Raw genomic sequence first — 570000 nt, 5'->3', positions numbered from 1 at the left:
CACAGAGTAAAACAATCGCTGACATTCTGCTCTCTCTCCTTCAGTACAGGCTGGCCCCCAACATAAGCAGGGAGGTGAGAACCAGACACGGACAAAACTGCAACTCCAAAACCCTCTGGAGCAGATGGATCTCAGCTTCATGGGACCAGATGTGACAGAGTTAATAACGTGAGCTTTACCGAGAACAGATTCGGGGGACAGTATCTTCCAGGCTTCAGCCTCTTCCCAAATTCCACCTTCCTGCCACAGGGAAGCAGCGGGATGGCCGAGACCGACCCTGCATTTCCCTCCGGATCAAACAGCACCCCCACCTCAAAAATCACTCCTGGCCAGGATGGGGGGGCCTTAAATTCTGCTCAATGAATGTCTGCACTGTAGGAAATCCTCCTCCCCCAACAGAGTCTCGAGCCCCCTCCCCCTGCTCCCCCAACACAGTCTCGAACCCCCTCCCCCTGTTTCTCTCTATTTAGAGAGCTGACAAAGTCCTGATGACTACCGGCAGTTTTACCATTTCAATGTTGGATGTTCTGCTATACAAACGACATGATCATTGTTATTTTTTTTTGAAAAATATACTTTATTCATAAAATATCTGGAAGACCATTATAGAACATTTCAAAATCACCATCACAAAAAGTACAATCAGTTCAACTTTTACACATGGGTCACAAGGTGCTTCAATACAATCAATGAATATTACAGACATTTCAATCTGGTCAGTACAGACAGTCAGACAGTGCGATGGGATTGGAGTTATCGACATACATCATGTTGCTCTCTGAGGTGCTTCAATATAATTATAATACATTATAATTATCACTATGTACATTCATTGTGAGTCATACAGCCCGAGGGGTCTATACCTTTCCCAGCCCCTCGGTGCCCTTTGGCAGAAAGGTCTTAGACAGCGACCCTTCCCCATTGTGCCTTTGCAGCTGCTGCCCCAAGCTTTAGTGCGTCCCTCAGCATGTAGTCCTGGACTTTGGAATGTGCCAGTCTGCAACACTCAGTTGGGAACAAATCTGCGCTGGCTGACCAACAACTTTCGAGCAGACCAAAGAGCATCTTTCACCGAGTTGATGATCCTTCAGCTGCAGTTGATGTTTGTCTCGGTGTGTGTCCCTGGGAACAGCCCGTAGAGCACAGAGTCCTGTGTCACAGAACTGCTCGGGATGAACCTCGACAGAAACCACTGCATCTCTCTCCAGACCTTCTTTGCAAAGGCACAATCCACAAGGAGGTGAACAACGGTCTTGTCCCCACAACAGACACCTCGAGGGCAACATGCTGAGGGGGTGAGACTCCTGGTGTGCAGGACGGATCTAACAGGGAGGGCCTTTCTCACCACCAGCCAAGCTACGTCTTGGTGCTTGTTGGAAAGTTCTGGCGATGAGGCATTCTGCCTATTGACTTTGACAGTCTGCTCGGGGAACCATCCCACAGGATCCACCCTCTCCTTTTCCCTCAGGGTCTCTAAGACATTACGTGCTGACCACTGCCTGATGGACTTGTGGTCAAAGATGTTTCTCTGCATAAATTTTCCCATGAGGGACAGGTGGTCCGGCACGGTCCCACTACTTGGAGCGTTCCACGGCAGGGTGGCCAGACCCATCCTTCGCAACACCGGGGACAGGTAGACCCTCAGCATGTAGTGACACTTGGTGTTTGCATACTGAGGGTCTACGCACCGCTTGATGCAGCCGCACACAAAGGTGGCCATCAGTATGAGGGCGATGTTGGACACGTTTTTCCCCCTTTATCTAGAGGTTTGTACATCGCATCCCTGTGGACACGATCCATTTTTGACCTCCAGATAAAGCGGAAGATGGCTCGGGTGATCGCCACCACACAGGAGTGTGGAATGGGCCAGACCTGCGCCACGTACAGCAACAGCGAGAGTGCCTCACACCTGATGACCAGGTTCTTACCCGCAATGGAGAGGGAGCGTCGCTCCCACATGACCAGTTTCCTTTTCACCATAGACACTCGCTCCTTCCAGTTTCTAACACAGGCCCTGGTCCCTCTGAACCATATCCCCAGCACCTTCAGGCCGTCAACCCTGACAGTGAAGGGGACAAAGGATCGGTCAGCCCAGTTCCCAAAGAACACGGCCTCGCTCTTCCCACGATTTACCTTGGCTCCCGAGGCCAGTTCAAACTGGTCGCAGATGTGGATCAGTCTGTGCACTGACAGCGGATCCGAGCAGAAGACGGCGACATCGTCCATGTACAAGGAGGCTTTGATCTGAGTGCCTCCACTGCCTGGGATCGTCACTCCTCTTATGCCCGGACGCTTCCTGATGGTGCAATAAGGAATATTTTTAAAAGTTCATTCTGGGATGTGGGCTTCGCTGGCTGGGCCAGCATTTATTGCCCATCCCTTGAGAAGGTGGTGGTGAGCTGCCTTCTTGAGCCGCTGCAGTCCATGTGGTGTAGGTACACCCACAGTGCTGTTAGGGAGAGAGTTCCAGGATTTTGACCCAGTGACAGTGAAGGAACGGCCGATATATTTCCAAGTCAGAATGGTGAGTGACTTGGAGGGGAACTTCCATGTGGTGGTGTTCCCATCTATCTGCTGCCCTTTTCCTTCTAGATGGTAGTGGTTGTGGGGTGGAGTGTCCTGCTGGAGGAGCCTTGTTGAGTTCCTGCAGTGCATCTTGTAGATGGTACACACACTGCTGCTACTGTGTGCCAGTGGTGGAGGGAGTGAATGTTTGTGGATGTGGTGCACCCGCAAGCAAAAACTTAAAGTGCCTTTGGCACAACATGGGCTTATCATTGGTGAAATTTGTATCCCCCACTTTTACGTTAATTGTTCGTCGTTGTGCTCCTTGCGCTCTGACTGACCACATGTGCAGGAAGCACCACCAGCTGCAGCTACCTGAGCTCTGAGTTTCGGTGCTTGAGCAACAGCTGGAGACTCTGAGGCACATCCGCGAGGCTGAGAGTTTCATGGATAGCACGTTCTTAGACGTGGTCACCCCACAGCTTATGGAAGTGCAGGAAGAGAGGGAATGGGTGACCATCAGTCAGAAGAAAGGTGTCAGGCAGGTAGTCAGGAAATCCCCAGGGTGCATCTCATTTGAGAACCATTTTTCTCTGTTGTAAAACGGTGAGAGTGACAGTTCCTCTGGGGAGTGCAGCCTCGCTCAAGGCACTGTGAGTGGCTCAGCTGTACGGGGGGGGGGGAGGACAAAGAGGGAAAGGGCAATAGTGGTAGGAGACTGAATAGTAAGGGGAACAGACAGGCATTTCTGTGGCCGTAGACATGACTCCAGGATGGGGTGTTGCCTCCCTGGTGCCAGTCAAGGGTAACACTGAACAGCTGCAGGGCATTGTAAAGAGGGAGGGCAAACAGACGGAGATCGTGGTACATATTGGCACCAACAACATAGGTAGAAAGAGGGATGAGGTGCTGCAGTCAGAATTTAGGGAGTTAGGAAGCAGGTTAAAAAACAGGATCTCAAAGGTAGTAATCTCTGGATTACATCCGGTGCCATGCGATAATGAGTTTAGAAATAGGAGGTTAGTCCAGATGAATTCGTGGCTGGAGAGATGGTGCAGGAGGGAGGGCTTTAGATTTCTGGGACATTGGGACCGTTTCTGGGGGCAGTGGGACCTGTACAAGGCGGACGGGCTGCACCTGAACCAGAATGGGACCAACATCCTTGCCGGGAGGTTTGCTGGTGCTGTTGGGGAGGGTTTAAACTAACTTAGCAGGGGGATGGGACCCTGAGAGGAGGTTCAGCAGGGGGAGAAGCATTGCCAAGATTAGAAAAGAGAGCAAGTGAGTCTGGAAGGCATATAAATTATAGGCCAGTAAGGCACAAGGGAGGTTGGCAAGGTTGGATGGTATTTACCTTCATGCAAGGAGTCTGATGAATAAGGCAGATGAGTTGAGGGCAAAAATTAACACATGGAAGTATGATGTCATTGCTGTCACAAAGACATGGTTGAGAGAGGGGCAGGATTGGCAGCTCAATATTCCAGGATATAGGGTCTTCAGGTGAGACAGGGAAGGAGGTAAAAGAGGAGGGGATATAGCAATATTGATCAAGGAATCAATTACAGCAGTAAGTAGGGATGACATCTTAGAAGGCTCCTCAAATGAAGTAGGACGTAAAAACATAAAAGGAGCAATCACATTGCTGGGACTATACTATAGGCCCCCAAACAGTCAGAGAGAAATAGAAGAGCAAATATTTTGGCAAGTTTCAGAGAAGTGTAGAGATATTAGGGTAGTAATAGTGAGGCATTTCAACTTCCCCAACATGAACTGGGTTAGTCATAGTATGATAGGTTTAGAGGGAGCAGAATTCTGAAATGCATCCAGGAGAGCTTCCTAAACCAGTACATGGAAGGTCCTACAAGAGAGGGGGTGGTCCTGGATTTAATTTTAGGGAATGAAGCCGGGCAAGTGGTAAAGGTATCAATGGGGAAGCATTTTGGAGATAGTGATTATAACTCCGTTAGATTCAAGGTTGTTATGGAAAAGGACAAGGATGGGCCAGAAATCAGAGTTATAAATTGGGGGAAGGTTGATTTTAATAAGATCAGATATGATTTGACCAGAGTGGACTGGGAGCAGCTACTTTTAGGTAAATCTGCGTCAGAGCAGTGGGAATCATTCAAGGAGGAAATAGGGAGAGTATAGGGCCAACATATTCCAGTAAAGATAAAGGGTGGGACCAACAAATCCAGGGAACCCTGGAGGTCGTGGGATGTACAGGGTTGGATAAAGAGAAAAAGGGAGGCTTATGGCAGATACTGAAAAATGCCCCGAAAATTGCACCGGCTGCAAAAAATACCAGACAAGTGGTGCCTCAAGGAGCTTAACTGGCCCGTTAATTAATGATGGGTGTGCGTGCTTCCTCATCGCGTGCCTGCCTAGTGAAATATCGCGACAGCGCACGGTGACATCGGGACACATACCCGACATCATCGTGCATCATTGTACTTTCAAAATTCTGCCCATAATCCCACAGTTCTTTCTAATGCCCAATTCACCCATCAGCCTTGTGCTCACTGACCTGCATTGGCTCCTGGTCTGGCAATGCCTCCACTTTAAAATCTTCATCCCTGTTTACAAATCTCTCCAGGACCTCACCCCTCCCTATCTCTCTCATCTCCTCCAGCCCCACAATCCTCCGAGATCTCTCTGCTCCTCTAATCCTGGATCTTTGCATATCCCTGATTTTCATATCCCTGTCACTGGTAACGCTTTCAGCTGCCTCTTGACTTCTCTCCCTAAACTATCCTCATTCCTACCTTACCTCCTTACAATGTCCCTCTTTTTTGTCATCTGTCCTCATATCTCCCTATGCAGCTCGATGTCAGATTGTGCTTGTTGACTCTCCTGTGAAGTGTGATGTTTTATCTGTTAAAGACACTTAGATAAATGTACTCAGTTGCAAAGAAGGCTCATACTGGACTTGGAACATTAACTCTGTTTCTCTCTCCACAGATGCTGCCAGACTCACTGAGTTTTTCCAGCAATTATATAAATGTAATTTGTAGTAAGAAAGTAAGCAAAAGGCAATGAGAAAGTATGATGCTGATTCATGATAGGTGGACTTAAGCAAGTTAATATCCTACAAATATCATATGTATGTTCCTGAACAAAAGCTTCATTGGCCAAGTCATACTTAATATAAAGGAAGATGGTTGTGGTTGTTGGAGATCAGTCATCTCAGTCCCGGTACATCACTGCAGGAGTTCCTCAGGGTAGTGTCCTAGGCCCAAACATCTTCAGCTGCTTCATCAATGACCTTCCTTCCATCATAAGGTCAGAAGTGGGGATGTTCACTGATGATTACACAATGTTCAGCACCATTCGTGACTCCTCAGGTACTGATGCAGTCCATGTTCAAATGCAGTAAGACCTGGACAATATCTAGACTTGGGCTGACAAGTGGCAAATGACATTTGTGCCACATAAGCACCAGGCAATGACTATCTCCAACAAGAGAGGATCTAACCATCTCCTCCAAACATCCAATGGCATTACCATTGCTGAATCCCCCACTAACAACATCCTGGGGGTACCATTGACCAGAAACTGAATTGTGCTAACCATATAAATATTGTGGCTACAAGAGCAGGTCAGAGGCTAGGAATCCTGTGGTGAGTAACTCACCCCCTAATCCCCCAAAGCCTGTCTACCATCGACAAGGCACAAGTTAGGAGTGTGATGGGATACTCTTCACTTGCCTGGATGAGTGCAACTCCAACAATATGCAAGACATTTGACACCATCCAGGACAAAGCAGCCTGTTTGACTGGCACCACATCAACCACCTTCAACATTCACTCCCTCCACCACCAACACACAGTAGCAGCAGTGTGTACCATCGACAAGATGCACTGCAGGAATTCACCAAGGCTCCTTTGACACCACCTTCCAAACCCATGACCACTACCATTCAGAAGGACAAGGGCAGTAGATAGATGGGAACACCACCACCTGAAAGTTCCCCTCCAAGTCACTCACCATCCTGACTTGGAAACATATCGCTGTTCCTTCACTGTCACTGGGTCAAAATCCTGGAACTCCCTCCCTAACAGCACTGTGGGTGTACCTACAGCACATGGACTGCAGCAGTTCAAGAAGGATTACAAAATTAGGGAGCTTATGCTTCAGTTATACAGGACATTGGTGAGACCACATCTGGAATACTGTGTACAGCACTGGTCTTCTTATTTAAGGACGATGTAAATGTACTGGAAACAGTTCAGACGAGGTTTCTGAGGCTAATACCTGGGTTGTCTTATGAGGAAAGGTTAGGCTTGTATCTGCTGGAGTTTGGAAGAGTAAAAGTTAACCTGATTGAAAACTATAAGATCCTGAGGGGTCTTGACAGGGTGGATGTGAAGAGGATGTTTCCTCTTGTGGGAGAATCTAGAATTAGGGGTCACCGTTTAAAAATAAGGGGTCACCCATTTAAGACAGAGATAAGGGGGAATAGTTTCTCTCTGAGGGTTGTGATTTTTGGAACTCTCTTCCTGAAAAAGTGTTGGAAGCAGAGTCTTTGAATATTTTTAAGGCAGAGGTGGATAGATTCTTGATTAACAAGGGGTGAAAGGTTATCGGGGGTAGGCAGGAATATGGGGCTGAGGTTACATTCAGATCAGCCATGATCTTATTGAATGGCAGAGCAGGTTCGAGGGGCCGAATTGGCTACTCCTGCTCCTAATTCAGATGTTCATATGTTTGTAAGGCAGCTCACTACTACCTCCTCAAGGGCAGTTAGGCTTGGGCAACACGTGATGGCTTAGCCAGCAACGCCCACATCCTGTGAATGAATAAATAAAAAATAAATAATTAAAATTAGGAAAGTTGAATAGACTCAGAATCCATTCTATCTATATTCACAGCCAACGTGCGAAGCAACAGCAGAGCTTCTATTTATTATTAATTCCCTGGCATGATCGAATTGCTCGGTTATGACAGCAGGTTGAAGTCAGCAACCATTCATCGAATCAACCACATTTGATCTTTTAAATTCTTTTCAGGGCACCTGATCCAAGGGGCCTTGGCAATCATTGGGCAGTATCACATTACTCTCGACACACACTGTAAGCAGGAGTGGCAGAGAGCAGCAGGTGCAAGGTCACAACTTGTTGTTTATGTGAGTCTAACTTCAATCACTAGAGGGTGTAAACTGATATAGGGCAGACAGTTGAGGCAGGTGGCATTTTTCTAATAGCTCCTAAATAAATCCTCTGATAAACAAATCCTCTGCCCAATCCAATGTGTTTTCAATCATCTTCCCTGTCTGTTTGAAAGCCTCGCAAGTAGCGGGTAATGAGCTCCTGTGCCTGACAGGCAGGTTAGCAGCAAAGGATGTAGCGGTAAGAAGAAAATCAATGAATTGGGCCCGTGAGAAGGGTTTCCTCCAGCCTGCCAGGTTTCAGGGGCTGGATCCCATCCAATTCATTGATATCTTTCTCTTTCAGATGCTGATTCATTTTGGCGTCTTGCTTGCAAGGACATCATTTTTGCTCCTGAGAAGGTGGAAGTGTGATGAACTCCAATACTTACCTTAATTGGCAGTCGGGGATCGGGAGTTCGGAGACCAGGAACTACAGTTCTAGCAGGTCTCGGGCCTCCTGCATATATGCCAGCCGGAGAATGGTCGCACATGTGCAATTTGTTGATTTCACCATCTTCAGACCGGGAACCAACCCTGCGCACGTGTGAAACTGCAAAGCTGCAGGTCAGGTGAACTGAAGGCAAGGTGTCCCAGGGAGCAGGACACTGGGAGGGGGGGCAGGGAGAAGGTCCCAAACCCGTGAGTGGAGCAGAAACAGGTCCCAGAAGAAGGTCCCAGGTAAGGGACAAGGACAGAGAATGGAAACAGATCCTGTTAATTAAAATTAAGAAAAAGGAGCAGAGCAAGAGGCTCTGAATTAAAGATGGAGAGCTGCAGGGAGCAGACATAAAGCAAAGTGGGGTCGAGAGAAGGCTGAAGATCCGAGGAGGCAGCCAAAGATTGGTGACTCCTTACTGCAGGCCTTTGAAGCAGTGATGTTCTGCTTGGCATGGCCAAAGACCTGAAATTGTGCTTGGAAGGTGAAGCTTGAGTAAACGCAGTGATCCAGGAGAAAAGAGTCTCAGAATGTGAGATTGAAACCCTGGAGGTAAATCCTGGTTGAAGCTGTCCAAGTGTGAGCGAGGTATGGGAGGGAATTCCCAGGCAAGTTCTTCAAATGTGGAGGTTGGAAACCCTCGTGGTAAAGACAGAGTTTCAATGATACTGGTTGCCTCACAGTGCAACAAGCACCTGGGTGGTTGTTGAGAAATCCATAGAATCTGCTTTGGTCACATCTATCATTTACTTTGGAGTGTGGTATGTCTGACCACAGGTAACCAGTTGGTTCACATTACCTCATACGTACCCTAAATGTTAGAGTGTAAGACAGATATGCTAAATTGCTTTATCTTGCTGAATTTATATGTATCGGTACAGATAAAACTGCTGTGAAAGAATAGTGAATACTTGAATCATTTTCTTGCATTTGTATTGAGATCTTTCCAACCTTATTATGTGTTGTAATATAGTTCCTTTTTCTTGTTTAACAAATGTTTTATTCTTTGTGTTGGAAGTTCATCAGCAGATTCCTGTGAATTTGTTCAGTAACTTCCATCCAGGGTTTCTAAAAAAAAATCTCAAGTTTCACTCCGGGATCGGAATTGTCCAGTAGTAACGTCAGTTGGGATTGTGACAGGAGTGAGCTGCCTTCTTGAACCACCTCAGTCCACGCTGCTGTTAGGGTGGAGGTTCCAGGACAGAGACAGTGAGGGGATGGTGATACAGCTCCAAATCAGTACGTTGGGGGGGTTTGGAGAACTTGCAGGTGGTGGTGTTACCTTACAACTACTGCCCTTGCCCTTCTAGGTCATGCAAGCTGCAGCTTTGACAGGTGTTGTCAAAGTGGACACCGGTAGCTTTACAGAAATTTTAGTTTCATGCCAAAAATGTATTTTTAAAAATTGTTGCTGACCAGGTTTGTCACTGATTCCAATATTGTCAGTTTGACAAATCCAAGTGAGGGGAACATGACACTGTGTCAGGGTCTGGTCGGTAAACATTCCAGGAGTCCAGGGGTCTGGTGACACGATCACACCCATCATTGGGATTGAGATTTCAAAATCAGCTTCAAGCATCAACACATTTGAAATGGAGAGGTCAAACAGACCCCTTTCATCTCTGTCTCGCAGCAAGCATGCTGTTCACCAACAAACAGTTTTTTTTAGTACCAATTCATCAGCATTAACATAATTTTCCATTTGCTTCTGAAGCGAAAAGTTCAAACCAAATCCTTAATAAATTCAATAACCCCAAGGCCAGGGTTTCCCAGTCAGCGAGCAGGAGGCGGGGCCCACTCGCCGACGTGTAAAATGATGTGGGACGAAGTTGGGTGGAACTCCTTTTGAGGAAGGCGGGGGCTCAGCCGAATCAGCTGTGCACCCACCGACCTGTCAATGGCCAACTGAGGCCATTGACAAAGTAATTGAATTAACTAATGGACCTGCCCGTCCAATCTTGGCGGGCAGGCCGGGAACACAGGCAGCCATTGGAAAAAGCGTGAAACCTCATCCACGGGCGGGACGAGGTTTCATGGAGGTTTTTAACTTTTTAATAAAAGTGTTCATGAAAGTGATGGACATGTCCCAACTCATCTGACAGTGTCACATGAGGGGATGTGTCAGGGGAATTTCTTTCTATTGTTAACATTTTTGAATTTGGCGCCGATCTCCCTGAGACAGCACTTAGCCTCAGGGAGACTGGGAGATGAGGGCACACTTGTGCGCGCATGCGTGAAAGAGCCCACCCCCAGCTCAGGGAATCCACCCCCCCCCCGTAACTGTCCACACTGGGAGCACATAGCGCTGCCTTGCAGACGTCACGCTGGGCAGGTCTTAATTGGCCCGCCCACGTCAAATGGTGGCGTGTCCCCGATCAGGGGCACTGATCGGAGGTGCTCATCCATGCACCCGGTCCTAAACATCCCCACCCCTGGTGGGGGGAAAATTCTGCCCCAAATATATTTGCTGTCACTGGAATAACCCTAAAATCTGTGTGATTCCAAATGTTACCAGGAGGGTGAAGCCTGTTTTGGGGTTTCCATTATTCCTTATGAAATAACAACAACAACTCACATTTATAGAGTGCCTTTCACATAATAAACTGCCCAAGCATTATAAAGCAAAATATAACAGTGAGTCACCAAAAACCTGATCAAAGAGAGAGGATTTAAAAAGCATCTTTTTTCAATTGATTCTAAGGATTTGAACATCACTGGCTGAGCCAGCATTTATTGCCCATCCCTAGTTGCCCTTGAGAAGGTGGTGGTGAGCTGCCTTCTTGAGCCGCTGCAGTCCATGTGGTGTAGGTACACCCACAGTGCTGTTAGGGAGGGAGTTCCAGGATTTTGACCCAGCGACAGTGAAGGAACAGTGATATATTTCCAAGTCAGGATGGTGAGTGGCTTGGAGGGAAACTTCCAGGTGGTGGTGTTCTCTTCTATCTGCTGCCCTTGTCCTTCTAAGTGGTAGAGGTTGGGGGTTTGGAAGGTGCTGTCGAAGGAGGCTTGACAAGTTGCTGCCATGCATCTTTTAGATGGTACACACTGCTACTATTGTGTATCAGTTCTGGAGGGAGCCAATGTTTGTGGATGGGGTGCCAATCAAGAAGGCTGCTTTGTCCTGTGCCCTTGCAAACCTCAGTGGTTCCTCCAAGTGGTGCTCAACATGGAGGAGCACTGATTCATCAGCTGAGGGAGGGCGGTACGTGGTAATCAGCAGGATTATCCTTGCTCATGATTGACATGATGCCCTGAGACTTCATGGGGTCCGGAGTCAATGTTGAGGACTCCCAGGGCAACTCCCTCCCGACTGTATGCCACTGTGCCGCCACCTCTGCTGGGTCTGTCCTGCCGGTGGGACAGGACATACCCAGGGATGGTGATGGTGGAGTCTGGGACATCCTCTGTAAGGTATGATTCCGTGAGGATGACTATGTTAGGCTGTTGCTTGACTAGTCTGTGAGACAGCTCTCCCAATTTTGGCACTAGCCACCAAACGTTAGTAAGGAGGACTTTGCAGGGTCGACAGGGCTGAGTTTGCCGTTGTCATTTCTGGTGCCTAGGTCGATGTCAGGTGGTCCATCTTGTTTCATTCCTGACGTTCCGAATGTACTGCGGTGACTGATGAGCTAAAGCACACAATCACAGTTTGGTTTCACAATGCCTTTAAACCGAGTTTTGACCTTCTCACAATATTTTCCACTCCTTCCCACCATGATCCCTGCTGCGAATGGGTGTGGAAAATTGCAGACCTGACCTCACCTATTAATCATTTGGGTGGCACGTTATTGAATGGCTTTTGGAAATCCAGGTGTGCTGTGTCCATTGGTTCCCCTTTAATTACGCTGCTAAAAATTTGTTCAACAGGATTTCCCTTCAGTAAAACCATGGCCGAAATGTTGAACTTGTTGAGTGCGTGTGGTCAGCGGGTCCGGGAGCAGACAGGAAATGGGCTTCTGACCGCAATCGGCACTGACTGAGATTTCACGCTGGCTGATCGAAACACACCCTGAGGAAGGCTCAGCGCTGCCGGAGAGGGTGGGAAGAGGGTGGAGGCCGATATCACTGCGGGTGCTGGTCTGCGCTTCCACTGAACTCCCTGAAGGCAGACAGAGACTCAGGGAGCTGCAGACCTGCAAATAATAAAAAGGAGCATGAAAATGCTGCAAGTAACGTCCATGCAGCACAGTCATGCAGCTGAAAGTGTATCTCATAAAAATGATGTTCACAGATATTTCTCTTTATTTTGTATCCTAACAGAGATTTCATCCCACCCTCGAATGAGGAAATGATTCAAGTGTGAACTCCGTCCACCCATTTTACCCATGTGATGAGCTAAAAGTTGCAACATGTAATCACGGTCAATAGGCTTTTTAATGACCTTAATTGGCCCTTTAATTGTTGGCGGGCGCCACTCTGACTCCCGTGTGCTCCCACCGACCTCAATGCTGCACATGTGCGTGATGACATCAGGACGCACGTCTGACATTTTTACATCTTATGTCACATGCGTTCAGGCCAGGCATATACCCGACCCCTGAATGCAAGATTCAGGCCCATGTTGACCTGTTCTAATCATACTACACTTACCTAATTACATTGTAAAGATTTCCTTGATAATATATTCCAGCATTTTCCCAACAGCTGATATTAGGCTAACTGGCCTGCAGTTCACTGTTTTCGCTCCCCGTCTTTCTTGAAGAGTGATGTAACGTTTGCCAACTTCCAAACTAGTGGGACTGTTCCTGAATCTAAGGAATTTTGGAAAATTGTAGCCAGCACATCCAATATTTCTGCAGCTGTCTCCTTTGGAACCCTCGACTGTAGACCATCAGGTCCCAGGGATTTGTTGGATTTTAATCCCTCAAGTTTCTCCAATGCTTTTTCTCTGCTAATATTAATTTACCTAATTTCCTCACCCTAGCTTAGCATTTATTTCTGGCATGAAACTTACATCTTCTACTTTGAAGACAGACACAAAATATTTGTTCAATGTTTCTGCCATTTCCTCATTCCCCATGATAATTTCTTAGTTTACTTTAGCTACTCTCTTCCTTTTGTATATACTTATTAAAGCTTTTACAACCTTTCTTTTATTTTTCTGGCTAGTTTACTCGTATTCTATTTTATTCCTTTTTTATCAACTTCTTGGCGGCCCTCTGCTGGTTTCTAAAACACACTCAGTCCTCGGACTTGTAACTGTTTTTTGCAACATTGTAAGCCTCTTCTTTTAATCTAATACTATCCTTAACTTCCTGAGGGAGCTACGAATGGGTCTTTCTTGATTACTTTTTGTTTTTCAATGGAATGTATTTTCGTTGAAGATTTTGAATATTTTCTTTAAATGTTTCCCACTGTTCATTTGTCTCCATACTGTGAGAATGGATGTTATGTTTTTAAATATTTTGGGGGAATATTGTGTTATTCTGTAAGGAAGTCTGGGTATGTGTATGCATGCGTGTGTGTGTGATTTAATTAAGCTGGGCAGAGATTAATAGGAGACAGGTTGTCTGGGGGTTTAAAACATGAAAAGGATAGAGGTGCTAAGTTGAGGTACAAGTAAATAGGTTAGATCTAACATTTGCATTTTTAGGTAAGTTGAGGTTTTGTTTTAATGTCAAAGGGAAGTCAGAGGCGATAAGAAACATGTTTGTATCTTGCAAGAGTTCCATAGGTAAATAGAAGAGGGTATTTATTTTATTGACCTGAAAGCAAAGAAAAAACAGAGATATGAAAGATTTTATATTTGGAAGTATTTGAGTTTCAAAGAGGTGTGAGAACAATGGAACAGAAGGTGAAAGGGGAAAAGGGTATTTTAGAGTTACTATGGGAGCTTAGTTGGGAGAGATAGCTGGATGTGTTTGAGCTGTTGAGCCATAGCAGGGGCTCTGGGCTGGGAGAGGATGTAGTTTTAAGCAACCATCCAGTCAAGCCAGAAAAGTCTTGGGTTGCAACAAGGAGTTTTATTCTGAAGTGGATTCCACTGCAGAGTGGAAGAGGGTAGAGGTAATGTGATATGCTGATATTGAAGCTATAGCAGTTTTCCTTGTGTAATATTACTGTTTTTTGATATTTAACATCTAAAGGAATGTTTACTTGTTGGTCTGACCAAGTAGGAAGTCTTTTTGGGGATGTTTTGTAAGACTAATTTTAACTTTGCAACTGTAATCATATGTGCTAAAGTTTTCATTAATTCTTGTTAATAAAGCTTTTACTTTTCATTTTTAAAATCCCAAAAATGTTACTGGACCTCTTACTGCTGAAATTGGTACATCTTCTTCTCATTTTCAGAATACAGAAAAAATGGGTTGTGGCCCATAAGCCAAATTTCCCTCTGGGATTTGGTTTGTACAGAATTAATACCAGTTGTGGTCATAACAATACATTTTAGTCTATTTACCAATTAACCCTAGCCGGTTCTCCCCTCTTACCTATGTAATTGCCTTTGTTTTAGTTTAAGATTCATGTTTGTGATTGAGTATGTCACTTTCAAACTTAACGTGGAATCCAATGGTATTATGATCACTATTTCCCAATGGACCTTTTGGTATGACAGTGCTAATTTATCCTGCTTCATTCTAAGATCTAAGATTGCTTTATCTCTAGTTTGTTCCAAAATCTAATGCTCCAGTAAACTGTCATAAAAACGTTCTACAAACCTTCCTTCTGGACCACTTTTGCTGATCTGATTGTCCTAGTCTATATGAAGATTAAAATCCCCTATAATTAATAAATTTCCTTTGTTACAGGCTCCAATAATTTCTTGTTTAATACTCTGCCCAATGGTAATGCTTATAAACACCCCCCCCCCCGCCCCCTCCCAGCTGATTCTTGCTTTCCCTGATTTCTACTCTTCTTTATGATCTTCTGGGGACAGATCCTTTTTCACTAATATTCTAATGTCATCTTTTATTATCAGGAGGACCCCTCCTCCTTTGCCATTCTGTCTGACTTTCTGAAATACTGTGCACCCTGGAATATTTATTTCCCAACCTTGATCACTTTGTAACCAAATGAGACAGAAGGCAGGACAAACAAATCTGCAGCTGCCAAATGAAGATAAATATTGATCTGTTTGGAGGCAGGAATGTCTGCAACAGCTGATCTCACCCTTTAAAATGCATCAACACAGCTCAGTGAGGCTCCTGACTCTGCCTGAAAATCAGATGGTTGTGTTCAAGGGAAACATTGGATGTCTGAAAACTATTTGACCATAACTGTTTAACCCAGTGTTATCTCATGCATTTGCCAGCAGCAGGAGCCTCTGAATGATAGTGTAGAGTGGAGACCCTGTTTGACAAATTGTTCCCAATCTCCATCACAAATGCTCCCTTGCCTATGACATTTCTTGCCAATCAGTCACTGGAGACCTGGATTCCCTCCTCTTGCTCATTTGCAGAGGCCAAGCAATTTTCAGGATCTCAAATCTCACACGCTCTGCAAGATTGCAATAAGGTTAATAAAAATGAAAGACCTGCATTTAAATAGCACCTTTCACAGCTTCAGGTTGTCCCAAACGCTTTATAGCTAGAAGCATTTTTGAAGTTTTGGCATTGTTGTATTGCAGGAAATGTGTGAAAGCCTCACAAACAGCAACATGGCAATGGGCAGATAATTGGATTTTCTAGTGACCTTGGCTGAGGAATATGGCAAGAGGACAGGAAAGTGGAGTTAAAGACAAAGGTTGGCCATGATTGAACTGAATGGTGGAACTGGCGCAACAGGCCTAATGGTCTACTCTGCTTCTATTTCTTATGTTCTTACTAAAGATAAATATCAGCCAGGACAACAAAGAGAATTCCCCTGCTCTCCTTTAAAAGATTGCCTGAGATTTGTTTAATGCCTTGTCTGACAGAGCAGTGCTCCCTCAGTACTCCACTCCGGCATCAGCCTACAACCCGACATTGTGCACCTTTCCAAAGCATTGTCAAGAGATGTCACTGGTATTGGTCAGATATCTATCCATCATTGCAGAGGAAACCAGCCATGTTTTCCCAGAGACCAAGGACTTCACCCATGGTAACCGAGCATAATGACCTTGGTCAGAATTGGTCTTATCAACTGATCAGCTTCCTTCATGTGAAGGTGGTTACCAATCACTCACACGTAACCTTCCTTCCTTCATGTGAAGGTGGTTACTAATCACTTACACGTAACCTGCTGGCTGCCAGCCCGCGCTGAAAGTCTGTTCAATATCAGGAATAAATCCCGTTCTGTGAACATGGAAAGTGATTCAACTGCTGAGTGGATTTCCATTGAGCAAACCATTCATTTTTCAAGGTCCAGCTAGGAAAATGATTCGAGATATAAACACAATCTTGGTAGAACAGTTTAAAAGAATGCTTTCACCAAGAAGATTATCAGGGCATGGATATTGTTAGTATGAGTAGCTACTGAAGCAACCCCTAGTGGAACCATTGCCTAACATTTCCCCTCCACCCCCTCCCTCCCAGCCTGCCCCCACTGGGGACCTCGACTGTTGCGAGTGTACATTGGAAATTGGGACAAACAGATTCTCAATAATAAAAACAGAAAATGCTGGAAAAACTCAGCAGGTCTGGCAGCATCTGTGGAGAGAGAGACAGAGTTAACGCTTCGAGTCTGTATGACTCTAATTCAGAGCTAAAGAGAAGTGGAATGTGATGGATTTTATATTCTTTAAGAGGGGGTGGAGCAGGTGGACCACGATAGAAGGTTATGGATAGGTGAGAGATAAGGAGAGATTGACAAAGCTGGCATGGACACAAGACAAAGGGAGTGTTAATGTGAGTGGTGAAGACTAAAGAAGATGCTGATAGTGGCGTAAAGGTAAGAAAACAGTACATGTTAGTGACAGGACATGGGTCAGTGCTCTCTGAAAGCACAGCACAGAAAGCAGTGACAGCTCTGTGGGGATGGGGGTGGTGGGTGGTTGCAGGGGGTATTGGGGTGAAAGGATGAAAACATATAACGAAAAATAAATAAAAAATAAAAGGAAAGGTATTTTTTTTTTTAAAATGGATTTAAAAAGGGATAAGGATGGAAGAGAGAGTTCATAGGCTGAAGACATTGAATTCAATGTTAAGTCCAGAGGGCTGTAAAGTACCTAATCAGAATGGGGTGCTGTTCCTCTAGTTTGTATTTAAATAAAGAGGATTATTTATTCAAACACTCACGCCGAAAAACCTGAACGCCACATCATTCACACACCACACACTCAAAAAAGAATACAGTTAAAGAGAATAGAGCATCTCCACAAGTTGTAGATTTAAAAAGATTCCTAATTCATGCGTCTAGCCTATTGTACGGAGGTAGCCTTTGTGGGTCCGATGAAGGGGAAGTCTTTTCCAATCTTGAATTGCAGTTTAGATGAATTCAAATAACTGGAATCGGATATCAGGATTATTGAATTCTTGAAAAGATGAATGTTCAGTGGGTGACTTGTGGCTTTCGTACCAAGGAGTGCAGTTTCATTACAGGTGGTCTTGAATTTAAGAATCAGGCTAGGAGTCTTTTAAAGATTTTACAGCTTCCAGGTTCTTAAAATGCAAAGATGACAGCCCTTTCTGCAGCTGTTACCTCTCTTGGTAACTTCTGGTGACTGCCGAAGTCTTTTCCCTGGATCTTTAACTAAAACTCATTATCTTAAGCTGGTTTCAGTCACATGACTAATACTGGTATTGTCTAACCAGAATGATTTGGAAGCTCAAAGACATCATTACACAATAGCTGGTGGATTATGATCTTTCACAATTAACTTATGGATAAATAGTCTTATCAGCATTCTTTTGTGGAACAATGATCATGGAGGCAAGAAATCTTGAGGTCTATGGACTGTAAGTTTGGTAAGTCACACAGACATTAGCATATGTAAATCCCAGAGATGACATTCATCTTAGAATGCTCGTTTCAGTGGGGGGTGGGGGGGGGGTGGGGGGGTGGTGGGGGGGGGGGGGGTGGGGGGGGTGGTTGTTGGGGGGTGTTGGGGGGGGGGGGGTGGTGGGCGGGGCCACCTAGGGTGATTCAATTAGAACTTTCTGGAAGCTTCAGATAGCCTGTGTTAAATAAACAATAGGTCACATGACTTGGCACCTTGTGAGTGTCCATTCTAAAATATAAAAGGCAGTTCAAAAGCTTCCACAGGAGCCAGTCCATGTTTGAAGTTATGAATAGGGAATGGCTCCACTGGGCATAACACACAACCATTTCAAAATAATCCTGCATAAATTCATTTAAATCAATCTGCAAGTTCCCCTCCAAGTCACTCACCATCATGACTTGGATATATATCATCGTTCCTTCACTGTCACTGGGTCCAAATCCTGGAACTCCCTCCCTAACAGCACTGTGGGTGTACCTACACCACATGGACTGCAGCGGTTCAAGAAGGTTCAAGGCCAATTAGGGATGGGTAATAAATGCTGGCCCAGCCAGCGATGCCCAGGATTAAAAGGATTTTAAAACTGAGATTTATTCCTCTTTTTCATTTGACCTTCTTCGGGAATATTCTCACCTGCTCAGGAATGTTGTGGAATATTCACCTCCCCACCACCACCCTCCCCCAACCGAATGAAAGGAAAGCCAATCCATCAGGCCGACTCCCAGATGGGGGCCCAGTTGAGAAAGAGATATAGACACCGTCTGAAACACCTCCTGCACCCAAAATTCCAGCCCCTCTCAATATCGCTCCCATTTCTCTCTCCACAGATGCTGCCTGACCTGCTGAGCATTGCAGTATCTTCTGTTTTTATTTCAGACTTCCAGCATCTACAGTAATTTGATTTTATTTACATACAAACATATTAACATAAGAAATAGGAGCAGGAGTAGGCCATTTGGCCCCTCAAGCCTGATCTGTTTGTGTTTCAATTTCCGCATTCAGTCTACCCTGGATAACCTTTGATCCCCTTGCCTAACAAGAATTTATCTACCTCTGCCTTAAATATATTCAGTGACCCCACCTCCACCACTTTCTGAGGCAGAGAATTCCAAAGTTGCACAACCCTCTGAGAGAAAAAAAATTCTCCTCATCTCTGTCCTAAAAGGGCCACCTTTAATTTTAAAACACTGCCCCTAGTTCTGGACTCACCCACAAGAGGAAACATCCTTTCCACGTCCACCTTGTCAAGGCCGTTCAGGATCTTGTAAACTTCAATCAAATCACCCCTCACTCTTCTAAACTCCAGTGGAAACAAGCCCAGTCTGTCCAACCTTTCCTCATAAGACAACCCACTCATTCCAGCTATCAATCTAGTAAACCTCCTCTGAACCGCCTCCAATACATTTACATCCTTCCTTAGATAAGGGGAATAAAACTACACACAGTATTCAAGTTGTGGTCTCACCAATGCCCTGTATAAACGGAGTATAACATCCTTACTTTTACATTCAATTCCTCTCATAATAAAGGATAGAATTCCAGTAGCCTTCTAAATCACTTACTGTACCTGCATACTAACCTTTTGTGGCTTCTTTTAAAACTAGAATATGGTTCTGTAAACAAAGGTCAACATCCTACACCATGTGTGATCTCCAGACAATTACTATCAATAGGCTATTAGACTGCGAGATCTCCAGAGAGGAGCATCAATCATTTACCCTGCGATCCCACATGACACGGAATTCCTGTGTGTGGATTGACAGCACACAACGACTACAGGAAAATCAGAAGCAGTGGGTCACCAAAGCCTGCTGATAGTGTCCAGTTTAAACACTACTGGAAAATCACTACAGTGAGATGTGAACTGACACAAACTTCTTGGCTATTTACCTTTATTCATCGTTTAAATATCTGTGTCATTTCAGTGAGAGATTCTTGAGACTGAAACAGCATGGTCACTCCAGAGTCCATTCCCTAACAGCCAACTCCATCCTGACCATTTACAGTGAGAGAGTGTGAGAGAAACAGTGTGGTCATTTACAGTGAGAGAGGTGTGAGAGAAACAGCAATGGTCATTTCTAGTGAGAGAGTTGAGAGAAGCAGCATGGTCATTTACAAGTGAGAGACTTGTGAGAGAAACAGTGTGGTCATTTGACAGTGAGAGAGTGTGAGAGAAACAGTGTGGGTCATTTACAGTGAGAGAGGTGAGAGAACAGTGTGGTCTTTACAGTGAGAGAGTGTGAGAGAAACAGTGTGGCCATTTACAGTGAGAGAGTGTGAGAGAAACAATGAGGTCATTTACAGTGGATTTGCCTTCCACCCTCATAATTTCTGTAATCTCCTAGAGTCCCGCAGCTCTGTGAGAGAAACAGCATGGTCATTTACAGTGAGAGAGTGTGAGAGAAACAGTGTGGTCATTTAAAGTGAGAGAGTGTGAGAGAAACAGTGTGGTCATTTACAGTGAGAGAGTGTGAGAGAAACAGATTAGTTATTTACAGTGAGAGGGTGTGAGAGAAACAGCGTAGTCATTTACAGTGAGAGAGTGTGAGAGAAACAGTGTGGTCATTTACAGTGAGAGAGTGTGAGAAACAGTGTGGTCATTTACAGTGATTTTATGAGAGAAACAGTGTGGTCATTTACAGTGAGAGGGTGTGAGAGAAACAGTGTGGTCATTTACAGTGAGAGAGTGTGAGAGAAACAGTGTCGTCATTTACAGTGAGAGAATGTGAGAGAAACAGTGTGGTCATTTACAGTGAGAGAGTGTAGAGAAACAAGTGTGGTCATTTACAGTGAAGAATGTGTGAGAAACAGCGTGGTCATTTACAGTGAGAGAGTGTGAGAGAAACAGTGTTGGTCATTAACAGTGAGAGAGTGTGAGAGAAACAGTGCGGTCATTTACAGTGAGAGAGTGTGAGAGAAAGAGCGTGGACATTTACAGTGAGAGAGTGTGAGAGAAACAGCATGGTCATTTACAGAGAGAGTGTGAGAGAAACAGTGTGTCATTTACAAGAGAAGAGTGTGAGAGAAACAGTGTGGTATTTACAGTGAGAGTGTGTAGAGAAAACAGCTGGTCATTTACAGTGAGAGATGTGAGGGAAACAGTGTGGTTCATTTACAGTGAGAGAGTGTGAGAGAAACAGTGTGGTCATTTACAGTGAAGATGTGAGAGAAACATGTGGTCATTTACAGTGAGAGGGTGTGAGAGACACAGTATGGTCATTTACAGTGAGAGAATGTGAGAGAAACGAGCATGGTCATTTACAGTGAGAGAGTGTGAGAGAAACAGTCTTGGTCATTTACAGTGAGAGAGTGTGAGAGAAACAGTGTGGTCATTTACAGTGAGAGAGTGTGAGAGAAACAGCTTTGTCATTTTCAGTGAGAGAGTGTGAGAGAAACAGCTGTGGCTCATTTACAGTGAGAGAGTGAGAGAAACAGCTGTGGTCAATTTACAGTGAGAGAGTGTGAGAGAACAGCTGTGGTCATTTTACAGTGAGAGAGTGTGAGAGAAACAGTGTGGTCATTTACAAGTGAGAGAGTGTGAGAGAAAGCAGCGTGGTCATTTACAGTGAGAGATTGTGAGAGAAAACAGTGTGGTCATTTACAGTGAGAGAGTGGTGAGAGAAACAGCGTGGTCATTTACAGTGAGAGAGTGTGAGAGAAACAGTGTGGTCATTTACAGTGTGAGAGATGTGGAGAGAAACAGTGTGGTCATTTACAGTGAGAGAGTGTGAGAGAAACAGCATGGTCATTTACAGTGAGAGAGTGTGAGAGAAACAGTGTGGTCATTTACAGTGAGAGAGTGTGAGAGAAACAGTGTGGTCATTTACAGTGAGAGAGTGTGAGAGAAACAGCGTGGTCATTTACAGTGAGAGAGTGTGAGAGAAACAGCTTGTTCATTTACAGTGAGAGAGTGTGAGAGAAACAGCATGGTCATTTACAGTGAGAGAGTGTGAGAGAAACAGTGTGGTCATTAACAGTGAGAGAGTGTGAGAGAAACAGTGTGGTCATTTACAGTGAGAGAGTGTGAGAGAAACAGCTTGGTCATTTACAGTGAGAGAGTGTGAGAGAAACAGAGTGGTCATTTACAGTGAGAGAGTGTGAGAGAAACAGTGTGGTCATTTAACAGTGAGAGAGTGTGAGAGAAATCAGTGGTCTTTTACAGTGAGAGTGTGTAAGAGAAACAGCATGGTCATTTACAGTGAGAGAGTTTGAGAGAAACAGCATGGTCATTTACAGTGTGAGAGTGTGAGAGAAACAGTGTGGTCATTTACAGTGAGAGAGTGTGAGAGAAACTGTGTGGTCATTTACAGTGAGAGAGTGTGAGCGAAACAGTGTGGTCATTTACAGTGAGAGAGTGTGAGAGAAACAGTGTGGTCATTTACAGTGAGAGAGTGTGAGAGAAACAGTGTGGTCATTTACAGTGAGAGTGTGAGAGAAACAGCTTGGTCATTTACAGTGAGAGTGTGAGAGAAACAGTGTGGTCATTTACAGTGAGAGAGTGTGAGAGAAACAGTGTGGTCATTTACAGTGAGAGAGTGTGAGAGAAACAGTTTGGTCATTTACAGTGAGAGAGTGTGAGAGAAACAGTGTGGTCATTTACAGTGAGAGAGTGTGAGAGAAACAAAGTGGTCATTTACAGTGAGAGAGTGTGAGAGAAACAGGCTGGTCATTTACAGTGAGAGTGTGTGAGAGAAACAGTGTGGTCATTTACAGTGAGAGAGTGTGAGAGAAAACAGTGTGGTCATTTACAGGTGGAGAGAGTGTGGAGAGAAACAGCGTGGTCATTTACAGTGAGAGAGTGTGAGAGAAACAGCATGTCATTTACAGTGAGAGAGTGTGAGAGAAACAGTGTGGTCATTTACAGTGAGAGAGTGTGAGAGAAAACAGTGTGGTCTATTTACAGTGAGAGAGTGTGAGAGAAACAGTCGTGGTCATTTACAGTGAGAGAGTGTGAGAGAAACAGCTTGGTCATTTACAGTGAGAGAGTGTGAGAGAAACAGTGTGGTCATTTACAGTGAGAGAGTGTGAGAGAAACAGTGTGGTCATTTACAGTGAGAGAGTGTGAGAGAAACAGTGTGGTCATTTAGAGTGAGAGAGTGTGAGTGAAACAGCATGGTCATTTACAGTGAGAGTTTGTGAGAGAAACAGAGTGGTCATTACAGTGAGAGAGTGTGAGAGAAACAGTGCGGTCATTTAAAGCGAGAGAATGTGAGAGAAACAGTGCGGTCATTTACAGTGAGAGTGTGTGAGAGAAACAGCTTGGTCATTTACAGTGAGAAGGTGTGAGAGAAACAGTGTGGTCATTTACAGTGAGAGAGTGTGAGAGAAACAGCATGGTCATTTACAGTGGGAGAGTGTGAGAGAAACAGCATGGTCATTTACAGTGAGAGAGTGTGAGAGAAACAGTGTGGTCATTTACAGTGAGAGAGTGTGAGAGAAACAGTGTGGTCATTTACAGTGAGAGAGTGTGAGAGAAACAGATTGGTTATTTACAGTGAGAGGGTGTGAGAGAAACAGCGTGGTCATTTACAGTGAGAGAGTGTGAGAGAAACATCATGGTCATTTACAGTGAGAGAGTGTGAGAGATACAGTGTGGTCATTTACAGTGAGAGAGTGTGAGAGAAACAGTGTGGTCATTTACAGTGAGAGAGTGTGAGAGAAACAGTGCGGTCATTTACAGCGAGAGAGTGTGAGAGAAACAGTGTGGTCATTCACAGTGAGAGTGTCTGATAGAAACAGTGTGGTCATTTACAGTGAGAGAGTGTGAGAGAAAGAGTGCGGTCATTTACAGCGAGAGAGTGTGAGAGAAACAGTGTGGTCATTTACAGTGAGAGAGTGTGAGAGAAACAGTGTGGTCATTTACAGTGAGAGAGTGTGAGAGAAACAGCTGTGTCATTTACATGCAGAGAGTGTGAGAGAAACAGCAGTGGTCATTTACAGTGAGAGAGTGTGAGAGAAAACAGTGCTGGTCATTTACAGTGAGAGAGTGTGAGAGAAACAGTGTGGTCATTTACAGCGATAGAGTGTGAGAGAAAGCATGGTCATTTACAGTGAGAGTGTGTGAGAGAAACAGCTTGGTCATTTACAGTGAGAAGGTGTGAGAGAAACAGTGTGGTCATTTACAGTGAGAGAGTGTGAGAGAAACAGTGTGGTCATTTACAGTGAGAGAGTGTGAGAGAAACAGTGTGTCATTTACAGTGAGAGAGTGTGAGAGAAACAGTGTGGTCATTTAGAGTGAGAGAGTGTGAGAGAAACAGTGTGGTCATTTACAGTGAGAGAGTGTGAGAGAAACAGTGTGGTCATTTACAGTGAGAGTGTGTGAGAGAAACAGCATGGTCATTTACAGTGAGAGAGTGTGAGAGAAACAGTGTGGTCATTTACAGTGAGAGAGTGTGAGAGAAACAGTGTGGTCATTTACAGTGAGAGAGTGTGAGAGAAACAGCTTTGTCATTTGCAGTGAGAGAGTGTGAGAGAAACAGTGTGGTCATTTACAGTGAGAGAGTGTGAGAGAAACAGTGTGGTCATTTACAGTGAGAAGTGTGAGAGAAACAGCATGTCATTTACAGTGAGAGAGTGTGAGAGAAACAGTCGTGGGTCATTTACAGTGAGAGAGTGTGAGAGAAACTGTATGGGTCATTTACAGTGAGAGAGTGTGACGAGAAACAGCGATGGTCATTTACAGTGAGAGAGTGTGAGAGAAACAGTGTGGTCATTTACAGTGAGAGAGTGTGAGAGAGACACTGGTCATTTACAGTGATAGAGTGTGAGAGAAACAGTATGGTCATTTACAGTGAGAGAGTGTGAGAGAAACAGTGTGGTCATTTACAGTGAGAGAGTGTGAGAGAAACAGTGTGGTCATTTACAGTGAGAGAGTGTGAGAGAAACAGTGTGGTCATTTACAGTGAGAGAGTGTGAGAGAAACAGTGTGGTCATTTACAGTGAGAGAGTGTGAGAGAAACAGCGTTGTCATTTACAGTGAGAGAGTGTGAGAGAAACATCATTGTCATTTACAGTGAGAGAGTGTGAGAGAAACAGTGTGGTCATTTACAGTGAGAGAGTGTGAGAGAAACAGTGTGGTCATTTACAGTGAGAGAGTGTGAGAGAAACAGTGTGGTCTTTACAGTGAGAGAGTGTGAGAGAAACAGTGTGGTCATTTACAGTGAGAGAGTGTGAGAGAAACAGTGTGGTCATTTAGAGTGAGAGTGTGTGAGAGAACAGCTGTGGTCATTTACAGTGAGAGAGTGTGAGAGAAACAGTGTGGTCATTTACAGTGAGAGAGTGTGAGAGAAACAGCATGGTCATTTACAGTGAGAGAGTGTGAGAGAGAGCATGGTCATTTATAGTGAGAGAGTGTGAGAGAAACAGTGTGGTCATTTACAGTGAGAGAGTGTGAGAGAAACAGTGTGGTCATTTACAGTGAGAGAGTGTGAGAGAAACAGTTTTGTCATTTACAGTGAGAGAGTGTGAGAGAAACAGTGTGGTCATTTACAGTGAGAGAGTGTGAGAGAAACAGCTTGGTCATTTACAGTGAGAGGGTGTGAGAGAAACAGTGTGGTCATTTACAGTGAGAGAGTGTGAGAGAAACAGTGTGGTCATTTACAGTGAGAGAGTGTGAGAGAAACAGCATGGTCATTTACAGTGAGAGAGTGTGAGAGAAACAGTGTGGTCATTTACGGTGAGTGTGAGAGAAACAGTGTGGTCATTAAAGTGAGAGAGTGTGAGAGAAATAGTGTGGTAATTTACAGTGAGAGAGTGTGAGAGAAACAGTGTCGTCATTTACAGTGAGAGAGTGTGAGAGAAACAGTGTGGTCATTTACAGTGAGAGAGTGTGAGAGAAACAGTGTGGTCATTTACAGTGAGAGAGTGTGAGAGAAAGAGTGTGGACTATTACAGTGAGAGAGTGTGAGAGAAACAGTGTGGTCATTTACAGTGAGAGAGTGTGAGAGAAACAGTGTGGTCATTTACAGTGAGAGAGTGTGAGAGAAACAGTGTGGTCATTTACAGTGAGAGAGTGTGAGAGAAACAGTGTGGTCATTTACAGTGAGAGAGTGTGAGAGAAACAGTGTGGTCATTTACAGTGAGAGAGTGTGAGAGAAACAGCTGTGGTCATTTACAGTGAGAGAGTGTGAGAGAAACAGAGTGGTCATTTACAGTGAGAGAGTGTGAGAGAAACAGTTGGTCATTTACAGTGAGAGAGTGTGAGAGAAACAGTGTGGTCATTTACAGTGAGAGAGTGTGAGAGAAACAGTGTGGTCATTTACAGTGAGAGAGTGTGAGAGAAACAGCTTGGTCATTTACAGTGAGAGAGTGTGAGAGAGGGCATGGTCATTTATAGTGAGAGAGTGTGAGAGAAACAGCATGGTCATTTACAGTGAGAGAGTGTGAGAGAAACAGTGTGGTCATTTACAGTGAGAGAGTGTGAGAGAACAGCTGTGGTCATTTACAGTGAGAGAGTGTGAGAGAGAAGGTGTGGTCATTTACAGTGAGAGAGTGTGAGAGAAACAGTGTGGTCATTTACAGTGAGAGAGTGTGAGAGAAACAGTGTGGTCATTTACAGTGAGAGAGTGTGAGAGAAACAGTGTGGTCATTTACAGTGAGAGAGTGTGAGAGAAACAGTGTGGTCATTTACAGTGAGAGAGTGTCAGAAAAACAGCATGGTCATTTACAGTGAGAGAGTGTGAGAGAAACAGCGTGGTCATTTACAGTGAGAGAGTGTGAGAGAAACAGTATGGTCATTTAAAGTGAGAGAGTGTGAGAGAAACAGTGTGGTCATTTACGGCGAGAGAGTGTGAGAGAAACAGTGTGGTCGTTTACAGTGAGAGAGTGTGAGAGAAACAGTGTGGTCATTTACAGTGAGAGAGTGTGAGAGAAACAGTGTGGTCATTTAAGTGAGAGGGGTGTGAGAGAAACAGTGTGGTCATTTACAGTGAGAGAGTGTTAGAGAAACAGTGTGGTCATTTACAGTGAGAGAGTGTTAGGGAAACAGTGTGGTCATTTAGGGTGAGAGAGTTTGGGAGAAACAGAGTGGTCATTTACAGCGAGAGAGTATGAGAGAAACACGAGTGGTCATTTACAGTGAGAGAGTGTGGAGAGAAAACAGTGTGGTCATTTACAGATGAGAGAGTGTGAGAGAAACAGTGTGGTCATTTACAGTGAGAGAGTGTGAGAGAAACAGTGTGGTCATTTACAGTGAGAGAAGTGTGAGAGAAACCGTGGGCTTGGTCATTTACAGTGAGAGAGTGTGAGAGAGAGCAGATGGTCATTTACAGTGAGAGAGTGTGAGAGAAACAGTGTGGTCATTTACAGTGAGAGAGTGTGAGAGAAAGAGTGTGGTCATTTACAGTGAGAGAGTGTGAGAGAAACAGTGTGGTCATTTACAGTGAGAGAGTGTGAGAGAAACAGTGTGGTCATTTACAGTGAGAGAGTGTGAGAGAAACAGTGTGGTCATTTACAGTGAGAGAGTGTGAGAGAAACAGCTTGGTCATTTACAGTGAGAGAGTGTGAGAGAAACAGTGTGGTCATTTACAGTGAGAGAGTGTGAGAGAAACAGTGTGGTCATTTACAGTGAGAGAGTGTGAGAGAAACAGTGTGGTCATTTACAGTGAGAGAGTGTGAGAGAAACAGTGTGGTCATTTACAGTGAGAGAGTGTGAGAGAAACAGTGTGGTCATTTACAGTGAGAGAGTGTGAGAGAAACAGTGTGGTCATTTACAGTGAGAGAGTGTGAGAGAAACAGTGTGGTCATTTACAGTGAGAGAGTGTGAGAGAAACAGCATGGTCATTTACAGTGAGAGAGTGTGAGAGAAACAGTGTGGTCATTTACAGTGAGAGAGTGTGAGAGAAACAGCGTGGTCATTTACAGTGAGAGAGTGTGAGAGAAACAGCTTTGTCATTTACAGTGAGAGAGTGTGAGAGAAACAGTGTGGTCATTTACAGTGAGAGAGTGTGAGAGAAACGTCGTTGTCATTTACAGTGAGAAAGCATGAGAGAAACAGTGTGGTCATTTACAGTGAGAGAGAAACAGCATGGTCATTTACAGCAAGAGAGTGTGAGAGAAGCAGCATGGGCATTTACAGTGAGAGAGAAACAGTGTGGTCATTTACAGTGAGAGAGTGTGAGAGAAACATTGTGGTCATTTACAGTGAGAGAGTGTGAGACAAACAAAGTGGTCATTTACAGTGACAGAGAGTGATAGAAACAGTGGCGTCATTTACAGTGTGAGAATGTGAGTGAAACAGCTTGGTCATTTACAGTGAGAAGGTGTGAGAGAAACAGTGTGGTCATTTACAATGAGAGTGTGTGAGAGAAACAGCATGGTCATTTACAGTGAGAGAGTGTGAGAGAAACAGTGTGGTCATTTACAGTGAGAGAGTGTGAGAGAAACAGTGTGGTCATTTACAGTGAGAGAGTGTGAGAGAAACAGTGTGGTCATTTACAGTGAGAGAGTGTGAGAGAAACAGCATGGTCATTTACAGTGAGAGAGTGTGAGAGAAACAGTGTGGTCATTTACAGTGAGAGAGTGTGAGAGAAACAGCATGGTCATTTACAGTGAGAGAGTGTGAGAGAAACAGCATGGTCATTTACAGTGAGAGAGTGTGAGAGAAACAGTGTGGTCATTTACAGTGAGAGAGTGTGAGAGAAACAGTGTGGTCATTTACAGTGAGAGAGTGTGAGAGAAACAGTGTGGTCATTTACAGTGAGAGAGTGTGAGAGAAACAGTGTGGTCATTTACAGTGAGAGTGTGTGAGAAACAGTGTGTCATTTACAGTGAGAGAGTGTGAGAGAAACAATGTGGTCATTTACAGTGTGAGAGTGTGAGAGAAACAGTGTGGTCATTTACAGTGAGAGAGTGTGAGAGAGAGCATGGTCATTTATAGTGAGAGAGTGTGAGAGAAACAGTGTGGTCATTTACAGTGAGAGAGTGTGAGAGAAACAGTGTGGTCATTTACAGTGAGAGAGTGTGAGAGGAACAGCTTGGTTATTTACAGTGAGAGGGAGTGAGAGAAACAGTGTGGTTATTTACAGTGAGAGAGTGTGAGAGAAACAGTGAGGTCATTTACAGTGAGAGAGTGTGAGAGAAACAGTGTGGTCATTTACAGTGAGAGAGTGTGAGAGAAACAGCATTGTCATTTACAGTGAGAGAGTGTGAGAGAAACAGTGTGGTCATTTACAGTGAGAGAGTGTGAGAGAAACAGTGTGGTCATTTACAGTGAGAGAGTGTGAGAGAAACAGTGTGGTCATTTACAGTGAGAGAGTGTGAGAGAAACAGTGTGGTCATTTACAGTGAGAGAGTGTGAGAGAAACAGTGTGGTCATTTACAGTGAGAGAGTGTGAGAGAAACAGTGTGGTCATTTACAGTGAGAGAGTGTGAGAGAAACAGTATGGTCATTTACAGTGAGAGAGTGTGAGAGAAACAGTGTGGTCATTTACAGTGAGAGAGTGTGAGAGAAACAGTGTGGTCATTTACAGTGAGAGAGTGTGAGAGATAGAGTGTGGACATTTACAGTGAGAGAGTGTGAGAGAAACAGCATGGTCATTTACAGTGAGAGAGTGTGAGAGAAACAGTGTGGTCATTTACAGTGAGAGAGTGTTATAGAAAGAGTGTGGACTTTTACAGTGAGAGAGTGTGAGAGAAACAGTGTGGTCATTTACAGTGAGAGAGTGTGAGAGAAACAGTGGGTTCATTTACAGTGAGAGAGTGTGAGAGAAACAGTGTGGTCATTTACAGTGAGAGAGTGTGAGAGAAACAGTGTGGTCATTTACAGTGAGAGAGTGATGAGAGAAACAGCAGTGGGTCATTTACAGTGAGAGAGTGTGAGAGAAACAGTGTGGTCATTTACAGTGAGAGAGTGTGAGAGAAACAGTGTGGTCATTTACAGTGAGAGAGTGTGAGAGAACAGTGTGGTCATTTACAGTGAGAGAGTGTGAGAGAAACAAGCATGGTCATTTACGGTGAGAGGGTGTGAGAGAAACAGCGTGGTCATTTACAGTGAGAGAGTGTGAGAGAAACAGTGTGGTCATTTACAGTGAGAGAGTGTGAGAGAAACAGTGTGTTCATTTACAGTGAGAGAGTGTGAGAGAAAGAGCGTGGACATTTACAGTGAGAGAGTGGGAGAGAAACAGTGTGGTCATTTACAGTGAGAGAGTGGGAGAGAAGAGTGTGGACTTTTACAGTGAGAGAGTGTGAGAGAAACAGTGTGGTCATTTACAGTGAGAGAGTGTGAGAGAAAGAGCATGGTCATTTACAGTGAGAGGGTGTGAGAGAAACAGTGTGGTCATTTACAGTGAGAGAGTGTGAGAGAAACAGCATGGTCATTTAGAGTGAGAGAGTGTGAGAGAAACAGCGTGGTCATTTAAAGTCAGAGAGTGTGAGAGAAACAGTGTGGTCATTTACAGTGAGAGAGTGTGAGAGAAACAGTGTGGTCATTTACAGTGAGAGAGTGTGAGAGAAACAGTGTGGTCAATTACAGTGAGAGGGTGTGAGAGAAACATAGTGGTCATTTACAGTGAGAGAGTGTGAGAGAAACAGTGTGGTCATTTACCGTGAGAGAGTGTGAGAGAAACAGCATGGGTCATTTACAGGAGAGAGTGTGAGAGAAACAGTGTGGTCATTTACAGTGAGAGAGTGTGAGAGAAACAGCTGTGGTCATTTACAGTGAGAGAGTGTGAGAGAAACAGTGTGGTCATTTACAGTGAGAGAGTGTGAGAGAAACAGCTGTGGTCATTTACAGTGAGAGAGTGTGGAGAGAAACAGCATGGTCATTTACAGTGAGAGAGTGTGAGAGAGAACAGTTTGGTCATTTACAGTGAGAGAGTGTGAGAGAAAACAGCTGTGGTCATTTAAGTGAGAGAGTGTGAGAGAAAACAGTGTGGTCATTTACAGTGAAGAGTGTGAGAGAAGAGCAGTGCTTAGTTACAGTGAGAGAGTGTGAGAGAAACAACATGGCCATTTAGAGTGAGAGAATGTGAGTGAAACAGTGTTGTCGTTTACAGTGAGAGAGTGTGAGAGAAACAGTGTGGTCATTTAACAGTGAGAGAGTGTGAGAGAAACAGGCATGGGTCATTTACAGTGAGAGAGTGTAGAGAAACAGTGGGTGGTCATTACAGTGAGAGAGTGGTGAGAGAAACAGCGTGGTCATTTACAGTGAGAGAGTGTGAGAGTAACCAGTGTGGCATTTCAGTGAGAGAGTTGTGAGAGAAACAACGTGTCATTTTACAGTGAGAGAGTGTGATAGAGAAACAGTGTGGTCATTACAGGCGGAGTGTGTGGAGAAAATCGTGCGGTCATTTAAGTGAGGAGGGGGTGAGGAGAGAAAGCAGTGTGGTCATTTACAGTGACGAGGGAGTGTGAAGAAAACAGTGTGGTCATTTACAGTGAGAGAGTGTGAGAGAAACAGTGTGGTCATTTACAGTGAGAGAGTGTGAGAGAAACAGTGTGGTCATTTACAGTGAGAGAGTGTGAGAGAAACAGTGTGGTCATTTACAGTGAGAGAGTATGAGAGAAACAGTGTGGTCATTTACAGTGAGAGAGTGTGAGAGAAACAGTGTGGTCATTTACAGTGAGAGAGTGAGAGAGAAACAGTGTGGTCATTTACAGTGAGAGAGTGTGAGAGAAACAGTGTGGTCATTTACAGTGAGAGAGTGTGAGAGAAACAGTGTGGTCATTTACAGTGAGAGAGTGTGAGAGAAACAGTGTGGTCATTTACAGTGAGAGAGTGTGAGAGAAACAGTGTGGTCATTTACAGAGAGAGTGTGAGAGAAACAGTGTGTTCATTTACAGTGAGAGAGTGTGAGAGAAACAGTGTGGTCATTTACAGTGAGAGAGTGTGACAGAAAGAGCGTGGATTTTTACAGTGAGAGAGTGTGAGAGAAACAGTGTGGTCATTTACAGTGAGAGAGTGTGAGAGAAACAGCATGGTCATTTACAGTGAGAGTGTGAGAGAAACAGTGTGGTCATTTACAGTGAGAGAGTGTGAGAGAAACAGTGTGGTCGTTTACAGTGAGAGAGTGTGAGAGAAACAGTGTGGTCATTTACAGTGAGAGAGTGTGAGAGAAAGAGCGTGGACATTTACAGTGAGAGAGTGTGAGAGAAACAGTGTGGTCATTAACAGTGAGAGAGTGTGAGAGAAACAGTGGTCATTTACAGTGAGAGAGTGTGAGAGAAACAGCATGGTCATTTACAGTGAGAGAGTGTGAGAGAAACAGTGTGGTCATTTAGAGTCAGATAGTGTGAGAGAAACAGTGTGGTCATTTACAGTGAGAGAGTGTGAGAGAAACAGTGTGGTCATTTACAGTGAGAGAGTGTGAGAGAAACAGTGTGGTCATTTACAGTGAGAGAGTGTGGGAGAAACAGTGCGGTCATTTACAGTGAGAGGGTGTGAGAGAAACAGCATGGTCATTTACAGTGAGAGGGTGTGAGAGAAACAGTGTGGTCATTTACAGTGAGAGAGTGTGAGAGAAACAGTGTGGTCATTTACAGTGAGAGAGTGTGAGAGAAACAGTGTGGTCATTTACAGTGAGAGAGTGTGAGAGAAACAGTGTGGTCATTTACAGTGAGAGAGTGTGAGAGAAACAGGTCATTTACAGTGAGAGAGTGTGAGAGAAACAGTGTGGTCATTTACAGTGAGAGAGTGTGAGAGAAACAGTGTGGTCATTTACAGTGAGAGAGTGTGAGAGAAACAGTGTGGTCATTTACAGTGAGAGAGTGTGAGAGAAACAGCATGGTCATTTACAGTGAGAGAGTGTGAGAGAAACAGTGTGGTCATTTACAGTGAGAGAGTGTGAGAGAAAAAGTGTGGTCATTTACAGTGAGAGAGTGTGAGAGAAACAGTGTGGTCATTTACAGTGAGAGAGTGTGAGAGAAACAGCATGGTCATTTACAGTGAGAGAGTGTGAGAGAAACAGTGTGGTCATTTACAGTGAGAGAGTGTGAGAGAAACAGCATGGTCATTTACAGTGAGAGAGTGTGAGAGAAACAGTGTGGTCATTTACAGTGAGAGAGTGTGAGAGAAACAGTGTGGTCATTTACAGTGAGAGAGTGTGAGAGAAACAGTGTGGTCATTTACAGTGAGAGAGTGTGAGAGAAACAGTGTGGTCATTTACAGTGAGAGAGTGTGAGAGAAACAGCATGGTCATTTACAGTGTGAGAGTGTGAGAGAGAGCACTGTCATTTACAGTGAGAGAGTGTGAGAGAAACAGTGTGGTCATCTAAAGTCAGAGATTGCGAGAGAAACATTGTGGTCATTTACAGTGAGAGAGTGTGAGAGAAACAGTGTGGTCATTTACGATGAGTGTGAGAGAAACAGTGTGGTCATTTACAGTGAGAGAGTGAGAGAGAAACAGTGTGGTCATTTACAGTGAGAGAGTGTGAGAGAAACAGTGTGGTCATTTACAGTGAGAGAGTGTGTGAGAAACAGCGTGGATTTTTACAGTGAGAGAGTGTGAGAGAACAGAATGGTCATTTAAAGTGAGAGAGTGTGAGAGAAACAGTGTGGTCATTAACGGCTGAGAGAGTGTGAAAGAAACAGTGCTGGTCGTTACATGCGAGAGAGGTAGTGAGAGAAAGAGTGTGTACATTTTACAGTGAGAGAGAGTGATGAGAGAACAGTGGTGGACATTTACAGTGAGAGAGAGTGTGAGAGAAACAGTGTGGTCATTACAGTGAGAGAGTGTGAGAAGAACAGATCGTGGACATTTCACATGATGAGAGTGTGAGACAGAAAGAGCTGTGGATCATTTACAGTGAGAGAGAGTGAGAGAAACAGCTGTGGATCTTTTACAGTGAGGAAGAGTGTGAGAGAAACAGTGCTGGTCATTTACAATTTAGAGGTGTGTAGAGAAATCAGCATGGTCATTTACAGTGAGAGAGTGTGAGAGAAACAGTGTGGTCATTTACAGTGAGAGAGTGTGAGAGAAACTGCATTGTCATTTTCAGTGAGTGTGAGAGAAACAGTGTGGTCACTTACAGTGAGAGAGTGTGATAGAAAAAGTGTGGTCATTTACAGCGCGAGAGTGTGAGAAAAACAGTGTGGTCATTTACAGTGAGAGAGTGTGAGAGAAAGAGTGTGGTCATTTACAGTGAGAGAGTGTGAGAGGAACAGCTTGGTCATTTACAGTGAGAGAGTGTGAGAGAAACAGCGTGGTCATTTACAGTGAGAGAGTGTGAGAGAGGGCATGGTCATTTATAGTGAGAGAGTGTGAGAGAAAGAGCATGGTCATTACAGTGAGAGAGTGTGAGAGAAACAGTGTGGTCATTTACAGTGAGAGAGTGTGAGAGAAACAGTGTGGTCATTTACAGTGAGAGAGTGTGAGAGAAACAGTGTGGTCATTTACAGTGAGAGAGTGTGAGAGAAACAGTGTGGTCATTTACAGTGAGAGAGTGTAAGAGAACAGTGTGGTCATTTACAGTGAGAGAGTGTGAGAGAAACAGTGTGGTCATTTACAGTGAGAGAGTGTGAGAGAAGCAGTGGTCATTTAAAGTGAGAGAGTGTGAGAGAAACAGTGTGGTCATTTACAGTGAGAGAGTGTGAGAGAAACAGTGTGGTCATTTACAGTGAGAGAGTGTGAGAGAAACAGTGTGGTCATTTACAGTGAGAGAGTGTGAGAGAAACAGTGTGGTCATTTACAGTGAGAGAGTGTGAGAGAAACAGTGTGGTCATTTACAGTGAGAGAGTGTGAGAGAACACATGGTCATTTACAGTGAGAGAGTGTGAGAGAAACAGTGGTCATTTACAGTGAGAGAGTGTGAGAGAAACAGTGTGGTCATTTACAGTGAGAGAGTGTGAGAGAAACAGCTTTGTCATTTACAGTGAGAGAGTGTGAGAGAAACAGTGTGGTCATTTACAGTGAGAGAGTGTGAGAGAAACAACGTGGTCATTTACAGTGAGAGAGTGTGATAGAAAACGTGTGGTCATTTACAGCGAGAGAGTGTGAGAAAATCAGTGTGGTCATTTAAAGTGAGAGAGTGTGAGAGAAACAGCTGGGGTCATTTACAGTGGAGAGAGTGTGTGAGAGAAGCATGTTGTCATTTAGAGTGAGAGAGTGTGAGAGAAACAGCGTGGTCATTTACAGTGAGAGAGTGTGGAGAGAAACAGTGTGGTCATTTACAGTGAGAGAGTGTGAGAGAAAACAGTGTGGTCATTTACAGTGGAGAGAGTGTGAGAGAAGACAGCTGTGGTCATTTACAGTGAGAGAGTGTTGAGAGAAACAGTATGGGTCATTACAGTGAGAGAGTGTGAGAGAAACAGTTGGTCATTTACAGATGAGAGAGTGTGTGAGAGAAACAGAGTGTGGTCATTTACAGTGAGAGAGTGTGAGAGAAACAGAGAGGTCATTTACAGTGAGAGAGTGTGAGAGAAACAGTGTGGTCATTTACATTGAGAGAGTGTGAGAGAAACACTGTGGTCATTTACAGTGAGAGAGTGTGAGAGAAAAGGAGTTGTCATTTACAGTGAGAGAGTGTGAGAGAAAAAGTGTGGTCATTTACAGTGAGAGAGTGTGAGAGAAACAGTGTGGTCATTTACAGTGAGAGAGTGTGAGAGAAAAGTGTGGTCATTTACAGTGAGAGAGTGTGAGAGAAACAGTGTGGTCATTTACAGTGAGAGAGTTTGAGAGAAACAGTGTGGTCTTTAAAGCAAGAGAGTGTGAGAGAAACACTGTGGTCATTCACAGTGAGAGAGTGTGAGAAAAACAGTGTGGTCATTTACAGTGAGAGAGTGTGAGAGAAACAGTGTGGTCATTTACAGTGAGTGCGAGAGAAACAGTGTGGTCATTTACAGTGAGAGAGTGTGAGAGAAACAGTGTGGTCATTTACAGTGAGAGAGTGTGAGAGAAACAGTGTGGTCATTTACAGTGAGAGAGTGTGAGAGAAACAGTGTGGTCATTTACAGTGAGAGAGTGTGAGAGAAACAGCATGGTCATTTACAGTGAGAGAGTGTGAGAGAAACAGTGTGGTCATTTACAGTGAGAGAGTGTGAGTGAGAGCATGGTCATTTACAGTGAGAGAGTGTGAGAGAAACAGCATGGTCATTTACAGTGAGAGAGTGTGAGAGAAACAGTGCGGTCATTTACAGTGAGAGAGTGTGAGAGAAACAGTGTGGTCATTTACAGTGAGAGAGTGTGAGAGAAACAGTGTGGTCATTTACAGTGAGAGAGTGTGAGAGAAACAGCATGGTCATTTACAGTGAGAGAGTGTGAGAGAAACAGTGTGGTCATTTACAGTGAGAGAGTGTGAGAGAAACAGTGTGGTCATTTACAGTGAGAGAGTGTGAGAGAAACATTGTGGTCATTTACAGTGAGAGAGTGTGAGAGAAACAGTGTGGTCATTTACAGTGAGAGAGTGTGAGAGAAACATCATTGTCATTTACACTGAGAGAGTGTGAGAGAAACAGCATGGTCATTTCCAGTGAGAGTTTGTGAGAGAAACAGTGTGGTCATTTACAGTGAGAGAGTGTGAGAGAAACAGCTTGGTCATTTACAGTGAGAAGGTGTGAGAGAAACAGTGTGGTCTTTTCAGTGAGAGAGTGTGAGAGGAAACAACGTGTGGTCATTTACAGTGAGAGAGTGTGAGAGAAACAGCTTTGTCATTTTCAGTGAGAGAGTGTGAGAGAAACAGTGCGGTCGCTTACAGTGAGAGAGTGTGAGAGAAACAACGTGGTCATTTACAGTGAGAGAGTGTGATAGAAAACGTGTGGTCATTTACAGCGAGAGAGTGTGAGAAAATCAGTGTGGTCATTTAAAGTGAGAGAGTGAGAGAGAAAGAGTGTGGACATTTACATTGCGAGAGTGTGAGAGAAACAGTGTGGTCATTTACAGTGAGAGAGTGTGAGAGAAACAGTGTGGTCATTTACAGTGAGAGAGTGTGAGAGAAACAGTTTGGTCATTTACAGTGGGAGAGTGTGAGAGAAACAGCGTGGTCATTTACAGTGAGAGAGTGTGAGAGAAATGCATGGTCATTTACAGTGAGAGAGTGTGAGAGAAACAGTGTGGTCATTTACAGTGAGAGAGTGTGAGAGAAACAGTGTGGTCATTTACAGTGAGAGAGTGTGAGAGAAACAGTGTGGTCATTTACAGTGAGAGAGTGTGAGAGAAACAGTGTGGTCATTTACAGTGAGAGAGTGTGAGAGAAACAGCATGGTCATTTACAGTGAGAGAGTGTGAGAGAAACAGTGTGGTCATTTACAGTGAGAGAGTGTGAGAGAAACAGTGTGGTCATTTACAGTGAGAGTGTGAGAGAAACAGTGTGGTCATTTACAGTGAGAGAGTGTGAGAGAAACAGTGTGGTCATTTACAGTGAGAGAGTGTGAGAGAAACAGCATGGTCATTTACAGTGAGAGAGTGTGAGAGAAACAGCATGGTCATTTACAGTGAGAGAGTGTGAGTGAGAGCATGTTCATTTATAGTGAGAGAGTGTGAGAGAAACAGCATGGTCATTTACAGTGAGAGAGTGTGAGAGAAACAGTGTGGTCATTTACAGTGAGAGAGTGTGAGAGAAACAGTGTGGTCATTTACAGTGAGAGAGTGTGAGAGAAACAGTGTGGTCATTTACAGTGAGAGAGTGTGAGAGAAACAGTGTGGTCATTTACAGTGAGAGAGTGTGAGAGAAACAGTGTGGTCATTTACAGTGAGAGAGTGTGAGAGAAACAGTGTGGTCATTTACAGTGAGAGAGTGTGAGAGAAACAGTGTGGTCATTTACAGTGAGAGAGTGTGAGAGAAACAGTGTGGTCATTTACAGTGAGAGAGTGTGAGAGAAACAGTGTGGTCATTTACAGTGAGAGAGTGTGAGAGAAACAGTGTGGTCATTTACAGTGAGAGAGTGTGAGAGAAACAGTGTGGTCATTTACAGTGAGAGAGTGTGAGAGAAACAGTGTGGTCATTTACAGTGAGAGAGTGTGAGAGAAACAGTGTTGGTCATTTACAGTGAGAGAGTGTGAGAGAAACAGTGTGGTCATTTACAGTGAGAGAGTGTGAGAGAAACAGCATGTTCGTTTACAGTGAGAGAGTGTGAGAGAAACAGTGTGGTCATTTACAGTGAGAGAGTGTGAGAAAAACAGTGTGGTCATTTACAGTGAGAGAGTGTGAGAGAAACAGTGTGGTCATTTACAGTGAGAGAGTGTGAGAGAAACAGAGTGGTCATTTACAGTGAGAGAGTGTGAGAGAAACAGTGTGGTCATTTACAGTGAGAGAGTGTGAGAGAAACAGCATGGTCATTTACAGTGAGAGAGTGTGAGAGAAACAGTGTGGTCATTTACAGTGAGAGAGTGTGAGAGAAACAGTGTGGTCATTTACAGTGAGAGAGTGTGAGAGAAACAGTGTGGTCATTTACAGTGAGAGAGTGTGAGAGAAACAGTGTGGTCATTTACAGTGAGAGAGTGTGAGAGAAAGCATGGTCATTTACAGTGAGAGAGTGTGAGAGACAGTGTGGTCGTTTAGAGTGAGAGAGCGTGAGAGAAACAGTGTGGTCATTTTACAGTGAGAGAGTGTGAGAGAAAGCAGTGGTCATTTACAGTGAGAGATGTGATAGAAAGAGCGATGGACATTTACAGTGAGAGAGTGTGAGAGAAACAGTGTGGTCATTTAACTGTGAGAGAGTGGTGAGAGAAACAGTGTGGTCATTTACAGTGAGAGAGTGTGAAGAGAAACAGTGTGGCATTTACAGTGAGAGAGTGTGAAGAAACAGTGGGGTCATTTACAGTGAGAGATGTTGAAGAAACAGCTTGGTCATTTACAGTGAGAGGGTGTGAGAGAAACAGTGTGGGTCATTTACAGTGAGAGAGTGTGAGAGAAACAGAGTGGTCATTTACATTGAGAGTGTGTGAGAGGAAACAGTGCGTCATTTACAGTGAGAGAGTGTGAGAGAGAACAGTGTGGTCATTTACAGTGAGATGAGTGATAGGAAACAGTGTGGTCATTTACAGTGAGAGTGTGTGAGAGAAACAGCATGGTCATTTACAGTGAGAGAGTGTGAGAGAAACAGTGTGGTCATTTACAGTGAGAGAGTGTGAGAGAAACAGTGTGGTCATTAAAAGCGAGAGAGTGTGAGAGAAACAGTGTGGTCATTTACAGTGAGAGAGTGTGAGAGAAACAGTGTGGTCATTTACAGTGAGAGAGTGTGAGAGAAACAGTGTGGTCATTTACAGTGAGAGAGTGTGATAGAAACAGTGTGGTCATTTACAGTGAGAGAGTGTGAGAGAAACAGTGTGGTCATTTACAGTGAGAGAGTGTGAGAGAAACAGTGTGGTCATTTACAGTGAGAGAGTGTGAGAGAAACAGTGTGGTCATTTACAGTGAGAGAGTGTGAGAGAAACAGTGTGGTCATTTACAGTGAGAGAGTGTGAGAGAAACAGTGTGGTCATTTACAGTGAGAGAGTGTGAGAGAAACAGTGTGGTCATTTACAGTGAGAGAGTGTGAGAGAAACAGCATTGTCATTTACAGTGAGAGAGTGTGAGAGAAACAGCATGGTCATTTCCAGTGAGAGTTTGTGAGAGAAACAGAGTGATCATTTCCAGTGAGAGACTGTGAGAGAAACTGTGTGGTCATTTACAGTGAGAGAGTGTGAGAGAAACAGTGTGGTCATTTACAGTGAGAGAGTTTGAGAGATAGAGTGTGGACATTTACAGTGAGAGAGTGTGAGAGAAACAGCATGGTCATTTACAGTGAGAGAGTGTGAGAGAGAACAGCTGCTCATTTACAGTGAGAGAGTGTGAGAGAAACAGTGTGGTCATTTAAAGTGAGAGAGTGTGCGAGAGAAACAGGCTGTGGGTAATTTACAGTGAGAGAGTGTGAGAAGAGAAACAGTGTGGTCATTACAGTGAGAGAGTGTGAGGAGAAACAGTGTGGTCATTTACAGTGAGAGAGTGTGAGAGAAACAGCATGGTCATTTACAGTGAGAGGGTGTGAGAGAAACAGCGTGGTCATTTACAGTGAGAGAGTGTGAGAGAAACAGCATGGTCATTTACAGAGAGAGGGTGTGAGAGAAACAGTGTGGTCATTTACAGTGAGAGAGTGTGAGAGAAACAGTGTGGTCATTTACAGTGAGAGAGTGTGAGAGAAACAGTGTGGTCATTTACAGTGAGAGAGTGTGAGAGAAACAGCATGGTCATTTACAGTGAGAGAGTGTGAGAGAAACAGTGTGGTCATTTACAGTGAGAGAGTGTGAGAGAAACAGTGTGGTCATTTACAGTGAGAGAGTGTGAGAGAAACAGTGTGGTCATTTACAGTGAGAGAGTGTGAGAGAAACAGCATGGTCATTTACAGTGAGAGAGTGTGAGAGAAACAGTGTGGTCATTTACAGTGAGAGAGTGTGAGAGAAACAGTGTGGTCATTTACAGTGAGAGAGTGTGAGAGAAACAGTGTGGTCATTTACAGTGAGAGAGTGTGAGAGAAACAGTGTGGTCATTTACAGTGAGAGAGTGTGAGAGAAACAGTGTGGTCATTTACAGTGAGAGAGTGTGAGAGAAACAGTGTGGTCATTTACAGTGAGAGAGTGTGAGAGAAACAGTGTGGTCATTTACAGTGAGAGGGTGTGAGAGAAACAGCGTGGTCATTTACAGTGAGAGAGTGTGAGAGAAACATTGTGGTCATTTACAGTGAGTGAGTGTGAGAGAAACAGGTGGTCATTTACAGTGATAGAGTGTGAGAGAAACAGCTGTGGTCCTTTTACAGTGAGAGAGTGTGAGAGAAAGCAGTGTGGTCATTTTACAGTGAGAGAGTGTGAGAGAAACAGCGTGGTCATTTACAGTGTGAGAGAGTGAGAGAAACAGAGTGGTAATTTACAGTGAGAGAGTGTGAGAGAAACAGTGTGGTCATTTACAGTGAGAGAAACAGCATGGTCATTTACAGTGAGAGAGTGTGAGAGAAACAGTGTGGTCTTTTACAGTGAGAGAGTGTGAGAGAAACAGCGTGGTCATTTACAGTGAGAGAGTGTTAGAGAAAGCAGTGGTCATTTAACAGTGAGAGAGTGGTGAGAGAAACAGTGTGGTCATTTACAGTGAGAGAGTGTGAGAGAAACAGTGTGGTCATTTACAGTGAGAGAGTGTGAGAGAAACAGTGTGGTCATTTACAGTGAGAGAGTGTGAGAGAAACAGTGTGGTCATTTACAGTGAGAGAGTGTGAGAGAAACAGTGTGGTCATTTACAGTGAGAGAGTGTGAGAGAAACAGTGTGGTCATTTACAGTGAGAGAGTGTGAGAGAAACAGTGTGGTCATTTACAGTGAGAGAGTGTGAGAGAAACAGTGTGGTCATTTACAGTGAGAGAGTGTGAGAGAAACAGTGTGGTCATTTACAGTGAGAGAGTGTGAGAGAAACAGTGTGGTCATTTACAGTGAGAGAGTGTGAGAGAAAGAGTGTGGACATTTACATTGAGAGAGTGTGAGAGAAACAGTGTGGTCATTTACAGTGAGAGAGTGTGAGAGAAACAGTGTGGTCATTTACAGTGAGAGAGTGTGAGAGAAACAGTGTGGTCATTTACAGTGAGAGAGTGTGAGAGAAACAGCATGGTCATTTACAGTGAGAGAGTGTGAGAGAAACAGTGTGGTCATTTACAGTGAGAGAGTGTGAGAGAAACAGTGTGGTCATTTACAGTGAGAGAGTGTGAGAGAAAACATGTGGTCATTTACAGTGAGAGAGTGTGAGAGAAACAGTGTGGTCATTTACAGTGAGAGAGTGTGAGAGAAACAGTGTGGTCATTTACAGTGAGAGAGTGTGAGAGAAACAGTGTGGTCATTTACAGTGAGAGAGTGTGAGAGAAACAGTGTGGTCATTTACAGTGAGAGAGTGTGAGAGAAACAGTGTGGTCATTTACAGTGAGAGAGTGTGAGAGAAACAGTGTGGTCATTTACAGTGAGAGAGTGTGAGAGAAACAGTGTGGTCATTTACAGTGAGAGAGTGTGAGAGAAACAGTGTGGTCATTTACAGTGAGAGAGTGTGAGAGAAACAGTGTGGTCATTTACAGTGAGAGAGTGTGAGAGAAACAGTGTGGTCATTTACAGTGAGAGAGTGTGAGAGAAACAGTGTGGTCATTTACAGTGAGAGAGTGTGAGAGAAACAGTGTGGTCATTTACAGTGAGAGAGTGTGAGAGAAACAGTGTGGTCATTTACAGTGAGAGAGTGTGAGAGAAACAGTGTGGTCATTTACAGTGAGAGAGTGTGAGAGAAACAGTGTGGTCATTTACAGTGAGAGAGTGTGAGAGAAACAGTGTGGTCATTTACAGTGAGAGAGTGTGAGAGAAACAGTGTGGTCATTTACAGTGAGAGAGTGTGAGAGAAACAGTGTGGTCATTTACAGTGAGAGAGTGTGAGAGAAACAGTGTGGTCATTTACAGTGAGAGAGTGTGAGAGAAACAGTGTGGTCATTTACAGTGAGAGAGTGTGAGAGAAACAGTGTGGTCATTTACAGTGAGAGAGTGTGAGAGAAACAGTGTGGTCATTTACAGTGAGAGAGTGTGAGAGAAACAGTGTGGTCATTTACAGTGAGAGAGTGTGAGAGAAACAGTGTGGTCATTTACAGTGAGAGAGTGTGAGAGAAACAGTGTGGTCATTTACAGTGAGAGAGTGTGAGAGAAACAGTGTGGTCATTTACAGTGAGAGAGTGTGAGAGAAACAGTGTGGTCATTTACAGTGAGAGAGTGTGAGAGAAACAGTGTGGTCATTTACAGTGAGAGAGTGTGAGAGAAACAGTGTGGTCATTTACAGTGAGAGAGTGTGAGAGAAACAGTGTGGTCATTTACAGTGAGAGAGTGTGAGAGAAACAGTGTGGTCATTTACAGTGAGAGAGTGTGAGAGAAACAGTGTGGTCATTTACAGTGAGAGAGTGTGAGAGAAACAGTGTGGTCATTTACAGTGAGAGAGTGTGAGAGAAACAGTGTGGTCATTTACAGTGAGAGAGTGTGAGAGAAACAGTGTGGTCATTTACAGTGAGAGAGTGTGAGAGAAACAGTGTGGTCATTTACAGTGAGAGAGTGTGAGAGAAACAGTGGTCATTTACAGTGAGAGAGTGTGAGAGAAACAGTGTGGTCATTTACAGTGAGAGAGTGTGAGAGAAACAGTGTGGTCATTTACAGTGAGAGAGTGTGAGAGAAACAGTGTGGTCATTTACAGTGAGAGAGTGTGAGAGAAACAGTGTGGTCATTTACAGTGAGAGAGTGTGAGAGAAACAGTGTGGTCATTTACAGTGAGAGAGTGTGAGAGAAACAGTGTGGTCATTTACAGTGAGAGAGTGTGAGAGAAACAGTGTGGTCATTTACAGTGAGAGAGTGTGAGAGAAACAGTGTGGTCATTTACAGTGAGAGAGTGTGAGAGAAACAGTGTGGTCATTTACAGTGAGAGAGTGTGAGAGAAACAGTGTGGTCATTTACAGTGAGAGAGTGTGAGAGAAACAGTGTGGTCATTTACAGTGAGAGAGTGTGAGAGAAACAGTGTGGTCATTTACAGTGAGAGAGTGTGAGAGAAACAGTGTGGTCATTTACAGTGAGAGAGTGTGAGAGAAACAGTGTGGTCATTTACAGTGAGAGAGTGTGAGAGAAACAGTGTGGTCATTTACAGTGAGAGAGTGTGAGAGAAACAGTGTGGTCATTTACAGTGAGAGAGTGTGAGAGAAACAGTGTGGTCATTTACAGTGAGAGAGTGTGAGAGAAACAGTGTGGTCATTTACAGTGAGAGAGTGTGAGAGAAACAGTGTGGTCATTTACAGTGAGAGAGTGTGAGAGAAACAGTGTGGTCATTTACAGTGAGAGAGTGTGAGAGAAACAGTGTGGTCATTTACAGTGAGAGAGTGTGAGAGAAACAGTGTGGTCATTTACAGTGAGAGAGTGTGAGAGAAACAGTGTGGTCATTTACAGTGAGAGAGTGTGAGAGAAACAGTGTGGTCATTTACAGTGAGAGAGTGTGAGAGAAACAGTGGTCATTTACAGTGAGAGAGTGTGAGAGAAACAGTGTGGTCATTTACAGTGAGAGAGTGTGAGAGAAACAGTGTGGTCATTTACAGTGAGAGAGTGTGAGAGAAACAGTGTGGTCATTTACAGTGAGAGAGTGTGAGAGAAACAGTGTGGTCATTTACAGTGAGAGAGTGTGAGAGAAACAGTGTGGTCATTTACAGTGAGAGAGTGTGAGAGAAACAGCATGGTCATTTACAGTGAGAGAGTGTGAGAGAAACAGTGTGGTCATTTACAGTGAGAGAGTGTGAGAGAAACAGTGTGGTCATTTACAGTGAGAGAGTGTGAGAGAAACAGTGTGGTCATTTACAGTGAGAGAGTGTGAGAGAAACAGTGTGGTCATTTACAGTGAGAGAGTGTGAGAGAAACAGTGTGGTCATTTACAGTGAGAGAGTGTGAGAGAAACAGTGTGGTCATTTACAGTGAGAGAGTGTGAGAGAAACAGTGTGGTCATTTACAGTGAGAGAGTGTGAGAGAAACAGTGTGGTCATTTACAGTGAGAGAGTGTGAGAGAAACAGTGTGGTCATTTACAGTGAGAGAGTGTGAGAGAAACAGTGTGGTCATTTACAGTGAGAGAGTGTGAGAGAAACAGTGTGGTCATTTACAGTGAGAGAGTGTGAGAGAAACAGTGTGGTCATTTACAGTGAGAGAGTGTGAGAGAAACAGTGTGGTCATTTACAGTGAGAGAGTGTGAGAGAAACAGTGTGGTCATTTACAGTGAGAGAGTGTGAGAGAAACAGTGTGGTCATTTACAGTGAGAGAGTGTGAGAGAAACAGTGTGGTCATTTACAGTGAGAGAGTGTGAGAGAAACAGTGTGGTCATTTACAGTGAGAGAGTGTGAGAGAAACAGTGTGGTCATTTACAGTGAGAGAGTGTGAGAGAAACAGTGTGGTCATTTACAGTGAGAGAGTGTGAGAGAAACAGTGTGGTCATTTACAGTGAGAGAGTGTGAGAGAAACAGTGTGGTCATTTACAGTGAGAGAGTGTGAGAGAAACAGTGTGGTCATTTACAGTGAGAGAGTGTGAGAGAAACAGTGTGGTCATTTACAGTGAGAGAGTGTGAGAGAAACAGTGTGGTCATTTACAGTGAGAGAGTGTGAGAGAAACAGTGTGGTCATTTACAGTGAGAGAGTGTGAGAGAAACAGTGTGGTCATTTACAGTGAGAGAGTGTGAGAGAAACAGTGTGGTCATTTACAGTGAGAGAGTGTGAGAGAAACAGTGTGGTCATTTACAGTGAGAGAGTGTGAGAGAAACAGTGTGGTCATTTACAGTGAGAGAGTGTGAGAGAAACAGTGTGGTCATTTACAGTGAGAGAGTGTGAGAGAAACAGTGTGGTCATTTACAGTGAGAGAGTGTGAGAGAAACAGTGTGGTCATTTACAGTGAGAGAGTGTGAGAGAAACAGTGTGGTCATTTACAGTGAGAGAGTGTGAGAGAAACAGTGTGGTCATTTACAGTGAGAGAGTGTGAGAGAAACAGTGTGGTCATTTACAGTGAGAGAGTGTGAGAGAAACAGTGTGGTCATTTACAGTGAGAGAGTGTGAGAGAAACAGTGTGGTCATTTACAGTGAGAGAGTGTGAGAGAAACAGTGTGGTCATTTACAGTGAGAGAGTGTGAGAGAAACAGTGTGGTCATTTACAGTGAGAGAGTGTGAGAGAAACAGTGTGGTCATTTACAGTGAGAGAGTGTGAGAGAAACAGTGTGGTCATTTACAGTGAGAGAGTGTGAGAGAAACAGTGTGGTCATTTACAGTGAGAGAGTGTGAGAGAAACAGTGTGGTCATTTACAGTGAGAGAGTGTGAGAGAAACAGTGTGGTCATTTACAGTGAGAGAGTGTGAGAGAAACAGTGTGGTCATTTACAGTGAGAGAGTGTGAGAGAAACAGTGTGGTCATTTACAGTGAGAGAGTGTGAGAGAAACAGTGTGGTCATTTACAGTGAGAGAGTGTGAGAGAAACAGTGTGGTCATTTACAGTGAGAGAGTGTGAGAGAAACAGTGTGGTCATTTACAGTGAGAGAGTGTGAGAGAAACAGTGTGGTCATTTACAGTGAGAGAGTGTGAGAGAAACAGTGTGGTCATTTACAGTGAGAGAGTGTGAGAGAAACAGTGTGGTCATTTACAGTGAGAGAGTGTGAGAGAAACAGTGTGGTCATTTACAGTGAGAGAGTGTGAGAGAAACAGTGTGGTCATTTACAGTGAGAGAGTGTGAGAGAAACAGTGTGGTCATTTACAGTGAGAGAGTGTGAGAGAAACAGTGTGGTCATTTACAGTGAGAGAGTGTGAGAGAAACAGTGTGGTCATTTACAGTGAGAGAGTGTGAGAGAAACAGTGTGGTCATTTACAGTGAGAGAGTGTGAGAGAAACAGTGTGGTCATTTACAGTGAGAGAGTGTGAGAGAAACAGTGTGGTCATTTACAGTGAGAGAGTGTGAGAGAAACAGTGTGGTCATTTACAGTGAGAGAGTGTGAGAGAAACAGTGTGGTCATTTACAGTGAGAGAGTGTGAGAGAAACAGTGTGGTCATTTACAGTGAGAGAGTGTGAGAGAAACAGTGTGGTCATTTACAGTGAGAGAGTGTGAGAGAAACAGTGTGGTCATTTACAGTGAGAGAGTGTGAGAGAAACAGTGTGGTCATTTACAGTGAGAGAGTGTGAGAGAAACAGTGTGGTCATTTACAGTGAGAGAGTGTGAGAGAAACAGTGTGGTCATTTACAGTGAGAGAGTGTGAGAGAAACAGTGTGGTCATTTACAGTGAGAGAGTGTGAGAGAAACAGTGTGGTCATTTACAGTGAGAGAGTGTGAGAGAAACAGTGTGGTCATTTACAGTGAGAGAGTGTGAGAGAAACAGTGTGGTCATTTACAGTGAGAGAGTGTGAGAGAAACAGTGTGGTCATTTACAGTGAGAGAGTGTGAGAGAAACAGTGTGGTCATTTACAGTGAGAGAGTGTGAGAGAAACAGTGTGGTCATTTACAGTGAGAGAGTGTGAGAGAAACAGTGTGGTCATTTACAGTGAGAGAGTGTGAGAGAAACAGTGTGGTCATTTACAGTGAGAGAGTGTGAGAGAAACAGTGTGGTCATTTACAGTGAGAGAGTGTGAGAGAAACAGTGTGGTCATTTACAGTGAGAGAGTGTGAGAGAAACAGTGTGGTCATTTACAGTGAGAGAGTGTGAGAGAAACAGTGTGGTCATTTACAGTGAGAGAGTGTGAGAGAAACAGTGTGGTCATTTACAGTGAGAGAGTGTGAGAGAAACAGTGTGGTCATTTACAGTGAGAGAGTGTGAGAGAAACAGTGTGGTCATTTACAGTGAGAGAGTGTGAGAGAAACAGTGTGGTCATTTACAGTGAGAGAGTGTGAGAGAAACAGTGTGGTCATTTACAGTGAGAGAGTGTGAGAGAAACAGTGTGGTCATTTACAGTGAGAGAGTGTGAGAGAAACAGTGTGGTCATTTACAGTGAGAGAGTGTGAGAGAAACAGTGTGGTCATTTACAGTGAGAGAGTGTGAGAGAAACAGTGTGGTCATTTACAGTGAGAGAGTGTGAGAGAAACAGTGTGGTCATTTACAGTGAGAGAGTGTGAGAGAAACAGTGTGGTCATTTACAGTGAGAGAGTGTGAGAGAAACAGTGTGGTCATTTACAGTGAGAGAGTGTGAGAGAAACAGTGTGGTCATTTACAGTGAGAGAGTGTGAGAGAAACAGTGTGGTCATTTACAGTGAGAGAGTGTGAGAGAAACAGTGTGGTCATTTACAGTGAGAGAGTGTGAGAGAAACAGTGTGGTCATTTACAGTGAGAGAGTGTGAGAGAAACAGTGTGGTCATTTACAGTGAGAGAGTGTGAGAGAAACAGTGTGGTCATTTACAGTGAGAGAGTGTGAGAGAAACAGTGTGGTCATTTACAGTGAGAGAGTGTGAGAGAAACAGTGTGGTCATTTACAGTGAGAGAGTGTGAGAGAAACAGTGGTCATTTACAGTGAGAGAGTGTGAGAGAAACAGTGTGGTCATTTAAACTGAGAGAGTGTGAGAGAAACAGTGTGGTCATTTACAGTGAGAGAGTGTGAGAGAAACAGTGTGGTCATTTACAGTGAGAGAGTGCGAGCGAAACAGTGTGGTCATTTACAGTGAGAGAGTGTGAGAGAAATAGCATCGTCATTTATAGTGAGAGAGTGTGAGAGAAACAGTGTTGTCATTTAGAGTGAGAGAATGTGAGTGAAACAGTGTTGTCGTTTACAGTGAGAGAGTGTGAGAGAAACAGTGTGGTCATTTAAACTGAGAGAGTGTGAGAGAAACAGTGTGGTCATTTACAGTGAGAGAGTGTGAGAGAAACAGTGTGGTCATTTACAGTGAGAGAGTGTGAGAGAAACAGTGTGGTCATTTACAGTGAGAGAGTGTGAGAGAAACAGTGTGGTCATTTACAGTGAGAGAGTGTGAGAGAAACAGTGTGGTCATTTACAGTGAGAGAGTGTGAGAGAAACAGTGTGGTCATTTACAGTGAGAGAGTGTGAGAGAAACAGTGTGGTCATTTACAGTGAGAGAGTGTGAGAGAAACAGTGTGGTCATTTACAGTGAGAGAGTGTGAGAGAAACAGTGTGGTCATTTACAGTGAGAGAGTGTGAGAGAAACAGTGTGGTCATTTACAGTGAGAGAGTGTGAGAGAAACAGTGTGGTCATTTACAGTGAGAGAGTGTGAGAGAAACAGTGTGGTCATTTACAGTGAGAGAGTGTGAGAGAAACAGTGTGGTCATTTACAGTGAGAGAGTGTGAGAGAAACAGTGTGGTCATTTACAGTGAGAGAGTGTGAGAGAAACAGTGTGGTCATTTACAGTGAGAGAGTGTGAGAGAAACAGTGTGGTCATTTACAGTGAGAGAGTGTGAGAGAAACAGTGTGGTCATTTACAGTGAGAGAGTGTGAGAGAAACAGTGTGGTCATTTACAGTGAGAGAGTGTGAGAGAAACAGTGTGGTCATTTACAGTGAGAGAGTGTGAGAGAAACAGTGTGGTCATTTACAGTGAGAGAGTGTGAGAGAAACAGTGTGGTCATTTACAGTGAGAGAGTGTGAGAGAAACAGTGTGGTCATTTACAGTGAGAGAGTGTGAGAGAAACAGTGTGGTCATTTACAGTGAGAGAGTGTGAGAGAAACAGTGTGGTCATTTACAGTGAGAGAGTGTGAGAGAAACAGTGTGGTCATTTACAGTGAGAGAGTGTGAGAGAAACAGTGTGGTCATTTACAGTGAGAGAGTGTGAGAGAAACAGTGTGGTCATTTACAGTGAGAGAGTGTGAGAGAAACAGTGTGGTCATTTACAGTGAGAGAGTGTGAGAGAAACAGTGTGGTCATTTACAGTGAGAGAGTGTGAGAGAAACAGTGTGGTCATTTACAGTGAGAGAGTGTGAGAGAAACAGTGTGGTCATTTACAGTGAGAGAGTGTGAGAGAAACAGTGTGGTCATTTACAGTGAGAGAGTGTGAGAGAAACAGTGTGGTCATTTACAGTGAGAGAGTGTGAGAGAAACAGTGTGGTCATTTACAGTGAGAGAGTGTGAGAGAAACAGTGTGGTCATTTACAGTGAGAGAGTGTGAGAGAAACAGTGTGGTCATTTACAGTGAGAGAGTGTGAGAGAAACAGTGTGGTCATTTACAGTGAGAGAGTGTGAGAGAAACAGTGTGGTCATTTACAGTGAGAGAGTGTGAGAGAAACAGTGTGGTCATTTACAGTGAGAGAGTGTGAGAGAAACAGTGTGGTCATTTACAGTGAGAGAGTGTGAGAGAAACAGTGTGGTCATTTACAGTGAGAGAGTGTGAGAGAAACAGTGTGGTCATTTACAGTGAGAGAGTGTGAGAGAAACAGTGTGGTCATTTACAGTGAGAGAGTGTGAGAGAAACAGTGTGGTCATTTACAGTGAGAGAGTGTGAGAGAAACAGTGTGGTCATTTACAGTGAGAGAGTGTGAGAGAAACAGTGTGGTCATTTACAGTGAGAGAGTGTGAGAGAAACAGTGTGGTCATTTACAGTGAGAGAGTGTGAGAGAAACAGTGTGGTCATTTACAGTGAGAGAGTGTGAGAGAAACAGTGTGGTCATTTACAGTGAGAGAGTGTGAGAGAAACAGTGTGGTCATTTACAGTGAGAGAGTGTGAGAGAAACAGTGTGGTCATTTACAGTGAGAGAGTGTGAGAGAAACAGTGTGGTCATTTACAGTGAGAGAGTGTGAGAGAAACAGTGTGGTCATTTACAGTGAGAGAGTGTGAGAGAAACAGTGTGGTCATTTACAGTGAGAGAGTGTGAGAGAAACAGTGTGGTCATTTACAGTGAGAGAGTGTGAGAGAAACAGTGTGGTCATTTACAGTGAGAGAGTGTGAGAGAAACATCACGGTCATTTACAGTGAGAGAGTGTGAGAGAAACAGTGTGGTCATTTACAGTGAGAGAGTGTGAGAGAAACAGTGTGGTCATTTACAGTGAGAGAGTGTGAGAGAAACAGTGTGGTCATTTACAGTGAGAGAGTGTGAGAGAAACAGTGTGGTCATTTACAGTGAGAGAGTGTGAGAGAAACAGTGTGGTCATTTACAGTGAGAGAGTGTGAGAGAAACAGTGTGGTCATTTACAGTGAGAGAGTGTGAGAGAAACAGTGTGGTCATTTACAGTGAGAGAGTGTGAGAGAAACAGTGTGGTCATTTACAGTGAGAGAGTGTGAGAGAAACAGTGTGGTCATTTACAGTGAGAGAGTGTGAGAGAAACAGTGTGGTCATTTACAGTGAGAGAGTGTGAGAGAAACAGTGTGGTCATTTACAGTGAGAGAGTGTGAGAGAAACAGTGTGGTCATTTACAGTGAGAGAGTGTGAGAGAAACAGTGTGGTCATTTACAGTGAGAGAGTGTGAGAGAAACAGTGTGGTCATTTACAGTGAGAGAGTGTGAGAGAAACAGTGTGGTCATTTACAGTGAGAGAGTGTGAGAGAAACAGTGTGGTCATTTACAGTGAGAGAGTGTGAGAGAAACAGTGTGGTCATTTACAGTGAGAGAGTGTGAGAGAAACAGTGTGGTCATTTACAGTGAGAGAGTGTGAGAGAAACAGTGTGGTCATTTACAGTGAGAGAGTGTGAGAGAAACAGTGTGGTCATTTACAGTGAGAGAGTGTGAGAGAAACAGTGTGGTCATTTACAGTGAGAGAGTGTGAGAGAACAGTGTGGTCATTTACAGTGAGAGAGTGTGAGAGAAACAGTGTGGTCATTTACAGTGAGAGAGTGTGAGAGAAACAGTGTGGTCATTTACAGTGAGAGAGTGTGAGAGAAACAGTGTGGTCATTTACAGTGAGAGAGTGTGAGAGAAACAGTGTGGTCATTTACAGTGAGAGAGTGTGAGAGAAACAGTGTGGTCATTTACAGTGAGAGAGTGTGAGAGAAACAGTGTGGTCATTTACAGTGAGAGAGTGTGAGAGAAACAGTGTGGTCATTTACAGTGAGAGAGTGTGAGAGAAACAGTGTGGTCATTTACAGTGAGAGAGTGTGAGAGAAACAGTGTGGTCATTTACAGTGAGAGAGTGTGAGAGAAACAGTGTGGTCATTTACAGTGAGAGAGTGTGAGAGAAACAGTGTGGTCATTTACAGTGAGAGAGTGTGAGAGAAACAGTGTGGTCATTTACAGTGAGAGAGTGTGAGAGAAACAGTGTGGTCATTTACAGTGAGAGAGTGTGAGAGAAACAGTGTGGTCATTTACAGTGAGAGAGTGTGAGAGAAACAGTGTGGTCATTTACAGTGAGAGAGTGTGAGAGAAACAGTGTGGTCATTTACAGTGAGAGAGTGTGAGAGAAACAGTGTGGTCATTTACAGTGAGAGAGTGTGAGAGAAACAGTGTGGTCATTTACAGTGAGAGAGTGTGAGAGAAACAGTGTGGTCATTTACAGTGAGAGAGTGTGAGAGAAACAGTGTGGTCATTTACAGTGAGAGAGTGTGAGAGAAACAGTGTGGTCATTTACAGTGAGAGAGTGTGAGAGAAACAGTGTGGTCATTTACAGTGAGAGAGTGTGAGAGAAACAGTGTGGTCATTTACAGTGAGAGAGTGTGAGAGAAACAGTGTGGTCATTTACAGTGAGAGAGTGTGAGAGAAACAGTGTGGTCATTTACAGTGAGAGAGTGTGAGAGAAACAGTGTGGTCATTTACAGTGAGAGAGTGTGAGAGAAACAGTGTGGTCATTTACAGTGAGAGAGTGTGAGAGAAACAGTGTGGTCATTTACAGTGAGAGAGTGTGAGAGAAACAGTGTGGTCATTTACAGTGAGAGAGTGTGAGAGAAACAGTGTGGTCATTTACAGTGAGAGAGTGTGAGAGAAACAGTGTGGTCATTTACAGTGAGAGAGTGTGAGAGAAACAGTGTGGTCATTTACAGTGAGAGAGTGTGAGAGAAACAGTGTGGTCATTTACAGTGAGAGAGTGTGAGAGAAACAGTGTGGTCATTTACAGTGAGAGAGTGTGAGAGAAACAGTGTGGTCATTTACAGTGAGAGAGTGTGAGAGAAACAGTGTGGTCATTTACAGTGAGAGAGTGTGAGAGAAACAGTGTGGTCATTTACAGTGAGAGAGTGTGAGAGAAACAGTGTGGTCATTTACAGTGAGAGAGTGTGAGAGAAACAGTGTGGTCATTTACAGTGAGAGAGTGTGAGAGAAACAGTGTGGTCATTTACAGTGAGAGAGTGTGAGAGAAACAGTGTGGTCATTTACAGTGAGAGAGTGTGAGAGAAACAGTGTGGTCATTTACAGTGAGAGAGTGTGAGAGAAACAGTGTGGTCATTTACAGTGAGAGAGTGTGAGAGAAACAGTGTGGTCATTTACAGTGAGAGAGTGTGAGAGAAACAGTGTGGTCATTTACAGTGAGAGAGTGTGAGAGAAACAGTGTGGTCATTTACAGTGAGAGAGTGTGAGAGAAACAGTGTGGTCATTTACAGTGAGAGAGTGTGAGAGAAACAGTGTGGTCATTTACAGTGAGAGAGTGTGAGAGAAACAGTGTGGTCATTTACAGTGAGAGAGTGTGAGAGAAACAGTGTGGTCATTTACAGTGAGAGAGTGTGAGAGAAACAGTGTGGTCATTTACAGTGAGAGAGTGTGAGAGAAACAGTGTGGTCATTTACAGTGAGAGAGTGTGAGAGAAACAGTGTGGTCATTTACAGTGAGAGAGTGTGAGAGAAACAGTGTGGTCATTTACAGTGAGAGAGTGTGAGAGAAACAGTGTGGTCATTTACAGTGAGAGAGTGTGAGAGAAACAGTGTGGTCATTTACAGTGAGAGAGTGTGAGAGAAACAGTGTGGTCATTTACAGTGAGAGAGTGTGAGAGAAACAGTGTGGTCATTTACAGTGAGAGAGTGTGAGAGAAACAGTGTGGTCATTTACAGTGAGAGAGTGTGAGAGAAACAGTGTGGTCATTTACAGTGAGAGAGTGTGAGAGAAACAGTGTGGTCATTTACAGTGAGAGAGTGTGAGAGAAACAGTGTGGTCATTTACAGTGAGAGAGTGTGAGAGAAACAGTGTGGTCATTTACAGTGAGAGAGTGTGAGAGAAACAGTGTGGTCATTTACAGTGAGAGAGTGTGAGAGAAACAGTGTGGTCATTTACAGTGAGAGAGTGTGAGAGAAACAGTGTGGTCATTTACAGTGAGAGAGTGTGAGAGAAACAGTGTGGTCATTTACAGTGAGAGAGTGTGAGAGAAACAGTGTGGTCATTTACAGTGAGAGAGTGTGAGAGAAACAGTGTGGTCATTTACAGTGAGAGAGTGTGAGAGAAACAGTGTGGTCATTTACAGTGAGAGAGTGTGAGAGAAACAGTGTGGTCATTTACAGTGAGAGAGTGTGAGAGAAACAGTGTGGTCATTTACAGTGAGAGAGTGTGAGAGAAACAGTGTGGTCATTTACAGTGAGAGAGTGTGAGAGAAACAGTGTGGTCATTTACAGTGAGAGAGTGTGAGAGAAACAGTGTGGTCATTTACAGTGAGAGAGTGTGAGAGAAACAGTGTGGTCATTTACAGTGAGAGAGTGTGAGAGAAACAGTGTGGTCATTTACAGTGAGAGAGTGTGAGAGAAACAGTGTGGTCATTTACAGTGAGAGAGTGTGAGAGAAACAGTGTGGTCATTTACAGTGAGAGAGTGTGAGAGAAACAGTGTGGTCATTTACAGTGAGAGAGTGTGAGAGAAACAGTGTGGTCATTTACAGTGAGAGAGTGTGAGAGAAACAGTGTGGTCATTTACAGTGAGAGAGTGTGAGAGAAACAGTGTGGTCATTTACAGTGAGAGAGTGTGAGAGAAACAGTGTGGTCATTTACAGTGAGAGAGTGTGAGAGAAACAGTGTGGTCATTTACAGTGAGAGAGTGTGAGAGAAACAGTGTGGTCATTTACAGTGAGAGAGTGTGAGAGAAACAGTGTGGTCATTTACAGTGAGAGAGTGTGAGAGAAACAGTGTGGTCATTTACAGTGAGAGAGTGTGAGAGAAACAGTGTGGTCATTTACAGTGAGAGAGTGTGAGAGAAACAGTGTGGTCATTTACAGTGAGAGAGTGTGAGAGAAACAGTGTGGTCATTTACAGTGAGAGAGTGTGAGAGAAACAGTGTGGTCATTTACAGTGAGAGAGTGTGAGAGAAACAGTGTGGTCATTTACAGTGAGAGAGTGTGAGAGAAACAGTGTGGTCATTTACAGTGAGAGAGTGTGAGAGAAACAGTGTGGTCATTTACAGTGAGAGAGTGTGAGAGAAACAGTGTGGTCATTTACAGTGAGAGAGTGTGAGAGAAACAGTGTGGTCATTTACAGTGAGAGAGTGTGAGAGAAACAGTGTGGTCATTTACAGTGAGAGAGTGTGAGAGAAACAGTGTGGTCATTTACAGTGAGAGAGTGTGAGAGAAACAGTGTGGTCATTTACAGTGAGAGAGTGTGAGAGAAACAGTGTGGTCATTTACAGTGAGAGAGTGTGAGAGAAACAGTGTGGTCATTTACAGTGAGAGAGTGTGAGAGAAACAGTGTGGTCATTTACAGTGAGAGAGTGTGAGAGAAACAGTGTGGTCATTTACAGTGAGAGAGTGTGAGAGAAACAGTGTGGTCATTTACAGTGAGAGAGTGTGAGAGAAACAGTGTGGTCATTTACAGTGAGAGAGTGTGAGAGAAACAGTGTGGTCATTTACAGTGAGAGAGTGTGAGAGAAACAGTGTGGTCATTTACAGTGAGAGAGTGTGAGAGAAACAGTGTGGTCATTTACAGTGAGAGAGTGTGAGAGAAACAGTGTGGTCATTTACAGTGAGAGAGTGTGAGAGAAACAGTGTGGTCATTTACAGTGAGAGAGTGTGAGAGAAACAGTGTGGTCATTTACAGTGAGAGAGTGTGAGAGAAACAGTGTGGTCATTTACAGTGAGAGAGTGTGAGAGAAACAGTGTGGTCATTTACAGTGAGAGAGTGTGAGAGAAACAGTGTGGTCATTTACAGTGAGAGAGTGTGAGAGAAACAGTGTGGTCATTTACAGTGAGAGAGTGTGAGAGAAACAGTGTGGTCATTTACAGTGAGAGAGTGTGAGAGAAACAGTGTGGTCATTTACAGTGAGAGAGTGTGAGAGAAACAGTGTGGTCATTTACAGTGAGAGAGTGTGAGAGAAACAGTGTGGTCATTTACAGTGAGAGAGTGTGAGAGAAACAGTGTGGTCATTTACAGTGAGAGAGTGTGAGAGAAACAGTGTGGTCATTTACAGTGAGAGAGTGTGAGAGAAACAGTGTGGTCATTTACAGTGAGAGAGTGTGAGAGAAACAGTGTGGTCATTTACAGTGAGAGAGTGTGAGAGAAACAGTGTGGTCATTTACAGTGAGAGAGTGTGAGAGAAACAGTGTGGTCATTTACAGTGAGAGAGTGTGAGAGAAACAGTGTGGTCATTTACAGTGAGAGAGTGTGAGAGAAACAGTGTGGTCATTTACAGTGAGAGAGTGTGAGAGAAACAGTGTGGTCATTTACAGTGAGAGAGTGTGAGAGAAACAGTGTGGTCATTTACAGTGAGAGAGTGTGAGAGAAACAGTGTGGTCATTTACAGTGAGAGAGTGTGAGAGAAACAGTGTGGTCATTTACAGTGAGAGAGTGTGAGAGAAACAGTGTGGTCATTTACAGTGAGAGAGTGTGAGAGAAACAGTGTGGTCATTTACAGTGAGAGAGTGTGAGAGAAACAGTGTGGTCATTTACAGTGAGAGAGTGTGAGAGAAACAGTGTGGTCATTTACAGTGAGAGAGTGTGAGAGAAACAGTGTGGTCATTTACAGTGAGAGAGTGTGAGAGAAACAGTGTGGTCATTTACAGTGAGAGAGTGTGAGAGAAACAGTGTGGTCATTTACAGTGAGAGAGTGTGAGAGAAACAGTGTGGTCATTTACAGTGAGAGAGTGTGAGAGAAACAGTGTGGTCATTTACAGTGAGAGAGTGTGAGAGAAACAGTGTGGTCATTTACAGTGAGAGAGTGTGAGAGAAACAGTGTGGTCATTTACAGTGAGAGAGTGTGAGAGAAACAGTGTGGTCATTTACAGTGAGAGAGTGTGAGAGAAACAGTGTGGTCATTTACAGTGAGAGAGTGTGAGAGAAACAGTGTGGTCATTTACAGTGAGAGAGTGTGAGAGAAACAGTGTGGTCATTTACAGTGAGAGAGTGTGAGAGAAACAGTGTGGTCATTTACAGTGAGAGAGTGTGAGAGAAACAGTGTGGTCATTTACAGTGAGAGAGTGTGAGAGAAACAGTGTGGTCATTTACAGTGAGAGAGTGTGAGAGAAACAGTGTGGTCATTTACAGTGAGAGAGTGTGAGAGAAACAGTGTGGTCATTTACAGTGAGAGAGTGTGAGAGAAACAGTGTGGTCATTTACAGTGAGAGAGTGTGAGAGAAACAGTGTGGTCATTTACAGTGAGAGAGTGTGAGAGAAACAGTGTGGTCATTTACAGTGAGAGAGTGTGAGAGAAACAGTGTGGTCATTTACAGTGAGAGAGTGTGAGAGAAACAGTGTGGTCATTTACAGTGAGAGAGTGTGAGAGAAACAGTGTGGTCATTTACAGTGAGAGAGTGTGAGAGAAACAGTGTGGTCATTTACAGTGAGAGAGTGTGAGAGAAACAGTGTGGTCATTTACAGTGAGAGAGTGTGAGAGAAACAGTGTGGTCATTTACAGTGAGAGAGTGTGAGAGAAACAGTGTGGTCATTTACAGTGAGAGAGTGTGAGAGAAACAGTGTGGTCATTTACAGTGAGAGAGTGTGAGAGAAACAGTGTGGTCATTTACAGTGAGAGAGTGTGAGAGAAACAGTGTGGTCATTTACAGTGAGAGAGTGTGAGAGAAACAGTGTGGTCATTTACAGTGAGAGAGTGTGAGAGAAACAGTGTGGTCATTTACAGTGAGAGAGTGTGAGAGAAACAGTGTGGTCATTTACAGTGAGAGAGTGTGAGAGAAACAGTGTGGTCATTTACAGTGAGAGAGTGTGAGAGAAACAGTGTGGTCATTTACAGTGAGAGAGTGTGAGAGAAACAGTGTGGTCATTTACAGTGAGAGAGTGTGAGAGAAACAGTGTGGTCATTTACAGTGAGAGAGTGTGAGAGAAACAGTGTGGTCATTTACAGTGAGAGAGTGTGAGAGAAACAGTGTGGTCATTTACAGTGAGAGAGTGTGAGAGAAACAGTGTGGTCATTTACAGTGAGAGAGTGTGAGAGAAACAGTGTGGTCATTTACAGTGAGAGAGTGTGAGAGAAACAGTGTGGTCATTTACAGTGAGAGAGTGTGAGAGAAACAGTGTGGTCATTTACAGTGAGAGAGTGTGAGAGAAACAGTGTGGTCATTTACAGTGAGAGAGTGTGAGAGAAACAGTGTGGTCATTTACAGTGAGAGAGTGTGAGAGAAACAGTGTGGTCATTTACAGTGAGAGAGTGTGAGAGAAACAGTGTGGTCATTTACAGTGAGAGAGTGTGAGAGAAACAGTGTGGTCATTTACAGTGAGAGAGTGTGAGAGAAACAGTGTGGTCATTTACAGTGAGAGAGTGTGAGAGAAACAGTGTGGTCATTTACAGTGAGAGAGTGTGAGAGAAACAGTGTGGTCATTTACAGTGAGAGAGTGTGAGAGAAACAGTGTGGTCATTTACAGTGAGAGAGTGTGAGAGAAACAGTGTGGTCATTTACAGTGAGAGAGTGTGAGAGAAACAGTGTGGTCATTTACAGTGAGAGAGTGTGAGAGAAACAGTGTGGTCATTTACAGTGAGAGAGTGTGAGAGAAACAGTGTGGTCATTTACAGTGAGAGAGTGTGAGAGAAACAGTGTGGTCATTTACAGTGAGAGAGTGTGAGAGAAACAGTGTGGTCATTTACAGTGAGAGAGTGTGAGAGAAACAGTGTGGTCATTTACAGTGAGAGAGTGTGAGAGAAACAGTGTGGTCATTTACAGTGAGAGAGTGTGAGAGAAACAGTGTGGTCATTTACAGTGAGAGAGTGTGAGAGAAACAGTGTGGTCATTTACAGTGAGAGAGTGTGAGAGAAACAGTGTGGTCATTTACAGTGAGAGAGTGTGAGAGAAACAGTGTGGTCATTTACAGTGAGAGAGTGTGAGAGAAACAGTGTGGTCATTTACAGTGAGAGAGTGTGAGAGAAACAGTGTGGTCATTTACAGTGAGAGAGTGTGAGAGAAACAGTGTGGTCATTTACAGTGAGAGAGTGTGAGAGAAACAGTGTGGTCATTTACAGTGAGAGAGTGTGAGAGAAACAGTGTGGTCATTTACAGTGAGAGAGTGTGAGAGAAACAGTGTGGTCATTTACAGTGAGAGAGTGTGAGAGAAACAGTGTGGTCATTTACAGTGAGAGAGTGTGAGAGAAACAGTGTGGTCATTTACAGTGAGAGAGTGTGAGAGAAACAGTGTGGTCATTTACAGTGAGAGAGTGTGAGAGAAACAGTGTGGTCATTTACAGTGAGAGAGTGTGAGAGAAACAGTGTGGTCATTTACAGTGAGAGAGTGTGAGAGAAACAGTGTGGTCATTTACAGTGAGAGAGTGTGAGAGAAACAGTGTGGTCATTTACAGTGAGAGAGTGTGAGAGAAACAGTGTGGTCATTTACAGTGAGAGAGTGTGAGAGAAACAGTGTGGTCATTTACAGTGAGAGAGTGTGAGAGAAACAGTGTGGTCATTTACAGTGAGAGAGTGTGAGAGAAACAGTGTGGTCATTTACAGTGAGAGAGTGTGAGAGAAACAGTGTGGTCATTTACAGTGAGAGAGTGTGAGAGAAACAGTGTGGTCATTTACAGTGAGAGAGTGTGAGAGAAACAGTGTGGTCATTTACAGTGAGAGAGTGTGAGAGAAACAGTGTGGTCATTTACAGTGAGAGAGTGTGAGAGAAACAGTGTGGTCATTTACAGTGAGAGAGTGTGAGAGAAACAGTGTGGTCATTTACAGTGAGAGAGTGTGAGAGAAACAGTGTGGTCATTTACAGTGAGAGAGTGTGAGAGAAACAGTGTGGTCATTTACAGTGAGAGAGTGTGAGAGAAACAGTGTGGTCATTTACAGTGAGAGAGTGTGAGAGAAACAGTGTGGTCATTTACAGTGAGAGAGTGTGAGAGAAACAGTGTGGTCATTTACAGTGAGAGAGTGTGAGAGAAACAGTGTGGTCATTTACAGTGAGAGAGTGTGAGAGAAACAGTGTGGTCATTTACAGTGAGAGAGTGTGAGAGAAACAGTGTGGTCATTTACAGTGAGAGAGTGTGAGAGAAACAGTGTGGTCATTTACAGTGAGAGAGTGTGAGAGAAACAGTGTGGTCATTTACAGTGAGAGAGTGTGAGAGAAACAGTGTGGTCATTTACAGTGAGAGAGTGTGAGAGAAACAGTGTGGTCATTTACAGTGAGAGAGTGTGAGAGAAACAGTGTGGTCATTTACAGTGAGAGAGTGTGAGAGAAACAGTGTGGTCATTTACAGTGAGAGAGTGTGAGAGAAACAGTGTGGTCATTTACAGTGAGAGAGTGTGAGAGAAACAGTGTGGTCATTTACAGTGAGAGAGTGTGAGAGAAACAGTGTGGTCATTTACAGTGAGAGAGTGTGAGAGAAACAGTGTGGTCATTTACAGTGAGAGAGTGTGAGAGAAACAGTGTGGTCATTTACAGTGAGAGAGTGTGAGAGAAACAGTGTGGTCATTTACAGTGAGAGAGTGTGAGAGAAACAGTGTGGTCATTTACAGTGAGAGAGTGTGAGAGAAACAGTGTGGTCATTTACAGTGAGAGAGTGTGAGAGAAACAGTGTGGTCATTTACAGTGAGAGAGTGTGAGAGAAACAGTGTGGTCATTTACAGTGAGAGAGTGTGAGAGAAACAGTGTGGTCATTTACAGTGAGAGAGTGTGAGAGAAACAGTGTGGTCATTTACAGTGAGAGAGTGTGAGAGAAACAGTGTGGTCATTTACAGTGAGAGAGTGTGAGAGAAACAGTGTGGTCATTTACAGTGAGAGAGTGTGAGAGAAACAGTGTGGTCATTTACAGTGAGAGAGTGTGAGAGAAACAGTGTGGTCATTTACAGTGAGAGAGTGTGAGAGAAACAGTGTGGTCATTTACAGTGAGAGAGTGTGAGAGAAACAGTGTGGTCATTTACAGTGAGAGAGTGTGAGAGAAACAGTGTGGTCATTTACAGTGAGAGAGTGTGAGAGAAACAGTGTGGTCATTTACAGTGAGAGAGTGTGAGAGAAACAGTGTGGTCATTTACAGTGAGAGAGTGTGAGAGAAACAGTGTGGTCATTTACAGTGAGAGAGTGTGAGAGAAACAGTGTGGTCATTTACAGTGAGAGAGTGTGAGAGAAACAGTGTGGTCATTTACAGTGAGAGAGTGTGAGAGAAACAGTGTGGTCATTTACAGTGAGAGAGTGTGAGAGAAACAGTGTGGTCATTTACAGTGAGAGAGTGTGAGAGAAACAGTGTGGTCATTTACAGTGAGAGAGTGTGAGAGAAACAGTGTGGTCATTTACAGTGAGAGAGTGTGAGAGAAACAGTGTGGTCATTTACAGTGAGAGAGTGTGAGAGAAACAGTGTGGTCATTTACAGTGAGAGAGTGTGAGAGAAACAGTGTGGTCATTTACAGTGAGAGAGTGTGAGAGAAACAGTGTGGTCATTTACAGTGAGAGAGTGTGAGAGAAACAGTGTGGTCATTTACAGTGAGAGAGTGTGAGAGAAACAGTGTGGTCATTTACAGTGAGAGAGTGTGAGAGAAACAGTGTGGTCATTTACAGTGAGAGAGTGTGAGAGAAACAGTGTGGTCATTTACAGTGAGAGAGTGTGAGAGAAACAGTGTGGTCATTTACAGTGAGAGAGTGTGAGAGAAACAGTGTGGTCATTTACAGTGAGAGAGTGTGAGAGAAACAGTGTGGTCATTTACAGTGAGAGAGTGTGAGAGAAACAGTGTGGTCATTTACAGTGAGAGAGTGTGAGAGAAACAGTGTGGTCATTTACAGTGAGAGAGTGTGAGAGAAACAGTGTGGTCATTTACAGTGAGAGAGTGTGAGAGAAACAGTGTGGTCATTTACAGTGAGAGAGTGTGAGAGAAACAGTGTGGTCATTTACAGTGAGAGAGTGTGAGAGAAACAGTGTGGTCATTTACAGTGAGAGAGTGTGAGAGAAACAGTGTGGTCATTTACAGTGAGAGAGTGTGAGAGAAACAGTGTGGTCATTTACAGTGAGAGAGTGTGAGAGAAACAGTGTGGTCATTTACAGTGAGAGAGTGTGAGAGAAACAGTGTGGTCATTTACAGTGAGAGAGTGTGAGAGAAACAGTGTGGTCATTTACAGTGAGAGAGTGTGAGAGAAACAGTGTGGTCATTTACAGTGAGAGAGTGTGAGAGAAACAGTGTGGTCATTTACAGTGAGAGAGTGTGAGAGAAACAGTGTGGTCATTTACAGTGAGAGAGTGTGAGAGAAACAGTGTGGTCATTTACAGTGAGAGAGTGTGAGAGAAACAGTGTGGTCATTTACAGTGAGAGAGTGTGAGAGAAACAGTGTGGTCATTTACAGTGAGAGAGTGTGAGAGAAACAGTGTGGTCATTTACAGTGAGAGAGTGTGAGAGAAACAGTGTGGTCATTTACAGTGAGAGAGTGTGAGAGAAACAGTGTGGTCATTTACAGTGAGAGAGTGTGAGAGAAACAGTGTGGTCATTTACAGTGAGAGAGTGTGAGAGAAACAGTGTGGTCATTTACAGTGAGAGAGTGTGAGAGAAACAGTGTGGTCATTTACAGTGAGAGAGTGTGAGAGAAACAGTGTGGTCATTTACAGTGAGAGAGTGTGAGAGAAACAGTGTGGTCATTTACAGTGAGAGAGTGTGAGAGAAACAGTGTGGTCATTTACAGTGAGAGAGTGTGAGAGAAACAGTGTGGTCATTTACAGTGAGAGAGTGTGAGAGAAACAGTGTGGTCATTTACAGTGAGAGAGTGTGAGAGAAACAGTGTGGTCATTTACAGTGAGAGAGTGTGAGAGAAACAGTGTGGTCATTTACAGTGAGAGAGTGTGAGAGAAACAGTGTGGTCATTTACAGTGAGAGAGTGTGAGAGAAACAGTGTGGTCATTTACAGTGAGAGAGTGTGAGAGAAACAGTGTGGTCATTTACAGTGAGAGAGTGTGAGAGAAACAGTGTGGTCATTTACAGTGAGAGAGTGTGAGAGAAACAGTGTGGTCATTTACAGTGAGAGAGTGTGAGAGAAACAGTGTGGTCATTTACAGTGAGAGAGTGTGAGAGAAACAGTGTGGTCATTTACAGTGAGAGAGTGTGAGAGAAACAGTGTGGTCATTTACAGTGAGAGAGTGTGAGAGAAACAGTGTGGTCATTTACAGTGAGAGAGTGTGAGAGAAACAGTGTGGTCATTTACAGTGAGAGAGTGTGAGAGAAACAGTGTGGTCATTTACAGTGAGAGAGTGTGAGAGAAACAGTGTGGTCATTTACAGTGAGAGAGTGTGAGAGAAACAGTGTGGTCATTTACAGTGAGAGAGTGTGAGAGAAACAGTGTGGTCATTTACAGTGAGAGAGTGTGAGAGAAACAGTGTGGTCATTTACAGTGAGAGAGTGTGAGAGAAACAGTGTGGTCATTTACAGTGAGAGAGTGTGAGAGAAACAGTGTGGTCATTTACAGTGAGAGAGTGTGAGAGAAACAGTGTGGTCATTTACAGTGAGAGAGTGTGAGAGAAACAGTGTGGTCATTTACAGTGAGAGAGTGTGAGAGAAACAGTGTGGTCATTTACAGTGAGAGAGTGTGAGAGAAACAGTGTGGTCATTTACAGTGAGAGAGTGTGAGAGAAACAGTGTGGTCATTTACAGTGAGAGAGTGTGAGAGAAACAGTGTGGTCATTTACAGTGAGAGAGTGTGAGAGAAACAGTGTGGTCATTTACAGTGAGAGAGTGTGAGAGAAACAGTGTGGTCATTTACAGTGAGAGAGTGTGAGAGAAACAGTGTGGTCATTTACAGTGAGAGAGTGTGAGAGAAACAGTGTGGTCATTTACAGTGAGAGAGTGTGAGAGAAACAGTGTGGTCATTTACAGTGAGAGAGTGTGAGAGAAACAGTGTGGTCATTTACAGTGAGAGAGTGTGAGAGAAACAGTGTGGTCATTTACAGTGAGAGAGTGTGAGAGAAACAGTGTGGTCATTTACAGTGAGAGAGTGTGAGAGAAACAGTGTGGTCATTTACAGTGAGAGAGTGTGAGAGAAACAGTGTGGTCATTTACAGTGAGAGAGTGTGAGAGAAACAGTGTGGTCATTTACAGTGAGAGAGTGTGAGAGAAACAGTGTGGTCATTTACAGTGAGAGAGTGTGAGAGAAACAGTGTGGTCATTTACAGTGAGAGAGTGTGAGAGAAACAGTGTGGTCATTTACAGTGAGAGAGTGTGAGAGAAACAGTGTGGTCATTTACAGTGAGAGAGTGTGAGAGAAACAGTGTGGTCATTTACAGTGAGAGAGTGTGAGAGAAACAGTGTGGTCATTTACAGTGAGAGAGTGTGAGAGAAACAGTGTGGTCATTTACAGTGAGAGAGTGTGAGAGAAACAGTGTGGTCATTTACAGTGAGAGAGTGTGAGAGAAACAGTGTGGTCATTTACAGTGAGAGAGTGTGAGAGAAACAGTGTGGTCATTTACAGTGAGAGAGTGTGAGAGAAACAGTGTGGTCATTTACAGTGAGAGAGTGTGAGAGAAACAGTGTGGTCATTTACAGTGAGAGAGTGTGAGAGAAACAGTGTGGTCATTTACAGTGAGAGAGTGTGAGAGAAACAGTGTGGTCATTTACAGTGAGAGAGTGTGAGAGAAACAGTGTGGTCATTTACAGTGAGAGAGTGTGAGAGAAACAGTGTGGTCATTTACAGTGAGAGAGTGTGAGAGAAACAGTGTGGTCATTTACAGTGAGAGAGTGTGAGAGAAACAGTGTGGTCATTTACAGTGAGAGAGTGTGAGAGAAACAGTGTGGTCATTTACAGTGAGAGAGTGTGAGAGAAACAGTGTGGTCATTTACAGTGAGAGAGTGTGAGAGAAACAGTGTGGTCATTTACAGTGAGAGAGTGTGAGAGAAACAGTGTGGTCATTTACAGTGAGAGAGTGTGAGAGAAACAGTGTGGTCATTTACAGTGAGAGAGTGTGAGAGAAACAGTGTGGTCATTTACAGTGAGAGAGTGTGAGAGAAACAGTGTGGTCATTTACAGTGAGAGAGTGTGAGAGAAACAGTGTGGTCATTTACAGTGAGAGAGTGTGAGAGAAACAGTGTGGTCATTTACAGTGAGAGAGTGTGAGAGAAACAGTGTGGTCATTTACAGTGAGAGAGTGTGAGAGAAACAGTGTGGTCATTTACAGTGAGAGAGTGTGAGAGAAACAGTGTGGTCATTTACAGTGAGAGAGTGTGAGAGAAACAGTGTGGTCATTTACAGTGAGAGAGTGTGAGAGAAACAGTGTGGTCATTTACAGTGAGAGAGTGTGAGAGAAACAGTGTGGTCATTTACAGTGAGAGAGTGTGAGAGAAACAGTGTGGTCATTTACAGTGAGAGAGTGTGAGAGAAACAGTGTGGTCATTTACAGTGAGAGAGTGTGAGAGAAACAGTGTGGTCATTTACAGTGAGAGAGTGTGAGAGAAACAGTGTGGTCATTTACAGTGAGAGAGTGTGAGAGAAACAGTGTGGTCATTTACAGTGAGAGAGTGTGAGAGAAACAGTGTGGTCATTTACAGTGAGAGAGTGTGAGAGAAACAGTGTGGTCATTTACAGTGAGAGAGTGTGAGAGAAACAGTGTGGTCATTTACAGTGAGAGAGTGTGAGAGAAACAGTGTGGTCATTTACAGTGAGAGAGTGTGAGAGAAACAGTGTGGTCATTTACAGTGAGAGAGTGTGAGAGAAACAGTGTGGTCATTTACAGTGAGAGAGTGTGAGAGAAACAGTGTGGTCATTTACAGTGAGAGAGTGTGAGAGAAACAGTGTGGTCATTTACAGTGAGAGAGTGTGAGAGAAACAGTGTGGTCATTTACAGTGAGAGAGTGTGAGAGAAACAGTGTGGTCATTTACAGTGAGAGAGTGTGAGAGAAACAGTGTGGTCATTTACAGTGAGAGAGTGTGAGAGAAACAGTGTGGTCATTTACAGTGAGAGAGTGTGAGAGAAACAGTGTGGTCATTTACAGTGAGAGAGTGTGAGAGAAACAGTGTGGTCATTTACAGTGAGAGAGTGTGAGAGAAACAGTGTGGTCATTTACAGTGAGAGAGTGTGAGAGAAACAGTGTGGTCATTTACAGTGAGAGAGTGTGAGAGAAACAGTGTGGTCATTTACAGTGAGAGAGTGTGAGAGAAACAGTGTGGTCATTTACAGTGAGAGAGTGTGAGAGAAACAGTGTGGTCATTTACAGTGAGAGAGTGTGAGAGAAACAGTGTGGTCATTTACAGTGAGAGAGTGTGAGAGAAACAGTGTGGTCATTTACAGTGAGAGAGTGTGAGAGAAACAGCATGGTCATTTACAGTGAGAGAGTGTGAGAGAAACAGTGTGGTCATTTACAGTGAGAGAGTGTGAGAGAAACAGTGTGGTCATTTACAGTGAGAGAGTGTGAGAGAAACAGTGTGGTCATTTACAGTGAGAGAGTGTGAGAGAAACAGTGTGGTCATTTACAGTGAGAGAGTGTGAGAGAAACAGTGTGGTCATTTACAGTGAGAGAGTGTGAGAGAAACAGTGTGGTCATTTACAGTGAGAGAGTGTGAGAGAAACAGTGTGGTCATTTACAGTGAGAGAGTGTGAGAGAAACAGTGTGGTCATTTACAGTGAGAGAGTGTGAGAGAAACAGTGTGGTCATTTACAGTGAGAGAGTGTGAGAGAAACAGTGTGGTCATTTACAGTGAGAGAGTGTGAGAGAAACAGTGTGGTCATTTACAGTGAGAGAGTGTGAGAGAAACAGTGTGGTCATTTACAGTGAGAGAGTGTGAGAGAAACAGTGTGGTCATTTACAGTGAGAGAGTGTGAGAGAAACAGTGTGGTCATTTACAGTGAGAGAGTGTGAGAGAAACAGTGTGGTCATTTACAGTGAGAGAGTGTGAGAGAAACAGTGTGGTCATTTACAGTGAGAGAGTGTGAGAGAAACAGTGTGGTCATTTACAGTGAGAGAGTGTGAGAGAAACAGTGTGGTCATTTACAGTGAGAGAGTGTGAGAGAAACAGTGTGGTCATTTACAGTGAGAGAGTGTGAGAGAAACAGTGTGGTCATTTACAGTGAGAGAGTGTGAGAGAAACAGTGTGGTCATTTACAGTGAGAGAGTGTGAGAGAAACAGTGTGGTCATTTACAGTGAGAGAGTGTGAGAGAAACAGTGTGGTCATTTACAGTGAGAGAGTGTGAGAGAAACAGTGTGGTCATTTACAGTGAGAGAGTGTGAGAGAAACAGTGTGGTCATTTACAGTGAGAGAGTGTGAGAGAAACAGTGTGGTCATTTACAGTGAGAGAGTGTGAGAGAAACAGTGTGGTCATTTACAGTGAGAGAGTGTGAGAGAAACAGTGTGGTCATTTACAGTGAGAGAGTGTGAGAGAAACAGTGTGGTCATTTACAGTGAGAGAGTGTGAGAGAAACAGTGTGGTCATTTACAGTGAGAGAGTGTGAGAGAAACAGTGTGGTCATTTACAGTGAGAGAGTGTGAGAGAAACAGTGTGGTCATTTACAGTGAGAGAGTGTGAGAGAAACAGTGTGGTCATTTACAGTGAGAGAGTGTGAGAGAAACAGTGTGGTCATTTACAGTGAGAGAGTGTGAGAGAAACAGTGTGGTCATTTACAGTGAGAGAGTGTGAGAGAAACAGTGTGGTCATTTACAGTGAGAGAGTGTGAGAGAAACAGTGTGGTCATTTACAGTGAGAGAGTGTGAGAGAAACAGTGTGGTCATTTACAGTGAGAGAGTGTGAGAGAAACAGTGTGGTCATTTACAGTGAGAGAGTGTGAGAGAAACAGTGTGGTCATTTACAGTGAGAGAGTGTGAGAGAAACAGTGTGGTCATTTACAGTGAGAGAGTGTGAGAGAAACAGTGTGGTCATTTACAGTGAGAGAGTGTGAGAGAAACAGTGTGGTCATTTACAGTGAGAGAGTGTGAGAGAAACAGTGTGGTCATTTACAGTGAGAGAGTGTGAGAGAAACAGTGTGGTCATTTACAGTGAGAGAGTGTGAGAGAAACAGTGTGGTCATTTACAGTGAGAGAGTGTGAGAGAAACAGTGTGGTCATTTACAGTGAGAGAGTGTGAGAGAAACAGTGTGGTCATTTACAGTGAGAGAGTGTGAGAGAAACAGTGTGGTCATTTACAGTGAGAGAGTGTGAGAGAAACAGTGTGGTCATTTACAGTGAGAGAGTGTGAGAGAAACAGTGTGGTCATTTACAGTGAGAGAGTGTGAGAGAAACAGTGTGGTCATTTACAGTGAGAGAGTGTGAGAGAAACAGTGTGGTCATTTACAGTGAGAGAGTGTGAGAGAAACAGTGTGGTCATTTACAGTGAGAGAGTGTGAGAGAAACAGTGTGGTCATTTACAGTGAGAGAGTGTGAGAGAAACAGTGTGGTCATTTACAGTGAGAGAGTGTGAGAGAAACAGTGTGGTCATTTACAGTGAGAGAGTGTGAGAGAAACAGTGTGGTCATTTACAGTGAGAGAGTGTGAGAGAAACAGTGTGGTCATTTACAGTGAGAGAGTGTGAGAGAAACAGTGTGGTCATTTACAGTGAGAGAGTGTGAGAGAAACAGTGTGGTCATTTACAGTGAGAGAGTGTGAGAGAAACAGTGTGGTCATTTACAGTGAGAGAGTGTGAGAGAAACAGTGTGGTCATTTACAGTGAGAGAGTGTGAGAGAAACAGTGTGGTCATTTACAGTGAGAGAGTGTGAGAGAAACAGTGTGGTCATTTACAGTGAGAGAGTGTGAGAGAAACAGTGTGGTCATTTACAGTGAGAGAGTGTGAGAGAAACAGTGTGGTCATTTACAGTGAGAGAGTGTGAGAGAAACAGTGTGGTCATTTACAGTGAGAGAGTGTGAGAGAAACAGTGTGGTCATTTACAGTGAGAGAGTGTGAGAGAAACAGTGTGGTCATTTACAGTGAGAGAGTGTGAGAGAAACAGTGTGGTCATTTACAGTGAGAGAGTGTGAGAGAAACAGTGTGGTCATTTACAGTGAGAGAGTGTGAGAGAAACAGTGTGGTCATTTACAGTGAGAGAGTGTGAGAGAAACAGTGTGGTCATTTACAGTGAGAGAGTGTGAGAGAAACAGTGTGGTCATTTACAGTGAGAGAGTGTGAGAGAAACAGTGTGGTCATTTACAGTGAGAGAGTGTGAGAGAAACAGTGTGGTCATTTACAGTGAGAGAGTGTGAGAGAAACAGTGTGGTCATTTACAGTGAGAGAGTGTGAGAGAAACAGTGTGGTCATTTACAGTGAGAGAGTGTGAGAGAAACAGTGTGGTCATTTACAGTGAGAGAGTGTGAGAGAAACAGTGTGGTCATTTACAGTGAGAGAGTGTGAGAGAAACAGTGTGGTCATTTACAGTGAGAGAGTGTGAGAGAAACAGTGTGGTCATTTACAGTGAGAGAGTGTGAGAGAAACAGTGTGGTCATTTACAGTGAGAGAGTGTGAGAGAAACAGTGTGGTCATTTACAGTGAGAGAGTGTGAGAGAAACAGTGTGGTCATTTACAGTGAGAGAGTGTGAGAGAAACAGTGTGGTCATTTACAGTGAGAGAGTGTGAGAGAAACAGTGTGGTCATTTACAGTGAGAGAGTGTGAGAGAAACAGTGTGGTCATTTACAGTGAGAGAGTGTGAGAGAAACAGTGTGGTCATTTACAGTGAGAGAGTGTGAGAGAAACAGTGTGGTCATTTACAGTGAGAGAGTGTGAGAGAAACAGTGTGGTCATTTACAGTGAGAGAGTGTGAGAGAAACAGTGTGGTCATTTACAGTGAGAGAGTGTGAGAGAAACAGTGTGGTCATTTACAGTGAGAGAGTGTGAGAGAAACAGTGTGGTCATTTACAGTGAGAGAGTGTGAGAGAAACAGTGTGGTCATTTACAGTGAGAGAGTGTGAGAGAAACAGTGTGGTCATTTACAGTGAGAGAGTGTGAGAGAAACAGTGTGGTCATTTACAGTGAGAGAGTGTGAGAGAAACAGTGTGGTCATTTACAGTGAGAGAGTGTGAGAGAAACAGTGTGGTCATTTACAGTGAGAGAGTGTGAGAGAAACAGTGTGGTCATTTACAGTGAGAGAGTGTGAGAGAAACAGTGTGGTCATTTACAGTGAGAGAGTGTGAGAGAAACAGTGTGGTCATTTACAGTGAGAGAGTGTGAGAGAAACAGTGTGGTCATTTACAGTGAGAGAGTGTGAGAGAAACAGTGTGGTCATTTACAGTGAGAGAGTGTGAGAGAAACAGTGTGGTCATTTACAGTGAGAGAGTGTGAGAGAAACAGTGTGGTCATTTACAGTGAGAGAGTGTGAGAGAAACAGTGTGGTCATTTACAGTGAGAGAGTGTGAGAGAAACAGTGTGGTCATTTACAGTGAGAGAGTGTGAGAGAAACAGTGTGGTCATTTACAGTGAGAGAGTGTGAGAGAAACAGTGTGGTCATTTACAGTGAGAGAGTGTGAGAGAAACAGTGTGGTCATTTACAGTGAGAGAGTGTGAGAGAAACAGTGTGGTCATTTACAGTGAGAGAGTGTGAGAGAAACAGTGTGGTCATTTACAGTGAGAGAGTGTGAGAGAAACAGTGTGGTCATTTACAGTGAGAGAGTGTGAGAGAAACAGTGTGGTCATTTACAGTGAGAGAGTGTGAGAGAAACAGTGTGGTCATTTACAGTGAGAGAGTGTGAGAGAAACAGTGTGGTCATTTACAGTGAGAGAGTGTGAGAGAAACAGTGTGGTCATTTACAGTGAGAGAGTGTGAGAGAAACAGTGTGGTCATTTACAGTGAGAGAGTGTGAGAGAAACAGTGTGGTCATTTACAGTGAGAGAGTGTGAGAGAAACAGTGTGGTCATTTACAGTGAGAGAGTGTGAGAGAAACAGTGTGGTCATTTACAGTGAGAGAGTGTGAGAGAAACAGTGTGGTCATTTACAGTGAGAGAGTGTGAGAGAAACAGTGTGGTCATTTACAGTGAGAGAGTGTGAGAGAAACAGTGTGGTCATTTACAGTGAGAGAGTGTGAGAGAAACAGTGTGGTCATTTACAGTGAGAGAGTGTGAGAGAAACAGTGTGGTCATTTACAGTGAGAGAGTGTGAGAGAAACAGTGTGGTCATTTACAGTGAGAGAGTGTGAGAGAAACAGTGTGGTCATTTACAGTGAGAGAGTGTGAGAGAAACAGTGTGGTCATTTACAGTGAGAGAGTGTGAGAGAAACAGTGTGGTCATTTACAGTGAGAGAGTGTGAGAGAAACAGTGTGGTCATTTACAGTGAGAGAGTGTGAGAGAAACAGTGTGGTCATTTACAGTGAGAGAGTGTGAGAGAAACAGTGTGGTCATTTACAGTGAGAGAGTGTGAGAGAAACAGTGTGGTCATTTACAGTGAGAGAGTGTGAGAGAAACAGTGTGGTCATTTACAGTGAGAGAGTGTGAGAGAAACAGTGTGGTCATTTACAGTGAGAGAGTGTGAGAGAAACAGTGTGGTCATTTACAGTGAGAGAGTGTGAGAGAAACAGTGTGGTCATTTACAGTGAGAGAGTGTGAGAGAAACAGTGTGGTCATTTACAGTGAGAGAGTGTGAGAGAAACAGTGTGGTCATTTACAGTGAGAGAGTGTGAGAGAAACAGTGTGGTCATTTACAGTGAGAGAGTGTGAGAGAAACAGTGTGGTCATTTACAGTGAGAGAGTGTGAGAGAAACAGTGTGGTCATTTACAGTGAGAGAGTGTGAGAGAAACAGTGTGGTCATTTACAGTGAGAGAGTGTGAGAGAAACAGTGTGGTCATTTACAGTGAGAGAGTGTGAGAGAAACAGTGTGGTCATTTACAGTGAGAGAGTGTGAGAGAAACAGTGTGGTCATTTACAGTGAGAGAGTGTGAGAGAAACAGTGTGGTCATTTACAGTGAGAGAGTGTGAGAGAAACAGTGTGGTCATTTACAGTGAGAGAGTGTGAGAGAAACAGTGTGGTCATTTACAGTGAGAGAGTGTGAGAGAAACAGTGTGGTCATTTACAGTGAGAGAGTGTGAGAGAAACAGTGTGGTCATTTACAGTGAGAGAGTGTGAGAGAAACAGTGTGGTCATTTACAGTGAGAGAGTGTGAGAGAAACAGTGTGGTCATTTACAGTGAGAGAGTGTGAGAGAAACAGTGTGGTCATTTACAGTGAGAGAGTGTGAGAGAAACAGTGTGGTCATTTACAGTGAGAGAGTGTGAGAGAAACAGTGTGGTCATTTACAGTGAGAGAGTGTGAGAGAAACAGTGTGGTCATTTACAGTGAGAGAGTGTGAGAGAAACAGTGTGGTCATTTACAGTGAGAGAGTGTGAGAGAAACAGTGTGGTCATTTACAGTGAGAGAGTGTGAGAGAAACAGTGTGGTCATTTACAGTGAGAGAGTGTGAGAGAAACAGTGTGGTCATTTACAGTGAGAGAGTGTGAGAGAAACAGTGTGGTCATTTACAGTGAGAGAGTGTGAGAGAAACAGTGTGGTCATTTACAGTGAGAGAGTGTGAGAGAAACAGTGTGGTCATTTACAGTGAGAGAGTGTGAGAGAAACAGTGTGGTCATTTACAGTGAGAGAGTGTGAGAGAAACAGTGTGGTCATTTACAGTGAGAGAGTGTGAGAGAAACAGTGTGGTCATTTACAGTGAGAGAGTGTGAGAGAAACAGTGTGGTCATTTACAGTGAGAGAGTGTGAGAGAAACAGTGTGGTCATTTACAGTGAGAGAGTGTGAGAGAAACAGTGTGGTCATTTACAGTGAGAGAGTGTGAGAGAAACAGTGTGGTCATTTACAGTGAGAGAGTGTGAGAGAAACAGTGTGGTCATTTACAGTGAGAGAGTGTGAGAGAAACAGTGTGGTCATTTACAGTGAGAGAGTGTGAGAGAAACAGTGTGGTCATTTACAGTGAGAGAGTGTGAGAGAAACAGTGTGGTCATTTACAGTGAGAGAGTGTGAGAGAAACAGTGTGGTCATTTACAGTGAGAGAGTGTGAGAGAAACAGTGTGGTCATTTACAGTGAGAGAGTGTGAGAGAAACAGTGTGGTCATTTACAGTGAGAGAGTGTGAGAGAAACAGTGTGGTCATTTACAGTGAGAGAGTGTGAGAGAAACAGTGTGGTCATTTACAGTGAGAGAGTGTGAGAGAAACAGTGTGGTCATTTACAGTGAGAGAGTGTGAGAGAAACAGTGTGGTCATTTACAGTGAGAGAGTGTGAGAGAAACAGTGTGGTCATTTACAGTGAGAGAGTGTGAGAGAAACAGTGTGGTCATTTACAGTGAGAGAGTGTGAGAGAAACAGTGTGGTCATTTACAGTGAGAGAGTGTGAGAGAAACAGTGTGGTCATTTACAGTGAGAGAGTGTGAGAGAAACAGTGTGGTCATTTACAGTGAGAGAGTGTGAGAGAAACAGTGTGGTCATTTACAGTGAGAGAGTGTGAGAGAAACAGTGTGGTCATTTACAGTGAGAGAGTGTGAGAGAAACAGTGTGGTCATTTACAGTGAGAGAGTGTGAGAGAAACAGTGTGGTCATTTACAGTGAGAGAGTGTGAGAGAAACAGTGTGGTCATTTACAGTGAGAGAGTGTGAGAGAAACAGTGTGGTCATTTACAGTGAGAGAGTGTGAGAGAAACAGTGTGGTCATTTACAGTGAGAGAGTGTGAGAGAAACAGTGTGGTCATTTACAGTGAGAGAGTGTGAGAGAAACAGTGTGGTCATTTACAGTGAGAGAGTGTGAGAGAAACAGTGTGGTCATTTACAGTGAGAGAGTGTGAGAGAAACAGTGTGGTCATTTACAGTGAGAGAGTGTGAGAGAAACAGTGTGGTCATTTACAGTGAGAGAGTGTGAGAGAAACAGTGTGGTCATTTACAGTGAGAGAGTGTGAGAGAAACAGTGTGGTCATTTACAGTGAGAGAGTGTGAGAGAAACAGTGTGGTCATTTACAGTGAGAGAGTGTGAGAGAAACAGTGTGGTCATTTACAGTGAGAGAGTGTGAGAGAAACAGTGTGGTCATTTACAGTGAGAGAGTGTGAGAGAAACAGTGTGGTCATTTACAGTGAGAGAGTGTGAGAGAAACAGTGTGGTCATTTACAGTGAGAGAGTGTGAGAGAAACAGTGTGGTCATTTACAGTGAGAGAGTGTGAGAGAAACAGTGTGGTCATTTACAGTGAGAGAGTGTGAGAGAAACAGTGTGGTCATTTACAGTGAGAGAGTGTGAGAGAAACAGTGTGGTCATTTACAGTGAGAGAGTGTGAGAGAAACAGTGTGGTCATTTACAGTGAGAGAGTGTGAGAGAAACAGTGTGGTCATTTACAGTGAGAGAGTGTGAGAGAAACAGTGTGGTCATTTACAGTGAGAGAGTGTGAGAGAAACAGTGTGGTCATTTACAGTGAGAGAGTGTGAGAGAAACAGTGTGGTCATTTACAGTGAGAGAGTGTGAGAGAAACAGTGTGGTCATTTACAGTGAGAGAGTGTGAGAGAAACAGTGTGGTCATTTACAGTGAGAGAGTGTGAGAGAAACAGTGTGGTCATTTACAGTGAGAGAGTGTGAGAGAAACAGTGTGGTCATTTACAGTGAGAGAGTGTGAGAGAAACAGTGTGGTCATTTACAGTGAGAGAGTGTGAGAGAAACAGTGTGGTCATTTACAGTGAGAGAGTGTGAGAGAAACAGTGTGGTCATTTACAGTGAGAGAGTGTGAGAGAAACAGTGTGGTCATTTACAGTGAGAGAGTGTGAGAGAAACAGTGTGGTCATTTACAGTGAGAGAGTGTGAGAGAAACAGTGTGGTCATTTACAGTGAGAGAGTGTGAGAGAAACAGTGTGGTCATTTACAGTGAGAGAGTGTGAGAGAAACAGTGTGGTCATTTACAGTGAGAGAGTGTGAGAGAAACAGTGTGGTCATTTACAGTGAGAGAGTGTGAGAGAAACAGTGTGGTCATTTACAGTGAGAGAGTGTGAGAGAAACAGTGTGGTCATTTACAGTGAGAGAGTGTGAGAGAAACAGTGTGGTCATTTACAGTGAGAGAGTGTGAGAGAAACAGTGTGGTCATTTACAGTGAGAGAGTGTGAGAGAAACAGTGTGGTCATTTACAGTGAGAGAGTGTGAGAGAAACAGTGTGGTCATTTACAGTGAGAGAGTGTGAGAGAAACAGTGTGGTCATTTACAGTGAGAGAGTGTGAGAGAAACAGTGTGGTCATTTACAGTGAGAGAGTGTGAGAGAAACAGTGTGGTCATTTACAGTGAGAGAGTGTGAGAGAAACAGTGTGGTCATTTACAGTGAGAGAGTGTGAGAGAAACAGTGTGGTCATTTACAGTGAGAGAGTGTGAGAGAAACAGTGTGGTCATTTACAGTGAGAGAGTGTGAGAGAAACAGTGTGGTCATTTACAGTGAGAGAGTGTGAGAGAAACAGTGTGGTCATTTACAGTGAGAGAGTGTGAGAGAAACAGTGTGGTCATTTACAGTGAGAGAGTGTGAGAGAAACAGTGTGGTCATTTACAGTGAGAGAGTGTGAGAGAAACAGTGTGGTCATTTACAGTGAGAGAGTGTGAGAGAAACAGTGTGGTCATTTACAGTGAGAGAGTGTGAGAGAAACAGTGTGGTCATTTACAGTGAGAGAGTGTGAGAGAAACAGTGTGGTCATTTACAGTGAGAGAGTGTGAGAGAAACAGTGTGGTCATTTACAGTGAGAGAGTGTGAGAGAAACAGTGTGGTCATTTACAGTGAGAGAGTGTGAGAGAAACAGTGTGGTCATTTACAGTGAGAGAGTGTGAGAGAAACAGTGTGGTCATTTACAGTGAGAGAGTGTGAGAGAAACAGTGTGGTCATTTACAGTGAGAGAGTGTGAGAGAAACAGTGTGGTCATTTACAGTGAGAGAGTGTGAGAGAAACAGTGTGGTCATTTACAGTGAGAGAGTGTGAGAGAAACAGTGTGGTCATTTACAGTGAGAGAGTGTGAGAGAAACAGTGTGGTCATTTACAGTGAGAGAGTGTGAGAGAAACAGTGTGGTCATTTACAGTGAGAGAGTGTGAGAGAAACAGTGTGGTCATTTACAGTGAGAGAGTGTGAGAGAAACAGTGTGGTCATTTACAGTGAGAGAGTGTGAGAGAAACAGTGTGGTCATTTACAGTGAGAGAGTGTGAGAGAAACAGTGTGGTCATTTACAGTGAGAGAGTGTGAGAGAAACAGTGTGGTCATTTACAGTGAGAGAGTGTGAGAGAAACAGTGTGGTCATTTACAGTGAGAGAGTGTGAGAGAAACAGTGTGGTCATTTACAGTGAGAGAGTGTGAGAGAAACAGTGTGGTCATTTACAGTGAGAGAGTGTGAGAGAAACAGTGTGGTCATTTACAGTGAGAGAGTGTGAGAGAAACAGTGTGGTCATTTACAGTGAGAGAGTGTGAGAGAAACAGTGTGGTCATTTACAGTGAGAGAGTGTGAGAGAAACAGTGTGGTCATTTACAGTGAGAGAGTGTGAGAGAAACAGTGTGGTCATTTACAGTGAGAGAGTGTGAGAGAAACAGTGTGGTCATTTACAGTGAGAGAGTGTGAGAGAAACAGTGTGGTCATTTACAGTGAGAGAGTGTGAGAGAAACAGTGTGGTCATTTACAGTGAGAGAGTGTGAGAGAAACAGTGTGGTCATTTACAGTGAGAGAGTGTGAGAGAAACAGTGTGGTCATTTACAGTGAGAGAGTGTGAGAGAAACAGTGTGGTCATTTACAGTGAGAGAGTGTGAGAGAAACAGTGTGGTCATTTACAGTGAGAGAGTGTGAGAGAAACAGTGTGGTCATTTACAGTGAGAGAGTGTGAGAGAAACAGTGTGGTCATTTACAGTGAGAGAGTGTGAGAGAAACAGTGTGGTCATTTACAGTGAGAGAGTGTGAGAGAAACAGTGTGGTCATTTACAGTGAGAGAGTGTGAGAGAAACAGTGTGGTCATTTACAGTGAGAGAGTGTGAGAGAAACAGTGTGGTCATTTACAGTGAGAGAGTGTGAGAGAAACAGTGTGGTCATTTACAGTGAGAGAGTGTGAGAGAAACAGTGTGGTCATTTACAGTGAGAGAGTGTGAGAGAAACAGTGTGGTCATTTACAGTGAGAGAGTGTGAGAGAAACAGTGTGGTCATTTACAGTGAGAGAGTGTGAGAGAAACAGTGTGGTCATTTACAGTGAGAGAGTGTGAGAGAAACAGTGTGGTCATTTACAGTGAGAGAGTGTGAGAGAAACAGTGTGGTCATTTACAGTGAGAGAGTGTGAGAGAAACAGTGTGGTCATTTACAGTGAGAGAGTGTGAGAGAAACAGTGTGGTCATTTACAGTGAGAGAGTGTGAGAGAAACAGTGTGGTCATTTACAGTGAGAGAGTGTGAGAGAAACAGTGTGGTCATTTACAGTGAGAGAGTGTGAGAGAAACAGTGTGGTCATTTACAGTGAGAGAGTGTGAGAGAAACAGTGTGGTCATTTACAGTGAGAGAGTGTGAGAGAAACAGTGTGGTCATTTACAGTGAGAGAGTGTGAGAGAAACAGTGTGGTCATTTACAGTGAGAGAGTGTGAGAGAAACAGTGTGGTCATTTACAGTGAGAGAGTGTGAGAGAAACAGTGTGGTCATTTACAGTGAGAGAGTGTGAGAGAAACAGTGTGGTCATTTACAGTGAGAGAGTGTGAGAGAAACAGTGTGGTCATTTACAGTGAGAGAGTGTGAGAGAAACAGTGTGGTCATTTACAGTGAGAGAGTGTGAGAGAAACAGTGTGGTCATTTACAGTGAGAGAGTGTGAGAGAAACAGTGTGGTCATTTACAGTGAGAGAGTGTGAGAGAAACAGTGTGGTCATTTACAGTGAGAGAGTGTGAGAGAAACAGTGTGGTCATTTACAGTGAGAGAGTGTGAGAGAAACAGTGTGGTCATTTACAGTGAGAGAGTGTGAGAGAAACAGTGTGGTCATTTACAGTGAGAGAGTGTGAGAGAAACAGTGTGGTCATTTACAGTGAGAGAGTGTGAGAGAAACAGTGTGGTCATTTACAGTGAGAGAGTGTGAGAGAAACAGTGTGGTCATTTACAGTGAGAGAGTGTGAGAGAAACAGTGTGGTCATTTACAGTGAGAGAGTGTGAGAGAAACAGTGTGGTCATTTACAGTGAGAGAGTGTGAGAGAAACAGTGTGGTCATTTACAGTGAGAGAGTGTGAGAGAAACAGTGTGGTCATTTACAGTGAGAGAGTGTGAGAGAAACAGTGTGGTCATTTACAGTGAGAGAGTGTGAGAGAAACAGTGTGGTCATTTACAGTGAGAGAGTGTGAGAGAAACAGTGTGGTCATTTACAGTGAGAGAGTGTGAGAGAAACAGTGTGGTCATTTACAGTGAGAGAGTGTGAGAGAAACAGTGTGGTCATTTACAGTGAGAGAGTGTGAGAGAAACAGTGTGGTCATTTACAGTGAGAGAGTGTGAGAGAAACAGTGTGGTCATTTACAGTGAGAGAGTGTGAGAGAAACAGTGTGGTCATTTACAGTGAGAGAGTGTGAGAGAAACAGTGTGGTCATTTACAGTGAGAGAGTGTGAGAGAAACAGTGTGGTCATTCACAGTGAGAGAGTGTGAGAGAAAGAGTCTGGACATTTACATTGAGAGAGTGTGAGAGAAACAGTGTGGTCATTTACAGTGAGAGAGTGTGAGAGAAAAAAGTGAGAGAAACAGCATGGTCATTTACAGTGAGAGAGTGTGAGAGAAACAGTCGTGGTCATTTACATAGAGAGTGTGAGAGAATGAGCTTGGACATTTACAGTGAGAGAGTGTGAGAGAAACAGTGTGGTCATTTACAGTGAGAGAGTGTGAGAGAAACAGTGTGGTCATTTACAGTGAGAGAGTGTGAGAGAAACAGTGTGGTCATTTACAGTGAGAGAGTGTGAGAGAAACAGTAGTGGTCATTTACAGTGAGAGAGTGTGAGAGAAACAGAGTGGTCATTTACAGTGAGAGAGTGTGAGAGAAACAGTGTGTCATTTACAGTGACAGAGTGTGAGAGAACAGCTTGGTCATTTACAGTGAGCGAGGGTGCGAGAAACAGCATGGTCATTTACAGTGAGAGAGTGTGAGAGAAGCAGTGTGGTCATTTACAGTGAGAGAGTGTGAGAGAAACAGTGTCGTCATTTACAGTGAGAGAGTGTGAGAGAACAGCATGGGTCAATTTACAGTGAGAGAGTGTGAGAAACAGCATGGTCATTTAGAGTGAGAGAGTGTGCGAGAAACAGTGCGGTCATTTACAGCGTGAGAATGTGAGAGAAACAATGCGGTCATTTACAGTGAGAGAGTGTGAGAGAAACAGTTTGGTCATTTACAGTGAGAGAGTGTGAGAGAAAAAGCTTGGTCATTTACAGTGAGAGAGTGTGAGAGAAACAGTGTGGTCATTTACAGTGAGAGAGTGTGAGAGAAACAGCATGGTCAATTAGAGTGAGAGAGAGTGAGAGAAACAGTGTGGTCATTAAAGTGAGAGAGTGTGAGGAGAAACTGTGTGGTCATTTACAGTGAGAGAAGTGTGAGAGAAACTCTGTGGTCATTTACAGTGAGAGAGTGTGAGAGAAACAGCGTGGTCATTTACGGTGAGAGAGTGTGAGAGAAACAGCGTGGTCATTTACAGTGAGAGAGTGTATGAGAAACAGTGTGGTCATTTACAGTGAGAGAGTGCTGAGTGATACAGTTTGTCATTTACAAGTGAGAGAGTGTGAGAGAAACAGGTGGTAATTTACAGTGAGAGAGTGTGAGAGAAACAGTGTGATCATTTACAGTGAGAGAGTGTGAGAGAAACAGTTTGGTCATTTACACTGAGAGAGTGTGAGAGAAACATCATTGTCATTTACAGTGAGAGAGTGTGAGAGAAACAGTGTCGTCATTTACAGTGAGAGAGTTTGAGAGAAAGAGTGAGGACATTTATAGTGAGAGAATATGAGAGAAACAGTGTGGTCATTTACAGTGAGAGAGTGTGAGAGAAACATCATTGTCATTTACAGTGAGAGAGTGTGAGAGAAACAGTGTGGTCATTTACAGTGAGAGAGTGTGAGAGAAACAGTGTGGTCATTTACAGTGAGAGAGTGTGAGAGAAACAGAGTGGTCATTTACAGTGAGAGAGTGTGAGAGAAACAGTGTGGTCATTTACAGTGAGAGAGTGTGAGAGAAACAGTGTGGTCATTTACAGTGAGAGAGTGTGAGAGAAACAGTGTGGTCATTTACAGTGAGAGAGTGTGAGAGAAACAGCATGGTCATTTACAGTGAGAGAGTGTGAGAGAAACAGTGTGGTCATTTACAGTGAGAGAGTGTGAGAGAAACAGTGTGGTCATTTACAGTGAGAGAGTGTGAGAGAAACAGTGTGGTCATTTACAGTGAGAGAGTGTGAGAGAAACAGTGTGGTCATTTACAGTGAGCGAGTGTGAGAGAAACAGTGTGGTCATTTACAGTGAGAGAGTGTGAGAGAAACAGTGTGGTCATTTACAGTGAGAGAGTGTGAGAGAAACAGCATGGTCATTTGCAGTGAGAGAGTGTGAGAGAAACAGTGTGGTCATTTACAGAGAGAGAGTGTGAGAGAAACAGTGTGGTCATTTACAGTGAGAGAGTGTGAGAGAAACAGTGTGGTCATTTACAGTGAGAGAGTGTGAGAGAAACAGTGTGGTCATTTACAGTGAGAGAGTGTGAGAGAAACAGTGTGGTCATTTACAGTGAGAGAGTGTGAGAGAAACAGTGTGGTCATTTACAGTGAGAGAGTGTGAGAGAAACAGTGTGGTCATTTACAGTGAGAGAGTGTGAGAGAAACAGCGTGGTCATTTACAGTGAGAGAGTGTGAGAGAAACAGCATGGTCATTTACAGTGAGAGAGTGTGAGAGAAACAGTGTGGTCATTTACAGTGAGAGAGTGTGAGAGAAACAGTGTGGTCATTTACAGTGAGAGTGTGAGAGAAACAGTGTGGTCATTTACAGTGAGAGAGTGTGAGAGAAACAGTGTGGTCATTTACAGTGAGAGAGTGTGAGAGAAACAGTGTGGTCATTTACAGTGAGAGAGTGTGAGAGAAACAGTGTGGTCATTTACAGTGAGAGAGTGTGAGAGAAACAGTGTGGTCATTTACAGTGAGAGAGTGTGAGAGAAACAGTGTGGTCATTTACAGTGAGAGAGTGTGAGAGAAACATCACGGTCATTTACAGTGATAGTGTGTGAGAGAGAGCATGGTCATTTACAGTGAGAGAGTGTGAGAGAAAAAATATGGTCATTTACAGTGAGAGAGTGTGAGAGAAACAGTGTGGTCATTTACAGTGAGAGAGTGTGAGAGAAACAGTGTGGTCATTTACAGCGAGAGAGTTTGAGAGAAACAGTGTGGTCATTTACAGTGAGAGAGTGTGAGAGAAACAGTGTGGTCATTTACAGTGAGAGAGTGTGAGAGAAACAGTGTGGTCATTTACAGTGAGAGAGTGTGAGAGAAACATCATTGTCATTTACAGTGAGAGAGTGTGAGAGAAAGCGTGTGGTCATTTAGAGTGAGAGAGTGTGAGAGAAACAGCATGGTCATTTACAGAGAGAGAGTGTGAGAGAAACAGTGTGGTCATTTACAGTGAGAGAGTGTGAGAGAAACAGTGTGGTCATTTACAGTGAGAGAGTGTGAGAGAAACAGTGTGGTCATTTACAGTGAGAGAGTGTGAGAGAAACAGTGTGGTCATTTACAGTGAGAGAGTGTGAGAGAAACAGCTTGGTCATTTACAGTGAGAGGGTGTGAGAGAAACAGCTGAGGTCATTTACAGTGAGAGAGTGTGAGAGAAACAGTGTGGTCATTTACAGTGAGAGAGTGTGAGAGAAACAGCATGGTCATTTACAGTGAGAGAGTGTGAGAGAAACAGTGTGGTCATTTACAGTGAGAGAGTGTGAGAGAAACAGTGTGGTCATTTACAGTGAGAGAGTGTGAGAGAAACAGTGTGGTCATTTACAGTGAGAGAGTGTGAGAGAAACAGTGTGGTCATTTACAGTGAGAGAGTGTGAGAGAAACAGTGTGGTCATTTACAGTGAGAGAGTGTGAGAGAAACAGTGTGGTCATTTACAGTGAGAGAGTGTGAGAGAAACAGTGTGGTCATTTACAGTGAGAGAGTGTGAGAGAAACAGATGTGTCATTTACAGTGAGAGAGTGTGAGAGAAACAGTGTGGTCATTTACAGTGAGAGAGTGTGAGAGAAACAGCTTGGTCATTTACAGTGAGAGAGTGTGAGAGAAACAGTGTGGTCATTTAGAGTGAGAGAGTGTGAGAGAAACAGCATGGTCATTTACAGAGAGAGAGTGTGAGAGAAACATTGTGGTCATTTACGATGAGTGTGAGAGAAACAGTGTGGTCATTAACAGTGAGAGAGTGTGAGAGAAACAGTGTGGTCTTTTACAGTGAGAGAGTGTGAGAGAAACAGTGTGGTCATTTACAGTGAGAGAGTGTGAGAGAAACAGTGTGGTCATTTACAGTGAGAGAGTGTGAGAGAAACAGTGTGGTCATTTACAGTGAGAGAGTGTGAGAGAAACAGCATGGTCATTTACAGTGAGAGAGTGTGAGAGAAACAGCTTGGTCATTTACAGTGAGAGAGTGTGAGAGAAACAGTGTGGTCATTTACAGTGAGAGAGTGTGAGAGAAACAGTGTGGTCATTTACAGTGAGAGAGTGTGAGAGAAACAGCGTGGTCATTTACAGTGAGAGAGTGTGAGAGAAACAGTGTGGTCATTTACAGTGAGAGAGTGTGAGAGAAACAGCATGGTCATTTACAGTGAGAGAGTGTGAGAGAAACAGCATGGTCATTTACAGTGAGAGAGTGTGAGAGAAACAGTGTGGTCATTTACAGTGAGAGAGTGTGAGAGAAACAGTGTGGTCATTTACAGTGAGAGAGTGTGAGAGAAACAGTGTGGTCATTTACAGTGAGAGAGTGTGAGAGAAACAGCGTGGTCATTTACAGTGAGAGAGTGTGAGAGAAACAGTGTGGTCATTTACAGTGAGAGAGTGTGAGAGAAACAGTGTGGTCATTTACAGTGAGAGAGTGTGAGAGAAACAGTGTGGTCATTTACAGTGAGAGAGTGTGAGAGAAACAGCTTGGTCATTTACAGTGAGAGAGTGTGAGAGAAACAGCTTGGTCATTTACAGTGAGAGAGTGTGAGAGAAACAGTGTGGTCATTTACAGTGAGAGAGTGTGAGAGAAACAGTGTGGTCATTTACAGTGAGAGAGTGTGAGAGAAACAGTGTGGTCATTTACAGTGAGAGAGTGTGAGAGAAACAGTGTGGTCATTTACAGTGAGAGAGTGTGAGAGAAACAGCTGTGGTCATTTACAGTGAGAGAGTGTGAGAGAAACAGTGGTCATTTACAGTGAGAGAGTGTGAGAGAAACAGCATTGTCATTTACAGTGAGAGAGTGTGAGAGAAACAGTGTGGTCATTTACAGTGAGAGAGTGTGAGAGAAACAGCATGGTCATTTACAGTGAGAGAGTGTGAGAGAAACAGCTTGGTCATTTACAGTGAGAGAGTGTGAGAGAAACAGCATGGTCATTTACAGTGAGAGAGTGTGAGAGAAACAGTGTGGTCATTTACAGTGAGAGAGTGTGAGAGAAACAGTGTGGTCATTTACAGTGAGAGAGTGTGAGAGAAACAGTGTGGTCATTTACAGTGAGAGAGTGTGAGAGAAACAGTGTGTCATTTACAGTGAGAGAGTGTGAGAGAAACAGTTTGGTCATTTACAGTGAGAGAGTGTGAGAGAAACAGTGTGGTCATTTACAGTGAGAGAGTGTGAGAGAAACAGTGTGGTCATTTACAGTGAGAGAGTGTGAGAGAAACAGTGTGGTCATTTACAGTGAGAGAGTGTGAGAGAAAGAGCGTGGTCATTTACAGTGAGAGAGTGTGAGAGAAACAGTGTGGTCATTTACAGTGAGAGAGTGTGAGAGAAACAGTGTGGTCATTTACAGTGAGAGAGTGTGAGAGAAACAGAGTGGTCATTTACAGTGAGAGAGTGTGAGAGAAACAGTGTGGTCATTTACAGTGAGAGAGTGTGAGAGAAACAGCATGGTCATTTACAGTGAGAGAGTGTGAGAGAAACAGTGTGGTCATTTACAGTGAGAGAGTGTGAGAGAAACAGCGTGGTCATTACACTGAGAGAGTGTGAGAGAGGGCATGGTCATTTACAGTGAGAGAGTGTGAGAGAAACAGTGTGGTCATTTACAGTGAGAGAGTGTGAGAGAAACAGTGTGGTCATTTACAGTGAGAGAGTGTGAGAGAAACAGCTTGGTCATTTACAGTGAGAGAGTGTGAGAGAAACAGTGTGGTCATTTACAGTGAGAGAGTGTGAGAGAAACAGTGTGGTCATTTACAGTGAGAGAGTGTGAGAGAAACAGTGTGGTCATTTACAGTGAGAGAGTGTGAGAGAAACAGTGTGGTCATTTACAGTGAGAGAGTGTGAGAGAAACAGTGTGGTCATTTACAGTGAGAGAGTGTGAGAGAAACAGCATGGTCATTTACAGTGAGAGAGTGTGAGAGAAACAGTGTGGTCATTTACAGTGAGAGATTGTGAGAGAAACAGTGTGGTCATTTACAGTGAGAGAGTGTGATAGAAAAAGTGTGGTCATTTACAGTGAGAGAGTGTGAGAGAAACAGTGTGGTCATTTACAGTGAGAGAGTGTGAGAGAAAGAGTGTGGTCATTTACAGTGAGAGAGTGTGAGAGAAACAGCATGGTCATTTACAGTGAGAGAGTGTGAGAGAAACAGCATGGTCATTTATAGTGAGAGAGTGTGAGAGAAACAGTGTGGTCATTTACAGTGAGAGAGTGTGAGAGAAACAGCATGGTCATTTACAGTGAGAGAGTGTGAGAGAGAGCATTGTCATTTACAGTGAGAGTGTGTGAGAGAAACAGTGTGGTCATTTACAGTGAGAGAGTGTGAGAGAAACAGTGTGGTCATTTTACAGTGAGAGAGTGTGAGAGAACAGCAGTGGTCATTTACAGTGAGAGAGTGTGAGAGAAACAGTGTGGTCATTTACAGTGAGAGAGTGTGAGAGAAACAGTGTGGTCATTTACAGTGAGAGAGTGTGAGAGAAACAGTGTGGTCATTTACAGTGAGAGAGTGTGAGAGAAACAGTGTGGTCATTTACAGTGAGAGAGTGTGAGAGAAACAGTGTGGTCATTTACAGTGAGAGAGTGTGAGAGAAACAGTGTGGTCATTTACAGTGAGAGAGTGTGAGAGAAAAGGTGTGGTCATTTACAGTGAGAGAGTGTGAGAGAAACAGCATGGTCATTTACAGTGAGAGAGTGTGAGAGAAACAGCGTGGTCATTTACAGTGAGAGAGTGTGAGAGAAACAGCATGGTCATTTACAGTGAGAGATTGTGAGAGAAACAGCATGGTCATTTACAGTGAGAGAGTGTGAGAGAAACAGTGTGGTCATTTACAGTGAGAGAGTGTGAGAGAAACAGTGCGGTCATTTACAGTGAGAGAGTGTGAGAGAAACAGTGTGGTCATTTACAGTGAGAGAGTGTGAGAGAAACAGTGTGGTCATTTACAGTGAGAGAGTGTGAGAGAAACAGTGTGGTCATTTACAGTGAGAGAGTGTGACAGAAAGAGCGTGGATTTTTAAAGTGAGAGAGTGTGAGAGAAACAGTGTGGTCATTTACAGTGAGAGAGTGTGGGAGAAACAGTGCGGTCATTTACAGTGAGAGAGTGTGAGAGAAACAGCATGGTCATTTACAGTGAGAGGGTGTGAGAGAAACAAGTGCGTCATTTACAGTGAGAGAGGGTTGAGAAAGAGCAGTGGTATTTTACAGTGAGAGAGTGTGAGAGAACAGCATGGTCATTTACAGTGAGAGAGGTGTGAGAGAAAACAGTTGTTCATTTACAGTGAGAGAGTGTGAGAGAAAGCAGTGTGGTCATTTACAGTGAGAAGTGTGAGAGAAAACAGTGTGGTCATTTACAGTGAGAGAGTGTGAGAAAACAGTGTGGTCATTTACAGTGAGAGAGTGTGAGAGCATCATCTGGTCATTTTAAAGTAGAGAGTGTGAGAGAAACAGTGTGGTCATTTACAGTGAGAGAGTGTGAGAGAAACAGTTGGTCATTACAGTGAGAAGTGTGAGAGAAAACAGCATGGTCATTTACAGTGAGAGAGCGTGAGAGAAACAGTGTGGTCATTTACAGTGAGAGAGTGTGAGAGAAACAACGTGGTCATTTACAGTGAGAGAGTGTGAGAGAAACAGCATGGTCATTTACAGTGAGAGGGTGTGAGAGGAACAGTGTGGTCATTTACAGTGAGAGAGTGTGAGAGAAACAGTGCATGGTCATTTACAGTGAGAGAGTGTGAGAGAAACAGTGTGGTCATTTACAGTGAGAGAGTGTGAGAGAAACAGTGTGGTCATTTACAGTGAGAGAGTGTGAGAGAAACAGTGTGGTCATTTACAGTGAGAGAGTGTGAGAGAAACAGTGTGGTCATTTACAGTGAGAGAGTGTGAGAGAAACAGCATGGTCATTTACAGTGAGAGAGTGTGAGAGAAACAGTGTGGTCATTTACAGTGAGAGAGTGTGAGAGAAACAGTGTGGTCATTTACAGTGAGAGAGTGTGAGAGAAACAGTGTGTTCATTTACAGTGAGAGAGTGTGAGCGAGGGCATCGTCATTTATAGTGAGAGAGTGTGAGAGAAACAGCATGGTCATTTACAGTGAGAGAGTGTGAGAGAAACAGTGTGGTCATTTACAGTGAGAGAGTGTGAGAGAAACAGCGTGGTCATTTACAGTGAGAGAGTGTGAGAGAAACAGCATGGTCATTTACAGTGAGAGAGTGTGAGAGAAACAGTGTGGTCATTTACAGTGAGAGAGTGTGAGAGAAACAGTGTGGTCATTTACAGTGAGAGAGTGTGAGAGAAACAGCAGCGGTCATTTACAGTGAGAGAGTGTGAGAGAAACAGTGTGGTCATTTACAGTGAGAGAGTGTGAGAGAAACAGTGTGGTCATTTACAGTGAGAGAGTGTGAGAGAAACAGTGTGGTCATTTACAGTGAGAGAGTGTGAGAGAAACAGCATGGTCATTTACAGTGAGAGAGTGTGAGAGAAACAGCATGGTCATTTACAGTGAGAGAGTGTGAGAGAAACAGTGTGGTCATTTACAGTGAGAGGGTGTGAGAGAAACAGCATGGTCATTTACAGTGAGAGGGTGTGAGAGAAACAGTGTGGTCATTTAAAGTGAGAGAGTGTGAGAGAAACAGTGTGGTCATTTACAGTGAGAGAGTGTGAGAGAAACAGTGTGGTCATTTACAGTGAGAGAGTGTGAGAGAAACAGTGTGGTCATTTACAGTGAGAGAGTGTGAGAGAAACAGCTTGGTCATTTACAGTGAGAGGGTGTGAGAGAAACAGCTGTGGTCATTTACAGTGAGAGAGTGTGAGAGAAACAGTGTGGTCATTTACAGTGAGAGAGTGTGAGAGAAACAGTGTGGTCATTTACAGTGAGAGAGTGTGAGAGAAACAGTGTGGTCATTTACAGTGAGAGAGTGTGAGAGAAACAGCTGTGGTCATTTACAGTGAGAGTGTGTGAGAGAAACAGTGTGGTCATTTACAGTGAGAGAGTGTGAGAGAAACAGTGTGGTCATTTACAGTGAGAGAGTGTGAGAGAAACAGCATGGTCATTTACAGTGAGAGAGTGTGAGAGAAACAGTGTGGTCATTTACAGTGAGAGAGTGTGAGAGAAACAGTGGTCATTTACAGTGAGAGAGTGTGAGAGAAACAGAGTGATCATTTACAGTGAGAGAGTGTGAGAGAAACAGTGTGGTCATCTAAAGTGAGAGATTGCGAGAGAAACAGTGTGGTAATTTACAGTGAGAGAGTGTGAGAGAAACAGTGTGGTCATTTACAGTGAGAGAGTGTGAGAGAAACAGTGTGGTCATTTACAGTGAGAGAGTGTGAGAGAAACAGTGTGGTCATTTACAGTGAGAGAGTGTGAGAGAAACAGTGTGGTCATTTACAGTGAGAGAGTGTGAGAGAAACAGTGTGGTCATTTACAGTGAGAGAGTGTGAGAGAAACAGTGTGGTCTTTTACAGTGAGAGATTGTGAGAGAAACAGTGTGGTCATTTACAGTGAGAGAGTGTGAGAGAAACAGTGTGGTCATTTACAGTGAGAGAGTGTGAGAGAAACAGCTGTGGTCATTTACAGTGAGAGAGTGTGAGAGAAACAGTGTGGTCATTTACAGTGAGAGAGTGTGAGAGAAACAGTGTGGTCATTTACAGTGAGAGAGTGTGAGAGAAACAGTGTGGTCATTTACAGTGAGAGAGTGTGAGAGAAACAGCATGGTCATTTACAGTGAGAGAGTGTGAGAGAAACAGTGTGGTCATTTACAGTGAGAGAGTGTGAGAGAAACAGTGTGGTCATTTACAGTGAGAGAGTGTGAGAGAAACAGCTTGGTCATTTACAGTGAGAGAGTGTGAGAGAAACAGTGTGGTCATTTACAGTGAGAGAGTGTGAGAGAAACAGTGTGGTCATTTACAGTGAGAGAGTGTGAGAGAAACAGTGTGGTCATTTACAGTGAGAGAGTGTGAGAGAAACAGCTGTGGTCATTTACAGTGAGAGAGTGTGAGAGAAACAGTGTGGTCATTTACAGTGAGAGAGTGTGAGAGAAACAGTGTGGTCATTTACAGTGAGAGAGTGTGAGAGAAACAGTGTGGTCATTAAAAGTGAGAGAGTGTGAGAGAAACAGTGTGGTCATTTACAGTGAGAGAGTGTGACAGAAAGAGCGTGGATTTTTACAGTGAGAGAGTGTGAGAGAAACAGTGTGGTCATTTACAGTGAGAGAGTGTGAGAGAAACAGCGTGGTCATTTACAGTGAGAGAGTGTGAGAGAAACAGCATGGTCATTTACAGTGAGAGGGGTGTGAGAAGAAACAGTGTGGTCATTTACAGTGAAGAGTGTGAGAGAAACAGTGTGGTCATTTACAGTGAGAGAGTGTGAGAGAAACAGCTTGGTCATTTACAGTGAGAGAGTGTGAGAGAAACAGTGTGGTCATTTACAGTGAGAGAGTGTGAGAGAAACAGTGTGGTCATTTACAGTGAGAGAGTGGTGAGAGATCGAGTGTCATTTATCAGTGAGAGAGTGTGAGAGAAACAGTGTGTCATTTAAAGTGAGAGAGTGTGAGAGAAACAGTGTGGTCATTTACAGTGAGAGAGTGTGAGAGAAACAGCTTGGTCATTTACAGTGAGAGAGTGTGAGAGAAACAGTGTGGTCATTTACAGTGAGAGAGTGTGAGAGAAACAGTGTGGTCATTTACAGTGAGAGAGTGTGAGAGAAACAGTGTGGTCATTTACAGTGAGAGAGTGTGAGAGAAACAGTGTGGTCATTTACAGTGAGAGAGTGTGAGAGAAACAGTGTGGTCATTTACAGTGAGAGAGTGTGAGAGAAACAGTGTGGTCATTTACAGTGAGAGAGTGTGAGAGAAACAGTGGGGTCATTTACAGTGAGAGAGTGTGAGTGAAACAGCTTGGTCATTTACAGTGAGAGGGTGTGAGAGAAACAGTGTGGTCATTTACAGTGAGAGAGTGTGAGAGAAACAGTGTGGTCATTTACAGTGAGAGAGTGTGAGAGAAACAGTGTGGTCATTTACAGTGAGAGAGTGTGAGAGAAACAGTGGTCATTTACAGTGAGAGAGTGTGAGAGAACAGCAGTGGTCATTTACAGTGAGAGAGTGTGAGAGAAACAGTGTGGTCATTTACAGTGAGAGAGTGTGAGAGAAACAGTGTGGTCATTTACAGTGAGAGAGTGTGAGAGAAACAGTGTGGTCATTTACAGTGAGAGAGTGTGAGAGAAACAGCATTGTCATTTACAGTGAGAGAGTGTGAGAGAAACAGTGTGGTCATTTACAGTGAGAGAGTGTGAGAGAAACAGTGTGGTCATTTACAGTGAGAGATTGTGAGAGAAACAGTGTGGTCATTTACAGTGAGAGAGTGTGAGAGAAACAGCATGGTCATTTACAGTGAGAGAGTGTGAGAGAAACAGCGTGGTCATTTACAGTGAGAGAGTGTGAGAGAAACAGTGTGGTCATTTACAGTGAGAGAGTGTGAGAGAAACAGTGTGGTCATTTACAGTGAGAGAGTGTGAGAGAAACAGTGTGGTCATTTACAGTGAGAGAGTGTGAGAGAAACAGTGTGGTCATTTACAGTGAGAGAGTGTGAGAGAAACATCATTTTCATTTACAGTGAGAGAGTGTGAGAGAAACAGTGTGGTCATTTACAGTGAGAGAGTGTGAGAGAAACAGCATGGTCATTTACAGTGAGAGAGTGTGAGAGAAACAGTGTGGTCATTTACAGTGAGAGAGTTTGAGAGAAACAGTGGTCATTTACAGTGAGAGAGTGTGAGAGAAACAGTGTGGTCATTTACAGTGAGAGAGTGTGAGAGAAACAGCTGTGGTCATTTACAGTGAGAGAGTGTGAGAGAAACAGTGTGGTCATTTACAGTGAGAGAGTGTGAGAGAAACAGTGTGGTCATTTACAGTGAGAGAGTGTGAGAGAAACAGTGTGGTCATTTACAGTGAGAGAGTGTGAGAGAAACAGTGTGGTCATTTACAGTGAGAGAGTGTGAGAGAAACAGTGTGGTCATTTACAGTGAGAGAGTGTGAGAGAAACAGTGTGGTCATTTACAGTGAGAGAGTGTGAGAGAAACAGCTGTGGTCATTTACAGTGAGAGAGTGTGAGAGAAACAGAGTGTTCATTTACAGTGAGAGAGTGTGAGAGAAACAGTGTGGTCATTTACAGTGAGAGAGTGTGAGAGAAACAGTGTGGTCATTTACAGTGAGAGAGTGTGAGAGAAACAGTGTGGTCATTTACAGTGAGAGAGTGTGAGAGAAACAGTGTGGTCATTTACAGTGAGAGAGTGTGAGAGAAACAGCGTGGTCATTTACAGTGAGAGAGTGTGAGAGAAACAGAGTGGTCATTTACAGTGAGAGAGTGTGAGAGAAACAGTGTGGTCATTTACAGTGAGAGAGTGTGAGAGAAACAGCTTGGTCATTTACAGTGAGAGAGTGTGAGAGAAACAGTGTGGTCATTTACAGTGAGAGAGTGTGAGAGAAACAGCTTGGTCATTTACAGTGAGAGAGTGTGAGAGAAACAGTGTGGTCATTTACAGTGAGAGAGTGTGAGAGAAACAGCATGGTCATTTACAGTGAGAGAGTGTGAGAGAAACAGTGTGGTCATTTACAGTGAGAGAGTGTGAGAGAAACAGTGTGGTCATTTACAGTGAGAGAGTGTGAGAGAAACAGTGTGGTCATTTACAGTGAGAGAGTGTGAGAGAAACAGTGTGGTCATTTACAGTGAGAGAGTGTGAGAGAAACAGTGTGGTCATTTACAGTGAGAGAGTGTGAGAGAAACAGTGTGGTCATTTACAGTGAGAGAGTGTGAGAGAAACAGTGTGGTCATTTACAGTGAGAGAGTGTGAGAGAAACAGTGTGGTCATTTACAGTGAGAGAGTGTGAGAGAAACAGTGTGGTCATTTACAGTGAGAGAGTGTGAGAGAAACAGTGTGGTCATTTACAGTGAGAGAGTGTGAGAGAAACAGTGTGGTCATTTACAGTGAGAGAGTGTGAGAGAAACAGTGTGGTCATTTACAGTGAGAGAGTGTGAGAGAAACAGTGGTCATTTACAGTGAGAGAGTGTGAGAGAAACAGTGTGGTCATTTACAGTGAGAGAGTGTGAGAGAAACAGTGTGGTCATTTACAGTGAGAGAGTGTGAGAGAAACAGTGTGGTCATTTACAGTGAGAGAGTGTGAGAGAAACAGTGTGGTCATTTACAGTGAGAGAGTGTGAGAGAAACAGTGTGGTCATTTACAGTGAGAGAGTGTGAGAGAAACAGTGTGGTCATTTACAGTGAGAGAGTGTGAGAGAAACAGTGTGGTCATTTACAGTGAGAGAGTGTGAGAGAAACAACATGGTCATTAACACTGAGAGAGTGTGAGAGAAACAGTGTGGACATTTACAGTGAGAGAGTGTGAGAGAAACAGCATGGTCATTTGCAGTGAGAGTGTGTGAGAGAAACAGTGTGGTCATTTACAGTGAGAGAGTGTGAGAGAAACAGTGTGGTCATTTACAGTGAGAGAGTGTGAGAGAAACAGCATGGTCATTTACAGTGAGAGAGTGTGAGAGAAACAGTGTGGTCATTTACAGTGAGAGAGTGTGAGAGAAACAGTGTGGTCATTTACAGTGAGAGAGTGTGAGAGAAACAGTGTGGTCATTTACAGTGAGAGAGTGTGAGAGAAACAGTGTGGTCATTTACAGTGAGAGAGTGTGAGAGAAACAGCTGTGGTCATTTACAGTGAGAGAGTGTGAGAGAAACAGTGTGGTCATTTACAGTGAGAGAGTGTGAGAGAAACAGCGTGGTCATTTACAGTGAGAGAGTGTGAGAGAAACAGTGTGGTCATTTACAGTGAGAGAGTGTGAGAGAAACAGTGTGGTCATTTACAGTGAGAGAGTGTGAGAGAAACAGCTTGGTCATTTACAGTGAGAGAGTGTGAGAGAAACAGCGTGGTCATTTACAGTGAGAGAGTGTGAGAGAAACAGTGTGGTCATTTACAGTGAGAGAGTGTGAGAGAAACAGTGTGGTCATTTACAGTGAGAGAGTGTGAGAGAAACAGTGTGGTCATTTACAGTGAGAGAGTGTGAGAGAAGCTGCTTGGTCATTTACAGTGAGAGAGTGTGAGAGAGGGCATGGTCATTTACAGTGAGAGAGTGTGAGAGAAAGAGCATGATCATTTACAGTGAGAGAGTGTGAGAGAAACAGTGTGGTCATTTACAGTGAGAGAGTGTGAGAGAAACAGCGTGGTCATTTACAGTGAGAGAGTGTGAGAGAAACAGTGTGGTCATTTACAGTGAGAGAGTGTGAGAGAAACAGTGTGGTCATTTACAGTGAGAGAGTGTGAGAGAAACAGTGTGGTCATTTACAGTGAGAGAGTGTGAGAGAAACAGCATGGTCATTTACAGTGAGAGAGTGTGAGAGAAACAGTGTGGTCATTTACAGTGAGAGAGTGTGAGAGAAACAGTGTGGTCATTTACAGTGAGAGAGTGTGAGAGAAACAGCTGGTCATTTACAGTGAGAGAGTGTGAGAGAAACAGTGTGGTCATTTACAGTGAGAGAGTGTGAGAGAAACAGCTTGGTCATTTACAGTGAGAGAGTGTGAGAGAAACAGTGTGGTCATTTACAGTGAGAGAGTGTGAGAGAAACAGTGTGGTCATTTACAGTGAGAGAGTGTGAGAGAAACAGCTGTGGTCATTTACAGTGAGAGAGTGTGAGAGAAACAGTGTGGTCATTTACAGTGAGAGAGTGTGAGAGAAACAGTGTGGTCATTTACAGTGAGAGAGTGTGAGAGAAACAGTGTGGTCATTTACAGTGAGAGAGTGTGAGAGAAACAGTGTGGTCATTTACAGTGAGAGAGTGTGAGAGAAACAGTGTGGTCATTTACAGTGAGAGAGTGTGAGAGAAACAGTGTGGTCATTTACAGTGAGAGAGTGTGAGAGAAACAGTGTGGTCATTTACAGTGAGAGAGTGTGAGAGAAACAGTGTGGTCATTTACAGTGAGAGAGTGTGAGAGAAACAGTGTGGTCATTTACAGTGAGAGAGTGTGAGAGAAACAGCTGTGGTCATTTACAGTGAGAGAGTGTGAGAGAAACAGTGTGGTCATTTACAGTGAGAGAGTGTGAGAGAAACAGTGTGGTCATTTACAGTGAGAGAGTGTGAGAGAAACAGTGTGGTCATTTACAGTGAGAGAGTGTGAGAGAAACAGTGTGGTCATTTACAGTGAGAGAGTGTGAGAGAAACAGCATGGTCATTTACAGTGAGAGAGTGTGAGAGAAACAGCTGTGGTCATTTACAGTGAGAGAGTGTGAGAGAAACAGTGTGGTCATTTACAGTGAGAGAGTGTGAGAGAAACAGTGTGGTCATTTACAGTGAGAGATTGTGAGAGAAACAGTGTGGTCATTTACAGTGAGAGAGTGTGAGAGAAACAGTGTGGTCATTTACAGTGAGAGAGTGTGAGAGAAACAGTGTGGTCATTTACAGTGAGAGAGTGTGAGAGAAACAGCATGGTCATTTACAGTGAGAGAGTGTGAGAGAAACAGTGTGGTCATTTACAGTGAGAGAGTGTGAGAGAAACAGCATGGTCATTTACAGTGAGAGAGTGTGAGAGAAACAGAGAGGTCATTTACAGTGAGAGAGTGTGAGAGAAACAGTGTGGTCATTTACAGTGAGAGAGTGTGAGAGAAACAGTGTGGTCATTTACAGTGAGAGAGTGTGAGAGAAACAGTGTGGTCATTTACAGTGAGAGAGTGTGAGAGAAACAGTGTGGTCATTTACAGTGAGAGAGTGTGAGAGAAACAGTGTGGTCATTTACAGTGAGAGAGTGTGAGAGAAACAGAGTGGTCATTTACAGTGAGAGAGTGTGAGAGAAACAGTGTGGTCATTTACAGTGAGAGAGTGTGAGAGAAACAGTGTGGTCATTTACAGTGAGAGAGTGTGAGAGAAACAGTGTGGTCATTTACAGTGAGAGAGTGTGAGAGAAACAGCATGGTCATTTACAGTGAGAGAGTGTGAGAGAAACAGCATGGTCATTTACAGTGAGAGAGTGTGAGAGAAACAGTGTGGTCATTTACAGTGAGAGAGTGTGAGAGAAACAGCTTGGTCATTTACAGTGAGAGAGTGTGAGAGAAACAGTGTGGTCATTTACAGTGAGAGAGTGTGAGAGAAACAGTGTGGTCATTTACAGTGAGAGAGTGTGAGAGAAACAGTGTGGTCATTTACAGTGAGAGAGTGTGAGAGAAACAGTGTGGTCATTTACAGTGAGAGAGTGTGAGAGAAACAGTGTGGTCATTTACAGTGAGAGAGTGTGAGAGAAACAGTGTGGTCATTTACAGTGAGAGAGTGTGAGAGAAACAGCATGGTCATTTACAGTGAGAGAGTGTGAGAGAAACAGTGTGGTCATTTACAGTGAGAGAGTGTGAGAGAAACAGTGTGGTCATTTACAGTGAGAGAGTGTGAGAGAAACAGTGTGGTCATTTACAGTGAGAGAGTGTGAGAGAAACAGCATGGTCATTTACAGTGAGAGAGTGTGAGAGAAACAGTGTGGTCATTTACAGTGAGAGAGTGTGAGAGAAACAGTGTGTTCATTTATAGTGAGAAAGTCTGAGAGAAACAGCATGGTCATTTACAGTGAGAGAGTGTGAGAGAAACAGTGTGGTCATTTACAGTGAGAGAGTGTGAGAGAAACAGCATGGTCATTTACAGTGAGAGAGTGTGAGAGAAACAGTGTGGTCATTTACAGTGAGAGGGTGTGAGAGAAACAGTGTGGTCATTTACAGTGAGAGAGTGTGAGAGAAACAGTGTGGTCATTTACAGTGAGAGAGTGTGAGAGAAACAGTGTGGTCATTTACAGTGAGAGAGTGTGAGAGAAACAGTGTGGTCATTTACAGTGAGAGAGTGTGAGAGAAACAGTGTGGTCATTTACAGTGGGAGAGTGTGAGAGAAACAGCTGTGGTCATTTACAGTGAGAGAGTGTGAGAGAACCAGTGTGTCATTTACAGTGAGAGAGTGTGAGAGAAACAGCGTGGTCATTTACAGTGAGAGAGTGTGAGAGAAACAGCATGGTCATTTACAGTGAGAGAGTGTGAGAGAAACAGTGTGGTCATTTACAGTGAGAGAGTGTGAGAGAAACAGTGTGGTCATTTACAGTGAGAGAGTGTGAGAGAAACAGTGTGGTCATTTACAGTGAGAGAGTGTGAGAGAAACAGTGTGGTCATTTACAGTGAGAGAGTGTGAGAGAAACAGTGTGGTCATTTACAGTGAGAGAGTGTGAGAGAAACAGTGTGGTCATTTACAGTGAGAGAGTGTGAGAGAAACAGCTGTGGTCATTTACAGTGAGAGAGTGTGAGAGAAACAGTGTGGTCATTTACAGTGAGAGAGTGTGAGAGAAACAGTGTGGTCATTTACAGTGAGAGAGTGTGAGAGAAACAGCTTGGTCATTTACAGTGAGAAGGTGTGAGAGAAACAGTGTGGTCATTTACAGTGAGAGAGTGTGAGAGAAACAGCATGGTCATTTACAGTGAGAGAGTGTGAGAGAAACAGTGTGGTCATTTACAGTGAGAGAGTGTGAGAGAAACAGTGTGGTCATTTACAGTGAGAGAGTGTGAGAGAAACAGTGTGGTCATTTACAGTGAGAGAGTGTGAGAGAAACAGTGTGGTCATTTACAGTGAGAGAGTGTGAGAGAAACAGTGTGGTCATTTACAGTGAGAGAGTGTGAGAGAAACAGTGTGGTCATTTACAGTGAGAGAGTGTGAGAGAAACAGCTTGGTCATTTACAGTGAGAGAGTGTGAGAGAAACAGCATGGTCATTTACAGTGAGAGAGTGTGAGAGAAACAGTGTGGTCATTTACAGTGAGAGAGTGTGAGAGAAACAGTGTGGTCATTTACAGTGAGAGAGTGTGAGAGAAACAGTGTGGTCATTTACAGTGAGAGAGTGTGAGAGAAACAGTGTGGTCATTTACAGTGAGAGAGTGTGAGAGAAACAGTGTGGTCATTTACAGTGAGAGAGTGTGAGAGAAACAGTGTGGTCATTTACAGTGAGAGAGTGTGAGAGAAACAGTGTGGTCATTTACAGTGAGAGAGTGTGAGAGAAACAGTGTGGTCATTTACAGTGAGAGAGTGTGAGAGAAACAGTGTGGTCATTTACAGTGAGAGAGTGTGAGAGAAACAGTGTGGTCATTTACAGTGAGAGAGTGTGAGAGAAACAGTGTGGTCATTTACAGTGAGAGAGTGTGAGAGAAACAGTGTGGTCATTTACAGTGAGAGAGTGTGAGAGAAACAGTGTGGTCATTTACACTGAGAGAGTGTGAGAGAAACATGATTGTCATTTACAGTGAGAGAGTGTGAGAGAAACAGTGTGGTCATTTACAGTGAGAGAGTGTGAGAGAAACAGTGTGGTCATTTACAGTGAGAGAGTGTGAGAGAAACAGCATGGTCATTTACAGTGAGAGAGTGTGAGAGAAACAGTGTGGTCATTTACAGTGAGAGAGTGTGAGAGAAACAGTGTGGTCATTTACAGTGAGAGAGTGTGAGAGAAACAGTGTGGTCATTTACAGTGAGAGAGTGTGAGAGAAACAGTGTGGTCATTTACAGTGAGAGAGTGTGAGAGAAACAGCAGTGGTCATTTACAGTGAGAGAGTGTGAGAGAAACAGTGTGGTCATTTACAGTGAGAGAGTGTGAGAGAAACAGTGTGGTCATTTACAGTGAGAGAGTGTGAGAGAAACAGTGTGGTCATTTACAGTGAGAGAGTGTGAGAGAAACAGTGTGGTCATTTACAGTGAGAGAGTGTGAGAGAAACAGTGTGGTCATTTACAGTGAGAGAGTGTGAGAGAAACAGTGTGGTCATTTACAGTGAGAGAGTGTGAGAGAAACAGTGTGGTCATTTACAGTGAGAGAGTGTGAGAGAAACAGTGTGGTCATTTACAGTGAGAGAGTGTGAGAGAAACAGCTGTGGTCATTTACAGTGAGAGAGTGTGAGAGAAACAGTGTGGTCATTTACAGTGAGAGAGTGTGAGAGAAACAGTGTGGTCATTTACAGTGAGAGAGTGTGAGAGAAACAGTGTGGTCATTTACAGTGAGAGAGTGTGAGAGAAACAGTGTGGTCATTTACAGTGAGAGAGTGTGAGAGAAACAGTGTGGTCATTTACAGTGAGAGAGTGTGAGAGAAACAGTGTGGTCATTTACAGTGAGAGAGTGTGATAGAAACAGTGGGGTCATTTACAGTGTGAGAATGTGAGTGAAACAGCTTGGTCATTTACAGTGAGAGGGTGTGAGAGAAACAGTGTGGTCATTTACAGTGAGAGAGTGTGAGAGAAACAGTGTGGTCATTTACAGTGAGAGAGTGTGAGAGAAACAGTGTGGTCATTTACAGTGAGAGAGTGTGAGAGAAACAGTGTGGTCATTTACAGTGAGAGAGTGTGAGAGAAACAGTGTGGTCATTTACAGTGAGAGAGTGTGAGAGAAACAGTGTGGTCATTTACAGTGAGAGAGTGTGAGAGAAACAGTGTGGTCATTTACAGTGAGAGAGTGTGAGAGAAACAGCATGGTCATTTACAGTGAGAGAGTGTGAGAGAAACAGTGTGGTCATTTACAGTGAGAGAGTGTGAGAGAAACAGCAGGGTCATTTGCAGTGAGAGTGTGTGAGAGAAACAGTGTGGTCATTTACAGTGAGAGAGTGTGAGAGAAACAGCATGGTCATTTACAGTGAGAGAGTGTGAGAGGAACAGCTTGGTTATTTACAGTGAGAGGGAGTGAGAGAAACAGTGTGGTTATTTACAGTGAGAGAGTGTGAGAGAAACAGTGTGGTCATTTACAGTGAGAGAGTGTGAGAGAAACAGCATGGTCATTTACAGTGAGAGAGTGTGAGAGAAACAGTGTGGTCATTTACAGTGAGAGAGTGTGAGAGAAACAGTGTGGTCATTTACAGTGAGAGAGTGTGAGAGAAACAGTGTGGTCATTTACAGTGAGAGAGTGTGAGAGAAACAGTGTGGTCATTTACAGTGAGAGAGTGTGAGAGAAACAGCATGGTCATTTACAGTGAGAGAGTGTGAGAGAAACAGCTTGGTCATTTACAGTGAGAGAGTGTGAGAGAAACAGTGTGGTCATTTACAGTGAGAGAGTGTGAGAGAAACAGTGTGGTCATTTACAGTGAGAGAGTGTGAGAGAAACAGTGTGGTCATTTACAGTGAGAGAGTGTGAGAGAAACAGTGTGGTCATTTACAGTGAGAGAGTGTGAGAGAAACAGTGTGGTCATTTACAGTGAGAGAGTGTGAGAGAAACAGTGTGGTCATTTACAGTGAGAGAGTGTGAGAGAAACAGCGTGGTCATTTACAGTGAGAGAGTGTGAGAGAAACAGCATGGTCATTTACAGTGAGAGAGTGTGAGAGAAACAGTGTGGTCATTTACAGTGAGAGAGTGTGAGAGAAACAGAGTGGTCATTTACAGTGAGAGAGTGTGAGAGAAACAGTGTGGTCATTTACAGTGAGAGAGTGTGAGAGAAACAGCTTGGTCATTTACAGTGAGAGAGTGTGAGAGAAACAGTGTGGTCATTTACAGTGAGAGAGTGTGAGAGAAACAGTATGGTCATTTACAGTGAGAGAGTGTGAGAGAAGAAGCATGGTCATTTACAGTGAGAGATTGTGAGAGAAACAGTGTGGTCATTTACGGTGACAGAGTGTGAGAGAAACAGTTTGGTCATTTACAGTGAGAGAGTGTGAGAGAAAGAGTGTGGTCATTTACAGTGAGAGAGTGTGAGAGAAACAGTGTGGTCATTTACAGTGAGAGAGTGTGAGAGAAACAGTGTGGTCATTTACAGTGAGAGAGTGTGAGAGAAACAGTGTGGTCATTTACAGTGAGAGAGTGTGAGAGAAACAGTGTGGTCATTTACAGTGAGAGAGTGTGAGAGAAACAGTGTGGTCATTTACAGTGAGAGAGTGTGAGAGAAACAGTGTGGTCATTTACAGTGAGAGAGTGTGAGAGAAACAGTGTGGTCATTTACAGTGAGAGAGTGTGAGAGAAACAGCATGGTCATTTACAGTGAGAGAGTGTGAGAGAAACAGTGTGGTCATTTACAGTGAGAGAGTGTGAGAGAAACAGTGTGGTCATTTACAGTGAGAGAGTGTGAGAGAAACAGTGTGGTCATTTACAGTGAGAGAGTGTGAGAGAAACAGTGTGGTCATTTACAGTGAGAGAGTGTGAGAGAAACAGTGTGGTCATTTACAGTGAGAGAGTGTGAGAGAAACAGTGTGGTCATTTACAGTGAGAGAGTGTGAGAGAAACAGTGTGGTCATTTACAGTGAGAGAGTGTGAGAGAAACAGCATGGTCATTTACAGTGAGAGAGTGTGAGAGAAACAGTGTGGTCATTTACAGTGAGAGAGTGTGAGAGAAACAGTGTGGTCATTTACAGTGAGAGAGTGTGAGAGAAACAGCTTGGTCATTTACAGTGAGAGAGTGTGAGAGAAACAGTGTGGTCATTTACAGTGAGAGAGTGTGAGAGAAACAGCTTGGTCATTTACAGTGAGAGAGTGTGAGAGAAACAGTGTGGTCATTTACAGTGAGAGAGTGTGAGAGAAACAGCATGGTCATTTACAGTGAGAGAGTGTGAGAGAAACAGTGTGGTCATTTACAGTGAGAGAGTGTGAGAGAAACAGTGTGGTCATTTACAGTGAGAGAGTGTGAGAGAAACAGTGTGGTCATTTACAGTGAGAGAGTGTGAGAGAAACAGTGTGGTCATTTACAGTGAGAGAGTGTGAGAGAGAGCATGGTCATTTACAGTGAGAGAGTGTGAGAGAGAGCATGGTCATTTACAGTGAGAGAGTGTGAGAGAAACAGCGTGGTCATTTACAGTGAGAGAGTGTGAGAGAAACAGTGGTCATTTACAGTGAGAGAGTGTGAGAGAAACAGTGTGGTCATTTACAGTGAGAGAGTGTGAGAGAAACAGTGTGGTCATTTACAGTGAGAGAGTGTGAGAGAAACAGTGTGGTCATTTACAGTGAGAGAGTGTGAGAGAAACAGTGTGGTCATTTACAGTGAGAGAGTGTGAGAGAAACATCATGGTCATTTACAGTGAGAGAGTGTGAGAATGAGCATGGTCATTTACAGTGAGAGAGTGTGAGAGAAACAGCATGGTCATTTACAGTGAGAGAGTGTGAGAGAAACAGTGTGGTCATTTACAGTGAGAGAGTGTGAGAGAAACAGTGTGGTCATTAACAGCGAGAGAGTGTGAGAGAAACAGTGTGGTCATTTACAGTGAGAGAGTGTGAGAGAAACAGTGTGGTCATTTACAGTGAGAGAGTGTGAGAGAAACAGTGTGGTCATTTACAGTGAGAGAGTGTGAGAGAAACAGTGTGGTCATTTACAGTGAGAGAGTGTGAGAGAAACAGCATGGTCATTTACAGTGAGAGAGTGTGAGAGAAACAGCGTGGTCATTTACAGTGAGAGAGTGTGAGAGAAACAGTGTGGTCATTTAAAGTGAGAGAGTGTGAGAGAAACAGCATGGTCATTTACAGTGAGAGAGTGTGAGAGAAACAGTGTGGTCATTTACAGTGAGAGAGTGTGAGAGAAACAGTGTGGTCATTTACAGTGAGAGAGTGTGAGAGAAACAGCATGGTCATTTACAGTGAGAGAGTGTGAGAGAAACAGCGTGGTCATTTACAGTGAGAGAGTGTGAGAGAAACAGCTGTGGTCATTTACAGTGAGAGAGTGTGAGAGAAACAGCAGTGGTCATTTACAGTGAGAGAGTGTGAGAGAAACAGTGTGGTCATTTACAGTGAGAGAGTGTGAGAGAAACAGAGTGGTCATTTACAGTGAGAGAGTGTGAGCGAGGGCATCGTCATTTACAGTGAGAGAGTGTGAGAATGAGCATGGTCATTTACAGTGAGAGAGTGTGAGAGAAACAGTGTGGTCATTTACAGTGAGAGAGTGTGAGAGAAACAGCTTGGTCATTTACAGTGAGAGAGTGTGAGAGAAACAGTGTGGTCATTTACAGTGAGAGAGTGTGAGAGAAACAGTGTGGTCATTTACAGTGAGAGAGTGTGAGAGAAACAGCTTGGTCATTTACAGTGAGAGGGTGTGAGAGAAACAGTGTGGTCATTTACAGTGAGAGAGTGTGAGAGAATCAGTGTGGTCATTTACACTGAGAGAGTGTGAGAGAAACAGCATGGTCATTTACAGTGAGAGATTGTGAGAGAAACAGTGTGGTCATTTACAGTGAGAGAGTGTGAGAGAATCAGTTTGGTCATTTACAGTGAGAGAGTGTGAGAGAAACAGTGTGGTCATTTACAGTGAGAGAGTGTGAGAGAAACAGTGTGGTCATTTACAGTGAGAGAGTGTGAGAGAAACAGCATGGTCATTTACAGTGAGAGAGTGTGAGAGAAACTGCATTGTCATTTACAGTGAAAGAGTGTGAGAGAAACAGTGTGGTCACTTACAGTGAGAGAGTGTGATAGAAAAACTGTGGTCATTTACAGTGAGAGAGTGTGAGAGAAACAGTGTGGACATTTACAGTGAGAGAGTGTGAGAGAAACAGTGTGGTCATTTACAGTGAGAGAGTGTGAGAGAAACAGTGTGGTCATTTACAGTGAGAGAGTGTGAGAGAAACAGTGTGGTCATTTACAGTGAGAGAGTGTGAGAGAAACAGCATGGTCATTTACAGTGAGAGAGTGTGAGAGAAACAGCATGGTCATTTAGAGTGAGAGAGTGTGAGAGAAACAGTGTGGTCATTTACAGTGAGAGAGTGTGAGAGAAACAGTGCGGTCATTTACAGTGAGAGAGTGTGAGAGAAACAGTGTGGTCATTTACAGCGAGAGAGTGTGAGAGAAACAGCATGGTCATTTACAGTGAGAGAGTGTGAGAGAAACAGCATGGTCATTTACAGTGAGAGAGTGTGAGAGAGAGCATGGTCATTTACAGTGAGAGAGTGTGAGAGAAACAGTGTGGTCATTTACAGTGAGAGAGTGTGAGAGAAACAGTGTGGTCATTTACAGTGAGAGAGTGTGAGAGAAACAGAGTGGTCATTTACAGTGAGAGAGTGTGAGAGAAACAGTGTGGTCATTTACAGTGAGAGAGTGTGAGAGAAACAGCATGGTCATTTACAGTGAGAGAGTGTGAGAGAAACAGTGTGGTCATTTACAGTGAAAGAATGTGAGAGAAACAGTGTGGTCATTTACTGTGAGATAGTGTGAGAGAGAGCATGGTCATTTACAGTGAGAGAGTGTGATAGAAACAGTGTGGTCATTTACAGTGAGAGTGTGTGAGAGAAACAGCGTGGTCATTTACAGTGAGAGAGTGTGAGACAGAGCATGGTCATTTACAGTGAGAGAGTGTGAGAGAGAGCATGGTCATTTACAGTGAGAGAGTGTGAGAGAAACAGCATGGTCATTTATAGTGAGAGAGTGTGAGAGAGAGCATGGTCATTTAAAGGGAGAGAGTGTGAGAGAGAGCATGGTCATTTACAGCAAGAGAGTGTGAGAGAATCAGTGTTGTCATTTACAATGAGAGAGTGTGAGAGAAACATTGTGGCCTTTTACAGTGAGAGAGTGTGAGAGAAACAGTGTGGTCATTTACAGTGAGAGAGTTTGAGAGAAACAGTGAGGACATTTACAGTGAGAGAATGTGAGAGAAACAGGGTGGTCATTTACAGTGAGAGAGTGTGAGAGAAACATCATTTTCATTTACAGTGAGAGAGTGTGAGAGAAACAGTGTGGTCATTTACAGTGAGAGAGTGTGAGAGAAACAGTGTGGTCATTTACAGTGAGAGAGTGTGAGAGAAACAGCATGGTCATTTACAGTGAGAGAGTGTGAGAGAAACAGCATGGTCATTTACAGTGAGAGAGTGTGAGAGAAGCAGCGTGGGCATTTACAGTGAGAGAGTGTCAGAGAAACAGTGTGGTCATTTACAGTGAGAGAGTGTGAGAGAAACAGCATGGTCATTTACAGTGAGAGAGTGTGAGAGAAACAGCATGGTCATTTACAGTGAGAGAGTGTGAGAGAAACAGTGTGGTCATTTACAGTGAGAGAGTGTGAGAGAAACAGTGTGGTCATTTACAGTGAGAGAGTGTGAGAGAAACAGCGTGGTCATTTACAGTGAGAGAGTGTGAGAGAAACAGCATGGTCATTTACAGTGAGAGAGTGTGAGTGAGAGCATGGTCATTTATAGTGAGAATGTTAGAGAAACAGCATGGTCATTTACAGTGAGAGAGTGTGAGAGAAACAGTGTGGTCATTTACAGTGAGAGAGTGTGAGAGAAACAGTGTGGTCATTTACAGTGAGAGAGTGTGAGAGAAACAGTGTGGTCATTTACAGTGAGAGAGTGTGAGAGAAACAGCTTGGTCATTTACAGTGAGAGAGTGTGAGAGAAACAGCTTGGTCATTTACAGTGAGAGAGTGTGAGAGAAACAGTGTGGTCATTTACAGTGAGAGAGTGTGAGAGAAACAGTGTGGTCATTTACAGTGAGAGAGTGTGAGAGAAACAGCATGGTCATTTACAGTGAGAGTGTGAGAGAAACAGTGTGGTCATTTACAGTGAGAGAGTGTGAGAGAAACAGTGTGGTCATTTACAGTGAGAGAGTGTGAGAGAAACAGTGTGGTCATTTACAGTGAGAGAGTGTGAGAGAAACAGTGTGGTCATTTACAGTGAGAGAGTGTGAGAGAAACAGTGTGGTCATTTACAGTGAGAGAGTGTGAGAGAAGCAGCATGGTCATTTACAGTGAGAGAGTGTGAGAGAAACAGTGTGGTCATTTACAGTGAGAGAGTGTGAGAGAAACAGTGTGGTCATTTACAGTGAGAGAGTGTGAGAGAAACAGTGTGGTCATTTACAGTGAGAGAGTGTGAGAGAAACAGTGTGGTCATTTACAGTGAGAGAGTGTGAGAGAAACAGTGTGGTCATTTACAGTGAGAGCGTGTGAGAGAAACATCATGGTCATTTACAGTGAGAGAGTGTCAGAGAGAGCTTCGTCATTTATAGTGTGAGAGAAACACTGTGGTCATTTACAGTGAGAGAGTGTGAGAGAAACAGTGCGGTCATTTACGGTGAGAGAGTGTGAGAGAAACAGTGTGGTCATTTACAGTGAGAGAGTGTGAGAGAAACAGTGTGGTCATTTACAGTGAGAGAGTGTGAGAGAAACAGTGTGGTCATTTACAGTGAGAGAGTGTGAGAGAAACAGTGTGGTCATTTACAGTGAGAGAGTGTGAGAGAAGCAGCATGGTCATTTACAGTGAGAGAGTGTGAGAGAAACAGTGTGGTCATTTACAGTGAGAGAGTGTGAGAGAAACAGTGTGGTCATTTACAGTGAGAGAGTGTGAGAGAAACAGTGTGGTCATTTACAGTGAGAGAGTGTGAGAGAAACAGCTTGGTCATTTACAGTGAGAGAGTGTGAGAGAAACAGTGTGGTCATTTACAGTGAGAGAGTGTGAGAGAAACAGTGTGGTCATTTACAGTGAGAGAGTGTGAGAGAGAGCATGGTCATTTACAGTGAGAGAGTGTGAGAGAAACAGTGTGGTCATTTACAGTGAGAGAGTGTGAGAGAAACAGTGTGGTCATTTACAGTGAGAGAGTGTGAGAGAAACAGTGTGGTCATTTACAATGAGAGAGTGTGAGAGAAACAGTGTGGTCATTTACAGTGAGAGAGTGTGTAGAGAGAGCATGCTCATTTATAGTGAGAAAGTGTGAGAGAGAGCATGGCCATTTACAGTGAGAGAGTGTGAGAGAAACAGCGTGATCATTTACTGTGAGATAGTGTGAGAGAGAGCACGGTCATTTACAGTGAGAGAGTGTGATAGAAACAGTGTGGTCATTTACAGGGGGAGTGTGTGAGAGAAACAGCGTGGTCATTTACAGTGAGAGAGTGTGAGACAGAGCATGGTCATTTACAGTGAGAGAGTGTGAGAAAAACAGCATGATCATTTACAGTGAGAGATTGTGAGAGAGAGCATGGTCATTTATAGTGAGAGAATGTGAGAGAGAGCATGGTCATTTAAAGGGAGAGAGTGTGAGAGAGAGCATGGTCATTTACAGCAAGAGAGTTTGAGAGAATCAGTGTTGTCATTTACAATGAGAGAGTGTGAGAGAAACATTGTGGTCATTTACAGCGAGAGAGTGTGAGAGAAACCGTGTGGTCATTTACAGTGAGAGAGTTTGATAGAAACAGTGTGGTCATTTCCAGTGACAGAGTGAGAGAGAAACAGTGTGGTCATTTACGGTGACAGAGTGTGAGAGAAACAGTTTGGTCATTTACAGCGAGAGAGTGTGAGAGAAACAGTGTGGTCATTTACAGTGAGAGAGTGTGAGAGAAACAGTGTGGTCATTTACAGTGGGAGAGTGTGAGAGAAACAGCATGGTCATTTATAGTGAGAGAGTGTGAGAGAAGCAGCATTGTCATTTACAGTGTGAGAGTGTGAGAGAAACAGTGTGGTCATTTATAGTGAGAGAGTGTGAGAGAAATAGCATGGTCATTTACATTGAGAGGGTGTGAGAGAAACAGTGTGGTCATTTACAGTGAGAGAGTGTGAGAGAAACAGTGTGTTCATTTCCTGTGAGAGAGTGTGAGAGAAACAGTGTGGTCATTTACAGTGAGAGAGTGTGAGAGAAACAGTGTGGTCATTTACAGTGAGAGAGTGTGAGAGAGAGCATGGTCATTTACAGTGAGAGAGTGTGAGAGAAATAGCATGGTCATTGACAGTGAGAGAGTGTGAGAGAAACAGTGTGGTCATTTACAGTGAGAGAGTGTGAGAGGAACAGTGTGGTCATTTACAATGAGAGAGTGTGAGAGAAACAGTGTGGTCATTTACAATGAGAGAGTGTGAGAGAAACAGTGTGGTCATTTACAGTGAGAGAGTGTGTAGAGAGAGCATGCTCATTTATAGTGAGAGAGTGTGAGAGAGAGCATGGCCATTTACAGTGAGGGAGTGTGAGAGAAACAGCGTGATCATTTACTGTGAGATAGTGTGAGAGAGAGCATGCTCATTTACAGTGAGAGAGTGTGATAGAAACAGTGTGGTCATTTACAGGGGGAGTGTGTGAGAGAAACAGCGTGGTCATTTACAGTGAGAGAGTGTGAGACAGAGCATGGTCATTTACAGTGAGAGAGTGTGAGAGAAACAGTGTGGTCATTTACAGTGAGAGAGTGTGAGCGAGGGCATCGTCATTTATAGTGAGAGAGTGTGACAGAAAGAGCATGGTCATTTACAGTGAGAGAGTGTGAGAGAAACAGTGTGGTCATTTACAGTGAGAGAGTGTGAGAGAATCAGTGTGGTCATTTACAGTGAGAGAGTGTGAGAGAAACAGTGTGGTCATTTACAGTGAGAGAGTGTGAGAGAAACAGTGTGGTCATTTACAGTGAGAGAGTGTGAGAGAAACAGTGTGGTCATTTACAGTGAGAGAGTGTGAGAGAAACAGCATGGTCATTTACAGTGAGAGAGTGTGAGAGAAACAGTGTGGTCATTTACAGTGAGAGAGTGTGAGAGAAACAGTGTGGTCATTTACAGTGAGAGAGTGTGAGAGAAACAGCATGGTCATTTACAGTGAGAGAGTGTGAGAGAAACATCATGGTCATTTACAGTGAGAGAGCGTGAGAGAGAGCATGGTCATTTATAGTGATAGAGCGAGAGAAACAGTGTTGTCATTTACAGTGAGAGAGTGTGAGAGAAAGAGTGTGGTCATTTACAGTGAGAGAGTGTGAGAGGAACAGCATGGTCATTTAGAGTGAGAGATTGTGAAGGAACAGCTTGGTCATTTACAGTGAGGGGCGTGAGAGAAACAGCATTTTCATTTACAGTGAGAGAGTGTGAGAGAAACAGCGTGGTCATTTACAGAGAATCTGAGAGAAACAGCATGGTCATTTAAAGTGAGAGAGTGTGAGCGAGAGCATGGTCATTTATAGTGAGAGAGTGTGAGAGAGAGCATGGTCATTTACAGCAAGAGAGTTTGAGAGAATCAGTGTTGTCATTTACAATGAGAGAGTGTGAGAGAAACAGCTTGGTCATTTAAAGTGAGAGGGTGTGAGAGAAACCGTGTGGTCATTTACAGTGAGAGAGTGTGAGAGAAACAGTGTGGTCATTTCCAGTGAGAGAGTGTGAGAGAAACAGCGTGGTCATTTACAGTGAGAGAGTGTGAGAGAAACAGCATGGTCATTTACAGTGAGAGAGTGTGAGAGAAACAGCGTGGTCATTTACAGTGAGAGAGTGTGAGAGAAACAGTGTGGTCATTTAGAGTGAGAGAGTGTGAGAGAAACAGCATGGTCATTTACAGTGAGAGAGTGTGAGAGAAACAGCATGGTCATTTACAGTGAGAGAGTGTGAGAGAGAGCATGGTCATTTACAGTGAGAATGTTAGAGAAACAGTGTGGTCATTTACAGTGAGAGAGTGTGAGAGAGAGCATGGTCATTTACAGTGAGAGAGTGTGAGAGAAACAGTGTGGTCATTTACAGTGAGAGAGTGTGAGAGGAACAGTGTGGTCATTTACAGTGAGAGAGTGTGAGAGAAACAGTGTGGTCATTTACAGTGAGAGAGTGTGAGAGAAACAGTGTGGTCATTTACAGTGAGAGAGTGTGAGAGAAACAGCATGGTCATTTATAGTGAGAGAGTGTGAGAGAAGCAGCATGGTCATTTACAGTGTGAGAGTGTGAGAGAAACAGTGTGGTCATTTATAGTGAGAGAGTGTGAGAGAAATAGCATGGTCATTTACATTGAGAGGGTGTGAGAGAAACAGTGTGGTCATTTACAGTGAGAGAGTGTGAGAGAAACAGTGTGGTCATTTACAGTGAGAGAGTGTGAGAGAAACAGTGTGGTCATTTACAGTGAGAGAGTGTGAGAGAAACAGTGTGGTCATTAACAGTGAGAGAGTGTGAGAGAGAGCATGGTCATTTACAGTGAGAGAGTGTGAGAGAAACAACATGGTCATTTACAGTGAGAGAATGTGAGAGAAACAGTGTGGTCATTTAGAGTGAGAGAGTGTGAGAGAGAGCATGGTCATTTACAGTGAGAGAGTGTGATAGAAACAGTGTGGTCATTTACAGCGAGAGAGTGTGAGAGAAACAGCATGGTCATTTACAGTGAGAGAGTGTGAGAGAAACAGCATTGTCATTTATAGTAAGAGAGTGTGAGAGAGAGCATGGTCATTTACAGTGAGAGAGTGTGAGAGAAACAGTGTGGTCATTTACAGTGAGAGAGTGTGAGAGGAACAGTGTGGTCATTTACAATGAGAGAGTGTGAGAGAAACAGTGTGGTCATTTACAATGAGAGAGTGTTAGAGAAACAGTGTGGTCATTTACAGTGAGAGAGTGTGTAGAGAGAGCATGCTCATTTATAGTGAGAGAGTGTGAGAGAGAGCATGGCCATTTACAGTGAGAGAGTGTGAGAGAAACAGCGTGATCATTTACTGTGAGATAGTGTGAGAGAGAGCATGGTCATTTACAGTGAGAGAGTGTGATAGAAACAGTGTGGTCATTTACAGGGGGAGTGTGTGAGAGAAACAGCGTGGTCATTTACAGTGAGAGAGTGTGAGACAGAGCATGGTCATTTACAGTGAGAGAGTGTGAGAGAGAGCATGGTCATTTACAGCGAGAGAGTGTGAGAAAACAGCATGGTCATTTATAGTGAGAGAGTGTGAGAGAGAGCATGGTCATTCATAGTGAGAGAGTGTGAGAGAGAGCATGGTCATTTACAGCAAGAGAGTTTGAGAGAATCAGTGTTGTCATTTACAATGAGAGAGTGTGAGTGAAACATTGTGGTCATTTACAGCGAGAGAGTGTGAGAGAAACCGTGTGGTCATTTACAGTGAGAGAGTTTGATAGAAACAGTGTGGTCATTTCCAGTGACAGAGTGAGAGAGAAACAGCGTGGTCATTTACAGTGAGAGAGTGTGAGAGAAACAGCATGGTCATTTACAGTGAGAGAGTGTGAGAGAAACATCACGGTCATTTACAGTGAGAGAGTGTGAGAAAAACAATGTGGTCATTTAGAGTGAGAGAGTGTGAGAGAAACAGCATGGTCATTTACAGTGAGAGAGTGTGAGAGAAACAGCATGGTCATTTATAGTGAGAGAGTGTGAGAGAGAGCATGGTCATTTACAGTGAGAGAGTGTGAGAGAAACAGTGTGGTCATTTACAGTGAGAGAGTGTGAGAGAAACAGCATGATCATTTACAGTGAGAGAGTGTGAGAGAAACAGAGAGGTCATTTACAGTGAGAGAGTGTGAGAGAAACAGTGTGGTCATTTACAGTGAGAGAGTGTGAGAGAAACAGCATGGTCATTTACAGTGAGAGAGTGTGAGAGAAACAGCGTGGTCATTTACAGTGAGAGAGTGTGAGAGAAACAGCATGGTCATTTACAGTGAGAGAGTGTGAGAGAAACAGCATGGTCATTTACAGTGAGAGAGTGTGAGAGAAACAGTGTGGTCATTTACAGTGAGAGAGTGTGAGAGAAACAGTGTGGTCATTTACAGTGAGAGAGTGTGAGAGAAACAGTGTGGTCATTTACAGTGAGAGAGTGTGAGAGAAACAGTGTGGTCATTTACAGTGAGAGAGTGTGAGAGAAACAGTGTGGTCATTTACAGTGAGAGAGTGTGAGAGAAACAGCGTGGTCATTTACAGTGAGAGAGTGTGAGAAAAACAGTGTTGTCATTTAGAGTGCGAGAGTGTGAGAGAAACAGCTTGGTCATTTACAATGAGAGAGTGTGAGAGAAACAGTGTGGTCATTTACAGTGAGAGAGTGTGTAGAGAGAGCATGCTCATTTATAGTGAGAGAGTGTGAGAGAGAGCATGGCCATTTACAGTGAGGGAGTGTGAGAGAAACAGCGTGATCATTTACTGTGAGATAGTGTGAGAGAGAGCATGCTCATTTACAGTGAGAGAGTGTGATAGAAACAGTGTGGTCATTTACAGGGGGAGTGTGTGAGAGAAACAGCGTGGTCATTTACAGTGAGAGAGTGTGAGACAGAGCATGGTCATTTACAGTGAGAGAGTGTGAGAGAGAGCATGGTCATTTACAGCGAGAGAGTGTGAGAAAAACAGCATGGTCATTTATAGTGAGAGAGTGTGAGAGAGAGCATGGTCATTCATAGTGAGAGAGTGTGAGAGAGAGCATGGTCATTTACAGCAAGAGAGTTTGAGAGAATCAGTGTTGTCATTTACAATGAGAGAGTGTGAGAGAAACATTGTGGTCATTTACAGTGAGAGAGTTTGATAGAAACAGTGTGGTCATTTCCAGTGACAGAGTGAGAGAGAAACAGCGTGGTCATTTACAGTGAGAGAGTGTGAGAGAAACAGCATGGTCATTTACAGTGAGAGAGTGTGAGAGAAACAGCGTGGTCATTTACAGTGAGAGAGTGTGAGAAAAACAATGTGGTCATTTAGAGTGAGAGAGTGTGAGAGAAACAGCATGGTCATTTACAGTGAGAGAGTGTGAGAGAAACAGCATGGTCATTTATAGTGAGAGAGTGTGAGAGAGAGCATGGTCATTTACAGCGACAGAGTGTGAGAGAAACAGTGTTGTCATTTACAGTGAGAGAGTCTGAGAGAAACAGCATGGTCATTTACAGTGAGTGAGTGTGAGAGAAACTGCATGGTCATTTAGAGTGAGAGATTGTGAAGGAACAGCTTGGTCATTTACAGTGAGGGGCGTGAGAGAAACAGCATTTTCATTTACAGTGAGAGAGTGTGAGAGAAACAGCGTGGTCATTTACAGAGAATGTGAGAGAAACAGCATGTTCATTTAAAGTGAGAGAGTGTGAGCGAGAGCATGGTCATTTATAGTGAGAGAGTGTGAGAGAGAGCATGGTCATTTACAGCAAGAGAGTTTGAGAGAATCAGTGTTGTCATTTACAATGAGAGAGTGTGAGAGAAACAGCTTGGTCATTTAAAGTGAGAGGGTGTGAGAGAAACCGTGTGTTCATTTACAGTGAGAGAGTGTGAGAGAAACAGTGTGGTCATTTCCAGTGAGAGAGTGAGAGAGAAACAGCGTGGTCATTTACAGTGAGAGAGTGTGAGAGAAACAGCATGGTCATTTACAGTGAGAGAGTGTGAGAGAAACAGCGTGGTCATTTACAGTGAGAGAGTGTGAGAAAAACAGTGTTGTCATTTAGAGTGCGAGAGTGTGAGAGAAACAGCATGGTCATTTACAGTGAGAGAGTGTGAGAGAAACAGCATGGTCATTTATAGTGAGAGAGTGTGAGAGAGAGCATGGTCATTTACAGTGAGAGAATGTGAGAGAAACAGTGTGGTCATTTACAGTGAGAGATTGTGAGAGAGAGCATGGTCATTTACAGTGAGAGAGTGTGAGAGAAGCAGTGTCGTTATTTACAGTGAGAGAGTGTGAGAGGAACAGTGTGGTCATTTGCAGAAAGAGAGTGTGAGAGAAACAGTGTGGTCATTTACAATGAGAGAGTGTGAGAGAAACAGTGTGGTCATTTACAGTGGGAGAGTGTGAGAGAAACAGCATGGTCATTTATAGTGAGAGAGTGTGAGAGAAGCAGCATTGTCATTTACAGTGTGAGAGTGTGAGAGAAACAGTGTGGTCATTTATAGTGAGAGAGTGTGAGAGAAATAGCATGGTCATTTACATTGAGAGGGTGTGAGAGAAACAGTGTGGTCATTTACAGTGAGAGAGTGTGAGAGAAACAGTGTGTTCATTTCCTGTGAGAGAGTGTGAGAGAAACAGTGTGGTCATTTACAGTGAGAGAGTGTGAGAGAAACAGTGTGGTCATTTACAGTGAGAGAGTGTGAGAGAGAGCATGGTCATTTACAGTGAGAGAGTGTGAGAGAAATAGCATGGTCATTTACGGTGAGAGAATGTGAGAGCAACAGTGTGGTCATTTACTGTGAGATAGTGTGAGAGAGAGCATGGTCATTTACAGTGAGAGAGTGTGATAGAAACAGTGTGGTCATTTACAGCGAGAGAGTGTGAGAAAAACAGCATGGTCATTTACAGTGAGCGAGTGTGAGAGAAACAGCATTGTCATTTATAGTAAGAGAGTGTGAGAGAGAGCATGGTCATTTACAGTGAGAGAGTGTGAGAGAAACAGTGTGGTCATTTACAGTGAGAGAGTGTGAGAGGAACAGTGTGGTCATTTACAATGAGAGAGTGTGAGAGAAACAGTGTGGTCATTTACAATGAGAGAGTGTGAGAGAAACAGTGTGGTCATTTACAGTGAGAGAGTGTGTAGAGAGAGCATGCTCATTTATAGTGAGAGAGTGTGAGAGAGAGCATGGCCATTTACAGTGAGAGAGTGTGAGAGAAACAGCGTGATCATTTACTGTGAGATAGTGTGAGAGAGAGCATGGTCATTTACAGTGAGAGAGTGTGATAGAAACAGTGTGGTCATTTACAGGGGGAGTGTGTGAGAGAAACAGCGTGGTCATTTACAGTGAGAGAGTGTGAGACAGAGCATGGTCATTTACAGTGAGAGAGTGTGAGAGAGAGCATGGTCATTTACAGCGAGAGAGTGTGAGAAAAACAGCATGGTCATTTATAGTGAGAGAGTGTGAGAGAGAGCATGGTCATTCATAGTGAGAGAGTGTGAGAGAGAGCATGGTCATTTACAGCAAGAGAGTTTGAGAGAATCAGTGTTGTCATTTACAATGAGAGAGTGTGAGAGAAACATTGTGGTCATTTACAGCGAGAGAGTGTGAGAGAAACCGTGTGGTCATTTACAGTGAGAGAGTTTGATAGAAACAGTGTGGTCATTTCCAGTGACAGAGTGAGAGAGAAACAGCGTGGTCATTTACAGTGAGAGAGTGTGAGAGAAACAGCATGGTCATTTACAGTGAGAGAGTGTGAGAGAAACAGCATGGTCATTTACAGTGAGAGAGTGTGAGAAAAACAATGTGGTCATTTAGAGTGAGAGAGTGTGAGAGAAACAGCATGGTCATTTACAGTGAGAGAGTGTGAGAGAAACAGCATGGTCATTTATAGTGAGAGAGTGTGAGAGAGAGCATGGTCATTTACAGCGACAGAGTGTGAGAGAAACAGTGTGGTCATTTACAGTGAGAGAGTCTGAGAGAAACAGCATGGTCATTTACAGTGAGTGAGTGTGAGAGAAACTGCATGGTCATTTAGAGTGAGAGATTGTGAAGGAACAGCTTGGTCATTTACAGTGAGGGGCGTGAGAGAAACAGCATTTTCATTTACAGTGAGAGAGTGTGAGAGAAACAGCGTGGTCATTTACAGAGAGTGTGAGAGAAACAGCATGTTCATTTAAAGTGAGAGAGTGTGAGCGAGAGCATGGTCATTTATAGTGAGAGAGTGTGAGAGAGAGCATGGTCATTTACAGCAAGAGAGTTTGAGAGAATCAGTGTTGTCATTTACAATGAGAGAGTGTGAGAGAAACATTGTGGTCGTTTACAGCGAGAGAGTGTGAGAGAAACCGTGTGGTCATTTACAGTGAGAGAGTGTGAGAGAAACAGTGTGGTCATTTCCAGTGAGAGAGTGTGAGAGAAACAGCGTGGTCATTTACAGTGAGAGAGTGTGAGAAAAACAGTGTTGTCATTTAGAGTGCGAGAGTGTGAGAGAAACAGCTTGGTCATTTACAGTGAGAGAGTGTGTTAGAGAGCATGGTCATTTACAGCGAGAGAGTGTGAGAAAAACAGCATGGTCATTTACAGTCATAGAGTTTGAGAGAGAGTATGGTCATTTATAGTGAGAGAGTGTGAGAGAGAGCATGGTCATTTACAGCAAGAGAGTTTGAGAGAATCAGTGTTGTCATTTACAATGAGAGAGTGTGAGAGAAACATTGTGGTCATTTAGAGCGAGAGAGTGTGAGAGAAACCGTGTGGTCATTTACAGTGAGAGAGTGTGAGAGAAACAGTGTGGTCATTTCCTGTGAGAGAGTGAGAGAGAAACAGCGTGGTCATTTACAGTGAGAGAGTGTGAGAGAAACAGCATGGTCATTTACAGTGAGAGAGTGTGAGAGAAACAGCGTGGTCATTTACAGTGAGAGAGTGTGAGAAAAACAGTGTGGTCATTTAGAGTGAGAGAGTGTGAGAGAAACAGCATGGTCATTTACAGTGAGGGAGTGTGAGAGAAACAGCATGGTCATTTATAGTGAGAGAATGTGAGAGAGAGCATGGTCATTTACAGCGACAGAGTGTGAGAGAAACAGTGTTGTCATTTACAGTGAGAGAGTCTGAGAGAAACAGCATGGTCATTTACAGTGAGTGAGTGTGAGAGAAACTGCATGGTCATTTACAGTGAGAGATTGTGAGAGGAACAGCTTGGTCATTTACAGTGAGGGGCGTGAGAGAAACAGCATGGTCATTTACAGTGAGAGAGTGTGAGAGAAACAGCCTGGTCATTTACACTGAGAGAGTGTGAGAGAAACAGCATGGTCATTTACAGTGTGAGCGTGTGAGAGAAACAGCATGGTCATTTACAGTGAGAGAGTGTGAGAGAAACAGCGTGGTCATTTACAGCGAGTGTGAAAGAAACAGCATGGTCATTTACAGTGAGAGAGTGTGAGAGAAACAGCGTGGTCATTTACAGCGAGTGTGACAGAAACAGCATGGTCATTTACTGTGAGAGGGTGTGAGAGAAACAACGTGGTCATTTACAGTGAGAGAGTGTGAGAGAAACAGCGTGGTCATTTACAGAAAGTGTGAGAGAAACAGTGTGGTCATTTACAGTGAGATAGTGTGAGAGAAACAGCGTGGTCATTTACAGTGAGAGAGTATGAGAGAAACAGCATGGTCATTTACAATGAGAGAGTGTGAGAGGAGCAGGGCCTTTAACATTGAGAGAGTGTGAGAAGAGTGTGGGACCATTAAAGAGAATGAGAGGAAAAAAAGCACAGTGAGCAGCTGATGCGTGAGTAGGATTTGTGAGTCTTCCTAGTCTTTAAATTTTGTGTTTAGGTCTCTCATCTTTCTTTCTCTTTTCCTTAAAGATAGCTTGTTAAGTATAAGATCGATATTGCTGTGCATAAAAAATAATTATAATAAAGTGTGAAGACTGGGGATACTAGAGAAATTAATTTATAAATTGAATAAAGTACAATAGCCATGGCAGGTTGGGTGATGTGTTGCTGCTACAGCATGTGGTAGCTGCTGGACACCAAGATGATCCAGAGTGATCACATCTATACTAAGTGTTTGCACCTCGAGGAAATTTGGGTCCGAATTGAGGAACAGGAGTCTGAGCTGCAGATATATCTCCACATCAGGGAGGGGGAAGATTACCTGGACGCTTTGGTCCAGGAGGCAGTCACAGCCCTCGGATTCGGTAATTCCACTTTGGTCTGTGATCAGGGACAGGAGGATGTGACTGCAGGTGAAGCAGGTATGGGGACCCAGAGGGTAGCGTTTGAAGAGCGTCAGCCCCTGCAATTGTCCAACAGTTACACAGTTCTTGCAAGCTGTGTAGATGAGAGCGGGGACTGCAGAGGGGATGAGCGAACTGACCATTGCACCATGGCAGAGGGAGCCATTCAAGTTGGGGGGAGGAAATAGGAATGTAGCAATGGTAGGGGACAGTGTAATTAGGGCGATAGATACTGTTCCCTGTAACCGTGAGTGTGAGTCCCGAAGGCTGTGTTGCCTGCCTGGTGCCAGGGTTAAGGACATCTCCTCAGGGCTGGAGAGGAACTTGGAGTGGGAGAGGAGTGATCCAGTTGTCATCGTCCACGTTGGTACCAACGATGTTGTTAGGACTGGAAAGGAGGTTCTGCTGAAAGAATTTGAACAGTTAGGAGCTAAATTAAAAAGCACAACCTCCAAGATAACAATCTCAGGATTGTTACTGAGACACAGGCAAACTGTCACAGGGTAAATAAAGTCAGGAGTTAAATGCATGGCTCAGAGATTGGTGTGGGAGGAATGGGTTTCAGTTCATGGGGCTCTGGCACCAGTTATGGGGTAGGAGGGAGCTGTTCTGCTGGGACAGGCTTCACTTGAACCTTGCTGGCACCAGTGTTCTGGCGAATTGAATACCTAGGGCAGTAGAGAGGGCTTTAAACTAAATAGGGGGGGTGGTGGGGGAGGGTTCTGGAAAGAGGATACGTAGGCTTACAAAGCAAAAGGATATGGCAGCATTACAGGGCAGCTATTTAGGTATTGATACCCAGAGTGTGACAGAAAGGGACACAGTGTACAAACATAAAAAAACACTGCAGCAATTAGAGTCAAAGGGGGAAAATATGGTAAAAAGGTAATATTAATGGCCTTTTACTTAAATGCATATAATATTTGGAACAAAATAAATGAATTAACGGCCCAAAGGGGTTAATGGGTATGATCTTACAGCTATTATGGAGACATGGTTACAAGGAGATCAAAGCTGGGAACTAAATATTCCGGGGTATGTGGCTTTTCAATAGGGCAGGCAGGAAGGAAAGGGTGCTGGGGTAGCCTTGTTAGTATGAGATGGAACAAGTACAATAGCAAGAAATAAAGGATTCAGGGAAGCGGATAAATCAACCATGGTTAACCAAGGAAGTTAAGGATAGTATCAAATTGAAAATAAAACATACAATGTGGCAAAGATTTGTGGTAAGCCAGAGGATTGGGAAAGTTTTAAAAACCAACAAAAGATGACCAAAAATAATAAAGGGAGAGAAAATAAACTTTGAGGGTGAGCTAGTAAATAATATAAAAACAGACAGTAAGACCTTCTCTAAATATATGAAAAGAAAGAGAGAGGCCAAAGTGAGCATAGGTCCCTTAGAGAATGAGGCTGGGGAAATAATAATGGGGAACCAGGAAATGGCAGAGGAGTTGAATAAATACTTTGCTTCAGTCTTCACAGTGGAAGATATTAATAGCATTCCAAAAATACTAAATAATCAAGGGGCAAAGGGTGGGGAGGAAATAAATACAATAACTATCACTAGAGAAAAAGCACTAGAGAAACTAATGGGGCTAAAGGCTGATAAGTCCCCTGGACCTGATGGGTTACATCCTAGGATATTAAAGAAAGTAGCTACAGAGATAGTGGATGCACTGGTAGTAATCTTCCAAGAATCCTTAGATTCTGGAAAAGTCCCAGAGGATTGTAAAACTGCCAATGTAACACCCTTATTCAAAAAGGAGGGAGACAAAATTAGGTAACTATAGGCCAGTTAGCTTAATATCTACCATTGGGAAAATGTTGGGGTCTATTATAAAGGATTTGATAGCAGAGCATTTAGGAATACTTAATCTCATCAAACAGAGTCAGCATGCTTTATGAAGGGGAAATCATGCCTGACAAATTTATTAGAATTCTTTGAGGAGGTAACAAGCAGGATAGATAAAGGGGAACCAGGAGATGTAATATATTTGGACTTTCAAAAGGCGTTTGATAAGGCACCACACATAAGGCTACTTAAGATAAGATAAGAATTGGCTAACTACTAGAAGGCAGAGAGTTGGGATAGAGAAGGCATTTTCAGGATGGCAACCTGTAACTAGTGAGTGCCACAGGGATCATTGCTGGGGCCACAATTATTTACAATATATATTAATGGGTCCTCTCATGAAGAGTCCGATGTGGCATTGGCATTGACATCCACAGAACTTTATGTTGTCATTGTTGCTGCTTGGGGAACATCTGCAGCTGCGCCATCTCTGGCCTTCCACTGGGCATCATGGATGTTGCACGTTTGGAATAGATGGTGTTCGAAACATGCCCAACCAAACTTCAGTTTTTGCTTCCGCCTGGGCTGGCCAGCTGTAGTGTTGTTCCACTAGAGGTGGTCTGCAATGCAGAAGTCTGTAGGACTTTTTTAGGGTGCCCTTGTATCGTTTATACTGACTATCCCAACGTTGTTTGCCCTGAAGCAGTTCCCCATAGAAGATCTGCTTGGGGATTCTGTCTTTATCATCGGGGGAGACATGGCCTGACCATCTAAGTTGAATTTTCTGGAGGATGGCCTCCATCCGATTGAGACCGGTATGACGGAGGAGCTTGGAGCTCATTATTTGTGATCTCGTTGTGCCTCTGAATTCTCATGAAAGACCTTGGGTGTCTTTGGTTGAAGCGTTACAGATCTTTGATGTGGTGACGATAGCTAGAGCCATGATTCTGTGTCATACAGCAGGATGATAAGGACAATGTCTTGGTGCAGTTAAAGGGCAGGCAGTGACATAGTGGTATTGTCACTGCATGAGTAATCCAGGGTAATGGTCAGGGACCTCGGCTCAAATCCCACCACAGCAGATGGTAGAATTCAATAAAAATCTGGAATTAAAAGTCTAACAATGATGATGAAACCCTTGTCAATTGTCATTAATGTCCTTTAGGGAAGATGTCCTCACCTGGCCTGGCCTACATGTCACTCCAGACCCACAGCTATGTGGTTCACTCTTAACTACCCTCTGAAATGGCCTAGCAAGAGTCTCAGTTGTATCAATCCAATAAAAAACTTAAAATGAAAGGAACCAGGCAGACCACCCAGCATCAACCCAGGCATTGGAAATGACAAATGCAACCTCAGCCCTGTCAACCCTGCAAAGTCCTCCTTACTAACATCTGGGGGCTAGTGCCAAAATTGGGAGAGCTGTCTCACAGACTGGTCAAGTAACAGCCTGACATAGTCATCCTCACAAAACCAAACCTTACAGATAATGTCCCAAACTCCACCATCATTTCCCTGGGTATGTCCTGTCCCACTGGCAGGACAGACTCAGCAGAGGTGGTGTCACAGTGGTATACAGTCAGGAAGGAGTTACCCTGGGTGTCCTCAACATCAACTCTGGACCCCATGAAGTCTCATGATATCAGGTCAAACATGGACAAGGAAACAAGAAGTGTGAGGTGATTCCTTTTGGAAGGAAAGATATGGTGAGGCAGTAAAAAATAATGAGAGAGTCTCTAAAGGAGGTGCACAAACAGAGGGACCTCAGTGTATATGTACATAGGTCATTGAAGATGACAGGGCATGTTGAGAGAGCAGTTCATAAAGCATATAGTTTCTTAGGATTTATCAATAGGGGCATTCAGTAAAAGAGCAAAGAGTTCATGTTGAAATTTTATAAGCCACCAGTTAGGCCTCATCTGGAGTATTCAAGATCCTGAGGGGTATGGACAGCGTAAATAGTGAGAAACTGTTCCCACTCTAAAGAACATCATGAACCAGAAGGGCACAAATTCAAATAAAGTGACGTGAGGAACAGATTTTCACCCAGAGGGTGGTTGGAGTCTGGAACAAACTTCCTGAGGGGGCGATGGAGCAGGTTCAATCAAGGTTTCAAAAGGGAATTTGATTGCTACCTGGAAAGAGAGAATGTTACGGGTATAAGGCAGGGGAGTGGGACCAAGTTGAATGCCCTTTCAGAGAGCCAGCGCAGACCCAATGAGCCAAATTGCCTCCTTGAGCATTCTAGAGATTCTGTGATTCTGTGAAACCTTCTGCTGATTATCACACAGCACAAACCCCTGCCCCCAGACCCCCAGCCCCTCCGCCTCAGCTGAGGAATCAGTGCTCCTCCATATTGAATGCCATTTGGAGAAAGCACTGAGGGTGGCAAGGGCGCAGAATGTACTCTGGGTGAGGGACTTCCATGTCTATCACCAAGAGTGGCTCGGTAGCACCACTACTGCCCAAGCTGGCCGAGTCCTAAAGGACATAGCTGCTAGACTGGGTCTGTAGCAGGTGGTGAGGGAACCAACAAGAGGGAAAAAACATACTTGACCTCATCCTCACCAACCTGCCTGCCGCAGCTGCTTCTTGCCATGACTTTACCGGTAGGAGTGACCACAGCACAGTCGGTGTTCACATTGAGGATACCCTCCATCATGTTGTGTGGCACTACCACCATGCTAGATGGGATAGATTTCGAATAGATCTAGCAACTCAAAACTGGGCAACCATGAGGCGCTATGGGCCATTATCAGCAGCAGAACTGTACTCAAACACAACCTGTAACCTTATGTCCCAGCATATTCCCCCACTCTACCATTACCATCAAGCTAGGAGATCAACCCTGGTTTAATGAAGAGAGCAGGAGGGCATGCCAGGAGCAGCACCAGGCATACTTAAAAATGAGGTGTCAACCTGGTGAAGCTATAACACAGGACTACTTGCGTGCCAAATAATATAAGCAGCAAGGGATAGACAGAGCCAAGCGATCCCACAACCAATGGATCAGATCTAAGCTCTGCAGTCCTGCCACATCCAGTTGTGAATGGTGGTGGACAATTAAACAACTCACTGGAGGAGGCTCCACAAATATCCCCATCCTCAATGATGGAGGAGCCCAGCACATCAGTGCAAAAGATAAGGCTGAAGCATTTGCAACAATCTTCAGCCAGAAGTGCCGAGTGGATGATCCATCCCGGCCTCCTCCAGAGGAGCCAGCATCACAGATGCCAGTCTTCAGCCAATTCAATTCACTCCACGTGATATCAAGAAATAGCTGAAGGCACTGGATAACGCGAAGGCTATGGGCCCTGACAATATTCCAGCAATAGTACTGAAGACTCATGCTCCAGAACTTGCTGCACCCCTAGCCAAGCTGCTCCAGTACAGCTACAACACTGACATCTACCCGGCTACGTGGAAAATTGCCCAGGTATGTCCTGTACACAAAAAGCAGGACAAATCCAATCCTGCCATTTTCCACCCCATCAGTCTACTCTCCTTCATCAGTAAAGGAAGGGGTCATCGACAGTATTATCAAGCGGTACTTGCTTAGCAATAACCTGTTCACTGATGCTAAGTTTGGGTTCGGCCAGGGTCACTCAGCTCCTGACCTCATTACAGCCTTGGCTCAAACATGGACAAAGTGTTGAACTCCCGAGGTGAGGTAAGAGTGAGAGTCAGGCAAAAAGCTCTGTGGCGATGGAGGATTGTCAACAGGGGCAGGGCTGTGATACCTGGAGGCCTCCAGTCAAGGTTCTGCACACAGGCAGCGATGTGCGATGGTGTGTCGGGCTCCTGTGTTGGGACAGGGGTGCCTTTCGGCAGCTGCATCTGCGACTGAGCAGCCCTCTTCAGGACACCCTCTGCTTGCCCTGAATGAGGAGGGGGGCTAGAAAAGGTGGTCCAAAAATAGGCTGTCCCATTTCTCCATGCTGGGAAACCACACCCAGCGGGATCACCATCTCTGTGGTCGAAACAAGGAAAAGCTAAACTTCAGAACCTGGAATGTGAGAACATTTGTTGACAACCTAAAGAGTGATCAGAAAGATGAACTGCCATTGTGGCCTGTGAGCTAGTGAGGCACAACATAGACACCGCTGCTCTTACCAAAACCCAGCTTGCTGGGGAGGGGCAGTTGAGGGAGGCCAGTGGAGGGTGCCCCTTCTGGAAAGGGAAGTCAGACCGTAACCCCCACATCCACAGAGTTGGTTTCACCATCAGGAACAGGATAGCTGCCATGCTCTCCAAACTCCCATTGGGGGTCAATGAGAGGCTGATGACCCTATGCCTACATCTCAGTCATAACCAATGCACCACTGTCATTAGCACATACTTTAGATTCAGAGCCTGAAGTAAAGGAGAGGTTCTACTCCGATCTCGATGGCGTCCTTGCTTCTATCCCAGGAATGACAATGTCATTCTCCTGGGTGACTTTAATGCCCAAATTGAACATGACCACAAAGGCTGGAGTGGAACTTTTGAATGGCATGGGGAAGGCCAATGCCAATGGCATCCTACTCTTGACCAAATGCGCCCAATATAGTCTGATTATGATGAACACAGTCTTCTGCCAGAAGAACCAGCTCAAGATCACACGGCGGCAGCCAATGGTGGGGCATTGGCACCTCCTGGACTACAACATTGTCCAAGGCAGAGACCTGAGGGATGTGTTTGTCAAGAGGGTCATGAAGGGTTCTGAATATTGCTGGATGGACCATCGAATTGTGCGCTTGGTGATGAACATCTGCCTGGCATCAAGATACCAGAGGACCCAAAAAGCAGCTCGGAGAAAGCTGAATGTTACAGCATTGAAGGACCCGGGATTGTGAGAAAAGTTCCAGGCCCAGTTGCACAGTGCACTGGAGCAAGTGCCTACCACTGATGCCATTTCCATCTAGGCACACTGGGAGCAACTCAAGTCTGCTGTCCTTGACACCTGCGCACAGACTATCAGGTTTGTGCCACTATGGAGCCAGGTCTGGTGTTATAACATAGCAGATATGTGCCAGGCGGACCAAATCCACAAGGAAACTTGGTCGCGCTATCACAACAGTTTTGCAATTTGTATTCATTACGAGATGTGTGCACTGAATGCAGAAGCAATAAGTCAACCAAGAATTTTAGAGATTTTAAAAATTACATTAAAAAATTTATTAACAAAATAAAAGATTTAAAGCACTTACATAAGACTACAATTACTGTAATTACTCCTAAAATTCCTAATTAATCTGACTCCCAGCTACACTCCCTTTAAGGCAATGGTCCAAAATAGGTTTTAGATTTAAAACAGAACCAGCAAGTTAACACAATACCCACTTGACAGTGGAATTCCTAATGGCTATTCCCCAGCTTCAGTTTTGTTATATGGCAGGCTCATGCACGCATGACTGGAGGCTTCATTAAGGCTATTTCACACACTCCTGTTATATCTTACATGGCCTTTTCCCATATATCCTTTCATTCTCATTTATATATGTTTCTCTATTTTTAGCATGTAAATTCTATTGTTCCATATATCTTTGAAACTGTATCTTCCTCATTATATACAAACTTTCATGCTGCCAATATTGTCAGTAACATTTGGGAAAAATAAACACATTCCTTGGCCCTGCTTATCTGGCTAGCTGTAAAAGGATAAGAGCCCTTTGAAATTCAAATCTTTTCATTTAACTAAAAATGCAAATTCCCTTCACAACTTATATGCTAAGCTCACATCCATGTTTATTCATTAGCGTGTCAAGCACATAGCTTCTTTTGATGATTTTCAACATGCAGTCTACCTGACTCCAAGTGTAATTAAATCACCCAGACAGACCCAACTATACTTTAACCCCATAAACCAACTTCACATTAAACCAGAAAAATACTATGAAAATTATTATACTTTCATCAAACTGGTTTGATGCCAATGACACCACAATATGCGATCTGTGTTCTCGAGTGGAACTTAGCAGCCTTCATCACCTGGCAAAGCCTCCCATGTACCCGGCGATTAAGAGCAGAGTACCACCAACTGAAGGCTGTGGTCCAACGATGCATTTGAGACATGAAGAACAACTGGTGGGTTGTTCAAGTCTATGCTGACCAGCATGACATGCGCAACTTCTTCCAGGCTACCAAGACAATCTATTGTCCCCACTTGACTGGACAGAACCCTCTCCGACCACAAGACAGCTCCCAACTCTTCAAGGACAATCAGCTAGAATGAGAGGCCATAGTTTTAGAATAAGGGGTGGTAGATTTAAATCAGAGATACGGAGGAATGACTTTTCTCAAAGGGTCGTGAATCTATGGAATTCATTCACTCAGAGTGCAGTGGATGCCGGGACGCTGAATACATTTAGGGTGGAGATAGATTTTTAATTAGTAATGGGTTGAAAGGTTATGGGGAGAGGGCAGGAACTTGGAGTTGAGGCCAAAATGAGATCAGCCATGATTGTAATGAATGGCGGGGCAGGCTCGAGGGGCTGAATTGCCTACTCCTGCTCTTAGTTCTTATGTTCTTATGTTCTAAGGACAATGGCACCATCTGTCAGCATTGGAAGAAGCACTTTGAACTGCTCCTCCTCCGGGACTCCACTGTATTGGAGGAGACCCTCCACGCCATCCCACAACAACCTGTGGAGGATTCTCTCAAAGATCCACCAACCATTGATGAGCTTAGGTGGGCATCCAACAAATGAAAACCAACAAAGCTTGTGGGCCAGATGGTATACCTGCAGAGGTCTACCATGCTGGCAGCTATCAGCTCATGCCACAACTCCACCAGTTCATCTTCCGCCTCTGGGGTGAAGAGGACGTCCCCCCCACTGCCAGAGTTTTATGTTGTGAACACACAAGTGTAGCTGCTGAATTTAGTGTGTTTATTCTAATGGTGATCTCCCGATGCTCTCTCTTTGCACCAACTTAGACACCCCAAGACAAGCATGCAACCCGGATCCTTTAGCCCCAAAATCCCAAAGGCACTGGATCCAACACTTGGCCTGTCCTTAAACATTGCTAAGACGAAAGTCCTTCAGCAACCTTCCCTGGGCCAGTTGAGCATCCCCTGCACCATTCACATAGATGGGGTGGCTCTGGAATATGTGCAGCACTACCGTTATCTTGGCAGCCACCGCTCCTAAGGGACTACCATCGATAAGGAAGTCCAACACTGAGTCAACTGTGCCAACGCTGCCTTCTGCAAGCTGTGCCATTGTGTCTTTGATGCAGGGACCTTTGCAAGTCAACAAAGGTTCTGGTTTGTAAGGCTGTTGTGTTGGCCACCCTCCTCTACTGCAGTGAAACATGAACTGTCCACTGACTCCACATTAAGACCCTTGAGAGCTTCCATCAGTGGAGTTTGTGTTGACTCCTCAGGATGAAATGAGAGGACAGCCAGACTAACACGAGCATCCTCCATGAAGCCACATCGACCGGCAGTGACGCCCTGCTCCCACGGAACCAACTCCAATAGACGGGCCATTGCGTCCGGATGCCTGAAAACCACTTCCCTCAGCAGCTTCTCTTCTCACAGCTCTCCGTTGGCCAACACTCAAAGGGCAGCAAAAGGAAAATGTATAAGGATATGCTCAAGGTCACCCTAAAGAACAGAGGCATTGACTCCACTGACTGTGAGGAGAATGCTGCCGATCAATTGGCATGGACCCACCTGGACCGTCAAGGTGCCAGCCACTTCAAGCCTCAGCGACTCAACAGCGAGGCAGAATGGTGATGTCAGAGGAAGGAGAAGGAAGCCAACCCGATGCTGTGATTTCCACTCCATATGCAACAACGTACCCCCACTGCCCAAGAACATGTGGAATCAGAATTGGGCTCCTCAGTCACCTGAAGTCTCGCCAAGCCTGACGGATATCATCCTCGATTCTGAAGGACCACCAATGACAACCTTGGTTCAAACATGGACAAAAGAGCTGAGCTCCCGAGGTGAGGTGAGAGTGACTGCCCTTGACATCAACACAGCATTTGACCGAGTGTGACATCAAGGAGTCCTATCAAAACCGGAGTCAATGGGAATCAGGGGGAAAACTCTCCACTGGTTAGAGTCATACCTAGCACAAAGGAAGATGGTTGTGGTTGTTGGAGGTCAATCATCTCAGCTCCAGGACATCACTGCAAGAGCTCCTCAGGGTAGTGTCCTTGGTCCAACCATCTTCAGCTGCTTCATCAATGACCTTCCTTCCATCATAAGGTCAGAAATGGGGATGTTCGCTGATGATTGCACAATGTTCAGCATCACTTGTGATTCCTCAGATACTGAAGCAGTCCATGTCCAAATGCAGCAAGACCTGGACAATATCCAGGCTTGGGCTAACAAGTGGCAAGTAATATTTGCACCACACAAGTGTCAGGCAATGACCATCTCCAACAAGAGAGAATCTAACCATCACCCCTTGATATTCAATGGCATTAACATCACTGAATCCCCCATTATCAACATTCTGGGGGTTACCACTTACCAGAATCTGAACTGGACTAGCCATATAAATACTCTGCCTACAAAGCAGGTCAGAGATTAGGAATTCTGCAGCGAGTAACTCACCTCCTGACTCCCCAAAGCTTGTCCACATTCTCCAAGGGACAGGTCAGGAGTGTGATGGAATATTTCTGATTTGCCTGGATGAGTGCAGCTCCCACAACACTCAAGAAGCTGGACACTATCCAGGACAAAGCAGCCCGTTTGATTGGCACCACATCCACAAACATTCACTCCCTCCACCACCGACGCACAGTAGCAGCTGTGTGTACCATCTACAAGATGCACTGCAGGCATTCACCAAGGCTCCTTTGACAGCACTTTCTAAATCCACAAACACTACCATCTAGAAGGACAAGGGCAGCAGATAGATGGGAACACCACCACCTGGAATTTGCCCTCCAAGTCACTTACTATCCTGACTTGGAAATATATCACTGTTCCTTCACTGTCACTGGGTCAAGATCCTCGAACTCCCTTCCTAACTGCACGGTGGGTGTACCTACACCACATGGACTGCAGCGGTTCAAGAAGGCAGCTCACCACCACCTTCTCAAGGGCAACTAGGGATGGGCAATAAATGCTGGCCCAGCCAGCGAAGCCCACATCCCATGAATGAATTTAACAAAAGCTTGATTCTAGTCTTTGGCTTAGTGCTGAGTATAAGCTGAAATCCGCACGAGATTCACTCAGCAGAGAATACTATGCACACACCACCCTGTGGGGTAGAGGGAAGAGCTCTCCCCACTGAGCCACAGCCGGCAGAAGACTGACTGAAAGATTATATTTCAAACACTAACTTACGACTTCTCTTCACAGACGCTCTGCCTGAGTCTCGTCAACAATTTCCTGGGATTTTTTAAAATATTAAATTTCGTGTATCTGCAATATGTTTATTATAAAATAAATATTCCTCACCAAGGGTCACAGTTCAATGACCAAGAAGCTTTTATTTTGCAAAGTGAATGATTGGGTAATATTTGGACAGCAGGGTTATTGCCAGCCTTATTGCTCGTGGTTCAAATGGGGAGGATCATTAAGTAAAAGTGGTCCGTGACAGAGAGATAGAACATGTCGGGGTAAAACCTACCCCCAGATACTGACATGGACCCAGGGAGGCTGCAAATTCAGAGGCTGCTGCATCACACTGTCTGAGGGGGGATCAGGTTGATACTCCGAGGACAGATGTGATAGGTTTGTATTCATTTCCAGCCCCCTGCCCTCGACAAGAGGTATTCCAGTTCCCTCTCGGGGTTTGGTGCACTTGTTTGAGCCGAAAGGAGCCTCTGAGAGCGACAACCTCTTGTCTTCAATTTCAGGCGGCGTCCGGATCAGTTTCCAGCCGCAACGTGAGCCTGAAACCTTCAAACAGCAGCGAGAGAGAGAGAGTGGGGGTGTGTGGGGGGGGAGAGTCTGCAAAGAGAAACACAACTGATGCAGCAATTCGAGGAGAGGAGAGGGGCGAGAGTAAAGTGAAGGAGGTGATAGGTTTGAGGGAGGGAGGGAGCTGCTGTTCGGACTAAACTGACCCGCTCATTTCCTGGACAGTTTTGTTGGCGGGTGGGGGTTCTTGCATGTGCCTGTTGTGTGTGTGCGTGTGTGTTTTAAGCTGCTGCATTTGAAGATTCCGGTCTCTGGCTGCAGGATGTCCAGTGGGGAGATTGTACAGATCCCTGATGATGCACATTTCACCTCTTTTCGGGAACAGTGTGAACGCCAGGAGGGTTGGCTGGTTCAGTACAACAAGGGGGGCACGACAGTGTGGAACCGACAGCCCGTGGAGAACAGAACCGTGCAGAAACTAAAGGTAAGGGGACGAGAAATCTGCACAAAATCCAGGTTGATACTCCAGTAGCTTACTGAGGGAGAGCTACAGTGTCGGAGGTGCTGCGGATAAACAGGGGGCCCATTTGCGGGCTCAGGTGGATGTGAAAGATTCCATTTGGCAGAAAAGCAGGAAAGTTCTCCCTGTGACAAAAACAGAAACAGAAATACCTGGAAAAACTCAGCAGGTCTGGCAGCATCGACGGAGGACAGCACAGTTGACGTTTCGAGTCCTCATGACCCTTCTGTTCAGATGCTGCCAGACCTGCTGAGTTTTTCCAGGTATTTCTGTTTTTGCTTTGGATTTCCAGCATCCGCAGTTTTTTTTTTGTTTTTTATCTCTGAATTCTCCCTGTGTCCTGGTCAATATTTATCCCTCAATCAACATCACTAAAACAGATTACCTGGTTGGTATTACACTGCTGTTCGGGGGGGTCTTGCTGTGTGTAAATTGGCTTGTGTTTCCCACATGACAACACTTCAAAAAGTACTTCACTCGGGCCCTGAAAGGTGCTATATAAATGCAAAACTTTTCACGGTGTAAAATGAAGTACAGACAATTCTGTCGGTAGGATGTAGTTGTGTTAAAACTCTTGAATTTTAAACTACCCCAGGTTAAATCTGGGAGCTTTCTATAAAAGTGCTAGATAATTCAAAATTGTTTAATTTCAAGTATTAGATAATTTACATTGGTAGCAGTAATCTCAATTCACTGTGCAATTTCTGTCACCTACTGCAAATGTTTAGGGAAAAGACATTTTTTTACCATAAGGAAGTGAGTTTGGATTATTAGAAATAACATTCATTCTGACATGGCCCTGTTAACTTTGTGGGATTTAATGTTTAATAGAATTGGTTTTGTTGGAAGGTGTTTGGGAAAGACATTGTTCTCTGATCACCAAACACTCAGCCCCACAATACAGCCCATGTGGAAATCCACAAATTGTGTTAAATGGCTATAGCACCTTGGTTAGACCACATAGAATACTAGCACAGTTATTATCAAAAATGATATAAAGACATTGAATAAGGTGCAAAGAGGATTGATATGTCTGATACCAAAACTGAGAGGTTATACCTATCCAGGCTTGTGCTCTGAAGGATTGATCTGTTAGAGGTAGTTCAGATTAAGAAAATATTTAATAAGTTCGAAGTAGAGAAGATGTTCCCACTTGTGTGGGGGAGAGGAGGGGATAATAACACTAGGGGGCATCAATCTAAGATAGGCACTAATAGGAAATTCAGAAGAAACTTCTTTACCCAGAGAGATGAGAATGTGAAATTCATGATCACAAGGCAAATTGTTTAGACCCCTTCAATGTGATAAACACATGAGGGAGAAAGAAATAGGAGGATATGTTGATGGAGTTAGGTGACATAGGGTGGGAGGAGGCTCATGTGAAGAGTGAATACCAGTATGGACCAGTTGGGCTGAATGGCCTGTTTCTATATTGTACATTCTATGTAATGTGAAATGTGCCACTAAGTCACAAAAACGTCACCCTGTCAATTGTACAATAACTACAACAACCATAAAAGGGTATACTGTGGGTTTTTTACAACCTCAGTCTCCCTTTATCGAGATTTTTATTGCACAAAACGTCAAATTAAACCAAAGTTTGCTTTTTGAACTGTATTTTGTTTCAGTGTGACGCTGTCGGGAGGGAAGGAGAGGAGAATGAGCAAGTGATTAGGTGGAACTAATACAACCTAACACAAAACCATTAAGAGAAAAGTGACTGAAAGAGAGAAATATAATGCAGCCATTGGAGAGAATTATAGAGAAATGGACATCATAGGGACAGAGCTTTTAGCCCAGATAGGTGGAGATTTTTTTTACACAGCCAGTTGTTATGATCTGGAATGCACTCAAAGCAGACTTAATAGTAGCTTCAAAGGAGAATTGGACTTAAATTTAAAATGGAAAAAAATATAGGACAATGAAGGAAAACCAGGGGAGAATTGAGAAGCTCTTTCAAAGAGCCAGCACAGGCATGATGGGCTAAATGGCCTCCTTCTATGCTGTAAAATTCTATTGCTTCTGAGAATGTCCAGTTATTAATATAAAGTGCAACCTTGGGCACACATTTTAAAATAACACTACATCCATCTGGTGTGGTAGAATTAATCAGCACTAAATGAACAGTTAAAATCTCATTAGGCTGCCAGCGTACTTTAGGAGCATAACCACAAACAATAAAACTGAAGGGTCACAGTTAGAAATCACAGAAACTAGATTACCAACTGTTTTATAAAACCAAAAATAAATACATATGATTCCTTTTCCATTCTGTTTCATTTATGTTGAATATCAACAAATGAAACATTTTCAGCCAATAAATATTAAAATTGGAAGACAGTTTTAGTATTCTGTCTTTATGTTGCAGCTTTCTCCCATGTTATATTAATGTAGAGTTCTTAACTGTCCCATCACCGTGACTTTCAAAATTCTAATGCCAAGCATTAATTGGATTAATGCCATAGAATCAGATGTCACAGAGGAGGTATTTGGCCCATCATGCCTTTTCTGGCTCTTTAAAAAAACTAGCAAATCAGCCCCACTCCCCTCCTTTTTCCCAACAACACTGCAGTCATTTTCCACTTCAATATTTAGTTCCCTTTTGAAAGTTATCATTCAATTTCTTTCCCCCAACCTTTCAAGCAGCACATTCCCGATCACAACAACTTGCTGCATAAAAAAAACTTTTCCATCAGTTGTCTCTGGTTCTTTTGCTAATTAATTTAAATCTTCATCCTCTGTTTAGCAATCATCCCACAACTGGAAACAATTTTTCCTTGTTTATTCTATCAAAAAACGTCATGATTTTTGAACAGTGGGGGTTATAAACACTGGTACTGGATTTATCTGGTGGGGTTGCATCTGAAATGTTGTTCCTTGTGTCCTCCAGTCACTCATGTGCCCACATAAAAGTTTTGCAATGCAGATGGTTCACTTCCCTTGGCCAACTTTAGGGGATTTTAATCAGGGCACACAACAGAACAGTAATGGGTACAGACACATAAAGGGAAGTCTATGGATCCACTCCATATGAAAATACACTGAAGGAGACAGAAAATGACAGGGGTTTAAATTTGAAGAGAAGGGGTTTTTAGCTCCTGATAAAGAGCTGTGGGTTTAACCACAAGAGATGGGAAAGCTTACTAATTGCAGCCACTGCCTCTGAATCAGCATTGTTGCAAATTTGAGTCCTGAAACTCAGTGTTATAAAGGAGACAACTGAATACAAGTGTAAAACTTGAGGGATTTCCAGCCAAGCTTCATGAATGCTGTAACAAAAACAAAAATACCTGGAAAAACTCAGGTCTGACAGCATCTGAGGAGAGCAACACAGTTAACGTTTCGAGTCCATATGACTCTTCATCAGAACTAAGAAATATAGAAATGATGTGGAATATAAGCTGGTAGAGGGGGGGATGGTGGGGGGGTTGGTGGTGGGTGGGGCGGTTGGGACAGGTGGAGCTGGATAGAGGGCCAGTGATAGGTGGAGGCAAAGAAGAGATTGCCAAAGATGTCATAGACAAAAGGACAAAGGGGTGTTGACGGTGGTGATATTAGCTGAGGAATGTGCTAATGATGACATTAAGGGTAGAAAGCAGGACAAGCAAGTGACCGATAGCCCTAGTTGGGGTGAGGTGGGGTGAAGGGATAAATGAATGCTGTGTCAGCCAATCGTGAAGTCTGTTGTAATCTTATCAAAGTCACATCATACCTGTATGTGCTTAGCAACTGTAAAGTTTAAAAATGCAGGGCCTTCATGTGTCCAAACCAATTTGTGATTTATGAATGGAACTGCTGAAGTCTACTTGAGTTAAGAAAATTTCTTTGTCATCAACTATTGTGGAAGCATCTATGTTTCCAATGTGAGAGACACGTTAAAGAATATGTGAGTTATGGACATGTTGAACTTTCATTTCAATTCTGGCTCAGAGATTGGTAGAAATCCAGTGACAGAGAGTAAAGGCTAGCCGTACAAGTATACAGGCGGTCCCCTCATGAGTCTGATTGCATACCTTTGTAACTGATAGTGCTGAAAAGAACTGTGATTTGGGCTTCTGTTAACCCCAACTAATATGATTATGAATATGATTCAAGACAAGAAAATGTTGAAATATGTGATTAACATGGGCTGCAGCAGATTATTTAACTTCATCTCCAGGCTAGTACAGTTACAGACCTTGCATCATTAAAATGCTGCAGCAAATCAAACGGCCTGTTTCACAGCACAGAAGTCCCAGGAAATTCTGGTATAGGTTACTTACGTCAATTCTCGTGCCACGTTGTAATTTACTGGGACTTTTGCTATGCCCCTTTGAGGCCCTCGTCAAAGCCGTTGCAAGTTAAATATAATGGCTCCACTCCCACATTAAAAATAAGACGAGTGGCAAATCCCCTTGATTCACACTATTCTTCTGGATAATTACAGGTAAGCTGATAATAAAAGGCCCTGTGTCATAATTTTGAATTTTAATAAAAGTTGAATCTGATCAAATTGATTTTCTGCAGTCGCATTCAACTGAGAAGAGCTTTATTCAGATCAGCTTCTAGCAGCCATTTCATTTTGTGTCAACGTGTTTAATGTGTAAAGTTATAATCAGGCGAATTATTGCAGCCTTGAAATATGTATATTTGAAGGGAATTGATTGTTATAAATTCAGTGCACATGTAATTGGAGAGAGAGGCAAGCTAAATTTTAAACAAAATAGTTCTCAACATTTTCTATAACATGAACACATCTTTTAATTGTCATTGTGAATTACAACTCAAGCAAGCAGTGCAGTTGAATTCTCAATTATAACCAATTGTGGAAAAAGAAACTTGGGTGGCAGGTTATTACTAACCACTTCATCCTGAATTAATATCTAACCTATACATCCCATAGCTCAAATGTGCTGGAAATCAGGGAAGAATGTTAAAATCCCAGCCCTTTGGTAAACATATTAGCATAAATGAATGAATTATGTAGTGTACAGGAAGCAGGGAGTCATTTACCTCCATGTTCCTGAATTATTAACTGGTTGCAACATTTGTGATTAGTTGCCACACACTGTAGCATGTTCAAATGACATTAAATCCTGTTTCAAATTCAAATGCTAATATCAGCATGTAAAATGCCGAAATTCGTGGTACATGCCAGCCAGCTCCCTGTTGCAGGAAATTCTGGGCCAATGCTGACAGGTTGTACTAATGACATTACTACGGTTAATCAAAGCTTATCAAAAACACTGTTGGGATTAATATCCTTTAGGCCTACATATCACCCCAGACCCACAGCAATGTGGTTGACTCTTAAATGCCCTCTGAACAAGGGCAATTAGGGATGGGCAATAAATGCTGACCTAGCCTGTGACACCCACAACCCATGAACAAATAATAAAAAAACAAATCGATTTGATGTGAGTCCATTTCCTACTCCTGCAGCTCTCTATATAACAGTTTTCTACATTATCCACTCAGTATAGCACTATTTATTCATAATCTCTAATATAATGCATTTCTGATTTGATCCTTCTCTAATAATTAAACCATTTGGATGGAGTCTCTGTAGAATACAAGTTTACTGGTCTATTCAGCATGATGAACAGAGTGACCTCCTGATCTGTACCAATCTATGACTTTATTATTCGACTGTGAAGAATTGATTTGGTGGGGGTCTATACGAACAGAATATTTTTTTTCTATATTAAGAATAATATACTTAACTAATTAAAACTTGAAAAGACACTTACAGTTAAGAAAAAGTCAACATTATCACATTTATACAAATGTGCTGACCTGGCAGTTTCGACTTGTTTGAATTTTTTGGGATTTTTGTGATGTTAGACAATACTCGAGCTGAAAGAGGCATTTTCTCTTAGGCTTTATTGATCTTAACTTAAATCTGACTCCTCAATATTTACACCTTGTTCCTTCCCCAAAACAGATCCTAAATCAATCAATAGAATTTGTGATGTGGGCGTCTGCCAAAAGTATCTCTGCGGTTTTGATGCTAACGTAATCGGTTTTTATGCACCGATAAGTGACGAAAAGGATGAAATTCAATCTCAAATGCTACTGCCTTTACATCTTAGTCAGCAATGTAAATGTGCTAACACATACACCGCATACCTATTCCGATGAAATTCAGAAGCATTCTGAAATTATGAGAATATGTTTTCAAAGTAAATGGCCCAGGGTCTCATCACTCTGAGCTGTGTGAAGTTTAACAATGTTCTTACTTATATGAAAGGAATATTTTGTCATAAATTGAGGCTAGGATGATGTAATGGCAGAAGTTGCTGAAAAAAGTTATGGCATGTAAATGACACTCACTGTTATTAAACCATCCACCAAGTTGTGACAAGACTCCTCACCCCGTGAATTGCAAATTGCTACAAGTTGCTGGCAATTTGCAATTAGCCCCACAAAAATGGCACTTTGCCCACAACCTCTCTGTGAGTTTTGTGGAGTTGTTGTATTTACACAAAAATTTCTCATTAAATTCATGGCAGAAAATTAAGCCCAGTAATTCTGGGTGTAAGTATCCCGATAACAATTTGACAAGTATCACTATAGCAATGCAAGTTAATGACAGCTAATCAATTCCTGTTCCTCAAAAAGTGGACAATTATAATGGACAATAAATGAGCAATGGCAACAACATCATGAAATTTATGGAGATGTTACCGATGAGCTGCTGTTTTCACTTAACTAATGGCGAATTGTTCAGCAGCTTCTGTTTCACCATTCACAGTGTATCACTTGGTTGCCAAGAGTTATTGACTGATTTGTCAGTAACTTGACCTGAATGAGAGTGTGGACACATTCATTCAGCAAAATCTGGATTATTATTTTCAGTTTTTTACCTGCTATCTATTTTTTATTTATTTAGTCATGGGTTGTGGTCTTCACTGGCTGGGCCAGCATTTATTGCCCATCCCTAGTTACCCTTGAGAAGGTGGTGGTGAGACTGCCTTCTTGAACCGCTGCAGTCCATGTGGTGTAGGTACACCCACAGTGCAGTTAGGGAGGGAGTTCGAGGATTTTGGCCCAGCGACAGTGAAGGAACGGCGATATATTTCCCAGTCAGGATGGCGAGTGACTTGGAGGAGAACTTCCTGGTGGCGGTGTTCCCATTAATCTGCTGCTCTTGTCCTTCTAGAGAGTAGTGGTCAGGGATTTGGAAGGTGCTGTCTAAGGAGCCTTGGTGAATTCCTGCAGTGCATCTTGTAGATGGTACACACTGCTGCTACTGTGCGTCAGTGGTGGAGGGAGTGAATGTTTGTGGATGTGGTATCAATCAAGGGGGCTGCTTTGTCCTGGACGGTTCCAGCTCCTTCAGTGTTCTTGGAGCTGGACACATCCAGACAAGTGGAGAGTATTCCATCACATTTCTGACATGTTCCTTGTAGATGGCGGACAGGGTTTGAGGAGTCAAGAGGTGAGTTACTCATCGCACGATTCCTTGCCTCTGACCTACTCTTGTAGGCACAGTATTTGTATGGCTAGTCCAGTTCAACTTCTGGTCAATGCATATCCCTGAGGATTTTGATAGTGGGGGATTCAGTGATGGTAATGCCATTGAACATCAAGGGACAATGGTTGGATTCTCTTTTGTTGGAGGTGGTCATTGCCTGACATTTGTGTGCCGCAAATGTTACTTGCCACTAGTTAGCCCAAGCCTGGATATTGTCCAGGTCTTGCTGCATTTGGACATGAACTGCTACAGTATCTGAGGAGTCATGAATGGTGCTGAACATTGTGCAATCATCAGCGAACATCCACACTTCTGACCTTATGATGGAAGGAAAGTCATTGATGAAGCAGCTGAAGATGGTTGAGCCTAGGACACTACCCTGAGGAATTCCCGCAGTGATGTCCTGGAACTGAGATGACTGACCTCCAACTACCACAACCATCTTCCTTTGTGTTAGGTATGACTCCAACCAATGGAGAGTTTCCCCTGATTCCCATTGACTCCAGTTTTGCCAGGGCTCCTTGCTGCCACAATTGGTTAAATGCTGCCTTGATGTCAAGGGCAGTCACTCTCACCTCATCTCAGGAGTTCAGCTCTTTTGTTCATGTTTGAACCAAGGCTGTAATGAGGTCAGGAGCTGAGTGGCTCTGGCGGAATCCAAACTGGGCATCAGTGAGCAGGTTATTGCTGAGCAGGTGCTGCTTGATAGCACTGTTGATGACCCCTTCCATTACTTTGCTGATGACCAAGAGTAGACTGATGGGGTGGTAATTGGCTGACTTGGATTTGTCCTGCTTTTTGTGTACAGGAGATACCTGGGCAATTTTCCACATAGCCGGGTAGATGCCAGTGTTGTTGCTGTACTGGAACAGCTTGGCTAAGGGTGCGGCAAGTTCTGGAGCACAAGTCTTCAGCACTATTGCCGGAATATTGTCAGGGCCCATAACCTTTGCAGTATCCTGTGCCTTCAGTTATTTCTTGATCTCACGTGGAGTGAATCGACTTGGCTGAAGACTGGCATCTGTGATGCTGGGGACTTTTGGAAGAGGCCAAAATGGATCATCCACTTGGCACCTCTGGCTGAAGATTGTTGTGAATGCTTCAGCCTTATCTTTTGTACTGATGTGCTGGACTCCTGCATCATTGAGGATTGGGATATTTGTGGAGGCTCCTCCTCTAGTGAGTTGTTTAATTGTGCACCACCATTCATGACTGGATGTGGCAGGACTGCAGAGCTTAGATCTGATCCATTGGTTTTGGGATCACTTAGCTTTGTCTATCACTTGCTGCTTGTGGTGTTTGGCACACAAGTAGTCCTGTGTTATAGTTTCACCTCATTTTTAGGTATACCTGGTGTTGCCCTCCTGGCATGCCCTCCTGCACTCTTCACTGAACCAGGGTTGATCCTCTGCCTTGATGGTTATGGTAGAGTGGGGGATATGCCGGACCATGAGGTTACAGATTGTGTTTGAGTACAATTCTGCTGCTGCTGATGGCCCACAGCACCTCATGGATGCCCAGTCTTGAGTTGCTTGATCTGTTTGAAATCTATCCCATTTAGCATGGTGGTCGTGCCACACAACATGATGGAGGTTATCCTCAATGTGAAAACCTGAATCCACAATGACCAGTGGTCGCTCTTACCGATACTGTCATGGGCAGATGCATCTGCAGCAGGCAGGTTTGTGAGGATGAGGTCAAGTATGTTTTTCCCCCTTATTGGTTCCCTCACCACCTGCCACAGACCCAGTCTAGCAGCGATGTCCTTTAGGACTCCGCCAGCTCGGTCAGTAGTGGTGCTACTGAGCCATTCTTGGCGATTGACATCGAAGTCCCCACCCAGAGTACATTCTGCACCCTCGCCACCCTCACTGATTCCTCCAAGTGGTGTTCAACATGGAGGAGCACTGATCCGTCAGCTGAGGGAGGGCGGTATGTAGTAATCAGCAGGAGGTTTCCTTGCCCATGTTTGATCTGATATCATGAGACTTCATGGAGTCCGGAGTCGATGTTGAGGACTCCCAGGGCAACTCCCTCCCGACTGTATACCACTGTGCCCCCACCTCTGCTGGGTCTGTCCTGCTGGTGAGACAGGACATACCCAGGAATGGTGATGGTGGTGTCTGGGACATTATTTGTAAGGTATTATTCTGTGAGTTTGGCTGTTGCTTGACTAATCTGTGAGACAGGTCTCCCAATTTTGGCACCAGCCCCAGGTATTAATAAGGAGGACTTTACAGGGCTGCAATTGCCTTTGTTGTTTCCGATGCCTCGGTCAATGCCGGGTGGTCCGTCCAGTTTTGTTCCTTTTTTGTGACTTTGTAGCAGTTTGATGCAACTGAGTGTCTGGCTCAGCCATTTCAGAGGCAACCACATTGCTGTGGGTTTGGAGTCACATGTAGGACAGACCAGATTTTCTTCCTAAAGGGCATTAGTGAATCATGTGGGTTTTTGTTACAAACCACAGTGGTTTCATGGTCATCATTTGATATTTAATTCCAGATTTGCTTTATTGAATTCAAATTTCACCATCTGCTATGGTGGGATTCGAACCCCGGTCCCCAGAGCATTACCCTGGGTCTCTGGATTATCAGTGCAGTGATAATACCGCTATACCATTGCAATCCCCCAAATACAGAGGAGTGGTGTGTCTCACTCAGATATTGCCCTAACTTATATCAGGAATATGGTGCAATAGTAGCTCAGCCTTTTTTTATTCATTCATGGGATGTGGGCTTCACTGGCTGGGCCAGAATTTACTGCCCATCCCTAATTGCCCTTGAAAAGGTGGTGGTGAGATGCCTTCTTGAACCGCTGCAGTCCATGTGGTGTAGGTACACCCACAGTGCAGTTAGAAAGGGAGTTCCAGGATTTTGACCCAGTGACAGTGAAGGCATTGTGAAATATTTCCAAGTCAGGATGGTGAGTGGCTTGGGGGGGGAGCTTCCATGTGGCGGTGTTCCCATGTATCTGTTGCTCATGTCCTTCTAGATGGTAGTGGTCGTGGGTTTGGAAGGTGCTGCCTAAGGAGCCTTGGTGGGTTCCTGCAGTGCATCTTGTAGATGGTACTGTGTTGAATGTTATTGGAGCTGCACTCATCCAGGCAAGTGAGGAGTATTCCACCACACTCCTGAATTGTACCTTGTAGATGGTGGACAGGCTTTGGGGAGTCCAGAGATGAGTTACTCGCTGCAGGATTCCCAGGCTCTGACCTGCTCTTGTAGCCACAGTATTTATATGGCTGGTGCAGTTCAGATTCTGGTCAATGGTAACTCCCAGGATGTTGACAGTGGGGGATTCAGTGATGGTAATGCCATTGAGCATCAAGGGGAGATGGTTGGATTCTCTCTTGTTGGAGATGGTCAATGCCTGACACTTGTGTGACGTGAATGTTACTGGAACAGCTTGGCTAGGGGCACGGCAAGTTCTGGAGCACAAGTCTTCAGTACTGTTGCTAGAATATTGTCAGGGTCCATAGCCTTTGCAGTATCCAATGCCTTCAGCCATTTCCTGATATCACGTGGTGTGAATTGATTTAGCTGAAGAGTTGTATCTGTGAAGCTGGGAGGTCAAAATTAATCATCCACTCAGCACCTCTGGTTGAAGCTGGCTGCAAATGCTTCAACATTGTCTCTTTCATGACTGGAGTGAAAGAAGTATTGGCGCTGTCTTGATGGGCAAAGGAAAGATGTTAAGGCTTTAGTGAGGATGCAGAGGAGATTTAAAATCATGAGGGGTTTTCATCAGTTAAATAAGGAGAACTTAGTAATTAACATTGAAATCACAGCCTAAAACTTGATTTACTGGGGCGCTGTCTTCATGAGGAAGTGTCAGGCAAAGCTCATTTTCCAATTTTCTGACAAACATGGAACATACACATATAATTCACACGGAGATGCATTTTCCTATCACCTCCAGACTCATTGATACTTGCATCGTGTCTCCCACATCATCAAATTTAAAATCACTATTCACAGTTATAATTCTTCCACAAACTCACTCTATACTCGCTCGCTTTCAGTTAATGAACTGACATGACAGGAACTCACAACTGAACCAGGTTAGAAAGTTTGAATCAAGGCCTGAACAATTCTCTCCCCACCATCCCCCTCAAACCCATCTCCTTTTGTTTTCCTCACTTGTTCTTTCTCCATATCTAATGATGGGTAAGTGTAAGAAGCAAGTGGCACCAGTCATGCATGTGTGTACTTGCTTGTACACAAACGTGAGTGTGTGTGCACGTTTATGTATGTAGGAGAAAACATGTCATAATATTTTCATTTACCTTTAATGTATTCTGATCAAAAGAAAGCAAATAAACCATGTGTAATAAAAACAGAAAATGCTGGAAAAAAATCAGCAAATCTGACAGCACCTGTGGAGAGAGAAACAGAGTTAACGTTTCGAGTCTGTATGACCTTCTTCAGAGCTCGAAACATTAACTCTGTTTCTCTCTCAACAGATGCTGCCAGACCTGCTGAGCTTTCCCAATATGTCCTGTTTTTATTCCAGGTTTCCAGCATCTGCAGTATTTTGCTTTTAAATAAACCTGGTGTTTTTTTTATGATTATTAGCAAAAGGAACACATTTTTGAAAAGTAAATTTTCAAATCAATTTAAGAAGGCCCTAAACTATGTCAAAAAACAAACCACAATTTGCCAAGTCTGATCTGACTGCGATCTCATTGCCCATTTAAGTAATAACCAGTTTTACCTCCTATGGTCACACTAGGGGCAGGATTTTACCATCGGTGAGCAGGGGGTGGGGCCCGCTCACCGATGTGTAAAATGACGTGGGATGATGTTGGGCAAAGCCCCTGACATCATCCTGCCCCATTTAAATTTCCAGGAAGGCGGGCGCGCAGTAATATCAGCTGCGGATTCGCCGACCTTTCAGTGGCCAATTGAGGCCATTGACAGGATCAATTATACAATTAAAGGACCCGCCCGTCCAACCTTAAGCTTGGTTGATCGGCCGAGAGCCCCGGCGACAAATAGAGAAAAGATGAAACCTCATCCAGCGGCGGGGTGAGAATTCATGCAGCGTTTTAAAAATTTTAATAAACTTATTATGTAAATTATGAACATGTCCCATCTTGTGTGACATTGTCACATGAGGGGACATGTTAGGGAATTTTGTTTTTTTCTATTTTTAATATTTTTCAAAGTGTCAGCAATCTCCCTGAGGCTGCACTTAGCCTCAGGGAGATTTGCACTTCATTGTGCGCATGCGTGAAAGAGCGAGCTCTCACTTTTGGGGAATCTCCCCACCCCCTACCCCCGCACAGGGAGCGCATAGCGCTTCCCGCCGGACATCATGCTGGGTGGGCCTTAATTGACCCGCCCACGTAAAATGGCAGCGGAGCCGCTTCTCCAGCAGGGATCGGATCCCCACCCACCGGAGATTGGGTCGGACCCACCTGCCCGACAGGCAGAAAATTCTGCCCAATGTTTCTGCCGTTCTGCTAGATAGATTCCAACCACCACCGCCCCCCCGCCCCACACCCCACCCCCTGCCAGTCCGTCCTCCTGTGTCACTGCATTAACAGATTTTCCTTGGGTCAGGTAGCCAGTAGTATAACTAGAGCCTGCTGACTCAGATGACTGAGACGGTATTTGTAATATCACTGGCTGCTTTAGTGAAGGACCAATGGTGACTTTTCCACTTCTGTAATCCTGGTGAAGAGCCACAGGAAATCTCGCAACAACAACCAGCAGCTTTTTGTGTCTTCATTCAATTTTAATATGTTTGAAAATCCTTGGCTGTACCAGTGCCCTCATCTTGGAGCTGTTGGGCTGGAAACTTGTCCTGTACCTGCACATCTGCTCCCACCTTCCCCTGTGCAAGGTCAAGGTAAGGAAGTTAGCTTCCAAACCTCATGCCAGGTTTGCTCACCTTGTTAGATTCATTGCCAGTAAGCCATGTTTCACTGTTTGCATTAGCCACACACTAATAGTTGACTGAACACAGCACAAAGCTTTGCATCATTGTGACATCAGAATTATTTGCTTGATTAAATGTAAGGATCAATTTCCCTTTATTTAATTTCATAAACTGTGTTTCCTAGATTTAGACGCTGTCACCTGGAATTAACCATTTGCCAATGATCACAAACAAGCTCCTGTCCCATGAACCAGACAAAGCATAAGAAATAAGAGCATGAGGAGGCCATTTGGCCCCTCGAGCTTGATCCACCATTCAATAAGATCATGGCTGATCTGATTGTGGCTTTCACTCCACTTTCCTATAAAATAAATGAAAAAAATAATTTATGAAAGGAAAATTATGTTTGACAAACTTGTTGGAGTATTTTGAAGATGTTACTTGTAGCGTAGATAAAGGAGAACCAGTGGCTGTGGTGTATTTGGATTTTCAGAAGGCTTTTGATAAGGTTTCACACAGGAGGTTAATAAACAGAATTAGAGCACATGGGATTGGGGGAAATATATTAGTATGGATTGAGAATAGTTTAACAGATAAAAAGAGAGAGTAGGAATAAACAGGTCATTCTCAGGATGGCAGGCTGTTACTAGTGGGGAACCACGAGGGTCAGTGCTGGGGCCACAGCTGTTCACAATCTATAGAAATGATTTGGATGTGACGACCAATTGTAATATTTCCAAATTTGCAAATGACACCAACCTGAGTGGGAATGTAAATTGTGAGGAGGATGCAAGGAGGTTTCAAGAGGATTTGGCCAGACTAAGTGAATGGGCTTGAACATGGCAGATGGAATATAATGTGAATAAGTGTGAAGGTATTCGCTTTGGTATAAAAACAGAAAGGCAGAATATTTCTCAAATGCTGAGAGGTTGGAAAGTGTTGATGTCCAAAGAGACCTGGGTGTCCTTGTTCATGAGTCACTAAAAGCTAACAGGGAGGTTCACAAGCAATTAGGAAGGTGAATGGTATGTTGGCCTTCATCACAAGGGGATTTGAGTACAGGAGTAAAGATGTGTTGCTGCAATTGTTTAGAGCCTTGGTGAGTCTGCACCTAGAGTATTGTGTAGAACTTTGGTCTCCTTACCAAAGGAAGGATATACTTGCCTTAGAGGGAGTGCAGCAGAGATTCACAAGACTGATCCCTGGGATGGCAGGATTGTCTTATGAGGAGCGATTGAGGAGACTGGGCCTGTATTCCCTAGAGATTTGAAGAATGAGTGGTGATTTCATTGAAACTTGCAAGATTCTTACTGGCTCGACAGGGTAGATATGGATAGGATGTTTTCCTTTGGCTGGTGAGTCTAGAACCAGGGGACACAGTCTCAGATTAAGGGTCAGGCCTTTTAAGAATGATGTGAGGAGAAATTTCTTCACTCAGAAGGTGGTGAATCTTTGGAATTCTCTACCCCAGAGGACTGTGGAAGCTCTGTCATTGAGTACATTCAAGACAGAAATCGATAGATTTCTGGATACTTATGATATCAGGGATATGGGGATAGTGTGGGAAAGGGCATTGAGGTAGATGATCAGCCATGACCTAATTGGATTGTGGAGCAGGCTTAACAGGCCAAATGGCCTATTCCTGCCTCTATGTTGCTATATTCCTGGAAAATAAATATGCTAATGTGCTACTTACTTTCCACTTGCTACATCTCTTAGTCAGCAATCCTTTCACTCCCCAATTGTCCCTCTTCCCGACCCTCCCTCTCACCGACCCTCCCTCTCACCGACCCTCCCTCTCACCGACCCTCCCTCTCACCGACCCTCCCTCTCACCGATCCTCCTGTTTTCCGCCCCTCCCATTCCTCAACCATCCTGCACCCCAACCCTCCCATTCCATAACACTCCCAAACCCCAACCCTTCACTCTTCAACCTTCCCTCTCTCCGACCCTCCCACTTTCTGACCCTCCCACTCACTGACCCTCGTGTTCACTGACCCTCCCATTCACTGACCCTCGTGTTCACTGACCCTCCCGTTCACTGACCCTCCCGTTCACTGACCCTCCCTCTCACTGACCCTCCTGTTCACTGACCCTCCCTCTCACTGACCCTCCCGTTCACTGACCCTCGTGTTCACTGACCCTCCTGTTCACTGACCCTCCCATTCACTGACCCTCCCGTTCACTGACCCTCCCGTTCACTGACCCTCCCGTTCACTGACCCTCCCTCTCACTGACCCTCCTGTTCACTGACCCTCCCGTTCACTGACCCTCCCTCTCACTGACCCTCCCGTTCACTGACCCTCGTGTTCACTGACCCTCCTGTTCACTGACCCTCCCATTCACTGACCCTCGTGTTCACTGACCCTCGTGTTCACTGACCCTCCTGTTCACTGACCCTCCCATTCACTGACCCTCGTGTTCACTGACCCTCCCGTTCACTGACCCTACCTCTCACTGACCCTCCCATTCACTGACCCTCCCGTTCACTGACCCTCCTGTTCACTGACCCTCCCGTTCACTGACCCTCCCTCTCACTGACCCTCCTGTTCACTGATCCTCCCGTTCACTGATCCTCCCGTTCACTGACCCTCGTGTTCACTGACCCTCCCATTCACTGACCCTCGTGTTCACTGACCCTCCTGTTCACTGACCGTCGTGTTCACTGACCCTCCTGTTCACTGACGGTCCCTCTCACTGACCCTCCCGCTCGCTGACACCCCATTCACCGACCCTCGTGTTCACTGACCCTCCCGTTCACTGACCCTCCCATTCACTGACCCTCCTGTTCACTGACCCTCCCATTCACTGACCCTCCCGTACCCTGACCCTCCCTCTCACTGACCCTCGTGTTCACTGACCCTCCCGTTCACTGACCCTCCCGTACCCTGACCCTCCCTCTCACTGACCCTCGTGTTCACTGACCCTCCCTCTCACTGACCCTCCTGTTCACTGACCCTCCCATTCACTGACCCTCCTGTTCACTGATCCTCCCGTTCACTGACCCTCCCATTCACTGACCCTCCCGTACCCTGACCCTCCCTCTCACTGACCCTCGTGTTCACTGACCCTCCCGTTCACTGACCCTCCTGTTCACTGATCCTCCCGTTCACTGACCCTCCCATTCACTGACCCTCGTGTTCACTGACCCTCCCTCTCACTGACCCTCCCGCTCGCTGACCCTCCCGTACCCTGACCCTCCCTCTCACTGACCCTCCTGTTCACTGACCCTCCCTCTCACTGACCCTCCTGTTCACTGACCCTCCCATTCACTGACCCTCCTGTTCACTGACCCTCCCATTCACTGACCCTCCTGTTCACTGACCCTCCCTCTCACTGACCCTCCTGTTCACTGACCCTCCCATTCACTGACCCTCCTGTTCACTGACCCTCCTGTTCACTGACCCTCCTGTTCACTGACCCTCCCTCTCACTGACCCTCCCGTTCACTGACCCTCCCATTCACTGACCCTCCCGTACCCTGACCCTCCCTCTCACTGACCCTCGTGTTCACTGACCCTCCCGTTCACTGACCCTCCTGTTCACTGATCCTCCCGTTCACTGACCCTCCCGTTCACTGACCCTCCCGTTCACTGACCCTCCTGTTCACTGATCCTCCCGTTCACTGACCCTCCCATTCACTGACCCTCGTGTTCACTGACCCTCCCTCTCACTGACCCTCCCGCTCGCTGACCCTCCCGTACCCTGACCCTCCCTCTCACTGACCCTCCTGTTCACTGACCCTCCCTCTCACTGACCCTCCCATTCACTGACCCTCCCATTCACTGACCCTCCCGTACCCTGACCCTCCCGCTCGCTGACCCTCCAGTACCCTGACCCTCCCTCTCACTGACCCTCCTGTTCACTGACCCTCCCTCTCACTGACCCTCCTGTTCACTGACCCTCCCATTCACTGACCCTCCTGTTCACTGACCCTCCCATTCACTGACCCTCCTGTTCACTGACCCTCCTGTTCACTGACCCTCCTGTTCACTGATCCTCCCGTTCACTGACCCTCCCATTCACTGACCCTCCCGTACCCTGACCCTCCCTCTCACTGACCCTCGTGTTCACTGACCCTCCCGTTCACTGACCCTCCTGTTCACTGATCCTCCCGTTCACTGACCCTCCCATTCACTGACCCTCGTGTTCACTGACCCTCCCTCTCACTGACCCTCCCGCTCGCTGACCCTCCCGTACCCTGACCCTCCCTCTCACTGACCCTCCTGTTCACTGACCCTCCTGTTCACTGACGGTCCCTCTCACTGACCCTCCTGTTCACTGACCCTCCCTCTCACTGACCCTCCTGTTCACTGACCCTCCCTCTCACTGACCCTCCCATTCACTGACCCTCCCGTTCACTGACCCTCCCGTTCACTGACCCTCCCTCTCACTGACCCTCCCATTCACTGACCCTCCCGTTCACTGACCCTCCCGTTCACTGACCCTCCCTCTCACTGACCCTCGTGTTCACTGACCCTCCCTCTCACTGACCCTCCTGTTCACTGATCCTCCCGTTCACTGACCCTCCCATTCACTGACCCTCGTGTTCACTGACCCTCGTGTTCACTGACCCTCGTGTTCACTGACCCTCCTGTTCACTGACCCTCGTGTTCACTGACCCTCCTGTTCACTGACCCTCCTGTTCACTGATCCTCCCGTTCACTGACCCTCCCATTCACTGACCCTGCCGTGCCCTGACCCTCCCGTTCACTGACCCTCCCATTCACTGACCCTCCTGTTCACTGACCCTCGTGTTCACTGACCCTCGTGTTCACTGACCCTCCTGTTCACTGACCCTCGTGTTCACTGACCCTCGTGTTCACTGACCCTCGTGTTCACTGACCCTCCCATTCACTGACCCTCCCATTCACTGACCCTCGTGTTCACTGACCCTCCCATTCACTGACCCTCCCATTCACTGACCCTCGTGTTCACTGACCCTCCCGTTCACTGACCCTCGTGTTCACTGACCCTCGTGTTCACTGACGGTCCCTCTCACTGACCCTCCCGCTCGCTGACCCTCGTGTTCACTGACGGTCCCTCTCACTGACCCTCCCGCTCGCTGACCCTCGTGTTCACTGACGGTCCCTCTCACTGACCCTCCCGCTCGCTGACACCCCATTCACCGACCCTCGTGTTCACTGACCCTCCCGTTCACTGACCCTCGTGTTCACTGACCCTTGTGTTCACTGACCCTCGTGTTCACTGACCCTCCTGTTCACTGATCCTCCCGTTCACTGACCCTCCCATTCACTGACCCTGCCGTGCCCTGACCCTCGTGTTCACTGACCCTCCCGTTCACTGACCCTCGTGTTCACTGACCCTCGTGTTCACTGACGGTCCCTCTCACTGACCCTCCCATTCACTGACCCTGCCGTGCCCTGACCCTCCCATTCACTGACCCTCCCGTTCACTGACCCTCCTGTTCACTGATCCTCCCGTTCGCTGACCCTCCCTCTCACTGACCCTGCCGTGCCCTGACCCTCGTGTTCACTGATCCTCCCGTTCACTGACCCTCGTGTTCACTGACCCTCGTGTTCACTGACCCTCCTGTTCACTGATCCTCCCGTTCACTGACCCTCGTGTTCACTGACCCTCGTGTTCACTGACCCTCCCATTCACTGACCCTCGTGTTCACTGACGGTCCCTCTCACTGACCCTCCCGCTCGCTGACACCCCATTCACCGACCCTCGTGTTCACTGACCCTCCTGTTCACTGATCCTCCCGTTCACTGACCCTCGTGTTCACTGACCCTCCCGTTCACTGACCCTCCCTCTCACTGACCCTCGTGTTCACTGACCCTCGTGTTCACTGACCCTCCCATTCACTGACGGTCCCTCTCACTGACCCTCCCGTTCACTGACCCTCCTGTTCACTGATCCTCCCTCTCACTGACCCTCGTGTTCACTGACCCTCCCTCTCACTGACCCTCGTGTTCACTGACGGTCCCTCTCACTGACCCTCCCGCTCGCTGACCCTCCCACTCGCTGACCCTCCTACTCGCTGACCCTCCCGCTCGCTGACCCTCCTACTCGCTGACCCTCCCGCTCACTGACCCTCCCGCTCGCTGACCCTCCCGTTGCTGACCCTCCTACTCGCTGACCCTCCCGCTCGCTGACCCTCCCGCTCGCTGACCCTCCTACTCGCTGACCCTCCCGCTCGCTGACCCCCCTACTCGCTGACCCTCCCGCTCGCTGACCCTCCCGTTGCTGACCCTCCTACTCGCTGACCCTCCCGCTCGCTGACCCTCCTACTCGCTGACCCTCCCGCTCGCTGACCCTCCCGTTGCTGACCCTCCTACTCGCTGACCCTCCTACTCGCTGACCCTCCCGCTCGCTGACCCTCCTACTCGCTGTCCCTCCCGCTCGCTGACCCTCCTACTCACTGACCCTCCCGCTCGCTGACCCTCCCGTTGCTGACCCTCCTACTCGCTGACCCTACTACTCGCTGACCCTCCTACTCGCTGACCCTCCCGTTGCTGACCCTCCTACTCGCTGACCCTCCCGTTGCTGACCCTCCTACTCGCTGACCCTCCCGCTCGCTGACCCTCCCGTTGCTGACCCTCCTACTCGCTGACCCTCCCGTTGCTGACCCTCCTACTCGCTGACCCTCCTACTCGCTGACCCTCCCGCTCGCTGACCCTCCTACTCGCTGACCCTCCCGCTCGCTGACCCTCCTACTCGCTGACCCTCCCGTTCACTGACCCTCCCTCTCACTGACCCTCGTGTTCACTGACCCTCGTGTTCACTGACCCTCCCATTCACTGACGGTCCCTCTCACTGACCCTCCCGTTCACTGACCCTCCTGTTCACTGATCCTCCCTCTCACTGACCCTCGTGTTCACTGACCCTCCCTCTCACTGACCCTCGTGTTCACTGACGGTCCCTCTCACTGACCCTCCCGCTCGCTGACCCTCCCACTCGCTGACCCTCCTACTCGCTGACCCTCCCGCTCGCTGACCCTCCTACTCGCTGACCCTCCCGCTCACTGACCCTCCCGCTCGCTGACCCTCCCGTTGCTGACCCTCCTACTCGCTGACCCTCCCGCTCGCTGACCCTCCCGCTCGCTGACCCTCCTACTCGCTGACCCTCCCGCTCGCTGACCCTCCTACTCGCTGACCCTCCCGCTCGCTGACCCTCCCGTTGCTGACCCTCCTACTCGCTGACCCTCCCGCTCGCTGACCCTCCTACTCGCTGACCCTCCCGCTCGCTGACCCTCCCGTTGCTGACCCTCCTACTCGCTGACCCTCCTACTCGCTGACCCTCCCGCTCGCTGACCCTCCTACTCGCTGTCCCTCCCGCTCGCTGACCCTCCTACTCGCTGACCCTCCCGCTCGCTGACCCTCCCGTTGCTGACCCTCCTACTCGCTGACCCTCCTACTCGCTGACCCTCCTACTCGCTGACCCTCCCGTTGCTGACCCTCCTACTCGCTGACCCTCCCGTTGCTGACCCTCCTACTCGCTGACCCTCCCGCTCGCTGACCCTCCCGTTGCTGACCCTCCCGCTCGCTGACCCTCCCGTTGCTGACCCTCCTACTCGCTGACCCTCCTACTCGCTGACCCTCCCGTTGCTGACCCTCCTACTCGCTGACCCTCCCGCTCGCTGACCCTCCTACTCGCTGACCCTCCCGCTCGCTGACCCTCCTACTCGCTGACCCTCCCGCTCGCTGACCCTCCCGTTGCTGACCCTCCTACTCGCTGACCCTCCCGCTCGCTGACCCTCCTACTCGCTGACCCTCCCGCTCGCTGACCCTCCTACTCGCTGACCCTCCTACTCGCTGACCCTCCTACTCGCTGACCCTCCCGCTCGCTGACCCTCCTACTCGCTGACCCTCCCGCTCGCTGACCCTCCTACTCGCTGACCCTCCCGCTCGCTGACCCTCCTACTCGCTGACCCTCCCGCTCGCTGACCCTCCTACTCGCTGACCCTCCCGCTCGCTGACCCTCCCTCTCACTGACCCTCCCGCTCGCTGACCCTCCCACTCCCCGACCCTCCCATTCCTCGACCCTGCCCCTCCTGACCGCCCCGCCCCCAGACCCTTCCACTCCCCAACCTCCTTGTCGCTGACCCTCCCGCTCGCTGACCCTCCTACTCGCTGACCCTCCCGCTCGCTGACCCTCCTACTCGCTGACCCTCCCGCTCGCTGACCCTCCTACTCGCTGACCCTCCCGTTCACTGACCCTCGTGTTCACTGACCCTCGCGTTCACTGACCCTCCTGTTCACTGATCCTCCCTCTCACTGACCCTCCTGTTCACTGACCCTCGTGTTCACTGACCCTCGTGTTCACTGACCCTCGTGTTCACTGACGGTCCCTCTCACTGACCCTCCCGCTCGCTGACACCCCATTCACCGACCCTCCTGTTCACTGACCCTCCCGTTCACTGATCCTCCCGTTCACTGACCCTCGTGTTCACTGACCCTCCCTCTCACTGACCCTCGTGTTCACTGACCCTCCCATTCACTGACCCTCCCATTCACCGACCCTCGTGTTCACTGACCCTCCCGTTCACTGACCCTCCTGTTCACTGACCCTCCTGTTCATTGACCCTCCCTCTCACTGACCCTCGTGTTCACTGACCCTCCCTCTCATTGACCCTCGTGTTCACTGACGGTCCCTCTCGCTGACCCTCCCGCTCGCTGACCCTCCCGCTCGCTGACCCTCCCGCTCGCTGACCCTCCCGTTGCTGACCCTCCTACTCGCTGACCCTCCCGCTCGCTGACCCTCCCACTCGCTGACCCTCCTACTCGCTGACCCTCCCGTTGCTGACCCTCCTACTCGCTGACCCTCCCGTTGCTGACCCTCCTACTCGCTGACCCTCCCGTTGCTGACCCTCCTACTCGCTGACCCTCCCGCTCGCTGACCCTCCTACTCGCTGACCCTCCTACTCGCTGACCCTCCCGTTGCTGACCCTCCTACTCGCTGACCCTCCCGCTCGCTGACCCTCCTACTCGCTGACCCTCCCGCTCGCTGACCCTCCCGTTGCTGACCCTCCTACTCGCTGACCCTCCTACTCGCTGACCCTCCCGCTCGCTGACCCTCCTACTCGCTGACCCTCCCGCTCGCTGACCCTCCTACTCGCTGACCCTCCCGCTCGCTGACCCTCCTACTCGCTGACCCTCCCGCTCGCTGACCCTCCCGCTCGCTGACCCTCCTACTCGCTGACCCTCCTACTCGCTGACCCTCCCGCTCGCTGACCCTCCTACTCGCTGACCCTCCTGCTCGCTGACCCTCCTACTCGCTGACCCTCCCGCTCGCTGACCCTCCTACTCGCTGACCCTCCCGCTCGCTGACCCTCCCGCTCGCTGACCCTCCTACTCGCTGACCCTCCCGCTCGCTGACCCTCCTACTCGCTGACCCTCCCGCTCGCTGACCCTCCCGTTGCTGACCCTCCTACTCGCTGACCCTCCTACTCGCTGACCCTCCCGCTCGCTGACCCTCCTACTCGCTGACCCTCCCGCTCGCTGACCCTCCTACTCGCTGACCCTCCCGTTGCTGACCCTCCTACTCGCTGACCCTCCCGTTGCTGACCCTCCTACTCGCTGACCCTCCCGCTCGCTGACCCTCCTACTCGCTGACCCTCCTACTCGCTGACCCTCCCGTTGCTGACCCTCCTACTCGCTGACCCTCCCGCTCACTGACCCTCCTACTCGCTGACCCTCCCGCTCGCTGACCCTCCCGTTGCTGACCCTCCTACTCGCTGACCCTACTACTCGCTGACCCTCCCGCTCGCTGACCCTCCCGCTCGCTGACCCTCCTACTCGCTGACCCTCCCGCTCGCTGACCCTCCTACTCGCTGACCCTCCTACTCGCTGACCCTCCCGCTCGCTGACCCTCCCGCTCGCTGACCCTCCCGCTCCCCGACCCTCCCACTCCCCGACCCTCCCGTTCCTCGACCCTGCCTCTCCTGACCGCCCCGCCCCCAGACCTTTCCACTCCCCAACCTCCTTGTCGCTGACCCTCCCACTCCCCGACCCTCCCGCTCGCTGACCCTCCTACTCGCTGACCCTCCCGCTCGCTGACCCTCCCACTCCCCGACCCTCCCGTTGCTGACCCTCCTACTCGCTGACCCTCCCGCTCGCTGACCCTCCCGCTCGCTGACCCTCCCGCTCGCTGACCCTCCTACTCACTGACCCTCCTGCTCGCTGACCCTCCCACTCCCCGACCCTCCCGTTGCTGACCCTCCTACTCGCTGACCCTCCCGCTCGCTGACCCTCCTACTCGCTGACCCTCCCGCTCGCTGACCCTCCCGTTGCTGACCCTCCTACTCGCTGACCCTCCTACTCGCTGACCCTCCTACTCGCTGACCCTCCTACTCGCTGACCCTCCCGCTCGCTGACCCTCCTACTCGCTGACCCTCCCGTTGCTGACCCTCCTACTCGCTGACCCTCCTACTCGCTGACCCTCCTACTCGCTGACCCTCCTACTCGCTGACCCTCCCGTTGCTGACCCTCCTACTCGCTGACCCTCCCGCTCGCTGACCCTCCCGTTGCTGACCCTCCTACTCGCTGACCCTCCCGTTGCTGACCCTCCTACTCGCTGACCCTCCTACTCGCTGACCCTCCCGCTCGCTGACCCTCCTACTTGCTGACCCTCCCGCTCGCTGACCCTCCTACTCGCTGACCCTCCCGCTCGCTGACCCTCCTACTCGCTGACCCTCCCGCTCGCTGACCCTCCCGTTGCTGACCCTCCTACTCGCTGACCCTCCCGCTCGCTGACCCTCCTACTCGCTGACCCTCCCGCTCGCTGACCCTCCTACTCGCTGACCCTCCTGCTCGCTGACCCTCCTACTCGCTGACCCTCCCGCTCGCTGACCCTCCTACTCGCTGACCCTCCCGCTCGCTGACCCTCCTACTCGCTGACCCTCCCGCTCGCTGACCCTCCTACTCGCTGACCCTCCCGCTCGCTGACCCTCCTACTCGCTGACCCTCCCGCTCGCTGACCCTCCTACTCACTGACCCTCCCGCTCGCTGACCCTCCCACTCCCCGACCCTCCCATTCCTCGACCCTGCCCCTCCTGACCGCCCCGCCCCCAGACCCTTCCACTCCCCAACCTCCTTGTCGCTGACCCTCCCGCTCGCTGACCCTCCTACTCGCTGACCCTCCCGCTCGCTGACCCTCCTACTCGCTGACCCTCCCGCTCGCTGACCCTCCTACTCGCTGACCCTCCCGTTCACTGACCCTCGTGTTCACTGACCCTCCTGTTCATTGACCCTCCCTCTCGCTGACCCTCCCGCTCGCTGACCCTCCCTCTCACTGACCCTCCCGCTCGCTGACCCTCCCGCTCGCTGACCCTCCCTCTCAATGACCCTCCCGCTCGCTGACCCTCCTACTCGCTGACCCTCCCGCTCGCTGACCCTCCTACTCGCTGACCCTCCCGCTCGCTGACCCTCCTACTCGCTGACCCTCCCGCTCGCTGACCCTCCCTCTCACTGACCCTCCCGCTCGCTGACCCTCCTACTCGCTGACCCTCCCGCTCGCTGACCCTCCCACTCCCCGACCCTCCCGTTCCTCGACCCTGCCCCTCCTGACCGCCCCGCCCCCAGACCTTTCCACTCCCCAACCTCCTTGTCGCTGACCCTCCCACTCCCCAACCTCCTTGTCGCTGACCCTCCCGCTCGCTGACCCTCCCGTTGCTGACCCTCCCGCTCGCTGACCCTCCTACTCGCTGACCCTCCCGCTCGCTGACCCTCCTACTCGCTGACCCTCCCGCTCGCTGACCCTCCCGCTCGCTGACCCTCCCGCTCGCTGACCCTCCTACTCGCTGACCCTCCCGCTCGCTGACCCTCCTACTCGCTGACCCTCCCGCTCGCTGACCCTCCCGCTCGCTGACCCTCCCGTTGCTGACCCTCCTACTCGCTGACCCTCCCGCTCGCTGACCCTCCTACTCGCTGACCCTCCCGCTCGCTGACCCTCCCGTTGCTGACCCTCCTACTCGCTGACCCTCCCGCTCGCTGACCCTCCTACTCGCTGACCCTCCTACTCGCTGACCCTCCCTCTCACTGACCCTCCCGCTCCCTGACCCTCCCACTCGCTGATCCTCCCTCTCACTGACCCTCGTGTTCACTGACCCTCGTGTTCACCGACCCTCCTGTTCACTGACGGTCCCTCTCACTGACCCTCCCGCTCGCTGACCCTCCTACTCGCTGACCCTCCCGCTCGCTGACCCTCCCGCTCGCTGACCCTCCTACTCGCTGACCCTCCCGCTCGCTGACCCTCCTACTCGCTGACCCTCCCGCTCGCTGACCCTCCCGTTGCTGACCCTCCTACTCGCTGACCCTCCTACTCGCTGACCCTCCCGCTCGCTGACCCTCCTACTCGCTGACCCTCCCGCTCGCTGACCCTCCTACTCGCTGACCCTCCCGTTGCTGACCCTCCTACTCGCTGACCCTCCCGTTGCTGACCCTCCTACTCGCTGACCCTCCCGCTCGCTGACCCTCCTACTCGCTGACCCTCCTACTCGCTGACCCTCCCGTTGCTGACCCTACTACTCGCTGACCCTCCCGCTCGCTGACCCTCCTACTCGCTGACCCTCCCGCTCGCTGACCCTCCCGTTGCTGACCCTCCTACTCGCTGACCCTCCTACTCGCTGACCCTCCTGCTCGCTGACCCTCCTACTCGCTGACCCTCCCGCTCGCTGACCCTCCTACTCGCTGACCCTCCCGCTCGCTGACCCTCCTACTCGCTGACCCTCCCGCTCGCTGACCCTCCCGCTCGCTGACCCTCCTACTCGCTGACCCTCCTACTCGCTGACCCTCCCGCTCGCTGACCCTCCTACTCGCTGACCCTCCTGCTCGCTGACCCTCCTACTCGCTGACCCTCCCTCTCGCTGACCCTCCTACTCGCTGACCCTCCCGCTCGCTGACCCTCCTACTCGCTGACCCTCCCGCTCGCTGACCCTCCCGTTGCTGACCCTCCTACTCGCTGACCCTCCTACTCGCTGACCCTCCCGCTCGCTGACCCTCCTACTCGCTGACCCTCCCGCTCGCTGACCCTCCTACTCGCTGACCCTCCCGTTGCTGACCCTCCTACTCGCTGACCCTCCCACTCGCTGACCCTCCCTCTCACTGACCCTCCCGCTCGCTGACCCTCCTACTCGCTGACCCTCCCGCTCGCTGACCCTCCCGCTCGCTGACCCTCCCGCTCGCTGACCCTCCCTCTCACTGACCCTCCCGCTCGCTGACCCTCCTACTCGCTGACCCTCCCGCTCGCTGACCCTCCCGCTCGCTGACCCTCCCACTCCCCGACCCTCCCGTTCCTCGACCCTGCCTCTCCTGACCGCCCCGCCCCCAGACCTTTCCACTCCCCAACCTCCTTGTCGTTGACCCTCCCGCTCGCTGACCCTCCCGCTCGCTGACCCTCCTACTCACTGACCCTCCCGCTCGCTGACCCTCCCACTCCCCGACCCTCCCGTTGCTGACCCTCCTACTCGCTGACCCTCCCGCTCGCTGACCCTCCCGCTCGCTGACCCTCCCGCTCGCTGACCCTCCTACTCACTGACCCTCCCGCTCGCTGACCCTCCCGCTCCCCGACCCTCCCGTTGCTGACCCTCCTACTCGCTGACCCTCCTACTCGCTGACCCTCCCGCTCGCTGACCCTCCCGTTGCTGACCCTCCTACTCGCTGACCCTCCTACTCGCTGACCCTCCTACTCGCTGACCCTCCTACTCGCTGACCCTCCCGCTCGCTGACCCTCCTACTCGCTGACCCTCCCGTTGCTGACCCTCCTACTCGCTGACCCTCCCGCTCGCTGACCCTCCTACTCGCTGACCCTCCCGCTCGCTGACCCTCCCGCTCGCTGACCCTCCCACTCCCCGACCCTCCCGTTGCTGACCCTGCCTCTCCTGACCGCCCCGCCCCCAGACCTTTCCACTCCCCAACCTCCTTGTCGCTGACCCTCCCGCTCGCTGACCCTCCCGCTCGCTGACCCTCCCGCTCGCTGACCCTCCCGCTCGCTGACCCTCCCGCTCGCTGACCCTCCCACTCCCCGACCCTGCCTCTCCTGACCGCCCCGCCCCCAGACCTTTCCACTCCCCAACCTCCTTGTCGCTGACCCTCCCACTCACTGACCGTCATTTTGCTGACCTTCCCTCTCGCCAGCCCTCCCGCTCACCGACCCTTTCACTCATTGACTCTACCATTCGTTGACCGTCCCCATTGCTGACCCTCCCAATCCCTGACCCTCGCATTACTCGACTCTCCAATTACTCTACCCTCCTGACCCTTCCCACTCCACATCCCTCCCACTCGGTGACTCTCCCACTCACCTAATCTACTTACTGACACTACCACTCAATGACCCTCCCACTTGCTGACCCTCCCATTCCTTGACCCTCCATCTCCCCGCCCTTCCCATTCCTCAACCCTGCCTCTCCCGACACCCATCCTGCTCTCCGACTCTCACTGTCGCTGACCCTCCCACTCACTGACCGTCTCACTCCCCACCCTCCCTCTCGCCGACCCTCCCACTAGCTGACCCTCCCGCCTAATGCATCGCCCACACCCTGACCCTATCACTCACTGACCCTCCCACTCGCTGATCCTCCCACTCGCTGACCCTCCCACTCGCTGACCCTCCCACTCACTGACTGTCCCACTCACGACCCTCCAACTCGCTGACCCTTCAACTTACTGACCCTCCTAATGGCTTACTTTCCCTCTCGCCGATCCTCCCGCTTGCTGACCCTCCCACTCGCTGACCCTCCCATCCACCTAACCTCCCTCTCCTGGATCCCCCCCTCCCCAACCTACCCATTCCTCGTCACTCCCCACCCTTCTCTCTCCACAACCCTCCCAGCCACTGATTGTTCCAATCGTTGACCACCCCACTACCCACCCTCCCTCTCACCGACCCTCCCACTCGCTGACCCACCCCCTTACTGACTTCCCCAGTCCCCACACCTCCACTCGCCGACCCCTCCACTCGCCCACCCCTCCACTCGCCGACCCCTCCACTCTCCGAACCCTCCACTCATCGACCCCCCCACTCGCCGACTCCTCCACTCGCCGACTCCTCCACTCGCCGACCTCTCCACTCGCTGACCCTCCCAGTCCTTGCCAGTCCTGCTCACCAAACCTCCCACACCCCACTTCCCAATCCCAAAACCTGGCTGTGTGTTCGGGTTTGGAAATGAGTGGTGAGAGGCAGGAAGAACAGCTTCGAGTTGCAGGGTTTCAGAAGGAAGCTGCAAGAGGTGGTGAAGGGGAGGGTTATGGAGTGAGAGGGATATGGAACTGGAGGCTCAGCAAGCGGGCGGGTCGGGGAGAGGGAGAGTCAGTGAGTTGGAGGAGTGGTGAGAGGGAGGGATGGTAGCGAGTGGGAGGATCGGGGAGCAGGAAAGACTGCTCCAAAATGGCGTCGATAGAGTCACATGACACCAAGTCAGACCCAGTGCAAAACAACATTAAAACAAAACTTCCACTGCTAAACACAAATATTGGCCCATTAACTGTGCAATGTTACAGCAGAATGACTTAAAATAAGGCCTTACTGTCAACTATAACATCTGTCTAACTCAGCCTTGAATATGTTCAATGACCCAGCCTCCACTGCTCGCCGGGAAGGCTATTCCAAAGATTAACCATCCTCTGAGAGAAGAAATTCCTCCTCCTTTCCATCTTTAATGAGCAGTTCCATAATTTGAAGCTGTGACTCCTCATTCTAGACTCTCCCAGAAGGGGAAACATCCTCTCAGTATCCACTCTGTCAAATCACCTCAGGATCTTCTATGTTTCAATAAGATCATCTCTCATTCTTCTAAACTCCAATGGATACAGGTCCAGTCTATCCAACCTTTCATTAGGTAATACTCCCCCATCCCAGGTATCAGCTGAGTGAACCTACTCTTAACTGTTTCCAATGCAAGTAAATCCCTCCTGTAGGCAATACCTCAGTTGCGGTCTCGCCAATGTTCTGTAAAGTTGTAGCAAGACTTCCCTACGTTTATATTCCATCTCCCTTACAATAAAGGCCAACATTCCATTTGCCTTCCTAATCATTTACTGTACTGGCATGCTAAATTTTTGTTATTCATGTATGAAGATATGCAGATCCCTCTGTACCTCAGAGTTCCGTAGTCTCTCTCTCTCTATTTAAATAATTTGCTGCATTTCTATTCTTCCTGCCAAAGTGGACGAGCTCACGTTTTCACACGTTAAACTCCATCTGCTAAATTTTTGCCCACTCACTTAACCTGTCTATGTCCCTTTGCAGGCCCCTTATACCCTCTTCACTACTTGCTTTCCTATCTACGTTTGTATCATTAGTAAATTTGGCTACACTAGTTGATCGCTTCTTCCAAGTCACTAATGTAGATGGTAAATAGTTCAGCCCCAGCACCGATCCCTGCGGCACTTCACTAGTTACAGTTTGCCAACCTTACAATGACCCATTTATCCCAACTCTCTATTTCCTGTTCATTAGCCAAGCCTCTATCCATATTAATGTATCACCCCCAATGAGCTCCTATCTTGTGTAGTAACCCTATCGACTACCTTTTGGAAATCCAAATGCACTACATTTACAGCTTCCCCTTTATCTACGTTGCTTGTTACATCCTCAAAGAGCTCTAGCAAATTTGTCAAACATGATTTCCCTTTCGTGAAACCATGTTGTCTCTGCCTGATTGCATAATAATGTTTTTAAAATGTCCTGCTACTACTTCCCTAATAATAGATTCCAGCATTTTCACAATGACAGATGTTGGATTAACAAGCCTATAGCCTCCTGCTTTCTGTCTCCCTCCTTCCTCGAATAGTGCTATTATATTTGTGGTTTTCCAATCCACTGGGACTTTTCCCAGATCTAAGGAATTTTGGAAGGTTACAGCCAATCTATCCATTATCTCTATAGCCACTTCCTTTAGGACCCTCAGAATCAGACCATTAGGTCTGGGGGCTTGTCAGCCTTTAGTCCCATTAGTTTTCCTAGTTCTTTTCCACCCAAGTGATAGGTCCTGTTCTATTGCCTCCTCCATTTGCAATATTCCATTTGCCACTGTACTTGGGATGCTTTTGTGCTTTTTGCTACGAGGACAGAGGGATCTGGGTGTACAGGTCCACAGGTCACTGAAAGTGGCAACGCAGGTGGATAAGGTAGTCAGGAAGGCGTATGGCATGCTTGCCTTCACTGGCAGGGGTATTGAGTATAAAAGCTGGGAAGTCATGCTGCAGCTGTATAGAACCTTGGTTAGGCCACACTTGGAATATTGCTTACAATTCTGGTCACCATATTGCCAGAAGGATATGGAGGTGTTGGAGAGGGTGCAGAGGAGGTTTACCAGGATGCTGCCTGGTCTGGAGGTTATTAGCTATGAAGAGAGGTTGGAGAAACTCGGATTGTTCTCACTAGAGCGATAGAGATTGAGGGGCGACTTGATAGAAGTTTACAAAATTATGAGTGGCATGGACAGAGTAGATAGAAGCTTTTTCCCAGGGTGGAAGAGTCAATTACTAGGGGACATAGATTTAAGGTGAGAGGGGAAAACTATAAAGGAGATGTGCAGGGCAAGATTTTTACGCAGAGGGTAGTGAGTGTCTGGAATTCGCTGCCAGAGGAGGTGGTGGAAGCAGGTACGATAGTGGTGTTTAAGAGGCAGCTTGACAAATATATGAATAGGATGGGAATAGAGGGATATGGACCCTGGAAGTGCAAAATGTTTTAGTTGACGGGCAATATGATCATCGCAGGCTTGGAGGGCCGAAGGGCCTGTTCCTGTGCTGTACTTTTCTTTGTTCTTTGTTCTTTGACAGTTTTAAAATATTTGTTCAAAGTCTCTTCCTTTTCCCTGTTTCTCATTATTAATTCATCAGACTCACCCTCTAAAAGACCAATGTTTACTTTAGATTCTCTCTTCCTGTTCATATACTTGTAGAAGCTTTTATTGTCTGTTTTTATATTTCTTGCTCATTTACTCTCATATTCTAACTTCTCTTTTGTTTAGTCACCCTTTGTTCATTTCTAAAATTTTCCCCATCTTCTGGCCTATCACTAATCTTCACAGCATTGTACACCTTTTCTCCCAATTTAATACCATCTTTAACTTCCTTAGTTAGCCACGGATGGTGCATCCTTCTCATTGAGTCTTTCATTCTCAATGGGATTTTTATTTGTTGAGAGCTTTGAAATATCTCCTTAAATGCCTGTCACTGCTTGTCTGCCATCCTATCTTTTAACTCATTTTCCCAATCCACTTTAGCCAACTGTTTCCATATCTCTGTGACTACCTTTATTTAATTTTTATTTATTTATTCATTCATGGGATGTGGCCATCACTGGCTAGGCCAGCATTTATTTCAAACCCTTATTCCAAAGGCATTTAAAGACATTGCTGTGGGTCTGGAGTCACATGTAGGCCAGACCAGGTAAGGACGGCAGATTTCCTTCCCTAAAGGACATTAGTGAACCAGATGGGTTTTTATGACAATGGTTTCACAGTTATCATCAGACTTTTAACTCCAGATTTTTGTTGGACTTAAATTTCACCATCTGCTTTGGTGAGGTTCGAACCCGGATCCCCAGAGCATTATCCAGGGTTCCTGGAATACTAGTCAGTGACAATACCGCCTCCTAGTGATTAAGTTTAAGACACTAGCTTCAAACCTAAGTTTCTCACCCTGAAACTGAATGTGAATTTCTAGCATGTTATGATCACTCTTGCCTAGATGATCCTTTACTATCATTAATTAATATTGTTTCATTACACAGTGGGAACAGTGGACAGTAAAAAGGCCTCTATCCAGAAATAGTGGAAACAGTCGTTTCCAAGCTTGTAACTTAGGATGTTAAATCATATCTACAACCAACTTCGAAATTGACAAAGAAAGCAAAGTAATTATATAGGGACCATTTATAATTTCATGGTGTCTGAAAGCACTTTGTAGTGAACAAAATACTTTTCAGGTTTAATTTAGGAAATACACAGCCAATTTGTGTCCATCAAACTCCCACAAACAGCAATGAATAATAAACAGATCATTTTTAAGTGATGTTCATAAATATAATGGCCATGAGACTGCTTTTCTTTGAAATAATACACAGGATTTTCTATATCCACCTGAAAGGACAGATAGGGCTTTACTTTAACTATTGATCTGAAAGCCAGCACCACCAATAGAATAGCAGGTCCCTCATTCCTGCAGCCAGTACCACAACCATTAACACCCTTTTGTTCACGATATCTTTGTCAATCTCTCCTTTGCCTCCACCTATCACTGGCCTTGTATCCAGCTTCACCCACTCCACCCCCCTTATAAACAGTATAAATTTCATCACATTTTTACTTTTCTTTAGCTCTGAAGATGGGTCAAATGGACTTGAAATGTTAACTTTGTTTCTCCCTCCACAGATGCTGTTAGACCTGCTGAGTTTTTCCAGCATTTTCAGTTTTTGTTTCAGATTTCCTTAATCCGCAGTTTTTTGCTTTTACCCTCATTCCTGCACTGGTCTGAAGTCTACATTTTGTACTCGAGTGCTTGGGATTTGAATCCATAAACCTTCTGTCAGAGACAAGAATGTTTCCAACCAAGCCAGAGTTGACACACAAATTCAGCCTGCAAACTTTACTGGTGCCTTAAAACTCCGGCAGTAATTTGAACGGCGTTGCTCAGAATACCAATCAACCTTTGATGATAATGAAGCTGTTATTAACAACTGCCATTATTTCCATGCACTGACATGGTTTCCATTTCACTTTGGTTCTGATATTACAGCCTTGTTCAGATTGGATTAATACACCGTGAATGTGATCCTCCAGGGCTTATATTTACAATGCTCACTTTCAGAGTGTGAGTTGTCAAGTTACCAGCTCAATGCATAAAGTGAGATTTTCTTTGCTGCGAGAGTTCCTTATTAAAAATGGCCAGATAGTCATTACGGCACAGAAAGAGGCCATTCAGCCCACAAATCATTTTCTGTCTACTCAGTCCCATTCTCCCACTCGATTACCTGCAAGCATCTTTTCTTCAAGCATCCATTCAATTTCCTTTTGACATCAGTCATCATATTTGCTTCCATCACTCTCGCAGGGAGGGGTAAAGATTCTGCTCACATACCCCTTTAGCTCTTTCCAAAACCTTAAATCGGACTCCCCTAGTCCAAGCACCATTTGCCAATGGGAACAGATTTTCTTTGTCTACTTTACCCAAACCTGACATAATAGTGTTTACCTGTATTAGATCTCCCCTCAATCTCCTTAGCAACACAGAAACAAAAGTGGGCCCTTCAGCCCATTGCGTTTGCTCTGCCATCCAATTAGATCATGGCTGATCATCTATCTCAATGCCACTTTCCCACACTATCCCCATATCCCTTGATGTCATTAGTCTCCAGAAATCTATCGATTTCTGTCTTGAAGGTGCTCAATGATTGAGCTTCCACATCCCTCTGGGGGAGAGAATTCCAAAGTTTCACCACCTTCTGAGGGAAAAAATTATTCCTCATTTCAGTCTTAAATGACCTGTCTCTTACTCGGAGACTGTGTCCTCTGGTTCTATACTGACCAGCCAGGGGAAACATCCTATCCACATCTACCCTGTCACGCCCTTTAGGAATTTTATAAGTTTCAATTAGGTCACCGCTCAATCTTTGAAACTCTAGCGAATGCAGACCCACTTTCCCCAATCACTCCTTAGATACCAATCCCACCATCCCAGGGATCAGTCTGGTGAGCTTCCATTGCACTCCCTCTATGGCAAATATATCCCTCCTTTGGTAAGGAGACTAAAACTGTACACAATACTCCAGGTGCGGTCTCACCAAGACTCTATACAATTGAAGCAAGACATCTTTACTCCTGTACTCAAATCCCCTTTACCTTCCTAATTGTTCGCTGCACCAGCATGTTAGCTTTTAGTGACATGTGAATAAGGACACCCAGGTCCCTTTGGACATCAACACTTTCTAATCTCTCACCATTTAAGAAATATTCTGTCTTTCTGTTTTTTCTTCCAAAAGTGAATAACTTCACATTTACTCACATTATATTCCATCTGCTATGTTCTAGGCCATTCACTTAGCCTGACCAAGTCTTCTTGAAGGACAATGAGCCCAGCTTCTCAAACCTAACCTTGTAACTAAGATACCCCACCTCTGGACCTATTCTGGTAAATCTTGTCTGCATCCTCTCAAGGGTCCTCACAACCCTTCCCAAATTGTGGTGGCTAGAACTGCACACAATACTATGTTTTTGACATAACTCCCCTGCTCTTGTACTCCAGGCCCCTATTTTTAAAGCTCAAGATCCCATATGCTTTGCTAACTATTCTCTCAATATGTTTGGCTAGCTTTGAAGATCTATTTGCACAGAAGTATACATTTTGTTCTGCACTCCACTTTGGAATGGCCAAATATGTCCTTTGGTTAAGCAGAGGGTCCTGCTTTAATTTTTTATATTCCTTTCTGTGATGGGGGCTTCGCTGGCTGGGCCAGCATTTATTGCCCCTCCATAGCTGTCCTTCAGAAGGTGGTGGTGAGCTGCCTTCTTGAACCACTGCAGTCCATGTGGTGTAGGTACACCCACAGTGCTATTAGGAAGGCAGTTCCAGGATTTTAACGCAGCGAAAGTGAAGGAATGATGATGGAGTTCAAAGTTTGGGAGGCTGCGTGATTTGGGGGAACATGAAACTAATGGTGTTCCCAGGAACTTGTCCTTCTTGGTGTGGGGGGTTTAGATTTGGGAAGTATAACAGACTTTACATTAGTAACAGCAAACTCTAATTTGATTCACAAAGTTCTTTGAGGAAGTAACATGTGCTGTGGATAATGTGGAACTGGTGGATGTGCTGTACTTAGATTTCCAGAAGGCCTTTGATAAAGTGCCACATCAAAGGTTATTGCAGAAAATAAAAGCTCATGGTGTAGGGCGGAATGTATTGGCACGGATAGAAGATTGGCTGCTTACAGGGAGCAGAGAGTAGGCATAAATGAGTCTTTTTCAAGTTGGCAAGATATAACAAGTGGTGTGCCACAGGGATAAGTGCTGCAATCTCAACTGTTTACAATTTATATAAATAACTTGGATGAAGGGGTGAATGAGGTGGTTGCCAAATTTGCTAATGACACAAAGATAGGAAGGGAAGTAAATTGTGAAGAGGACATAAGGAAGCTACAAAGTGATATATATAGGTTAAGTGAGTGGGCAAAGATCTGGCAAGTGGAGTATAATGTGGGCAAATGTAAAATTGTCCATTTTGGCAGGAAAAATGCACAATAGCTTATTATCTAAATGGTGAGAGACTGCAATGATCTGAGATTCAGAGGGATCTGGGTGTCCTAGTGCATGAATCACAGAAGGTTAGTATTCAGGTACAGCAGGTAATTAGGAAAGCTAATAGAATGTTATCACTTATTGTGAGAGGAATTGAATATAAAAGTAGGGAGGTTATGCTTGAGTTATACAGAACACTAGTGAGACCGCATCTGGAGTATTGTGTACAGTATTGGTCTTCTTGTTTAAGGAAGGATGTAAATGTGTTGAAAGCAGTTCAGAGAAGGTTTACTAAATTAATCCATGGAATGGGCGGGTTGTCTAACGAGGAAAGGTTGGACAGACTAGGCTTGTATCCACTGGAGTTTAGAAGAGTAAGAGGTGACGTGAATGAAGCATATAAGATCCTGAGGGGTCTTGACAGGGTGGGTGTGGAGAGGGTGTTTCCTCTTGTGGAATAATCTAGAACTAGGGGTCACTGTTTAAAAATAAGGGGTCGCCCATTTAAAACAGAGATGAGGAGAATATTTTTTCACTCAGAGCGTTGTGAGTCTTTGGAACTCTCTTCCTCAAAAGGTGGTGAAAGCAGAGTCTTTGTATATTTTTAAGGCAGAGGTAGATAGATTCTTGGCAAGCAAGGGGGTGAAAGGTTATCGGAGCTAGGTGGGATGCATATTTGAGTTTACTGTCAGATCAGCCATGATCCTATTAAATGGTGGAGCAGGCTCGAGGGGCCAAATGGCCTACTCCTGCTCTTTGTTTGTATGTTCGTTTTTCGTATGTTCATGACTGTTCTGTTGACAGAAGCAGTCAGTCACGAGGGAAAACTGACTGTAGCAAATGAAGCATTGACTGGTCTCTCACTCCTAAGCAACGAGTGACAGACCAATCCTGGAAACACTCCAAACTGACAATATTCCTGGAACTGCTCCATTGAACTTGGGAAGTTTTACTAACCTGTGTCCTCATGATAACTATTCTCCTCTATCTCAATACAATTTGGGAGAGGTAATTACAAAACCATTGGTTTTCTTCCCACTGTCCTTTATAATGACAGTCATTGCTTTAATCATAGAGCTCCCAGAAACCATAACAATAATTAGTATTTCTAATGCACCTTTAACAGAGTAAAACATCCCAAAGCATTTCCAGGAGCAAAATCAGACAAGGTAGGACAGCAAACCACATGAGGAGGCCTGAGGACATATAACCTAAAGCTTGGTCAAAGACTTGGATTTTATGGAGAAAGCCTTGAAGGAAGAGAGATTGGTGGAGAGGTCTGGGGAGTTGTGGGTGAGGTGCGGGGGATATATTTCTATAGCTCAGGGGCTAGACACTGAAAACACAGAGCTCACAGTGGTTGCAGGGCTGGAGGAGGTCACAGAGAGGCCATGAAAGGATTTGAACTGAAGGATGGGAGCCTTAAAACCAAGGTGTTGTCAGTCCTGAATCACATCAAGTCCTGTTCACCAGGCAGTCCAGTGCTTGCTGACCTACACTGGCTCCCAGACTGATAACACTTTGATTTTAAGACTCCAGTTTATCAGGGAAAAAGAATTAGTTGAAAGTTCATCTCTTTGCAGTTTGTTGCTTCTTTGCAGCTTTCCAGAAGTGACCACATAAATACAGCTTCAGGGTGGAATTTTCCAGACACCCTTCCCTACCCCCTCCCCCGACACGGCAGAGCGGGGGAGGGGGGCAATGCAGCAGAAGCTGAAAAATCAGTTTTCCACAGGTGTAAAACGATGGGGGATCTTGTGCTCCTGCCCACCATTCCTTCCAGAGGCCGGCATGAAACCATTTTGCTTCCCATTATTGGGATGCAAAGAAGGCCCAGCTCTCTGCCCTGATTATCCACACCACCAGTGGGATATCACCCTGGTCCAGAACATGTCTGGATCAGTGTGGGCTGGAGGTGTTGGACTTACCTGAAGAAGGCCTGGGGTAGCCTGCGGAGATCAGGCTGGAGGCCTCCAGTAACTATGGACCCTGGAGCACCAAGTGCAATGGGTGGGTGAAGCATTTACCAGGTGGATCTCCTGTCTTCAGGATCTTCCAGTCGGTCCATCTCCTGCCTACAGGATCCTCCAGGAGGTGGATCATTTGGCTTCAGGAGCTTCCAGGAGGTGGATTTTCTACCTTCAACAGTGGGTTCAGATGGCTTTTCAATATGGCACCTGCATATGGTGACGGGGCACAATCACCCAGCTACCCCATCGTGTAGGAAACCCCTGACTGCGTAATTAATTAGGCCAACGTTGTGCAATATGGCGTGAATTCCCACCGGCCTCTGCTGTGGGAAACTCTCCCTATTCCCACTCCCACCACAAGGCTTAGTCCCAAAGTGGAAAATCCCACCTTTAGTCTCTTGCAGGGAAGCTATTACGTTAGGGACAGTTGTGCTGCATTTGTAGATAATATTTTGTTCTGAGACTTACAGTAACTAGACTGAGATTAAAAATGTATTTCCATTACCAAATTCTACGTAAAAACAGAAAATTATGTAACCTCAAGGAAGCATTCTGGAATCCTCGACTGGATTAGAAATGAAATAACTCAATTTCCAGTACTAAGTACTAGTCTTATGAGAGAGTAGGCTGGTAAGCAAATTGATTACATCTGAGAGACTTCAGAATTGAATGCAAATTTTAAGATTTAAAAAGAATTTTCATAGGGTTCAGCCGTAGTAACTCAAAAGTTTAAATCTTTAAAAGCTGAGGATTAAGATAGCACTGAGACAAGTAGACACAGAAATGAGAGTCAGGTCCTTTAGCAAATTCTGAAAGGGGAGCCCCCTCCAAACATCATTCCTGCCACTTTTTTGATTCTGGAAGATGTGGGCAGGGTGGGGTTGGATTTTGTGAGCCACAATGCAGTGTGGGAGGGGTATGAACGAGGAGGCAGGCTGGTTAGAAGACCTTCCTTGGTTCTTGGGAACAGCAGGCCAGCTGCCAACACCATTATTATAACCCCTCAACCTCACTTCCCCCATGCCTCCTCCTGCCCCCATGCTCCCTGTATCTCCTCCTCTCCATACCCCATCATACCCCGTGACCCCATGTATCCCCCGTAGCCACTCATCCAGTATTTACCACTGGGAGACCACTGTCTTTGGAATAGAGAATTAAAAAATAAACTTTTAGCAATCTGATTAGAAGGCGATGGCATGGTGGTATTGACACTGGGCTAGTAATCCAGAGACCCAGGGTAATGCTCTGGGAGCCCAATTTCAAATCCAACCACATGAAGTTTGAATTCAATAAAAATCTGGAATTAAAAATCTAATGATGACCATGAAACCATTGCCAATTGTCGTAAAAACCCATCTGGTCACTAATATCCTTTAGGGAAGGGAGTCTGTTGTCCTCATCTGGTCCAGACCCACAGCCACTCGGTTGTATCAGACTGCTAAATAGTCTAAAATAAATGGAATGGACAGACACCCCAACATCAACAAAGGCACCAGAAATGTCAATGGCAAACCCAGCCCTGTTAACCCGGTAAAATCCTCCTTGTGAATATCTGGGGGCTAGTGCCAAACCTGGGAGAGCTGTTTCACAAACTAGTCAAGCAACAGCCTGACATAGACATCCTCACCGAATCACACCAGATCATGGCCAGGATTTTCCAGTCGTTGGGTGGGCTGAGTGGGTGGGGACGATCACGGAGCTGACTGCTGCACACGATTGGCTCTGCACCGCAATTTCATGTGGGTAGATCAATTAAGGCCCGCCCTGCATTGATCACAAGCATTAGCGCTGAGCCTGTGCCAATGGGGGGAGAGGGGATGGGGGAGAGCCGGGTGCTGGAGGGGGGAGGAGGGAGGAGGGAGAGCGGGTGCGGGCGGAGGGAGGAGGGAGAGCGGGTGCGGGCGGAGGGAGGAGGGAGAGCGGGTGCGGGCGGAGGGAGGGAGGAGGGAGAGCGGGTGCGGGCGGAGGGAGGAGGGAGAGCGGGTGCTGGAGGAGGGAGGAGGGAGAGCGGGTGCGGGCGGAGGGAGGGGAGAGGAGGGAGAGCGGGTGCGGGCGGAGGGAGGAGGGAGAGCGGGTGCGGGCGGAGGGAGGAGGGAGGAGGGAGAGCGGGTGCGGGCGGAGGGAGGAGGGAGGAGGGAGAGCGGGTGCGGGCGGAGGGATTGGGGAGGAGGGAGAGCGGGTGTGGGCGGAGGGAGGGGGGAGGAGGGAGAGCGGGTGTGGGTGGAGGGAGGAAGGAGGAGGGAGAGCGGGTGCGGGCGGAGGGAGGGGGGAGGAGGGAGAGCGGGTGCGGGCGGAGGGAGGGGGGAGGAGGGAGAGCGGGTGCGGGCGGAGGGAGGAGGGAGAGCGGGTGTGGGTGGAGGGAGGAGGGAGGAGGGAGAGCGGGTGCGGGCGGAGGGAGGAGGGAGAGCGGGTGCGGGCGGAGGGAGGAGGGAGGAGGGAGAGCGGGTGCGGGCGGAGGGAGGAGGGAGGAGGGAGAGCGGGTGCGGGCGGAGGGAGGAGGGAGGAGGGAGAGCGGGTGCGGGCGGAGGGATTGGGGAGGAGGGAGAGCGGGTGCGGGCGGAGGGAGGAGGGAGGAGGGAGAGCGGGTGCGGGCGGAGGGAGGAGGGAGGAGGGAGAGCGGGTGCGGGCGTAGGGATTGGGGAGGAGGGAGAGCGGGTGCGGGCGGAGGGATTGGGGAGGAGGGAGAGCGGGTGCGGGCGGAGGGAGGAGGGAGGAGGGAGAGCGGGTGCGGGCGGAGGGATTGGGGAGGAGGGAGAGCGGGTGCGGGCGGAGGGAGGAGGGAGGAGGGAGAGCGGGTGTGGGCGGAGGGAGGAGGGAGGAGGGAGAGCGGGTGTGGGCGGAGGGAGGAGGGAGGAGGGAGAGCGGGTGCGGGCGGAGGGATTGGGGAGGAGGGAGAGCGGGTGCGGGCGGAGGGAGGAGGGAGGAGGGAGAGTGGGTGCGGGCGGAGGGATTGGGGAGGAGGGAGAGCGGGTGCGGGCGGAGGGAGGAGGGAGGAGGTAGAGTGGGTGCGGGCGGAGGGAGGAGGGAGGAGGTAGAGCGGGCCTGGAGCACAGTTGCACATGCACGTAAAAGAGCATTTCAATGCCGCTGAGGCACAAAGCTGCCTCAGGGAGATTAAAGCGTTTTTTGGAAAAAGTGATTAAATATAATAAAAAATTCAATGAAACATGTCCCCTTGTGTCACATGAGATGGGACATGACTTTCATTTGAAAGGAAAGTTTTTATTTGTTTTTGATTAGCTTTCGGAAACTTCATTCTGCCTGTGCATCATGTTACCTAAAAAAATTAAAGTCCGCTTGGCCTTTTCGCCTGCCCATCAGCTGACAGGCAGCATAAAATTACTGTTAATTAGGTCCTTCATGGTCTTAATATGCCTTTCAATTATCAGCAGGTGCACAGCCAACTCCAGCACACGCCCGCCAAACAAAATATCGTGCGAGTTCACAATGACGTCGGGACACATGCCCAGCATCATCGTGCGTCATTTTACCTTGTGGCATTTTGAGCACACGCCCACATGCCAAATGTAAAATTCTGCCCCATGTCCCAGACACCAATATCCCTGAGCTTGTCCTGTCCCACTGGCAGGACAGGCCCAGCAGAGATGGTGACACAGTGCTGTAGAGTTGGGAGGGAGTTGCCCTGGGACAACCCAACATCAGCCCTAGAATAAATAGCATCACATCAAACATGGGCAAGGAAACCTCCTGCTGATTACCATTTACCGCCCTCCCTCAGCTGATGGATCAGTGAGATGATATCTTGGAGGGGGCATCGAATGACTCTTTGTGAGTAGAGCTTAGAAATAAAAAAGGGGCAACCACATTATTAGGTGTTTATTAGATAGTCAGCGGGAAATTGAGGAGCAAACATGTGCACAATTTGTGGAGGGTAATTAGATTAGGTGATGTCAACTTTCCCAACAATAATTGGGATAGACATAGTGTTAAGGGTGTGGATGGGGTGGATTTCTTCAAATGTGTACAGGAGAATTTTTTAGGTCAATATGTAGAGGGTCCAACAAGGGACAGTGCATTGCTGGACCTAATTCTGCGGAATGGAGCCTGACAGGTGGTTGAGGTGGTGGTGGGGGAGCATTTTAGTGATAGCAACCACAACATGGTACAGTTTAAGTTTGTTATGGACAAAGAAATCGACAAGTTGCAAAAAAAATGTTTTAGATTAGGGGAGAGTGGATTTTAGTAAAATAAGGCAGGATCTGGCCAAGGTAGACTGGGAACAGCTACTAGTGGGGAAATCTATGGAGCAAAAGTGGGGGGTGTTCAAAAAGGAAATTGGGAGGGTACAGGCTCAACATGTTCCCTCTAGGGTGATAGGAAGGACTAACAAGCCCAGAGACCCATGGATGACCAGAGATATTCAGGATACGATGAGAGGTAAAAGAGATGCTTTTAGCAGGTACAAGGGAAGCAAATCAGCGGAGGCATTAGTGCAGTACAGACAGTGCAGGGTGGAGCTTTAAAAAGCAATTAGGAGAGCAAAGAGAGGATATGAGAAATGTCTGGCTGGTAAAAGTAGGGAAAATCCCAAGTTATTCTATAAGTATATCAATAGGAAGAGGATAAGCAGGGAATGTGTAGGGCCCATTAGTGACCAAGGGGGCAATCTATGGGCAGAGCCAGTGGACATCACTAGAGTGTTGAATGAATACTTCACATCCGTCTTCACCCAAGAGAATGACTACGAAGGTATCGAACTTAGGGAGAGAGACTGAGAGGTTCTTGAGCAAATTGATACAAGGTATTGGAGGTGTTGGCAGGCTTAAAAGTGGACAAATCGCCAGGTCCGGATGATTTGTGTCCCAGACTGCTGAGGGAGGCAAGGGAGGAGATCGCAGAGGCTCTGACCCAAATTTTTAATTCCTCTCTGGCCATGGGGGAGGTGCCAGAGGACTGGAGAACAGCTAATGTGGTTCTGCTATTTAAGAAGGGTTGTAGAGATAAGCCAGGGAACTACAGACCAGTGAGTCTCATGTCAGTGGTAGAGAAACTATTGGAGAAAATTCTGAAGGAGAGAATCTATCTCCAATTGGAAAGGCAAGGTTTGATCAGGGATAGTCAGCATGGCTTTGTCAGAGGGAGGTCATGCCTAACAAATGTGATTGAATGTTTTGAGGAGGTGACCAGGTGTGTAGATGAGGGGAGTGCAGTTGATGTAGTTTATATGGATTTCAGCAAAGCCTTTGACAAGGTCCCACATGGGAGACTTATAAAGAAGGCAAATGCACATGGGATACAGGGTAATTTGATAAGGTGGATTCAAAATTGGCTTAGTTGTAGGAGACAGGGAGTGATGACAGAAGGATGCTTTAGTGACTGGAAGCCAGTTTCCAGTGGTGTACCACAGGGATCTGTGCTGGGCCCCCTATTATTCCTCATTTATATAAATGACATAGATGACTACGTGGGGGGTAGGATTAGTAAGTTTGCGGATGACACAAAGATTGGCCAGGTGGTTAATAATGAGGTTGAGTGTCTTGGGCTACAGGAGGATATAGACAGGGTGGTCAAATAGGCAGATAAGTGGCAGATGGAATTTAACCCCGAAAAGTGTGAGGTGATACATTTTGGAAGAAGTAATTTGACAAGAAAGTATTCAATGAATGGCATGACACGAGGAAGTTCTGAGGAACAAAGGGACCTTGGTGTGTGTGTCCATAGATCTCTGAAAGCGGAGGGGCATGTTAGTGGGGTGGTGAAAAAGGCATATGGGACACTTGCCTTTATCAATTGAGGCATAGATTACAAAGGTAGGGAGGTCATGTTGGATTTGTATTGAACATTGGTGAGGCCACAACTGTGTGCACTTCTGGTTGCCACATTATAGGAAGGATGTGATTGCACTGGAGGGGGTGCAGAGGAGATTCACCAGGATGTTGCCTGGGATGTAATATTTAAGTTATGAAGAGAGGTTGGATAGAGTTGGGTTCTTTTCGTTGGAGCAGAGAAGGCTGAGGGGTGACCTGATCGAGGTGTACAAGATTATGAGGGGCATGGACAGGGTGGATAGGGAGCAGCTGTTCCCCTTAGTTGAAGGGTCAGTCACAAGGGGACACAAGTTCACATTGAGGGGCAGGAGGTTTAGGGGGGATGTGAGGAAAAACTTTTTTACCCAGAGGGTGGTGAGGGTCTGGAATGCACTGCCTGGGAGGGTGGTGGAGGCGGGTTGCCTCACATCCTTTAAAAAGTACCTGGATGAGCACTTGGCACATCATAACATTCAAGGCTATAGGTCAAGTGCTGGTAAATGGGATTAGGTAGGTAGGGCAGGTGTTTCTCATGTGTCGGCGGAGACTCGATGGGCCGAAGGGCCTCTTCTGCACTGTGTGATTCAGCTCCTCCATGTTGAACAACGCTTGGAGGAAGCACTGAGGGTGGCAAGGAAGCAGATTGTAGTCGGTGTGGGGGACTTCAATGTCCATCACCAAGAGTGGCTCGGTAACACCACAACAGACCGAACTGGCTGAATCTTAAATTACATAACTGCTAGACTGGGTCTGCGGCAGGTGGTGAGGGAACCAACAAGATGTGGAAACATACTTGACCTTCACATTGAGGATACTCTCCATCATGTTGTGTGGCGCTACCAATGTGCTTAATGGGATAGATTTTGAACAAATCTAGCAACTCAAGACTGGGTATCCATGAGGTGCTGTGGGCCATCAGCAGCAGCAGAATTGTACTCGAACACAATCTGTAACCTCATGGCCCAGCATATCCCCCACTCTACCATTAAAATCAAGCCAGGGGATCAACCCTTGTTCAATGAAGAGTGCAGGAGGACATGCCAGAAGCAGCACCAGGCATACCTAAAAATGAAGTGTCAACCTGGTGAAGCTACAACACAAGATTACTTACATGTTAAACAGCATAAGCAGAAAAGGATGGATCAAACTAAGCAATTCCACAATCAAAGGATCAGACCTAAGTCCTGCCACATCCAGTTGTGAATGGTGGTGGACAATTAAACATCTCACTGGAGGAGGAGGCTCCACAAATATCCCCATCCTCAATGATGGAGGAGCCCAGCACATCTGTACAAAAGATAAGGCTGAAGCATTTGCAACAATCTTCAGCCAGAAGTGCCGAGTGGATGATCCATCTCGGCCTCTTCCAGAGGTCCCCAACATCACAGATGCCAGTCTTCAGCCAATTCAATTCAATCCATGTGATATCAAGAAACGGCTGAAGGCACTGGATACTGCAAAGGCTATGCGCCCTGACAATATTCTGGCAGTAGTACCGAAGACTTGTGCTCCAGAATATACCGCGCCCCTAGCCAAGCTGTCCCAGTACAGCTACAACACTGGCATCTACCCAGCTATGTGGAAAATTGCCCAGGTATTTCCTGTACACAAAAAGCAGGACGAATCCAATCCGAGCAATCAGTCTCTTCTCCATCTTTAGTAAAATAATGGAAGGGGTCATCAACAGTGCTATCAAGTGGCACTTGCTTAGCAATAACCCTCACTGATGCCCAGTTTGGGTTCCACCAGGGCCACTCAGCTCCTGACCTCATTACAGCCTTGGTTCAAACATGGACAAAAGAGCTGAGCTCCCGAGGTGAGGAGAGAGTCACTGCCCTTGACATCAAGGCAGCATTTGATCGAGTGTGGCATCAAGGAGCCCTAGCAAAACTGGAGTCAATGGGAACCAGGGAAAAAGCTCTCCGCTGGTTGCATTCATACCTAGCACAAAGGATGATGGTTGTGGTTGTTGGGGATCAATCATCTCAGTTTTGGGAAATCACTGCCATAGTTCCTCAGGGTAGTGTCCTAGGCCCAACCATCTTCAGCTGCTTCATCAATGACCTTCCTTCCATCATAAGGTCAGAAGTGGGGATGCTCGCTGACGATTGCACAATGTTCAGTACCATTCACGACTCCTCAGATACTGAAGCAGTTCATGTCCAAATGCAGCAAGACCTGGACAATATCCAGGCTTGGACTGGCAAGTGGCAAGTATCATTCGTGACACATAAGTGTCAGGCAATGACCATCTCCAACAAGAGGGAATACAACCATCGCCCCTTGACATTCAATGGTATTACCATTGTTGAATCCCCCACTATCAATATGTTGGGGTTACCATTGACCAGAAACTGAACTGAACTCGCCATATAAATACCGTGGCTATAAGAGCAAGTCAGAGGCTGGGAATCCTGTGGCGAGTAACTCACCTCCTGATTCCACCACTTGCCTGGATGAGTGCAGCTCCCACAACACTCAAAAAGCTTGACAACATCCAGGACAAAGCAGCCCACTTGATTGGCACCACATCCACAAAACATAGAAACATAGAAACTAGGAGTCGGCCATTCGACCCTTCGAGTCTGCTCCACTATTCATTATGACCATGGCTGATCCTCTATCTCAACACCATATTCCTGTTTTCTCTCCATACCCCTTGATGCCCCTAATATCCAAAAAATTATCAATTTCTTTCTTGAATATACTCAGTGACCCGGCCTCCACAGCCTCTGTGGTAGCGAATTCCACAGGTTCTCCACCCTCTGAGTGAAGAAATATTTCTTCATCTCAGTCCTAATGGCCTGCCCTGTGTACTGAGAATGTTGCCCCTGGTTCCAGACTCCCCAACCAGGGGAAACATCTTCCCTGTATCCAGTCTGTCCAGCCCTGTTAGAATTTTATACGTTTCAATCAGATCCACATTCATTCTCCTAAACTCTGGTGAATAAGGCCTGGTCAAACCAATCTCTCCTCATACAACAGTCCTGCCATCCTCAGTATCAGCCTAGTGACCCTTCACTGCACTCCCTCTATGGAAAGTATGTCCTTTCTTAGGTAGGGAGACCAAAACTGCACACAATACTCCAGGTATGGTTTCACCAAGGCCCTGTATAACTGCAGTAAGACATCCCTATTTCTGAACTCAAATCCTCTTGCAATGAATCACAGAATTGTTACGGTGTAGAAAGATGCCATTCAGCCCATCGTTTCTGCACCGGCTCTCTGAGCATTTTAATTTAGTGCCAATCTCCTGCCTTTTCCCTGTAACCCTGCACATTGTTTCTATTTAAATAATCATCTAATATCCTCTTGAATGCCTCAATTAAACCTGCCTCCACCACACTCCAAACCCTAACTACTCACTGTGTGAAAAAGTTTTTTCTCACCTTGCACTTGCTTCATTTGCAAAACATGTTATAACTGTGCCCTCTGGCTCTCGATCCACTTACAAGCAGGGACAGTTTCTCCCTATGTACTCTATCCATACCCCTTATTATTTTGAAAACTTCTATCAAGTCTCCCCTTAGCCTTCTCCTCTACAAGGAAAACAGTCCCAACTTCTCCAATCTTTCCTCATAATTGATGTGTCTCATCCCTGGAACCATCCTCATAAACCTCTTCTGCACTCTCTCCAATGCGTCCACATCCTTCCTACAGTGTGGCACCCAGAACTGTGACAATACTCCAGCTGAGGTCTAACCACTGTCTTATATAAGTTCATCATAACCTCCCTCTCTTGTACTCTATGCCCCTATCAGTGAAGACTAGTATACTGTATACTTTAGAAACAACTCTCTCCACCTGTCCTGCCACCTTTAATGACTTATGTTCGTATACACCCAGGCCTCTCTGGCCCTGCACACTCATAGAACCATAGAAAAGTTACAGCACAGAAGGAGGCCATTCGACCCATCTTGTCCATGCCATCCCGAGGACACCCAGGTGCCTTTTCTAAACCAATCTTCCTTCACCCGGCCCATAGCCCTGCAGCTTATAGCACTTAAGGTGCAGATCCAGGTACTCCCAGATGAAAGGAGGAGATTGCTGGGGCCTTGACAGAAATCTTTGTATCCTCATTGGCTACAGGTGAGGTCCCAGAGGACTGGAGATTGACCAATGTTGTTCCATTGTTTAAGAAGGGTAGCAGGGTTAATCCAGGAAATTACAGGCTGGTGAGCCTTACGTCAGTGGCAGGGAAATTATTGGAGAAGATTCTTCGTGACAGGATTTACTACCATTTGGAAGCAAATGGGCGTATTAGTGAGAGGCAGCAAGGTTTTATGAAGGGGAGGTCATGTCTCACTAACTTGATCGAGTTTTTCGAGGAAGTAACAAAGATGATCGATGATGGAAGGGCAGTGGATGTTATATACATGGATTTCAGTAAGGCCTTTGACAAGGTCCCTCATGGCAGACTGGTACAGAAGGTAAAGTCACATGGGATCAGAGGTGAGCTGGCAAAATGGATACAGAATTGGCTTGGTCATAGAAGACAGAGGGTAGCAGTGGAAGGGTGCTTTTCTGAATGGAGAGCTGTGACTAGTGGAGTTCCACAGGGATCAGTTCTGGGACCTTTGCTGTTTATAATATACATAAATGATTTGGAGGAAACTGTTTGCAAGTTTGCAGATGACACTAAGGCTGGAGGAGTTGCATATAGTGAAGACGATTGTCAAAGGATACAACGGGATATAGATTGGTTGGAGACTTGGGCAGAGAAATGGCAGATGGAGTTTAATCCAGACAAGTGCAAGGTAATGCATTTTGGAAGGTCTAATACAGGCAGGAATTATACAGTAAATGGCAGAACCCTTAAGTGCATCGACGGGTGGAGGAATCTGGGTATACAGGTCCACAGGTCACTGAAAGTGGCAGCGCAGATGGATAAGGTAGTCAGGAAGTCATATGGCATGCTTGCCTTCATTGGCTGGGGTATTGAGTATAAAAGCTGGGAAGTCATGCTGCAGCTGTATAGATCCTTGGTTAGGCCACACTTGGAATATTGCGTGCAATTCTGGTTGCCACATTGCCAGAAGGATATGGAGGTGTTGGAGAGGGTGCAGAGGAGGTTTACCAGGATGCTGCCTGGTCTGGAGGTTATTAGCTATGAAGAGAGGTTGGAGAAACTCGGATTGTTCTCACTAGAGCGATGGAGATTGAGGGGCGACTTGATAGATGTTTACAAAATTATGAGTGGCATGGACAGAGTAGATAGAAGCTTTTTCCCAGGGTGGAAGAGTCAATTACTAGGTGACATAGATTTAAGGTGAGAGGGGAAAACTATAAAGGAGATGTGCGGGACAAGTTTTTTATGCAGAGGGTAGTGAGCGTCTGGAATTCGCTGCCAGAGGAGGTGGTGGAAGCAGGTACGATAGTGGTGTTTAAGAGGCAGCTTGACAAATACATGAATAGAATGGGAATAGAGGGATACGGACCCCGGAAGTGCAAAATGTTTTAGTTGACGGACAATATGATCGGCGCAGGCTTGGAGGGCCGAAGGGCCTGTTCTATGCTGTACTTTTCTTTGTTCTTTGTCCTTTTTAAAAGAGTTTAGAGTTTCTGCCTCTACCACCAACTTGGGCAGTGAATTCCAGACACCCACTACCCTCTGCGTAAAAAAGTTCTTCCTCATGTCTCCCCTATACCTTCTGCCACTTATCTTGAATCTATGTCCCCTGGTTCTAGAATTCTCCACCAAGGAAAACAATTTTCTCTTGTCCACTCTATCTACTCCCTTCATAATTTTGTACACCTCATTCAAGTCACTTCTCAGCCTTCTTTGTTCTAAGGAAAATAACCCCTTAGAATAGTATCCTTTATTTTATATTGGCTTCACCAGGTTGGCACCCTATTTTTGAGTACATGTGGTGCTGTCTCTGATATGCCCTCATACACTCCTCATTGAACCAAACTTAGTTATTTGCCTTGATGGTGATGGAGGAATAGTGATTTCTTCTGGGAGTGAGTTTACAGATTGTGGTGGAATATAATTCTACTGCTGATGGCCCACAGCTTCTCATGGATGCTTAGATATGAGATGCCAGATCTGTCCTTAATAAATGCTGCTTCACACAGTAGTCGTACCTAATGAACTGATGGGAGGATGTCCTCAGTGTGAAGGTGGGACTTGATCACCACAAGTATTGTATAGTGGTCACCTTTACCAATGCTGTCACGTACAGACCCATCAGCGACTGATTGGCAAGGATGATGTTGGATGTGATAGTATAAAAACAAAATACTGCGGATGCTGGAAATCTGAAACAAAAACAAAAATAGCTGGGAAATCTCAGCAGGTCTGACAGCATCTGTGGAGAGAGAAACAGAGTTAACATTTCGAGCCCGTATGACTCTTCGCCAGATAATGTAATGGTTACATTTCTGGGTGATTAACCCCCAGACCTTAATCCAGAGAATGTGGATTCAAATCCCAGTGAACGACTTGAGAGTTAGAATTCAGTTTAAAACATTTGAAAATGAAATAAAAAGTTATTATCTGTTGTGTTATCATCAAAACCCATTTTGTTTACTCCTATTTTTTAGTGAAGGAAACCTGGGATTAATGTTTAACTACTCTCAGAATTGTTGCAGCAAACCATTCATTCATACTCAAGCTCTGGAAAGAATTGTGCTGAGGAAGGTCAGTGTAGCCTGTGAGTGAGTTCATGCACCAGTCTTTTCATTAACTCAGCCATAAAAGATACTTCCCACTGCGCAGTGCAGTGAATATGAATTATGATCATGTGTTTATTAAAAATTCAGCACTGTACTTTGAAGAATGTCTTAGACTCCTTAAATACTATAGAAATATTATGCCCTGAAATAAATTTAATTGTATATATTTCTTTGGAAATTTCTGTGTTTATGCAGCATATCTAATTATATGGGACCTCTAATTTATTCATAGGTTAATATTTTTACTAAAATAAAGGACTGCATTTATATAGTGCCTTTTTGTGACCTCGGGACTTTCCGAAGTGCTTTACAGCCAATTAAATTCTTCTGAAATATAGTCATTGTTATATTGTAGAAAACCTGGTAACCAATTTTGCACACACACCAAGGCCCAGAGACAGCAATGAAATAAGTGCACGGTACATCTGACTTCAGTACTACGGTACATTCAAACTTCATAAGTAATGAGGGATAAACATTGACAAGGGCACTGGGAAAGCTGCCCAGCTCTGCTTCAAATGATGCCATGGGATTTTATTACATCCACCAGAGTCGGATAGACAAAGCCATGATCTAATCGCGAAAGGCAGCACCTCCAACAGTGTTGCACTACCTCAGTACTGCAAAGGAGCTTTAGCCTGGCTTATATGTTAAACTCTCTGTAATGAAGTGTGTCATCAAATTCAGAGGCAGGAGTGTTACTTATTGAACCAAGCATTGTCATTGTGTTCATTCAGAAAATGCAGCAGCTGATTCCACAGGCAGTAATGAAATACACACACACACAAACACACACATATACACAGTCACACACACACTCACACACACACACACACACACACACACAGTCACTCACACACACGCACAGGTGCAGACACACAAACAAACACACACACATATATATATTTACATATATATACTCACACATACTCAGTCACACACACACACACACACACAGACACTCAGTCACACACACACACACACACACAGACACTCAGTCACACACACACACACACACACAGTCACACACACACGCACAGTTGCAGACACACACACAGACACACACAGACACACACACGTATATATATTTACATATATATACTCACACATACTCAGTCACTCAGTCACTCACACACACACACAGGTGCAGACACACACACAGACACACACACGTATATATATTTACATATATATACTCACACATACTCAGTCACACACACACACACAGACACTCAGTCACTCACACACACACACAGGTGCAGACACACACACAAACACACACACGTATATATATTTACATATATATACTCACACATACTCAGTCACACACACACACACAGACACTCAGTCACTCACACACACACACAGGTGCAGACACACACACAAACACACACACATATATATATTTACATATATATATATATGTATATATATACACACACACACATATACTCAGTCACACACAGACAGATACACACAGACACTCAGTCACACACACACGCACACGTGCAGACACACACACACACACACACACACACAGACAAACACAGCAGTTTGAGTGCAGTTGGAAGAAGGTGCTAGGACAGGCAGGACATGAAAAGGGACTGATAGCAATTTCCAAACTAAAATCCAGGGGAGTGGAACAGGAGAAAGCCCCAAGAAGACCTTCAAATCAAAGGAGGGACATGAACCTGGAAAAGGTTCTGTTAAATGAAGTTAAGAGTGAGGGGCAGAAAGTATAAAGTCCGAAGGTCCAAAGAGACAACTGAAGGTCTGTAACTCTTTACTATGGGCCTGTGAGCATTTGAGAGAGAGTGCATGGAAGAAAGCTTGAATGTATGTGGTGATCCAGGGGAGAGGAACATTGGAAGGAGAGCTCGAAACCAAGGAGGTGGACCCTGGCAGAAGGCGTCTCAGAAAAGTGTCAGTTTGGGGGAAAATTCCAAAGTGAGTTCTTCAATACTGGAGATTGGAAACCCTCATGTGAAACATGGAGTTCAGTAACACTGGTTGACTCATGGTGTGACAAGCGCCTGGGCGGAGCTAACGAGCGATTCATAGCATCTGTTTGGGGTGGCATCTATCACTTGGTTTCAGAGTGTGGTGTGTCTGACCACAGGTCGCCTATTGGTTTACATGGGCTGTGTACTTACTGTGAACATAAGAGTATAAGATAGCTTTTGAAACTTGTGTCAACCTTACAAGTTTTTAACAGGATAGTTATGTGTGAAGGAGTTTTGTAATATAGTTCACTTTTTCTTGCTAAATAAATGTTTTATTCTTTTGTTAAAAGTTCATCAGCTGACTCCTGTGACTCTGTTCAGTAGCCATCAAGCTGGGTTCCACCCTAGGATTTGGCTTGTCCAGTGGTAATATCAGCTGGGGTTATAACACTGATGAATTAAACTCATTTTTACTGCTACTGAATTTGTTTACATGTGTAAAATTGGTAACATATTACAGTTATGGTAGCATCGGCGGAGAAGAAAAGAGTTGACGTTTCGAGTCCTCATGACCCTTCGACAGAACTTGAGTTCGAGTCCAAGAAAGAGTTGAAATATAAGCTGGTTTAAGGTGTGTGTGTGGGGGGGCAGAGAGAGAGAGAGGTGGAGTGGGGGTGTGGTTGTAGGGACAAACAAGCAGTGATAGAAGCAGATCATCAAAAGATGTCAACAACAATAATACAAAAGAACACATAGGTGTTAAAGTTAAAGTTGGTGATATTATCTAAACGAATGTGCTAATTAAGAATGGATGGTAGGGCACTCAAGGTACAGCTCTAGTGGGGGTGGGGAGAGCATAAAAGATGTAAAAAAAACAAATAAATAAATATATTTTTTTTTCTTTTTCTCTTTTTATAATGGAAATAGGTGGGAAAAGGAAAATCTATATAATTTATTGGAAAAAAAAGAAAAGGAAGGGGGAGACAGAAAGGGGGTGGGGATGGGGGAGGGAGCTCACAACCTAAAGTTGTTGAATTCAATATTCAGTCCAGATGGCTGTAAAGTGCCTAGTCGAAGATGAGGTGCTGTTCCTCAGTTTGCGTTGGGCTTCACTGGAACAATGCAGCAAGCCAAGGACAGACATGTGGGCAAGAGAGCAGGGATGGAGTGTTAAAATGGCAAGCGACAGGGAGGTTTGGGTCATTCTTGCAGGACAGACCCGCAGGTGTTCTGCAAAGCGGTCGCCCAGTTTACGTTTGGTCTCTCCAATGTAGAGGAGACCACATTGGGAGCAACGAATGCAGTAGACTAAGTTGGGGGAAATGCAAGTGAAATGCTGCTTCACTTGAAAGGAGTGTTTGGGTCCTTGGACAGTGAGGAGAGAGGAAGTGAAGGGGCAGGTATTGCATCTTTTGCGTGGGCATGGGGTGGTGCCATAGGAGGGGGTTGAGGAGTAGGGGGTGATGGAGGAGTGGACCAGGGTGTCCCGGAGGGAGCGATTCCTACGGAATGCCGATAGGGGGGGGGTGAAGGGAAGATGTGTTTAGTGGTGGCATCATGCTGGAGTTGGCGGAAATGGCGGAGGATGATCCTTTGAATGCGGAGGCTGGTGGGGTGAGAAGTGAGGACAAGGGGGACCCTATCATGTTTCTGGGAGGGAGGAGAAGGCGTGAGGGCGGATGCGCGGGAGATGGGCCGGACACGGTTGAGGGCCCTGTCAACGACCGTGGGTGGAAAACCTCGGTTAAGGAAGAAGGAGGACATGTCAGACGAACTGTTTTTGAAGGTAGCATCATCGGAACAGATGCGACGGAGGTGAAGGAACTGAGAGAATGGGATGGAGTCCTTACAGGAAGCGGGGTGTGAGGAGCTGTAGTCGAGATAGCTGTGGGAGTCGGTGGGTTTGTAATGGATGTTGATGGATAGTCTATCACCAGAGATTGAGACAGAGAGGTCAAGGAAGGGAAGGGAAGTGTCAGAGATGGACCACGTGAAAATGATGGAGGGGTGGAGATTGGAAGCAAGATTAATAAATTTTTGCCAAGTCCCGACGAGAGCAGTAAGCGGCATTGAAGTAATCATCGATGTACCGGAGAAAGAGTTGTGGAAGGGGGCCGGAGTAGGACTGGAACAAGGAATGTTCCATATACCCCATAAAGAGACAGGCATAGCTGGGGCCCATGCGGGTACCCATAGCCACACCTTTTATTTGGAGGAAGTGAGAGGAGTTGAAGGAGAAATTGTTCAGCATGAGAACAAGTTCAGCCAGACGGAGGGGAGTAGTGGTGCATGGGGATTGTTCGGGCCTCTGTTCGAGGAAGAAGCTAAGGGCCCTCAGACCATCCTGGTGGGGGATGGAGGTGTAGAGGGATTGGACGTCCATGGTGAAGAGGAAACGGTTGGGGCCAAGGAACTGGAGATTGTTGATGTGACGTAAGGTGTCAGAGGAATCACGGATGTAGGTGGGAAGGGACTGGACAAGGGGAGAGAGAAGGGAGTCAAGATAACGAGAAATGAGTTCAGTGGGGCAGGAGCAAGCTGAGACGATCGGTCTACTGGGGCAGTTCTATTTGTGGATTTTGGGTAGGAGATAGAAGCGGGCCGTCCGAGGTTGGGCGACTATCAGGTTGGAAGCTGTGGGAGGGAGATCCCCAGAGGAGATGAGGTCAGTGACAGTCCTGGAAACAATGGCTTGATGTTCAGTGGTGGGGTCATGGTCCAGGGAGAGGTAGGAGGAAGTGTCTGCGAGTTGACACTCAGCCTCCGCGAGGTAGAGGTCAGTGCACCAGACAACAACAGCACCACCCTTGTCAGCGGGTTTGATGACAATGTCAGGGTTGGACTTGAGAGAATGGAGTGCAGTAAGTTCAGAGAGAGACAGGTTAGAATGGGTGAGAGGAGCAGAGAAATTGAGACGACTAATGTCGCGCCGACAGTTCTCAATGAAAACATCAAGAGAAGGTAAGAATCCAGAGGGAGGGGTCCAGGTGAGGAGAGAGGAAGTGAAGGGGCAGGTATTGCATCTTTTGCGTGGGCATGGGGTGGTGCCATAGGAGGGGGTTGCATTCGTTGCTCCCAATGTGGTCTCCTCTACATTGGAGAGACCAAACGTAAACTGGGCAACCGCTTTGCAGAACACCTGCGGTCTGTCCGCAAGAATGACCCAAACCTCCTTGTCGCTTGCCATTTTAACACTCCACCCTGCTCTCTTGCCCACATGTCTGTCCTTGGCTTGCTGCATTGTTCCAGTGAAGCCCAACGCAAACTGGAGGAACAGCACCTCATCTTTCGACTAGGGACTTTACAGCCATCTGGACTGAATATTGAATTCAACAACTTTAGGTTGTGAGCTCCCTCCCCCATCCCCACCCCCTTTCTGTTTCCCCCTTCCTTTTCTTTTTTTTCCAATAAATTATATAGATTTTCCTTTTCCCACCTATTTCCATTATAAAAAGAGAAAAAGAAAAAAAAATATATTTATTTATTTGTTTTTTTTACATCTTTTATGCTCTCCCCACCCCCACTAGAGCTGTACCTTGAGTGCCCTACCATCCATTCTTAATTAGCACATTCGTTTAGATAATATCACCAACTTTAACTTTAACACCTATGTGTTCTTTTGTATTATTGTTGTTGACATCTTTTGATGATCTGCTTCTATCACTGCTTGTTTGTCCCTACAACCACACCCCCACTCCACCTCTCTCTCTCTCTCTCTCTCCGCCCCCCACACACACACCTTAAACCAGTTTATTTTTCAACTCTTTCTTGGACTCGAACTCTAGTTCTGTCGAAGGGTCATGAGGACTCGAAATGTCAACTCTTTTCTTCTCCACCGATGCTGCCAGACCTGCTGAGTTTTTCCAGGTAATTCTGTTTTTGTTTTTGTTTTGGATTTCCAGCATCCGCAGTTTTTTTGTTTTTATTACAGTTATGTGCTTGTTATATTTTGGGGCTTCTGCAGTAGATGTTTGCTCAGATTTAGTCTTGGTGGTCACTGTGATCAGGAGTGCATCCTCATCTGCCAAGAATCGAGACAAATAATAGGAAGACCCTGAGGTTGTAACAGAGGACCCCCTCTCTCTGCTGGCAAATCACCAAATCACTGATCTGTGTGTTTACAATGTTTTTTTCAAGAGTGAACTTGACATAAATTGTGAAACCATCAACAAATTTTATTGGCTAAATAAATAAATCCACCTGTTAATCATTACCTAGGGTTAAAGAAAAATACATTAGCATTAGTAATAGAGAAATAAATGTACAGTGAATAACTAAATAAACTAACAAGAGCAGCACAGGTAGTGTGGAGACTGTCATCAATGATCATATCTGTGTGAAATATTTATGCCCTGGGCCACTCTGCTTAGACTCATTGAGCTGAAATGTGAAATAGAGGAACTCCAACACATGGAGGAAATAGAGGACCGTCTGGATAATTTACTCCCGAGCCCCATTAAACCATGGAGAGAGCTGGTGGCAGCCTTCCACCTTGTAAGACAATAGTTTCCTCTGTTAAACATCACCTGGTGTGACTCAGGAGCCCCTCTCTGGTGTGGCAGCCTCTGCTGTATTCCTGCACAGGAAGACAGGGGGCTGAGAAGGTGCATGATTCACCAGCCTCTGATTCCCCTGGACTCCTTCCTCAGCCAGCTGAGCCTTTCATTTCTGCTCCCCTTCTCCAATGTCCTTCCAAGCAGTCAGCCTCCAGAGGTCACAGCCTCCAAAGGTCACAGCCTCCAGAGGTCACAGCCTCCAGAGGTCACAGCCTCCAGAGGTCACAGCCTCCAAAGGTCACAGCCTCCAGAGGTCACAGCTGTCAGTGATTGTCTCCCAGTTGTCAGAGTCAATGTCCGCCATCTTCGTAACTCACTTGCAGGTGTCCTTGTAGCAGAGGTATCATTGTCCAGGAGGCCATAACCCAGTGGCCAGGTCAGTGCACAGAAGATCTTTGGGTACATAGACAATTCAATGAACATGGCTGAATCCCACTGTGATTTCAGAACTGGGAGGTTTACAATTGACATGATTTTCTCTGTCTGGCAGCTGAAGGAGGAATGTCATGAACAAAGGAGACCATTGGGGGTATATTGCCCGTATTGACCTCAGCCAAGATCTGCAGTGACAAGAGAAACAGGGGCAAATACATTTACCATGATGCTCAGGAGGCTGCTGCCTCGATGGTTGTTGTAATCACTGCATCCATCTGACGAACATGATTGAGCAGGTCAGGCATCATTGGCTTAGCAATGACTGGGGAGATGGTGCCATAGCGGTAATGTCACTGGACTAGTAATCCAGAGGCCCAAGGTAATGCTCTGGGGACCTGGGTTCAAATCACACCACAGCAGCTGATGGAATTTGAATTCAATTCACAAATCTGAAATGAAAAGCTTGTCTCAGTACTGGTGACCATGACAATTATCATCAATTTTGGTAAAAACCCATCTGGTTCACTAATGCTTTTTAGGGAAGGAAATCTGCCGTCCTTACCTGGTCTGGCCTACATGTGGCTCCTACATGCCATGAAAGAATAAAGAAAGACAGAATGAGTGTACGCTGATGGAATGAGCATGCTCCAGGACCTCTGAGTTGGTGACCTAAGCCTGCCAAGAGATGTAGAGGATACGTGTGAGACAGCGAGGGGAGAAACTGTTCAGCCTTTTCTCCTGCCTAACATTTGTTGTCCAGGTCTCACCCAGGTGAGGGGTGAGCTGGGGACACAAGCTCGATAGACTCACAGTTTGGTGATCTCAGTCAGGTTGCTGTTGTTCCACACTGTCTTACTCAGCTTGGACATAACAGCTGCAGCTTCTGTGATACGTGTGTTGATTTCAGCATCAAGTGACAGATTGCTGGTGATTGTGGAGTGAGATATGTGAAGCTATCAACAACCTCCAGTGTCATATTGTCAATGCTGATAGGTGGTGATATGGCAACACCCTGAACCATGACATTTGTCTCCCTGATGCTGATGGTCAAACCAAACTCTTTACAGGTGTCAGTGAGTCTGTCCACTTGCAGCTGCAGGTGTTCCTCGGTGTGGAGTGTTAATGTGGAACTGTCAGTGTGGAGCAATTCTCTGATGAGGACAATTCTCCTGACAAGGACAACTCGCGCAAATACATTTCCCATGATTCTCAGCAAGGAGATGCCCCAATAGTTGGTGCAACCACTGTGGTTGCCTTGTTCAGGCACAGGGTCATAGGAGCTCTGGGTACAGGAAGAGGAGTAGGTAACTGGCAGTTAGCAAGATAGTTGATTAGGGGGTCGAGGGGGAGGAACCTGATGGAGGCAGAGAATAAGGAGCCTATGAAGCAGGTCCTGCCTAACACATATGATCTACTGGCTAAATGAGGAGATAAAGAAGACTGTGCAGATGATGGCCACAATGAAGACAATTCAAGGGGGGAGAGGCTTTTGGGGTGCAGGTGAAGAATAGAAAGGTTGTAGTTTCTATTCTTTGGAGGAATTGAGAGAATCATCTGTAGTCACCCCGAAAAGTCCAGGAAGAGGTATTGCCCAAGTCAGGAATATTTCAAAGCAACTGGGAAGGAAGCTCAAAGAGAAAAAGAAGATCTCATTGTCACAGTTTGTGTCAATACCAAGAGGAAAAGGTTCTGCTGAGAAAGTATCAGGAGCTAAATTAAGAAAAAATGTGACCTGACAAGCAGTAATCTCCAGATTAGGATTAAGAGATTAGGAAAGAGTGGGTGTGGGAAGGTAAACTTTTAGCTATGAGACACTGGGAGCAGTGCTGGGACAGGAAAGAACTATACTGATGGGACAGGTTTCACCTTAACTTACCTGGGCCTGGGTCTTCATGGCAAGGATCTATAGAACTTTAGAAAGGACTTTAAACATGCAAAGAGGGATGGGTTTGAGTGGATATAATAGTAATATAAAAACATTAGATGACAGAAAAGGTGAGAGAATAAAAATAAATAAAAAGAACCTCAATACTCAAGAAGCAGAAGAGTTATGAAGCAATAATAAAATATATATTAAAAATAAAGCATGAATAATAACAAATAAAAATGTATTAAGTTGCTTGAGTACCAGTGTACAGAGTATCAGTGATAAAACAGAGGAATTGGAAGTATTACATTGGAAGTGAGCTATCAGAAGTAATATGGAGAAATGAGAAATGACTGAAGACTCTAGAGGAGAGGCAGGTAAATATTGTTGACTATATTTAGGGCAGGATTTTTCTCTGAGCAGGCAGGCACACACCTGACCCGCTTTGAGCGTAACATGAGGTGCGATGATGTTGGGCGAGCGTCTCGATGTCAGCGGCACTCAAGAGATATTTCGGTTAGTGGACACGCCAACAATTAAAAGGCCATTACGGTTGGTGGACAGGCAATAAGGTCAAGTGGCCTTTGTATTTTTGCGAAACCTCATCCTTGGGCAGGATGAAGTTTCGATTCATCATTTAAAAATAATAATAATTTAATTTACCCTAATTTCTAACATGTCACTGCTCGTGTGAAAGAGTCACATGAGGTACTATTTCTTTTAAAATTTTAAAAATCTTTATTTCTAATTTTCAAAACTCTTCATCTCCCGGAAGCCTCAGGGAACTTTTCCTGTGCTCACCCACGCTCCTGCACAAAGTTGTGCGCTCGCTCTCCTGTCCCACCACACTCAGGCAGTGCTGAACGCTGTCCCACGCGTTTCACTCAGGCAGTGCTGAGCGTTGTCCCACGCGTTTCACTTAGGCAGTGCTGAACGCTGTCCCACGCGTTTCACTCAGGCAGTGCTGAACGCTGTCTGTGCGTTTCACTCAGGCAGTGCTGAACGCTGTGTGTGCGTTTCACTCAGGCAGTGCTGAACGCTGTCTGTGCGTTTCACTCAGGCAGTACTGAACGCTGTCCCACGCGTTTCACTCAGGCAGTGCTGAACGCTGTCTGTGCGTTTCACTCAGGCAGTGCTGAACGCAGTCCCACGCGTTTCACTCAGGCAGTGCTGAACACTGTCCCACGCATTGCACTCAGGCAGTGCTGAACGCTGTCTGTGCGTTTCACTCAGGCAGTGCTGAACGCTATCCCACGCGTTTCACTCAGGCAGTGCTGAACGCTGTCCCACGCGTTTCATTCAGGCAGTGCTGAACGCTGCCCCACGCGTTTCACTCAGGCAGTGCTGAACGCTGTCCCACGCGTTTCACTCAGGCAGTGCTGAACGCTGTCGGTGCGTTTCACTCAGGCAGTGCTGAACGCTGTCAGCGCGTTTCACTCAAGCAGTGTTGAACGCTGTCCCACGCGTTTCACTCAGGCAGTGCTGAACGCTGTCCCGCGCGTTTCACTCAGGCAGTGCTGAACGCTGTCTGTGCGTTTCACTCAGGCAGTACTGAACGCTGTCCCACGCATTTCACTCAGGCAGTGCTGAACGCTGTCTGTGCGTTTCACTCAGGCAGTGCTGAACGCTGTCTGTGCGTTTCACTCAGGCAGTGCTGAACACTGTCCCACGCGTTTCACTCAGGCAGTGCTGTACGCTGTCTGTGCGTTTCACTCAGGCATTGCTGAACGCTGTCCCAATCGTTTCACTCAGGCAGTGCTGAACGCTGTCCCACGCGTTTCACTCAGTCAGTGCTGAACGCTGTCCCACACGTTTCACTCAGGCAGTGCTGAGCGCTGTCTGTGCGTTTCACTCAGGCAGTGCTGAACGCTGTCTGTGCGTTTCACTCAGGCATTGCTGAACGCTGTCTGTGCGTTTCACTCAGGCAGTGCTGAACGCTGTCTGTGCGTTTCACTCAGGCAGTGCTGAAGCTGTCCCATGCGTTTCTCTCAGCAGTGCTGAAACGCCTGTCTTGTGCGTTTCACTCATTCAGTGTGAACGCTGTCTGTGCGTTTCATTCAGGCAGTGCTGAAACGCTGCCCCACGCGTTTCACTCAGGCAGTGCTGAACGCTGTCCCGCGTGTCACTAAGGCAGTGCTGAACGCTGTCTGTGCGTTTCATCAGGCGTGCCTGATCGCTTTGTCCCACGCGTTTCCTCAGGCAGTGCTGGGAACGCTGTCTGTGCGGTTCTCTCAGGCCAGTGCTGAACGCTGTCTGTGCGTTTCACACTCAGGCAGTGCTGAGCGCTGACTGAGGCGTTTCACTCAGGCAGTGCTGAACGCTGTCTGTTGCGTTTCACTCAGGCAGTGTGCTGACGCTGTCTGTGCGTTTCACTCAGGCAGGCTGAACGCTGTACTGTGCGTTTCACTCAGGCAGTGCTGAAAGCTGTCTGTGCGTTTCAACTCAGGCAGTGCTGAATGCGGTCTGTGGCGTTTCACTCAGGCAGTGCTGAACGCTGTCTGTGCGTTTCACTCAGGCAGTGCTGAACGCTGTCTGTGCGTTTCACTCAGGCAGTGCTGAACGCTGTCTGTGCGTTTCACTCAGGCAGTGCTGAACGCTGTCTGTGCGTTTCACTCAGGCAGTGCTGAACGCTGTCTGTGCGTTTCACTCAGGCAGTGCTGAACGCTGTCCAAGCGTTTCACTCAGGCAGTGCTGAACGCTGTCAGCTGCGTTTCACTCAGGCAGTGCTGAACGCTGTCCCACGCGTTTCACTCAGGCAGTGCGGAACGCTGTACCACGCGTTTCAATCAGGCAGTGATGAACGCTGTCCGACGCGTTTCACTCAGTCAGAGCGGAACACTGTCTGTGCGTTTCACTCAGGCAGTGCTGAGCGCTGTCTGTGCGTTTCACTCAGGCAGTGCTGAACGCTGTCTGTGCGTTTCACTCAGGCAGTGCTGAACGCTGTCTGTGCGTTTCACTCAGGCAGTGCTGAACGCTGTCTGTGCGTTTCACTCAGGCAGTGCTGAACGCTGTCTGTGCGTTTCACTCAGGCAGTGCTGAACGCTGTCTGTGCGTTTCATTCAGGCAGTGCTGAACGCTGCCCCACGCGTTTCACTCAGGCAGTGCTGAACGCTGTCCCACGCGTTTCACTCAGGCAGTGCTGAACGCTGTCTGTGCGTTTCACTCAGGCAGTGCTGAACGCTGTCCCACGCGTTTCACTCAGGCAGTGCTGAACGCTGTCCCATGCGTTTCACTCAGGCAGTGCTGAACGCTGTCTGTGCGTTTCACTCAGGCAGTGCTGAACGCTGTCTGTGCGTTTCACTCAGGCAGTGCTGAACGCTGTCTGTGCGTTTCACTCAGGCAGTGCTGAACGCTGTCCCACGCGTTTCACTCAGGCAGTGCTGAACGCTGTCTGTGCGTTTCACTCAGGCAGTGCTGAACGCTGTCTGTGCGTTTCACTCAGGCAGTGCTGAACGCTGTCAGCGCGTTTCACTCAGGCAGTGCTGAACGCTGTCCCACGCGTTTCACTCAGGCAGTGCTGAACGCTGTCCCACGCGTTTCACTCAGGCAGTGCTGAACGTTGTCCCACGCGTTTCACTCAGGCAGTGCTGAACGCTGTCTGTGCGTTTCACTCAGGCAGTGCTGAGCGCTGTCTGTGCGTTTCACTCAGGCAGTGCTGAACGCTGTCTGTGCGTTTCACTCAGGCAGTGCTGAACGCTGTCTGTGCGTTTCACTCAGGCAGTGCTGAACGCTGTCTGTGCGTTTCACTCAGGCAGTGCTGAACGCTGTCTGTGCGTTTCACTCAGGCAGTGCTGAACGCTGTCTGTGCGTTTCACTCAGGCAGTGCTGAACGCTGTCCCACGCGTTTCACTCAGGCAGTGCTGAACGCTGTCCCACGCGTTTCACTCAGGCAGTGCTGAACGCTGTCCCACGCGTTTCACTCAGGCAGTGCGGAACGCTGTACCACGCGTTTCAATCAGGCAGTCATGAACGCTGTCCGACGCGTTTCACTCAGGCAGTGCTGAACGCTGTCCCGTGCGTTTCACTCAGGCAGTGCTGAACGCTGTCTGTGCGTTTCACTCAGGCAGTGCTGAACGCTGTCCGTGACGTTTCACTCGGCAGTGCTGAACGCTGTCTGTGCGTTTCACTCAGGCAGTGCTGAACGCTGTCTGTGCGTTTCACTCAGGCAGTGCTGAACGCTGTCTTTGCCTTTCACTCAGGCAGTGCTGAACGCTGTCTGTGCGTTTCACTCAGGCAGTGCTGAAACGCTGTCTGAGCGTTTCACTCAGGCAGTGCTGAACGCTGTCTGTGCGTTTAACTCAGGCAGTGCTGAACGCTGTCTGTGCGTTTCACTCAGGCAGTGCTGAACGCTGTCTGTGCGTTTCACTCAGGCAGAGCTGAACGCTGTCTGTGCGCTTCACTCAGGCAGTGCTGAACGCGGTCTGTGCGTTTCACTCAGGCAGTGCTGAACGCTGTCCTGTGCGTTTCACTCAGGCAGTGCTGAACGCTGTCCTGTGCGTTTCACTCAGGCAGACCTGAACGCTGTCTGTGCGTTTCACTCAGGCAGTGCTGGAACGCTGTCCCACCGTTTCACTCAGCAGTGCTGAACGCTGTCCCGTGCGTTTCACTCAGGCAGTGCTGAACGCTGTCTGGCGTTTCACTCAGCAGTGCTGAACGCTGTCCCCTGTGCGTTCACTCAGGCAGTGCTGAACGCTGTCTGTGCGTTTCACTCAGGCAGTGCTTGAACACTGTCTGTGCGTTTCACTCAGGCAATGCTGAACGCTGTCTGTGCGTTTTCACTCAGGCAGTGCTGAACGCTGTCTGTGCGTTTCACTCAGGCAGTGCTGAACGCTGTCAGCTGCGTTTCACTCAAAGCAGTGCTGATCGCTGTCCACGCGTTTCACTCAGGCAGTGCTGAACGCTGTCCCTCTCGTTTCACTCAGGCAGGCTGAACGCTGTCCCACGTGCGTTTCACTCAGCAGTGCTGAACGCTGTCCCACGCACTTCTCATCAGGCAGTGCTGAACGCTGTCTGTGCGTTTCACCTCATGGCAGTGCTGAACGCTGTCTGTGCGTTTCACTCAAGGCAGTGCCTGAACACTGTCCCCGCGTTTCACTCAGGCAGTGCTGTACGCTGTCTGTGCGTTTCCACTCCAGGCATTGCTGAACGCTGTCCCAATCGTTTCACTCAGGCAGTGCTGAACGCTGTCCCACGCGTTTCACTCAGTCAGTGCTGAACGCTGTCCCACACGTTTCACTCAGGTAGTGCTGAACGCTGTCCCACGCGTTTCACTCAGGCAGTGCTGAACGCTGTGCCACTCGTTTCACTCATGCTGTGCTGAGCGCTGTCTGTGTGTTTCACTCAGGCAGTGCTGAACGCTGTCAGTGCGTTTCACACAGGCAGTGCTGAACGCTGTCTGTGCGTTTCACTCAGGCAGTGCTGAACGCTGTCTGTGCGTTTCACTCAGGCTGTGCTGAACGCTGTCTGTGCGTTTCACTCAGGCAGTGCTGAACGCTGTCTGTGCGTTTCACTCAGGCAGTGCTGAACGCAGTCTGTGCGTTTCACTCAGGCAGTGCTGAACGCTGTCTGTGCGTTTCACTCAGGCAGTGCTGAACGCTGTCTGTGCGTTTCACTCAGGCAGTGCTGAACGCTGTCTGTGCATTTCACTCAGGCAGTGCTGAACGCTTTCTGTGCGTTTCACTCAGGCAGTGCAGAACGCTGTCAGCGCGTTTCACTCAGGCAGTGCTGAACGCTGTCCCACGCGTTTCACTCAGGCAGTGCTGAACGCTGTCTGTGCGTTTCACTCAGGCAGTGCTGAACGCTGTCCCACGCGTTTCACTCAGGCAGTGCTGAACGCTGTCCCACGCGTTTCACTCAGGCAGTGCTGAACGCTGTCCCACACGTTTCACTCAGGCAGTGCTGAACGCTGTCCCACGCGTTTCACTCAGGCAGTGCTGAACGCTGTCTGTGCGTTTCACTCAGGCAGTGCTGAGCGCTGTCTGTGCGTTTCACTCAGGCAGTGCTGAACGCTGTCTGTGCGTTTCACTCAGGCATTGCTGAACGCTGTCTGTGCGTTTCACTCAGGCAGTGCTGAACGCTGTCTGTGCGTTTCACTCAGGCAGTGCTGAACGCTGTCTGTGCGTTTCACTCAGGCAGTGCTGAACGCTGTCTGTGCGTTTCACTCAGGCAGTGCTGAACGCTGTCTGTGCGTTTCACTCAGGCAGTGCTGAACGCTGTCTGTGCGTTTCACTCAGGCAGTGCTGAACGCTGTCTGTGCGTTTCACTCAGGCAGTGCTGAACGCTGTCTGTGCGTTTCACTCAGGCAGTGCTGAACGCTGTCCCATGCGTTTCACTCAGGCAGTGCTGAACGCTGTCTGTGCGTTTCACTCAGGCAGTGCTGAACGCTGTCTGTGCGTTTCACTCAGGCAGTGCTGAACGCTGTCCCACGCGTTTCACTCAGGCAGTGCTGAACGCTGTCTGTGCGTTTCACTCAGGCAGTGCTGAACGCTGTCCCACACGTTTCACTCAGGCAGTGCTGAACGCTGTCCCGTGCGTTTCACTCAAGCAGTGCTGAACGCTGTCTGTGCGTTTCACTCAGGCAGTGCTGAACGCTGTCTGTGCGTTTCACTCAGGCAGTGCTGAACGCTGTCCCACGCGTTTCACTCAGGCAGTGCTGAACGCTGTCCCGTGCGTTTCACTCAGGCAGTGCTGAACGCTGTCTGTGCGTTTCACTCAGGCAGTGCTGAACGCTGTCTGTGCGTTTCACTCAGGCAGTGCTGAACGCTGTCCCACGCGTTTCACTCAGGCAGTGCTGAACGCTGTCCCACGCGTTTCACTCAGGCAGTGCTGAACGCTGTCCCACGCGTTTCACTCAGGCAGTGCTGAACGCTGTCTGTGCGTTTCACTCAGGCAGTGCTGAACGCTGTCTGTGCGTTTCACTCAGGCAGTGCTGAACGCTGTCTGTGCGTTTCACTCAGGCAGTGCTGAACGCTGTCCTGTGCGTTTCACTCAGGCAGTGCTGAACGCTGTCTGTGCGTTTCACTCAGGCAGTGCTGAACGCTGTCAGCGCGTTTCACTCAGGCAGTGCTGAACGCTGTCCCACGCGTTTCACTCAGGCAGTGCTGAACGCTGTCCCACGCGTTTCACTCAGGCAGTGCTGAACGCTGTCTGTGCGTTTCACTCAGGCAGTGCTGAACGCTGTCAGTGCGTTTCACTCAGGCAGTGCTGAACGCTGTCTGTGCGTTTCACTCAGGCAGTGCTGAACGCTGTCTGTGCGTTTCACTCAGGCAGTGCTGAACGCTGTCTGTGCGTTTCACTCAGGCAGTGCTGAACGCTGTCTGTGCGTTTCACTCAGGCAGTGCTGAACGCTGTCTGTGCGTTTCACTCAGGCAGTGCTGAACGCTGTCTGTGCGTTTCACTCAGGCAGTGCTGAACGCTGTCTGTGCGTTTCACTCAGGCAGTGCTGAACGCTGTCTGTGCGTTTCACTCAGGCAGTGCTGAACGCTGTCTGTGCGTTTCACTCAGGCAGACCTGAACGCTGTCTGTGCGTTTCACTCAGGCAGTGCTGAACGCTGTCCTGTGCGTTTCACTCAGGCAGTGCTGAACGCTGTCTGTGCGTTTCACTAAGGCAGTGCTGAACGCTGTCCGACGCGTTTCACTCAGGCAGTGCTGAACGCTGTCCGACGCGTTTCACTCAGGCAGTGCTGAACGCTGTCTGTGCGTTTCACTCAGGCAGTGCTGAACGCTGTCTGTACGTTTCACTCAGGCAGTGCTGAACGCTGTCCTGTGCGTTTCACTCAGGCAGTGCTGAACGCTGTCTGTGCGTTTCACTCAGGCAGTGCTGAACGCTGTCTGTGCGTTTCACTCAGGCAGTGCTGAACGCTGTCTGTGCGTTTCACTCAGGCAGTGCTGAACGCTGTCAGAGCGTTTCACTCAGGCAGTGCTGAACGCTGTCCCACGCGTTTCACTCAGGCAGTGCTGAACGCTGTCCGACGCGTTTCACTCAGGCAGTGCTGAACGCTGTCCCACGCGTTTCACTCAGGCAGTGCTGAACGCTGTCTGTGCGTTTCACTCAGGCAGTGCTGAACGCTGTCTGTGCGTTTCACTCAGGCAGTGCTGAACGCTGTCTGTGCGTTTCACTCAGGCAGTGCTGAACGCTGTCTGTGCGTTTCACTCAGGCATTGCTGAACGCTGTCTGTGCGTTTCACTCAGGCAGTGCTGAACGCTGTCTGTGCGTTTCACTCAGGCAGTGCTGAACGCTGTCTGTGCGTTTCACTCAGGCAGTGCTGAACGCTGTCTGTGCGTTTCACTCAGGCAGTGCTGAACGCTGTCCTGTGCGTTTCACTCAGGCAGTGCTGAACGCTGTCCGAGCGTTTCACTCAGGCAGTGCTGAACGCTGTCCCGTGCGTTTCACTCAGGCAGTGCTGAACGCTGTCTGTGCGTTTCACTCAGGCAGTGCTGAACGCTGTCTGTGCGTTTCACTCAGGCAGTGCTGAACGCTGTCCCACGCGTTTCACTCAGGCAGTGCTGAACGCTGTCTGTGCGTTTCACTCAGGCAGTGCTGAACGCTGTCTGTGCGTTTCACTCAGGCAGTGCTGAACGCTGTCAGCGCGTTTCACTCAGGCAGTGCTGAACGCTGTCCCACGCGTTTCACTCAGGCAGTGCTGAACGCTGTCCCACGCGTTTCACTCAGGCAGTGCTGAACGCTGTCCCACGCGTTTCACTCAGGCAGTGCTGAACGCTGTCTGTGCGTTTCACTCAGGCAGTGCTGAACGCTGTCCGACGCGTTTCACTCAGGCAGTGCTGAACGCTGTCTGTGCGTTTCACTCAGGCAGTGCTGAACGCTGTCAGTGCGTTTCACTCAGGCAGTGCTGAACGCTGTCCCACGCGTTTCACTCAGGCAGTGCTGAACGCTGTCCCACGCGTTTCACTCAGGCAGTGCTGAACGCTGTCCCACGCGTTTCACTCAGGCAGTGCTGAACGCTGTCCAATGCGTTTCACTCAGGCAGTGCTGAACGCTGTCTGTGCGTTTCACTCAGGCAGTGCTGAACGCTGTCTGTGCGTTTCACTCAGGCAGTGCTGAACGCTGTCTGTGCGTTTCACTCAGGCAGTGCTGAACGCTGTCTGTGCGTTTCACTCAGGCAGTGCTGAACGCTGTCTGTGCGTTTCACTCAGGCAGTGCTGAACGCTGTCTGTGCGTTTCACTCAGGCAGTGCTGAACGCTGTCTGTGCGTTTCACTCAGGCAGTGCTGAACGCTGTCTGTGCGTTTCACTCAGGCAGTGCTGAACGCTGTCTGTGCGTTTCACTCAGGCAGTGCTGAACGCTGTCTGTGCGTTTCACTCAGGCAGTGCTGAACGCTGTCTGTGCGTTTCACTCAGGCAGTGCTGAACGCTGTCTGTGCGTTTCACTCAGGCAGTGCTGAACGCTGTCTGTGCGTTTCACTCAGGCAGTGCTGAACGCTGTCTGTGCGTTTCACTCAGGCAGTGCTGAACGCTGTCAGCGCGTTTCACTCAGGCAGTGTTGAACGCTGTCCCACGCGTTTCACTCAGGCAGTGCTGAACGCTGTCCCGCGCGTTTCACTCAGGCAGTGCTGAACGCTGTCTGTGCGTTTCACTCAGGCAGTGCTGAACGCTGTCTCTGCGTTTCACTCAGGCAGTGCTGAACGCTGTCTGTGCGTTTCACTCAGGCAGTGCTGAACGCTGTCTGTGCGTTTCACTCAGGCAGTGCTGAACGCTGTCTGTGCGTTTCACTCAGGCAGTGCTGAACGCTGTCTGTGCGTTTCACTCAGGCAGTGCTGAACGCTGTCCTACGCGTTTCACTCAGGCAGTGCTGAACGCTGTCTGTGCGTTTCACTCAGGCAGTGCTGAACGCTGTCAGTGCGTTTCACTCAGGCAGTGCTGAACGATGTCCTGTGCGTTTCACTCAGGCAGTGCTGAACGCTGTCTGTGCGTTTCACTCAGGCAGTGCTGAACGCTGTCTGTGCGTTTCACTCAGGCAGTGCTGAACGCTGTCTGTGCGTTTCACTCAGGCAGTGCTGAACGCTGTCTGTGCGTTTCACTCAGGCAGTGCTGAACGCTGTCTGTGCGTTTCACTCAGGCAGTGCTGAACGCTGTCTGTGCGTTTCACTCAGGCAGTGCTGAACGCTGTCCCACGCGTTTCACTCAGGCAGTGCTGAACGCTGTCCCACGCGTTTCACTCAGGCAGTGCTGAACGCTGTCTGTGCGTTTCACTCAGGCAGTGCTGAACGCTGTCCACGCGTTTCACTCAGGCAGTGCTGAACGCTGTCAGTGCGTTTCACTCAGGCAGTGCTGAACGCTGTCTGTGCGTTTCACTCAGGCAGTGCTGAACGCTGTCTGTGCGTTTCACTCAGGCAGTGCTGAACGCTGTCTGTGCGTTTCACTCAGGCAGTGCTGAACGCTGTCCACGCGTTTCACTCAGGCAGTGCTGAACGCTGTCTGTGCGTTTCACTCAGGCAGTGCTGAACGCTGTCTGTGCGTTTCACTCAGGCAGTGCTGAACGCTGTCAGCGCGTTTCACTCAGGCAGTGCTGAACGCTGTCTGTGCGTTTCACTCAGGCAGTGCTGAACGCTGTCTTTGCGTTTCACTCAGGCAGTGCTGAACGCTGTCCCACGGGTTTCACTCAGGCAGTGCTGAACGCTGTCTGTGCGTTTCACTCAGGCAGTGCTGAACGCTGTCTGTGCATTTCACTCAGGCAGTGCTGAACGCTGTCTGTGCGTTTCACTCAGGCAGTGCTGAACGCTGTCTGTGCGTTTCACTCAGGCAGTGCTGAACGCTGTCTGTGCGTTTCACTCAGGCAGTGCTGAACGCTGTCTGTGCGTTTCACTCAGGCAGTGCTGAACGCTGTCTGTGCGTTTCACTCAGGCAGTGCTGAACGCTGTCAGCGCGTTTCACTCAGGCAGTGCTGAACGCTGTCCCACGCGTTTCACTCAGGCAGTGCTGAACGCTGTCCCACGCGTTTCACTCAGGCAGTGCTGAACGCTGTCCCACGCGTTTCACTCAGGCAGTGCTGAACGCTGTCCACGCGTTTCACTCAGGCAGTGCTGAACGCTGTCTGTGCGTTTCACTCAGGCAGTGCTGAAAGCTGTCTGTGCGTTTCACTCAGGCAGTGCTGAACGCTGTCTGTGCGTTTCACTCAGGCAGTGCTGAACGCTGTCTGTGCGTTTCACTCAGGCAGTGCTGAACGCTGTCTGTGCGTTTCACTCAGGCAGTGCTGAACGCTGTCTGTGCGTTTCACTCAGGCAGTGCTGAACGCTGTCTGTGCGTTTCACTCAGGCAGTGCTGAACGCTGTCTGTGCGTTTCACTCAGGCAGTGCTGAACGCTGTCTGTGCGTTTCACTCAGGCAGTGCTGAACGCTGTCTGTGCGTTTCACTCAGGCAGTGCTGAACGCTGTCTGTGCGTTTCACTCAGGCAGTGCTGAACGCTGTCTGTGCGTTTCACTCAGGCAGTGCTGAACGCTGTCTGTGCGTTTCACTCAGGCAGTGCTGAACGCTGTCTGTGCGTTTCACTCAGGCAGTGCTGAACGCTGTCTGTGCGTTTCACTCAGGCAGTGCTGAACGCTGTCTGTGCGTTTCACTCAGGCAGTGCTGAACGCTGTCTGTGCGTTTCACTCAGGCAGTGCTGAACGCTGTCTGTGCGTTTCACTCAGGCAGTGCTGAACGCTGTCCTGTGCGTTTCACTCAGGCAGTGCTGAACGCTGTCCTGTGCGTTTCACTCAGGCAGTGCTGAACGCTGTCCTGTGCGTTTCACTCAGGCAGTGCTGAACGCTGTCTGTGCGTTTCACTCAGGCAGTGCTGAACGCTGTCCTGTGCGTTTCACTCAGGCAGTGCTGAACGCTGTCCTGTGCGTTTCACTCAGGCAGTGCTGAACGCTGTCCTGTGCGTTTCACTCAGGCAGTGCTGAACGCTGTCCCACGCGTTTCACTCAGGCAGTGCTGAACGCTGTCCCACGCGTTTCACTCAGGCAGTGCTGAATGCTGACCCACGCGTTTCATTCAGGCAGTGCTGAACGCTGTCCCACGCGTTTCACTCAGGCAGTGCTGAACGCTGTCTGTGCGTTTCACTCAGGCAGTGCTGAAAGCTGTCTGTGCGTTTCTCTCAGGCAGTGCTGAACGCTGTCTGTGCATTTCACTCAGGCAGTGCTGAACGCTGTCTGTGCGTTTCACTCAGGCAGTGCTGAACGCTGTCTGTGCGTTTCACTCAGGCAGTGCTGAACGCTGTCTGTGCGTTTCACTCAGGCAGTGCTGAACGCTGTCTGTGCGTTTCACTCAGGCAGTGCTGAACGCTGTCTGTGCGTTTCACTCAGGCAGTGCTGAACGCTGTCTGTGCGTTTCACTCAGGCAGTGCTGAACGCTGTCTGTGCGTTTCACTCAGGCAGTGCTGAACGCTGTCTGTGCGTTTCACTCAGGCAGTGCTGAAAGCTGTCTGTGCGTTTCACTCAGGCAGTGCTGAACGCTGTCTGTGCGTTTCACTCAGGCAGTGCTGAACGCTGTCTGTGCGTTTCACTCAGGCAGTGCTGAACGCTGTCCCACGCGTTTCACTCAGGCAGTGCTGAACGCTGTCCCACGCGTTTCACTCAGGCAGTGCTGAACGCTGTCCCACGCGTTTCACTCAGGCAGTGCTGAACGCTGTCCCACGCGTTTCACTCAGGCAGTGCTGAACGCTGTCCACGCGTTTCACTCAGGCAGTGCTGAACGCTGTCCCTGCGTTTCATTCAGGCAGTGCTGAACGCTGCCCAACACGTTTCACTCAGGCAGTGCTGAGCGCTGTCTGTGCGTTTCACTCAGGCAGTGCTGAACGCTGTCTGTGCGTTTCACTCAGGCAGTGCTGAACGCTGTCTGTGCGTTTCACTCAGGCAGTGCTGAACGCTGTCTGTGCGTTTCACTCAGGCAGTGCTGAACGCTGTCTGTGCGTTTCACTCAGGCAGTGCTGAACGCTGTCTGTGCGTTTCACTCAGGCAGTGCTGAACGCTGTCTGTGCGTTTCACTCAGGCAGTGCTGAACGCTGTCTGTGCGTTTCACTCAGGCAGTGCTGAACGCTGTCTGTGCGTTTCACTCAGGCAGTGCTGAACGCTGTCTGTGCGTTTCACTCAGGCAGTGCTGAACGCTGTCTGTGCGTTTCACTCAGGCAGTGCTGAACGCAGTCTGTGCGTTTCACTCAGGCAGTGCTGAACGCTGTCCTGTGCGTTTCACTCAGGCAGTGCTGAACGCTGTCTGTGCGTTTCACTAAGGCAGTGCTGAACGCTGTCCGACGCGTTTCACTCAGGCAGTGCTGAACGCTGTCTGTGCGTTTCACTCAGGCAGTGCTGAACGCTGTCTGTGCGTTTCACTCAGGCAGTGCTGAACGCTGTCTGTGCGTTTCACTCAGGCAGTGCTGAACGCTGTCTGTGCGTTTCACTCAGGCAGTGCTGAACGCTGTCTGTGCGTTTCACTCAGGCAGTGCTGAACGCTGTCTGTGCGTTTCACTCAGGCAGTGCTGAACGCTGTCTGTGCGTTTCACTCAGGCAGTGCTGAACGCTGTCAGCGCGTTTCACTCAAGCAGTGTTGAACGCTGTCCCACGCGTTTCACTCAGGCAGTGCTGAACGCTGTCCCGCGCGTTTCACTCAGGCAGTGCTGAACGCTGTCCCACGCGTTTCACTCAGGCAGTGCTGAACGCTGTCCCTCGCGTTTCACTCAGGCAGTGCTGAACGCTGTCTGTGCGTTTCACTCAGGCAGTGCTGAACGCTGTCTGTGCGTTTCACTCAGGCAGTGCTGAACGCTGTCCCACGCGTTTCACTCAGGCAGTGCTGAACGCTGTCCCAGTGCGTTTCACTCAGGCAGTGCTGAACGCTGTCCCACGCGTTTCACTCAGGCAGTGCTGAACGCTGCCCCACGCGTTTCACTCAGGCAGTGCTGAGCGCTGTCTGTGCGTTTCACTCAGGCAGTGCTGAACGCTGTCTGTGCATTTCACTCAGGCAGTGCTGAACGCTGTCTGTGCGTTTCACTCAGGCAGTGCTGAACGCTGTCTGTGCGTTTCACTCAGGCAGTGCTGAACGCTGTCTGTGCGTTTCACTCAGGCAGTGCTGAACGCTGTCTGTGCGTTTCACTCAGGCAGTGCTGAACGCTGTCTGTGCGTTTCACTCAGGCAGTGCTGAACGCTGTCTGTGCGTTTCACTCAGGCAGTGCTGAACGCTGTCTGTGCGTTTCACTCAGGCAGTGCTGAACGCTGTCTGTGCGTTTCACTCAGGCAGTGCTGAACGCTGTCTGTGCGTTTCACTCAGGCAGTGCTGAACGCTGTCTGTGCGTTTCACTCAGGCAGTGCTGAACGCTGTCTGTGCGTTTCACTCAGGCAGTGCTGAACGCTGTCTGTGCGTTTCACTCAGGCAGTGCTGAACGCTGTCAGCGCGTTTCACTCAGGCAGTGCTGAACGCTGTCCCACGCTTTTCACTCAGGCAGTGCTGAACGCTGTCTGTGCGTTTCACTCAGGCAGTGCTGAACGCTGTCCCACGCGTTTCACTCAGGCAGTGCTGAACGCTGTCCCACGCGTTTCACTCAGGCAGTGCTGAACGCTGTCCCACGCGTTTCACTCAGGCAGTGCTGAACGCTGTCCCACGCGTTTCACTCAGGCAGTGCTGAACGCTGTCCTGTGCGTTTCACTCAGGCAGTGCTGAACGCTGTCTGTGCGTTTCACTCAGGCAGTGCTGAACGCTGTCTGTGCGTTTCACTCAGGCAGTGCTGAACGCTGTCTGTGCGTTTCACTCAGGCAGTGCTGAACGCTGTCTCTGCGTTTCACTCAGGCAGTGCTGAACGCTGTCTGTGCGTTTCACTCAGGCAGTGCTGAAAGCTGTCTGTGCGTTTCACTCAGGCAGTGCTGAACGCTGTCCCACGCGTTTCACTCAGGCAGTGCTGAACGCTGTCTGTGCGTTTCACTCAGGCAGTGCTGAACGCTGTCAGTGCGTTTCACTCAGGCAGTGCTGAACGCTGTCTGTGCGTTTCACTCAGGCAGTGCTGAACGCTGTCTGTGCGTTTCACTCAGGCAGTGCTGAACGCTGTCTGTGCGTTTCACTCAGGCAGTGCTGAACGCTGTCTGTGCGTTTCACTCAGGCAGTGCTGAACGCAGTCTGTGCGTTTCACTCAGGCAGTGCTGAACGCTGTCTGTGCGTTTCACTCAGGCAGTGCTGAACGCTGTCTGTGCGTTTCACTCAGGCAGTGCTGAACGCTGTCTGTGCGTTTCACTCAGGCAGTGCTGAACGCTGTCTGTGCGTTTCACTCAGGCAGTGCTGAACGCTGTCCCACGCGTTTCACTCAGGCAGTGCTGAACGCTGTCCCACGCGTTTCACTCAGGCAGTGCTGAACGCTGTCCCACGCGTTTCACTCAGGCAGTGCTGAACGCTGTCTGTTCGTTTCACTCTGGCAGTGCTGAACGCTGTCCCACGCGTTTCACTCAGGCAGTGCTGAACGCTGTCCCACGCGTTTCACTCAGGCAGTGCTGAACGCTGACCCACGCGTTTCACTCAGGCAGTGCTGAACGCTGCCCCACGCGTTTCACTCAGGCAGTGCTGAGCGCTGTCTGTGCGTTTCACTCAGGCAGTGCTGAACGCAGTCTGTGCATTTCACTCAGGCAGTGCTGAACGCTGTCTGTGCGTTTCACTCAGGCAGTGCTGAACGCTGTCTGTGCGTTTCACTCAGGCAGTGCTGAACGCTGTCTGTGCGTTTCACTCAGGCAGTGCTGAACGCTGTCTGTGCGTTTCACTCAGGCAGTGCTGAACGCTGTCTGTGCGTTTCACTCAGGCAGTGCTGAACGCTGTCTGTGCGTTTCACTCAGGCAGTGCTGAACGCTGTCTGTGCGTTTCACTCAGGCAGTGCTGAACGCTGTCCTGTGCGTTTCACTCAGGCAGTGCTGAACGCTGTCTGTGCGTTTCACTAAGGCAGAGCTGAACGCTGTCTGTGCGTTTCACTCAGGCAGAGCTGAACGCTGTCTGTGCGTTTCACTCAGGCAGTGCTGAACGCTGTCCTGTGCGTTTCACTCAGGCAGTGCTGAACGCTGTCTGTGCGTTTCACTCAGGCAGTGCTGAACGCTGTCTGTGCGTTTCACTCAGGCAGTGCTGAACGCTGTCTGTGCGTTTCACTCAGGCAGTGCTGAACGCTGTCTGTGCGTTTCACTCAGGCAGTGCTGAACGCTGTCTGTGCGTTTCACTCAGGCAGTGCTGAACGCTGTCTGTGCGTTTCACTCAGGCAGTGCTGAACGCTGTCTGTGCGTTTCACTCAGGCAGTGCTGAACGCTGTCTGTGCGTTTCACTCAGGCAGTGCTGAACGCTGTCTGTGCGTTTCACTCAGGCAGTGCTGAACGCTGTCCCACGCGTTTCACTCAGGCAGTGCTGAACGCTGTCCACGCGTTTCACTCAGGCAGTGCTGAACGCTGTCCCTGCGTTTCACTCAGGCAGTGCTGAACGCTGTCTGTGCGTTTCACTCAGGCAGTGCTGAACGCTGTCAGTGCGTTTCACTCAGGCAGTGCTGAACGCTGTCTGTGCGTTTCACTCAGGCAGTGCTGAACGCTGTCTGTGCGTTTCACTCAGGCAGTGCTGAACGCAGTCTGTGCGTTTCACTCAGGCAGTGCTGAACGCTGTCCTGTGCGTTTCACTCAGGCAGTGCTGAACGCTGTCTGTGCGTTTCACTCAGGCAGTGCTGAACGCTGTCTGTGCGTTTCACTCAGGCAGTGCTGAACGCTGTCTGTGCGTTTCACTCAGGCAGTGCTGAACGCTGTCTGTGCGTTTCACTCAGGCAGTGCTGAACGCTGTCTGTGCGTTTCACTCAGGCAGTGCTGAACGCTGTCTGTGCGTTTCACTCAGGCAGTGCTGAACGCTGTCTGTGCGTTTCACTCAGGCAGTGCTGAACGCTGTCTGTGCGTTTCACTCAGGCAGTGCTGAACGCTGTCTGTGCGTTTCACTCAGGCAGTGCTGAACGCTGTCTGTGCGTTTCACTCAGGCAGTGCTGAACGCTGTCTGTGCGTTTCACTCAGGCAGTGCTGAACGCTGTCAGCGCGTTTCACTCAGGCAGTGCTGAACGCTGTCCCACGCGTTTCACTCAGGCAGTGCTGAACGCTGTCCCGCGCGTTTCACTCAGGCAGTGCTGAACGCTGTCCCACGCGTTTCACTCAGGCAGTGCTGAACGCTGTCCCACGCGTTTCACTCAGGCAGTGCTGAACGCTGTCCCACGCGTTTCACTCAGGCAGTGCTGAACGCTGTCTGTGCGTTTCACTCAGGCAGTGCTGAACGCTGTCCCACGCGTTTCACTCAGGCAGTGCTGAACGCTGTCTGTGCGTTTCACTCAGGCAGTGCTGAACGCTGTCTGTGCGTTTCACTAAGGCAGTGCTGAACGCTGTCCACGCGTTTCACTCAGGCAGTGCTGAACGCTGTCCCAGTGCGTTTCACTCAGGCAGTGCTGAACGCTGTCTGTGCGTTTCACTCAGGCAGTGCTGAACGCTGTCTGTGCGTTTCACTCAGGCAGTGCTGAACGCTGTCTGTGCGTTTCACTCAGGCAGTGCTGAACGCTGTCTGTGCGTTTCACTCAGGCAGTGCTGAACGCTGTCTGTGCGTTTCACTCAGGCAGTGCTGAACGCTGTCTGTGCGTTTCACTCAGGCAGTGCTGAACGCTGTCTGTGCGTTTCACTCAGGCAGTGCTGAACGCTGTCTGTGCGTTTCACTCAGGCAGTGCTGAACGCTGTCTGTGCGTTTCACTCAGGCAGTGCTGAACGCTGTCTGTGCGTTTCACTCAGGCAGTGCTGAACGCTGTCTGTGCGTTTCACTCAGGCAGTGCTGAACGCTGTCTGTGCGTTTCACTCAGGCAGTGCTGAACGCTGTCTGTGCGTTTCACTCAGGCAGTGCTGAACGCTGTCTGTGCGTTTCACTCAGGCAGTGCTGAACGCTGTCCCACGCGTTTCACTCAGGCAGTGCTGAACGCTGTCTGTGCGTTTCACTCAGGCAGTGCTGAACGCTGTCCCACGCGTTTCACTCAGGCAGTGCTGAACGCTGTCCTCGCGTTTCACTCAGGCAGTGCTGAACGCTGTCCCTGCGTTTCACTCAGGCAGTGCTGAACGCTGTCCAGCGCGTTTCACTCAGGCAGTGCTGAACGCTGTCTGTGCGTTTCACTCAGGCAGTGCTGAACGCTGTCTGTGCGTTTCACTCAGGCAGTGCTGAACGCTGTCTGTGCGTTTCACTCAGGCAGTGCTGAACGCTGTCTGTGCGTTTCACTCAGGCAGTGCTGAACGCTGTCTGTGCGTTTCACTCAGGCAGTGCTGAACGCAGTTTGTGCGTTTCACTCAGGCAGTGCTGAACGCTGTCCTGTGCGTTTCACTCAGGCAGTGCTGAACGCTGTCCTGTGCGTTTCACTCAGGCAGTGCTGAACGCTGTCCCACGCGTTTCACTCAGGCAGTGCTGAACGCTGTCCCACGCGTTTCACTCAGGCAGTGCTGAACGCTGTCCCACGCGTTTCACTCAGGCAGTGCTGAACGCTGTCCCACGCGTTTCACTCAGGCAGTGCTGAACGCTGTCTGTGCGTTTCACTCAGGCAGTGCTGAACGCTGTCTGTGCGTTTCACTCAGGCAGTGCTGAACGCTGTCAGCGCGTTTCACTCAGGCAGTGCTGAACGCTGTCCCGTGCGTTTCACTCAGGCAGTGCTTGAACGCTGTCCGTGCGTTTCACTCAGGCAGTGCTGAACGCTGTCTGTGCGTTTCACTCAGGCAGTGCTGAACGCTGTCCACGCGTTTCACTCAGGCAGTCCTGAGCGCTGTCTGTGCTTTTCACTCAGGCAGTGCTGAACGCTGTCTGTGCGTTTCACTCAGGCAGTGCTGAACGCTGTCACGCGTTTCACTCAGGCAGTGCTGAACGCTGTCTGTGCGTTTCACTCAGGCAGTGCTGAACGCTGTCCAATGCGTTTCACTCAGGCAGTGCTGAACGCTGTCCCACAGAGGTTTCACTCAGGCAGTGCTGAACGCTGTCCCAGTGCGTTTCACTCAGGCAGTGCTGAACGCTGTCCCACGCGTTTCACTCAGGCAGTGCTGAACGCTGTCACGCGTTTCACTCAGGCAGTGCTGAACGCTGTCTGTGCGTTTCACTCAGGCAGTGCTGAACGCTGTCCACGCGTTTCACTCAGGCAGTGCTGAACGCTGTCTGTGCGTTTCACTCAGGCAGTGCTGAACGCTGTCAGCGCGTTTCACCAGGCAGTGCTGAACGCTGTCTGTGCGTTTCACTCAGGCAGTGCTGAACGCTGTCTGTGCGTTTCACTCAGGCAGTGCTGAACGCTGTCCACGCGTTTCACTCAGGCAGTGCTGAACGCTGTCAGTGCGTTTCACTCAGGCAGTGCTGAACGCTGTCTGTGCGTTTCACTCAGGCAGTGCTGAACGCTGTCTGTGCGTTTCACTCAGGCAGTGCTGAACGCTGTCTGTGCGTTTCACTCAGGCAGTGCTGAACGCTGTCTGTGCGTTTCACTCAGGCAGTGCTGAACGCTGTCTGTGCGTTTCACTCAGGCAGTGCTGAACGCTGTCTGTGCGTTTCACTCAGGCAGTGCTGAACGCTGTCTGTGCGTTTCACTCAGGCAGTGCTGAACGCTGTCTGTGCGTTTCACTCAGGCAGTGCTGAACGCTGTCCCACGCGTTTCACTCAGGCAGTGCTGAACGCTGTCCCACGCGTTTCACTCAGGCAGTGCTGAACGCTGTCCCACGCGTTTCACTCAGGCAGTGCTGAACGCTGTCTGTGCGTTTCACTCAGGCAGTGCTGAACGCTGTCTGTGCGTTTCACTCAGGCAGTGCTGAACGCTGTCTGTGCGTTTCACTCAGGCAGTGCTGAACGCTGTCTGTGCGTTTCACTCAGGCAGTGCTGAACGCTGTCTGTGCGTTTCACTCAGGCAGTGCTGAACGCTGTCTGTGCGTTTCACTCAGGCAGTGCTGAACGCTGTCTGTGCGTTTCACTCAGGCAGTGCTGAACGCTGTCCAGTGCGTTTCACTCAGGCAGTGCTGAACGCTGTCCAGTGCGTTTCACTCAGGCAGTGCTGAACGCTGTCTGTGCGTTTCACTCAGGCAGTGCTGAACGCTGTCTGTGCGTTTCACTCAGGCAGTGCTGAACGCTGTCTGTGCGTTTCACTCAGGCAGTGCTGAACGCTGTCTGTGCGTTTCACTCAGGCAGTGCTGAACGCTGTCTGTGCGTTTCACTCAGGCAGTGCTGAACGCTGTCTGTGCGTTTCACTCAGGCAGTGCTGAACGCTGTCTGTGCGTTTCACTCAGGCAGTGCTGAACGCTGTCCAACGCGTTTCACTCAGGCAGTGCTGAACGCTGTCCCACGCGTTTCACTCAGGCAGTGCTGAACGCTGTCCTGTGCGTTTCACTCAGGCAGTGCTGAACGCTGTCTGTGCGTTTCACTCAGGCAGTGCTGAACGCTGTCTGTGCGTTTCACTCAGGCAGTGCTGAACGCTGTCTGTGCGTTTCACTCAGGCAGTGCTGAACGCTGTCTGTGCGTTTCACTCAGGCAGTGCTGAACGCTGTCCCACGCGTTTCACTCAGGCAGTGCTGAACGCTGTCCCACGCGTTTCACTCAGGCAGTGCTGAACGCTGTCCCACGCGTTTCACTCAGGCAGTGCTGAACGCTGTCCCACGCGTTTCACTCAGGCAGTGCTGAACGCTGTCCCGTGCGTTTCACTCAGGCAGTGCTGAACGCTGTCTGTGCGTTTCACTCAGGCAGTGCTGAACGCTGTCCCGTGCGTTTCACTCAGGCAGTGCTGAACGCTGTCTGTGCGTTTCACTCAGGCAGTGCTGAACGCTGTCTGTGCGTTTCACTCAGGCAGTGCTGAACACTGTCCCACGCGTTTCACTCAGGCAGTGCTGAACGCTGTCTGTGCGTTTCACTCAGGCAGTGCTGAACGCTGTCTGTGCGTTTCACTCAGGCAGTGCTGAACGCTGTCTGTGCGTTTCACTCAGGCAGTGCTGAACGCTGTCTGTGCGTTTCACTCAGGCAGTGCTGAACGCTGTCCCACGCGTTTCACTCAGGCAGTGCTGAACGCTGTCTGTGCGTTTCACTCAGGCAGTGCTGAACGCTGTCCCACGCGTTTCACTCAGGCAGTGCTGAACGCTGTCTGTGCGTTTCACTCAGGCAGTGCTGAACGCTGTCTGTGCGTTTCACTCAGGCAGTGCTGAGCGCTGTCCCACGCGTTTCACTCAGCCAATGCCGAGCGCTGTCCCACGCGTTTCACTCAGGCAGTGCTGAACGCTGTCTGTGCGTTTCACTCAGGCAGTGCTGAACGCTGTCTGTGCGTTTCACTCAGGCAGTGCTGAACACTGTCTGTGTGTTTCACTCAGGCAGTGCTGAACGCTGTCCCACGCGTTTCACTCAGGCAGTGCTGAACGCTGTCTGTGCGTTTCACTCAGGCAGTGCTGAACGCTGTCTGTGCGTTTCACTCAGGCAGTGCTGAACGCTGTCTGTGCGTTTCACTCAGGCAGTGCTGAACGCTGTCTGTGCGTTTCACTCAGGCAGTGCTGAACGCTGTCTGTGCGTTTCACTCAGGCAGTGCTGAACGCTGTCTGTGCGTTTCACTCAGGCAGTGCTGAACGCTGTCTGTGCGTTTCACTCAGGCAGTGCTGAACGCTGTCTGTGCGTTTCACTCAGGCAGTGCTGAACGCTGTCAGTGCGTTTCACACAGGCAGTGCTGAACGCTGTCTGTGCGTTTCACTCAGGCAGTGCTGAACGCTGTCTGTGCGTTTCACTCAGGCAGTGCTGAACGCTGTCCCACGGGTTTCACTCAGGCAGTGCTGAACACTGTCCCACGCGTTTCACTCAGGCAGTGCTGAACACTGTCCCACGCGTTTCACTCAGGCAGTGCTGAACGCTGTCCCACGCGTTTCACTCAGGCAGTGCTGAACGCTGTCCCACGCGTTTCACTCAGGCAGTGCTGAACGCTGTCCCACGCGTTTCACTCAGGCAGTGCTGAACGCTGTCTGTTCGTTTCACTCTGGCAGTGCTGAACGCTGTCCCACGCGTTTCACTCAGGCAGTGCTGAACGCTGTCCCACGCGTTTCACTCAGGCAGTGCTGAACGCTGTCCCACGCGTTTCATTCAGGCAGTGCTGAACGCTGCCCCACGCGTTTCACTCAGGCAGTGCTGAACGCTGTCCCACGCGTTTCACTCAGGCAGTGCTGAACGCTGTCTGTGCGTTTCACTCAGGCAGTGCTGAACGCTGTCCCACGCGTTTCACTCAGGCAGTGCTGAACGCTGTCCCATGCGTTTCACTCAGGCAGTGCTGAACGCTGTCCCATGCGTTTCACTCAGGCAGTGCTGAACGCTGTCCCGTGCGTTTCACTCAGGCAGTGCTGAACGCTGTCTGTGCGTTTCACTCAGGCAGTGCTGAACGCTGTCCCACGCGTTTCACTCAGGCAGTGCTGAACACTGTCCCAAGCGTTTCACTCAGGCAGCGCTGAACGCTGTCTGTGCGTTTCACTCAGGCAGTGCTGAACGCTGTCCCACGCGTTTCACTCAGGCACTGCTGAACGCTGTCTGTGTGTTTCACTCAGGCAGTGCTGAACGCTGTCTGTGCGTTTCACTCAGTCAGTGCTGAACGCTGTCTGTGCGTTTCACTCAGGCAGTGCTGAACGCTGTCTGTGCGTTTCACTCAGGCAGTGCTGAACGCTGTCCACGCGTTTCACTCAGGCAGTGCTGAACGCTTTCTGTGCGTTTCACTCAGGCAGTGCTGAACGCTGTCTGTGCGTTTCACTCAGGCAGTGCTGAACGCTGTCAGCGCGTTTCACTCAGGCAGTGCTTAACGCTGTCCCACGCGTTTCACTCAGGCAGTGCTGAACGCTGTCCCACGCGTTTCACTCAGGCAGTGCTGAACGCTGTCCCACGCGTTTCACTCAGGCAGTGCTGAACGCTGTCAGCGCGTTTCACTCAGGCAGTGCTGAACGCTGTCCCACGCGTTTCACTCAGGCAGTGCTGAACACTGTCCAGGCGTTTCACTCAGGCAGTGCTGAACGCTGTCTGTGCGTTTCACTCAGGCAGTGCTGAGCGCTGTCTGTGCGTTTCACTCAGGCAGTGCTGAACGCTGTCTGTGCGTTTCACTAAGGCAGTGCTGAACGCTGTCCGACGCGTTTCACTCAGGCAGTGCTGAACGCTGTCCCGTGCGTTTCACTCAGGCAGTGCTGAACGCTGTCTGTGCGTTTCACTCAGGCAGTGCTGAACGCTGTCTGTGCGTTTCACTCAGGCAGTGCTGAACGCTGTCCCACACGTTTCACTCAGGTAGTGCTGAACGCTGTCCCACGCGTTTCACTCAGGCAGTGCTGAACGCTGTCCCACTCGTTTCACTCATGCAGTGCTGAGCGCTGTCTGTGCGTTTCACTCAGGCAGTGCTGAACGCTGTCAGTGCGTTTCACACAGGCAGTGCTGAACGCTGTCTGTGCGTTTCACTCAGGCAGTGCTGAACGCTGTCTGTGCGTTTCACTCAGGCTGTGCTGAACGCTTTCTGTGCGTTTCACTCAGGCAGTGCTGAACGCTGTCTGTGCGTTTCACTCAGTCAGTGTTGAACGCTGTCTGTGCGTTTCACTCAGGCAGTGCTGAACGCTGTCCCACGCGTTTCACTCAGGCAGTGCTGAACGCTGTCCCACGCGTTTCACTCAGGCAGTGCTGAACGCTGTCCCACGCGTTTCATTCAGGCAGTGCTGAACGCTGCCCCACGCGTTTCACTCAGGCAGTGCTGAAAGCTGTCCCACGCGTTTCACTCAGGCAGTGCTGAACGCTGTCCCATGCGTTTCACTCAGGCAGTGCTGAACGCTGTCCCATGCGTTTCACTCAGGCAGTGCAGAACGCTGTCCCGTGCGTTTCACTCAGGCAGTGCTGAACGCTGTCTGTGCGTTTCACTCAGGCAGTGCTGAACGCTGTCACACGCGTTTCACTCAGGCAGTGCTGAACACTGTCCCACGCGTTTCACTCAGGCAGTGCTGAACGCTGTCTGTGCGTTTCACTCAGGCAGTGCTGAACGCTGTCTGTGCGTTTCACTCAGGCAGTGCTGAACGCTGTCTGTGCGTTTCACTCAGGCAGTGCTGAACGCTGTCTGTGCGTTTCACTCAGGCAGTGCTGAACGCTGTCCCACGCGTTTCACTCAGGCAGTGCTGAACGCTTTCTGTGCGTTTCACTCAGGCAGTGCTGAACGCTGTCCCACGCGTTTCACTCAGGCAGTGCTGAACGCTGTCCCACGCGTTTCACTCAGGCAGTGCTGAACGCTGTCCCACTCGTTTCACTCATGCAGTGCTGAGCGCTGTCTGTGCGTTTCACTCAGGCAGTGCTGAACGCTGTCAGTGCGTTTCACACAGGCAGTGCTGAACGCTGTCTGTGCGTTTCACTCAGGCTGTGCTGAACGCTTTCTGTGCATTTCACTCAGGCAGTGCTGAACGCTGTCTGTGCGTTTCACTCAGTCAGTGTTGAACGCTGTCTGTGCGTTTCACTCAGGCAGTGCTGAACGCTGTCTTTGCGCTTCACTCAGGTAGTGCTGAACGCTGTCCCACGCGTTTCACTCAGGCAGTGCTGAACGCTGTCCCACTCTTTTCACTCAGGCAGTGTTGAACGCTGTCTGTGCGTTTCACTCAGGCAGTGCTGAAAGCTGTTTGTGCGTTTCACTCAGGCAGTGCTGAACGCTGTCTGTGCGTTTCACTCAGGCAGTGCTGAACGCTGTCTGTGCGTTTCACTCAGGCAGTGCTGAACGCTGTCTGTGCGTTTCACTCAGGCAGTGCTGAACGCTGTCTGTGCGTTTCACTCAGGCAGTGCTGAACGCTGTCTGTGCGTTTCACTCAGGCAGTGCTGAACGCTGTCTGTGCGTTTCACTCAGGCAGTGCTGAACGCTGTCCAGTGCGTTTCACTCAGGCAGTGCTGAACGCTGTCCCACGCGTTTCACTCAGGCAGTGCTGAACGCTGTCCTGTGCGTTTCACTCAGGCAGTGCTGAACGCTGTCATCGCGTTTCACTCAGGCAGTGCTGAACGCTGTCTGTGCGTTTCACTCAGGCAGTGCTGAACGCTGTCTGTGCGTTTCACTCAGGCAGTGCTGAACGCTGTCCCACGCGTTTCACTCAGGCAGTGCTGAACGCTGTCTGTGCGTTTCACTCAGGCAGTGCTGAACGCTGTCCCACGCGTTTCACTCAGGCAGTGCTGAACGCTGTCCCACGCGTTTCACTCAGGCAGTGCTGAACGCTGTCCCACGCGTTTCACTCAGGCAGTGCTGAACGCTGTCCCACGCGTTTCACTCAGGCAGTGCTGAACGCTGTCCGCGCGTTTCACTCAGGCAGTGCTGAACGCTGTCCCATGCGTTTCACTCAGGCAGTGCTGAACGCTGTCCAGTGCGTTTCACTCAGGCAGTGCTGAACGCTGTCCTGTGCGTTTCACTCAGGCAGTGCTGAACGCTGTCTGTGCGTTTCACTCAGGCAGTGCTGAACGCTGTCCAGTGCGTTTCACTCAGGCAGTGCTGAACGCTGTCCAGTGCGTTTCACTCAGGCAGTGCTGAACGCTGTCTGTGCGTTTCACTCAGGCAGTGCTGAACGCTGTCTGTGCGTTTCACTCAGGCAGTGCTGAACGCTGTCTGTGCGTTTCACTCAGGCAGTGCTGAACGCTGTCTGTGCGTTTCACTCAGGCAGTGCTGAACGCTGTCCCACGCGTTTCACTCAGGCAGTGCTGAACGCTTTCTGTGCGTTTCACTCAGGCAGTGCTGAACGCTGTCCCACGCGTTTCACTCAGGCAGTGCTGAACGCTGTCCCACGCGTTTCACTCAGGCAGTGCTGAACGCTGTCTGTGCGTTTCACTCAGGCAGTGCTGAGCGCTGTCCCACGCGTTTCACTCAGCCAGTGCCGAGCGCTGTCCCACGCGTTTCACTCAGGCAGTGCTGAACGCTGTCTGTGCGTTTCACTCAGGCAGTGCTGAACGCTGTCTGTGCGTTTCACTCAGGCAGTGCTGAGCGCTGTCTGTGTGTTTCACTCAGGCAGTGCTGAACGCTGTCCCACGCGTTTCACTCAGGCAGTGCTGAACGCTGTCTGTGCGTTTCACTCAGGCAGTGCTGAACGCTGTCTGTGCGTTTCACTCAGACAGTGCTGAACGCTGTCTGTGCGTTTCACTCAGGCAGTGCTGAACGCTGTCTGTGCGTTTCACTCAGGCAGTGCTGAACGCTGTCTGTGCGTTTCACTCAGGCAGTGCTGAACGCTGTCTGTGCGTTTCACTCAGGCAGTGCTGAACGCTGTCTGTGCGTTTCACTCAGGCAGTGCTGAACGCTGTCTGTGCGTTTCACTCAGGCAGTGCTGAACGCTGTCAGTGCGTTTCACACAGGCAGTGCTGAACGCTGTCTGTGCGTTTCACTCAGGCAGTGCTGAACGCTGTCTGTGCGTTTCACTCAGGCAGTGCTGAACGCTGTCCCACGGGTTTCACTCAGGCAGTGCTGAACACTGTCCCACGCGTTTCACTCAGGCAGTGCTGAACGCTGTCCCAATCGTTTCACTCAGGCAGTGCTGAACGCTGTCCCACGCGTTTCACTCAGTCAGTGCTGAACGCTGTCCCACACGTTTCACTCAGGTAGTGCTGAACGCTGTCCCACGCGTTTCACTCAGGCAGTGCTGAACGCTGTCTGTTCGTTTCACTCAGGCAGTGCTGAACGCTGTCCCACGCGTTTCACTCAGGCAGTGCTGAACGCTGTCCCACGCGTTTCACTCAGGCAGTGCTGAACGCTGTCCCACGCGTTTCATTCAGGCAGTGCTGAACGCTGCCCCACGCGTTTCACTCAGGCAGTGCTGAACGCTGTCCCACGCGTTTCACTCAGGCAGTGCTGAACGCTGTCTGTGCGTTTCACTCAGGCAGTGCTGAACGCTGTCCCACGCGTTTCACTCAGGCAGTGCTGAACGCTGTCCCATGCGTTTCACTCAGGCAGTGCTGAACGCTGTCCCATGCGTTTCACTCAGGCAGTGCTGAACGCTGTCCCGTGCGTTTCACTCAGGCAGTGCTGAACGCTGTCTGTGCGTTTCACTCAGGCAGTGCTGAACGCTGTCCCACGCGTTTCACTCAGGCAGTGCTGAACACTGTCCCAAGCGTTTCACTCAGGCAGCGCTGAACGCTGTCTGTGCGTTTCACTCAGGCAGTGCTGAACGCTGTCCCACGCGTTTCACTCAGGCACTGCTGAACGCTGTCTGTGTGTTTCACTCAGGCAGTGCTGAACGCTGTCTGTGCGTTTCACTCAGTCAGTGCTGAACGCTGTCTGTGCGTTTCACTCAGGCAGTGCTGAACGCTGTCTGTGCGTTTCACTCAGGCAGTGCTGAACGCTGTCCCACGCGTTTCACTCAGGCAGTGCTGAACGCTTTCTGTGCGTTTCACTCAGGCAGTGCTGAACGCTGTCTGTGCGTTTCACTCAGGCAGTGCTGAACGCTGTCAGCGCGTTTCACTCAGGCAGTGCTTAACGCTGTCCCACGTGTTTCACTCAGGCAGTGCTGAACGCTGTCCCACGCGTTTCACTCATGCAGTGCTGAACGCTGTCCCACGCGTTTCACTCAGGCAGTGCTGAACGCTGTCAGCGCGTTTCACTCAGGCAGTGCTGAACGCTGTCCCACGCGTTTCACTCAGGCAGTGCTGAACGCTGTCCCACGCGTTTCACTCAGGCAGTGCTGAACGCTGTCTGTGCGTTTCACTCAGGCAGTGCTGAGCGCTGTCTGTGCGTTTCACTCAGGCAGTGCTGAACGCTGTCTGTGCATTTCACTAAGGCAGTGCTGAACGCTGTCCGACGCGTTTCACTCAGGCAGTGCTGAACGCTGTCCCGTGCGTTTCACTCAGGCAGTGCTGAACGCTGTCTGTGCGTTTCACTCAGGCAGTGCTGAACGCTGTCTGTGCGTTTCACTCAGGCAGTGCTGAACGCTGTCCCACACGTTTCACTCAGGTAGTGCTGAACGCTGTCCCACGCGTTTCACTCAGGCAGTGCTGAACGCTGTGCCACTCGTTTCACTCATGCTGTGCTGAGCGCTGTCTGTGCGTTTCACTCAGGCAGTGCTGAACGCTGTCAGTGCGTTTCACACAGGCAGTGCTGAACGCTGTCTGTGCGTTTCACTCAGGCAGTGCTGAACGCTGTCTGTGCGTTTCACTCAGGCTGTGCTGAACGCTGTCTGTGCGTTTCACTCAGGCAGTGCTGAACGCTGTCTGTGCGTTTCACTCAGTCAGTGCTGAACGCTGTCTGTGCGTTTCACTCAGGCAGTGCTGAACGCTGTCCCACGCGTTTCACTCAGGCAGTGCTGAACGCTGTCCCACGCGTTTCACTCAGGCAGTGCTGAACGCTGTCCCACGCGTTTCACTCAGGCAGTGCTGAACGCGGCCCACGCGTTTCACTCAGGCAGTGCTGAACGCTGTCCCACGCGTTTCACTCAGGCAGTGCTGAACGCTGTCCCATGCGTTTCACTCAGGCAGTGCTGAACGCTGTCCCATGCGTTTCACTCAGGCAGTGCAGAACGCTGTCCCGTGCGTTTCACTCAGGCAGTGCTGAACGCTGTCTGTGCGTTTCACTCAGGCAGTGCTGAACGCTGTCACACGCGTTTCACTCAGGCAGTGCTGAACACTGTCCCACGCGTTTCACTCAGGCAGTGCTGAACGCTGTCTGTGCATTTCACTCAGGCAGTGCTGAACGCTGTCCGACGCGTTTCACTCAGGCAGTGCTGAACGCTGTCCCGTGCGTTTCACTCAGGCAGTGCTGAACGCTGTCTGTGCGTTTCACTCAGGCAGTGCTGAACGCTGTCTGTGCGTTTCACTCAGGCAGTGCTGAACGCTGTCCCACACGTTTCACTCAGGTAGTGCTGAACGCTGTCCCACGCGTTTCACTCAGGCAGTGCTGAACGCTGTCCCACTCGTTTCACTCATGCAGTGCTGAGCGCTGTCTGTGCGTTTCACTCAGGCAGTGCTGAACGCTGTCAGTGCGTTTCACACAGGCAGTGCTGAACGCTGTCTGTGCGTTTCACTCAGGCAGTGCTGAACGCTGTCTGTGCGTTTCACTCAGGCAGTGCTGAACGCTGTCTGTGCGTTTCACTCAGGCAGTGCTGAAAGCTGTCTGTGCGTTTCACTCAGGCTTTGCTGAACGCTGTCTTTGCGTTTCACTCAGGCAGTGCTGAACGCTGTCTGTGCGTTTCACTAAGGCAGTGCTGAACGCTGTCCTGTGCGTTTCACTCAGGCAGTGCTGAACGCTGTCTGTGCGTTTCACTAAGGCAGTGCTGAACGCTGTCCACGGCGTTTCACTCAGGCAGTGCTGAACACTGTCCCACGCGTTTCACCTCAGGCAGTGCTGAACTCTGTCCCTACGCGTTTCACTCAGGCAGTGCTGAACGCTGTCCCTCGCGTTTCACTCAGGCAGTGCTGAACGCTGTCCCACGCGTTTCACCTCAGGCAGTGCTGAACGCTGTCCCACGCGTTTCACTCAGGCAGTGCTGAACGCTGTCTGTTCGTTTCACTCTGGCAGTGCTGAACGCTGTCCCACGCGTTTCACTCAGGCAGTGCTGAACGCTGTCCCACGCGTTTCACTCAGGCAGTGCTGAACGCTGTCCACGCGTTTCATTCAGGCAGTGCTGAACGCTGCCCCACGCGTTTCACTCAGGCAGTGCTGAACGCTGTCCCACGCGTTTCACTCAGGCAGTGCTGAACGCTGTCTGTGCGTTTCACTCAGGCAGTGCTGAACGCTGTCCCACGCGTTTCACTCAGGCAGTGCTGAACGCTGTCCCATGCGTTTCACTCAGGCAGTGCTGAACGCTGTCCCATGCGTTTCACTCAGGCAGTGCTGAACGCTGTCCCAGTGCGTTTCACTCAGGCAGTGCTGAACGCTGTCTGTGCGTTTCACTCAGGCAGTGCTGAACGCTGTCCCACGCGTTTCACTCAGGCAGTGCTGAACGCTGTCCAAGCGTTTCACTCAGGCAGTGCTGAACGCTGTCTGTGCGTTTCACTCAGGCAGTGCTGAACGCTGTCCCACGCGTTTCACTCAGGCAGTGCTGAACGCTGTCTGTGCGTTTCACTCAGGCAGTGCTGAACGCTGTCTGTGCGTTTCACTCAGGCAGTGCTGAACGCTGTCTGTGCGTTTCACTCAGGCAGTGCTGAACGCTGTCTGTGCGTTTCACTCAGGCAGTGCTGAACGCTGTCCCGTGCGTTTCACTCAGGCAGTGCTGAACGCTGTCTGTGCGTTTCACTCAGGCAGTGCTGAACGCTGTCTGTGCGTTTCACTCAGGCAGTGCTGAACGCTGTCTGTGCGTTTCACTCAGGCAGTGCTGAACGCTGTCTGTGCGTTTCACTCAGGCAGTGCGGATTGCTGCCCCACGCGTTTCACTCATGCAGTGCTGAACGCTGTCTGTGCGTTTCACTCAGGCAGTGCTGAACGCAGTCTGTGCATTTCACTCAGGCAGTGCTGAACGCTGTCCCTCGCGTTTCACTCAGGCAGTGCTGAACCGCTGTCCGGCGCGTTTCACTCAGCAGTGCAGAACGCTGTCTGTGCGTTTCACTCAGGCAGTGCTGAGCGCTGTCTGTGCGTTTCACTCAGGCAGTGCTGAACGCTGTCTGTGCGTTTCACTCAGGCAGTGCTGAACGCTGTCCGACGCGTTTCACTCAGGCAGTGCTGAACGCTGTCCAGTGCGTTTCACTCAGGCAGTGCTGAACGCTGTCTGTGCGTTTCACTCAGGCAGTGCTGAACGCTGTCTGTGCGTTTCACTCAGGCAGTGCTGAACGCTGTCCCTGACGTTTCACTCAGGCAGTGCTGAGCGCTGTCCCACGCGTTTCACTCAGGCAGTGCTGAACGCTGTGCCACTCGTTTCACTCAGGCAGTGCTGAGCGCTGTCTGTGCGTTTCACTCAGGCAGTGCTGAACGCTGTCTGTGCGTTTCACTCAGGCAGTGCTGAACGCTGTCTGTGCGTTTCACTCAGGCAGTGCTGAACGCTGTCTGTGCGTTTCACTCAGGCAGTGCTGAACGCTGTCTGTGCGTTTCACTCAGGCAGTGCTGAACGCTGTCTGTGCGTTTCACTCAGGCAGTGCTGAACGCTGTCTGTGCGTTTCACTCAGGCAGTGCTGAACGCTGTCAGCGCGTTTCACTCAGGCAGTGCTGAACGCTGTCCCACGCGTTTCACTCAGGCAGTGCTGAACGCTGTCCCACGCGTTTCACTCAGGCAGTGCTGAACGCTGTCCACGCGTTTCACTCAGGCAGTGCTGAACGCTGTCCACGCGTTTCACTCAGGCAGTGCTGAACGCTGTCCCACGCGTTTCACTCAGGCAGTGCTGAACGCTGTCCCATGCGTTTCACTCAGGCAGTGCTGAACGCTGTCCTGTGCGTTTCACTCAGGCAGTGCTGAACGCTGTCTGTGCGTTTCACTCAGGCAGTGCTGAACGCTGTCCCACGCGTTTCACTCAGGCAGTGCTGAACGCTGTCCCACGCGTTTCACTCAGGCAGTGCTGAACGCTGTCTGTGCGTTTCACTCAGGCAGTGCTGAACGCTGTCCCATGCGTTTCACTCAGGCAGTGCTGAACGCTGTCTGTGCGTTTCACTCAGGCAGTGCTGAACGCTGTCTGTGCGTTTCACTCAGGCAGTGCTGAACGCTGCCCCACGCGTTTCACTCAGGCAGTGCTGAACGCTTTCTGTGCGTTTCACTCAGGCAGTGCTGAACGCTGTCCCACGCGTTTCACTCAGGCAGTGCTGAACGCTGTCCCACGCGTTTCACTCAGGCAGTGCTGAACGCTGTCTGTGCGTTTCACTCAGGCAGTGCTGAACGCTGTCCCACGCGTTTCACTCAGGAGTGCTGAGCGCTGTCCCACGCGTTTCACTCAGGCAGTGCTGAACGCTGTCTGTGCGTTTCACTCAGGCAGTGCTGAACGCTGTCCTGTGCGTTTCACTCAGGCAGTGCTGAACGCTGTCCCGTGCGTTTCACTCAGGCAGTGCTGAACGCTGTCCGACGCGTTTCACTCAGGCAGTGCTGAACGCTGTCCCGTGCGTTTCACTCAGGCAGTGCTGAACGCTGTCTGTGCGTTTCACTCAGGCAGTGCTGAACGCTGTCTGTGCGTTTCACTCAGGCAGTGCTGAACGCTGTCTGTGCGTTTCACTCAGGCAGTGCTGAACGCTGTCTGTGCGTTTCACTCAGGCAGTGCTGAACGCTGTCTGTGCGTTTCACTCAGGCAGTGCTGAACGCTGTCTGTGCGTTTCACTCAGGCAGTGCTGAACGCTGTCTGTGCGTTTCACTCAGGCAGTGCTGAACGCTGTCAGTGCGTTTCACACAGGCAGTGCTGAACGCTGTCTGTGCGTTTCACTCAGGCAGTGCTGAACGCTGTCTGTGCGTTTCACTCAGGCAGTGCTGAACGCTGTCCCACGGGTTTCACTCAGGCAGTGCTGAACACTGTCCCACGCGTTTCACTCAGGCAGTGCTGAACGCTGTCCCACGCGTTTCACTCAGGCAGTGCTGAACGCTGTCCCACGCGTTTCACTCAGGCAGTGCTGAACGCTGTCCCACGCGTTTCACTCAGGCAGTGCTGAACGCTGTCCCACGCGTTTCACTCAGGCAGTGCTGAACGCTGTCTGTTCGTTTCACTCTGGCAGTGCTGAACGCTGTCCCACGCGTTTCACTCAGGCAGTGCTGAACGCTGTCCCACGCGTTTCACTCAGGCAGTGCTGAACGCTGTCCCACGCGTTTCATTCAGGCAGTGCTGAACGCTGTCCCACGCGTTTCACTCAGGCAGTGCTGAACGCTGTCCCACGCGTTTCACTCAGGCAGTGCTGAACGCTGTCTGTGCGTTTCACTCAGGCAGTGCTGAACGCTGTCCCACGCGTTTCACTCAGGCAGTGCTGAACGCTGTCCCATGCGTTTCACTCAGGCAGTGCTGAACGCTGTCCCATGCGTTTCACTCAGGCAGTGCTGAACGCTGTCCCGTGCGTTTCACTCAGGCAGTGCTGAACGCTGTCTGTGCGTTTCACTCAGGCAGTGCTGAACGCTGTCCCACGCGTTTCACTCAGGCAGTGCTGAACACTGTCCCAAGCGTTTCACTCAGGCAGCGCTGAACGCTGTCTGTGCGTTTCACTCAGGCAGTGCTGAACGCTGTCCCACGCGTTTCACTCAGGCACTGCTGAACGCTGTCTGTGTGTTTCACTCAGGCAGTGCTGAACGCTGTCTGTGCGTTTCACTCAGTCAGTGCTGAACGCTGTCTGTGCGTTTCACTCAGGCAGTGCTGAACGCTGTCTGTGCGTTTCACTCAGGCAGTGCTGAACGCTGTCCACGCGTTTCACTCAGGCAGTGCTGAACGCTTTCTGTGCGTTTCACTCAGGCAGTGCTGAACGCTGTCTGTGCGTTTCACTCAGGCAGTGCTGAACGCTGTCAGCGCGTTTCACTCAGGCAGTGCTTAACGCTGTCCCACGTGTTTCACTCAGGCAGTGCTGAACGCTGTCCCACGCGTTTCACTCATGCAGTGCTGAACGCTGTCCCACGCGTTTCACTCAGGCAGTGCTGAACGCTGTCAGCGCGTTTCACTCAGGCAGTGCTGAACGCTGTCCCACGCGTTTCACTCAGGCAGTGCTGAACGCTGTCCCACGCGTTTCACTCAGGCAGTGCTGAACGCTGTCTGTGCGTTTCACTCAGGCAGTGCTGAGCGCTGTCTGTGCGTTTCACTCAGGCAGTGCTGAACGCTGTCTGTGCGTTTCACTAAGGCAGTGCTGAACGCTGTCCGACGCGTTTCACTCAGGCAGTGCTGAACGCTGTCCCGTGCGTTTCACTCAGGCAGTGCTGAACGCTGTCTGTGCGTTTCACTCAGGCAGTGCTGAACGCTGTCTGTGCGTTTCACTCAGGCAGTGCTGAACGCTGTCCCACACGTTTCACTCAGGTAGTGCTGAACGCTGTCCCACGCGTTTCACTCAGGCAGTGCTGAACGCTGTCCCACTCGTTTCACTCATGCAGTGCTGAGCGCTGTCTGTGCGTTTCACTCAGGCAGTGCTGAACGCTGTCAGTGCGTTTCACACAGGCAGTGCTGAACGCTGTCTGTGCGTTTCACTCAGGCAGTGCTGAACGCTGTCTGTGCGTTTCACTCAGGCTGTGCTGAACGCTTTCTGTGCGTTTCACTCAGGCAGTGCTGAACGCTGTCTGTGCGTTTCACTCAGTCAGTGTTGAACGCTGTCTGTGCGTTTCACTCAGGCAGTGTTGAACGCTGTCTTTGCGCTTCACTCAGGCAGTGCTGAAAGCTGTCTGTGCGTTTCACTCAGGCAGTGCTGAACGCTGTCTGTGCATTTCACTCAGGCAGGGCTGAATGCTGTCTGTGCGTTTCACTCAGGCAGTGCAGAACGCTGTCAGCGCGTTTCACTCAGGCAGTGCTGAACGCTGTCCCACGCGTTTCACTCAGGCAGTGCTGAACGCTGTCTGTGCGTTTCACTCAGGCAGTGCTGAACGCTGTCCCACGCGTTTCACTCAGGCAGTGCTGAACGCTGTCCCACGCGTTTCACTCAGGCAGTGCTGAACGCTGTCCCACACGTTTCACTCAGGTAGTGCTGAACGCTGTCCCACGCGTTTCACTCAGGCAGTGCTGAACGCTGTCCCACTCGTTTCACTCATGCAGTGCTGAGCGCTGTCTGTGCGTTTCACTCAGGCAGTGCTGAACGCAGTCTGTGCGTTTCACTCAGGCAGTGCTGAACGCTGTCTGTGCGTTTCACTCAGGCAGTGCTGAAAGCTGTCTGTGCGTTTCACTCAGGCAGTGCTGAACGCTGTCTGTGCGTTTCACTCAGGCAGTGCTGAACGCTGTCTGTGCATTTCACTCAGGCAGTGCTGAACGCTGTCTGTGCGTTTCACTCAGGCATTGCTGAACGCTGTCCCACGGGTTTCACTCAGGCAGTGCTGAACAATGTCCCACGCGTTTCACTCAGGCAGTGCTGAACACTGTCCCACGCGTTTCACTCAGGCAGTGCTGAACGCTGTCCCACGCGTTTCACTCAGGCAGTGCTGAACGCTGTCTGTGTATTTCACTCAGGCAGTGCTGAACGCTGTCACACGCGTTTCACTCAGGCAGTGCTGAACGCTGTCCCACGCGTTTCACTCAGGCAGTGCTGAACGCTGTCTGTTCGTTTCACTCTGGCAGTGCTGAACGCTGTCCCACGCGTTTCACTCAGGCAGTGCTGAACGCTGTCCCACGCGTTTCACTCAGGCAGTGCTGAACGCTGTCCCACGCGTTTCATTCAGGCAGTGCTGAACGCTGCCCCACGCGTTTCACTCAGGCAGTGCTGAAAGCTGTCCCACGCGTTTCACTCAGGCAGTGCTGAACGCTGTCCCATGCGTTTCACTCAGGCAGTGCTGAACGCTGTCCCATGCGTTTCACTCAGGCAGTGCAGAACGCTGTCCCGTGCGTTTCACTCAGGCAGTGCTGAACGCTGTCTGTGCGTTTCACTCAGGCAGTGCTGAACGCTGTCACACGCGTTTCACTCAGGCAGTGCTGAACACTGTCCCACGCGTTTCACTCAGGCTGTGCTGAACGCTGTCTGTGCGTTTCACTCCGGCAGTGCTGAACGCTGTCTGTGCGTTTCACTCAGGCAGTGCTGAACGCTGTCTGTGCGTTTCACTCAGGCAGTGCTGAACGCTGTCTGTGCGTTTCACTCAGGCAGTGCTGAACGCTGTCCCACGCGTTTCACTCAGGCAGTGCTGAACGCTTTCTGTGCGTTTCACTCAGGCAGTGCTGAACGCTGTCCCACGCGTTTCACTCAGGCAGTGCTGAACGCTGTCCCTCGCGTTTCACTCAGGCAGTGCTGAACGCTGTCCCGCGCGTTTCACTCAGGCAGTGCTGAACGCTGTCTATGCTTTTCACTCAGGCAGTGCTGAACGCTGTCCCACGCGTTTCACTCAGGCAGTGCTGAACACTGTCCCACGCGTTTCACTCAGGCAGTGCTGAACGCTGTCCCACGCGTTTCACTCAGGCAGTGCTGAACGCTGTCTGTGTGTTTCACTCAGGCATTGCTGAACGCTGTCACACGCGTTTCACTCAGGCAGTGCTGAACGCTGACCCACGCGTTTCACTCAGGCAGTGCTGAACGCTGTCTGTTCGTTTCTCTCAGGCAGTGCTGAACGCTGTCCCACGCGTTTCACTCAGGCAGTGCTGAACGCTGTCCCACGCGTTTCACTCAGGCAGTGCTGTACGCTGTCCCACACGTTTCATTCAGGCAGTGCTGAACGCTGCCCCACGCGTTTCACTCAGGCAGTGCTGAACGCTGTCCCACTCGTTTCACTCAGGCAGTGCTGAACGCTGTCTGTGCGATATACTCAGGCAGTGCTGAACACTGTCCCACTCGTTTCACTCAGGCAGTGCTGAACGCTGTCCCATGCGTTTCACTCAGGCAGTGCTGAACGCTGTCCCATGCGTTTCACTCAGGCAGTGCTGAACGCTGTCCCGTGCGTTTCACTCAGGCAGTGCTGAACGCTGTCTGTGCGTTTCACTCAGGCAGTGCTGAACGCTGTCCCACGCGTTTCACTCAGGCAGTGCTGAACACTGTCCCACGCGTTTCACTCAGGCAGCGCTGAACGCTGTCTGTGCGTTTCACTCAGGCAGTGCTGAACGCTGTCCCACGCGTTTCACTCAGGCAGTGCTGAACGCTGTCTGTGCATTTCACTCAGGCAGTGCTGAACGCTGTCTGTGCGTTTCACTCAGTCAGTGCTGAACGTTGTCTGTGCGTTTCACTCAGGCAGTGCTGAACGCTGGCTGTGCGTTTCACTCAGGCAGTGCTGAACGCTGTTCCACGCCTTTCACTCAGGCAGTGCTGAACGCTGTCCCACGCGTTTCACTCAGGCAGTGCTGAACGCTGTCCCACGCGTTTCACTCAGGCAGTGCTGAACGCTGTCTGTGCTTTTCACTCAGGCAGTGCTGAGCGCTGTCCCACGCGTTTCACTCAGGCAGTGCTGAACGCTGTCTGTGCGTTTCACTCAGGCAGTGCTGAACGCTGTCTGTGCGTTTCACTCAGGCAGTGCTGAACGCTGTCTCTGCGTTTCACTCAGGCAGTGCTGAACACTTTCTGTGCGTTTCACTCAGGCAGTGCTGAACGCTGTCTGTGCGTTTCACTCAGGCAGTGCTGAACGCTGTCAGCGCGTTTCACTCAGGCAGTGCTGAACGCTGTCCCACGTGTTTCACTCAGGCATTGCTGAACGCTGTCCCACGCGTTTCACTCATGCAGTGCTGAACGCTGTCCCATGCGTTTCACTCAGGCAGTGCTGAACGCTGTCAGCGCGTTTCACTCAGGCAGTGCTGAACGCTGTCTGTGCGTTTCACTCAGGCAGTGCTGAACGCTGTCTGTGCGTTTCACTCAGGCAGTGCTGAACGCTGTCTGTGCGTTTCACTCAGGCAGTGCTGAACGCTGTCTGTGCATTTCACTCAGGCAGTGCTGAACGCTGTCTGTGCGTTTCACTCAGGCAGTGCTGAACGCTGTCCCACGCGTTTCACTCATGCAGTGCTGAACGCTGTCCCACGCGTTTCACTCAGGCAGTGCTGAACGCTGTCAGCGCGTTTCACTCAGGCAGTGCTGAACGCTGTCTGTGCGTTTCACTCAGGCAGTGCTGAGCGCTGTCTGTGCGTTTCACTCAGGCAGTGCTGAACGCTGTCTGTGCGTTTCACTCAGGCAGTGCTGAACGCTGTCTGTGCGTTTCACTCAGGCAGTGCTGAACGCTGTCTCTGCGTTTCACTCAGGCAGTGCTGAACACTTTCTGTGCGTTTCACTCAGGCAGTGCTGAACGCTGTCTGTGCGTTTCACTCAGGCAGTGCTGAACGCTGTCAGCGCGTTTCACTCAGGCAGTGCTGAACGCTGTCCCACGTGTTTCACTCAGGCATTGCTGAACGCTGTCCCACGCGTTTCACTCATGCAGTGCTGAACGCTGTCCCATGCGTTTCACTCAGGCAGTGCTGAACGCTGTCAGCGCGTTTCACTCAGGCAGTGCTGAACGCTGTCTGTGCGTTTCACTCAGGCAGTGCTGAACGCTCTCTGTGCGTTTCACTCAGGCAGTGCTGAACGCTGTCTGTGCGTTTCACTCAGGCAGTGCTGAACGCTGTCTGTGCATTTCACTCAGGCAGTGCTGAACGCTGTCTGTGCGTTTCACTCAGGCAGTGCTGAACGCTGTCCCACGTGTTTCACTCAGGCAGTGCTGAACGCTGTCCCACGCGTTTCACTCAGGCAGTGCTTAACGCTGTCAGCGCGTTTCACTCAGGCAGTGCTGAACGCTGTCTGTGCGTTTCACTCAGGCAGTGCTGAGCGCTGTCTGTGCGTTTCACTCAGGCAGTGCTGAACGCTGTCTGTGCGTTTCACTCAGGCAGTGCTGAACGCTGTCTGTGCGTTTCACTCAGGCAGTGCTGAACGCTGTCTCTGCGTTTCACTCAGGCAGTGCTGAACACTTTCTGTGCGTTTCACTCAGGCAGTGCTGAACGCTGTCTGTGCGTTTCACTCAGGCAGTGCTGAACGCTGTCAGCGCGTTTCACTCAGGCAGTGCTGAACGCTGTCCCACGTGTTTCACTCAGGCATTGCTGAACGCTGTCCCACGCGTTTCACTCATGCAGTGCTGAACGCTGTCCCAAGCGTTTCACTCAGGCAGTGCTGAACGCTGTCAGCGCGTTTCACTCAGGCAGTGCTGAACGCTGTCTGTGCGTTTCACTCAGGCAGTGCTGAACGCTGTCTGTGCGTTTCACTCAGGCAGTGCTGAACGCTGTCTGTGCGTTTCACTCAGGCAGTGCTGAACGCTGTCTGTGCATTTCACTCAGGCAGTGCTGAACGCTGTCTGTGCGTTTCACTCAGGCAGTGCTGAACGCTGTCCCACGCGTTTCACTCATGCAGTGCTGAACGCTGTCCCACGCGTTTCACTCAGGCAGTGCTGAACGCTGTCAGCGCGTTTCACTCAGGCAGTGCTGAACGCTGTCTGTGCGTTTCACTCAGGCAGTGCTGAGCGCTGTCTTTGCGTTTCACTCAGGCAGTGCTGAACGCTGTCTGTGCGTTTCACTCAGGCAGTGCTGAATGCTGTCCCACGCGTTTCACTCAGGCAGTGCTGATCGCTGTCTGTGCGTTTCATGCTGGGTCTGCCAATGTGAAATTGCAGTCTGGCCCCGATTGCGGGCAGCGGTCGGCTCCTCGACTGCTTCTATCCACCCCTGCCGAGCCCACCGAGGTGGGGAAATTCCTGGCCTTAGAAATGATATGGAAGGAAGGAAGGGCAGTGACATTAACCAGCAATAACACAATCTCAGCAGCAAGAAAGAGCATAACAAACAGACCGATTAACAAAATCTATTAGGGTAGGAAGGGAGCTGTCACGTTAATAAAGTGCAGACACCAAATAGGTGAAAGCAAGTTGAGAAAGAAACATTGAGGCAGATATAATAAATGGGCAAAAAGCCGAGAATTATAGTCATTAGGGATTTCAGCTACGTCTAATTAAAATGGTGAAAGGAAAGAGAGTATGGAGATTTTACCGAATATGTGAAACTCTTGACTGACCAAAAATTTAAGAAACCCAACAAAGGCGGAACTATTGTAAGACGAGGAATGGGAAAGGATCCAAAGCAGATGAGAGTAGTGAATATGGCAGAACATCTCAGAAGTAGTGATTAAAATATCAGAAGGTTTATGCTAATTATTGAGTGAGAGAGTTAAGTAGTAAAAGATTGGGAATTAGAAGAAAGCTAAAGGATGTTAACTGAAGAAAAATACCGTAAAGAGGGAGAATAATAATGGAGAATTTCCCACTGCCACATGTCAGGAGGCTAATTTTAATACTGTAGCATCTCATTATAAGGCCTGCTCTCTGGAACCATACCCCACGCTGGATCATCCTGGCAATCACGCCATGTTTCACAACTGTACATATGCAACGTGCATCTGGTGGGCTGCACTTCAATCACACCTTCGAGGTGTGTTTGCCTACCTTGCTTCGGGCATCACTTGCAGTCATCAGCGCCAGCTTCACAGATGGCACCACATCACTTTTAGGGGGTCTCACAGGCAGGTCTCTACCTACCAGACCAGCCACTAGGCAGGGCTGGCTTTTCAGTGACTGCAGGGCTAGGACTTGCTTGGGGAAGGGGGAGAAGTGGCCTCAGGGAAGGGAAGAGGCTGCAGGATGAGAGATGTACTGGGGATGGAGGGCATCCCAGGGTGTGTATGGGGCACATGTTGATCAGTGCAAGTGGCCTCGATGGTGAGGGCTGAGGAGGCAGTCTCCAGAGGAGAAGAGGCCAGATGGAGATGTGAGGGTGTGTGAGAGAGTGAGTGGTGATGTCCCTTGAACTGGCAGTGAGTGAGATGCCAGTGAATGTGTGATGGGCTTGTGAGTGTGAGTTTAGAGTGATGAGATGGTTGCCTTACCCTGGTGGAATGGATGAGATCATTCACCCTCTTTCTGCACTGGATGGCCAACCCCTTCTGTGCAGCATTGGCACTGACCACCACTGCCATCGCCTCCCAAGCCGGGGTGGTGAGATTGCTGGACCTCCTGCAGTCAGAGTGGGGGTGGAGGACGTCATTGACAGCCTCCAAAAGGCATTCCAGTGATGGGTCACTGAACTCTTCTTGGCTTTCAGGGCCATGTCTTCACTGGAGCTGTCCTGGGCTGTAAGCTGTGAGAACTATGTGTGCGGCTGCAGTTTAAATATGGCACCGGAGTGAGGAAGCAGTGATGTAACGTTATGGGGGGCGGTTCAGAGGCTGCCAACCAGCGAGACAGCATGTTCCCTGTGGCTGCATAATTAATGAGGTGGGATTGGGACAATACAACATGAAAACCTGCAATTGCAGCCAGCGGGTATAATGTTGTTCTTCACGCCTGCTACTGCACTTCGTGCAAATCTGGGATGATTCGCCCACAATGTATTTATGAGCAAGAAGGGAATACAGGGATATGGGGTAGGAAAAGATAATTAGAGATGGAGAAGGTTCACTTGAATGATTAACATTAGAAAGAAGGACTTACATTTACTTTTTATGTCCTTTAAACATCTCAAAATGCTTTAAAACCAATTTTTGTTTTGAAGTGTAGTCATCATTCTAATGTAGGAAATGTGGCAACCAACTAGCGCACAGCAAGCTCCCACAAACAGCAATGTGATAACGACCCAGATCATCTGTTTTTGTGATCTTGATTAAGGGATGAATGTTGGGCAGGACACTGGGGAGAACTCCCTGCTCTTTTCTTCAAAATTGTGCCCTGGGATTTTTTACATCCACTGAAAAAGGCAGACAGGGGCCTTGGTTTAACACCTCGTCTCAAAGACAGCTCTTTCAAAATTGCAGCATTCCCTCAGTACTGCACTGGAGTGCCAGCTTGATTTCTGTGCTCAGGCCCCAGTGTGCTCTTGAACCCTGAACCTTGTGAGTCAGCAGGAAGAGGGTAGTTGACTGAGACCAGCATAAACCCAATAGATCAAATGGTCTGTTTTAGTAAATGTGCTGCTGGTTTAATGTAATATTTTTACTGCATTGAATATCACCCTTTGGTTCAAATATGCAACAATAAGACAAAGAGGAATAAGGAAATCTTCACCAAGGAATTCAAAAATTGTCTGATGGAGACCAGGACTGGATATTTAAGCAACAGCTAGCTGCAATAATGAAAAGCCAGGAGGTCTGTGTGGATTACTGACAGACTCTGTATACATAATGCACTTTATAAAGCATAGATATTAATATCATTCCTGTGGAAATCAGTTCCATCACAATAGTGCTGAAGTCAACATTTATTTTTCTTTCAAGTGATTTTTTTCTTTGAAGTGCTGTGACTCAATTCTTGCTTTGGAGTCAGAAAGTTGTGGGTTCTAGACTATCTTCAAGATTTCAGCACAGAAGCCTAGGCTGATACTCCAGTGCAGAACTGAGGGAGTGCTGCACTGTGGCCATATTTCACATATGACAGAAGGCCCATCTTCCCTTTCAGGTGAATATAAAAGATCCCATAACACCATCTCAAAGAAGAACAGTGGAGATATCCCCATTATCTAGACCAATCCCTCAAAAAACATCATTAGAACAATTGATCTGTTCATTATCACTTTGCTGTTTGTGGGATCTTGCTGTGCACATATTGGCTGCCACGATTCCTACATTACAACAGTGATTACACTTGAAGTAATCTAATTGGCTGTAATCCACTTTGGCACATCCTCTGGTCATGAAAGGTGCTAGATAAATGCAAAGCTTTCAGCGAGTTGGGAATATATTTGGGAAGACACTAACCTAAATGTTGGTGCAACTGCATCAATGAGCTGCCAACAATGAAGATACTGTCAATGTATCTGATATGAGAGAACACTTCATTCTGCAGAGACTGCATCTGCTATTTCAAAGTGCGAAGGTTGGCTGCACCAGCAATAAATAGCACTGTTCCTCATGCTTCTGTGACCCGTGTTAAATTAGTTTCTTCTAATAATAACTTCTTAAACATGAGAAATCGCAGCACTGGGAGGTTGATGGATAATGGATTCAATAATTGCTTTCAGTAATTGTTCTCCTGCCTGAGGTTATAGCAACATGCAGAGTTCATCAAGGGATGTGTCTGAAACTAGCTCAACAAAAATAGCTAGCCTTCCATCGGTGACAGCAAGAGAGATAAGGGCCTGGATTTTTACCCTGGGATTGAGATCCTGATAATGGGATAATTTCTGTGTCTCAACTCTGCACAACATTGTTGTGACACTCTCACCTTCCAGCACTGAGGGAGCTGTAGATACAGGTGAGATAGAGGGCGCCTCAACATGGAGACAGCCACTCAGTCCTTTATCAGATTGTCCCAGCTGCCAGATTGCCCTCATGCTGCACTGGGGGGGGGGCAGGCTGCTGCTACTGTGCCAGGCACAACCCCTCTCCCTAACCCAGTATGCTTCCAGGGGGCTGCTTCCTCTCTATAGCCATGGTTTGGTCACATGCAGGGGGTCCACCTGCCAACTAAAATTCAGTCAGTGCGGGAAAGGGGCCTTAATAGGAGCAATGTACAGTACCTCTTTTTCTAGGTGTGAATGAAGGCAGTTTGATTTACTCACTGCCTGATTTTCCTTTCCATCAACTTCAGTAGTTTGAAATTCTGAGATGGTGTGAAGCAGGCTGTCTATACACTAGGCCCGGTTCTGGAATACTGTCCATCACCAATTTCACCCCAAAGAATTCCAGTGGTAATACTTGGCAAAGAGGAGGGAATTCATCAGGTAACCCTGTCCATGCCCATCCCTCGATCAAAACTGATTAACTGATCATCTTTCTCAGTTGCTGCATGTGAAACCTTGTTATACACAAACTGACTGCAGGTAAAAGCAAAATACTGCAGATGCTGGAAATCTGAAACAAAAACAAAAATAGCTGGAAAAACTCAGCAGGTCTGGCAGCATCTGCGGAGAGGAACACAGTTAGCGTTTTGAGTCCACATGACTCTTCAACAGAACTAAAAAAATATAGAAATGTGGTGAAATATAAGCTGGTTTAAGGGGGGGTGGGACAAGTAGAGCTGGATAGAGGGCCAGTGATAGGTGAAGATAACCAAAAGATGTCATAGACAAAAGGACAAAGGGGTGTTGATGGTGGTGATATTATCTAAGGAATGTGCTAATGGTCAGTTTAAGGGTAGAAAGCAGGTCGAGCAAGTGGCAGTTGTTCGCTTAAATATTAATATCAAGCACACCTCAAATGTAATTAATTTCCTGTGAAGTGCTTTAGGATGGACTAAGGATGCAAAAGGTGCAAACTGCAAGTATTTTGATTCAACTTGTATATTTGTACAACTACAGGCACTCTGGCACTTAAACATCTGCATGATACAGAACATCTGTCTCACACCATCTCTGAACTTCTCTACTGAAGTGAATGGAAAGGAAAATCAGCACCTGAGTAAATCACTTCACTTCCTCCCAGTTTGTATTATTGACCTTACACCGCTTCAAGGAGGAGGCAGTGACACAGGGGTAACAATGCTGGACGAGTAATCCAGAGCCCAGGCTAATGCTCTGGGGACAAATCCCACCATGACATCTGGTGGAGTTTAAACTCAATTAACAAATCCGGAATTAAAAGCTAGTCTCAATAATGGAGACAATAAAACCATTATTAATTTTTGAAAAATCGAGCTGGTACACTAATCTGCCATCCTTACCTGGTCTGGCCTACGTGTGACTGACGCACAGCAATGTGGCTGACACTTCAATGCCCTCTCGAATGATTGAGCGAGCCACTCAGTTGTATCAAACTACCACAGAGTCTAAAAGCAATGAAAATGGACAGACCACCCAGCATCAACCTGGGCACCAGAAATGACAATGACAAACTCAGCCCTGTCGACCCTGCAAGCTCCTCCTTACTAACATCTGGGGGCCAATGCCAAAATTGGGAGAGCTGTCTCACAGACTAGTCAAGCAACAGCCTGACATAGGCATCCTCATGGAATCATACCTTACAGATAATGTCCCAGACACCACCATCACCACCCCGGGTATGTCCAATCCCAACGGCAGGACAGGCCCAGCAGAGGTGGGGGCACAGTGGTATACAGTCGGGGGGGAGATGCCCTGGGAGTCCACAACATTGACTTTGGACCCCATGAAGTCTCATGGCATCAGCTCAAACATGGGCCAGGAAACCTTCTGCTGATTACCACATACCGCCCTCCCTCAGCTGATGAATCAGTGCTCCTCCATGTTGAGCACCACTTGGAGGAAGCACTGAGGGTGGCAAGAGCACAGAATGTACTCTGGGTGGGGGACTTCAGTGTCTATCACCAAGAGTGGCTCGGTAGCACCACTACTGACCGAGCTGGCCAAGTCCTAATTGACATAGCTGCTAGACTGGGTCTGCGGCAGGTGGTGAGGGAACTAACAAGAGGGAAAAACATACTTGGCTTCATCCTCACCAACCTGTCTGCTGCAGATGCATGTGTGCATGGCAGTGACCACCATGCAGTCATTATGGAGACAAAGTCCTGTAATCACATTGAGGATACCCTCCATCGTGTTGTGTGGCACTACCACCGTGCTAAATGGGATAGATTTTGAACAGATCTAGCAGCTCAAGACTGGGCATCCATGAGGTGCTGTGGGCCATCAGCAGCAGCAGAATTGTACTCAAACACAATCTGTAACCTCATGGCCCGGTATATCCCCCACTCTACCATTACCATCAAGCCAGGGGATCAACCCTGGTTCAATGAAGAGAGCAGGAGGGCATGCCAGGAGCAGCACCAGGCATACCTAAAAATGGGGTGTCAACCTGGTGAAGGTATAAAGCAGGACTACTTGCATGCCAAACAGCATAAGAAGCAAGTGATAGACAGAGCTAAGCAATTCCACAACCAACAGATCAGATCTAAGCTCTGCAGTCCTTCCACATACGGTTGTGAATGGTGGTGGACAATTAAACAACTCACTGGAAGAGGCAGCTCCACAAATATCCCCATCCTCAACGATGGAGGAGCCATGCACATCAGTGCAAAAGATAAGGCTGAAGCATTTGCAACAACCTTCAGCCAGAAGTACCAAGTGGATGATCCATCTCGGCCTCCTCCAGAGGTCCCCAACATCACAGATGCTAATCTTCAGCCGATTCAATTCACTCTACCTGATATCACAAAATGGCTGAAGGCATTGGTTACTGCAAAGGCTATGGGCCCTGACAAGATTGCAGCAATAGTACTGAAGACTTGTGCTCCAGAACCAGCCGCATCCCTAGCCAAGCTGTTTGAACACAGCTATAACCCTGGCATCTACTTGGCGAAATGGAAAATTGCTCAGGTATGTCCTGTCCATAGAAACCAGGACAAATCCAACTGGCCAAGTACTGCCCATCAGCCTATTCTCGATCATCAGCAAAATGATGGAAGGTGTCGTTGACGTGTGTGTGCAGGAAGTGTGTCCAGCTGCAGCTCCTGGAAGCTCTGGTTTCAGAGATGGAACAGCGGCTGGGGACACTGTGGATCATCCGCGAGTTTGAGAGCATCGTGGATAGCATGTTTAGACAGGTGGTCACACCGCAGATGAAGGCACTTGAGGAAGGAAGGGAATGGGTGACCACCAGGCAATCCAAGAGAAACAGGCAGGTAGTTCAGGAGTCCCCTGGGGTCCCGCTCGCAAATCAGTATTCCGTTTTGGAGGCTGATGAGGCCATGGTTCCTTCAGGGATTGCGGACAGAGCCAAGATTCTGGCACCACAAGTAGCCTGTCTGTACAGGAGGGGAGGAAGGGAGGAAGAGCAATAGTAATAGGAGGTTCGATTGGGGAACAGAAAGGCGCTACTGTGGCCGTCAACATGACTCCAGGATGGTGTGTTGCCTCCCTGGTGCCAGGGTCCGGGATGTCACTGAACGGCTGCAGGGCATCCTGAAGGGGGAGGGTGATAAGGCAGAGGTCATGGTACATGTTGGTACCTATGACATAGGTAGAAAGAGGGATGAGCTCTTGCATCAAGAATTCAGGGAGTTAGGCAGTAGACTAAAAAGCAAGACCTCTCAGGTTGTAATCTCTGGATTACTCCCAGTGCCACGTGCTAGCGAGCTCAGAAATAGGAGAATAGCGCAGATGAATACGTGGTTCAGATTTGGTGCAGGAAGGAGGGTTTCAGATTCATGGGTCACTGGGACCATTTCTGAGGAAGGTGGGACCTGTACATCTGAACCTGAGTGAGACTAACATCCATGCCAGAGTGTTTGCTAGTGCTGTTGGGAGCAGTTTAAACTAATTCGGCAGGAGGAGGGGACACAGAAAGTGAGCAGAATAGGGACACATCATAATACAGTAAAACAATCAAGTCAGAGGGAGTAGAGCCGCATTAAGATTCAAGGGAATAAGGCAAGGCTGGATGGCCTCTACTTTAATACCAGGAGTATTACAGGAAAAACGGATGAGTTAAGGGTGAGGATTGACATGTGTAATTATGATATAGTAGCCATCACTGAGACGTGGTTGAGGGAAGGGAAGGAATGGCAGCTCAACATTCCGGGATGTAGAATCTTCAGGCGAGACAGGGGAGGGGATAAAAGAGGAGGAGGCATTGCATTATTAGTTAAGGAGTCAGTTACTACAGTAAGGAGACATGATATCTTGAAAGGGGCATCAAATGAAGCTTTGTGGGTAGAGCTTAGGAATAAAAAAGGGGCAACCACATTGTTGAGTGTTTATTATAGACCCCCAGATAGTCAGTGGGAAATTGAGGAGCAAATATGTGCAACATTTGCGGAGGTATGTAAAAACAGTAACAATAGGGTAATTATATTAGGTGATTTCAACTTTCCCAACATTAATTGGGATAGACATAGTGTTAAGGGATGAAATTGGTATCGCTATGGGATGGACTGATACTACCCAAACGTCCAGGCCCAAACCCATCAGCAGATACGCGGCTTGGAGGGAGGTGGAATACCGGAAGTGGACCGAACTCCAATGCCAAGGAACGTTCTGTTGAAGGGTCATGAGGACTCGAAACGTCAACTCTTTTCTTCTCCACCGATGCTGCCAGACCTGCTGAGTTTTTCCAGGTAATTCTGTTTTTGTTTTGGATTTCCAGCATCCGCAGTTTTTTGTTTTTATTTTTTTATACTGTTAAGGGCTTGGATGGAGAACTTTTTAGGTCAATATGTAAAGGGTCTAACAAGGGACGGTGCATTGCTGGACCTAATTCTGGGGAATGAAGCGGGACAGGTGGTTGAGTTGGTGGTGGGGGAGCATTTTAGTGATAGCGACCACAACATGGTACATTTTAAATTTGTTATGGACAAAGAAATAGACAAGTTGCAAAAAAATGTTTTGGATTGGGGGAGATTGGGTTTTAGTAAAATAAGGCAGGATCTGGCCAAGGTAGACTGGGAACAACTACTAGTGGGGAAATCTACAGAAGAGCAGTGGGGGGCGTTCAAAAAGGAAATGGGGAGGGTACAGGCTCAACATGTTCCCTCTAGGGTGATAGGAAGGACTAACAAGCCCAGAGACCCATGGATGACCGGAGGTATTCAGGATACGATGAGAAGGAAAAGAGAGTCTTTTAGCAGGTACAAGGGAAGCAAATCAGCAAAGGCATTAGTGGAGTACAGAAAGTGCAGGGTGGAGCTTAAGAAAGCAATTAGGAGAGCAAAGAGGGGATATGAGAAAGCTCTGGCTGGTAAAAGTAGGGAAAATCCCAAGATATTCTATAAGTATATCAAAAGGAAGAGAATAACCAGGGAAAGAGTAGGACCCATTGGGGACCAAAGGAGCAATCTATGGGTGGAGCCAGAGGACATTGCTAGAGTATTGAATGAATACTTCACATCCATCTTCACCCAAGAGAATGAGGAGGAAGGTATGGAACTCGGGGAGAGAAACTGTTAAGTTCTAGAACAAAATAATAGAGGAAGTGACAAGGTATTGGAGTGGACAAATCTCCAGGCCTGGATGATTTGTGTCCCAGACTGCTGAGGGAGGCAAGGGTGGAGATCGCAGGGGCTCTGAACCAAATTTTTAATTCCTCTCTGGCCACAGGAGAGGTGACAGAGGACTGGAGAACAGCTAATGTGGTTCTGCTATTTAAGAAGGGTTGTAGAGAAAAGCTAGGGAACTACAGGCCAGTGAGTCTCATGTCAGTGGTGGGGAAACTATTGGAGAAAATTCTGAAGGAGAGAATCTATCTCCAATTGGAGAGGCAAGGTTTGATCAGGGATAGTCAGCATAGCTTTGTCAGAGGGAGGTCATGCCTAACAAATTTGATTGAATTTTTTGAGGAGGTGACCGGTGTGTAGATGAGGGGAGTGCAGTTGATGTAGTTTATATGGATTTCAGCAAAGCCTTTGGCAAGGCCCCACATGGGAGACTTATAAAGAAGGCAAATGCACATGGGATACAGGGTAATTTGATAAGGTGGATTCAAAATTGGCTTAGTTGTAGGAGACAGAGGGTGATGACAGAAGGCTGCTTTAGTGATTGGAAGCCAGTGTCCAGTGGTGTACCACAGGGATCTGTGCTGGGTCTCTTATTATTTGTCATTTATATAAATGACTTAGGTGACTATGTGGGGGGTAGGATTAGTAAGTTTGCGGATGACACACAGATTGGCCGGGTGGTTAACAGTGAGGTTGAGTATCTTGGGCTACAGGAAGATATAGATGGGATGGTCAGATAAGTGGCAGATGGAATTTAACCCTGAAAAGTGTGAGGTGATACACTTTGGAAGGAGTAATTTGACAAGGAAGTATTCAATGAACGGCATGACAATAGGAAGTTCTGAGGAACAAAGGGACCTTGGCGTGTGTGTCCATAGATCTCTGAAGGTGGAGGGGCATGTTAATGGGGTGGTGAAAAAGGCATATGGGACACTTTCCTTTGTCAATCGAGGCATAGATTACAAAAGTAGGGAGGTCATGTTGGAGTTGTATACAACCTTGGTGAGGCCACAGCTGGAGTACTGTGTGCAGTTCTGGTCGTCACATTATAGGAAGGATGTGATTGCACTGGAGGGGGTGTAGAGGAGATTCACCAGGATGTTGCCTGGGATGAAACATTTAAGTTATGAAGAAAGGTTGGATAGACTTGGGTTGTTTTCATTGGAGCAGAGAAGACTGAGGGGCGACCTGATCGAGGTGTACAAGATTATGAGGGGCATGGACAGGGTGGATAGGGAGCAGCTGTTCTCCTTAGTTGAAGGGTTAGTCACGAGGGGACATAGGTTTAAGGTGAGGGGCAGGAGGTTTAAGGGGGGATGTGAGGAAAAAATTTTTTACCCAGTGGGTGGTGACGGTCTGGAATGTGCTGCCTGGGAGGGTGGTAGAGGCGGGTTGCCTCACATCCTTTAAAAAGTACCTGGATGAGCACTTGGCACATCATAACATTCAAGGCTATGGGCCAAGTGCTGGTAAATGGGATTAGGTAGGTAGGTCAAGTGTTTCTCACGTGTTGGTGCAGATTCAATGGGCTGAAGGGCCTCTTCGCACTGTATGATTCTGTAAAAAAAAACAGTGCTATCAAGCGGCACTTGCTTAGCAATAACCTGCTCACTGACACCCAGTTTGAGTTCCGCCAGGTTCACTCAGCTCCTGACGTCATTACAACCTTGGTTCAAATATGGACAAAAGAGAACTCCTGAGGTGAGGTGAGAGTGACTGCCCTTGACATCAAGGCAGCATTTGACTGAGTGTGGAATCAAGGAGCCCTAGCAAAACTGGAGTCAATGGGAATCAGGGCGAAAACTCTCCGCTGGTTGGAGTCATACCTAGCACAAAGGAAGATGGTTGTGGTTGTTGGAGGTCAGTCATCTCAGCTCCAGGACATCACTGCAAGAGTTCCTCAGGGTAGTGTCCTCGGCCCAACCATCTTCAGCTGCTTCATCAATGACCTTCCTTCCATTATAAGGTCAGAAGTGAGGATGTTCGCTAATGATTGCACAATGTTCAGAACCATTCACGACTCCTCAGATACTGAAGCAGTTCATGTCCAAATGCAGAAACCCTGGACAATATCCAGGCTTGGGTTGACAAGTGGGCAGTAACATTCACGCCACACAAGTGTCAGGCAATGACCATCTCCAACGAGAGAATCGAAGCATCGCACCTTAACATTCTATGGCATTAGCATCACTGAATCCCCCACTATCAACATCCTGGGGGTTACCATTGACCAGAAACTGAACTGGACTCGCCTACAGGAGCAGGTCAGAGGCTAGGAATTGTGCAGAAAGTAACTCACCTCTTGACTCCCCAAAGCTCATCCACCATCTACAAGAGCACAAGTGACAGGGTGTGATGGAATATTCTCCACTTGTCTGGATGGACAATAGAGTAATAATGGTCGACTTGAATCTGCATATGGACTGAGCAAACCAACTGAGCATGAATGTTGTTGAAGATGAGTTTCTGGAGTGTATTAGGGATGGTTTTCTAAAGCAGTGTGTTGAGTAGCCAACTTGAGGGCAGGCTATTTTAGATCTAGTATCATGTAACAAGAAAGGGCTATTTAATAATCTTGTTGTAAAATAACCTTTCGGGATGAGTGACCATAATACGATCGAATGTCATGTTATGTTTGAAAGTGAGGTAGTTCACCCTGAAGCAAGGGTGTTAAAGTTGAATAAAGGAAATGATGAAGGCATGAGGGACAAATTGGCTGAGGTGGATTGGGAAAATACATTAATTGGTCTTTAGAATTCTCTATCCCAGAGGGCCATGGGAGCTCAATCATTGAGTATGTTTAAGGCAGAGGTTGATAGATTTCTGATTAAAGAGTAATGGGGATAGTGCAGGTAAAAGGCATTGAAGTGTTCAATCAGCCATGAATTTATTGAATGGTGGAGCAGGCTTGATGGGCTGAATGGCCTCCTCCTGTTCCTATGTTCCTATGAGTGCAGCTCAAGCAATACTTAAGAAGCTTGACACCATCCAGGACAAAGCAACTTGTTTGATTGGCTACCCATCCACCATCTTAAACATTTACTCCCTGCATGACCAACACACAGTAGCAGCAGTGTGTACCATCTACAATATGCCCTGCAGGAACTCACCAAGGCTCCTTAGACAGCACCTCCCAAGCCCATGACCTCTACCACCTAGAAGGGCAAGGACAACAGGTGCATGGGAACACCACCGCCTGGAAATTCCCCTCCAAGCCGCTTATCATCCTGACTTGGAAATATTTCACCATTCCTTCACTGTCACTGGGTCAAAATCCTGGAACTCCCTCCCTAACAGCACTGTGGGTGTACCTACACCACATGGACTGCAGCAGTTCAAGAAGGCAGCTCACCACCACCTTCTCAAGGGCAACTAGGGATGGGCAGCAAAACTCTGATCCAGCCAGCGATGCCCATATCCCATGAGCGAATAATTTTTTAAAAAGGTTGACAGGGCCTCTGTTCAACTTTTCAATGAAAGGACATAGGTCCTGATGTTAACCTGGAGATTGCCTGCACCATGGCAGGCCTAGCAGCTGGCAAGACTGACGATCATTACCGAAGCTCCTCATATGAGTCATTTTGGACAAGGCTTCAACTGCCAGGCACTGCATTGACTGCCTGACCAGAAGGCAGGAAGGAACCAGGTGGCACAAGGTCATGGCCCCTAACCCAGGGGGGGCTTCTACCACTGGAACACGTTGTGGGGTAATGCTCCAGGCTATGATTGGGCTGTGGGGACATCAGGGCCATGGTTGGGGCTGGGCGGAGTGGGGGCAGATCTAAAGGCTTCTTTGGGCTGGAGAAAGGCATTCCTGCTCCTCATGGTCCTTATGGAGCTTTGCAAGTAGCTGGTTTTCCACACATACTTCAGGAGGTTGATGCCTCCCACCTCAGCCAGCTGATCATGCAAGCCCCCCCTACCCTGCACGTTACCCCTCCTCCCCCATCCCACTCCATCTCAGCCAGCTGATCATGCAAGCCTCCCCTACCCTGCACGTTACCACTCCTCCCCCAACCCACCCCACCTCAGCCAGCTGATCATGCAAGCCCCCCACTACCCTGCACGTTACCACTCCTCCTCCATCCCACTCCATCTCAGCCAGCTGATCATGCAAGCCCCCCCCTACCCTGCACGTTACCCCTCCTCCTCCATCCCACTCCATCTCAGCCAGCTGATCATGCAAGCCCCCCCTACCCTGCACGTTACCACTCCTCCTCCATCCCACCCCACCTCAGCCAGCTGATCATGCAAGCCCCCCACTACCCTGCACGTTACCGCTCCTCCCCCATCCCACTCCACCTCAGCCAGCTGATCATGCAAGCCCCCCCCTATCCTGCACGTTACCGCTCCTCCCCCATCCCACTCCACCTCAGCCAGCTGATCATGCAAGCCCCACCTATCCTGCACGTTACCACTCCTCCTCCATCCCACTCCACCTCAGCCAGCTGATAGCGTAAACTCCCCCTCCCCCCGTCCACCCCCCTGTTCCACCACCAGCCAAAAGTTTAGTTTAAGTCATGGCACTAATGATGTCATCGGGTCATGACTTCAGCAAATCCTGAGTGAATTAACAGCTGGATGAGGATGTTTAAAAACATTGGAGATGGCGTGTTGGAAACTGACCTTTGAGATGGCGATGGAGATGGCGTGTTGGAAACTGGCTATTTAATAAAAATGAATGAATTCTGTCAGGAAAAAGCTACAAAAGCTTTTTATAATCCACACCTGGCTGATCAAAGCTACTTTAGTGACCATTCTCACTGTAATGAGCGTACTTCCCACCCCCACATTAAAAAAATCTCTCACATGTTATCAAGTACACTGAAGGAATCTGAATATATTATTTTCAACATAAAACTCAATGTTTGAATGCTAAAAATGAGCCATTGCCTTTGCTGCAATACTTTTAAAAAGTTGCCAGAGTATTTTCCACCAAATCTGCTTACATTGAAGTGGGTAAGTGACTCATAGGATGGGAAACTAACACCCGAAGGTCATATCACATCATTTGCCTAAATTTGGCTAAGACAATTTCGCACCCTAAAAACACTGCACAGTTTGCTTCATTGCAAAACTTTCCAAAATGGGCAACATATTGAGGTACAAAATTGTGTCATTGTGATTTATCTGCAGCCAACCTCATTATCAAAACAATGGGATATTTCCTTTGGTTGTTGAGAATTAGGCCAGGGCTTTCCGGACCTATTGTGGTGGGACTGTGAATATAGTGTGGGAGATTTCCTGTCTTTGCTATTTCCAGCAAAATATAAAAACCTTTTAAGGGAAAACATTGGTGGAACTAATAATGAGAGAAAATCTTGCCCCACGTTTACAATTTCACTTACGCATTAAGACCAGAGGAAATCATATTGCCGACTTTTCTAAAAATTGTAGTCAAAACATTACAATCAGATTGCATAATGGTTTGGATCTGGGAAGTGTTGTATGAAGGATTAACAGATGGGATATGCTAATGTATGACATTGATGATGGTCTATCACTCACATCAGTTAATCATGTGTTAGACTCTCTCTAGCGAGACAGGTTGGAACCATGCCTAGGAGCAGCTTGCCTACACTGTAACCAAGTGCTAAACTGATACTAGAGTATGTCCATGGTCTGTCTGAGAACCAAGTCTCATGCCTAGAGTCCAAGGTATAAGGACACATTAGATCAGGATGGAGCAAGTAAAGGAAGTATTCCCTCTGCTTTATTAGAGCATTAAATAGCATTACAAAGTATTTTTAACACAGAAACAAACCACTCAGCCCTATAGGCCCAATGCTGGTGTTTACCTTCTATATGAACCTTCTTCCATCCTTCATTATCCAAAAACCCATCTGGTTCATTAATGCCCTTTAGGGACTGAAATCTGCCGTCCTTACCCGGTCTCATCTACATGTGCCTCCAGACCCACAGCAACGTGGTTGACTGCTAAATGGCCTAGCATGCCACTCAGTTCTAGGGCAGTAGAGATGGGCAATAGAGAGTGTCCTTGACACTCCCACATATTTTACAATTGTATTTAATGCTAGATGGGAGGAGCTTGTAGAATGGGAAGTCAAATGTTTTCACTGAACTAAAGTATCATCCCACTGTAAACTGAGCCTTTGACTAGGGCCCAAGTTGACCACTGTGTGAATGCATTAAAGAAGACTTACAATTACATGGCGCCTTTCACAATCTTAGGATATCCCAAAGTGTTTTACAGCTAATGAAGTCCATTTGAATTATAATTAGAAACCATAGAAACCATAGAAAAGTTACAGCACAAAAGGAGGTCATTTGGCCCATCTTGTCCATGCCAGCCCGAGGACACCCAGGTGCCCTTTCTAATCCCACCTTCCTGCACATGGCCCATAGCCCTGCAGTTTACAGCACTTTAGGTGCAGATCCAGGTACTTTTTAAAAGAGTTTAAAGTTTCTGCCTCTACCACCAACTTGGGCAGCGAATTCCAGACACCCACTACCCTCTGCGTAAAAAAGCTCTTCCTCATGTCCCCCCTACACCTTCTGCCACTTATCTTGAATCTATGTCCCCTCGCTCTAGAATTCTCCACCAAGGGAAATAATTACTGTTGTAATTTAGGAAACACACAGCAAGTTGTGCACAGAAGAATAAAATGAAAACTAAAAGGGTAAAAGGAGGGTGGTCGGCAGGCCAGGTGAAGCATTGATCACACTCCACAATCAAACATGGCGTCTGTTTATCCGGCAGCCTGCACAGTAAGATCCCATAAACAGCAGTGAGATGATGACTGGATCATTTGGCTCAGTACCGTTGGTCAAGGGATAAATATTGACCCAGGAGACCGGGGTGGGCGTAACTCCCCTGTTCTTCTCTGAGATAGTGTCATGAAATCTTTCATGTCCACGTGAGAGGGCAGATGGGAGCTTGGTTTAAATGTTATTGCAGAAAATTCAAAGGTTATTGTGGAAAATAAAAGCTCAGGCTGTAGGGGGTAACATATTGGCATTGATAGAAGATTTACTGGCTAACAGGAAGTAGCATGTTGGCATAAATGGGTCTTTTTCAGGTTGGCAAGATGTGACGAGTGGTGTGCCACAGGGATCAGTGCTGGGAACTCAACTGTTTACAATTTATATAAATGACTTGGATGAAGGGATGGATGGGATGGTTGCCAAAGTAAGTTGTGAAGAGGACATAAGGAAGCTACAGAAAGACAGATAGGTTAATTGAGTGGGCAAAGACCTGGCAAATGGAATATAATCTAGGAAAATATGTAAAACATGAACAGAATTACCTGGAAAAACTCAGCAGGTCTGGCAGCATCGGCGGAGAAGAAACTGATGCTGCCAGACCTGCTGAGTTTTTCCAGGTAATTCTGTTTTTGTTTTGGATTTCCAGCATCCGCAGTTTTTTTGTTTTTAGGAAAATATGTAATCGTCCATTTTGGCAGGAAGAATAAAAGGAGAAGCATATTATCTAAATGATAGGAGATTGCAGAGCTCCGAGATTCATAGGGATCTGGGTTATTGCATGAGTCGCAAAAGGCTAGTCTACAGGTACAGCAGGTAATTAGGAAAGCTAATAGAATGTGAGGGGAAGTGAATACAAAAGCAGGGAGGTTATGCTTCAGTTATGCAGGGCACTAATGAGACCACATCTGGAGTGTTGTGTACAGTACTGGTCACCTTACTCAAGGAAGAATGTAAATGTGTTGAAAGCAGTTCAGAGAATGTTTACCAGACTAATACCAGGAATGGGTGGGTTGTCTTATGAGAGAAGGTTGGACAAGTTAAGCTTGTATCCACTGGAATTTAGAAGAGTAAGAGGCAACTTGATTGAAACATATAAGATTGTGAGGCCCCCACAGGATGGATGTGGAAAGGATGTTTCCTCTTGTGGGAGAACCCAGAGCTAGGGGTCACTGATTAAAAATAAGGGGTTGCCTATTTAAAATGGAGATGAGGCAACATTTTTTTCTTTCAAAGGGTCATGAGTTTTTGTGACTCTGTTCCTGGAAATGTGTTGGAAGCAGAGTCTTTGAATGTTTTTAAGGCAGAGGTGGATAGATTCTCGGTAAACAAGAGGGTGATAGGTTATTGGCAGAAGGTGGGTTGCAGACTTAAGGTTACTGCCAGATCAGCCATGATTATTAAATGGTGGAGCAGGCTCGAGGGGCCGAATGGCCTACTCCTGCTCCTTGTCCATATGTTTGTAAAATCTCACCTGAGATTTCAACAATGGAGCTTTTGTGCAGTCCCTGTGCTGGGAGCGCTAGCCTAGATTTTGTGTTCAAGTTTCTCAAGTTAACCATCCTCTAGTTTGTACTGTCGAGCTTTCTCATTTTGGTTGATTGTGTTCTCATTCTGTTTCTGCATTCTGTGCAAGATATTTATAATTGTACAACACAGACAGATAAGTGGTTAAGAGGTTTCCAGAGAGGGGGATGCTAACCTGAGGCGGTGGGTGGGTCGGGGGAGGGAGGAAAGAGCAGTGGGCTTCCTACCCTGATCTTCCTAGGAGACCACAGGCAAACCTGACAGGTTTGGTGGGCAGTCTCCCCCACATGGCGAGTTACCCGTCTGCTGTTGGTATTCAACCAGCTCTGAAGGAGTAAGGACTTCAATTGGCTCCCAGGTGGGAAGGCCGCCTCAAGCCTTCCTGCCTCAGACTTGATTTGAAGAAGGCAGGCAGGCGATGGGATCCTCCTCCCTGCACCCACCTGCCCAAACACACAGCCCCCCCAACCTTAGAACTCACCACCAGTTGGGGCATTAAATTTCACCTTATATTCCCCCACAGAACTGAGATTTTTACATGAGACTGGAGTCCTCTAATATTTTTATAGGAAAAGCAATGGACTATCTTTCACTTTAGAGACTATTTTCACAATTGATCGCTACTGTAGGACACTACAAGGGAATTAAGGATTATCGGGTCAGGGCAGGAAAGCGGAGTTAAAGCCACAGTCAGATCAGCTATGATCTTACTGAACGATCAAGCAGGTTCGAGAGGTCGAATGGTCTACTCCTACCCCTGTTTCTTATGTTCTTATTGCATTATTTAATGGACACCTTTTATAAACAATTTCACAACAGCCATGGCCTTGATCAGTCCAATGCATTAGGGCCATTCAGATTGGTGTGATCTTGCCAGTGAAGAGACAATGGATTAAGTGCTTATTCTGTGAATTTTGAGAAGAAGCAATAGTGTATTGATAACTCACTGGGTAGAGGAGGATTTGTTAAGCACTCTACCTCTCTCTCTCTCTCCCTTTCTTCAAAAACTTTGTTAGAACTCCTACATCTTGCTTAATCTCTCTTCCTCTGCTGGCACTCATTCCCTTCATGCTGAATACTCTAAGATGTCCTCCTCAGCTGTGAGTGGCACTATACAAGTTCAAGTTGCCTTTGTTGTCATATCAGAAATCAGCTTAAAGACCTTAACTAGTTTAAACATAATTAGGCTTGACCAGAAGTCATTAAGCCAACAGACAAGAAAGGTCCCAGTTTCAAAGCCAGGCCTTTGCTGAATATGCCGATCTTTCAAGGCAAAGTTACAAGAACCACAATCAGTCTCATAAGTTTGCTCTTTCCTCCTAGCCTTGCATTTAGTTCCTTTCATTTATTTATCCAATCCCTTTTAAAAGTAAACTATTGAATCTATCTGGCAGTGCATTGCACATTGCAACTCACTGCATAAAGAAATGTCTCCTTATCTCCCCTCTAAATTCTTCATATTGATGACCCCCATTTAGTTAATGTGTATAACTGGAGCAGCTCCTGAAAATGCTTCCTGCCTGGAAAAATGAACTTATCAATCATCTCGAGCTATGCTTCTTGTCACTGAGCCCTGCACTTTTCAGAGACTCAACAGAGAGAGAACAAATGAACCATTACACTCCACAACAAAAGATCCTAATTTAACCCCTAGAAAAATGGAAGGGTTCTGACATTTTAAACAAAAGAGAAAAGATGGAACTTAATTATTAATTAGTTTTTTTTGCAGTGACGTTAGCTCATTGCTGAATATTTTAGGGCCTATTGATTGCAGAAGAGAAGCTGTTATAGACCTTTCCATTCATGGTGACGTTTAAGTCACATCAAGTTATACAGATGCTTCATCAATGATACATTCTTCTGTTGAGGCACAATACCAGGCCTTGTTCTAGGGTTTCATTAATATTGTGCCCACTCAGTGACACTGAAAACCAATCTGCCCAGCTCAGTGACAATTGAGGTCAGCCACAGCTGACAGACTGCCAGAAACCTCTTTGAATTTTAATACTAATGAAATGAACTCTCAACAGCATTTTTTCTTCTTGGTCTTAACAAGTGGTAGATCCATTATTAATCTCTACTGCTCACAACTTTAGCATATACCCGTTGCTGTGTAATAATGTGTGATGGTGTAGGAACATTATAGTAAAGAACATCACAAAACACTGAGAGAAAAACAAAATACTGAGGATGCTGGAAATCTGAAACAAAAACATAAAATGCTGGAAAAGCATTTAGACCTGCTGAATTTTTTACAAAACACTGAGAATGTCTCTCAGATCAGATCTCGCTGTCAGATCAGCTCGGTTTTGTTCCATTGTGTCTCAGTGTGTTACCACTGAGCTTAGCCCAAATAAAACTGAGGGCATGTTTGGTCAAAAGTTGAATCACTGACTAGACTCTGCCCTGCTGTTGGGATGCCTTTGTGATACATCGTGCAATCACCTACTGTTCTGTCAGTGACTGGCAGGAGTATAACAAAATGCTGGCACCTGGTGTCGAGTGTTGGCATATGCTTATCGCCACTGACGCTTTGCCTCCTGAAGCTCGGTTAGAAACCACAGTTAGTGACAGCCGGTCTCTGCACCACCCCAGTCCTGCAGTGTAGCTGCTGGTATAACCGGAACATAGGAGCAGAAGGAGGCCATTCAGCCATCGAGCCTGTTCTGTCATTCAGTGTGATCATGGCTGATCATCCACTTCAAAACCTTTTCCCCACACTATCCCCTTATTCCTTTGTATCATAGGTATTTAGAAATCTGTCAGTCTCTGCTTTAAACACACGCAATGACTGAGCTCCCACAGCCTCCGGGGCAGACAATTCCAAAGATTCACAAACCTCTGAGTAAAAAAATTCTCCTCATCTTGATCCTAAGTAGCTTCCTCCTTATTTTGAAATGTGTCCCCTGGTTCTAGCTTCCCCAACCGGGAAAATATCTTATCTGTATCTACCCTGTCTATTCCTTTCAGCATTTTGTAGGTTTCAATGAGATAAAGCCTAAGTGGGATTTGAACTTGTGACCTCGGGGCTATTAGTCCAGTATGCTTTTTTAATTCATTCACAGTATCAGGGCATCGCTGGCTAGGCCTATCCCTAGTTGCCCTTCAGAAGGTGATGGTGAGCTGCCCTCTTGAACTGCTGCAGTCCATGTGGTGTAGGTACACCCACAGTGCTGTTAGGAAGGGAGTTCCAGGATTTTGACCCAGCGACAGTGAAGGAACAGCGATATATTTCCAAGTCAGGATGGTGAGTGGTTTGGAGGGGAACTTCCAGGTGGTGGTGTTCCCATGTGTCAGCTGCCCTTGTCCTTCTAGATGTTTGTGGTCGTGGATTTGGTAGGTGCTGCCTCAGGCATCTTGGAAGGTTTCTGCAGTGCATTTTGTAGACGGTACACACTGCTGCTACTGTGCATCAGTGATGGAGGGAGCGAGTGTTTGTGGATGTGGTGCTAATCAAGCGGGCTGCTTTGTCCTGGACGGTGTCAAGCTTCTTGAGTGTTGTTGGAGCTGCACTCATCCAGGCAAGTGGAGAGTATTCCATCACAATCCTGACATGTGCCTTGAAGTTGATGGACAGGTTTTGGGGAGTCAGGAGGTGAGTTACTTGCTACAGGATTCCTAGCCTCTGACCTGCTCTTGTAGCCACATCAGAAGCGGAGATGCTCGCTGATGATTGAACAATGTTCAGCACCATTCGCGACTCCTCAGATACTGAAGCAGTCCATGTCCAAATGCAGCAAGACCTGGACAATATTCAGGCTTGGGCTGAAAAGTGGAAAGTAACATACGTGCCCAATAGGTGCCAGGCAATGACCATCTCCAACAAGATAGAATCTAACCATTGCCCCCTGACATTCAATGACATTACCATCACTGAATCCTCCACTATCAACATCCTGGGGGTTACCATTAATCAGAAAAATGGACTAGCTATATAAATACTGTGGCTACAAGAGCAGGTCAGAGGCTAGGAATTGTGTGACAAGTAACTCACCTCCTGACTCTATCCTCTTGCCTGTCCACCATCTTCAAGGCACAAGTCAGGAGTGTGATGGAATACTCCCCACTTGCCTGGATGAGTGCAGCTCCTACAACACTCAAGAAGCTCTACACCATTCAGGACAAAGCAGCCCGCTTGATTGGCACCCATTTCACAAACGTTCATTCCTTCCACCACCGCACAGTGGTAGCAGTGTGTACCATCTACAAGATGCACTGCAGGAACTCACCAGGGCTCCTTAGACAGCACCTTCCTAACCTGTGACCTCTATCACCTAGAAGGACAAGGGCAGCAGACACATGGGAACACCACCACCTGCAAGTTTCCCCCCAAGCCACTCACCATCCTGACTTGGAAATATATCGCCGTTCATTCACTGTCACTGGGTCAAAATCTTGAAACTCCCTCCCTAACAGCACTGTGGGTGTACCTACACCACATGAACTGCAGAGGATCAAGAAGGCAGCTCACCACCATCTTCTCAAGGCAATTAGGGATGGGCAATAAACGCTGGCCCAGCCAGTGAAGCCCACATCACAGAAATGAATAAAAAAGAAATGGTAAAGATCATGGTTAGATTTCCTCTTGTTGGAGGTATTCATTGCCTGGCACTTGTCTGGCTTGATTTTTACTTGCCACCCAATAGCCCAAAGACCAGACCTTGCTACATGCAAGCACCGTCTGCCTCAATATCTGAGGAATTATGCAGAGAACTGAACATTGTGCAATCATCAGTGAACATCCTCACTTCTTACCTTATGATGGAGAGAAGGTCATTGATGAAGCAGCTGAAGATGGTTGGGCCGAGGACGCTACCCTGAGGAACTCCTGGATGTCCTGAGCAGCAATGTTCCATGGCTGAAATGTTTGGCCTCCACAACCATCTTCTTAAATGCCAGGTATAATTTCAGCTGAATGATGTAGAGGACTTTCCAAAAAGGGCTGCAGAGTCTGCAGAAATGGGGAACTGAACTGATGGCCTGAGTTAGAGAAATAAAAATTTCAGCAGATTTTGCAAGGTCTGAAACATTGAACTCATTTCTCCATCTACCTTCTACCAAGACAGCTGGCTTGTAGACTCTCCATTCTGGGAAATCTTTATCACTTATTTAAATTTATTCATTAATATTCTGTAGCATGCTCAGGCCTCTCGAGGTAACTGAAACCACGTTGATGAGCTTCAGAAAGGTTGAATAGGACCTAATGCATAGCCTAAGGAAATAAAATTCTCTCAGAGATGAAAACGGAGACCGAGCGAGTAGTGAATTAGCCTCATGTGGGAATTTGGTACATGATGGAAAGAGGTGTGGGGTATAGATCAGAATTACTCTAAATAAAGAGGTGTGGGGTGTACATCGGAATTACTCTAAGTAAAGAGGTGTGGGGTGTAGATCGGAATTACTCTAAGTAAAGAGGTGTGGGGTGTACATTGGAATTACTCTAAGAATTGTGGGGCATACATCGAAATTACTCTAAGTAAAGAGTTGTGGGGTGTACATCGGAATTACTCTAAGTAAAGAGGTGTGGGGTGTACATTAGAATTACTCTAAGGGGTGTGGGGTGTACATTGGAATTACTCTAAGAATTGTGGGGTGTAGACTGGAATTACTCTAAGTAAAGAGGTGTGGGGTGTACATCGGAATTACTCTAAGAATTGTGGGGTGTACATCGGAATTACTCTAAGTAAAGAGGTGTGGGGTGTACATCGGAATTACTCTAAATCAGGAACAGGAGCATCTGAGCAGAAAGAGACCTCGGTGGAAACATCACCTTCAGAGCCCAGTGTGAAAAACAAAATCAAATGGTGACATCACAGGAAACTGTCAGCTCATTGGTTGGTAAGAAACTGCCGTTAGGGAGTGTCTTTAAAAGCTATAAATTAGAAAAGCGTATTATTTTTAAAGAAGTTGCTACTTGGATTTGAGTAAAAAACACTAGGAATGAGGGGAAGTCACTATCAGTAACATAAAGCAATATAAAAAAATCAAAGCAAAATAAAGTTAATGTAAGAGAAGTAAAGATAAGACATGGCAGGGCAGCTGAGTCGAGTGCAATGTGTGTCCTGTAATATTTGGTCAGTCGTGGACACTACCGGTGTCCTGGACGACCACATGTGCAGGAAGTGCTGTCAGTTGCAGTAACTTGAGCTCCGGGTTTCAGAGCTTGAACGGCGGCTGGAGCCAGTGTGGCGCATCCACGAGGCTGAGAGCTACATGGATAGCACGTTCAGAGAGGTGCAAGTTAGGAGCCTGGAGGCAGAAAGGGAATGGGTGACCACCAGGCAGCCCAAGAGAACCAGGCAGGTGGTGCAGGAGTCCCCTGTGGTCCCACTTACAAATCAGTTTTCTGTTTTGGATACTGGTGAGGGTGTTGGTTCCTCAGAAGAGTGCAGTCAGAGCCAGGTTAATGGCAGCATGAGAGTCTTGGCAATACAGTAGGGGAGGAAGAAGAAAGAAAATAATAGCAATAGGGGATTAGTTAGTTAGAGGAGCGGACAGGCGTTCCTGCAGCCATAGACGTGACTCCAGGATGGTATGTTGCCTCCCTGGTGCGAGGGCCAAGGATGTCACAGTGCGGCTGCAGGACATCTTTCTCAGGGAGAGTGATCAGCCAGAGGTCGTGGTCCACATTGGTACCAGTGACTTAGGTAAGGAGGATGTGGTCCTGCACACACAGATTTTGGGAGCTTGGTTGAAAATTAGCAAAGCAGGACCTCAAACGTCGTTTATTCCCAGTGCCACATGCCAGTGGGTACAGAAATAGGAGGAGAAGACAGATGAATGTGTGGCTGGAAAGATGGTGCAGGAGCGAGGGCTTTAGAATCCTGGGGCACTGGGACTGGCTCTGGGGGAGATGATACCTGGACAAGCCGGATGGTTCGCACCTGAACAGAGCTGGGACTGAGTTCCTTGTGGGCAGTTTTGTTAGTGCTGTTGGGAAGGGCTTTAAACTAACTCAGGAGGGGTGTGGGAACCAAGAGAAAATATCAGAGAGGAATACCAGCATGCACAAAATACTGGAAGGGACAGATAGCACTAGCTTAGAGAATAGAAAGTTAATAATTGGAGTAACGGAGAAAGTCATGAAGTCTAAACTATGGTTAATTTGCATGTTTGTGAATGCACACAATATAGTAAGTAAGATTGGGGAGTTACAGCTGCAGATTGCCATGTGGAAATATGATATTTTGGTGATAACAGAGACCTGGCTCAAGGAAGGACAGAAATTGGTGTTAAATATTCCTGGGAACAAGGTGTTCAGAAAAGATAGGAAAGGACAGAAAGGAGGAGGGGTGGAGGTATTGGTTAAGGAGAGCATTGCAGTGCTGGAGAAAGAGGATGTCCCAGAGGGATCAAGGACAGAATCAATTTGTCCAGAACTAAGGAACAAAAAGGGTCCAATTACATTGCTAGGTGTAGTCTACTGGCCACCAAATAGTGAGAAGGACGTAGAGGAACAAATCTGCAGGGAAATGACAGAGAGATGCAAGAATTATATAGACGTTACAATGGGGACTTTATTATCCCAGCCTATGTTTGGATAATCAGTAGTGTAAAGGGTAGAGAGGGGCAAGAGTTCTTAGAGTGTGGTCTGGAGAATTTTCAACAGCGGTATGTGTCCAATCCAACAGGAAAGGAGGCACTGCTAGACCTGGTTCTTGGAAATGAGGTGGGCCAAGTAGATCAAGTTAAAAGCAAAATACTGCGGATGCTGGAAATCTAAAACAAAAATAGCTGAAAAAACTCAGCAGGTCTGACCGCATCTGTGGAGAGGAATACAGAGTTAATGTTTTGAGTCCGTATGACTCTTCATCAAGACCAATGTCAGTGGGGGATCATTGAGGAGGCAATGATCATTGTATCATAAGGTTTAGGATGATGGTAGAAAAGGACAATCCAGAGTAAGAATAATTAATTGGGAGAGAGCCGACTTCAATGGGGCAAGAACAGAGCTGAGCCCGATAGACTGGAACCAAAGGTTGAAGGGAAAAACTGTAGCTGAACAATGGGCTACCTTCACAGAAGAAATATTTTTGGGCACAGTCAAGATATATTCCATTGAAAGGGAAAGGTAGGGCAAATAATCCAGAGCACCCTGAATGAAAAAGGGATAGATATTGAGATAAGGGAGAAGAAGTGCGCTTATGACAGGTGTCAGGTGGAAAATACAATTGAGAACCAAGGTTCAGAGGGGAGGTGAAAAAGCATATTAGAGAAACAAAGAGGGGTTATGAGAAAAGACTGGCAGCCAACATAAAGGGAAATCCCAAAGCCTTCTATCAGCATATAAAGAGTATAAGGGCGGTAAAAGGAGGAGTAAGGCTGATTAGGGACCAAAAAGAGGATTTACACACGGAGACAGGGGGCATAGCTGAGGTGTTAAATGAATACTTTGCATCTGTCTTTACTAAGGAAGCAGGTGCCACCCAGACCATGGTGAGGAAGCTCTGTCACTAGAAGAGCTCAAAATTGATAAGGAGATGTTATTGAATAAAGTGTTGGTGCTTAAATGTTGTCAAGGCACCGGGACTGGATGAGATGTATCCAAGGATATTGAAGGAAGTGAGACTAGAAATTGCAGGAGCACTGGCCATAAAATTTCAGTCTTCCCTAGACTCAGGGGAGGTGCCAGAGGACTGGAGAATTGCAAACATTATGCCCTTGTTCAAAAAAGGTTGTAAGGATAAGCCCAGCAATTACAGACCAGTCAGTTTAACTTCAGTGGTGGGCAAGATTCTAGAAATAATTATTCGGGATAGAATTAATAGTCACATGGAAAAATGTGGGTTGATAAGGAAGAGCCGGCATGGATTTTTTAAAGGGGAAATCATGTTTAAATAACTTGTTGGAGTTTTGTGAAGAGGTAACAGAAAAGGTGGATGAGGGTAATGCTGTTGATGTGGTGTACATGGACTTTCAAAAGGCATGTGACACAGTGCCTCACAACAGACTCATTAGGAAAGTTATTGCTCATGGAATAAAAGGGACAGTAGCAATGTGGATACAAAATTGGCTGAAAAATAGGAAGCAGAGAGTAATGGTCAATGGATATTTTTCGGGCTGGAGGAAGGTTTGTAGTGGAGTTTCCCAGGGGTCGGTATTAGGACCCTTGCTGTTCCTGATATATACTAATGATCTAGATCTTGGTGTGCAGGGGACAATTTCAAAGTTTGAAAATGATATGAACCTTGGGAGTGTTGTGAACTGCGAGGAGTGGGCAGATAGGTGGCAGATGAAGTTCAATGCGGAGGAGTGTGAGGTGATGCATTTTGGTAGGAAGAACATGGACAGACAATATAAAATAAGAGGTACAATTCTTAAGAGGGTGCAGGAGCAGAATGACCTGGGTTTATCTGTGCATAGGTCATTGAAGGTGGCAGGACAGGTGGAGAGAGCAGTTAATAAGGCATATCGTACCCTTGGCTTTGATAATGGAGGCATAAAATACAAGAGCAGGGAGGATATGCTGAATTTATATAAGACACTTGTGAGACCTCAGCTGGAGTATTGTGTACAGTTCTGGGCACCACATTATAGGAAGGATGTGAACACACTGGAGAGAGTGCAGAAGAGGCTTACAAGAATGGTTCCAGAGATGAGACATTTGCAGAGGTTGGGACTATTCTCCTTGGAGAGGAAAAGGCTAAGAGGAGATTTGATAGAGATGTTCAAAATCATGAGGGGCTGGACAGAGGAGATAGGGAGAAGCTGTTCCTGCTTGTAAAAGGATTGAGAACGAGAGGGCACAGATTTAAAGTGATTTGCAAAAGAAGCAAATGTGATGTGATAGAAAACTTTTTCACACAGCGAGTGGTTCAGGTCTGGAGTGCACTGCCTGGAAGTGTGGTGGAGGCAGGTTCAATCAAGGCATTTAAAGAGAGGATTGGATGATTATTTAAATAGAAACAATGTGCAGGGGTACGGGGAAAAAGGCAGGAGAATGGCAGTGAGTCATAATGCTCATTCGGAGAGTTGATGCAGACACGATGGGCCGAATGTTCTCCTTCTGCGCCATAATAATTCAAAGATTCTGAGAAAGTGGTGGAGGAGGTTTAAAGAACAGAACACACACAGAGTGAGGAGCCTTTCTATTTTGTGACATTCTGTCAAGAATCTTGTTTTGGCAGATTTTCAGCTCATGCACTGAAATAAACATGAACATTATTGTAATTATCCCTGATGAATAATGGGAATTGGCAGATAATTCAAGAAGCCTCAAATTTTGGGCCTACCCACAAAACACAGGAATAAAAACAAGTATATTTCTACTTCAAGAGCCATCGGCCGGGATTTTCCAGCCCCATCACGAGTGGGACCCATGGTGGGTGAGGCAGCACCTCAGCCAGAAACCCACTGACTTCCAGCCAGAGCAGAAGATCCCACCCATCGTATAATTTTATTCACCAAGGAAACATATGGTTGGTGTGATCTCCTGGACTGGTTTTGATGCTGCAGGGGTTCAGAGAAGAAATATCCAGAGATTCTTTTTTCTCTGCAGGTTCATGCACAAGAATTATAGATTGGGGAGCTTTAATTACCCAAGTATCGATTGGGATAGTGTTGGAGTCAAAGGAAAGTGGAGGAGATGTTTTCTGAAATGTGTTCAGGAGAACTTCCTTGAACGGTATGTTCTCAGTTTAATTCAGAGGCATTGCTGGACCTGGTGCTGGGGAGCCAAGTGGACCAAGTGTCTATGAGGAAACACTGGGGTGAAAGTGATCATCATATCATCAGCTTTAGACTGCTCACACTGAGAGTAAGGAATAATCTGAAATAGCAGGACTAAATTGGAAGAAGACTAGCTTCAATGGGATCATGAAGAACCTATAGCCAGGATGAAATGGAACACTGAGAGGAAAACTCTAATGGAACAATTTGTGATCTTTAAGGAGCAGATGCTTCAGGTACAGACTATGCACATTCCAACAAGGGGAAGGGTGGGGAACCAAAGTCAGGTATCCAGGATCATGAGGGAGTTAGAGAACATAATGAAACAAAAAAAAGAGCCTATGATGCATGGCAGGTGAATCCTTCATATGAGAACTGGATCAAATACAATATGTTGAGAGGGGAGGTGAAGAGGAAAGTAGGCCTGGCAAAGAGGGGGTATGAGAATAGAAAGGCAGTCAACATAAAAGGGTACGCAAAAATCTTCTAGCTACCTATAAATAGTCAGTGGGTAGTAAAAGGTGAAGTGGACCCTATTAAGGACAAAGAAGATGATATATGCTTAGATGTGCTGGGCAAGACTAGAATACTTATTGGGCAGAATTTTGCCCTTGTCAGATGGGCTCTGTGTGGGTAAGTGGGGACGTCAGGAAGCCGCCCGCCAGCCATGATCAAGGCCGGAAGGCGATTTCATACTGGCGGGAAAATTAAGGCCCACCCAATGTGAAATGTGAGCGTTAGCGCTGCCTGTGTGGGCGAGGGGAGAAGGGTGAGTGGGGCAAGCGTGAACTTCACACATACACATGAGTGTGCGCTTGAGAACCGCACAGAGCTGCCTCAGGGAGATGAAGGGTTTAAAAAATAAAAATAAAGAAATGAAAAATGTTATAAAACATGTCCCCTCATGTGACTGTTGTATGAGCAGGTACATGTTACTAATTAAATTTTAAAAAAATAATTTTATTTTTATTTGCTTTAGGAAACCTCATCCCACCCATGGATGAGGTTTCCTAAAAAATACAAAGACACTCCCCTCATCTAAGTCATTGGTGTAAATTGTAAGAAGTTGAGGCCCCAGTACAGACCCTGTGGGACTCCACTCATTACATCCTGTCAATCAGAAAAATACCCGCTTATGCATACTCTCTGCTTTCTGCCAGTCAGCTAATCCTCTCTCCATGCTAATATGTTACCCACCACACTAGGCGCTTTTATTTTCCATAACAATCTTTGATGTGGCACCTGGAATCTCACTATCCCAAGGATCAGTCTGGTGAACCTTTGCTGCACTCCCTCTATGCCAAGTATATCTTTTCTTAGTTAAGGAGACCAAAACAGTACACAATACACCAGGTGCAGTCCCACCAAGGCTCTACATAATTGCAGAAAGACATTCTTACTCCTGTGCTCAAATCCTCTTAGAATAAAGGTCACCATACCATTTGCCTTCCTAATTGCTTGTTGCACCTGAATGTTACCATATTAACCCCCTGACATCCTGAGGGGAGAAGATCAGGGTAAGGCTGCCAATCAGAATAAAGCAGGAGTCAGAGTGAGTAACTGAGTGTGTGGGGGGGAGTGCAAGAGACTGAATGAATGTCATAGGGGAAATGTTAGAAGCTATTATTAAAGATATTATAGCAGGGAACTTAGAAAAATTCAAGGCAATCAGGCAGAGTCAACATGGTTTTGTAAAAGGGGAACAATGTTTAACTAATTTATTAGAGTTCTTTGAAGGACTTACATGTGCTGTGGATAAAGGGGAACTGGTGGATGTGTTGTACTTAGATTTCCAGAAGGCATTTGATAAAGGCCACATCAAAGCTTATTGCGTAAAATAAAAGCTCATGGTGTAGGGGGTAATATATTGGCTTGGATAGAAGATTGACTAGCTAACAGGAAACAGAATTGGCATAAATGAGTCTTTTCTGGTTGGCAGGATATGATAAGTGGTGAACCGCAGGAATCAGTGCTGGGGCCTCAACCTTTTACAATTTATATGAATGACTTGGATGAAAGGACTGAAGGAATGGTGGCTAAATTTGCTGACAACACAAAGATAGGAAGGAAAGTAAATTGTGAAGAGGATGTAAGGAGACTACAAAGTTATATAGATAGGTTAAGTGAGTGGACAAAGATCTGGCAAATAAAGTATAATGTGAGAAAATGTGAAATTGTTCATTTTGGCAGGAAGATTAATAAAGAAGCTTATTATCTAAATGGTGAGAGATCTCAGAGCTCTGAGGTTCAGAGGGATCTGGGTGTCCTAGTGCATGAATCACAAAAGGTTAGTTTACAGGTACAGCAGGTAATTAAGAAAGCTAATAGAATGTTATCATTTATTGTGAGGAGTATTGAATACAAAAGTAGGGAGGTTATGCTTCAGTTGTACAGGGCATTGGTGAGACCACATCTGGAGTATTGTGTAGAGTACTGGTCTCCTTATTTAAAGAAAGAAGCAGTTCAGAAAAGGTTTACTAGATTAATACCAGGAATCTGCAGGTTATCTTATGAGGGAAGGTTGGACATGCTAGGCTTGTATCCACTGGAATTTAGAAGAGTAAGAGGTGACTTGATTGAAACCATTAAAATCCTCAGGGGTCTTGACAAGGTAGATGCAGATAGGGTGTTTCTCCTGGCTAGTGAGTCTAGAACCACGGGACACAGTCTCAGAATAAAGGGTATGTCATTTAAGACTGAGGTGAGGAGGATTTTTTTCCCTCATAGAGTGGTGATTCTTTGGAATTTTCTACCCCAGAGGGCTGTGGAAGCTCAATCATTGTGTCTGCTCAAGACAGAAATCCATAGATTTCTGGAGACTAATGACATCAAGGGATATGGAGATAGTGCAGGAGAATGGCATTGAGATAGATGATCAGCCATGATCTAATTGAATGGTGGAGCAGGCTCGATGGGGTGAAAGACCAACTCCTGTTCCTCTGCTCCTCTGTGTCACTGGCAAGATCAGCATTTGCCACCCATCCCTAATTGCCCTTGAACTGAGTAGCTTGCTCTGCTGTTTCAGAGGGCAGTTGAGAATCAACCAGATTGCTGTGGGTCTGGAGTCACATGTAGGCCAGACCAGGTAAGGATGGCAGATTTCCTTCCCTAAAGGACATTAGAGAACCAGGTGGGCTTTTACAACAATTGATGATAGTTTCATGGTCACCATTACTGAGGCTAGATTTCAATTCCAGATTTATTTATTTAATTTAAATTTCACCAGCTGCAGTGGTGGGACCCAAACCCATAAAAACTGTTATAAAAGCCCCACCTGGTTCATTGACATCCTGTAGGGAAGAAGATCTGCTGTCCTTACCTGGTCTGGCCTACATGTGGCTCCAGCGCCTCAGCAATGTCATTGACTCTTCAATGCCCTCTCTGTGCTAAGGCAATTAGGAATGAACAACAAATACTGGCCATGCCAGCAACAGCTACATCACATGGAAGAGTAAATTATTAAATACATTTAAGGGGAAGCAAGATAAACTCATGAGGGAGCTAAGAATAGAAATTTTGGCCAACTGGGTGAGTGGAAGAGGGATGGGAGGGAGCTAGTGTGGAGCATAAGCATTGGCATGAACTAGTTGGACTGACTCCTTCCCAACAATTTCATTGTTCTGAAGAAGGCTGTACGGTTAAATAGACACAGATCTCGAATTGGATGTATTCAGTTTTTAGCTGATGAAATTGCCACCTGTGGTTGCAGTGCAAAATTGGATGGAATTATTCTAATCTTCGTAAAGCTTTTTCTCGAAAACTGTCAATAAGTATCAGTTCTGACTTGGCATCTAAAAGCCAGATACTAATCTTTTCTGTACCGAGGATTATTTTGCTGTTGCATCAAGTGTCAGCCTCTGTGGCAGTGTTCTCACCTCTGAGTCAATAAGTTGTGAGTTGATCATCCGTGCCGGAGATAATCCAGGTTGATTGCTGAGGGCAATATTGACTGTTACATGGGGCCACCATTCAGATGAAACATTTAAACTGAGACTTAAGCTGTCCTTTCTGGTGGATTTTAAACATCCCACAGCATTATTTTGAGGAAGGGGTGACTTTCCTGTTCAATAATTATCCCTCAACTAACATCATTAAAATAATGCATCTGGTCATTATTGCATTGCAACTTTTGGGAGTTGCTGTGCATTAATTGGCTGCCAGGCTTCCTTCATTACAACAGTGGCTACACTTCAAAAGTTCATTGGCTGTAACGTGCTTTGAGAAATCCTGAGGTCTTGAAAGGTGCTATGTAAATGCAAAGGATGAAATATATTGGGGGTGGAGATATACCTCAGTCCCTCTGGTAGAGGCAACTCGCTGACTTTAACAAGGACCTACCCTGCCGCAGTGATATTTTGGGGACAGCCTTAATGAAGAAATTGTGAGACTTCTGGCCCTCAGGAAAGGAAAGACCCAACCTCGAGAGCAGTCGGCCAATCCCCCAGCAGCATGCAAACGCAGTCGTGGCTGTTCGAGGGGGTCCTGAGAAGAAGCTCGTGGAGACTGGACTGAGAGGTAAATCTGGGGGCTTTGGTCAGGGAGGAATCGGGGACCCTAGTGATGGGTGTTGGAGGGGCTGGTGGGCCATGTTCTAGAAGCTATAAGGTGAGGCACAAAGTGGGAACTCTCATCTTGGGTTGGGGGAAGGGGGGAAATGAAAGGGGCCCCCCTTCCCAAAAGAGGTACCTCCCCCACATTCTTTCCCGCCTTTTATCCTGAGTTGGGAAAGTACCGGGCTAGCTACTTGCCTTGTGCCTTCCCCCACCCTCTGTATTATGGTGACAGAGTTGGAAAGAGGCTTTAAGTGGCCTTTAATTGGCAACGTCAGGCTCTCAGTAGCCCTAAGGGTGGGCAGACTACCTGACGCCTTACCCGCCTCTCAGAATGTGGAGGATGCCTCTGCGGTGGATGGGAAGGCAATACGCTGACCGCTTGTTTGGTTTTACGTGACCCCCACCACCATCAAATATGCTGGTGGGAGGCTGTAAAATTCTCACTCAAGTCTTTCCACATGACTGAAACTGAATTTACTTCATCAAGTGGGTGCTCCCCACTACAATCCAATCAGAGAGAAAAGACCATTCCTAAAAAAACAATATATATTCAAGCTATTTACATAAAGTCAGCAAATGTTGATGTTTGCGATGAGACTATTTGCAAGTTGGTGCAAGATGGTGACTTTGAGATGTACTCCAAAGTCACAGCTCTTCCAAAGGAACTCATCAGGTGAACTGCTTGCCAAGTATAATTGTGAGAATGGTAACTTGCTTTTACACCACAGCTTCAGTGGAGAAAATGTTCTGAAATCACTTTGTATGTGGAAGAGATCAAAAATAAATGAAATCAATATTTGTGGAGGTGGAAGGGTCTAAAGGTTTGGTCAATAGGCAAAAAATCATTGCATTTATATAACACCTTCACAAAGTCAGGTCAATGAAGTGCTTTCTGAAGTGCAGTCATTGCACAGCAAGCTCCCCCTTACAGCAATCAGGTAATGGCCAGGTAATCTGTTTCAGTGACATAGGTGTGAGGGATAAATATTGGTCAGAAAGTCAGGGTGAAGCCCCCTACTATTTACTGAAACAGTGTTGTCAGGGAAATACAATAATGTGATTGGAATTTATTGTAAAATTGTATCTGTGTCTATATGTGTATGTGTGTGTGCCTAAGAGAGAGAGACTTAATTGGATTAAAGTCAGCTGGTATGAACACATTGATGTGTTAGAAGATAAACTGAGTTTGAAATGTTAATTAGGTAAACATGGGAGAAGTTTACAATGTCACGTGTAAAAGAACATTTGCATTTTTAAATGAACTACACTAGGTTGTTTTCAAAGGAGGAGTGAAATGCATCACCTAACATCAGAAACAGTGTGTTTATTTTTCACAAAGATTATTGGTAAAATTGGTATTATGATAATTTTTTATGATCAGGGAGGTAAAGACCAAAGACATAGTGAAACAATGGGGGAAAGGGGGAAATATGTATAAAGGAGAGAAGGCTGTGTATAAAGGCAGGCATTTTAAGATCTAACAAGCGTGAAAACCTTCAGCATCTGCACCTCAAGCTGCTGTCTACAATGAAATGAAGCTAAGGAAGCTCAATTTGATTTGGATTGTTCAGGGTCATGTTTCTTTGCCCAGGTCTTTTAAAATCTATGTATCTCACTGTTGCCTTAACAGAAGTGTATCTGGGAGTCAGATTAATTAAGGAATTTAGAAGTTATTATAGTAGTAATTTATAGACATAAGTATGTGCTGAAAATCATTTCTCTTATTAATAATGCTTAATCTAGTTTTATAAGTAAAAGCCTATAAGGCTCACTGGTCTTATTACTACTGAAGTCAAAGCACACATTTGGCAGTTTTCTCAAGTTTCCCTCTGGGATTTGGACAACTCAGCATTTACCATTGGCTGTGTCATAACAAGTGTCATGGGTATTCCAAGTACAGCTGAAAGGCTGAGAGGTTTAAAATCTCATCTAAAAGATGGCACTGCCAACACTGTAGTACTTTTTCAGTTGTGACTTAAGTAACACTGAAGTCTCACCTAGATTCTGTGCTCAAGTCTCCAGGGTGAGACTTCAAACCAACAACTTCCTAGCCCAAAGGTGAGAGTGCTACTACTGATCCATTGTTTGCAATACATATGAAGATTTTTAAAAAGTGGACAGTGGAAATGTTTAGGGGAGGATTCGAAGGATGCAAGACCAAGGGAGATAAAGGGTTCTGCCAAAAGCAAGACATTCTGGAAGAAGTTTTCTAACTTGACTGGAGCACAGCTCAGAGAATGAGACACATAGTTGAGATCCTCAATTCACATGCTCTTCAAACTCCAACCATTAATATCAAAAATCGATCAAAGACTAAGAAGAAATGATTGCTTGGATAATTGAATGACCTGTTGTTTTCTAGTTTAATATTTGTTGGAAATATTGGGAAAATCCACCCTCATTCTGAGTGAATTGGAACAGGATTAAAGATATAAACAATGTTGCAGTCCTGGAACAGAGTGTGTCATGAAAGACAGGGTGGCGCCGGAAAGGAGTCCTGGATCAAGGGAGCTGCCTGGCAACAACTGAGTGACAAGGGTTTTATGTGAGAGCAGTGCAACAGAATAGCTCCTAGCCTGAAAGGAATAAGACCTAAAACTTACTGCTCCTGTGTGTGTAAGATTCCAGTAATTCCACAATAATAGCTAGCTGGCTTTTTCTCCTCTTATCTCTATAACCTGCTGTCTCTCCGAAAACCCCTGTCAAGAGGCAAAGGGGAAAATCACTGTTAGAGATGTTGAAAAGCAAGTGTTCTACCAGTGAACTAAATACTGAAAGTGCTGTAAGACCACCTCGTGTCATCAATAAGAACTGAAAGGAATTTGGAAGACATGGATCAAAATCAACCCATTGAATCCTGTATTCCAGAATTGGTGCTATTGAACTGTTTTATCCCACCCTAAAAATCCATGTTTTTGTGTGTCTTATATGTGTGTATAGGGATTTAAGAAGGGGTAGAGTTTAGGTTATAGAGTTAGAAATTAGCAGTTCATATTTCATTCTCTTGCCACTGGTTAATAACAGTTTGTTCAATAAACAGTTATTTACTTATTCAGTTTACAAACCTGGTGTTAATCTAAATCAAACAGTTTGGTTGAATTGGGGCAATCTGGTGGTTCGTTCAAACTTTTCACTTGTGTTGCAGCTCGGGGAGCATTGGGGCTTGATATTGCAGCGCACTATCCCCAGTGAGTGGTGACACTGCAGACACAGGAGCAACTGTTGAATTGGAATTGATGTCTGTTAAGTTTCAGATCAATGCAGCAATCTGTGCGGACCTGAATCATACACAGGTTTCAGCATTAATGCCTCGTCTGTGTAGAGTTAGCTGATATCAGCCAGGAGTACATACACTACTACTCCATCAGAGAGAAAAATCAGCTAAGTATCCTGTTCCAAAACCCAGGGATCTAATGGCACCTCCTGGAAGGTGTGCATTTTCAGCTGCTTGGTGAGGACGTGATTGTGATGCCCTCGGTTGTTAAATAGTTTGCTGAGAGTGACTGGGGGAGGTCTCCAGTTGCTGCCAAGTGGATATGGGACTTAGGCAGACTAAAATGGTGGTGAATGGCTGGTCCAGTGGACATCACACTCTCAGTGGCTTGGCGATGGATATCCAGGTGAGGTGGCCAGAATTGTAACATGAAAATTGGAATCCTGTGGCGTGCATGGGACCCCAAGATTCATTTGTGGAGTCAGTTGGACCGGTTACACTGTTGGTTTAAGCTAGTGGTTCAGCCAAAGATGAGTTATAATTTATGTTTGCAGTGCTGGTTGGAGGTGATACACTTCTCCAGGTGCTGACATGAACGCACTGGGGGCTGCTACCAAATTATATTCTCCCTTCCCAGCCTCAGACTTACCTGTTTTTCAGGGCCCAGAGGCAGCCTGGGCAGCCAGTATTGTGGTGGAACAGAGGGGAAGGGCTATCCTAGGGCCCTTTTATCCTACCCTCTGGCCCAGTGTTAATGAGACCCTGCACTTAAAATTGACGGGACCTTCCACAGACAGGATTGAGAAACCCTAACCCACATTGAGGAAATACTTTTCCCAAAGACCAGGGCTCAGGTGTGAAGAATGCAGAAGGTAATGAAAAACCTACAATCAGACAGCATCTTCTGGAGAGCAGAGGAATTTGGATTATAAAGAGCAGCCTAGATATTGCTTCCCAGTCACAGAGTTGTTAGAACAGAGTTGATTAAGCTCAAGATACCTGTTGAAAAGGAATTAAATTTGCCCAGTTCCATTGCAGTAAAATTGTTTTCAGAGAAACAACCAAGAATCCTGATAAAAACAAAAAGCTGCGGATGCTGGAAATCCAAAACAAAAACAGGGTCATGAGGACTCGAAACGTCAACTTTGTTCTTCTCCGCCGATGCTGCCAGACCTGCTGAGTTTTTCCAGGTATTTCTGTTTTTGTTCAAGAATCCTGATAAATTGAGCAGGAAAACCTATGATTCACAAAATTCAATATGACAAGCATTATTTGCTGAATGTTCTAATGTCCAGATCACCACACTTCCCAATGTATTAGACTTTTTTGAGGAGGTAACAAGCAGGATAGATAAAGGGGAACCAGTAGATGGAATATATTTGGATTTCCAAAAGGTGTTCATTAAGATACCACACATAAAGCTACTTAATAAGATAACAGCCCATGGTGCTGAGGGTAGTATATTTGCATGGATGGAGGATTAGCTAACTCATAGAAGACAGAGAGTTGGAATAAGGGGGGCATTTTCAGGATGGCAACCTTTAACTAGTGGAATGTCACAGAGGTCAGTACTGGGACCTCAATTATTTACAATATATATTAATGACTTGGATGAGGGAAATGAATATACTATCACCAAGTTTGCGGATGACACAAAAATAGGTGGGAAAGCAAGTGGTGAGGATGACACAAAGAGTCTACAGAGGGATATAGACAGGTTAAGTGAGTGGACAAAAACTTGGCAGATGGAATATAAGGTTGGAAAATGTGAGGTTATGCACTTTGGCAGGAAGAATAGAGGAGCTGAATATTATTTAATTGGAGAAAGGCTAATGAAAGCTGCAGCACAGAGGGATTTGGGAGTCCTTGTGCATGAATCCTAAAAAAGCTAATATAAAAGGTCAGCAGGTAATAGGGAAGGCAAATGGAATGTTGGCCTTTTTTTCAAAGGGATTAGAACCATAGAACCATAGAACACTACAGCACAGAAAACAGGCCATTCGGCCCTTTTAGTCTGTGCCGAAATATTATTCCGCAAGTCCCATTGACCTGCACCCAGTCCATAACCCTCCAGACCTCTCCCATCCATGTATCTATCCAATTTATTCTTAAAACTTAAGAGTGAGCCCGCATTTACCAAGTCAGATGGTAGCTCATTCCACACTCTCACCACTCTCTGAGTGAAGAAGCTCCCCCTAATGTTCCCCCTAAACCTTTCCCCTTTCACCCTAAAGCCATGTCCTCTCGTGTTTATCTCTCCTAATCTAAGTGGAAAGAGCCTACTCGCATTTACTCTGTCTATACCCCTCATAATTTTGTAAACTTCAATCAAATCTCCCCTCATTCTTCTACGCTCCAAGGAATAAAGTCCTAACCTGTTTAATCTTTCCCTGTAACTCAACTCCTTAAGGCCCGGCAACATCCTAATAAATCTTCTCTGCACTCTCTGAATCTTACTGATATCCTTCCTGTAGTTAGGCGACCAATACTCCAAAGTTGGCCTCACCAATGTCTTATACAACCTCATCATAACATCCCAACTCCTATAGTCAATATTTTGATTTATGAAGGCCAGTATGCCAAAAGCTTTCTTTACAACCCTGTCTACCTGTGACGCCACTTTCAGGGAATTATGTACCTGAACTCCTGGATCCCTTTGTTCCTCCGCACTCCTCAGTGCCCTACCATTTACTGTGTATGTCCTACCTTGTGTTGTCCTTCCAAAATACAACACCTCACACTTTACCGCATTAAATTCCATCTGCCATTTTCTGGCCCATTTTTCCAGTTGGTCCAGATCTCTCTGCAAGCTTTGAAAGCCTTCCTCGCTGTCCACAACGCCTCCAATCTTAGTGTCATCAGCAAACTTGCTGATCCAATTCACCACATTATGATCCAAGTCATAGATATAGACAATAAACAACAATGGTCCCAGCACAGATCCCTGAGGCACACCACTAGTCACAGACCTCCAGTCTGAGAAGCAATCATCCACTACCACTCTCTGTCTTCTCCCACACAGCCAATTTCGAATCCAGTTTACAATCATTCCATGAATACCAAGTGTCTGAATCTTCTGAACTAACCTCCTATGTGGGACCTTGTCAAAGGCCTTACTAAAGTCCATGTAGACAACATCCACAGCCTTTCCTTCATCTACTTTGTTGGTAACCTCCTCGAAAAACTCTACAAGGTCCATTAAACACGACCTACCACGCACAAAGCCATGCTGACTATCCTTAATCAGCCCTTGGCTGTCTAAATAATTATATATCCGATCTCTCAGAACACATTCCAATAATTTACCTACTACTGACGTCAGGCTCACTGGCCTGTAATTACCTGGTTTACTTTTGGAGCCTGTTTTAAACAACGGAACAACATGAGCTACCCTCCAATCCTCCGGCACCTCACCCGTGGCTAAGGACATTTTAAATATTTCTGCCAGGGCCCCTGCAATTTCTACACTAGTCTCCCTCAAGGTCCGAGGGAATATCATGTCAGGCCCGGGGGATTTATCTACCTTTAATCGCTGTAAGGCAGCAAGCACCTCCTCCTCTTTAATCTCTGTATGTTCCATGAAACTACTGCTTGTTTCCCTTCCTTCCTTATACACTATGCCAGTTTCCTGAGTAAATACTGATGCAAAAAAACTGTTTAAGATCTCCCCCATCTCGTGAGGGTCCACACATAGACGACCACTCTGATCTTCAAGGGGACCAATTGTGTCCCTTACTATCCTTTTACTCTTAATATACTTGTAGAAACCCTTCGGGTTTACCTTCACATTATCTGCCAAAGCAACCTCATGTCTTCTTTTTGCGTTCCTGATTTTCTTTTTTGGTATTTTCTTACATTTTCTATACTCTACAAGTACATAATGTGCTCCTTGTTGCCTATACCTGCTACACACCTCTCTCTTCTTCTTAATCAGATTGCTAATATTGGGATTGAAGTATAAAAATAGGGAAGTGTTGCTAAAACTATACAAGGCACTAGTTAGACCACAGCTAGAATACTGTGAACAATTTCTGTCCCCTTACCTAAGGAAAGATGTAGTGGCATTGGAGGCAGTCTTGTGAAAGTTCACTAGGTTGATCCTGGGAATGGAGGGGTTTTCTTATGAGGAGAGAGGACTTGACAGGGCAGATGCTGAGAGGTTGTTTCCCCTTGTGGGAGAGTCTAGGACCAGAGGGCATAATCTCAGAGTAAGGGGTCACCCATTTAAGACAGAGATGAGGAGGATTTTCTTCCCTCAGAGGGTAGTGAATCTGTGGAATTCTTTACCGCAGAGGGCTGTAGAGGCTGGGTCGTTAAGTATATTCAAGGCTGAGATAGGCAGATTTTTAATCAGTAAGGGAATCAAGGGTTATGGGGAAAAGGCAGGGAAGTGGAATTGAGGATTATCAGATCAGCCATGATCTCATTGAAAGGTGGAGCAGACTCGATTAGACGAATGGCCTCCTGCTCCTACATGTTATGGTCAAAGTATTTCTCAGCATTGAGTCTTTGTTTTTGCTGAAACTTGGCTAGTTTATGCTCATCACAAGTGATGAATGTTTCGGATGGAGAATGCAAAAAGCATTCAGCTCCCTCGATCTACTTTTCCTCAACAGTGTCTTTGGCCGAACTTCAGAATAGCATTCCCGTCATTGGAGAATGATTACAAACATGATTTCTCTGCAAAGTTTAAGCTTTTCTCATGTTTAATTTTTCTGGCAACACAAAATAAAAAGAACGACAAGCAAGAAAGAGAAAACAACATCCAAAAATGTCAAAGTGAGCAGGAGGTAGAAACAGAGAGAATTAATCACCCACTTTGTTAGCTATAAACCAGGTGGTGTGATAGAAAAGTGCAACAGTCCTTCTAAAATTTGGTCCTGATTTCCTCTGAAAGGAACGCTGCTGGTGGTACGAGTTGTGAGGTATTTTAGTGACCCAGCTGCACTCAGTTTCTAACAATTTACAACTGAACAGCCCGGTTTGCTCATCCACCCACTGTGCACCTCGACAGCTCCCCATCGGGACAACATGCTCCGTATAACCTCACAGAGGAGTTAATTACTGCTGTCAAAGCCTTCACTGTCTAAAAAAACACTTCCTAAACCCCATCATGTTTACTAAAGGGCAGGCCCCCCACCTCCCATCCTCCACAGCTGTCACCTACTGCTCCTTCTGGATCCCAGCAAAACTATTCCCAGCACATCTCAAATAAACTGACTTAGAACCAATAATTTGTGCATTGATGTTAAGGCTGCATTACTAACTGATACCAGCAGTACAATCTGTATGAAGACAACATTCCAATGTATATTGTCTGAAAACATAGTTATTATGGAGCACTGAAGGAGGCCATAAGAACCTAATAACTAGAAGAAGGAATAGGCACAAGCATCCCTCAAGCCTGTTCCACCGTTCAGTTAGATCACAGCTGGTTAAATCTTGGCCTCATCTCCTCTCCTGCCTGTTCTCTGTAACCCTTGACTCCACTTGAGGCCATTCAGTCCATCATGTCACAGATCAGAGAATAATCCCATAAGGAGCCTGTCAGCCTATCGATCCTGTGCTGGCTCTTTACAAGATCAACTCAGCTAACCACACTCCCATGCCCTTTCCCCCCTAGCCCTGCAACATTTTTCTGTTCAGGTGAAAACCATGATTGAATCTGCCTCCAGCACACTCTCAGGCTCTGCATCCTGGACCATCCATTGATCTCCAACAACCACAACCAACTTCCTTTGTGGTAAGTATCACTCCAACCAGTGGAGAATTTTCCCCCTGATTCCCATTGACTCCAGTTCTGTTGGGGCTCACTGATGCCACACTCAGTCAAATGCTTCTTTGATAAGAACAAATTCCTTTCTTTCTAACAGTGTAAATATCTATTTTGAATTCGTGTTATTTTTACCCTCCTCCTTGCTTGAATATAATTTGTTTGAAACACACCATCCTACCATTGCTGACTAGGCTGCTGAAATGGTTAATATTTTGTAGTTTAAATGTTTATCAAAGAAATTGGTTAAAATTCAAACGAAAAAATGATCTGTCACACACAAGAACATTTCTACTTTTTCAGTTTGCTCTGTGTGCTCCCATCAGAGGACAGAGATTAATCGAGATTGTGCACCAACAGGGACAGCATCTTTCCAAGAGTTTGCCAAGGAAAGCTCAAACTTGAAACTCTATCTTTAAATCGTCAGCTGTGTTCATAGAGATAAAAGCAAAATACTGTGGATTCTGTAAACCTGAAAAAAAAACAGAAAATGCTGGGAAAACTCAGCAGGTCTGGCAGCATCTGTGGAGAGAGAAACCGAGTTAACGTTTTGAGTCCGTATGACTTTTCATCAGAACTAAACAGAAATAGAAATGTGATGAAATTTATATTGTTTTAAGGGGGTGGAGCAGGTGAAGTTGGATAGAAGCCAGTGATAAGCGAGAGCTAAGGAGAGATTGACAAAGATGTCACGGACAAAAGGACAAAGGGAGTGTTAATGGTTGGGGTAAGGGCTAAAGGAGGTGCTGATAGTGGCATCAAGGTAAGAAAGCAGAATGTGTTAAGGATCCCTTGTTCTGCTATTAACACATCTGCTTTCTTATCTTGATGCCACTATCAACACCTCTTTTAGCCCTTACCCCAACCATTAACACTCCCTTTGTCTTTTTGTCCATGATATCTTTGTCAATCTCTCCCCTGCACTTTACCAGGCCTCTATCAGTGACATCAGCAAGCAACAGGAAATACTGGTCTACATTACTGCAAAGTGATAATGATGGGGGTTGGATGGTGTCTTCTTACATTCCCACACTTACACTGTGTCTGTATTAAGGAGCTGCTTTAGGAACATAGGACTTAGCAGCAGAAGTAGGCCATTCTACCCTTTAAGCCTGCTCCACCACTCAATAAGATCATGGCTGATCTGCTGTGATCTTAGCTCCACTTCCCTGTCTGGACACCATAACCCTTGACTCCCAGTTTGAATAAATTCAATGACCCAGCTGCCACTGCTTTCTGGGGAAGAGAATTCCACAGACTAATGACCCTCTGAGAGAAAAAATTCTCCTTATCTCCATCTTAAAAGAGAGATCTCTTATTCTTAAACTGTGTCCCCTGGTTCTAGTCTCTCCCACAAGTGGAAACATCCTCCTGGTTTCCATTCTATCCAGTCCCCGCAGCATCTTATATGCTTCAATAAGACCTCTCATTCTTTTAAACGCCAAGGGATATGGGCTCTGCCTGGCCAACCTTTCTTCAGAAGATAAGCCCTTCGTCCCAGGTGTTATGAGCAGGAAGAGAGGAGTGCGTCGTTGATCCAGCCCCACTACTCCACAGGTCGCACCATTAGTTTAAAAGTTTGATTCACTCACCAAAATGGCCAATTATTTATCTTTGCTACCTTTACCCAGAATAAAAGACTCTTAAACCTGGCTTCTTTCAATAAATTCAGAATGATTGATTTATTTTAAAACAAAACTTATCTTTTAAAACAAGTTACAAGAACTGCTTAACTCAAAATTGTAATCTGGAAGTATAACCATCTATCCCTTTTAAAAATACCCCAGCACACACGTCCACACACACACACACATGCCCACACACACACCCACACACATACCCCCATAGCCACACACACCCACACACACACACACACACACACACACACACATAGCCAAACAAAGGACAAACATATAGTGTCTCTGCAGAGATTGGCTTTGGAGGATAGACTTTATAAAATAAAGGTTAAAATTCATAGGGTTTTGATGCTGTCGATCTGGAGCTCCTTTGTGTGAAATGGGCCGCTGCTCCCAGTAGATGTCTGGCGGTTCTCACAAATGGAGACCTGGCATGGAGGAGAATACAGCCAGTTCAATCCCTCTTGCCTCAGCCTCTTGGCTTTCCCAAGACAGACAGGCTCCACTGAGATGAGGATTCCTAGCTGGATATTGAACTATTCTATTTCAGGCAGGGCAAAGAGAGTGCAAGTTGGGGCAGGTTCATCCCCAACTGAATTTTTAAAAAACCAAGTCCAAAACTTAAAGCTCATTTGTATCATGTGATATCCAGTAAATCACTAGCCTTTGCCTTTAAACCAGTTTTTTTCCCATCCATTAAAATAATTGCAGTGCAAACAAGCAAACAGTTCTTCCCCTCAAGTACCATGCTGCTCAGGTGATTTCTTGGAAACTGCATACTTGCTCTCAGTAATTAATGTATAAGGACACCCAGGTCCCTTTGTACATCAACATTTCCCTTTGTACATCAACATTTCCCAACCTGTCACCATTTAAGTAATACTCTGACGTTCCGTTTTTCCTACCAAAGTGGATAGCTTCACACTTATATACGTTATACTGCATCTGCCATGTATTTGCCCACTCACTCAACCTGTCTAAATCACCTTGAAGCCTCTCAACACCCTCCTCACCACTCACATTTCCACCAAGTTTCGTGTCATCAGCAAATTTGGAAATATTACATTTGGGGCTGAAGCACTGATCCCTACGGCACCCTACTAGTCACCACCTGCCACTCTGAAAGAGGCCCCTTTACTCTCACTCCCTGTTTCCCGTCTGCTAACCAATTCTTAACCCTACTCTGAATCCTACCCTCAATGGCTACCCTGATCAGATCATTTCATGCTGTATATCATGCAAACTCATGAACAGGCCTAAGGTCATCACTTTCAGCCCTGAAAAGTGCCCATTTTACCTCAGATTACCCTGGAAGGGCAAAGTATCTCAGAAATTTGAGCAACAGGTGAAGCTAGCTGCTTCACGCTGCCACTATGCAGTAGCAACTCGAGTGGTATTCACCACTAACAAGATGCTGCCGTCAAGCCAAAAAAGATGTTCTGCATATCACACAATGAGTAATGTGGCATATGAATTTCAATGCCAGTCTGATGCTGGGTATGTAGGCTGTATGTCCCAAAGACTAGTGAATCGTATCAAACAGCATGTCCCAGCCGCTGTTCACAACGGACAAGGTACAGACTGTACCCAACCAGCCCATGCTTGCAAAATTCAAAACATTAGATGTGATTCCCTGATTGGACAACATTTGCTAAATAATCCTCAGTGTGCTAAGAATTACACTAACAGTCAGTATAAGATTGTCAGTCAGACCCGCAGTGTGGCATATTTACGTGTACTGGAAGCTACATATATTAATACACAGGGCCCGTTCCTTGCAGACAGAAAGAACATGTACACACATTGCACCTGTTTCAGCTAAACAAAACAAGTGACAGCCATTCGCTGACTCCTTCCTCAAGGCAATGCCTTGGCCAGTATCAAGCTGCCTTGTTTAAATTTATAACAACACTTGGCAGTTAACCGTCAGTCACCATCACTGCTGCATGGCAATGCCTCAACCAATCAGAATCCACTTGCCAACCAATCAGCACTCTCACATACAGTGTAAATTGTTGTTTTCCCCCTTATAATGGCATTTTTGCTAATGTCCTGATGAGTGCAAGACAAAAAACTTTGACATGTCTCTTTTTTAGCAATGCTCAAGTTCTGTACTACTAAATAGCTATTTATTTTAATTTAGTTAACTAATTAATTAGTTATTATATGAATTTTTTTTTTAATTAATGTGTCTCCTCACCACCACTTACCCTATTAATTTAAATCTCATGAATATAGTAAACTCTGCCATTTTAAAATAAAATAAATCAGGAGACTCACCAGCTTCCAGCTTCCCCTCTGCAAGTGCTTTTTAATTAATTCGAAGAAAGCTACTTAAGGATTATTTAAAATTTTACATTTTTCTAATTTCCAGCATCTTAAACATACACACAGATGCTAAGGGCAGTTACTCACCAACCAATGAACTACCTACCTCCATGTGATGACGCTGTTCAGCTATATTCCAAACTCTGGAATATCTGAACTTCTCCCAGTCAGTGCACTGCGCCCCCATTCAACACCCCCATCTCCCTCTCTCCTTCTTTCACGACAATCTGTGCCCCCTGCAGGAATGTTGATGGAATGCTAACCTTTATTATGAGAGGGATTGAACATAAAAGTAAGGATGTTATGCTTCAGTTATACAGGCATTGGTGAGACCGCACCTTGAATACTGTGTGCAGTTTTGGTCTCCTTATTTAAGGAAGGATGTAAATGTATTGGGGGTGGTTCAGAGGAGGTTTACTAGATTGATAAAAGCAAAAACCTGCGGATGCTGGAAATCCAAAACAAAAACAAAAATACCTGGAAAAACTCAGCAGGTCTGCCAGCATCTGCGGAGAGGAACACAGTTAACGTTTCGAGTCCGTATGACTCTTCAACAGAACAGCTCTGATGAAGAGTCATACGGACTCAAACCGTTAACTGTGTTCCTCTCCGCAGATGATGCCAGACCTGCTGAGTTTTTCCAGGTATTTTTGTTTTTGTTTTACTAGATTGATACCTGGAATGAGTGGGTTGTCTTATGAGGAAAGGTTGGACAGACTGGGCTTGTTTCCACTGGAGTTTAGAAGAGTGAGGGGTGATTTGATTGAAGTTTACAAGATCCTGAACGGCCTTCACAAGGTGGACATGGAAAGGATGTTTCCTCTTGTGGGTGAGTCCAGAACTAGGGGACACTGTTTTAAAATTAGGGGTCGCCCTTTTAGGGCAGAGATGAGGAGAATTTTTTCTCCCAGAGGGTTGTGCAACTTTGGAATTCTCTGCCTCAGAAGGTGGTGGAGGTGGGGTCATTGAATATTTTTAAGGTCGATATAGATAGATTCTTATTTGGCAAGGGGATCAAAGGTTATCGGGGTTAGATGGGAATGTGGAAATCGAAACACAAGAAGATCAGCCATGATCTGATTGAATGGCGGAACAGGCTCGAGGGGCCGAATGGCCTACTCCCATTCATATTTCTTATGTTCTTATGCAGGTCCCTCTCCCACTGCCTCTCTCCCCAGTCTGTGCTCCCCTCCAGATCCTTCTCTCTCCGTCTCTCTTCATGGTGTGTGCACTCCCTGCAGTTCCCTCTCTCTGTCTCTCTCCCCGGTTTATGTTCATCCTGACGATCCATCTCTCTATCCCTCCATCCCCGGTCTGTCTTCCTCCTGCAGGTCCACTCCTCTTCACCTGTTCCCCTGCAGGTAAATGGTGAAGGTAAGGAGGTGGGTTTTGTAACAAGTTGAAGTTCCCAGTGTTGTAGATTCTATTTTGTTTATGTTGTAATGCAGGCACCAGAGATCAAAAGTAACAATCAGACATCATGGTTCTTTATGAGGCATCATTCAGAAATTATTTTCTGTTGCAATTGGGTGGAGAGGTTATATGCAGGGCCCCTATTGGGAACTGAAATTCTGTGATGCCAATCAAGCGGCTGCTTTGTCCTGGATGGTGTCCAGCTTCTTGAGTGTTGTGGGACCTGCACTCATCCAGGCAAGTGGGGAGTATTCCATCACACTCCTGACTTGTGCATGTAGATGGTGGACAGGCTCTGGGGAGTCAGGAGGTGAGTTACTCATCACACGATTCTTGCTCTTGTAGCCACAGTATTTATATGGCTAGTCCAGTTCAGTTTCTGGTCAATGATAACCCCCAGGATGTTGATAGTGGGGGATTCAGTGATGGTAATGCCATTGAATGTTAAGGGGAGATGGTTAGATTCTCTCTTGTCGGGGATGGTCATTTCCTGACACTTGTGTGGCATGAATGTTACTTGCCACTTGTCAGACCAAGCCTGGATATTATCCAGATCTTGCTGTATTTGGACATGGACTGCTTCAGTATCTAAGGAGTTGCGAATGGTGCAGAACATTGTGCAATCATCAGCGATCATCCCCACTTCTGACCTTATGATGGAAAGGATGAAAAGATTTGAACATAATAATTAGAAAATTAAATGCAAGACATTGCTAGACTGGGAGCCAAGATATGTTAATGAACACAATGGTGATGGGAACTTTTATCGATGACTCAATCCTGGAAATTGAACTCATATTTGAATGTTAATCCCGCTACATTTGGTTCATTGATTACTTGCTGCTCATTCTCCTTTTCCTGACTCTGCTGATAGAGATGGAGCTGCTCCACATACCTCCAATGGTTTAACTGAACAGCAGTCAGTACATACCTCAACTGATATGATTGCCACTTTACAGCAGAGTGCTAGGATATGTGTGCTCATAGCCCAGTGATGGCCCTCCCCCTGCTTGCCCAATCCCACAGTAGTATAGCTGAGATCAATAGCCAAGTGGAATAGCCGGACGGAACCCTAGCTCCTTCACTACATGGTGGCTTCCATTGTTTCCATGCCAACATTATTTATTTATTAAAGAAGACTTTTGTAGTTACCCTGGATTTTACTTAATGTCCCATTCTAAACCTGATCAACATGATGTATCCACTGCAATCTCTAATTATTTAATTCAGCATCAATTTTGTTTTATAATGGTTGTTTCATTTTATGTTTCAAAGGTTAATTACTGGCTGCATATCAACAGCACGATTCATTATACAAAATAGTTCACCCGTGCATAATGAGGTCTGACCATCATTTGTTTATTAATGACAGGAACATACAGATAAGCCCAGTTTATCCACTCTAGAGTCACCAACTCAAACCATTTTAAATGGACAATATAATGGAGATAAATCTGAAAGTGAATCTCAAATGAATAATCTTTCAGTTGGGGTTAAGTTTAGAGAGAAATACGATAATCTTATTTTTAGAGGCATTTTTAAATGAATCAATTAAGACTAAATATCTTTGCTTAACTGGGAGACAGTGGTGAAGTAGTAATGTTGCAGGGTTAGTAATCCCAAGACCCAGGCTAATGCCCTGTGGGCAGGTTCAAATTCTGCTGTGCCAACTGGTGGAATTTAAGTTCAATTAATGAATAAATTCAATTAATCAATAAAAAATCTGGAATAGAAAATTAGTTTCAGTAATCGTGTCAAGAAACTATCATTGATTGATGTAAATTTCTGTCTGGTTCACTAATGTCTTTTAGAGTGAGGAATGCTCACCTGATCTGGCCTACATCTGACTCCAAATCCACAGCAATGTGGATGACTCCTAGCTGCCCTCTGCAATGGTGAGCAAGCCACTCAGTTCAAGGGCAATCAGGAATGGGCAACAAATGCTGGCCTTGCCAGTGACACCCACATCCATGAAAGAATAAAAAAAAATCCAAGTTGTGATCGAATTTCTATTTGATATTGCAGTAACTATCTTATTTGATTAATTAGTTCTGATGGCAAAATCTTGAGAAATGCAGCAAGCTAACTTTGGATCATAGCTCACTGGAGTTTAGTTTTGTGAATTTGTAAAAATTAGCTTCACATTTTTCGGTTCCCATCATGACCTCAGAATCTTCAAGAAAGTCCCAAGTTATGTAATTATTGAACAATAATGATAATGGAAGGCATTAATAATAGTTACACCTTGTACATGCTTCACACTCTCCAGTTTCCAGAATACCAATTTTCTATAATAGTTATAAAACTGGAAGAGATTTGTCCAGCGTCTTTCAGAAGTATGCTTCAATGAGTATGGGCACAATTCTCTTTATTAAAAGCTCCAACATAACCTTGGTACCATCATTAGATTAGTCCTCATCTTTAATCTTAGAAACCTGCTCTGCAAGTTTCTAAACTGCCAGTGTTTCTTGTTCCAGATGAGAATTAACTGCAAGGATGTTTCAGCTGCGACCCTGTACGATGTTCTCCATGACACACACTACAGAAAAAAATGGGACACCAACATGATTGAGACCTACGATATTGGTCGACTGACAGTGAATGCAGATGTGGGCTATTATTCCTGTAAGTAACCCCCAACAGCAGATGTTTTACTGTGATGTAGGCTATTATTCCACTACATATCCCCCAGGATCAGATTGTTTCACTATGAAACATAATTCTTATGAAATTGTGCAAAGGCAAATTATTGAACTGAAACAGCTGAGATGCTGACTCTGATCTAGTCATCTAGAGACTAAGACATTGTGTGTACGCGTGTGAACATAGAAGATAGATTGTTAGGAGAGGCACAAAGAGAGAGAGCATCATCCATGGTGGTGGAGAAGGGCTTTAGGGAGCAGTTGGTAGCCAGTAATAATTTCCCCTAAATAAAGGGTTGGTTCAGCTGATAACTTCTTCACATCAAATAATTAAAGGAATAGGAGGTTAGACCCAGAGGTAATATGAGTGAGAAATCAGAATGATCTTCAGCCAACCAAGTTCTTGGATTACGTTGAACGGGCATTGTGTGACACAGATTTCAAGTTCCACAAGAAACTTGAAATAGTTTCACAAGAAATAGGAGCAGGAGTAGACGACACAGCCCATTGAGCCTGCTCCGCCATTCATTCAACCATGGCTGATCTTGGGCTCCAACTCCATTCTCCTACCTGCTCCCCATATCCCTTAATCCTCTGAGAGAGGAAAAACCTGTCTATCCCAGCCGTAAATGTTTTCAACAATGGAACATCCTCAACCCTCTGGGGTAGAGAGTTCCAAAGATTCACAACATTTGAGTGAAGTATTTTCGCTTCATCTCAGTCCTAAATGATCGGCCCCTTATCCTGAGACTCTGCCTCTGTATCTTAGATTCCCCAACCAATAGAAACGATCCAGTGTCCTGTTAACTGGGCACGGGATTTACAAATGGTAAAATTATTTCCTACCCTGTCAAATTTTGTGGGATAAGAAATGTCCAAAACAGATTTGGCCCCAAGCCTTGACAATTGAGTCTGAAAATTGAAATTTTGGCAGTTCCGTCACCCTAGGATTTGGATAGCTCTCTCACCTCTGAGTCAGAAGGCTGTAGGCTCAAGTCCAATTCCAGGAATTGAGAACAAAAATATTTGAGGGTGTGCAGCATTGTCAGAGGTGCTGTATTTTTAAATGAGATGCTCTGTGCCTGCTCTCCCAAGTGGAAGTAAACTGTACTGTGGTATTATTCAGAAGAACACCTAGGCAGTTGTACCCAGTGTCCTGGCCAATATTTTTCACTTAATCAGAATCACCAAGATGGATTACTTTAGTATTATCACTGCTGTTTGTGGGAGCTTCCTGTGTACATTTTGGCTGCAGCATTTCCTACATGACTGGAGTGATATCCTAGAGCTATCTACATGTAACACAAATTAAGTAGGTGCATTTTGTTTGCTTGAGGATCTCTGGTGGGTTTATTTACAAGCAGTGGAGCAATCTGTAGATGATCCTTTTGTCTAGGTTACTACAGTGAACAGAGAGACCGTGGCCCCTGGTTACATGATGACATCCAGCTATGTGGCTCATGTGCATGTTGAGCTTCTTAAAGGGGCATCATTCTTAAAACAATATTACAACAATTACAACAGTAACTAAACTTCAGAAAGAAAGTAACTGGTTTCTAAATTCTTTGGGGCGTTCAGGGGTCATGTCAGCTGTTACATCTATGCAAGTTTTTTTTTCTTAATTTATAGGTCTGTCCCCTTCATATCCTGTAGACCTGGGATTTCTAAAGTGATATTCTTCATATTGTTGGTCAACGTCACAGCAAATGAATCCAGTCCGATAAAACTCAGCTCCCTTTCACTTCAGCATCTCCAGATCAACAAAGATGGAAATGAAAGATAGAGAAGTAAAAAGCAAAAGTGGAAGGCAGAGGAAACAGGGGCTGGCGGCAACTAAGAGCATAGTCCAAAAATATGAGTAAAAATGTTAAAAAGATGAGCCTAAAGAAAATGTATCTGAATGCACAGGGCATTCAGAATAAGCTAGATGCATTAACAACACAAATAGATGTAAACGGGTCCAATATGATTGCAATTACCAAGAAACGGCTGCAGGGTGACCAAAACTGGGGACTGAATGTCCAAGAGTACTCAATATACAGGAAGGACAGGCAAAAAGGAAAAGGAGATGGCATGTCAGATTTAGTTAAGGAGGAAATCAGTGCAATAATGAGAGAAGATATTGGCTCAGAAAATCTAGCTGTAGAATCAGTCTGGGTGGAGCTAAGATGCAACAGGGGCAGAAAAAATTAGTGGGAGTTGTCTATAGGCCTCCAAACAGTAGGGATAAAGTAGGGGACAGCATTAAACAGGAAATTAAAGGTGCATGTAACAAGGGTGCTACAGTAATCAAGGATGACTTTAATCTACATAAAGACTGGACAAACCAATTTAGCAATAATACTGTGGTGGATGAATTCATGGAGTGGGTACGAGATTTTTTTTAGACCAGTATGTCAAAGAACCGACTAGGGAATAGGCTATCCTAGATTTGGTATTGGACAATGAGAAGAGGTTAATTAATAATCTTGTGCGGGGCCATTTAGGAAAGAGTGACCATAACATGATGGAAATCTTCATTAGGATGGAAAGTGAAATAGGTTAATCCAAAACTGGAGTACTAAATCTAAACAAAAGAAACTATGAAGGTACGAGACGTGAGTTGGCTAAAGGTCGATTGGGAAACTTCATTAAAAGGCATGACAAGACAATAGTTAATATTTAAGAAACAAATGTATGCATTGCAAAATTTATACATTCCTTTCTGGCACAAAAAACACAACAGGAAAAGTGGCTCAACCATGGCTAATAAAAAAAAATTAAGGATAGTATTGGATCCAAAGAGGAATCATATAAAGTTGCTAGAAAAAGTAACAAGTCTGAGGATTGGGAGCAGTTTAGAATTAAGCAAGGAAAACTAAGAGATTGATGAAGAGGGGAAAAATAGAGTACGAGAGTAAACTTGCAAGGATAAAAGCAGACTGTAAAACCTTCTATAAATATCCATTTTGGTAGCAAAAACAGAAAGGCAGATTATTATCTGAATGGCTATCAATTGAGAGAGGGGACTGTGCAACGAGACCTGGGTGTCCTTGTACACCAGTCACTGAAGGTAAGCATGCAGGTGCAGCAGGCGGTAAAGAAAGCAAGTGGAATGTTGGCCTTCATAGCGAGAGGATTCGAGTACAGGAACAGGGATGTTTTGCTGCAATTGTACAGGGTCTTGGTGAGACCACACCTGTAATAATGTGTGCAGTTTTGGTCTCCTTATCTGAGGAAGGATGTTCTTGCTATAGAGGGAATGCAGCAAAGATTTACCCGACTGATTCCTGGGATGGCGGGACTGACATATGAGGAGAGATTGGGTCGATTAGGATTATATTCGCTGGAGTTCAGAAAAATGAGGGGGGATCTCATAGAAACCTATAAAATTCTAAGAGAACTAAACAGGGTAGATGCAGGAAGGATGTTCCCGATGGTGGGGGAGTCCAGAACCAGGGGTCACAGTCTGAGAGTACCGGGTAGACCATTTAGGACTGAGATGACCCAGAAAGTGGTGAGTCTGTGGAATTCGTTACCACAGAAAGTAGTTGAGACCAAAACATTGTATGTTTTCAAGAAGGAGTTAGATATAGCTCTTGGGGTGAAAGGGATCAAAGGGTATGGGGAGAAAGCGGGTGCAGGCTATTGAGTTGGATGATCAGCCATGATCACAATGAATGGCGGAGCAGGCTCAAAGGGCTGAATGGCCTACTCCTGCTCCTAGTTTCTATGTTTGTAAGTATGTAAAAAGAAAAAGATTAGTGAAGACAAATGTAGGTCCCTTTCAGTCCAAAACGGGAGAATCTATAATGGAGAACAAGGAAATGGCAGAGCAATTAAACAGCTACTTTAGTTCTGCCTTCACAGAGGAAGACACAAGTAACTTCCCAAAAATACTAGGGAACCAAGGGTCTAGTGAGAAGGAGGAATTAAAGGAAATTAGTATTACTAAAAAAATAGTGCTGCAGAAATTAATGGGACTGAAAGCCAATAAACCCCCAGGGCCTGATAATCTACATGCAGGGTACTAAAGGAGGTGGTCATGGAAATAGTGGATGTATTGGTTGTCATCTTCCAAAATTCTGTAGATCCTGGAACAGTCCCAGCAGATTGGAGGGTGGAAAATGTAACCCTACTATTTAGAAAAGGAGGGAGGGAGAAAACAGGGAATTACAGACTGGTTAACCTAACATCAGTAGAAGGGAAAATGCTAGAATCTATTATAAAGGATGTGATAACAAGACACTTAGAAAACATCAACAGGATTAGGTAAAGTCAGCATGGATTTATGAAAGGGAAAACAAACCTACCGGAGTTTTTTGAGGATGTAACTAACAGAATAGATAAGGGAGAACCAGTGGATGTGGTGAAATTGGATTTTCAGAAAGATTTTGATAAAGTCCCACATAAGAGTTTAGTGTGTAAAATTAAAGCACACAAAATTGGGGGTAATATATCAGCATGGAATGAGAATTGGTTAGCAGACAGGAAACAGAGAGTAGGAATAAATTGATCTTTTTCAGAATGGCAGATGGTGACTAGTGGGTACCGCAAGGATCTGTACTTGGGCCCCAGCTATTTACAAAATATATCAATGATTTGGATGAGGAAACCAAATGTAATATTTCCAAGTTTGCTGATGACACAAAATTAGGTGGGAATGTGAGTGGTGAGGAGGGTGTTAAGAGGCTTCAAGCCGATTTAGACAGGTTGAGTGAGTGGGCAAGTACAGGACAGATGCAGTATAACGTGGATAAGTGTGAAGGTGTGAAGTTATCCACTTTGATAGAAAAAACAGAATGGCAGAGTAATATTTAAATGGTGATAGATTGGGAAATGTTGATGTACAAAGGAACCTGGGTGTCCTTGTACACCAATCACTGAAAGCAAGAATTCAGGTGCAGCAAACAGTTAAGAAGGCAAATGGTATGTTGGCCTTCATTGCGAGAGGACTTGAGTACAGGAGCAAGGATGTCTTACTGCAGCTGTACAGAGCCTTAGTGAGACCACACCTGGAGTAGTGTGTGCAGTTTTGGTCTCCTTACCTAAGAAAGGATATACTTGCCATAGAAGAAGTGCAGCAAAGGTTCACCAGTCTGATTCCTGAGATGGCAGGATTGTCACATGAGGAGAGATTGGGCTGACCAGGCCTGTATTCACTGGAGTTTAAAAAAATGAGAGGTAATCTAATTGAAACATGTACAAATCTGACAGGCTGGATGCATGGATGATATTTCCTCTGGTTGGGGGGTCTAGAACAATGGGTCACAATCTCAGAATACGGGATAGACTATTTAGGTCTGAGATGAGGAGAAACCTCTTCACTCAGAGGGTGGTGAACCTGTGGGATTCTCTACCACAGAGGCTGTGAAGACCAAGTCACTGAATATATTTAAGAAGGAAATAGATAGATTTCTGGACTGTAAAGGCATCAAGGGATATGGGGAGAGAGCAGGAATACTGCGCTGAGATAGAGGATCAGCCATGATCATAATGAATGGCGGAGCAGGCTCGGAGAGCCGAATGGCCTACTCCTGCTCCTAGTTTCTATGTTTCTTTTGCACTGAGAGCCATGTTATCATGTCACAACCAATTTGATCAGATCATCACATTCTACTGTACAATTCCAAAGCTCGGCACTCGGCTGTTTGGGTTTGCAAAGAACAGAATGACACCGGTGTGGTTTTAATTTGATCATTTGTCAAGTTTGGAAAGGTTCTTCATCAGATTACTCCGTCTTTTTCAACCCTGCTTCAGTAACATCCAGTTGGAACCTCAATGGTTCATCTTGCTAATTTGCCCTGATCTGCAGCAGCCAGAAAGACTAAACTTACCACTGGGATCAGGTTCCAATGATACTGTCCAGCAGAGTGAGTCCTCCCTCTGGAACCCGAAGCAGTGTTGAAGGAGGAATCTGATGAAGAAATTATTCAAATTTGCCAAATGGTCAGATACAAACGGTGTCAGTGTCATTCTCTCCTTCGCAGATTCAAAACATTAAAACATTCAAGTGAGGAGCTTTTGAATTATACTTGTGATGTTTTACTGTGGGGTCACTTTGTTCACAAACCAGCTGCACACTTATCTGTCGGCAGATGAGTTGATTACAATATACTGCAGACGCTGAGACCAATATGAAATGAAGCACATGCTATTTATCTTCACAGACAACAGAGCACTAACATGGCGTGTGCTTCTCCAACCAGACCCTACTCATGACTAACATTAACATGGTAGCCCGCGCTACACAGCTATTGGGTCATACAGTCACATGGTTAATCTGCTCACATTCTCTTAAAGTTGTATTACACCTCAGATTACCATATCCCTCACCCTTTACTTGAAAGTACGTTTTACAATATATTGACAAAAATAAACTATTTACAAATTCAGTCTCTATGGAGGCTTTTCAAATGTGTCAACTGTTGTAGTTTTACAACTTCGGCTGGTTTATCCCTCTCCCTCTCAGGAGTTATCTGTCTATTAGGTTCCCCAGTAGGAACCTGTAAGTTTGCCTCCTCAACTCTCTAAGGTTCAAAGGGTCCTACAGGTACTTCCAAAGCAAGGGGAGTTCCTTCAATATGTGACGTAGACTCCAACAGGAATGTTTTCACCCTCTTTCAGGCCCAATTGCCAGCACTCCTGCTGCCCCTCCCCTCCAAGTTTAACAATGTGAGGGACAACTGTCAGGCAGGTTCTCAAAATCAGGATGTTGGGCAAAACTGAATTCAACATAAAATGATCAGCTTCCTGTTGTTTAAAAAAAAAATTCGGGGCCTTGTTAGTAATTTTGCTTTCTTTTCCTACATGTCTCCTTTTGATGGGTTTTCTTCTTGGCAGTGCTGACTTTAATCTCAGCTTCCTCTTCAATTTCCCTATTGGTCAGACCAAGCTTAGGTATGAGCTCAACTTGAATGAACTTGGTGGTTGAATCTTCCAGCATTTCCTCATCTCTCAGCTCCTTTGAAATCTCAGGGGTCTCTAGTTTTAAAGATTCTTGGCTTTCACGTAGCTGATTCTTCAGCTCTTCCATTTCTTTTTTATATTTGTTGTTGTTTCCTGGAGAATTAAGTATTGTTTTGCTTTCTTGGCTAATTGATTCTTCATCTCGGCTAGAGATATGCTGAGTTCCTTCTGTCCTTCTTCATACGTTTTTAGAGATGCAAACTGGGATCTGCGGGAATCTTGTAATTTTGGAAAGTCCTTCAGCAGGTTTTCTTTTTTTTTGTAGGTTACTGACTTCAACTCAAGCTCTGTCCTGAAGCATCGGCTCTTCGAGTCCCTTTACACGCTCTTTTTTCCAAACTGCAACATTTCCTGCTTCTGATTAAGATCTCAGTAATCTCTCAAGATTGATCTCAATTAACCTGCTTCTTCCGAGGAGACTTGATCCTCTGCCTGCTATCACCATGAGGGGTAGATTAGCAGACTGGCTTCTACATGGAGTAGTTGGGCTGGTAAGATGGGCAGAGCAGTGGCAAAGGGAATTTAATCTTGAGAAGTGTGAGCTGATGCATTTAGGGAGGACTAACATGGCAAGGGAATACACAATGAATGGTAGGACCCTAGGAAGTACAAAGGATCAGAGGGACCTTGGTGTACATGTCCATAGATCCCTGAAGCCAACAGCACGGGTAGATAAGGTGGTTAAGAAGGCATATGGGATACTTACCTTTGTTAGCTGAGATATAGAATATAAGAGCAGGGAGGTTATGTTGGAACTGTTTAAAACGCTAGTTAGGCCACATCTGGAGTACTGTGTGCAGTTCTGGTCGCCACATTATAAGAAGGATGTGATTGCACTGGAGAGGGTGCAGAGGAGATTCACCAGGATGTTGCCTGGGCTGGAGCATTTCAGCTATGAAGAGAGATTGGATAGGCTAGGGTTGTTTTCCTCAGAGCAGAGAAGGTTGAGGTGGGGGGGACCTGATAGAGGTATACAAAATTATGAAGGGCATAGATAGGGTAGATAGGAAGAAACTTTTCCCCTTAGCGCAGGTATCAGTAACCAGGGCAGGAGGTTTAGAGGGGATTTGAGGAAAAGGTTTTTCACCCAGAGCGTGGTTGGAACCTGGAACTCACTGCCTGAGGGGGTGGTAGAGGCAGGAACCCTCACAACATTTAAGTAGTATTTAGATGAGCACTTGAAACACCTCAGCACACAGGGCTACAGGCCAAGTGCTGGAAAATGGGATTAGAATAGATAGATGCTTGATGGCTGGCATGGACACGATGGGCCGAAGAGCCTGTTTCTGTGCTGTATAACTCTATGGCTCTATAGTGTACTAGAACTTTGCATATCGTAGGTCTCCACCAGCACTCTTTCACTCGTAGGTCTCCACCAGCATATGTCTTTAGTCTGGCATCCGAGTTTTCGAGCTTTAGTGTGTGGTCTCCTCCATTCAGATACTTAAACGTCTGTTCCCCTATGATTGTTGTCACCTCCTGTATCCACCTCCATTCGAATGGGTTTTCTGTTCATTTCTACTGTCACGTAGATTGGCTCTGTTTTACCCATTTTTAAGTTGTGTAGTGAGTAAATATCTGACTCTGTTTCTTCTGGTTCCTCCATTTTATAAATGTCACAACTTCTGCCTTTTTGTTTGAAATTTTGCCTCAATCTGTCTTACTGCATAACGTGCCCATTGCAATGGCAGTAGGAACACTCGATTGTTTTATATTGTTGTTCGTTTGTAGGCTGTCTGGTTCTAAACCTGCTATTATTAACGTTGTTGTTATCTGTTAAACCATTGCTTTTTGCTGGTCTGTTAATGGTGGCTGTTTCCTGCCTTTCCCTGGAGCCCTGTGCTTCTGCACCAATTCTAACCGGTGCTTCCCTCCCAGCGTGAAGGATGGCGCCATTTTGTGCTCCCTTGATAGCTTCTGAATCCCTGACTCAAAATTTCTCAGATTGCTCTCAGTAGCCACCAGGAGATCAATGCCAATTCCAGGGAATTCCCAGCCATTCTGGGACAGTTGGTGAGCCTATCCCAGCGGAGCTGGTGTTGAGTGATGTGCTAATGTTGGACCACCTTTTTTACCATTGGATTTACATATCAAACTCCTTCTTCAATGTATCTGTTATTAATCTCAGCCACTCCCAGTAGCAGCAAGTTCCACATTCTCATCACCCCTGAGTAAAGAAATCTCTCCTAAATTTCTTTTGGATTTATTGGTGACTATTTTGTATTTATGACCTGGAGTTATGGACTGAAAGTGAAAGGTTCACCAGACTGGTTCCTGGGATGGCAGGATTGTCGTATGAGGAAAGATTGGGCTGACAAGGCCTGTATTCACTGGAGTTTAGAAGAATGAGAGGAGATTGAAACATATAAAGTTCTGACAGGGATGGACAGACTGGATGCAGGGATGATGTTTCCTCTGGTGGGGGGCGGGGGGGGTGGGGTGTGGTGGGGAGTCTAGGAAAAGGGGTCACAGTTTCAGGATACGGGGTAGACCATTTAGGACTGAGATGAGGAGAAACTTCTTCACTCAGAGGGTGATGAACCTGTGGAATTCTCAACCACAGAGGCTGTGGAGGCCAAGTCACTGAATATATTTAAGAAAGAAACAGATAGATTTCTGGACACTAAAAGCATCACGGGGTATTGGGAGAGTGCAGGAGTATGGTGTTGAAATAGAGGATCAGCCATGACCTGAAAAGGGAGAATTTGCAAAGTTACAGGGATAAGGCAGGGGAGTGAGACAAGGTGGAATGCTCTTTCAGAGAGCCAGTGTAGACTCAATGGGCTGAATGGCCTCCTTCTGCACTGTAAAGATACTGTGATGATCATATTGAATGATGGACTAGGCTCAAATGACCTCCTCCCATGCAAACATCTATGTCCACTCAAACTCTTTCATAATTTTGGAAACCTTGATTAGCTCCCCTCTTCCAACTTCTTTTTTTATTCATTCATGGGATGTAGGTATCAATGGCTAGGCCAGCATTTATTACCCATCCCTAATTGCCCTTAAACTGTCTTGCTTGGCCATTTATATTAATTATTCTAATCAAATTCTACCATCCACCTTGGTAGGATTTGAACCCAGGTTCCCAGAGCATTACCCTGGGTCTGTGGAAGACAAATGCAGCAGCACTACTACTACACCATCACCTCTGTTATCTAATAAAGATACTTTCTAAATACTAAACCACCTAGCTTGAGTGTCAATTATTCACCAAGCTACAGGATCAATCTACAAGCTATGTTTAATGTTGATAAATGTGAAGTGATAATTATGGTGGGAATAACGAGGAGAGGCAATAACTCATGGGTACAATTCTAAAGGGGGTGCAGGAGCAGAGGGAGTTGGCTGAGGCTGGTGGGTGGAGGGTATATATCTACATAAGTTACTGAAGGTGGCAGGGCAGATTGAGAGAATGATGAATAAAACATATGACATTCTGGGCTTTAGAGGCAGAGACTTGAGTCACAGAATCACAGAATTGTTACAGTGTAGAAGGAGACCATTCAGCCCATCGTTTCTGCACAGGCTCTCTGAACATTTTAACTTGGTGCCAATCTCTTGCCTTTTCCCTGTAACCCTACACATTGTTTCTATTTAAATAATAATCCAATCCCCTCTTAAATGCCTCAATTGAACCTGCCCCCACCACTTCCAGTCAGTGCATTCCAAACCCTAATTACTTGCTGTGTGAAAATGTTTTTACTCATCTCACATTTGCTTCCTTTGGAAAACACTTTAAAACTGTGCCCTCTGGTTCTCGATCCATTTACGAGAGGCAACATTTTCTCCCTATTTACTCTGTCCAGACCCCTCATGATTTTGAAAACTTCTATCAAGTCTCCTTTCAGCCTTCTTCTCTCCAAGGAAAACAGTCCCAACTTCTCCAATCTTTTCTCATAACTGAAGTGTCTTGTCCCTGGAACCATTCTTGTAAACCTCTTCTGCACTCTCCCCAATGCATTCACATCCTTCCTATAGTGTGGTGCCCAGAACTGTACACAACACTCCAGCTGAGGTCTAACCAGTGTCTTATGTAAGTTCATCATAACGTCCCTGCTCTTGTACTCTATGACCCTATTAATGAAGCCGAAAATACTGTATGCTTTAGAAACAGCTCTCTCTACCTGTCCTGCCACCTTTAATGATTTATGTATGTATGCACCCAGGCCTCTTTGCTCTTCACAAGGGCAAGGAAGTTATAGTGAACTGGTTCAGTCTCAACTGAAGCATTATGTCCAGTTCTGGGCATGACATTTTAGGAAGGATGTGAAGGCAGTAGAGTGTTGGTTCCAGGTATGAGAGACTTCAGTTATGTAGATAGATTGGAGGTGCTGAGACTGTTTTCTTTGGAGAAGAGAATACGACAACAACAAGGGCAATTGCAGCCCTGTTGACCCTGCAAAGCCCTCCTTATTGAAATGTGGGGGCTGGCGCCAAAATTGGGAGAGCTATCTCACAGACTAGTCAAGCAACAGACTGACATAGTCATTCTCACAGAATCATACCTTACAGATAATGTCCCAGACTCCACCTTCACCATCCCTGGGTATGTCCTGTCCTACCGGCAGGATAGACCCAGCAGAGGGGGAGGCACAGTGGTATACAGTCAGGAGGAAGTTTCCCTGGGAGTCCTCAACATCAACTCTGGACCCCGTGAAGTCTCATGGCATCAGGTCAAACATGGGCCAGGAAACCTCCTGCTGATTAACACAAACCGCCCTCCATCAGCTGATGAATCAGTGCTCCTCCATGTTGAGCACCACTTGGAGGAAGCACTGAGGGTGGCAAGGGTGCAGAATGTGCTCTGGGTGGGGGACTTCAATGTCCATCACCAAGAGTGGCTCGGTAGCACCACTACTGACCGAGCTGGCTGAGTCCTAAAGGACATAGCTGCTAGGCTGGGTCTGCGGCAGGTGGTGAGGGAACTAACAAGAGGGAAAAACACACTTGACCTCATCCTCACCAACCTGTCTGCCGCAGTTGCATCTGTCCATGACAGTATTCAGGATACCCTCCATCGTGTTGTGTGGCACTGCCACTATGCTAAATGAGATAGATTTCAAAAGATCTAGAAACTCAAGGCTGGGCATCCATGAGGCGCTGTGGGCCATCAGCAGCAGCAGAATTGTACTCGAACACAATCTGTAACCTCATGGCCCGGCATATCCCCCCACTCTACCATTACCAACAAGCCTGGGGATGGACCCTGGTTCAATGAAGAGAGCAGGAGGGCATGCCAAGAGCAGCACCAGGCATACTTAAAAATGAGGTGTCAACCCGGTGAAGCTATAACACAGGACTACTTGTGTGCCAAACAGCATAAGCAGCAAGTGAACGACAGAGCTAAGCGATCCTACAACCAACAGATCAGATCTAAGCTGTACAGTCCTGCCACATCCAGTCATGAATGGTGATGAACAATTAAACAACTCACTCAAGGAGGAGGCTCCACAAATAACCTCATCCCCAAAGAAGGAGGAGCCCAGCACATCAGTGCAAAAGATAAGGCTGAAGCATTCGCAACAATCTTCAGCCAGAAGTGCCAAATGGATGCAGGTCTTGCTGCATTTGGACATGGACTGCTTCAGTATCTGAGGAGTCGCGAATGGTGCTGAACATTGTGCAATCAACAGCGAACATTCCCACTTCTGACCTTATGATGGAAGGAAGGTCATTGATGAAGCAGCTGAAGATGGTTGGGCCGAGGACACTACCCTGAGGAATTCCTACAGTGACGTCTTGGAGCTGAGATTACTGACCTCCAACAACCACAACCATCTTCCTTTGTGCTAGGTATGACTCCAACCAGCGGAGAGCTTTCCCCCTGATTCCCATTGACTCCAGTTTTGCTAGGGCTCCTTGATGCCACACTTGGTCAAATGTGGCCTTGATGTCAAGGGCAGTCACTCTCACCTCACCTTGGGAGTTCAGCTCTTTTGACCATGTTTGAACCAAGGCTGTAATGAGGTCAGGAGCTGAGTGGCCCTAGTGGAACGCAAACTGGGCATGAGTGAGCAGGTTATTGCTAAGCAAGTGCTGCTTGATAGCACTGTTGATGACCCCTTCCATTACTTTACTGATGATGGAGAATTGAGTGATGGGGCAGTAATTGGCTGGGTTGGATTTGTCCTGCTGTGTACCAGACATAGCTGGGCAATTTTCCACATACCTGGGTAGATGTCAGCTTTGAAACTGAAACTGTACTGGAACAGCTTGGCTAGGAGCGTGGCAAGTTCTGGAGCACAAATCTTCAACACTATTGCTGGAATGTTGTCAGGGCCCATAGCCTTTGCAATATCCAGTGTCTTCAGCCGTTTCTTGATATTAAGTGGAGTGAATTGAATTGGCTGAAGACTGGCAATTGTGATGCTGGGGACCTCTGGAGGAGGTCGAGATGGATCATCCACTTGGCACTTCTGGCTGAAGATTGTTGCGAATGCTTCAGCCTTATCTTTTGCACTGATGTGCTGGGCTCCTCCTTCTTTGGGGATGAGGTTATTTGTGGAGCCTCTTCCTCTAGTGAGTTGTTTAATTGTTCATCACCATTCATGACTGGATGTGGCAGGACTGTAGAGCTAGATCTGATCTGTTGGTTGTAGGATCGCTTAGCTCTGTCGATCACTTGCTGCTTATGCTGTTTGGCACACAATTTAAGGCGATTGGCAAAAGAAGCAACAAAGACTTGAGGAAAAACTTATTTATGTAGCAAGCGGTTCAGATTATGGAAAGCACCACTTGAGAGGGTGCTGGAGACAGATTCAATTGTGGATTTCAAAAGGGAATTGGATTATCACCTGAAAAGAGAAAAATGGAGAGCTATGGGGAAAAGGCAGGGGAGGGACACTAGGTGAGTAGCTATGACAGAGAGCTAGCAGAGCCATTGTGGGCCGAATGGACTTCTCTGTGCTATAACCATTCTGTGATTCAAAATACAGCACATTTTATGGCAACATTCCTGTGTAACTAATACTAAAGTACTCTTTGTTTTCTCTGTCTGTCAGGGAAATGTCCAAGTCCATTGAAGAACAGAGACTTTGTTACCCTGCGATCTTGGCTTCCTCTAGGCAGTGACTACATGATCATTAACTATTCAGTGAAGCACCCAGTGAGTATCATTACATGAAAGAGGTTCTCCTGTCCATGGTGAAGCACTGTGTGTTCATTGCTTTTGAAAAGAACTGACGTATGACATTAGAAAATTCATCATGTCTAGCAGCATCTGTGGAGAGAGACAGAGCTCTTCCAAAGAAGAGTCATACGGACTCGAAATGTTAACTCTGATTCTCTCTCCACAGATGCTGCCAGACCTGCTGAGGTTTTCCAGCATTTTCTGTTTTTGTTTCAAATTTTCTGCAGCATTGTTGTCATATATAACGTCAATAAATATAAAATCCAGGGTACAAGTGGAGGTCTTTCAGGTGGAGAAGCTTCTATAGCAGCTGATTAAACATTACTCACTGTAAGTCCAATGGATTGGAAATGGTGAAACCGTACAATGTCTATTCTTTATATTGACAGAATGCTTACAGACCGAGTCCCAGACATTAGCTAAATTTGAAATGATTGCATTTACTGCCCCTCTGAGGATCGTTACCTTGTCGTGGTGGTTGGGGGGGATTCTGTGACCCTGTGAAACTTGGAGCTATGTCTTCTGGAGGCGAGAACTCCTGGTAGGGTCTCCCTTGGCAACGAGGTCCAAGGTGAGGTTCCAGGCAAAGAGTGATCTACCAAAGACCCCCCATGATGGTTCCAAAAATAACACAGGGAATCTCGCCCGGAACAGGGATACCAGGCCCACGCCTGCAGTCAGGCCGCGGGGTGGAGAGTACTTGTGAACACCTGATGGCGGGGCCACCCACCTAACCCAGACAGGCTAAGCCAAAATGGCTTTGTGGGGCCAACATGTGGACACACCACCAACAAAGAAAAGGGTGGAGGCCGGGCACAATGTTAGTGTGGCAGTGAGTGAGAGTGGGACTGATCAATTCTAGTTTGGTAGTGAGTGAGAGTGGGACTGATCAATGCTAGTATGGTAGTGAGTGAGAATGGGACTGATCAATGATAGTGTGGCAATGAGTGGGAGTGGGACTTTTCAATTCTAGTGTGGTAGTGAGTGAGAATTGGACCGATCAATGCTAGTATGGTAGTGAGTGAGAGTGGGACTGATCAATTCTAGTGTGGCAGTGAGTGAGAGTGGGACTGATTAATGCTAGTGTGGTAGTGAGTGAGAGTGGGAATGATCAATGCTAGTATGTTAGTGAGTGAGAGTGGGACTGATCAATGCTAGTGTGGTAGTGAGTGAGAGTGGGACGGATCAATGCTAGTGTGGTAGTGAGTGAGAGTGGGAATGATCAATGCTAGTATGTTAGTGAGTGAGAGTGGGACTGATCAATGCTAGTGTAGTAGTGAGTGAGAGTGGAACTGATCAATGCTAGTGTGGTAGTGAGCGAGAGGGGAATTAATCAATGCTAGTGTGGTAGTGAGTGAGAGTGGGACTGATCAATACTAGTGTGGTAGTGAGTAAGAGTGGGACTGATCAATGCTAGTATGGTAGTGAGTGAGAGTGGGACTGATCAATGCTAATATAGTAGTGAGTGAGAGTGGGACTGATCAATTCTAGTGTGGTAGTGAGTGAGAATGGGACTGATCAATGATAGTGTGGCAATGAGTGAGAGTGGGACTTTTCAATGCTAGTGTGGCAGTGACTGAGAGTGGGACTGATCAATGCTAGTATGGTAGTGAGTGAGAGTGGGTCTGATCAATGATAGTGTGGTAGTGAGTGAGAGTGGGACTGATCAATGCTAATATAGTAGTGAGTGAGAGTGGGACTGATCAATTCTAGTGTGGTAGTGAGTGAGAGCGGGACTGATCAATGCTAGTGTGGTAGTGAGTGAGAGTGGGACTGATCAATGCTAATATAGTAGTGAGTGAGAGTGGGACTGATCAATTCTAGTGTGGTACTGAGATGAGAGTGGGACTGATCAATTCTAGTGTGGTAGTAAGTGAGAGTGGGACTGATCAATTCTAGTGTGGTAGTGAGTGAGAGTGGGACTGATCAATGCTAATATAGTAGTGAGTGAGAGTGGGACTGATCAATCATAGTGTGGTAGTGAGTGAGAGTGGGACTGATCAATGCTAGTGTGGTAGTGAGTGAGAGTGGGACTGATCAATGCTAGTGTGGTAGTGAGTGAGATGGGGACTGATCAATGCTAATATAGTAGTGAGTGAGAGTGGGACTGATCAATTCTAGTGTGGCAGTGAGTGAGAGTGGGACTGATCAATGCAAATAAGGTAGTGAGTGAGAGTGGGAATGATCAATAATAGTATGGTAGTGAGTGAGAGTGGGTCTGATCAATGCTAGTGTCGTAGTGAGTGAGAGTGGGACTGATCAATTCAAGTGTGGCAGTGATTGAGAGTGGGACTGATCAATTCAAGTGTGGTAGTGAGTGAGAGTGGGTCTGATCAATTCTAGTATGGTAGTGAGTGAGAGTGGGTCTGATCAATGCTAGTGTGGTAGTGAGTGAGAGTGGGACTGATCAATGCTAATATAGTAGTGAGTGAAAGTGGGACTGATCAATTCTAGTGTGGTAGTGAGTGAGAATGGGACTGATCAATGATAGTGTGGCAATGAGTGAGAGTGGGACTTTTCAATGCTAGTATGGTAGTGAGTGAGAGTGGGACTGATCAATTCTAGTGTGGCAGTGAGTGAGAGTGGGATTGATTAATGCTATTGTGGTAGTGAGTGAGAGTGGGAATGATCAATGCTAGTATGTTAGTGAGTGAGAGTGGGACTGATCAATGCTAGTGTGGCAGTGAGTGAGAGTGGGATTGATTAATGCTAGTGTGGTAGAGAGTGAGAGTGGGACTGATCAATTCTAGTGTGGTAGTGAGTGAGAGTGGGAATGATCAATGCTAGTATGTTAGTGAGTGGGAGTGGGACTGATCAATGCTAGTGTAGTAGTGAGTGAGAGTGGAACTGATCAATGCTAGTGTGGTAGTGAGCGAGAGGGGGATTGATCAATGCTAGTGTGGTAGTGAGTGAGAGTGGGACAGATCAATGCTAGTGTGGTAGTGAGTAAGAGTGGGACTGATCAATGCTAGTATGGTAGTGAGTGAGAGTGGGACTGATCAATGCTAATATAGTAGTGAGTGAGAGTGGGACTGATCAATTCTAGTGTGGTAGTGAGTGAGAATGGGACTGATCAATGATAGTGTGGCAATGAGTGAGACTGGGACTTTTCAATGCTAGTATGGTAGTGAGTGAGAGAGGGACTGATCAATTCTAGTGTGGCAGTGAGTGAGAGTGGGATTGATTAATGCTAGTGTGGTAGTGAGTGAGAGTGGGATGGATCAATGCTAGTATGTTAGTGAGTGAGAGTGGGACTGATCAATGCTAGTGTGGTAGTGAGTGAGAGTGGGACTGATCAATGCCAGTGTGGGAGAGAGTGAGAGTGGGAATGATCAATGCTAGTATGTTAGTGAGTGAGAGTGGCACTGATCAATTCTAGTGTGGTAGTGAGTGAGAGTGGGAATGATCAATGCTAGTATGTTAGTGAGTGAGAGTGGGACTGATCAATGCTAGTGTAGTAGTGAGTGAGAGTGGGACAGATCAATGCTAGTGTGGTAGTGAGCGAGAGGGGGATTGATCAATGCTAGTGTGGTAGTGAGTGAGAGTGGGAAAGATCAATGCTAGTGTGGCAGTGACTGAGAGTGGGACTGATCAATGCTAGTGTGGTAGTGAGTGAGAGTGGGTCTGATCAATGATAGTGTCGTAGTGAGTGAGAGTGGGACTGATCAATGCTAATATAGTAGTGAGTGAGAGTGGGACTGATCAATTCTAGTGTGGTAGTGAGTGAGAGCGGGACTGATCAATGCTAGTGTGGTAGTGAGTGAGAGTGGGACTGATCAATGCTAATATAGTAGTGAGTGAGAGTGGGACTGATCAATTCTAGTGTGGTACTGAGATGAGAGTGGGACTGATCAATTCTAGTGTGGTAGTAAGTGAGAGTGGGACTGATCAATTCTAGTGTGGTAGTGAGTGAGAGTGGGACTGATCAAAGCTAATATAGTAGTGAGTGAGAGTGGGACTGATCAATTCTAGTGTGGTAGTGAGTGAGAGTGGGACTGATCAATGCTAGTGTGGTAGTGAGTGAGAGTGGGACTGATCAATGCTAGTGTGGTAGTGAGTGAGATGGGGACTGATCAATGCTAATATAGTAGTGAGTGAGAGTGGGACTGATCAATTCTAGTGTGGCAGTGAGTGAGAGTGGGACTGATCAATGCAAATAAGGTAGTGAGTGAGAGTGGGAATGATCAATAATAGTATGGTAGTGAGTGAGAGTGGGTCTGATCAATGCTAGTGTCGTAGTGAGTTAGAGTGGGACTGATCAATTCAAGTGTGGCAGTGATTGAGAGTGGGACTGATCAATTCAAGTGTGGTAGTGAGTGAGAGTGGGTCTGATCAATTCTAGTATGGTAGTGAGTGAGAGTGGGTCTGATCAATGATAGTGTGGTAGTGAGTGAGAGTGGGACTGATCAATGCTAATATAGTAGTGAGTGAGAGTGGGACTGATCAATTCTAGTGTGGTAGTGAGTGAGAGCGGGACTGATCAATGCTAGTGTGGTAGTGAGTGAGAGTGGGACTGATCAATGCTAATATAGTAGTGAGTGAGAGTGGGACTGATCAATTCTAGTGTGGTACTGAGATGAGAGTGGGACTGATCAATTCTAGTGTGGTAGTAAGTGAGAGTGGGACTGATCAATTCTAGTGTGGTAGTGAGTGAGAGTGGGACTGATCAATGCTAATATAGTAGTGAGTGAGAGTGGGACTGATCAATCCTGATGTGGTAGTGAGTGAGAGTGGGACTGATCAATGCTAGTGTGGTAGTGAGTGAGAGTGGGACTGATCAATGCTAGTGTGGTAGTGAGTGAGATGGGGACTGATCAATGCTAATATAGTAGTGAGTGAGAGTGGGACTGATCAATTCTAGTGTGGCAGTGAGTGAGAGTGGGACTGATCAATGCAAATAAGGTAGTGAGTGAGAGTGGGAATGATCAATAATAGTATGGTAGTGAGTGAGAGTGGGTCTGATCAATGCTAGTGTCGTAGTGAGTGAGAGTGGGACTGATCAATTCAAGTGTGGCAGTGATTGAGAGTGGGACTGATCAATTCAAGTGTGGTAGTGAGTGAGAGTGGGTCTGATCAATTCTAGTATGGTAGTGAGTGAGAGTGGGTCTGATCAATGCTAGTGTGGTAGTGAGTGAGAGTGGGACTGATCAATGCTAATATAGTAGTGAGTGAAAGTGGGACTGATCAATTCTAGTGTGGTAGTGAGTGAGAATGGGACTGATCAATGATAGTGTGGCAATGAGTGAGAGTGGGACTTTTCAATGCTAGTATGGTAGTGAGTGAGAGTGGGACTGATCAATTCTAGTGTGGCCGTGAGTGAGAGTGGGATTGATTAATGCTATTGTGGTAGTGAGTGAGAGTGGGAATGATCAATGCTAGTATGTTAGTGAGTGAGAGTGGGACTGATCAATGCTAGTGTGGCAGTGAGTGAGAGTGGGATTGATTAATGCTAGTGTGGTAGAGAGTGAGAGTGGGACTGATCAATTCTAGTGTGGTAGTGAGTGAGAGTGGGAATGATCAATGCTAGTATGTTAGTGAGTGGGAGTGGGACTGATCAATGCTAGTGTAGTAGTGAGTGAGAGTGGAACTGATCAATGCTAGTGTGGTAGTGAGCGAGAGGGGGATTGATCAATGCTAGTGTGGTAGTGAGTGAGAGTGGGACAGATCAATGCTAGTGTGGTAGTGAGTAAGAGTGGGACTGATCAATGCTAGTATGGTAGTGAGTGAGAGTGGGACTGATCAATGCTAATATAGTAGTGAGTGAGAGTGGGACTGATCAATTCTAGTGTGGTAGTGAGTGAGAATGGGACTGATCAATGATAGTGTGGCAATGAGTGAGACTGGGACTTTTCAATGCTAGTATGGTAGTGAGTGAGAGAGGGACTGATCAATTCTAGTGTGGCAGTGAGTGAGAGTGGGATTGATTAATGCTAGTGTGGTAGTGAGTGAGAGTGGGATGGATCAATGCTAGTATGTTAGTGAGTGAGAGTGGGACTGATCAATGCTAGTGTGGTAGTGAGTGAGAGTGGGACTGATCAATGCCAGTGTGGGAGAGAGTGAGAGTGGGAATGATAAATGCTAGTATGTTAGTGAGTGAGAGTGGCACTGATCAATTCTAGTGTGGTAGTGAGTGAGAGTGGGAATGATCAATGCTAGTATGTTAGTGAGTGAGAGTGGGACTGATCAATGCTAGTGTAGTAGTGAGTGAGAGTGGGACAGAACAATGCTAGTGTGGTAGTGAGCGAGAGGGGGATTGATCAATGCTAGTGTGGTAGTGAGTGAGAGTGGGACTGATCAATGCTAGTGTGGCAGTGACTGAGAGTGGGACTGATCAATGCTAGTATGGTAGTGAGTGAGAGTGGGACTGATCAATGCTAATATAGTAGTGAGTGAGAGTGGGACTGATCAATTCTAGTGTGGTAGTGAGTGAGAGCGGGACTGATCAATGCTAGTGTGGTAGTGAGTGAGAGTGGGACTGATCAATGCTAATATAGTAGTGAGTGAGAGTGGGACTGATCAATTCTAGTGTGGTACTGAGATGAGAGTGGGACTGATCAATTCTAGTGTGGTAGTAAGTGAGAGTGGGACTGATCAATTCTAGTGTGGTAGTGAGTGAGAGTGGGACTGATCAATGCTAGTGTGGTAGTGAGTGAGAGTGGGACTGATCAATGCTAGTGTGGTAGTGAGTGAGATGGGGACTGATCAATGCTAATATAGTAGTGAGTGAGAGTGGGACTGATCAATTCTAGTGTGGCAGTGAGTGAGAGTGGGACTGATCAATGCAAATAAGGTAGTGAGTGAGAGTGGGAATGATCAATAATAGTATGGTAGTGAGTGAGAGTGGGTCTGATCAATGCTAGTGTCGTAGTGAGTGAGAGTGGGACTGATCAATTCAAGTGTGGCAGTGATTGAGAGTGGGACTGATCAATTCAAGTGTGGTAGTGAGTGAGAGTGGGTCTGATCAATTCTAGTATGGTAGTGAGTGAGAGTGGGACTGATCAATGCTAGTGTGGCAGTGAGTGAGAGTGGGATTGATTAATGCTAGTGTGGTAGAGAGTGAGAGTGGGACTGATCAATTCTAGTGTGGTAGTGAGTGAGAGTGGGAATGATCAATGCTAGTATGTTAGTGAGTGGGAGTGGGACTGATCAATGCTAGTGTAGTAGTGAGTGAGAGTGGAACTGATCAATGCTAGTGTGGTAGTGAGCGAGAGGGGGATTGATCAATGCTAGTGTGGTAGTGAGTGAGAGTGGGACAGATCAATGCTAGTGTGGTAGTGAGTAAGAGTGGGACTGATCAATGCTAGTATGGTAGTGAGTGAGAGTGGGACTGATCAATGCTAATATAGTAGTGAGTGAGAGTGGGACTGATCAATTCTAGTGTGGTAGTGAGTGAGAATGGGACTGATCAATGATAGTGTGGCAATGAGTGAGACTGGGACTTTTCAATGCTAGTATGGTAGTGAGTGAGAGAGGGACTGATCAATGCTAGTGTGGTAGTGAGTGAGAGTGGGACTGATCAATGCCAGTGTGGGAGAGAGTGAGAGTGGGAATGATCAATGCTAGTATGTTAGTGAGTGAGAGTGGCACTGATCAATTCTAGTGTGGTAGTGAGTGAGAGTGGGAATGATCAATGCTAGTATGTTAGTGAGTGAGAGTGGGACTGATCAATGCTAGTGTAGTAGTGAGTGAGAGTGGGACAGATCAATGCTAGTGTGGTAGTGAGCGAGAGGGGGATTGATCAATGCTAGTGTGGTAGTGAGTGAGAGTGGGACTGATCAATGCTAGTGTGGCAGTGACTGAGAGTGGGACTGATCAATGCTAGTATGGTAGTGAGTGAGAGTGGGTCTGATCAATGATAGTGTGATAGTGAGTGAGAGTGGGACTGATCAATGCTAATATAGTAGTGAGTGAGAGTGGGACTGATCAATTCTAGTGTGGTACTGAGATGAGAGTGGGACTGATCAATTCTAGTGTGGTAGTAAGTGAGAGTGGGACTGATCAATTCTAGTGTGGTAGTGAGTGAGAGTGGGACTGATCAATGCTAGTGTGGTAGTGAGTGAGAGTGGGACTGATCAATGCTAGTGTGGTAGTGAGTGAGATGGGGACTGATCAATGCTAATATAGTAGTGAGTGAGAGTGGGACTGATCAATTCTAGTGTGGCAGTGAGTGAGAGTGGGACTGATCAATGCAAATAAGGTAGTGAGTGAGAGTGGGAATGATCAATAATAGTATGGTAGTGAGTGAGAGTGGGTCTGATCAATGCTAGTGTCGTAGTGAGTGAGAGTGGGACTGATCAATTCAAGTGTGGCAGTGATTGAGAGTGGGACTGATCAATTCAAGTGTGGTAGTGAGTGAGAGTGGGTCTGATCAATTCTAGTATGGTAGTGAGTGAGAGTGGGTCTGATCAATGCTAGTGTGGTAGTGAGTGAGAGTGGGACTGATCAATGCTAATATAGTAGTGAGTGAAAGTGGGACTGATCAATTCTAGTGTGGTAGTGAGTGAGAATGGGACTGATCAATGATAGTGTGGCAATGTGTGAGAGTGGGACTTTTCAATGCTAGTATGGTAGTGAGTGAGAGTGGGACTGATCAATTCTAGTGTGGCAGTGAGTGAGAGTGGGATTGATTAATGCTATTGTGGTAGTGAGTGAGAGTGGGAATGATCAATGCTAGTATGTTAGTGAGTGAGAGTGGGACTGATCAATGCTAGTGTGGCAGTGAGTGAGAGTGGGATTGATTAATGCTAGTGTGGTAGTGAGTGAGAGTGGGACTGATCAATTCTAGTGTGGTAGTGAGTGAGAGTGGGAATGATCAATGCTAGTATGTTAGTGAGTGGGAGTGGGACTGATCAATGCTAGTGTAGTAGTGAGTGAGAGTGGAACTGATCAATGCTAGTGTGGTAGTGAGCGAGAGGGGGATTGATCAATGCTAGTGTGGTAGTGAGTGAGAGTGGGACAGATCAATGCTAGTGTGGTAGTGAGTAAGAGTGGGACTGATCAATGCTAGTATGGTAGTGAGTGAGAGTGGGACTGATCAATGCTAATATAGTAGTGAGTGAGAGTGGGACTGATCAATTCTAGTGTGGTAGTGAGTGAGAATGGGACTGATCAATGATAGTGTGGCAATGAGTGAGACTGGGACTTTTCAATGCTAGTATGGTAGTGAGTGAGAGAGGAACTGATCAATTCTAGTGTGGCAGTGAGTGAGAGTGGGATTGATTAATGCTAGTGTGGTAGTGAGTGAGAGTGGGATGGATCAATGCTAGTATGTTAGTGAGTGAGAGTGGGACTGATCAATGCTAGTGTGGTAGTGAGTGAGAGTGGGACTGATCAATGCCAGTGTGGGAGAGAGTGAGAGTGGGAATGATCAATGCTAGTATGTTAGTGAGTGAGAGTGGCACTGATCAATTCTAGTGTGGTAGTGAGTGAGAGTGGGAATGATCAATGCTAGTATGTTAGTGAGTGAGAGTGGGACTGATCAATGCTAGTGTAGTAGTGAGTGAGAGTGGGACAGATCAATGCTAGTGTGGTAGTGAGCGAGAGGGGGATTGATCAATGCTAGTGTGGTAGTGAGTGAGAGTGGGACTGATCAATGCTAGTGTGGCAGTGAGTGAGAGTGGGACTGATCAATGCTAGTATGGTAGTGAGTGAGAGTGGGACTGATCAATGCTAGTGTGGTAGTGAGTGAGAGTGGGACTGATCAATGCTAATATAGTAGTGAGTGAGAGTGGGACTGATCAATTCTAGTGTGGTAGTGAGTGAGAGTGGGACTGATCAATGCTAGTGTGGTAGTGAGTGAGAGTGGGACTGATCAATGCTAATATAGTAGTGAGTGAGAGTGGGACTGATCAATTCTAGTGTGGTACTGAGATGAGAGTGGGACTGATCAATTCTAGTGTGGTAGTGAGTGAGAGTGGGACTGATCAATTCTAGTGTGGTAGTGAGTGAGAGTGGGACTGATCAATGCTAATATGTAGTGAGTGAGAGTGGGACTGATCAATGCTAGTGTGGTAGTGAGTGAGAGTGGGACTGATCAATGCTAGTGTGGTAGTGAGTGAGAGTGGGACTGATCAATGCTAGTGTGGTAGTGAGTGAGATGGGGACTGATCAATGCTAATATAGTAGTGAGTGAGAGTGGGACTGATCAATTCTAGTGTGGCAGTGAGTGAGAGTGGGACTGATCAATGCAAATAAGGTAGTGAGTGAGAGTGGGAATGATCAATAATAGTATGGTAGTGAGTGAGAGTGGGTCTGATCAATGCTAGTGTCGTAGTGAGTGAGAGTGGGACTGATCAATTCAAGTGTGGCAGTGATTGAGAGTGGGACTGATCAATTCAAGTGTGGTAGTGAGTGAGAGTGGGTCTGATCAATTCTAGTATGGTAGTGAGTGAGAGTGGGTCTGATCAATGCTAGTGTGGTAGTGAGTGAGAGTGGGACTGATCAATGCTAATATAGTAGTGAGTGAGAGTGGGACTGATCAATTCTAGTGTGGTAGTGAGTGAGAGTGGGACTGATCAATGATAGTGTGGCAATGAGTGAGAGTGGGACTTTTCAATGCTAGTATGGTAGTGAGTGAGAGTGGGACTGATCAATTCTAGTGTGGCAGTGAGTGAGAGTGGGATTGATTAATGCTATTGTGGTAGTGAGTGAGAGTGGGAATGATCAATGCTAGTATGTTAGTGAGTGAGAGTGGGACTGATCAATGCTAGTGTGGCAGTGAGTGAGAGTGGGATTGATTAATGCTAGTGTGGTAGAGAGTGAGAGTGGGACTGATCAATTCAAGTGTGGTAGTGAGTGAGAGTGGGAATGATCAATGCTAGTATGTTAGTGAGAGGGAGTGGGACTGATCAATGCTAGTGTAGTAGTGAGTGAGAGTGGAACTGATCAATGCTAGTGTGGTAGTGAGCGAGAGGGGGATTGATCAATGCTAGTGTGGTAGTGAGTGAGAGTGGGACAGATCAATGCTAGTGTGGTAGTGAGTAAGAGTGGGACTGATCAATGCTAGTATGGTAGTGAGTGAGAGTGGGACTGATCAATGCTAATATAGTAGTGAGTGAGAGTGGGACTGATCAATTCTAGTGTGGTAGTGAGTGAGAATGGGACTGATCAATGATAGTGTGGCAATGAGTGAGAGTGGGACTTTTCAATGCTAGTATGGTAGTGAGTGAGAGAGGGACTGATCAATTCTAGTGTGGCAGTGAGTGAGAGTGGGATTGATTTATGCTAGTGTGGTAGTGAGTGAGAGTGGGATGGATCAATGCTAGTATGTTAGTGAGTGAGAGTGGGACTGATCAATGCTAGTGTGGTAGTGAGTGAGAGTGGGACTGATCAATGCCAGTGTGGGAGAGAGTGAGAGTGGGAATGATCAATGCTAGTATGTTAGTGAGTGAGAGTGGCACTGATCAATTCTAGTGTGGTAGTGAGTCAGAGTGGGAATGATCAATGCTAGTATGTTAGTGAGTGAGAGTGGGACTGATCAATACTAGTGTAGTAGTGAGTGAGAGTGGGACTGATCAATGCTAGTGTGGTAGTGAGCGAGAGGGGGATTGATCAATGCTAGTGTGGTAGTGAGTGAGAGTGGGACTGATCAATGCTAGTGTGGCAGTGAGTGAGAGTGGGACTGATCAATGCTAGTATGGTAGTGAGTGAGAGTGGGACTGATCAATGCTAGTGTGGTAGTGAGTGAGAGTGGGACTGATCAATGCTAGTGTGGTAGTGAGTGAGAGTGGGACTGATCAATGCTAATATGGTAGTGAGTGAGAGTGGGACTGATCAATTCTAGTGTGGCAGTGAGTGAGAGTGGGACTGATCAATTCTAGTGTGGTAGTGAGTGAGAGTGGGACTGATCAATGCTAATATGGTAGTGAGTGAGAGTGGGACTGATCAATTCTAGTGTGGTAGTGAGTGAGAGTGGGACTGATCAATGCTAGTGTGGTAGTGAGTGAGAGTGGGAGTGATCAATGCTAGTGTGGTAGTGAGTGAGAGTGGGACTGATCAATGCTAGTGTGGTAGTGAGTGAGAGTGGGACTGATCAATGCTAGTGTGGTAGTGAGTGAGAGTGGGACTGATCAATGCTAGTGTGGTAGTGAGTGAGAGTGGGACTGATCAATGCTAGTGTGGTAGTGAGTGAGAGTGGGACTGATCAATGCTAGTGTGGTAGTGAGTGAGAGTGGGACTGATCAATGCTAGTGTGGTAGTGAGTGAGAGTGGGACTGATCAATGCTAGTGTGGCAGTGAGTGAGAGTGGGACTGATCAATGCTAGTATGGTAGTGAGTGAGAGTGGGACTGATCAATGCTAGTGTGGTAGTGAGTGAGAGTGGGACTGATCAATGCTAATATAGTAGTGAGTGAGAGTGGGACTGATCAATTCTAGTGTGGTAGTGAGTGAGAGTGGGACTGATCAATGCTAGTGTGGTAGTGAGTGAGAGTGGGACTGATCAATGCTAATATAGTAGTGAGTGAGAGTGGGACTGATCAATTCTAGTGTGGTAGTGAGTGAGAGTGGGACTGATCAATTCTAGTGTGGTAGTGAGTGAGAGTGGGACTGATCAATGCTAATATAGTAGTGAGTGAGAGTGGGACTGATCAATTCTAGTGTGGTAGTGAGTGAGAGTGGGACTGATCAATGCTAGTGTGGTAGTGAGTGAGAGTGGGACTGATCAATGCTAGTGTGGTAGTGAGTGAGAGTGGGACTGATCAATGCTAGTGTGGTAGTGAGTGAGAGTGGGACTGATCAATTCTAGTGTGGTAGTGAGTGAGAGTGGGACTGATCAATGCTAGTATGGTAGTGAGTGAGAGTGGGACTGATCAATGCTAGTATGGTAGTGAGTGAGAGTGGGACTGATCAATGCTAGTGTGGTAGTGAGTGAGAGTGGGACTGATCAATGCTAGTGTGGTAGTGAGTGAGAGTGGGACTGATCAATTCTAGTGTGGTAGTGAGTGAGAGTGGGACTGATCAATGCTAGTGTGGTAGTGAGTGAGAGTGGGACTGATCAATGCTAGTATGGTAGTGAGTGAGAGTGGGACTGATCAATTCTAGTGTGGCAGTGAGTGAGAGTGGGACTGATCAATGCTAGTGTGGTAGTGAGTGAGAGTGGGACTGATCAATGCTAGTGTGGTAGTGAGTGAGAGTGGGACTGATCAATGCTAGTGTGGTAGTGAGTGAGAGTGGGACTGATCAATGCTAGTGTGGTAGTGAGTGAGAGTGGGACTGATCAATGCTAGTATGGTAGTGAGTGAGAGTGGGACTGATCAATTCTAGTGTGGTAGTGAGTGAGAGTGGGACTGATCAATGCTAGTGTGGTAGTGAGTGAGAGTGGGACTGATCAATGCTAGTGTGGTAGTGAGTGAGAGTGGGACTGATCAATGCTAGTGTGGTAGTGAGTGAGAGTGGGACTGATCAATGCTAGTGTGGTAGTGAGTGAGAGTGGGACTGATCAATGCTAGTGTGGTAGTGAGTGAGAGTGGGACTGATCAATGCTAGTATGGTAGTGAGTGAGAGTGGGACTGATCAATGCTAGTATGGTAGTGAGTGAGAGTGGGACTGATCAATGCTAGTGTGGTAGTGAGTGAGAGTGGGACTGATCAATGCTAGTGTGGCAGTGAGTGAGAGTGGGAGTGATCAATTCTAGTGTGGTAGTGAGTCAGAGTGGGACTGATCAATTCTAGTATGGTAGTGAGTGAGAGTGGGACTGATCAATGCTAGTGTGGTAGTGAGTGAGAGTGGGTCTGATCAATGCTAGTGTGGTAGTGAGTGAGAGTGGGACTGATCAATTCTAGAGTGGTAGTGAGTGAGAGTGGGACTGATCAATACTAGTATGGCAGTGAGTGAGAGTGCGTCTGATCAATGCTAGTGTGGTAGTGAGTGAGAGTGGGACTGATCAATTCTAGTGTGGTAGTGAGTGAGAGTGGGACTGATCAATTCTAGTGTGGCAGTGATTGAGAGTGGGACTGATCAATTCTAGTGTGGTAGTGAGTGAGAGTGGGTCTGATCAATTCTAGTATGGTAGTGAGTGAGAGTGGGACTGATCAATTCTAGTGTGGTAGTGAGTGAGAGTGGGACTGATCAATGCTAGTGTGGTAGTGAGTGAGAGTGGGACTGATCAATGCTAGTGTGGTAGTGAGTGAGAGTGGGACTGATCAATGCTAGTGTGGTAGTGAGTGAGAGTGGGACTGATCAATGCTAGTATGGTAGTGAGTGAGAGTGGGACTGATCAATGCTAATATGGTAGTGAGTGAGAGTGGGACTGATCAATGCTAGTGTGGTAGTGAGTGAGAGTGGGACTGATCAATGCTAGTGTGGTAGTGAGTGAGAGTGGGACTGATCAATGCTAGTGTGGTAGTGAGTGAGAGTGGGACTGATCAATGCTAGTGTGGTAGTGAGTGAGAGTGGGACTGATCAATGCTAGTGTTGTAGTGAGTGAGAGTGGGACTGATCAATGCTAATATGGTAGTGAGTGAGAGTGGGACTGATCAATGCTAGTGTGGTAGTGAGTGAGAGTGGGACTGATCAATGCTAGTGTGGTAGTGAGTGAGAGTGGGACTGATCAATGCTAGTGTGGTAGTGAGTGAGAGTGGGACTGATCAATGCTATATGGTAGTGAGTGAGAGTGGGACTGATCAATGCTAGTGTGGTCGTGAGTGAGAGTGGGATGCCCAATGCTAATTTGGTTTTGAGTGAGAGTGGCGCTGATCAATGTTAGTGTGGCAGTGAGTGAGAGTGGGACTGATCAATTCTAGTGTGGCAGTGAGTGAGAGTGGGACTGATCAATGCTAGTGTGGTATTGATTGAGAGTGGGACTGCTCAATGCTAATATGGTAGTGAGTGAGAGTTGGACTGATCAATTCTAGTGTGGCAGTGAGTGAGAGTGGGACTGATCAATGCTATTGTGGCAGTGAGTGAGAGTGGGACTGATCAATGCTAGTATGGTAGTGAGGAGAGTGGGACTGATCAATGCTAATATGGTAGTGATTGAGAGTGGGACTGATCAATGGTAGTATGGTAGTGATTGAGAGTGGGACTGCTCAATGCTAACATGGTAGTGAGTGAGAGTGGGACTGATCAATGCTAGTGATGTAGTGATTGAGAGTGGGATTGCTCAATGCTAATATGGTAGTGAGTGAGAGAGGGACTGATCAATTCTAGTGTGGCAGTGAGTGAGAGTGGGATTGATTTATGCTAGTGTGGTAGTGAGTGAGAGTGGGATGGATCAATGCTAGTATGTTAGTGAGTGAGAGTGGGACTGATCAATGCTAGTGTGGTAGTGAGTGAGAGTGGGACTGATCAATGCCAGTGTGGGAGAGAGTGAGAGTGGGAATGATCAATGCTAGTATGTTAGTGAGTGAGAGTGGCACTGATCAATTCTAGTGTGGTAGTGAGTCAGAGTGGGAATGATCAATGCTAGTATGTTAGTGAGTGAGAGTGGGACTGATCAATACTAGTGTAGTAGTGAGTGAGAGTGGGACTGATCAATGCTAGTGTGGTAGTGAGCGAGAGGGGGATTGATCAATGCTAGTGTGGTAGTGAGTGAGAGTGGGACTGATCAATGCTAGTGTGGCAGTGATTGAGAGTGGGACTGATCAATGCTAGTATGGTAGTGAGTGCGAGTGGGACTGATCAATGCTAGTGTGGTAGTGAGTGAGAGTGGGACTGATCAATGCTAGTGTGGTAGTGAGTGAGAGTGGGACTGATCAATGCTAGTATGGTAGTGAGTGAGAGTGGGACTGATCAATTCTAGTGTGGCAGTGAGTGAGAGTGGGACTGATCAATGCTAGTGTGGTAGTGAGTGAGAGTGGGACTGATCAATGCTAGTATGGTAGTGAGTGAGAGTGGGACTGATCAATTCTAGTGTGGTAGTGAGTGAGAGTGGGACTGATCAATGCTAGTGTGGTAGTGAGTGAGAGTGGGACTGATCAATGCTAGTGTGGTAGTGAGTGAGAGTGGGACTGATCAATTCTAGTGTGGTAGTGAGTGAGAGTGGGACTGATCAATGCTAGTGTGGTAGTGAGTGAGAGTGGGACTGATCAATGCTAGTGTGGTAGTGAGTGAGAGTGGGACTGATCAATGCTAGTATGGTAGTGAGTGAGAGTGGGACTGATCAATGCTAGTGTGGTAGTGAGTGAGAGTGGGACTGATCAATGCTAGTGTGGTAGTGAGTGAGAGTGGGACTGATCAATGCTAGTGTGGCAGTGAGTGAGAGTGGGACTGATCAATGCTAGTGTGGTAGTGAGTGAGAGTGGGACTGATCAATGCTAGTGTGGTAGTGAGTGAGAGTGGGACTGATCAATGCTAGTATGGTAGTGAGTGAGAGTGGGACTGATCAATTCTAGTGTGGTAGTGAGTGAGAGTGGGACTGATCAATGCTAGTGTGGTAGTGAGTGAGAGTGGGACTGATCAATGCTAATATAGTAGTGAGTGAGAGTGGGACTGATCAATTCTAGTGTGGTAGTGAGTGAGAGTGGGACTGATCAATGCTAGTGTGGTAGTGAGTGAGAGTGGGACTGATCAATGCTAATATAGTAGTGAGTGAGAGTGGGACTGATCAATTCTAGTGTGGTAGTGAGTGAGAGTGGGACTGATCAATGCTAGTGTGGTAGTGAGTGAGAGTGGGACTGATCAATGCTAGTGTGGTAGTGAGTGAGAGTGGGACTGATCAATGCTAATATAGTAGTGAGTGAGAGTGGGACTGATCAATTCTAGTGTGGCAGTGAGTGAGAGTGGGACTGATCAATGCAAATATGGTAGTGAGTGAGAGTGGGACTGATCAATAATAGTATGGTAGTGAGTGAGAGTGGGTCTGATCAATGCTAGTGTCGTAGTGAGTGAGAGTGGGACTGATCAATTCAAGTGTGGCAGTGATTGAGAGTGGGACTGATCAATTCTAGTGTGGCAGTGAGTGAGAATGGGACTGATCAATGATATTGCGGCAATGAGTGAGAGTGGGACTTTTCAATGCTAGTATGGTAGTGAGTGAGAGTGGGACTGATCAATTCTAGCGTGGCAGTGAGTGAGAGTGGGATTGATTAATGCTATTGTGGTAGTGAGTGAGCGTGGGACTGATCAATATTAGTATGTTAGTGAGTGAGATTGGGACTGATCAATGCTAGTGTGGTAGTGAGTGAGATTGGGACTGATCAATGCTAGTGTGGTAGAGAGTGAGAGTGGGAATGATCAATGCTAGTATGTTAGTGAGTGAGAGTGGGACTGATCAATTCTAGTATGTTAGTGAGTGAGAGTGGGACTGATCAATGCTAGTGTAGTAGTGAGTGAGAGTTGGACTGATCAATGCTAGTGTGGTAGTGTGCGAGAGGGGGATTGATCAATGCTAGTGTGGTAGTGATTAAGAGTGGGACTGATCAATGCTAGTGTGGCAGTGAATGAGAGTGGGACTGATCAATTCTAGTGTGGCAGTGAGTGAGAGTGGGACTGATCAATGCAAATATGGTAGTGAGTGAGAGTGGGACTGATCAATAATAGTATGGTAGTGAGTGAGAGTGGGTCTGATCAATGCTAGTGTGGTAGTGAGTGAGAGTGGGACTGATCAATTCTAGTGTGGCAGTGATTGAGAGTTGGAGTGATCAATTCTAGTGTGGTAGTGAGTGAGAGTGTGTCTGATCAATTCTAGTATTGTAGTGAGTGAGAGTGGGTCTGATCAATTCTAGTATGGTAGTGAGTGAGAGTGGGTCTGATCAATGCTAGTGTGGTAGTGAGTGAGAGTGGGACTGACCAATTCTAATGTGGTAGTGAGTGAGAGTGGGACTGATCAATACTAGTATGGTAATGAGTGAGAGTGCGTCTGATCAATGCTAGTGTGGTAGTGAGTGAGAGTGGGACTGATCAATTCTAGTGTGGTAGTGAGTGAGAGTGGGACTGATCAATTCTAGTGTGGCAGTGATTGAGAGTGGGACTGATCAATTCTAGTGTGGTAGTGAGTGAGAGTGTGTCTGATCAATTCTAGTATGGTAGTGAGTGAGAGTTGGACTGATCAATTCTAGTGTGGTAGTGAGTGAGAGTGGGTCTGATCAATGCTAGTGTGGTAGTGAGTGAGACTGGGACTGATCAATGCAAGTGTGGCAGTGAGTGAGAGTGGGACTGATCAATGTTAGTGTGGCAGTGAGTGAGAGTGGGACTGATCAATGCTAATATGGTAGTGATTGAGAGTGGGAATGCTCAATGCTAATATGGTAGGAAGTGAGAGTGGGACTGATCAATGCTAGTGTGGTAGTGAGTGAGAGTGGGACTGATCAATGCTAGTGTGATAGTGAGTGAGAGTGGGACTGATCAATGCTTGTGTGGTAGTGAGTGAGAGTGGGACTGATCAATGCTTGTGTGGTAGTGAGTGAGAGTGGGACTGATCAATGCTAGTGTTGTCGTGAGTGAGATTGGGTCTGCTCAATGCTAATATGGTAGTGAACGAGAGTGGCGCTTATCAATGAAAGTGTGGCAGTGAGTGAGAGTGGGACTGATCAATGCTAGTATGGCAGTGAGTGAGAGTGGGACTGATCAATGCTAGTGTGGTAGTGAGTGAGAGTGGGACTGATCAATGCAATATGGTAGTGAGTGAGAGTGGGACCGATCAATGCTAGTGTGGTCGTGAGTGAGAGTGCGACTGCTCAATGCTAATAGGGTAGTGAATGAGAGTGGCGCTGATCAATTCTAGTGTGGCAGTGAGTGAGAGTGGGACTGATCAATGCTAGTGTGGCAGTGAATGAGAGTGGGACTGATCAATGCTAGTGTGGTAGTTATTGAGAGTGGGACTGCTCAATGCTAATATGGTAGTGAGTGAGTGTGGGACTGATCAATTCTAGTGTGGCAGTGAGTGAGAGTGGGACTGATCAATGCTATTGTGGCAGTGAGTGAGAGTGGGACTGATCAATGCTAGTATGGTAGTGAGGGAGAGTGGGACTGATCAATGCTAATATGGTAGTGATTGAGAGTGGGACTGATCAATGGTAGTATGGTAGTGATTGAGAGTGGGACTGCTCAATGCTAACATGGTAGTGAGTGAGAGTGGGACTGATCAATGCTAGTGATGTAGTGATTGAGAGTGGGATTGCTCAATGCTAATATGGTAGTGAGTGAGAGTGGGACTGATCAATGCTAGTGTGGTAGTGAGTGAGAGTGGGACTGATCAATGCTAGTGTGGTAGTGAGTGAGAGTGGGACTGATCAATGCTAATATGGTAGTGCGTCAGAGTGGGACTGATCAATGCTATTGTGGTATTGAGTGAGAGTGGGACTGATCAATGATAGTGTGGTAGTGAATGAGAGTGGGACTGCTCAATGCTACTGTGGCAGTGAGAGAGAGTGGGACTGATCAATGCAAATATGGTAGTGAGTGAGAGTGGGACTGATCAATAATAGTATGGTAGTGAGTGAGAGTTGGTCTGATCAATGCTAGTGTGGTAGTGAGTGAGAGTGGGACTGATCAATTCTAGTGTGGCAGTGATTGAGAGTGGGAGTGATCAATTCTAGTGTGGTAGTGAGTGAGAGTGTGTCTGATCAATTCTAGTATGGTAGTGAGTGAGAGTGGTTCTGATCAATTCTAGTATGGTAGTGAGTGAGAGTGGGTCTGATCAATGCTAGTGTGGTAGTGAGTGAGAGTGGGACTGATCAATTCTAATGTGGTAGTGAGTGAGAGCGGGACTGATCAATACTAGTATGGTAATGAGTGAGAGTGCGTCTGATCAATGCTCGTGTGGTAGTGAGTGAGAGTGGGACTGATCAAATCTAGTGTGGTAGTGAGTGAGAGTGGGACTGATCAATTCTAGTGTGGCAGTGATTGAGAGTGGGACTGATCAATTCTAGTGTGGTAGTGAGTGAGAGTGGGTCTGATCAATTCTAGTATGGTAGTGAGTGAGAGTGGGTCTGATCAATGCTAGTGTGGTAGTGATTGAGAGTGGGACTGATCAATTCTAGTGTGGTAGTGAGTGAGAGTGGGTCTGATCAATGCTAGTGTGGTAGTGAGTGAGACTGGGACTGATCAATGCAAGTGTGGCAGTGAGTGAGAGTGGGACTGATCAATTCTAGTGTGGTAGTGATTGAGAGTGGGTCTGATCAATGCTAGTGTGGTAGTGAGTGAGAGTGGGACTGATCAATTCTACTGTTGTAGTGAGTGAGAGTGGGTCCGATCAATTCTAGTGTGGCAGTGAGTGAGAGTGGGTTTGATCAATTCTAGTGTGGTAGTGAGTGAGAGTGGGACTGATCAATGCAAATATGGTAGTGAGTGAGAGTCGGACTGATCAATGCTAATATGGTAGTGAGAGAGAGTGGGGTTGATCAATTTTAGTGTGGTAGTGAGTGAGAGGGGGACTGATCAATGCTAGTGTGGTAGTGAGTGAGAGTGGGACTGATTAATGCTAATATGGTAGTGAGTGAGAGTGGGACTGATCAATGCTAGTGTGGCAGTGAGTGAGAGTGGGATTGATCACTGCTAGTGTGGTAGTGAGTGAGAGTGGGACTGATTAATGCTAGTGTGGTAGTGAGTGAGAGTGGGACTGATTAATGCTAATATGGTAGTGAGTGAGAGTGGGACTGATCAATGCTAGTGTGGCAGTGAGTGAGAGTGGGATTGATCACTGCTAGTGTGGTAGTGAGTGAGAGCGGGACTGATTAATGCTAGTGTGGTAGTGAGTGTGAGTGGGACTGATCAATGCTAAAATGGTAGAAAGTGAGAGTGGGATTGATCAATGATAATATGGTAGTGAGTGAGAGTGGGGCTGATCAATGCTAGTGTGGTAGTGATTGAGAGTGGGACTGCTCAATGCTAATATGGTAGTGAGTCAGAGTGGGACTGATCAATGTTAGTGTGGCAGTGATTGAGAGTGGGACTGATCAATGCTAATATGGTAGTGATTGAGAGTGGGAATGCTCAATGCTAATATGGTAGGAAGTGAGAGTGGGACTGATCAATGCTAGTGTGGTAGTGAGTGAGAGTGGGACTGATCAATGCTAGTGTGATAGTGAGTGAGAGTGGGACTGATCAATGCTTGTGTGGTAGTGAGTGAGAGTGGGACTGATCAATGCTAGTGTTGTCGTGAGTGAGATTGGGTCTGCTCAATGCTAATATGGTAGTGAACGAGAGTGGCGCTTATCAATGTTAGTGTGGCAGTGAGTGAGAGTGGGACTGATCAATGCTAGTATGGCAGTGAGTGAGAGTGGGACTGATCAATGCTAGTGTGGTAGTGAGTGAGAGTGGGACTGATCAATGCAATATGGTAGTGAGTGAGAGTGGGACCGATTAATGCTAGTGTGGTCGTGAGTGAGAGTGCGACTGCTCAATGCTAATAGGGTAGTGAATGAGAGTGGCGCTGATCAATTTTAGTGTGGCAGTGAGTGAGAGTGGGACTGATCAATGCTAGTGTGGCAGTGAATGAGAGTGGGACTGATCAATGCTAGTATGGTAGTGAGTGAGAGTGGGACTGATAAATTCTAGTGTGGCAGTGAGTGAGAGTGGGACTGATGAATGCTACTGTGGTAGTTATTGAGAGTGGGACTGCTCAATGCTAATATGGTAGTGAGTGAGTGTGGGACTGATCAATTCTAGTGTGGCAGTGAGTGAGAGTGGGACTGGTCAATGCTATTGTGGCAGTGAGTGAGAGTGGGACTGATCAATGCTAGTATGGTAGTGAGTGAGAGTGGGACTGATCAATGCTAATATGGTAGTGAGTGAGAGTGGGACTGATCAATGGTAGTATGGTAGTGATTGAGAGTGGGACTGCTCAATGCTAATATGGTAGTGAGTGAGAGTGGGACTGATCAATGCTAGTGATGTAGTGATTGAGAGTGGGATTGCTCAATGCTAATATGGTAGTGAGTGAGAGTGGGACTGATCAATGCTAGTGTGGTAGTGAGTGAGAGTGGGACTGATCAATGCTAGTGTGGTAGTGAGTGAGAGTGGGACTGATCAATGCTAATATGGTAGTGAGTGAGAGTGGGACTGATCAATGCTATTGTGGTAGGGAGTGAGAGTGGGACTGATCAATGATAGTGTGGTAGTGAATGAGAGTGGGACTGATCAATGCTACTGTGGCAGTGAGAGAGAGTGGGACTGATCAATGCAAGTCTGGTAGTGAGTGAGAGTGGGACTGATCAATGCTAATATGGTAGTGAGTGAGAATGGGACTGATCAATGCTAGTGTGGTAGTGAGTGAGAGTGGGACTGATCAATGCTAATATGGTAGTGATTGAGATTGGGACTGATCAATGTTAGTGTGGCATTGAGTGAGAGTGGGACTGATCAATGCTAATATGGCAGAGATTGAGAGTGGGACTGTTCAAAGCTAATATGGTAGTGAGTGAGAGTGGGACTGATCAATGCTAGTGTGGTAGTGAGTGAGAGTGGGACTGATCAATGCTAGTGTGGTCGTGAGTGAGAGTGGGTCTGCTCAATGCTAATATGGTAGTGAGTGAGAATGGCGCTGATCATTGTTAGTGTGGCAGTGAGTGAGAGTGGGACTGATCAATGCTAGTATGGTAGTGAGTGAGAGTGGGACTGATCAATTCTAGCATGGTAGTGAGTGAGAGTGGGACTGATCAATTCTAGTGCGGCAGTGAGTGAGAGTGGCACTTATCAATGCTAGTGTGGTAGTGATTGAGAGTGGGACTGCTCAATGCTAATATGGTAGTGAGTGAGAGTGGGACTGATCAATGCTAGTGTGGTAGTGAGTGAGAGTGGGACTGATCAATGCTAGTGTGGTAGTGAGTGAGAGTGGGACTGATCAATGCTAATATGGTAGTGAATGAGAGTGGGACTGATCAATGCTAGTGTGGTAGTGATTGAGAGTGGGACTCATCAATGCTAGTATGGTAGTGAGTGAGAGTGTGACTGATCAATGCTAATATGGTAGTGGGTGAGAGTGGGACTGATCAATGCTAATATGGTAGTGAGTGAGAGTTGGTATGATCAATGCTAGTATGGTAGTGGTTGAAAGTGGGACGGATCAATGCTAGTATGGTAGTGAGTGAGAGTGGGACTGATCAATGCTAGTGTGGTAGTGAGTGAGAGTGGGACTGATCAATGCTAATATGGTTATGAGTGAGAGTGGGACTGATCAATGTTAGTGTGGCAGTGATTGAGAGTGGGACTGATCAATGCTAATATGGTAGAGATTGAGAGTGGGACTGCTCAAAGCTAATATGGTAGTGAGTGAGATTGGGACAGATCAATGCTAGTGTGGTAGTGAGTGAGAGTGGGACTGATCAATGCTAGTGTGATAGTGAGTGATAGTGGGACTGATCAATGCTTGTGTGGTAGTGAGTGAGAGTGGGACTGATCAATGCTAGTGTTGTCGTGAGTGAGATTGGGTCTGCTCAATGCTAATATGGTAGTGAACGAGAGTGGCGCTTATCAATGTTAGTGTGGCAGTGAGTGAGAGTGGGACTGATCAATGCTAGTATGGCAGTGAGTGAGAGTGGGACTGATCAATGCTAGTGTGGTAGTGAGTGAGAGTGGGACTGATCAATGCAATATGGTAGTGAGTGAGAGTGGGACCGATTAATGCTAGTGTGGTCGTGAGTGAGAGTGCGACTGCTCAATGCTAATAGGGTAGTGAATGAGAGTGGCGCTGATCAATTTTAGTGTGGCAGTGAGTGAGAGTGGGACTGATCAATGCTAGTGTGGCAGTGAATGAGAGTGGGACTGATCAATGCTAGTATGGTAGTGAGTGAGAGTGGGACTGATAAATTCTAGTGTGGCAGTGAGTGAGAGTGGGACTGATCAATGCTACTGTGGTAGTTATTGAGAGTGGGACTGCTCAATGCTAATATGGTAGTGAGTGAGTGTGGGACTGATCAATTCTAGTGTGGCAGTGAGTGAGAGTGGGACTGGTCAATGCTATTGTGGTAGTGAGTGAGAGTGGGACTGATCAATGCTAGTATGGTAGTGAGTGAGAGTGGGACTGATCAATGCTAATATGGTAGTGAGTGAGAGTGGGACTGATCAATGGTAGTATGGTAGTGATTGAGAGTGGGACTGCTCAATGCTAATATGGTAGTGAGTGAGAGTGGGACTGATCAATGCTAGTGATGTAGTGATTGAGAGTGGGATTGCTCAATGCTAATATGGTAGTGAGTGAGAGTGGGACTGATCAATGCTAGTGTGGTAGTGAGTGAGAGTGGGACTGATCAATGCTAGTGTGGTAGTGAGTGAGAGTGGGACTGATCAATGCTAATATGGTAGTGAGTGAGAGTGGGACTGATCAATGCTCTTGTGGTAGGGATTGAGAGTGGGAGTGATCCATGCTAATATATTAGTGTTTGAGAGTGGGACTGATCAATTCTAGTGTGGCAGAGAGTGAGAGTGGGACTGATCAATGCAAGTCTGGTAGTGAGTGAGAGTGGGACTGATCAATGCTAATATGGTAGTGAGTGAGAATGGGACTGATCAATGCTAGTGTGGTAGTGAGTGAGAGTGGGACTGATCAATGCTAATATGGTAGTGATTGAGATTGGGACTGATCAATGTTAGTGTGGCATTGAGTGAGAGTGGGACTGATCAATGCTAATATGGCAGAGATTGAGAGTGGGACTGTTCAAAGCTAATATGGTAGTGAGTGAGAGTGGGACTGATCAATGCTAGTGTGGTAGTGAGTGAGAGTGGGACTGATCAATGCTAGTGTGGTCGTGAGTGAGAGTGGGTCTGCTCAATGCTAATATGGTAGTGAGTGAGAATGGCGCTGATCATTGTTAGTGTGGCAGTGAGTGAGAGTGGGACTGATCAATGCTAGTATGGTAGTGAGTGAGAGTGGGACTGATCAATTCTAGCATGGTAGTGAGTGAGAGTGGGACTGATCAATTCTAGTGCGGCAGTGAGTGAGAGTGGCACTTATCAATGCTAGTGTGGTAGTGATTGAGAGTGGGACTGCTCAATGCTAATATGGTAGTGAGCGAGAGTGGGACTGATCAATGCTAGTGTGGTTGTGAGTGAGAGTGGGACTGATCAATGCTAGTGTGGTAGTGAGTGAGAGTGGGACTGATCAATGCTAATATGGTAGTGAATGAGAGTGGGACTGATCAATGCTAGTGTGGTAGTGATTGAGAGTGGGACTGATCAATGCTAGTATGGTAGTGAGTGAGAGTGTGACTGATCAATGCTAATATGGTAGTGGGTGAGAGTGGGACTGATCAATGCTAATATGGTAGTGAGTGAGAGTGGGTCTGATCAATGCTAGTATGGTAGTGGTTGAGAGTGGAAATGATCAATGCTAGTATGGTAGTGAGTGAGAGTGGGACTGATCAATGCTAGTGTGGTAGTGAGTGAGAGTGGGACTGATCAATGCTAATATGGTAGTGAGTGAGAGTGGGACTGATCAATGTTAGTGTGGCAGTGAGTGACAGTGGGACTGATCAATGCTAATATGGTAGAGATTGAGAGTGGGACTGCTCAATGCTAATATGGTAGTGAGTGAGATTGGGACTGATCAATGCTAGTGTGGTAGTGAGTGAGAGTGGGACTGATCAATGCTAGTGTGGTAGTGAGTGAGAGTGGGACTGATAAATGCTAATATGGTAGTGAGTGAGAGTGGGACTGATCAATTCTAGTGTGGCAGTGTGAGAGTGGGACTGATCAATTCTAGTATGGTAGTGAGTGAGAGTGGGACTGATCAATTCTAGTGTGGCAGTGAGTGAGAGTGGGACTGATCAATGCTAGTGTGGTAGTGATTGAGAGTGGGACTGCTCAATGCTAATATGGTAGTGAGTGAGAGTGGGACTGATCAATGCTAGTGTGGTAGTGAGTGAGAGTGGGAATGATCAATGCTAGTGTGGTAGTGAGTGAGAGTGGGACTGATCAATGCTAATATGGTAGTGAGTGAGAGTGGGACTGATCAATGCTAGTGTGGTAGTGAGTGAGAGTGGGACTGATCAATGCTAGTATGGTAGTGAGTGAGAGTGGGACTGATCAATGCTAGTATGGTAGTGAGTGAGAGTGGGACTGATCAATGCTAATATGGTATTGAGTGAGAGTGGGACTGATCAATGCTAGTATGGTAGTGAGTGAGAGTGGGACTGATCAATGCTAGTATGGTAGTGAGTGAGAGTGGGACTGATCAATGCTAATATGGTAGTGAGTGAGAGTGGGACTGATCAATGCTAGTATGGTAGTGATTGAGAGTGGGACTGCTCAATGCTAATATGGTAGTGAGTGAGAGTGGGACTGATCAATGCTAGTGAGGTAGTGAGTGAGAGTGGGATTGATCAATGCTAGTGTGGTAGTGAGTGAGAGTGGGACTGATCAATGCTAGTGTGGCAGTGAGTGAGAGTGGGACTGATCAATGCTAGTGTGGTAGTGATTGAGAGTGGGACTGATCAATGCTAATATGGTAGTGAGTGAGAGTGGGACTGATCAATGCTAGTGTGGTAGTGAGTGAGAGTGGGACTGATCAATGCTAGTGTGGTAGTGAGTGAGAGTGGGACTGATCAATGCTAGTATGGTAGTGAGTGAGAGTGGGACTGATCAATGCTAGTATGGTAGTGAGTGAGAGTGGGTATGATCAATGCTAGTGTGGTAGTGAGTGAGAGTGGGACTGATCAATGCTAGTGTGGTAGTGAGTGAGAGTGGGACTGATCAATGCTAGTGTGGTAGTGAGTGAGAGTGGGACTGCTCAATGCTAATATGGTAGTGAGTGAGAGTGGGACTGATCAATGCTATTGTGGTAGTGAGTGAGAGTGGGACTGATCAATGATAGTGTGGTAGTGAATCAGAGTGGGACTGCTCAATGCTACTGTGGCAGTGAGAGAGAGAGGGACTGATCAATGCAAGTCTGGTAGTGAGTGAGAGTGGGACTGATCAATGCTAGTGTGGTAGTGAGTGAGAGTGGGACTGATCAATGCTAGTGTGGTAGTGAGTGAGAGTGGGACTGATCAATGCTAATATGGTAGTGAGTGAGAGTGGGACTGATCAATGCTAGTGTTGCAGTGAGTGAGAGTGGGACTGATCAATGCTAATATGGCAGAGATTGAGAGTGGGACTGTTCAAAGCTAATATGGTAGTGAGTGAGAGTGGGACTGATCAATGCTAGTGCGGTAGTGAGTGAGAGTGGGACTGATCAATGCTAGTGTGGTCGTGAGTGAGAGTGGGACTGCTCAATGCTAATATGGTAGTGAGTGAGAGTGGGACTGATCAATGCTAGTGTGGCAGTGAGTGAGAGTGGGACTTATCAATGCTAGTGTGGTAGTGATTGAGCGTGGGACTGCTCAATGCTAATATGGTAGTGAGTGAGAATGGGACTGATCAATGCTAGTGTGGTAGTGAGTGAGAGTGGGACTGATCAATGCTAGTATGGTAGCGAGTGAGAGTGTGACTGATCAATGCTAATATGGTAGTGGGTGAGAGTGGGACTGATCAATGCTAATATGGTAGTGAGTGAGAGTTGGTATGATCAATGCTAGTATGGTAGTGGTTGAAAGTGGGACGGATCAATGCTAGTATGGTAGTGAGTGAGAGTGGGACTGATCAATGCTAGTGTGGTAGTGAGTGAGAGTGGGACTGATCAATGCTAATATGGTAGTGAGTGAGAGTGGGACTGATCAATGTTAGTGTGGCAGTGAGTGAGAGTGGGACTGATCAATGCTAATATGGTAGAGATTGAGAGTGGGACTGCTCAAAGCTAATATGGTAGTGAGTGAGATTGGGACAGATCAATGCTAGTGTGGTAGTGAGTGAGAGTGGGACTGATCAATGCTAGTGTGGTCGTGAGTGAGAGTGGGATGCCAAATGCTAATATGGTAGTGAGTGAGAGTGGCGCTGATCAATGTTAGTGTGGCAGTGTGAGAGTGGGACTGATCAATTCTAGCATGGTAGTGAGTGAGAGTGGGACTGATCAATTCTAGTGTGGCAGTGAGTGAGAGTGGGACTGATCAATGCTAGTGTGGTAGTGATTGAGAGTGGGACTGCTCAATGCTAATATGGTACTGAGTGAGAGTGGGACTGATCAATGCTAGTGTGGTAGTGAGTGAGAGTGGGAATGATCAATGCTAGTGTGGTAGTGAGTGATAGAGGGACTGATCAATGCTAATATGGTAGTGAATGAGAGTGGGACTGATCAATGCTAGTGTGGTAGTGATTGAGAGTGGGACTGATCAATGCCAGTATGGTAGTGAGTGGGAGTGTGACTGATCAATGCTAATATGGTAGTGGGTGAGAGTGGGAATGATCAATGCTAATATGGTATTGAGTGAGAGTGGGTCTGATCAATGCTACTATGGTAATCGTTGAAAGTGGAACTGATCAATGCTAGTATGGTAGTGAGTGAGAGTGGGTATGATCAATGCTAGTATGGTAGTGAGTGAGAGTGGGACTGATCAATGCTAATATGGTAGTGAGTGAGAGTGGGACTGATCAATGGTAGTATGGTAGTGATTGAGAGTAGGACTGCTCAATGCTAATATGGTAGTGAGTGAGAGTGGGACTGATCAATGCTAGTGATGTAGTGATTGAGAGTGGGATTGCTCAATGCTAATATGGTAGTGAGTGAGAGTGGGACTGATCAATGCTAGTGTGGCAGTGAGTGAGAGTCTGACTGATCAATGCTAGTGTGGTAGTGATTGAGAGTGTGACTGCTCAATGCTAATATGGTAGTGAGTGAGAGTGGGACTGAGCAATGCTAGTCTGGTAGTGAGTGAGAGTGGGAATGATCAATGCTAGTGTGCTGGTGAGTGAGAGTGGGCCTGATCAATGCTAGTATGGAAGTGAGTGAGAGTGGGCCTGATCAATGCTAGTATGGTAATGAGTGAGAGTGGGTATGATCAATGCTAGTGTGGTTGTGAGTGAGAGTGGGTCAATGCTAATATGGTAGTGAGTGAGAGTGGGACTGATCAATGGTAGTATGGTAGTGATTGAGAGTGGGACTGTTCAATGCTAATATGGTAGTGAGTGAGAGTGGGACTGATCAATGCTAGTGATGTAGTGATTGAGAGTGGGATTGCTCAATGCTAATATGGTAGTGAGTGAGAGTGGGACTGATCAATGCTAGTGTGGTAGTGAGTGAGAGTGGGACTGATCAATGCTAGTGTGGTAGTGAGTGAGAGTGGGACTGATCAATGCTAATATGGTAGTGAGTCAGAGTGGGACTGATCAATGCTATTGTGGTAGTGAGTGAGAGTGGGACTGATTAATGATAGTGTGGTAGTGAATGAGAGTGGGACTGCTCAATGCTACTGTGGCAGTGAGAGAGAGAGGGACTGATCAATGCAAGTCTGGTAGTGAGTGAGAGTGGGACTGATCAATGCTAATATGGTAGTGAGTGAGAATGGGACTGATCAATGCTAGTGTGGTAGTGAGTGAGAGTGGGACTGATCAATGCTAGTATGGTAGTGAGTGAAAGTGTGACTGATCAATGCTAATATGGTAGTGGGTGAGAGTGGGACTGATCAATGCTAATATGGTAGTGAGTGAGAGTTGGTATGATCAATGCTAGTATGGTAGTGGTTGAAAGTGGGACGGATCAATGCTAGTATGGTAGTGAGTGAGAGTGGGACTGATCAATGCTAGTGTGGTAGTGAGTGAGAGTGGGACTGATCAATGCTAATATGGTAGTGAGTGAGAGTGGGACTGATCAATGTTAGTGTGGCAGTGAGTGAGAGTGGGACTGATCAATGCTAATATGGTAGTGATTGAGAGTGGGACTGCTCAATGCTAGTATGGTAGTGAGTGAGAGTGGGACTGATCAATGCTAGTGTGGTAGTGAGTGAGAGTGGGACTGATCAATGCTAGTGTGGTAGTGAGTGAGAGTGGGATGCCAAATGCTAATATGGTAGTGAGTGAGAGTGGGACTGATCAATGTTAGTGTGGCAGTGTGAGAGTGGGACTGATCAATTCTAGCATGGTAGTGAGTGAGAGTGGGACTGATCAATTCTAGTGTGGCAGTGAGTGAGAGTGGGACTGATCAATGCTAGTGTGGTAGTGATTGAGAGTGGGACTGCTCAATGCTAGTATGGTACTGAGTGAGAGTGGGACTGATCAATGCTAGTGTGGTAGTGAGTGAGAGTGGGACTGATCAATGCTAGTGTGGTAGTGAGTGAGAGTGGGACTGATCAATGCTAGTGTGGTAGTGAGTGAGAGTGGGACTGATCAATGCTAATATGGTAGTGAGTCAGAGTGGGACTGATCAATGCTATTGTGGTAGTGAGTGAGAGTGGGACTGATCAATGCTAGTGTGGTAGTGATTGAGAGTGTGACTGCTCAATGCTAATATGGTAGTGAGTGAGAGTGGGACTGATCAATGCTAGTCTGGTAGTGAGTGAGAGTGGGAATGATCAATGCTAGTGTGCTGGTGAGTGAGAGTGGGCCTGATCAATGCTAGTATGGAAGTGAGTGAGAGTGGGCCTGATCAATGCTAGTATGGTAATGAGTGAGAGTGGGTATGATCAATGCTAGTGTGGTTGTGAGTGAGAGTGGGACTGATCAATGCTAATATGGTAGTGAGTGAGAGTGGGACTGATCAATGGTAGTATGGTAGTGATTGAGAGTGGGACTGTTCAATGCTAATATGGTAGTGAGTGAGAGTGGGACTGATCAATGCTAGTGATGTAGTGATTGAGAGTGGGACTGCTCAATGCTAATATGGTAGTGAGTGAGAGTGGGACTGATCAATGCTAGTGTGGTAGTGAGTGAGAGTGGGACTGATCAATGCTAGTGTGGTAGTGAGTGAGAGTGGGACTGATCAATGCTAATATGGTAGTGAGTGAGAGTGGGACTGATCAATGCTATTGTGGTAGTGAGTGAGAGTGGGACTGATCAATGATAGTGTGGTAGTGAGTGAGAGTGGGACTGCTCAATGCTACTGTGGCAGTGAGAGAGAGAGGGACTGATCAATGCTAGTCTGGTAGTGAGTGAGAGTGGGACTGATCAATGCTAATATGGTAGTGAGTGAGAGTGGGACTGATCAATGCTAGTGTGGTAGTGAGTGAGAGTGGGACTGATCAATGCTAGTATGGTAGTGAGTGAGAGTGGGACTGATCAATGCTAATATGGTAGTGGGTGAGAGTGGGACTGATCAATGCTAATATGGTAGTGAGTGAGAGTTGGTATGATCAATGCTAGTATGGTAGTGAGTGAGAGTGGGACTGATCAATGCTAGTATGGTAGTGAGTGAGAGTGGGACTGATCAATGCTAGTGTGGTAGTGAGTGAGAGTGGGACTGATCAATGCTAATATGGTAGTGAGTGAGAGTGGGACTGATCAATGTTAGTGTGGCAGTGAGTGAGAGTGGGACTGATCAATGCTAATATGGTAGAGATTGAGAGTGGGACTGCTCAAAGCTAATATGGTAGTGAGTGAGATTGGGACAGATCAATGCTAGTGTGGTAGTGAGTGAGAGTGGGACTGATCAATGCTAGTGTGGTCGTGAGTGAGAGTGGGATGCCAAATGCTAATATGGTAGTGAGTGAGAGTGGCGCTGATCAATGTTAGTGTGGCAGTGTGAGAGTGGGACTGATCAATTCTAGCATGGTAGTGAGTGAGAGTGGGACTGATCAATTCTAGAGTGGCAGTGAGTGAGAGTGGGACTGATCAATGCTAGTGTGGTAGTGATTGAGAGTGGGACTGCTCAATGCTAATATGGTACTGAGTGAGAGTGGGACTGATCAAAGCTAGTGTGGTAGTGAGTGAGAGTGGGACTGATCAATGCTAGTGTGGTAGTGAGTGAGAGTGGGACTGATCAATGCTAGTGTGGTAGTGAGTGAGAGTGGGACTGATCAATGCTAATATGGTAGTGAGTGAGAGTGGGACTGATCAATGCTAGTGTGGTAGTGAGTGAGAGTGGGACTGATCAATTCTAGTGTGGTAGTGAGTGAGAGTGGGACTGATCAATGCTCTTTTGGCAGTGAGTGAGAGTGGGACTGATCAATGCTAGTCTGGTAGTGAGTGAGAGTGGGACTGATCAATGCTAATATGGTAGTGAGTGAGAGTGGGACTGATCAATGCTAGTGTGGTAGTGAGTGAGAGTGGGACTGATCAATGCTAGTATGGTAGTGAGTGAGAGTGGGACTGATCAATGCTAATATGGTAGTGAGTGAGAGTGGGACTGATCAATGCTAGTATGGTAGTGAGTGAGAGTGGGACTGATCAATGCTAGTATGGTAGTGAGTGAGAGTGGGACTGATCAATGCTAGTATGGTAGTGAGTGAGAGTGGGACTGATCAATGCTAGTGTGGTAGTGAGTGAGAGTGGGACTGATCAATGCTAGTATGGTAGTGAGTGAGAGTGGGACTGATCAATGCTAGTGTGGTAGTGAGTGAGAGTGGGACTGATCAATGCTAGTGTGGTAGTGAGTGAGAGTGGGACTGATCAATGCTAGTAAGGTAGTGAGTGAGAGTGGGACTGATCAATGCTAGTGTGGTAGTGAGTGAGAGTGGGACTGATCAATGCTAGTGTGGTAGTGAGTGAGAGTGGGACTGATCAATGCTAGTATGGTAGTGAGTGAGAGTGGGACTGATCAATGCTAGTGTGGTAGTGAGTGAGAGTGGGACTGATCAATTCTAGTGTGGTAGTGAGTGAGAGTGGGACTGATCAATGCTAGTGTGGTAGTGAGTGAGAGTGGGACTGATCAATGCTAGTGTGGTAGTGAGTGAGAGTGGGACTGATCAATGCTAGTATGGTAGTGAGTGAGAGTGGGACTGATCAATGCTAGTGTGGTAGTGAGTGAGAGTGGGACTGATCAATGCTAGTGTGGTAGTGAGTGAGAGTGGGACTGATCAATGCTAGTGTGGTAGTGAGTGAGAGTGGGACTGATCAATGCTAGTGTGGTAGTGAGTGAGAGTGGGACTGATCAATGCTAGTGTGGTAGTGAGTGAGAGTGGGACTGATCAATGCTAGTGTGGTAGTGAGTGAGAGTGGGACTGATCAATGCTATTGTGGTAGTGAGTGAGAGTGGGACTGATCAATGCTAGTCTGGTAGTGAGTGAGAGTGGGACTGATCAATGCTAGTGTGGTAGTGAGTGAGAGTGGGACTGATCAATGCTAGTATGGTAGTGAGTGAGAGTGGGACTGATCAATGCTAGTATGGTAGTGAGTGAGAGTGGGACTGATCAATGCTAGTGTGGTAGTGAGTGAGAGTGGGACTGATCAATGCTAGTATGGTAGTGAGTGAGAGTGGGACTGATCAATGCTAGTGTGGTAGTGAGTGAGAGTGGGACTGATCAATGCTAGTATGGTAGTGAGTGAGAGTGGGACTGATCAATGCTAGTGTGGTAGTGAGTGAGAGTGGGACTGATCAATGCTAGTATGGTAGTGAGTGAGAGTGGGACTGATCAAAGCTCTTGTGGCAGTGAGTGAGAGTGGGACTGATCAATTCTAGTGTGGCAGTGAATGAGAGTGGGACTGTTCAATTCTAGTGAGGTAGTGAGTGAGAATGGGACTGATCAATGCTACTATGGTAGTGAGTGAGAGTGGGACTGATCAATGCTAGTGTGGTAGTGAGTGAGAGTGGGACTGATCAATGCTAGTGTGGTAGTGAGTGAGAGTGGGACTGATCAATGCTAGTGTGGTAGTGAGTGAGAGTGGGACTATTCAATGCTAGTATGGTAGTGAGTGAGATTGGGACTGATGAATGCTAGTGTGGTAGTGAGTGAGAGTGGGACTGATCAATGCTAGTATGGTAGTGAGTGAGAGTGGGACTGATCAATGCTAGTTTGGCAGTGAGTGAGAGTGGGACTGATCAATGCTAGTGTGGTAGTGAGTGAGAGTGGGACTGATCAATGCTAGTGTGGTAGTGAGTGAGAGTGGGACTGATCAATGCTAGTATGGTAGTGAGTGAGAGTGGGACTGATCAATGCTAGTGTGGTAGTGAGTGAGAGTGGGACTGATCAATGCTAGTGTGGTAGTGAGTGAGAGTGGGACTGATCAATGCTAGTATGGTAGTGAGTGAGAGTGGGACTGATCAATGCTAGTATGGTAGTGAGTGAGAGTGAGACTGATCAATGCTAGTGTGGTAGTGAGTGAGAGTGGGACTGATCAATGCTAATATGGTAGTGAGTGAGAGTGGGACTGATCAATGCTAGTATGGTAGTGAGTGAGAGTGGGACTGATCAATGCTAGTATGGTAGTGAGTGAGAGTGGGACTGATCAATGCTAGTGTGGTAGTGAGTGAGAGTGGGACTGATCAATGCTAGTATGGTAGTGAGTGAGAGTGGGACTGATCAATGCTAGTGTGGTAGTGAGTGAGAGTGGGACTGATCAATGCTCTTGTGGTAGTGAGTGAGAGTGGGACTGATCAATGCTAGTGTGGTAGTGAGTGAGAGTGGGACTGATCAATGCTAGTGTGGTAGTGAGTGAGAGTGGGACTGATCAATGCTAGTGTGGTAGTGAGTGAGAGTGGGACTGATCAATGCTAGTGTGGTAGTGAGTGAGAGTGGGACTGATCAATGCTAGTGTGGTAGTGAGTGAGAGTGGGACTGATCAATGCTAGTGTGGTAGTGAGTGAGAGTGGGACTGATCAATGCTAGTATGGTAGTGAGTGAGAGTGGGACTGATCAATGCTAGTGTGGTAGTGAGTGAGAGTGGGACTGATCAATGCTAGTGTGGTAGTGAGTGAGAGTGGGACTGATCAATGCTAGTGTGGTAGTGAGTGAGAGTGGGACTGATCAATGCTAGTGTGGTAGTGAGTGAGAGTGGGACTGATCAATGCTAATATGGTAGTGAGTGAGAGTGGGACTGATCAATGCTAGTGTGGTAGTGAGTGAGAGTGGGACTGATCAATGCTAGTGTGGTAGTGAGTGAGAGTGGGACTGATCAATGCTAGTATGGTAGTGAGTGAGAGTGGGACTGATCAATGCTAATATGGTAGTGAGTGAGAGTGGGACTGATCAATGCTAGTGTGGTAGTGAGTGAGAGTGGGACTGATCAATGCTAGTATGGTAGTGAGTGAGAGTGTGACTGATCAATGCTAGTGTGGTAGTGAGTGAGAGTGGGACTGATCAATGCTAGTGTGGTAATGAGTGAGAGTGGGACTGATCAATGCTAGTGTGGTAGTGAGTGAGAGTGGGACTGATCAATGCTAGTGTGGTAGTGAGTGAGAGTGGGACTGATCAATGCTAGTGTGGTAGTGAGTGAGAGTGGGACTGATCAATGCTAGTGTGGTAGTGAGTGAGAGTGGGACTGATCAATGCTAGTGTGGTAGTGAGTGAGAGTGGGACTGATCAATGCTAGTGTGGTAGTGAGTGAGAGTGGGACTGATCAATGCTAGTGTGGTAGTGAGTGAGAGTGGGACTGATCAATGCTAGTGTGGTAGTGAGTGAGAGTGGGACTGATCAATGCTAGTATGGTAGTGAGTGAGAGTGGGACTGATCAATGCTAGTGTGGTAGTGAGTGAGAGTGGGACTGATCAATGCTAGTGTGGTAGTGAGTGAGAGTGGGACTGATCAATGCTAATATGGTAGTGAGTGAGAGTGGGACTGATCAATGCTAGTGTGGTAGTGAGTGAGAGTGGGACTGATCAATGCTAGTGTGGTAGTGAGTGAGAGTGGGACTGATCAATGCTAGTGTGGTAGTGAGTGAGAGTGGGACTGATCAATGCTAGTGTGGTAGTGAGTGAGAGTGGGACTGATCAATGCTAGTGTGGTAGTGAGTGAGAGTGGGACTGATCAATGCTAGTGTGGTAGTGAGTGAGAGTGGGACTGATCAATGCTAGTGTGGTAGTGAGTGAGAGTGGGACTGATCAATGCTAGTGTGGTAGTGAGTGAGAGTGGGACTGATCAATGCTAGTGTGGTAGTGAGTGAGAGTGGGACTGATCAATGCTAGTTGGTAGTGAGTGAGAGTGGGACTGATCAATGCTAGTGTGGTAGTGAGTGAGAGTGGGACTGATCAATGCTAGTGTGGTAGTGAGTGAGAGTGGGACTGATCAATGCTAGTGTGGTAGTGAGTGAGAGTGGGACTGATCAATGCTAGTGTGGTAGTGAGTGAGAGTGGGACTGATCAATGCTAGTGTGGTAGTGAGTGAGAGTGGGACTGATCAATGCTAGTGTGGTAGTGAGTGAGAGTGGGACTGATCAATGCTAGTGTGGTAGTGAGTGAGAGTGGGACTGATCAATGCTAGTGTGGTAGTGAGTGAGAGTGGGACTGATCAATGCTAGTGTGGTAGTGAGTGAGAGTGGGACTGATCAATGCTAGTGTGGTAGTGAGTGAGAGTGGGACTGATCAATGCTAGTATGGTAGTGAGTGAGAGTGGGACTGATCAATGCTAGTATGGTAGTGAGTGAGAGTGGGACTGATCAATGCTAGTGTGGTAGTGAGTGAGAGTGGGACTGATCAATGCTAGTGTGGTAGTGAGTGAGAGTGGGACTGATCAATGCTAGTGTGGTAGTGAGTGAGAGTGGGACTGATCAATGCTAGTGTGGTAGTGAGTGAGAGTGGGACTGATCAATGCTAGTGTGGTAGTGAGTGAGAGTGGGACTGATCAATGCTAGTGTGGTAGTGAGTGAGAGTGGGACTGATCAATGCTAGTGTGGTAGTGAGTGAGAGTGGGACTGATCAATGCTAGTATGGTAGTGAGTGAGAGTGGGACTGATCAATGCTAGTGTGGTAGTGAGTGAGAGTGGGACTGATCAATGCTAGTATGGTAGTGAGTGAGAGTGGGACTGATCAATGCTAGTATGGTAGTGAGTGAGAGTGGGACTGATCAATGCTAGTGTGGTAGTGAGTGAGAGTGGGACTGATCAATGCTAGTGTGGTAGTGAGTGAGAGTGGGACTGATCAATGCTAGTGTGGTAGTGAGTGAGAGTGGGACTGATCAATGCTAGTGTGGTAGTGAGTGAGAGTGGGACTGATCAATGCTAGTGTGGTAGTGAGTGAGAGTGGGACTGATCAATGCTAGTGTGGTAGTGAGTGAGAGTGGGACTGATCAATGCTAGTGTGGTAGTGAGTGAGAGTGGGACTGATCAATGCTAGTGTGGTAGTGAGTGAGAGTGGGACTGATCAATGCTAGTGTGGTAGTGAGTGAGAGTGGGACTGATCAATGCTAGTGTGGTAGTGAGTGAGAGTGGGACTGATCAATGCTAGTGTGGTAGTGAGTGAGAGTGGGACTGATCAATGCTAGTGTGGTAGTGAGTGAGAGTGGGACTGATCAATGCTAGTATGGTAGTGAGTGAGAGTGGGACTGATCAATGCTAGTGTGGTAGTGAGTGAGAGTGGGACTGATCAATGCTAGTGTGGTAGTGAGTGAGAGTGGGACTGATCAATGCTAGTGTGGTAGTGAGTGAGAGTGGGACTGATCAATGCTAGTGTGGTAGTGAGTGAGAGTGGGACTGATCAATGCTAGTGTGGTAGTGAGTGAGAGTGGGACTGATCAATGCTAGTGTGGTAGTGAGTGAGAGTGGGACTGATCAATTCTAGTGTGGTAGTGAGTGAGAGTGGGACTGATCTATGCTAGTGTGGCATTGAGTGAAGTGGCACTCATGAATGCTAGTGTGGTAGTGAGTGAAACAGGGACTGTTGAATACTAATATTGTAGTGAGTGAGAGTGGGACTGATCAATGCTAGTGTGGTAGTGAGTGATAGTGGGACTGATCAATGCTAGTGTGGTAGTGAGTGAGAGTGGGACTGATCAATGCTAGTATGGTAGTGAGTGAGAGTGGGACTGATCAATGCTAGTATGGTAGTGAGTGAGAGTGGGACTGATCAATGCTAGTGTGGTAGTGAGTGAGAGTGGGACTGATCAATGCTAGTGTGGTAGTGAGTGAGAGTGGGACTGATCAATGCTAGTGTGGTAGTGAGTGAGAGTGGGACTGATCAATGCTAATATGGTAGTGAGTGAGAGTGGGACTGATCAATGCTAGTGTGGTAGTGAGTGAGAGTGGGACTGATCAATGCTAGTATGGTAGTGAGTGAGAGTGGGACTGATCAATGCTAGTGTGGTAGTGAGTGAGAGTGGGACTGATCAATGCTAGTGTGGTAGTGAGTGAGAGTGGGACTGATCAATGCTAGTGTGGTAGTGAGTGAGAGTGGGACTGATCAATGCTAGTATGGTAGTGAGTGAGAGTGGGACTGATCAATGCTAGTATGGTAGTGAGTGAGAGTGGGACTGATCAATGCTAGTATGGTAGTGAGTGAGAGTGGGACTGATCAATGCTAGTATGGTAGTGAGTGAGAGTGGGACTGATCAATGCTAGTGTGGTAGTGAGTGAGAGTGGGACTGATCAATGCTAGTGTTGTAGTGAGTGCGAGTGGGACTGATCAATGCTAGTGTGGTAGTGAGTGAGAGTGGGACTGATCAATGCTAGTGTGGTAGTGAGTGAGAGTGGGACTGATCAATGCTAGTGTGGTAGTGAGTGAGAGTGGGACTGATCAATGCTAGTATGGTAGTGAGTGAGAGTGGGACTGATCAATGCTAGTATGGTAGTGAGTGAGAGTGGGACTGATCAATGCTAGTGTGGTAGTGAGTGAGAGTGGGACTGATCAATGCTAGTGTGGTAGTGAGTGAGAGTGGGACTGATCAATGCTAGTTTGGTAGTGAGTGAGAGTGGGACTGATCAATGCTAGTATGGTAGTGAGTGAGAGTGGGACTGATCAATGCTAGTGTGGTAGTGAGTGAGAGTGGGACTGATCAATGCTAGTGTGGTAGTGAGTGAGAGTGGGACTGATCAATGCTAGTGTGGTAGTGAGTGAGAGTGGGACTGATCAATGCTAGTATGGTAGTGAGTGAGAGTGGGACTGATCAATGCTAGTGTGGTAGTGAGTGAGAGTGGGACTGATCAATGCTAGTATGGTAGTGAGTGAGAGTGGGACTGATCAATGCTAGTGTGGTAGTGAGTGAGAGTGGGACTGTTCAATGCTAGTGTGGTAGTGAGTGAGAGTGGGACTGATCAATGCTAGTGTGGTAGTGAGTGAGAGTGGGACTGATCAATGCTAGTGTGGTAGTGAGTGAGAGTGGGACTGATCAATGCTAGTGTGGTAGTGAGTGAGAGTGGGACTGATCAATGCTAGTGTGGTAGTGAGTGAGAGTGGGACTGATCAATGCTAGTGTGGTAGTGAGTGAGAGTGGGACTGATCAATGCTAGTGTGGTAGTGAGTGAGAGTGGGACTGATCAATGCTAGTATGGTAGTGAGTGAGAGTGGGACTGATCAATGCTAGTGAGGTAGTGAGTGAGAGTGGGACTGATCAATGCTAGTGTGGTAGTGAGTGAGAGTGGGACTGATCAATGCTAGTGTGGTAGTGAGTGAGAGTGGGACTGATCAATGCTAGTGTGGTAGTGAGTGAGAGTGGGACTGATCAATGCTAGTGTGGTAGTGAGTGAGAGTGGGACTGATCAATGCTAGTGTGGTAGTGAGTGAGAGTGGGACTGATCAATGCTAGTGTGGTAGTGAGTGAGAGTGGGACTGATCAATGCTAGTGTGGTAGTGAGTGAGAGTGGGACTGATCAATGCTAGTGTGGTAGTGAGTGAGAGTGGGACTGATCAATGCTAGTTTGGTAGTGAGTGAGAGTGGGACTGATCAATGCTAGTGTGGTAGTGAGTGAGAGTGGGACTGATCAATGCTAGTGTGGTAGTGAGTGAGAGTGGGACTGATCAATGCTAATATGGTAGTGAGTGAGAGTGGGACTGATCAATGCTAGTGTGGTAGTGAGTGAGAGTGGGACTGATCAATGCTAGTGTGGTAGTGAGTGAGAGTGGGACTGATCAATGCTAGTATGGTAGTGAGTGAGAGTGGGACTGATCAATGCTAGTGTGGTAGTGAGTGAGAGTGGGACTGATCAATGCTAATATGGTAGTGAGTGAGAGTGGGACTGATCAATGCTAGTGTGGTAGTGAGTGAGAGTGGGACTGATCAATGCTAGTGTGGTAGTGAGTGAGAGTGGGACTGATCAATGCTAGTGTGGTAGTGAGTGAGAGTGGGACTGATCAATGCTAGTGTGGTAGTGAGTGAGAGTGGGACTGATCAATGCTAGTGTGGTAGTGAGTGAGAGTGGGACTGATCAATGCTAGTGTGGTAGTGAGTGAGAGTGGGACTGATCAATGCTAGTGTGGTAGTGAGTGAGAGTGGGACTGATCAATGCTAGTGTGGTAGTGAGTGAGAGTGGGACTGATCAATGCTAGTGTGGTAGTGAGTGAGAGTGGGACTGATCAATGCTAGTGTGGTAGTGAGTGAGAGTGGGACTGATCAATTCTAGTGTGGTAGTGAGTGAGAGTGGGACTGATCAATGCTAGTGTGGTAGTGAGTGAGAGTGGGACTGATCAATGCTAGTGTGGTAGTGAGTGAGAGTGGGACTGATCAATGCTAGTGTGGTAGTGAGTGAGAGTGGGACTGATCAATGCTAGTGTGGTAGTGAGTGAGAGTGGGACTGATCAATGCTAGTGTGGTAGTGAGTGAGAGTGGGACTGATCAATGCTAGTGTGGTAGTGAGTGAGAGTGGGACTGATCAATGCTAGTGTGGTAGTGAGTGAGAGTGGGACTGATCAATGCTAGTGTGGTAGTGAGTGAGAGTGGGACTGATCAATGCTAGTGTGGTAGTGAGTGAGAGTGGGACTGATCAATGCTAGTATGGTAGTGAGTGAGAGTGGGACTGATCAATGCTAGTGTGGTAGTGAGTGAGAGTGGGACTGATCAATGCTAGTGTGGTAGTGAGTGAGAGTGGGACTGATCAATGCTAGTGTGGTAGTGAGTGAGAGTGGGACTGATCAATGCTAGTGTGGTAGTGAGTGAGAGTGGGACTGATCAATGCTAGTGTGGTAGTGAGTGAGAGTGGGACTGATCAATGCTAGTGTGGTAGTGAGTGAGAGTGGGACTGATCAATGCTAGTGTGGTAGTGAGTGAGAGTGGGACTGATCAATGCTAGTGTGGTAGTGAGTGAGAGTGGGACTGATCAATGCTAGTGTGGTAGTGAGTGAGAGTGGGACTGATCAATGCTAGTGTGGTAGTGAGTGAGAGTGGGACTGATCAATGCTAGTGTGGTAGTGAGTGAGAGTGGGACTGATCAATGCTAGTGTGGTAGTGAGTGAGAGTGGGACTGATCAATGCTAGTGTGGTAGTGAGTGAGAGTGGGACTGATCAATGCTAGTGTGGTAGTGAGTGAGAGTGGGACTGATCAATGCTAGTGTGGTAGTGAGTGAGAGTGGGACTGATCAATGCTAGTGTGGTAGTGAGTGAGAGTGGGACTGATCAATGCTAGTGTGGTAGTGAGTGAGAGTGGGACTGATCAATGCTAGTGTGGTAGTGAGTGAGAGTGGGACTGATCAATGCTAGTGTGGTAGTGAGTGAGAGTGGGACTGATCAATGCTAGTGTGGTAGTGAGTGAGAGTGGGACTGATCAATGCTAGTGTGGTAGTGAGTGAGAGTGGGACTGATCAATGCTAGTGTGGTAGTGAGTGAGAGTGGGACTGATCAATGCTAGTGTGGTAGTGAGTGAGAGTGGGACTGATCAATGCTAGTATGGTAGTGAGTGAGAGTGGGACTGATCAATGCTAGTGTGGTAGTGAGTGAGAGTGGGACTGATCAATGCTAGTGTGGTAGTGAGTGAGAGTGGGACTGATCAATGCTAGTATGGTAGTGAGTGAGAGTGGGACTGATCAATGCTAGTGTGGTAGTGAGTGAGAGTGGGACTGATCAATGCTAGTGTGGTAGTGAGTGAGAGTGGGACTGATCAATGCTAGTATGGTAGTGAGTGAGAGTGGGACTGATCAATGCTAGTGTGGTAGTGAGTGAGAGTGGGACTGATCAATGCTAGTGTGGTAGTGAGTGAGAGTGGGACTGATCAATGCTAGTGTGGTAGTGAGTGAGAGTGGGACTGATCAATGCTAGTATGGTAGTGAGTGAGAGTGGGACTGATCAATGCTAGTGTGGTAGTGAGTGAGAGTGGGACTGATCAATGCTAGTGTGGTAGTGAGTGAGAGTGGGACTGATCAATGCTAGTGTGGTAGTGAGTGAGAGTGGGACTGATCAATGCTAGTGTGGTAGTGAGTGAGAGTGGGACTGATCAATGCTAGTGTGGTAGTGAGTGAGAGTGGGACTGATCAATGCTAGTGTGGTAGTGAGTGAGAGTGGGACTGATCAATGCTAGTGTGGTAGTGAGTGAGAGTGGGACTGATCAATGCTAGTGTGGTAGTGAGTGAGAGTGGGACTGATCAATGCTAGTGTGGTAGTGAGTGAGAGTGGGACTGATCAATGCTAGTGTGGTAGTGAGTGAGAGTGGGACTGATCAATGCTAGTGTGGTAGTGAGTGAGAGTGGGACTGATCAATGCTAGTGTGGTAGTGAGTGAGAGTGGGACTGATCAATGCTAGTGTGGTAGTGAGTGAGAGTGGGACTGATCAATGCTAGTGTGGTAGTGAGTGAGAGTGGGACTGATCAATGCTAGTGTGGTAGTGAGTGAGAGTGGGACTGATCAATGCTAGTGTGGTAGTGAGTGAGAGTGGGACTGATCAATGCTAGTGTGGTAGTGAGTGAGAGTGGGACTGATCAATGCTAGTGTGGTAGTGAGTGAGAGTGGGACTGATCAATGCTAGTGTGGTAGTGAGTGAGAGTGGGACTGATCAATGCTAGTGTGGTAGTGAGTGAGAGTGGGACTGATCAATGCTAGTGTGGTAGTGAGTGAGAGTGGGACTGATCAATGCTAGTGTGGTAGTGAGTGAGAGTGGGACTGATCAATGCTAGTGTGGTAGTGAGTGAGAGTGGGACTGATCAATGCTAGTGTGGTAGTGAGTGAGAGTGGGACTGATCAATGCTAGTGTGGTAGTGAGTGAGAGTGGGACTGATCAATGCTAGTGTGGTAGTGAGTGAGAGTGGGACTGATCAATGCTAGTGTGGTAGTGAGTGAGAGTGGGACTGATCAATGCTAGTATGGTAGTGAGTGAGAGTGGGACTGATCAATGCTAGTGTGGTAGTGAGTGAGAGTGGGACTGATCAATGCTAGTGTGGTAGTGAGTGAGAGTGGGACTGATCAATGCTAGTGTGGTAGTGAGTGAGAGTGGGACTGATCAATGCTAGTGTGGTAGTGAGTGAGAGTGGGACTGATCAATGCTAGTGTGGTAGTGAGTGAGAGTGGGACTGATCAATGCTAGTGTGGTAGTGAGTGAGAGTGGGACTGATCAATGCTAGTATGGTAGTGAGTGAGAGTGGGACTGATCAATGCTAGTGTGGTAGTGAGTGAGAGTGGGACTGATCAATGCTAGTGTGGTAGTGAGTGAGAGTGGGACTGATCAATGCTAGTGTGGTAGTGAGTGAGAGTGGGACTGATCAATGCTAGTGTGGTAGTGAGTGAGAGTGGGACTGATCAATGCTAGTGTGGTAGTGAGTGAGAGTGGGACTGATCAATGCTAGTGTGGTAGTGAGTGAGAGTGGGACTGATCAATGCTAGTGTGGTAGTGAGTGAGAGTGGGACTGATCAATGCTAGTGTGGTAGTGAGTGAGAGTGGGACTGATCAATGCTAGTGTGGTAGTGAGTGAGAGTGGGACTGATCAATGCTAGTGTGGTAGTGAGTGAGAGTGGGACTGATCAATGCTAGTATGGTAGTGAGTGAGAGTGGGACTGATCAATGCTAGTGTGGTAGTGAGTGAGAGTGGGACTGATCAATGCTAGTGTGGTAGTGAGTGAGAGTGGGACTGATCAATGCTAGTGTGGTAGTGAGTGAGAGTGGGACTGATCAATGCTAGTGTGGTAGTGAGTGAGAGTGGGACTGATCAATGCTAGTAGTGGTAGTGAGTGAGAGTGGGACTGATCAATGCTAGTGTGGTAGTGAGTGAGAGTGGGACTGATCAATGCTAGTGTGGTAGTGAGTGAGAGTGGGACTGATCAATGCTAGTGTGGTAGTGAGTGAGAGTGGGACTGATCAATGCTAGTGTGGTAGTGAGTGAGAGTGGGACTGATCAATGCTAGTGTGGTAGTGAGTGAGAGTGGGACTGATCAATGCTAGTGTGGTAGTGAGTGAGAGTGGGACTGATCAATGCTAGTGTGGTAGTGAGTGAGAGTGGGACTGATCAATGCTAGTGTGGTAGTGAGTGAGAGTGGGACTGATCAATGCTAGTGTGGTAGTGAGTGAGAGTGGGACTGATCAATGCTAGTGTGGTAGTGAGTGAGAGTGGGACTGATCAATGCTAGTGTGGTAGTGAGTGAGAGTGGGACTGATCAATGCTAGTGTGGTAGTGAGTGAGAGTGGGACTGATCAATGCTAGTATGGTAGTGAGTGAGAGTGGGACTGATCAATGCTAGTATGGTAGTGAGTGAGAGTGGGACTGATCAATGCTAGTGTGGTAGTGAGTGAGAGTGGGACTGATCAATGCTAGTGTGGTAGTGAGTGAGAGTGGGACTGATCAATGCTAGTGTGGTAGTGAGTGAGAGTGGGACTGATCAATGCTAGTGTGGTAGTGAGTGAGAGTGGGACTGATCAATGCTAGTGTGGTAGTGAGTGAGAGTGGGACTGATCAATGCTAGTGTGGTAGTGAGTGAGAGTGGGACTGATCAATGCTAGTGTGGTAGTGAGTGAGAGTGGGACTGATCAATGCTAGTGTGGTAGTGAGTGAGAGTGGGACTGATCAATGCTAGTGTGGTAGTGAGTGAGAGTGGGACTGATCAATGCTAGTGTGGTAGTGAGTGAGAGTGGGACTGATCAATGCTAGTGTGGTAGTGAGTGAGAGTGGGACTGATCAATGCTAGTATGGTAGTGAGTGAGAGTGGGACTGATCAATGCTAGTGTGGTAGTGAGTGAGAGTGGGACTGATCAATGCTAGTGTGGTAGTGAGTGAGAGTGGGACTGATCAATGCTAATATGGTAGTGAGTGAGAGTGGGACTGATCAATGCTAGTGTGGTAGTGAGTGAGAGTGGGACTGATCAATGCTAGTATGGTAGTGAGTGAGAGTGGGACTGATCAATGCTAGTATGGTAGTGAGTGAGAGTGGGACTGATCAATGCTAGTGTGGTAGTGAGTGAGAGTGGGACTGATCAATGCTAGTGTGGTAGTGAGTGAGAGTGGGACTGATCAATGCTAGTGTGGTAGTGAGTGAGAGTGGGACTGATCAATGCTAGTATGCTAGTGTGTGAGAGTGGGACTGATCAATTCTAGTGTGGTAGTGATTGCGAGTGGGACTGATCAATGCTAGTTTGCTAGTCAGTGAGAGTGGGACTGATCAATGCTAGTGTGGTAGTGAGTGAGAGTGGGACTGATCAACGCTAGTGTGGTAGTGAGTGAGAGTGGGACTGATCAATGCTAGTGTGGTAGTGAGTGAGAGTGGGACTGATCAATGCTAGTATGGTAGTGAGTGAGAGTGGGACTGATCAATGCTAGTGTGGTAGTGAGTGAGAGTGGGACTGATCAATGCTAGTGTGGTAGTGAGTGAGAGTGGGACTGATCAATGCTAGTGTGGTAGTGAGTGAGAGTGGGACTGATCAATGCTAGTGTGGTAGTGAGTGAGAGTGGGACTGATCAATGCTAGTGTGGTAGTGAGTGAGAGTGGGACTGATCAATGCTAGTGTGGTAGTGAGTGAGAGTGGGACTGATCAATGCTAGTGTGGTAGTGAGTGAGAGTGGGACTGATCAATGCTAGTGTGGTAGTGAGTGAGAGTGGGACTGATCAATGCTAGTGTGGTAGTGAGTGAGAGTGGGACTGATCAATGCTAGTGTGGTAGTGAGTGAGAGTGGGACTGATCAATGCTAGTGTGGTAGTGAGTGAGAGTGGGACTGATCAATGCTAGTGTGGTAGTGAGTGAGAGTGGGACTGATCAATGCTAGTGTGGTAGTGAGTGAGAGTGGGACTGATCAATGCTAGTGTGGTAGTGAGTGAGAGTGGGACTGATCAATGCTAGTGTGGTAGTGAGTGAGAGTGGGACTGATCAATGCTAGTGTGGTAGTGAGTGAGAGTGGGACTGATCAATGCTAGTGTGGTAGTGAGTGAGAGTGGGACTGATCAATGCTAGTGTGGTAGTGAGTGAGAGTGGGACTGATCAATGCTAGTGTGGTAGTGAGTGAGAGTGGGACTGATCAATGCTAGTGTGGTAGTGAGTGAGAGTGGGACTGATCAATGCTAGTGTGGTAGTGAGTGAGAGTGGGACTGATCAATGCTAGTGTGGTAGTGAGTGAGAGTGGGACTGATCAATGCTAGTGTGGTAGTGAGTGAGAGTGGGACTGATCAATGCTAGTGTGGTAGTGAGTGAGAGTGGGACTGATCAATGCTAGTGTGGTAGTGAGTGAGAGTGGGACTGATCAATGCTAGTGTGGTAGTGAGTGAGAGTGGGACTGATCAATGCTAGTGTGGTAGTGAGTGAGAGTGGGACTGATCAATGCTAGTGTGGTAGTGAGTGAGAGTGGGACTGATCAATGCTAGTGTGGTAGTGAGTGAGAGTGGGACTGATCAATGCTAGTGTGGTAGTGAGTGAGAGTGGGACTGATCAATGCTAGTGTGGTAGTGAGTGAGAGTGGGACTGATCAATGCTAGTGTGGTAGTGAGTGAGAGTGGGACTGATCAATGCTAGTGTGGTAGTGAGTGAGAGTGGGACTGATCAATGCTAGTGTGGTAGTGAGTGAGAGTGGGACTGATCAATGCTAGTGTGGTAGTGAGTGAGAGTGGGACTGATCAATGCTAGTGTGGTAGTGAGTGAGAGTGGGACTGATCAATGCTAGTGTGGTAGTGAGTGAGAGTGGGACTGATCAATGCTAGTGTGGTAGTGAGTGAGAGTGGGACTGATCAATGCTAGTGTGGTAGTGAGTGAGAGTGGGACTGATCAATGCTAGTGTGGTAGTGAGTGAGAGTGGGACTGATCAATGCTAGTGTGGTAGTGAGTGAGAGTGGGACTGATCAATGCTAGTGTGGTAGTGAGTGAGAGTGGGACTGATCAATGCTAGTGTGGTAGTGAGTGAGAGTGGGACTGATCAATGCTAGTGTGGTAGTGAGTGAGAGTGGGACTGATCAATGCTAGTGTGGTAGTGAGTGAGAGTGGGACTGATCAATGCTAGTGTGGTAGTGAGTGAGAGTGGGACTGATCAATGCTAGTGTGGTAGTGAGTGAGAGTGGGACTGATCAATGCTAGTGTGGTAGTGAGTGAGAGTGGGACTGATCAATGCTAGTGTGGTAGTGAGTGAGAGTGGGACTGATCAATGCTAGTGTGGTAGTGAGTGAGAGTGGGACTGATCAATGCTAGTGTGGTAGTGAGTGAGAGTGGGACTGATCAATGCTAGTGTGGTAGTGAGTGAGAGTGGGACTGATCAATGCTAGTGTGGTAGTGAGTGAGAGTGGGACTGATCAATGCTAGTGTGGTAGTGAGTGAGAGTGGGACTGATCAATGCTAGTGTGGTAGTGAGTGAGAGTGGGACTGATCAATGCTAGTGTGGTAGTGAGTGAGAGTGGGACTGATCAATGCTAGTGTGGTAGTGAGTGAGAGTGGGACTGATCAATGCTAGTGTGGTAGTGAGTGAGAGTGGGACTGATCAATGCTAGTGTGGTAGTGAGTGAGAGTGGGACTGATCAATGCTAGTGTGGTAGTGAGTGAGAGTGGGACTGATCAATGCTAGTGTGGTAGTGAGTGAGAGTGGGACTGATCAATGCTAGTGTGGTAGTGAGTGAGAGTGGGACTGATCAATGCTAGTGTGGTAGTGAGTGAGAGTGGGACTGATCAATGCTAGTGTGGTAGTGAGTGAGAGTGGGACTGATCAATGCTAGTGTGGTAGTGAGTGAGAGTGGGACTGATCAATGCTAGTGTGGTAGTGAGTGAGAGTGGGACTGATCAATGCTAGTGTGGTAGTGAGTGAGAGTGGGACTGATCAATGCTAGTGTGGTAGTGAGTGAGAGTGGGACTGATCAATGCTAGTGTGGTAGTGAGTGAGAGTGGGACTGATCAATGCTAGTGTGGTAGTGAGTGAGAGTGGGACTGATCAATGCTAGTGTGGTAGTGAGTGAGAGTGGGACTGATCAATGCTAGTGTGGTAGTGAGTGAGAGTGGGACTGATCAATGCTAGTGTGGTAGTGAGTGAGAGTGGGACTGATCAATGCTAGTGTGGTAGTGAGTGAGAGTGGGACTGATCAATGCTAGTGTGGTAGTGAGTGAGAGTGGGACTGATCAATGCTAGTGTGGTAGTGAGTGAGAGTGGGACTGATCAATGCTAGTGTGGTAGTGAGTGAGAGTGGGACTGATCAATGCTAGTGTGGTAGTGAGTGAGAGTGGGACTGATCAATGCTAGTGTGGTAGTGAGTGAGAGTGGGACTGATCAATGCTAGTGTGGTAGTGAGTGAGAGTGGGACTGATCAATGCTAGTGTGGTAGTGAGTGAGAGTGGGACTGATCAATGCTAGTGTGGTAGTGAGTGAGAGTGGGACTGATCAATGCTAGTGTGGTAGTGAGTGAGAGTGGGACTGATCAATGCTAGTGTGGTAGTGAGTGAGAGTGGGACTGATCAATGCTAGTGTGGTAGTGAGTGAGAGTGGGACTGATCAATGCTAGTGTGGTAGTGAGTGAGAGTGGGACTGATCAATGCTAGTGTGGTAGTGAGTGAGAGTGGGACTGATCAATGCTAGTGTGGTAGTGAGTGAGAGTGGGACTGATCAATGCTAGTGTGGTAGTGAGTGAGAGTGGGACTGATCAATGCTAGTGTGGTAGTGAGTGAGAGTGGGACTGATCAATGCTAGTGTGGTAGTGAGTGAGAGTGGGACTGATCAATGCTAGTGTGGTAGTGAGTGAGAGTGGGACTGATCAATGCTAGTGTGGTAGTGAGTGAGAGTGGGACTGATCAATGCTAGTGTGGTAGTGAGTGAGAGTGGGACTGATCAATGCTAGTGTGGTAGTGAGTGAGAGTGGGACTGATCAATGCTAGTGTGGTAGTGAGTGAGAGTGGGACTGATCAATGCTAGTGTGGTAGTGAGTGAGAGTGGGACTGATCAATGCTAGTGTGGTAGTGAGTGAGAGTGGGACTGATCAATGCTAGTGTGGTAGTGAGTGAGAGTGGGACTGATCAATGCTAGTGTGGTAGTGAGTGAGAGTGGGACTGATCAATGCTAGTGTGGTAGTGAGTGAGAGTGGGACTGATCAATGCTAGTGTGGTAGTGAGTGAGAGTGGGACTGATCAATGCTAGTGTGGTAGTGAGTGAGAGTGGGACTGATCAATGCTAGTGTGGTAGTGAGTGAGAGTGGGACTGATCAATGCTAGTGTGGTAGTGAGTGAGAGTGGGACTGATCAATGCTAGTGTGGTAGTGAGTGAGAGTGGGACTGATCAATGCTAGTGTGGTAGTGAGTGAGAGTGGGACTGATCAATGCTAGTGTGGTAGTGAGTGAGAGTGGGACTGATCAATGCTAGTGTGGTAGTGAGTGAGAGTGGGACTGATCAATGCTAGTGTGGTAGTGAGTGAGAGTGGGACTGATCAATGCTAGTGTGGTAGTGAGTGAGAGTGGGACTGATCAATGCTAGTGTGGTAGTGAGTGAGAGTGGGACTGATCAATGCTAGTGTGGTAGTGAGTGAGAGTGGGACTGATCAATGCTAGTGTGGTAGTGAGTGAGAGTGGGACTGATCAATGCTAGTGTGGTAGTGAGTGAGAGTGGGACTGATCAATGCTAGTGTGGTAGTGAGTGAGAGTGGGACTGATCAATGCTAGTGTGGTAGTGAGTGAGAGTGGGACTGATCAATGCTAGTGTGGTAGTGAGTGAGAGTGGGACTGATCAATGCTAGTGTGGTAGTGAGTGAGAGTGGGACTGATCAATGCTAGTGTGGTAGTGAGTGAGAGTGGGACTGATCAATGCTAGTGTGGTAGTGAGTGAGAGTGGGACTGATCAATGCTAGTGTGGTAGTGAGTGAGAGTGGGACTGATCAATGCTAGTGTGGTAGTGAGTGAGAGTGGGACTGATCAATGCTAGTGTGGTAGTGAGTGAGAGTGGGACTGATCAATGCTAGTGTGGTAGTGAGTGAGAGTGGGACTGATCAATGCTAGTGTGGTAGTGAGTGAGAGTGGGACTGATCAATGCTAGTGTGGTAGTGAGTGAGAGTGGGACTGATCAATGCTAGTGTGGTAGTGAGTGAGAGTGGGACTGATCAATGCTAGTGTGGTAGTGAGTGAGAGTGGGACTGATCAATGCTAGTGTGGTAGTGAGTGAGAGTGGGACTGATCAATGCTAGTGTGGTAGTGAGTGAGAGTGGGACTGATCAATGCTAGTGTGGTAGTGAGTGAGAGTGGGACTGATCAATGCTAGTGTGGTAGTGAGTGAGAGTGGGACTGATCAATGCTAGTGTGGTAGTGAGTGAGAGTGGGACTGATCAATGCTAGTGTGGTAGTGAGTGAGAGTGGGACTGATCAATGCTAGTGTGGTAGTGAGTGAGAGTGGGACTGATCAATGCTAGTGTGGTAGTGAGTGAGAGTGGGACTGATCAATGCTAGTGTGGTAGTGAGTGAGAGTGGGACTGATCAATGCTAGTGTGGTAGTGAGTGAGAGTGGGACTGATCAATGCTAGTGTGGTAGTGAGTGAGAGTGGGACTGATCAATGCTAGTGTGGTAGTGAGTGAGAGTGGGACTGATCAATGCTAGTGTGGTAGTGAGTGAGAGTGGGACTGATCAATGCTAGTGTGGTAGTGAGTGAGAGTGGGACTGATCAATGCTAGTGTGGTAGTGAGTGAGAGTGGGACTGATCAATGCTAGTGTGGTAGTGAGTGAGAGTGGGACTGATCAATGCTAGTGTGGTAGTGAGTGAGAGTGGGACTGATCAATGCTAGTGTGGTAGTGAGTGAGAGTGGGACTGATCAATGCTAGTGTGGTAGTGAGTGAGAGTGGGACTGATCAATGCTAGTGTGGTAGTGAGTGAGAGTGGGACTGATCAATGCTAGTGTGGTAGTGAGTGAGAGTGGGACTGATCAATGCTAGTGTGGTAGTGAGTGAGAGTGGGACTGATCAATGCTAGTGTGGTAGTGAGTGAGAGTGGGACTGATCAATGCTAGTGTGGTAGTGAGTGAGAGTGGGACTGATCAATGCTAGTGTGGTAGTGAGTGAGAGTGGGACTGATCAATGCTAGTGTGGTAGTGAGTGAGAGTGGGACTGATCAATGCTAGTGTGGTAGTGAGTGAGAGTGGGACTGATCAATGCTAGTGTGGTAGTGAGTGAGAGTGGGACTGATCAATGCTAGTGTGGTAGTGAGTGAGAGTGGGACTGATCAATGCTAGTGTGGTAGTGAGTGAGAGTGGGACTGATCAATGCTAGTGTGGTAGTGAGTGAGAGTGGGACTGATCAATGCTAGTGTGGTAGTGAGTGAGAGTGGGACTGATCAATGCTAGTGTGGTAGTGAGTGAGAGTGGGACTGATCAATGCTAGTGTGGTAGTGAGTGAGAGTGGGACTGATCAATGCTAGTGTGGTAGTGAGTGAGAGTGGGACTGATCAATGCTAGTGTGGTAGTGAGTGAGAGTGGGACTGATCAATGCTAGTGTGGTAGTGAGTGAGAGTGGGACTGATCAATGCTAGTGTGGTAGTGAGTGAGAGTGGGACTGATCAATGCTAGTGTGGTAGTGAGTGAGAGTGGGACTGATCAATGCTAGTGTGGTAGTGAGTGAGAGTGGGACTGATCAATGCTAGTGTGGTAGTGAGTGAGAGTGGGACTGATCAATGCTAGTGTGGTAGTGAGTGAGAGTGGGACTGATCAATGCTAGTGTGGTAGTGAGTGAGAGTGGGACTGATCAATGCTAGTGTGGTAGTGAGTGAGAGTGGGACTGATCAATGCTAGTGTGGTAGTGAGTGAGAGTGGGACTGATCAATGCTAGTGTGGTAGTGAGTGAGAGTGGGACTGATCAATGCTAGTGTGGTAGTGAGTGAGAGTGGGACTGATCAATGCTAGTGTGGTAGTGAGTGAGAGTGGGACTGATCAATGCTAGTGTGGTAGTGAGTGAGAGTGGGACTGATCAATGCTAGTGTGGTAGTGAGTGAGAGTGGGACTGATCAATGCTAGTGTGGTAGTGAGTGAGAGTGGGACTGATCAATGCTAGTGTGGTAGTGAGTGAGAGTGGGACTGATCAATGCTAGTGTGGTAGTGAGTGAGAGTGGGACTGATCAATGCTAGTGTGGTAGTGAGTGAGAGTGGGACTGATCAATGCTAGTGTGGTAGTGAGTGAGAGTGGGACTGATCAATGCTAGTGTGGTAGTGAGTGAGAGTGGGACTGATCAATGCTAGTGTGGTAGTGAGTGAGAGTGGGACTGATCAATGCTAGTGTGGTAGTGAGTGAGAGTGGGACTGATCAATGCTAGTGTGGTAGTGAGTGAGAGTGGGACTGATCAATGCTAGTGTGGTAGTGAGTGAGAGTGGGACTGATCAATGCTAGTGTGGTAGTGAGTGAGAGTGGGACTGATCAATGCTAGTGTGGTAGTGAGTGAGAGTGGGACTGATCAATGCTAGTGTGGTAGTGAGTGAGAGTGGGACTGATCAATGCTAGTGTGGTAGTGAGTGAGAGTGGGACTGATCAATGCTAGTGTGGTAGTGAGTGAGAGTGGGACTGATCAATGCTAGTGTGGTAGTGAGTGAGAGTGGGACTGATCAATGCTAGTGTGGTAGTGAGTGAGAGTGGGACTGATCAATGCTAGTGTGGTAGTGAGTGAGAGTGGGACTGATCAATGCTAGTGTGGTAGTGAGTGAGAGTGGGACTGATCAATGCTAGTGTGGTAGTGAGTGAGAGTGGGACTGATCAATGCTAGTGTGGTAGTGAGTGAGAGTGGGACTGATCAATGCTAGTGTGGTAGTGAGTGAGAGTGGGACTGATCAATGCTAGTGTGGTAGTGAGTGAGAGTGGGACTGATCAATGCTAGTGTGGTAGTGAGTGAGAGTGGGACTGATCAATGCTAGTGTGGTAGTGAGTGAGAGTGGGACTGATCAATGCTAGTGTGGTAGTGAGTGAGAGTGGGACTGATCAATGCTAGTGTGGTAGTGAGTGAGAGTGGGACTGATCAATGCTAGTGTGGTAGTGAGTGAGAGTGGGACTGATCAATGCTAGTGTGGTAGTGAGTGAGAGTGGGACTGATCAATGCTAGTGTGGTAGTGAGTGAGAGTGGGACTGATCAATGCTAGTGTGGTAGTGAGTGAGAGTGGGACTGATCAATGCTAGTGTGGTAGTGAGTGAGAGTGGGACTGATCAATGCTAGTGTGGTAGTGAGTGAGAGTGGGACTGATCAATGCTAGTGTGGTAGTGAGTGAGAGTGGGACTGATCAATGCTAGTGTGGTAGTGAGTGAGAGTGGGACTGATCAATGCTAGTGTGGTAGTGAGTGAGAGTGGGACTGATCAATGCTAGTGTGGTAGTGAGTGAGAGTGGGACTGATCAATGCTAGTGTGGTAGTGAGTGAGAGTGGGACTGATCAATGCTAGTGTGGTAGTGAGTGAGAGTGGGACTGATCAATGCTAGTGTGGTAGTGAGTGAGAGTGGGACTGATCAATGCTAGTGTGGTAGTGAGTGAGAGTGGGACTGATCAATGCTAGTGTGGTAGTGAGTGAGAGTGGGACTGATCAATGCTAGTGTGGTAGTGAGTGAGAGTGGGACTGATCAATGCTAGTGTGGTAGTGAGTGAGAGTGGGACTGATCAATGCTAGTGTGGTAGTGAGTGAGAGTGGGACTGATCAATGCTAGTGTGGTAGTGAGTGAGAGTGGGACTGATCAATGCTAGTGTGGTAGTGAGTGAGAGTGGGACTGATCAATGCTAGTGTGGTAGTGAGTGAGAGTGGGACTGATCAATGCTAGTGTGGTAGTGAGTGAGAGTGGGACTGATCAATGCTAGTGTGGTAGTGAGTGAGAGTGGGACTGATCAATGCTAGTGTGGTAGTGAGTGAGAGTGGGACTGATCAATGCTAGTGTGGTAGTGAGTGAGAGTGGGACTGATCAATGCTAGTGTGGTAGTGAGTGAGAGTGGGACTGATCAATGCTAGTGTGGTAGTGAGTGAGAGTGGGACTGATCAATGCTAGTGTGGTAGTGAGTGAGAGTGGGACTGATCAATGCTAGTGTGGTAGTGAGTGAGAGTGGGACTGATCAATGCTAGTGTGGTAGTGAGTGAGAGTGGGACTGATCAATGCTAGTGTGGTAGTGAGTGAGAGTGGGACTGATCAATGCTAGTGTGGTAGTGAGTGAGAGTGGGACTGATCAATGCTAGTGTGGTAGTGAGTGAGAGTGGGACTGATCAATGCTAGTGTGGTAGTGAGTGAGAGTGGGACTGATCAATGCTAGTGTGGTAGTGAGTGAGAGTGGGACTGATCAATGCTAGTGTGGTAGTGAGTGAGAGTGGGACTGATCAATGCTAGTGTGGTAGTGAGTGAGAGTGGGACTGATCAATGCTAGTGTGGTAGTGAGTGAGAGTGGGACTGATCAATGCTAGTGTGGTAGTGAGTGAGAGTGGGACTGATCAATGCTAGTGTGGTAGTGAGTGAGAGTGGGACTGATCAATGCTAGTGTGGTAGTGAGTGAGAGTGGGACTGATCAATGCTAGTGTGGTAGTGAGTGAGAGTGGGACTGATCAATGCTAGTGTGGTAGTGAGTGAGAGTGGGACTGATCAATGCTAGTGTGGTAGTGAGTGAGAGTGGGACTGATCAATGCTAGTGTGGTAGTGAGTGAGAGTGGGACTGATCAATGCTAGTGTGGTAGTGAGTGAGAGTGGGACTGATCAATGCTAGTGTGGTAGTGAGTGAGAGTGGGACTGATCAATGCTAGTGTGGTAGTGAGTGAGAGTGGGACTGATCAATGCTAGTGTGGTAGTGAGTGAGAGTGGGACTGATCAATGCTAGTGTGGTAGTGAGTGAGAGTGGGACTGATCAATGCTAGTGTGGTAGTGAGTGAGAGTGGGACTGATCAATGCTAGTGTGGTAGTGAGTGAGAGTGGGACTGATCAATGCTAGTGTGGTAGTGAGTGAGAGTGGGACTGATCAATGCTAGTGTGGTAGTGAGTGAGAGTGGGACTGATCAATGCTAGTGTGGTAGTGAGTGAGAGTGGGACTGATCAATGCTAGTGTGGTAGTGAGTGAGAGTGGGACTGATCAATGCTAGTGTGGTAGTGAGTGAGAGTGGGACTGATCAATGCTAGTGTGGTAGTGAGTGAGAGTGGGACTGATCAATGCTAGTGTGGTAGTGAGTGAGAGTGGGACTGATCAATGCTAGTGTGGTAGTGAGTGAGAGTGGGACTGATCAATGCTAGTGTGGTAGTGAGTGAGAGTGGGACTGATCAATGCTAGTGTGGTAGTGAGTGAGAGTGGGACTGATCAATGCTAGTGTGGTAGTGAGTGAGAGTGGGACTGATCAATGCTAGTGTGGTAGTGAGTGAGAGTGGGACTGATCAATGCTAGTGTGGTAGTGAGTGAGAGTGGGACTGATCAATGCTAGTGTGGTAGTGAGTGAGAGTGGGACTGATCAATGCTAGTGTGGTAGTGAGTGAGAGTGGGACTGATCAATGCTAGTGTGGTAGTGAGTGAGAGTGGGACTGATCAATGCTAGTGTGGTAGTGAGTGAGAGTGGGACTGATCAATGCTAGTGTGGTAGTGAGTGAGAGTGGGACTGATCAATGCTAGTGTGGTAGTGAGTGAGAGTGGGACTGATCAATGCTAGTGTGGTAGTGAGTGAGAGTGGGACTGATCAATGCTAGTGTGGTAGTGAGTGAGAGTGGGACTGATCAATGCTAGTGTGGTAGTGAGTGAGAGTGGGACTGATCAATGCTAGTGTGGTAGTGAGTGAGAGTGGGACTGATCAATGCTAGTGTGGTAGTGAGTGAGAGTGGGACTGATCAATGCTAGTGTGGTAGTGAGTGAGAGTGGGACTGATCAATGCTAGTGTGGTAGTGAGTGAGAGTGGGACTGATCAATGCTAGTGTGGTAGTGAGTGAGAGTGGGACTGATCAATGCTAGTGTGGTAGTGAGTGAGAGTGGGACTGATCAATGCTAGTGTGGTAGTGAGTGAGAGTGGGACTGATCAATGCTAGTGTGGTAGTGAGTGAGAGTGGGACTGATCAATGCTAGTGTGGTAGTGAGTGAGAGTGGGACTGATCAATGCTAGTGTGGTAGTGAGTGAGAGTGGGACTGATCAATGCTAGTGTGGTAGTGAGTGAGAGTGGGACTGATCAATGCTAGTGTGGTAGTGAGTGAGAGTGGGACTGATCAATGCTAGTGTGGTAGTGAGTGAGAGTGGGACTGATCAATGCTAGTGTGGTAGTGAGTGAGAGTGGGACTGATCAATGCTAGTGTGGTAGTGAGTGAGAGTGGGACTGATCAATGCTAGTGTGGTAGTGAGTGAGAGTGGGACTGATCAATGCTAGTGTGGTAGTGAGTGAGAGTGGGACTGATCAATGCTAGTGTGGTAGTGAGTGAGAGTGGGACTGATCAATGCTAGTGTGGTAGTGAGTGAGAGTGGGACTGATCAATGCTAGTGTGGTAGTGAGTGAGAGTGGGACTGATCAATGCTAGTGTGGTAGTGAGTGAGAGTGGGACTGATCAATGCTAGTGTGGTAGTGAGTGAGAGTGGGACTGATCAATGCTAGTGTGGTAGTGAGTGAGAGTGGGACTGATCAATGCTAGTGTGGTAGTGAGTGAGAGTGGGACTGATCAATGCTAGTGTGGTAGTGAGTGAGAGTGGGACTGATCAATGCTAGTGTGGTAGTGAGTGAGAGTGGGACTGATCAATGCTAGTGTGGTAGTGAGTGAGAGTGGGACTGATCAATGCTAGTGTGGTAGTGAGTGAGAGTGGGACTGATCAATGCTAGTGTGGTAGTGAGTGAGAGTGGGACTGATCAATGCTAGTGTGGTAGTGAGTGAGAGTGGGACTGATCAATGCTAGTGTGGTAGTGAGTGAGAGTGGGACTGATCAATGCTAGTGTGGTAGTGAGTGAGAGTGGGACTGATCAATGCTAGTGTGGTAGTGAGTGAGAGTGGGACTGATCAATGCTAGTGTGGTAGTGAGTGAGAGTGGGACTGATCAATGCTAGTGTGGTAGTGAGTGAGAGTGGGACTGATCAATGCTAGTGTGGTAGTGAGTGAGAGTGGGACTGATCAATGCTAGTGTGGTAGTGAGTGAGAGTGGGACTGATCAATGCTAGTGTGGTAGTGAGTGAGAGTGGGACTGATCAATGCTAGTGTGGTAGTGAGTGAGAGTGGGACTGATCAATGCTAGTGTGGTAGTGAGTGAGAGTGGGACTGATCAATGCTAGTGTGGTAGTGAGTGAGAGTGGGACTGATCAATGCTAGTGTGGTAGTGAGTGAGAGTGGGACTGATCAATGCTAGTGTGGTAGTGAGTGAGAGTGGGACTGATCAATGCTAGTGTGGTAGTGAGTGAGAGTGGGACTGATCAATGCTAGTGTGGTAGTGAGTGAGAGTGGGACTGATCAATGCTAGTGTGGTAGTGAGTGAGAGTGGGACTGATCAATGCTAGTGTGGTAGTGAGTGAGAGTGGGACTGATCAATGCTAGTGTGGTAGTGAGTGAGAGTGGGACTGATCAATGCTAGTGTGGTAGTGAGTGAGAGTGGGACTGATCAATGCTAGTGTGGTAGTGAGTGAGAGTGGGACTGATCAATGCTAGTGTGGTAGTGAGTGAGAGTGGGACTGATCAATGCTAGTGTGGTAGTGAGTGAGAGTGGGACTGATCAATGCTAGTGTGGTAGTGAGTGAGAGTGGGACTGATCAATGCTAGTGTGGTAGTGAGTGAGAGTGGGACTGATCAATGCTAGTGTGGTAGTGAGTGAGAGTGGGACTGATCAATGCTAGTGTGGTAGTGAGTGAGAGTGGGACTGATCAATGCTAGTGTGGTAGTGAGTGAGAGTGGGACTGATCAATGCTAGTGTGGTAGTGAGTGAGAGTGGGACTGATCAATGCTAGTGTGGTAGTGAGTGAGAGTGGGACTGATCAATGCTAGTGTGGTAGTGAGTGAGAGTGGGACTGATCAATGCTAGTGTGGTAGTGAGTGAGAGTGGGACTGATCAATGCTAGTGTGGTAGTGAGTGAGAGTGGGACTGATCAATGCTAGTGTGGTAGTGAGTGAGAGTGGGACTGATCAATGCTAGTGTGGTAGTGAGTGAGAGTGGGACTGATCAATGCTAGTGTGGTAGTGAGTGAGAGTGGGACTGATCAATGCTAGTGTGGTAGTGAGTGAGAGTGGGACTGATCAATGCTAGTGTGGTAGTGAGTGAGAGTGGGACTGATCAATGCTAGTGTGGTAGTGAGTGAGAGTGGGACTGATCAATGCTAGTGTGGTAGTGAGTGAGAGTGGGACTGATCAATGCTAGTGTGGTAGTGAGTGAGAGTGGGACTGATCAATGCTAGTGTGGTAGTGAGTGAGAGTGGGACTGATCAATGCTAGTGTGGTAGTGAGTGAGAGTGGGACTGATCAATGCTAGTGTGGTAGTGAGTGAGAGTGGGACTGATCAATGCTAGTGTGGTAGTGAGTGAGAGTGGGACTGATCAATGCTAGTGTGGTAGTGAGTGAGAGTGGGACTGATCAATGCTAGTGTGGTAGTGAGTGAGAGTGGGACTGATCAATGCTAGTGTGGTAGTGAGTGAGAGTGGGACTGATCAATGCTAGTGTGGTAGTGAGTGAGAGTGGGACTGATCAATGCTAGTGTGGTAGTGAGTGAGAGTGGGACTGATCAATGCTAGTGTGGTAGTGAGTGAGAGTGGGACTGATCAATGCTAGTGTGGTAGTGAGTGAGAGTGGGACTGATCAATGCTAGTGTGGTAGTGAGTGAGAGTGGGACTGATCAATGCTAGTGTGGTAGTGAGTGAGAGTGGGACTGATCAATGCTAGTGTGGTAGTGAGTGAGAGTGGGACTGATCAATGCTAGTGTGGTAGTGAGTGAGAGTGGGACTGATCAATGCTAGTGTGGTAGTGAGTGAGAGTGGGACTGATCAATGCTAGTGTGGTAGTGAGTGAGAGTGGGACTGATCAATGCTAGTGTGGTAGTGAGTGAGAGTGGGACTGATCAATGCTAGTGTGGTAGTGAGTGAGAGTGGGACTGATCAATGCTAGTGTGGTAGTGAGTGAGAGTGGGACTGATCAATGCTAGTGTGGTAGTGAGTGAGAGTGGGACTGATCAATGCTAGTGTGGTAGTGAGTGAGAGTGGGACTGATCAATGCTAGTGTGGTAGTGAGTGAGAGTGGGACTGATCAATGCTAGTGTGGTAGTGAGTGAGAGTGGGACTGATCAATGCTAGTGTGGTAGTGAGTGAGAGTGGGACTGATCAATGCTAGTGTGGTAGTGAGTGAGAGTGGGACTGATCAATGCTAGTGTGGTAGTGAGTGAGAGTGGGACTGATCAATGCTAGTGTGGTAGTGAGTGAGAGTGGGACTGATCAATGCTAGTGTGGTAGTGAGTGAGAGTGGGACTGATCAATGCTAGTGTGGTAGTGAGTGAGAGTGGGACTGATCAATGCTAGTGTGGTAGTGAGTGAGAGTGGGACTGATCAATGCTAGTGTGGTAGTGAGTGAGAGTGGGACTGATCAATGCTAGTGTGGTAGTGAGTGAGAGTGGGACTGATCAATGCTAGTGTGGTAGTGAGTGAGAGTGGGACTGATCAATGCTAGTGTGGTAGTGAGTGAGAGTGGGACTGATCAATGCTAGTGTGGTAGTGAGTGAGAGTGGGACTGATCAATGCTAGTGTGGTAGTGAGTGAGAGTGGGACTGATCAATGCTAGTGTGGTAGTGAGTGAGAGTGGGACTGATCAATGCTAGTGTGGTAGTGAGTGAGAGTGGGACTGATCAATGCTAGTGTGGTAGTGAGTGAGAGTGGGACTGATCAATGCTAGTGTGGTAGTGAGTGAGAGTGGGACTGATCAATGCTAGTGTGGTAGTGAGTGAGAGTGGGACTGATCAATGCTAGTGTGGTAGTGAGTGAGAGTGGGACTGATCAATGCTAGTGTGGTAGTGAGTGAGAGTGGGACTGATCAATGCTAGTGTGGTAGTGAGTGAGAGTGGGACTGATCAATGCTAGTGTGGTAGTGAGTGAGAGTGGGACTGATCAATGCTAGTGTGGTAGTGAGTGAGAGTGGGACTGATCAATGCTAGTGTGGTAGTGAGTGAGAGTGGGACTGATCAATGCTAGTGTGGTAGTGAGTGAGAGTGGGACTGATCAATGCTAGTGTGGTAGTGAGTGAGAGTGGGACTGATCAATGCTAGTGTGGTAGTGAGTGAGAGTGGGACTGATCAATGCTAGTGTGGTAGTGAGTGAGAGTGGGACTGATCAATGCTAGTGTGGTAGTGAGTGAGAGTGGGACTGATCAATGCTAGTGTGGTAGTGAGTGAGAGTGGGACTGATCAATGCTAGTGTGGTAGTGAGTGAGAGTGGGACTGATCAATGCTAGTGTGGTAGTGAGTGAGAGTGGGACTGATCAATGCTAGTGTGGTAGTGAGTGAGAGTGGGACTGATCAATGCTAGTGTGGTAGTGAGTGAGAGTGGGACTGATCAATGCTAGTGTGGTAGTGAGTGAGAGTGGGACTGATCAATGCTAGTGTGGTAGTGAGTGAGAGTGGGACTGATCAATGCTAGTGTGGTAGTGAGTGAGAGTGGGACTGATCAATGCTAGTGTGGTAGTGAGTGAGAGTGGGACTGATCAATGCTAGTGTGGTAGTGAGTGAGAGTGGGACTGATCAATGCTAGTGTGGTAGTGAGTGAGAGTGGGACTGATCAATGCTAGTGTGGTAGTGAGTGAGAGTGGGACTGATCAATGCTAGTGTGGTAGTGAGTGAGAGTGGGACTGATCAATGCTAGTGTGGTAGTGAGTGAGAGTGGGACTGATCAATGCTAGTGTGGTAGTGAGTGAGAGTGGGACTGATCAATGCTAGTGTGGTAGTGAGTGAGAGTGGGACTGATCAATGCTAGTGTGGTAGTGAGTGAGAGTGGGACTGATCAATGCTAGTGTGGTAGTGAGTGAGAGTGGGACTGATCAATGCTAGTGTGGTAGTGAGTGAGAGTGGGACTGATCAATGCTAGTGTGGTAGTGAGTGAGAGTGGGACTGATCAATGCTAGTGTGGTAGTGAGTGAGAGTGGGACTGATCAATGCTAGTGTGGTAGTGAGTGAGAGTGGGACTGATCAATGCTAGTGTGGTAGTGAGTGAGAGTGGGACTGATCAATGCTAGTGTGGTAGTGAGTGAGAGTGGGACTGATCAATGCTAGTGTGGTAGTGAGTGAGAGTGGGACTGATCAATGCTAGTGTGGTAGTGAGTGAGAGTGGGACTGATCAATGCTAGTGTGGTAGTGAGTGAGAGTGGGACTGATCAATGCTAGTGTGGTAGTGAGTGAGAGTGGGACTGATCAATGCTAGTGTGGTAGTGAGTGAGAGTGGGACTGATCAATGCTAGTGTGGTAGTGAGTGAGAGTGGGACTGATCAATGCTAGTGTGGTAGTGAGTGAGAGTGGGACTGATCAATGCTAGTGTGGTAGTGAGTGAGAGTGGGACTGATCAATGCTAGTGTGGTAGTGAGTGAGAGTGGGACTGATCAATGCTAGTGTGGTAGTGAGTGAGAGTGGGACTGATCAATGCTAGTGTGGTAGTGAGTGAGAGTGGGACTGATCAATGCTAGTGTGGTAGTGAGTGAGAGTGGGACTGATCAATGCTAGTGTGGTAGTGAGTGAGAGTGGGACTGATCAATGCTAGTGTGGTAGTGAGTGAGAGTGGGACTGATCAATGCTAGTGTGGTAGTGAGTGAGAGTGGGACTGATCAATGCTAGTGTGGTAGTGAGTGAGAGTGGGACTGATCAATGCTAGTGTGGTAGTGAGTGAGAGTGGGACTGATCAATGCTAGTGTGGTAGTGAGTGAGAGTGGGACTGATCAATGCTAGTGTGGTAGTGAGTGAGAGTGGGACTGATCAATGCTAGTGTGGTAGTGAGTGAGAGTGGGACTGATCAATGCTAGTGTGGTAGTGAGTGAGAGTGGGACTGATCAATGCTAGTGTGGTAGTGAGTGAGAGTGGGACTGATCAATGCTAGTGTGGTAGTGAGTGAGAGTGGGACTGATCAATGCTAGTGTGGTAGTGAGTGAGAGTGGGACTGATCAATGCTAGTGTGGTAGTGAGTGAGAGTGGGACTGATCAATGCTAGTGTGGTAGTGAGTGAGAGTGGGACTGATCAATGCTAGTGTGGTAGTGAGTGAGAGTGGGACTGATCAATGCTAGTGTGGTAGTGAGTGAGAGTGGGACTGATCAATGCTAGTGTGGTAGTGAGTGAGAGTGGGACTGATCAATGCTAGTGTGGTAGTGAGTGAGAGTGGGACTGATCAATGCTAGTGTGGTAGTGAGTGAGAGTGGGACTGATCAATGCTAGTGTGGTAGTGAGTGAGAGTGGGACTGATCAATGCTAGTGTGGTAGTGAGTGAGAGTGGGACTGATCAATGCTAGTGTGGTAGTGAGTGAGAGTGGGACTGATCAATGCTAGTGTGGTAGTGAGTGAGAGTGGGACTGATCAATGCTAGTGTGGTAGTGAGTGAGAGTGGGACTGATCAATGCTAGTGTGGTAGTGAGTGAGAGTGGGACTGATCAATGCTAGTGTGGTAGTGAGTGAGAGTGGGACTGATCAATGCTAGTGTGGTAGTGAGTGAGAGTGGGACTGATCAATGCTAGTGTGGTAGTGAGTGAGAGTGGGACTGATCAATGCTAGTGTGGTAGTGAGTGAGAGTGGGACTGATCAATGCTAGTGTGGTAGTGAGTGAGAGTGGGACTGATCAATGCTAGTGTGGTAGTGAGTGAGAGTGGGACTGATCAATGCTAGTGTGGTAGTGAGTGAGAGTGGGACTGATCAATGCTAGTGTGGTAGTGAGTGAGAGTGGGACTGATCAATGCTAGTGTGGTAGTGAGTGAGAGTGGGACTGATCAATGCTAGTGTGGTAGTGAGTGAGAGTGGGACTGATCAATGCTAGTGTGGTAGTGAGTGAGAGTGGGACTGATCAATGCTAGTGTGGTAGTGAGTGAGAGTGGGACTGATCAATGCTAGTGTGGTAGTGAGTGAGAGTGGGACTGATCAATGCTAGTGTGGTAGTGAGTGAGAGTGGGACTGATCAATGCTAGTGTGGTAGTGAGTGAGAGTGGGACTGATCAATGCTAGTGTGGTAGTGAGTGAGAGTGGGACTGATCAATGCTAGTGTGGTAGTGAGTGAGAGTGGGACTGATCAATGCTAGTGTGGTAGTGAGTGAGAGTGGGACTGATCAATGCTAGTGTGGTAGTGAGTGAGAGTGGGACTGATCAATGCTAGTGTGGTAGTGAGTGAGAGTGGGACTGATCAATGCTAGTGTGGTAGTGAGTGAGAGTGGGACTGATCAATGCTAGTGTGGTAGTGAGTGAGAGTGGGACTGATCAATGCTAGTGTGGTAGTGAGTGAGAGTGGGACTGATCAATGCTAGTGTGGTAGTGAGTGAGAGTGGGACTGATCAATGCTAGTGTGGTAGTGAGTGAGAGTGGGACTGATCAATGCTAGTGTGGTAGTGAGTGAGAGTGGGACTGATCAATGCTAGTGTGGTAGTGAGTGAGAGTGGGACTGATCAATGCTAGTGTGGTAGTGAGTGAGAGTGGGACTGATCAATGCTAGTGTGGTAGTGAGTGAGAGTGGGACTGATCAATGCTAGTGTGGTAGTGAGTGAGAGTGGGACTGATCAATGCTAGTGTGGTAGTGAGTGAGAGTGGGACTGATCAATGCTAGTGTGGTAGTGAGTGAGAGTGGGACTGATCAATGCTAGTGTGGTAGTGAGTGAGAGTGGGACTGATCAATGCTAGTGTGGTAGTGAGTGAGAGTGGGACTGATCAATGCTAGTGTGGTAGTGAGTGAGAGTGGGACTGATCAATGCTAGTGTGGTAGTGAGTGAGAGTGGGACTGATCAATGCTAGTGTGGTAGTGAGTGAGAGTGGGACTGATCAATGCTAGTGTGGTAGTGAGTGAGAGTGGGACTGATCAATGCTAGTGTGGTAGTGAGTGAGAGTGGGACTGATCAATGCTAGTGTGGTAGTGAGTGAGAGTGGGACTGATCAATGCTAGTGTGGTAGTGAGTGAGAGTGGGACTGATCAATGCTAGTGTGGTAGTGAGTGAGAGTGGGACTGATCAATGCTAGTGTGGTAGTGAGTGAGAGTGGGACTGATCAATGCTAGTGTGGTAGTGAGTGAGAGTGGGACTGATCAATGCTAGTGTGGTAGTGAGTGAGAGTGGGACTGATCAATGCTAGTGTGGTAGTGAGTGAGAGTGGGACTGATCAATGCTAGTGTGGTAGTGAGTGAGAGTGGGACTGATCAATGCTAGTGTGGTAGTGAGTGAGAGTGGGACTGATCAATGCTAGTGTGGTAGTGAGTGAGAGTGGGACTGATCAATGCTAGTGTGGTAGTGAGTGAGAGTGGGACTGATCAATGCTAGTGTGGTAGTGAGTGAGAGTGGGACTGATCAATGCTAGTGTGGTAGTGAGTGAGAGTGGGACTGATCAATGCTAGTGTGGTAGTGAGTGAGAGTGGGACTGATCAATGCTAGTGTGGTAGTGAGTGAGAGTGGGACTGATCAATGCTAGTGTGGTAGTGAGTGAGAGTGGGACTGATCAATGCTAGTGTGGTAGTGAGTGAGAGTGGGACTGATCAATGCTAGTGTGGTAGTGAGTGAGAGTGGGACTGATCAATGCTAGTGTGGTAGTGAGTGAGAGTGGGACTGATCAATGCTAGTGTGGTAGTGAGTGAGAGTGGGACTGATCAATGCTAGTGTGGTAGTGAGTGAGAGTGGGACTGATCAATGCTAGTGTGGTAGTGAGTGAGAGTGGGACTGATCAATGCTAGTGTGGTAGTGAGTGAGAGTGGGACTGATCAATGCTAGTGTGGTAGTGAGTGAGAGTGGGACTGATCAATGCTAGTGTGGTAGTGAGTGAGAGTGGGACTGATCAATGCTAGTGTGGTAGTGAGTGAGAGTGGGACTGATCAATGCTAGTGTGGTAGTGAGTGAGAGTGGGACTGATCAATGCTAGTGTGGTAGTGAGTGAGAGTGGGACTGATCAATGCTAGTGTGGTAGTGAGTGAGAGTGGGACTGATCAATGCTAGTGTGGTAGTGAGTGAGAGTGGGACTGATCAATGCTAGTGTGGTAGTGAGTGAGAGTGGGACTGATCAATGCTAGTGTGGTAGTGAGTGAGAGTGGGACTGATCAATGCTAGTGTGGTAGTGAGTGAGAGTGGGACTGATCAATGCTAGTGTGGTAGTGAGTGAGAGTGGGACTGATCAATGCTAGTGTGGTAGTGAGTGAGAGTGGGACTGATCAATGCTAGTGTGGTAGTGAGTGAGAGTGGGACTGATCAATGCTAGTGTGGTAGTGAGTGAGAGTGGGACTGATCAATGCTAGTGTGGTAGTGAGTGAGAGTGGGACTGATCAATGCTAGTGTGGTAGTGAGTGAGAGTGGGACTGATCAATGCTAGTGTGGTAGTGAGTGAGAGTGGGACTGATCAATGCTAGTGTGGTAGTGAGTGAGAGTGGGACTGATCAATGCTAGTGTGGTAGTGAGTGAGAGTGGGACTGATCAATGCTAGTGTGGTAGTGAGTGAGAGTGGGACTGATCAATGCTAGTGTGGTAGTGAGTGAGAGTGGGACTGATCAATGCTAGTGTGGTAGTGAGTGAGAGTGGGACTGATCAATGCTAGTGTGGTAGTGAGTGAGAGTGGGACTGATCAATGCTAGTGTGGTAGTGAGTGAGAGTGGGACTGATCAATGCTAGTGTGGTAGTGAGTGAGAGTGGGACTGATCAATGCTAGTGTGGTAGTGAGTGAGAGTGGGACTGATCAATGCTAGTGTGGTAGTGAGTGAGAGTGGGACTGATCAATGCTAGTGTGGTAGTGAGTGAGAGTGGGACTGATCAATGCTAGTGTGGTAGTGAGTGAGAGTGGGACTGATCAATGCTAGTGTGGTAGTGAGTGAGAGTGGGACTGATCAATGCTAGTGTGGTAGTGAGTGAGAGTGGGACTGATCAATGCTAGTGTGGTAGTGAGTGAGAGTGGGACTGATCAATGCTAGTGTGGTAGTGAGTGAGAGTGGGACTGATCAATGCTAGTGTGGTAGTGAGTGAGAGTGGGACTGATCAATGCTAGTGTGGTAGTGAGTGAGAGTGGGACTGATCAATGCTAGTGTGGTAGTGAGTGAGAGTGGGACTGATCAATGCTAGTGTGGTAGTGAGTGAGAGTGGGACTGATCAATGCTAGTGTGGTAGTGAGTGAGAGTGGGACTGATCAATGCTAGTGTGGTAGTGAGTGAGAGTGGGACTGATCAATGCTAGTGTGGTAGTGAGTGAGAGTGGGACTGATCAATGCTAGTGTGGTAGTGAGTGAGAGTGGGACTGATCAATGCTAGTGTGGTAGTGAGTGAGAGTGGGACTGATCAATGCTAGTGTGGTAGTGAGTGAGAGTGGGACTGATCAATGCTAGTGTGGTAGTGAGTGAGAGTGGGACTGATCAATGCTAGTGTGGTAGTGAGTGAGAGTGGGACTGATCAATGCTAGTGTGGTAGTGAGTGAGAGTGGGACTGATCAATGCTAGTGTGGTAGTGAGTGAGAGTGGGACTGATCAATGCTAGTGTGGTAGTGAGTGAGAGTGGGACTGATCAATGCTAGTGTGGTAGTGAGTGAGAGTGGGACTGATCAATGCTAGTGTGGTAGTGAGTGAGAGTGGGACTGATCAATGCTAGTGTGGTAGTGAGTGAGAGTGGGACTGATCAATGCTAGTGTGGTAGTGAGTGAGAGTGGGACTGATCAATGCTAGTGTGGTAGTGAGTGAGAGTGGGACTGATCAATGCTAGTGTGGTAGTGAGTGAGAGTGGGACTGATCAATGCTAGTGTGGTAGTGAGTGAGAGTGGGACTGATCAATGCTAGTGTGGTAGTGAGTGAGAGTGGGACTGATCAATGCTAGTGTGGTAGTGAGTGAGAGTGGGACTGATCAATGCTAGTGTGGTAGTGAGTGAGAGTGGGACTGATCAATGCTAGTGTGGTAGTGAGTGAGAGTGGGACTGATCAATGCTAGTGTGGTAGTGAGTGAGAGTGGGACTGATCAATGCTAGTGTGGTAGTGAGTGAGAGTGGGACTGATCAATGCTAGTGTGGTAGTGAGTGAGAGTGGGACTGATCAATGCTAGTGTGGTAGTGAGTGAGAGTGGGACTGATCAATGCTAGTGTGGTAGTGAGTGAGAGTGGGACTGATCAATGCTAGTGTGGTAGTGAGTGAGAGTGGGACTGATCAATGCTAGTGTGGTAGTGAGTGAGAGTGGGACTGATCAATGCTAGTGTGGTAGTGAGTGAGAGTGGGACTGATCAATGCTAGTGTGGTAGTGAGTGAGAGTGGGACTGATCAATGCTAGTGTGGTAGTGAGTGAGAGTGGGACTGATCAATGCTAGTGTGGTAGTGAGTGAGAGTGGGACTGATCAATGCTAGTGTGGTAGTGAGTGAGAGTGGGACTGATCAATGCTAGTGTGGTAGTGAGTGAGAGTGGGACTGATCAATGCTAGTGTGGTAGTGAGTGAGAGTGGGACTGATCAATGCTAGTGTGGTAGTGAGTGAGAGTGGGACTGATCAATGCTAGTGTGGTAGTGAGTGAGAGTGGGACTGATCAATGCTAGTGTGGTAGTGAGTGAGAGTGGGACTGATCAATGCTAGTGTGGTAGTGAGTGAGAGTGGGACTGATCAATGCTAGTGTGGTAGTGAGTGAGAGTGGGACTGATCAATGCTAGTGTGGTAGTGAGTGAGAGTGGGACTGATCAATGCTAGTGTGGTAGTGAGTGAGAGTGGGACTGATCAATGCTAGTGTGGTAGTGAGTGAGAGTGGGACTGATCAATGCTAGTGTGGTAGTGAGTGAGAGTGGGACTGATCAATGCTAGTGTGGTAGTGAGTGAGAGTGGGACTGATCAATGCTAGTGTGGTAGTGAGTGAGAGTGGGACTGATCAATGCTAGTGTGGTAGTGAGTGAGAGTGGGACTGATCAATGCTAGTGTGGTAGTGAGTGAGAGTGGGACTGATCAATGCTAGTGTGGTAGTGAGTGAGAGTGGGACTGATCAATGCTAGTGTGGTAGTGAGTGAGAGTGGGACTGATCAATGCTAGTGTGGTAGTGAGTGAGAGTGGGACTGATCAATGCTAGTGTGGTAGTGAGTGAGAGTGGGACTGATCAATGCTAGTGTGGTAGTGAGTGAGAGTGGGACTGATCAATGCTAGTGTGGTAGTGAGTGAGAGTGGGACTGATCAATGCTAGTGTGGTAGTGAGTGAGAGTGGGACTGATCAATGCTAGTGTGGTAGTGAGTGAGAGTGGGACTGATCAATGCTAGTGTGGTAGTGAGTGAGAGTGGGACTGATCAATGCTAGTGTGGTAGTGAGTGAGAGTGGGACTGATCAATGCTAGTGTGGTAGTGAGTGAGAGTGGGACTGATCAATGCTAGTGTGGTAGTGAGTGAGAGTGGGACTGATCAATGCTAGTGTGGTAGTGAGTGAGAGTGGGACTGATCAATGCTAGTGTGGTAGTGAGTGAGAGTGGGACTGATCAATGCTAGTGTGGTAGTGAGTGAGAGTGGGACTGATCAATGCTAGTGTGGTAGTGAGTGAGAGTGGGACTGATCAATGCTAGTGTGGTAGTGAGTGAGAGTGGGACTGATCAATGCTAGTGTGGTAGTGAGTGAGAGTGGGACTGATCAATGCTAGTGTGGTAGTGAGTGAGAGTGGGACTGATCAATGCTAGTGTGGTAGTGAGTGAGAGTGGGACTGATCAATGCTAGTGTGGTAGTGAGTGAGAGTGGGACTGATCAATGCTAGTGTGGTAGTGAGTGAGAGTGGGACTGATCAATGCTAGTGTGGTAGTGAGTGAGAGTGGGACTGATCAATGCTAGTGTGGTAGTGAGTGAGAGTGGGACTGATCAATGCTAGTGTGGTAGTGAGTGAGAGTGGGACTGATCAATGCTAGTGTGGTAGTGAGTGAGAGTGGGACTGATCAATGCTAGTGTGGTAGTGAGTGAGAGTGGGACTGATCAATGCTAGTGTGGTAGTGAGTGAGAGTGGGACTGATCAATGCTAGTGTGGTAGTGAGTGAGAGTGGGACTGATCAATGCTAGTGTGGTAGTGAGTGAGAGTGGGACTGATCAATGCTAGTGTGGTAGTGAGTGAGAGTGGGACTGATCAATGCTAGTGTGGTAGTGAGTGAGAGTGGGACTGATCAATGCTAGTGTGGTAGTGAGTGAGAGTGGGACTGATCAATGCTAGTGTGGTAGTGAGTGAGAGTGGGACTGATCAATGCTAGTGTGGTAGTGAGTGAGAGTGGGACTGATCAATGCTAGTGTGGTAGTGAGTGAGAGTGGGACTGATCAATGCTAGTGTGGTAGTGAGTGAGAGTGGGACTGATCAATGCTAGTGTGGTAGTGAGTGAGAGTGGGACTGATCAATGCTAGTGTGGTAGTGAGTGAGAGTGGGACTGATCAATGCTAGTGTGGTAGTGAGTGAGAGTGGGACTGATCAATGCTAGTGTGGTAGTGAGTGAGAGTGGGACTGATCAATGCTAGTGTGGTAGTGAGTGAGAGTGGGACTGATCAATGCTAGTGTGGTAGTGAGTGAGAGTGGGACTGATCAATGCTAGTGTGGTAGTGAGTGAGAGTGGGACTGATCAATGCTAGTGTGGTAGTGAGTGAGAGTGGGACTGATCAATGCTAGTGTGGTAGTGAGTGAGAGTGGGACTGATCAATGCTAGTGTGGTAGTGAGTGAGAGTGGGACTGATCAATGCTAGTGTGGTAGTGAGTGAGAGTGGGACTGATCAATGCTAGTGTGGTAGTGAGTGAGAGTGGGACTGATCAATGCTAGTGTGGTAGTGAGTGAGAGTGGGACTGATCAATGCTAGTGTGGTAGTGAGTGAGAGTGGGACTGATCAATGCTAGTGTGGTAGTGAGTGAGAGTGGGACTGATCAATGCTAGTGTGGTAGTGAGTGAGAGTGGGACTGATCAATGCTAGTGTGGTAGTGAGTGAGAGTGGGACTGATCAATGCTAGTGTGGTAGTGAGTGAGAGTGGGACTGATCAATGCTAGTGTGGTAGTGAGTGAGAGTGGGACTGATCAATGCTAGTGTGGTAGTGAGTGAGAGTGGGACTGATCAATGCTAGTGTGGTAGTGAGTGAGAGTGGGACTGATCAATGCTAGTGTGGTAGTGAGTGAGAGTGGGACTGATCAATGCTAGTGTGGTAGTGAGTGAGAGTGGGACTGATCAATGCTAGTGTGGTAGTGAGTGAGAGTGGGACTGATCAATGCTAGTGTGGTAGTGAGTGAGAGTGGGACTGATCAATGCTAGTGTGGTAGTGAGTGAGAGTGGGACTGATCAATGCTAGTGTGGTAGTGAGTGAGAGTGGGACTGATCAATGCTAGTGTGGTAGTGAGTGAGAGTGGGACTGATCAATGCTAGTGTGGTAGTGAGTGAGAGTGGGACTGATCAATGCTAGTGTGGTAGTGAGTGAGAGTGGGACTGATCAATGCTAGTGTGGTAGTGAGTGAGAGTGGGACTGATCAATGCTAGTGTGGTAGTGAGTGAGAGTGGGACTGATCAATGCTAGTGTGGTAGTGAGTGAGAGTGGGACTGATCAATGCTAGTGTGGTAGTGAGTGAGAGTGGGACTGATCAATGCTAGTGTGGTAGTGAGTGAGAGTGGGACTGATCAATGCTAGTGTGGTAGTGAGTGAGAGTGGGACTGATCAATGCTAGTGTGGTAGTGAGTGAGAGTGGGACTGATCAATGCTAGTGTGGTAGTGAGTGAGAGTGGGACTGATCAATGCTAGTGTGGTAGTGAGTGAGAGTGGGACTGATCAATGCTAGTGTGGTAGTGAGTGAGAGTGGGACTGATCAATGCTAGTGTGGTAGTGAGTGAGAGTGGGACTGATCAATGCTAGTGTGGTAGTGAGTGAGAGTGGGACTGATCAATGCTAGTGTGGTAGTGAGTGAGAGTGGGACTGATCAATGCTAGTGTGGTAGTGAGTGAGAGTGGGACTGATCAATGCTAGTGTGGTAGTGAGTGAGAGTGGGACTGATCAATGCTAGTGTGGTAGTGAGTGAGAGTGGGACTGATCAATGCTAGTGTGGTAGTGAGTGAGAGTGGGACTGATCAATGCTAGTGTGGTAGTGAGTGAGAGTGGGACTGATCAATGCTAGTGTGGTAGTGAGTGAGAGTGGGACTGATCAATGCTAGTGTGGTAGTGAGTGAGAGTGGGACTGATCAATGCTAGTGTGGTAGTGAGTGAGAGTGGGACTGATCAATGCTAGTGTGGTAGTGAGTGAGAGTGGGACTGATCAATGCTAGTGTGGTAGTGAGTGAGAGTGGGACTGATCAATGCTAGTGTGGTAGTGAGTGAGAGTGGGACTGATCAATGCTAGTGTGGTAGTGAGTGAGAGTGGGACTGATCAATGCTAGTGTGGTAGTGAGTGAGAGTGGGACTGATCAATGCTAGTGTGGTAGTGAGTGAGAGTGGGACTGATCAATGCTAGTGTGGTAGTGAGTGAGAGTGGGACTGATCAATGCTAGTGTGGTAGTGAGTGAGAGTGGGACTGATCAATGCTAGTGTGGTAGTGAGTGAGAGTGGGACTGATCAATGCTAGTGTGGTAGTGAGTGAGAGTGGGACTGATCAATGCTAGTGTGGTAGTGAGTGAGAGTGGGACTGATCAATGCTAGTGTGGTAGTGAGTGAGAGTGGGACTGATCAATGCTAGTGTGGTAGTGAGTGAGAGTGGGACTGATCAATGCTAGTGTGGTAGTGAGTGAGAGTGGGACTGATCAATGCTAGTGTGGTAGTGAGTGAGAGTGGGACTGATCAATGCTAGTGTGGTAGTGAGTGAGAGTGGGACTGATCAATGCTAGTGTGGTAGTGAGTGAGAGTGGGACTGATCAATGCTAGTGTGGTAGTGAGTGAGAGTGGGACTGATCAATGCTAGTGTGGTAGTGAGTGAGAGTGGGACTGATCAATGCTAGTGTGGTAGTGAGTGAGAGTGGGACTGATCAATGCTAGTGTGGTAGTGAGTGAGAGTGGGACTGATCAATGCTAGTGTGGTAGTGAGTGAGAGTGGGACTGATCAATGCTAGTGTGGTAGTGAGTGAGAGTGGGACTGATCAATGCTAGTGTGGTAGTGAGTGAGAGTGGGACTGATCAATGCTAGTGTGGTAGTGAGTGAGAGTGGGACTGATCAATGCTAGTGTGGTAGTGAGTGAGAGTGGGACTGATCAATGCTAGTGTGGTAGTGAGTGAGAGTGGGACTGATCAATGCTAGTGTGGTAGTGAGTGAGAGTGGGACTGATCAATGCTAGTGTGGTAGTGAGTGAGAGTGGGACTGATCAATGCTAGTGTGGTAGTGAGTGAGAGTGGGACTGATCAATGCTAGTGTGGTAGTGAGTGAGAGTGGGACTGATCAATGCTAGTGTGGTAGTGAGTGAGAGTGGGACTGATCAATGCTAGTGTGGTAGTGAGTGAGAGTGGGACTGATCAATGCTAGTGTGGTAGTGAGTGAGAGTGGGACTGATCAATGCTAGTGTGGTAGTGAGTGAGAGTGGGACTGATCAATGCTAGTGTGGTAGTGAGTGAGAGTGGGACTGATCAATGCTAGTGTGGTAGTGAGTGAGAGTGGGACTGATCAATGCTAGTGTGGTAGTGAGTGAGAGTGGGACTGATCAATGCTAGTGTGGTAGTGAGTGAGAGTGGGACTGATCAATGCTAGTGTGGTAGTGAGTGAGAGTGGGACTGATCAATGCTAGTGTGGTAGTGAGTGAGAGTGGGACTGATCAATGCTAGTGTGGTAGTGAGTGAGAGTGGGACTGATCAATGCTAGTGTGGTAGTGAGTGAGAGTGGGACTGATCAATGCTAGTGTGGTAGTGAGTGAGAGTGGGACTGATCAATGCTAGTGTGGTAGTGAGTGAGAGTGGGACTGATCAATGCTAGTGTGGTAGTGAGTGAGAGTGGGACTGATCAATGCTAGTGTGGTAGTGAGTGAGAGTGGGACTGATCAATGCTAGTGTGGTAGTGAGTGAGAGTGGGACTGATCAATGCTAGTGTGGTAGTGAGTGAGAGTGGGACTGATCAATGCTAGTGTGGTAGTGAGTGAGAGTGGGACTGATCAATGCTAGTGTGGTAGTGAGTGAGAGTGGGACTGATCAATGCTAGTGTGGTAGTGAGTGAGAGTGGGACTGATCAATGCTAGTGTGGTAGTGAGTGAGAGTGGGACTGATCAATGCTAGTGTGGTAGTGAGTGAGAGTGGGACTGATCAATGCTAGTGTGGTAGTGAGTGAGAGTGGGACTGATCAATGCTAGTGTGGTAGTGAGTGAGAGTGGGACTGATCAATGCTAGTGTGGTAGTGAGTGAGAGTGGGACTGATCAATGCTAGTGTGGTAGTGAGTGAGAGTGGGACTGATCAATGCTAGTGTGGTAGTGAGTGAGAGTGGGACTGATCAATGCTAGTGTGGTAGTGAGTGAGAGTGGGACTGATCAATGCTAGTGTGGTAGTGAGTGAGAGTGGGACTGATCAATGCTAGTGTGGTAGTGAGTGAGAGTGGGACTGATCAATGCTAGTGTGGTAGTGAGTGAGAGTGGGACTGATCAATGCTAGTGTGGTAGTGAGTGAGAGTGGGACTGATCAATGCTAGTGTGGTAGTGAGTGAGAGTGGGACTGATCAATGCTAGTGTGGTAGTGAGTGAGAGTGGGACTGATCAATGCTAGTGTGGTAGTGAGTGAGAGTGGGACTGATCAATGCTAGTGTGGTAGTGAGTGAGAGTGGGACTGATCAATGCTAGTGTGGTAGTGAGTGAGAGTGGGACTGATCAATGCTAGTGTGGTAGTGAGTGAGAGTGGGACTGATCAATGCTAGTGTGGTAGTGAGTGAGAGTGGGACTGATCAATGCTAGTGTGGTAGTGAGTGAGAGTGGGACTGATCAATGCTAGTGTGGTAGTGAGTGAGAGTGGGACTGATCAATGCTAGTGTGGTAGTGAGTGAGAGTGGGACTGATCAATGCTAGTGTGGTAGTGAGTGAGAGTGGGACTGATCAATGCTAGTGTGGTAGTGAGTGAGAGTGGGACTGATCAATGCTAGTGTGGTAGTGAGTGAGAGTGGGACTGATCAATGCTAGTGTGGTAGTGAGTGAGAGTGGGACTGATCAATGCTAGTGTGGTAGTGAGTGAGAGTGGGACTGATCAATGCTAGTGTGGTAGTGAGTGAGAGTGGGACTGATCAATGCTAGTGTGGTAGTGAGTGAGAGTGGGACTGATCAATGCTAGTGTGGTAGTGAGTGAGAGTGGGACTGATCAATGCTAGTGTGGTAGTGAGTGAGAGTGGGACTGATCAATGCTAGTGTGGTAGTGAGTGAGAGTGGGACTGATCAATGCTAGTGTGGTAGTGAGTGAGAGTGGGACTGATCAATGCTAGTGTGGTAGTGAGTGAGAGTGGGACTGATCAATGCTAGTGTGGTAGTGAGTGAGAGTGGGACTGATCAATGCTAGTGTGGTAGTGAGTGAGAGTGGGACTGATCAATGCTAGTGTGGTAGTGAGTGAGAGTGGGACTGATCAATGCTAGTGTGGTAGTGAGTGAGAGTGGGACTGATCAATGCTAGTGTGGTAGTGAGTGAGAGTGGGACTGATCAATGCTAGTGTGGTAGTGAGTGAGAGTGGGACTGATCAATGCTAGTGTGGTAGTGAGTGAGAGTGGGACTGATCAATGCTAGTGTGGTAGTGAGTGAGAGTGGGACTGATCAATGCTAGTGTGGTAGTGAGTGAGAGTGGGACTGATCAATGCTAGTGTGGTAGTGAGTGAGAGTGGGACTGATCAATGCTAGTGTGGTAGTGAGTGAGAGTGGGACTGATCAATGCTAGTGTGGTAGTGAGTGAGAGTGGGACTGATCAATGCTAGTGTGGTAGTGAGTGAGAGTGGGACTGATCAATGCTAGTGTGGTAGTGAGTGAGAGTGGGACTGATCAATGCTAGTGTGGTAGTGAGTGAGAGTGGGACTGATCAATGCTAGTGTGGTAGTGAGTGAGAGTGGGACTGATCAATGCTAGTGTGGTAGTGAGTGAGAGTGGGACTGATCAATGCTAGTGTGGTAGTGAGTGAGAGTGGGACTGATCAATGCTAGTGTGGTAGTGAGTGAGAGTGGGACTGATCAATGCTAGTGTGGTAGTGAGTGAGAGTGGGACTGATCAATGCTAGTGTGGTAGTGAGTGAGAGTGGGACTGATCAATGCTAGTGTGGTAGTGAGTGAGAGTGGGACTGATCAATGCTAGTGTGGTAGTGAGTGAGAGTGGGACTGATCAATGCTAGTGTGGTAGTGAGTGAGAGTGGGACTGATCAATGCTAGTGTGGTAGTGAGTGAGAGTGGGACTGATCAATGCTAGTGTGGTAGTGAGTGAGAGTGGGACTGATCAATGCTAGTGTGGTAGTGAGTGAGAGTGGGACTGATCAATGCTAGTGTGGTAGTGAGTGAGAGTGGGACTGATCAATGCTAGTGTGGTAGTGAGTGAGAGTGGGACTGATCAATGCTAGTGTGGTAGTGAGTGAGAGTGGGACTGATCAATGCTAGTGTGGTAGTGAGTGAGAGTGGGACTGATCAATGCTAGTGTGGTAGTGAGTGAGAGTGGGACTGATCAATGCTAGTGTGGTAGTGAGTGAGAGTGGGACTGATCAATGCTAGTGTGGTAGTGAGTGAGAGTGGGACTGATCAATGCTAGTGTGGTAGTGAGTGAGAGTGGGACTGATCAATGCTAGTGTGGTAGTGAGTGAGAGTGGGACTGATCAATGCTAGTGTGGTAGTGAGTGAGAGTGGGACTGATCAATGCTAGTGTGGTAGTGAGTGAGAGTGGGACTGATCAATGCTAGTGTGGTAGTGAGTGAGAGTGGGACTGATCAATGCTAGTGTGGTAGTGAGTGAGAGTGGGACTGATCAATGCTAGTGTGGTAGTGAGTGAGAGTGGGACTGATCAATGCTAGTGTGGTAGTGAGTGAGAGTGGGACTGATCAATGCTAGTGTGGTAGTGAGTGAGAGTGGGACTGATCAATGCTAGTGTGGTAGTGAGTGAGAGTGGGACTGATCAATGCTAGTGTGGTAGTGAGTGAGAGTGGGACTGATCAATGCTAGTGTGGTAGTGAGTGAGAGTGGGACTGATCAATGCTAGTGTGGTAGTGAGTGAGAGTGGGACTGATCAATGCTAGTGTGGTAGTGAGTGAGAGTGGGACTGATCAATGCTAGTGTGGTAGTGAGTGAGAGTGGGACTGATCAATGCTAGTGTGGTAGTGAGTGAGAGTGGGACTGATCAATGCTAGTGTGGTAGTGAGTGAGAGTGGGACTGATCAATGCTAGTGTGGTAGTGAGTGAGAGTGGGACTGATCAATGCTAGTGTGGTAGTGAGTGAGAGTGGGACTGATCAATGCTAGTGTGGTAGTGAGTGAGAGTGGGACTGATCAATGCTAGTGTGGTAGTGAGTGAGAGTGGGACTGATCAATGCTAGTGTGGTAGTGAGTGAGAGTGGGACTGATCAATGCTAGTGTGGTAGTGAGTGAGAGTGGGACTGATCAATGCTAGTGTGGTAGTGAGTGAGAGTGGGACTGATCAATGCTAGTGTGGTAGTGAGTGAGAGTGGGACTGATCAATGCTAGTGTGGTAGTGAGTGAGAGTGGGACTGATCAATGCTAGTGTGGTAGTGAGTGAGAGTGGGACTGATCAATGCTAGTGTGGTAGTGAGTGAGAGTGGGACTGATCAATGCTAGTGTGGTAGTGAGTGAGAGTGGGACTGATCAATGCTAGTGTGGTAGTGAGTGAGAGTGGGACTGATCAATGCTAGTGTGGTAGTGAGTGAGAGTGGGACTGATCAATGCTAGTGTGGTAGTGAGTGAGAGTGGGACTGATCAATGCTAGTGTGGTAGTGAGTGAGAGTGGGACTGATCAATGCTAGTGTGGTAGTGAGTGAGAGTGGGACTGATCAATGCTAGTGTGGTAGTGAGTGAGAGTGGGACTGATCAATGCTAGTGTGGTAGTGAGTGAGAGTGGGACTGATCAATGCTAGTGTGGTAGTGAGTGAGAGTGGGACTGATCAATGCTAGTGTGGTAGTGAGTGAGAGTGGGACTGATCAATGCTAGTGTGGTAGTGAGTGAGAGTGGGACTGATCAATGCTAGTGTGGTAGTGAGTGAGAGTGGGACTGATCAATGCTAGTGTGGTAGTGAGTGAGAGTGGGACTGATCAATGCTAGTGTGGTAGTGAGTGAGAGTGGGACTGATCAATGCTAGTGTGGTAGTGAGTGAGAGTGGGACTGATCAATGCTAGTGTGGTAGTGAGTGAGAGTGGGACTGATCAATGCTAGTGTGGTAGTGAGTGAGAGTGGGACTGATCAATGCTAGTGTGGTAGTGAGTGAGAGTGGGACTGATCAATGCTAGTGTGGTAGTGAGTGAGAGTGGGACTGATCAATGCTAGTGTGGTAGTGAGTGAGAGTGGGACTGATCAATGCTAGTGTGGTAGTGAGTGAGAGTGGGACTGATCAATGCTAGTGTGGTAGTGAGTGAGAGTGGGACTGATCAATGCTAGTGTGGTAGTGAGTGAGAGTGGGACTGATCAATGCTAGTGTGGTAGTGAGTGAGAGTGGGACTGATCAATGCTAGTGTGGTAGTGAGTGAGAGTGGGACTGATCAATGCTAGTGTGGTAGTGAGTGAGAGTGGGACTGATCAATGCTAGTGTGGTAGTGAGTGAGAGTGGGACTGATCAATGCTAGTGTGGTAGTGAGTGAGAGTGGGACTGATCAATGCTAGTGTGGTAGTGAGTGAGAGTGGGACTGATCAATGCTAGTGTGGTAGTGAGTGAGAGTGGGACTGATCAATGCTAGTGTGGTAGTGAGTGAGAGTGGGACTGATCAATGCTAGTGTGGTAGTGAGTGAGAGTGGGACTGATCAATGCTAGTGTGGTAGTGAGTGAGAGTGGGACTGATCAATGCTAGTGTGGTAGTGAGTGAGAGTGGGACTGATCAATGCTAGTGTGGTAGTGAGTGAGAGTGGGACTGATCAATGCTAGTGTGGTAGTGAGTGAGAGTGGGACTGATCAATGCTAGTGTGGTAGTGAGTGAGAGTGGGACTGATCAATGCTAGTGTGGTAGTGAGTGAGAGTGGGACTGATCAATGCTAGTGTGGTAGTGAGTGAGAGTGGGACTGATCAATGCTAGTGTGGTAGTGAGTGAGAGTGGGACTGATCAATGCTAGTGTGGTAGTGAGTGAGAGTGGGACTGATCAATGCTAGTGTGGTAGTGAGTGAGAGTGGGACTGATCAATGCTAGTGTGGTAGTGAGTGAGAGTGGGACTGATCAATGCTAGTGTGGTAGTGAGTGAGAGTGGGACTGATCAATGCTAGTGTGGTAGTGAGTGAGAGTGGGACTGATCAATGCTAGTGTGGTAGTGAGTGAGAGTGGGACTGATCAATGCTAGTGTGGTAGTGAGTGAGAGTGGGACTGATCAATGCTAGTGTGGTAGTGAGTGAGAGTGGGACTGATCAATGCTAGTGTGGTAGTGAGTGAGAGTGGGACTGATCAATGCTAGTGTGGTAGTGAGTGAGAGTGGGACTGATCAATGCTAGTGTGGTAGTGAGTGAGAGTGGGACTGATCAATGCTAGTGTGGTAGTGAGTGAGAGTGGGACTGATCAATGCTAGTGTGGTAGTGAGTGAGAGTGGGACTGATCAATGCTAGTGTGGTAGTGAGTGAGAGTGGGACTGATCAATGCTAGTGTGGTAGTGAGTGAGAGTGGGACTGATCAATGCTAGTGTGGTAGTGAGTGAGAGTGGGACTGATCAATGCTAGTGTGGTAGTGAGTGAGAGTGGGACTGATCAATGCTAGTGTGGTAGTGAGTGAGAGTGGGACTGATCAATGCTAGTGTGGTAGTGAGTGAGAGTGGGACTGATCAATGCTAGTGTGGTAGTGAGTGAGAGTGGGACTGATCAATGCTAGTGTGGTAGTGAGTGAGAGTGGGACTGATCAATGCTAGTGTGGTAGTGAGTGAGAGTGGGACTGATCAATGCTAGTGTGGTAGTGAGTGAGAGTGGGACTGATCAATGCTAGTGTGGTAGTGAGTGAGAGTGGGACTGATCAATGCTAGTGTGGTAGTGAGTGAGAGTGGGACTGATCAATGCTAGTGTGGTAGTGAGTGAGAGTGGGACTGATCAATGCTAGTGTGGTAGTGAGTGAGAGTGGGACTGATCAATGCTAGTGTGGTAGTGAGTGAGAGTGGGACTGATCAATGCTAGTGTGGTAGTGAGTGAGAGTGGGACTGATCAATGCTAGTGTGGTAGTGAGTGAGAGTGGGACTGATCAATGCTAGTGTGGTAGTGAGTGAGAGTGGGACTGATCAATGCTAGTGTGGTAGTGAGTGAGAGTGGGACTGATCAATGCTAGTGTGGTAGTGAGTGAGAGTGGGACTGATCAATGCTAGTGTGGTAGTGAGTGAGAGTGGGACTGATCAATGCTAGTGTGGTAGTGAGTGAGAGTGGGACTGATCAATGCTAGTGTGGTAGTGAGTGAGAGTGGGACTGATCAATGCTAGTGTGGTAGTGAGTGAGAGTGGGACTGATCAATGCTAGTGTGGTAGTGAGTGAGAGTGGGACTGATCAATGCTAGTGTGGTAGTGAGTGAGAGTGGGACTGATCAATGCTAGTGTGGTAGTGAGTGAGAGTGGGACTGATCAATGCTAGTGTGGTAGTGAGTGAGAGTGGGACTGATCAATGCTAGTGTGGTAGTGAGTGAGAGTGGGACTGATCAATGCTAGTGTGGTAGTGAGTGAGAGTGGGACTGATCAATGCTAGTGTGGTAGTGAGTGAGAGTGGGACTGATCAATGCTAGTGTGGTAGTGAGTGAGAGTGGGACTGATCAATGCTAGTGTGGTAGTGAGTGAGAGTGGGACTGATCAATGCTAGTGTGGTAGTGAGTGAGAGTGGGACTGATCAATGCTAGTGTGGTAGTGAGTGAGAGTGGGACTGATCAATGCTAGTGTGGTAGTGAGTGAGAGTGGGACTGATCAATGCTAGTGTGGTAGTGAGTGAGAGTGGGACTGATCAATGCTAGTGTGGTAGTGAGTGAGAGTGGGACTGATCAATGCTAGTGTGGTAGTGAGTGAGAGTGGGACTGATCAATGCTAGTGTGGTAGTGAGTGAGAGTGGGACTGATCAATGCTAGTGTGGTAGTGAGTGAGAGTGGGACTGATCAATGCTAGTGTGGTAGTGAGTGAGAGTGGGACTGATCAATGCTAGTGTGGTAGTGAGTGAGAGTGGGACTGATCAATGCTAGTGTGGTAGTGAGTGAGAGTGGGACTGATCAATGCTAGTGTGGTAGTGAGTGAGAGTGGGACTGATCAATGCTAGTGTGGTAGTGAGTGAGAGTGGGACTGATCAATGCTAGTGTGGTAGTGAGTGAGAGTGGGACTGATCAATGCTAGTGTGGTAGTGAGTGAGTGAGATGGACTGATCAATGCTAGTGTGGTAGTGAGTGAGAGTGGGACTGATCAATGCTAGTGTGGTAGTGAGTGAGAGTGGGACTGATCAATGCTAGTGTGGTAGTGAGTGAGAGTGGGACTGATCAATGCTAGTGTGGTAGTGAGTGAGAGTGGGACTGATCAATGCTAGTGTGGTAGTGAGTGAGAGTGGGACTGATCAATGCTAGTGTGGTAGTGAGTGAGAGTGGGACTGATCAATGCTAGTGTGGTAGTGAGTGAGAGTGGGACTGATCAATGCTAGTGTGGTAGTGAGTGAGAGTGGGACTGATCAATGCTAGTGTGGTAGTGAGTGAGAGTGGGACTGATCAATGCTAGTGTGGTAGTGAGTGAGAGTGGGACTGATCAATGCTAGTGTGGTAGTGAGTGAGAGTGGGACTGATCAATGCTAGTGTGGTAGTGAGTGAGAGTGGGACTGATCAATGCTAGTGTGGTAGTGAGTGAGAGTGGGACTGATCAATGCTAGTGTGGTAGTGAGTGAGAGTGGGACTGATCAATGCTAGTGTGGTAGTGAGTGAGAGTGGGACTGATCAATGCTAGTGTGGTAGTGAGTGAGAGTGGGACTGATCAATGCTAGTGTGGTAGTGAGTGAGAGTGGGACTGATCAATGCTAGTGTGGTAGTGAGTGAGAGTGGGACTGATCAATGCTAGTGTGGTAGTGAGTGAGAGTGGGACTGATCAATGCTAGTGTGGTAGTGAGTGAGAGTGGGACTGATCAATGCTAGTGTGGTAGTGAGTGAGAGTGGGACTGATCAATGCTAGTGTGGTAGTGAGTGAGAGTGGGACTGATCAATGCTAGTGTGGTAGTGAGTGAGAGTGGGACTGATCAATGCTAGTGTGGTAGTGAGTGAGAGTGGGACTGATCAATGCTAGTGTGGTAGTGAGTGAGAGTGGGACTGATCAATGCTAGTGTGGTAGTGAGTGAGAGTGGGACTGATCAATGCTAGTGTGGTAGTGAGTGAGAGTGGGACTGATCAATGCTAGTGTGGTAGTGAGTGAGAGTGGGACTGATCAATGCTAGTGTGGTAGTGAGTGAGAGTGGGACTGATCAATGCTAGTGTGGTAGTGAGTGAGAGTGGGACTGATCAATGCTAGTGTGGTAGTGAGTGAGAGTGGGACTGATCAATGCTAGTGTGGTAGTGAGTGAGAGTGGGACTGATCAATGCTAGTGTGGTAGTGAGTGAGAGTGGGACTGATCAATGCTAGTGTGGTAGTGAGTGAGAGTGGGACTGATCAATGCTAGTGTGGTAGTGAGTGAGAGTGGGACTGATCAATGCTAGTGTGGTAGTGAGTGAGAGTGGGACTGATCAATGCTAGTGTGGTAGTGAGTGAGAGTGGGACTGATCAATGCTAGTGTGGTAGTGAGTGAGAGTGGGACTGATCAATGCTAGTGTGGTAGTGAGTGAGAGTGGGACTGATCAATGCTAGTGTGGTAGTGAGTGAGAGTGGGACTGATCAATGCTAGTGTGGTAGTGAGTGAGAGTGGGACTGATCAATGCTAGTGTGGTAGTGAGTGAGAGTGGGACTGATCAATGCTAGTGTGGTAGTGAGTGAGAGTGGGACTGATCAATGCTAGTGTGGTAGTGAGTGAGAGTGGGACTGATCAATGCTAGTGTGGTAGTGAGTGAGAGTGGGACTGATCAATGCTAGTGTGGTAGTGAGTGAGAGTGGGACTGATCAATGCTAGTGTGGTAGTGAGTGAGAGTGGGACTGATCAATGCTAGTGTGGTAGTGAGTGAGAGTGGGACTGATCAATGCTAGTGTGGTAGTGAGTGAGAGTGGGACTGATCAATGCTAGTGTGGTAGTGAGTGAGAGTGGGACTGATCAATGCTAGTGTGGTAGTGAGTGAGAGTGGGACTGATCAATGCTAGTGTGGTAGTGAGTGAGAGTGGGACTGATCAATGCTAGTGTGGTAGTGAGTGAGAGTGGGACTGATCAATGCTAGTGTGGTAGTGAGTGAGAGTGGGACTGATCAATGCTAGTGTGGTAGTGAGTGAGAGTGGGACTGATCAATGCTAGTGTGGTAGTGAGTGAGAGTGGGACTGATCAATGCTAGTGTGGTAGTGAGTGAGAGTGGGACTGATCAATGCTAGTGTGGTAGTGAGTGAGAGTGGGACTGATCAATGCTAGTGTGGTAGTGAGTGAGAGTGGGACTGATCAATGCTAGTGTGGTAGTGAGTGAGAGTGGGACTGATCAATGCTAGTGTGGTAGTGAGTGAGAGTGGGACTGATCAATGCTAGTGTGGTAGTGAGTGAGAGTGGGACTGATCAATGCTAGTGTGGTAGTGAGTGAGAGTGGGACTGATCAATGCTAGTGTGGTAGTGAGTGAGAGTGGGACTGATCAATGCTAGTGTGGTAGTGAGTGAGAGTGGGACTGATCAATGCTAGTGTGGTAGTGAGTGAGAGTGGGACTGATCAATGCTAGTGTGGTAGTGAGTGAGAGTGGGACTGATCAATGCTAGTGTGGTAGTGAGTGAGAGTGGGACTGATCAATGCTAGTGTGGTAGTGAGTGAGAGTGGGACTGATCAATGCTAGTGTGGTAGTGAGTGAGAGTGGGACTGATCAATGCTAGTGTGGTAGTGAGTGAGAGTGGGACTGATCAATGCTAGTGTGGTAGTGAGTGAGAGTGGGACTGATCAATGCTAGTGTGGTAGTGAGTGAGAGTGGGACTGATCAATGCTAGTGTGGTAGTGAGTGAGAGTGGGACTGATCAATGCTAGTGTGGTAGTGAGTGAGAGTGGGACTGATCAATGCTAGTGTGGTAGTGAGTGAGAGTGGGACTGATCAATGCTAGTGTGGTAGTGAGTGAGAGTGGGACTGATCAATGCTAGTGTGGTAGTGAGTGAGAGTGGGACTGATCAATGCTAGTGTGGTAGTGAGTGAGAGTGGGACTGATCAATGCTAGTGTGGTAGTGAGTGAGAGTGGGACTGATCAATGCTAGTGTGGTAGTGAGTGAGAGTGGGACTGATCAATGCTAGTGTGGTAGTGAGTGAGAGTGGGACTGATCAATGCTAGTGTGGTAGTGAGTGAGAGTGGGACTGATCAATGCTAGTGTGGTAGTGAGTGAGAGTGGGACTGATCAATGCTAGTGTGGTAGTGAGTGAGAGTGGGACTGATCAATGCTAGTGTGGTAGTGAGTGAGAGTGGGACTGATCAATGCTAGTGTGGTAGTGAGTGAGAGTGGGACTGATCAATGCTAGTGTGGTAGTGAGTGAGAGTGGGACTGATCAATGCTAGTGTGGTAGTGAGTGAGAGTGGGACTGATCAATGCTAGTGTGGTAGTGAGTGAGAGTGGGACTGATCAATGCTAGTGTGGTAGTGAGTGAGAGTGGGACTGATCAATGCTAGTGTGGTAGTGAGTGAGAGTGGGACTGATCAATGCTAGTGTGGTAGTGAGTGAGAGTGGGACTGATCAATGCTAGTGTGGTAGTGAGTGAGAGTGGGACTGATCAATGCTAGTGTGGTAGTGAGTGAGAGTGGGACTGATCAATGCTAGTGTGGTAGTGAGTGAGAGTGGGACTGATCAATGCTAGTGTGGTAGTGAGTGAGAGTGGGACTGATCAATGCTAGTGTGGTAGTGAGTGAGAGTGGGACTGATCAATGCTAGTGTGGTAGTGAGTGAGAGTGGGACTGATCAATGCTAGTGTGGTAGTGAGTGAGAGTGGGACTGATCAATGCTAGTGTGGTAGTGAGTGAGAGTGGGACTGATCAATGCTAGTGTGGTAGTGAGTGAGAGTGGGACTGATCAATGCTAGTGTGGTAGTGAGTGAGAGTGGGACTGATCAATGCTAGTGTGGTAGTGAGTGAGAGTGGGACTGATCAATGCTAGTGTGGTAGTGAGTGAGAGTGGGACTGATCAATGCTAGTGTGGTAGTGAGTGAGAGTGGGACTGATCAATGCTAGTGTGGTAGTGAGTGAGAGTGGGACTGATCAATGCTAGTGTGGTAGTGAGTGAGAGTGGGACTGATCAATGCTAGTGTGGTAGTGAGTGAGAGTGGGACTGATCAATGCTAGTGTGGTAGTGAGTGAGAGTGGGACTGATCAATGCTAGTGTGGTAGTGAGTGAGAGTGGGACTGATCAATGCTAGTGTGGTAGTGAGTGAGAGTGGGACTGATCAATGCTAGTGTGGTAGTGAGTGAGAGTGGGACTGATCAATGCTAGTGTGGTAGTGAGTGAGAGTGGGACTGATCAATGCTAGTGTGGTAGTGAGTGAGAGTGGGACTGATCAATGCTAGTGTGGTAGTGAGTGAGAGTGGGACTGATCAATGCTAGTGTGGTAGTGAGTGAGAGTGGGACTGATCAATGCTAGTGTGGTAGTGAGTGAGAGTGGGACTGATCAATGCTAGTGTGGTAGTGAGTGAGAGTGGGACTGATCAATGCTAGTGTGGTAGTGAGTGAGAGTGGGACTGATCAATGCTAGTGTGGTAGTGAGTGAGAGTGGGACTGATCAATGCTAGTGTGGTAGTGAGTGAGAGTGGGACTGATCAATGCTAGTGTGGTAGTGAGTGAGAGTGGGACTGATCAATGCTAGTGTGGTAGTGAGTGAGAGTGGGACTGATCAATGCTAGTGTGGTAGTGAGTGAGAGTGGGACTGATCAATGCTAGTGTGGTAGTGAGTGAGAGTGGGACTGATCAATGCTAGTGTGGTAGTGAGTGAGAGTGGGACTGATCAATGCTAGTGTGGTAGTGAGTGAGAGTGGGACTGATCAATGCTAGTGTGGTAGTGAGTGAGAGTGGGACTGATCAATGCTAGTGTGGTAGTGAGTGAGAGTGGGACTGATCAATGCTAGTGTGGTAGTGAGTGAGAGTGGGACTGATCAATGCTAGTGTGGTAGTGAGTGAGAGTGGGACTGATCAATGCTAGTGTGGTAGTGAGTGAGAGTGGGACTGATCAATGCTAGTGTGGTAGTGAGTGAGAGTGGGACTGATCAATGCTAGTGTGGTAGTGAGTGAGAGTGGGACTGATCAATGCTAGTGTGGTAGTGAGTGAGAGTGGGACTGATCAATGCTAGTGTGGTAGTGAGTGAGAGTGGGACTGATCAATGCTAGTGTGGTAGTGAGTGAGAGTGGGACTGATCAATGCTAGTGTGGTAGTGAGTGAGAGTGGGACTGATCAATGCTAGTGTGGTAGTGAGTGAGAGTGGGACTGATCAATGCTAGTGTGGTAGTGAGTGAGAGTGGGACTGATCAATGCTAGTGTGGTAGTGAGTGAGAGTGGGACTGATCAATGCTAGTGTGGTAGTGAGTGAGAGTGGGACTGATCAATGCTAGTGTGGTAGTGAGTGAGAGTGGGACTGATCAATGCTAGTGTGGTAGTGAGTGAGAGTGGGACTGATCAATGCTAGTGTGGTAGTGAGTGAGAGTGGGACTGATCAATGCTAGTGTGGTAGTGAGTGAGAGTGGGACTGATCAATGCTAGTGTGGTAGTGAGTGAGAGTGGGACTGATCAATGCTAGTGTGGTAGTGAGTGAGAGTGGGACTGATCAATGCTAGTGTGGTAGTGAGTGAGAGTGGGACTGATCAATGCTAGTGTGGTAGTGAGTGAGAGTGGGACTGATCAATGCTAGTGTGGTAGTGAGTGAGAGTGGGACTGATCAATGCTAGTGTGGTAGTGAGTGAGAGTGGGACTGATCAATGCTAGTGTGGTAGTGAGTGAGAGTGGGACTGATCAATGCTAGTGTGGTAGTGAGTGAGAGTGGGACTGATCAATGCTAGTGTGGTAGTGAGTGAGAGTGGGACTGATCAATGCTAGTGTGGTAGTGAGTGAGAGTGGGACTGATCAATGCTAGTGTGGTAGTGAGTGAGAGTGGGACTGATCAATGCTAGTGTGGTAGTGAGTGAGAGTGGGACTGATCAATGCTAGTGTGGTAGTGAGTGAGAGTGGGACTGATCAATGCTAGTGTGGTAGTGAGTGAGAGTGGGACTGATCAATGCTAGTGTGGTAGTGAGTGAGAGTGGGACTGATCAATGCTAGTGTGGTAGTGAGTGAGAGTGGGACTGATCAATGCTAGTGTGGTAGTGAGTGAGAGTGGGACTGATCAATGCTAGTGTGGTAGTGAGTGAGAGTGGGACTGATCAATGCTAGTGTGGTAGTGAGTGAGAGTGGGACTGATCAATGCTAGTGTGGTAGTGAGTGAGAGTGGGACTGATCAATGCTAGTGTGGTAGTGAGTGAGAGTGGGACTGATCAATGCTAGTGTGGTAGTGAGTGAGAGTGGGACTGATCAATGCTAGTGTGGTAGTGAGTGAGAGTGGGACTGATCAATGCTAGTGTGGTAGTGAGTGAGAGTGGGACTGATCAATGCTAGTGTGGTAGTGAGTGAGAGTGGGACTGATCAATGCTAGTGTGGTAGTGAGTGAGAGTGGGACTGATCAATGCTAGTGTGGTAGTGAGTGAGAGTGGGACTGATCAATGCTAGTGTGGTAGTGAGTGAGAGTGGGACTGATCAATGCTAGTGTGGTAGTGAGTGAGAGTGGGACTGATCAATGCTAGTGTGGTAGTGAGTGAGAGTGGGACTGATCAATGCTAGTGTGGTAGTGAGTGAGAGTGGGACTGATCAATGCTAGTGTGGTAGTGAGTGAGAGTGGGACTGATCAATGCTAGTGTGGTAGTGAGTGAGAGTGGGACTGATCAATGCTAGTGTGGTAGTGAGTGAGAGTGGGACTGATCAATGCTAGTGTGGTAGTGAGTGAGAGTGGGACTGATCAATGCTAGTGTGGTAGTGAGTGAGAGTGGGACTGATCAATGCTAGTGTGGTAGTGAGTGAGAGTGGGACTGATCAATGCTAGTGTGGTAGTGAGTGAGAGTGGGACTGATCAATGCTAGTGTGGTAGTGAGTGAGAGTGGGTCTGATCAATGCTAGTGTGGTAGTGAGTGAGAGTGGGACTGATCAATGCTAGTGTGGTAGTGAGTGAGAGTGGGACTGATCAATGCTAGTGTGGTAGTGAGTGAGAGTGGGACTGATCAATGCTAGTGTGGTAGTGAGTGAGAGTGGGACTGATCAATGCTAGTGTGGTAGTGAGTGAGAGTGGGACTGATCAATGCTAGTGTGGTAGTGAGTGAGAGTGGGACTGATCAATTCTAGTGTGGTAGTGAGTGAGAGTGGGACTGATCAATTCTAGTGTGGTAGTGAGTGAGAGTGGGACTGATCAATTCTAGTGTGGTAGTGAGTGAGAGTGGGACTGATCAATGCTAGTGTGGTAGTGAGTGAGAGTGGGACTGATCAATGCTAGTGTGGTAGTGAGTGAGAGTGGGACTGATCAATGCTAGTGTGGTAGTGAGTGAGAGTGGGACTGATCAATGCTAGTGTGGTAGTGAGTGAGAGTGGGACTGATCAATTCTAGTGTGGTAGTGAGTGAGAGTGGGACTGATCAATGCTAGTGTGGTAGTGAGTGAGAGTGGGACTGATCAATGCTAGTGTGGTAGTGAGTGAGAGTGGGACTGATCAATGATAGTGTGGTAGTGAGTGAGAGTGGGACTGATCAATGCTAGTGTGGTAGTGAGTGAGAGTGGGACTGATCAATGCTAGTGTGGTAGTGAGTGAGAGTGGGACTGATCAATGCTAGTGTGGTAGTGAGTGAGAGTGGGACTGATCAATGCTAGTGTGGTAGTGAGTGAGAGTGGGACTGATCAATGCTAGTGTGGTAGTGAGTGAGAGTGGGACTGATCAATGCTAGTGTGGTAGTGAGTGAGAGTGGGACTGATCAATGCTAGTGTGGTAGTGAGTGAGAGTGGGACTGATCAATGCTAGTGTGGTAGTGAGTGAGAGTGGGACTGATCAATGCTAGTGTGGTAGTGAGTGAGAGTGGGACTGATCAATGCTAGTGTGGTAGTGAGTGAGAGTGGGACTGATCAATGCTAGTGTGGTAGTGAGTGAGAGTGGGACTGATCAATGCTAGTGTGGTAGTGAGTGAGAGTGGGACTGATCAATGCTAGTGTGGTAGTGAGTGAGAGTGGGACTGATCAATGCTAGTGTGGTAGTGAGTGAGAGTGGGACTGATCAATGCTAGTGTGGTAGTGAGTGAGAGTGGGACTGATCAATGCTAGTGTGGTAGTGAGTGAGAGTGGGACTGATCAATGCTAGTGTGGTAGTGAGTGAGAGTGGGACTGATCAATGCTAGTGTGGTAGTGAGTGAGAGTGGGACTGATCAATGCTAGTGTGGTAGTGAGTGAGAGTGGGACTGATCAATGCTAGTGTGGTAGTGAGTGAGAGTGGGACTGATCAATGCTAGTGTGGTAGTGAGTGAGAGTGGGACTGATCAATGCTAGTGTGGTAGTGAGTGAGAGTGGACTGATCAATGCTAGTGTGGCTAGTGAGTGAGAGTGGGACTGATCAATGCTAGTGTGGTAGTGAGTGAGAGTGGGACTGATCAATGCTAGTGTGGTAGTGAGTGAGAGTGGGACTGATCAATGCTAGTGTGGTAGTGAGTGAGAGTGGGACTGATCAATGCTAGTGTGGTAGTGAGTGAGAGTGGGACTGATCAATGCTAGTGTGGTAGTGAGTGAGAGTGGACTGATCAATGCTAGTGTGGTAGTGAGTGAGAGTGGGACTGATCAATGCTAGTGTGGTAGTGAGTGAGAGTGGGACTGATCAATGCTAGTGTGGTAGTGAGTGAGAGTGGGACTGATCAATGCTAGTGTGGTAGTGAGTGAGAGTGGGACTGATCAATGCTAGTGTGGTAGTGAGTGAGAGTGGGACTGATCAATGCTAGTGTGGTAGTGAGTGAGAGTGGGACTGATCAATTCTAGTGTGGTAGTGAGTGAGAGTGGGACTGATCAATTCTAGTGTGGCAGTGAATGAGAGTGGGACTGATCAATTCTAGTGTGGTAGTGAGTGGAAGTGGGACTGATAAATTCTAGGATGGTAGTGAGTGAGAGTGGGACTGATCAATGCTAGTGTGGTAGTGAGTGAGAGTGGGACTGATCAATGCTAGTGTGGTAGTGAGTGAGAGTGGGACTGATCAATGCTAGTATGGTAGTGAGTGAGAGTGGGACTGATCAATGCTAGTGTGGTAGTGAGTGAGAGTGGGACTGATCAATGCTAGTGTGGTAGTGAGTGAGAGTGGGACTGATCAATGCTAGTGTGGTAGTGAGTGAGAGTGGGACTGATCAATGCTAGTGTGGTAGTGAGTGAGAGTGGGACTGATCAATGCTAGTGTGGTAGTGAGTGAGAGTGGGACCGATCAATTCTAGTGTGGTAGTGAGAGGGAGTGGGACTGATCCATTCTTGTGTGGTAGTGAGTGAGAGTGGGACTGATCAATGCTAGTGTGGTAGTGAGTGAGAGTGGGACTGATCAATGCTAGTATTGAAGTGAGTGAGAGTGGGACTGATCAATGCTTGTGTGGTAGTGAGTGAGAGTGGGACTGATCAATGCTAGTGTGGTAGTGAGTGAGAGTGGGACTGATCAATTCTAGTGTGGTAGTGAGTGAGAGTGGGACTGATCAATGCTAGTGTGGTAGTGAGTGAGAGTGGGACTGATCAATGCTAGTGTGGTAGTGAGTGAGAGTGGGACTGATCAATGCTAGTGTGGTAGTGAGTGAGAGTGGGACTGATCAATGCTAGTGTGGTAGTGAGTGAGAGTGGACTGATCAATGCTAGTGTGGTAGTGAGTGAGAGTGGGTCTGATCAATGCTAGTGTGGTAGTGAGTGAGAGTGGGACTGATCAATGCTAGTGTGGTAGTGAGTGAGAGTGGGACTGATCAATTCTAGTGTGGTAGTGAGTGAGAGTGGGACTGATCAATGCTAGTGTGGTAGTGAGTGAGAGTGGGACTGATCAATGCTAGTATGGTAGTGAGTGAGAGTGGTACTGATCAATGCTAGTATGGTAGTGAGTGAGAGTGGGACTGATCAATGCTAGTGTGGTAGTGAGTGAGAGTGGGACTGATCAATGCTAGTGTGGCAGTGAGTGAGAGTGGGACTGATCAATGCTAGTGTGGTAGTGAGTGAGAGTGGGACTGATCAATGCTAGTGTGGTAGTGAGTGAGAGTGGGACTGATCAATGCTAGTGTGGTAGTGAGTGAGAGTGGGACTGATCAATGCTAGTGTGGTAGTGAGTGAGAGTGGGACTGATCAATGCTAGTGTGGTAGTGAGTGAGAGTGGGACTGATCAATGCTAGTGTGGTAGTGAGTGAGAGTGGGACTGATCAATGCTAGTGTGGTAGTGAGTGAGAGTGGGACTGATCAATGCTAGTGTGGTAGTGAGTGAGAGTGGGACTGATCAATGCTAGTGTGGTAGTGAGTGAGAGTGGGACTGATCAATGCTAGTGTGGTAGTGAGTGAGAGTGGGACTGATCAATGCTAGTGTGGTAGTGAGTGAGAGTGGGACTGATCAATGCTAGTGTGGTAGTGAGTGAGAGTGGGACTGATCAATGCTAGTGTGGTAGTGAGTGAGAGTGGGACTGATCAATGCTAGTGTGGTAGTGAGTGAGAGTGGGACTGATCAATTCTAGTGTGGTAGTGAGTGAGAGTGGGACTGATCAATGCTAGTGTGGTAGTGAGTGAGAGTGGGACTGATCAATGCTAGTGTGGTAGTGAGTGAGAGTGGGACTGATCAATGCTAGTGTGGTAGTGAGTGAGAGTGGGACTGATCAATGCTAGTGTGGTAGTGAGTGAGAGTGGGACTGATCAATTCTAGTGTGGTAGTGAGTGAGAGTGGGACTGATCAATGCTAGTGTGGTAGTGAGTGAGAGTGGGACTGATCAATTCTAGTGTGGTAGTGAGTGAGAGTGGGACTGATCAATGCTAGTGTGGTAGTGACTGAGAGTGGGACTGATCAATGCTAGTGTGGTATTGAGTGAGAGTGGGACTGATCAATGCTAGTGTGGTAGTGAGTGAGAGTGGGACTGATCAATGCTAGTGTGGTAGTGAGTGAGAGTGGGACTGATCAATTCTAGTGTGGTAGTGAGTGAGAGTGGGACTGATCAATGCTAGTGTGGTAGTGAGAGTGGGACTGATCAATGCTAATGTGGTAGTGAGTGAGAGTGGGACTGATCAATGCTAGTATGGTAGTGAGTGAGAGTGGGACTGATCAATGCTAGTGTGGTAGTGAGTGAGAGTGGGACTGATCAATGCTAGTGTGGTAGTGAGTGAGAGTGGGACTGATCAATGCTAGTGTGGTAGTGAGTGAGAGTGGGACTGATCAATGCTAGAGTGGTAGTGAGTGAGAGTGGGACTGATCAATGCTAGTGTGGTAGTGAGTGAGAGTGGGACTGATCAATGCTAGTGTGGTAGTGAGTGAGAGTGGGACTGATCAATGCTAGTGTGGTAGTGAGTGAGAGTGGGACTGATCAATGCTAGTGTGGTAGTGAGTGAGAGTGGGACTGATCAATGCTATTGTGGTAGTGAGTGAGAGTGGGACTGATCAATGCTAGTGTGGTAGTGAGTGAGAGTGGGACTGATCAATGCTAGTGTGGTAGTGAGTGAGAGTGGGACTGATCAATGCTAGTGTGGTAGTGAGTGAGAGTGGGACTGATCAATGCTAGTACGGTAGTGAGTGAGAGTGGGACTGAACAATGCTAGTGTGGCAGTGAGTGAGAGTGGGACTGATCAATGCTAGTGTGGTAGTGAGTGAGAGTGGGACTGATCAATGCTAGTGTGGTAGTGAGTGAGAGTGGGACTGATCAATGCTAGTGTGGTAATGAGTGAGAGTGGGACTGATCAATGCTAGTGTGGTAGTGAGTGAGAGTGGGACTGATCAATGCTAGTGTGGCTAGTGAGTGAGAGTGGAACTGATCAATGCTAGTGTGGTAGTGAGTGAGAGTGGGACTGATCAATGCTAGTGTGGTAGTGAGTGAGAGTGGGACTGATCAATGCTAGTGTGGTAGTGAGTGAGAGTGGGACTGATCAATGCTAGTGTGGTAGTGAGTGAGAGTGGGACTGATCAATGCTAGTGTGGTAGTGAGTGAGAGTGGGACTGATCAATGCTAGTGTGGTAGTGAGTGAGAGTGGGACTGATCAATGCTAGTGTGGTAGTGAGTGAGAGTGGGACTGATCAATGCTAGTGTGGTAGTGAGTGAGAGTGGGACTGATCAATGCTAGTGTGGTAGTGAGTGAGAGTGGGACTGATCAATGCTAGTGTGGTAGTGAGTGAGAGTGGGACTGATCAATGCTAGTGTGGTAGTGAGTGAGAGTGGGACTGATCAATGCTAGTGTGGTAGTGAGTGAGAGTGGGACTGATCAATGCTAGTGTGGTAGTGAGTGAGAGTGGGACTGATCAATTCTAGTGTGGTAGTGAGTGAGAGTGGGACTGATCAATGCTAGTGTGGAAGAGAGTGAGAGTGGGACTGATCAATTCTAGTGTGGCTGTGAGTGAGAGTGGGACTGATCAATGCTAGTGTGGTAGTGATTGAGAGTGGGACTGATCAATTCTAGTGTGGTTTTGAGTCATAGTGGGACTGATCAATTCTAGTATGGTAGTGAGTAAGAGTGGGACTGATCAATGCTCTTGTGGCAGTGAGTGAGAGTGGGACTGATCAATGCTAGTGTGGTAGTGAGTGAGAGTGGGACTGATCAATGCTAGTGTGGTAGTGAGTGAGAGTGGGACTGATCAATGCTAGTGTGGTAGTGAGTGAGAGTGGGACCTGATCAATGCTAGTGTGGTAGTGAGTGAGAGTGGGACTGATCAATGCTAGTGTGGTAGTGAGTGAGAGTGGGACTGATCAATGCTAGTGTGGTAGTGAGTGAGAGTGGGACTGATCAATGCTAGTGTGGTAGTGAGTGAGAGTGGGACTGATCAATGCTAGTGTGGTAGTGAGTGAGAGTGGGACTGACCAATGCTGGTGTGATAGTGAGTGAGAGTGAGACTGATCAATGCTAGTGTGGTAGTGAGTGAGAGTGCGACTGATCAATGCTAGTGTGGTAGTGAGTGAGAGTGGGACTGATCAATCCTAGTGTGGTAGTGAGTGAGAGTGGGACTGATCAATGCTAGTGTGGTAGTGAGTGCGAGTGGGACTGATCAATGCTACTTTGGTAGTGAGTGAGAGTGGGACTGATCAATTCTAGTGTGGTAGTGAGTGAGAGTGGGACTGATCAATTCTAGTGTGGCAATGTGTGAGAGTGGGACTGATTAATGCTAATGTGGTAGTGAGTGAGAGTGGGACTGATCAATGCTAGTGTGGCAGTGAGTGAGAGTGGGACTGATCAATGCTAGTATGGTAGTGAGTGAGAGTGGGACTGATCAATGCTAGTGTGGTAGTGAGTGAGATTGGGACTGATCAATGCTAGTATGGTAGTGAGTGAGAGTGGGACTGATCAATGCTAGTATGGTAGTGAGTGAGAGTGGGACTGATCAATGCTAGTGTGGTATTGAGTGAGAGTGGGACTGATCAATGCTAGTGTGGTAGTGAGTGAGAGTGGGACTGATCAATGCTAGTGTGGTAGTGAGTGAGAGTGGGACTGATCAATGCTAGTGTGGTAGTGAGTGAGAGTGGGACTGATCAATGCTAGTGTGGTAGTGAGTGAGAGTGGGACTGATCAATGCTAGTGTGGTAGTGAGTGAGAGTGGGACTGATCAATGCTAGAGTGGTAGTGAGTGAGAGTGGGACTGATCAATGCTTGTGTGGCAGTGAGTGAGAGTGGGACTGATCAATGCTAGTGTGGTAGTGAGTGAGAGTGGGACTGATCAATGCTAGTGTGGTAGTGAGTGAGAGTGGGACTGATCAATGCTAGTATGGTAGTGAGTGAGATTGGGACTGATCAATGCTAGTGTGGTAGTGAGTGAGAGTGGGACTGATCAATGCTAGTGTGGTAGTGAGTGAGAGTGGGACTGATCAATGCTAGTGTGGTAGTGAGTGAGAGTGGGACTGATCAATGCTAGTGTGGTAGTGAGTGAGAGTGGGACTGATCAATGCTAGTGTGGTAGTGAGTGAGAGTGGGACTGATCAATTCTAGTGTGGTAGTGAGTGAGAGTGGGACTGATCAATGCTAGTGTGGTAGTGAGTGAGAGTGGGACTGATCAATGCTAGTGTGGTAGTGAGTGAGAGTGGGACTGATCAATGCTAGTATGGTAGTGAGTGAGAGTGGGACTGATCAATTCTAGTGTGGTAGTGAGTGAGAGTGGGACTGATCAATGCTAGTGTGGTAGTGAGTGAGAGTGGGACTGATCAATGCTAGTGTGGTAGTGAGTGAGAGTGGGACTGATCAATGCTAGTGTGGTAGTGAGTGAGAGTGGGACTGATCAATGCTAGTGTGGTAGTGAGTGAGAGTGGGACTGATCAATGCTAGTGTGGCAGTGAGTGAGAGTGGGACTGATCAATGCTAGTGTGGCAGTGAGTGAGAGTGGGACTGATCAATGCTAGTGTGGTAGTGAGTGAGAGTGGGACTGATCAATGCTAGTGTGGTAGTGAGTGAGAGTGGGACTGATCATTTTTAGTTTGTAAGTGAGTGAGAGTGGGACTGATCAATTCTAGTGTGGTAGTGAGTGAGAGTGGGACTGATCAATTCTAGTGTGGTAGTGAGTGAGAGTGGGACTGATCAAAGCTAATATGGTAGTGAGTGAGAGTGGGACTGATCAATGCTAGTATGGTAGTGATTGAGAGTGGTACTGATCAATGCTAATATGGTAGTGAGTGAGAGTGGGACTGATCAATGCTAGTGTGGTGGTTAGAGAGAGTGGGACTGATTAATGCTAGTGTGGCAGTGAGTGAGAGTGGAACAGATCAATGCTAGTGTGCTGGTGAGTGAGAGTGCGACTGATCAATGCGTGTGTGGTAGTGAGTGAGAGTGGGACTGATCAATCCTAGTGTGGTAGTGAGTGAGAGTGGGACTGATCAATGCTAGTGTGGTAGTGAGTGAGAGTGGGACTGATCAATGCTAGTGTGGTAGTGAGTGAGAGTGGGACTGATCAATGCTAGAGTGGTAGTGAGTGAGAGTGGGACTGATCAATGCTAGTGTGGCAGTGAGTGAGAGTGGGACTGATCAATGCTAGTGTGGTAGTGAGTGAGAGTGGGACTGATCAATGCTAGTGTGGCAGTGAGTGAGAGTGGGACTGATCAATGCTAGTGTGGTAGTGAGTGAGAGTGGGACTGATCAATGCTAGTGTGGTAGTGAGTGAGAGTGGGACTGATCAATGCTAGTGTGGTAGTGAGTGAGAGTGGGACTGATCAATTCTAGTGTGGTAGTGAGTGAGAGTGGGACTGATCAATTCTAGTGTGGTAGTGAGTGAGAGTGGGACTGATCAATTCTAGTGTGGTAGTGAGTGAGAGTGGGACTGATCAATTCTAGTGTGGTAGTGAGTGAGAGTGGGACTGATCAATTCTAGTGTGGTAGTGAGTGAGAGTGGGACTGATCAATGCTAGTGTGGTAGTGAGTGAGAGTGGGACTGATCAATGCTAGTATGGTAGTGAGTGACAGTGGGACTGATCAATTCTAGTATGGTAGTGAGTGAGAGTGGGACTGATGAATGCTAGTGTGGTAGTGAGTGAGATTGGGACTGATCAATGCTAGTGTGGTAGTGAGTGAGAGTGGGACTGATCAATGCTAGTGTGGTAGTGACTGAGAGTGGGACGGATCAATGCTAGTGTGGTGGTTAGTGAGATTGGGACTGATAAATGCTAGTGTGGTAGTGAGTGAGAGTGGGACTGATCTATGATAGTGTGGTAGTGAGTGAGAGTGGGACCGATCAATTCTAGTGTGGTAGTGAGTGAGAGTGGGTCCGCTCAATTGTAGTGTGGTATTGAGTGAGAGTGGTACTGATCAATGCTAATATGGTAGTGAGTGAGAGTGGGATTGATCAATGCTAGTATGGTAGTGAGTGAGAGTGGGACTGATCAATGCTAGAGTGGTAGTGAGTGAGAGTGGGACTGATCAATGCTTGTGTGCCTGTGAGTGAGAGTGGGACTGATCAATGCTAGTGTGGCAGTGAGTGAGAGTGGGACTGATCAATGCCGGAGTGGCAGTGAGTGAGAGTGGGACTGATCAATGCTAGTGTGGTAGTGAGTGAGAGTGCGACTGATCAATGCTAGTGTGGTAGTGAGTGAGAGTGGGACTGACCAATGCTAGTGTGATAGTGAGTGAGAGTGGGACTGATTAATGCTAGTGTGGTAGTGATTGAGAGTGGGACTGATCATTTTTATTGTGGTAGTGAGTGAGAGTGGGACTGATCAATTCTAATGTGGTAGTGAGTGAGAGTGGGACCGCTCAATTCTAGTGTGGTAGTGAGTGAGAGTGGTACTGATCAAAGCTAATATGGTAGTGAGTGAGAGTGGGACTGATCAATGCTAGTACGGTAGTGATTGAGAGGGGTACTGAAAAATGCTAATATTGTAGTGAGTGAGAGTGGGACTGATCAATGCTAGTGTGGTAGTGAGTGAGAGTGGGACTGATCAATGCTAGTGTGGTGGTTAGTGAGAGTGGGACTGATCAATGCTAATGTGGTATTGAGTGAGAGTGGGACTGATCAATGCTAGTGTGGTAATGAGTGAGAGTGGGACTGATTAATGCTAGTGTGGCAGTGAGTGAGAGTGGAACTGATCAATGCTAGTGTGCTAGTGAGTGAGAGTGCGACTGATCAATGCGAGTGTGGTAGTGAGTGAGAGTGGGACTGATCAATCCTAGTGTGGTAGTGAGTGAGAGTGGGACTGATCAATGCTAGTGTGGTAGTGAGTGCGAGTGGGTCTGATCAATGCTAGTGTGGTAGTGAGTGAGAGTGGGACTGATCAATGCTAGAGTGGTAGTGAGTGAGAGTGGTTCTGATCAATGCTTGTGTGGCAGTGAGTGAGAGTGGGACTGATCAATGCTAGTGTGGTAGTGAGTGAGAGTGGGACTGATCAATGCTAGTGTGGCAGTGAGTGAGAGTGGGACTGATCAATGCTAGTGTGGTAGTGAGTGAGATTGGGACTGATCAATGCTAGTGTGGTAGTGAGTGAGAGTGGGACTGATCAATGCTAGTGTGGTAGTGAGTGAGAGTGGGACTGATCAATTCTAGTGTGGTAGTGAGTGAGAGTGGGACTGATCAATTCTAGTGTGGTAGTGAGTGAGAGTGGGACTGATCAATTCTAGTGTGGTAGTGAGTGAGAGTGGGACTGATCAATTCTAGTGTGGAAGAGAGTGAGAGTGGGACTGATCAATTCTAGTGTGGCAGTGAGTGAGAGTGGGAGTGATCAATGCTAGTGTGGTAGTGCTTGAGATTGGGACTGATCAATGCTAGTATGGTAGTGAGTGAGAGTGGGACTGATCAATTCTAGTATGGTAGTGAGTGAGAGTGGGACTGATGAATGCTAGTGTGGTAGTGAGTGAGATTGGGACTGATCAATGCTAGTGTGGTAGTGAGTGAGAGTGGGACTGATCAATGCTAGTGTGGTAGTGAGTGAGAGTGGGACTGATCAATGCTAGTGTGGTAGTGAGTGGGAGTGGGACCGATCATTGCTAGTGTGGAAGTGAGTGAGAGTGGGACTGATCAATGCTAGAGTGGTAGTGAGTGAGAGTGGGACCGATCAATTCTAGTGTGGTAGTGAGTGAGAGTGGGTCCGATCAATTGTAGTGTGGAAGTGAGTGAGAGTGGTGCTGATCAATGCTAATATGGTAGTGAGTGAGAGTGGGATTGATCAATGCTAGTATGGTAATGAGTGAGAGTGGGACTGATCAATGCTAGAGTGGTAGTGAGTGAGAGTGGGACTGATCAATGCTTGTGTGGCAGTGAGTGAGAGTGGGACTGATCAATGCTAGTGTGGCAGTGAGTAAGAGTGGGTCTGATCAATGTCGGTGTGGCAGTGAGTGAGAGTGGGACTGATCAATGCTAGTGTGGTAGTGAGTGAGAGTGCGAATGATCAATGCTAGTGTGGTAGTGAGTGAGAGTGGGACTGACCAATGCTAGTGTGATAGTGAGTGAGAGTGGTACTGATCAATTCTAATGTGGTAGTGAGTGAGAGTGGGACTGATCATTTTTATTGTGGTAGTGAGTGAGAGTGGGACTGATCAATTCTAATGTGGTAGTGAGTGAGAGTGGGACCGCTCAATTCTAGTGTGGTAGTGAGTGAGAGTGGTACTGATCAAAGCTAATATGGTAGTGAGTGAGAGTGGGACTGATCAATGCTAGTATAGTAGTGATTGAGAGTGGTACTGATCAATGCTAATATGGCAGTGAGTGAGAGTGGGACTGATCAATGCTAGTGTGGTAGTGAGTGAGAGTGGGACGGATCAATGCTAGTGTGGTGGTTAGTGAGAGTGGGACTGATCAATGCTAGTGTGGTAGTGAGTGAGAGTGGGACTGATCAATGCTAGTGTGGTAGTGAGTGAGAGTGGGACTGATTAATGCTAGTGTGGCAGTGAGTGAGAGTGGAACTGATCAATGCTAGTGTGCTAGTGAGTGAGAGTGCGACTGATCAATGCGAGTGTGGTAGTGAGTGAGAGTGGGACTGATCAATCCTAGTGTGGTAGTGAGTGAGAGTGGGACTGATCAATGCTAGTGTGGTAGTGAGTGCGAGTGGGTCTGATCAATGCTAGTGTGGTAGTGAGTGAGAGTGGGACTGATCAATGCTAGAGTGGTAGTGAGTGAGAGTGGGACTGATCAATGCTTGTGTGGCAGTGAGTGAGAGTGGGACTGATCAATGCTAGTGTGGTAGTGAGTGAGAGTGGGACTGATCAATGCTAGTGTGGCAGTGAGTGAGAGTGGGACTCATCAATTCTAGTATGGTAGTGAGTGAGAGTGGGACTGATCAATGCTAGTGTGGTAGTGAGTGAGATTGGGACTGATCAATGCTAGTATGGTAGTGAGTGAGAGTGGGACTGATCAATTCTAATATGGTAGTGAGTGAGAGTGGGACTGATGAATGCTAGTGTGGTAGTGAGTGAGAGTGGGACTGATCAATGCTAGTGTGGTAGTGAGTGAGAGTGGGACTGATCAATGCTTGTGTGGCAGTGAGTGAGAGTAGGACTGATCAATTCTTGTATGGTAGTGAGTGAGAGTGGGACTGATCAATGCTAGTGTGGTAGTGAGTGAGATTGGGACTGATCAATGCTAGTATGGTATTGAGTGAGAGTGGGACTGATCAATGCTAGTGTGGTAGTGAGTGAGATTGGGACTGATCAATGCTAGTATGGTATTGAGTGAGAGTGGGACTGATCAATGCTAGTGTGGTAGTGAGTGAGAGTGGGACTGATCAATGCTAGTGTGGTAGTGAGTGAGATTGGGACTGATCAATGCTAGTATGGTATTGAGTGAGAGTGGGACTGATCAATTCTAGTATGGTAGTGAGTGAGAGTGGGACTGATCAATGCTAGTGTGGTAGTGAGTTAGATTCGGACTGATCAATGCTACTGTGGTAGTGAGTTAGAGTGAAACTGATCAATGCTAATATGGTAGTGATTGAGAGTGGAACTGATCAATGCTAGTGTGGTAGTGAGTGAGAGTGGGACTGATCAATGCTAGTGTGGTAGTGAGTGAGAGTGGGACTGATCAATTCTAGTGTGGTAGTGAGTGAGAGTGGAACTGACCAATGCTAGAGTGGTAGTGAGTGAGAGTGGGACTGATCTATGATAGTGTGGTAGTGAGTGAGAGTGGGACTGATCAATTCTAGTGTGGTAGTGAGTGAGAGTGGGACTGATCAATTCTAGTATGGTAGTGAGTGAGAGTGGGACTGATCAATTCTAGTGTGGTAGTGAGTGAGAGTGCGACTGATCAATGCTAGTGTGGTAGTGAGTGAGAGTGGGACTGACCAATGCTAGTGTGATAGTGAGTGAGAGGGGACTGATCAATGCTATTGTGGTAGTGAGTGAGATTGGGACTGATCAATGCTAGTGTGGTAGTGAGTGAGAGTGGGACCGATCAATTCTACTGTGGTAGTGAGTGAGAATGGGTCCGATCAATTCTAGTGTGGTAGTGAGTGAGAGTGGTACTGATCAATGCTAATATGGTAGTGAGTGCGAGTGGGATTGATCAATCCTAGTATGGTAGTGAGTGAGAGTGGGACTGATGAATGCTAGTGTGGCAATGAGTGAGAGTGGGACTGATCAATGCTAGTGTGGTAGTGAGTGAGATTGGGACTGATCAATGCTAGTGTGGTATTGAGTGAGAGTGGGACTGATCAATGCTAGTGTGGTAGTGAGTGAGAGTGGGACTGATCAATTCTAGTGTGGTAGTGAGTGAGAGTGGGACTGATCAATTCTAGTGTGGTAGTGAGTGAGAGTGGGACTGATCAATTCTAGGGTCGTAGAGAGTGAGAGTGGGACTGATCAATTCTAGTGTGGTAGTGAGTGAGAGTGGGACTGATCAATGCTAGTGTGGTAGTGAGTGAGAGTGCGACTGATCAATGCTAGTGTGGTAGTGAGTGAGAGTGGGACTGACCAATGCTAGTGTGATAGTGAGTGAGAGTGGTACTGATCAATTCTAGTGTGGTAGTGAGTGAGAGTGGGACTGATCATTTTTATTGTGGTAGTGAGTGAGAGTGGGACTGATCAATTCTAATGTGGTAGTGAGTGAGAGTGGGACCGCTCAATTCTAGTGTGGTAGTGAGTGAGAGTGGTACTGATCAAAGCTAATATGGTAGTGAGTGAGAGTGGGACTGATCAATGCTAGTATAGTAGTGATTGAGAGTGGTACTGATCAATGCTAATATGGCAGTGAGTGAGAGTGGGACTGATCAATGCTAGTGTGGTAGTGAGTGAGAGTGGGACGGATCAATGCTAGTGTGGTGGTTAGTGAGAGTGGGACTGATCAATGCTAGTGTGGTAGTGAGTGAGAGTGGGACTGATCAATGCTAGTGTGGTAGTGAGTGAGAGTGGGACTGATTAATGCTAGTGTGGCAGTGAGTGAGAGTGGAACTGATCAATGCTAGTGTGCTAGTGAGTGAGAGTGCGACTGATCAATGCGAGTGTGGTAGTGAGTGAGAGTGGGACTGATCAATCCTAGTGTGGTAGTGAGTGAGAGTGGGACTGATCAATGCTAGTGAGGTAGTGAGTGCGAGTGGGTCTGATCAATGCTAGTGTGGTAGTGAGTGAGAGTGGGACTGATCAATGCTAGAGTGGTAGTGAGTGAGAGTGGGACTGATCAATGCTTGTGTGGCAGTGAGTGAGAGTGGGACTGATCAATGCTAGTGTGGTAGTGAGTGAGAGTGGGACTGATCAATGCTAGTGTGGCAGTGAGTGAGAGTGGGACTGATCAATTCTAGTATGGTAGTGATTGAGAGTGGGACTGATCAATGCTAGTGTGGTAGTGAGTGAGATTGGGACTGATCAATGCTAGTATGGTAGTGAGTGAGAGTGGGACTGATCAATTCTAGTATGGTAGTGAGTGAGAGTGGGACTGATGAATGCTAGTGTGGTAGTGAGTGAGAGTGGGACTGATCAATGCTAGTGTGGTAGTGAGTGAGAGTGGGACTGATCAATGCTAGTGTGGTAGTGAGTGAGAGTGGGACGGATCAATGCTAGTGTTGTAGTGAGTGAGAGTGGGACTGATCATTGCTAGTGTGGTAGTGAGTGAGAGTGGGACTGATCAATGCTAGAGTGGTAGTGAGTGAGAGTGGGACTGATCAATGCTTGTGTGGCAGTGAGTGAGAGTGGGACTGATCAATTCTAGTATGGTAGTGAGTGAGAGTGGGACTGAACAATGCTAGTGTGGTAGTGAGTGAGATTGGGACTGATCAATGCTAGTATGGTATTGAGTGAGAGTGGGACTGATCAATTCTAGTATGGTAGTGAGTGAGAGTGGGACTGATCAATGCTAGTGTGGTAGTGAGTTAGATTCGGACTGATCAATGCTAGTGTGGTAGTGAGTTAGAGTGTGACTGATCAATGCTAATATGGTAGTGACTGAGAGTGGAACTGATCAATGCTAGTGTGGTAGTGAGTGAGAGTGGGACTGATCAATGCTAGTGTGGTAGTGAGTGAGAGTGGGACTGATCAATTCTAGTGTGGTAGTGAGTGAGAGTGGGACTGACCAATGCTAGAGTGGTAGTGAGTGAGAGTGGGACTGATCTATGATAGTGTGGTAGTGAGTGAGAGTGGGACTGATCAATTCTAGTGTGGTAGTGAGTGAGAGTGGGACTGATCAATTCTAGTATGGTAGTGAGTGAGAGTGGGACTGATCAATTCTAGTGTGGTAGTGAGTGAGAGTGCGACTGATCAATGCTAGTGTGGTAGTGAGTGAGAGTGGGACTGACCAAAGCTAGTGTGATAGTGAGTGAGAGTGGGACTGATCAATGCTAGTGTGGTAGTGAGTGAGATTGGGACTGATCAATGCTAGTGTGGTAGTGAGTGAGAGTGGGACCGATCAATTCTAGTGTGGTAGTGAGTGAGAGTGGGTCCGATCAATTCTAGTGTGGTAGTGAGTGAGAGTGGTACTGATCAATGCTAATATGGTAGTGAGTGCGAGTGGGATTGATCAATGCAAGTATGGTAGTGAGTGAGAGTGGGACTGATGAATGCTAGTGTGGCAGTGAGTGAGACTGGGACTGATCAATGCTAGTGTGGTAGTGAGTGAGATTGGGACTGATCAATGCTAGTGTGGTATTGAGTGAGAGTGGGACTGATCAATGCTAGTGTGGTAGTGAGTGAGAGTGGGACTGATCAATTCTAGTGTGGTAGTGAGTGAGAGTGGGACTGATCAATTCTAGTGTGGTAGTGAGTGAGAGTGGGACTGATCAATTCTAGTGTGGTAGTGAGTGAGAGTGGGACTGATCAATTCTAGTGTGGTAGAGAGTGAGAGTGGGACTGATCAATTCTAGTGTGGTAGTGAGTGAGAGTGGGACTGATCAATGCTTGTGTGGCACTGAGTGAGCTTGGGACTGATCAATGCTGGTATGGTAGTGAGTGAGAGTGGGACTGATCAATTCTAGTATGGTAGTGAGTGAGAGTGGGACTGATGAATGCTAGTGTGGTAGTGAGTGAGATTGGGACTGATCAATGCTAGTGTGGTAGTGAGTGAGAGTGGGACTGATCAATGCTAGTGTGGCAGTGAGTGAGAGTGGGACTGATCAATTCTAGTGTGGTAGTGAGTGAGAGTGGGACTGATCAATGCTAGTATGGTAGTGAGTGAGAGTGGGACTGATCAATTCTAGTATGGTAGTGAGTGAGAGTGGGACTGATCAATGCTAGTGTGGTAGTGAGTGAGAAAGGGACTGATCAATGCTAGTATGGTATTGAGTGAGAGTGGGACTGATCAATTCTAGTATGGTAGTGAGTGAGAGTGGGACTGATCAATGCTAGTGTGGTAGTGAGTTAGATTCGGCCTGATCAATGCTAGTGTGGTAGTGAGTTAGAGTGGGACTGATCAATGCTAATATGGTAGTGATTGAGAGTGGGACTGATCAATGCTAGTTTGTTAGTGAGTGAGAGTGGGACTGATCAATGCTAGTGTGGTAGTGAGTCAGAGTGGGACTGATCAATTCTAGTGTGGTAGTAAGTGAGAGTGGGACTGACCAATGCTAGAGTGGTAGTGAGTGAGAGTGGGACTGATCTATGATAGTGTGGTAGTGAGTGAGAGTGGGACTGATCAATGCTAGTGTGCTAGTGAGTGAGAGTGGGACTGATCAATTCTAGTATGGTAGTGAGTGAGAGTGGGACTGATCAATTCTAGTGTGGAAGTGAGTGAGAGTGGGCCTGATCAATTCTAGAGTGGTAGTGAGTGAGAGTGGGACCGATCAATTCTAGTGTGGTAGTGAGTGAGAGTGGGTCCGATCAATTGTAGTGTGGTAGTGAGTGAGAGTGGTACTGATCAATGCTAATATGGTAGTGAGTGAGAGTGGGATTGATCAATGCTAGTATGGTAGTGAGTGAGAGTGGGACTGATCAATGCTAGAGTGGTAGTGAGTGAGAGTGGGACTGATCAATGCTAGTGTGGCAGTGAGTGAGAGTGGGACTGATCAATACCGGTGTGGCAGTGAGTGAGAGTGTGACTGATCAATGCTAGTGTGGTAGTGAGTGAGAGTGCGACTGATCAATGCTAGTGTGGTAGTGAGTGAGAGTGGGACTGACCAATGCTAGTGTGATAGTGAATGAGAGTGGGACTGATCAATGCTAGTGTGGTAGTGAGTGAGAGTGGGACTGATCATTTTTATTGTGGTAGTGAGTGAGAGTGGGCGTGATCAATTCTAATGTGGTAGTGAGTGAGAGTGGGACCGCTCAATTCTAGTGTGGTAGTGAGTGAGAGTGGTACTGATCAAAGCTAATATGGTAGTGAGTGAGAGTGGGACTGATCAATGCTACTATGGTAGTGATTGAGAGTGGTACTGATCAATGCAAATATGGCAGTGAGTGAGAGTGGGACTGATCAATGCTAGTGTGGTGGTTAGTGAGAGTGGGACTGATCAATGCTAGTGTGGTAGTGAGTGAGAGTGGGACTGATCAATGCTTGTGTGGCAGTGAGTGAGAGTGGGACTGATCAATGCTAGTGTGGTAGTGAGTGAGAGTGGGACTGATCAATGCTAGTGTGGCAGTGAGTGAGAGTGGGACTGATCAATTCTAGTATGGTAGTGAGTGAGAGTGGGACTGATCAATGCTAGTGTGGTAGTGAGTGAGATTGGGACTGATCAATGCTAGTATGGTAGTGAGTGAGAGTGGGACTGATCAATTCTAGGATGGTAGTGAGTGAGAGTGGGACTGATGAATGCTAGTGTGGTAGTGAGTGAGAGTGGGACTGATCAATGCTAGTGTGGTAGTGAGTTAGAGTGGGACTGATCAATGCTAGTGTGGTAGTGAGTGAGAGTGGGACTGATCAATGATAGTGTGGTAGTGAGTGAGAGTGGGACTGATCATTGCTAGTGTGGTAGTGAGTGAGAGTGGGACTGACCAATGCTAGAGTGGTAGTGAGTGAGAGTGGGACTGATCTATGATAGTGTGGTAGTGAGTGAGAGTGGGACTGATCAATTCTAGTGTGGTAGTGAATGAGAGTGGGACTGATCAATGCTAGTATGGTAGTGAGTGAGAGTGGGACTGATCAATTCTAGTGTGGTAGTGAGTGAGAGTGCGACTGATCAATGCTAGTGTGGTAGTGAGTGAGAGTGGGACTGACCAATGCTAGTGTGATAGTGAGTGAGAGTGGGACTGATCAATGCTAGTGTGGTAGTGAGTGAGATTGGGACTGATCAATGCTAGTGTGGTAGTGAGTGAGAGTGGGACCGATCAATTCTAGTGTGGTAGTGAGTGAGAGTGGGTCCGATCAATTCTAGTGTGGTAGTGAGTGAGAGTGGTACTGATCAATGCTAATATGGTAGTGAGTGCGAGTGGGATTGATCAATGCTAGTATGGTAGTGAGTGAGAGTGGGACTGATGAATGCTAGTGTGGCAGTTAGTGAGAGTGGGACTGATAAATGCTAGTGTGGTAGTGAGTGAGATTGGGACTGATCAATGCTAGTGTGGTATTGAGTGAGAGTGGGACTGATCAATGCTAGTGTGGTAGTGAGTGAGAGTGGGACTGATCAATTCTAGTGTGGTAGTGAGTGAGAGTGGGACTGATCAATTCTAGTGTGGTAGTGAGTGAGAGTGGGACTGATCAATTCTAGTGTGGTAGTGAGTGAGAGTGGGACTGATCAATTCTAGTGTGGTAGAGAGTGAGAGTGGGATTGATCAATTCCAGTGTGGTAGTGAGTGAGAGTGGGACTGATCAATGCTAGTGTGGCACTGAGTGAGCTTGGGACTGATCAATGCTAGTGTGGTAGTGAGTGAGAGTGGGACTGATCAATGCTAGTGTGGCAGTGAGTGAGAGTGGGACTGATCAATTCTAGTGTGGTAGTGAGTGAGAGTGGGACTGATCAATGCTAGTATGGTAGTGAGTGAGAGTGGGACTGATCAATTCTAGTATGGTAGTGAGTGAGAGTGGGACTGATGAATGCTAGTGTGGTAGTGAGTGAGATTGGGACTGATCAATGCTAGTGTGGTAGTGAGTGAGAGTGGGACTGATCAATGCTAGTGTGCTAGTGAGTGAGAGTGGGACTGATCAATTCTAGTGTGGTAGTGAGTGAGAGTGGGACTGATCAATGCTAGTATGGTAGTGAGTGAGAGTGGGACTGATCAATTCTAGTATGGTAGTGAGTGAGAGTGGGACTGATCAATGCTAGTGTGGTAGTGAGTGAGAGTGGGACTGATCAATGATAGTGTGGTAGTGAGTGAGAGTGGGACTGATCATTGCTAGTGTGGTAGTGAGTGAGAGTGGGACTGACCAATGCTAGAGTGGTAGTGAGTGAGAGTGGGACTGATCTATGATAGTGTGGTAGTGAGTGAGAGTGCGACTGATCAATGCTAGTGTGGTAGTGAGTGAGAGTGGGACTGACCAATGCTAGTGTGATAGTGAGTGAGAGTGGGACTGATCAATGCTAGTGTGGTAGTGAGTGAGATTGGGACTGATCAATGCTAGTGTGGTAGTGAGTGAGAGTGGGACCGATCAATTCTAGTGTGGTAGTGAGTGAGAGTGGGTCCGATCAATTCTAGTGTGGTAGTGAGTGAGAGTGGTACTGATCAATGCTAATATGGTAGTGAGTGCGAGTGGGATTGATCAATGCTAGTATGGTAGTGAGTGAGTGGGACTGATGAATGCTAGTGTGGCAGTTAGTGAGAGTGGGACTGATAAATGCTAGTGTGGTAGTGAGTGAGATTGGGACTGATCAATGCTAGTGTGGTATTGAGTGAGAGTGGGACTGATCAATGCTAGTGTGGTAGTGAGTGAGAGTGGGACTGATCAATTCTAGTGTGGTAGTGAGTGAGAGTGGGACTGATCAATTCTAGTGTGGTAGTGAGTGAGAGTGGGACTGATCAATTCTAGTGTGGTAGTGAGTGAGAGTGGGACTGATCAATTCTAGTGTGGTAGAGAGTGAGAGTGGGATTGATCAATTCCAGTGTGGTAGTGAGTGAGAGTGGGACTGATCAATGCTAGTGTGGCACTGAGTGAGCTTGGGACTGATCAATGCTAGTGTGGTAGTGAGTGAGAGTGGGACTGATCAATGCTAGTGTGGCAGTGAGTGAGAGTGGGACTGATCAATTCTAGTGTGGTAGTGAGTGAGAGTGGGACTGATCAATGCTAGTATGGTAGTGAGTGAGAGTGGGACTGATCAATTCTAGTATGGTAGTGAGTGAGAGTGGGACTGATGAATGCTAGTGTGGTAGTGAGTGAGATTGGGACTGATCAATGCTAGTGTGGTAGTGAGTGAGAGTGGGACTGATCAATGCTAGTGTGGCAGTGAGTGAGAGTGGGACTGATCAATTCTAGTGTGGTAGTGAGTGAGAGTGGGACTGATCAATGCTAGTATGGTAGTGAGTGAGAGTGGGACTGATCAATTCTAGTATGGTAGTGAGTGAGAGTGGGACTGATCAATGCTAGTGTGGTAGTGAGTGAGAAAGGGACTGATCAATGCTAGTATGGTATTGAGTGAGAGTGGGACTGATCAATTCTAGTATGGTAGTGATTGAGAGTGGGACTGATCAATGCTAGTGTGGTAGTGAGTTAGATTCGGCCTGATCAATGCTAGTGTGGTAGTGAGTTAGAGTGGGACTGATCAATGCTAATATGGTAGTGATTGAGAGTGGGACTGATCAATGCTAGTTTGTTAGTGAGTGAGAGTGGGACTGATCAATGCTAGTGTGGTAGTGAGTCAGAGTGGGACTGATCAATTCTAGTGTGGTAGTGAGTGAGAGTGGGACTGACCAATGCTAGAGTGGTAGTGAGTGAGAGTGGGACTGATCTATGTTAGTGTGGTAGTGAGTGAGAGTGGGACTGATCAATGCTAGTGTGGTAGTGAGTGAGAGTGGGACTGATCAATTCTAGTATGGTAGTGAGTGAGAGTGGGACTGATCAATTCTAGTGTGGTAGTGAGTGAGAGTGGGACTGATCAATTCTAGATTGGTAGTGAGTGAGAGTGGGACCGATCAATTCTAGTGTGGTAGTGAGTGAGAGTGGGTCCGATCAATTGTAGTGTGGTAGTGAGTGAGAGTGGTACTGATCAATGCTAATATGGTAGTGAGTGAGAGTGGGATTGATCAATGCTAGTATGGTAGTGAGTGAGAGTGGGACTGATCAATGCTAGATTGGTAGTGAGTGAGAGTGGGACTGATCAATGCTTGTGTGGCAGTGAGTGAGAGTGGGACTGATCAATGCTAGTGTGGTAGTGAGTGAGAGTGCGACTGATCAATGCTAGTGTGGTAGTGAGTGAGAGTGGGACTGACCAATGCTATTGTGATAGTGAGTGAGAGTGGGACTAATCAATGCTAGTGTGGTAGTGAGTGAGAGTGGGACTGATCATTTTTATTGTGGTAGTGAGTGAGAGTGGGAGTGATCAATTCTAATGTGGTAGTGAGTGAGAGTGGGACCGCTCAAAACTAGTGTGGTAGTGAGTGAGAGTGGTACTGATCAAAGCTAATATGGTAGTGAGTGAGAGTGGGACTGATCAATGCTAGTATGGTAGTGATTGAGAGTGGTACTGATCAATGCTAATATGGCAGTGAGTGAGAGTGGGACTGATCAATGCTAGTGTGGTGGTTAGTGAGAGTGGGACTGATCAATGCTAATGTGGTAGTGAGTGAGAGTGGGACTGATCAATGCTAGTGTGGTAGTGAGTGAGATTGGGACTGATTAATGCTAGTGTGGCAGTGAGTGAGAGTGGAACTGATCAATTCTAGTGTGCTACTGAGTGAGAGTGCGACTGATCAATGCGAGTGTGGTAGTGAGTGAGAGTGGGACTGATCAATCCTAGTGTGGTAGTGAGTGAGAGTGGGACTGATCAATGCCAGTGTGGTAGTGAGTGCGAGTGGGTCTGATCAATGCTAGTGTGGTAGTGAGTGAGAGTGTGACTGATCAATGCTAGAGTGGTAGTGAGTGAGAGTGGGACTGATCAATGCTTGTGTGGCAGTGAGTGAGAGTGGGACTGATCAATGCTAGTGTGGTAGTTAGTGAGAGTGGGACTGATCAATGCTAGTTTGGCAGTGAGTGAGAGTGGGACTGATCAATTCTAGTATGCTAGTGACTGAGAGTGGGACTGATCAATGCTAGTGTGGTAGTGAGTGAGATTGGGACTGATCAATGCTAGTATGGTAGTGAGTGAGAGTGGGACTGATGAATGCTAGTGTGGTAGTGAGTGAGAGTGGGACTGATGAATGCTAGTGTGGTAGTGAGTGAGAGTGGGACTGATCAATGCTAGTGTGGTAGTGAGTGAGAGTGGGACTGATCAATGCTAGTGTGGTAGTGAGTGAGAGTGGGACTGATCATTGCTAGTGTGGTAGTGAGTGAGAGTGGGACTGATCAATGCTAGAGTGGTAGTGAGTGAGAGTGGGACTGATCAATGCTTGTGTGGCAGTGAGTGAGTGTGGGACTGATCAATTCTAGTATGGTAGTGAGTGAGAGTGGGACTGATCAATGCTAATGTGGTAGTGAGTGAGATTGGGACTGATCAATGCTAGTATGGTATTGAGTGAGAGTGGGACTGATCAATTCTAGTATGGTATTGAGTGAGAGTGGGACTGATCAATGCTAGTGTGGTAGTGAGTTAGATTCGGACTGATCAATGCTAGTGTGGTAGTTAGTTAGAGTGGGACTGATCAATGCTAATATGGTAGTGATTGAGAGTGGAACTGATCAATGCTAGTGTGGTAGTGAGTGAGAGTGGGACTGATCAATGCTAGTGTGGTAGTGAGTGAGAGTGGGACTGATCAATTCTAGTCTGGTAGTGAGTGAGAGTGGGACTGACCAATGCTATAGTGGTAGCTAGTGAGAGTGGGACTGATCTATGATAGTGTGGTAGTGAGTGAGAGTGGGACTGATCAATGCTAGTGTGGTAGTGAGTGAGAGTGGGACTGATCAATTCTAGTATGGTAGTGGGTGAGAGTGGGACTGATCAATTCTAGTGTGGTAGTGAGTGAGAGTGGGACTGATCAATGCTAGTGTGGTAGTGAGTGAGATTGGGACTGATCAATGCTAGTGTGGTACTGAGTGAGAGTGGGACTGATCAAGGCTAGAGTGGTAGTGTGTGAGAGTGGGACCGATCAATTCTAGTGTGGTAGTGAGTGAGAGTGGGTCCGATCAATTCTAGTGTGGTAGTGAGTGAGAGTGGTACTGATCAATGCTAATATGGTAGTGAGTGAGAGTGGGATTGATCAATGCTAGTATGGTGGTGAGTGAGAGTGGGACTGATCAATGCTTGTGTGGCAGTGAGTGAGAGGGGGTCTGATCAATGCTAGTGTGGTCGTGAGTGAGAGTGGGACTGATAAATGCTAGTGTGGTAGTGAGTGAGAGTGGGACTGATCAATTCTAGTGTGGTAATGAGTGAGAGTGGGACTGATCAATTCTAGTGTGGTAGTGAGTGAGAGTGGGACTGATCAATTCTAGTGTGGTAGAGAGTGAGAGTGGGACTGATCAATTCTAGTGTGGTAGTGAGTGAGAGTGGGACTGATCAATGCTATTGTGGTAGTGAGTGAGCTTGGGTCTGATCAATGCTAGTATGGTAGTGAGTGAGAGTGGGACTGATCAATTCTAGTATGGTAGTGAGTGATAGTGGGACTGATGAATGCTAGTGTGATAGTGAGTGAGATTGGGACTGATCAATGCTAGTGTGGTAGTGAGTGAGAGTGGGACTGATCAATGCTAGTGTGGCAGTGAGTGAGAGTGGGACTGATCAATTCTAGTGTGGTAGTGAGTGAGAGTGGGACTGATCAATGCTAGTATGGTAGTGAGTGAGAGTGGGACTGATCAATTCTAGTATGGTAGTGAGTGAGAGTGGGACTGATCAATGCTCGTGTGGTAGTGAGTGAGAAAGGGACTGATCAATGCTAGTATGGTATTGAGTGAGAGTGGGACTGATCAATTTTAGTATGGTAGTGAGTGAGAGTGGGACTGATCAATGCTAGTGTGGTAGTGAGTTAGATTCGGCCTGATCAATGCTAGTGTGGTATTGAGTTAGAGTGGGACTGATCAATGCTAATATGGTAGTGATTGAGAGTGGGACTGATCAATGCTAGTTTGTTAGTGAGTGAGAGTGGGACTGATCAATGCTAGTGTGGTAGTGAGTGAGAGTGGGACTGATCAATTCTAGTGTGGTAGTGAGTGAGAGTGGGACTGACCAATGCTAGAGTGGTAGTGAGTGAGAGTGGGACTGATCTATGATAGTGTGGTAGTGAGTGAGAGTGGGACTGATCAATGCTAGTGTGGTAGTGAGTGAGAGTGGGACTGATCAATTCTAGTATGGTAGTGAGTGAGAGTGGGACTGATCAATTCTAGTGTGGCAGTGAGTGAGAGTGGTACTGATCAATTCTAGTATGGTAGTGAGTGAGAGTGGGACTGATCAATTCTAGTGTGGTAGTGAGTGAGAGTGGGACTGATCAATTCTAGTGTGGTAGTGAGTGAGAGTGGGACTGTTCAATGCTAGTATGGTAGTGAGTGAGAGTGGGACTGATCAATGCTAGTGTGGTAGTGAGTGAGAGTGGGACTGATCAATGCTAATGTGGTAGTGAGTGAGAGTGGGACTGATCCATGCTAATATTGTAGTGAGTGAGAGTGGAACTGATTAATGCTAGTGTGGTAGTGAGTGAGAGTGGGACTGATCAATGCTAGTGTGGTAGTGAGTGAGGCAGGGACTGATCAATTCTAGTGTGGTAGTGAGTGAGAGTGGGACTGTTCAATGCTAGTATGGTATTGAGTGAGAGTGGGACTGATCCATGCTAATATGGTCGTGAGTGAGAGTGGGACTGATCAATGCTAGTGTGGTAGTGAGTGAGAGTGGGACTGATCAATGGTAGTGTGGTAGTGAGTGAGAGTGGGACTGATCAATGCTAGTGTGGTAGTGAGTGAGAGTGGGACTGATCAATGCTAGTGTGCTAGTGAGTGAGAGTGGGACTGATCAATGCTAGTATGATAATGAGTGAGAGTGGGACTGATCAATGCTAATATGGTAGTGAGTGAGAGTGGGACTGATCAATGCTAGTGTGGTAGTGAGTGAGAGTGGGACTGATCAATGCTAGTGTGGTAGTGAGTGAGATTGGGACTGATCAATGCTAGTCTGGTAGTGAGTGAGTTTGGGACTGATCAATGCTGGTGTGGCAGTGAGTGAGAGTGGGACTGATCAATGCTAGTGTGGCAGTCAGTGAGAGTGGGACTGATCAAGACCGAATAAATCTTGGCCATGGAAACTGGCTCTTGGGATGTGGAATGTCACCTCACTGGTGGGGACGGAGCCGGAGCTGGTGAAGGAGATGGGTCGGTACCGATTAGTTATATTTGCTCTCATCTCCACACATAGCATCGGCTCTGGAACCAAACTTCTCGATCAAGGGTCGTCTCTCTCCTACTCTGGAGTAGCCCCCACTGTGAGAGGCCCTGGGCAGATGTGGGGACACCCACAACACCCCAGCTGAGTGCCACCCAGTTGAGCTTGTCCCAGTGGATGAGGGGGTCACCTCAATGAGGCTTTAGGTCTCAGAGAGGAAAACTTTGATTGTTGTTTGCATTTATGCACCAAACAGCAGCTCAGAGAACTCGGTCTCCTTAGAGACGGTGGCATTGGTGCTCGATTGGATGCCACCTACTGAAACTGTTGTCTTACTGGGGGACTTCAATGCTTACGTGGGGAACAATGGGGATGCCTGGAGAGGGGTGATCGGGAGAATGGCCTCCCTGATCTGAACCCGAGTGGTGAGTTGTCATTCAATTCCTGTGCTAGTCATGGATTCTCCATAATGAACACCATGTTGGAGCACAAGGATGCTCTTAAGTGTAGCTGGTAATAGAGCATCTTCAGTCAAAGGTCGATGATTGATTTTATAGTTGTGTCATCGGACCCAAGGCCATATGCTCTGGACACACGGGGGAAGAGATAGGTGGAGCAGTCAACTGACTACCACTTAGTGATGAGTTGGATTTGGCATATGAGAGGCCAAAACGTGCTGTGAGGGTCACCTGGGAATATCTGGCGGTTGATTCTGTGCGAAATGATTTCAACTCCCATCTCTGGCAGAAATTCACTTATATCCTGGGTGAGGTCCAGGATATTGAGTCCGAATGGACCATGTTCAAGGCCCCAATCGTTGAGGCAGCCACGAAAAGCTGTGGCTTGAAGGCAGTTGGTGTCTGTCATGACGGCAACCCTAGGATCCACTGGTGGACGCTAGTGGTGAGGGCAGTGTGGCTAAAAGAAGGGCAGGATTGGCAGCTCAACATTCCTGCTTATAGGGTATTCAGACAAGATAGGGAGGGGTTAGAGGAGGAGGGGGGCTCAGTTATAGCAGTGAGGAGGGATGATATCTTGGAAGTATCATCAAATATGGATAGAAGTAAAAACACAAACACGCTGTTGGGTGTGTACTATAGGCCCCCAAACAGTCAGAGAGAGATAGAGGATCAAACATGTAATCAAATTTCAGAGAAGTGTAAGAATAATAAGGCAGTAATAGTAGGGGATATTAACTGCCCAAATATTAACTGGGATAGTTGTGGTGTGCAAGGTAGAGAGGGATCAAAATTCTTAAGTTGCATCCAGGAGAACCTTTTTAGCCAGTACGTAGAAACCCAAAGAGGGATGGGGCAGTTCTAGACCTAATATTCGGAATGAGCCCAGGCAGGTGGAAGGCGTATCAGTGGGGGAGCGTTTTGGAGATAGTGACCATAATTCAGTTAGATTTAGGATAGTTATGGAAAAGGATAAGGTTGGGCCAGGAATAAAAGATCTAAACTGGGGAAAGGCTAATTTTACTAAGATGAGATACGATTTGGCCCAAATGGACTGGGAGCAGCTACTAGCAGATAAAACTGTCTGAGCAGTGGGAGGCATTCAAGGGGGAAATAGCAAGAGTACAGGGCAAATATGTTCCCATAAAGACAAAGGGGGGACCAAGTCCGGAGAACCCTGGATGTCAAGAGACATAAAGGTTAGGATTAAATAAAAAAGAGAAGCTTATGGCAGATACTGAGGGCTCAATACAACAGAGTCCCTGGAGGAGTATAAAAAGCGCAGGGGGGAACTTGAAAAGGAAATTAGGAAAGCTAAGAGAGTGCATGAAAAAGTATTGGTGGGTAGAATAAAGGAAAACCCAAAGGGGTTTTTTAAAAATATAAAGAGTGAGAGAATAACTAGGGAAAGAGCAGGGCCAATTAGGGACCATAGAGGTAGTGTGTGTGTGGACCCAGAAGACGTGGGTACAGTGAATACTTTGCATCATCTTCACAATGGAAAAGGACAACGCAGGCATAGACATCAGGGTGGAGGGCTGTGAAATATTAGAGGAAATTAACATAGAGAGAGAGGAGGTACTAGCAGGTTTAGCAGCCTTAAAAGTTGATAAATCCACAGGCCAGGATGAAATGTATCCCAGGCTGTTGAGGGAGGCAAGGGAAGAGATATCAGGGGCCCTGGCAGTAATTTTTAAATTCTCTCTGGCCACAGGTGAGGAGCTAGAGGACTGGAGGACTGCTAATGTTGTCCCATTATTAAAAAAGGGAGGAAGGGATAGACCAGGAAATTACAGGCCAGTCAGTCTGACCTCAGTAGTGGGGAAGTTACTGAAAAAAATTCTGAGGGACCAAATATATCTGCACTTGGAGAGACACGGATTAATCAGGGATAGTCAGCATGGATTTGTTAAGGAAAGGTCGTGTTTGACAAATTTGATTGAATTTTTTGAGGAGGTAACCAGGAGTGTTGATGAGGGTAATGCATTTGATGTGGTCTACATGGACTTTAGCAAGGCTTTTGATAAGGTCCCTCATGGCAGACTGGTCAAAGAAGTAAAAGCCCATGGGATCCATGGCAAAGTGGCAAGTTGGACCCAAAATTAGCTGAGAGGCAGGAAGCAGAGGGTGGTGGTAGAGGGATGTTTCTGTGACTGGAAGTCTGTTTCCAGTGGGGTTCCACAGGGCTCGGTGCTGGGGCCCTTGCTGTTTGTGGTGTACATAAATGATTTTGGACTTAAATGTAGGGGGTACGATCAAAAAGTTTGCAGAAAGCACGAAAATTGGCAGAGTGGTAAATAGTGAGGAGGATAGCTGTAAACTGCAGGAGGATATCAATGGACTGGTCAGGTGAGCAGAGCAGTGGCAAATGGAATTTAACCCGTAAAAGTGTGAGGTAATACACTTGGGGAGGGCTAACAATGCAAGGGATTACGCTATGAATGGTAGGACCCTGCAAAGTACTGAAGATCAGAGGGACCTTGGTGTGCATATCCACAGATCCCTGAAGGTAGCAGGGCAGGTAGATAAAGGTGGTTAAGAAGGCATATGGGACACTTGCCTTTATTAGCCGAGGCTTAGAATACAAGAGCAGGGAGGTTATGCTGGAACTGTATAAAACACTGGTTAAGCCACAACTGGAGTACTATGTGCAGTTCTGGTCTCCACATTATAGGAAGGATGTGATTGCACTGGAGGGGGTGCAGAGGAGATTTACCAGGATGTTGCCTGGGCTGGAGGGTCAGAGCTGTGAGGAAAGATTGGATAGGCTGGGGTTGGTTTCCTTGGAGCAGCAAAGGTTAAGAGGGGCATAAAGGCAAAGTACTGTGGATGCTGGGAATCTGAAACAAAAGCAAAAAATGCTGGAAAAACTCAGCAGGTCTGACAGCATCTGTGGAGAGAAAGACAGAGTTAACTTTTCGAGTCCATATAACTCTTCTTCAGAACTAAGAGAAGTAAAAATGTGGTGAAATTTCTATTGTTTGAGGTGGGTGGAGCAGGTGAAGCTGGATAGAAGGCCAGTGATTGGTGGAGGCAAAGGAGACTTTGCGAAAGATGTCATAAACAAAAGGTCAAAGGGGTGTTGATGATGGTGATAGTGGCTAAAGTTGTTGTTGAAGGTTGAGAGGGGACCTGATAGAGGTGTATAAGATTACGAGGGGCATAGATAGGTTGGATAGGAAGGCACTTTTTCCATTAGTAAAGGAGTCAATAACCAGGGGGCATAGGTTTAAGGTGAGAGGTAGAAGGCTAAGAGGGGAGTTGAGGAGAAATGTCTTCAACCAGAGGTTGATGGGAGTCTGGAACTCACTGCCTGAAAGGGAGTCAGAAACTCTCGTAACACTTAAGAAATATTTAGATATTCACTTGTGTTGCCATAGCCTCCAGGGCTATGGGCCAAGCGCTGGAAAATGGGATTAGTGCCATTAAATCTCTGTGCGGAATGGCCTCCTTCTGTGCTGTAAACGTCCAAGAGTCTATGAGGCTGTCAACTCGAAGAAGGAGCCTTCTGGACAATGCTGGTGGATGGGTCTCCTGATTGACCTGTGAGGTGCCGCAGGCCAGGAGGGCTGGCGGCTGGTGAAGTGAAAGCTCGAGCTTGGGAGGAGTTTGGAGAGGCCATGGAGACTGACTCTTGGACGACATCAAAGCTGTTCTGGCAAACCATTCGTCACCTTGGCAGGGGTCAGCGGGATGTCACCCAAACTGTTCTCAGCAAGTGTGGGGAGACACTGACCACAACTGGGGAGATCACTGAGAGGTGGAAGGAACACTTTGAGAAACTCCCCAACCCGGTGAGCACACCCTCCTTATAGGAGGCAGCACCAGAACCTCCCAGTGAGATCGGATCTATTGCTGTTATTGAGGTCACTGCGGTGGAAAGGGCATCCGTAGCAGTAAGGCAGCAGGGGTGGACAAGATTCCTCTGGAGATGTTGAAGGTGCTGGACAATGTTGGGGTGTTGGAGTAACGTGCCTCTTCAATGTTGCGTGGAAGGCAGGAGCAGTACCACTGGATTGACAAACTGGTCACCATCTTTAAGAAAGGGCACCAGAGGGTGTGTTCCAACTATTGAGGGATCACACTCCTCAACCTCCCCGGAAAAGCCTATGCCAGAGTGCAGGAGAGGAGACTTTGTCCATCAGTCAAACCTCAGATTCAGGAGGAACAATGCAGATTCCGGCCTGACCGTGGAACCCTGGGCCTGCTCTCTGCCTCTCCCGGATATTTGAGGGTTTGTGGGAATTTGCTAATCCGGTGTTTTGTAGACCCGGAGAAGGCATATGACCGCTGTCCTCGGGATATTTTGTGGGAGGTGCTATGGGGATATGAGGTGCCGGTGCCCTTTCTGCGCGCTATCAGCTGCCTCGATTCGCAGAGCGAGAGTTGTGTCCGCATTCTCGGTGTTACGGCGAATTAGTTGAAGGTGGGTGTTGGATTCCGTGGAGGGTGGGTCTTGTCTCCACTCATGTTTATGATTTTCATGGACAGGATATCAAGTCGAGGTACGAGGGAGTATCCAGTTTGGATCTGCTGTTTGCACATGATGTTTGTGCTTCTTGCATCATCCGACTGCAATCTCCAGCACGTTCTCGAACATTTTGCTGCTGAGTGTGACACGTCTGGGATGCACATCAGCACTTCCAAATCAGAGGTCATGGTTCTCTCCCGGAAAAGAGTGGGTTGCTCTCTCCAGGTGAGGGGGGAACAGCTTTCCTCAGTGGAAGAGTTCAAGTATCTCAGGATCTTGTTCACGAATGAAGGCAGGGCGAGCGTGAGATTGACCCGCCGATCGGTGTGGCGGCTACAGTTCTCCGGGCGCTCTACCAAGCTGTGGTGGTGAAGTGGGAGCTCTCAGGTTACCAGTCAATCCAAGTCCCCATCCTCACCTATGGTCATGAACTGTGGGTAATGACCGAAAAGATAAGGTTGCAGGGACAAGCGGTGGAAATGAGGTTTCTCCGCAGGGTTGCTGGGCGTATTCCCTGGGATAGGGTGAGGAGTTCGACAATCTGGGAGAGCCTTGGAGTAGAGTCGCTGCCCCCCAAAATTGAGAGGGGCCAGTTGAGGTGGTTCGGGTAACTGACAACAATGCCCCCAGTAGGATCCCGCTGGAGCTGTACCGGGCACGGCCCACTGGGCGTAGACCTCGAGGCTGACCCAGGACAGGCTGGAGGGATTACATCTCTCAGCTGGCCTGGGAACGCCTGGGAATCCCCCAGGAGGAGCTGGGATCTGTGCCTGAGGACAGGGAGGTCTGGTCGGCCCTGCTCAGCTTCCTGCCTCTGTGACGCTCACCAGGAGAAGTGGTGTGAAAATGGACCGATGGACGGATGCATTCTCTGCTCCTTCAGATTGTGACCCTAGCTTGATGTTGGGAACAAAGATACATGAACCCCTCGGCGTCTGCTAGGTTCAGGGAGACACAAAGGCTGATTGAGTTGCCTGTAACCTTGAGGAAGCATAAATATCAGGAATAAACTTTATGGTTTAGTTGTGAGACTTGGGCCATTTCAACTCCTACTTTAATGGGTCAACTTCTGCCCTAACCCGATGGGAATGAAGATGAGGTCAGTGGGTGGGAGAGGGATTTTGTGTGGCAGAAGCTGCCATTTGTGATCTAAGGGAATGGCCCCTCACCCTCAGGTGACTGCTGAGGTTGTGGGTCAGGAGCTGGGGAGGGGTGGGCGAAGCCCTAGATTTCCTTGTTGCCTTCAGGAGCAGTTCAACCCACAAGGAATATCTTCCAAAATGAATCAATGACACTTTTCTGGGCCACGACCCTACCAGGTAAGACCAGATTTGACCCTGTCTGACCCACAGGAATGGGCAGGTGGGCTGGGTCAACTCTGACGGTTCTCACTGACAACAAAAAACACTCACACCCACCACCATGTTAGCAGATGGGTTTCAGCCACTCCCAACCTACCCGCAAGCTACAGCCTCATTAACAGCCAATCGCAGCACAGCGTCATGCCAGCCAATGAGATCTGTAGGCTGATAGACCCATTACCATGACAAACGCCATTGGAGCCCAAAATATTAACGAAACCCAACATGAGGGCAGGTTTGGGGTGGCTGAAAACTCAGCTGCAAAAATGGGGGTGAGCGTGAATGTGTTTTGACATCAACAGGAAGCGTCAGAGTTGGATCCACCTGGCTGTTCAATCTCGTGGCTCAAACACAGTTAAAATCAGGCTGTAGCTTTTTTTGAAAGGAGGAACATTGGGGGAGGGTCATACAATGAGACTGAGACTACAAGTATGGATGAGAGTTTAACTCTGCTATTTAACACTGAAACCTTTAGTATAAGGATAGTAACCTAGCGCAGGATTTTTCAGATAGGAATGTATCCCTGCTGATATAGGCAGCCCCACAGCCACTTACCAATTGGCTGGAGGAGGGAGTCTGGCCTCAGAAATTTGCCAGCTGATCTGTTTGGCCAGCAGCTCTGTAGTCCCAGTAACACCAGCAGGATTGGTGACTGTGGCTACGACTATACACAAACCAGACGTCTGTATGTGCCGGAAGCCTCTGGACTGGTTGGTGTGAGCATCTCGCTGTAGACATTGGAGCTGGCTAGGTGGGGTGGGTGGGGGGGGTGGCCTGCAATGGGGATGTGCAAGGGGGCCATCAGCTTGAAAAGGCCAGTAGGGGTTAGGGAACAACCGGGGTAGATCAGGGGGTATTCAGACCTTGGGAGAGGGGCACGCGGTCGAGAAAGAGAGCCCGTGAGGGACCAGTAATTCATCAAGGCTCCTTCAACAGCACATTCCAAACCCATGACCTCTACCACCTAGACTGACAGGGGCAGCAGACACATGGGAACACCACCACCTGCAAGTCCCCCTCCAATCACTCACCGTCTTGAATTGGAAATTGTAATAAATTTGGAGTGCAGGACGGGTTTCTTGTAAGAAACAGTGAACTTTATTTACAGACTCCAAATGTGGCTACATGCTTGTTCCAAGACCAAGGCTAAGAAACTCTGCCCCTAAACTCCCCCACACTTAGGGCTGATTCATCTATACAGTCATATGATCCCCATATCAGTAAGGAATGGTTGAACTTACAATTACTACATTCAACCCCCTTTAAGTTTGTTTTACCCTTTTATTTGCAAAAACATCTTAACCCATATTATATACAACTATACCCAAGTTCATGCCATTACAAATTTAGTCTTTGAGGAGGTTTTCAGATTCAGGTAAATCAATGAAACTCTACAACTGGAGATTCCTCCATTGGATCAACATGCACAGGAACTGCAGCTTCAGGGACATCCCTAGACACTGGCAATTCAGAATTATTTACTCCAACAGAGATATCCCGTGTGTCAATTCTTTGTCGATCTGGCACCTCAGGGGTCGAAGTTTTGACTTTGATTTCAGGTGGGGTAACTGGTTGTTGGAGGGTTTCTCGACTTCTGTGATAATCAACATGTTTCCCAACAAAACAAAAACAGAATTACCTGGAAAAACTCAGCAGGTCTGGCAGCATCGGCGGAGAAGAAAAGAGTTTAACTCTTTTCTTCTCCGCCGCTGCTGCCAGACCTGCTGAGTTTTTCCAGGTAATTCTGTTTTTGTTTTGGATTTCCAGCATCCGCAGTTTTTTTGTTTTTATCTCTATGTTTCCCAACAATCCTGTTTCCCACTTCTATCTGATAAGTGTAAGGTCCTGTTTCAGAGACAAATGTACCAGGGACCCTTCTCGATCCAGTTGCAAAATTTCATACAAAAACTGCCTCTCCCACAGTAAACTCGACCTTTACTGGGAATGTCATGATTCGCTTTCTGACTAGCCTCATTTCTCTAAACCTTCCCCTAAATGAGGGAATACTCGACTCAATCTTGTATGAAGTCTGCGTTTCAGTGACAATTCTGAAGGTGTTAAACCAGTGGTCACATGAGCAGTTGTGCGATAGCTGAACAGGAATCCTGAAATTTGTGTTTCTAATGTTCCCTCTAAGAGTTTCTTCATGCCTGGTTTAAAGATTGGTACGGCTTTTTCTGCTAACCCATTGAATGACGGGTGATAAGGAGCTGTTTTCAGGTGTTTAATCCCATTTAGGTTCATGAATCTTTAGGATTCAGTGCCAGTGAAAGCCGTACCATTACCTGACACAATAACTTCAGGTAAAACATGAACACTGAAACTCCGGTGCAGTTTTTCAATGGTTTTAGATGAAGAAGGTGATCTCACTTCGAACACATCCATCCACTTGGAATGTGCATCGATAATCACAAGAAACTTAGCACCTAGAAATGGACCTACATAGTCTATATGTAGTCTAACCCAGGGTCGACCAGGCCACTCCCACAGATGCAGTGGAGCTGAAACAGGCAACTTCTGATGTTGCTGGCACTGGAGACAGTGTTTCACCATGTTTTCTATATCACTGTCTATACCTGGCCACCAGACATAACTTTGTGTGAGCATCTTAATTTTCGAAATACCAGGATGTGCACTATGAAGTTTTTCCAATAATAGTTCTGTTCCCTGCACAGGAATAAGAGCTCTTACCCCCCATAACAAGATACCATCTTGACAACTCAATTCAGATCTATGTACAAAGAAGGCTTTTTATTCTTCAGGGACTTGTGCATTTGATGATCCTTGTAATATCTATTCATGGATTCTTGTTAAAATTAGATCCTGATTTGTCCAATTCTTCATCTATACCCCGCAGACTGGTGCAGAGTCCAGGAAATTCAATGTAAGCATTACCTCTGGAGGTACTGGAGCAAATGTAATAGTATCTGGCAAAGGGAGACGACTGAGGGCATCTGCATTTGTTATATCACACCCAGACGGTGCATAAAAGTAAATGTCATTTGTCATATGTTGACAAAATTAAAGCCCTCCTTTGAATTCTAGCAAAGGCTATCGGTGGGATTGCCTGAACTTCACTAAACAAACCTATGGTACTATGGTGAATTGTTGACTTCAATACAAATATTGACAGAACATTTTTGTTCCAAATATGATAGAACAGCCTTTTTCAATTTGTGAGTAATCTTTCTCAGCTCAGAAAGGGTTCTGGAGACACATCCTACCGGCTTTTCAGATTTGATTTCTGTTTTCCTGTTTTGTGTTTGCCGCAGGGTTTTTCTCATTCTTCATCTTCATTTCACTGTCGGCCAAATTCCTCTCTGGTGAAATCTTAACTTGGTTCAGTTCAGGGGTTGAACTTGCCATTCACATTTTGGAAAGTTCCGTGACTTCCTTCTAATGCCTCTTTTGTCTCAGTCAACTGGTTCTTCAATTCTCCCGTCTCCTTTTTGTACCTTTTGGCTTCCCCTTGGAACACCGAATACCGTTGGGATTTGTTTCCAACTGTTTCTTCAGTTGGTTCAGATGTGGCTCTGCATTTGTTTTGCTTCTTTTCATGATTTTCCCGTGGAACCAACTCTGACCTGAGGGATCCGTGCTTCCTGTGAAGATCCTTCGATCCTTCAATCTCATTCTGAAAGACACCATCATCTTCCCTTTTCAACCCAGAATTTCTACTTGCCCTGACCTGAAAACCTTTGGACCAATTTAGTCTGATTTCTTTCAACCAATTGCAACCCAGAAGGCTCGGCCCTTCTCCAGTTACAACAATTATTGGCAACTGAGCTGCCTGTTACCCGTATGATACAGGCACAGAGGTGATGCCTTTTACCTGTCTTGCTTCTCCTGTGTATGTTTTTAACTGAGCAGATGTTTTCTCCAAACTCAATGGCTAGGTACCTTCTCTGAGATATTGAAAGATGTTTTCTCCTGTCACTGTGGTCAATGCTCCTGTGAGCAGAGGCTTTCCATTTACTTGAAGTGTAACAGTGCTTGGTTCAGTTTTCCTGGCCTTCAGATTGTGTAGGGAATAAATGTCAGTCTCAGTAATTTCTGACTCATCTATATTGTGCACTTTATTTAACTTGACCTGCTGTCTGAATGGCTGTCTGCATCTAGCTCTGTACTGTTTAACAATGTGCCTTTTTTTGTGGAGGTAATGACATTCTGCCTCTTTAAATCTGCAGACTTCGGGTGCATGATTTCCCTCACAACGGAAACACTTTAACTTCTGGGTCACTGCTGAGCTGCTTCCAGTGTTTCTTTTTGTCTCTCTAGTGGTAGAGACCATGTCCCATTTCACTGTAGCCCCCCTGATCTTCACACCTCGCCCAGTGGCAGATTCCGACCCCAGCTGCAAAATGGCGCCATGTTGCACACCCTGAGAATCCCTCAGTGCTCTCCATTGCTAGCGCTATCTCCCTGGTGCGCTTCAGCTCTATCTCAGCTTCTGCAAGCAAATACTGCAAAACCAAACGATCTCACTACATGTCATTTAAAGTATCACCGATGTCACAGTGCTCTGTTAACTGTTTTAACTTAGCAGTTTACACTGTGATCCACTCACTGGGGGTCCTTACGCGAGAATTAAACTTGAATTTTTGCATGATCCCTGAGGGTTTAGGTTGAAAATGTCCTTTCACGAGGTCGGCTAGCTCAGTAAAGGATCTGGAATTTAGTGCATTCAGAGCCATCAAGCTACAGATTGGGTTCTAGGTTTTGCTCCCACAGACATTTAGGAGAATTTCTTTCTGTTTCTCCTCCACTGTTATTTTGTTAGCTACAAAGTAGAAACCTGACCGCTCAATGTATTGATTCCAGTCCTCAATGGACGAGCTGTGTGGGTCAATTCTGCCAAAGGGAGGCATTGCTGGTGAGTATAATTTTCTTTCCTTCTGCCCTTAAAATATTGGAATTCACGAGGTGAAGTGCTCCATTGACGCTTTTTATCCTTGTCGCCAATTGTAATAAATTTGGAGCGCAGGACCAGTTTCTTGTAACAAACAATAAATTTTATTTACAGACTCCAGGTAAGGCTACAGCTTGTTCCAAGACCAAGGCTAAGAAGCTCCACCCCTAAGATTCCCTGCGCTTAGGCCTGATTCATCTATATAGTCACATGATCCCCATAACAGTAAGAAAAGATTTAACTTACAGTTACTACAGAAATATATCGCCGTTCATTCACTGTCACTGGGTCAAAATCCTGGAACTCCCTCCCTTACAGCACTGTGGGTGTACCTACACCATATGGACTGCAGCGGTTCAAGAAGGCAGCTCACCTTCACCTTCTCAAGGGCAACTAGGGATGGGCAATAAATGCTGGTCCAGCCACACATCCATGAATGAATAAGAGAAATGATCTGGGGTGGGCCCATCTGCAAGTGTGCTGGTGGAGGTCAGTAAAATTCTGCCCAGGGTTGAATTTTATGACAATTTCTCTCAACACTTAGTGTATTTATAATAGATTTGACTCTAACAATTCCAGGACCGTCCATGATCCAGGCACCCGGAATGAGTACATTTAATTTGATAATATTTCTGGGTGCTAGTAGTGTCTGTGTTTAAAGCTTCCTAACCCTAAGTGCTCTATTCTCCCCTGGGTGAACTGCCATTGATATTTGCATTAAACAAGATGCTGACATCAAGACTTTGGAGTCATTCTGAGAAACAGATCTTCAATGAACTGGTGGATGACAAGGCACACAATGTGAAGCGATTGTGTTCATGGCTGGAGACAGCTCGCTGCTGGGAAGAAATGTCCTGTTTCAATTCTAGATTTTTATACTGATGTTCCTTCGGCTTCTTTATTTACAGAAATATCCTCCGAAGAAGGACATAGTGCGAGCTGTCTCACTCCAAACTGGCTACTTCATCAAATCGAATGGAACCAACAGTTGCACCCTGTACTATTTAACCCAAGTGGACCCACGAGGTTAGTGCAGGAAGCAGCCAGTAGGAGGCAGCCAGGACATTCCAATCCTCTGCCACAAACTGATTTGGAAAGCTGTCTTCCCAATGGACTGATGCATAGATTATAGCAATAGTTCACGATATTTTCTTAGAGCAGCACATTCTAGAACCAGCCAGAGAGCAGGTTATATTAGACTTAGAATTGTGCAATGTGGCAGGATTAATTAATGATCTCAGAATGAAGGCACACTTAGGTAGCAGCCACCACAATATGACTGAGTGTTATGAGACAGCCTTTTGGTAAAGCTGAATTATTTAAAAATTCCAGAGGGAAACTTTAAACAAATGTCAGAACCTCTAATTTTAAGTGTTATGTTTCAGATGCGACTCTAAATTCAGGAATCAGACTACCAGCTCTTGAGGATTTACATTAAACTAAATGAAACATTTTATTAATTTACACAGGTTAAAATATATATACACATGGCTACAAATTACTACATCATAACTCTTAACAAATCCCCAGAAGAATCTCCATTATGGCAACAGCGACCCATAGACTTAACCAAACACAAGGGAAAACATTTTGACCTTACGAGTTCACAATGAGGTTCTTTTCAGTTTGGTTCCTGTGGGACCAGTTGGAGACTTACAGCTGCTTCTTGATCTCACATTCCTCTGCTCTGCGCACCCGAAAACTGCCCCATTGAATATTAATTCTCATTGTATCAACAACCTCTGAACTCAACCTCTCTAACAATAAAGCCCCTTTCATAGTACCAAGCTTATTAGTAATATAAACATATCGCTTGGTAGCTGCTAGATAGGCATCAGTTTTTACCCCACTTCTTGAATGCTCTATTCAAAAAATGCAAATGAGCATTATCTCTCTTACATCTCAAAACTAGTACCCATCAAAGCACCCAGACTAGCTGGCTTTAATCCAATTAAGACACCCCCACAGACTAACGCTCTATTTTAAAAGAAAAATATTTTCCAATAATATTATATACACTAATAGCTTCATGACAGTCCCACATAAGAGTCTAGTGGGCAAAATTAAAGCACATGGGATTGGGAGTAATATACTGGCATGGATTGAGAATCGGTTGACAGACCAGAAACAGAGAATGGGAATAAATGGGTCTTTTTCCAGATGGCAGGCAGTGACTAGTGATCTGTGCTTGGGCCCCGGCTGTTCACAATATAAATAAATGACTTGGATGAGGAAACCAAATGCAATATTTCCAGGTTTGCTGATGACACAAAACTGGGCGGGGTTATGAGTTATGAGAAGGATGCAAGGAGGCTTCAGGGCGATTTAGACAAGCTGTGTATGGGCAAACACATGGCAGATGCAGTATAATGTGGATAAATGTGAAGTTATACACTTCGGTATGAAAAACAGAAAGGCAGAGTATTATTTAAATGATGATATATTGGGAAGTGTCGATGTACAAAGGGATCTGGCTGTTCTTGTACACCAGTCAGTGAAAGTAAACAGGTAGGTGCAGCAAGCAATTAGGAAGTCAAATGGTATGTTGGCCTTCACTGCAAGAGGATTTGAGTTCAGAAGTAGGGATGCCTTACTGCAGTTATCCAGGGCTTTGGTGAGACCACACCTGGACATGCAGTTTTGGTCTCCCTTCCTAAGAAAAGGTAAACTTGCCATAGAGGGAGTGCAGTGAATGTTCACTAGGCTGATACCGGGGATGGCAGGACTGTCATATGATGAGAGACTGGGCCTGTATTCACTAAAGATTATAAGAACAAGAGGGGATCTGATTGAAACATATAAAATTCTAACAGGGCCAGACAGACTCAGGGAGGATGGATCCCTGGTGGGGGAGTCTGGAACCAGGGGCCCCAGTCTCAGGATACAGGGCAGGCCATTTAGGACAGAGAAGAGGAAACATTTCTTCACTCAGAGGGTGGTCAAACTGTTGGATTCTTTACCACAGAGGCTGTGGAGGCCAGGTCACTGAGAATATTCAAGAAAGAAATTGATCATTTTTTGGATACTAGGGGTATCAAGGGGTATGGAGAGAAAGTGAGATTATAGCATTGAGATAGAGGATCAGCCATGATCATGCTGAATGGCAGAGCAGGCTCGAAGGGCTGAATGGCCTACTCCTGCTCCTAATTTCTATGTTCATGTTTCTACTGTGTGTCGGTGGTGGAGGGAGCGAATGTTTGTGGATGTGGTGTCATCAAGCGGGGCTGCTTTGCCCTGGATGGTGTCAAGCTTCTTGAGTGTTGTGGGAGCTGCACTCATCCAGGCAAGTGGGGGGTATTCCATCACACTCCTGACTTGAACAGGCTTTGGGGAGTCAGGGGGTGAGTTAGTCGCCACAGGATTCCTAGCCTCGGACCTGCTCTTGTAGCCACAGTGTTTATGAGGCTAGTCCAGTTCAGTTTCTGGTCAGTGGTAACCTTGGTAAGGTAGTTGATTCAGCTGACTGTGCGACAGTTAATTGTCAATTACCTGAAGTCTGATTAGGGCCTGAATAGGGATTAATTACTATTTGAAGCTTAATTAGCGATGAGAAAAGTCAGCTCTATTTAAAAAAGGGACTATCTGGAAGCAGCCTACAGTGGAGAGCGAGCACACCCAGACTGGGGCACAGCCAGAGTGGGTATTCGGAATTTGGTGCAAAGCGGGAATTCGTTGCATAGGGGACGAGGTGCTCCTTGCATTTTTTCCTTGCTATCCAACTTATTAAACCTTCAGAGCATGTTGCAGCAGGAGAGGATACAACGGAAAGGAATCACTGGTAAGTAGTGGGTAAGGCGTTTACTAATTTAATCGCTTATAGTTTAAGGTCTTTTTATGGTTTACAGTTTGCATATTCTATGGCAAGAGAGTTCAAAGCCATGGTGTGCTCCTCATGCTCCATGTAGGAAGCCGGGGTCATTTCCAGTGCCCGGGACCAGCCTGTGTGCAGGAAGTGTGTCCAGCTGCAGCTCCTGGAAGCTCTGGTTTCAGAGCTGGAACAGCGGCTGGGGACACTGTGGAGCATCCGCGGGTTTGAGAGCATCGTGGATAGCACGTTCAGAGAGGTGGTCACACCGCAGGTGAAGGGACTTGAGGAAGGAAGGGAATGGGTGACCACCAGTCAGTCCAAGAGAAACAGGCAGGTAGTTCAGGAGTCCCCTGGGGTCCCGCTCGCAAATCCGTTTTGGAGGCTGATGAGGCCATGGTTCCTCCAGGGAGTGCGGACAGAGCCAAGCTTCTGGCACCACAAGCAGCCTGTCTGTACAGGAGGGGAGGAAGGGAGGAAGAGCAATAGTAATAGGGGATTCTATAGTCAGAGGAACAGATAGGTGCTACTGTGGCCATCAATGTGACTCCAGGATGGTGTGTTGCCTCCCTGGTGCCAGGGTCCGGGATGTCACTGAACGGCTGCAGGGCATCCTGAAGGGGGAGGGTGATACGGCAGAGGTCATGGTACATGTTGGTACCAGTGACATAGGTAGAAAGAGGGATGAGGTCTTGCATCAAGAATTCAGGGAGTTAGACAGTAGACTAAAGAGCAAGACCTCTCGGGTTGGAATCTCTGGATTACTCCCAGTGCCACGTGCTAGCGAGCTCAGAAGTAGGAGAATAGCGCAGATGAATATGTGGCCTAAGAGTTGGTGCAGGAAGGAGGGTTTTCGATTCCTGGATCACTGGGACCGTTTCTGGGGAAGGTGGGACCTATACAAGTGGGACGGTCTACATCTGAACCAGAGTGGGACTAACATCCTTGCGGGCAGGTTTGCTAGTGCTGTTGGGAGGAGCTTAAACTAATTCTGCAGGGGGAGGGGACACAGAATTTTAGCAGAATAGGGACACATCATAATACAGTAAAACAATCAAGTCAGAGGGCGTACAGCTGCATTAAGCTTCAAGGGAGTAAGGCAAAGCTAGATGGCCTCTCCTTTAATGCCAGGAGTATTACAGGTAAAACAGGTGAGCTAAGGGTGAGGATTGACATGTGGAATTGTGATATAGTAGCCATCACTGAGACATGGTTGAGGGAAGGGCAGGATTGGCAGCTCAACATTCACGGATATAGAATCTTCAGGCGAGACAGTGGAGGGGTAAAAGAGGAGGAGGCATTGCATTATTAGTTAAGGAGCCCATTACTGCAGGAAGGAGAGATGGTATCTTGGAAGGGGCATCAAATGAAGCTTTGTGGGTAGAGCTTAGGAATAAAAAAGGGGCAACCACATTATTAGGTGTTTATTATAGACCCCCAGATAGTCAGCGGGAAATTGAGGAGCAAATATGTGCACAATTTATGGAGGTGTGTAAAAACAATAACAATAGGGTAATTATATTAGGTGATTTCAACTTTCCCAACATTAATTGGGATAGACATAGTGTTAAGGGCTTGGATGGAGGGATTTCTTTAAATGTGTACAGGAGAAGTTTTTAGGTCAATATGTAGAGGGTCCAACAAGAGACAGCGCAGTGCTGGATCTAATTCTGGGGAATGAAGCCGGACAGGTGACTGAGGTGGTGGTGGGGGAGCATTTTAGTGATAGCGACCACAACATGGTACAGTTTAAGTTTGTTATGGACAAAGAAATTGACAAGTTGCAAAAAAAATGTTTTCGATTGGGGGAGAGTGGATTTTAGTAAAATAAGGCAGGATCTGGCCAAGGTAGACTGGGAACAGTTACTTGTGGGGAAATCTACAGAGGAGCAGTGGGGGGTGTTTAAAAAGGAAATGGGGAGGGTACAGGCTCAACATGTTCCCTCTAGGGTGATAGGAAGGAGTAACAAGCCCAGAGAACCATGGATGACCAGAGATATTCAGGTTACGATGAGAAGGAAAAGAGAGTCTTTTAGCAGGTACAAGAGAAGCAAATCAGCAGAGGCATTAGTGGAGTACAGACAGTGTAGGGTGGAGCTTAAGAAAGCAATTAGGAGAGCAAAGAGGGGATATGAGAAAGCTCTGGCTGGTAAAAGTAGGGAAAATCCCAAGATATTCTATAAGTATATCAATGGGAAGAGGATAACCAGGGAAAGAGTAGGGCCCATTAGGGACCAAGGGGGCAATCTATGGGTGGAGCCAGAGGACATCGCTAGAGTGTTGAATGAATACTTCACCTCCGTCTTCACCCAAGAGAATGAGGTTGAAGGTATGGAACTCGGAGAGAGAGACTGTGAGGTTCTTAAGCAAATTGATATAGGGAATGACAAGGCATTGGAGGTGTTGGCCGGCTTAAAAGTAGACAAATCTCCAGGTCCGGATGATTTGTGTCCCAAACTGCTGAGGGAGGCAAGGGAGGAGATCGCAGGGGCTCTGAACCAAATTTTTAATTCCTCTCTGGCCATGGAGGAGGTGCCAGAGGACTGGAGAACAGCTAATGTGGTTCCGCTATTTAAGAAGGGTTGTAGAGATAAACCGGGGAACTACAGGCCAGTGAGTCTCACGTCAGTGGTAGGGAAACTATTGGAGAAAATTCTGAAGGAGAGTATCTATCTCCACTTGGAGAGGCAAGGTTTGATCAGGGATAGTCAGCATGGCTTTGTCAGAGGGAGGTCACACCTAACAAATGTGATTGAATGTTTTGAGGGGGTGACCAGGTGTGTAGATGAGGGGAGTGCAGTTGATGTAGTTTATATGGATTTCAGCAAATCCTTTGACAAGGTCCCACATGGGAGACTTATAAAGAATGCAAAGGCACATGGGATACAGGGTAATTTGATAAGGTGGATTCAAAATTGGTTTAGTTGTAGGAGGCAGAGGGTGATGACAGAAGGATGCTTTAGTGACTGGAAGCCAGTGTCCAGTGGTGTACCACAGGGATCTGTGCTGGGTCCCCTATTATTCGTCATTAATATAAACAACATAGATGACTACGTGGGGGGTAGGATTAGTAAGTTTGCAGATGACACAAAGATTGGCCGGGTGGTTAACAGTGAGGTTGAGTGTCTTGGGCTACAGGAAGATATAGACGGGGTGGTCAAATGGGCAGATAAGTGGCAGATGGAATTTAACCCTGAAAAGTGTGAGGTGATACAGGAGTAATTTGACAAGGAAGTATTCAATGAACGGCATGACACTTGGAAGTTCTGAGGAACAAAGGGACCTTGGTGTGTGTGTCCATAGATCTCTGAACGCAGAGGGGCATGTTAGTGGGCTGGTGAAAAAGGCATATGGGACACTTGTCTTTATCAATCGAGGCATAGATTACAAAAGTAGGGAGGTCATGTTGAAGTTGAATAGAACCTTGGTGAGGCCACAGCTGGAGTACTGTGTGCAGTTCTGGTCGCCACATTATAGGAAGGATGTGATTGCACTGGAGGAGCTGCAGAGGAGATTCACCAGGATGTTGCCTGGGATGAAACATTTAAGTTATGAAGAGAAGTTGGATAGACTTGGGTTTTTTTCATTGGAGCAGAGAAGACTGAGGGGCGACCTGATCGAGGTGTACAAGATTATGAGGGGCATGGACAGGGTGGATAGGGAGCAGCTGTTCCCCTTAGTTGAAGGGTCAGTCACAAGGGGACATAAGTTCAAGGTGAGGGGCAGGAGGTTTAAGAGGGATGTGAGGAAAAACTTTTTTACCCAGAGGGTGGTGATGATCTGGAATGCACTGCCTGGGAGGGTGGTGGAGGCGGGTTGCCTCACATCCTTTAAAAAGTACCTGGATGAGCAGTTGGCACATCATAACATTCAAGGCTATGGGCCAAGTGCTGGTAAATGGGATTAGTTAGGTAGGTCAGGTGTTTCTCACGTGTCAGTGCAGACTCGATGGGCCGAAGGTCCCATTCTGTACTGTCATTCTGTGATTCTGTGATTCTGATAGTGGAGGATTCAGTGATGGTAATACCATTGAATGTTGAGGGGCGATGGTTAGATTCTCTCCTGTTCTAACTGGAGTTTAGAAGAGTGAGGGGTGTTTTGATTGAAACATACAAGATCCTAAATGGCCTTCACAAGGTGGATGTGGAAAGGGTGTTTCCTCTTGTGGGTGAGTCCAGAACTAGGGGACACTGTTTTAAAATTAGGGGTCACCCTTTTAGGACAGAGATGAGGAGAAATCTTTTCTCTCAGAGGGTTGTGTGACTCTGGAACTCTCTGCCTCAGAAGATGGTGGAGGTGGGGTCATTGAATACTTTTAAGGTGGGGTTGATAGATTCTTATTAGGCAAGGGAATCAAAGGTTATGGGGAATAGATGGGAATGTGGAAATCAAAACACAATCAGATCAGGTGTTACTGAATGGCGGTGCAGGCTTGAGGGGCCAAATGGCCTCCTCATGTTCCTAATCTGTATGTTTTTATGTATTGTATAGAAACACAACTACAGGAGGTCATTGGAGCCATCCAGCTGCACCATTCAACACTATGTTGGCTGATCTTCATCTAAACTTCATTTTCCTATCTTTGCTCCAGATCACTTGATACTCACAGAAAAATCCACTGATCTCAGTTTTAAAGCTGTGACTGTCTCACAGCATCCACTGACCTGTGGGAGAGCTGGGATGTAGGTCACTGATTAAGGAGGAGGGAGGACAGGGTCAGGTGATCGAGGGTTGGGGGAGATCGAGGTCAGGTGATCGAGAGTCAGGGGGAGACTGGGGTCAGGTGATCGAGAGTCAGGGGGAGATTGGGGTCAGGTGATGGAGGGTTGGGGGAGATCGAGGTCAGGTGATCGAGGGTTGGGGGAGATCGAGGTCAGGTGATCGAGAGTCGGGGGAGATCGAGGTCAGGTGATCGAGGGTCAGAGGGAGATTGGGGTCAGGTGATCGAGGGTTGGGGGAGATTGGGGTCAGGTGATCGAGAGTCAGGGGGAGATCGGGATCAGGTGATCGAGGGTTGGGGGAGATCGGGGTCAGGTGATCGAGGGTTGGGGGGAGATCGGGGTCAGGTGATCGAGGGTTGGGGGAGATTGGGGTCAGGTGATCGAGGGTTGGGGTGATCGAGGTCAGGTGATCGAGGGTCAGAGGGAGATCGGGGTCAGGTGATCGACAGTCAGGGGGAGATCGAGGTCAGGTGATCGAGAGTCAGGAGGAGATCGGGGTCAGGTGATCGAGGGTCGGGGGGAGATTGGGGTCAGGTGATCGAGAGTCAGGGGGAGATCGGGGTCAGGTGATCGAGGGTTGGGGGAGATCGGGGTCAGGTGATCGAGGGTTGGGGGAGATCGAGGTCAGGTGATCGAGGGTTGGGGGAGATCGAGGTCAGGTGATCGAGAGTCGGGGGAGATTGAGGTCAGGTGATCGAGGGTCAGAGGGAGATTGGGGTCAGGTGATCGAGGGTTGGGGGAGATTGGGGTCAGGTGATCGAGAGTCAGGGGGAGATCGGGATCAGGTGATCGAGGGTTGGGGGAGATCGGGGTCAGGTGATCGAGGGTTGGGGGGAGATCGGGGTCAGGTGATCGAGGGTTGGGGGAGATCGAGGTCAGGTGATCGAGGGTTGGGGGAGATCGAGGTCAGGTGATCGAGAGTCGGGGAGATCGAGGTCAGGTGATCGAGAGTCAGGGGGAGATCGGGGTCAGGTGATCGAGGGTTGGGGGAGATCGGGGTCAGGTGATCGAGAGTCAGGGGAGATCGAGGTCAGGTGATCGAGAGTCAGGGGGAGATCGAGGTCAGGTGATCGAGAGTCAGGGGGAGATCGAGGTCAGGTGATCGAGAGTCAGGGGGAGATTGGGGTCAGGTGATCGAGAGTCAGGGGAGATTGGGGGGAGGTGATCGAGGGTTGGGGGAGATTGGGGTCAGGTGATCGAGGGTTGGGGGGAGATTGGGGTCAGGTGATCGAGGGTTGGGGGGAGATCGGGGTCAGGTGATCGAGGGTTGGGGGGAGATCGGGGTCAGGTGATCGAGGGTTGGGGGAGATCGGGGTCAGGTGATCGAGGGTTGGGGGAGATTGGGGTCAGGTGATCGAGGGTTGGGGGAGATTGGGGTCAGGTGATCGAGGGTTGGGGGGAGATTGGGGTCAGGTGATCGAGGGTTGGGGGGAGATTGGGGTCAGGTGATCGAGGGTTGGGGGGAGATTGGGGTCAGGTGATCGAGGGTTGGGGGAGATCGGGGTCAGGTGATCGAGGGTTGGGGTGATCGAGGTCAGGTGATCGAGGGTCAGAGGGAGATCGGGGTCAGGTGATCGACAGTCAGGGGGAGATCGAGGTCAGGTGATCGAGAGTCAGGGGGAGATCGGGGTCAGGTGATCGAGGGTCGGGGGGAGATTGGGGTCAGGTGATCGAGAGTCAGGGGGAGATCGGGGTCAGGTGATCGAGGGTTGGGGGAGATCGGGGTCAGGTGATCGAGGGTTGGGGGGAGATTGGGGTCAGGTGATCGAGGGTTGGGGGAGATTGGGGTCAGGTGATCGAGGGTTGGGGGAGATTGGGGTCAGGTGATCGAGGGTTGGGGGGAGATTGGGGTCAGGTGATCGAGGGTTGGGGGGAGATTGGGGTCAGGTGATCGAGGGTTGGGGGAGATCGAGGTCAGGTGATCGAGGGTCAGAGGGAGATCGGGGTCAGGTGATCGAGGGTCAGGGGGAGATCGAGGTCAGGTGATCGAGGGTTGGGGGAGATCGAGGTCAGGTGATCGAGGGTTGGGGGAGATTGGGGTCAGGTGATCGAGGGTCAGGGGCAGATCGGGGTCAGGTGATCAAGGGTCAGAGGGAGATCAGGGTCAAGTGCTCGAGGGTTGGGGAGAGAATGGGGTCGGAGGGGAGATCAAGACTGGCGATTGTCGGCCAGAGTTGCACATTGTAGGTCAGAGGGGAGATCAGGATGTGTCATCACAGGTCAGGGGTGAAGATCTTGATTTCAGGCAGGGGGGTGGGAATTGAGTGGGTGATCGCAGGATTGGGGGAAATTGGGGTTTGGGTTGAGTTGCTGATTGTGACTCAGGGCTTGGGTGGAATCAGTGTTGGCTGTAGGGTGGGTTTTTCTGTCACCATGTTTGCGGGGGTGGGGGGGGGTGATGTGGGGCAGCTGGAGAAAATGCCCCCACTCTCCTGGACCCCAAGCTGTGCTGTAAAGGCTAAAACCTGCTTGAGATGCTCATTCCCACCTGCTTCCAGCTCAGGTTTTCACAGATTCTAGGGAACAAGGCCCAAACCAGCTAACTGTTAACGTCAATCCCGACTTGAGGCATTATGCCTCATTAGCATATTTAAATGGCTGATCCAGATCGAGCACAGGTTATCCACTTGACCCTGAAATCATCCCAGTTAACCCAGGAACTGTTCCCAGTGGGTTAGAACTTGGTTTCAGGTTTTTTAACGTATTAAAGCCCCTGGGATCCCTCTCTCACCCATTCTGGGGTTAGAAACTACCCCCACAACCTATTACAACACAATCTCCAGAAATTGATCTGTCTCACTTTGGGGGCACTTTTGACATCACACTGTCAGAAAACCTTGCTGCATTTACCTGAATATGAACAGTTTGATGTCCAGGCACCTGGATTATTATCCCTCGGTCTGCCAATGGCCGACTGGCATTCTCGGAAGATACTGTCTGCTTTCCTCACCCTCCTCTCCACCGGAAGCTGTCATTTGTTTGACCACTGGATGGAGCTGTGGCTACTTTTCTGACTGAGCAGATACCTGGAATTCAAACCTTTCCACCAAAATCCTAAATATGACATTAATCAATGTTCTCACTCAGCTTGGAAATGTTGAGCCCCAAGAACAATTTACAGAGGAGTTTAGTGATTACAGGAACTGGAGTTGTGGAGAGACTTTGGAATACATTAGATACAATTAAATAGAATACACAGGAAAGGAACACTGTACCAGTCTTTGTTAATGAATCCATTTTTTCCCAAAGGTGTTTGTTATTAGAATAATGTGAGTTCTCCATATTCTCCAGGTGGAGGCCTCTAACTCTATGACACTCTAACCCAACGTTTTTGCTTGTTTTTTTTATTTGTTCCCAGGATGTGAGTGTTCCTGGCAAGGCCAGTGTTTATTGTTCATCTCTAATTGACATCTCTAACAGCACGGTGGGTGCACCTACACCAAATAGACTGGCGCCAGTCCAAAAGGTGGCTCACCACCTCCTTTCAAGGGTAATTAGGGATGGGCAATAAATGCTGACCCAGCCAGCGATGCCCACATCCCATGAATGAATTTTTAAAAGCCGTCTGGTTCACTGATACCCTTCAGTGAAGGAAATCTGCTATCCTTACCCTGTCTGGCCTACACTGGCTCCAGCCCCAGACCCACAGCAGGTTGATTCTTAACTGCCCCCTGAAATGGCCGAGCAGACACTCAGTTGTATGTTGCTCAGCACCATCCAGAGTAATTAGGGATGGGAAAATGTTGCAGCCACTCTCACACCTTAAAAAGAAGTAAAAACATACATTAAGATAGCACCTATAACATCCTGAGGGTGAAACAAGATCAATCTAATAATGGGACTGGGGTTTACGTGAGCTGATCAAAAAGATGGTCATAGGGTAAGATTTCAGCAGGTTTTTGAAGAGAAAGAGAGGCAGCAAAGCAAAATGATTTACAAAGTGTATTTCAGCAACCAAGGAACTCAGAAATTCAACTAAATTTAACCCCATGAGACGTAGGATGGAAAGGGAGTGATGTAGCATTATCCCTTCCATGGTTTGGATCCTCAATGAAATATTAAATGGTGAAATCAATATTTAGTTCAATGCCTGTAACTTGGGAATGATGTATTGGTTTGTAATTTTAATATTGTTTCTTTTAGTATCCTGACCACCATGTCCTTGTTACTGGCTGAATTTGTTGGCCTATTTTTGTTACTATAGTATTGTCACATTTCCATGATTTTAACTTGATTCCTTGTCATTATATGCATTTTTTTGATGAAAGCTATACTGCAATTCATCCTTTGGTCTGCAAAGTGTTTGTTGAATAAAGTACTATTGTTATTACTGTGGGACTGAGATAGCTGAGTGCCCTGTAACAAACCTGGAGTGGAGAGTAAAGGGCCAGAGTCAGAGAGATGGAGCCTGAGTTGACCTATTGGCCGAGACAAAAAGAACAAAAAAGACTTGCATTTCTATAGAGCCTTTCCTGACATCCTAAAGCACTTTACAGCCAATGAAATAAAGTGTAGTCACTGGAATAATGTATGAAAAATCGGGTAGGGCATGACCTTTGAAATGATGACAAAGGTCCTGAATTTGATGGTTTTGGTTCAAACTCATGCAGATTTGCAAACACAGTACAAGTACAATGGATACTACAATGAGACAGCATGAAGGAGACAGAGTTTTAGATACATGTATTTTATCAAGGGTGAAATTGGAACAATCGACTAGCGTGTAAAAACCTTAAGGTTACCAAGATGTGAGATTCAGCAGCAAGGGAGGTCAGGTAGGACAGAGGAGGTGGACCTGTGGAGATGATCTTCCTCATGATTCGGATACAGGGTTTGAAACTCACTTTAGGGTCAAAATAACATGAAGGATGATTGTGTTCAGGCTCAACCTCAGCAAACAGGACGGATGAAATTAGGGATGAGGGTTTGTAAGTTTGAGTAAAAATCAAACAAAATGGTTTCAGCCTTGCCAGTGTTGGCTTGGAGAAAATTTATGTTCATTCACAGCTTTGATGTTGAACAATGTAAGGATATTTGTCAAGTTGTGTCTTGAGGCAGAGTTAAGTCTGTCAACTAACCGTGTCTTATTCCAGCTGAGATTAGCAGCTCCAGTGTATGTACTCAGCACCTTGACATAAAGACTGACATTTTATTAGCCTTTTTAATCATATTCTTGTACCTGTCCACTAGCTTTTTTTTACTCTTTCATGGGATGTGAGCTTCGTTGGCTGGGCCAGCGTTTATTTCCCATCCCTAGTTGCCCTTGAGAAGGTGGTGGTGAGCTGCCTTCTTGAACCACTGCAGTCCATGTGGTGTAGGGACACCCACAGTGCTGTTAGGGAGTTCCAGGATTTTGACCCAGTGACAGTGAAGGAACGGTGATATATTTCCAAGTCAGGATGGTGAGTAACTTGGAGGAGAACTTCCAGGTGGTGGTGTTCACATCTATCTGCTGCCCTTGTCCTTCTAGATGGTAGTGGCCATGGGTTTGGAAGGTGCTGTCAAAGGAGCCTTGGTGAGTTCCTGCAGTGCATCCTGTAGATGGTACGTGCTGCTACTGTGCATGGTTGGTGGAGAGAGTGAATGTTTGTGGATGTGGTGCCAATCAAGTGGGCTGATTTGTCCTGGATGGTGTCGAGCTTCTTGAATGTTGTGGGAGCTGCACTCACCCAGGCAAGTAGAGAGGTTTCCATTAAATTGCTGACTTGTGCCTTGTAGATGATGGACAGGCTTTGGGAGTCAGGAGGCGAGTTACTCATCGCAGGGTTCCTAGCCTCTAAGCTGCCCTTGTAGCCACAGTATTTATAGGGCTAGACCAGCTCATTTTCTGGCCAGTTGATAGTAGGGGATTCAACGATGGTAATGCCATTGAATATCAAAGAGTTAGATTCTCTCTTGTTGGGGATGGTCACCAGGCTGATAACGGGAATGGCAGGACTGTTGCATAAGGAGAGATTGGTTTGACCGGGCCTGTATTCACGAGAGTTTAGAAGAATGAGAGGGGCTCTGATTGAATCGTATAAAATTCTAGCAGGGCTAGATAGGATGCAGGAAGGATGTTTCCCCTGGTTGGGGAGCCTGGAACCAGGGGCCACAGTCTCAGGATACGGGGCAGGCCATTTAGGACTGAGATGAGGAAAAGATTTTTCACTCAGAGGGTGGTCAAACTATGGAATTCTCTACCACAGGAGGCTTTGGAGGCCGGGTCACTGAGCATATACAAGAAAGAAATTGATAATTTTTTGGATACTAGGGGCATCAAGGGGTATGGTGAGAAAGCAGGAATATAGTGTTGAGATAGAGAATCAGCCATGATCATATTGAATGGCAGAGCAGCTCGAAGGGCCAAATGGCCAATCCTGCTCCTAGTTTCTATTTTTCTATGTCATTGCCTGGAAGTTTTGTGACTTCAGTGTTACTTGCCAATTATCAGCCCAAGCCTGGATGTTGTCCAGGACTTGCTGCATATGGGCACGGAATGCTTCAGTATCTGAGGAGTTGCGAATGGTGTTGAATATTAGTTGTATTAGTGAAAGTTAAGTACACACACAGAATAGGGCAGAATATTTCTCTCATCAGGCAGGTCGCGCCCATCCTGCATGAGAGTGAAATAGTTCACTATGAGATCGGGCAAGCGTCCGAATGTTATCTCACACTCGCGATATTTCAGTCGGTGAGCACATGCGAAAGGCAGCTGTGTGCCCTCCAACAATTAAGAGGCCTATTAAGGCAAAGGTAAAAAAAACATAATGGGAGTTATGTACAGGCCTCCGAACAGTAGTCAGGATGTGGGGCACAAGATACACCAGGAGATAGAAAAGGTGTGTAAGAAAGGCAAGGTTACAGTGACCATGGGAAAATCAGATTGGTAGTGGATCCCAAGAAAAGGAATTTGTGGAATGTCTACGAGATGGCTTTTTGGAGCAGCTTGTGGTGGAGCCACTAGGGAACAGGCAATTCTAGATTTAGTGATGTGTAATGAGGCAGATTTGATAAGGGAGCTTAAGGTGAAGGAACCCTTAGGAGGAAGTGACCATAATAAGATTGAATTTACCCTGCAATTTGCGAGGAAAAAGCTGGAATCAGATGTAACGGTATTACAGTTGAATAAAGGCAACTACAAAGGCATGAGGGAGGAGCTGGCCAGAATTGACTGGGAGATAAGCCTAGCAGGAAAGACAGTGGAACAACAATGGCAGGAATTTCTGGGAGTAATTTGGGAGACACAGCAAAAATTCATCCCTAGGAGGAAGAAGCAGACTAAAGGGAAGACGAGGCAACCATGGCTGACAGAGGAAGTCAGGGACAGCATAAAAGCTAAAGAGAAAGCATACAATGCGGCGAAGAGCAGTGAGAAACCAGGGGATTGGGAAGCCTACAAAGACCAACAGAGGACAACTAAAAAACGAAATAATTAAAATTAGAAGATTAAATATGAGGATAAACTAGCCAGTAATATAAAAGAAGATTGCAAGAGTTTTTTTAGATATATAAAGGGTAAAAGAGAGGCAAAAGTGCACATTGGGCTGCTGGAAAATGACGCTGGAGAAGTAGTAGGGGGGAACAAAGGAATGACAGAGGAACTGAATAAATACTTTGCATCAGTCTTCACAGTGCAAGACACGAGTAACATCCCCAAAGTTCAAGAGAGTCTGGGGGCAGAGGTGAGTATGGTGACCATTACCAAGGAGAAGGTGGTAGGAAAACTGAAAGGTCAGAAGGTGGATAAATCACCTGGGCCAGATGGATTACACCCCAGAGTTCTGAAGGAGATAGCTGAAGAGATAGTGGAGGCGTTAGTGATGATCTTTCAGGAATCTCTGGAGTCAGGGAGGGTCCCAGAGGACTGGAAAATCACTAATGTAACCCCCCTGTTTAAGAAGGGAGTGAGGCAAAAGATGGGAAATTACAGGCCGATTAACCTGACCTCGGTCGTTGGTAAGATTTTAGAGTCCATTATTAAGGGTGAGATTTCAGAATACTTGGAAGTGCATGGTAAAATCAGGCAAAGTCAGCATGGTTTCATCAAGGGGAAGTCATGCCTAACAAATCTGTTAGAATTCTTTGAGGAGGTAACGAGTAGGTTAGACAAAGGAGAGCCAATGGATGTTATCTACTTGGACTTCCAGAAGGCCTTTGACAAGATGCAGCACAGGAGGCTGCTTAGTAACATAAGAGCCTATAGTGTTAGAGACAAGGTACTAGCATGGATAGAAGATTGGCTCTCTGGCAGGAGGCAGAGAGTGGGGATAAGGGGGTCCTTCTCGGGATGGCGGCCGGTAACTAGTGGAGTTCCGCAGGGGTCAGTGTTGGGACCACAACTTTTCACTTTATACATTAATGATCTAGATGAAGGAACTGAGGGCATCCTGGCTAAGTTTGCAGATGATACAAAGATAGGTGGAGGGACAGATAGTATTGAGGAGGCAGGGAGGCTGCAGAAGGATTTGGACAGGTTAGGAGAATGGGCAAAGAAGTGGCAGATGGAATACAAGGTGGGGAAGTGTGAGGTCATGCGCTTTGGAAGGAAGAATTGAGGTATAGACTAGTTTCTAAATGGGGAGAGAATTCAGAAATCTGGAGTGAAAAGGGACTTGGGAGTCCTAGTCCAGGATTCTCTTAAGGTTAACTTGCAGGTTGAGTCAGTAGTTAGGAAGGCAAATGCAATGTTGGCATTTATTTTGAGAGGACTAGAATATAAAAGTAGGAATGTGCTGCAGAGGCTTTATAAGGCTCTGGTCAGACCACATTTAGAATATTGTGAGCAATTTTGGGCCCCGTATCTCAGGAAGGATGTGCTGGCCCTGGAGAGGGTCCAGAGGAGGTTCACGAGAACGATCCCAGGAATGAAAGGCTTAACATATGTGGAATGTTTGAGGACTCTGGATCTATATTCGATGGAGTTTAGAAGGATGAGGGGGGATCTGATTGAAACTTACAGAATACTGAAAGGCCTGGATAGAGTGGACGTGGGGAAGATGTTTCCATTAGTAGGAGAGACCAGGACCCGAGGGCACAGCCTCAGAGTAAAGGGAAGACCTTTTAGAAGAGAGATGAGGAGAAACTTCTTTAGCCAGAGAGTGGTGAATCTATGGAATTCATTGCCCCAGAAGGCTGTGGAGGCCAGGTCATTGAGTGTATTTAAGACTGAGATAGATAGGTTCTTGATTGGTAAGGGGATCAAAGGTTACGGGGAGAAGGCGGGAGAATGGGGTTGAGAAACTTATCAGCCATGATTGAATGGTGGAGCAGACTCGATGGGCCAAAAGGCCTAATTTCTGCTCCTATGTCTTATGGTCTTAATCAAAAGTTGAGCAGGAATATGGCATTGAGATAGAGGATCAGCCATGATCATATTGAATGTCAGAGCAGGCTCGAAGGGCCGAATGGCCTCCTCCTGCTCCTAGTTTCTAAGTTTCTATGTCATTGCCTGGCAGTTATGTGACTTAAAGTATTCATTTAACACCTCAGCTGTGCCCTCTGCCTCCATGAATAAACCAGCTTTTTAGTCCCTCATCATCCCTACTCCTCTGTTTACCATTCCTTTACTATTTATATGTCTATAGAAGACTTTGGGATTCCCCTTTTATTTTCTACCTATCACCTAATAAGCACTCTTTTTTTCTTTAATTTCTTTCACCTTTGTCATCCAGGGAGCTCTGGATTTGTTTGCCCTCACTTTACCCTTTCCCTTAACTGTGCCTGAAGCAGTTGCTCTCTCAAGTAGAAATGAAAGATCTCATTACAGTATTTGAAGGAGAGCAGGAGGGCTCTCCCTGGTTCCCTGGTCAATGTTCATCCCTCATCAACATCCCACAAGCAGATTAGCTGGTCATTATCACGTTGCTTTTAATGGCAGCTTGGGTGGCTGCGGTGCTGAAATCTGATACCAGCCAAAGTAGGTACTTTCAGGAGAGAATGCAGAGCCTTGAACAAAAGATTGGGCAAGTGGAGTTCACAACAATATTAAATAATGGATGCATGAGATCTTACCACCAAAGCCTAGCAATTGAGGGGTCATCGGGGCATTAATTGACATTTTTGACATCACGTTCCAAACCCATGACCACTACCATCTAGAAGGACAAGGGCAGCAGACATATGGGAACATCACCTCCTGGAAGTTCCCCTCCAAGTCACTCACCATCCTGACTTGGAAGTATATCGCCATTCCTTCACTGTCACTGGGTCAAAATCCTGGAACCCGCACCCCCCCCCACAACAGCACTGTGGGTGTACCTACACCACATGGACTGCAGCGGTTCAAGAAGGCAGCTCACAACTACCTTCTCAAGGATAATTAGGGATGGGCAATACATGCTGGCCCAGCCAGCGAAGCCCACATATAAGACCATAAGACCATAAGACATAGGAGCAGAAATTAGGCCCTTTGGCCCATCGAGTCTGCTCCACCATTCAATCATGGCTGATAAGTTTCTCAACCCCATTCTCCTGCCTTCTCCCCAGAACCTTTGATCCCTTTACCAATCAAGAACCTATCTATCTATATCATGAATGAATTTTTAAAATCTTACCAAACGTTGATTAGCTGCCCTGCTGACTATCCCCACCCCGTCGCTATTTTCTAGTTTCACAAAACAGCGATAAAACATGAATTGTATGAATTGTGATGCAAACACAGGAGGATATCCAATAAAGAAGCAGAATCAATACTATTAACTGTGAAATACAGTAAAAGGAAACTTAAAAAGTGGAAATAAGATGTGGGAAACAGGGAGGGATCACCACCTGCAGGATCACCACCTGCAGGATCACCACCTGCAAAATCGTTACTTGCAAGATCGCGACCTGCAGGATCCGGAGGTCTCCAGCATCACAGCATTGGTCTTCAGCCAATTCAATTCACTCCACATGATATCAAGAAACAGCTGAAGGCATTAGATACTGCAAAGGCTATGGGCCCTGACAATATTCCAGCAATAGTACTGAAGAATCATGCTCCAGAACTTGCAGTGCCCCTAGCCAAGCTGCTCCAGTACAGCTACAACACTGGCATCTACCCGGCTATTTGGAAAATTACCCAGGTATGTCCTGTACACAAAAAGCAGGACAAATCCAACCCAGCCAATTACTGCCCCATCAGTCTACACTCCATCATCAGTAAAGTAATGGAAGGGGTCATCAACAGTGCTATCAAATGGCACTTGCTTAGCAATAACCTGCTCACTGATGCCCAGTTTGGGTTCCACCAGGGCCACTCAGCTCCTGACCTCATTACAGCCTTGGTTCAAACATGGACAAAAGAGTTGAGCTCCCGAGGTGAGGTGAGAGTGACTGCCCTTGACATCAAGGCCACATTTGACCAGATGTGGCATCAAGGAGCCCGAGAAAAACTGGAGTCAATGGGAATCAGGGGGAAAACTCTCCACTGGTTGGAGTCATACCCAGTACAAAGGAAGATGGTTGTGGTTGTTGGAGGTCAGTCAGCTCAGCTCCAGGACATCACTGCAGGAGTTCCTCAGGGTAGTGTCCTCAGCCCAACCATCTTCAGCTGCTTCATCAATGACCTTCCTTCCATCATAAGGTCAGAAGTGGGGATGTTCGCTGATGATTGCACAATGTTCAGCACCATTCACGACTCCTCAGATACTGAAGCAGCCCGTATCCAAATGCAGCAAGATCTGGACAACATCCAGGCTTGGGCTGACAAGTGACAAGTAACATTCGCGCCACACAAGTGCCAGGCAATGACCATCTCCAACAAGAGGGAATCTAACCATCGCCCCTTGATGTTCAATGGCATTACCATCACTGAATCCCCCATTACGAACAACCTGGGGGTTACCATTGACCAGAAACTGAACTGGACTAGCCATATAAATACTGTGGCTACAAGAGCAGGTCAGAGGCTGGGAATCCTGTGACGAGTAACTCATCTCCTGACTCCCCAAAGCCTGTCCACCATCTGCAAGGCACAAGTCATTAAATTTTTAAGTCAAGATTTTTATTGAATTCAAGTTCCACCATCTGCCATGGTGAGATTTGAATCCAGGCCCCCAGAGCATTAACCTGGGTCTCTGGATTACTGGTCCATCAACAATACCACTACACCATTGCCTCCCAACATGGCAGATACTGAGGGCTCAATACAGCAGAGTCCCTGGAGGAGTATAAAAAGTGCAAGGGGGAGCTTAAAAAGGATGTTAGGAAAGCTAAGAGAGTGCAAGAGGAAGCATTGGTGGGTAGAATAAAGGAAAACCCAAAGGGGTTTTTAAATATATAAAGAGCAGGAGAATATCTAGGGAAAGAGCAGGGCCAATTAGGGACCATAGAGGTAATGTGTGTGTGGACCCGGAAGACGTCGGTACAGTGAATACTTTGCATCATCTTCACAATGGAAAAGGACAACGCAGGTATAGACATCAGGGTGGAGGGCTGTGAAATATTAGAGGAAATTAACATAGAGAGAGAGGAGGTATAGCAGGTTTAGCAGCCTTAAAAGTGGATAAATCCACAGGCCAGGATGAGATGTATCCCAAGCTATTGAGGGAGGCAAGGGAAGAGATATCAGGGGCCCTGGCAGTAATTTTCAACCCCTCTCTGGCCATGAGTGAGGTGCCAGAGGACTGGAGGACTGCTAACATTGTCCCATTATTAAAAAAGGGAGGAAGGGATAGACCAGGAAATTACAGGCCAGTCAGTCTAACCTCGGCGGTGGGAATGTTACTAGAAAGAACTCTGAGGGGCAGAATATATCTGCAATTGGGGAAATACAGATTAATCAGGGATAGTCAGCATGGATTTGTTAAGGAAAGGTCGTGTTTGACAAATTTGATTGAATTTTTTGAGGAGGTAACCAGGAATGTTGATGAGGGTAATACATTTGATGTGATCTACATGGACTTTAGCAAGGCTTTTGATAAGGTCCCTCATGGCAGACTGGTCAAGAAAGTAAAAGCACATGGGATCCAAGGCAAAGTGGCACATTGGATCCAAAATTGGTTGAGAGGCAGGAAGCAGAGGGTGGTGGTAGAGGGATGCTTCTGTGACTTGAAGTCTGTTTCCAGTGGGGTTTCACAGGGCTCGGTGCTGGGGCCCTTGTTGTTTGTGGTGTACATAAATGATTTTGGACTTAACTGTAGGGGGTACAATCAAAAAGTTTGCGGAAAGCACGAAAATTGGCAGAGTGGTAAATAGTGAGGAGGATAGCTGTAAACTGCAGGAGGATATCAATGGACTGGTCAGGTGGTCAAAGCAGTGGCAAATGGAATTTAACCCGTAAAAGTGTGAGGTAATGCACTGGGGGAGGGCTAACAAGGGATTACGCTATGAATGGTAGGACCCTGGAAAGTACTGAAGATCAAAGGGACCTTGGTGCATATCCACAGATCCATGAAGGTAGCGGGACTTGTAGATAAGGTGGTTAAGAAGGCATGTGGGATACTTACCTTTATTAGCCAAGGCATAGATTACAAGAGAAGGGGGGGTGGTTATGCTGGAACTGTATAAAACACTGGTTAGACCACAACTGGAGTACTGCGTGAAGTTCTGGTCACCACATTATAGGAAGGATGTGATTGCACTGGAGAGGTTGCAGAGGAGATTTACCAGGATGCTCCCTGGGCTGGAGGGTCTGAGCTGTGAGGAAAGATTGGATAGGCTGGGGTTGTTTTCCTTGGAGCAGCAAAGGTTGAGAGCTTGACAAATCTACTGGAATTTTTCGAGGATGTAACTAGTAAAGTTGATGAGGGGATCCAGTGGATGTGGTTTATTTGGACTTTCAGAAGGCTTTCGACAAAGTCCCATACAAGAGATTGGCATGTAAAATTAAAGTGCATGGGATTGGGGGTAGTGTATTGAGTTGGATAGAAAACCGGTTGGCAGACAAGAAACAAAGGGTAGGAATAAACGGGTCTTTTTCCGAATGGCAGGCAGAGACTAGTGGGGAACCCCAGTTATTCACAATATATATTAATGATTTAAATGAGGGAACTAAATGTAACATCTCCAAATTTGCAGATGACACAAAGCTGGGTGGGAGGGTGAGCTGTGAGGAGGATGCAGAGATGCTTCAGTGTGATTTGGACAAGCTGAGTGAGTGGGCAAATGCATGGCAGATGCAGTATAATGTGAATAAATATGAGGTTATCCACTTTGGTAGCAAAAACAGGAAGGCAGATTATTATCTGAATGGCTATAAATTGAGAGAGGGGAATGTGCAACGAGACCAGGGTGTCCTTGTACACCAGGCGCTGAAGGTAAGCATGCAGGTGCAGCAGGCGGTAAAGAAGGCAAATGGTATGTTGGCCTTAGTAACAAGAGAATTTGAGTACAGGAGCAGAGATGTCTTGCTGCAATTGTACAGGGCCTTGGTGAGACCACACCTGGAATATTGTGTGCAGTTCTGAGGGAGGACGTACTTGCTAGAGAGGGAGTGCAGCGAAGGTTTACCTGACTGATTCTTGGAATAGCGGGACTTACATATGAGAAGAGATTGAGTCGGTTAGAATTATATTTGCTGGAGTTCAGAAGAATGAGGGGGGATCTCAAAGAAACCTATAAAATTCTAACAGGACTAGACAGGGTAGATGCAGGAAGGATGTTCCTGATAGTGGGGGAGTCCAGAACCAGGGGTCACAGTCTGAGGATATGGGATAGACCATTTAGGACTGAGATGAGGAGAAATTTCTTCACCCAGAGATTAGTGAGCCTGTGGAATTCCTTACCACAGAAAGTAGTTGAGACCAAAACATTGTATGTTTTCAAGAAGGAATTAGATATAGCTCTTGGGCAAAAAGGATCAAAGGATATGGGGAGAAAGCGGGAGCAGGCTATTGAGTTGGATGATCAGCCATGATCATAATGAGTGGGGGAGCAGGCTCAAAGGGCTGAATGGCCTACTCCTGTTCGTTTTTTCTATGTTTCTATGTTTTTAAGAGAGGGGACCTGATAGAGGTGCATTAGGTTATGAGGGGTATAGATAGGGTTGATAGGAAGGCACTTTTTCCATTAGTAGAGGTGTCAATAACCAGGGGGCATAGATTTAAGGTAAAAGGTAGAAGGCTAAGAGGGTAGTTGAGGAGAAATGTGGGAGTCTGGAAAATAGGATTAGTGCAGTCAGATTTTTGTTGACAGGCATGTACATGATGGGCTGAATGGCCTCCTTCTGTGCTGTAAACGTCTATGAGTCTATGAGTGTTAATTTCTTTAAGGCAAGGCTTCTTCCCGTTTCCCAGGAGGACATTATCTTAGAGAAACTGCGAGCCAATTGGACGGCCCTCATTGAAAGAATGAAGATAAAGAAAAAGAAACTTGAGGGAGGGAAATGGAAAATGAAAGACTGTCAGCATCTGAAAGAGGAATCTGAAAGGTTAACCTGTAAAAGCTAAATCTCTAGTGAAGGATCCAGCAGAGAATCAATCTGCCTTTCTCCTTTATATACTCCCCTGCTGTAATGTGTTTCTAGTCTATATTCACAGTTAGATCCAAGTTTGAGCAAGGTGTTGAGATTTTAATTGCATTTTCCAAGCGATTACATTTCCAGTTCAACCTTGCAGTTTTATGTTGCCCAGCAGAAATCAATTTTCATTTCTGTTAGGAGGACCTGGGAGGATTTGGTGATTGTTACAGTTTGAAAACATTATGGGCAGCGAGACATTGTTAGATGATTAAAATCCCCTTCTTTTGTTCTCTTTTAATTGTTCTGTTTATATTTTACAGGTTCATTACCAAAATGGGTTGTGAATAGAGTTTCTCAATTTGTAGCTCCCAAGGTAAGGAATAAGTGTGGTCACCAGGTGCTTTGGAACAGTTTGTGATGATTCCCTCTGTTGGGTTTGAGATGATTAGATTTTTATTAGCAGAAAACAAATGTTCTTTTCTCAAATAATCAACAAGGAACAATGATTTGCCCTTGTGTCACCAACTGAAAACTAAGCATGATTGCCCCACCTTAATAACAGAATTTAATCACCAACCACAAAGAAAACTTGAAACAATAACAATTTGCATTTATATAGCACCATTAATCTAGTAACTCAACCCAAAGCACTTCACACAGGAGTGTTATCAAGCAGTTTGTCATTGAGTCACAAAAGGTGATATAAGTACAGATGACCAAAATCATGGGCAAAGAGGTATGTTACAAGGTGCATTAGAAAGGAGAGAGGTGAAGAGGTTTAGGGAGAGAAGTCCAGAACTTTGGGCCTTGAAACTTGAAGGCACAGCCGTAGTTGTGAAGAGATTAAAATCAGGATGCACAAAAGGCCAGAATAAAATGTAAATAATGCCATTATTATCCACTGCTGCACAGTCCAGTTCAGACAATGTCCACCTATCACAAAAGCTGTCAGACACTTCCCAGCCCTTCTCCAGAACCACTTGGGCAAAGAGAGACTCCAGAAGAGACACAGGCAGCCAGAGTGACCACACACATGGACCAACCTGATCCTGGAAAAAGTGACCTTGGCCTGACCAAGAAACAGACCCACAAGGAGGTCCTCTGACTTGCCCACTCCCTTCTGCACTGGGTGGCCAATGATCAGAAGCCCATGGGACTGAAATGGAGCCAGAAATTCAGGAACTGTCCCTTCAAATAGTAGAAGAGGGGCAGAAAACTGGAATCAAAATTACTTCCTGCAGTTAATTCAAGTAGTTCCAGTCAAAAGGAAGTGATTGGCAGTGTCTAGTATAATTGCCATTTTCTTTCTGTTTCATTCAGGCTATGAAGCGGATTTACAAAGCCTGTCTGAAATACCCCGAGTGGAAGCAGAAGCACGATCCCCACTTCAAACCATGGGTGTATCCGGAGCAGAACACTCTGCCCAGTGTCAGCCTTTCAGAACTATCACTGCAGCACGCATCGTCACTAGAGAACATCGACGAGAGCAGCCTGTCAGAGGAGAAAGTTCACATCAGCGATGAGGAGGATAGCTACTCTAAAGAATCATAACAGACACACAAAGGCAGGGGCTTTAAAAAACAAGATATAGAATCATTTCTGTGGGAATTAAAGACTCAGTATCCCTTTTAAGTTCAGTGGCACATCTAAACCAAATCTCAAATTAGCCTCATGAAATGATACAACCTAATCAGACACCAATGAAGTCAAACAACACAACCTTTAAGATTATTAAACAGTTCTGCGGTGTCTTTATGTATTGAAAATTAAACATTGCAGTTAGGACCAAAATGACCAGTGGACATTGAACTGGTTTAAATAGGCAGCAACTTGAAAAGGTTCTGTCTACATTTTCCAGCTCAGGTCCCTCGAAGGGCATTGGGTTTCCTCCACATTACAGCACTGACATATGAAGCAGATAATACCAGCTCAGTCACTGTATGTGGATGGACTGTGCTCTGGCTGCATCATTGTGTTTGTTATTGTTTTTCACCACAAAAGAAGCCATTTGAGCTCATTCCCACTGAGCCTTGGCTACATTTGGGTGCTGCCTTCATTACAGAGCCCCAGCAAACAGTAAATGCAATGTGAAAAGGGATCCTGCCTCTTTTCAAACCCTTACAGATTTCAGCATTCAATCAGACTCCTTCAGAGACACCTATTGGTAGGTTCATCCTCACCAAAGTACTTCCTAGGATGCACAGGGAGTGACAGAGAATTCTAACTAAATGATATGAGCTACAAGAGCAATCCAAACCCCAAATTGCGTTATTATTGTTCAGCTGCTCCTACTTGTTAGTTTATAAAGTGTAGGCACTTCCTGACTTATATTTTGGTAGAGATTCTAAATTCCAGGTGAAACCTTGGTATTTATGAGTGTAAACATACCAGCGATGTGACGAGGTCCACAATATTGTTTAAAATGGAACAATGTTACAAAATTTTGATACTAATTGTTGTTGAGAGATCCCAGGCTATCATTTTATTATCATCAATGGATGGTATCCTTAACCAGATCATCCCAGCAAACAATGCTTTTTGACCAGCGGGACATGACTGGTACAATTCATCATGAGCCAAGTTGGCAATATTTCAAAGTATAGTTTCGAATAGACATTACCTGTTAGACTGCATCTGTTCAGCTGATTCCATGTTCATACAACCGTGTGTTAATGATACAGCTAGCACAATACCAGGACACTTAACAAGCTAAATAGTGACTCTGTGCAATTGCATTCTCCTGCTCCTGGTCAATAATGCAAGTGCATGTTAATGTCAGAAAGTCCAACTTGGGCCTTTGGTTGATTATTCCCGCCTCCCACCAACCTCCCCCCCACCCCCACCAACCCCAACTCCAACCTCCACCTCTCCACCCATCTGCTCTGACAACAAGAGAGTTGGCAGTTCAGCATGTGATTTCTGATCTTTGACCATGTGCAGTGTCTTTCTAAGATCACAGCATGGCATGTAGAGGAAATATACAAATTTGTTAGAAATATTCTGCAGAGCTCTCAATGTCTCATTTGGTAAATGTATTCCAGCTGCAGCAGGGGTTATGGCTACATATGGGCTACAGATGGGAGGAAGTGACTGGGACTATAAACAAGAACTTCAGTTGTATAAAACCCTGGGTGGAAGTCACCTGGAGTAACTGCTTTCACCTGTGTCTCAGCAAAGGACGTAACAGCCTTGGAGGGGCTGGAGTGCTGATTTACCTGAATGACCCTGGGGATAAGAGGGTTAAATTATGAGAACAGGTTCCATAAAGCTGGCTTGTATTGCCTTGAGTGTTGGAGATGGGTGGGTAATCTGAGTGAGTTCAAGAAGTTCCACTTGCTATAATAGAAATGGAGAGACAAGTTCCTCTGGTGGAAGAATCAGGAATGAGGGGCCAAAATATTAAAATTCAAATCAGACCAACTAGTAGCAAAATCAGGAAGCACTTTTTCCAAACAAAGGTTGAAAAAAGTTGGGAATCTCTGCCCCAAAATGTTGAGGATGCTGGGGTAATTGGAACTTTCAAGACTGAGCTCAATAACCTTTCCTTAGGTCAGGGTATCATGTGATATGAAGCTAAGTGGTTGGGGGGTTGCCGGGGGGGCGGGGGGGGGTGGCGGTGGTAAATGGAGTTGATGTGTTGATGTGTTAATCAGCCATATAACTGAATAGTGGAGCAGGCCTGAGAGGCTGAATGGTCTGCTCTGTTCCCAATGTTCATGTTCATATTCACTAGCTGCTCCGTGATGAACTAGCTGATTACAGCTGTTCCCAATGTTCATGTTCATATTCACTAGCTGCTCCGTGATGAACTAGCTGATTACAGGCGGAGTAGCAGCTTAGTTGCTGCAAATGGTCTCTGTGCGCCTAAGCTAAGGCAAGAAGGAAATGGGGTTCAAACCTGATTGGCATCCATATGGATATTAGGTGAGGTTAAAATTGGGCTCAACAGTGATTTCATAACAAAATGGCATTCACCGTTCACTGTCTAGACTCTACGAACACAAGCATACGAATTAGAAGCAGGAGTAGGCCACTCAGCCCCTCAAGTCTGCTCCACCATTCAATAAGATCATGGCTGATCTGATTGTGGCCTCAGCCTCACATTCCTGCCCTCCCTCAATAACCTTTCACCCCCTAGCTTATCAATAATCTATCTAGTCCTGCCTTAAAACATTAATAGACTCTGCTTCCACCGCCTTTTGAGGAAGAGAGATCCAAAGACTTACAACCCTCTGAGAGAAAAAGTTTCTCCTCATCTCTGTTTTAAATGGGCAACCCCTTATCTTTAAACAGTGACCCCTAATTGTAGATTCTCCCACAAGAGGAAACACCCTCTCCACATCCACCCTGTCAAAGCCCCTCAGGATCTTATATGTTTCATTCAAGTCACCTCTCACTCTTCTAAACTCCAGTGGATACAAGCCTAGTCTGTCCAACCTTTCCTCAGAAAACAACCTGGCCATTCCAGGTATTAGTCTGGTAAACCTTCTCTGAACTGCTTCCAATGCATTTACACCTTTTCTTAAATAAAAAGACCAGTATTGTACACAGTACTCCAGATGTGATCTCACCAGAGCCCTGTGTAACTGAAGCATAACCTCACTACTTTTGTAATCCATTCCCCTCATAATAAACAATAATATTCTATTAGCTTTCCTAATTGTTTGCTGTACCTGCATACCAGCCTTTTGTGATTCATGCACTAGGACACCCAGATCCCTCTGCATCTCAGAGCACTGCAATCACTCACCATTTAGATAATGACTCAGACAATGATCTCCAATATTTACTGCCTAAGCTAATGCATGACAACACATCATATGTACCAGAGTGTGCCCAGTACCTGTGGAAATGCACAATATCAAAACTAGCAATCCCTTGACAAATGGGTGAAAATAATTGTGGCAGTGGTTTTGACTCTTGAAAGGGCGTTAGTCCCAAATCGAAAAACTTGTTGCCTTTTTAGTGTAAAAACTGTTGATTCAATTCTGGGATATTGGCTTGATGCCCAAGTGTTTCTTTAATAGTATATTTGTGCTTTTATATTTGAGAGTCCTCAATATAAGAGAGTCATCAGTGTAATGTGAGAAAGTACTGGGATTCTTCAGTAAAATATAACACTCCTATGTGATATATACAATCAGTATATTAAAAATAAAATGTGAATTAATTGGCAGTGGATTTCAAAGATTGTTAATGATGATGAGAACTGTACTGCAAACTCAATGGATCCTTTTGCTAGGATAAGTTAGCAGGTACTGTTAGATATCATCTGTAAAATTCATTCAGATTGTCCAGACTTTTAAGATTATTAAGTTAATGTCAAATATTACTCATCCAGATTGATCATTTAAGATTCAGAAGTGAAGATTAATTTACTTTCTTTTTTAGTTACCATCAGCCAGGTTTGTGCAACCTGAAGGAGTTTGATTTACGTTTTATTTTAATGAAGAAATCAGCTGCAAAAATATTTATTAACACAGAGATAAGTTTTTGGCAATGTTGTTCTGTTTTGTGTTACTAACTGAAGCTTGTGATTTTTTTGTGCTTAAAAATCTTTAGCCTTCAACTGTGTGCTGCTATTTTCCTTTTGTTTGGTCAAAATACTAATTAAATAGTGCAGGAGCTTAAAAAGGAAAGTCAAGTATTGCAATAAATGTTCAAGTGGTGTCGCTTAACCCTTTGGAGTACTGGATGTCTTCTGGACCTTGCATGCTTGTTACTGCCAAAAATGATGGTTCTCTAAATTTAATTAGGCCAGAAACTGATGAGAAAATAATAAACTCATTTCAACCGTGTGTACACATCTGGTTTTATTTCCAGATGACATTGTAAAATTACACAATGACGATGGAATTGTGCACTGTCTTGTCAACCTGATGATAAGCTTCATCAGTAAAGACCAAAATGCAGCTGTAATGTATGATTATGAACTGAACTGGAGAATACGTAGCGACTGAGATGAACAAACATTCCATCAGATCATAGGTTCTCATCCTACTGAGAAGTGTTATAGCATTTGATGATGCAGAAGGAGGTCATTGAACCCCTTGTGTCTGTGTTGTCCATGAAGGATTGAATAATGGCGAAACGAGCACAGATAAATGTTCTGCAGTTATGTTTAAAGAAGGGAAATGTGTATGCAGGACTTTATATCAGAATTCAATGAAATAGAGTCCATAAGAGTGAGTTACCTGTGAAAAGTTTGGACTTGATGAGCCGAATAGAGTTTTTTAATGTGTTCTTGGGATGTGGGCATCACTAGCTAGGTCAGTGTTTATTGCCCATCCCTAATTGCCCTTGAGAAGGTGGTGCTGAGCTGCCTTCTTGAACTGCTGCAGTCCATGTAGTGTAGGCGCACCCACAGTGCTGTTAGGGAGGGAGTTCCAGGATTTTGACCCAGCGACAGTGAAGGAACGGTGATATATTTCCAAGTCAGGATGGTGAGTGACTTGGAGGGAAACTTCCAAGTGCTGGTGTTCCCATCTATCTGCTGCCCTTTTCCTTCTAGGTGGTAGTGGTCATGGGCTTGGTCTTGTCCCAGTATTTCTCATGCTGCCTTCCCACTGATCTAGTCAGTTTGGCAAGACAGCACATTTGTATTTGTGTTGCTGAGCCCCAAAGGTTATTGCATCAGTTGCTCATGTATTAAAATTGTAGATCAATATAGAAACGTTATCTCATCAGGTTACTATATTTCCTGGAATGAATATACCTCCTGTCTTCCTCTTGTTTGTCCTTTGAGATGAGGATGACTATGTTCACCTGGGGTGTTTGGTAGTGTTCCATTGGGTACGCAGGTGACCACTAAGGCCAACCTGTGCCCGGAAGGTTCTGCTGTAAATAGGACAGGATACCGCAGGCCGTTGAGTTTTGGTTGAGATGCTGCTTCAGGATTTCCTCTCCTTGTGCTTTCTCTCTGCCTCTGATTTGTACTTGCTTCTGAAGGAGACCGCATCGTTTTTTTTCATTGGTTATGCCAAAATGATGTCAAAGTCGATATCAAAACACTTTTGGAGTACCCTTGTGGTGCTTGCTTTGACCACCGTAAGAGTGCAGTCCAGACTGGATCTCTCCACAGAAAATTCGCTTTGGTAAGTGAATGTCAGGGATTCTGGTTACGTGATGAGTCCAGCTTGGCTGGGACTGTCTCCATGTGGTTTGGGTGCTCGATATGGTTTGGGTGCTCGATATGGTTTGGGTGCTCGATATGGTGTGGGTGCTCGATATGGTCTGGGTGCTCGATATGGTCTGGGTGCTCGATATGATTTGGGTGCTCGATATGGTGTGGGTTCTCGATATGGTGTGGGTGCTCGATATGGTTTAGGTGCTCGATATGGTGTGGGTGCTCGATATGGTGTGGGTGCTCGATATGGTGTGGGTGCTCGATATGATTTGGGTGCTCGATATGATTTGGGTGCTCGATATGGTTTGGGTGCTCGATATGGTCTGGGTGCTCGATATGGTGTGGGTTCTCGATATGGTCTGGGTGCTTGATATGGTTTGGGTGCTCGATATGGTCTGGGTGCTCGATATGGTGTGGGTTCTCGATATGGTCTGGGTGCTTGATATGGTCTTGGTGCTCGATATGGTCTTGGTGCTCGATATGGTCTTGGTGCTCGATATGGTGTGGGTTCTCGATATGGTCTGGGTGCTTGATATGGTCTGGATGCTCGATATGGTGTGGGTTCTCAGTATGATCTGGGTGCTCGATATGGTTTGGGTGATCGATATTGTTTGGGTGCTCGATATTGTTTGGGTGCTCGATATGGTGTGAGTTGAGTGCTCGATATGGTTTGGGTGCTCGATATGGTTTGGGTGATCGATACAGTTTGGGTGACCGATATGGTCTGGGTGCTCGATATGGTTTGGGTGCTCGATAAGGTGTGAGTGCTCGATATGGTTTGGGTGCTCGATATGGTTTGGGTGCTCGATGTGGTCTGGGTGCTCGATATGGTTTGGGTGATCGATATGGTCTGGGTGCTCGATATGGTTTGGGTGATCGATATGGTCTGGGTGCTCGATATGGTTTGGGTGATCGATATGGTCTGGGTGCTCGATATGGTCTGGGTGCTCGATATGGTCTGGGTGCTCGATATGGTCTGGGTGCTCGATATGGTTTGGGTGCTCGATATGGTCTGGGGGCTCGATATGGTTTGGGTGCTCGATATGGTTTGGGTGATCGATATGGTCTGGGTGCTCGATATGGTTTGGGTGCTCGATATGGTGTGAGTGCTCGATATGGTGTGGGTGCTCGATATGGTGTGAGTGTTCGATATGGTGTGGGTCCTCGATATAGTTTGGGTGCTCGATATGGTTTGGGTGATCGATACGGTTTGGGTGATCGATACGGTCTGGCTGCTCGATACGGTTTGGGTGATCGATATGGTCTGGGTGCTCGATATGGTTTGGGTGATCGATATGGTCTGGGTGCTCGATATGGTTTGGGTGATCGATATGGTCTGGATGCTCGATATGGTTTGGGTGCTCGATATGGTTTGGGTGCTCGATATGGTTTGGGTGCTCGATATGGTGTGAGTCCTCGATATGGTGTGGGTGCTCGATATGGTGTGGGTGCTCGATATGGTGTGGGTGCTCGATATGGTGTGGGTGCTCGATATGGTTTGGGTGCTCGATATGGTTTGGGTGCTCGATATGGTTTGGGTGCTCAGTATGGTTTGGGTGCTCAATATGGTTTGGGTGTGGGTGCTTGTCAGGTGAGCACCTCAGTGTCTGGTTTTTTGTCCGGCATCTGATCTTCAGAAGTTTCCAAAAGCAGCTCAAGTGAAATTGGTTGAGCTTCTCCTTGACATGACATTGGTATTAAAGAGATTAAAGCATTTATTACAGTGGATATTACAATGTTAAAGTTTAGAGACACTAGCTCCAGGAACACACCTCATCCCAATAAGATAATCCTGATGTGATTCTACCTTATAAAAGCTTACATCTCCTGAACAGTTCTGGAAGTTTCCTGTGCTGTAGAGTACGGTTCTTTATTTTGAAATGATATTGCCTTTCACAGTAGCTTTTTATCATTTCTTGCTTAGGATCGAGGTTAGACAAACCACTAAACCGTTTAAAAATGAACCTGTTCATAGCTGCACTGATTGGCTGTCATGACATCATGAAGTTTTCGATAACATTAAAAGCTTCTCAGTCACATTTACCAGTTAAAACATGAACTTATTTACAGTTCATGATTCAAGTAAGGTGGTTTAGCCTCTGCAATAATTTCCCAGGAACCATCCATGTTATTCAATGGATCAAGTGTACCTCTTTATTTTAATGCTCAGAAACACTTTTTGTCACACAGCAAGGGAGAAAGTGTAAATAATTAACCTCATTGCTGGAGCAAAAGAAGGAAGGTGCTTGCACTTATCTAACACATCATCACATCGTTCAAAACCCTCTTAAAGTGCTTCAGAGGCAGGGGATTACATTGAAAGAAGGAAGGTCCTTGCACTTATCTAACACATCATCACATCGTTCAAAACCCTCTTAAAGTGCTTCAGAGGCAGGGGATTACATTGAAAGGTGGTGATGCTGTGGTTTGGGCAGTAGCTCAGCACAGACAGTGACCTGTATGAAATACATTTGTTATTGGATCACAAACTGAATGATAAGATGCCTGATATTAATCTATAAGATGTAGCAATTCCATCTTTACTAAAGCACTGGGTGAGGTAAGCTTTGAAAACAAATCAACCAACCGATCACTTGCAAAATCCTGCAGCCCAGCTGCTTAATCAGTTAAAAGCAAAAAACTGGGGATGCTGGAAATCCAAAACAAAAATAAATATACCTGGAAAAACTCAGCAGGTCTGACAGCATCTGCGGAGAGGAACACAGTTAACGTTTCGAGTCCATATGACTCTTCATTAGAACTAAGTAAAAATAGAAAAGAGGTGAAATATAAGCTGGTTTAAGAGGGGGTGGGACAGGTAAAGCTGGATAGAGGGCCAGTGATAGGTGGAGATAACCAAAAAATGTCACAGACAAAAGGACAAAGAGGTATTAATGGTGGTGATATTATCTAAGGAATGTGCTAATTAAGGGTAGAAAGCAGGACGAGCAAGGTACAGATAGCCCACTGGGGGTGGGGTAGGGTGAAGGAATCGAAAAAGGCTAAAAGGTAGAGATAAAACAATGAATGGAAATACATTTAAAAATAATGGAAATAGGGGGAAAAGAAAAATCTGTATAAATTATTGGAAAAAGAGGAGATCGGAAAGGAGGTGGGGATGGAGGAGAGAGTTCATGATCTAAAATTGTTGAACTCAATATTCAGTCTGGAAGGCTGTAAAGTGCCTAGTTGGAAGATGAGGTGCTGTTCCTCCAGTTTCCTCTACATTAGAGAGACCAAGCGCAGACTGGGTGACCGCTTTGCGGAACATCTTCGTCTGTCCGCAAGTATTACCCAGACCTCCCTGTCGCTTGCCATTTCAACACTCCACCCTGCTCTCATACCCATATGTCCGTCCTTGGTCTGCTGCATTGCTCCAGTGAAGCTCAATGCAAACTGGAGGAACCGCCGCCTCCCCCCACCAACACCCCGACTTAAACCAGCTTATATTTCACCTCTTTTCTATTTTTCCTTAGTTCTGTTGAAGAGTCATACGGACTCGAAATGTTAACTGTATTCCTCTCCGCAGATGCTGTCAGACCTGCTGAGTTTTTCCAGGTATTTTTATTTTTGCTTAATCAGTTAATTGGACAAGTTTAGTTCTCAATCAAATCATTAAATAGAATATCATCGTAATATTCCACTCAATAGCTTCTGCTTCAGGGCTCACACTTCCTGTTGTTTGGTCATCTGGTTGTGGAGAAGCATTGATAATGATCCAGAATATTTTGCCAATCTATTCGATGACTTGTTCATCCCCATTCATGTATAGGAGCCGAACTGGAGTGAAAACCAGAGGAAAGTCATTTCTCTTAAACTGAACATGCAAACCCCCGCAAAACACTGAGAAAGAATAGGATTCAAATTCACTACAGTATATGCATCAAGTGTCAATTGTGGTTTAATTGTGATAGGGAGGCTTGGCAGTCATTCTAAATATTATATTCATCACCAACAAACTGTAGATTCTAACACTGATAGTTAATTTTACAGACGGTGCTCGATGGTGACAGATAGAGAACAGAGCAGTAATTACCTTTGGATTGCTGCAACCTGTCCTTAGTCCCCACCTGCCCCTGGCCTTCTGCCCGGCTTCCCCTACTCCATCCCCTTGAACAGTATAAATTTCATCACATTTCTACTTCTATTTAGCTCTGAAGAAGAGTCGTACGGTCTCAAAACATTAACTCTGTTTCTCTCTCTCCAGATGTTGTCACACCTGCTGAGATTTTCCAGAATTTTCTGTTTTTGTTTCAGATTATTCCTGTGTTGTTTCATTTCCTAATTCTTTAATTCCACATGTCATAGAACATAGAGTTATACAGCACAGAAACAGGCCCTTCAGCCCATCGTGTCCGTGCTGGCCATCAGGCCTGCGCTGTATCCTTTCTTTCTCACCTGAAGATTTACGAAGCAGGATATTGAGTTCAGCAACACATAAAATAACGCGGGATGACATCAGGTGGAACTCCCAACATCTCCCCACACCAATTCAATTTTCAGGTCGGCGGGAGTTTAGCCGAATCAGCTGTGCTCCCACCAACCTGTCAACGGCCAATTGAGTCCATTTAAAAACTAATTGAACTCGTTAAAGGACCTGCCCGTCCAACCTTAAGGCTAGTTCTGGTATGATAGCCAAGTGGTTAAGGTACTGGGTTTGTAACCCCAAGATCAAGAGTTCAAATCTCACAATGGCAAACTATAGCTTGGCCTAAATAGCCAAGTGGTTATGGTACTGGGTTTGTAACCCTAAGATCAACAGTTCAAATCTCACAATGGCAAACTATAGCTTGGCCTAAATAGCCAAGTGGTTATGGTACTGGGTTTGTAACCCTAAGATCAACAGTTCAAATCTCACAATGGCAAACTATGAAATAATGTAACTTCATCTGGGCAGGGAAAAGATCCAGAAGGAAGTGGGAAGAAATATTCAACCTTAAGGCTGGGGGGAAGGCCGGGAACCCTGGGGGGCGGCCAGGATCGGTGGGGGGCAGGCCGGGAACCCTGGGGGGCAGGCCGGGAACCCTGGAGGGCAGGCCGGGAACCCTGGGGGGCAGGCCGGGAACCCTGGGGGGCAGGCCGGGAACCCTGGGGGGCAGCCCGGGAACCCTGGGGGGCAGGCCAGGATTGGTGGGGGGCAGGCCGGGAACCCTGGGGGGCAGGCCGGGAACCTGGGGGGCAGGCCAGGATTGGTGGGGGGCAGGCCGGGAACCCTGGGGGGATTCAGAAAAACATAAAGCCTCATCCAAGGGCAGGATGAGGGTTTTTAAAATGTTGATAAAAGTTTAATTAAAAGTGATGGACACTGTTTTGTGAGGGGACATCTCAGGGAAATTTTATTTTTCTATATTTTACATTTTTGAATTTGGCGCCGATCTCCCTGAGGCAGCGCGTAGCCTCAGTGAGATGAGTGCACTCTTTTGCGCGCATGCGTGAGAAAGTACACTATCGGCTTAGGGAATCCCCTCACCCGCTCGGACCGGGAGCGCATAGCGCTTCCTGGCAGACATCACGCTGGGCAGGCCTTAATTGGCCCGCCCATGTAAAATGGCAGCGCACCCCCAATCAGCTCCTGAACTGCACCCCCCCACCTCCCCACCCACCTCCCCCCACAACAGGGGGAAAATTCTTCCAATGGTTATTTCAGATTTTGCTTATCTCAGTCTTGTTTAAAAATTGACTTTGAAATTACGGCATTTTATAAATATATTGACCCGTGCAAAACTGCAATGCTGGTCAATAGCAATAATACATAAGCTAGGGCCATTGCAGGTTATGTTCTAAGTGTAATCGCCTGACAATGAATTAATTTACCTTGAAATACTGAGAAGATCTGGATTAGGAGATGGGCTGTTATCAGAGAGCAGGCAGGACGCATACTGGAGTTTTCATAACTTTCCAATAGTGAATATCTCTCATAAAGATTCTGTTACATATATTGGGAAGTATAATGTTTGGTGACTTTAAACCAGAGCATTACTAAGCAGAATTAGAGAACTGAAGAGCATAACTTTTGGACTTTCTGACTACAGATTTTTCAATCCTGTTTAAGATCGATACTTTTTTAATCTTGCTGCCAACCAACTGCAGGTCCTCAAAGATAAACAGAAATTGCTGGAAAAGCTCAGCAGGTCTGACAGCATCTGTGGAGAGGGACACAGTTAACGTTTCGAGTCCACATGACTCTTCAACAGAACTAAGGAAAAATAAAAAAGAGGTGAAATATAAACTGGTTTAAGGAGGGGGTGGGACAGGTAGAGCTGGAAAGAGGGCCAGCACTGTCCCCCCATCCAACCCCCCACCCAGCACTGCCTCCCCCTGGTCAACCTCCCACCTCCTCCCACCCAGCACTGCCTCCCCCTGGTCAACCTCCCACCTCCCCCCACCCAGCACTGCCTCCCCCTGGTCAACCTCCCACCTCCTCCCACCCAGCACTGCCTCCCCCATCCAACCCCCCCACCCAGCACTGCCTCCCCCATCCAACCCCCCCACCCAGCACTGCCTCCCCCTGCCCAACCCCCCACCCAGCACTGCCTCCCCCTGGTCAACCTCCCACCTCCTCCCACCCCTCCCCCATCCAACCCCCCCACCCAGCACTGCCTCCCCCTGGTCAACCTCCCACCTCCTCCCACCCAGCACCGCCTCCCCCTGCCCACCCCCCCACCCAGCACCGCCTCCCCCATCCAACCCCCCCACCCAGCACCGCCTCCCCCTGCCCAACCCCCCCACCCAGCACCGCCTCCCCCTGCCCAACCCCCCCACCCAGCACTGCCTCCCCCATCCAACACCCCCACCCAGCACTGCCTCCCCTGGTCAACCTCCCACCTCCCCCCACCCAGCACTGCCTCCCCCTGCCCAACCCCCCCACCCAGCACTGCCTCCCCCATCCAACCCCCCCACCCAGCACCGCCTCCCCTGCTCAAACCCCCCACCTCCCCCCACCCAGCACCGCCTCCCCCTGCCCAACCCCCCCACCCAGCACCGCCTCCCCTGCTCAAACCCCCAACCCCCCCACCCAGCACTGCCTCCCCCTGCCCAACCCCCCCACCCAGCACCGCCTCCCCCTGCTCAACCCCCCCACCCAGCACCGCCTCCCCCATCCAACCCCCCCGCCCAGCACCCGCCTCCCCCTGCCCAACCACCCACCCCTCCCACCCAGCACCGCCTCCCCTGCCCAACCCCCCACCCCCCCACCCAGCACCGCCTCCCCTGCTCAAACCCCCCACCTCCCCCCACCCAGCACCGCCTCCCCCATCCAACCCCCCACCCAGCACCGCCTCCCCCCATCCAAAACCCCCCCACCCAGCACCGCCTCCCCCTGCTCAACCACCCACCCCCCCACCCAGCACCGCCTCCCCCTGCCCAACCACCCCACCCAGCACGCCTCCCCCATCCAACCCCCCCACCCAGCACCGCCTCCCCCTGCTCAACCACCCACCCCCCCACCCAGCACCGCCTCCCCCTGCCCAACCACCCCACCCAGCACCGCCTCCCCCTGCCCAACCACCCCACCCAGCACCTCCTCCCCCTGCTCAACCCCCCACCCAGCACCTCCTCCCAATGCCCAACCCCCCACCCAGCACCTCCTCCCCTGCCCAACCCCCCACCCAGCACCTCCTCCCAATGCCCAACCCCCCACCCAGCACCTCCTCCCCTGCCCAACCCCCCACCCAGCACCTCCTCCCAATGCCCAACCCCCCACCCAGCACCTCCTCCCAATGCCCAACCCCCCACCCAGCACCTCCTCCCAATGCCCAACCCTCCCACCCAGCACCGCCTCCCCCTGGTCAACCTCCCACCTCCTCCCACCCAGCACTGCCTCCTCCATCCAACCCCCCACCCCCCCCACCCAGCACCGCCTCCCCTGCTCAAACCCCCCACCCCCCCACCCAGCACCTCCTCCCAATGCCCAACCCCCCCACCCAGCACCGCCTCCCCCTGCTCAAACCCCCCACCTCCCCCCACCCAGCACCGCCTCCCAATGCCCAACCCCCCCACCCAGCACCGCCTCCCCCTGGTCAACCCCCCACCCAGCACCGCCTCCCCCATCCAACCCCCCACCCAGCACAGCCTCCCCCTGCTCAAACCCCCCACCCCCCCACCCAGCACCTCCTCCCAATGCCCAACCCCCCCACCCAGCACCGCCTCCCCCTGCTCAAACCCCCCACCTCCCCCCACCCAGCACCGCCTCCCCCTGCCCAACCCCCCCCACCCAGCACCGCCTCCCCCTGCCCAACCCCCCCACCCAGCACTGCCTCCCCCTGCCCAACCCCCCACCTCCCCCCACCCAGCACTGCCTCCCCTGCTCAAACCCCCCACCTCCCCCCACCCAGCACCGCCTCCCCCTGCCCAACACCGCCCCCCGCCCGCCCCCCGCCCCCCGCCCCCTGCTGCACCCACTAAGGGCTATTAAAATCCTAGGGATCAGCTCAGTTTCTCATTCTGCACGAGCTGTCTGACCTGCTGAGAATTTCCAGCATTTTCTATTTGTCTTTCAGCTTTGCAGAATCTGCAGTATTTTGTTTTGTATTAATGTGTTTTTGATTGCGTTAATCCAGATTTGGCCTTTTTGGAACATAGGCCACCATAGACTGTGCCAGGCAAACCCCAGTCAAATGATCAACTTTAAACAATTATAGAAATGGATTATTATCTGAAACCTATGCCATTGACTCCCTGGAGTTCACTTTACAATCCAGATGTTACAACTCCTTAAGTCAACCTACAAACCTCGATAGGGAGCTGCCAATCAAAATAATATCATCTCACCTTTACCTTTCAGGAATAAAACCAAACACGCTCCCTCTACAAATACTCACAGACACATAGATAACCTGACCAGAGTATGGGTATTCATCCCCTCCTCCTCCACACCCCTCACACTGGAGGCAATTACAATGATTTGTCAATAAATCAAAGCTAAATGTCATTAAAGTATAAGAAGCCTTTGTGTTTTGTGTTGATTGCTATTGTGCTTTCTATCTGATATGTTTATTTTTTGCTCGTATATTTTCTTTTTTAAAATTCACTCACAGGATGTGTTCTTCGCTGGCTGGGCCAGTGTTTATTACCCATCCCTAGTTGCCCTTGAGAAGGTTGTGGTGAGCTGCCTTCTTGAACCGCTGCAGTCCATGTGGTGTAGGTACACCCACAGTGCTGTTAGGGAGGGAGTTCCAGGATTTTATCTTATCTGTGGTTTAGAGGAGAGGTCAGTGCTGAGAATATGATCATTATAATGTTCCACATCTGGAATGATGATAAATGATGATATTGGGAGTGGTATATGGATTGCCAGCAATAGTTTAAACTAAATGTTCACAGTAAGCAGATTTTTGTTTGGAACCATTCTTTTCGAACTGAACATGTTTGGCGTCTGTACACACAATTTATTAAATGATCTGATAGTTGTGGCTGATATAACATTTCAAAGGGAAGGTGCTGCGCAAAGTTCAATCACTCACAGAAACGGGGCACCCATGTCCAGAGGTGGAATCATTCGAACCCACTTGTACTTACACTCTGCAGGAGACGTTTGCAAACTGTAAGCAATGCCTGAGTGGTTTTAAATCTTGAGTTATAGCTACTCTGCCAAGTTCTGGTTTGATGTGAATGATGCAGAAATTCATCCAACAGCAGCTACAGGAAAGGGGAATAGAGGGGACTGGCAAATTGGTGATCGGTGGCATTGGGGTGAATTTGTCTGCCTCCACCCTTTCTGCTGCTGTAACCTCAGCAATGGGCTTGTCTGGGTAAACAGAAACCCCGCTCCCCTCAATGTTGTGTTGACATAGTTGTGGGGGAGTGATACAGTCCTGTAAAAATACATCCCTAGGCTGTATAAATCAGAATTTTTTCTTGCATTTTCACCTTGATCTTGCTCTGGCAATGGATTGTACAAGTGATTTATATTGTTAAACAGCAGTGTCTGTGTCACTTTCTGTGTGTGAAATGGAAGGGATGTGCAACTGAATTTAAATCATTAAATCATTTAGCTGAAAGGTAGCTTAGTGACACCACCTCAACACCTTTCTCTAAACCACATCATCAATCATATCCCGTTCTTTCAGTGGGATCACCTTATGTAATTTCTCAAAAATACAACTGAATTTTTCCTGCATGCATTTGAATCACATCATGTTTCTGATTTAAAAGAACACTTATTTTGAATAAAATGAGCTGTTAAAAGGATTAACTTTAGGGATGACAGTTTGATAATTGAATAACCGTTGATGTTAGAAATCTTTCTATGATTGAAATTAAAATTTCTGCGTTCGGTTTTGTTCATCCCAAGTTCCAGCTATTGTTGCACTTTCTTGTTTGTTAGTTTGTATATCTAGAAGATTTATTATGTTTCATGACATTTAAAATAAAACTATATTTCAATCCTAATTTTCAAAGTGTTCCTGTTTTCTGGTTAATGTGTTTTAGTTACATTATCTACAAATGAAAACATCAACCTGAATTTATATAACATCTTTAAATAGTGTTACAACCTGGATGGGAGGAGTGTGCATATGATCCAGCCCCACTACTCCACAGGCCGTACCATTAATTTAAAAGTTTAATTTTCTCACCGAAATAGCCAATCGTCTATTTCCATGACTGGTGCCAAGAATAAATAAGTCTTCAACCAGGCTCCTTTCAATAAACTCAGTCTGAATGTCTATTATAAAACAAAACTTCTTTTAACAAGTTGCAAGTATTGGTTAACACACATTTGTAATCGGGAAGTATAACTACCTGTCTCTTCCTAAAGAATTGCTCCAGCACACACACACGCACACACACACACAGAGACACACACAAACAGACACACTCACACATAAACAAACAAAGGGCAAACAGATAGAGTCTCTCTGCAGAGGTGGGCTTTGGAGGATGTGCATTATAAAATAAAGGATAAAGATCACAGGGTCTCAATGCTGTCGACCTGGAGTTCCTGTGGGTGAAGACGGGCGGTTGGTCCCAGTGGACTTCTGGAAGTTCTCACCAACTGTTTTCAACTTTGTTGGTCCAAATGCAGACTGGTTACGCTCAGATGAGGGTCTCTGGCTGCAGGTTGATGGCCACACACAATTGCAAGCAAGGTAGAGAGAGAGGGAGCCAGTTAGGGTAGTCTTCCTTCCTCAGCCTGTTGCTCAACAAGATTCCCTTCAAAACCAGCAGGTTCAAAATTTAAGTTTTTTTTCCTTCTGCCGTGTGATTTCCAGCAAGTTACTAACCTTTGCTTTCCTTCAGTTTTTTCCTCATCAATTAAAATGATTGCAGCTCAAACAAACAAGCAGGTCTTCCTCAGCACCATAAAGGTCAGGTGATTTCTAGGAAGAGGCCCACTTGTTAACAGTTCCAAGGTCAACTTCTGGCCTTTTTTTAAAAACTCCAGGTTAGCATCCAAATGTACAGCTAATGCCAAGTCCTTCTATTTTGTTAAAGAAAAATTTAGTCTTGAGAGATAAGATTCCAACAATAGTGGAACATCCCAAGACATTTTTTCAAAAAACTGGACTACATAAGATGTTAGGACTAGAAGCTTGATCAAAGAGGTGGATTTTAGGAAGTGAAATAAGAGAGAAGTACAGAGCCAGAGAGGTATAAAGAGTGAATTCCAGAGTTTCAGGCCCAGGCATCTGAAGACCCGGCCACCAATGGTGGACTGAAGAAAACTGGCGATGCACAGGAGGCCAGAATTAGAGATGCTTAGAGATCTTTGGGGACAGTGGGGCTGAAGCTTACAGAGAAAGGAGGGGATTTAAAAACAAGGATGAGAATTTTAAAATCCCCAATGTGCCCAGTACAGCTCTCAACCTGCAGCCTCTTCCCTTGCCTGAGGCCACTTCTCCCCCTTCCCCAAGCAAGCCCTAGCCCTGTAGTCACTGAAAAGTCACCCCTGCCTAATGGCTGGTCTGGTAGGTAGAAACCTGCCCATGAGCCCCCCTAAAAGTGATGTGGTGCTGCCTGTGAAGCCTGGTGCTGATGACTGTGAGTGCTGCCTGAAGCAAGGTAGGCAAACAAACCTCGAAGCTCCTGCGGCCAGAGCTGGGGGTAGAGGACATCACAGTGGGCCTCTGCGGCATCCAAAAGGTGCTCGAGGGCTGCAGTCTTCTTAACTTTCGGGGCCATGTTTTCTTTGCTGCAGCCCTGGGCTGGAAGCACTGAGCACGGCTGGTGTCTGGTGTGATGAAGCGATGAGGTGACGCTGTGGCAGGCGAATTGGAGCCCACCCACCATGGAAATGGCTTGTACTTTGGGAATGCATAATTAATGTGCCAGGTTCGGGATGATACAGCGTGAAAAGCCACCATTGCGCTGGCAGGTAAAACGTCGCTTTTCCTGCCAACTAGTGCGAATCTGGGACGATTCCGCCCAATGACATTGAAATTGATTTGCTAATTAGCACATTGAAATCTATTCAGACTGGCCAAGTTCCAGCTGTCGTTTAGAGAGGGCAGGTTTTCAAAAGTCAAAACCAGGACATATTGAAAAGCCTTGGGAAGGTGGGGCTCTGATGATTGACATGTTGGGCCACCAATGGCAGGAGTCTGGGGGAGGGGCAGTTGAAGGTAGGCAGTCATGTGATGACAACTTCCAGAATACATCCAGATAGATTTGGCAACCCTATTGAAACACCCAGTTATTGAAGACCAGCTGTTAGAAACCACAGACTTTGTTTCAATGACTTTTCTGCCTCATTTTCCAAAACAGACTGAATCAAGATTTTGTTTGTCACAAGATGTCAGAATCATTTATTGCACTAACCTTGTACAATGTACAATGGTAAGACCAACCTCCAGGTAAAAGCCAGGTTTATTTGCATTTTCACACTGGGCTCTAAAAATAAATGTTTTCAGCCAGCTACTGGGTTTGAAACTATCGAATATTCCTCACATGTGGGAGATTTTGTTTGCCTCCCCAGATGGAGGGAATGGGTGACCACCAGGCAGTCCAAGAGAAGTAGGCAGGTAGTGCAGGAGTCCCCTGGGGTCCCGCTCACAAATCGGTTTTCCATTTTGGAAGCTGGTGAGGGAGCTGGTTCCTCAGAGGAGTGCAGTCAGAGCCAAGTTTGTGGCACCATGACCGGCTCAGCTGTACAGGAGGGGAGGAGGAAGAAAGGAAGAGCAATAGCGATAGGGGATTCGTTGATTAGGGGAGCAGACAGGCGTTTCTGTTGCCTTGGATGTGACTCCAGGATGGCATGTTGCCTCCCTGGTGCCAAGGTCAAGGATATCACAGAACGGTGCAGGACATCCTGAAGGGGGAGGGTGATCAGCAAGAGGTCGTGGTCCACATTGGGTAAATTAAGTAAGAAGGGGGATGTGGTCCTACAATCAGAATTTAGGGAGATAGGTAGAAAATTAGCAAGCAGGACCTCAAATGTAGTAAGCTCTGGATTATTCCCAGTGCCAAGAAGGTTTTAGATTCCTGGGGCACTGGGACTGGCTCTGGGGGAGATGGCACCTGTACAAGCCGGACAGGTTACACCTGCACAGAGCTGGGGCTGGGTTCCTTGTGGGGCATTTTGCTAGTGCTATTGGCAGGGTTTTAAACTAACTCAGCAGGGGTGTGGGAACCAGGAGAAAATATTAGAGAGGAAAATCAGGCTGCATAATATACTGGGAGGGACAGATAGCACTAATATAGAGACTAGTAAGTTAATGAGTAAAGTCGGTTTGAGAGAGAAATTAACAAAATCTAAATCAGGGTTACTTTGCATGTATGTGAATGCACGGAGTGTAGTAAATAAAATTGGGGAGTTACAGGTGCAGATTGCCATGTGGAAATATGATATTTTGATGATAACAGAGACCTGGCTCAAGGAAGGACAGAACCAGGTGTTAAATATTTCCAGGTACAAGGTATTCAGAAAAGATAGGAAAGGAAGGAAAGGAGGAGGGGTGGAGATATTAGTTAAGGAGAGTATTGCAGTGCTGGAGAAAGAGGATGTCCCAGAGGGATCAAGGACAGAATCAATTTGGCCAGAGCTAAGGAACAAAAAGGGTCCAATTACATTGCTCGGTGTACTCTATAGACCACCAAATAGTGAGATGGATGTAGAAGAACAAATCTGCTGGGAAATTACAGGGAGATGCAGGAATTATAGAGTAGTGATAAAGGGGGACTTTAATTACCCGATTGTAGCCTGGGATAGTGGTAGTGTAAAGGGTGGAGAGGGGCAAAAGTTTCTAGATTGTGTTCAGGAAAATTTTCTACATGTGTCCAATCCAACAGGAAAAGATGCACTGTTGGACCTGGTTCTTGGGAATGAGGTGGACCAAGTAGATCAAGTGTCAGTGGGGGAACATTAAGGAGTCAGTGATCAATGTATTGCAGGTTTTAGGATGATGGTAGAAAAGGTCAATAGGCAACCCAGAGTAAAAATAATTAACTGGATGACAGCCGACTTCGATGGGGCAAGAACGGAGCTGGGTCAGGTAGACTGGAATGAAAGGTTGGCAGGAAAAACTGTAGCTGAACAATGGGCTGCCTTCAACAAAGAATTGGTTTGGCACAGTCAAGGTATATTCCATTGAAAGGGAAAGGTAGGGCAAACAAATCCAGAGCTCCCTGAATGAATAAGGAGATTAATGTTAAGATAAAGAAGAAATAATGCGCTCATGACAAGTGTCAGGTAGAAAATACAATCGAGAACCCAAGAGGAATAAAGAAGGTTCAGAGGGGAAGTGAAAAAGCAGATAAGAGAAGAAAAGAAGGATAATGAGAAAAGTCTGAAAGCCAACATAAAGAGGAAACCCAAAGTCTTCTGTAGGCATAGAAATAGTAAGCGGGTGGTAAAAGGAGGGGTAGGGCCGATTAGGGACCTAAAAGAGAATTTACACATGGATGAAGAGGCCATGGCTAAAATATTAAATGAATGTTTTGCATCTGTCTTTACCAAGGAGGTAGATGCTACCCAGGCCATGGTGACAGACAAGGAAACTCTGTCACTAGGAGGGTTCAAAACTGACAAGGAGCAAGTGTTGAATAGACTGTCGGTACTTAAAGTTGACAAGGCACCGGGACCGGATGAGATGCATCCAAGGATATTGAAGGAAGTGAGAGTAGAAATTGCAGGGGCACTGGCCATAATCTTTCAGTCTTCCCTAGACTCAGGGGAGGTGCCAGAGGACTGGAGAATTGCAAACATTACATTCTTGTTCAAAAAAGGTTGTAAGGATAAGCCCAGCAATTACAGACCAGTCAGTTTAACTTCAGTGGTGGACAAGATCCTAGAAATAATTATTCAGGATAGAATTAATAGTCACATAGAAAAATATGGGTTGACAAGGAAGAGCCAGCATGGATTTCTAAAGGGGAAATCATGTTTAACTAACTTGCTAGAGTTTTTTTGAAGAGGTAACAGAAAAGGTCGATGAGGGTAATGCTGTTGATGTGGTGTACATGGACTTTCAAAAGGCATTTGACACAGTGCCACACAACAGACTTGTGAGAAAAGTTATTGCTCATGGAATAAAAGGGACAGTGGCAACACGGATACAAAATTAGCTGAAAAATAGGAAGCAGGGAGTAATAGTCAATAGATATTTTTCGGGCTGGAGGAAGGTTTGTAGCAGAGTTCCCCAAGAGTCGGTATTGGGACTCTTGTTGTTCCTGATATACATTAATGATCTCAATCTTGGTGTTCAGGGGGCAATTTCAAAGTTTGGGGATGATCCGAAGCTTGGGAGTGTTGTGAACTTTGAGGAGGACAATGTGGAACTTCAAGAGGACATAGACAAGTTGGTGGAGTGGGCAGATAGGTGGCACATGAAGTTCAATGTGGAGACATGTTAGGTGATGCGTTTTGGTAGGCAGAACTTGGACAGACATAAATCATTGAAGATGGCACGGCAAGTGGAGAGAGCAGTTAACAAAGCATATAGTATCCTGAGCGTTATTAATAGGGGCATAGACTAATGCTCTGGGAAATGGGTTCAGAGCTCACCACATCACCTGGTGGAATGTGAACTCAATTAATTGATAAACCTGGAATATAAAGCTAGCCTCAGTAACAGTGACTGTGAAACTATCATCAATTGTCATTAAAGCCTGTCACTAATGCCCTTTAGGGAAGATCTGGCCTACACATGACTCCAGATCCACAGCAATGTGGCTGACTCTTAAATGCCCTCTGAAATGGCCTAACATGCCACCCAGAGCAAAGGCAATTAGGAATGGGCAACAAATGCTGGCCTTGCCAGCAACACCCACATCCCAGGAAGGAAGGATTGTGAAGGAGAACTGTTGATGTCAATGATTCAGCTTGGTGTGATGAATATATAGATCCTGCAGCCTCAGCCAAATGTGCCCCCACACTTAAAGTCACCACTAATAAAGAAAAGCTACACACTTTGGATGGTCAGTTTAACTCACCAAGGCTCCTTTGACAGCACCTTCCAAACCCATGACCTCTACCACCTAGAAGGACAAAGGCAGCAGGTGCATGGAAATATCAGCACCTGCAAGTTTATCAAGGATGAGAGGGAACAGATTTAAAGTGAATTGCAAAAGAAGCAAATACGATGTGAGAAAAACTTTTTCACACAGCGAGTGGTTCTTGGCTGGAATGCACTGCCTGAAAATGTGGTGGAGGCAGGTTGAATTGAGGCATTCAAGAGGCCATTAGATAATTATTTAAATAGAAACAATGTGCAAGGTTACGGGGAAAAGGCAGGAGAATGGCACTGAGTCATAATGCTCATTCGGACAGCCAGTGGAGACATAATGGCCTGAATGGCCTCCTTCTGCACCCTAACAATTCTGTGATTCTGTGCAAGTTTCCCACCAAGGCACTCACCATCCTGACTTGGAAATATATCATTGTTCCTTCACTGTCGCTGGGTCAAAATCCTGGAACTCCCTCCCTTCAGCACTGTGGGTGTACCTACACAACATGGACTTCAGCAGTTCAAGAAGGCAGCTCAGCACCACCTTCTCAAAGGAAACTAAGGATTGGTAATAAAAACAAAAAACTGCGGATGCTGGAATTCTGTCGAAGGGTCATGAGGACTCGAAACGTCAACTCTTTTCTTCTCCGCCGATGCTGCCAGACCTGCTGAGTTTTTCCAGGTAATTCTGTTTTGGTTTTCTTCTCCGCCGATGCTGCCAGACCTGCTGAGTTTTTCCAGGTAATTCTGTTTTGGTATTGGTAATAAATGCTGGCCTGTCCAGCGAAGCCCACATCCTGTGAATGAAGTAAAAAACAAGTGCAATGTATTGGGACATGATCTGATGTATTATTAATGCAGCATATAAACTTTCTACATGTCTGCTCCTTAATGTATTTTCCTACAGGATTGTGCTTTAATAATGGACGAAGGGAAAGGAGACAGATGTGCAGGGATGTTGAGAGGTCCCAATGTTCTTGGCATCCAGGGCTCCAAAACTCTTTGATCATTTCAGTAGTTTGAACATAGTCCTTCTTCGAGCTGAAACCTCAACATTTATCCTTCCTTCACAGATGCTGCTCAACTTGCCACGTGTTTCCAACATTTTTGCTCTAGCTTGATCTGAACATGCCCCTCAAATTATTGGTTAGATCTAAGCTGTTACAACAGTAATAATACAGGGATCTTTTGGGGATTTAATTTTATGAATCTGTTCTCTAACTGGAGGAACAATTCAATTCTATCACCATAAATCCAAAACTAAACTGAATTCATCTCAGTTTGGGTCAAACTACAATGAATGAAAGCAGCTTCTTGGCAAAACAAGCAAAGTTGGTTTATTTGTGAATAGAATCGTTTTCTTAGAAGCCACAAAGAAAGGGATTAAATTTTAAAGTCACAAACATATTTTAAAAATCACAAAGTCAGGTCCCCAATAAACGAGCAGTTTGGTACAAAGAGAAAAAGACACAAACTTGGCTGCTTCAATTCTGTTTTCTAAAGATCTCTAAGCAGCTGACAGTAATTCAGTTATTTCGCCTTCCTCATTGTCACAATAAACCTTTGGGCTAGTTATGTGCTCGCCTTTAGCTTTCCATTTTCTGGATTTGGCTGGTTTCCAGGTTATAGAATAAAGGCCTTTTTCTTCCCACCTGAAGCATTGTTACCGCACAGGACTGGCTCCATTTGTCTGTTCCACCCACATCAATTTGGATTCATATTACTCACAGCATTTCAGTTTGTGGTTAAGGAATAGATATTAGGATAATTGAGCCTTTTTCAGAAAATACTGAAACACTTTTATGAGTTCAATTGTAAAGATTATTTTTCCACATTAAAAATGACAGCAGAGAGATGCATGTTGTCTTATTAGAATCTGGACAGGAAGGCTGTTTTCAGTGGTTGGCTGTGTTTCTCAAAGTTATCTGCAACGTACCATTTTCTAGACTTTCATGAAGAGACAAAGCAACTTTTATTCAAATGAATTAAAACAATTTCTCTTATCTACATATGCCCAATTAAACCAGGCCATTTAATTATTTTAAACAAAGTATACTGTAACTCATGACAAAGACAAAAATTAACAGCTCTCTTTAAAAAAAATCCACAACATCTACTGGGGAACTTGAAGTTTGAACCTATAAATAGAAAAACATAAACTCTCTAAAGAGTTTGGCAGATTGTAACACGTCTCTTGCTGTTTCCCCTGGACATGTTAATTTAAGCTCTAAGCACAAGGGCATTGGGTAATTTCCAACAAAAATATAAACACTAAATTATTCATAATTTTGTTTCAAACAACTGAAGTTTCATGTTAATGATTTCTGATGTCGCCTGAATGCATAATGGCCCTGATCATATCTCAGGATCTCATGAGTGATATATAGAGAGTGAAACTGGGAAAGTTTCTAAAGTATGAAAGTAAAACCCTGCTGATGCTGAAAATCTGAAATAAACACAAAAAATTCTGGAAATACTCAGCAGATCTGGTGGCATCGGTGGAGAGAAACAGAGTAAATGGGCTGGGCTTTGCTGCCAACCAGCAGTGGGTTTGCAGCCGGGGTGGGTGTAAAATGCCATGGACGCCGTGCCTGCCTCCTACCCACCCACCCCAGTTCAATGTTCCCTGTCCCCATGGTCTGTCTGCCCTGGTCCGCCACCTACTCACCCACCCACTCCACCCACTTGGTCAAGGCCTTCTAGCCTCATCCCACTGAAATCACCCCTCCCCAACTTTTCTTTCACTCTGGCCCCATGGATCTCGGTGGTTGGGGATTGGATGCAGTCCCAGGAGTGACCATCACTCCCAGCGGCATTCCTGTGACTGGAGAGCTACCAGCCATTTGATTGGTAGCAGCTCATGGAGGCTGGAATTCCTGCCCAGATTGTGGGGGAGTGGGGGTGGGGGTTGCAGACCGGATTGCCTTAAACCAATTTAAACTTTCATGGCCATTAAATGCCTACAGGACAAAGTCACTCAAGTAGGGGTCAGGCTCGCCCTCGACTCTTTCATTGGTGGGCAGGAACCCCTGCAGCCTGTGAAATCCAACTCAGTGTCAGTGACCTTGATAGACTATTGACCTGAAAGGTTAACTTTGTTTTTCTCTGCACAGATGCTGCCTGATCTGCTTCTTTTCTGTTTCTATAGTTTCTACAGCAGCTGCTGGTTCTCCATTGAGCCTGTTTCACGAGGCCGGCGTAGACCAGTTTCATCTCCTATAGAACACAAGGAGGCATAGACCATTCAGCCCATCGAGCCTGCTCTGCCATTCAATGTGATCATGGCTGATCTTGGGCTTCAACTCCACTTTCTCGCCCACTCCCCATATCCCTGAATTCCTTGAGAGATGGAAAATCCATCCAGTCCGGCCTTAAATATACTCAATGATGGAGCATCCACAACCCTCTAGGGTAGAGAATTCCAAAGATTTACAAACCTTTTGAGTGAAGTAATTTCTCCTCATCTCAGCCCTAAATGATCAGCCCCTTATCCTGAGACTGTGCCCCCGTGTTTTAGATTCCCCGATTAGTGGAAACAATCTCTCAGGGTCCACCCTATCAAACCCTTTCAGAATTTTGTAGGTTTCAATGAGATCACCTCTCATTCTTCTAAACTCCAGAAAATATAGACTCAGTTTACTCAGCGCATCATCAAAGGACAACCCTCTTCATCCCAAGGACCAATCCAGTGAACCTACACCATACCACCTCAAATGCAAGTATATCCTTCCTTATAAGAACGGTTTGTACACTTAACGTGAGAATAGAAAAGTGGCCTTTTGTGTCAGTATAACAGAACATACAAAAAGGAGCAGGACTATGTCACTTGGCCATTTGAGCCTGCTCCACCATTCAATGATGGGGAGGGTAAGGGAGAACAGCTGAAGTCCCTGTTCACTTCCTAACTTTCTGTAGTCAGTGAAACTTTGAGAGTGTTATGACCCCAGCTGATGTTACTACTGGAAAAGTCAGTCTTCAGGGTGGAACCCGGCTTGATAGATCCTAACTTTTATGTTTCATTTAGATACATGGAGAATGGCTACTGAACAGAGTCACAAGAGTCAGCTGATAAACTTTTAACAAAAGAATGAAACATTTATTAAACAAGAAAAAATGAACTATATTACAATTCTCCTTCATCCACAACTTTTTCTTTACAGATATATACAGATTTGTAAGGATAACACATGTTACAAATGTTATCTTATACTCTAATGTTCACGGTAAGTACACAGCCCATGTAAACCAATAGGTGACATGTGGTACGACTCACCACACTCTGAAACCAAATGACAGATGCCACCTCAAACAGATGCAATGGATCTTTTCTCAACTCCCCCCAGATCCTTATCACACTGTGAGCCAATCAGTCTCACTGCACTCCGTCTTTCACACGAGGGTTTCAACCTCCACTCTTGAAGAACTCGCTTTGGAACCTTCTCCCAAATGATGTTTTCTCTCAGACGCCTTCCACAAAGGTCCACCTTCAGGCTTCTGAACTCTCCTTCCAATGTTCCTCTTCCCTGGGTCATCACATACATTCAAACATTCTTCCACACACTCTCTCTCACTGACTTAGCGCTAACAGTACACCACTGCTTCACATTCCCATTGTAAAATGTTACAGACCATCAGCTGTCTCTTTGAATCTTCTGACTTCTCACAAGCAGCTTTTGCTTTAAATCTGCTTCCTGCAGCTTCCTCCTTTTAAATATGCAGCTTGGGCTCTTCCTCTCTGCTACTTACTTTTACTTCCACAGAAGAGAACCTCTATGAGATTCCTGTCCTTTGACAAGACTGGAAGGGCTTCTTGGGATCCTTCCTTTCTGTCTCACTCAGTGGCTTTGGGACTTTTCAGTTCTTTAGGGAAATCTGCTCTCTCTGCAGCTCCCTCTCCCAGTAGACTGATGACAACTTGGTATCTCCCTTGAGATCCAGAACTCACTGTTACTTTAACTTTAGAGCAACTCATCTTAGATTTTTAGACTTATTTCCCTCAGCAGCCTGCTAATATGTCAGCTAGAGAGAGACTTAAACTGCTCCCTTCAATTTATAGCATAATGACTAACTGAACACCAAGTGCATTCAACAGAACTCAAACTGTGTTTGGTTTCTCTGTGTGTGGGTGGGTGGGTCTCACTCTCTGGACCCCTGTTGCTCGGCAACTGCACAGATTTTTCTAGGCTTGTGTTTGTTTTACTTCCTGTCATGAAGAGATACCAATGTTTATAATGTTATTGGATTTTTTTTTAAATAGAGGTTTAGCCTGTGCCTGTGTCTTTGAGTGTGCATGTGTTAACTGGATTAAAGCCAGCTAATCTTGGTGCTTTGATGTATAATAGTTTTGAGATGTAAACTGTAAGGTAAAGGGTGCTTTTGCATTTTGTTGAATAACCATTCAAAAAGCAGGAGTGAAATCTTGTACCTAGCTAGGAAACACCAAGCAATGTTTATATTACTAATAAAATTGGTACTTTGAAAGAGGTTCAAAGGATCTAGTGATACAAAGAAAATTTAAATTCACTGGGGAAGGCTAGTTATAACAGAATAAAAGGTTGTGCATGCAGGTCAGAGGCAAGTAAGGTCTAAGCCTGTTAGCGTACCGCTGTGTTTGCAAAGGAACAGATTGAAAGGAACCTCACTTTGAATTTGTAAGGTGAAAATGCTTTGCTTGGCATCTGGTTAAGACTATTGGTTATTGTTGCCTTTATTGAGATTAATTTGGGAATTTATTAAAAAGTTATGATAATAATAATTTGTAGCCATTTGTATGTGATTAATTTGTTGTTAATTGATAAATGTCTCATTTAGTTTGATATAAAAACCTCTTGAAAACTGGTGATCGTATTCCTGAATTTAGAGCTGCAGCTCAAACATACCAATTGAAAATATAGGTTATGACAGTGTTTAAAGTTTCCCTCTGGGATTTTAATAACTCAGTCTTTACAAACTGTTGTGTCATAACACTTGGGGGCTCTTGGCGAGATAATATTTATAATTCCTTGATTGATTTGGAATTGGTGGATCTTGAGGTTATGAGTACAAGAAGCACTTTGAATATAGGCGTTGGTGAGGTATTTTAGAAGTGGTGAGACTGCAAGAATCTTTGGCAATTGCTAAGAATTGTCTTCGAGTAGAAGGTATAACTCTGATTGGGTTGCAACAAATAACCAGGAGTAAGTTAACCGAGTTGGCAGATAAGTTAAAACTGGAGTTATCAGTGGGGGCTAAGAAATCAGATATAATTAAAAGTATAGCATAGCAGTTGGAAGTGAAACCTGACACTAGTGAGTCACAGCTGGAGGTTGTGAGACTTCAGTTACAAATAAAGACACTTGAATTTGAACAAGCAAAGGAACTGAAAAAACTTGAAATGGAAGCAAAGGAAAGGGAACTGGCACTCCAAAGGGAATGGGTAGGAAGGCAGGAGAGAGAAAGAAGATTGGAAAGTGAATTAGAAATTGTGAAGATAGAGAAGAAGGGAAGAGAAAAAGAGAGAGAGAGAGAGAGAATTAAAACTGAAAATATTGGCAGTAAAAAAAACAGACACCAATAGATGAGGAAGGACTTATCTCCAGAGTAGAACCAGTGGGGAGATGTTTGGATTTGTACAAGCTCTTCCAAAGTCTGAGGAAAAAGATGTTGAATCATTCTTTATTTCATCTGAGAAATTAGCTAAACAGATGAAATGGCCACTGGAAAACTGGACATTATCATTACAGACTAAGTTGCTGGGTAGAGTGCATGATGTATATGCTTTGTTATCAGAAGAAATGTCAGTGGATTATGATGTGGTGAAAAGGGTTATCTTCAGTACATATGAGTTGGTTTCTGAAGCATACAATCAGACATTTAGGAATGTGAGAAAATAGTCTGGGCAAACTATATCAAGTTTGAAAGAGTAAAACAAAGTAATTTTGATTGCTAGATACAGGCGTTAAAAATAGAGACAACCTATGCAGCTCTGAGAGAAGTCATTCTTTTGGAACAATTTAAAGATTCAATCCCTTCGGTAGTGAGAACTCATGTGGAGGAACAGAGGGTTGATTCTGTAAGACAAGCAGCAGAGATAGCTGATGATTATGAGTTGGTTCATAGAGCTAAATCTATTTTTCATCATCCTTTTACATCCGAAAAGGATGGAAAGTGGGAAAGCAAAAGGAAGGTAGGTAGTCAGGGAAGAGAAGGAGTAGCTGGAAGTTCCCAGGAAGTTTTTTCTCAGAATAAAAAAAAGGTACTGAAGGTAGTAGTGACATTCGAAAATTGAGGTGTTTTCATTGTAATAAAGTCAATGTTTTGGAAATTGCAGGAAAAATCTGTAGGAATTATTGGGGTATAGAAAAGCTCTGGAAGTAAAAGTGCTGTGGGTTCTGAGGTTCATGCACAGGAGAAACCAATGGTTTGTGTACGGGTGAAACAGGGATAATCAGTGGAAGGTAAATAAGTGGGAATGTGTTCACAGTTTACTCAAGAAAATTCTGAGGAGCAGGTTGCAGAAATGTTTAAAGACTTTGTGTGTGAAGGGAAAGTCTTTCCATGTGTACAGGGTGGAGTAGGTAAAGATGTTATAATTTTAAGAGACACGGGCTAGTCAATCCTTAATGCTGTGGGATAGTGATATGTGTTGTTCAAAATGAGTATTGCAGGAGCAGGTAATAATAAATGCGGCTCACGTTGATGCTAAATCTATTCCATTGTGAAAGGTAAATTTAAAGAGCAAATGGAAAACAGGTGAAGTTATAGTTGGGGTGGTGGAAAAATTGCCCATTGCAGGGGTTCAGTGTGTCCTGGGTAATGATATAGCTGGATCGCAAATGTGAGTGATGCCTGTGGTAGTTGAGCAGCCTGTAGAAGTGCTTTCAACAGAATCCTGGATTATTTCCTGATTGTATTGTGATGAGATCAAAAGCTCATAGGGAAGAACAAGAAAAACAAGATGGGCAGGCAGTTCAAAAGGCAAAAAGGTGTCAAAATCCAATTAGCTGGCACTGTATTTGATAACATTGTTCAGGAGGGGAAAATACAGCACAATTCAGCTGAAGTGTTTAACTCAAGGAGGTTAATGGAGTTACAGAAAAATGATTTGCAATTAAAACAGTTATATCAGAAGGCTTACTCAATATGCATTGGACGTAGTCTACTTGGACTTCAGCAAGGCTTTTGATAAGGTCCCACATAGGAGACTGATAACGAAGGTAAGAGCCCATGGGATCCAAGGCCATTTGGCAAATTGGATCCAGACTTGGCTGAGTGGCAGGAAGCAGAGGGTGATGGTCGAAGGGTGTTTTTGTGTCTGGATGCCTGTGTCCAGTGGGGTTCCACAGGGATCGGTGTTGGGTCCCTTGCTGTTTGTGGTATATAAAAACGATTTAGACTTGAATGTAAGAGGGTTGATTAGTAAGTTTGTGGATGACATCAAAATTGGTGGGGTGGTAAATGGTGAGGAGGGTAGCTTTATTTACAGGAGGATGTAGATGGGCTGGCCAGATGGGCTGATCAGTGGCAAATGGAATTTAATCCAGATAAGTGTGAGGTGATGCACTTGGGCAGGACAAACAAGGCACAAGAGTACACAATGAATGGTAGGACCCTGGGAAGTACCGAGGATCAGAGGGACCTTGGTGTGCATGTCCACCAGTCCCTTAAGGTAGCGGGACAGGTAGATAAGGTAGTTAAGAAGGCATATGGGATAATTGCCTTTATTAGCCGAGACATAGAATATAAGAGCAGGGAGGTTATGCTGGAACTGTATAAAATGCTGGTTAGGCTACAGCTAGAGTATTGCATGCAGTTCTGGAATCTGCATTATAGGAAGGATGTGATTGCACTAGAGACAGTGCAGAGGAGATTTACCAGGATGTTGCATGGACTGGAGAGTTTTAGTTATGAGGAGAGATAGGATAGATTGGGGTTATTTTCCCTGGAGCAGAGGAGATTGACGGGGTACATGATTGAGGTGCATAAAATTATGAGGAGTATAGATAGGATCAACAGGAAGAAATTTTTCACCTTGGTGGAGGGATCAATAACCAGGGGGCATAGATTTAAAATAAGGGGCAGGAGGTTTAGAGGAGATGTGAGGAAGAATTTTTTCACCCAGAGGGTGGTGGGAATCTGGAACTCGCTGCCTGAAAGGGTGGTAGAGGCAGAAACCCTCATAACATTTAAGAAGTATTTGGATGTGCACTTGCGATGCCATGGCATACAAGGTTATGGGCCTAGTGCTGGAAAATGGGATTATAATAGTTAGGCACTTGTTTGACCGGCACAGACTCGATGGGCTGAAGGGCCTTTTTCTGTGCTATAGACCCCTATGTCTCTAAACAGAAGCAAAATTTATTCCGATGTGTTATTTACCTTAAGAGAGATATTTTAATGAGGAAATAGAGGTTGCATCATGTCTCAGCAAATGAAAGCTGGAGGGAGGTGCATCACATTGTTATCCCATTAGGTTATAGAAATAAGATTCTGAGGATTGCTCATGAAATTCCAATGGGTGACATTTAGGAATTATGAAAACACAGGAAAAGATATAGAGGTATTATTCTTGGCCAGGATTGTATAGGGATGTAGTCAAATTCTGTAGAACCTGTCATATATGTCAAGTAACAGGAAAACCACAAGCAGCGATTAAGCTGGCGCCTTTAATCCCAATACCAGCATTTGAAGAAATTTTTACACAGGTCATGATTGATTGTTAGGATCCCTCCCTAAGACTAAAAGTGGAAATCAGTATTTACTGACAATAAGGATAGGTCTACCAGGTTTCCTGAACCAATATCTTTAAGAAATATTACAATTAAAAAGATTGTGAAGGAGTTAATGAAATTTTTTTACAAGATATGGTTTACCTAAGGAAATACAGTCAGATCAGGGGGTCAAATTTCATGTGACAGCTGTTTAAGGAAGTAAATTTGGGGATAAAACAGTTTAAGTCAACAACTTATTGTCCGGAGTCACAAGGAGCTTTCGAAAGATGGCATCAAACTTTAAAAACTATGATGAGATCATACTGTAAGGATTTTCCACAAGATTGGGACACAGGAATTCCATTTTTGTTCTTTGCTGTTAGAGACGCTCCTAGGCTGTTTACATTTTGGCCAGCACCCAGCTGACTCCAGTACTCCCCCACCAAACGAAATATCGCGATGGCATGTGATGACATTAGGACACACACACAACATCATCACGCTTCATTTTACACGTCAGTGCGTCGGGCCCTCCCCCACATGCCAACCAGAAGATTCTGCCCTATGATAATAGCATGTTGTCATGCTTATGCACAGGATTGGGATACAGGAATTCCATTCCTAATGCATCAACTGGTTTTAGCCCTTTTGAACTAGTTTATGGTCATGAGGTAAGGGGACCACTGAAACTGATTCAGGAGAAACTGATGGGTCAAAAACTCAGAAACTACTCTCCTGGATTACGTATCAAATTTTAGAGAAAGATTGAACAGAGCATGTGAGTTGGGAACATATAAAGATATCACAGCAAGTGATGAAAATGAAAGCAGATAAGAAGGCTAAAATTCGCAGTTTTGTTTCTGGAGTGAAAGTGTTATTTTTGTTACCAGTTCTAGGTGTTTCATTAAATGCAAGATTTAGCGGGCCTTACAGGATTGAAAAGAAATTAGTAAATTATTTAATAAATACTCCAGATTGAAGAAAGAAGCAGAGGGTGTTTCATGTAGCTATGTTTAAACAGTACTTTGACAGGGAAGAGGAACAAATAGAGATGTTAGTGATGGTGGTTGATGAGAAAGAGGTAGAAGCACAGGACTCTGAAATTGATTTTCCTCTAATTAAATTGGATAATAAAGGGGTACTTGAAAATTTAAATGAAATATTGAGTTACCTTCCAAACAGGTGTCAAAGTGATTTGGAAAAGATATTGCAGTTACACAAACCGATTTGTGGAAATGAGTTGGTAAAGACACATTTAGCTATACATTGGGTATAGGTTTCATCTTCAATGAGGCAACATCCTTAAAGATTAAATCTGGCAAAGCTATCACAAGTACAAAAATAAATTGATTTAATGCTTTAAAATGATATAATTGAATCTAGTTGCAGTAACTGGAGTTTACCTATTGGACTGGTACTGAAACCAAATGGAACACAAAGACTGTGTGTAGATTATCAAAAGGTGAATGTGGTGACAAAAGCAGATTCATCCCTATATCATGGTTAACAATTGCATTGAGAAAATGGGACAATCGAAACTTATCACAAAGATTGACTTGCTAAAAGGGTATTGGCAGGTACTGTTGCCGGAAAGAGCAAAGGATATATCAGCTTTTGTGACACCAGATGAACTATATCAGTTTAAAGTCATGCTGTTTGGCATGAAGAACACACCTGCAACATTTCAAAGACTGAAAAACAAAATAATTTCAGGTCTAAGCAATTGTGCTGTTTTTATTGATGATCTAATCATTTCCAGTCAGACCTGGGAGGAGCATTTACAACATCTGGAAGAATTATTTACTCGACCACAAGAAGCTAATTTGGTGATGAACTTGGCTAAAAGTGAATTTGCAAAATCATAAGTTACGTATCTAGGCCGTACCATTGGACACGGTAAGGTGGCTCTGAGAGATGTGAAAGTCAAGGTTATCGTGGATTTCCCAGTGTCTACAACAAAATGAGAAGTTTTGAGATTTCTGAGCATGAGTGGGTTTTACTGGAAATTAGTACCAAATTTTAGCCGAGTGGTTGCTCCACTGACTGAACTGTTAAAAAAGAAGAAGAGGTTTCAATGGGCACAGGAGCATCAGAAGTCATTCAATAGTTTAAAAACTGTATTAACTACGACACCAGTGCCCAATTATGCCAAGCAATTCAAGTTGGCCATCGATGCAAGTGATATAGACATTGGGGCTGTACTGTTACAAGAAGATAAGGGGAGGTAGTGGTGTTGTGGTATTGTCGCTGGATGAGTAATCCAGAGACCCAGGGTAATGCTCTGGGGACCCAGGTTCAAACCCTGGAATTTGAATTCAATAGAAATCTAGATGAATGATGACCATGAAACCATTGTCAATTGTTGTAAAAACCCATCTGGTTCACTAGTGTCCTTTAGGGAAGGAAATCTGGCATCCTTACCTGGTCTGGTCTAACTATATGTGACTCCAGACCCACAGGAATGTGGTTGATTCTTAAATGCCTCTGAACTAGGGATGGGCAATAAATGCTGGCCTGGCCAGTAATGCCCAAATCCTATGAATGAATTTTTTAAAAATGGCACTGGAATTGAAAACCCGATAGGGTGTTTTTCACAGAAGCTGAATGTACAACAGAGAAGTTATTCAATGATCGAAAAAGAGACTTTGAGTTTTGTGTTAGCATTGCAGCATTTTGAAATTTATGTTGCAAACGATTCATCAGAAACAACTGTTTAAACAGACCACAATCCTTTGAAGTTTCTCGACAAATTTCGGGCAAAAGTGCAAGGCTTTTCAGGTGGAGTCTATTATTACAACCATTTAATCTACAGATTATACATGTTGCTGGAAGAGAGAATCTGTTCACAAATGCATTATCAACAGTTTGATGCTTAAAGGAAAATTGGACATTTTTTAAAACCTGGACACTGAACTGGAGTGATTTCTGTTGACACTAAGGACTTGTGTATGTATATTGTTATGTATATTATGACTGTGTCACATGAGTGGGGACATGTTTTTATATTTATGAAAATTGATTTATTTATTTAATAAAAGCTTTAGGAAACCTCACCCCGCTCATGGATGAGGTTTCTTGAAAAACATGAAGGCCGCTTGGGCTTTCCACCTGCCGCCAACCTTAAGGTTGGACGGGCAGCGTTAATAAGTGGCTCAGTTGATTACTTAAAGGCCTTAATAGGCCATTTACATTTCGGTGGGTGCGCACCCGACTCTGGTGATCGCCCACCGAACGAAATATTGCAATGGCGCACGATGATGTTGAGACACACACCCGACATCATCGCATGCCATTTTACGTGTTGGTGTGTCTGGCCCACCTCCACACACTGACTGGAACATTCTGCCCTATGGTAAGAGTATATGTCATGTTTATGCACAGGATTGGGATACAGGAATTCCATTTTTGTTATTTGCTATTAGAATGCTCCAAATGTATCGACTGATTTTAGACCTTTTGAACTAATTTATGGTCATGAGGTAAGGGGACCACTGAAATTGATTGGTGAGAAATTGGTGGGTCAAAATTCAGAAACTACTCTCCTGGATTATGTAACAAATTTCAGGGAAGGATTGAACAGAGCATGTGAGCTGGCTAGGGAACATTTAAAGGTCTTGCAGCAGGTGATGAAAGTGGAAGCAGATAAGAAGGCTAAAATTCACAGCTTTGTTTCTGGAGTGAAAGTGCTACTTTTGTTACCAGTTCTAGGTGATTCATTAAATGCAAGATTTAGTGGGCCTTACAGGATTTAAAGGAAATTGAGTGAAGTAAATTATTTAATAAATACTCTGGATAGAGGAAAGAAACAGAGTGTTTGTCATGTAAATATGCTTAAAAAGTACTTTGACAGGGAAGGGGAACAAAAAGAGATAATAGTGATGGTGGATGATGAGAAAGAGGTAGAAGTGCAGGATTCTGAAATTGACTTTTCTCTAATTAAATTGAATAATGAAGAGGTGCTTGGAAATTTAAATGTAATTTTGAATTACCTTCCGAGCAAGTGTCAAAGTGATTTGGAAAAAGCTATTGCATTCACACCAACCTATTTGTGGAAATAAGTTGGGAAAGACACATTTAGCCTTACATGTTGTATGAATGTGCTGAGTCCCCTCTGTCTGCAAAGTTATCCAGCTCCAGCCTCCGCTGCTGCAGCTTCCCCAGAGCAGGAGACTCACAGAAAAGACGGGGCTCTCCGGGCCTCGGGCCTCCAGAGGACATTCGCCAAAGTCATCGGAGGCAAGAGGGCATCATGGTCAGCACCTGCCCCACCCCTGCTGCAGATGTCAGGGAAGCACCTAGGCACAGTGGTAAGGTGAAGAAAACTAAGAAGCTCTAAGTTTACTCTGGTAGCATTGGGTATACAAGCAGCACAAATAGTTGTTGCACTGTTGTATCCTTTCATGGGATGTGGGTGTCGCCGACAAGGATGTTACCCATCCCTAATTGCCCTTGAACTGAGTGGCTTGCTCGGCCATTTCAGAGGGCAGTTAAGAGTCAACCACATTGTTATGGGTCTGGAGTCACATGTAGGCCAGACCAGGTAAGGATGGCAGATTTCCTTCCCTAAAGGACATTAATGAACCAGATGGGTTTTTGCAAAAATTGATGAAAGTTTCATGGTCATCGTTACTGAGACTCACTTTATATTCAGATTTTATTAACAGAATTTAAATTCCACCAGCTGCTGTGGTGACTATTGAGCCAATGTCCTCAGAGCATTAACCTGAGCTTTTGGGTTTTACTGGTCCAGCAACATTTCCACTGTGTCACTGGAAATCTGTTGAGTTTTTATTGCTTCTGTTCACATTAATGCCTGTGCCCCCCGCATCCTGGGGCTGATCCGGGCTGGGTCTATGGCCCCCTGAGCCAGGCCTGCACACAGACACACTGGTCACTGCCAGGGCCCTTTGAGCAATGCTCGAAGCCTCCCACACATGCTGTCCCCTTGCCCTCCACTGCCTAGTCTACAGAAGCACCTCTCCCTCGTGAGGACAGGATTCCCCTTCATTTGTCCAGCTCTGCAAACTTCAGCTCCACACACCCAATGACCCTCCTCCCAACCAGAATTTCTTGAGTGGGACATCGAGAGGATGGACAGTTCCTCAAAATCAGGATGGTGTGCTTTTCCTTTCAGTTTCAAACACGTTCTACCTCCCATCTGTAACCCACACCCTCCCCCCATCACCATTGACACCTCTAGTGTTACCTTTAACCTTCCAACCTTCACCCTTGAACTTCCACCCCTACCTCTCCCCCACCCCCACCAACCCCCATACCCATGCAGCCCATCACCGTCACTATTCACATGTCCTCCCTCTCCGATGAGTCCACCCTAGTCACGGTGCCCATGTTAACCTTATCCTGTACACCCCTAGGATCCATGTAACTTCCATTTCTCCCCCAACAACCCAAACCAGTCCCCTCACCCATCACTAACAGCCCCTCACTCTCTCACCCTACCCCACCCCACTGCCCCTTTTAACAGTTAATGTTCCCTCCTACCACCAGTACCCTTGGTTTGCCCCCAGGATTCCCCTATTGACATCACCAACCCTCCCCCTGAAACCCCCCTCCACCTCACTGTCCCCCACTTTTACAGACCCTTCTACATCTGCACGTCACGTGGGTGTGGTCATGTTTTGGACTAGCTGAACTCTCGCCGCCGGGATGGATGATAGACCAGGATTGGGGAGAATTCTGCTCAAGGCTTATTTCAATCTCTTTACAAATGTCTTCCTGACGGGGGCTTTGGTGGGAATGGTGACCCCTCCATAACCTCACCGTCACAGTCAGGTTCCCACCGGCATTTCCCACCGTCAGGAAACCGATATTTTCACTCACATCATATCCCCCCCCAACCGACAAACTCCCCCCACCACAAACACCCCAACCACAAACCCCCCCCCACCACAAATCACCCCCCACCACAAATCGCCCCCCACCACAAACACCCCGACCACAAATCCCCCCCCACCACAAACCCCCCTAAGACAAACCCCCCCCACCACAAACCCCCCCAAGACAAAACCCCTCAACCACAAACCCCCCCACCACAAACCAACCCCCCCAACACAAATCAACTCCCCCACCACAAACCAATGCTCCCCACCACAAACCCCCCCCACCACAAACCAAATCCCCCCCACCACAAACCAAACCCCCCACCACAAACCCCCCCACCACAAACCAACGCCGGCATCATGAACCAACCCCCCCATCACGAACAAAACCCCCCACCATAAACCCCCCTCACCACAAACCAACCCCCCCACCACAAACCCCCCCACCACAAAACCCCGCACCACAAACCCCCCACCACAAACCAACCCCCCCACCACAAACCAACCTCCCTTCCACAAACCACCCCCCCACCACAAACTAACCCCCCACCACAAACCATCCCCCCACCACAAACCAACCCCCCAACCACAAACCCCCCCACCACAAACCAACCCCCCCACCACAAACCAACCCCCCCAACACAAATCAACTCCCCCACCACAAACCACCTCCCCACCACATACCAAACCACCCACCACAAACCAAACCCCCCACCACAAACCAACGCCGGCATCATGAACCAACCCCCCCATCACGAACAAACCCCCCCACCATAAACCCCCCTCACCACAAACCAAACCCCCCACCACAAACCCCCCCCACCACAAACCAATGCTGGCATCATGAACAAACCCCCCCACCATAAACCCCCCTCACCACAAACCAAACCCCCCACCACAAACCATCCCCCCACCACAAACCAACCCCCCACCACAAACCAACCCTCCGACCACAAACCCCCCACCACAAACCAACCCCCCACCACAAACCATCCCCCCACCACAAACCCCCCACCACAAACCAAAGCCCCCACCACAAACCAACCCCCCCACCACAAACCCCCCACCACAAACCAACCCCCCCACCACAAACCAACCCTCCCACCACAAACCCCTCACCACAAACCAACCCCCCCACCACAAACCATCCCCCCACCACAAACCAACCCCCCCACCACAAACCCCCCACCACAAACCAACCCCCCCACCACAAACCCCCCCACCACAAACCATCCCCCCACCACAAACCAACCCCCCCACCACAAACCCCCCACCACAAACCAACCCTCCCACCACAAACCCCCCACCACAAACCAACCCCGCCACCACAAACCAACCCCCCCACCACAAACCAACCGTCCCACCACAAACACCCCACCACAAACCAACCCCCCCACCACAAACCAACCCCCCCACCACAAACCAACCCCCCCACCACAAACCAACCCCCCCACCACAAACCAACCCTCCCACCACAAACCATCCCCCCACCACAAACCAACCCCCCCACCACAAACCCCCCACCACAACCCAACCCCCCCACCACAAACCAACCCCCCCACCACAAACCAACCCCCCCCACCACAAACCACCCCCCCACCACAAAACATCCCCCCACCACAAACCAACCCCCCCACCACAAACCAACCCCCCCACCACAAACCCCCCACCACAAACCAACCCCCCCACCACAAACCACCCCTCCACCACAAAACATCCCCCCACCACAAACCAACCCCCCCACCACAAACCCCCCACCACAAACCCCCCACCACAAACCATCCCCCCACCACAACCCCCCCACCACAACCCCCCCACCACAAACCCCCCACCACAAACCATCCCCCCACCACAAACCCCCCACCACAAACCAACCCCCCCACCACAAACCCCCCACCACAAACCCCCCACCACAAACCCCCCACCACAAACCATCCCCCCACCACAAACCCCCCACCACAACCCCCCCACCACAAACCCCCCACCACAAACCCCCCCACCACAAACCCCCCACCACAAACCAACCCCCCCACCACAAACCATCCCCCCACCACAAACCAAACCCCCCCACCACAAACCAACCCCCCCACCACAAACCAACCCCCCCACCACAAACCCCCCACCACAAACCCCCCACCACAAACCCCCCACCACAAACCATCCCCCCACCACAAACCCCCCACCACAAACCAACCCCCCCACCACAAACCACCCCTCCACCACAAAACATCCCCCCACCACAAACCAACCCCCCCACCACAAACCAACCCCCCCACCACAAACCCCCCACCACAACCCCCCCACCACAAACCCCCCACCACAAACCATCCCCCCACCACAAACCCCCCACCACATACACCCCACCACAAACCCACCACCTCAAACCATCACCCCACCACAACCCCCCCACCACAAACCCCCCACCACAAACCAACCCCCCCACCACAAACCCTCCACCACAAACCAAACCCCCCCACCACAAACCCCCCACCACAAACCAACCCCCCCACCACAAACCCCCCACCACAAACCAACCCTCCCACCACAAACCCCCCCACCACAACCCCCCCACCACAAACCCCCCACCACAAACCAACCCCCCCCACCACAAACCAACCCCCCACCACAAACCAACCCCCCCACCACAAACCCCCCACCACAAACCAACCCTCCCACCACAAACCCCCCACCACAAACCAACCCCCCACCACAAACCAACCCCCCCACCACAAACCCCCCACCACAAACCAACCCTCCCACCACAAACCCCCCCACCACAACCCCCCCACCACAAACCCCCCACCACAAACCAACCCCTCCACCACAACCCCCCCACCACAAACCCCCCACCACAAACCCCCCCACCACAAACCATCCCCCCACCACAACCCCCCACCACAAACCAACCCCCCCACCACAAACCCCCCACCACAAACCAACCCCCCCACCACAAACCATCCCCCCACCACAAACCAACCCCCCCACCCCACCCTCCCCTCCCCCCATCATTGGCGGGGATGGAAAATTTTGGCCAGTCAGTCCTCGAACACACAGATCAGGTCATCCGACCTCTGGTGGCCATCATTGTCACTGCACCTTGTCCATTTTAAGCCAATTCAAATATTCCTCATTGAATAAAGCTTGGGTTTTAAAAGTTGTAAATTTGAAATGCCTTTACTGGGCATGATCTTCTACCTCAACGTTAACAGTTTGTCATGATAGCGTTGCATTTTAAGAATTATGTTAAATTAACAGAGCATTTGTAATGCATCAAACAAGCAAACAACCTATAATACATGGATAAATAGCGTCCTATTGGATTACCTCCTGTTTCTCAGTTGCTTTTTGAGTCAGATTTTATATCAGTTCCTCAGTGTGGATTCAGGATAACCGTGTTGGAACTCAGCAGGTCAGAGTGCTTCCTAATCTCTCTTTGTCAGCAAGTTCCTGTTTCCTCTCCACCAGCTGACAGCTCAGACCGTTCCAGGTTTGTTATTTTCAGGGTCAGGACCCTGGACAAGAGGCTAATGTCAGAGTCTCTGCCAATACTGGCCAGCTGTGCAGTAAAAAGAGCAAAGGGAAGCATGTTACTAGATCTGATCCCATTTACCCACGGTAAAAGGAAACATTTATTCTTAATTTCGTGAATATCTATTAAATTAAAGCCACTCCACCCTCAACATTATTCACACACCAGGCTGTTTGAAGCACCCTTAGAAACTTTTCATTCAAAGCTCATCTGCTGTTGCTTTCCTTACATATTACATGACTAGGGAAACTGGGATTAGAACAAGAACTATTTCGGCCTCTCGAGCCTCCTCCGCTATTCAATAAGATGTTCTTGTGTTTCGATTTCCACATTCCCATCTACCCCCAATAATCTTTGATCCCCTTGCCTAATAAGAATCTATCTATCTCTGCCTTAAAAATATCCATTGACCCCGTCTCCACCACCTTCTGAGGCAGAGAATTCCAAAGTCGCACAACCCTCTGAGAGAAATACATTCTCCTCATCACTGTCCTAAAAGGGCGACCCCTAATTTTAAACCAGTGCCCCCTAGTTCTGGACTCACCCACAAGAAGAAACATCTTTTCTGTGTCCACCTTGTCAAGGCCGTTCAGGGTCTTGTAAACTTCAATCAAATCACCCCTCACTCTTCTGAACTCCAGTGGAAACAAGCCCAGTCTGTCTAACCTTTCTTCATAAGACAACCCACTCATTCCAGGTATCAATCTAGTAAACCTCCTCTGAACCGTCTCCAATACATTTATATCCTTCCTTAGATAAGGAGACCAAAACTACACACAGTATTCGAGATGCGGACTCAACAATGCCCTGTATAACTGAAGCATAACATCCTTACTTTTATGTTCAATCCCTCTCACAATAAATGATAACATTCCATTAGCTTTCCTAATTACCTCCTGTACCTGCATTCTAACCTTTTGTGATTCATGCACTAAGACACCCAGATCCCTCTGAATCTCAGAGCTCTGCAATCTCTCACCATTTAGATAATAAGCTTCTCTTTTATTCTTGCTGCCAAAATGGACAATTTCACATTTTCCCACATTATACTCCATTTGCCAGATCTTTGCCCACTCACTTAACCTATCGATATTTTCTGTAGCCTCCTTATGTGCTCTTCACAACTTACTTTCCTACCTATCTTTGTGTCATCAGCAAATTTGGCAACCATCTCATCCACCCCTTCATCCAAGTCATTTATATAAATTGTAAACAGCTGAGATCCCAGCACTGATCCCTGTGGCACACCACTCGTTATATCTTGCCAACCTGAAAAAGACCCATTTATGCCAACTCTCTGATCCCTGTTAGCCAGGCAATCTTCTACTCATGCCAATATGTTACCCTCTATACCATGAACTTTTATTTTCCACAATAACTTTGATGTGACACCTTATCAAATGCCTTCTGGAAATCTAGGTACAGTAAATCCACCTGTTCCCCTTTATCCACAGCACATGTTACTTCCTCAAAGAAATCCAATAAGTTGGTTAAACATCATTTCCCTTTCGCAAAATCGTGTTGACTCTGCCTGATGACCTTGAGCTTATCCAAGTCCCCTGCTATAAATTCTTTAATAATAATAGTTTCTAGCATTTTCCCTATGACAGATGTTAAGCTAATTGGCCTTTAGTTTCTCACTTTCTGTCTCCGTCCCTTTTTAAATAAAGGAGTTACATTTGCTATCTTCCAATCCAATGGGACCTTCCCCAAATCCAGGGAGTTTTGGAAAATTCAAACCAATGCATCAACTATCTCACTAGCCATTTATTTTAAGACCCTAGGATGAAGTCCATCAGGACCTGGACACTTGTCAGCTGCAGGTCCAACAATTTACTCAGTACCACTTCCCTGGTGATGGTAAGATTCCTGACTTCCTTCCCCACTTCCATTTCCTGGTTTATAGCTGCTTCTGGGATGTTACTTGTATCCTCTACAGTGAAAACTGATGCAAGATATCTGTTCAATTCATCTGACATCTCTTTGTTTTCCATTATCAATTCTGCAGATTCACTTTCTATAGGGCCAAAACTCACTTAGTTAACTTTTTTATTTTTAAAATATTTATAAAAATTCTTACCATCTGTTTTTATATTTCTGGCTAGCTTTCTCCCACACTCTAACTTTTCCCTGTTGCTCATTGATCTTTTAGTCATGCTTTACTGTTCCTTATATTCTTTCCAACCCTCTGGCCTCCCACCTATCTTTGCACAGTTATATACATTTTCTTTTAATTTGATACTATTTTTAACCTCTCTAGTTAACCACGGATGGTGTGTCCGTCCCTTGGACGTTTTCTTACTCGTTGTAATGTATCTATTCTGTGCATTCTGAAATATCCCTTTAAATATTAGCCACTGCATCTCTATTGACCTATCCCTTAAACTAATTTGCCAATTCACTTTAGCCAGCTCAGCTTTCATGCCGTCATAATTACCCTTATTTAGGTTCAAAAACATAGTCTCAGACCCAATCCTCTCTCCTTCAAACTGAATTTAAAATTCAATCACATCATGGTCACTGCAACCTAGGGGCACCTCCACTATAGCCTGAGGCTCACACATTCCTCCATGCTGGAGGCAGCTCATGCAGTCACTCGTTCTCTCCTCTCTCACTTACAGGTGCCAGCAAGAAGAGGGCAAGGGAAGAAGATGAAGTCCTGTCCAGCAGTACCTCCAGCCCACAGGGGACTGAGGACATTGGGGAGGAGGAAGAAAGTACACTTGTAGAGGTGTCACAGCAGCCACCTGACCAGAGACACACACCTCGGTGGGCACTAGATCTGGTTCAGGCAGGGCCTCACATTCATGTGGTCACCGCTCAAGCACATGTCCACAGCAGGAGGAGGCAGGGTCAGCAAAGCTTACTGGTGCTCAGAGGGCTACTGGAGAAGAGGCATCTGTAACGTCCAAGCTGGATGATGAGCCTCTGGGATGGGCCCTGCCTGAGATGCTGAGAGAGGCAGGGGAACATCAGGCAGAGGTGTAGCAAACCCTCAACAGTATGACGGCATGTGAGGCAGAGGAGTCCACCTACCTGCTCTCTAATGAAGTCATGCTGACGTGTATGCACATCGAGGTCTCAGTGGGAGGATGGCGAATGCCATGGTCGAACCTGGTCCAGCAGAACGCCCAGTTTCTGCCAGAGATGCATGCAGACCTGCACTCCATCACTGTAGCCATGTGTGAGCTTTTGCTGTGGCCCATGCACATTGGGAACAGAGGCCTCGACCTCCCTCTAGGTGCCCCTTTCTCTCAAGGAGTCAGACAGGGGCCTTCAGGCACCCAAAGTGGGAGGAGCAGCAGTTGGCCACCCTTGGGACCTCCACTCAGGACTGTCTGAGTGTGTCTGACCCTTCGGAATCCCCCTGACCTGTGATTCCTTCAGCTTCACCCTCTGTGACCGCAGACAGAGCAGCTGCCCCACTGTAGGGCAGCCAAAGTAAGCTGGGACCCTCCAGGCCTCAGGTCTCCAGGGGACAGCTGCCGAGGTCATCCAAGACAACAGGACAAATTGATCAGCAGGCTGCTTCCACCCCTGTGGATGTCAGGGTAGCACCTAGAAGAAGCGGTAAGGTAGGTAAGATTGAGAAGATTTGATTTTAGCTGTGGTTGCACAGGTGCACTCTGACTGTAAATCTTACAGCATCTTTGTACACGTAGTCCGCTTGCACTTTAATGATGCCTGTTGTGGTTTACTTGCTCTGTACTCTGGTGCGTCACCACCCTCCCTCCCAACATCTTCCAACGGACACCCCAGGCTGGGTCTATGTTCCCCGGAATCAGGCATGTGCAGGGAGGCAAGGGTCTCTGCCAGGGCCCTTGTGAGCCATGTACAAGGAGCCTCCTGCACACGCTGAGCTTTTGCCCTTCACACTCTCGTCTGTCCCAACGACCTAGCATTGTAACTACCACCTGCAGGGGTTCCCCTTCAGTTGTCCAGCTGAGCTGACCTGCCGCTCCGCTCACCCCCGATGACCCAACTCCCACGCAGCATCTCACGATCTCCAGTACGAGGCTCTGGATAGTTGCAAGCAGCCATGGTTGCTGTTACCTTCCAGGTGCAGTCAAATACCTTTATCCCTCCCCCTGTGACCTACACCCTCCCCCACCATAACCATCAATACCCCCCAGGTGTAACATTTGACATTCCCATGGTGACCCTTCAACACACCCCCATCACCCACCGTCCTGTGCAGGTGAATGTCCATGTCCCTTGACTTCCCAAGATTGGAAGAAAGTGAGTTTTAGTCCAGCTTTAAAACTGGACTCATTCAGGCTCTGCTTGTAGCTAGTTAATTAGTTAACTGGCTTAAACAGGTTTTCAGAAGCGAGATTCAGACAGTATAAAACACGCCATGTACAGTGCTGGCTTTGTCTGCACTGGAGTGCTGCTTTGGGCTGCATTTGAGTGCTTCAGTTGGAGTTTAGTGAGTGAGGGAGTTCGCTGAAAAGGGAAGAGGGTGATCCTTTCATTTTCTACCTTTCCTCAGAAAGAAGAGCAGCGGCCTTGGCAAGTAGGATTTGGTGAGTATTTCTACTGTGCTTATTATTTTATAAATTAGAGGAAGTAAAAGTAAAGGGTTTATTTTAAGGATAAGTCATGGCAGTACAGCCCAGTCACATGGAATGCTCTTCCTGTGCAATGTGGGAAGTCAGGGACCTTTCCAGTGTCCATGGTGCCTACGTATACAGGAATTGTGTCCTGCTGCAGCTACTTGAAATCCACATTTCGGATACGGGGCTGTGGCTGGAGTCACTGTGGGGCATCTGCAGGGCTGAGATCTTTGTAGACAGCATGTACATTGAGGTGGTCACACCACAGGTAAAGAGTGCACAGGCAGAAAGGGAATGGGTGACTGCCAGAGTAACGGCACTAGGCAGATAGTGCAGGAGTCCATGGGTCCAAATCCCTCTCCAGCAGATTTTTCATTTTGGATACTGCTGGAGGAGATGGTTTCTCAGGGGACTGCAGCAAGAGCCAAGTCCGTGGGACCACAAGTGGCTCAGCTGCACAGGGAGGGGGTTTGCAGGAAAGAGTAGGAGAGCAATAGCGATAGGGGATTCTATCATAAGGGGAACAGAGAGACATTTCTGTGGCTGCAGACATGACTCCAGGATGAGATGCTGCCTCCCTGGTGCCTGGGTCAAGGATGTCACTGAGTGGCTGCGGGACATTCTGAGGAGGGAGAGTGAACAGCCAGAGGCTGTGGTCCATACCGATACCAACGACATGGGTAAAAAGAGGGATGAGGTCCTGAAAGCAGAATATAGGGAGCTGGGAAATAAATTAAAAAGCAGGACCTCAAAGGTAGTAATCTCAGGATTACTCCCAGTGCCACATGCTAGTGAGATCAGGAATAGGAGAATAGACCAGGTAAATGTGTGGCTGGAGGAATGGTGTAGATTCCTGAGGCATTGGGCCTGATTCTGGGGAAGATGGGACCTGTACAAACTGGACGGGTGCACCCCAGCAGGACCGGGACCAATATCCTTACAGGGGTATTCGCTAGTGCTGTGGGGGAGGGTTTAAACTAGATTGGCAGGGGGATGGGAACCTGAGCGGGGAGACACAAGAGAGGGAAACAAAGGTAGGAATGAAGGACAGAAAAGTACAAAGCAAAAGCGAAGGCTGAGGAGACAAGGCTAGCAGCAAATAGGGCCATGGTGCAAAACAATGTCTAAAGACACTGTATCTGAATGTACGGAGCATTCACAATAGGGTAGACAAATTAACAGTGCAAATAAATGTAAACGGATATGATATGGTTGTAACTACAGAGACATGGCTGCAGGGTGACCAAGGCTGGAAACTGAATATCCAAGGGTACTCGATAATTGGGATGGATAGGCAGAAGGGAAAAGGAGGTGGTGTGGTGTTGTTAGTTAAGGATGAAATCAGTGCAATAGTGAGAGAGGATATTGGCTCAGGAAACCTAGATGTTGAATCAGTCTAGGTGGAGCTAAGAAGCAACAATGTGCGGAAAACATTAGTGGGAGTTGTCTATAGGCCTCCAAACAGGTAGAGGACAGTATTAAACAGGAAATTAGAGCTGCATGTAACAAGGGTGCTACAGTAATCATGGGTGACTTTAACCTACAGACTGGGCAAACCAAAGTAAAAATAATACTGTGACAGATGAATTCCTGGAGTGTGTACGTGGTGTTTTTTTAGACCATTACATTGAGGAATCGACTAGGGAACAGGTTATCCTAGATTTGGTTTTGTGCAATGAGAAGGGATTGATTAATAATCTTGTTGTGTGGGGTCCTTTCAGAAACAGTGACTATAACATGATAGAATTCTTCATTAGGTTGGAAAGTGAAGTAGTCCAATCCAAAACTAAGGTCCTAACTCTAAACAAAGGAAACTACAAAGATATGAGGTGTGAGTTTGCCATGGTAGATTGGGGAACTTCATTAAAAGGCATGATGGTTGATAGGTAATGGCCAATATTTAAGGAACAAACATATGCATTGCAACAGTTATACATTCCTTTCTGGCACAAAAACACAACTGGAAAAGTGGCCCAACCATGGCTAACAACAGAAATTAAGATAGCATTAAATCCAAAGATGAATGATATAAAGTTGCTAGAAAAAGTAGCAAGCCTGAGGATTGGGAGCAGTTTAGAATTCAGCAAAGGAGGACCAAGAGATCGATTAAGAGGGGAAAAACAGAGTACGAGAGTAAGCTTACAAGGAACATAAAAGAGGACTGTAAAAGCTTCTTTAAGTATGTAAGAAGAGAAAGATTAGTGAAGACAAATGTAGGTCCCTCCGAAACAGGAGAATTTATAATAGAAAACAAGGAACTAGCAGAGCAATTAAAAAACTACTTTAGTTCTGTCTTCACAGAGGAAGACACAAATAACCTCCTAGAAATACTAGGGAACCAAAGGTTTAGTGAGAAGGAGAAATTGAAGGAATCTAGTGTTACCAAAAAAAGTGCTGGAGAAATTAATGAGAGCTAATAAATCCCCAGGGCCGGATAATCGACAGCCCAGGGTAGTAAAGGGTGTGGCCATGGAAATAGTGGATGCATCATCTTCCAAAATTCTGTAGATTCTGGCACAGTCTCAGTAGATTGGAGGGTGACAAATGTAACCCACTATTTAAAAAAGGAGGGAGGGAGAAAACAGCAAATTACAGACTGGTTAGCCTAACATCAGTAGTAAGGAAAATGCTAGAGTCTATTATAAAGGATGTGGTAACACGATACTTAGAAAATATCATTGGGATTTGACAAAGTCAACATGGATTTGTGAAAGGGAAATCATGTTGGACAAACCTACTGAAGTTTTTATGAGGATGTAACTAGCAGAATAGATAAGGGAGAACCAGTGGATGTGGTGTATTTAGATTTTCAGAAAGCTTTTAATAAACTCCCGCGCAAGAGGTTAGTGTGTAAAATTAAAGCACGTGCGATTAAACTAGTAATATATTGGCATAGATTGAGAACTGGTTAGCAGACAGGAAGCAGACAGTAGGAATAAATGGGTCTTTTTTGGAATGGCAGGCAGTGACTAGTGGGGTACCACAGGGATCAGTGCTTGGGCCCCAGCTATTCACAATATATATCAATGATTTGGATGAGGGAGCCAAATGTAATATTTCCAAGTTTGCTGACAACACAAAATTTGGTCATAATGTGAATGATGAGAAGGGTGTTACGAGGGTTCAAGGCGATTTAGACAGGTTGAGTGTGTGGGCAAATAATGGCAGATGCAGTATAACGTGGATAAGTGTGAAGTTATCCACTTTGATAGGAAAAACAGAATGGCAGAGTATTATTTCAATGGTGATAGATTGGGACCTGTGTGTCCTTGTACACCAATCACTGAAAGTAAGCATGCAGGTGGAGCAAGCTGCTAAGAAGGCAAATGGTATGTTGGCCTTCATTGTGAGAGGACTTGAGTACAGGAGCAAGGATGTCTTACTACAGCTGTACAGGGCCTTGGTGAGACCACACCTGGAGTATTGTGTACAATTCTGGTCTCCTGACCTAAGAAAGGATATACTTTTCATAGATGGAGTGCAGTGAAGGTTCACCAGACTGATTCCTGGGATGGCGGGATTGTCGTAAGAGGAGAGATGGGGCCAACTAGACCTGTATTCACTGGAGTTTAAACGAATGAGAGGGGATCTCATTGAAACATATAAAATTCTGACAGGGCTGGACAGACTGGATGCGGGGATGATGTTTCCTCTGTCTGGGGAGTCTAGAACAAGGGGTCACAATCTCAGGATACAGGGTAGACCATTTATGACTGAGATGAGGAGAAACTTCTTCGTTCAGTGGATGGTGAACCAGTGGAATTCGCTGCCATAGAGGCTGTGGAGGCCAAGTCACTGTATATATTTAAAAAGGAAATAGATTTCTAGACTCTAAAGGCATCAAGGGGTATGGGGAGAGAGCGGGAGTATAGGAGTATTGAGATAGGGGATGAGCCATGATCATATTGAATGGTGGAGCAGGTTCAAAGGGCCAGACAACCTGGTCCTGCTCCTATTTTTCTCTGTTTCTACTCTAGTGCTATCTGTGTAAACAGATTTGCAAAGCCCACTTTCACTTTGGGTATATCTCTTTAAGATGAGCTGTTGATTCCATGCTCCAGGGAGGCTCTTGTAAAAGTGGAAATGATGTGAACTTTGAAAATGAGTATGGTAGGTTCCTTCTTCCTGTAACCAGGGTGACCACCTCATCATTCATTGTACATGAACTTGAATTATATTAACATCACCAGAATGAACATCAGCTGGGACTGTAACAGAATGCTGGAAAGAAAGTTTGGTTATTATTGGCCGAACAGTCAGATTTTGACTATCTGAAAATTGTGTACAAACAAACAACAGATATTGGAAATGAAAACAAGAAATGGTGGAAACACTCAGCAGGTTTGGACACATCTGTCAAGAGAGAAACAGGGTTAATGGCTGGAAATTTACAGCCCTCTGTTAGTGGGATGGTGGGTGGGGGAGGGAGAGTGCAAAAGTGGTGCCATAGCAGTACTGCTGTGCCCACCGATTACCTGCCCATGCCCACCTCACCACGGATTTACCCGCGGAGAGGTGGCCCACATCAAATGCCCAGACCACCAGGTGAAACATGGCAGACTGCTGGCTTAGCTGGGGGCTGTGACACTTTTTCTATCATCTTGTGCCAATTGGAGGCTCCCACAAGGTATTTCCCCTCCCCATATTTCCCTTCTCACCCTCCCTCACCACCCAGGTCCCCCACCCACAAATTGGACTCTGGCAGTGAAGCAGAGGGATTGTCATAGCCCCAGCAAAGGTCTGGGTTCCCAGTGTCACTGCTGGAACAAGAAAGCTGTCAGCCTCATTTAAAGTGAGAGAGTGTGAGGGAAATAGCGTGGTTATTTACAGCGAGTGTGAGGGAAATAACAGGGCTGTTTACCAAGAGAGAGTGTGAGAGAAACAGCGTGGTCAGTTACAGTGAGGGGGTGTGAGAGACACAGTGGGGCCATTTACAGGGAGCGACTGCAATAAGCGTGGGGCCTTTAACAGTGAGAGTGAGAGAAGTGTGTGAGACCATAAATAGCACGAGAGGGAAATGAGTGCATAGAGCAGCTGATTACTGAGTAGCATTGGTGAGTATTTCTATCTTTAAAGTAAAGTAAGGTCTTTAGTTTGTGTTTAGATCCCTAGTCTTCTTTTTCTCTTTTACCTATAGATAGATTGTTTAGCATAAGATTGATATTGGTGTAAATAAAAAATAATTATAATAAAGTGTAAAAAGTAGGGATACTAGAATAATTAATTAATAAATTGAATAAAATACGATAGTGATGGCAGGACAGGTGGGATAAGGAGGTTATTTTCAGGATGGCAACCTGTAACTAGTGGAGTGCCAAAGGGATTAGTGCTGGGGCCACAATTATTTACAATATATATTAATGACTTGGATGAGGGAAGTGAATGTACCATCACCAAGTTTACAGCAAAGTGGCGAGGACGACACAAAGAGCCTACAGAGGGATATAAACAGGTTAAGTGAGTGGGCAAAAACTTGGCAGATGGAATATAATGTGGGAAATGTGAGGTTTTGCACTTTAACAGGAAGAATAGAGGAGCTGAATATTATTTAAATGGAGAAAGACTGCAGAAAGCTGCAGCACAGAGGGATTTGGGAGTCCTTGTGTATGAATCGCAAAAAGCTAACATACAATTCAACAGGTAATAGGGAAGGTGACCTTACTGAAACATATAAGATTTTTAGGGGGCTTAACAAGGTAGATGCTGAGAGGTTGTTTCCCCCTGTGGGGGAGTCTAGGACCAGGGGGCATAATCTCAGAGTAAGGGGTCACCCATTTAAAACAGAGATGAGGAGGAATTTCTTCTCTCAGAGGATAGGAATTTGTTACCACAGAGGGCTGTAGAAGCTGGGTCATTAAGTATATTCAAGGCTGAGATAGACAGATTTTTAAACAGTGAGGGAATCAAGGGGTATGGGGAAAAGGCAGGAAAGTGGAGTTGAGGATTATCAGATCAGCCATGATCTTATTGAATGGCAGAGCAGACTTGATGGGCCGAATGACCTACCTCTGTTCCTACATCTTATGGTCTTATGGTCAGCCATTTCATTGGCTGGCAGCTCTCGGGACAGGGCTTCCTGCCTGATGGGTGTGCAAGTCCCATCTCAAACCAATGAACAGTTCAATGGCTCCCGGCTCTCCCTGCGCTGACAGACACTGAGCTCTCCCTGGTGTTGAGCAAAGCTCAGGATTCAGTCAAAGAATCTATAACACTCCAAGAACAGTCATCATTGGATCAACACTTGTTGTATCAATGACTCAGAAAGGACCCAAGAGTTCCTCAACATCCTCGATCAGGCTCCTGCAGACATCAACCCCCCAGGACAGACTGAGATCCCCTGTGTAACACCATCTATGACCCTATATTCACTGCATACGGGTAAGGAGATCTGAAGGATGTTAAAATAATAGCAAAATACTGCGGATGCTGGAAATCTAAAACAGACAAAAAAAAATGCTGGAAAAACTCAGCAGGTCTGGCAGCATCTGTGGAGAGAGAAATATAACATTTTGAGTCCAATATGACTCTTCTTCGGAAGTTCAGAGGAATGCTGACTGGGTTGAGGCTTATTGAGCTGAAATGAAGCCAGTTACTGCAAACAAGAGGAGTGGCCTCCTGAACTACAAGCAAGTCCCCAGCAAACAAAATTCAGATGCTCTCCGAGCTGCCAGAATCAAGTCTCAGCAGACTGTTAGGCACCGTGTCAATCAAGGCTGGTTGAAACCCTGCAACATCAGACAGTCTGCTGCTGAATCTGGAGATGCTGGAGGGATGTATGAAGGAACCAAGAAAGCAATAGGCCCAGCAGCAACCAAAGCAGCTCCCTTGAAGACAAAGACAGGGATGATCATCACCGAACTGAGCAAGCAGCTGGGAAGGAGCTTGGAGCACCATCTTGAACTCTACACAACTGAGAACATTGTCACTGAAGAAGATCTCAGAGTCACAGAGGAGCTGGACAGTGAGCCCACATAGCAGAGCTCAACAAGGCCAATGACTGTCTCGCCAGCGGCAAAGTTCCAGGAAAGATGGCATTCCACCTGGAATTATCAAAAGTGGAAAACCAGCACCTGCTCAGCATTTCCATGAACTCCAGTCCTGGCTGGAAGGAAAGATTTGTGCCTCAAGACAAGTGTGATGCAAAAATAGTCACCTTGTACAAAAACGAAGGCAATCGCAATGGCTTCACCAAATACTGAGGCAGCTCCTTGTTCAGTATTAGTAGGGAAGACCTTTGCTCAGATTGCAGACCCTGGCATCACACATCTACCCCGAGTCACAGTGTGGCCTCAGAGATGGCTGATCGACAGTCGACATGATTTTCTCACTTTGGCAGTTACAGAGGTTCTGTGAATGGTACAGGCCACTCAACATTGTCCTCATTGGCCTCACCAAGGCCTTCGAGCTTCTCAACAGAGACAGATTCTTTAAAGTGCTGCAGAAAATAGGCAGCCCGTGTGGACTCCTGGGTGTCATTTCTATTTTCCATGACAGCGTGCACAGTTTCACCGGTTACAATAGAGCAACATCAAGAGGAGCAGCAGATTAAAGCAGGCCTGCGTCCTGGAATCAACGCTCATTGGCATATTTTTCTCCATGCTACTGTTGTATACTTTCAGTGACTCAGATGAGGATGTGTACCACATGCCAGAGCTAACAGCAAGCTGTTCAACTTGGCAAGACTACGTGACAAGACCAAAGTGTGTAATGCATGAGTTGCTGTTTGTGGATGAGGCTGTGCTGGCATCCCATACTGAAGCTCTCTTGCAACAGTTTGTCGTCCTCCTGGGCCTGCAAGGAGTTTGGACTGACAATCAGTATCAGGAAGACCAAACTTATGGGCCAAGACATAGAGACTTCACCTTCCATCAGCATTGACAACCTCACTCTGGAGGTTGTCAACAGCTTTGCTTATCTTGGATTGGTACAGTAATTACCAGAAACCTGTCCCTTGATGCTGAAATCAGCATCAGGATTGCCAAGCTGCTGCTGCAATGTTGAAGTTGTGAAGTCGAGTGTGGCCCAACGGCAGAGTAACCAGGAATAAAAATCTCTGTGTGTACCGGACTTGTGTTCCCAGCAGCCACCTTCAGAGCAGTGAGGTACAGACAACTTATGGAAGCCGAGAAAAGTGGCTGAACACATTCCATCTCCGCAGCCTCACAATTTTCTTTTATTCATTCATGGGATGTGAGCTTTGCTGGCTGGGTCAGCATTTATTGCCCATCCCTAATTGCCCTTGAGAAGGTGGTGGTGAGCTGCCTTCTTGAACCGCTGCAGCCCATGTGGTGTAGGTACACCCACAGTGCTGTTAGGGAGGGAGTTCCAGGATTGTGACCCAGCGACAGTGAAGGAACGGTGATATATTTCCAAGTCAGGATGGTGAGTGACTTGGAGGGGAACTTCCAAGTGGTGGTGTTCCCATCTATCTGCTGCCCTTGTCCTTCTAGGTGGTAGTGGTCGTGGATTTGGAAGGTGCTGGTGAAAAAAGGATTGACCATATGGTGGAAAAGAGAGCTCGACAGACGGAAAAACATCAGTGACCTCAGGCCAACACTATTCACCAGTGCCAGCTGTGGAAGGGTCCGCCACTCAGAAATCAACCTCTACAGCCACAACAGACAATGTTCGTTCCAGAAGTGACGTACACCCTGGGCACAGCCCATCATCACCCGAGATGGCGTATGTCACTTAGCTGTTAAATAGCTGCGGTGTGGGCCAGCCAAACAGAGGCTAGCTTGCTTTTGTCTTTTATGCCAGTGGGCAGGAACTCCACCCCCTGAATACAATTCAGCTCAATGCCTCATCAGAACTGGGAAATGTTTGAAATGTAATAGGTTCTAAGCAAGTGAAAGTGGGCTGGTGGTGGGAAGAAGAAAGAAAAGGAAGATTTGTGATGAGCAGAAGACAGGAGAGATTAAAAGACAATAAGATTAACAGTGTAAGGCTAAAGGGAGCAATAGTGGAACAAATAAAGAAACAAAAGATGGGTCCAGAGGAGGTGGGAATAGCAAGGCCTAGAAGAGGTGTGAATGGTAAAATGAAGGACAGATGGTGCCTGAAAGCAAAAAAAAGAGAAAATCAAAAGAGGAAAAATCCAAAATCAGCAAAGAAAAAGGAAAGAAAATGGGGACAGGAGGTAAAATCTAAAATTGTTGAATTCAGTGTTGAGTCTAGAAAGCTCGAAAGTTTCTAATGCAAAGGTATGGATCTGTTCCTCATAGTAGACAGGAGGGTCTGTCTGCATGAACATTGGACTCCAGAAGACCTTCACATGCAAAATAATCCCAGTGACATGTAAATCTCACACAGGATAGTAACTTGCAAGAGATACTGGAGAATGAGTGCAGCTCTGGATCTGTATTGGAGTATAAAGGGGAAAAGCAGACAAAGGCTCAGGGTTAAGGGGATCAGACAGGAGGGGACTGTCCCTGCTTTGTCTTCATCTTCTCATTTGTTGCTGGAGCTTCTGTTTCATTGGGGCTTGTCATTTCTAATTGGCCAAAGTTACTCTCATTACCCAGCCATATACTCATTCACCATTTAAATAAATATACAATTTTAGCCGCACTGAAAAAGAGTCACACGGACTTGAAACATTAACTCTGTTTCTCTCTCCACAGATGCTGCCAGACCTGCTGAGTTTTTCCAGCATTTTCTGTTTTTGTTTTAGTTATCTGCTGTTAGTCATAAACTAAAACTGATAACAATCTCAGCTATTGTTAGGATTTAAATTTGGCTCTTGATGTTTTGCTGCTTGATATGGTCATGTGTTCAAATAGCCACTCAAATGTCAATTGCATGACACCCTTCAATGGTTGTGGTCAACTCTTACTGAAAATGCACAGCAAGCCTTTCAATTGTCTCAAAATCAATGAGGGATTGGGAATACATACTGGCTTTGCAAGCAATGCCTAAGCCCATGAGCGAATAAAAAATTCATTGAAAAGATTTTGTATGACCATATGATAATGACCCAGTATATAATTACTTTACCTGAAAACTGTTCTGTGAAACTTGTCCACAACTGATCACTAATATTGCAAATGTTATTATAAAAGCAAAAAACTGCGGATGCTGGAAATCCAAAACAAAAATAAAAATACCTGCAAAAACTCAGCAGGTCTGACAGCATCTGCGGAGAGGAACGCAGTTAACATTTCGAGTACGTAGGACTCTTCATCAGAACTAAGGAAAAATAGAAAAGAGGTGAAACATAAGCTGGTTTAAGGTGGGGGGGGGCGCGGTGGGATGGTGGGACAAGTAGATCTGGATAGAAGGCCAGTGATAGGTGGAGATAACCAAAAGATGTCATAGACAAAAAGACAAAGAGGTGTTGAAGGTGGTGATATTATCTAAGGAATGTGCCAACTAAGGGTAGAAAGCAGGACAAGCAAGGTGCAGATAGCCCCAGTGGGGGTGAGGTGGGGGGAAGGCATCGAAATAGGCTAAAAGGTACAGATAAAACAATGGATGGAAATACATTTAAAAATAATGGAAATAGGTGGGAAAAGAAAAATCTATATAAATTATTGGAAAAAAGAGGGATCGGAAAAGGGGTGGGGATGGAGGAGAGAGTTCATGATCTAAAATTGTTGAACTCAATATTCAGTCCGGAAGGCTGTAAAGTGCCTAGTCAGAAGATGAGGTGCTGTTCCTCCAGTTTGCGTTGAGCTTCACTGGAACAATGCGGCAAGCCAAGGACAGATACGTGGGCATGAGAGCAGGGTGGAGTGTTGAAATGGCAAGTGACATGGTCGTCTGGGTCATGCTTGCGGACAGACCGCAGGTGTTCCGCAAAATGGTCACCCAGTCTGCGTTTGGTCTCTCCAATGTAGAGGAAACTGCATTGGGAGCAGCGAATGCAGTAGACTAAATTGAGGGACATGCAAGTCAAATGCTGCTTCACTTGAAAGGAGTGTTTGGGCCCTTGGACGGTGAGGAGAGGGGAAGCAAAGGGGCAGGTATTGCACCTTCTGCGGTTGCATGGGAAGGTGCCGTGGGAGGGGGTTGAGGTATAAGGGGTGATGGAAGAGTGGACCAGGGTGTCCCGGAGGGAATGATCCCTGCAGAATGCCGCCGACCGGGGGTGGGGTGGTGAAGGGAAGACATGTTTGGTGGTGGCATCATGCTGGATTTGGCGGAAATGGTGGAGGATGATCCTTTGAATGCGGAGGCTGGTCGGGTGATAAGTGAGGACAAGGGGGACCCTATCATGTTTCTGGCAGGGAGAGAAAGGTGTGAGGGCGGATGCACGGGAGATGGGCCGGACACAGTTGAGGGCCCTGTCAATCACTGTGGGTGGAAAACCTCGGTTAAGGAAGAAGGAAGACATGTCAGAGGAACTGTTTTTGAAGGTAGCATCATCAGAACAGATGCGACGGAAGCAAAGGAACTGAGAGAATGGGATGGAGTCCTTACAGGAAGCGGGGTTTGAGGAGCTGTAGTCGAGCTAGCTGTGGGAGTTGGTAGGCTTGTAATGGATATTGGTGGGCAGTCTATCACCAGAAATTGAGACAGCGAGGTCAAGGAAGGGAAGGGAAGTGTCAGAGATGGACCATGTGAAAATGATGGAGGGGTGAAAATTGAAAGCAAAATTAATAAATCTTTCCAGGTCCAGACGGGAGCATGAAGCAGCACCGAAGCAATCATCGACGTACCGGAGAAAGAGTTGTGGGAGGGGGCCGGAGTAGGACTGGAACACGGAATGTTCCACATACCCCATAAAGAGACAGGCATAGCTGGGGCCCATGCGGGTACCCATAGCCACACCTTTTATTTGGAGGAAGTGAGAGGAGTTGAAGGAGAAATTGTTCAGTGTGAGAACAAGTTCAGCCAGACGGAGGAGAGTAGTGGTGGATGGGGATTGTTCGGGCCTCTGTTCAAGGAAGAAGCTAAGGGCCCTCAGACCATCCTGGTGGGGGATGGAGGTGTAGAGGGATTGGACGTTCATGGTGAAGAGGAGGTGGTTGGGGCGAGGGAACTGGAAATTGTTGATATGATATCGGGTGTCAGAGGAATCACAGATGTAGGTGGGAAGGGACTGGACAAGGGGAGAGAGAATGGAGTCAAGATAGCAAGAAATAAGTTCTGTGGGGAAGGAACAGGCTGACACGATCGGTCTACCGGGACAGTTCTGTTTGTGGATTTTGGGTAGGAGGTAGAAGCAGTCCGTCCGAGGTTGGGCGACTATCAGGTTGGAAGCTGTGGGAGGAAGATCTCCAGAGGGGATGAGGTCAGTAACAGTCCTGGAAACAATGGCTTGATGTTCAGTGGTGGGGTCATGGTCCGGGGGAGGTAGGAGGAAGTGTCTGCGAGTTGACACTCAGCCTCCGTGAGGTAGAGGTCTGTGCGCCAGACAACAACAGCACCATCCTTGTCAGCAGGTTAGATGACAATGTCAGCGTTGGATCTGAAAGAACGGAGTGCAGTAAGTTCAGAGACAGACAGGTTAGAGTGGGTGAGAGGAGCAGAGAAATTGGGATGACTGATGACACGCCGACAGTTCTCAATGAAAAGATCAAGAGAAGGTAAGAATCCAGATGGAGGGGTCCAGGTGGAGGGAGAATATTCGTGATTCCTCTGACACCCTACATCATGTCAACAATTTCCATTTCCCTGGCACCAACCGCCTCATCTTCACCATGGACGTCCAATCCCGCTACACCTCCATCCCCCACCAGGATGGTCTAAGGGCTCTCCGCTTCCTTCTCGAACAGAGGCCCGAACAATCCCCATCCACCACTACTCTCCTCCGTCTGGCTGAACCTGTTCTCACACTGAACCATTTCTCCTTAAGCTCCTCTCACTTCCTCCAAATAAAAGGTGTGGCTATGGGTACCCGCATGGGCCCCAGCTATGCCTGTCTCTTTATGGGGTATGTGGAACATTCCCCTACTCCGACCCCCTCCCACAACTCTTTCTCCGGTACATCGATGATTACTTCGGTGTTGCTTCATGCTCTCGAATGGACCTGGAAAGATTTATTAATTTTGCTTCCAATCTCCACCCCTCCATCATTTTCACGTGGTCCATCTCTGACACTTCCCTTCCCTTCCTTGACCTCTCTGTCTCAATTTCTGGTGATAGACTGTCCACCAATATCCATTACAAGCCTACCAACTCCCACAGCTAGCTCGACTACAGCTCCTCACACCCCACTTTCTGTGAGGAGTCCATCCCATTCTCTCAGTTCCTTCACCTCCGTCACATCTGTTCTGATGATACCACTTTCAAAAACAGTTTCTCTGACATGTCCTCCTTCTTCCTTAATCCAGGTTTTCCACCCACGTTGGTTGACAGGGCCCTCAACCGTGTCCGGCTCATCTCCCGTGCATCCGCCCTCACACCTTCCTCTCCTTCCCAGAGACATGATAGGGTCCCCCTTGTCCTCACTTATCACCCCACCAGCCTCCGAATTCAAATGATCATCCTCTGCCATTTCCGCCAACTCCAGCATGATGCCACCACCAAACACATCTGTTCTTCACCACCCCCCCCCCCCCCCACCCCCCCCCACCCCGGTCAGTGGCATTCTGCAGGGATCGTTCCCTCCAGGACACTATGGTCCACTCCTCCATCACCCCCTACACCTCAACCCCCTCCTGCAGCACCTTCCCATGCAACCACAGAAGGTGCAACACCTGCCCCTTTACTTCCCCTCTCCTCACCATCCAAGGGCCCAAACACTCCTTTCAAGTGAAGCAGCATTTGACTTGCACTTCTCTCAATTTAGTCTATTGCATTCGTTGCTCCCAATGCGGTTTCCTCTACATTGGAGAGACCAAATGCAGACTGGGTGACTGATTTGCAGAACACCTTCGGTCTGTCTGCAAGCATGACCAGACCTCCCTGTCGCTTGCCATTTCAACACTCCACCCTGCTCTCATGCCCACATGTCCGTCCTTGGCTTGCTGCATTGTTCCAGTGAAGCTCAACACAAACTGGAGGAACAGCACCTCATCTTCCGACTAGCCACTTTACAGCTGTCCGGAGTGAATATTGAGTTCAACAATTTTAGATCATTAACTCTCTCCTCTATCCCCACCCCTTTTCCGATCCCCCCCTTTTTTCCAATAATTTATATAGGTTATTCTTTTCCCACCTATTTCCATCATTTTTAAATGTATTTCCATCCATTGTTTTATCTCTACCTTTTAGCCTATTTCGATGCCTTCCCCTCACTCCACCCCCACTAGGGCTATCTGTACCTTGCTTGTCCTGCTTTCTACCCTTAATTGGCACATTCCTTAGATAATATCACCACCTTCAACACCTCTTTATCTTTTTGTCTATGACATTTGTTGGTTATCTCCACCTATCACTGGCCCTCTATCCCGGTCTACCCACCCCCCCCAACCCTCTTAAACCAGCTTATATTTCACCCCTTTTCTATTTTTCCTTAGTTCTGTTGAAGAGTCATACGGACTCGTAACACTAACTGTGTTCCTCTCCGCAGATGCTGTCAGACCTGCTGAGTTTTTCCAGGTATTTTTATTTTTGTTTTGCAAATGTTTTTGTTTGTCTGCAAAGCTGTTGCTTTTGAAGTTGCTGAGCTTTCTGCCCTCTGATTGGGCCAGCGCTCCAGGACTGTGGCCCAGCAGATGCCTCTTAATTGGTGCCACCATCATGATCCTGAAAACAGCATTGAGATCATGAGCAGATAATCTGTTTTGGTGTTTTTGATGAAGGGTTGATGAATAATGGCCAGAACACTGGAGAGAACCCCTGTTCTGCTTTGAAGTGGTGCTAAGGCATCTTTTCTGCCCACCTGAAATAGCAGACAGGGCCTCAGTTTAATGTTTTGTTCCCTTTGAGATAAAATAGCTTTGACAAGTATGTTCCAACTACTAAACATTCAAGGCTGAAGTCTCTATTTCCTGATCATTATATCACAAAACAAGATCTCACACAAAACACGGATGGGATTTTTAAAAAGATTAATGAATGAAAAGACAAAGCAAAAGCAAAATAAATGACAGAAACTAAGAAAGGAAAGGGAATATATGTGTCAATATTCCAAAATCACCTTCCTGATTAATGACAAATACTGTCTTCATGAAACAATCTACAGATTTTATACCTTTGAACTTTGGTTAGGGCTGAACATTTCAATGAGAAAGACTTCTATTCATACAACATCACTCATCACCACCAGATGCCTTGAAGCTTCTTACAGCCAATGAAGTGCTTTTTGAAATGTAGTCACTGTTGTAATGTAGGAAACACAGCAGCCTCTGTGCACACTGCGAATCTCCAACAAACAGCAATGTGATAATGACCAGATAATCACTTTTAGTGATATTAGTTGAGAGATTAATTTGGGTCAGGATGCCTCCTCCCTCTGCTGTTCTTCAACAGAGCCATGGGATATTTTGTGCCCACTTGATTGGGCAGAAAGGACCTTGGGTTGACACTTCACCCAAAAGGCAGTACCTCTGTCAGTGCAGCACTTCCTGGAAAAGGACTTGAACACAGAACCTTATGATTCAGAGGGAAAGGCTCATGGTATAGGGGGTAACATATTGGCATGGATAGAAGATTGCCTGGCTAACAGGAAGCAGAGAGTTGGCATAAATGGGTCTTTTTCTGGTTGGCAGAATGTAACGAGTAGTGTGGCACAGGGATCAGTGCTGGAACAAAGTCATTGATATAAATATTATCAACTCTTTACAATTTATATTAATGACTTGGATGAAGGGATGGATGGGATGGTTGCCAAATTTGCTGGCGACACAAAGATAGGTAGGAAAGTAAGTTGCGAAGGGGACATAAGGAGGCTACAAAAAGATGAAGATAGGTCATGTGAGTGGGCAAAGATCTGGCAAACAGAGTATAATGTGGGAAAATGTGAAATTGTCCATTTTGGCAGGAAGAATATTATCTAAATGATGAGAGATTGCAGAGCTCTGAGACACAGAGCGATCTAGGTTTCTTATTGCATAAAGGTTAGTTTGCAGGTACAGCAGGTAATTGGGAAAGCTAATAGAATGTTATTGTTTATTGCGAGGGGAATTGAATACAAAAGTAGGGAGGTTATGCTTCATTTATACAGAACACTAATGAGACCACATCAGGAGTACTGTATACAGTATTGGTCACCTTATTTAAGCAAGGATGTAAATACATTAAAAGCAGTTCAGAGAAGGTTTAGACTATTGCGTGCAGTTCTGGAATCCGCATTATAGGAAGGATGTGATTGCACTAGAGAGAGTGGAGAGGAGATTTACCAGGATGTTGCCTGGGCTGGAGAGTTTTCGTTATGAGGAGAGATTGGACAGACTGGGGTTATTTTCCCTGGAGCAGAGGAGATTGAGGGGGGACATGATTGAGGTGTATAAAATTATGAGGGGCATAGATAGGATAGATAGGAAGGAACTTTTCCCTTTAGTGAAGGGATGAATAACCATAGGACATGGATTTAAGGTAAGGGGCAGGAGGTTTAGAGGGGATGTAAGGAAGAATTTTTTCACCCAGAGGGTGGTGGGAATCTGGAACTCACTGCCTGAAAGGGTGGTAGAGGCAGAAACCCTCATAACATTTCAGAAGCATTTGGATGTGCACTTGTGATGCCATGGCATACGAGGTTATGGGCCTAGTGCTGGAAAATGGGATTAGAATAGTTAGGTACTTGTTGACCGGTGCAGACTTGATGGGCCAAAGGGCCTTTTTCTGTGCTGTAGACCTCTATGGCTCTATTTACCAGACTAATACCTGGAATTGGGGTTGTCTTATCAGGGAAGGTTGGACAGACTAGGCTTGTATCCACTGGAGTTTAGAAGAGTAAGAGGCAACTTGATTGAAACATATAAGATCCTGAGGGGTCTCGACAGGGTGGATGTGGAGAGGATGTTTCCTCTTGTGGGAGAATCTAGAACTAGGGGTCACTTTAAAAATAAGGGGTCGCCCATTTAAAATGGAGATGAGCAGACATTCTTTCCCTCAGAGGGTCGTGACTCTTTGGAACTCTGATCCTGAAAAGGTGGTGGAAGCAGAGTCTTTTAATATTTCTAAGGCAGAGATTCTTGATAAGCAAGAGGGTGATGGGTTATCGGGGGTTGGTGGGATGCAGACTTGAGGTTACTATCAGATCAGCCATGACCTTATTAAATGGCGGAGCAGGCTCGAGGGGCTGAATGGCCTACTCTTGCTCCTTATTAGAAGACTGAGCCACAGCTGACCAACTTTTAGTTATGCAAAGGTCATGAATATCCACTGGTTTGTCCATTGCTTAAAGAGCAATAAAGAACAGAGGAAAGAATGCTGCTGCTCTGAGATGGACGGGAGGGTGGGGTTGAGGTTTGCTCGGCTCCTGCAGGGTGAGGCGTGTCCTGCCCAGTCGGTCAATGCTCCTCCTCCCGGAATGCTGATGTGAGACTCTCCTGCCGGAGCTGCACTGCTGCTTTGATAATTAAAACAGCAGCAACTGGAGAAGTACAGAGACAGTCAGAGTGTCCCGGAACAGAGAGAGAGAGAGAGCAAGTTAAGGATATTCCAGCCCCAGATCCCGGAACTATAGCAGGAAACGGTTCCGCAATTTCTGACTAACTGCAACGATTCTTTCCGTCTTTAATGGTCGTTCCGTGTTTGAGAAGCGACTGGGAGGAGGAACCGGAGGAGGATATCAGGGCGATTTACTGATCTTTAAAAATCAATTATTGATTTGAACTTTACTCCATTACAGTCTGAGTAATTAATTGTGACATTTCACTCTCGCCCTGTTGCTGCTCTGACTAAAGGACATTGATTGGAAAGTTATAGATTCAAGTCTCTCGCTGCTACCTTCAGCGTTTTGTCCACTGAGAGGATCGGCTTGTCCGCCAGCCCCCGCACTTCAGGTGATATTGAGTTTCAGATACAAGACATTGATTTTGTTCTCGATTTGTGTTTGACGGGTTTGTCATGGTGTTAATGTTCTTACGGTGCTGCGGCTGGACATGGACAGTTCAGATTCTCAGCCGGGTGACCGTGGCGGTGCTGTTTTCAGGTTAATCCCAGTGTTATTCTGTAACCAATCACTCAAGGAGCGTGGAGAGTGAACTGCCCTTGGTCACTCTTCCCCACCCAGTCTCCTTTCTTTGCTTGGAATCTTCACCTGTGATTCGGCTAAAACCAGGAACTGGCTATTTGGAGGAGCGTGTTCCTCTTCACTGGTCAGAGAATCACTTTGACGATGAGAGTAGCACATAGCGTGCATGTAGGTTGCTGGATGGTGCACTGACTAAAGGTACACTCTGGTACAGTTTAAGGCTCAAAGACTGAGAAGGATCCAGTTTTGATCTCTGGACTGCATTGCATTAGTTAACCTCAGGCAGTGCAGGAGATATTGTTAGATGCTGGAAAAAACCCAGACGATTATAAAACTGCCAATGTAACACCCTTATTCAAAAGGGAGGGAGACAAAAAACAGGTAACTATAGACCAGTTAGCTTAACATGTCGTTGGGAAAATGTTAGAGTCTATTACAAAGGATGTAATAACAGAGCATTTAGAAATACATAGTATAAGCAAACAGAGTCAGCATGGCTACATGAAGGGGAAATCATGCTTAACAAATTTATTAGAATTCTTAGGAGGTAACAAGCAGGATGGATAAAGGGGAATCAGTACATGTAATATATTTGGATTTCCAAAAGGCATTCAATAAGGTACCGCACATAAGGCTACTTAAAAAGATAAGAGCCCATGGTGTTGGGGGTGATATATTAGTATGGATAGAGGATTGGCTAAGTAATAGAAGACAGAGAGTTGGGATAAGGGGGGCATTTTCAGGATGGCAACCTGTAACTAGTGGAGAGTAACTAGTAACCACAGAGCAGTGCTGGGAGCACAATTATTTACAATATATATTAATGCCTTGGATGAGGGAAATGAATGTACTATCGCCAAGTTTGCGGATGCACAAAAATAGGTGGGAAGTCAAGTGGTGAGGATGACACAAGGAGAGTACAGAGGGATATAGACAGGTTAAATGAGTGGACAAAAACTTGGCAGATGGAATATAATGTAGCAAAATGTGAGGTTATGCACTTTGGCAGGAAGAATAGAGGAGCTGAATATTATTTAAATGGAGAAAGGCTGGAGAAAGTTGCAGCATAGAGGGATTTGGGAGTCCTTGTGCATGAGTCATGAAAGGCTAGCATTCAAGTTCAGCAGGTAATAGGGAAGGCAAGTGGAATGTTGGCCTCTATTTCAAAGGGATTGAAGTATAAAAATAGGGAAGTGTTGCTAAAACTATAAAAGACACTAGTTAGACCACACCTAATGTACTGTGAACAGTTTTTGGACCTCTTATCTAAGAAAAGGTATACTGGCTTTGGAGGCAGTCCAGAGAAGGTTCACTAGGTTGAACCCAGGTATGAAGGGATTTTCTTATGAGGACTGGGAGCTTGACAGGGTTAGATGCTGAGAGGTTGTTTCTCCTTGTGGGAGAGTGTAGGACCAGAGGGCATACTTTCAGAGTAAGGGGTCGCCCATTTAAGACAGAGATGAGGAGGATTTTTTTCTCTCAGAGGATAGTCAATCTGTGGAATTCTTTACAGCAGAAGACTGTAGAAACTGGGTTGTTAAGTATATTCAAGGCTGAGATAGTCAGGTTTTAATCAGTAAGGGAATCAAGGGTTATGGGTAAAAGGCAGGAAAGTGGAGTTGAGGCTTATCAGATCAGCCATGATCTCATTGAATGGTGGAGCAGACTCGATGGGCCAAATGGCCTACTTCTCCCTATGTCTTATGGTCTTCTCCAGCCTTCCAACCCTTCAAGATGTTTTACTGTTAAAAGTGCTATATAAATGCAAGTTGTTGTTGAGATGCAGCCCAAACTGGGTCAGCAGCTTCAGGAGAGGAGCGAGGTAAAGCAGGAACAGATTTGTGAATTTTAATGTTTGTGTACGAACCTGGCAGGACTTTAAAAAAAATATGAGATTCATTTGTTTTGAGAAGCAGCCACAAGCCTACAGCCAGTCTTCTGTTGTTCCCCTTTTGTCTTGTGCGTCAGCCTTTACAGAGTTTTAGGAAATACAGGACATGCCATTGCAACTGAGGACCAAAATGCAGAGTAACAAGTGAAGGCTACTGCAGATGCCCATGTGTGAAACATGTATCGACATAGGCATTAGCAAACACAGAGAAAAAAATTTAATGTTCTAGTTAGATTTGCCGTGGATTTGTACAAACCCTGTAATTCAAGCCCTGACAGAATACAGATGAATCCAGCCTCAAACATTGAGTGAAAGAGGAACCATTCTCAGATAATATTTCGCCCTCACATTGGGCTCATGACGAACTGTCTGGATTTAAGAAAAAAAAGAAATAGGGACAAAAAAAAAGCTGTTGACTAAATCCTGTTCAGCTCCTGTAATTGTCTGAACAAAAGTGAACACCCTGTTGCATTTTATCAAATTTTTAAGCACTTTCTGGTGGCAGTTGCTGTAGTTTATTTAAAGTTGGGAAAAGAGAAATGCCAAACAGAGTTGAAAGTGATCAATTGAATTTTGAGGCATATGGGGAGTTATTAGCAGTTGATAGATCTTGATTAGCACTTATCTGATGTTGGTATTGACCAATTATAGGCTGATGTTGCTAATTATACCGCATGTAAGTTTAAACTCTGTGTTTTGAGACCGTGCGCTGACAGTACACAGCTACATGAACCCTATACTTTTAAAATTTAATTACAGGATGAGGCGTCGCTGGCTGGGCCAGCATTCATTACCTATTCCTAATTGCCCTTGAGAAGGTGGCAGTGAGCTACCTTCTTGAACCGCTGCAGTTCATGTAGTGTAGGTACACCCACAGTGCTGTTAGGGAGGGAGTTCCAGGCAGAAGGACTGTGATGTAATTAAAGAAATTATCTTAGAAAGGGAGGAGGCTCTAAGTGGTCTGGCAGGTTTAAAAGTAGATAAATCTCCAGGCCCGGATGAAATGTATCCCAGGCTGTTGAGTGAGGCAAAGGAGGAGATAGCAGGGGCGCTGGCAATAATTTTCAATACCTCTCTGGCCACAGGAGAGGTGCCAGAGGACTGGAGGACAGCCAATGTGGTATCGTTATTCAAGAAGGGAGGAAGGGATAAACCAGGGAACTACAGGCTAGTCAGTCTAACCTCACTGGTGGGGAAATTATTGGAAGTAATTCTGAGGGACAGAATTAATCTACACTTGGAGAGGCAGGGATTAATCAAGGACCTATTTCCTCCTTGAATGAGTTCCACTGCTCTGACGCAGATTTAGCTAAAAGTAGCTGCTCCCAGTCCACTCTGGCCAAACCATATCTGATCTTATTTTGCACGATGAATGTAGGACCCTGGGAAGTACCGAGGATCAGAGGGACCTTGGTGTGCATGTCCACCGGTCCCTTAAGGTAGCAGGACAGGTAAATAAGACGGTTAAGAAGGCATATGGGATAATTGCCTTTATTAGTCGAGACATAGAATATAAGAGCAGGGAGGTTATGCTGGAACTGTATAAAACTCTGGTTAATCCACAGCTAGAGTATTGCATGCAGTTCTGGAATCCACATTATAGGAAGGATGTGATTGCACTAGAGACAGTGCAGAGGAGATTTACCAGGATGTTGCCTGGGCTGGAGAGTTTTAGTTATGAGGAGAGATTAGATAGACTGGAGTTATTTTCCCTGGAGCAATGGAGATTGAGGGGGGACATGACTGTGGTGTATAAAATTATGAGGAGCATAGATAGGGTAGAGAGGAAGGAACTTTCCCAACCAGGGGGCATAGATTTAAGGTAAGGGGCAGGAGGTTAGCGAGGATGTGAGGAAGAATTTTTTCACTCAGAGCGTGGTGGGAATCTGGAACTCACTGCCTGAAAGGGTGGTAGAGGCAGAAACCCTCATAACATTGACGAAGTATCTGGATGTGCCCTTGCAATGCCATGGCGTACAAGGCTATGGGCCTAGTGCTGGAAAATGGGATTAGAATAGTTAGGTACTTGTTTGACTGGCACAGACTTGATGGGCCGAAGGGCCTGTGCTGTAGACCTCCATGACTTTATGATCTCAGGAAAGATATCCTTGCCATAGAGGATGTGCAACAAAGATTCACCTGACTGATTCCTGAGATGGTGGAGTTTTCCTATGAGGAGAGATTGACAAAACTGGTCTTGTATTGTCTAGAGTTTCGAAGAATGAGTGGTGATCTGATTGAAACATACAAAATTCTTACAGGGCTTGATAGGATGTTTCTGGATAGGATGTTTCCCCTGACTGGGGGAAGGGGGGGATCTAGAAACAGGGGACACATTCTCAGAATAAGGGGCAGGTCATTTTGGATTGAGATGAGAAGGAAAATCTTCACTCAGAGGTGGTGAATTTTTGGAATTCTTTACCCCATAGGGCTGTGGAGGCTCAGTTGTTGACTATGTTCAAGACTGAGATCAATAGATTTCTAGATATTAAAAATATGAAAGAAAATGGGGATAGTGCAGGAAGATGCTGTTGAAGTAGACGATCAACCACGATGTAGTTGATTGGTGGAGCAGGCTCAAGGGGCTGAATGGCCTAATGCTGCTGCTTTTTCCTATGTTCTTATGTTCATGTAGTCCATGATGGTACATTTTGCTGACACCAGAGTGAAATTCAAAGTTGGCAAGAGCACAAAATGAGTGATGGATTTGTACACATCCTGCATGATCACTAGAAAGTTAATTCATGTGGGGTGTATAATGGGGACTGGCCTGTTACAGCTCCCCTTGCACCTACATCAAAGATTAATATCACCACCTCACTGTCTTGGCTCAAACACCATTAATGACCACTTGGATGGGATATTTGTAGGCAGCCAACATCACAACAAGAGCTGTTGGCTTTAAGAGAGCAGGCAAGAAAAGTTGAAACAGGAAAGAAAAATGTCTTCTTGGTGCTTAGAATTATTTAGTTCTTGAGACTGAACTACTTCACTTAATTTTTCAGAAAAACATATTTTTCACTATATCTTGGTGCAGAATTCCTCTCAAATTCCAATTTTCAATTTGATGAAATGAAACAGCAATAAGGGCTGTCTGAAGATGTGTTAAGGCTGGTCAGTACCCATAAGGAATGAGAAGTGAAAGTTGTTTATGACTCTCAATGTTAGCATGTGACACTAAGGTATTTGGAAAGTTGCAAAATGTATACAAGGCAATGCTATTGTTCTGGAAAAACTCAGCAGGTCTGGCAGCATCAGCGGAGAAGAAAAGAGTTGACGTTTCGAGTCCTCATGACCCTTCGACAGAACTAGGAACAAAACAGAACTTGCAGTTCTGTCGAAGGGTCATGAGGACTCGAAGCGTCAACTCTTTTCTTTTCCGCCGATGCCGCCAGACCTGCTGAGTTTTTCCAGGTAATTATGTTTTTGTTTTGGATATCCAGCATCTGCAGTTTTTTTGTTTTTATTAATGCTATTGTTCTTGCTGTTTGGAAACCAGCAACTTCAAATGAATTCAGATAAATGGAAGGGGGAGACTGGGGGTTGACTATGATCTGAGGGGAATAGTTTTGGCTTCCCCTGGTCTTTTCATTATTATTTTGAGTTCATTGTGTCACCAAAGGCAAGTGGATTTCACCCTTCTTCTGGGTGACAAATTCCTATTCATTTCTCTGGAACGTATAGAGTATTTTTGAGTCAATGACGAGAAGATTTGGCTGAATGTCACTTGATCTTGTAGCTGTAACTGAATAGTGAAGCAGTTGGGTCATGTCAGAGCCTCCTCCCTTCTGTTTCAAGCCTGTTTAACAATGAAATGCTGGGAGTTTCGAGCAATGTTCACATGTGCAAGCATGCATCCTTAACAATGTTATCAGTAAGATTTCACTCATGTGCTTCATGTTTAGCTGCTTAGTGGAAAAAACATTCAACAGTAAAATATTGTTTACCCTTTTAAACCTGGGTTGTGTATTTGAGTCACATGACGTTAGGCTAAACTAGTGGTGGTTATGTGAGTTACCCTGGTGTGGGTGGCAGTGACAGTAATTTGAAGTGATAATATACGAATATTGATGCAAGTGCATATTTTCTATAGCTCATTTGCTGCATGGGATTTGATGTGTCACTTTTCAGACATTGACACCATAATACCAAATAAACCAAGATAAGAATTTGTATGAAAACAACACCATAAATAATTTAAAACAAAAACAGAATTACCTGGAAAAACTCAGCAGGTCTGGCAGCATCGGCGGAGAAGAAAAGAGTTGACGTTTCGAGTCCTCGTGATCCTTCAACAGAACTAGGAACAGAACAGAACTTGCAGTTCTGTTGAAGGGTCATGAGGACTCGAAACGTCAACTCTTCTCTTCTCTGCCGATGCTGCCAGACCTGCTGAGTTTTTCCAGGTAATTCTGTTTTTGTTTTGGATATCCAGCATCCGCAGTTTTTTTGTTTTTAACCATAAATAATTTCCATGAACTGCACTGGGTGATGTGCTGCCGTCACTGTGATCAACAACAACATTGACAACTTGAATTTATAAAACAGTAAAATGTTCAACTTCAGAGAATCACAATCAAACAGAATTTAACGCTAAATCACATAAGGAGATAATAGGGCAGATGACTAAAAGCTTGGCCAAAGAGGTAAGACTTAAGAAACATGTTAGGCAAAGAGAGGTAGAAAAGCAGAGAGGTTTAGGGAGGGAATTCCAGAACTTAAGGCCCAGGCAGCTGAAGGCAGGGCCTCCGAATTATGTAGCAATTAAAATTAGAGAAGCTCAAAAGGCCAGAATTATAAGAATGCAGATATTTAAAGGATTTAAGTCTGGAGGATGTTATGGAGGAATTTTCTGTTTATCCAGTGCTGGATGTTGAATAAGCAGTTTGATGATTTAGCAACAGTGGAGGGATGAGAGAAATGATGGTGAGGTAGAGCTGGGTGTCATGAGCGCCTATGTGATCGCTAACACGGTGCCTTCAGATGATGTCGCTGACGGGCAGCACGTGGATGAGAAATCAGAAGAGTCCAAGGATTGATCCTTAGGGGACACCAGAGGCAATGGTGCTTGAGTAGGAAGAAAAGCCATTACAAATGATTCTCTGGCTACTATTAGATAAGAATGGAACCAGATGAGAGTCATCCCAACCAGCTGGACAACAATGGAGAGGCATTGGAGGAGGATGGTGTGGTCAACTATGTCAAAGGTTGCAAATAGGTCGAGAGGAGCAAGGAAGGAAAGTTTAACTTTGTCACAGTCACAAAGGATGTCATTTCTGACTTTGGTAAGACCTGTTTCTTTACTGTGGGGGGACAGGAATCTGATTGGAGGGATTCATACATGGGATTCCTGGAAATATGGGCAGAGATTTTGGAGGCAGCAACACATTTGAGGCCTATGGAGAGGAAAGGCAGGTTAGAGTTCTGTCGAAGGGTCATGAGGACTCGAAACGTCAACTCTTTTCTTCTCCGCCGATGCTGCCAGACCTGCTGAGTTTTTCCAGGTAATTCTGTTTTTGTTTTGGATTTCCAGCATCCGCAGTTTTTTTGTTTTTATATTAGAGTTGGGGCAGTTGTTTGCAAAGACGTTGGGGTCAAGATTTATTTTTGAGGAGAGGGGTGATGATGACAGATTTAAAGAGAGAGGGGCAACAGCTGAAGAGAGAAAACCATTTATAATGTCAGCTAACATGGGAAGTTGGGTGATCAGCAGTTTAGTGGGAATGGGACTGAGGGAGCAGGAAGTGGATTTCATGGAAAAGATGAGCTCAGAGAAGGCATGAGGGGTGAGAGGAGAGAAGATGGAGAAAGATAAGAGTTCAGGGCTAGGAGAGGGGGGAAAGGTAGAGCAAGTTTGACCCGGTGGGCCAGTGGAAGGGTGGAAAGTGGCAGAGGTAGCTGATTGGATGATCCCGATCTTTGTGACAAAGAAATCCATGAGCTCTTTGTATTTATTGGAGATGAGGGTGGAAGAGACAAGGGAGAACACTTTAAGAATACAGTTAGTAATAGGGAAAAGAAGCCGTGGATTATCTTTGCATTCTAGGGTGATGTTTGAATATGGGTGGTTGTAGTAGTCCGAGCAGGATCCGATGAGGTTTTTCATTGTCCAGTCAGATCTGGTGTGGATGGCAAATCCAGTTTTCTACCAGATCCAGCGGCAGATACAGAAAGAGGTAGGGTTGGGAAGGGGAAAATGGTATGGTTGGAGAGTGCTATACGGAAGTGATCAGAGATGGCCTTAAGTGTGGCTGACACAATGGAAATAGCAAAGCCATATGAGATGACAAGGATCTGTAACATCTGGGTCCTTCTGTGCTTCAAGCCAAGCAATATTAATCTGCATTCTCATCAAACAAATTTATAACATTTTACAATCATTCCAAAAGCGTTGTGAATTAGAAAATGTGCTCTGTTGTAGGCACTTTTACATTGAGATTCTTGTTTCACATCATGAAGAGCACATTGGGAGGCCTGGAAGCATTTCTTAAGTATTTCACAGTTCCAGATGATAGCTGGAAATCTAATAGCACGTTCAGCTTTTGTTCCCAATCAAATTAACAAAAAGCTGCAAATATTTGGATTGCTACTATTTTTAAAAACACCTTTGATTAATCCTGTTTCTACTAAAATAAACAGGGGCTTTCAGCCCACACAAAAACCTCCAGTTTTTAATGAAATACTTGTGATGCATGAGAAATGTCACGGAATCTGTTGCTTTGGAAATGGAATGAAGAGAAGGAGTTCACATTTGACCTCCTTTGGCATTGTGACCCTATTTTTAATTGCAGGCAGGAATGGATGGAAAGAGGCACATTGAAATTTCAGTGATTTTTTTTCTCTAAAAGAAACATTCATTTGTGAGAAGCTATTAGAGAAAATGATTAATACACTCTTTCAGAGCATATGTAGAGGGGCAATCACAAAACAATACTCTCCTTGTATGTTATAATTCAAACTAAAACAGAACTGGGGTCGCAGTGAGTGCAGGGCAATTCTAATGTCATTTGGTATCCGATTGCAATGATCTGAGAGATAGTCAGTCAGCAGAAAGCAGGTCAATATTCAGGGCAGAGATGGTTTGCAAGAGAATCCCCACTGAGGTACATCAAATATTAAATGATTTGCATAGGGTCAAAGGAGAATATTAATTCAAATTAAATCTGGAAAGTTGATGGACGCACATTCTCAACTTTGCTGAAAAAAGAGAATTGCTCTCAGCGCTTTTTGTCTTGAAGTCATCAGGAACGGTTCAGAAGAATGACAAATTTCAAAGGGAGCAACATTTTATGCTGCAACTTGTCCTTTCTTCTCTTGTCACTGGCAAGGCTAACATTTGTTGCCCATCCCTAATTGCCCTTGAACTGATCTTGCTAGGTCATTTCAGAGGGCAGTTAAGAGTTAACCACATTGCTGTGGGTCTGGAGTCACATATAGGCCGGACCAGAAAAGGATGGCAGATTTCCTTCCCTAAAGGACATTAGTGAACCAGGTTGGTTTTAATGGAAATTGATGGTAGTTGGTCACCATTACTGAGACTAACTTTATATTCCACGTTTACTAATTGAATTCAAATTCCACCAGCTGCCATGGTGGGAATTGATACCATGTCCCCAGAACATTGGCCTGGGTCTCTCAATTACTAGTCCAGTGACAAGATGTCACCCTCTCCCCCTGGACATGAGAAAAGGGGTTTTGGTTAGTTTGTAGGTCAGCTCTGATTGGTTGAGATATTGCCATGGGGGCAATTGTCACTGGGGAGCAATTGTCACTCATGCTTTTGTTTATTTAAAGAAGAGACAATGCTTGGACATGTTCCTTTTGCCTGCAGAGGACAGGGTCCTATGTATGAATATATATAGCTTCTAGCAAACATAAATGGGCTACATTGTGAACCCAACTGATAGTGTTAAATTGATTGTGAGTGTAATTCTGAGCACAATATGCACATTGTATATAGTAGTCACGAAGGTGAATGAATCCTTCACGGCGTACACAGAAACTGATTGCTCAGGACTGATTGTAGCATCTCGCTCAACTATTTGGCTAATTCATGTTGTGCAGAATCACAGAATTAGGGCATAAGGGGAGGTGGTGGCGTGTTGGTATTTTCACTGGACTGGTATTCTAGAGACCCAGGGTAATGCTTTGGGGACCTGGGATCAACTCATACCACAGCACATGGTGGAATTTGAAATCAGTAAAAATCTGGAATTAAAAGTCTAATGATGACCATGAAGCTAATGTCAAATGTTGTAAAAATCCACCTGGTTCACGAATGTACTTTAGGGAAGGAAGTCTGCTGTCCTTACCTGGTCTGGCCTACATGTGACTCCAGGCCCATAGCAATGTGGTTGACTCTTAAATGCCCTCTAAACAAAGGCAATTAGGAATGAGTAATAAATTCTGGCCCAGCCAGTGACACCCACATCTCATAAACAAATTTTAAAAAAAGACATTACTTTTGTGTGTCTTGGGCCCAAATAGATGGTGTTGTCATGGGATCCTCCCTAGACACAGCTATTGTTAACATTTTTATTGGTTCCCATAAGAAACACGTTTTCAAAGGAATCACAGAATCACAGTGCTGAAAATGCTCTTCGGCCCATCGAGTCTGCACCGACACGTGAGAAACACCTGACCTACCTACCTAATCCCATTTACCAGCACTTGGCCCATAGCCTTGAATGTTATGATGTGCCAAGTGCTCATCCAGGTACTTTTTAAAGGATGTGAGGCAACCCACCTCCACCACCCTCCCAGGCAGCGCATTCCAGATCGTCACCACCCTCTGGGTAAAAAAGTTTTTCCTCACATTCCCCCTAAATCCCCTGCCCCTCACCTTGAACTTATGTCCCCTTGTGACTGACCCTTCAACTAAGGGGAACAGCTGCTCCCTATCCACCCTGTCCATGCCCCTCATAATCTTGTACACCTCGATCAGGTCGCCCCTCAGTCTTCTCTGCTTCAACGAAAACAACCCAAGTCTATCCAACCTCTCTTCATAACTTAAATGTTTCATTCCAGTCCTGGTGAATCTCCTCTGTACCCCCTCCAGTGCAATCACAATCTTCCTATAATGTGGCAACCAGAACTGCACACAGTACTCCAGCTGTGGCCTCACCAAGGTTCTACACAACTCCAACATGACCTCCCTACTTTTGTAATCTATGCCTCGATTGAGAAAGGCAATTGTCCCATATGCCTTTTTCACTACCCTACTAACATGCCCTTCCACTTTCAGAGATCTATGAACACGTGCCAAGGTCCCTTTGTTCCTCAGAACTTCCTAGTGTCATGCCATTCATTGAATACTTCCTTGTCAAATTACTCCTTCCAAAGTGTATCACCTCACACTTTTCAGGGTTAAATTCTATCTGCCACTTATCTGCCCATTTGACCATCCCATCTATATCTTCCTGTAGCCCAAGACACTCAACCTCACTATTAACCACCCAGCCAATCTTTGTGTCATCCGCAAACTTACTAATCCTACCCCCCCACGTAGTCATCTATGTTGTTTATATAAATGACAAATAATAGGGGACCCAGCACAGATCCCTGTGGTACACCACTGGACACTGGCTTCCAGTCACTAAAGCATCCTTCTGTCATCACCCTCTGTCTTCTACAACTAAGCCAATTTTGAATCCACCTTATCAAATTACCCTGTATCCCATGTGCATTTGCCTTCTTTATAAGAGTCTGATGTGGGACCTTGTTAAAGACTTTGCTGAAATCCATATAAACTACATCAACTGCACTCCCCTCATCTACACACCTGGTCACCCCCTCAAAACATTCAATCAAATTTGTTAGGCATGACCTCCCTCTGACAAAGCCATGCTGACTATCCCTGATCAAACCTTGCCTCTCCAAGTGGAGATAGATTCTCTCCTTCAGAATTTTCTCCCATAGTTTCCCTACCACTGACGTGAGACTCACTGGCCTGATCCCTGGAATGATCCCTGACTTCCTACCCCTCGCATATTTTCAATATGTAGATGGCATGTTTGATATATTTGAATCTACAGCTGGATGAAAGAATTTACTTACACACTTTAAAGCAATCTTGCATGCAAATTTGCTTTGGAAGTGGAGCAGTCTATCAGCTCCCTTTCCGTGACGTGCCAGTTAAGGAATCTGCTAATGAGTTCTCTACTCCTGTCAACTGCAAGCCTACCTTCACTGCTCAATGTATGCTTAGGGATTCCTACTGTTCCACACGCTATGAGATTGATTATATTGGCAACCTCATAAGTAGGGCCCAATCCATTTGTTCACCGTGCAAGCTTGATGCTGAAATAGGGGCATCAAATACATCTTGTGGGATAATGGCCACCCTGATCAGATCATTGCTCACTGTATATTGCACAAACTCATGAATGGGCCTAAGGCTTCCACTTTTGGTCCTGAAAAGAACCTAGTACACCTCAGATTACCTACCACAAAAGGATATATATTTCACCTGAATTTCAGTGCCAGTGTGATGTCAGGTACATGAGTCATACGTCCCAAGAACTGGTGGATCATATCAAGCATCGCATCCCTTTGGCTGATTGCAATAGGCAGAGTACTGACCGTATTCAACCATCCTGAGCTTGCAAAACTCAGAACATAATGTCTAACATCAGATGTGATTCCACAATTGGACAACAGTTGCTGAACAGTCCTGAGTGTGCTAAGAATTACACTAACCAATTTAAGACTATCAGTTGTGCTCACAATGTGGCTCACTTATGCTTGCCAGAAGTTGCATATATGCATAGACAGGGCCCTGTTCTCTGCAGGTAAAAGGAACATGTCCAGAAATTGTGCCATTTTTGATTGATCAAAAGCATAGGGGACAGTAGCTCCCTCCTGCATGCACCATGGCAACACTTTGACCTATCAGAGTCAACTTGCCAACTAATCAACACTTTTTCTTATGCAGTATAAATTGTTGCTCCCTTTGAAATATGGCATTCTTGCATTTGTCCTGATAAGTACAAGGTGAAAAGCTTCAACAGCATCTCTCTTTTTTTTGAAGCAATATTCAGGGTCTATACTACCAAGCAACAATTCTCAACTTCCTTCTTTTCTTTGTTTTCTGCTCTATTTGGAACACTAGCTTCTTCCAGGTTGACCCATGAGTCCTGTTGCCATAATTCCTGAAATATACTGGACATACAATCTGCAGATAATCAATTGTTAGTTATTAGTTTATCGCACTTGTAGTACTGGCCCATTCACAAATCCTTCCATGGCCTCACCCCCTCCATATCTCTGTAACACTCCTCCAAGAATCTGCATTCCTCCAATTCCAGCGCTTGTACTTCCCCAGTTTTCATCACACAATCGTTGGTGATTATGTCTTCTGTCATGAAGACCCTAAGCTCTGGAATTACCTTTCTAAACCTCTCCACCTCTCTACATCTCTCCTCTTTTTAAGATTAACAGCACTAGAATGGAGCTGGGACAGGTGCCCCTAAAATCCACCTGTTTAACCAAGCTTTTTGTCACCTGTCTTAATATTTCCTTACGTGATTTGATAACTCTGCTGTGAAGTGCCTTGGGTTGTTTTGCTATGCTCAAGGTGCTATGTAAATGCAAGTTATGGTTGTTGTAGAGATTTCAATTCTGCAGCTAAAGTTTCGAATATTTTATGATGTTATTTGAACCCAGCTTTGTAAATAATGCCAGATAAATGCTCCAGGGTACTCTTTATTCTGCACTATAGCTAACTGAATGGATACAGAATTGGCTGACTGACAGGGAACAGAGAATAGTGGTTAATGGATTTTTTTTGGGCTGGAGTTCAGCTCTTTTGTCCATGTTTATACCAAGGCTGTAACGAGGTCAGGAGCTGAGTGACCCTGGCGGAACCCAAGCTAGGCATCAGTGAGCAGGTTATTGCTAGGCAAGTGCCTCTTGATAGCACTGTTGATGACCCCTTCCCTTACTTTACTGATGATGGAGAGTAGTCTGATGGGGCGGTAATTGGCTGGGTTGGATTTGTCCTCCTTTTTGTATACAGGACATACCTGGGCAATTTTCCACATAGCCGGGTAGATGTCAGTGTTGTAGCTGTACTGGAACAGCTTGGCTAGGGGCGCAGCAAGTTCTGGAGCATGATTCTTCAGTACTATTGCTGGAATATTGTCAGGGCCCATAGCCTTTGCAGTATTCAGTGCCTTCAGCTATTTCTTGGTCTCACATGGAGTGAATTGAATTGGCTGAAGACTGGCATCTGTGATGTTGGGGACCTCTGGAGGAGGCCGAGATGGATCATCCACTCGGCACTTCTGGCTGAAGATTGCAGTAAATGCTTCAGCCTTATCTCTTGCACTGATGTGCTGGGCTCCTGCATCATTGAGGATGGGGATATTTGTGGAGCCTCCTCCTCCAGTGAGTTGTTTAATTGTCCACCACCATTCATGACTGGATGTGGCAGGACTGCAGAGCTCTGAGCTGATCCGTAGGTTTTGGGTTCGCTTAGCTCTGTCTGTCACATGTGTGTTCTGTTTGGCATGCAAGTGTTATAGCTTCACCATGCTGACACCTCATTTTCAGGTATGCCTGGTGTTGCTCCTGGCATGTCCTCCTGCTCTCTTCATTGAACCAAGATGGTAATGGTCGAATGGGGGATATACCGGGCCATGAGGTTACAGATTGTGTTCGAGTACAATTCTGCTGCTGCTGATGGCCCACAGCACCTCATGGATGCCCAGTCTTGAGTTTCTAGATCTGTTCAAAATCTATCTCATTTAGTATGGTGGTAGTGCCACACAACACGATGGAGAGTATCCTCAATGTGAAGGTGGGACTTGGTCTCTACAATGTCTGTGCGGTGGTCATTCCTACCGACACTGTCATGGACAGATGCACATGTGGCAGGCAGGTTGTTAAGGCTGAGGTCAACTATGTTTTTTGCTCTTGTTGCTTCCCTCACCACCTGCTGCAGACCCAGTTGAGCAGTTATGTCCTATCGGACTCGGCCAGCTCAGGAAGTAGTGGTGCTACCGAGCCACTCTTGGTGATGGACATTGAAGTACCCCATCCAGAATACATTCTGCGCCCTTGCCACCCTCAATGCTTCCTCCAAGTGGTGTTCAACATGGAGGAGCACTGATTCATTAGCTGAGGGAGGGCGGTATGTGGTAATCATCAGGAGGTTTCCTTGTCCATGTTTGACCTGATACCATGAGACTTCATGGGGTCCGGAGTCGATGTTGAGGACTCCCAGGGCAACTCCCTCCTGACTGTATATCACTGTGCCCCCACCTCTGCTGGGTCTGTCCTGCTGGTGGGACAGGACATACCCAGGGATGGTGATGGTGGTGTCTGGGACATTATCTGTAAGATATGATTCATTTGCTTGACTAATTTGTGAAACAGCTCTCCCAATTTTGGCACTAGCCCCTGATGTTAGTAAAGAAAATTTTGGAGAGTCGGCACAGCTGAGATTGCCATTGTCGTTTCCAGTGCCTAGGTTGATGCCGGGTGGTTCGTCCAGTTTCACTCTTTTTTTTGGAGACTTTTTGTAGTGGTTTGAAACACCTGAGTGGTTTGTTCGGCCATTTCAGAGGGCATTACAGTGCTAGAAAGACTGCAGAAAGAAAAAGGAATAGGACTATCAACTTTGGTTGGACATATTCTGGGAGCTGTTGGCTGAAGTGATGTCATGGAAAGTCAGCAGTGAGGCGCAAGTGAGCGGGTAAAACTAAAGTTAAGGCCTGTGACACTGAGTGAGAGGGAATGAGGATTTCCAACCCCCCTGGAATGCCCCGGAGTGCCCAGAATGGCCGGAATACCCCGGAGTGCCCTGGAATTGTCATCAATCTTTTGGAGGCCAAACAAAGGATTCTGGGAGCACATTAGCTTCTGGCAGCGGTAGCCAGGGACCGTCCGCCAGCCAATCACAGTCCAGGCTCGGGGACCACCTGACCTTCTCTACTCCCTCACCCACGGAAAAGCCTGACTCGGTGTTGGCAGAGGCAACTCAATAGGCCACGTGATCAGTGCTCCAATCAGTTGAGTGCTGTATGCTCAGCTGTAGACAGCTGGAGGAACGGCCACTGGTTATGAGCTGGACCGAAATTGGCTGGATGCTGGTATGGTGATTAATTAGTGTTATTAATGTCATTAATCAGTGTCAGATCGAATTGGTGGTAATTGGGCTGACTGTGGTGCGCTGTGGATTTCCATCCCCCGGAGAGCAGCAGACAGGGAAAGGAATTGTCCGGACCCAGTAGTGGAATTTAGCGGAGACAGGTTTATTCCCTCTCACTCAGTGTCAAGGGCCTTTTCTCTAGATTCACCCACTTGCTTGCACTACACTGCCAGCTTTCCATGGCATCACTTCTGCTGATATGTCTCGGAATATTCCAGCCAGAGGTGGTAACTCTAGAGTGCACCTGTCTTCACTAAATTCCACTACTGGGCCTGGGCTGTGATTGGCTGGTGGCTAGTCCTGGCTGCTATTGCTGGGAGCTGAGGTGCTCCCAGATTGCTTTGTTTGGCCACTGGGAGATTGAGGCCAATTCTGGTGGACTCTTGGCCATTCTGGGAGGGTTAGAAACCCTAATTGGAAGAGCAGGAGAGAACAAGGGAAAAAGTAATGGAGTGCCAGCAGACAGAAATGATGAGTTCAAGAGACAGAAATAGAAAGTGCAACTGAAAAAGGAAAAGTAAGAGAGACAGGAGAGAAAGAGAATAGCAATAGAAAGATCACAGAGAGAAAGGGGGAAGTAGCAGAGATATGACAAAGAGAAAGGGGGAAATAATAGAAACTGAACATCATAGAATCACAGAGAATACTTACAGCACAGAAGGAGGCCATTCAGCCTGCCATGTTTATGCCGGCTGTCTGCAAGAGCAACTCAGCTAGTCCCACTCTGCTGCCCTTTTTCCATAACCCTGCATACTTTATTCTCTTTTGATAATTATCCAATTCCTTTTAGAAAGCCATGATTGAAGATTCCTCCAGCACCCTCTCAAGCAGTGTATTCCAGATCCTAACCTCTTGCTGCTTAAAAACAGGTTCCCTCGTGTTGCCTTTGGTTCTTTAACATCTTTGCTATTGTACTCAATGGGCTGGATTTCCATGTGTCCAATTGGGTCGGCACAGAGTTGGGTGACTGAAAAATGGCACTGGCATCATGCGACACAACATCCCACATCTGTTCCTGAGCCTGCCAATTTTCATGAGGGTAGGAGGAGAGTGGGGGAAGGGTGGGAAAATGAAGTTTCCTGTACCATTAATTGGGCACATTTTGCGAATTAAGTAACCCTTTAACAGCTCACCTCATAAGATATGAAGATTTTCATTGGGGCAGCCAGCTGCTCAGAATTGTGTAATAATTCTGACAGTGGCTGCCTGTCAGAAATGATCAGCAGTGTGGAAAAGGTTTTATTTGATTTTAAAACAGTGAAAGTTTTGAAGAAAATCTATTGCACAGCGATGAAGTTGTAATAACATGAGCATTTCCCTACCTTATCCTGGGCTCCTGCTCTCCATCCACCATGGCCAATGTGAGGATTCAGATTCTTTCATTTTTTTCAGCAATGGTTCCTGTGTCCAAGCAGGATGTATCCCACTTCCCTGGTATCCAGCCCCCATGCCTGCCTCCCAGCCATTAACTGGCCACCACTCCCAATCCCTCATCACCTTACCTCTGCCAAAACCAGAAGTTTTGTTTACTTCCCGATGGGAGTGAGCTTGTAATCTGGAAATGAACTCAGTTTCTGAATCCCACCATTTTAATCAATATCCAGCCCTAACCCTCTATTTATAAACCACAGGACCCCATATGCCTTTTTTACCACTTTCTTAACCTACCCTGCCACCTTCAAGAATTTCTGCATGTATACCCCGGGGTCCCTCTGCTCCTGCACCCCCTTTTTAGAAATGTAGCCTTTATTTTATTTTGCCTCTTCTCGTCCTTCCTACCAAAATAAATCGCTTTAAGTTCTGCATTAAATTTCATCTCCCACTTGTCCACCCGCTCCACCAGCCTGTCTATGCCATTTTGAGGTTTATCACTATCCTCCTCACAGTTCACAATACTTCCAAGTTTTGTGTCATTAACAAATTTTGACTTTGAATCCCTCTAAGATATCTGCACTCCTCTAATTCTAGCTTCTTGTACATCCCCATTCCAAGACTATAATTCTAATTCTAATTATAATTGCTCCACCATTGGTGACAATGCCTTCAGTCTCCTGGACCCTAAGCCCTGGAATTCCCTCACTAAACCTCCCCACTTCTCTACCTTCCCTTCCACCTTTAAGTGCTCCTTGAAACTTACATCTTTGACCAAGCTCTTGGTCGCCTGACCTAATATCTCCTGATGTGGCTCGGTGTTAGATTTTGTTTTAACATGCTGCTGTGCAGAGCCTTGGGGTGTTAAATGTGCTATGTAAATATAAGTTGTTGTTGTAGAATATCTCTTCCCCAAGTGCCTATTTCTCATGTGTGAGCCTGTCTGGTGAGTTTCAACAAACTATTCTCCTGGAAGTCAAATATTTTACTGACAAAGCTGCGGAAAAGAATCGTTTTGCTAAATAGACTTCATTGTTTTGATTATTCAACAAACAAGCAAATTTTACTGAGAGATCTATTATTGGAGTCACTTTGTTCTCTCACTTGTTCTTTTTCTCATGTGGTTTTTTTTTCTCATTTAAAGAGTTTTGCTACAACGGAGGCCTGGCAGGACTGGGCGTTAAATATTCCAGGGTACAAAGTGATTAGGAGAGACGGGAAAGGAAGAAAAGGTGGGAGGAGAGTGGCAATATTGGTTAAAGTTGGCATTACAGTGCTGGAAAGAGAGGATGTTCCAAGGTGGTCAAAGACGAAATCTCTCTGGCTAGAGGTAAGAAATAGGAAAGGTGCAGTAACGTTGATTGGTGTAGTATATAGGCCACAGTGGAAGGGATGTGGAGAAACAAATTTGCAAATTAATTCAGGAAAGGTGCAAGAATAATCATAACGGGGGACTTCAGTTATCCGAATATAGACTGGGATAGGAATAGTACAAAATGACAAGGGGGCAAGAGTCCTTGGAATGTGTTCAAGATAATTTTCTACTGCAGCCTGTTTCCAGTCTGAGAGGACTTGCACTTTTGGACCTGGTTCAGGGGAATGAATTGGCCCAAGTGGATTGAATATCAGCAGGAAAGCCTCTAGGGGACAGTGACCATTGTATCATAAGGTTTAGGTTAATCATGGAAAAGGACAGAGAACAATCCAGAGCAGGGATAATTAACTGGGGGAAAGCCAACCTCGATGGGATGAGAACGCATCCCAGTTGAGTGAATTGGAATCAAATGTTGGCAGCAAAGACGGTGGCTGGACAATGGGCCACCTTCAAAGGAAATGTATTGCAGGCAATGTGTTAGGACACAGCAGTTGGTCAATACTGAGTTGTTTAAATCCCAGAGGGAAACTTGAACAACTGTCATAACCTATATTTTCAATTCGTATGTTTGAGATGCAGCTCTGAGCTCAGAAATAAAACCATCAAGCCTCAAGAGGTTTTCTTTATTTGAACTAAATTAAACATTTATTAATCTAACAAGAAATTAAACACATACACAAGCCTACAAATTGCTACCACAATAACTTTTAAACAAGTCCCCAAATGAATCACTCTCAGTTAAATCTTCACCAAGGCAACAATAACCCATAGACTTTAAACAGACACCAGGCAAAGCACATTTGACCTTACAGATTCAAAATGAGGCCTCTTTCAATTCGGTTTCTTTGCAGACACCGTTGTAGGGCTTACAGGCTGGTCAGATATTACATGCCCCTGACTCTCACACACAAACTCCTCTCGATTTATACCTAGCTTCCCCTTTGAATGTATATTTTCCATTGTATTACAATTTTTTAAATTTTACCTCTTCTAACAATAATCTTTGCATTCCACCAATTTTATTAGTAACATAAATACGTTGCCTGGCATCTCCCAGCTAGGTGCAAGATTTTACCCATTCTTTTTAATTATTTATTCAACAAATGCAAGAGTACTCTTTACCTTCTATACTTACATTTATCTAATTAACATCTCAAACTACTATACATCAAAGCATCCAGACTAGCTGGCTTTAATCCAGTTAAACCCCCCCCCTCCACACACACACACACACACACACACACACACACACACACACTCACATAGACACAGACCCTACTACAAGTCAAATTTAAAAATTATTTTCAATAACATTATAGACATTAATCTCTTCATGACAAATGTCAAGGTATATTCCCTTGAAAGAGAAAGGTAGGACAAATAAATACAGAGCACCCTGGATGACACGAGAGATAGAGATGAAGGTGAAAAGGAAGAAGTGCGCATACAACAGATGTCAGATAGAAAATACGATGGAGAATCCGGCTGAATATAGAAGGACCAGAGGGGAAGTGAAGAAACTAATCAGAAAAGCAAGGAGAGAGCATGAAAAGAGGCTGGCAGCGAATATAAAAGGAAATCCCAAGGTCTTCTATTAGCATGTAAATAATAAAAGGGTGGTAAATGAAAGAGTAGGGCCGATTAGTGACAAAAAAAGGGACTTGCATGAGGAGGCTGGAGAAGTAGTGGAGGTGTTGAATGAGTACTTTGCATCTGTCTTTACAAAGGAAGAACTTGCTACCCAGGCTGAGGTGAGAAAAGAGGTAACTGGTACACTAGAAGAACTTACAATTGAGAGGAAGGAGGTGTTGGAAAGGCTATCTTTACTTAAAATAGATAAGGTACCAGAATCGGATGAGATGCATCCAAGGGTACTGAAGGAAGTGAGAGTGGAAGTTGCAGAGAAACTAGTGATAATCTTCCAATCTTCCTTAGACACAGGGGAGGTGCCAGAGGATTGGAGAATTGTGAATGTTACACCCTTGTTCAAAAAGGGGTGCAAGGATAAAGCTGGATACAAGAATACAGACCAGTCAGTTTGACCTCAGTGGCAGGGAAACTTCTGGAAACTATAGTATGGGATAAAATCAATAACCACTTAGACAAGTGCAGGATGATTAAGGAGAGCCAGCATGGATTCATCAAGGGAAAATCATGTTTAACTAACTTGCTGGAATTTTTTGAGGAGGTAACAGAGAAGGTTGATAAAGGAAACACTGTTGATGTGGTTTAAATGGGTTTTCAAAAGGCATTTGATACAGTGCCACACACAGACTTGTGAGCAAAATTCTAGGTCATGGAATAAAAGGGAAAATGGGCACTTGGATAAGAAATTGGCTGAATAATAGGAAACAAAGAGTAGTGATAAATGAAACAAAAACGGAAAATGCTAGATAAACTCAGCGGGTCTGGCTGCATCTGTGGGGAGAGAAACAGAGTTAACGTTTTGAGTCCGTATGATTCTTCTTCAGAGCTGCCAGACCTGCTGAATTTTTCCAGCATTTTCTGTTTGTGTTTCAGATTTCCAGCATCTGCAATTTTTTGCTTTTATCTTAGTGTTGATAAATAGTTATTTTTCAGATTGGAGGAAGGTTTGTAGTGGAGTTTCCCAGGGGTCAGTGTTGGGATCCTTGCTCTTCCTGTTATATATTAATGCCTAGACTGTGGTGTGCAGGGCATGATTTCAAAATTTGCAGATGATACGAAGATTGGAAATATTGTCAACTGTGATGAGGATAGTCTTCAACTTCAAAAGGGCATAGACATGTTGGGCAGACAAGTGGCAGATAAAGTTCAATGCAGAGAATTGTGAGGTGATTCATTTTGGCAGGGACAGTGTAACATAAAAGGCTAGCCTCTACAGGAGGTGCAGGAACATGGGGTCCTTGGTGTATATGTACATAGGTCATTAAAGATAATAGGGCATGTTGAGAGAGCAGTTAATAAAGCATATAGTATCTTAGGCTTTATTAATAGGGGCATTGAGTACAAGAGTAAGGAGGTCATGTTGAACTTGTGTAAGACACTAGTTAGGCCTCATCAGGAGTACTGCATCCAGTTCTGGGCACTGTACTTGAGGAGGGATGTGAAGGCATTGAAAAGAGTACAGAGGAGATTCACAAGAATGATTCCTGGGATGAAGAACTGTAGCTATGAGGATAGATTGGGGAGATTGGGACTGTTTTCCTTGGAGAAAAGAAGGCTGAGAGGAGACTTGATAGAGGTATTCAAGATCCTGAGGGGTATGGAAAGGGTAAACAGTGAGAAACTGTTCCCATACTAGGGAACATCAAGAACTAGAGGACACAGATTCAAAATAATTGACAAAAGGAGTAAATGTGATCTGAGGAAATTTTTTTTCACCCAGAGGGTGGCTGGAGTCTGGAACAAACTTCTTGAGAGGGTGATGGAGGCAGGTTCGATCGAGGTATTCAAAAGGGAATTGGATTGCTACCTGAAAAGAGAGAATGTGTAAGGTTACGGGGATAAGGCAGGGGAGTGGGACTAGGTGGAATGCTCTTTCAGTGAATACTCAATGGGCCGAATGGCCTCCTCCTGCACTCTAAAGATTCTGTGATTCTGTGAAAGAGCCAAGGCAGAACACCCAAGTTGAAAAAAGTAAGAACGAGGATGAACTAAATGAAGAAATATAGATTCAATGGTTGAAAACTTGGCATTTAAAAGCTCGAAGGCTCCAAGAAGAAAAAGACTGATGGAGGTAGGGAGTTCCATTGTTCCTGAGGATGGGTCTTCAGGGTTCTAGGGCCAAGGCAGGCAGACGAAGTTAAGATGCTGATCAGCCATAATTTAATTGATAGTCGAATAGTCTTGAGGGACTGAATGGCCTCCTCCTATGACAGGATGGTGCATTCAGCTCTTTCGGAAAATGGGCCCAATTAGCAGCTGCTGTTCTCTCTTTCCAACCCTCTTCACTTTTCAAATTGGATTGATCGTTCAGTTTGTTGAATGTTGGTTGATTTATAAATACTATTTTTAACCGTTTAGTTAGTTGGCAAAGATTAATTGGAGTCAGCCTGAAATAGTGCCTTTGAAGTTCTTAATGAGCTCCATCTGTTGTGTTGGTCCTTTAGTTAAGGAATGTGGCACAGCTGTGAAAGTGTGTTTACTTCACAGTGAACGCAAATACTGCTGTGAATGTCCCATTAAGAGAACTGGATTCTATACCAACATTCTTTTTGCTGTAGTCTGTCATTATGTTGTGCAGTGATATATATGCACCAACATTTTTACATCATGAAAACCACAGAAGTGTATAATATCTCACAGCAGTAGTGGTGTTTTTGGTCTAGGGAGGATATGGAGTTCCTGAAATGGTGCCGAGGCACACAGGATGGGGACTTCCCGATCTCCAGTCTGGACTAGGGCTGCCCTCCTTCCCGATTGATCTGAGCTCTCCTAGGTTGAGAGAGTAAGGTCTTGGACTCTGCTATGAGCACCCCAGGATAAAAATCATTTAAAAAAAAATGAATTTTAATACTCCTGTTAATTGATTATGAAAAGAATTGGAAGTGGGAAGAGACAGTTTTGCTGGGTGTGTGGGTCAGGGTCGTGCGGCTGTGCAGTGTTGGTGGTAGAAACCGAGAGATTGGTGATGAAACCTTTGTCTAAAGGGTTGATAACCAGCCTTGCTGAGTGGATGATCTTAGCTGTGACACTGTAGTTGGTTTGGGCACCTTTAACTCAGGGGCAAAATGTTAACCAAAGTTCCTTCTCCTGCTACTATAAGAATATAAGAAATAGGAGCAAGAGTGGACCATGTGGCCCATCGAGTCTGCTCCGCCATTCAATACAACCATGGCTGATCTTGGGCTTCAACTCCCACTTTCCCGCACACTCCCCATATCCCCCGATTCCCCAAGAGACCAAACATCCATCCATCCCAGCCTTAAACATCTTCAACGATGGAGCATCCACAACCCTCTGGGGGAAAGAATTCCAAAGATTCACAATCCTTTGAGTGAAGCAATTTTTCCTCATCTCAGTCCTAAATGATCAGCTCCTTATCCTGAGACTGTGTCCCCGTGTTTTAGATTCCCTGACCAGCGGAAACAATCTCTCAGCATCCACCCTATCAAACCCCTTCAGAGTCCTGATAGTTTCAATTAGATCATCTCTCATTCTTCTAAACTCCAGAGAATATGGAACCCAGTTTACTCGGCCTCTCATCATAGGACAACCCCCTCATCCCTGGGACCAATTTAGTGACCCTTCGCTGTACAACCTCCAATACAAGTATATCCTTCCTTAGCTATGGAGACCAAAACTGCACATAGTACTCCAGGGTTGTGATCTTTCCAAAACCCTGTACAAATAAAACCATAGAACCATAGAAAAGTTACAGCACAGAAGGAGGCCATTTGGCCCATCTTGTCCATGCCAGCCCGAGGACACCCAGGTGCCCTTTCTACTCCCACCTTCCTGTACCCGGCCCATAGCCCTGCAGCTTACAGCACTTTAGGTGCAGATCCAGGTACTTTTTAAAAGAGTTTAGAGTTTCTGCCTCTACCACCAACTTGGGCAGCAAATTCCAGACACCCACTACCCTCTGCGTAAAAAAAAAGTTCTTCCTCATGTCCACCCTACACCTTCTGCCACTTACCTTGAATCTATGTCCCCTGGTTCTAGAATTCTCCATCAAGGGAAGCAATTTTATCCCGTCCATTCTTTCTATTCCCCTCATAATTTTGTACACCTCAATCAAGTCACCTCTCAGCCTTCTTTGTTCTAAGGAAAATAACCCCAACCTATCCAATCTCTCCTCGTAGCTACACTTATCTAACCCTGGCAACATTCCTGTAAACCTCCTCTGCACTCTCTCCAGAGCTATTACGTCCTTCCTGTAATGTGGTGACCAGAACTGCACATAATACTCCAGTTGTGGCCTCACCAGTGTTTTATACAATTCCAACATTATATCCTTACTTTTATATTCTATACCTCTGCCAATGAAGGAGAGCATTCCATATGCCTTCTTTACAACCTTGTCTACTTGAACTGCTGCCTTCAGGAACCTGTGTACTTGTACACCAAGATCTCTCACTTCATCTACCCCTCTTAGTATATTCCCATTCATTGTGTAATCCCTGTAACTGTTTGACTTCCCTAAATGTATGACCTCACACTTCTCTATGTTAGAATCCATCTGCCACTTTACCACCCACTCCACCAACCATCTATATCGTTTTGGAGATTATGGCTATCCTCTACACTATCCACTACTCGGCCAATTTTTGTGTCATCTGCAAATTTCCCAATCATGCCCCCCACGTTCACGTCCAAATCGTTAATATATAACGCAAACAGCAAGGGTCCCAACACTGAGCCCTGTGAAACACCACTTGAGACAAATTATCAAGACTTCTTCATTTTTGGACTCCAATCACCTTGCAGTATTTTTTTAATTTGTTCATGGGATGTGGGTGTCACTTGCTAGGCAGCATTTATTGCCCGTCCCTAATTGCCCTTGTTCACTGGACATTTAAGAGTCAACCACATTGCTGTAAGGCTGGAGTCCCATGTAGATGTCAGATTTCCTCCCCTAAAGCACAAGTGAGCCAGATGGGTTTTTACGACAATAGTTTCACTAGATTTTTAATTCCAGATTTTCATTAAATTCAAGTTTCACCATTTGAACCAGGTCCGCAGGGCATTACCCTGGGTCTCTGGAATAGTAGTCAGTGACAATACCACTATGTTAGTGCCTCTCCAATAAAAGCCACTATGCCATTTGCCTTCCTAATTGCTTGTTGCACCTGCATGCTCACTTTCTGAACCCAAGTTTCTTTGAACATCTACATTTTCACACATTTTAAAATATATTCTGCTTTTCTATTCTTATGACCAAAGTGAATAACTTCACACTTCCCTATATTATACTCCATTGCCATCTTGCTGCCCACTCACCTACCTGCCTATATCTGTTTGCACCCTCTGTGTCCTTCGCACGGCTTACCTTTCCACCCAGCTTGGTATAATCAGCAAACATAGATACATTACTTTCTGTCTCTTCATCTGAGTCATTAATATTGGTTGTAAATAGTGAGGCCCCAGCACTGATCCTTGCAGTGCTCCACCATTCACTGCCTGCCAATGTGAAAAAGACCTGTTTGACGTAGTACGCTTGGATTTCCAAAGACAAGGTGCCACACAAAAGGTTAATGCACAAGGGCTCATGGGATTGTGGGTGTTACATTAGCACGGATAGAGGATTGGTTAACAGACAGGAAGCAGAAAATAGGGATAAATGAGGCATTTTCAAGTTGGTAGACTGTTGCCGTTGTTCTTCTAGGTGGAAGAGATCATGGGTTTGGAAGGTGCTGTTGAAGAGCTCCAAGCCTGTCAATCACACAGTATCCTGAATTGGAACTACATCACTGTTCCTGGGTGAAAATCCTGGAACTCTGTCCGTAGCGGTACTGTGGATGTACTGACATCACTTGAAGTGCAGAGAGTCAAGAAGGCCACTCACTAGCACCTTCTCAAGGGCAATGAAACACTGGCCTTGTGTACGACACTCATATCTTCAAGATTCCTGCTGAATGAACAGTGGTAGATCAGCAAAGCCCTGAAATAATTGTCTCTGAGTGTTTACAGCTTTTTAAAACATGGGGACACCAGAGCTGAAGGTTTACAAAGTGCTTGAATGTTCACTAGGCAAAGACTTACTTCAGTCATGTTCCCTCCATCTCAGAAACATACTCTTGGTGGCTGCCTTTTTAAAACTTACAGAATAAAAAAAAAACCCATGGCTCATAGACGATTGAAAGATTTAAATCTCAGACACTCTCTGCCTGCCTGTAGCTGTTTTTTTTCCCAAATCTGATTTGAGGTTTTTTATTATTCATCCCATGAACAAGAACACATTAAAACTTATTATTCATTTATTTCATTCATGGGAGTGAACTTTTATTTCAGAATCAAACATTGATATTACTGATTGTATTCTCAAAACTGAGACTTCCTGGACAATAGGTTTCTTTAAACCAAGTGGATAGATGCCAAACGGGAGCTGGATTGGGACTTCCCAGATTCCTTTCACAGTGCCTGTGTGTAGTGAGCAGAGATTCGTTTTGTCTCATTGTCGAGGCTGGATTCTAACTCTGCAGGTGAAAGAACAAAAGTACTCCAAGCACAATGTTAACAAATCCAAAGTCATCCTTTTCAGCTCTCGCCCACTGTAACAAGATGAAGTATGCTTGTTCAATGTCTGCCTGTCAATACAGGTTCAGATAAGAGGAAATATTTGTGTACCACTTTACTCAACAACAACTTGCATTTATATTGCGACTTTTTTTTATTCATTCACGGGATGTGGGCTTCCCTGGCTGGACCAGCATTTATTGCCCATCCCTAGTTGCCCTTGAGAAGGTGGTGGTGAGCTGCCTTCTTGAACTGTTGCAGTCCATGTGGTGTAGGTACACGCACAGTGCAGTTAGGAAGGGAATTCCAGAATTTTGACCCAGCGACAGTGAAGGAACGGCGATATATTTCGAAGTCAGGATGGTGAGTGGCTTGGAGGGGAACTTCCAGGTGGTGGTGTTCCCATCTATCTGCTGCCCTTGTCCTTCTGGATAGTAGGGGTCACAGGTTCAGAATGTCTGTTGGAGGAGCCTTGGTGAGTTTCTGCAGTGCATCTTATAGATGGTACACACTGCTGCCACTGAGGCTTGCTGGTTTAGGTGAATGTTTAGGTGCTGGATGTGGTGCCAATTGAGCGGGCTGCTTTGTCCTGGATGGTATCAAGCTTCTTGAGCATTCTGCGAGCTGTACTCATCCAGACTTGTGCCTTCTGGATGATGGACAGGCTTTGAGGAGTCAGGAGGTGAGTTACTCTCTGCAGCCACAGTACTTATATAGCTGGTCCAGTCCAGTTTCTGGCCAATGGTAATCCCTGGGATGTTGATAGTGATGTCATTAGATGTCAATGGGTGATGGTTAGATTCTCTCTTGTTGGAGATGGCCATTGTCTGGCACTTGTGTGGCCTGAATGCTGTCCAGGTCTTGCTGCATTTGGACATGGACAGCATCATCTGAGGAGTCACAAGTGGTGCTGAACATTGTGCAATCATCAGCAAACATCCCCACTTCTGACCTTATGATGGAAGGAAGGTCATTGATGAAGCAGCTGAAGGTGGTTGGGCCGAGGACACTATCCTGAGGAACTCCTCCAATGAGGGGTCCTGGGACTGAGATGATTGGACTCCAACAATCACAGCCACCTTCCTTTGTGCTAGGTATGACTCCAGCTAGGGGAGAGTTTCCCCCCAAATTTGCTCAGGCTCCTTGATACTACACTCGGTCAAATGTTGCCTTGATGTCCAGGGCAGTCACTGTCACAGAGCCGGGTAGATGTCAGTGTTGTAGTTGTACTGGAACAGCTTGACTAGGGGCACGGCACATTCTGGAGCTCAGGTCCTCAGTACTACTCCCGGAATGTTGTCAGGGCCCATAGCCTTTGCAGTATCCAGTGCCTTCAGTTGTTTCTTGATATCACATGGAGTGAATCGAATTGGCTGAAGACTGGCATCTGTGATGCTGGGGACCTCTGGAGGAGTCCGAGATGGATCATCCACTCAGCACTTCTGGCTGAAGATAGTAGCAAATGCTTCAGCCTTATCTTTTGCACTGATGTGTTGGGCTCCTGCATCATTGAGAATGCGATAGGGAACTGGAAATTGTTGATGTGACGTAAGGTGTCAGAGGAATCACGGATGTAGGTGGGAAGGGACTGGACAAGGGGAGAGAGAAGGGAGTCAAGATAACGAGAAATGAGTTCTGTGGGGCAGGAGCAAGCTGAGACGATCGGTCTACCGGGGCAGTTCTGTTTGTGGATTTTGGGTAGGAGATAGAAGCGGGCCGTCCGAGGTTGGGCAACTATCAGGTTGGAAGCTGTGGGAGGGAGATCCCCAGAGGAGATGAGGTCAGTGACAGTCCTGGAAACAATGGCTTGATGTTCAGTGGTGGGGTCATGGTCCAGGGAGAGGTAGGAGGAAGTGTCTGCGAGTTGACGCTCAGCCTCCGCGTGGTAGAGGTCAGTGCGCCAGACAACAACAGCACCACCCTTGTCAGCGGGTTTGATGACAATGTCAGGGTTGGACCTGAGAGAATGGAGTGCAGTAAGTTCAGAGAGAGACAGGTTAGAATGGGTGAGAGGAGCAGAGAAATTGAGACGACTAATGTCGCGCCGACAGTTCTCAATGAAAAGATCGAGAGAAGGTAAGAATCCAGAGGGAGGGGTCCAGGTGGAGGGAGAATATTGAAGATGGGTAAAAGGATCCGTTGAACTGGGAGAGGACTCCTGCCCAAAGAAGTGAGCCCGGAGACGAAGACGGCGGAAGAAGAGTTCAGTATCATGCCGAGCCCGAAATTCATTGAGGTGAGGGCGTAAGGGTATGAAACTAAGTCCTTTGCTGAGCACTGAACGTTCAGCATCGGAGAGGGGAAGGTCAGGGGGTATAGTGAATACACGGCTGGGGTTGGGATTGGAAGATGGGGTGGGGACGGAGGGACAGGCAGGGGTGGAGGGTCCTAGATGGGTGTTGGTGTCGATGAGTTGTTGGAGCTTGCGTTCCTTAGCACTTGAGAGAAAGAGAAAAAGTTTCTTGTTGAGGCGTCGGACTGCTGTTCCCGTCACATTCTGAAATCCACTCTCAGTGCCATGCGCCGCCATATGAACACACTCGACCTCTCCCTCCAGCAGCATCGCCGTACCCTTTTTCAAAGCTGCGCGTGCCCCCAGTTTCATTTTATCCTTCGGCTCATCCGACGCCTCAACAAGAAACTTTTTCTCTTTCTCTCAAGTGCTAAGGAACGCAAGCTCCAACAACTCATCGACACCAACACCCATCTAGGACCCTCCACCCCTGCCTGTCCCTCCGTCCCCACCCCATCTTCCAATCCCAACCCCAGCCGTGTATTCACTATACCCCCTGACCTTCCCCTCTCCGATGCTGAACGTTCAGTGCTCAGCAAAGGACTTAGTTTCATACCCTTACGCCCTCACCTCAATGAATTTCGGGCTCGGCATGATACTGAACTCTTCTTCCGCCGTCTTCGTCTCCGGGCTCACTTCTTTGGGCAGGAGTCCTCTCCCAGTTCAACGGATCCTTTTACCCATCTTCAATATTCTCCCTCCACCTGGACCCCTCCCTCTGGATTCTTACCTTCTCTCGATCTTTTCATTGAGAACTGTCGGCGCGACATTAGTCGTCTCAATTTCTCTGCTCCTCTCACCCATTCTAACCTGTCTCTCTCTGAACTTACTGCACTCCATTCTCTCAGGTCCAACCCTGACATTGTCATCAAACCCGCTGACAAGGGTGGTGCTGTTGTTGTCTGGCGCACTGACCTCTACCACGCGGAGGCTGAGCGTCAACTCGCAGACACTTCCTCCTACCTCTCCCTGGACCATGACCCCACCACTGAACATCAAGCCATTGTTTCCAGGACTGTCACTGACCTCATCTCCTCTGGGGATCTCCCTCCCACAGCTTCCAACCTGATAGTTGCCCAACCTCGGACGGCCCGCTTCTATCTCCTACCCAAAATCCACAAACAGAACTGCCCCGGTAGACCGATCGTCTCAGCTTGCTCCTGCCCCACAGAACTCATTTCTCGTTATCTTGACTCCCTTCTCTCTCCCCTTGTCCAGTCCCTTCCCACCTACATCCGTGATTCCTCTGACACCTTACGTCACATCAACAATTTCCAGTTCCCTGGCCCCTACCGCTTCCTCTTCACCATGGACGTCCAATCCCTCTACACCTCCATCCCCCACCAGGATGGTCTGAGGGCCCTTAGCTTCTTCCTCGAACAGAGGCCCGAACAATCCCCATCCACCACTACTCTCCTCCGTCTGGCTGAACTTGTTCTCACGCTGAACACATTTCTCCTTCAACTCCTCTCACTTCCTCCAAATAAAAGGTGTGGCTATGGGTACCCGCATGGGCCCCAGCTATGCCTGTCTCTTTATGGGGTATGTGGAACATTCCTTGTTGCAGTCCTACTCCGGCCCCCTTCCACAACTCTTTCTCCGGTACATCGATGATTATTTCGGTGCTGCTTCATGCTCTCGTCAGGACTTGGAAAAATTTATTAATTTTGCTTCCAATCTCCACCCCTCCATCATTTTCACGTGGTCCATCTCTGACACTTCCCTTCCCTTCCTTGACCTCTCTGTCTCAATCTCTGGTGATAGACTGTCCACCAATATCCATTACAAACCCACCGACACCCACAGCTATCTCGACTACAGCTCCTCACACCCCACTTCCTGTAAGGACTCCATCCCATTCTCTCAGTTCCTTCGCCTCCGTCGCATCTGTTCCGATGATGCTACATTCAAAAACAGTTCCTCTGACATGTCCTCCTTCTTCCTTAACCGAGGTTTTCCACCCACGGTCGTTGACAGGGCCCTCAACCGTGTCCGGCCCATCTCCCGCGCATCCGCCCTCACTCCTTCTCCTCCCTCCCAGAAACATGATAGGGTCCCCCTTGTCCTCACTTATCACCCCACCAGCCTCCGCATTCAAAGGATCATCCTCCGCCATTTCCGCCAACTCCAGCATGATGCCACTACCAAACACATCTTCCCTTCACCCCCCTTATCGGCATTCCGTAGGGATCGCTCCCTCCGGGACACCCTGGTCCACTCCTCCACCACCCCCTACTCCTCAACCCCCTCCTATGGCACAACCCCTTGCCCACGCAAAAGATGCAACACCTGCCCCTTCACTTCCTCTCTCCTCACCGTCCAAGGACCCAAACACTCCTTTCAAGTGAAGCAGCATTTCACTTGCATTTCCCCCAACTTAGTCTACTGCATTCGTTGCTCCCAATGTGGTCTCCTCTACATTGGAGAGACCAAACGTAAACTGGGCGACCGCTTTGCAGAACACCTGCGGTCTGTCCGCAAGAATGACCCAAACCTCCCTGTCGCTTGCCATTTTAACACTCCACCCTGCTCTCTTGCCCACATGTCTGTCCTTGGCTTGCTGCATTGTTCCAGTGAAGCCCAACGCAAACTGGAGGAACAACACCTCATCTTCCGACTAGGGACTTTACAGCCTTCTGGACTGAATATTGAATTCAACAACTTTAGGTCGTGAGTCCCCTCCCCCATCCCCACCCCCTTTCTGTTACCCCCTTCTTTTTTTTTTCCCAATAAATTATAAAGATTTTCCTTTTCCCACCTATTTCCATTATATAAAATATAAAAAAAAAACCCACTAGAGCTATACCTTGAGTGCCCTACCATCCATTCTTAATTAGCACATTCGTTTAGATAATATCACCAACTTTAACTTTAACACCTATGTGTTCTATTGTACTATTGTTGTTGACATCTTTTGATGATCTGCTTCTATCACTGCTTGTTTGTCGCTACAACCACACCAACCCCCTCCACCTCTCTGTCTCTCTATCTCTCCGCCCCCCACACACACACCTTAAACCAGCTTATATTTCAGCTCTTTCCTGGACTCGAACTCAAGTTCTGTCGAAGGGTCATGAGGACTCGAAACGTCAACTCTTTTCTTCTCCGCCGATGCTGCCAGACCTGCTGAGTTTTTCCAGGTAATTCTGTTTTTGATATACATACATTGGGTCTGTTTCAGCTAAACAAAATAAGTGACAGCCATTCACCAACTCATTCCTCAAGGCCATGCCTTGACCGATCAGCATTCATAATGAAGCCATCTGACAACTTTATCTACAAAAGCAGTTAGAACAGATGGGCAGACATCTGTTTTTCCAGGTAGCCTTTTTATGATTGCTTGGCTGAGCTTCAATAATGGTGGCGGGAATCATTGGGGAAATTCAAATTTGCGGCCCTGCACGCCTCCACTTTAGTGCTCTCAATCTACGTTTGCTCTAAGGTCCAAGACAAAAGTACAGTCCTAGCATTCAGTTGCATCTTCATTGATGGACTGAATTCCGTTAACTAGGTGAATTTAAATTTTGCCAGCTGTCTTGGTGGGATTTGAACCCTGTGCTCTTAGATTGCAAGCTCAGTGATATTACCACCACACCACCATCTCCCATTATTGAATAGGGTGGCACAAGTTAGAATATAGGCAGCAGAGTTTTGGTTAAGCTTCCTCAATTTTCCACCTCCTCATTATTACTTGCCCCACCACCTCTTCCATATCTTTTAGTCTTCATTTTGGTAATGCTGTCCTCCCTGACCTCGATCTTCCACACATTACAAACTACTCAAAATATCACCATCTTTCTCTCACCCAAACAAAGTCAAATACCTCCTCCCTTTCAAACCCCCAGAAACTCCCTGAGTTAGTGGACTGAGTTGATGTCAGGATTTTCACATTTCTCTTCTCATGCCCACTGTCACCAATCGTCAGTTGGAACTCCAGTGGGAATCCAGGAGAAATGTTACAAACAGCAAGTTTTCCCTGTGCCTCCAAAGGTTCTGCTGATCTCTGCTGAACTTCCAGCGGGTAGAGGGTCTCCCCAGGCCAATGTCTATTTAGTAACATTTCACAATGCAATTTCAAAAGTTACAGTGATGTATCTCCAAAATAAAACTGACTGACAAAGTAAATTGTTCCCTTATAAACCATTAGATTGTTCCCTTATAAACCATTAGATTGTTCCCTTATAAACCATTAGATTGTTCCCTTATAAACCATTAGATTGTTCCCTTATAAACCATTAGATTGTTCCCTTATAAACCATTAGATTGTTCCCTTATAAACCATTAGATTGTTCCCTTATAAACCATTAGATTGTTCCCTTATAAACCATTAGATTGTTCCCTTATAAACCATTGGAAGGGAAGAGAGTAAGATTCTGAGGATGGATACATTTCAGATTAACATTGGTAAATTTAAGGTTTGGCAGGGATTGGAGGGATTTGCAGATTAACACAATCTCCTGGAGCCTTGCTTTAGGGAGCTGGAGAGGAATTTCCCAGTTATTGTAGAACAGGCTGCCGGCTTCCTTTCTGCTGTTTTTCACATTTAACAGGAAGTTGCTTGGTTGAATGATTCCTCTATGTGGCTGCAGCACATGTAAATGAACAAAAACAGAACACTGAAGGTACTGAAAATTTGAAACATAAACAGAAAATGTTGGAAACACAACAGCTGAGGACTGAGGGCAGTAGGTTTCAGGTGTAGATGACCTGTTAAAGAACAGCCCAGAGTCTGTTCCCGAAAGTGCATCTTTTTCCTGTCTCTGACCTGCTGGGTGTTTTGATAGCTGAAGCCAGGGCTGCCCGTGGTGGGAGGGAGGTGGTCAGGATGCACAAGAGGCCAGCTCGGAGAGGAGCTGTGTTCTCAGGGGGGCTATAGTGCTATAAGAGATGGGGGTGGGAGTGGATGAGAGCCAAAGCCTTGAAGGCATTTTAAAAATAAAAATGCAAATTTTGAATGTTTCATTTTGCACTTAATGCTCTTTGCCAGGGGCAGTTTGGGGAGTTGAGAGTGGTGGCAGGGGAGGAGGAGGGGAATGCAGTGGTGTGATTAACATGCTGGACAACACTAAATACACTTTTTTGTTGAATGGCTGCAAACACTCAGTGCCACTTCAGCAGCCTGAGCTATTGTGGGAATAATCAGTTAACAGCTGAAACAATATCCTGGTCATGTCTGAGCACAAACCTGAATGTTATTGCCAGTAATAGACTGAGTGACACAACACGAGGAAAACCTCAGGCTGTGGAGTTCTCAGACAATGCGTAGGAGAATTCTGTATTCAAATCTCAAATCCGATTTACATGCAGCTGGGGAGTAATGATCTAACACACATTACCGAGCAGTGCAAATGTTCATTGTTCATTTCATCTAGGTACAGTAGTGGCATCCAGAACAATCCTACTCTCCTATGGTCAGAGTTATCTCATTTCTTTCAGGGCGAAAGGATGACCAGACAACAGCATAGTAAAATGTCCCAAAGTGCTGACAGCAGTGTTGTCAAACAGCATTTGTAGCTGGAGCTGCCTCAGGGAATTTCCTGATGTACTAACTGCTAGACATACTGTTATCGTTTTCTACCACTGGAATGTTGTGAATCAAGTGTTTAAATTAACTGGATATGAAACTTTCATTTCTTCAGCTAAGGGGCATCAAGGCTAAAGGAAATCTGTCTGCCCTCTGTCAGTTGCTTCAGCTTAACTGCTCACTACCACAACCCATGGGGTTTGCAGCACAAGTTGAAGCACGTTCAGCATTTTGATGTCACACAAAAGTCAAGGGGCAACACTGACCGAATTTCACACTAACTCAGGCAAATGCAAAACACAGCAGCAATTGAAGGCATGTAAAGTGCAAATGGATAACTGAAAATTTGGGTGGTCTTTTTGGGAATTTTACATAGTATCATATGTTGGTCCATTTGTTAAATGTCAAGTAACCTTCACTAGGCTGCTACAACTGGCCTCTTTCTTACTGATTCCTTAGTGCCTCTCAGTTCAGGCAGGGAATATATCAGCCAAAGATCCCAAATAGCCTGGATGTAATGAAGTAAAGCAATTAGACAAAACCGTTTCCAAAACCCAAAAAGCAAAATTCAGCTAGCAATAGCTTTTGCAATTATAATTACATTACAGCCGTGAGTACATTTCAAAAGAACTTCTTTGGCTGTAAAGCACTTTGTGATGCCCTGAGCTTTTGAAAGGTGTTATATAAATGGTTAAGGACATCTGTGCTGGCTCGGCCATGTTCTTTGGATAGATGACGGCCATATACCCAAAGACCTTCTGTATGGTGAACTGGCCACTGGGTCATGACCTCCTGAGCATCCATACCTCCGCTACAAGGATACCTGCAAGTTGACACTGACAAACAGGAGATAATCACTGACAGCCATGGCCTCTGGAGGCTGTGACCTCTGGAGGCTGACTGCTTGGAAGAGGGGAGCAGAAATGAAAAGCTCAGCTGGCTGAGGAGGGGGTCTAGGGGAAACAGAGGCCGGTGAATCATGCACCTTCTCCGCCCCCTGTCTTCCTGTGCAGGAAATGCAGCAGAGGCTGCCACACCAGAGAGGGGCTCCTGAGTCACACCAGGGGAAGTTTCACAGTGTTGACCACCACAGCACAAACCATCGGCTCACGAGTTGGAGGCTGCCAGTGAATATAAATGGAAACCTTTTTTGCTTATCCTTAACCATATCAGCAGACAGATACGTAAGGAGTGTGCATGGAAAGCCTTTGCCAATTTAGCATGTGTTAATCCATTTATCATGTGAAAATTTCATCAACAGCAATTTCCAGGCTACCAAATTGTCTATTGAGTACTTTGTGTTTAGATATTGTTTACTTCACTAACAACTGCCATTATAGTCCCTGTGGAGACCAGTAACATGGAGGAATCAAACTTCACAAATTACTCCAATGGAAAAGATTTCACTTTTTAAAACTTAGTGTAACAATCAAACAAAATCCATATAGATTAACCATAAATTAGCTGGCAACTTCTAGGTGTCATATAAGTTAGATGTCTTTCACCAGTGTTGCTTACATAAAATCCCGGGCATCACATGAAGAAACAGCATCACAAATGAAGAAGTGTTACAGAGAAACTGATCAGAAGCATCTGTGGGACATCGTGATGGAGAGACGTTTGAGAATGGCTGGACATGTATTTTGCCTCCCGGACCTATGCCCTGGCACAATGGCAGTAAAATGGACACCAGTAGGGGAACAAGGGGACAGGGCTGACCAAAGAAGACCCAGCAAAGTACGTTTAAGGAGGAGCTTCAAGAGTAGGATCCAACCTGGGCTAGAACAAAAGAGATTGTGATGGACCCAGGGCTGGAGGAACTAAATCTAAGTCAAAGAAACTATAAACTACACTTTAAATATTTTTACAACAGCAATAAATATTGTGCATTTCTCAGGCAACACATACCAACATGTGAAGGCCCCAAAGTCCTTCCCAGCTCTCCAGTAGAGTTCAACTACTCTTCATCAGGCTGGGTCAAGTAGCCTCCAGCGATGGCTTTGCTCCCTCTGAGGTCCACAAATATAGTTGTCTCCACCAAGGTGCACCTTTGGAACCTCTGGTGCTTAAGTCATGATCTTCCTGATAGCCTAGCTCTCCAGAGCTTGCTTTTATCCAACCATTCAAATCACCCTGGTCCACTGTATGGTTGATTCTGGTAGAAAACATTCAGCTCTACAGTGTTTCAGATCTGTTCCCACAGCTGTACAGTTTCAGTTCTTTCAGCTGGCTCACATACTGCTTTACAGCATTACCCAGTTCTGTTCTCTCTTTGCTGAACAGAAAAGATGACCTTTCTCTTGGAGAATTCTCTTTGCTTCTCCTGAACACCAGGAGTTCTGAGTGAGTTCTACAGCACCACATGCTGACATTTATTACACCCAATTAGCTTCTATTTGCCTTTTTTGGTTACCTAGCTTACATTTCTAAAGCAGCCTCAAATCACTGGGTCACTTCTCAGAAATGACCTCAAATCCAGGAAATCCAATGACACCCACTTTCTGCAATTATCTTAGTTTCACCTTAGCCGGTGGATGTCTCAAAACTACAAGCTTCTTGCAAACTGCAGAGCTCATCACACTACACTGATTGGGAACTAACTGGTTGGGAGTAACAAGCCCCAGTCTGATAGCAACAGCAGCAACAACAACTTACATTCATATAGCACCTTTAGTATAATTAAACATCCCAAGGTGCTTCACAAGAGCATTATAAAACAATCTATGACATTGAGATATTAGGTCAGATTATCAAAAACCTGGTCAAAGAGGTAGATTTAAAGTGTTGTAAAGGAGGAAAGTGAAATAGAGAGGTGTACAGGCATAGGTAGGGTATTCCAGAGTTTAGAACCTAGGCAACTGAAGCTACCAATGGTGGAGCAATTAATATTCAGGATGCATAAGAGGCCAGCATTAGAGTATTACAGATATCTTGGGAATCAGCAGCCAAGGATGTTAATAATTGACTGATGTGTAATAAACACCTAGCTTTATGCCGTAAGGCTGGGCATCCTGATAAACTATAATGTGTGATGATAACTGAATAGCATCTACATAGGCTTTATGGTCCATTGAGTAAGCAACAGATAACGAGGCATTGATCAAATTGGTAAGAAACAATAATGTACCACCAAGAACATGCTAAACATTGCTGCTCAGAACTCCCATTAGTTTCTGCTTTTACAAAGCCTCACACAATTTTCTTCCTGTTCCCTAGAAGCAATACCTTATCGTGAGCTATAGTTCTATGGTTCCAAATGCACTGATAGCCCTTTGAACACATGACCATGCTCTCAGCTGTTATTCCTTCACCTCATTCACTCGTGGCCCTTGGTAATTTTCGTTTGACTTTACAGCTTTTATTTTAAATGTGTTAGCACCAGAGAGACATCACAACTAAGAATGATCCAATCAACCTTGGACACCTTCCCAGAGGGATTCCTTGATAATGATCAGGAACAATAATGCTTGGCCGATATTTTACCAATTGAGATCTGCTAATTTAACAGAGATGTTCTTTAACTTATTATTGTGCCTGCTGGGACATTCAGTCGCTAAGCCATGAAATGTTGGTGCATGTGTTCAGATAAGCTCATTTTTCATCACACAGTCTGAAGTGAAATTGGAGGAATGTACATAAAAAAAAAAACAAATTATCAGGTCATTATTACATTGCTTCTTTGTGGGAGCCTGTTGTGCGCAAATTGACTGCCGCATTTCCTACAATCCAATATTGCCTACACTTCAGTGGTTGTGAGTGTTTTTGGACATCCTAAAGTTACGAGTCCATAATAGAAATGCAGTCTTTCCAGAGCACGTAGCCTGGTCAAGTAAGTTGAGAAATCAGGTTTGGTCTTCAACCAAGTGAAAATTCATATCAGCCCAGTTAGGGATATTTGGCCACCTTTAAAGAAAGGATCAGGTTTAGTTCCACTCCCAGTTACAGGGCTCTGTGCTAAACGTTGAACATTGTATTTCAGCAGCTCTGACTGATGGAGTATGTTCGAATATTGAACCTTTAACCTGTTTGAATTCAACCTAGACAGACATGATGAAGGTCTCTTTGTTGGGAATGGTCACTGATTTTTTAGACTTGGTCCTAGAATTTATTTTTGGCTGAAATATAGATGGTAAATATAGATATAAGAAATAGGAATAGGAGAAGACCATTCGGCCCCTCAAGCTTGCTCTGCCATTCAATAGTTTCCACATTCCCATCTACCTCTGATAACCTTAGATTCTTGTTAGGCAAGGGAATCAATCTACCTCTGCCTTAAAAATATTCATTGATCCCACCTCCATCACCTTCTGAGGCAGAGAACTCCAGAGTCACACAATCCTCTGAGAGAAAAGATTTCTCCTCATCTCTGTCCTAAAAGGGTGACCCCTAATTTTAAAACACTGCCCCCTAGTTCTGGACTCACCCACAAGAGGAAACATCCTTTCCACGTCCACCTTGTGAAGGCCGTTCAGGATCTTGTAAACTTCAATCAAATCACCCCTCACTCTTCTAACCTCCAGTGGAAACAAGTTCAGTCTGTCCAACCTTTCCTCATAAGACAACCCACTCATTCCAGGTATCAATCTAGTAAACCTCCTCTGAACCGCCTCCAATACATTTACATCCTTCCTTAAATAAGGAGACCAAAACTACACACAATATTCGAGGTGCGGTCTCACCAATGCCTGTATAACTGAAGCATAACATCTTTACTTTTATGTTCAATCCCTCTCGTGATAAAGGATAGCATTCCATTGGCCACGTCTCCATAATTGATATCAGATCATATTTATTTACTACAATGTGAGCCATCAATTCATTTACTTTGTTATGAAGGCTACATGCATTCAGATAGAGAGCCTTCAGTTTTGTCTTTTTGTTACCTTTGTAACATCTAGTCTTGACTGTTGATGTATTCTTAGGTTATTTTCTCTCTGTCCCTTCCTGCCATTTTCTGACCCTCATTTCTCATGTTACTATTTTGCTCTCCTGTCTTGACTCTACACTTTGAATTTCTGCTTCTACCCAAGCTTGACCCCTCACCCTCTTGTTTAGTTTAAAGTCCTCCCTACTTCCCCAGTTATGTGATTTGCGAGGACACTTGAGCCAGCACGGTTCAGGTGTAAACTGTCCCAACTGTACAGCCCCCACTTTCCCCAGTACTGATGCCAGTGTCCCACAAACTGGAATGTACTTCAGTCTTTGAGACAGACCTTCATCTTGCTAATCTTATTTGCCCTATGTCAATTTGCACATGGCTCAGGTAATAATCCAGAGATTTTTACCTTTGAGGTTCTGCTTCTTAATTAGGTACCGAGCTCCTCATACTGACTTTGCAGAACCTCTTTCCTTGTTCTACCTATGTCATTGGTACCTACATGGACCATGACAATTGGATCCTCCCCCTCCCACTGCAAGTTCCTCTCCAGCCCTGAGCAGATGTCTCAAACCCTGGCACCGGGCAGGCCACATAGCCCTCTGGACTCTCGCTCTCTGCTGCAGTGAACAGTGTCAATCCCCTCACTATACTATCCCTACTACCACTACATCCCTTTTTGCTCCCCCTGCTTGAACAACTTCCTGTACCACAGTGCCATGGCAAGCCAGCTCATCCACCTTGCAGACTTCGCTTTCATTCACACAGGTTGTGAACAACTCAAACCTGTTTGACAATTGCAAAGCCTGAGGCTCCTCTGCTCCTGTCTGCTCGGTCCCATTACCTGCCTCACTGACAGTCACATCCTCCTGTCCCTCACTGCCGACCAAAACAGATGTCCCTCTTCTAAGAGGTGTGACTGTCTTCTGGAACAAAGTAACCAGGTATTTCTCCCCCTCCCTTATGTTGCGCAGTGTCTGCATTTCGGCTTCCAGATCAATAATCCTGATTGGGAATTCCTCAAGCTGCTTACACTTCCTGCAGACGTGTTTGTCATGGATCACCTTGGCATCCAAATACCCCACATCCCACAGCTGCAACATAACACCTGTCCCAGAATTCTAACTTAAGTTATTTAATTAATTTACTTTAATTACTTTCTTCCTTTCTATGCTACAATTTACTGTGTTTAGTGATTGCTAGTACCACTGACACCTAAAGTTAACATGGTTCTTATCTACAAGGTATGTGTTTTAGATGTTTGTTTAAATTGCTTTCATTTTATTGCTTTTTTATTTTGATAGTTTGATCTTAATTTTAAAGTTTTCAAATTTTGATTTATTATTTTAAAGTTTTAGTTCTTTTTATTTATAGATCTACCTGAACTCGCCTGTCCTGAGCTGGTTTCTCACACGCTGTCCCTTAGACTGAGCACTTACTGGCCAATCAAATTACTAGATTCCTGTGACCTCACAGTTGCTTTTTTACTTTTTCCTGACTGCTTCCTTTTCAAACTGAAGTCTCTCCCGCTCTCCGCGTCCTTTTCAAACTGAAGTCTCTCCCGCTCTCCGCGTCCTTTTCAAACTGAAGTCTCTCCCGCTCTCCGCGTCCTTTTCAAACTGAAGTCTCTCCCGCTCTCCGCGTCCTTTTCAAACTGAAGTCTCTCCCGCTCTCCGCGTCCTTTTCAAACTGAAGTCTCTCCCGCTCTCCGCGTCCTTTTCAAACTGAAGTCTCTCCCGCTCTCCGCGTCCTTTTCAAACTGAAGTCTCTCCCGCTCTCCGCGTCCTTTTCAAACTGAAGTCTCTCCCGCTCTCCGCGTCCTTTTCAAACTGACTAAGATTGGATCTTTGATGCTGGATTGACCATTGATGTGAGTTGTGAATAGATGCCTTTCACCTCCCTGCCTGGACTAAATTCTCTCTCAGGCAAAGGGGATAAAACTTTATTCTCATGAAAGCAGTTATATTTCCAAAGGCAAAATAGAGGGTTTACAAACACATTCTCTTCATCCAGAGCCCCCCTGCTGTTCTTCAAAATAGCATCATGGGATCTTTTCCATTCACTGGAGAGCAGCTGAGACCTCAGTTTAACACCTCATTCAAAAAACGGTAGCTCTGGTAGTGCAGCAGTAGCTCAGTACTGCACTGGAGTGTCAGCCTAGATTCATATCACAAAGTATTTATAGCACAGAAACAGGCCATTGGGCCCAGCAAGTCCCTGCTAGTATTTATGCTGCATGAGCCCCACTTCCTCCAACCCCATCAATATATCCTTGCAGTCCTTTCTCCCTCATGTGCCTATTTAGCTTCCTCTTAATTGCCTCTGTGCAATTTGTCTCAACTACTCCTTGTGGTTGTGACAAGGTGGGCCCTGGCACTGGCGGACATTAGGAAGACCAGACACAAACCATGCAACCTACCCCCCCCCCCCCCACAAGCCCTCTGGCCCACCCACTCTCACTCATGCCCACCCACTTGCATGCATACACTGATACGACAATGGCTATGAGTAAAACAAAGTGTTGACTACCCAGACGATACAATTAATTAAAATGAGCACAGAATACTGCTGCTGCTGGAATTACTTTAATCATTTTACTGATTAAGTTTAAGTAATAATTCCCCATAATAACTGTACTAACAACTATTACATGTAAAATAATCTTTATATATAAAAGCAAAAGTTCTGTCTGCTTATCTGTTTGTTTGCTGCAAAACTCCCCTGAGGTCCTTGGGCTGATCTCAGCCAAACTCAGCCCAAGGGACATGTTGTACCGGAGCTGGCATCTCACCCCCCTCCCCCAGCAACTGGTGCTTTGGCCTCCTGACAGGGGATTCCTTGGCCCTGACTACACTGTGTCTCCACTGACTCCATAATCTAGAGATGCTTTAACCCACTCTAACCAAGAAAGAATGTGCCAAATTTATGTCATAAATCCCTGACTTTCTTTCATATTTTATTTGTGTTTTTTCTCATTTTACTTGCTTCATGTAGTGTCTCAGAACATAACTAACATGTTTGTGCAGATCTGGGATGACTCTGCTCTAAGTGCGGTAGCGGGTGGGACAAAGAATGTTTTACCTGCCGGCTGCAATGGCAGCTTTTCACGCTGTATCGTCTCAAACCCGCCTCATTAATTATGCATTCTTGGGAAACATGCCGTTTCTAATAGCAGGCCAGCTCTCATTCACCCCCTGCGCTGTCACCTCACTACTTTATCACACTAGGCACCATATTTAAAGTGCAGCCGCACACACACTGCTCAGTGCTTCCAGCCCAGGGGCTGCTGTACACAAGACATGGCCCCGAAAGGCAAGAAAACTGCAGCCTCCCTCCTCAACCCCGACTCAGTGACGTGTATCTGGAACACCTTTTGGACACTGTGGAGGTGTGTCGTGATGTGCTGTACCCCCACTCTGCCTGCAGGAGGGCCGACAGCATTATCACTCCGGCTTGGTAGGCAATGGCAGTAGTGGTCAGTGCCAATGCTGCACAGAAGAGGTTGACCATCCAGTGCAGATAGAGGATGAATGATCTCATCCATGCAGCCAGGGTAAGGCAACCATCTCATCACTCTAAACTCACACACTCACAAGCCCATCACACATTCACTGGCATCTCACTCGCTGCCAATTCAAGGGACATCACCACTCACTCTCTCATACACACCCTCCATACTACATGAATTGTTGAACGAATTCTGTTAGACATGAGAGATGCTTCAAATAAATGACTTCATAGAAACATTTTTGTGGTCTGATTTTCAGCTTTAATACCTATCTCATTCAGTCTATAGATCCATATCTCTGCTCATTACTTCAGAAAGCATTTTCTTTTCCTTATTTTTTAAATCTTATTTTTAACTTTCTTCCCTTTATTTCCCACACATTGGATGAGTTGACCACCAGTTTAAAGCCAATGTACCCATCGTGGGAATGACTAGTGATCATGCTTTTGTTCATTCCTGGTGGCATTCAGAAGTGTTTTGTTCTCCAAGAGCTGACTACACTTTGGGTTCTTCTGTAAGATTGATGCAATTCTAAAGAGCTCAACTTTCACACTGTTCTCTTCAAGTATGTTCCTCTTATTTCTCCAAGCAGTGTCATTATGGAGAAAACTCATTCTGTATGGACGTTGCTGTATGGTGTGGAGAATGTGTAGGAACTGATTTTCTTTGTGTTTGCTGTGCTTTACTGAAAAGTTTCAGGTAACCCCCCTGACTGGTCTGACAATGCTTCATCTCAGGGGAAGATGCGTTTTCCACAAAGCCGAATTCTTCGTCCATGTCAGTCTCTTTAAGATTGCATGTTTGGACTCTACCACAAAATTCTTCAAAGGACACAGTATTTGCAAAGGCTAATTTGACCATTTTGTTGTGAAAGCTGCTTTCATACAAGTCATACCTGTCACTCAAGGACTTCTTGACTCTCTCACACTTTCCTGCTGCATCTGATGTTAACTGGTTCAGTCTGACATTCACTGTAAACCCAAAAAGGCTTGTCCTGAAACCTTCTTTCCAGGTTCCTATTCATGTGACTCATCCGCTGATGTATCGAGAAGATGCTGAAGGATTCAGCCCTAAAGCTTTCACACAGCCTGGGTCTAGTTTCAGAGCTTTGCTGAGAAAGACAAGATAAATCGTAGCCACTCCTTTGATAATGCCTATGTCCCCAGAGCTTCTCCTCAATATTTTGGACATTCTGAAAGGAGCTTATCGTCGGCTCCCAGCAGCAATCTGTCAGCAGAAAAAGCCACTGGTAACAATGTGCTTCAGCAGATCACATCCTCTGCTTCAACAAAGCTACAAAACTCCCTCAGCTGTCTTGCCTTTGCTGAAATGCTAAAGTGAGCATGTACCTGGAGAAATGATGATCTCCCTCCCTATCAGCACTGTGGGTGTACCTACACCACATGGACTGCAGCGGTTCAAGAAGACAGCTCACCACCACCTTCTCAAGGGCAATTAGGGATGGGCAATGAATGCTGGCCCAGCCAGTGAAGCCCACGTCCCCTGAATGAATGGGGGAAAAATGCCTCATTATCAAGGTTTCTGACAGTACCTGGTTGTATAGTGCAAAATATGAGCCAAACAGTTGGCTACAACATTGTCCTTTTGAGCAGCTTTTGGTTTTTTGTAAACACTGCTGTGCTTTCCATAATTAACACTTGAACTGAGAGCTGAAACCACAGAAATTCTCCCGAGGCTGAGATTAGATTGGATAATGTTTCTGAAGTGATTGATGGTGAGGAAAACATTAGGATCTTTTTTTCCTGGGCACCCGATGACTGAGAGATGATTTTGAATGATTGGTATTGGTATTGTTGGATAACAATGAGTGTGCATCAATAGGATGCAGGATGGGTCCAATAGGACCTTTCTTCACAGGCACATTCGTCAACCTGGCAATAGTCCCAAGGGACATGAGCCAATATTTAGCCAATTGGCTGACCTATAGGAGCTTCTGATCAGCTGATTTTGCCATCATTTGCTTTGGAATCATTACTGCATTATTTGACAAGTGCCAGCGAGTTGAATGGGTTTCCCTCAGCTGGGCTGTGCAGTGTGGAGAACAGTGTGAACCAGCGAATTGAAATTCTGGAGCTAAGGCCCCGATGTGGTGAAATCTGGACTGCCCAGGAAAGAAAATGACTGGCCATCCTAGGTGGCCAGATTCTTGTGCTCAGCTACATGGAGTGGAACTCACAAGCTCTTGATTCAGTGCCAAGAGTCTTACTGACTGATCCCTGGCTGAGGGACAGGAGTAGGCCCTTCAGCCCCTCAAGCCTACACCAGACACAGATCTGTACGTCAGCTCCAATCAGCTCCTTTGGCTCTATACACTTGCATAACAGAACCCATTGACTTCAGTCTTGAAAGCTCTGATTACCTAATGTAACTATAGTCCATCAGTGGAGAGAATTCCACATTAAGAGAGCGTGTGAAGTCAAAGTCTTACAATATTTCAGCTTCAATAATGATGTAAGATACGAAACAGGTGTTAGTGGTTCAGTTGCTCCTATCTAGACCACAAAACCGTCAAATCTGTCTCCAATTGGAAAATGAGGTCATGTTTAAGATAGTTTTCTGTTAACAGCAAGTTTAAAAAAAAAGAAATTCTTCTGTGTGTATTTCATTGATTCACAGGTAGATTACTCCTCTATGAGATGCAGTTAAGTGGACAGTCCCATATTAGAAGAAGGAAAACTTTGTAAAATTCACAGTAACTCAGTGAAATAGGCGATTGATATTTCATTTGCAGGTTCTGGTTTGCTTGATGGAATCAATTTTATCTTTGATCTAAAGATTAAGAGTAGAAAGGGTAGGAAATTGTTTTGGAAAAGGGTGTAGTCTGATTGAGAATTGTTCTTCTTAGTTGGAGCTTTCTCACAAGATGGTTCGGAGGTGGATGAGTTAGCGACACTGAGCATCATGGCCAATGTCGTTTTCAATCAATGAAAATGGTGAATGAACAATTCTATCCAACATCCATGATGCTGGCAGCTTGAGAGTCTCTGTTTAAACAGCAGAAGCTTTTTAGAAGAAGCTGCTTCTCCTGGCAAGACGGTTGGTAACCAGAGGATACAAATTTAAGATAGTTGGTAAAACAACGAGAGAAGGATCAGATCATTTATTTTACCCAGCAAGTTATTGTGAGCAGGGATGTACAGCCTGAAAAGGCAGCTGGGGAGGCGCTGGCATAGTGGTGTCGTCATTGGACTGGTAACGGAAACCCAGGGTAATGCTCCAGGGACCTGGGTTTGAATCCCACCACAGCAGATGGTGAAATTTAAATCTAATAAAAACCTGGAATTGAAAGTCTAAACACAGTGCAGAAGAGGTCCTTCGGCCCATCGAGTCTGCACCGACACGTGAGAAACAACTGACCTACCTACCTAATCCCATTTACCAGCACTTGGCCCATAGCCTTGAATGTTATGACGTGCCAACTGCTCATCCAGGTACTTTTTAAAGGATGTGAGGCAACCCGCCTCCACCACCCTCCCAGGCAGCACATTCCAGACCGTCACCACCCTCTGGGTAAAAAAGCTTTTCCTCACATCCCCCCTAAACCTCCTGCCTCTCACCTTGAACGTATGCCCCCTTGTGGCTGACCCTTCAACTAAGGGGAACAGCTGCTCCCTATCCACCCTGTCCATGCCCTTCATAATCTTGTACACCTCGCTCAGGTCACTCCTCAGTCTTCTCTGCTCCAGCAAAACAACCCAAGTCTATCCAACTTCTCTTCATAACTTAAATGTTTCATCCCAGGCAACATCCTGGTGAATCTCCTCTGCACCCCCTCCAGTGCAGTCACATCCTTCCTATAATGTGGCAACCAGAACTGCACACAGTACTCCAGCTGTGGCCTCACCAAGGTTCTATACAACTCCAACATGATCTCCTTACTTTTATAATCTATGCCTCGATTGATAAAGGTGAGTGTCCCATATGCCTTTTTCACCGCCCCACTAACATGCCCCTCCATCTTCAGAGATATATGGACGCACACGCCAAGATCCCTTTGTTCCTCAGAACTTCCTGATGTCATGCCATTCATTGAATTCTTCCTTGTCAAATTACTCCTTCCAAAGTGTATCACCTCACACTTTTCAGAGTTAAATTCCATCTGCCACTTATCTGCCCATTTGACCATCCCGTCTATATCTTCCTGTAGCCCAAGACACTCAACCTCACTGTTGACCACCCGGCCAATCTTTGTGTCATCTGCAAACTTACTAATCCTATCCCCCACGTAGTCATCTATGTTGTTTATATAAATGAAGAATAATAGGGGACCCAGCACAGATCCCTGTGGTACGCCACTGGTTACTGGCTTCCAGTCACTAAAGCATCCTTCTGTCATCACCCTCTGTCTTCTACAACTAAGCCAATTTTGAATCCACCTTATCAAATTACCCTGTATCCCATGTGCATTTGCCTTCTTTATAAGTCTCCCATGTGGGACCTTGTCAAAGACTTTGCTGAAATCCATATAAACTACATCAACTGCACTACCCTCATCTACACACCTGATCACCTCCTCAAAACATTCAATCAAATTTGTTAGGCATGACCTCCCTCTGACAAAGCCATGCTGACTATCCCTGATCAAACCTTGCCTCTCCAAGTGGAGATAGATTCCCTCCTTCAGAATTTTCTCCAATAGTTTCCTGACGTGAGACTCCCTGGTCTGTAATTCCCTGGCTTATCTCTACAACCGTTCTTAAATAGCGGAACCACATTAGCTGTTCCCCAGTCCTCTGGCACCTCCCCCATGGCCAGAGAGGAATTAAAATGATGACCATGAAACCATTGCCAATTGTTGCAAAAACCCTTCTGCTTCACTAATGTCCTTTGGGGAAGGAAATCTGCTGTCCTACATGTGGCTGACTCTTAACTACTCCCTGAATAAAGGATGGGCAATAAATGCTGGCCTAGTCTGTGACACCACAACCCATGAATTAATTTTTAAAAAATTAATAGTAGCTTTCAAAAGGGAATTGGCTCAATATTTGAAAAGAAGATTTTGCAGAGCTATGGGGAGAAGAGAGAAACAGAGACCGTGAGAATATTTGGATAGTTTTCTCAAAGAGCTGACATGGGCATGATGGGCTGAATAGTCTCCTTCTGCGATGCAGGATTGATTCTGCAAAAGAGGCAAAATGGCCACTGTTACCGTCTCCCATTCCGCTGTAACACCCACGTGCATGAGATGAGTAACTGGCTAAACTTGCCACAACACAGATTGGGGGGAATTAAAAACCTGACTTACACAAACATTTGTTCCTCTGATGGTGAAAATAGGTGTTTGTTCCAGAAGTGGAGAGAAGCATTCTTTCTGCATGAGGTCCTTCAGGCTACAGTGGAAAGGAAGTGAGCTATACCACAATTACTGGAAATGGGAGGAACCAAAACAATCGCGAAACATTTTTGCAGTGATCAGAGTTCTCAGAACAATCACATCATTCAATCAGCTTTGACTTCAACAAGAAGGGAAGTGGAAAGGAAAGTTTCAGGAAGACCTCTTGCTTTCCTTTCAGTTTTCAGTCTCAGTTCAGCTCTGTTTTATGTTTCCTTTTGATCCCATGTAGGTGCTGCTACTCAAATCTCTTTCGGTAGTAGAGAAGAAAAACGCTGCATTTATGAAACCCCTTTCATGAACTCCAGATGTCCCAAAGGCACTTTACAGCCAATTAAGGGCTTTGAATTATAGTCACTGGTGTAGTATAGGAAAAGTAGCCATCAGTTTTTACAAAGCAAGAGCCCACAAACAACAGGGTGCTACTGACTAGATAATCTGTTTTAGTGATGTGATTGAGGATAAATATCAGGGAGAACTGCCCTGCTCTTTGAATAGTTTTATAGGATCTTTTACAACCACCTAATGGGCAGTTGGTTTAGAGTCTCATTCAAAAGATCGCACCTCTGACAGTTCAGTATCCCTTCGGCACTGCACTGAAGTGTCAGCCTAGACTTTGTGCTCAAAAAAGGCCCAGAATTAATGGCAATAGATTGTTCGGCAATGGGGTTGTTTTTAACTTTCTGTTTTAACTGAATATGGAGCACTCCACTTTGTGGGAGAAGGTTGTGGGTCAAAGCCCCACTCCAAAATTATGTTCCATGGCACAATTCAAAGGAGAGTTGGGGAAATCTCTGTGGTGTTTGAGCCAATATTTATTCCTCAATGAGGTCTTTAAAACACAGACATTATCATGATGCTGTTTTTGGGATCTGCACAAGTTGCTGCTGTATTTCCAATTACAACAGTAACTGCACTTCACAAATATTTCGAAGTGAAGTGTTTGGGACATCAATAAGAATCAGGCTTTGAAATACAATGAAAACTTTGGCACTTGTGTCTTATTCAGTTGTGCAAGATATTCTTCTAGTGAATCGACAGCTTGTTCCATATTGCACCCAACTTTCTTTCAGATTGCATTCATATATCGCCTATCTCAACCTCAGAATGTGCAAAAGTGGCCAATGAAATATGATTGAAATGCAGTCACTGTTGTAATGCACAGTGACAAAGGATTGAATTCAACAGAAAGGAAAGTCAGCCATGTTATAACCAAGCCACTGATTCACTGAGAGCCCATTTCACACTGCAGGTGAAAAAGTAATTTCACTTCCATCATGTCAGTTATGGACATTTAATGGATTAGATTTACCTGCTGCAAAACCAATCCAAAAAACTTCTTGAATTCCTGTTTTTTATTTTTTCATGGAGTGCGGGTGTCACTGGCTAGGCCAGCATTTGTTGCCCATCCCTAACTGCCCTTGAGCTGGTGGTGGTGAGTGAACTTCTTGAGGTCCAGGTGGTATAGATATACCCACAGTGCTGTTAGGAACCTTTCACCAGGATAGATTAGTTACATTGCCCTTAGCGGTAATGGCTGAAGGAGCAATGTTGGTCAGTGCATCAAAAGGACTCTTTGCTCTCTTAATGAATGGTGCTGTCGAGCTTTTCCATTCAATTGAACAAGCAGCTAGAGACTTGGTTTAACGTATCATCTGAAAGACTGATTATGCACTCAAATTCTGAAATTGGGCTTGACCTCAAACCTTCTGACTAGACTTAGCTTGTATCTCACTTGCATTAATTGTTTCAGTGTAAACTGTCATTTGGCAGGTGTCCAAACCATAGCGATTCATATTAATGAAGTGGTTATTCCCCCCATGTTTCATGGTGCCACATCATCTGAAAGTTCCTGTTTTGTTAAATGTTACTGTCTCAATGTGGAAGTACAGTGGTCCAGACTAGTCACCTGTTAACTCTTCCTCTTGTTCCCTTGTTATAAGAAAGTTATCATGCACTGAATTTAATAATCACTCAACAGTGGGATTGAAGGTGGGAGAGATGGAGGGGCAGTGAAATTGACCAATGGGCTCCCCACTGCCCTTCCAACCACCCCTGACCTGTCCTCAACTTTACAGGGGCCAATTAATGACCTCATTTTGAGGCTTAGGGCGGAGGAAGCCTGGCAAGTCACCCTGCTCAGACCGCAGGCAGGAAACTGAGTGGGGCACCACCCTCAAAAGTCACTTTTCTCATCGAGGGTACCCCCCGTGCTTGTGCCCCCTCCCAAGGTCTGCCCTCCCGAGTGCACCCTCCCCACCTGCCCTCTCTATCAAGGTCCCACCGCCCTCTCTGCACCCACCTGGACTTCAGCTCCCAACCTCGCAGTGAGAACTCCACACTTTCCTGGTACTGGACTCCAGGGTATACAATCTGGGGGCTGCTGGTAGTCCCAGCAGTGGCCACTGCTGCCACTACAGAACCTCTGGCCACTCAAAATAGGTAACAGCTCTCTGAGATGGGACTACCACATGAGAAGGGGGCAGAAATACCCAATTTCCTATCACCTGTTTTGTCCCGCTGTCCAAGACAAGTTTCGCCCAAAAAGTATTTATTTTTTATTCTTTCACAGGATGTAAATGCCAATAGCAAGACCAGCATTTATTGCCTATCCTTAAATGAGAAGATGGTGGTGAGCTGCCTTCTTGAACCGCTGCAGCCCATGTGGTGTAGGTGCACCCACAGTGCTGTTAGGGAGGGCGTTCCAGGATTTTGACCCAGTGACAGCGAAGGAACAGTGATATATTTCCAAGTCAGGATGGTGAGTGACTTGGAGGGGAACTTCCAGGTGGTGGTGTTCCCATCTATCTGCTGCCCTTGTATAGATTATATCCTTAACGTCACACAGTGAAAGTTAGAGAGGAGGTGGTGGCAAAATGCTAATATCACTGAACAAATAATCCAGGGGCCCAGGTTAATGCTTTGTGGGCATTTGCTCAACTCCCACCACAGCATAGAATTTGAATTCAATTATTAAAGCTGAAATTAAAAGTTAGACTCAGTAATGGTAACCATGGCATTGTTGATTGTCATAAAAGCCCATCTGGTTCACTAAAGTCCTACATGTGACTTCAGACCCATAGCATTGTGGTTGATTTTTAACAAGCCACTCAGTTGTAGCAAAACCTACTACAGTTTAGGCTATGAAACCTAAGAAAATGAATGAAACTGGACGGCATCAACTAGGCAACAGAAACGACAATGGCAAACCCAAAACTGTCAACCCTACAAAGTCCTCCTTACCAACAGAGAGCTTGTGAAAAAATTGGGAGAGCTGTCTCACGGATTAGTCAAGCGATAGCCTGACATAGTCATCCTCGTGGAATCATACCTCACAGATAATGTCCCAGACACCACCACCAGAATTTTCTTTGTTTGGGGACTTAATTTTTCATCACCAAGAGTGACAGATGCATCTGTCCATGACAGTATCGGCAGGAGTGACCACCGCACAGTCATTGTGGAGACCAAGTCCTGCCTTTACATTGAGGATACCCTCCATCGTGTAGTGTGGCACTACCACCATGCTAAATGGGATAGATTTCAAACAGATCTAGCAACTCAAGACTGGGCATCCATGAGGTGCTGTGGGCCATCAGCAGCAGCAGAATTGTACTCAAACACAATGTGTAACCTCATGGCCCAGCATATCCCCCACTCTACCATTACCATCAAGCCAGGGGATCAACCCTGGTTCAACAAAGAGTGCAGGAGGGCATGCCAGGAGCAACAGTCGATAGATAGACCGAAGTGATCCCACAACCAATGGATCAGATCTAAGCTCTGCAGTCCTGCCACATCCAGTAATGAATGGTGGCGGACAATTAAACAAGTCACTGGAGGAGGAGGCTCCACAAATATCCCCATCCTCAATGATGCAGGAGCCCAGCACATCAGTACAAAAGATAAGGCTGAAGAATTTGCAACAATCTTCAGCCAGAAGTACCGAGTGGATGATCCATCTTGGCGCCTCCGGAGGTCCCAGCATCACAGATGCCAGTCTTCAGCCAATTCAATTCACTCCACGTGATATCAAGAAATGGCTGAAGGCACTGGATACCGCAAATGCTATGGGCCCTGACAATATTCCGGCAATAGCACTCAAGACTTGTGCTCCAGAACTTGCCGCTCCCCTAGCCAAGCTGTTCCAGTGCAGCTACAATACTGGCATCTACCCAGCTATGTGGAAAATTACTCAAGTATGTCCTGTACACAAAAAGCGGGAAAGTCCAATCCGGCCAAAAACCGCCTCATCAGTCTACTTTTGATCATCATATAAGTGATGGAAGGCTTCGTTGACAGTGCTGTGAAGCAACAGTCACTCAGCAGTAACCTGCTCACTGGTGCCTAGTTTGGGTTCCGCCAGGGTCGCTCAGCTCTTGACCTCATTACTGCCTTGGTTCAGACATGGACCAAAGACCTGAACTCCCGAGGTGAGGTGAGAGTGACTGCCCTTGACATCAAGGTGGCATTTGACTGAGTGTGGCTTCAAGGAGCCCAGGCAAAACTGAAGTCAGTGGGAATCAGGGGGAAAACTCTCTACTGGTTGGAGTCATACCTAGCACAAAGGAAGATGGTTGTAGCTGTTGGAGGGCAATCATCTCAGCTCCAGGACATCATTGCAGGAGTTCCTCAGGGTAGTGTCCTAGGCCCAACCATCTTCAGCTGCTTCATCAATGACCTTCAAAGCATGGACAACACTGCTTGGCTGGACAAGTGGCAAGGAAAATTCATGCCATACAAGTGCCAGGCAATGACCATCTCCAACAAGAGAGAATCTGACCATGTCTCCTTGACATTCAATGGCATTGCTATCACTGCATCCCCCAGGAACACTGGAGTCAGGGAAGGTCCCAGAGGACTGGAAAATCGCTAATGTAACCCCTCTGTTTAAGAAGGGAGTGAGGCAAAAGACGGGAAATTACACGCCGAATAGTCTGACCTCGGTTGTTGGTAAGATTTTAGAGTCCATTAGTAAGGATGAGATTTCAGAATACTTGGAAGTGCATGGTAAAATCGGGCAAAGTCAGCATGGTTTCATCAAGGGGAGTTCATGCCTGACAAATCTGTTAGAATTCTTTTGAGGAGGTAACGAGTAGGTTAGACAAAGGAGAGCCAATGAATGTTATCTACTTGGACTTCCAGAAGGCCTTTGACAAGGTGCTGCACAGGAGGCTGCTCAGTAAGATAAGAGCCCATGGTGTTAGAGGCAAGGTACTAGCATGGATAGAAGATTGGCTCTCTGACAGGAGGCAGAGAGTGGGGATAAGGGCGTCCTTCTCAGGATGGAGGCCGGTGACTAGTGGAGTTCCGCAGGGGTCAGTGTTGGGACCACAACGTTTCACTTTATACATTAATGATGTAGATGAAGGAACTGAGGGCATCCTGGCTAAGTTTGCAGATGATACAAAGATAGGTGGAGGGACAGGTAGTATTGAGGAGGCGGGGAGGCTGCAGAAGCATTTGGACAGATTAGGAGAATGGGCAAAGAAGTGGCAGATGGAATACAACGTGGGGAAGTGTGAGGTCATGCACTTTGGTAGGAAGAATAGAGACATAGACTATTTTCTAAATGGGGAGGGAATTCAGAAGTCTGGAGTGCAAAGGGACTTGGGAGTCCTAGTCCAGGATTCTCTTAAGGTTAACTTGCAGGTTGAGTCAGTAGTTAGGAATGCAAATGCAATGTTGGCATTTATTTCAAGAGGACTAGAATATTAAAGCAGGTTGTGCTGCTGAAGCTTTATAAGGCTCTGGTCAGACCACATTTAGAATATTGTGAGCAATTTTGGGCCCCGTATCTCAGGAAGGATGTGCTGGCCCTGGAGAGGGTCCAGAGGAGGTTCACGAGAATTCCTGATCCCAGGAATGAAAGGCTTAGCATATGTGGAACGTTTGAGGACTCTGGGTCTATACTCAATGAAGTTTAGAAGGATGAGGGGGGATCTGATTGAGACTTACAGAATACTGAAAGGCTGGATAGAGTGGACGTGGGGAAGATGTTTCCATTAGTAGGAGAGACTAGGACCTGAGGGCACAGCCTCAGAGTAAAGGGAAGACCTTTTAGAACAGAGGTGAGGAGAAACTTCTTTAGCCAGAGAGTGGTGAATGTATGGAATTCATTGCCACAGAAGGCTGTGGAGGCCAGGTCATTGAGTGTATTTAAGACTGAGATAGATAGGTTCTTGATTGGTAAGGGGATCAAAAGTTACGGGGAGAAGGCAGGAGAATGGGGTTGAGAAACTTATCAGCCATGATTGAATGGCGGATCAGACTTGATGGGCTGAATGGCCTAATTTCTGCTCCTATGTCTTATGGTCTTACTATCAACATCCTGGGGGTTACCATTGACTAGAAACTAAACTGGACTAGCCATATAAATACTGTACCTACGAGAGCAGGTCAGAGGCTAGGAATCATGCAATGAGTAACTCACCTCCTGACTCCCCAAAGCCTGTCCACCATCTACAAGGCACAAGTCAGGAGTGTGATGGAATACTCCCCACTTGCCTGGATGAGTGCAGCTCCAACAACACTCTAGAAGCTCAACACCATCCAGGACAAAGCAGCCCGCTTGATTCAAGCACCCCATCCATCACCTTCAACATTGACTCCCTCCATTCCTGGCACACAGTAGCAGCAGTGTGTACCATCTACAAGATGCACTGCAGGAACTCACCAAGGCTCCAACAGCAGCACACTCCACCCCACGACCACTACCATCTAGAAGGACAAGGGCAACAGATGGATGGGAACACCACCACCTGCAAGTTCCCCTCCAAGTCACTCACCATCCTGAATTGGAAATATATCATTGTTCCTTCACTGTCACTGGGTCAAAATCCTGGAACTTCCTCCCAACAGCACTGTGGGTGTACCTACACTACATGGACTGCAGCAGTTCAAGAAGACAGCTCACCACCACCTTCTCAAAGGATGGTCAATAAATGCTGGCTTAGCCAGTGATGCCTACCTACATCATGTGAAATATTAGGGGGAGATGGTGCGCTGGTGGTAATGTCACTGGGCTAGTAATCCAGTGGCCCAGGCTAATAGTCTAGGGACATGGGTTTAAATCCCACCAAGGCAGCTGGTGGAATTTAAATTCAATAATAAAACTCGAGTTAAAAGCTAGTCTCAGTGATGGTGACCATGAAACCATTGTTTATTGTTGTAAAAACTCATTTGGTTCATTAATGCCCTTGAGAGAAGAAAGTCTGCTGTTCCCTTCCTGACTCCAGATCCACAATAATGTGGTTGACCCTAAATACCCTCTGAAATGGTCAAGTCAAGTTGTGTCAAAACTGATATAAGGTCTAAAACGAACGCCGTACAGCACTGTGGGTGTACCTACACCGCATGGACTGCAGCGGTTCAAGAAGGCAGCTCACCATCACCTTCTCAAGGGCAACTAAGCATGGGAATTAAATGCTGAACTAAATATAAATAATTTTTAAATGTTAAAATTTTTAAGGCTGTGTTAATGTTAAGATTCCCACCTGCCTGCTCTTGGACAATTAGTAGGTAAACTAGCCAAATTCTGCTTTTGTGTTTTCAAAGTTTTTTTTGCATTTTTTCAGTCCCTTTTGATGTGGGGTTTGCAGTTCAGGTTTTCAATTAATTTCATTAGCAAACAACAGAATTGAAAGCAGAATCCGAGCCTCTGCCCTGCAGTTACCCTGCCCCCTGTTTCGCTTTGAAGGTGCCTCCATTCTATTTCCCATATATGAAAATTAAAAACAGAATTGAACCAATTGCAGAATAGAAATCTCCAGTAAATTCCAGAAAAAATGTCCCTGGCATGGTGAGGATTAAAATGAGTTTTATTTGATTTCCAAGGTCTGTCAGCCCTGATGATCAGACCGGTGAAACAGATGCTCCTGTGTTCAATTGTTTGCGTTTTATGACCTGGCATGAACCAATTTTGCAATATTGTAAAGGCGCTAAAATACATCTAAGGAGCATGTGAAATGTGCACAAATGCAGTAACTAAAAAATGGAAATTTAATGAAAGGAGAAAAGCAGCTTTCAATTAGGGAAGGGAGAACGTTTTATAAACCATAATTGGATACATAAATAGATACATAAAAGAGAAAACTTATTTCATAAATCAGAGAAATTTTCTCGCTAATGAGAAAAGTGAAAGTGTGTTGGGTGATGATTTAAATTGCAGCAGTGATCACTCTTTCAGAACTGCTCCTTATCTGTAAAGTGCTCTGGACTATGCAGAGGTTGTGAAAAGCAATGTAGAAATATAACTTTGTTCTTTTATTCATGTTGTATCTTGTTAACTTGACTTGTATGATCATTTTGAAGTTTTGAAGGTAAGCATGCAGGTGCAGCAGGTGGTAAAAAAGGCAAATGGTATGTTGGCTTTCCTAGCCAGAGGATTCGAGTACAAGAACAGGGATGTCTTGCTGCAATTGTACAGGGCCTTGGTGAGACCACACCTGGAATATGGTGTGCAGTTTTGGTCTCCTTATCTGAGGAAGGATGTTCTTGCTATAGAGGGAGTGCAGCAAAGGTTTACCAGACTGATTCCTGGGGATGGCGGGACTGACATATGAGGAGAGATTGAGTCGGTTAGGATTATATTTGCTGGAGTTCAGAAGAATGAGGGGGGATCTCATAGAAACCTATAAAATTCTAACAGGACTAGACAGGGTAGATGCAGGAAGGATGTTCTCAATGGTGGGGGAGTCCAGAACCAGGGGTCACAGTCTGAGGACATGGGGTAGACCATTTAGGACTGAGATGAGGAGAAATTTCTTCACCCAGAGAGTGGTGAGCCTGTGGAATTTGTTACCACAGAAAGTAGTTAAGACCAAAACATTGTATGTTTTCAAGAAGGAGTTAGATATAGCTCTTGGGGCGAAAGGGATCAAAGGGTATGGGGAGAAAGCGGGAGCAGGCTATTGAGTTGGAAGATCAGCCATGATCATAATGAATGGCGGAGAACCGAAGGACCGAGTGGCCTACTCCTGCTCCTAGTTTCTATGTTTTGTTCCATAGTTTGGATATTGACTATTTAGATGTGTTTGTAGCCCCTCAATAAACTTGAGTGAGATTCATGGCAGTGTCACCGCTTTAAGATGCAAGGCTCTTGTGCAACCATTTACAAAGCACAGAACACCAAAAGTGCTTAAAATAAAAAAGCAGGTTTGATCCTGGTCCTGTTGTGTCCGTGGGATCCTGGCTTTGATTCGCAGTCAGTGAGCGCCCGGTCTCAGTGAGAATGGAGTGAGGAGGGGAGGTTCGATTTGTTTCTGCTTTGAATCGCAGCCAGTTTGTGACTTTGAAGTTGCTGCTGGAGAGTTTTTTTGATGTAGTGAGTTATGATGTGGGATGGAGGGGCTGGAAAAATGCTGACAGCAGTTTCAAACAGTAACTTTCAAAGGAAATGTTTGTACGCTTGAAAAGGAAAGACTTGCAGGGCAAATGGGAAAGAGCAGGGAGTCGAACTAATTGGACAGATCTTATAAAGCCAGCACAGGCATGATGGGCGAAATAGTATTGTATAATTTTAGAGAATTTTGAGAGAGTGAGAGAGAGCATGTGTGTGTCTGAGCACGTGTTGTGTGCATGAGCGCGTGTGTGTGCATGAGCGCGTGTGTGTGCATGAGCGCGTGTGAGTGCATGAGCGCGTGTGTGTGCATGAGCGCGTGTGTGTGCATGAGCGCGTGTGTGTGCATGAGCGCGTGTGTCTGAGCGCGTGTTGTGTGTCTGTGTGGTGTGTGTCTGTGTGTGTGTGTCTGTGTGTGAGTGTCTGTGTGTGAGTGTCTGTGTGTGAGTGTCTGTGTGTGAGTGTCTGTGTGTGAGTGTCTGTGTGTGAGTGTCTGTGTGTGAGTGTCTGTGTGTGAGTGTCTGTGTGTGAGTGTCTGTGTGTGAGTGTCTGTGTGTGAGTGTCTGTGTGTGTGTGTCTGTGTGTGAGTGTCTGTGTGTGAGTGCGAGTGCCTGTATGGGAAGAACTTTCATGTCTGCACACAAAATGACGCACAGTGGGACATCGGGTGAATGTCCTGATCTCACTGTGCGCCAATGCAGTGTTTCACTGGGTGGGCACGTGATGATCTCCATTGTGCGCCCGCCATTAATAAACGGGACACTTAAGGCCCTTGACTCACCAACAGATGCCGATTTTTCAGCACCCGTGCAATCTTCAGGTCAGCGTACAGGCACAACGGGCAGGCGGGTAGGAGACATTTGTATAAACCTCATCCACGGACGGGATAAGAGGGTTCAGTGGGGTCGCGAGTGTCTCTGTCAGATAGTGAGGTTTCAAAGTTACTGATACTTGCTTATGTGATCTGCAATACTTCAAAACACAGACCAGCTGCTTGGTCTGGACTCACAGCCTTCAGGTCAGCTCTCTGCAGGGAGGAATCTTTTTTGGGCCTGCAGGTTTCAGGAAGCCTTCCCTTAGAATCACAGCATCACAGTGCAGACGAGGCCCTTCGGCCCATCGAGTCTGCGCCAACACGTGAGAAACACCTGACCTACCTACCTAATCCCATTTACCAGCACTTGGCCCATAGCCTTGAATGTTATGACGTGCCAAGTGCTCATCCAGGTACTTTTTAAAGGATGTGAGGCAACCCGCCTCCACCACCCTCCCAGGCAGCACATTCCAGACCGTCACCACCCTCTGGGTAAAAAAGTTTTTCCTCACATCCCCCCTAAACCTCCTGCCCCTCACCTTGAACTTATGTCCCCTTGTGACTGACCATTTAACTCAGGGCAACAGCTGCTCCCTATCCACTCTGTCCATGCCCCTCATAATCTTGTACACCTCGATCAGGTCACCCCTCAGTCTTCTCTGCTCCAACAAAAACAACCCAAGTCTCTCCAACCTCTCTTCATAACTTAAATGTTTCATCCCAGGCAACATCCTGGTGAATCTCCTCTGCACCCCCTCCAGTGCAATCACATCCTTCCTATAATGTGGCGACCAGAACTGCACACAGTACTCCAGCAGTGGCCTCATCAAGGTTCTATACAACTCCAACATGACCTCCCTAATTTTGTAATCTATGCCTCGATTGACAAAGGCAAGTGTCCCATATGCCTTTTTCACCACCCCACTAACATGCCCCTCTGCCTTCAGAGATCTATGGACACACACACCAAGGTCCCTTTGTTCCTCAGAGCTTCCTAGTGTCATGCCGTCCATTGAATACTTCCTTGTCAAATTACACCTCCCAAAGTGTATCATCTCACACTTTTCAGGGTTAAATTCCATCTGCCACTTATCTGCCCACTTGACCATCCCATCTATATCTTCCTGTAGCCCAAGACACTCGACCTCATTATGAACCACCCGGCCAATCTTTGTGTCATCCACAAACTTTCTAATCCTACCCCCCACATAGTCAAATAAGCTGTTTATATAAATGATATATAAATAGGGGACTGAGCACAGATCCCTGTGGTACGCCACTGGACACTAGGTTCCAGTCACTAAAGCATCCTTCTGTCATCACCCTTTGTCTCTGAGAACTAAGCCAATTTTGAATCCACCTTAACAAATTACCCTGTATCCCATGTGCCTTTGCCTTCTTTATAAGTCTCCCATGTGGGACCTTGCCAAAGGCTTTGCTGAAATCCATATAAACTACATCAACTGCACTACCCTCACCTATGCACCTGGTCACCTCCTCAAAACATTCAATCAAATTTGTTAGGCATGACCTCCCTCTGACAAAGCCATGCTGACTATCCCTGATCAAACCTTGCCTCTCCAAGTGGACATGGATTCTCTCCTTTGGAATTTTCTCCAATAATTTCCCTACCACTGACGTGAGACTCACTGGCCTGTAGTTCCCTGGCTTATCTCTACAACCCTTCTTAAATAGCGGAACCACATTAGCTGTTCTCCAGTCCTCTGGCACCTCCCCCATGGCCAGAGAGGAATTAAAAATTTGGTTCAGAGCCCCTGCGATCTCCTCCCTTGCCTCCCTCAGCAGTCTGGGGCACAAATCATCTGGACCTGGGGATTTATCCACTTTTAAGCCGGCCAATACCTTCTCACTCCCTATATCAAATTGCTCAAGAACCTCACAGTCTCTCTCCCTGAGTTCCATACCTCATCCTCATTCTCTTGGGTGAAGATGGATGTGAAGTATTCATTCAACACTCTAGCAATGTCCTCTGGCTCCACCCATAGATTGCTCCCTTGGTCCCTAATGGGCCCTACTCTTTCCCTGGTTATCCTCTTCCTATTGATATACTTATAGAATATCTTGGGATTTTCCCTACTTTTACCAGCCAGAGCTTTCTCATATCGTCTCTTTACTCTCCTAATTGCTTTCTTAAGCTCCACCCTGCTCTGTCTGTACTCCACTAATGCCTCTGCTGATTTCCTTCCCTTGTACCTGCTAAAAGACTCTCTTTTCCTTCTCATCGTATCCCGAATACCTCTGGTCATCCATGGTTCTCTGGGCTTGTTACTCCTTCCTGTCACCCTAGAGGGAACATGTTGAGCCTGTACCCTCCCCATTTCCTTTTTGAACACCCCCCACTGCTCTTCTGTAGATTTCCCCACAAGTAGCTGTTCTCGGTCTATCTTGGACAGATCCTGCCTTATTTTACTAAAATCCACTCTCCCCCAATCCAAAACATTTTTTTGCAACTTGTCTATTTCTTAACCTGGATATGGAAGCTGAATTGTCCACTGAGGCAGCTCCTCTGAGGAAGGGAGGGCCAGGAGGGGGAGGAGACCAGGAGTGCACATTCGGCCTCCAGGGGAGCCACCTTCGGGAGAACAGGCGCAGGCACAGCGGGCGCACGGTCAAGAGGTTGTCCAAGGCAGAAGGGGCCGCAGAAGATGCCACTATCCTGCTGCCAGGATATATAGGTGGCGAAGCAGCTACCTCAATATGTCTGAGTTGCAATGCCGAAGGAGCCTCCAACTGTCAAGGGAGACAGTCAACTATATCTGTCAGATGATTGGTCCTGAGATCTCCCCTAACTGTGTGGGTGGGCATCCCATGCCAGTGACTCTAAAGGTCACAGCTGTCCTCAACATCCATGCCTTCGGCTCCTTCCAGGGGTTGGTGGGTGATCTTTGCAGTGTCTCCCAATCAGCTGTCCACACTTGTGTCAAGAAGGTTACAGACGCTCCGTTCAGACGGGCATTGACTTTCATCCACTTCCGCTGGGACCAAGCAAGTCAGACACAGTGAGCCAGAGGCTTCGCGGCCATTGCTGGCTTTCCCTGTGTCCAGGGTGCTATAGACTGTACACATGTGGCCATCAAGGCACCAGCAGGTGAGCCCGGTGCCTTCGTCAACTGGAAGGGCTTCCACTCCATGAACTTGCAGATAGTGTGTGACCACAGGATGCTGATTCTACAAGTCTGTGCAAGGTACCCAGGCAGCTCCCACGACACCTACATCCTCAGACACTCCCAGGTGCCGGGGCTCTTCAGTGCTCCAGCCCGGCTGGATGGATGGCTGCTGGGTGACAAGGGGGAGGAAAACAGTGGCAGAATCAGACAGAGTCAGCGTGGATTTACGAAAGGGAAATCATGCTTGACAAATTTACTGGAATTTTTTGAGGATGTAACAAGTAGAGTTGATGAGGGGGAGCCAGTGGATATGGTTTATTTGGACTTTCAGAAGGCTTTCGACATAGACCCACATAAGAGATTACTGTGTAAAAGTAAAGTGCATGGGATTAGGGGTAGTGTATTGAGATGGATACAAAACTGGTTGGCAGACAGGAGACAAAGTGTAGGAATAAACGAGTCTTTTTCCGAATGGCAGGCTGTGACTAGTGGGGTAGCGCAGGGATCGGTGCTGGGACCCCAGTTATTCACAATATATATTAATGATTTAGATGAGGGAATTAAATGTAATATCTCCAAATTTGCAGTTAACACAAAGCTGGGTGGGAGGGTGAGCTGTGAGGAGGATGCAGAGATGCTTCAGTGTGATTTGGACAAGCTGATTGAGTGGGCAAATGCATGGCAGATGCAGTATAATGTGGATAAATGTGAGGTTATCCACTTTGGTAGCAAAAACAGGAAGGCAGATTATTATCTGAATGGCTATAAATTGAGAGAGGGGAACGTGCAACGAGACCTGGGTGTCCTCGTATATCAGTCGCTGAAGGTAAGCATGCAGGTGCAGCAGGCGGTAAAGAAGGCAAATGGTATGTTGGCCTTCATAGCCAGAGGATTCGAGTACAGGAACAGGGATGTCTTGCTGCAATTGTACAGGACCTTGGTGAGACCACACCTGGAATATTGTGTGCAGTTTTGGTCTCCTTATTTGAGGAAGGATGTTCTTGCTATAGAGGGAGTGCAGGGAATGTTTACGCGACTGATTTCTGGAATGGCGGGACTGACATATGAGGAGAGATTGAGTCGATGAGGATTATATTCGCTGGAGTTCAGAAGAATGAGGGGGGATCTCATAGAAACCTATAAAATTCAACAGGACTAGACAGGGTAGATGCAGGAAGGATGTTCCTGATGGTGGGGAGTCCAGAACCAGGGGTCGCAGTCTGAGGATACGGGGTAGACCATTTAGGACTGAGATGAGGAGAAATTTCTTCACCCAGAGAGTGGTGAGTCTGTGGAAGTTGTTACCACAGAAAGTAGTTGAGGCCAAAACATTGTATGTTTTCAAGAAGGAGTTAGATATAGCTCTTGGGGTGAAAGGATCAAAGGGTATGGGGAGAAAGCGGGAGCAGGTTATTGAGTTGGATGATCAGCCATGATCATAATGAATGGAGGAGCAGGCTCGAAGGGCCGAATGGCCTACTCCTGCTCCTAGTTTGTATGTTTCTCAGAAGGTGGCTCATGATGCCTCTCAGCCATCCAAGAACAGAAGCTGAGCAGCGGTACAATATGAGTCAGGTCTCCACAAGGGCTGTGGTGGAGAGAACCATCGGTCTTCTCAAGATGCGCTTCTGATGCCTGGACCGCTCAGGGAGCGCACTCCAGTACCCCCCAGATTGTGTCTCGGTGATAGTGGTTACATGCTGCGCTCTGCACAATCTTGCGCTGGAAAGGGGGGATGCAGTGGACGATAAAGGATGTAGACTCAGTGGCTGCGGCTGCACACGATGAGTCCAGCAGTGAGTCCGAGGATGAGCACACACAGGGAAATGCTGAGGGTGTAGACGCTAACCCGGGCATACTCCAGGGAGGCAGGGACACCTGGGAGGCTTTAATCCAATGAACCTGCAGCTAGAACAACACAGATAGACCTCCAGGACAGGCCTGGGCTGTAGGCTTGATACTCGATACCTAAGTGCAAAATCTACCAGGTTAGGAACAGTCACTAAGGGCCTTGTTATTAAAGCTGAATGTCCAACAAAGCAAACCATCCACATGCAGAAGAAAAGAGGCAGCCTCAGCCATGGTGACATATCTGAATATAATATCACAAGCAAAGCAACTTATTCCAAAAAAAAGTCAACAGTGTTAGAAATCAAAACAAATCATAATTCCCTAACGTCGGGCCAACACAAAAGCACCAGTGATAAACTCGTTTTGTGCCTCAGATGCCTTATGTTTGGGTTTCCGGGTGCTGTGTCTTGGTGCTGCCCCCTCGCTGGGAGTGGTATCTGAGCCAGCTGCTGACTCTGCTGTCCTGTTGGCCTCGATGACCTTGGAGGTTGTCCTCTGGCCCGTGGAGCCTGTGCTGGCCCCGCCTGGGAGGGAGCTGCCAGTTCCACAGCTGCATCTCCCCAGTCGTCGCAGCCTCACCGGATGCAACAGTCACTGACAGAGGGGTGGAGGAGCTGCTGTCCTCATCCAGAGCGCCCTGAGAGGAGCCCACAGAGACGCCAGGCAGCTGCCGCACCGACCTGTGGTCGCTTCGGACCTCCCTGCTCACTGTGGATGGATGGGCACCGAGCTGGGATACTTGGGATCTCCCACACTGGCACTGACCAGCTGAGGTCAATGTCGATGTGAGGGCTTGCTGGCCCAAGCGCATCCCCAGGAAGCCCTGATGGGTCTCCAGGAGGAGCCTCTCCACGAGACTCACCACTCTCTCCATGGAGGATGCATGGCGCTCGGACATGTGGCTCATTGCTTCAGCGAGCGTCCACGTAGACACCTCCACCACGGAGACCAAGCCAAGCGTAGCCTCATGTATCTCCCCCAGATTCTCCCACACACCCGGCCGCATTTCCTGCGCTTGCTGCATCGTGGACAACTCCAGAGGGACATCATCAGGCACCGACTGAGCATGTGCCTGGTCCCCTGCAGTCCTCTGACTGCTGACACCATGGGCACCCTCTGTCTCTGCCAGCTCCTCCAGTAACTGTGAAGTGCCCTCAACGCTGTGCCCCCAGGACACTAGCCGATGTCTAACTCCCACCTAGTTGCTAGTATCTGTGCTGGTGCCTGCCTGGCAGAGATGGTGTGACACTGGTGAGACTTCAGGGCCCTCAGGTGTGAGAGGGGGTCTCTGCAGCTCCTCCTCCTGGCCCTGCTCCACTGATGCTGAAAGGAAGAACAAGGACATTGGATCAGTTAACATGGAGACAATGTCAATGTGTATCCCTGTCCCCCAGATCATTATCCACTCATCCTTCCATAAGCAATGGTCAAGCCATGTTGCAAACTTCAATCACTGAACAGTCAACACTGCCATGGCTGTTGGGAGAACAATGGTGATCTCACTGCTGGGCAAACATACCTGGCCCTGACACCCCAGCCTCACCGACACCTGTGGACCGGATCCAGGGCCTCCTGCTTGAAGCGGCTGAGAATGGCGATCTGTGCCTGGCCCTCCACCAGTCCTTACCCGCTCGGTGGCATTATGTGCATTCTTCTCCTGAAAAGGAGAGAAGAGCATTGATTGGTGCTACTTGTACATGGATTCTCTTCACTGACGGCCCACACCATCCAGAGTGGGACATTGCAGGGCTCCAGTGTCTCCTCACCCCACTGCTGCCGAGCACACACACACAAAGATGCTGGGCCTGTTCTCCTGGTGGGGGACCAGCAGGTGGGGGAAAGCCTATCTGCTGGGTAAGTGACCAAAGCCAACATGGTCCACGCCTTTCCCAAGTGCAACAAGTCATTGAAGCGCTTGAGACACTGGATCCAGGTGCTCCGCACCACATCGCGGGAGCTCACCACCTCCGGCACCTCCTCCCAGGCACATTTTGTCACGTGGAAGTGGGCCTCCTCCTCCCATCCTGGGTACCAGGACCTCCCTCTGTGCTGACACCTCCTCGAGGAGTTTGTGTGTGTGTGTGTGAGAGAGTTTGTGTGTGTGTGTGTGAGAGAGTTTGTGTGTGTGTGTGTGAGAGTGTGTGTGTGTGTGTGTGAGAGAGAGTTTGTGTGTGTGTGTGAGAGAGAGTTTGTGTGTGTGTGTGAGAGAGAGTTTGTGTGTGTGTGTGAGAGAGAGTTTGTGTGTGTGTGTGAGAGAGAGTTTGTGTGTGTGTGTGAGAGAGAGTTTGTGTGTGTGTGTGAGAGAGTTTGTGTGTGTGTGTGTGAGAGAGTTTGTGTGTGTGTGTGAGAGAGAGAGTTTGTGTGTGTGTGTGAGAGAGTTTGTGTGTGTGTGTGAGAGAGAGAGTTTGTGTGTGTGAGAGAGAGAGTTTGTGTGTGTGTGTGTGAGAGTTTGTGTGTGTGTGTGTGAGAGTTTGTGTGTGTGTGTGAGAGTTTGTGTGTGTGTGTGAGTTTGTGTGTGTGTGTGAGAGTTTGTATGTGTGTGTGTGTGAGAGTTTGTATGTGTGTGTGTGTGAGAGTTTGTGTGTGTGTGTGTGTGAGAGTTTGTGTGTGTGTGTGTGTGAGAGTTTGTGTGTGTGTGAGAGTTTGTGTGTGTGTGAGAGTTTGTGTGTGTGTGTGAGAGAGTTTGTGTGTGTGTGTGAGAGAGTTTGTGTGTGTGTGTGTGAGAGAGAGAGTTTGTGTGTGAGAGAGAGAGTTTGTGTGTGAGAGAGAGAGTTTGTGTGTGAGAGAGAGAGTTTGTGTGTGAGAGAGAGAGTTTGTGTGTGAGAGAGAGAGTTTGTGTGTGAGAGAGAGAGTTTGTGTGTGAGAGAGAGAGTTTGTGTGTGAGAGAGAGAGTTTGTGTGTGAGAGAGAGAGTTTGTGTGTGAGAGAGAGAGTTTGTGTGTGAGAGAGAGAGTTTGTGTGTGAGAGAGAGAGTTTGTGTGTGAGAGAGAGAGTTTGTGTGTGAGAGAGAGAGTTTGTGTGTGAGAGAGAGAGTTTGTGTGTGAGAGAGAGAGTTTGTGTGTGAGAGAGAGAGTTTGTGTGTGAGAGAGAGAGTTTGTGTGTGAGAGAGAGAGTTTGTGTGTGAGAGAGAGAGTTTGTGTGTGAGAGAGAGAGTTTGTGTGTGAGAGAGCAGAGTTTGTGTGTGAGAGAGCAGAGTTTGTGTGTGAGAGAGAGAGTTTGTGTGTGAGAGACGAGAGTGTGTGTGTGAGAGACAGAGTGTTGTGTGTGAGAGAGAGAGTGTGTGTGTGAGAGTGAGAGATTGTGTGTGAGAGAGAGAGTGTGTGTGTGAGAGAGCAGAGTGTTTGGGTGTGAGAGCGATTGTTTGTGTGTGAGAGAGAGAGTTTGTGTGTGAGAGAGAGAGTTTGTGTGTGAGAGAGAGAGTTTGTGTGTGAGAGACGGAGTTTGTGTGTGAGAGACGGAGTGTGTGTGTGAGAGACGGAGTGTGTGTGTGAGAGACGGAGTGTGTGTGTGAGAGACGGAGTGTGTGTGTGAGAGACGGAGTGTGTGTGTGAGAGACGGAGTGTGTGTGTGAGAGACGGAGTGTGTGTGTGAGAGACGGAGTGTGTGTGTGAGAGACGGAGTGTGTGTGTGAGAGACAGAGTGTGTGTGTGAGAGACAGAGTGTGTGTGTGAGAGAGAGAGTGTGTGTGTGTGAGAGAGAGAGTGTGTGTGTGAGAGACAGAGTGTGTGTGTGAGGGAGAGTGTGTCTGTGAGAGACAGAGTGTGTGTGTGAGAGAGAGACTGTGTGTGTGAGAGACAGAGTGTGTGTGTGAGAGACAGAGTGTGTGTGTGTGAGAGACAGAGTGTGTGTGTGTGAGAGACAGAGTGTGTGTGTGTGAGAGACAGAGTGTGTGTGTGAGAGACAGAGTGTGTGTGTGAGAGACAGAGTGTGTGTGTGAGAGACAGAGTGTGTGTGTGAGAGACAGAGTGTGTGTGTGAGAGACAGAGTGTGTGTGTGAGAGACAGAGTGTGTGTGTGAGAGACAGAGTGTGTGTGTGAGAGACAGAGTGTGTGTGTGAGAGACAGAGTGTGTGTGTGTGAGAGACAGAGTGTGTGTGTGTGAGAGACAGAGTGTGTGTGTGAGAGACAGAGTGTGTGTGTGAGAGACAGAGTGTGTGTGTGAGAGACAGAGTGTGTGTGTGAGAGACAGAGTGTGTGTGTGAGAGACAGAGTGTGTGTGTGAGAGACAGAGTGTGTGTGTGAGAGACAGAGTGTGTGTGTGAGAGACAGAGTGTGTGTGTGAGAGACAGAGTGTGTGTGTGAGAGACAGAGTGTGTGTGTGAGAGACAGAGTGTGTGTGTGAGAGACAGAGTGTGTGTGTGAGAGACAGAGTGTGTGTGTGAGAGACAGAGTGTGTGTGTGAGAGACAGAGTGTGTGTGTGAGAGACAGAGTGTGTGTGTGAGAGACAGAGTGTGTGTGTGAGAGACAGAGTGTGTGTGTGAGAGACAGAGTGTGTGTGTGAGAGACAGAGTGTGTGTGTGAGAGACAGAGTGTGTGTGTGAGAGACAGAGTGTGTGTGTGAGAGACAGAGTGTGTGTGTGAGAGACAGAGTGTGTGTGTGAGAGACAGAGTGTGTGTGTGAGAGACAGAGTGTGTGTGTGAGAGACAGAGTGTGTGTGTGAGAGACAGAGTGTGTGTGTGAGAGACAGAGTGTGTGT

At 46.5% G+C, this 570000-nt stretch overlaps 2 protein-coding genes across 5 annotated transcripts in view; both read left to right on the top strand.

The window, feature by feature from the left end:
- Positions 1 to 127180: 127180 nt before the first annotated feature.
- stard15 (StAR-related lipid transfer (START) domain containing 15) lies at positions 127181 to 438423 on the top strand. Its single transcript, XM_041193464.1, has 6 exons — positions 127181 to 127342; positions 274731 to 274878; positions 288851 to 288954; positions 413540 to 413657; positions 436839 to 436891; positions 437839 to 438423. Exons 1-6 carry the CDS (start codon positions 127181 to 127183, stop codon positions 438067 to 438069), a joined length of 816 nt encoding a protein of 271 aa, XP_041049398.1. The 3' UTR covers positions 438070 to 438423.
- Positions 438424 to 501051: 62628 nt separating this feature from the next.
- Positions 501052 to 570000, top strand: part of arap3 (ArfGAP with RhoGAP domain, ankyrin repeat and PH domain 3) — a 491562-nt gene continuing 422613 nt past the window's right edge. For 3 of the 4 annotated variants that reach the window (XM_041193181.1, XM_041193177.1, XM_041193179.1), the window contains exon 1: positions 501053 to 501477. The gene's annotated coding sequence lies outside the window, so the exon portion shown is untranslated. Of the gene's footprint in view, positions 501478 to 570000 lie in introns of all 4 variants that reach the window. The other variant, XM_041193182.1, reaches the window with a different exon arrangement.

The sequence above is a fragment of the Carcharodon carcharias genome, chromosome 8 (assembly GCF_017639515.1).
Source record: "Carcharodon carcharias isolate sCarCar2 chromosome 8, sCarCar2.pri, whole genome shotgun sequence".
Taxonomy (NCBI): Eukaryota; Metazoa; Chordata; class Chondrichthyes; order Lamniformes; family Lamnidae; genus Carcharodon; species Carcharodon carcharias.
The sequence above is the reverse complement of the archived record's forward strand: the minus strand, read 5'-3'. Positions and strand labels throughout refer to the sequence as shown.

Coding starts and splice junctions, on each gene's coding strand:
- stard15 (XM_041193464.1), top strand. CDS start 127,181: ATGTCCAGTGGGGAGATTGTACAGATCCCTGATGATGCACATTTCACC. Junction 274,879..288,850: donor AGATGTGGGCTATTATTCCT/GTAAGTAACCCC, acceptor TCTGTCTGTCAG/GGAAATGTCCAAGTCCATTG. Junction 288,955..413,539: donor ACTATTCAGTGAAGCACCCA/GTGAGTATCATT, acceptor CTTTATTTACAG/AAATATCCTCCGAAGAAGGA.